Below are 536120 nucleotides of genomic sequence, written 5' to 3'. Positions count from 1 at the left end.
TACCTGATGGGCAGCATGTTAGTCTTTGGCCTTTTCGACCGAGAAGTCAAGTGCAAGGAGCAAGAATTTGCCATGTTCAACCCTCCCAACGGATCAACTTGTATCGAGTATCTCAGCGATTACATGCAGACCATCGGCGCCCGCATGAACCTTGTTAACCCTGAGGCTACCTCTGAATGCCGTGTGTGTGAATACACCCGCGGATCTGATTACCTGGTCACGGTCAACTTGAATGACTATTACTATGGTTGGAGAGACACTGCCATCGTGGCTCTTTTCGTGATCAGCTCGTATGGGCTGGTATTTGGTCTTATGAAATTGAGGACCAAGGCATCCAAGAAGGCCGAGTGAGGTGATTCGAAGTTTTGGTGTCTGTGATTGTCACCGATTTCAAAGATTTTTTTGTTTGGAGTTTGTTTTCCCCTGTGTTATGGGGTCCCTAGATATACATAAAACACCATAGATGTTGTTAATAGAGTCCTAATCTAATTTTCGAAGAATATAAGGGCTTGATTCTTCTGCTTCCTATTTCGAAAATGACGTCCTATAACGTGGGAGCAGACGCAGCCACAATACATATATGATCACGCCATCCATTAGAGTGGCACAACAATCTTGGTGCCACTCACACCACCCTTGAGCTTGTCCAATGCTGCGTTCACTCCGCCCAGACCACCACTCTCAATCTGGATAGCAGGGCTGGGGACTACCTCCCCGGACTGCAAACCGGTCTTCAGCCAGCCATGAAAGACCTCATAAAAGTGCTTCTTCCTGGCAATCTCATCCATGGATGGCATGTTAAAGGTGATATCCGTATTGTCGAGCGTAGGGTGACCTTCGGGGAGAAGAGGCGAGTGCGCAACCTTTGCCTTTACATCGCCTTTGGTCTCCTTGAGAACGTCCAATGTCGGCTGCAGAGCTCCATCAACCACGCAGTGTGCGCTGTGCAGCTTGACGCCATCCTTCTTCACGGCACTGACGATCTGATTGACGACATCGCTTTCCTTGTAATCGAAGACAGCGTGGGCTCCGAGCTTCCTGACGAGATCGTGGTGCTTGGGGCTGGCGGTGGCGTAGACAGTGAAGCCGAGAGACTTGGCCGATTGGACGGCAAACGAGCCTACACTGCTCGATGCGCCCCAGATTAGGACCGCCTGTTTGTCCGCGGGCGTGTACTGGATGTTGAGCGAAATGCCGATTGTGGTCCAGGCAGTTAAGGCAGTCAACACGGCCAAGGGGAAGACCGCGCCTTCCTCGAAGGAGAAATTGTCAGGGAGTGGAATTACAACTTCGGACTGAGCCAATGTGTATTTTTGGAAGGAGCCGTGGTCTGGGGAGCCGCTCTGGTAGAAAGATGTGGCAAGGGCAATGACTCGACTTCCTGGGCCGGGGACGGTGGTGACATTTGCGCCGAGCTTGGTGACGATACCAGCAGCATCGCACCCGATGATGGCGGGGTAGATAGGCACAGGAGGCATGCCATAGTCGCGCTGGAAATGGTCGCAGGGGTTCAAGGCAACGGCTTTGACTTCGATGAGGACCTCGTTTGGACCGGGTTCGGGGGTGGGACGCTTGCCAAGGGACAAGGGACCACCCTGCTGGGGGAGAATGGCGGCGTCGTGTTGAATGGCCATGATGGATGCTCGATGATTTGATGTCATGATTGCTGTTGTGGATGTTTCTCTGGTGAAAAGAAAATGCGGTTTAACCTCAGTAGGTTCTGAGAGATCGAAGGTGAGAATGAAACCTTGGAAGATAGAAGGTGAATCAATGGTGTTTATTTGGTGATGATAAAAACGAAAAGGAAGTGTGCAGCCGTGGTGAATTTATATTTTGATTTTCAGCCTGTGTACTTTAAATCCGATACATCCCCAAAGGCCGATTCTAAGGTTCTGGGAAAATTGAATGAGACTGGGATATGACCCAAGTGATGACCACGGTCGAATCAGATTAGCGATGCACAAGTAGCTCATGATTGTCGTTACTCCGTTGTTGGAGTTATCTGTCATTAAATCCGAATGCTATCGGTAGGATTCCAGACCGAGATTATGATGCCGTAGAATTCATAGTTAGTGACTTGCGATGAATACGAAATGTGGTTAGCGTCCTTTTTTAGTGCGAACCCGCAAAACCCCCTGTGAATCAGACACCGCGATCTCGCGATTTCGAAATATAGATCGTTACAGATATATTTTCATCATAAAGGAGCTAAACGACCACTGCCCAGGTAAGTGGCTAGAAAATTCGAAAGTTCTCATATTGGGGGATATGTTCCATCTCATCATCTCAAACACCAAAAAAGAAGTATCGGAATGTGTTTATGCCATTCGGCGAAAACACGGCCAAAATCAAGGTGAAGCCGGCATTGCAGAGGTAGAGCCTAAACACTCAACGTACGTGTCTCAACATAAAAGGTGCTATCTACCGAGGACCATCCATATCGCCCAGGGTTTGTTTTTGAATCTAGAGCAAAAATAAACTACCAAGCCGCAATACTAAATAAATCGTACGATCGCAACATACTGTAGGGTCTTACCCAAATGCCGAAGAGCATAATCCATGCTACGGGACCTCGGAAGCAATACCGGCTAAACACTGTTGGTTCAACATGCACGGAGGAAGTGCGAAACCTTTAAACCTTCCAACTTTCATTGTTTTGGGAGATGAGTGAGAGCAACAAAATGGATTAAAGTTTTGACCAGAGGGATCGGCATGGTTGAGTTGAAATACAATGACCACTCTGTAATCTCGCTGCATTTTACCTACGATTTATGTGTGTTCGACAGGTTTTTTCGTGCCTTCATTTTCCTTTTAGCTATATAATCGAATTATTTCGGCTGATACAACAAAGCCAAACTTCTTTAGACAAACTCACCTCGGGGTTAGGTGCCCAGATCCAGTGCCCAGCACTCATCATCACATCAAAGGAGAAGCGGAGGAAACAAGGTTAATCATAGACTCCACACGGACTTTGTCCGAGAGCACATAGCCCCAAGGCACGGACGGCACTGGGCCGCGAGTGTCATGAAGCCCGAAACTGCTTGGCAGCCGACTGGGACTGGATAAATGTGTATCTCCACGGCTTAATCTTGAACCAATATCATGATGAATATTTGCCTCCACCGTGTGGGGGTCCGTAAGTATCTCACCTATCATGACAAGTCAAATATCAAATAACCGCATATAACGTATCATGACACAATATATCCTCGTAAAACCTCCGCATTGGGTGGTTTCCCCGCAAATTGATTGGCGTAGACCCACGCGTGTTTCCCCCACGTTTCCCCAGAATTTCACGGGGTAAATGCGGTCTGCCAATATCTGCCAAGATCCCTGGTCGCTGATACTATCCCGAGTCCTACAGGTATTGTTTTGCACTAGTCGACTTACAGACTTTAAACATGACTTGGTCCATGCTGATCCCCGCAACATAAATGCTGCCCGCGCCCGTAAATATTGTGCTTTTATTTCAGTCTGTGTCTAAAGACATTTGCACTCAATCATGACAACTGAACATGCAATTACCGATGGGGAGTTGGGGGAGAAGATCGACTTGACCCATGAGGAGGTCGTTCATTTGGCCCAGTTGACTGATGAAGAGAAAATCCTGGAGAAAAAGCTGCGCAGACGCATCGACGCGCTGATTATGCCGCTGGCGATTTTGGTTTATCTGATGAATTATATTGATCGGTGAGTTCCAAGGTTGAAAGACTATACCACCCACCCATCGTCTATCGAAAGCTAACACGGCGCTAGCAACAATTATGCCGCCGCGAAGCTCCAAGGCCTCGAGGCGGATCTCGGCCTCGACGACACAAAGTACCAGACCGGTCTCTCTATTCTGTTTGTTGGATATATTTTGATGCAAGTGCCATCAAACATGCTTCTGAACTATATGGGCCGACCATCCCTGTATATCGGGTTCTTCGTGTGTGCCTGGGGCATGGTATCTGCATTGACAAGCCAAGTCTCAAGCTACGGAGGCATTGTTGCGTGCCGATTTATCCTCGGTCTGGTCGAAGCGCCCTTCTTCTGCGCTATCCTCTTCTACTTGTCCAAGTGGTACACCAAGAAGGAGCTGGCCTTCCGCATGAGTATCTTCTACTCCGGTTCTCTCCTGAGCGGTGCTTTCGGAAACCTCATCGCAGCCGGAATTCTCAACGGCCTTAAAGGAAAGCGCGGCCTCACTGCCTGGCAGTGGCTGTATATCATTGAAGGATCGATCACAGTCGCGATTGGATTGGCGATTTGCTTCATTCTGCCCGACTTCCCGGAAACATGGAAGCTGTTGAGCCCGGAGATGCGCCACGTCGCACAGAGACGACTTGCAATTGAGGCTGGCGAAGCCGATCTCGACGAAGAAGGTGGAATGAGTCAAATCAAGGGTCTGAAGCTCGCTATGACCGATATCAAAACCTACGCATTTGCCATCGCATACATGTGCATCACTGGAGCGGCTGGATTCCAGAACTTCTTCCCAACTTTGGTGAAGAGTTTGGGTTACAGCGAGACTATCTCGCTTGTGCTCGTGGCCCCGCCGTACCTCTTTATGGTCGCGTATTCTCTTTGCCATTCGCTGCTGTCCGACAGGTTCGGGAAGAGATTCTGGTTCTTCGTCTACCCAATCCCAATCACCATTATCGGATTCATTATCTTCATGACGACGCACTCATTTGGACCGAAATACTTTTCGTTCTTTTTGATGGTTTTTGTCTTTGCCCAGAACGGAACTCTATACTCCTGGCTGGCTAGTTCAATTCCTCGCCCGCCTGCTAAGCGCGCTGTTGGTAAGTGATACTATGCAGTCACCCCTCTGTATGTTACATGAGACTAACGTAGACAGCGTTCGCATTTTTCAATTCTCTCGGCAATAGCGCTTCGATCTGGACGCCTTTTACGTATCTTGACAGTGAGGCACACCGCAATTTCCCCACTGCTATGGGCGTATGCATTGCGCTCCAGGCTATCGGCGGACTGATGGCCGTCTTTTTGTACTTCAATCTACGTTCACTCAACAAACGCCAGGAGCGCCTTGAGAACGAGGAAGTGCAGCTAAGCGAGAAGGATCTCCGTCGGCTGCAGGCCACCGCTGACGTTGAAGGTATTGATATTGCCGCCGCTCGACGGCTGCAGAAGGGATTCCGCTATGTGCTGTAATGACATCATTTGGAACGGAAATATATCAATATTGAATCTGTCCACGTTGACCTCCGTGATCCGACCGTAGTGTAAGAGCGGCCATGGCGGTCTACATCAATTTAATACATCTAACGCGGCTGCACGCGGAAAAGGTTTTTGCCAAGTGCAGGTGGTACGACCATTTAGTCCTCTGGTAAAACGCGGTGCTGTAGGATACGCAAATTGCCCAATCATGATATCCCGCATCAAGCCATCCATCACCTGACCCGGTCTCGTCCCGGCATGAAGTCATCTACATATGTATGTTTCATTTAACTGGCAAACATAGCCGGTGATCACTTCCACACTCCAAATTATTTCTCACAAACCAAGCCATTATATATTCAACTTTATCTCAAGTACAGTAGTGTACAATCAAGCAGACAGCTCGATACTGGTCTCCACTGATCGACAAAACCCACCATCATGCAATCGGCGCTCCCACGACCCATTCTACGGATAACCACCAACCCAGCGCTTCTGCGGTCGTTTTCTGTTGCTCCGACCGCCATGGCTGCTGGTGATCTGGGGTCTACGAAGCCCAGAGGCTTCATGGCCGAGTATGCACTGTAACATAATGACGTCATTGATATCTGACCATCGGCAGGAAGGACTCCTTCACCAAACGCGAGGCTGCGCACGAAGCGATGTATATTAAAAAACTGGAAATGGAGAAGTATGTTCTTTCAAGTCTATTTGGTGATCGGATTTGACGCGGTGATAGGATCGAGCGACTCAGGCAGAAGCTGCAGGAGCAGCGCAAGCATATGGACGAACTTGACAAGCATCTGTAAGACTTTAGAACCTCTCCTGCCGAAACGCCTACTCGAATTCTGACAGGATATAGTGATGAGTATACAAAGAATCAAGGTGGCGAGCTCAATTAGTCCTGAGGTACGAAGAACTCAAAGTCTTGGTTGCCAACCATACAATTATGTCGCGGTGAAGAGAAACACACAACAAGTCTTGCACCATTTCTGTAAGAGCGCGTCTTTTATATTCGTTACGGTATAGGAAAATTATCAAATGCAATGAAACCACATCGTTTGAGTTTACGACATTTCTTCAATGTCCCTTCATGATTCATTAGATCTTCGCGTGCCACCTCCACCTGTAGCTCAAACAGGCCCATCTTGCCATTACGAACATCCCGAGCGCAACAATCAAGACACTCCCAAGATACGCGACCATGGCTCTCTTTCCGACTTTATCGAGCATCTCACCACCAATGGGGATACAGATCAGTGTGCTGGGATCTCGTCAGCGAGGAACTGCTATGATGTAAAATCAATAGGTGACTTACGCAAAGCTGACAATCGAATAGGTTAGCCCGAAGCGTCCGCCTACCTCACTGGCTTTGGAAATTTGCCCAATACAGGCCGGTGCTAGGCTCAAGAAGGAACCAGATGCCAACCCGAAGATAGCAGAGAATGCATAAAGCCCTGCCAGAGTGCTGCCAAATGGCAACCATACGACAAACACCGCGAATGCGCCCACGGCGATGAGTGCTGTTTGGGTGTTGATCCTGCCGTAGCGATCAGCTACACCTCCAGCTACTAATCGCCCTATCGTGGAGGCTCTGTGACAGAAAGGGTCAGTGGTTTCTTAAGAAGTATGCTGGGGCCAGTCTTATCACATACACATTCAGAACGGCGAGCAAAACAACACTATCATTGGTTGAAAAGCCTTGCATCACCACATATGTCGGGTAAAGACCCAGTCCAGCAAAGACCTCCAGTTCAAGTCCTAGCTTATAATCAGCAATGACGCCTTTCTTGTGTCTCATTTCCAGCAGTCTCACCGAATATACCAAGAGTTAACCAGGTGAACCTCGCATCCTGCAAAGATCGCAAGTTGACAGTCGACTTGCTTCTGCCCTTAGGAAGGCGGGCCCTGACCAAACTAATTCCGACCATGCACATAACTAGCACCACAAAGGCCAGCAACCGAATCGTCCACTTATACCCCAGTCGAGTAAAGCCGGATCTGAGCATGAATGGAAATACCACACCACCGAGCCCCGCCCCCGCCATTGAAATACCGATAGCAAGTCCTGCTTTTCGGTCAAACCACTGAGGCACACTGGCCAAGGCTACTGTGCTCAAAAAGGCCGTGCCAGTCCCAGATAGTACGCCCAGAGTCAACACAAAGTGCCAATAAAGATGACTTTCAGCCAGAAGAAGAAGACCCGTGATATAACACGCAGTACCGGCCATGAGGATGTACGTAGGCCCGTAACGGTCAAACATCGGCCCAACCTGGACTGATAGACTCAGACCGAAGAACGTGAACAAGCCTGGAATCCAGCCCACGGCACTCGGCGAATAGTTGGACAACTGGTGGGAAGCGAAGTAGTTTTGCAAAATTCCAGTAGTATTCATTACCCCGAACGTGCTCATCAAAAGGAAAAACGAACCAACGACAACACTCCACGAGCGGAGTCCTCCGTCGGGGAAAGCATCATCGGTACCATGGCCCGTGAGATGGGTTGTGAGCGTGGACAGGTCGGCCGGGGGCTCGACAATTGAAAATGCTGACCGCGGGGCCTCCTCATCGAAGTTGGGATTGTGGCCTGAGGAAAGGTTGGAAACACTTGCTGAGGCCGATTGCCATGGTTCTTCTTGCACAGACACGCTGCCCGACCTTTGCATATCAACGGGTTGGGACCTTGAGGATGGAGCCAGGAGATTGTGGAAGCTGTGATGTTAAGTTACACGGAATCACAAAAAGAGTTTTCAATGTCTGGTGAGTCATTACGATAAGGGCTTGCACTAGTCGCACACCATGATTCATGGCGGGGTTGTGGAGTATACATCGGCAGCGCCTTCCGACTGTGAGATGGGGAATACGGGGTGGGCAGTGGTCAATCAGAGTACGCCGCGTTGAATATACATGAGTACAGTTCTAGGCGAGTTAAGACCACCTCGCGTTTGATGAGTTCGATTGTCGAATTGTATGAAGAACGTGGCATTCTTTGCGGCCTAGATCGTCATCGGATGCCGTCCCGAGGTACATCGAGATGAGACCAGGGCATCCCGAAAGGCAAATGCGGGAATGAATCAATAATTGTGATGTTCAACTCAGATCGTGCCTGTATGTGAGCATCAATTCAATGCTGGGATGTGTAGTTGGGATGAAGATCATTAAATGGCATGACACCCGTCACCACCCGATAAAACGCGAGAGATCCCGATTTTCTGAAAAAGCCGAGTGGCATGATAGAAGATGGGCCAGCTGACGTCGAAATGACTATAGATATATTTCTTCAATGGCTTAAACCTATATATTGTATATCTTCGATCTCATGTTGTAAATCGCAGAAGATTCAAATCCAAAAGATTCATAACATCCATACCCACAATGTCCGCAACACAATGCACCAGACTCCTCACAAGACACATCCCTCAAGTGAGGAGAAAACGACAACTACAAAACCCACATGTCACCCTCGTCGGCAGTCCATCTCCAAGTCACAACCCAACCATTGACTCCGACCGACTCCCCTACCGACTTTACGAGCTCTCGCTCAAGAAGATCCGCAAAGAGGCACACGCCGCCGAGCCCGATCTCCGCCATGTCATTGCGGGAATCTCAATGCAAAAAAGTGTTTCTAGCGCAGTCCACGATGACCTCCTACACCAAGTCGATATGATCGAAAATGCCAGACCAGGAAGGATTCCTCTCCTGCCGGGCGCAGATGAGCCATGGGAACATGAAGAGGTCGTATCAAACCAGCCTGCTAATCCCAATGCTTGGGATATGCGGATTCTCGACCAGGCCCTCTGTGAGATGGAACGGGCTAGCAGAAAGGGAGAAGTGGCGAAAACGGTGTGTTTCCAGTTGATTAGTGAGATGTAAAATTACTAATAATTGATGATACCAATGAATATATGACATGTTTGAATGAGCCTCATCGTTTCGTGTGAAATAGAGTGTATCGTGAAGTATAGCGCCCCCATGTGCTTACTATCTCTAAGTGATACAACCACTCACGGTGACTTTGAACGCCCTTATAGAAGCGGCGGTAGTTAAACTAGGAAGATCCTACCTAGGTATCCGGTAGAGAAAATAATATGGAGACGCAACTGTCGCGTTCTTCTCAAAGCCATCGACATTTTCATCGACGCACGCGACCACCACCCCGAAGTTCTTCAATGGGGCTTTTGGCTGACACCAAAAGGACATCGCTTTATATCCAGACCGAGCGTGAGTAGGATTCGCTCCAGTCTAAGGAAGAAGCTGTGCGGGACCTATAGGGTGCAGTGGACATGAAGAATAACAAGGCGAAGCAAGTGGTCTTGGAGGGCAGCTTGGCCACCTTTTCGGATATCGATTGGTACGCAACTGCGGCTACAACTGCGGAACAAACAAAAAAGGAAACTATTTCTATATTAGCCGGCTTCGAAGAATTTGCTCGACATATAAGTGAGGATTTGCAGGTTGACCAGGACACCCGGAATCATCTCCACATCGTGCAGAGTATTCGCAGCCAGTCTGACTCAATGATTAGCCTTGCCGCCTGCGAGGCCCGGCAACTACCGGCTTTTGGGATGTGTGAATGTAACTAGATTGGTCGACGCCGGCATTCTCGAGGCTTTCTACTTATATGCCGTAGGAATCAGACCTGGACCCATTTTAACCATATGTTGTGGCCATCATCTTGAAAGCACATACCTAGGTGGCAAATGGTGTCCAATTATAGCTTAGCTTGATGCTGTAACTACAATTTAATCTGACTTCTATTATTGGTAGATGGGTATTGATAAGCATACTTGGAATATGTTGCCATGTTGTCAAATTCGAAGCTCGAAAGACTTGGATTGTTATTAATTGTGTTGGAAATAATGTTGTTGGACACCTGTACATCTCAGTGATTTGTGTTAGAGATTCACAACCTTCCTAAAGCGATCAGATACTATATAGAGACCGTGAGATTAGAAGGGAAAATCAGGGTAGACTCCGTTGAAACAGCAAGTCGTAATCTATCGCATTTGCTACGCGACATTTACTATATGCTTGGGAGATGGCGGCTCGCTTGTGGCATCCGTTATAAAACTGGATAGTTTTGCGATCTCGTGTCATTTTCCATATAATCAGTCTTCCTCTCCATACCTTTCGCAATTCAAGCCCGAGACTGATTTCACCACCTAAGCTCTTTTCAGACCCCTTCTGCGGACGAGAACTCAGCACTTGGACCCAATTGGTTTGACATGGCTTCTCTCAATAGCACTGGCCATGGTCCGCTTCAGGTCCCAGGATTTAGCTCAATCCCCCTAAAATTTGAATTGGCCCCCGAGGCCCGCTTTGCCCATAGGTTGGTTGAATATCGCCACTCGCCTCGATTGACCAAGTGAGAGATGGCTATGCTCGACTCATGTTACATATCACGGAGTAGCCTGTATGGAATCGCGCGATACTGGACTCGGATGAGACCAAGCTAGCGCAGTGGTACCAGGACGCCAAGGAAGGAACTGAAGGATTTCTTATCAGTACCGCCACATGGAATTGGTGCCTCGCGGAACTACGCCACAAAGCGGAGATTTGGCAGACAACGGGCCATCTCTTAAGTTTTAATAGCTCCTCCGCTGTGTGTCAGGCCAATTTGTCAATGACAGTGTTGCCGGAGGAATTCCAAAAGGAGGTTACCCGACTAGGGTCACAGCAAAGCCATGATTCCTCCCTTGTCGATCCGTCTCTATTTCCGCTAGTGAACGACCGTTCCAATGTATTAGACCAGGGTAGAGCTATTTCTTTGGATAATTTATAGGGATTAGTTGATCCGTTTACCAAAGACCTACCGATCCATCCGCTCGCCCAAACCGGAAGACGGCCGGGGTTAGGTGTGTTCCCCGAGCCTGCATATAGAGGGCAGGAGAGCTACTGGTCGAATCGGTTCCAATGGCTTCTCTGCGAAGTGCAGCTCAGTCCTCAAACGCTAAGCAACACGCCGATGTTCAAATTACATCATATGTGAATAATCTCTACCCGGACCACCATACGGGGCTATACAGACACCTTGAGCGCCTCATGGCAGGTGCGGTCTCTTCTTAGAACGAGATTCTTTTCTTTAGCAATACCCTCAGACGCCTTCCGCCACGCATCTTAGCATATGTTTGCCAGATCCACAACAACAAGGTGATCACGAGATATTTGACCTAGTGTCTGGATAGCTCACCTAGTCTATGCCGTGTGATACATATGAAGAGTGGCAGGAGCGATGTGACGCCGCTCGCGATTACATCACAGGGCCTAAGGTACCAAGATGGAAGCAGGCGTTTTCTAGCAAGCATGAAATTCTATTAGAAGACATCACCCTAGAGCAGTGGGACTGCCTAATAGATGTGCGTCGTGCCATTAATTCTAAACGAAGGCGGAGAACCTAGTTCAACTATCCTGAACCCGGCCCCTCATTTTCGTATGAGCAATAGGAATAAGGTCAATTTATAGGACGCGCAATAAACCCGCAGCGTGTTAGGAAGTGCCCGGATCCACTACACCATGATCGTATTCCGGTGAGACTGGAGCAGAAATTTCAGTATGACGGTTTCTAGGTCGTGGTAGAGATTACTCGCATCAAATTCACACTAGAGGATCCCGTGTATTCTGGAGATACTCATTTCCACACCGAGGGGCTCCATAACGATCATATTGTTGGCACCAGTTTATATGTATTGGAATCTAAGAATGTAGCCCAGGCCCGGCCTAACACTTATCGGTCGAAGTAAGACTCATTTCGCCTAAGGGATGTCAGTCAGCCTGGCAATATGACTCTTGTTAAGCTTCGTCTAGTCGATCCGCGCTATCGAGTATGCTCTACACGCAATATACCTCCACAGCAGCATGACTGGTGGGCCGCTGCAGCGCAGTAGGCATCGGATCTCAATAAGCGCTTTCCCCGAGATTTAGTACTTTCCGTCATGGAACAGGCAGACTGGTGGCCTGCGTCTGAAGTCGAGGCACGGCGCTTGCGGGAAGATTTCTATGGTGATCACGAGCGCGCGCGAAAGGCCATTAATGATTGTGTGGGGCACCATGTTGTGATTTTTCTTCCTTATGATGAATGGAAAGCTAGAGATGTGACAGACACGACTTGTTGCGCTGGTTGCGAGTCTTCTTAATATCTCTTATCGAACGTTTCATTTGCTTTGGACCCTGAGACAATTCTAGAGCGGCTATCTCCAGATAGGCTGATATGTTCATATGCACTGACTTCCCTTCTCAGGCTAGCATGACAGGGTAGATTCGCTCGGGGTCAAAGAGGTCGGACTCGGACTCGGAGTCCATTAATTACTAAAGACCGAGAGGCCATATTGATGAGATAAATGTGCTTAAATTGTTGGAAAAACGCGAAAGAGATAGTGCAAAGGTTGGTCGTGAAAGGTGAGAATTCTTAGTGTATGACCTGAGGGGTCTTGACAATTTTTTTTCATCTTTTCATCTTTCATCTTCACTACGTGCTAATAGTAGTGCTTAAAGGTACATAATCTTGTTTACGGATTTACATCCTTAGGTGTGGTGCATTTGCATAGAGATTAACAGAAAAGCGGTCAGCTGTTGCCTGATTTCTCAAGCAGGCAGTGCGGTTGCAACCAAAGGGGTGTGATAGGATCACTACCCTATATGTATGGATGGAGGCGTTAATGCTAGACAAAAAAGGCAATTTACACCCTTGCTGCTTTACACCTTCTTCGAGCTTCATCATAATCCTTCAACCTTGAACAAATGTTTGAATAACTAATCATAACGTGTTTTGCCGAGGCCCCAACGTCCAATGGCAAGAGCTCCATGCAGACCCGTTTACAATGGCGGGGTCACTTCCACCCATCAACACTCATCCACCTATCACAGCCCCTTGCCTGGACTAATGCCAAAACTAGCTGCGCCAACAGCCCATCAGAATCAAGTCGGCCCACCCTGAAGCTGGCAGATCTCGGAGGCCCCCTCGGAAATCTGACTCGCCTAAATCCTGTCGTGCCGTTGGCCCAGCATGACACTCCCCTTCTCCCCCATAGCATCCCATGCCGCGCCATGGTCGGTGATACGCGACAATTCCTCGATACGCGAGCCAGGAAGGCTCCGAACCGCCAGTCACGATCCTGCAAGGTCTGCCGGCTCCGCAAAGTCAAGGTCCGTATCGTGCTCAGATCGCCTAGTGCCGGCCCTTTCACCCATCCCATGCGTCTTGTCCCACTCACTGGTAATGTATCATCCATAATTCTGACGTCCCTGTTAGTGTGACCGAGTCAAGCCCTGCCATGCCTGCTGTGCACATGGCTATCCTTCAAAGTGCGTCTATGAGAACTTCCCCGATGAAGAAGCTCGCCCTATCAGTCAAGCGGAGGAGATCCGGAATTTGCGGGCGGAAATCCGAGACCTGCGATCGAGGATAGATGACAAACATGATGGTACGCATGTCACCAGGACCCGCTCACTAGAACGTGTCTCAAGGGTGTGGATATGGAACCGTGGCTGATATCTGTGCAGGAGATGGGGCCCAAGATCTCCAACGGCTGGATCGGCTCGAGAGCTTATTTGAGTCTATTCGATCCGCCCCCATACAGACTGTCGATGATATTGTTCGCGATGTTCGGGCCGCACATGCCGGTTTAAAAAAAAACCTGGTTCCTGTTGGACCGTGGGAAGGAAGGGAATGTATGTTACACTTCATTTGCTCAAGAATCACCGCTCTAACATGTCCAGCCTATGAATCCTATGAGTACCCTTCGCCCGCGTCGTCTACTCTGCCTATTCGAAGGCGTTTACTGCTCAATTCTCCAGCAGAGGATTTCAATAGTTTGCCGGTCGAGGATGATGATGACGACGACAGCGCTTTGGAGCGGATGTCGGTGGATAGCGGCAGTGGTTCCGACTCATCTGGAACAATCTCGGTGATGAACTCGCAACGACCAACTATTGATGTGTTTGTCGAGAGATTTGTGGATGCATTCAGCCCTGAAGTGGACATGAAGTCTGGACGTGCAGGTGCATTGCGAGCTGCCGCAGAGATTCGAATGTTTTCACCACTCATTACCGATGCGTTCGAGGCTGTCTCGGTGGCCTTCTTTGGCCGTTCCGTTCAGAACAAACAGATTGAGGCATCTGGGTTTCGACTTTACCCACGGGTGCTACGTGGGTTACAAGATGCGTTGGTAGACCCTGAAAAGTGTAAATCAGAGTCAACCTTGGTCACTGTGATTCTGTTGCTCGCATTTGAGGTGGGCTTTTCTATATGTCCCTTTCAGTATCAAAAGATTCTAACTTCAGCAGAGTGTTGAACGCACTACTCAAAGCGGCGTCTCAGCTCACGTTCGAGGAGCAGTACGCTTGATCGAGCACCGTGGGCCAGAAAACCACATGTACGGAGTTGAGCATCTTCTGTTCGCAGAGCTCCGTCCATACTGGGTAAGCTCCCAATATTCCAATAATTGAGAATCCCATCTCTGACAGCTTAGATTGCTGGTGCTTTGGCTGCTCGACAACCCTCATTCCTGGCTCGTGAAGAGTGGAAAACCATCCCATGGTCGGCAGGAACGACCAAAAAGGATATTCTTCACCATTTGCTTGACCTTGCAGCCGAGATTCCTGGTTATCTCGCACTCTCCGATGCTTACAAAGAAGCACAAGTAACGTCCGTGATGGGTGCACAGGAGATGGTTGTCAAACAGTCTACAATTTGGAACGGTATAGCTGAGCTCACAGCCAAATTCCACCAATGGTACCAAGAATGGGTAGTGACATATCCTGACGGAGCACCGCAAGAAGTCGAACAATTAGCCGATCAAGGATTCCCCGTCTTCCAACGCCGTGATCTCCGCACTGGGGCTACTTTTACCCCAACGCGATACTCCTATCCAAACCTCCTCTTGGCACAGACCATGTGTCTCTACTACGCCTTTCGGCTCGTTTTGTCCTCGGTTGACTCCCGGCCCCACGATCGTGTCTCACCTATGGAGCAGTACGACTTGGGATGCGGAATCTGCCGCACACTCGAATTTTATATCCTCACTGCCCCAGGCAACATGATTAATCGTCTTGCGTTCCCTACACGGGTGGCATGGGAGGCATTTCCCGATGGTGGCCCAGAGCGTCGGTTCATGGTCGAAGTGCTGCAGCTAGTTGAAAAACGCCATTCACTAGGACTATGGGGCAGCGCCATGCCCGAATTATCTACACGACAATCTTCACCATTAAACACGGGTAGTCCGTAATGTGGATGCCAATAAGAATCTCTTTTTTGTACGGATTTAGCGAGATATGCAGAGAACAGGAAATTCTGGCAAAAGATCGGAGGAAAAGAGGACCCTCAGCTCTCCACCTTCATCAATATTTCAAATAATGAATAGGCGAAATGATGTATCCAAAACAAATCTGTCAGACGAACGCTGATTGGCTGAAATAGAAAGATCAGCGATGGATCTATAACCGAATCGAGTTGGTGCCGGGAGGGGTTCATAAAATTGACCAATCACAGGTAGAGTGGATAGATCAATAATCGATAGTTCGGGGGCTGATGGAGAAAAAAAAAGAAAAGGAGATTTGTGAATAAATATAAGATCGGTGGTACCTTCAACGGAACGAGGTCTTTTGACAGCTGCCAAACCTTCGCTATGCCTTCCTTTACCCGTCTAGCCCTGTCTGCTCTCGCGGCCACCGCAGCCATCGCATCAGGAATCAATGATTTCTCCTGCGAAAGCTCTTCCAACCCAGTCATCTTTCTCCACGGCCTGGGCGCAACCTTCTATGAGGACCTGAACTTTATGCAGTACTGGCTGCAAAGCAAAGGCTACTGCACATACGCCAAGACCTACGGCGCATACGATGGCTTCCCATTACTTGGCGGCCTGAAGGCCATCAACGAGAGCGCCCCCGAGATCGCAGCCTACATCAAGGAAGTGACCGAGAAGACCGGCAAGGCAAAGGTCGACCTCGTCGGCCACTCCGAAGGCGCCTTCCAAGCTCTCTACGTCCCCAAGTTCGAGGGCGTCGCCGACAAGATCGATAAGATCGCTGCCATCGCCCCGCCTACCCATGCCACTTCCTTCGCGCATCTCTACGACCTCGCCTACGTGTTCGGTAACTCTTCGCGCCTGGCTGTCGGCGATATCCTCGATCTCGTTGGCTGCCCTGCTTGCAATGATGTCGGTCCCGATGGCCCCGCCATTAAGCGCCTGAATGATGGAACCCCCATCGCCCAGCCCGGCAACAAGATCACTATCATTGCTTCCAAGTATGATGAGCTCGTCACTCCCCCCACCACGTCTTTCGTCCACGAGGACGGCGTCAGCAATATCTGGATCCAAGATACTTGCCCACTTGACCCTGTCGGCCACATTGGCGAGGCTTATGATTTAAACGTCTGGCATTTGGTCAAGAACGTCCTGGACGAGACTCCCAATCGCAAGTTCGTGTGCTTGCTCGGATCGCCCGGCAAATAAGTGATTATTTTGTATAAAACTCTGTATTACTGTATATAATAATTAATCTTCGGTGATAGATAATATCTCATCTTATGCCTCCAAAGCTATTTTGTCCCCATTTCCTAAACAATTCGTGCATGTTTCTCGCTATCAATGTATAGCTTGATGTAGTGTGACCTTGGGAGCTCTGTAAATTGTGTCACAAGGTTTAGCTTATGGGAATCAGTGCTTTTTTATCTCTTTCGGAAATTTTTGCTCAACGCCCCGGCTTCCTTGATCCATGCTCTTTCATGAGGCTCAGATGATATATTCCTTTTTCTTTGTACTTCACTTTCTACATACGTATATAGGCAACCAGTCGATACTTGGGAGACCTTGTTCGCCTTTATGTCATATGCATCTACAAATGTATCTAAGGATCTCTTGAAGCCTCTACAAGTATTCCGTTCGGATTTGACCCCTTAAACAAGAGGTATGTACTAGCTATGCCTTCTTTTGACCACAAAAGACTGATGACATAAAGTGGAAGAAACAGTGTACAGAGAGCATCCTTGTAAACGGAGTTTCGGACAAACAAAGCGCTGCAATCTCTACCAGGATCTTATATGTTCTTCACTTCGCAAACGCTAAGGGACAGGTATCAGACAAAGAGCATCCGCGATCAAACGAGTCTTGGTGCAAAGCAGAGCGATCTCTACCGGATCTTTACCACACTGATAAGCTGTGGCGCTGAGTGAAAAGTTTCAAATAAAGAGCTCAGATTCTTAAAGCGATGTATTTTACGGGCGGTTCTTGTATATTTGTGCTTGCATTTATATGTCATCTTTACTCATAAATTCTTTGTTTGAAACGGGAGGCAACATGGTCGAGGTTCTCAGAAGTGAGAACCTCGGAACTATGCATGTTTACTTTTTCCCCCGATTTTCTTTGAGGGACTTTGAATTCTCCCAACAATAGTTTTCTATCCATTGCTATTCCTATTATTACCATTCATTCCATTGCTGTTGCGATTGCTACGTTGTATTGATATTGCTACCCGCGGCCCACAGGTCTTTCTGCACGGAACTTCCTTTTTCCGATCTATCTTATCGTTACGGGGATAAAAAAAACATGGAGCCCAAACTAGAATCCGTCAAGTCTGAACACGCCTCCATACCAGTGCATGAGCAATGGGAGCATTGGAATAACGTGCTTCCAAAATCCGATATGTCCAATCCCATTCCTGTAGCAAATGATCTGGAGGAGGAGATCCGCCAGGCTCAAGCCCAGCTAGCCCAGCTGAAGAAGCAGCGAGAGCTCATTGATATCCAGCAGAAAGTTGCCGAAGAGAGAAATAAATTGGAGCAGGCTCGATCTCGACTCTTAGCTACAACCAATGAGACCAAGATAATCTCAACTTTTACTCCCACCACTCCAGCTTCTACACCTTCCAGAGACTCGAACCCGAATAACAACGCCCATACTGAAGGGCCTCAAAAGAAGCCTTGCCTCGCTCGAATTGAGCCGCCCACTGCTCCCTCCCACCACCATGATCGCCGTTCCGCCGACCCTCAGACACCAAGGCCTACTCAACCGAAGCATCTTCAAGCGAAGCCGGCTTCCGCTCAAGGGAAGCCAGCTCAGGCGAAACCACCCCAGCCTAAACCCACGCCCAAGGTCACAAAGAACAATATCTCCAGTCTTAGTCTTGAGGAGCTGCGAGCACTGGCCGCCGCTAGTCGGTCTCCTGCTGCCCCCAAGGCCGAGATGGTCGAGAGTACTCAATCGCCCGTCCGAGCCTTCAACCCCCCAACTCAGCCAGCCTCCCATGCCTCTGCTCCACCAGTGCCCAACGTTGCAGTATACAATGGACGGTCTCTGGGGGAGTTCAAGAATTACACTATCGGTCTCGACCGACACTTCGATAAATATTCCGATTGGTATAGGGACGAAGAGAACAAAGTCACCCGTGCCCTTAAGCACATCACCCTGACTCTCGAGGATGACTGGAAGCGACACATACTCAATCAGTCCCCCGACCAAAACACATACGCCAAGCTCCGCACCTTTTTGATTCACCAGATCAACAAGGGATGTAATCCAGGGACTGCCAAACAACGCTACCTCGACAGCTTCCAGCGGGACGGCCAATCGGTGGCGGATTTCTCCAACTGGATGCAGCAGTGGGAACCCCATTTTAAGAACGACTTCTCCGAACGTGATCGTATGCGCCACATCTTCGAACATCTGAAGACCCGCGTTCGCAATGAGGCTGACAAGACCTACCTCGACTTCACCAATTATGATGACTTTGTCGACTACTTGGTGCGGGTAGAGGAGTCCGTCGAGCGCGGCGGTAGAGACAGCAACCCTCGGAAGCGATCTCGGCACGACTAAGCTATTCAATCCCCAAAGCTTTTTATCATGTATCCAACGAATGCTATTACATCTTTATTTTGCACACGGACTAGACCGAGGCTGGTTGGACCTTTTTTTGGCTATCCAATGAATCCGTTCAATTTTCTCTACTTCTCTATTTGTCTAGCCAGGCGTTATGAAACATTTAGTCCCTTTGCAGTGATTTGTCTTACGTTGCTTATTTATCCCCAGAACATTTTCTTTTCGCAGCCATACACAAAAGTCTTCTCAAACCTAAAGCATACTCTGAACACCAAGCGCTAGCTTTCTGGCCAGAGCCTCCTCAACCTGCTTCCTACTGGCCTGAGTATGACGCTCCCTTTCATCCATCATGTACCCCATGCTCTGCTCATCTCCCCAGAGAGTAATATACTCACCCTCTTCGAAGTAGAAAGCGTCACACTCATTGAAACCGTTCAAGATAACCGCGTCGGGCTCACCGCGACAGCATGCGCAACCGAGACTCTCGTTGTCAACAGATCGTACGACAGTGCCTTCTTTGACTCCCTTGGCGAGAATTTCATAGCTGGCAGTGTAGATCTTGTAGAAGAGGTCATCCATCGACTGGTGCATTAGGCGCACTTCGAAGAGTGCATGTTCTTTGTAGCATTTTGCTGCGGCGTCCAGGGAGCTCTTCCCAGGTCATTCAGCTTGGCTAGGCCTTCGTAGTTGGTGTGTTGCACCGAAGGCCTGGGTTCTGGGTTTGACGCGACTGTAAGCCCTGGGGTGAGGTCGGCCATCGCCTGAATTGTCTCTGCGAGAGGGAGAGTGCGCAATGACTCGATGTGATCTTGAAGTTTAGCCATTTTGAACAAGAGCTGCTGGGGTTACTTCGTAGAATATGGAGAGGTGGGATGTTACGATATTTTACAGAACTGGGTCAATGGTTGGACTAGAGAGGGTTTTATAGGTGATTGTGAGTCAGGCGGCTACATTTGTAGGCTGCGTCTAGGTAGAAGGCGTAGGTAGAGGAGAAGCCACGAATTCAGAGGTGGCTCAAACACTGGATTAGCCAACTACAGTTTGAGTGAAATGCTGTTGGTATTCTGCCCGGCCTTGTTATCAAACGCTTGCAAACGCTGGCAAATGTTGATGTATGTTGGTAAACGAAGACTAAGGTGTGTTAGAACAGGTGACCTGTGCACAAGCCCTCAAAGGGCTTGGAGATATGCGGGTGCACCAACCCATCAGCGGGCGTGTATTTCTCAGCGAACTTATCTTTGCTTTTTCAGCGAATCATCTGAACGAATCAAATAATGCTTCATCGAAGTAGAAGCAAGGGAGAAGGGAAGACTGAGTGCACGACAGGGCGCAGGCACAATCTTCCCCACTTAATCGATCGCCCCAAAATCCATGGATCACTTCCGCTTATCTGATGTTGTTTTCCCCTCCAGGGCTTCTTTTTTGTTTTTGTTTTGAGGTTGTCTTTTCATGGAGAAAAATCCAATAAAGGCGCGGCCCCAACCTGCTCGTTGGGCATTGGCCCTGGTGGCAGTTTTGGCCTTCTTGATTTGGCCCATCCCTCTACCCCAGTTTGGTGACTTATCGGATAATGCGGAAGCCCCAGTGACATGGGATGAAATTATTCCATCGAAATCACTGGAGTACCACAACTGCGGGGATGAGTTCCAATGTGCCAGGTTAGAAGTGCCGATGGACTATAACCGGACCGATGGAAAGGGTCGCACGTTCGCTTTAGCCGTTGTTCGACTGCCGGCCAAAGTACCTGTGACCGATCCTCGATATGGAGGCGCGGTGTTGATCAATCCCGGTGAGTCGGTTGGAATATTCTTCTGGTAAACCAAACTGACCGGCGGCCCCAGGCGGCCCTGGTGGCCCGGGAACAATGCAAGCATTTGTGTCGGGTCGCAATCTCCAGCTTATCGTTGATGCGGAGGCCGACCCGGCTGAGTCCAGCGAGAACACGATCGATAAATATTTCGACATTGTCGGATTTGATCCTCGCGGCGTGGGATCCACTACACCGCCAGTGATGTGTTTCCCAGACCCGGTGTCTCAGCGGAACTGGGAATTGCAAGTTTCCGCCGAGGGCATGTTGGGAAGCGCATCGGATTCATTGCTGAGGAACTGGCAGCGGACTGAGGCGCTGAATTCTGGTTGCTCCGTATACGACATGTCCCGCCTGGGAGCGGACGAGCAAATGATGTCCTATCTCAACACACCGCTTGTCGCACGGGATATGTTGACTATCATCGAGCGCCACGGGGAGTGGCGCGAAAAGGAAGGCCAAAAGGCTCAAGCAAATCATAAGTGTCATGGCCGGGATGAAACAAGCGCGGTTTTGGAACGTACTCGATGGCGCCGTGGAGAAGAGCCGCTTCTTTACTGGGGTCGCTCATATGGCACCCTACTTGGTACCACATTTGCCTCCCTTTACCCGGACCGGGTGACGCGAGCTATTCTCGACGGGGTCGTCGACATGGTCACGTACTACCAAGGTACAGGACCGAATCCGATTGCTGATGCGGATGCCATTTTTGATAGATTTGGTCATTATTGCAACGAGGCAGGCCCGGTTGGATGTCCATTCTATATAGACGGCGGTCCGGAAGCTATCAAAGCAGCGTACTGGCAACTTGAACAGCAAATTCTCAACCTCTCCCTCCCCGTGATGGCATCTGCGGCACGCGGACCCGAGGTTGTTACTTGGACGGACATCAAAGCGATCCAACGCGTTGCCATCTACCAGCCGCTTCTGGCATTCCCCATCTTGGCGGACAGGATGAGCGAATTGGCTGAGGGAAACGCTGTCCCCATGGCTGATTTCAAGCATGGCAATCACTTTGGTGCCTGTCCATCTAACAAATGCAGTCGTGCTGGGCCTTGGTCGCCAGAGTGTGCGACTACACAGGATAACATGCTCTACGCCATGTCTGGCATTTTGTGTTCCGATGCAGAGTTCATGACCACACTCAATGTATCACAGTTTGAGGCGAACTGGGCTAGCCTCAAAGCCGACAGTGCATCTTTGGGGGATTACTGGGCGCAGTTGCATTTGAGCTGTGTTGGGTGGAAGGCTAAGCCCAAATATCCATTCACAGGTAGGTCTCGCTCTATATGTGATGTATTCTTGGTTAACCGGGTTCAGGGCCTTGGGGTACTACGACTGCCCATCCTATACTGTTCGTATCAAATACCTTGGATCCAGCGACTCCTCTAAAGAGGTATGCATTCCGCCACTACTTGATTGTAAAAGCTAGCTCACAGTATCAGTGCCAAGCACATGTCCCAGATCTTCCCCGGGTCTGGACTACTTCAGCAAGAATCGGAAGGAGTGAGCTACTCTTGATTACAATTGATTAACGCCTTGTCATGCCGCTAATTTGCCTGTTTCAGCACACCACTCTTGCTGCCCCATCTATTTGTGTAGCAAAGTCTATCCGCCAATACTTCCAAACTGGTGACTTGCCTGTTGCAGGAACACTCTGCCAGGCTGATCTGAAGCCATTGGTTGGATCTCCCAATCAAGCCATGATTGTCAGTCAAACCCTCAGTCCGGCTGACCGTAAGCTCTTTGGGGCATTGTTGGCAGAGGTGCAGCAAGGACCTATTTTCCGTTTGTAACCTCTGGACTCGACTCTTCTAATGGCCATCGGTAGGTTTCGCCATTCTGATTACTCGACTATACCGACCTCATGTATTTATGACTGAAGACGCTGTAATTACTGATAACTCTTACCTCGCATTGCGCAGTTTGTTCCGAGCGACTCAATTTCGGTGTGATCTTTTTATCTTAGAATGCCATTTAATACTAGATAGAATAACAATCAGATTAGTGGTATCGTCAAATTTCATCACCATCTTGCATCCCAAAATAGCGGTCACAATGTCAACATCTCATAGGGCGCGGATATGATGCGGAGAACCTCGGTCCACGACGACCAATCTTTCTAAATTGATAATCAGCAACCCCGCTTCCACCTCTTTAACCGGTTCCATAACATCAATATTCATAGCGTCTGTTATCGCTCGACAATTCTCAACATCAATCTCATACACATCATGGCTCCCCCAACTGCCACTGAGACCCTTGCTGATACCGTCAGCATGCAAGCACCGCAGTCAACACACCCAGATACCGACAAGATAACAGAAAAGTTGAAACTTCCTGGCCTGCCCGTATTTGGTGATAAATATGAGGAGCGAAAGTATCTCAAAGGTCGTCTAGCAGCAGCATTCAGAATCTTTGGTGACAAGGGATATGACGAAGGTGCGGATGCAGTATCCCCATCTTTTTCAGCGAGTAGCTAAACGAAATAATCAATAGGTGTCGCCGGGCATATCACTGTCCGGGATCCAGTTGACCCGACAACTTTCTGGGTTAATCCGTTTGGCACAGCATTCAAGCTGATGAAGGCCTCGGACTTGATCCAGGTAGACCACGCCGGCAAAGTCATTGACGGAGGACCGAATCGGTTGCTAAACACCGCAGCCTTCATGATCCACTCCGCCATTCATGCAGCTCGACCTGAGGTCAACTGCGCTGCACACAGCCATAGTATCTACGGGCGGGCCTTTTGTTCGCTTGGCCGACCGCTCGACATCATATCGCAGGATTCCTGTGCCTTCCACAATGTGAGCTCTCCCCTAGTGACTTGCAAGGCCCACTCCCGGAGCTTGGCTGACGGGACCAGGACTTGGCACTTTACGACTCATTCAAGGGTATCGTGCTGGCCGAGGAAGAAGGTCGGAACATTGCCAAAGCCCTGGGCAATAAGAAGGCGGCTCTTCTTCAGAACCACGGGCTCTTGACTGTTGGTGGTACAATTGAAGAGACGGTATTCTGGTTTGTGAGCTTGGAAAAATGCTGCTATGCTCAGTTAATGGCAGACGCCGCTGCTACCGGACGTGGAGGTCAGACGGTGAAAATTGACGAAGAGGATGCCGCTTTCACCTACAAAGCAGTGGGAAGCGCGAAGGCGGGGTGGTTTAGCGCAAAGCCCCTGTTTGATGTTATCCATGCGGAGACCAAGGGTGAGTATCTGAATTAAGCCATCGAGCTAAAAGAAAGTCGGTCTTTCGGACATAATCACCCGTCGGTCCAATAATCCGCATGGCGAAACGAAATCCGAAACAGCCTTCTGGATCTTTCTCCACCATTAGGGTCTTATTTTATCTATTTCAGATTGTTTTAGTATTACGGTCAAACCGGGAGTGCCGGGCTGGGTCACTGGTACCATTCTAGTAGACTTCAGGTAAATAAATTGTCCACTTGCGGAGTAAAAATGCATTCTAGCGCCGTTAATAGAAATTAATGCGTCAATGAGAAATTGCGCCGCATTGGGGTCGGTCAGTTCCACTATTCATCCTGCTTCTAGACTTGTTTTAAGGTGAAACATGCAGGGCTTCGGGAGACGCTCCGTATCAAGTCAATCCCACCACCCAGGAACTGAACCCAAGGAGAAAGGTACCTAGGTATATATAAACAGGTTAATCATTTCGATATGCATCACGCCAATCAATTCTGTTTTGACTTTTGACATTCATCGGGTGCAGGAACGCCTAAGGATCATTTTTCGCCATCTTATCTTACAAAGATTAATTAACAACAAAAATGCATTTCAATCTCCCCTTCGTTGCTACCATCGGCCTTGCCAGCGCAGGTCTCCTCGAGACTGCCACCAAGAGAGATGATACCTGGGGTGGCAGCGTCTCCCTCGGACCCTCCAAGTCAACTATCATCAACGCCGTCACTACATTGATCCCCGGTGCTGCGCCCGCAACCCAGAACGGCGAGCTCTTCCTTTGGCCTGGAGTAAGTCTTCAAATTCTTCCTCACCTCTTCCAGAGTCTAATATTCCCAGATGTCCAACGGAACCGGTGATTTGGTCCAAACCACCCTTGAAAGCTGGCCTAGCAACGCCTGGTGCGGAGCGACAACCGGTCAGTGGTGTGTACGCGCCAGTGTCTTTGGAAGCTTTGGTCAGCTCGACGGCACAGGTTCCGCCGTCAGCGGAACTGACCAGGTGCGCATCGAGTACAACCTGGAGTCTGATGGACAGACCTGGAAGCAGTACGTATTGCGAGTTGAAGATAGTTGAAGTTGGACTATACATTGTAGCTAACATACATAGGACTGTCACCAATGGCCAGACCGGTGCCCTTCTTTCCACATACTCCCATGCCTCGGGACCTTACATGCGGGGGTAAGTTGACCACCAAAAGAAAACGTCGTATAGACATTTACTAACCTGTAATAGCTACGGAACCGGTACTGAGTGTGACGATAACTGCTCCGGAACTATCGCTGCGCAAAAGTACTTAAACACTGTTATCACTCTTGCTTCGGCTGATACTACCTTCGGTTCGACTATTGCCAAGGCTGGTGGTGCTACTTATAGCGGACTGAGCTCCAGCCAGGGCGGCAAGGTGTGGACTATCACTGAGATTGACGTACCTGCCATGGACTAAGCTTGAGGACCTGGGTTGGAATCATGGATAAAATGTCTTGTAGGAATGAGCAATGTGGCTGAGAGGTCTACTATAATTTATAGGGTGAACTCCCAGAGAGCATCCACTGTTTATTTTTAATTCCTTGATCATGTTAGAAACCCCTATAGATTACTAGAACCAGGGGCAGTAAAACACAGAGTTGATCGCACTTTCTTAATCGCTAGGCCTGTATAGCATCTGACATGTCACTGAGAGTTGGATCCCAGGTCACGTGTTATATATAGATCTATAGGAGTGTCTCCCTGTTAGGCAGACACTCAGCTAGGCAATAGGGAGATGAGCTGCCGCAACTACAAATAGCTGGATCTCTCCATAAATATTAACTATCACACTTGTATCTCAATCCAGGGTTTCAACTTTGGCGAGGTTCAGTGTAAATGATATCATCATCATCATCCTGTACTGTCATGCGAATGCAAACTTCCAACTACACTTCCCTTCTTTCCCAAGGTAATCAATGATCTCAAAAACTTTGTAAAACATCTCAAATGGTTATGTGTACATTGCTATGGCCTGGTGTAACCAGAACAGGGAGTATCTCGCTCAGCAATAGACAGCATTGGAATGAGAGGCGATTTAGAACCAGTCAACAAAATAAACTTGCAAATTAATGCCCAAGATATTTATGCGAAACATCAGATGGATTTGAAATCAACTTGATCTTCTCTTTGCATAAATAGTTTCATAGATTCCTTCTGAAATAATAACAATCAATCTTCCGTTGAAACACAGCAAAACTCTTTCAGTTGTTATATGCTTTTGATGGCTTATATCACTTTGAAAGTAGGTCCACACATCTTACCCTGCGTAAAATCAATGATGGCACAGACCAAGTCATAACAAATCTCCTCTGAGATCACGCTGTCTGCTTTATATGTCTTGTGGGTTTGGATAAAATGTCTCATCCACTTCGCCGTCGTCCATAGCTCCCCAGATGCCCTTTTCTCCACGAATGTCAAATAGCCATTAAGGACATCTCGAGTTTTTGAATCAACGTCAATTTCATCTAGAAAGGAATGGATTAGGGGAACTAATCCAGGGCCTCCCTGAGAATCATTAGCAGAACCACACACTATTTCTGCTACTGACATCTCTCTGTAACCCCTAGTTAACTTAGAGTCACTTTCTGACAGATAAGATGATGAGGAGTCTCCCGAGGCCTGCGGAAGAACGCATTCTCTGAACCAGAATAAACTCTGGTTGACAGCGTCCCTCATCACAGCTCGACATATATTCTCGCCCACAAGTTCCATGGGAATATACAAGCTCAGTTTGAAATGTGAGATCGCACGACGCATCAGCGCCATGAAAACAACAAAAGCGGCATTTTCAAAGTCAGTCACTTGAACCTCCATTGGACGAAATTCCACGCGCCACCCTATACCTGGATCAGTTCCATCTAATGGAGGCTTCAAGCGGATATCAGGCCAGAGACTGCCGATAAGAGCACGGAAATGGTATGTATCGGAGGGCGATTTAGGTTCCAGATGCTTCGAGTCTAAGATCAAGTGGTCGAATTTCAGCATATGCGAGAAGAATTCAGAGAGGTTCGTATCCATTCCGGCTTCTTCGAATAGGGCCCGAGTCTCTGCATTCCCAGTGCTATAGGATTGGTGTCCTTTAGGGATATGATCATTATGGCTAGCATATAGGGGACTGAAGGACCACCGCATCTGTGAAGTAACCGTGTTCTTTTCCATTCCGCTCTATAATCAACACAATCAGGATTGGTACAGATAATGGGGGGTTTTTTGATACAAACTTTACTCAGGATTTCTTCCATTGTTCGATCGTCAACTAGCGCATTTGTAACATGCCAGCGACTATCCGTGTCTACCAGGTAACCCTTATAGCAGGGACTTCCTGCTGTAAGGGCTAACATGATTGCACTCAACGGACAGAGCTGATCATGCAGCGAGCGTGCTTCGTCTAGGTTTTTAGCTTGGAAAGTAGTTTGTAACCCACAAGCTCCGCCACTCCACGCAAAATGGTCGAGTAAAACACAGTTTACGGATGGTGTAGGCAGTGGGAGTGATGTGTTTTCTTTAAATTGCCCCCAATCAACCGAGTCATCCTTCCACGGCCAGGCTGTATTGGCATCTCGAAAGATTGGGACATTGGCTTCAGCAATAATACACCTTCGAGCCCGCAGATTGTCGGAAAGCACTTTAGATCTTTCAAAATGGCTGAACAGATCTTCAGATATAACATGGGAGTATAGCCTTTTGCTAGTCATAAGGCCAGTACTCGTGAATTTCCCAGATGCTCCAAGCCGGGGAAACATAGGGATGGTGAGAGGCAGTTCATCCGTTCCCATGCAGGATTGGATTGCAACTCGCCTACAGAGCATTAGCAGCTTCCCTTAAACTTTACTATTTCAATAGCCCTACCGCTCTCTCATATTGTTTTCAACCTGCGACATAGCCTGAATGCTGTCTCCAAATGGGGGCTTAGCCACTCCTTCCACCATGAATATCATGGACTCGGGGTGTAGTTGGAATGCCATCTGGCGACTATACGATCTGTGTCAGCATGTATAGACACCCCCTACATAAAGTGCCGAACATACCCTTGGGAATATACTTCCCATTTCTCTAAGACATCTTGCTGTTTTAAAGCCAAAGTGGCTGTCTTGTTCTGTCGATCCAATGACACAATGAGGTATTCGATCTACAATGTATCATGGCAGATTCAGCTATCTTTGTCAATGAGAGCCCTGTAAATGAGAGCCACTTCTTCTGCATACCTCATCACCCCAAAGTGGCGGATAATTATCGAGATGTTTATACTGGTTCCAAAGCGAGATACATTGCTGTATGTTCAGCAACAAGAAATTAAAGGAACTAGACTCCTCACCTCTGAAGCAAGGCGACTTAGATCTCCTTGGTTTGCCAAGATCTCTTTCCATGAAAGACTATCGAAGTAAGCGCTGAGCAATCATATTCCTGCGAGAGACTTACAACTGTGCGTGACGATCTGCGATGGTACAACCCATTTTGAAAATAGCCAATACTAACAGAAAATATTATATGAACTTTGATCGTACAGTTGTAAGAAATCTCGCGGCTTCTGGTGCGAGATTGATAAAGTCGAGTTTGCTCACTGCGGGGTGCCCTCGGGGTGCCCTAAAGACACGTCATCTCCCTTAATGAACACCGAGAGATAAAGGAAAAATTATCTGCGGTATGAAGAATGGTCACTTAGACCAATCTCAAAAGAAGTGATTGGCCACACCATGACCAGAGTTGGACAGTGGGGAAGTTTTGGTACGACGGCAAATCTTTCCCAAATGAGCCGAGTGCATATGGAATTCGTGGCAATGAGTTGGAACAGCCTGGTAGGTGCAGTACCCATGCCGTTCGGTACCCGCAACGTCTATACTCATATCGTATGTCAATTAAGCAAGTAAATTAAGATTGAGGCTTATATAAGTAGTTGTTTTGAATCATTTCTCGCTGGAACTATTGAAAATCTCTAGCCTAGGCCTACATATGGCAGTCCTCACTGGGACCGCTATGGACCAATCGGTCAGTATCTGCATTTCAAGGCTAATGTAGTGGTTGCATATATGTATGCAAGTACATTTTAGGAAATGGACAACATGACACGAACAAAAATACTAGCAAACGAATATGAAGCGGATAGAAAGACAAAAAGAAAGGCAATGGCCACCTGGCATCTGTTTACTACCAACCCGTGGCTAACGGTGATGTATGCAACTATCAAAGTCATTTAAACCTACGTGGTGCTGAAATCCGATTCGCAGAAAATATACTACCGCCTCAGTACATATCTTCTCATCCTAAAATGTCAGACTTCACTACAATTCCGACGCTGGATCTCTCCTTGCTAAGCGACCCGGGCTCCAGAGAGGCCCTGCGTCTGCAGATGTTGCATATTGTTCGCAATGTGGGAATGTGCTACGTGACAAATCTTCCTTTTGGTCCAGAAATCCTGGACAAGGCCAAGATTGAATGCGAAGGATTCTTCAACCTTCCCGAAGAAGAAAAGAAGAAACTTGATATTGCAAATGTCCCAGGGTTTCTAGGCTACACGGCAGTAAGAATCCCAGCAGTCTCCATCCGGAAATATCTGGTGGTTGACAACACAGATGGGCACGGAGCACACAGGCACCAACATCGATACTCGGGAGCATCTCACCGTAGCACATCCCATTCCAGGTGAAATTGTCGGACCAGCATACCGGAATCTCTGGGGACCTAGCCAATGGCCGGCACCCTCAATTCTCCCGGATTTTATACCTTCTTTCAAAAACTACATAGAGGAAGTCGCACGCGTGGACAAGATGCTACGCGAGCTAATGGCTGAAGCTATCGGTATTGATGGTAAAGCTCTCAGTTCCCTGTTTGACGAGACCCAGCAGTACCGCATGCGCATGATCAAATACCCCGCTCTACCGGTAGCAGCAGAGGTGGGGAATCTCCACGCACTCGGCGCACATCAAGATCACGCATTCACTGTCCTAATCTACCAAGTAACTGAGCATGTAGCATTGCAGGTGCGAAATGGCAATGGTGCATGGATCAACTGTCCACCTAAGCCTGGCTCCTTAGTTTTCGTCGTTGGGAAGAGTGCCCAGGCAGCGACATACGGGGCTTGTTCGGCCGCCATGCACCGCGTCACGGCTCTGCCTCCTGGAAGTACGGATCGGTTCAGTATCGCTGTGGGCACAAATTTGCGGTATGATACGTCGGTTTTGTCACCGTCGAGTATGCAGGCCCTGGAGACTATTCAGCGAAATGTTAGTGCTCGATATCCTGGCATTGGGGGGGCACCGGATGAGTACCTGAGTCCGTTGGGGGCCCTCGATACACTGGGCATGAAGGTGCTGCACAATTATTGTGTCAGCCACCCGGAAATTATGAGGAGATGGGTAAGATCAATGTCTATGTTCGTCGATCTTGGCTAATCTACGTGCAGCACCCTTCAATGGCTCCCCCTATTACCAATGGTGATCATTAGAGCGGGTAGTGATCCTTCTGATCCACTTCTTAACTTAAGTGGCAAATTATAGACCACATTGTCAATAGTTGAGAAATCTGGAACTGCAGGTCATAGTCACTTCGTTCGCCAAAGCATTGTAAGCTCTATAGGTACTTAGTGGAGACCCTTGGTCCCTAGTATACTGTTGGTTGTGCTTTTCCCTGAAAGATATGTTGATTAAATGCCGAGAATACTTCTGGTTACGGAGTAATGGAATCTCATTTCTCCTCTAGGCCGATAGTGACGCTGTTTTGGACTATCTCCTGAGACCTGACCCAGATCTATTAGCTTCCATTGGAATGCCTTTTCCTTTTCTGCTTGCTTTTACCTCTCCTTAGCTTGATTGGTGGGTCTAACTAATCACCGTTGCACTCATTGCATCACCTTTCAATCCGAGTTAAATGAGCTAACACAGTTCCCTCCCCTGCGTTTACCCTGAGACATTGCCTGATCCGCATGTCTCCGCAACATCTCTGGATCTAGCCCATAGTTTGGATAGAGCGCAATACCCAGACTTCCACTGACGTTATCCAACAACACCCCATCATCCCAACAGTACGGCTGAGCGAACACCCGGTCCAAAATCCTATCAAGATGGGCCCCTTCAGCCTCATCACATCCTGTACACGGAAAGACAGAAGTACGGTCAGTGAAATCAGTGAAAAACTCAGCATCATCCTATACAATAACAAATTCATCTCCACCCAACCGAGCCACCACATCCTCCTGCCGGAAATTTGCCCTTAATCTCCTCGCTGTCTCAATTAACAGTCTATCTCCAATTGAATGGGCGTAAGTATCGTTTACAAGCTTGAAACCATTCATATCAAGCATGCCGAGGGCAAAAGGCCTCTGGAGAAGACGATCAGTCGGTAGCATCTTCTTCTCCAGGTGTTTGAGTAGGAAAGCTCGATTAGGAAGACCAGTTAACCAGTCATGGGAGGCTTGCCATTCAAGTTGTCCCACGAGTTCAACATGTTCAGTGATATCAAATGACACAGAGATGTATTTCACGATGTGGAGAGGCTTCTTGCACGCCCCTTCGGTCTATCGTGGATTCTTATGGCAGCGAGACGCTTCTGGCGCCAATATAGGAATTATTGTGCAAGAAATCCAGTACAGCGAACCCTCTTTTTTCTTGTTGCATATCTGGCCCCTCCAGACTAATCGCTTGGCGATGGAGATCCAGATGCCGTCGTAGAAAGTAGAGGGGTGGTGTTGGGATTTGACAAGACGGTGATTCTGGCCGATAAGCTAGCTCATACCTGGAATAACCTGATGCTTTGCAATATCCATCATTGACATTCAAAATAGTACCTGCGGTATCGGTTTCGGAAAAAATGGTGGAGGTATCGATGGCCACTTTGTAGAGGTCCTCCATGGTGTAAATGACGTGGATATTGATCAGTATGATGGAATGTGTACAAACGGGGTCAGTTTGGGGGAATGATTTCAGGGGTTTGCTATCTGCGCGGCCCTTCAGTTTAGTTAAATACGGATACATGAGGGGATTGTGGATCACTCAACGTAATCCCGAATCAGAAAAGCAAAAACAAAGATTGACAATGGAATGTTTCGTGCAGTACAGTAAGGAATTGTAGATCTACGATCCACTCACTACCTTTAGGAAATACGCGATGCTGTGTACTTGCTCGACTTCTTTGAGGAACTATCTAGTTGATATGCAGGTGGATTGTTGATATCCAAAACCAAGATCAAGTTCAAAGGGAGATGATCATGATGTACAATGGTCATCAATCAGTAACCGACATTATCTTGTGTATCGCACTGCCTGCGAAATTCCTAAATAGGAACTCAATAGATTACCTCGGGCTCTCACCGACTCAAAGTCACATGAATCAGGGCAGAGAAGCTGGATCGGCGTTTTGCCCTTGCGTCTGGAAATAAAAAAGGGAAAAAAGGAAAACAAAAACCTGTTTCCTTTCAACTCAACCAGTGTACCGCATGGTAAGTTATATCTCCAATTTTCAAGTCCCTCGTAGCGTCATTAGCTACTTGAGACTGCAATCTCAGATACCGAGTCTGATCAGCAAAATCTTCATCTAAATCGTTACCATTTCAAAAAGTAATAAAATTTGAAGACAATTGCACCAGTCAAACACTGTGTTGTATATCACATGTGTTTGATAATGTGCTTCTTCTAAGATCGCTTTGCATCTTCTGAAAAGTCAGAAAAAATACAGAACCCATGAACTCCAACTCCATGAGAAATACATGTAACTGTCCCAAAATATTAGCTCAGCTACACGGCAAGAACCAAGGCAGTGGTCTGCTATTGCTGAATGCTGGACAACCTGTTCTGCATGAAGGCAAATAACTCATTTCACACGCAAGCTGGCCACCTCAAAAACACATAGTAAATAGGATAACTTAAACCTCGATATCTTAACAACCACGTCCTCATTTGTATTCTAATGGTTGCCAATAGCATTCGGTAAAAATTTTAAGCAGGTGATATCAATTTTAATTTGATCGAATGACTATTACTACGATAACGAAACTTACAATGTTGAACCCGGCTATGGATATATATCTCAAATTTACTATCAGTAAATTTCTTGAAGCTTCTACATATGGCTAGATAATATATGAGCTATAGTTTATTCGCTTTCCTATGTGTTTTGGAGGCGGCCTGCTCGCGTGTGAAATATGTCAAGCAAACCCTTTGGGGTTAGCTACGTCACATAAGTAAGTAGCTGATGCACTGAATTTATACAACTTTCATCAGCTTCTGTGCAAGGTGGGCGATCCTTGACAAAACAAAACCCGATCTGGAGTTATCCTGATTGTAATGGAAATTTAATTGGCTTGATGGTGTTTCAATTTCAAATCACATTTTCATAAGTGTCATTGCTTCTAACAAGAGCAGTGCTATTGTTCATAGTCAGAGATACCACTTCTTCACTCACTCTCTTCCTCTATTATCGTTGTCCTCCCTCGCACATACTTGATACAGTTTGCTGGATATCACAATTCTAGCTTCGCTTCCAGTCTCATCAAGTACGTCAGTTTTGAGCTTCCACGACCATGTCAATTCAGTCAAACAAAGACGTTTTGTCCCTAAAATCGCCCTCCCCAGCATCTGTACCTGGGCCTGCAGCTTTTAAAGCTAAGGGACATACGGCGGAGCAACCGTTGACTTCTTTGTCTTCACCACCTAATGGAGGGGTTGTCGCCTGGCTCCAGGTAGCAGGAGCTTTTTTTTTGTTTTTTAATTCTTGGTAAGCTCGATGATAATGACTCTATTATCATATTTCCGATAGGCATTGTCTAACACGTTATTTTATAGGGGCGTGGTCAACACTTTTGGCGTATATCAAACCTACTATGAAGAAACTCTCCTCCCTGGTTATTCGGCCTCTGCCATCTCTTGGATTGGTACTATGCAGGGTTTTCTTCTTTTTCTCGTGGGAGTTATTGTTGGCCCTATTTTCGACAAAGGCTATCTTAAAAGCCTTATTGCCATAGGTTCGTTCCTTGTCGTATTTGGTTTGATGATGACCTCCTTGTCAACGAAATACTATCAGGTCTTTTTGGCCCACGGAGTAGCAGTGGGGACTGGATGTGCCTTTCTGTTTCTCCCGAGCGTAGCTGTCGTGGCTACCTATTTCACCTCGCGGCGCGCGATAGCGACAGGCATCACTGCTTCTGGTGGTAGTATCGGTAATTGTGCTCGTTAAAACAAACAATAAAAATATACTAACGGTCCGTAGGCGCTGTGATCTATCCTATCATGTTTCATAAGCTGATCGACCCCGTTGGATTTGGCTGGACAACTCGTATCGTTGCCTTCGTTGTCCTAGCCGGGCTATCCTTCTCGTTGGCCGTGATACAGATGCGCCTTGCCCCTTCTAAGGTGACTCGATCACAGATTAACTTAGAGGCTGCATTTCTCGAAGCTCCATATCTGGTTTTGAATTGTGGGCTGTTGTTTACCTTCGTGGGCTTATACTTCCCATTCTTCTACCTCCCAACTTACTTTACCTCCTTCCTCCAGTCCGATGCCGATATTGGGGTTTATAGTATCGCTATTCTGAATGCTGCTTCCGTTTTCGGACGGATTACGACTGGCCTTCTCGCAGACCGTATCGGATGCCTCAATACCATTGTTCCAATCAGTATCATCGCTTCGATCCTAGCATTTGCATGGATCGCCATTCGGAATGAAGCTGGCACCATCGTCTATGCCTGTATCTATGGTTTCAGTTCCGGGGCAATGGTCTCGCTCCCGCCTACTATTGTCGCGCGGCTGACCCCCAATGTCGGTATCATAGGCACACGATTGGGAATGACTTTTATCTTTACGGGTATAGGACTGCTGGTTGGTAACCCTATTGCGGGAGCTTTGTTAGACTTGGAGCACGCAGTGTTCTGGAAGGCACAGCTCCTCAGTGCTATTATGTTGGTAGCGGGGTCCTTATCTTTCATGTGGGTGAGATTACTTATGGGGAGAAAGGAAAGAGGATGGAAGATTTGATCTAGGTCAGAGAGGAACAGTTTCTCGGAATCGAGGTGCATCTTAGTCGTCGGATCTTTGGAGCAGTATACCTAAGCATCACTGATAGGAGCCAGCAATTAGCGCTGTATGTGAGGGACCGATGTACACTCACTGCAGTGAAAGGACAGATGTTGATTGAACCAATAGCAGCAGGCGGTTGATAGATCCGCAACTAAAAGCAAATGAATTTGTGAAGATAGCAAAATAGCGCAAAGGCTTGTCCTATGCAGGAATAATAATTGGATTAGATGATTAGATAGGAGTAGATATTGGATGCAAATTATTGTACATGTTCAGAGGCGTGCTTAATGTTACCCTGAGACAAGAAAATCGGCAAGAGGTGAGCACTAAAGCGGAAAGAGAAAGGTCTCGAGTGCCAGGCATATTCCGGTACATATGTCTGCGTACGTGTACGCCAGAGCCCACTACAACGTATTCATGACGTCAGCAGATTCACAACCCAATCACATCAAGGTCATGCTCATGGAAACCAGCTTGAAAAAGCAACAATCGAACCAGCCGTGCACCAGATGGAGCTGCATCATTGGCTCCAGCAACAGGCTTTCTTCGACTTCCACCGGACGCATGGAATTCATGTGACGCAGTATTCGCCGTTCGGCAACTCGAATAAAATCTATGGTTCCCGCGAGCAACATGGTCTGCTGGTAAATGATGATACCTTGGTCGAGATCGGAAAGAAGTACGGAAAATCTTCTAACCAAGTGGCTTTGGGTATGTCTGCCATTTTGTCCTTTGAGATGGAACTAACCAATTTTCGTAGCCTGGGGTATCTCACAAGGTCGTTCAGTTTTTCCAAATCAAAGTCGCCGGAACGAATCACACAAAACTTTGATATTGCCTTAGAGCTGGAGCCTTCGGATATTGAAAAGATCAATTCGATCGATAAGAAGATCCGGTTCAATGACTCGAGCAAAGATTTTGTTTACGAACTCTTCACAGACCTTGATGGGAAGCAAAAGTGAGAGATCTCTTGATTCAGGTATTGCGGTATCATTGGTGTAGTTCACATAGAGTCCAATTCTCGTAAGGCCTTTGGTCGGATTTTTCTTCAAATTCGCGAACAGATTTTACTTTCTCATTTTTCCTATGAAATGTGAATATTATCTTTATATTCTGGCAATGTATGTGTCCGCCTTTGACCACTCACCTTCATCGCCGGGCCGTATACCACATTAACGCCCTCGTCAACGTTCATCAACAAACCCGCAACGCACCCAAACACTCAATCTCTATTCGCTCTACGTTCCGATGGCAGATGCATTCTAATACGGCGGATGGGCTAGCAGGCTATTCCCTGCAGAATTAGATATCTAGGTGATTCTCACGCCAGTTTACCAGATATTGTAAAATGAAATTTGCAATCTGCAGACATAGCCAAGCATACCTTTACCTGAGATTTGTCCAGACTTATATGCAGTGAGTTTGTAAAGATAAATGTCTTGCCCAATTCCGGTATAACTAACTGGCCTTCCTCACATACTTGTTTTATTCGGCCATTCAGAATGAAAGAAGCGGGACATAGGGAGCTGCCAGTAGGGAAGCTACGGCTTATTATTTGTTTCATTGTACCCTTCAAATGAGGAATTACTAGTCGCTCGGAGCAGACCCGGTCCGTAAGTACATTAAAATTTCAGATCAATTGTGTGGTAAGGGGTCCGAGCTATAGATGAGTTTCCTCTGATTATGTATAGAGAGCCAACACAAAGGTCAATGTGATTAGGTAGCCACGAGTGATGTCGTTATTGTAGTAGAATAAGGTTATGGGAAGCAAACGAATGCTAGGCTATGTAGTTATCTCCACAGGAGTGAGCCAACGCCGAGCTTAGTTGGGGCTATCAGGTGTGATACAATCAATCAAAGGGTGGTACCTAGCGATCTACTAAGCTCTCCCAAATTCAGGGTCTCCAAGGTTTCTGCGTATTTCGTTTCGTAGCTGGGACCACCACCTCAATCTGTGCAGTGGACCCAAAATGGTTGTGTTGTGCTTTTCTTCTTTGTTCCTTCTAATCAAGCCACTCTCGACGGCTGGCGATAAGATGTTTGTAGGAGAATCAAGGGAAAATGTTATTCCGCGCGAAAAGAAAATATCGATGACGTCATTTCGCGCTGGCCGCCCAATTCAAGCCGGGTATATCTGCTGCCGCGAGAGAGATAGTTGTTCGTCTTCAAATATGAACCAAAACAAGCAACGAAACGCTTACACTTGAAACCACACCTCTTAAGGTAGATTATCCTGTCCCTGATCAATTTACTCTACCGATTATCTCTCAGCTGGCACACAAGACGTACTCACCGACTCCATACTACTTCTCTTTTGAAAGCCAGAGGTTCACCATCAACGGCACACATAAGATAAATATGGCTGCGGTTCCCAATTTGAATCTCTCTGCACAAGAGCTTGCTGATATGTTACTGACAGGGGTTGCATTTCTCAATCAAAATGACGAGTCAATCATGGTGAACCGACGTTTCCGGGAGCTCATGACCTGCTGCAGTGCTAGATCATTCGACTGCTGGTCAAAATCCATCCACCCAGAAGATTACGACCGCGTAGCCACTTCTTATCTTGAGACCTTACGCTCTAAGCATGCTTTGTGCATCGAGTCCGCACTCGCAGCCAAATCTCTCTCTGGCGTGTTCTGATGTTGGCTCCCTTAGATGACATTGATCTGCACCGGCTTAGCTTGAGCGGTGGCGGTTTTTCTGCACTATTGCAGACATTACCCAAGAGAAGACGGCTGAGCCGCTGCAAGCCGAAACCACCCGAGAAGCGCAAGGGGTCATGAAGTCTGGAACCCGTTTTTTGCTAGTTCTCATTGCACAGAGGGTATATTTGATGCCGTGAAGGACAGAAAAGTAGCAGGGTACCTGTGGCGGCCATTATTTTATCACACCCAGATTCATCCGTATACACAAGGTGGTACGATTTGAAATTCGATATAAAGTGAGCGTATTCATCACGGAGGTCGTAATCACGCTCCCTGGCCTTGACCCCGGGCAGTCTTTTTCGACCAGCGTTTTGATGCAAGGGCGAGGCTGATGCTGGACTTCGTAAATTTGATATCAAATTCATCCCACAGAAAAAGAACCATCTGAACCAGATACAGTTGAGGCTTTTCGAGTAGGTTGTCACAAAGGGCTTCCAGCATAACTGGACTGATACTTCGTGGCCTGCCTACCACCTTTATTGGGGGTGCTTTTAACAAAATCAAATGTCCGAATATTAGAAGAGATTCATAGGATGGAACGCTTGTTGCAACTAGCTGCCTTCGCCATCTGCGACATAGATAGTTCCCCACTGCGGGGCATGTCGTGTATAAGCTCATGCTTCGAAGGGGCTTGGCTGGGCGCCATCTTGGTGTGACCACCGGTGATTGATTGTTAAGATCTGCCCATACCAAAGGACGAAGGCTTATAAAGTGAAGTATCGAGGTGTCACTTGTATCAACCTACAAGTTAATACATCCCACCACATATCTAGAACACTCTACGTAAGAACCAATACAACTTCCACTGTCAGGGATACAAATCTTTTTGTCCCACTGTGGTTCCAGCTAAACTAGGTGCCTGTGGGTCGGTGCTCTCGGTATGTGAAAGGCGGCGCTGGGTCGTAATGAGCATGTCATACGACGACAAGCGCGTCCACTTGGGGCCTGGCAATTTTCTTTTTGCGGTGGCAACGATGGGGGCAGGAACAGCAGCAATTGTCGTAATTGCAAAGGTGAGCATGTTGCAATCAAGGTCAGCAATGCTAATGCTAAAGAGCACTTCGCAAGGATGCAATAATGTATGTTTCTACTCCACCCAGGTAACTATTCGGCTATACCACTGACCTACTTTCAGTCCTCAAAGATACTTACACGAAATTCCAGTGCTCCAATTGTACTGACTGTACCGACTGTTCATTCTGCAGTAATTGCACCAATTGTGACAAATGCAGCCACAGTTCGAACATGACAAATCGTACCAATTGCCACAATTGCGAAAATTGCTCCTACTTGAAGGTGGGCACGTGTCATGGAGTACGGAACAACAGTGACTGACTACCTTTGAATGATTAGGACCGAGACGGTACTGCGCATGAATCAGGGTAGACAGGAGAAAGCAATGAATGATGTTTAATGTGTGCAGATCATCATCGTACATGATTACTAACCTCTCGTTCCTAATCGGCGACCACACTACTCCTATTCCTGTCCACCCTCAGCGCCGGATTGTGCTTGTCTGAACGGATGATGTACATTGACCGCACGCTAGCCGGACCGTGGCGCTGGGCACGTAATGGCTCACGACTGATGTCATCATTATACGCTACAATGACTACTCTTCACCGCTCCAACAATAAAAACTATAACGTCGCCATGTCCCCTTCACCATCTGGAAGACGGCGAAAATGTGTTGCGCTAAAACCAACGAATCTCTTGAGGTCAATGCCGACGTTGAAGACTACACAAACCGGCCGCCATATTTGCTGCAACCCTTGCAGAGATTTGGCGAAACCAAGTGGCGCGCTCACTGCCAGTGTGGCCAGGTTAAATATGCCCTGAGACGTGCAAGAACATTGAACGCCAAATTCTGTCACTGTCGCCAGTGCCAGGTCTTGCACGGCGCGCCCTTCCAGTGGGCGGCTATATTTCCCAAAGAAGACATCCGGTTCGAGAACGGACCTGAAGGTTTGTCGTTCTATGCGGCCGGAGAGAAAAACCACAAGTACCAAACACCCACAAAGGTCTCATGCTCGATTTGCCGTACTCCTATCATGGATGAAGGACGCAATATGTGTCTGTTGTTCCCGCAGCTAATTGACTTGTCCGGCTCGCCGGACGAGCAGCGGCACCGGATGCAACATTTTTGCCAACGTAAATTTAATATTTTGACACGAGCAAATATTGGTAGTAACTAACCGTAACCGCTTGGTGCCACATTTTCTATGAAAGTCGATTAAGAGACATCCATGACGGAATTGCAAAGTGGTCGGGAATGGATGAGCAGAGCCAACAATTAGATGACGATGGCCAGCCGCTCAAGCCATAATGGGATGATGACTACATATGAGGTTGGGGTTTCTGTTCCGTCCGCCTGAGCGAAAATTACTGAAGTGTCTTGTCAAACCCAAACAGTAACTCGAGAGGCGCGTAGCGTACAATAAGTATATATTCAAATTTATGCGGTTGTCAAAAATGATGAGAACCTGTGAAGTAAAAAGAACAAATCTGGCGAGTATTCGTCCCTGCGCCGTATATTAATTACTGAATTGGTCCTGCGTCAAGTGAAGATCACTCAAAATCTCGAAATATAAGACAAGAACTTGATGCTCTGAATAAGAAGTATTGGCTACTAGAGCGCGACTGGTGGGCATACCGAAGCGGGTTCTCCGAAGGGCCTTGGACAAGGGGATTTAACTTATGGCGGCCGCATCCTCGATGGTATATGCATCGTGTTCTCGTGGACGACTGTGCTGGGAGAGGGGGCTGCTCTAGTCGGAAATGTGGGTGTTGTCTCCGCCGTCAAATAAGCCCAGCACGTAAGCATGGAGTTGGGCATTGTACAAGTGAATGCGGATGCTGTATGTATTGAGTCTCGGGGTTTTGCTCTCACTGCGAAGCAGAAGAAGCAGCTCTCTATACTGTTTAAGCTATATTGAGATATCAATCAATCCTTGGCGTATGGATGGACGGATATATGTTTGCTTTACATTGACCCTTCGCTGGGATATTCATTGCATTAAAAAGCGCAGCAGGCGAACGACAAACTTGAACCAAATATCCAAGAGACCAAAAAGTTTAGAATATTCCCCCACAGCTTTCTTCTTAGTCCTTGAAACATCTCGTCGTGAACGTATATAAATTAGTCTCTAAATTCTAGGCCCTGCTTACGGGCGCTAAATATGCCTCTAGATATTCCTCTTTTATGCCGCTTGTTTCTTTTGTGAAAATCGTATATCAGGGCATAAGCCGAAGAATGGCGTGGCTTAAGATGTTCGTCTTCAAGTAAAGTATGTATAAAGATAAGTGAGCACTCCGAGAGCTAACCCAAGAATCAAGGTTTGGGGTTTTCACATGTTTAAAGAATGCTTACGCATGTTCTTGTTTCGGTCGCTGCGTAGTACATGTACCAAAGCATACCTGTTCCCCTCTAAGTCAGTCCTGTCCAGGCTGCTGTAATAGATAAAACCGAGCCTCTTGTATCATCACCCATTTTCTGCAAGCGCAACGATGTGATTTCGACAAGGAGACGAGGAAGCTTTTCTACACTGAGCTCCCTATGGGCGGGTGAGCCCATTTCTTGATAGACCCCATAGTTTTTTGATAATTACTGGTTATCATTATTGTAAAAGGACATTCGACTTCACCCACATGGGGTTTGATGGTACTGAATTGCCCGGACAGCAAATTTTGACGAGACAGTAATTTAGGGGGGTTGCAAACTCAAATACAAATACAAACGCGCCTTAATGGAAGACCACAATAACACTATTGGATGTTTAAGCCTGTCGAAAGGAATGATTGCTCAATATGGGGTATCGTCAAATCTTTCAATCAGATTGCGCTGGTTAAGCTTGGTTACTGAAATGACAACAGCAGTGTCATCAGCTCTCACCGAACGGTAACAGACAATTTTTCGTCAAAGAAATCAAATATACTTCACATTGCGAGTAATGTGATTGACAAAGCTGGATTTCATTTGTCCAGAGGAACTTCGGCAAACTCCGCGCACTTTCAGGATTCGTCAGCTTACAACACCGACAAGCATATTTGGGTGCCATATGCGCATTGGGTTCTGAGACAGTGACAGATATGAGAGATCTTGAGATTCGCAGGTATTATCGGGGGCAGGTTGAGGACTTTGCGCGTGCTTGTGCGGAGCTGTCGGGCCTTGAAGATGAGATTCGTACGCGCATTGCCATGTTGAGACCGCATGTGCGTCGCCAATTTCTGCGACTCTATAGTGAGCAGGTGGACGAGGCTATTGGGTTCCCGTGAGAACAGACATATTCGGCTGCGGAGTTGGGTTGGGGTTTGATTTCCTTTGATTTCATGGGTCACAGTGTATCTTTAAATGTGAAATGCATGAACCAGACTTTCGGTAGCCCAAGTCGTTCTTTCAATAGGTATTCATGAGTTTTGCGGAGGTCTCATCTCGGGCATGGATCTCCGCTTGGTTGTCCCCTACCCTGGATGAGGGGTGTATGAGGACCTTTTCTACACGTATAGTATTCATTGCTGTTTATAGCTGTCTGTTAGCCCAGTCATTTACCGTGCACCCCTACAACCTGCTAGTATTCAGGGGGATAGAAACCCGGAGTTTTCATACTATCTGCTTATGGCTAGTGCATTAACTGTTCGTCACCTTCGGCTAAGACTACCATCTTTCCCGTGTTCTGACCTTCAAAGAGCGCTTCCAAAGCTCGAGGAAGAGACTCTAATCCGATCATTTCCGTCTCTAGGGGCTGGATAGCGCCCGAGTTTACCCATTCTTGAAGCTCTTGAACCGCCTTCGGCCACTGATCGATGAAGAGCAGGGGTTGATACCCCTCAAAACGGAGGCCATTCATGTGGATATGAGTGATATTCACTGTCCATGCTTTCTCATCATCAGCGTAGGTAGAGATCTGACCAACCTCAACGACACGGGCTGGGCGGCGCATCTGCTGCATGATGGTTTGTGAGAGCTGACCTCCCACCGCGTCGAAGTAAAGATCGGGACCGTTCGGGGCAATAGAGCGTAGTTGGTCTGCGAAATCCTCGGCCCGGTAGTCAAGAGCGTAGTCCAAGCCCAGCTGACCTGTCAAAACTTCTCGTTTTGCCTGGGTGCTCGTCAACCCTATCACCTTTGCGCCCCGGATCTTGGCAATCTGGCTAGCAATTGAGCCTGTGCTGCCAGCTGCACTGGAGATCACGACTGTCTCGCCTCTCTGGACCTGGGCGACTTCAATCATTCCAAAGTAGGCTGTGAGGCCAGTGATGCCGTAGACATTCAGCGCGTACGATGGTTTCTCGATTTGGGGATCAATGGGTGTTGGGCCCATGTCGTCTTTGCTGGGACGAGTGACCACATAATCTGCCCAGTCAAACCAACCCTGGACTAAACTTCCGATCGTCAAATCGGGGGTTCTGGTCTCGATGACACGGGCGACAGCAGAGCCGAACATAGGTCTGCCCACAACATAGGGTGGGAGCATCGTGTCGGTGGCCCCGGAGAGGAGAGTTCGTTGACAGGGATCCACCGAAAAGGCTAGCGGACGTAAGAGAGCCTCGCCTTCAACAATCTTCGGGATTGGTAGTATCCGGGTTTCAAAGTGATCCGGCGAGACGGTTTGGCCACTGGGAACACTCTTCTTGAGAATGATTGTTCGATATGATCTAGACATAGTGAACTTGAGCTTTTGCCAAAGTGTTGCGTGATATCGGTATGTGGATGTGAGTCTGGGGTTTTCGTTTCCTTGTAAGAACAGATGAACTAGCAGAAATAGCAGCAGGACAGGCCGCAATTTGACTCGGATGCGGCCAGTCCGCATATGCCACACCAGGAATTTATGTATGAGCTATTTGTTGGCCTACAAGACATTCTCGTTTGCAGTGTCGATCTTGGTCCTGCGTCCTTCTTCGGACTGTATCATGTATGGTCGATAGCAATGGGTTTTTTTTTTTTTTTTTTTTTTTTTGGTCTCCTTACTTCATACTAGCATTCTGCTATGTGAATAGACCTTAATTCCCACAGTAAGACTACGTAAACAGTGTACTTTTAGAGCAGTCATTTCATTTCGATATCTTGATTCTGTATATTTAATTGATAGTGGTACGATTGGCCTAGCCCCCCGGTGTTGAGCTACTATTGCGTGCCGACTGGTACTAACACCATATCACCACGCTTCTTGTGGACTACTATCACATCAGAGAATACAATAGTGTAAAGTTGGGTGATTTTGCAGCAACCTCTGAGGCTGCTTTGGACCAAATTGTGAAGGCTAAGTGGGATTTGTTTGCTCAGATATTTTCATCATTGGTTTTTTCACTATTGGCCCTTTTTATGATGATTTTATTTGGAGCTGTTCTCCACTTTGCTTAATAGCGACCCTTGACAACGAGTACTAGTACGAAGTAATATTTATAAATAAGTGAAACGTTCAGTTCAGGTAGGATAGGAATCAGGATTAATCTTCTATCACTTATTGTTGAAAGCGGCAAGTCTTATTAAAAAGGTCTAAAAACGGAGAGTTCTATTCATGAAGAAGGTAAGGAAGATGGAAGAAGTGCTGTTTGTTATACTGCTTCTTTTTAATTAGCTAGTCAATAAACTATTAATCAAAACAACTGGTAAACTGGTAAACTGGTAAACTGGTAAAAGTTTAATAAAGAAGGAACTGGCAAAGGGTCAACAATGAAGCTTCATGCATGACAAGGCTTTATTAATGCATGTTTGGATGCATGTTTGGTAACCGGGCCTTACAATTTTTCGGTAAAAATTACCAGACCCTCCTTCGGAGGGTCCGCCACCCACTTTGTAGTTGCACCCATTTTGTAGATTTTTCCAGGATTCAACCTCACACATTCAACCATCAATTTCTCCATCACCATGCCTAGAGATAACGCTAAAATTGAGATTCAGGTTGCTAAAGCAATGAATTCTTTATCCCAGCAAATTAAGCCTAATATCGCGAAAACTGCGCGTGAATTTAACGTACCTGAGGGCCGGCTTCGGTATCGATAGAACGGTGGAAAATCCCTATTTCAACGCCGACCTAATGGTTGGAAGCTTAGTTCTGCACAATAATCTGCTCTATACCAATTCATTGATTACTTCGATAAAGCGGGCGCTGCAATAAATCAGTCACAAATCACTGTCGCCGCGAATTCAATCCTCGAAGAAGCGCATACCGATCCCGTAATTCCACCCCCTAAGGTCGGCGACCATTGGACTCATCGGTTCTTAAAACGCAATCCTTAATATTATCGACGTCGCCGACGAGCCCTCGATATCGAACGAAGCCGAGCAATGGATAAAGGGGTAGTAGAAAAGTGGTTTGAAGAATACACTCGGATCGTCGAGGAGAATGGCATTTTACCCGGCGATATCTATAAATTTGATGAGACTGGCTTTCAGATTGGTGTTGGTAAAGATCAATAGATCATTACTCGAGAACCAAGGCGCAAAATCTTTAATGGTTCTGTCACAAATCGTGAATCCGTTACAGTAATGGAAGCAGTCTCGGCGGACGGTTTTGTATGTCCACCACTTATCATTTTGAGTAGTAAACAGATGATGCTACGATGGTTTGAGGCTATTCAAACTGATGAACACCTCGCTATATCCGATTCTAGATATATAACCGATGTCTTAGCATATCAATAGATTCAAAGATTCCATAAGTGGACAGTCCGTCGAACTTAGGGTGTTAAGCGACTAGTTTTATACGACCGGTTTGGATCACATTTTACCCGGCATTTCAGTGATTTTTGTGATAAGAATAATATTATTCTTTTCTTTTTATTGCCGCATTCAAGCCACTTCTTACAGCCTCTCGATGTCGGTGTTTTCAGTGCTTATAAACATTGGCATAGTGAGGCTATTGAGTCCGCAACAATGACCGGATGTCAGAAATTCATTAAGGAAGAATTCCTTTATGCGATCACCTCAATACGGGAAAAAACATCTCGGCTACGCACTATCAAACTCGGCTTTCGGTTAATAGGTCTTCGGCCTATCAATTTTAAGTTAATCACTGAGGATTTGGTTGATTATGACCCTTATTAACGACCATCGACACCATCAACTAGTAGCTCAGGCTATACAGACTTTAGCACCCCCAAAACCACTGAGAAAGTGCAAAAATTAAGCTTAGCGCTTAAAGAGAGTGAAGCCTATTCTTCCCGCTACAAAAGTGCACTTACAAAGATCGCAAAAAGTGCTGAAATGCATACATTACAGTTCGAACTAGATTCGACTTCAGCTATCGCGGCTACTCGCCGCGCCAGATATAATGCTACCCGGGCAAGGGCACATGCTACTGGCATTGTTAATGCTAGTGAATTAAGAAACATGAAGTATAAAGCATCTAATTGGACTGAGGCTGAGGATATTTCCAAACGGAAGCGGAAATGGACTAAGGTCAACACACAGATCAGAAGGCATGGACGCATGCAAAAGAAATGAGGGCGGGTTATGGCTATTGAATTCATGTAATTTAATAGATATTTAATTCATTTCCTATTTGAATTGCATTTTCGTTCATATATATGGCTGAAATGGGGGTTAGAATTGAATCCTGGAAAAATCTACAAAATAGGTGCAACTACAAAGTGGGTGGCGGACCCTCCGAAGGAGGGTCTGGTAATTTTTACCGAGAAATTGTAAGGCCCGGTTAGTCAATGCATACTACATCACTACACTCATTGCTTTTTCCGCTAGTATCTCACCTTTCTTTGACCTATCACCACCGGCATCTGATTCGTGTGTTCCTCATTTGTGATACGTCAGATAAATCATACCAGCTGAGGTAGAGGATCAAGACGAAATTCGGGCGTAGGGGTCAATTGGCGGTGTGCTAGGATCACACTGGTATTATGATGGTAGTAAGGAGTACGGGGTATTTAGCAAAGAATTATGATCTACGAGAAGCGTGGTAATATTTTGATAATGGAAGCCAGCACACTAGGAGTTTGATACTAGTATCTATTTGACGGTGGTGCGTGGCATATAAAGTAAGGGAGGGGACGTACATATTCATTTTAACCGTATTTCTAAATCGGCAAAGTGACCAAGATCGCCGAACAGAGGCATCTATCTACCTTAACAACTTCTTGACCTTTACCTACCTCATCTTATACCACTCTCTGCTCTGTCTCATCTTTTAGTGGGAACCATGTCTCGTTTCAAGGCAATCGTATTAGACCTGGGGAACGTTGTGTTCGAGTGGTCAACCCCATCCCCCGAAGTCGGCGCGACCATGCGGACTTTGATGAAGTCGAGCACCTGGTTCCAGTTTGAGTGTGGCCTCATCTCGACCGAGCAATGCTACAGGGACCTCGGGGAGCAATTTGATCTTGAGTCATCAGAGATTCAATCCATTTTCCACCAAGCTTTCGGTACACTGCAGGTTAATACTGCCTTGGTTGATCTGATCCGTGATCTCAAGAAGAAGAACAATCTGGCCGTCTACGCAATGTCAAATATTTCTCGAGGACATATTGACGAACTTTCCTCGTCATGGTCGCAATATTTGAACATATTTGAACAGATATTTTCCTCGGGTTATGCTGGAATGAGAAAGCCTGATCTTCCATTTTATCAGCATGTCTTTGACGAAATCAAGCTCTCGCCGGATCAGTTGCTCTTTGTCGACGACAAGCTCACTAATTTGGAACCGGCGCAAGGTTTAGGCGTCCATGGTATTCGCTTCACTACGACCGCGGAAGTGTGCCAGTTGCTCGTTGAGCTTGTGGACCATAGGGAGCCCTTGGTATGACTACATACACCCTACAAATCACACAACTAGTTCGGCAAGCCTCGCCGGAGGGAGCTCTTTGGGAATTGCTTGGCGTTTTATCAAACCTATTCACATAAGAGTCAACTGTTTTTATAAGCTACATATGAACCTGTGACGATCAAATGTCTATGTCTTCTATAAACGCTCTTTAGCCTATATTTGCTTAAATGATGCTGAGAACTTTGATTTAATAGGTTCTTGACTGGTCGGGGCTGTGCCTTTGATAGCAGATGTATTGTCCTCTGCTCTCTTTCTTCTTTATTCCCTCCCGTGCGCACTTCAGCTAGATCAATATCAGATAGACTTCACCTCCGTTTCCCACTGCGGCATCGTACTTCCGTCACCTTCACGCTTTCTTCTTTTCAGTAGATGGTACAGACTCGAGCTTTACAAACAAAGGACCTTTTTCCCAGACGATGTAGCTCTTACATTGATCCCATTGCTCACTTTCCTGCTCAAGACTGACATCAAAGTGCCAGAGAAGTTTCGCGAGAATTGTGCGCATTTCCGCATAAGCGAGACTACAAATGTGTTAAAGGGCGTTGGGAAAGAGAAGAGGGGAGGGGAACTGCTTACTTTCGGCCAATGCATGCCCGTGGTCCGTAGGAAAACGGCTGAAGTGCCTCTCGGCGATCAGAATGGAACGGATTGCTCGGATCTTTGTAGTCGATCCAGCGTTCCGGAAGGAAGGAATCGGGCTGTGTGAAGTTCGAATGCGCACGGAAGGCAGAATAGTGTGCCACAGACACCGAAACCTGCGAGATGTCAGCCATAATCAATACGATGAACACAATTATGGTCATACCCCTTCCGCCACATGTTTTCCATCGATCTGCGCGCCTCCCTGTGGGACGACCCGCGGTCCAATGGCCGGCGCGGGTGGGAATAAACGTAGGCTCTCCTCAATGACGGCATTCAGAATCGGTAGCTTGCTCGAAGCCAGGAATGTAATGCTTTCATCGGTGGGGAACGCGCCTCGTACTTCCTCGGTGAGTTTTTTTTGCCATTCAGGGTGTTTCTGCAAGTAAAAAACGGCGGCGGCCAGCACTGTGGCCGTAGTCTCGCTGCCGGCTTGGATGATGATAGCAGCGTTTAGATCCATCTCCTGTCGGAGCATACCCTTCTCGTCGTCGTTGTGTTTGAGAATGTAGGAGGTGAAGTCTGGTCTCGTAGTATTGGTTTGCAGCCTCTTCGTGACCTTATCCTTACTCATCTGATAATGTGCCAATCGTTTCTGGATAAGCCTCTTCGGCATTGCCTTCCGGATCAGAAGCACAAACAGCGGATAGATAGAAAAGGCGCGGAGGAAAGCCCCAGTTTTGATGCTCTTGAAAATCGTGGCGACCCAGGGATGATACTCTGATTCCTCGAGACAGCCAAACGGCTCTCCGAATGCCAAATCGCCGATGATATCGAACGTCAGAAAGTTCAGCCACTCCTCCAGGTTCAATGGCTGTTTGGCGTTGGCCGATGTCTGGAGCTGTCGGATGAACAGGTCGATATAAGACATAACCAATGACTCCTGTTCTCGCAGCGACTTTTCGGAGAACGCGTGGGTCAAAAGTTTTTTTTGGCGAGTGTGGTCGGCCTCATTTGCATTGATCATATGGGTTTGACCACTTGGAGCAGGAGTGAAGAATTCAGGATCTTTACAGAAGGGCAAGGCTCCTTGTTTGCGATGACCGTAGATATCCGTCCAAGCTTCAAAAGTTCGATAAGTAAGGGCATTGGGGCGGATGCGAACCACGCTGCCGTACTCATCGTGGAGTTCCCGAATCCAAGCATGAGAGTTCCCAGAGAGAGTCTGGTAGAGATACGGCAGATTTGAAATTGCTGCTAATTTGGGACCTGGATACTGCCGGAGGGGGTGAATCCAGAGTCGTGACAGCACCCGCCATGCTATGGCGGCAAGAAACTATCGAAACGGATTAGCTAGGCAATCGGAGGGATTTCAGAGGAACCTACAAGCCAGAGTATGATGAGCATATTGTCACGGATAGACGGGCTGGCTGTCCAGAATGAACTTCTTTGAGAAGATGGGGGGATGTTGGAGACCCATCATTCTTCTAATGCTCGTATTCGAGGGACCAATTTCAACGTGACGGGCTTAGCTGTACGGTGTAGCACAGAATCTTGGAAAAAAGAGATCGGCGAGAGAAGGCAGCCTGTAACCACTCATCTCATGCATCAATGTGGATCTCCCTGTGGCTACGGACCACATCGCCACTCGGGCTATTTGTGATTACGACGTATGTAGTCTAGTTTGAGCCATACATATGTAATTTATATGCAATGCACATGCATCCAGATCAAAGATTGCTGCGAGATATGTACGAGATGTTTTCCTACGAGGTTGTCAAAATGCAAGGGATGGAGATTTGGTCTAATTATGGTGATCCAGAATATGCCAGCATCATTCAACACCACGCGAAGTGTGCAGCAAGGAAATAATGGAACAAAAAAAGGAAACATCCTCAAAGGACTGACATGCCACCATCCACCGGCATTGTTGTCCCGGTCATGTACGCTGAGGCGTCCGACGCAAGCCAGAGCACCGCTTGCGCGATTTCATCGGGTTTGGCAAAGCGACCAAAGAGGCTCGTTCGACTGGCTTCGGAACTCTCAGTCAAACCCAGCGAGTCGAGCGTGGCCATGGTCAAGTTTGTTGCCACGCCGCCGGGGGCCAGCGCGTTGACCCGGATTCGATGCTTCCCGTTTTCGAGAGCAGCCGTCTGGGTCAGTCCCAAGATGCCGTGTTTGGCGGCGACGTATGCAGCCATCTTCTCCTGTGCTCGAAACACAGTGGCGGAGGCCATATTAATGATGCTGCCGCCCTCGCCCTGGTCAATCATCTGCTGGAGTTCCCACTTCAGACAGAGGGCGACACCGGTAAGGTTGGTGGAAATGACACGATTCCAGTAGTCTTCATCCATGGATGAAATCAATGTCGAGTCCGGATGCATTCCCGCATTGTTTACCGCGATGTCCAACCGCCCGAATTCCTCAACGGTCGCACGCACCATGCTCTGGATGCTATGCGATTGGGAAACGTCGGTGCGAACGAAAAGGGTACGGGCACCAGTCTGCTTCTGGATGTCTTTTGCGGTCTCTTGGCCCCCTTGAGTGTCGATATCGGCAATCACCACCTGGGCGCCGGCGCTTGCCAGGCAGAGGGCCGTGGCCTGGCCGATACCCGAGCCGCCTCCAGTGACCAAAGCGACCTTCCCCGAGAGTGCGGGTATTGTTTTTTGGCGGTTCATCATTGCGAATTGGCTGTTGTAGGTGGAGCAGAACCAGTGGGGTGAAGATGGGAAGACAGTGACATCGTGATATTCCGCAGGTTAAATTTGTTCCGTTTTGTGATAGGCCCAAAGATCTCACTGCATATGTGTGTAAGTGTGAGCGTATCGTATTGTTCTCAGAACCTTGGAAGATGTGGGGCTGAGAATTTATGATTTATCCAGGGCGAAGCCCCGTGCATGAATATTGTTTGTATGCAGCCAACATGCATGGTGACAAAATATTGGATATATACATGAGCTGACCCGCCGATCTTCATGCCTTCTTATCACGAATATCTCGATCAACCAGGTCTTTGATCTCCTGGCACGCTTGTGTCGTATCTTTGAAATGAATGCCCGCCATGCCAAGCTCCCGAGCGGTTACCACATTCTCCAACTTGTCATCCACAAAGATCATCTCTGCAGGAGGAACCCCGGTCGATTGGAAGACGTGTTTATAGAAGCATGCATCTGGCTTTCGCATGCCGAGGTACCCCGAGGCGAAAACCCCATCGAATACATCCCACATGTAGTCCGTGGCTCGTAAAGTGTCAAAATCTGGCCGCGGAATATTCGTCATCATGTAGATCAGGAGGCCCTGCGACTTGAGCTCGCGTACAATAGCCGACATGGTCTCATTCGGCGTGAGTGAGCCTGTGGTTTGCAGGAATGTTGCTGCAATCTTCGAAGGGTCCAGATTGAAATCACGCCCTAGTTGATGATAACAGTCGTGAGGAGTGACATTTCCGCGCTCGAATTCGTCCCAGAGATCACACTTGGTGATTTGGCCTAGACTTTGCACTGAGATCTCGGTAGCGGCCTGGGGATTCCAGTTGAACAGCACATCGCCCATGTCAAAGGCAATGGCGGTGTAGGGAGACATGATGAATGAAGTGATATGGAGACTGCAAGTGATTGAGGCTGGTGGAAAGTCTCACTGAAGATATTTATGTTGGCAGATACGGTCCACGGATGTTGCGGATGTGATGTGACAGCTCTACCTTCTACAGCATTCTAGACTAACACGTAACTAGTACGTTCGCTCTCCCACTGGCGAAAAGAAGAAACGTGTACCCCTTGCATCTCAATAAATTTAGTGCACATTCGCCTCGGTACTCCGTATACTCCGTAATAGTATCTGGTTTCTCTCCCCATCGTCGAGAGAGCAAGTTACAGGCCAAAATGGCTTTTCACGATGGAGTCGAGGCATCCCATGTTTATATCATAGGAGTGTGTGTAAGTGTTTTCTATGCAACGCCCCCGTACTCTCACTGAACATCAATGGACAGATTCTGATCCTCATCGGGACCAAAATCTTGTATAACATATATCTGCATCCTCTTGCCCGCTTCCCAGGCCCGAAGGCGTATGCTATTTCCTCCATTCCCATCGCCTGGGTCCAACTCAGTGGAAAGGCACATCATTCTATCCAGGCAGCCCATAGACGATATGGGCCCGTGGTTCGCATCAGTCCTAATGAGCTCTCCTTCATCTCATCCACCGCATGGAGCGACATCTACGCCCGCAACAAAGGCAACCCACCCTTGCCCCGGGATCGGACATTCTTCAACAAAATGCTGGTCGATCCTCAAACCTTGACCATGGCCAGCGATGTCGACCACACCCGTCTACGGCGGTCGATGAATCCAGCCTTCTCGGCACGGGCATTTCGGGAACAGGAACCGATCATCCAGAAGAACGTCGATTTACTGATGCAGCAGCTGGAGTCGCGTGCCGCGAAGGGCCTGAGTACGGATATGAGAACATGGTATAACTACACAACATTCGATCTAATTGGGGACCTCGCCTTCGGAGAATCTTTTGGTTGTCTGGCGACATCTGCGTACCATGAATGGGTGGAATTTGTGTTGAGTCACTTTTACACATCAACCCTCCTTCAAGTCGCGCACCGATTCCGTCCCTTCAACCGAATCCTAGTCGCATTACTACCCGCGTCTATGATGGAAAGAAGAGTGAAGCATGATGAGATGACACTGAAGAAGGTGCGACGTCGTCTGGACTCCAAAGCAGAACGACAGGACTTTATCTCCCAGATGCTGGATTCGGTAGATAGTGGTTCAATGTCGATCCAGGAGCTCGAAAAACAAGCCAGTATCCTGATTCTGGCGGGCAGCGAGACCACATCCGTCGCCCTTACTTTCGCAACATACTATTTGTTGCACAACAATTCATGCCTTGTCAAACTAACCGATGAAATCCGCCAATCGTTCCAGAAGGAAAGCGAGATCGACCTTCTCTCGGTGAATCGATTGCAATTCCTCCAAGCCGTGATCCAAGAGGCTATGCGGCTGCGCCCCCCAATCGCCAATGGATTCCCTCGGGAAACGCCTGCTGGGGGCGCTACGGTGGATGGGCAGTTTGTACCCGGTCAGGTAAGAAATGTATGCATATTGAACAGCCCATGAACTGACATATGCCTGTTTCATTAGACGACGGTAAACGTTCACCATTGGAGCGCCTACCACTCCCCGCAAAATTTTGCGCTTCCTGACGAATTCATCCCCGAGCGCTGGCTGGGCGATGACCGCTGCGAGAACGATGTCAAGACTGTATTCAATCCATTCTCCGTTGGACCTCGGAACTGCATTGGCCAGAGGTGAGCCTTTCCTCGTCTACCTTGTCCTTCATTCGCACTGACAATTACCCAAGGTTCGCCTACGACAGTATGAAGCTAATTTTGGCGCGGATGATCTGGCGATTTGATATGACACTCACAGACGAGAGTCAGCAATGGCTGCACAAGCAACCGGCATATGTTTCATGGCACCAACCTCCGTTGATGGTGAATCTGCGGGTGCATGAGGTGTGAAAGATGCATGGGTATCTGACCTTGGGTACTTCGGTCCAGGACCTACTACGGCAGGACCTAGTGACCCTCCTGCCACATCATGTTTTGCCGCTTTTGCCCTTTGCTGTTCTGCCACTTCCATTGATTCTTGATAATTGAGACATAATGTCTCCTTATTCTTGACCTGAATACTTACTTACTGTAGTGGGGAAACCGCGCGACTACTCGTCTGCGCCACAGGGCCTGAAATGGTAGTTTTTAGTCTGCAGTTTCATAGGATAGCAACTCAGAGACCTTCATATCACCAGAAAGCATTGTTCATTTCTCCATTGTACGCGTACAGAGGGCCTACTTCCTACTGATGACCCCCGTCGGGCACTGAGCACCCCTACCGTCTCATCTGCGATGTCAGACCGCCAGCGCGCTCTTCCTACTTCATTGCCTAGTTCTGACTTCTTCTCACCCTCTCTGCTCCCGATAACATTTTCAAAATGCCTTCTTCGTACAAATACTATTATATTACAATACCATAATCAAAATACTAAGTATTCAAGCCTAAACATTTGAGATCACATATTATTAATCATTACTACTCCTAGCATCTAACCACTGAGATACAGACGTCCAGGCATCCGAGCAGGTAGATAATCCCAAAATTGACTCTTTAACAATTACTACACAGTCTACTTATATACTAAAATACAATTGATATTGATCATATATATAGATAAAAGGATTTAAAAATAGTAATTTGTAAAATCATAACCTTGAAAATAGACAGTAGGCAAAGCAGTAGAATTGGAAATACGTAAAACATTGATGTGGCAGGAGGATCACTAGGTCCTGCCGTATACTCATGCAACACCACTGTACAACACAGTAATTTCCGTTATAAGCACTACAGCTACTTTGACTCAAGGCAGTGGGGGAATTAGTAGCAACGATAGCAGTACATGGCCCAGCACTACTTGTGCGGTGGGGTTCTAGCCGTGCATAAAAAGGCAATCAATAATTACTTCGAGTGCATCAGGGTGCAAAGCTAGCGTTAGACCCTTCTGGAGATCTTCAAATGTGATATCACTGCATATTAGGGTTGTGAGTATTATGATGACATGACGTGTTCAGTACCTGTCGAACGCTCCCACATAGGCGGTCAGATGTCTCTTATCGACAGAAGCATGCTATGGAAAGACCTTGTAGCAACCTGCACCGTCAAACACCCGATGGGACTTTTTTTTTTTCAAAGGCAAGGGCGCATAGATTTCAGCCAGCCCGAGTTTCTGTAGAACAGCCCGTTTGTGGGTGATAAATCTGCAATGCAAAGGAGTGGGAGTTCGAGGACAAGGAAATAGAGGCTAATGCAAGATGCGAACCTACTGTGGCGTCAGTAAGGGGTTGGACGATCCCGACCATCCTAATGAGATCTGTACCAGCATGCCCTAGCGTCACCGGAACCATGCAAGATGGAGTGACGGAAAACTTACCATACCGCCACAATTGACACGAAGAGATATCAAAACACGGATTTGAAGATCTAAGTAGTCAGTTTGAACGGGTCAGGCAGTGTATCTGAACATCTTGACTTCATCATGGCTCAACCGTCCCGTCCGGCTAAAGGCATTCTTATCGAACTGAGTAACATTGTGTTTACCTCGTCTTCCAAGGGCATCAGTTTATCACCGAACACTTTCAAATGGATCCAATACTGTGCAGCAACGACCGATTACATGTGTGGGCGCACTACCCTCGACCAATATTATGACCGACTGTGCGAGGACTTCAAGCTGTCTCGGGCAGAGATTGAAGAGACATTTGCCACCATCAAGAAAACTATAGCCGTTCAAAAGTCCCTGGTCAACTCGCTTGCTCAGCTCAAGGCACGTTTCGGCAAGCAGCTCAAGGTCTATGCTATAGCCAATCTCTCTCTCGATGATTATGCTGCCGTCAAAGCGCTGCCAATCGACTGGTCGATCTTCGATCAGGTCTTTATCTCCGGCGAAATGGGCATGCGAAAGCCAGAGGCGCGGTTCTTTAATTACCTCCTGGATCGCATCGACCTGCGGCCGGAGCAGCTGATCATGGTGGATGATGATAGTGACAATGTTATGATGGCGCTGTCCCTCGGCATGCATGGGGAGGTTTTCACCGGGACCTCCATAATCCAGAGCCTGATCAACTTCGTTGATTGTGATGCCGTCGGTCGAGGACGACGGTTTCTCCGCGATGGGGCCGGAACCTTTGATTCGGAAACGCACGACGGTGTCCGTATCAAGGAGAATTTTGCCCAGCTGCTTATTTACGAGTCTACTGGAGATAAGTGAGTTACACCCAGTGAGTCCTAAGAGATTTACTAACCGTTTATCCCAGGAGCCTGATCGAAATCGAGGATTACCCGAAGACGTGGTGTTTTTTCATCGGTGAGCCAGTTTTGACGGTGAAAAACTTTCCCCATGATTTTGATACCACGTCGCTGGGCAATACAATCCTCGATCGGCCAGCCGACGGTGTGAACATCGTGATGGACCAGATGCTGCAATATCTAAGCCCCGATAGTCTTGTGCAAACGTATTTCACTGACTTCAAAAATCGGGTGGACCCTGTCGTCTGCTGCAACGTGTTGAGTCTATTCTATAAACACGGCCGTGGTGAGGAGCTCGCACATACCCTGGCCTGGGTGAGAACCGTCCTCGAAAATCGGGCATATATGAATGGAACGAGATTCTATCCCATGCCCGAAGCGTTTTTGTTCTTTTTCCATCGCTTCCTTAAGCACATCCGTGGCTCGAGTCTATATGATGACCTCTGCCCTCTTTTCCGGTCTCGGTTGCAGGAGCGAGTTGGAGTTCCAGTGGATCCCACCAGCTTGTCAATGCGGCTCCTCGCCTGCCATGCAATGGGGATTCCGGATCCCTTGGGTCTCCAAGAACTGCTTGCTATGCAAATGGAGGATGGGGGTTGGCCACTGGGAACCGTCTACATGTATGGGTCGAATAAATTGAAGATTGGCAATCGAGGCCTTACCACTGCATGGGCTGTACAGGCTGTTGAGGCTTGTCAGACGTGGCCCATCCAGGAAGAGTTACAGTCTGCCATTGTTCCAACCGGCCAGTTTGTGAACGCCCTCAGGTGGTTAGGTAAATCTGCCTGGCTAGAATTTTTATTTGCTGTCCGCAAGCAAAGCCTAGCAGATATCTTAGCCTTGCGGTCACCGGTCTCTTAGTCGGTGGGCTTGGGCATTGAATAGATTTGTTCTTCTTGTCTCTTTCGGTTTGATAATACACAATTCTTACTTTTGACTTCTAATAACTGCTTCTTAGCTAGTAAAATTGGCTGCGATGGCTTTGGAAACCTTAGAATCGGAGTGTTGATTCATCGCTACCCTAGAAACGGAGCCCATCAGCCCCATACGGAATACATAGTAGCCCCATGCATACGACCTGCGAGATGATCCTGATTGACGTCCTGTGGGCCGGAATTAAGACTACCAATCCGCTAAGCACATTGCTCAGCTGGAGCAGCCGTGAATACCGCGCATTGCCTGGCATACAATGAGGTGCGAGCGCTTGACACAAAGCCTCACCGCATGAGTCTATCAAATGTCACCACCCCACCGATGCTGACCGACCTACTCCGACTGCATGATAACAAAAATGCCCAACCTAGTGCTTTCAATTTACGGAGTAATCTGGGCCCAGGTACTGAGTACGGAGTGAATGTCGGTGTGATCTCTGGGCCTATGATTCATCACATGTTGATGGAGGCTTGCTTGTACGTGTAGTGATGCCCGAAACCAATAGTGCGAACAATTCTGGCAGTGTCCTACCTTACCATGGGCCATGCGGACGGTCCGTTCTCTATCTCGCTGGTGGTCGCCAATTGATCCCGTCTGGGTCGCTTGTCTAGCAGACTCCCATTCGTTGGCTGGTGATGGTCAGTACAAATTGCCACACTTCTCCTAGTATCACAGATGACCTGAACACCCATTCAGCCCTTAAGGTCGCCAATTTGTGGATCCTATGTCTATCTATTGACTAAAGATCGCCACAATGCCCAAGGTCTGGGAATCATGGGGCTGAGAATTGTGGATAATACCACAGGAACTAATGGTAATACCATGAGAAAGGGGAAGGGAATTAGGGTCTCATTCCGAAAATTCATGACAATTCTCAACAAGCCCGCCGACGCAGATCAATACACCTGGGCATCTATAGGTGGTGGAGACAGAACGCTTCGACGAAATGATTGGACGAAGCTTCGGCCAGTGATCTCCGAGAAGCCGAGCCGTCCCTCTTCAGGCCTACCCGCAGCTCCGCCACCCGATAAGCTACTCTTCAGTCCCTTCACATATTGCTTCTATTGCATATATTTGGTGCTTTTGGCCGTATTCGATGATTAAACTGCCAGTTTCTGTGATCCTTCTGTTCCTAATCTCCGTCGCGCAGATCGAATCAGCGGTAATTGCCAGGTGGCTGGATTACCGGCCACATCAATAGATAGATCATAGCACACACCCGCATTGCATAATAATGATTTTTCATGCACAAGCAGTCTGCAAGCAACGTGCTAGTTTATGCACAGGTATGCATAGCAGCACAAGATCTAGCCCTTTAGTTGTGTATCTACTATCCTTCACCCATGCTTAAGGGAAAGCTTAATCGCTACTCCGTAGAGCTGCCAGATATGGCAATGAATGAACTGTGTGGATCCATTTTGAGAATAATAATAGGCATGATAAGTGTCTCCTCCGATGACAAGCATCGATAAGTTAGTGGTTGTCAAATAGATAGCATTGTCGATGTGACAGGTAGTACATGCATTGGGAATATTGGGCCCGTAATCGACGCTAGTCGCTGCTCAGAAGGCTGTTCTGTTTGCGCTCCCGCCCAGTCTTTATTTTTTTTGGTCCTTTCTGCAGGAGGAAACCTTGGAAGAGTTTTCGTCGTGAGCTGTGCCGTCGAGGTTGATGATTCATAATTATTTGGTTCCGCCACAGCCATAGAGTATATTTCCGCGTGGTATAGTGCAAGTTCAATGAATGTATTCAGAGATTAGCCCTTCTATCGCCATTCAAATCTATCGCCATTCAAGATGCCTTTAAAAACGCTCGACCCACTTCTTGGAAGCCCCGCACTCGAAGATTCGTTGGGCACGAGCATCGCCGCCACTCACCATGGGCCACACCCTTTCAAGGTAATCGAACACGATATACTGTATGAGACGGAGAGGGAAGCAGTGCGCGCGCAGGCCGTGCTTTGTCTCGCCTGGTCTCTTGTTCTTAATGACTATCAAAGTCACAGCAAGATTAGCTTTGGTGTTCTGAAGCACTCTTGTCATCATCGGAGCCTTAAGGAGACTATCCTGCCGTTCCATGTCGATCTCGACCTGCAATCGCCAATAGAGAATGCTCTAGCAGCCGTGGAAGACATGGGGACTACACTTGGAACGAAAAGTGGCAGTCCATTGGCAAGTCAGTTCCAAAGCGTTCTGGTGATCAATGAGGAAGAGACGACAGCTTGCCGAGAAAATGAACTTACGGGGTTCGGCGAGGAGGTTGCAAACAACGACGTGCATATGACGATAATCTGCCGTCTACAAAATGCCGGCATCAGGATCAAGGGACTTTTGCGCTCGACATTGAAGTTTCCCCAATCGGAAAGGATGATGATTCACCAGCTGGCCTATACCGTCAAGAGAATCCTCTCCAGTAGCTCTGACGCTCTTCTTTGTGATGTCAGTGGAGTTTGCCCCGAGGGCCTCGAGCAAATACTTGGGTGGAATGACCCCTATTCTTCGTCTGCTCCTCCTCCCACCAAGGACGAACTTGTGCACGAACATTTCGCGGCGATATGTCGGCAGCAGCCGGAGGCAACAGCGATTGACGCATGGAATGGGAAGCTCACTTACGGTGAGCTAGACCGAATTTCCACAATCGTCGCGTCGAGGCTCGCCCACAGTGTCCGGCCGGGAAGCTTTGCCTGCGTTCTCATGGAAAAGTCCATGTGGGTATCTGTGGCCATGCTGGCAGTCATCAAAGCTGGCTGCGCGTTTATCCTGCTCGATCACGCTCAGCCAGATCAGCGACTGCAAACAATTTGTACCCGTTCAGCGGCGGCTGCCATTCTGTGCTCTGAACAGCTCGAACAGCGAGCAGCACAGTTTGGAGTATCTTGTGTGCTTTGCCTCCCACTGGTGGAACGGGAATCGTCAGCGGCTGAAAAGCTATCGACTGACGACACAGCTGCGTTGCCTCCACCGGATGCGCTCCCACCAGCTTCAACCTCCTTGTTTGCCATTTTCACATCCGGCTCGACCGGTGAGCCGAAAGGGGTTGTGTGCAATCACACATCATGGTCCAGTGGAGTTGCGAGGATGTCTAGCGGCACATATATCACGAGGGAGACGCGGGTCTTCCAGACGGCGTCACCTTCGTTTATCATTACTCCGATCAATTATTTGACTGCGCTACACAGTGGCGCCTGTGTATGCGTGCCATCCGAGGAGCAGCTCCGCAACGATTTAGCAGGGGCAATCCGTGAGGCGGGCGCAACTTCGGCGATCATGACCCCCTCCATGGCCAGAGTCATGGACCCCCGAGATGTCTCGTCGCTGCAGACATTGTTGTTGGTTGGAGAAAAGATGACCAAGTTCGACATTGAAAGATGGCAAGGACTCCGGCTGCTCAGCCTGTACGGACTCTCGGAGGTTGTGGTGGCGGGCGCTATTTCGCACAAATTCAGTGTGGAGAGCGATCCGGCTGAGATAGGAAAACCGATTGCCACGAGATCATGGGTCGTCTGTCCTGATGACCATAATAAGCTGAAGCCGGTTGGGGCGTCGGGCGAGCTCCTCATCGAAGGTCCATCAACCTGCAACAAATATCTCAACGACCCGGAGAAAACCAACAAAACGTACATCACCGATCCCACCTGGTGTCGATTTATCTCTCCTGGGGCGCCTGAGCGCCGCTTTGCCAAGACCGGGGATATTGTCCGCTACGTTGGGCCGGACGGAGCGCTCCAGTACATTGGCCGAAAGAATACTGAAGTCAAGCTACGAGGCCAACGCATGGACCTCTCCGAGGTCGAGTATCATGTGCAGCAGCAGTTCCACGACGGCACGGAGGTAGCAGCGGAGGTGGTACTTCCGAAAAATGGGGTCTTGTCCGAGCATGCAATGCTTGTGGCCTTTATTTCCGTCCAGCAGAAGCAAGGCGCCCGGCGCGTAGTTGACTTTGTTTTGGCGCGGACAACGCCAGAATTCAAACGAAAAGCGCAGCAAGCAATCACACAGTTGAAGCAAAGTCTCCCCAGTTTCATGGTACCCACGGCCTTTGTCAGTCTCGAGCATCTGCCCTTGACGGCCTCGGGCAAGTTGAACCGACTTATCCTCCGTGAATCTGCATCCAACATGTCCCGCGAAGAGATATTGTCTTGCTCTCAAGATGTCAGTGCTACGAAGACCCAAGCAGCGACAGCCGAGGAGGCGATCCTCCAGAACGCGTGCGCACAGGTGCTGGCGCAACCAGCGGAGACCGTCGATGTCGAGAGCAGCTTCTCCACTTTGGGAATGGATTCTTTGGGTGCCCGGCATGTCGTGTCCATTTGCCGACAGCAGGGCTTATTGCTGAATGTTGCCGATGTGTTCAATGCTGCATCGATACAAGAGCTGGCGGGTACGTGCTCCAGCCGCGACATAGGGCAGTACAGCAACCCACTTACAGATGATCAATTCGGCTTGCTTCAATCGGACTTCCTGAGCAGTCCTCAAGTGCCTCTTGTTGGAGGAGCAAATATAGAGGCGGTTTTTCCAACGTTATTAGCTCAATCCAGGGCTGCAAAGGCAATTGACTATTTTTTGGTTCATCTGTCCGGCGACTTTGAGCAGGACCGGTTTAACCAGGCTTGCGAAACGCTAGTTCAGTCTCATGTGCCCTTGCGCACTCTCTTTGTACCATTCAATGACCAATTGCTGAACGTGGTATTCCGCCAGCTGGCGCCAGATATCAACCACCATGTGGTTTCAACCGGCACAGATCTCGCACACTGGGCCCGGGAATTCTGCTTGCAGGACCTGCACAAGCCACACCCTCCGCATGAGCCAGTAGTCAAATTCCTGGTAGGTGCACATGCGGATCTGCCTCAGAGCCGCGTCCTCATCATTCGGCTTAATCACGCATCGTTTGATGGTAGCTGTGTCTGGCGAATAATATCCGATCTGGGCCTTGCATATGAGGGCTCGAGGATAGAAGTCGCCTCCGACTTTCCCCAGTTTGCTCGCCAAACATTCCAGCAAAGAAAGCTGCAGCAGTCCAGCTCGAAAGTTTACTGGACGAAGCTCCTCACCGATGCTACAATCACGCCATTGCCCGTCTCGCAGGTGGCCGATAATCGTGACAAAAGAGCCACTCCGACATTCGTCACTCGACATCTACCAGTGCAATCCCCTCCACCACAGGGCATATCCATGGCGACCGTCGCCAAAGCAGCGTGGTCTTACGTGCTGCGCAAGCACATGGGCACTGACGACGTTCTGTTCGCCCAGGTCATCAACTGTCGTGACGTTGTAATTCTTCCAGGTGCAGAGGACGTCCTAGGGTCCTGCCACAACTTCTCGCCCGTCCGTGTCCGATACCCAGTGGCACCACAGTCACCAGACTCCATTCGAATCCTCCAGGATTTGCAGGAGCAGCACGCTCAGTCGCTCACTCACTGCTCGCTGGACTGGGAGGACGTTGCCAGCAATTGCACCTCCTGGCCGGTGAATACGATGCCCACGTTTTACTTGGCCTATCAGGATCTCCGCCAGTTCTCGGATCAAGAGTATGGCGGGTTGAGCATTCGATTTGGCGAGCACGTCTGCGACCACTCTCCGCCGGGTGAGGCGTGGCTTGCCGTGACACCGGTGGATAATGCTCTGCGCGTGGACTTTGGGACGATGAGCTCGGCAATGGAGCAGGAAACAGCGGAGATCTGGATTTCGGATTTCTGTGAATGTATTACGGCATTGTTGGAGGGGGTGCCTTTGAAGTAATGATGTTGCGTGGTTGAGAGTTTGAATCTCGTATAACTACGGAGTAACCATTGTTTAGTTATCAAATATCTCGTTGACAAAGACAATTCCGTTGATATGAAAAATTTAGTTTGCCAATTTGTGTCATTTTGTTTGGGAGAAAAAGGTGATTATACATGATAAGTGCTTCCTACAATATATCAGTATTACAGGTTGGGGTTGGTGTTGAGACCAGCCATTATTGAAAAATTTGCGCCTGCTACGGGAGTGACTTATTTTTACTAGAGATTTACATAGAAATTGTAGGTACTACGGGTGGACGGTGAATTCTGGAGAAGTTGAAAGTTGATAGGAAGGAAAAAAAGCGGTCAGTGGAAAATGTAAAATCAGGCCAAATTCACATTCACACAGGGGGTCACCCCTATGCAAAAGCCTTCCCTAATTCATTAAGCATCTCGTCCAGATCAAATGCCGTTGCCTCGTTGTAACTTTCGTCCAGAACCGGCTTCCGCTGCGCGCTCCGCGGCTTGAATGTTGCTGAAAAGGGCGCCGGCTTAAGGAGGGCAGACCCCTGCATCATCTCCCAGGGATCAAAAGAGTCATTCTCGTTCTCCCCCCGCCAAACGTCAAATTCAAAAGCCCACAGAAGACGAGGGATGATCAGGTCAAGCGCCATGCGCGCAAACTGATTCCCCGGGCACGCTCGTCGACCGTATCCAAAGGGGCTTGTATGCGGCTTGTTGGCGTTAGTTTCAAGCCATCGTTCCGGCCGGAAAAGGAGCGGATCCGTCCATGTTTCCTCCTCCATCTGCGCTGCCCAGTGACTGAAGATAACAGTGGCCCCCTTCGGAATGTGGTAGCCTCTATACAGATCGTCCTGCATTGTCTGATGGGGTAGCCCCTCGGGCCCGATTGGCCGCCAGCGGAGAATCTCGTCTATCACGGCTGACACGTACGGTAAATTTTTGATGTCATCTAGCGACGGGAGTCTCTCGGCGCCGACGACCTCGTCGATTTCTGCCTGTGCTCTCACCACGACGTGTGGGTGTGAGCCGCAGGTGGCGACGAAGAATTCGAGGACTGTTGCGACAGAGTCGACGCCAGCTTCGAAGAGCACACCGAGTACATGTTGGAGCTCGTGCGGACCAAGTTGCCGCAGGTTCTCGGGGGTATGGACTTCCTTGGTCCAGTTCCACGAGTTGCTCGCCAGCGCGGCTTGCGTATTATTTTCCAACCATGCCCTCATACGCGTGTAGAACTTCTCGCCGACTCTCTTCCACGGAGCAACACAGCTGGGTAGGTGGTTCAGCACAGGGAAGACGTCAACGGCCCATTGTCCACCGACCAAGGCTTCCGTGAACGAGTCTGCAATACTCAGTATCTCCTCGAACTCCGCTTCACAATCCTCCAGCCGGAGTCCGTAAGCTAGTCCAAAGATAATACTAAACAGATACCGATTGAACGTCTTGGCATGATCCTTGTTTTGCTCGAGCTCCCGGAGAACCCGGATAGTCGCGTGCCGCATAATCTCTTCATACAGTCGGACCTTGCGGGAGCCGATCAGCGATAGCTGGATCTTATTGTGTGTTTTCCACTGAGGACCATATGAAAGCAGAGACGTCTGCATGCTTTTGCTCATACACTCGCTCGCCATCACCATGCGCGGTCGGGAGCTGTATGTTTGGCCCCGCGAACCGAATAACTCTTTTGCGACCGAATGGTTGCCGATGATGATGAGTGTCTTTCCTGGTCCGAGTCGGATGCCTACAAGCGGGCCGTATTGTTTGTGCCATTTGGCGAACGTGATGCGCAAGTCCACTTTGGGGAATTGGTGCAGGTTCCCGATCAGAGGCAACCCTTTGGGGCCTGGGGGTAGTTTACCCCGCCCTGCTGTGGCCCATGGGAGAAGAAACGTCAGGCACAGAGCAGCAAGAGCTACGATGAAGACATACTGTCGAGTGTCCTCGCTGTCGCCGAGCTGAAACGGTGTAGCCCAAGTCATCGTGTGCGAGGACTGGTCTGGGCATTCGAGAAGGGAGGCTCTAGGAAGAGATTGATGAATCGCTCAGCTTGGTGCTACAGCAATCGATCTTCTAAGCTGAATTCAGAAAGTATTATTAATTGGAAAACAATGACACGAGAAAAAAAGCAGTGGCCATATTCTACGGACGGGACGGGACGGTGGCCTGTCTGCACTTATCACAATATGCACAGGCTTTTCTCTAGCACATGCGGTGTGCAGTATCACTTCATGCAAGGGATACAGATCTAGAGCAAGGGATGCACGTTGTCAAATGAGGTGCCCAAAATGAGATCACTCGTTTCGAGCCTTATGCAGCCTAAAAAGTGACATCACGTCAATAATTGGATTTCATTTATCCACATACGTGGGTCGTCCAGCCCGCAAGAATACGGAATACTCCGTACCTGGCGGTGTATTAAGGTCTTCGGGCTCGGCAGCCCGAGTTCGCTCCAAGACGAGGCTTCTCATACCGCTCGACTACTTCGTACGGAGTACTATCTTCAGATTAGCTTCAAGGCCAAATGGGTGTGAAGAGATAACCCATTCCAAGCTTAGATGCATCACCGCTAATCACTACCTAGTGTACTAAATGCGATTTTCGAGAACTCAATATCTCAATAACCACCTTTGTGCTTTATTTCATTGCTGGTCGACAGCTGTGTTGAAAGTCAGTCACGTGACCTCTCCTCGTTCAGTCCTCCACTCAGTGAGCGAATCAGATCGCCCATATGATGATCAGTGAGTGGATCAGAGTGTTCAGCGGCGTGCTCAATTTGACTCTGAGATAATAAAGAAAAGCAAGAGGTGAGCACTAAAATGGAATAGTAAAGGTCTCGAGTGCCAGACATTATCTGGTACATATGTACAAAAGCTCTCATTATTACCCCCGATAATCAAGCAGCACATCCAATCGCACAGGCCCAGGGGAAGCTGCACCCCCAATGCCATTTAGATGTTTCTTCGACTCAGTGTATGCATCCACGACCTTTTTCGCACCTGGGGTGATAACCGAGCACCCCTTACCATTTGCCTGACATATAGACATGCCCTGCACATGCTGCTTGGCAATCTGAGCCTGAATAGCAGAAACATCCCAGCCGGACCATCCATTATTTTCGCCATCGCCAAACGAAAACTCACCCCAAGTGCACGAATATCCGCCCCAGTGGTCCGTAGGAAGATGGTCACCGGGCGCAGCACCCCACGCACCCTCGGAGTCCTCGTCAAAAGCGACATAGCGGGTTTCGCCAGGCGGAAGAGTAAACGTCAACGCGGATTTCCCGTACCACCCATTCAACTTTCCATCGGGGCCGGCCTTGTTCCATACGATCACCGTCCAGGGCTCATCGTTGGACCCGCTGAACTTGGCCACGTATTTGTAGCTATGTGCTTCGGCTTCGCTGACCATGATGATATTGCTTCCCCATGGTTTGCCGATATTGCCCACGTAGTGGATCTCCGTGCCTTTTGGTACAGTTCGGCCGCCGAAACCGTTGAATGAGAACTCTCCTGCTGGTGGAATTCTGGTCCATTCCACTGGGGACGGGGGGTTGGGGTTGGGGCCTGGAAGGATTTCGTCGACTACCGGGATACCGGGCAGCACTTCGCTAGGAAGATCCAGCACGGCGTTGACTGGGCCACCCTTTGGCTTGTGTGGTGGATGGGGAGGAGGAGGAGGTCTTTTCGCTGGGATGGCTTTCTCTTCTTCCAAGGAGTTCTCGGGGAGTGTGTCCGCCAGTGCTGCCTTTTCTTCGTCTGAAGCAGTCCCAGGAGGCGCGTTTGGAGTTGGAATCAGACTCTCTTCCGGATAAACAGTGACCTTTACAGTATGTGTCGCAGTCTTGTGGATTGTTTTGGTCTTGAAAGTGGTTGATGTGGGCTCCGGCTGCATTGGCTTGGGGGCAAGCATCTGAGTGGGCTCAGGCTGCGGTGGGAACTGGTCCCATTGGGCCTGGAATGCTTCAAAATACCCATGTTCAGCAGGGGTCCAGTTGTGTGCCGGGGGATAAAAATCATGTGGCATAGGTGTAGGTCTTGTCGCGACGATTGTGAGCGTTGTGAAAATGGTATTGGTTGGCGCACAATTTCCAAAAACAGTGGAGGTGGTTGTGAGTGTGGTAGATTCAACAACAATCTCCTCTATGATATTGTCCACGTTATCGACCCTCGATTCCGGCTTTTCAGCACGTTGCATCAAATGATGATGACGGTGACGATGGGCATGGTGATGGTGCAGGCCAGCACAGACATTGTCAATAAGACCTGCAATCAGGAACGACGTAGAGACGCTCCAGCGCATCGCAAAAGAAGACGGCCCAGAAAAAGAAATTGTTCGGCGATGGCTTCGTTGATAGAAAATGTTTGACGCGATTATAAAAGGCGTCAATATGATAAAGTCCAAAAATTAATGATAGTAATAAAATGGTATGCGCTCAGTTGATAAGTGCATCCATGGTGATGGCGTGTCGTCGATGTTGTCGAATTGCTTCCTCACACGCGATGGGCAGACGCGACTTGTCTTTATACGACCCCTCTGGGCACCAAGGTCCGGACTCATTGTTTGGAATGCGGTCACACTTGGCTTGCAAAGGGCTCGCGAGGAACAGTAGTAGCCCTGAATTCCGGGGCTCCTTGGCCAAGGCTAAACCTCCGAAGTGGTACTTCTGCCTTTGCATTCATTGTATGCACACGATTGAGTGGCTGATAAAGTTTCATCAAGAGTACTTGTAAATTTGTCCTGTCAAATAAAATGCACAAAGATGTTTGTGTCGGGAAGAATTCATCAACGATTTTGTAAGTTCAAAATCGACCCTGTGTAGCCCCTCGCATCGCATTCCAGTCCTGGGATACTTTCGTCCCTTGTCAGTCTTCAGAGTAAAATAACTCAGTATGTCTTTCAAAATTCGAAAAAGAATAAAAAGTAAAATGCACTTGGAATAGACCTTAAAAGTTTCACCAAAATGAAGGAGAAAATCTTGTAAAATGTTTCAATAAAAGTACTATAAAGGGGTGACATATAAACAGAATATTATGGTAAAGCCCTATATCCAACCAATTCCAAAGTTGCAGTTCAGCGCCGAGTAAGAAAGGGTCCAGTTTTTCTCTCCATCTTTTCCTCACATGTTCTCTCTTTCTTGATCAAACGCGCGATGTGCATTGTTCCACCTGGATTCACATGCTGCAGGAACCTGAGACTTGGGTCTGGGGAGGTCCAACATCAACCAATCCATCACTGACAGTAGTCAAACTTTGGTCAATGCCATTGAACACACAAGTGACACCTGCAGTGGTCGATTGAATGTGAGAGATACTCAAGGGATTAGCTATCCGAGTTAGTAATTTGTGTAGAAATAGCAAAGATGTATATATTGACATACTTATTGAAATCCACTCGCCATTCACTGGGAAGCTCTGCTCAAACTGAGCATCAGCAGCACCAATGAAGATGACACTAACCATGCCTCCGGCGGAGTTATCAGGTGGAGTAGTGGACTCGGTTTCCTGGCTCCAGCAAGATCCAGTCAACTGGGTCTGCGGAGGGCCAACATCAACCGTCTCCGCTCCGCTGACGGTTGTAACACTATGGTCAATACCATTGAAGGTACATTGGATACCACCTGTGCTAGACGAGATGTGTGAGATACTCAGTGGGTTGTCTAAAGAAGTTAGAGCTGTTCCATACAATTAAGACGGTTGCTACCTAGGAATGGGAGCATACTAATCGAGACAACAGAGCCATCACTTGGAAAGCTTTGAGTGAATTGGGCATCTGCTGCGCCAATGAACACAATTTCAACATTGTCATGTCTTGGTTGCACTGGAATTGCGCTGGCAGTAGTGACAGCAATAAAGAGCCCGATAATTGTGGAAGCTTTCATCTTGAAATGATTATGAGGGGAATATGCAGGATGTTGGGGTTGTAGTATAAGTCTGTGTTGATTGAATTGTTATCAAGATATATCCGTGGGACAGAGAAGCAGTTTATATGTCTTTTCGTCCTACTTTGCTCTTCCAAGACAAGTTTGCATGATCTCAGCATGTACAACGCTAAGTTTGGATCGCAAGGCTATGCCGACACAGACATTGGCGTGATGATGTCTTCCATTTTGAGGAGAAGACGTGAATTTGGGCACTAGAATGGTCACATTGACAAGATTGTGTCTCAACAAACCCAAGGTCCTTAGAGGTTTATTATTTGGATCGTATGTCAGCTGTCAGTAACTCCATGGCTAAATATTGTGTGGCGCTGTCTTATCCAATAGAAGGTGGGTATTCGTATTCCATTTCAAGATGTTTGTTCCGAGTTTGCCTCATTGGTAACTTTGTCAAGGTTCGAGGTTCCATGGTGCCAATTGGTCCAAAACTAAATATAGTCCCGTCGGGCAGATCCGATCCTTCCACAGTGAAATATGACGGTTTATGGATGACGTATTGGAACTAGTCGATTATCTACATGGTTTTGTTGGCATAAGAGACATTGCCAAGGATTGGGATTGGAATACGAGCATATTGAATCCGAATTTGGTGGGAAAGCTAAGCCCGAATCCATGGTTTGCATAGAGAGCTCAATTCATCCAATCAAATGTATTGGAATTCAGTCAGGAGCTACATGTATGTACTTGGCACGTTTGTTTTTGTGTAATCTGAGTTCATTGCCCAAGTGTTGTGGGTGTAGAAGTAGAAATGAACCATAGACTGAAAACCGCAAAATGCTAGGACAATGTCTATGGCTTAATGTCAATTATAATGTCTTAAATTAGATCAAAGACTTTATATTACATAAGAACATGGGGTTGTTGGGAATGAATAGACTTCAAATCAATTAACCTCAATCAGCCTCAGAGGAGAATGCCCAGAGGTATTCATTGAACGCCTTCTTGTGTCAACTCCAATTTTATTCTGTTTTAGGGACCCATTGTGTGAGACAATGGCATGCTGCCCAGAGGTGAATTTGCATTGAGCATCGGGAGAATAGTGGAAAACAAGATCCTAGGAGTATTCATAGATGCATAGTACGGTTTCGCTTTTTGATATTTATCTGCCTCTGTTCCATCTGAAGAGGGTTGGATTCGGAGAAATTGTATGCATTCACAGACAATTCCTGGAAGTCAGAAAGAGCTCCTGAAGCGCGTGGAAACCTGTTAGTCTATTAAAACGACTCCAACCTCCAAGCCGCACCTATCTTCAATCGCTTATCCCTAATCGCTGATCCAACACCGCAACAATTTATCTTTGGTTTCTTCTGATCACGAACTTTTCTGGTTTCAAGCTCTTTCGCGATGGATTCTGGTAAAAGAAGGCCGCAAAAATCACGGAGAAGTGACACACGACAGAGAAATGACACGCAACAGAGGGATGATGCACGTCGGAGAAACGACACACGCCACATCAACTATGATTACTGGGAGCCACTCGGTATCGACTCGAAGAACGAAGAAGATCAAGCCGCTGTCGTTAAGCTCATACACCAAGCATATGCTCCTGTTCTGAACTTTTATCTCGACGATGGAGGTATGGAAGACGCCAAACATTTGTTCAAATCTCCATTCCGTTCCAAAGAGTTTCAAGAAGGTTGCATCTCCAGAATCCACCAGCTCCCACGGTACGTGAGAGCTCATGTACCTAACAAGGACCTTCTTGTAGATCTGCTATACGATATTCTTCGGCATATTCGGCAGACCGATGACACATGGATTCATCGCATGGATGGGCCCCCCGCCATATCTACGCCCGTTCTTGCCCCCAAAAACCCCAGAATACGACGAGTTCAAGACGATGAATCTACAAACATCCAAGAAACTGAAACCCCTGTCATGATTCCGATAACCCCAGAACGAGCACCAGAACCAGACGTACTGACTCACGTGAACGTCCAATCAAGACCAGGACCAGGACCAGGACCGGAGCAAGTGCCAGAATTAGAGTATCGGTCTTATCCTCGCATCCCGTTGGAGCCGCAAGCTCAACCAGAATATCTCTTACAGACATCCCCGCGCTCTCCTCGTCCTCTCCGTCCTATCAGAGGAACTCTAGAGTGGGTTGCCGAGTACCGGAAGAAGCTTATACCGCTGCGCTTCTACAACAGGGGCACTGAGTATGATCTCTTGGATCAGGATTGGGTGGTGGACTCTGATCCCAATGACGCTGATTACGGTTTCCGGGATCCCATCCTGGGCCCGGTCTTTGGCCACCCAGAGGAGCCTAAATATGCTGAGCATCCTTGGGAGAAACACCCCTAGAGCATTGCTCAGATTGTGACATCCACTTTACCGAGTGCGAGATTCAATGTAGGAAAAGATCTGAGCGACATTGAATGGAATGGTAATAACCAGTACTTTCAGTGAGTTGATACTCAGATGGAAGTTTGGAGTGTTCTATCAAGGGATCAAGAAAGCAAGGCTCACTCAATTTGTCGGAAGCCTGAGAAAGCAGGCCCACTTGTTTGTCGTGTTTGTTCATTATTCAGCAAGTAAATTACACCTATATATAAATTGCCAGAATTAGGGGTAATGGAAACCAGAGTTATTGACATCACCTGATTGGCCAGCACCAAGTTGTATTTCATAGTTATGAGCCCGAATAGCCATTTCTGAACCAGAAAAACACATCGATTACAGCAATCAGATCATCTGATAACCATAAATCGACCACTTGCTGGTTCAGAACCCCTTTTGAACCACCGATTGTGCATCTTCTGCAACGCCAACACACCCTTACCCCATCCTCGCTAGCAATCGATACAGCAAGTGATCACTACACTTCAGCAAGCATGGATGCGTCAACACTCTCCGCCATGAAGGGCGATAAACTTCGTGAACCAGCTCAATGGAGCACTTGGTATGCAAAAACCAGGCGCTTCGCCCAACTGCGCGCGGTTTGGGAGCTATGCAATCCAGAAGTCAATGAGGATGCACTCCCTAAGCGCAGTACGGAGCCGGTAGAACCAGAATACCCAGAAGACGGAGATGATAAGGAGACCCGCAAGTGGCGAGACCGCTTCGATGTCTATAAGCTTGCTCTCTCGAAGTATGAGAAGCAGACCAAGGGATTGAATGATGTATACGAATATATCTTTGCCACCCTTGACAGCAAGTATCATCGCTCCGTCATCACCAAAGAAACCCCGTATGATGTGCTTGTAGCGCTGAAAACACGGTTCGCAAGAAGCAACTCTTATAAGGAAGAGCTGCGCGACAAGTGGGAGCAACTTGCATCGCAGAAACCCGGGAAGGATGTCGACCAATGGATCGACAAGTGGGACACACTGCGGCAAGAAGTCATTAGCGTCGGCATCAGGGTTGATGATGAAGATGCAGTACGTTACTTCATCAAGGCTGTGAAGGAAGTCCTGCCAATGTGGTGGCAAGCGGAATACACTGCTGTCATCCTTAATGAAGAGAAGCGTGATATCAATCAGCTTATCGAGTCCTTTCGCAGTATCTACCTCGAAACAGGTGCTAAACCATCACTGTCAGCACCAAAGGCCTCCTTCTCAACCTGGCAAGGGCATGAGGAAGCTTCACAGCAAGTGGCAACAATCTCTGCTGCAAAGTCTAAGAAGCCAAAGCAGACTGCAGAGACTCCGTTTCACGAACGGTCCTGCCCATGTGGAAACACACACCCACGTCATAGAGTAGCAACTTGCTACTACATACGCCCTGATCTGATACCTTCGGACTTCACTATCAGGGAAGCCACGAAGAAAAGAATTGAGAAGCTTCTTACCGCAGAGCCAGAATGGCGCAAGTGGATTAACGAGGAAGTAAGGAAGGACAAAGAACGTTCAACGCCTAAGGAAACGGCGGATTTCACAACGGTACAGCCTGACGTTAGCGCTCATCCACCAATAGTAACACTTGCAACCATACAAGTGCCCTCAGCAGAGAGCAACCGGGTGCAGCAAGCCCATGCTGGCAAACCAGCAGAAAGAACTCCCATCTACCATGTCAAGCCAGTCGATAAGAGAATTGAGCAAATGCCTGATCTCAAAAACCGATGGATCCTTGACTGTGGATCAAGTGTGCATGTGTGCAACAACAAGGGCTGGTTCGAAACTATAACCCCATACCAAACAGAGTTAGCAACTGGCAACTCAATCACCAAGGGTGAGGGGATTGGAACAGCAAGACTTGCTGCAAGAGATCCACAAACCGGCAAGCAACGAATCATACGTCTTACTAACGCCTTGTATGTCCCAGGGTGCCATACCAACCTAGTTTCATATGCAAAAATGAGGCGACTTGGTGTGAAATGGTGTCAAGATACAGATACCATCGTCGACCCAAACAACCTGCAAATCGCGAAATTGCAGCTAGTGGACCTAGATCTGTGGGTATTCGACTTGCCAAGCCACAACAGTGTCAATGCAATAACCAGAAAGTCAGAGAGACCACAGAAAGCGAAAGGATCTATGGAACTATGGCATCGCCGTCTAGCGCACATCAGCACAGATGCGATTAAGCAAGCTAAGCAAATGGTAGATGGCATCGAGATCACAGAGGATAACAAGGATGAAGAAGTCAACTCACCTTGCCGAGTCTGCAACCTAGCAAGAGCACCTCGACAAATCTCTCGCCGACCAATTGGACGCACGTTTGGAAGATTTGGAAGAATTCATTTCGACCTAATACAGATCCAGCCAGCAGAAAACAGACATAGATGGATGTCACACTTCTATATCGAGGGAGTGCGATTTCACTGGATCATGACACATGAACTAAAGCCAGAGTGTCAGCTTGCTATCGACAAGTTCATAGCACTTGCTAAGAATTGGTGGAACTTGCCAATTAAGGTGTTCATGTATGACAACGAGACTTCGGCAGGAAGCACCGCCGAACGATCCATCTCCAAAGAGGGCATCATTATCCAACCTCTTCCCACGGCACAATCCAGCGTTTCTCATCGTTCACGAAGGTGGGTGTACGGTTCAGCAACCATACTGCAGCACTTGCTGCCTCTGGCCAGAGGCCTTTGGGCAACTGGCCCTCGACGATGAGCATACGCATACGTGTGATGATTGTTCCACCTGCACGCTCGCTGTATCCATTCATCTCTGGATGTCCCGGGGGAGAGTGATGGATAATGATGCCCTCTTTGGAGATGGATCGTTCGGCGGTGCTTCCTGCCGAAGTCTCGTTGTCATACATGAACACCTTAATTGGCAAGTTCCACCAATTCTTAGCAAGTGCTATGAACTTGTCGATAGCAAGCTGACACTCTGGCTTTAGTTCATGTGTCATGATCCAGTGAAATCGCACTCCCTCGATATAGAGTTATTGACATCACCTGATTGGCCAGCACCAAGTTGTATTTCATACAATTTGAGGTTTTGGCCTGATATTTCAGGGACCTAGGCACCAAGGCAATAATAAATATGCAATCCACAATCAAATTCATCACCCCTTTTTCCAATATCTTTCCTCATTTGCTCTATCATAATACAATCGCACTGAATGCCAATTTCCATGAGTTTGGGTAATCAACTTTTCGTATCATACTCCAAATCCCCGCTCTACAATTCACCTCCAATAACGCTCCACCGGTCTTATCGGGAATTCGCACACTAAACTTCTTAAGGCGAAAGTTGCGCGCGGTGGATCGAGTACAGCCAATCAAATAGTCCTTAGCAGAGCGCGAAAGAATTACCTAATAGAGAATAGACAGGACTGGGTGAGCATAAATGCACCGCCGTGTCCCTGCGGAGTGTGCCCCTCGTTCAGACTCATTCAAAATGGCGAGCCACCCTTTCGACCCAATCGCACCCGCGGAGATCCAATTGGCAGTCTCCATTCTTCAGTCTGCCTTCCCTGGAGTGAAGCTGCGCTACAAGCGTATCGACCTCCAGGAACCCGCCAAGCATGAGGTGATCCCATATCTTGAGGCTGAACGCCTAGGAAAAGTCCGCCCGCACAAACCGGCGCGCTTGTTGATGGCGCTCTTCCACCGTTTAGACAACGGGTCCTTCTTCAAGGCTCTAATCAACGCCGACACCAAGACCGTCGTGTCTGCCAAAGAGCTTCCCAAAGATGTCCAGGGACCAGTGGACGTCGACGAGATGATTGAGATTGAGGAGCTCTGTCTCAGTCACCCAGCAGTGAAGGCTGAAATTGAAAAACTGAAGCTTCCAGCTGGCCACACCGTCTGCTTGGATCCGTGGATCTACGGTACCGACGATGTCAAAGAAACCCGGCGGCTCTTCCAGTGCTACATGTATATTGTGGCCACGGACCATCCCCAGAACAACCAGTATTCGATCCCGTGCAAGTTCTCCCCTGTCTTTGACGGTATCACCCGCAAGCTTGTTCGCATGGACTACTTGCCTGGTGGTGGAGATGCCCAGACCACCGAGACGCAACCTTGGAAGCCAGTGCTTGCTGTGCAATATGCACATGACTTGCTGGATGAACCCTTGCGCACAGACCTGAAGCCCTACATTGTCCAGCAACCGGAAGGGGCATCTTTCAATGTCATTGGAAATGCAGTCTCGTGGCAGAAGTGGCGCTTCAGAGTGGGTTTCAACAACCGGGAGGGCCTAGTTTTGCACAATGTGACCTACGATGGTCGCAACACTTTCTACCGTCTATCCTTTTCTGAGATGACAGTGCCTTATGGCGGTATGTCCCCCCGTCCCCCCGTCCTCCCGTCCCCCCGTCCCCCCGTCCCTGTACATCGACATATCTAATATTTTAGACCCTCGTGCCCCGTACCATCGCAAGCAAGCCTTCGATGTCGGTGACGTCGGCTTCGGTATCACGGCTAACCAGCTGACTCTCGGCTGCGACTGTCTCGGGCACATCAAGTATTTCGATGGCTACCGCACAGACGCACAGGGAGCACCGATTCAACTTAAGAATGTTATCTGCATGCACGAGCAGGATAATGGCCTACAGCACAAGCACACCAACTACCGCAGTGGTGCGGCAACAGTCGTCCGCAACCGTCAGCTCGTAGTCCAGATGATTTGCACCGTCGCCAACTACGAATACATCTTCGCCTTCATTCTCGACCAAGCAGCCAACATTGAGCTTGAGGTGCGGGCAACCGGCATCTTATCGACAGTCCCCTTCGAGAACGAAAACGGCCAGACCGTGCCATGGGGAACCAACGTCGGACCAGGCGTTATGGCCCCATACCACCAGCACTTGTTCTCTATCCGTATCGACCCAGCCTTAGACGGCTATAAAAACACCGTCTACTACGAAGACAGTGTACCCATGCCCGAGGATGACAAGAACCCCTGGCTAGTCGGATACACGACAGAGCAAAATGTCATGAAATCGAGTGGCAGCGCCTTCACAAGCGTTGACCGCCACCGCGTGTTCAAAATCCGCAACGACTCCATCATCAACCCCATTACCCACCACCCAATCGCATACAAATTGCAAACCTCGCCGAGCCAGATGCTCCTAGCGCACCCGAACTCATTCGGCGCAAAGCGCGCTCGTTTCGCAACCCGTCCTATCTGGGTTACCAAGTACCAGGACGATGAGCTCTTCGCCGCCGGTGAATTCACAAACCAGAGCAAGCAGTCTGATGGTGTAGAGGTTTGGGCTGGGCGTAATGATGTAGTCGAAAACGAAGATGTTGTTCTCTGGCACAGTGAGTCACTCTATCTCCCCGAGTGAAGACGTAGCTAACCTTTCCCAGCATTCGGTCTGACGCACAACCCACGCATTGAGGATTTCCCAGTCATGCCCATGGAGAAAGTCAGCGTGATGCTCAAGCCTGATGGCTTCTTCACTAAGAACCCTGCCTTGGATGTGCCGGCGTCTAGCCAGTCGTTCAACAAGTCGACCTTGCACCCCGAGCCTGCTTGCTGTGCTGCTCCCCAGGAGCGAGGACAGGTGAAGTTATAGATATGATTTATGAGTTGGGGTACAGATGGAGATGCCTATGATGAGCAATTAGAACATAACGAATTCATTACAATCAAATGCACATATCTCATTGCCCATTTCATTGATTGTTTGCCTGAGGCGCTCTAAATACGAACTTTATCCACACTGGAGAATTCATTGGTCATGTATGAAATGAGAACACTAGCCATTGGAAGAAGGCAATAGGATTTATCTCCCTCGTTGGCAAATTCGATCAAGAAGTTGATGGAGCCTAACCCCACCGCCAGAGCCGGGGCGATCATCGGAGTTACTGGGGCTGAGCTCGAAACGGTAAATTGGTGAGCGGGCTGAGGTCTTGCGCCCCATCGTAGCTGCTGTGCTGGTTGGTCATCCAGGCGATGACAATAATGATGAACAAATCGGTTTCTTCTGCAAATGTTACATTTGGTTCCAGAAGAAATAGCATCTGCCAAAGAGCTGATACTTAATCCTTGATTTATGCATGGTCTATTTAGGTAAAACTATGTACAATGAGACGGGAGCCACCGCATCCCAGGTTAGCAAGACCTGGCTGCAGAATAGTGGTGTTATAGGGCAGTAGGGATTTAAAGCGCGCCACTTTATTCCAATCGAATGCACACTTTGGAAAAGTGCTTCTGTTGCTCCAAGTATCTATATGCCTCCTTGGCATCTTTAAACTCGAAAACCTTATCATCAACAATAGGCTTAATGCCCTTGTCCGTGATGAATTTGTTCATCTCATTGAACTGGTCACGAGTTCCAAGCAGAAGACCTCTGGCTGTGCACACGTTCATCAAGCAATCCATCATAGAAGGCACGGCGGCCTGATCCTCCGGCTTGCCAAGCATTCCTGTCACAGCAATGAGGCCGTCCGTGCGCACAGCCTTGAAGGACTGTGGGAGAGTAGACAGACCGCCTACGTCGACGACGATATCAATGCCCTTGCCACCACGCGTGAGACTCTTCGCAGTCTCGCCCCACCTAGGGTTCGTGCAGTAATTGATAACATGGTGTGCACCGAGGGATTTCAGTCGCTCGGCTTTGATATCTGAGCTGGTTGTGGCGATGACAGTCGAGCCAGCAGCTAGCGCAAACTGCGACAATATTAGCAAAATAACGAGTAAATTGTCCATACACATACCTGCAAAGCAGCTATCGCAACACCACCAGTGCCTTGCACAAGAACAATAGAGCCCTTCCGAGGCGCATGTCCAGCAAGCCCAAACAAGGCATTCCATGCAGTGAGCCCGGAGCAAGTCAAAGTACTTGCTTCTAGGTAACTCAGGCCCGACGGCATGGAAACCAAAGCTGATTCATGGAAAGTGCCAATAGAGCGTAGCGTTCCATCCAGGTGTTGTCCTAGCCCGGAGTTGATATCAGAGAAGCTTGGTGCCTGAAACGCAGGCAGCTGGGAGACGAGATGGGTGCAGACTCAGTCGCCAGGCTTGAATGAGCTGACCTGGCAGCCGACTTCTGTGACAATACCTGCGCCGTCAGAACCAGGGGTAACACCGGGCGTAAAGCATAGAAGTTGGGGTTCGCCCTGGTCTCGTTAGTACAGGTGCGAAATAGGACTTTTTGGTACTTTTGATCGTACCTTGGCAATTACTATGTCTCGGTAATTCAGCGATGCGGCATATAGCTTGACTAGGACATCGTTGTCGCCCAGAGTGGAAACGGGGTGGTCCTCAACTAGTTCTAGACTGTCGATGCCTTGTTGATCCTGTAAAACCCAAGAAGACGTTTTAATTGTCATGATATAAGCAATGAATACAATGGCTCTAATTAAAAGGAAGAGAAAGAAGAGAGCAATAAAATCCGTGATCTCGAATTGAAATTCAAAGCGCGAAGTCGTCCGATTTTCTCAGAATTAAACTGAATCATGGAACGTCACTGACTTGGTCCACACTGAGTCAGTTGCATGAATCAGTTCCTTTTCCCCATCTTTCGAAACAAAATCCCATTGAAGTCATAACACCAGTAGTGATGCAAATTGAGAGCAAATATTCAGGTCGTCGCATTCCCATTTAGGATTCCTTCGCAAGACCCTTCACCCATTTCTCGGCAGAAACAATCTGAGCTTTGTGTGCGAAGACCTTCTGCATCAAAATACGGTGCACCTCCTCATCCCGATCCATGCAGCAATCCTCGAGAATCGTAATGCGGTAATCCAGATCCATCGCCTGGCGAACAGTCGACAGCACAGCACCACTAGTGATCAACCCAGCGACAACGATAGCCTCGGCACTAGCGCAGCGTAGAAGCATATTGAGTTCGGTAGAAAAGAATGCCGACACACGGCGCTTCGTAAGAACTACCTCTCTGGCAGCTGGTGCAATGGCTGGGTGGACTTGGACCGAATCATCGCCATCGAGGTATGCACCGCGAGCAGCGACAGCAGTCAAGGATGAGTTGTTGGGGTGCTTCTCTGGGTAGCCGGGCCGGAATGAGGTCACGACATGCATTACTTTGATGTTATGTTTGCGAGCGGCTGTGACAGTTGATGCCAAGCGTTGTAGGTAGGGCTCTGTGTTTTCGAGGCGGTCGATCACCCCGTTTTGAACGTCGAGAATGAGGAGAACGGTTTCCATCCTAATGGTTGGATGATGTGAGTGTTAGAATATGATGGATTGAAATTGGCTTTGAGCTTTTGGAAGATGAATTTGGAAGTGAAGCAAGTTGATGTGTTTTGTAGATGCACAACAGAGGCGGTTCCGGCATTGGGTTCCCGGTACCGGGATGGGTATATCAAACCGATGTCTTTACTACAAAGGTGCTCTACACTTCTCATTTTGATATTAGTAGCTCTAACGAGGTGTATAGAACATCCTAGTCCTTTTGTCAACTTACTATCCTATTTAGAATGCACATCTCCCAATCCAGCCTAAAGGTTGTATGCGTGTTGGTGTTATATTCCCGTCAATCTAAATCCCAATTTTCCCAAGTTTCATGGATTACCAAAAGACGCAGCTGATGTTCGATCATGAAGAGAATACTGGAATAATAAAGCTTATGACTGTACTCCTGCACATGTTCTTCTCACCTGGTCAAATTCCCTGGCCTGTGATTGGTTGACAGATGCATTACGTCGATGCCAAAAGCATAAAACTACGCCCACGAACTTCCACTTCATCTCCTGATTCTATGTCCTAAGTCACAGTGGCTACTTCCTGGCCTCGCTCAAATGCGTCAGGCACTCTAATCTAATTATGGCAAAATCAGTCTCGATCACCCACGGCGGCGATAGTCAGTGTCAACCCAAGTATACCCTGGGGGATACTAACCAAATACAGATCTGTTAAGCTCGGTGGCAGCGTTGAACGGCCGCGTCTTTGACACCGATCCGGTCATTGCATACATGCTCCTAGACCTGTCCCGGGAAGAAAGACTGGCTTACCTACCAACATACTGGTCTACGCTAATCAAGTCCGCCTTGCTAAACGACGCAATCATCACCGAGGCAGATGGCTGGAAAGCTGCGTCTGTTCTTGTTCCTCCGGGTCGATACCTTGATAATGCCTGGACTCTTCTGTGTGCGGGATTTCTAGGCGTGCTGTGGAGAATTGGATATCCAGGTTGCAAGGTATGGAATGTTTTCACATAGACTTGCTTGCCACTTGTAACGATTATCTAGCGTCTCTGGGCTGAGTTCTCCGGCATGACCGACAACGCGAAGAGAATAGGGTTGCGTGGACATAAGCGATACTACTATGTCTTCAGTATTGGGACGGAACGTGAGCACCGCGGAAAAGGTACACCACTGTTGTTTGGTCTCTACTATATACCTCACAGGCATTTCGCTGATCCTTGGTAGGACTTGCGAAAGCCATCATGCAAGATCACCAGCGCACTGCCCAAGCAGCTAATCTCCCAATCTGGCTCGAGGCAACAACACCAGGATCGCGCGCTCTGTACCTCTCAATGGGCTTTGAGGAAGTTGAGGAAATCGTGCTCGGGAAAGGCAAGGTTGCCGCTGATGCTACTCTTCAGCCTGGTGGGCCAGGGATTCCCCTATGGGCGATGGTTTGGTGGCCAAAGTCCACTGCTGATTCTTCGTCCTAAGATTACTAGTCTCAATCGCATTCTTTCCGTCATCCATAGGCTCATACTCAGTACAATAAACTCATTATTACCAATTAATAAACAGGTGGATGGTTCTTAGTCCTCAAAAAAAACTTGAATCTCGTGGAATCAATTGTTGCCAAATGTTCCGCTGAAATATATACAGAGATCTAGTTTTACATCGAAGCTACCAAGAATTCAACACATAACACAGCAGTAAGCTCAGAGACGGGCTTAGCTGCAAGGATTCTGCAAACTGTTCAAATCCTTGGGAATAACACCGGCCTTGACAGCATCTGCAAGAAGTCAGCCCAACCCATACCCCAAAATCAGAAAGCACTTACCCTGGTAAGACCACCGATAATCGTTCAACTGAGCCTTCCAAGTCCAAAAAACCCATCCCTGCTGCTGCTCATAAGAATGAACCTGTGCCGCAAACCACTTGCCATAAAAATCAGTGTTAGAACTGGGATCCCAATCCGACGACCCCTCCACATCATCAGGCACAGCAAGACTCCACTCGCCAACGATATTCGGCGAATTGCTATCCCGCTTATCGTTGCACGAAGTGCTGATATAGCTTTCGTGCGACGCATCAACACTAGTATCCCATTTCAGGTACCGGTGATCGTCATAAGCCATATATGTCAAGTCATCGAGGTGCTCATTGGGATCGCCAGAGCCCCACGACTGATCCATCGTCTGGATATGCAGGTAGTCATTTGCGTTGATGTTGAGCTTTTTCTCCGCGGCACGGATACGCTACATAACCAATCAGCACTGTCGTCGGCACTTCCACTCTTCCACTTAAGAAATGCTCACCTCAACAGCTTGCGGGTAGTACTTCTCGCGCATGGACGAAGCCTTATCATTATCCTGAACCGGCTCATTAACAACCTCCAGCATCCCCACGTTTCTCATCTCATCAGTCTGATAGACCAGTTCTGTCATCCACTCCAACCACTTCAACGCACGCTCATAGTTCTCCTCAGTGTAGAACCCCGGCTCCTGCGCATTCTGCCCGGTAAAGGCATTCAACGGCGTCTGCGCGCCCGGCGCCCCATGTAAGTCCATGATAATATACATGCCTGCATCGCTTGCCCACCCGCAAACCTTTTTGACATACTCCAGCCCACCCCGCGGGAAATGCTCGCTGGCATCGACGAGGTCCTCACGCAACCAGTATCCCACCGGGATGCGGATCGTGTTCAGTCCGTAGCTGACCATCTCGGCGATGTCGTCCTGCGTGGTCCACGAGCCCCAGTGTTTGGCGAAGGCGGTGTTCGCGGCGTCTTGACCTAGCGATGAGACGCAGTCGAATTCGGAGGCTTGGCCTGCGCAGCCCATGTCGCTCCAGGCGGTTTCAGCGATCCAAGGCTCGAAAATGAATTGGGAGCCGAGGTTTACGCCACGGATTTTGCCATTCGAGGTCTCGAAGTGGTTCGTGCCGGTTGTTGAGTTGATGGATTTGTTGTCTTCTGGAAGCCAGGCGTGAGCCAGGGCGGCTAGCGTGGTGAGGGCTGCGAATTTGGAGATTGCGCCCATGGTGGAGGTTTGTAGGGTGCTTGTTGGATGAGTGGGAGCTTGGTGATTGGGAAGGATTGCAGGATTCCGCGGCATCTAAATATCTTTTACGGCTGCCATAATCTCTTCCAAGTACCTCAGGGACGTAGTCAAGGTATGATCCGCATTTTGCAGGTTGATAAATGACTTCTTGTCCAAAAGCAGACATTAAGTTGAGGAATTGCCCGTTTGGGAAACTGGGAGACTTTATTTCAAGTGTTTATAGGGCACTGGTCACTATTTTTGTTGTGCATAAATTATGAAATGAAGGAGGTTGTAGTGAAACTCATTAATCTGAATGTTAGCGTCCACCAGGTCTTGTTGCTATTGGATGCTGGTAATTATTCAAATACACCCCGTGGATGAAGCAGGATTTCACGTTGCAAATGCTCGCACTGAGTTTCCTTGTAGGAAGTCCTCTTCATTGATCGGCCTCAGACTTAATTCATTTGGCAATTGCACTTTGGTTTGATGCGATGCCAAGATGGGGGCCAGAGATCGACAGGGGCTAAATATAGATTGTTCGATTTCAGGAGATGCTTTGCAATATTGTACTCTGTAATAATTGCAAGCGTATGCTCAAGCAAATTGCAATACAAACCAAACGTTTGCGCTTCCACGACATCTTCTATAGGAACTACTCACCAACCTTTCCCTATTATCTTAGCTTAACTATAGCTACCCATCTTTCTATAAGTGGAATGAAGCATAATCAGACAATGTCAATTATCATTAAAGCACATTAAATATCATAATTGCGTCCGTAGCAATATAAGAAAATCATTAAATATAGATCCCTCACAGCGCCTTGAGCAATTCCTGGATCAAAGGCAAGAAGCCTGTTACATCGTCGATCAGGAGTGTTGTCTCATTGACGAACTTAGGAGTAAGGAGATCATGGGCGTTGTCCAAGAGCGAGCCAAGTTCCGAAATGGTTGATGGCACAAGAAGCTTCTTGACTTCGGGCATGATATCGGGCAGGTATCCAAGGACTTCCTTGAGCGTGCTGACCAGCGAGGGGGTCAGGAGGCCGTCGGCGGTGTCGATGATGCCAGAGGTCTCGTGAACGAAGCTGGGAGTGAGCAGGTTGGTGGCGTTTGTCACGATGTAGCCCAAGTCGGTGATGATGGTGGTGTTCAGCAGGGACTTCTGGAGGGTGGGGAGCAGAGGAATGACGTCTCCGAGGAGGTCCTTGAGGCCGTGGACGATGTTGGGGCTCAAGAGGTCGTCGGCGCTGTCGATCAAGCCGGTGGTCTCGTTGACGAACTTGGGGGTCAGGAGGTTGTTGGCGTTTGTCAGCAGAGATCCGATGGCCCCTACGGTGTTCTTGGTCAGGAGGTTGTTGGCGTTTGTCAGCAAAGATCCGATGGCCTCTACGGTGTTCTTGGTCAAGAGCGACTTGATCTCGGGAAGCAGAGGAGTGACGGCGCTGAGAATAGACTTCAAGCCAGAAGTGAGGTCGGGAGTCAAAAGGTTGTCGGCTTCGCTGACCAAGCTCATGGTCTCGTTGACGAACTTTGGTGTCAGCAAGTTCTCAGCGTTGCCGAGAAGGTTCTCGATGGAAGAGATCATTCCCTTGGTCAATAGCGACTTGAGCTCGGGGAGCAGAGGAATGACGGCGCTGAGAATAGACTTCAAGCTGGAGGTGAGCTCGGGAGTCAGGAGGCTGTCGGCCTCGCTGACGAGGCTGGTAGTCTCTTTGACGAAGTCGTCGGTAAGCAGCTTGTTGGCGTTGCTCAGAACATTCTCGATTTCGTTGATAAGAGCCGGCTTGAGAAGGCCCTTGAGCTCGGGCAACAGAGGAGAGACCTGGCTGATAAGATCTTTGAGGTCGGTGATGGTCGCCGGGTCCAAGAGACTGCTGGCTTCCTCGATCAGGAGGGAAGTTTGGTTCACGAAGCTGCCGGTGAGCAGATCGTTGGCATTGCCCAGCAGGGTCTCGATTTCCTTGACATTGCCCTCGGTGAGAAGGCCGCTGGCCTGGGTGATAAGAGGGCCAGCCTTGGTGATAAGCGGACCGGCCTGGCTGATAAGCGGACCGGCCTGGTTGATGAGCTTGCCGGTAGTATCGATGAAGCTTGGGGTAAGCAGCTTGTTCGCGTTCGACAGGAGTGACTCGATCTGGTTGACGTTGCCCTCGGTGAGGAGACCCGCGGCCTGGGTGATAAGGGGACCAGCCTTGCTGATAAGTGGACCGGCCTGGTTGATGAGCTTGCCGGTGGTATCGATGAAGCTTGGGGTAAGCAGCTTGTTCGCGTTCGACAGGAGTGACTCGATCTGGTTGACATTGCCCTCGGTGAGAAGACCCGCGGCCTGGGTGATAAGGGGACCAGCCTTGCTGATAAGTGGACCGGCCTGGTTGATGAGCTTGCCGGTAGTATCGATGAAGCTTGGGGTGAGCAGTTTGTTCGCGTTCGACAAGAGCGACTCGATCCCCTTGACATTGCCCTCGGTGAGAAGACCGCTGGCCTGGTCGATGAGAGGGCCAGCCTTGGTGATAAGCGGACCAGCCTGGCTGATGAGCTTGCCGGTAGTGTCGATGAAGCTTGGAGTAAGCAGCTTGTTGGCGTTGGACAAAAGCGACTCGATCCCCTTGACGTTGTCTGCGGTAAGAAGACCGCTGGCCTGGTCGATGAGAGGGCTGGCCTTTCCGATGAGGTTGTTGGTCTCTTTGACAAAGTTGGCAGTGAGCAAGGTGTTGGCGTTGTTGATCAGGGTCATAATCTCCTGGGTATTCTTCGTGGTCAAGAGGTTATTGGCATTGTCAATGAGGCCACCGACCTTCTGGGCGAAGTCCGAAGTCAGAAGGCTGTTGGCATTGGCAACCAAGCTTCGAATGTCATTGTCGACCGGTGGGGCCAAACTGGTGGAGAGGAAGGTGAAAGTGTCGGTGACGGACTTCAAAAAGCCCGGCGAAAGAAGACCTTCGAGGCCAGCAATTAGATCACCCAGACCACCACCACTGCTACCACCACCAAGCAGACCGGAGAGTGTGCTTTCCAAGCCTTGCAGAATGTTATCCGATGAGCTAGATGAGCTATCAGTGGACTTGGTAGATGAGGTGCTAGAGGAAGAGGCAGCAGAGGTTGTCTCAGCGGCAGAATTAGCCGCCTTGGTAGCGGTGCCAGCAGCGCTGGATGCAGATGCACCGCCGCCTAGAGCAGTCTCAACGCCGCCAACAAGAGATTCAACCGGGTTGGCCTGCGCCGTCGTTGTAGGGGCGGCATTGTTCTGAGCGGAGGCAGTGTCCTCCTCCTTAGCAGCAGAGGCAGTATCCGCTTCCTTGGGAGCAGCAGCAGCAGTGTTGGCTCCATTCACATTAGCGGCGTTTGCAGCAGCTGTAGTGGGGTCCGCAGCAGGGGTATTGACAACATTGGCATTAGCTTGGTTTACGTTGGCCTGCTGCTGGGTCGCCGAGGTAGTAGGCGCGGCTTCCTCCACATTGTTCGCAACAGGCGCGACAGAGGCTGATGCGGCCGATGGAGCCGCAGGGCTGGCTCCTGTCACGTTGACTGAAAACAGGAGCGCGGTAGCAAGGGTTGGCAAAAGACGCATATTGTCGGATGGGCCGATCTGGCGGTTCCTCTTCTAGTGTGGTATATATCTTGTCCGACCAGTCGAATTGGCGTCGATTCCCCAAACCTGTCGTTCAAAGGTTTGTTGCGGAACAGGAAGAGCCTTCAGGGAGATCCGGAAAAGAACCTTCATCCCAGAGCGCGAGCCAGGTCTTTATTTACAGAGGGACGGCGCCGATCAGCGCGCACCAGACACGGTCCTTCTCCATCCCGCTAACCGCAATTGTCGGTGCAATTGCACTAAGATCAAATTTTTGGTGTAGCCCCATCCTCACCGAGGAGATAGGGATCGACACCGAGGCAGGGTACTAGTAGAGTACCATGTGATGGGCAGTTCTCATCCCAACTCCACACGAAGAGGAGTCTAGCAGCTCGTCATCGGCCGTGCCTGGGGACTAGGTAGGGATCGGCGCCATTAGCTGCAGGGAAAAAGCAAAGGCTTTTCGCTCCCGAGGTACGGCCAGGCACATGTGTTTGCTATATTTTGGTGAGCCTGGGCACTGATCCATCCCACGCAGGTCATGGCTTGAACCTGCGTATACTGGCGTATAGGAACCAAATTATGCGGGATTTCGGCCAAGAAGAGCGGGAGCGGGGGTGCTCCTATTTCCCCACATGAACATAATTTGGTAACAAGAGGGTCAGTATGGGGTCAAAGAGCAGGTCTAGAGCCAATGATGACATGACTGAAGGAGTCAAAACCAATGTGGATGGTTAAAAACAAGAAGAAAAAAAAAAGAAAGAAAACGCAAAATGAGGGGTAGGGTTCGGCGTTGACCCTAAAGCGGTAGGGAACTGCATCAGATCCCTACCTCATTCTTCTTGTTTTCTCCTGCTTACCCAATTCACCTCGTTCTCAACTTCTTCTAATTGGAGATTGGCTTCAAATTTGCTTCAAATTTCCGAATTGTGCATATGTATGTGCTACCCTGGTGGTTTAGGAATTAGATGGTATTGATACTAGAAATTGAAGCATTGCTTCACATCGGTATCAAGGGTCTTGCTCGAAAATTGAGCACCTTTCGGAATCCTATTCTGGGAACCAATTGAGCAATTAATCTATACTCCGTATCGTATATCGTATTAATAATAGTAACAAAGACATGAACACTAATCAAGGCAAAATCGGCAGCTATTGCCCATAGCCCACTAAAGTTGAGATCGTCCAAATGGCTTAACCTGGAGTGGAAAGCTTAAGCGTTCATCTTCTTTTCTCCTTTTTTTCTATTTTGTTGGTCTCATATTTAGTTACTCTATTTTGTGATATTTGAGACTATCTCAACTACATACAGCATAACTATACAACATCGAACAATATCCATTGTCCTACATCGTAGATATTTGCATGCCCTATGCTCTATACTCTTATCGCCCCGGAACCCAAATATCATCCGACACGAACGACTCGAAGTCCAGCCACAAAATCATAAGCCTCGTGATTGGCCATGTTTCCCCGGAGTAAATTCTTCTTTGGTCTTGATCAATCCGGGTCCAGCCCAAACTCCCAGCAAATAACCCCGAGCCCAATGAAAGCCAATTCAATGCTGATCCAATCCATAATTTTACGACTAGTCATGTCCCCGGAAGGCAAGACATAATCATCCATGAGAAGACATGCGATCACGGAGCCGCATACTAAATGGATTCACAGCTTCCTGCGTCGTGTTCTGTTGATCCGCGCCTTCACTAATCCTTCCCATTCACTATAACCAATGGTCCACGAAATATAAGCACAGTAAATTGATTGACCGTGGACAATGTCCGGTTTAACCGAGTGGACCAGGACCCCAGATCCTCTATCTATTTTACTCTGTAGGGAAATGTTCTAGTCTGACTCGTGAGTCCCCGGTCGGACTGCGGGATAGACCAAATATCCCCCAACGGCACCCCAGAATCCCGCTCGACGATCAGAAAGCACCCTCGGTCCACTCTCCACGGTCGGGGTGGATAGAGTAGTATTGTTGTCCCAGTGGATGTAGATGACCTCATCACTGGGACTATCACACTGCTTGACCATCATATTGACTTCGAGCCGAGGGGCTAGTGGCCCCCATTCGCTGACCCCGTTCAATGAGGCGCCACTCTCGTACAATTGCAAGCTTTGCGCATTTTGCGGGGCCCCGAGGAGCTTGATGATGACATTGCTCGCTTATGCCAGGTCCAACATACCATAATGAGGGACCCGGGCTGGTTGTTAGTTTGGCAGTTAAATTAAAGGTCTCAGATTGATGGCAGATCTGGGGTTCAACCCACAATCACAAGATTGTGCTCGGTATCTCGACGGTGGTGTGTACAGCCTCACTTTTGTACGCTATGACCCTTGTTCATATTAAGATGATGGATCATCCATTTGGGAGGTGAATTGCGGATTCTAATTAAGAGCCGTTGATCAGATAAATTAAACGTTAGCACTGTATTCTATGTCGCGATTGTTCCTTGTCCTTCGGGTCAATTGGTCCTCAGCTTTTGTGCCTGGATGTTGCGCTTTGGTTGGTTATCATCGATCTTGTGGACATGAGACTACATGCAGTAGCTACTAATGCAGGTTGAATGGTAACAACATTGTACAATATTGTACTAAAGCAAGTGATTAGTGACAGGGTAGGCACTCCAGGGGTGAAAGATGGCTTTTAGGAAAAAACAAAATCAAATGCGTAAACAATTCATAATCCATTCGAGTTTTGTATCTTAGAAATGCTAAATCGTATAGGGCGTCTCAATGGTCTGGAAATAGGCGATGTTTACGGCATTCTACCACGACAGAATCAAGGGATGATTACGGTTGAAAGGGCACAGGAGGGAGTACGAAGGTGCATAGCGGCCACAGGGGCCGCATCAAATTATTTCTGAGGTTGCTTTTTACCTCTTGTTTATCTCTTATTCGCATCTCATTTACCTTTATTGTATTTGCCCCTCATTTACTATAAATCTCCGTTACAATGATTCAAGTATTTTTCCCCAGCCTCAAGTCAGACATCTTCAGGCAGCAATCCTAGACAAAATCCAATCCCCGGCCGCTATGCACCTTCGCAGAGGGAGACTCCAAAGAATCTGAAGAGAAATCTGACTGTTCTACCCTGCAAACCGCAGAGATAACATGCGATAATCGCAATCTGCACCATATGAATCTTGAAAGGTACCACGGTTACCTTCAAATTGGATCATGCGATTTAAACTGAGGCCCTTTTCGAATTCGTACAATCGGTCATACAAGTCCTTGCCAGTGAAGATAAATTCTTGGAGGGCTGATGGTCATCATCTGTATTAGTACACCTCTGGGCGCTTTTTGTGAATAGTGCACGCGGCCTAGTCTTAACGGGTCCAATGCCTGTCCTGACCTGATCTGTCAACCTAGAATTAACGAAGAGCTTCGGCACGCCGAACGCCGGATCAAATTTGCATTGATGGTGTGGCTTCAATCGCCAAACTCGCGGAAGGAGGCTTCAACCGCATATTGCAAACAACCTTCGATGATGGCTACACCGTGCTTGCATAGCTACCATGTAGTACTTCAAAACACAACGCCGTGGGAACCGAATATATTTTGCCCGAAAAAGTCGAAGGGGCGCTCTTAGGCGACCAGTGGTTTTCTACGGATAATAAGGTCCGGGTCAAAGTAATCAAGCAGATTGTTCAGTAGCTCACAAAAAGCTATTCCAATCTCTGAGCATTCTGATCAATGATGGCCAGATCAAATCTTCAGATCAAATCTTTATCGGCCAACTGCACAGCATAAATGGTGGTACCAGGAGCGGGATTTATTAGACGTTGACCGCGGCCCGTGTATGCTTCGCCTCGTATCGTTTCCCACTTTCGAGTATTGATCAGAAGTCAGGGGAAACCTTTACTACGTGCTTCGAAGCACCTGCCCGGCGAGAGATGGAATTCTGTGACCGCTACGGCCAGCCGCGCCTTCAAGTCGAGAGAATCTACGAGCGGTTTCAGAAGCGATCTCCTGCTCAGCACCACGCTCTCCTTTCTGAGTATCTGAAGTTAGCGCCCAACCCTCCGCCATCCGAACTTTTCACCTGATAACATATTAGTGAATGCGTCCAGCGATGTGGTGGGCATCATTGATTGGCAGCACGCTGCAGTCCTGCCCCTCTGCCTCTGTGCCGGGATACCGGACCATTTTCACAACTGGGGCGATCCATTGTCCGAAAGCTTGGCGCAAGCAGAGGTGAATTCACCGGAAAACTTGGACCGTTTAAGTCAGGAAGACCAAGAAATGACCGAGCAGACCATGCGAAGGCGTCTTGTTCATTTTGGCTATGTCACATTGACCAAGACGAGGCTGCAGGATCATTTGGACGCTCTGCGAAACGAAAACTCCATGCTTCGAGCTAAGCTATTCAGTTATGTCGGCGCCCCTTGGGAAGGCGACTCTGTTACGCTGAAGTACGCTCATATACAGGTATCTAAAAATTAGCCAATGAATCTCGATGAAACGCAAGCACATACAGAATCTGGCTTGTTTCCGATCCATTGCTCTGAGGAAGAGATTCGGCAATGCGTAGATAGTTACACGCAGGAGCAGGAGAAGATGGAAGGACCGTCCGAAATGAAGGATCTTATTGGCACAAACTCCCTTGGCTGAGCTGAAAATAAGGATGAGCTTGAAAGTCAAGGGCAGTCATCCAGGCCATTAAAGCGGGCTTGATGGAAGAGTCAAGCCCTGACATTGAGAAAACTGCGGTCCTGGAACATTTTCCTTTTGGCGACCATGCAGAACACGTATAACCATGAAAAACATGAAAAACATGTAGAAGACTTGCCTCTCGGTTTCTGGTCTGCTTATGGGTCTTGCTATGAGAGCATGCGACCTAATCTACTAGCCCTGGACGTGAGTTACATGTAGATGATATCCCAAAATAGAATTGGACATATGTATTTTGTCCACTGATCAAGACAAGTTGTGTTGTTGTCAGATACTACCCAAATAGATAACCTTGACTGATTCACACCAATCATCGTCCGATGAGTTCACAAGCTAATAAACAACCTTGGAAGGGCGCCGTTAGATAAAGTGGATCAAGAATAAACAGTAGATCAGGCAATGTTTGATTATATATATTCTATAATGCCCAGGAGAGATGTAATGGTCGAGACCATCAACCCATTTTATATTTTATATTTGTATTTATTTCATTTGACGGTATATCCAAGGTTCTTTGGAACCTCAGTTCTAGATAGAATCATCACAGATTTAATCCTTAACACAGAAGACTAAAGGTATGTGCATATGTCAGGAAGCAAAAACTCGTATACAAACTTTGGGAAGTGAAGAATAGGAGGCGCCGTGAGGCTGCCGGCCAAATCTCGGCCGGCCGAACCGCAACCCATGACTCCACTAGAAATGTTTCAATAATCGACCCCAATAGATCCAAACAGACCCAGACAGACCCAAATACACAGAGAACAGGAGTTACAGGCCGAGCGGCTCACTCGGGTAGTTAAGCCCTGTGACGTTTACCTGAATCACAGTACTTGACACGATCAAGTCCCTGTGTTGTAATATCCCGGAAATTTTCTACCCTGCTACTTCTTTTCTTTCTACTTTCTACTCTCTCTCTGAATCTGCAAATCTCATTTCCCAATGTTATTGTTTGGAGTCATGTATCAATAGCATTTCCTAGGGGAATGTGGATAGTGCAAAGTTGACCGCACAGGAAAAGCCCAGGTATCGTATATTTCCAAATAACCCCAAGCTCCGAAGCGCCTGTGCGTAAAACTACAGAGAAAAAGATAAGAGACAATTACGATACTGGCTTATCCCCACCCATCATGGGGAATAACATCACGTCCGACACGCGGTCCAGAATCATGCGCATACTCTGTCCCTCCGTGGATTGCGGGCCAGGGCCAGTGATTGCCGGTGACGGCATGCTGGAACTGGGACCAAGGAAAGAGGGAGAAGGCAGGACAAGAGGGGAGTAAGCCTCGGCCGAACTTTGCGCGGAGAGAGCGTCCCTGCGAGCGCTGAAGGCATCACGGATATCGCGCAGAGCGCGGAGAGAGGAAGAAAGGTGTTTGGCGGAATCGGTGCGATTGTTCTGCTCGGAGTCGCCGTCGGCATAGACGTGGTCTGCTAGGACGGTCTCGAGTCTGTCGATCAGCTGCCATGTTTGAGGACTGTCGTCGTTTCCGACAAGTAGGAATGCGGACGCGATGCTTCGTTGCAGACTGATCCAGGAGCGCGAACAGTGTGAGTTGATCTCGTGCAGCTCAACAAAGGCATCGACTGTGTTGATCAGACTACGCACGCAATCTTCGCGGATCATCGCACGACGCTGGTCATCTAGATGGGCGTGTGGGTCTAGGGAAACGCGACACAGGACGGAGAGGAGATAGGAAGAGTGGAGTCGCAGCTCCGTTCGCTCGATATGCTCAGCGAGGGTATGGCAGTGCTCTCGATACCGAAGATGAGGAGTTGTTTCGGTGAGTATGCGCTGAATCTGTTGTTTGTATTCTCGAATTTCATGGACCCGTAATTGAGAAGATCCAGGATACATGCGTGACCTCAGGACTTCCAATGCCAAAGACACAATGCGACAGAGGGTTTCAAAGTATGAACGATGCCCGGGCATCGATTTGGGATCGAATGGAATTTCGGGTTGGCTGACCATGGTGATGGACGGTCGGTCATAGGCAAGCGAGAAATGGCTGTTCTGGAAGGCCATTGTCCACCTGGAAAATGTGAGTTGTTGCATCAATGCAGCAAGAGAGCAGATACATACCAGACACGCCGTCGCACCTCTTGTTCTTCAAGTGAGAACCCTGTCGACTCAACATGAAGTCCGAGGACGAGACACATTCGTTCCGTCATGCCTGGAATCGGTCAGCTGGACTCTCTCATTGGAAACACTCTATACATACCGAGCAAAGTGTATGATGCGCCTGCATTCATGTTGTATGAAAGTACATTGCTAATGATGAGAAGGATTTGGATTACTTCTACAGTGGGTTGCGATACATAGTTCAACATCCGCAGACATTGATACGCACAGGAAACTGCAAGAGGTCAGTACAGCCCTTGCTATCCTCCTAGATTTTGACTTACCGTATACCCACGAAGTTAACTCACGGTCGCTTTCCGGGAAATCAGAGAGCTGGCAACCTGATGCAAGGACCGCAAAGAGCAAACTGAGAAAAGCTAGATCCATCCCGAATGGCTTCACTAACCCATTGGCATCGGGTTTATACACGCCCCCTGCTCGTCGTCGATTATCAAGCAGTCGTCTTGTCTGCCGTTCTAATCGTGGAATATCCGAAAGTACTGGGTATAGAACCGAACCGATATTTTTATAAAACCCGAGAAACCTGATGAATGACGTTAGTCACGCATCACACACCATAGAAGGGATCCGACTTACTCCAAACATTTCTGATCTTCCGGGAGTACCGCGCACACGCCGGCAATGTTGAATGTGTACGGATCAGAGGACCATAAATCAACAAAAGGATACGCAGCAGACTCGTTGCCCAATGCAAGTTCCGCCAGAAGATCCTCTTGAGGCAGCGCCTGCGCTGTGTCTTCCGACCTCTTCGATTTATCCAAAATATCAACCAGAGCCGACCGTGCGCCGAGGTGGACCGCGCCCGTCTTCAACACATTCGATCCGTAAACACCTTCCGACCGTATAGAAGCTTTTCGCTCATTGTGTTCAGACTCCAAGGGCTTGCGCGTGGAATGCGACTGGAAGAGGGAGTGCAAACTACCAAGTATTTGTTCCATTGCGACCATCTTGGTGTTGATTTCGTCCCACTCCGCTTGTGAGATATCGATTATGTCCGATAAGTCCGGATCGGCGCTCGTGCTCGAGGGATGATCGGTGGGATATGATCCATCACGGGTGGGTGCGGAGTGGGCATATGACGGGATCGTGGGAGAGATAAATGTTGATTGTAAAGGTGTGGAGGAGGCAGTAATGGCGGTTGTAGGGATGGGGATCTTTGCGGATGTTGGACGACCGTAGGAGCAGGTGAAGTTGCGTTTGGTACAATTGCCGCACGGGACGTTGCGATCGCAGCGGACTTTGCTCGCTCGACATGGCAGACAGGTCTTGCATTCGCGCGGTCGGCGACGGATTGGATAGGTTGGCATAGTGGGAATTTTTCACTTTTTTCACTACCGCCCCGCGATCGACAAAAGACAGATAGAAAAGGCTGCCTGCGGCCACCGGACAATAAGAGGGAGCGGCATATGCGTAGATCGTAGACGAGGTCCAAATTGGATAGCTCTCACTGGTCGAAATGTGTCTAAGAACGAATCGGTACAAAAGACTCCAACGGTGCCTATCTGCAGAGGTCCGTGAGCTGCCCTGGTTTTGTCTAGAAGAACAACATTAAAATCAAATGTGATAAGTCTCAAAAGTGAAAAAGTGAGAGGGAGAAAAATATACAAGTCCAGAGTTGAAGCAAAAGTAAAGCTCTTATTGTTTCAAGATCGAGCTTCTGCCCAGCCCTGACGTGGATGATTTCATAACCACATACTAGCAACACTCGATCCTCGGTTCGGGTGACAGCTACACTTTTTTGTATACAATTTACATATGTCTATGTTGTACTTTATTTTGACTGGTATGTTATAGGATTTACAGACTTATATACTATTTGAATATTAATGGATTTTTTTTTTAACATTCTTTACTAAAAAAACAGCGATTGTGGGTTGAATATCACCCTTGCCGTAACTAGTCATGATCATCTCTATCAAAGGTATCACTGGTAAGATTGACTAAAAGAAAAGGTTGGAAAGATTCGAGGCTTTGTAATTAAGCAGTGCGGACAAACCGTTAAGCCTTGGGCGTCTTCTCAGAGACCTGCGGCACCACCCAGTAATCATGCCAGCGAGCCTTAGATCCAACGTCAGGGACAATCACCTCCAAGTTGAGAGGCTTGCTTTCAGTAGATGCTGCCAATGCCTTCTTTACCACTTCAATAGCAACACTGGTTCCAATACAGGCACGCATAGTATCCTTTGCATCGCGCTTCCAGTCACCTTCAATGGCTAACGGTGACGTCGAAGTGGAATCGGAAGGATCATCAATGAACGCCCCATTGGCAAGGTTCGCCTCCCAAGCTTTTCGTGCCTCCGTAATTGCTTTGGAGGCACGCTCCAAAATGGTGGTATCGGAATCACCCTCAAGTGCAGCCTCGCGTTGATATTCCTCATATGGCACCAACTCTGGCAAAGTGATGGGAATAAAAGGCTTCATGCGAATTTCATACCTCAGTCGGTCGGAAGAGTATGCTTGAGGGGAGGAGGAGGCTATGGGGAGCACATTGTGTCGTGCAAGTACCACGTACAATGCATGCAAGGCGATAGCAAAGGCGTCAACTGCGATTATGTGCGTGGTAAGTCTCTCCAGAGTGTGGAATGATCGATGGAATGCGGCTGCTTTTTGAGAGGAATTTCCAGCACGGGTGTCAGTAGATATCAGGTCCCGTTTTCGCGCAGCAACAGTAAACGTGCGAATGCGATCAATGTGGCCAAGATGTGTGGAGCAAATATGAGAAAGATACCAGTACATTCCTGGTAATTCTTCGGGGGAGTAAATCGACAACTCAAAGCCCATTTGAAGGATGAGTCGGAACTGAACGAGCTTTTGGTGATAAGCCCAACTGCTGAGTGGGAAAGACCAAGTGGGTTCGCCGCCTTGGAATTGTAGCGGTGGCTCTGCACTCAATGTGCGAAGCTCGAGATCGAGCTCTTCAGCCTGTTCTTGGTCAGAACTACAACCTCCTCGTGCTAGGTGATGAACAAGCTAGGCGCAGAAAACACAAAACTGACCTCCATTTGCAAATTATCCCAATCGACAATAGTATGACAGAGTGTTCGGCGAATTCGACAGCGGTTGAGGCAAGCGCATCGCACTGTATCAACAAATGGCTAGATGATTTAGCACATACAAATGTCAAGATAATGGTGATCAACCAACCTGGGAAAATCGCTTTAGGAAGCCTTCCATCTTTTGGGCAATTTGAAAGCGAGGATCGGACGGCATTTCCACCTCATCGGTGTTGGCCTCAAGTAGTATATTGGCAGGTAGTACGAGCTCCGCGAGCTCGTCGTATAAAAATTGCTTCACAGGTACAGCACCGAGGATAGTCATGTTGCTCACAATCAACGCCTGGAGAAGGCAGCGAATATATATAGATGGTTGGGGTTTTCTAGAGAGCAACGTCCATACAGCAGTCTGTGATACAGATTAATATTCGACTCAAAATCATCTCCGCAAGCACATACCTTGAAGTTGCTTGGACCACGGTAGTCAAGCATTTGCTGCATGTCTATTGCGTCTTGGCACAGCCGTTTCAGATGTGCCAGCGCATCATCAGAAGTAATCTGGACCATCGGGCGAGGCGGTACTGTGCTGGCCAGCTTCCGCTGAATTTTCAAACTAAAAGCCTCCGGTACTGGCTTGCCTAAAGACACTGACTCTGTGAGAGGTCCAAGTTGAGATACACATGACTCAAAATTTTGGGTGGATCGGTTTTCAAGAATTTCAAGGTCCTGATCAAGTGCAGATAAGAATTCATGGCGAAACACCAGTCTGCAACGAATGGCGTCTTTGAGTTTTTCGTCAATATCGGCAGTCTCCGCAAGCCAAGCAGTCGCCTGGTCCAACAGATGGTGAAAGTGGCTTATATCAAACGCAGAAAGCAAGTTGCGGTTGTATAATTGACTGACAAAATCCTCTTCCTGAAAGGCAGATTACATTAGCGCTAGTCCAATTTTTGAGCGAGCGACTGACCTCGTAATAGTATTCTGTAGACACTCGAACATGAACGATGTCACAAGCTTTGACAAGTGCAAGGCAGTACGCCCGCAGGACAAGGCTGACTAGTGGCGACTCGCTTGGTATACGGTCGAACCGAGCGTCCTCAATAGTTCTCGGCACCGGCCACAATAGTCTATCAAGGTAAATTGACGTGAAAAGCGTCTGCGAGAGAGGATGTCCCTTGTGCCATGCAACCTGCGATCATATCAGAAAATCTGTTTCCTCTATATCGTTGATGAACATCTCTCACCTCGTGACACAGCAACTGGTCCATCAAGCCCACAACCTCCTCTGGTGTCAACGGTCGCCGTACATCGTAGTCGTCTTCAAGCGCCTGCGCAAGATTCTCCCCGGGAGCTATGTAGCCACTGTCCATTTTTGAATCCATAATCTATGTTGTTCGGATTGTCGTCAGCCGCGATTATCGTCGCACGTTTGCGAATCAAAAGACTGACGCACCTCCAATGCGCCCACCGCCTCGAATAGCGTGAACGTCTCATCTTTTACGAGCCGACCTGTGCTTAATTCTGCGGCGTAGATGTAAGTATGTTGTTCCAAGTCCTCAGGGTAGTCGGCTTACTCGACGCGGCTTCTGTAAATTCGGCCGTGATGTCGCGCGGGATTGCGGGCTGGGCAATCCGCGGACGAGGAAGGCGAACCTCATTGTTCGGCAGCATAACCAAAAAAGCCGAGGTCCTGCAGTCTAATGCTGTTATTATCGCACAGAGTTAAATAAAATGTCAAGCTCTGCAGGACTGGTTTGGGAGAAGTCAGCGAATCGAGGGGGAGGCGGGGGACAAGAGCGGAGGAAAAAGCGATTCGGTCAGTCTACTCGGGCCCTAGAGGTGACGTGCAACCTCTGACCGGTCCTCGGGCAGTATGTGGATTCTTACAACAAATTCCTAATTAATGTACGGATGCGTCGGGTGAAAACAAAGACGAGTGCGATTCTAAAGCTCTGCCCAACCAGACAGGCCGGTATTGCTACACATGTACATTTCAATTCCTCCCCGGACCTAAAAGTTGCTCAAGTCCGTCACACTCGGGTCCTGCATCTCCCTAAGCTCGATTCTCTCAATAGAATGGGCGAATGTAGCTTATTTCTCAGCGGCCTGGGCGAGGGCCTCGTTGTTGGCCTGGGCGAGCGAGCGGACCTCACCCTGCTTGCCGTTCTGTTCGTCGAAACAGCCAATCGTCAGTCCAAATCCTCCCGCTTGTGGTAACTGAAGAGTTCACTAACCTGCCACTTGGCGAAACGGAGATCCATCTGGCCACGGCGCTCGGAAGCGAGACGGGGACCTTCCTTGAGAGAGCGGCGCACGGTGCGGGCGGCGATGGCCAAGTAACGGTTGTAGCTGCAGGCGGAGTTAGCATTGTTGTATAAGGCGAAACGTGAAATCGTACGTCAAACCGGCGGCTTTCCAGGCGGCAGTCATTTTGAAGAGCGGGTGGGAGATATGATTTGATTGAAGGGGTGAAAACGGGTTCGGGTTTGGACATTCGACCCGGAGATTCGGGAGTTCGATGTTCGCCTGCACGTGACCATGGAATATGGTTAATCCGGTTCAACAATCACAACTCTCATATTCAAGGACATCCTTAACGAACCTGCGCACTACTTGCTACTTCGAAAATCTAGTTTCTGATCGAGTGGTGCGGCTTGAGGTCCTGTGAAGAAACTTTTCTTTAATTTTCAATCTTGTCCATCTTCCGGGGTTTCTTGCAGTTCTCGGTCTCCACGTGCAACTTAGTTATTCTCGCACGTACATTTCGTCTAGAAAATCTAGCGATACTTTTGAATGCCATTTTCGTTGTTATCTTGCTTTGTCCTGTCTCAAAATATTTTTTCTAGTCTCTTTGGAGGTCTAAACATTGTTTTGAGTCTATTTCCGACGTCATCGTAATCATGAACATATAGCGGCGACCTATGCTTCGATACATTGGGCCGAAGTGTCTTAGATACATTCCGTCAAGCAAGTCTGGCAGCCCTAGGTATTCGGTAATGCTCTGTATAATCTTTCGATACAGATTTCTCACACTTTTCCAACCTTTTTTTTTTGTTTCATTTTCAGGTCTTGCTTCCATTTCTCTCATCCAAGGGACCTCGCCATACACACAACAACACGAATTGAAAACTAGAAGAGGATTGTTCTTTTATCTGGCCAACTATAGAACTAGCATTTGATGACAAGGCTGATCAACGTGACCCCAGGGCCCTGTAACTTGTCAATGCGAAGTTGCTGTGCGGTGACTGCTTCCTGGTCTGTGTATGGCAAATACTTGGGAATGCCCAGGTTTCCCCTAGACACAATTGGACTTTAAGCTAGATCTTGTCGTATGTAGGCTAAATAGCAAGGAGCTCTGAATGAAACACAAGGAATATCTCACTGAGCAACAGCTTGAACTGTGTCACAGAATTCTACGCTCCAAGCTATGGAAAGATGGCCAAATTGTGTTCTGCGCCTCTTGACTTCCATAAGTTGCCGCATCAAGAGCGGCTGTCTACCATCGTGCCAGAGTCCAAATTAAGGAAAGTAGAAGAGATCAGCGATACAAGCTCAAGCCCCCTTCACCAAGAACGTGCTTTTGCTCGTGCAAGGCTTCAATGTTCCACCTCCGAGTTTTGCATAGCCTGTCAAAATTGCCATAGGGCCCAGGCGCGGAGGATAATAACTGGCTTGATATGAAGCAAACCAAGAGCGGAGTCATACGTGCTCACGCTCATGTACTTACATTCACCTAGGTTCACGGATATACGTTTCCGGAGCGGCGTCGGAACCAATGTTATTCCGGCCGAACTATAAATTTTCTTTAGAGTACAAAAACACGTTTTGGAGCCTAAAATGCGCTTAAATGACGCCAAAGTAACGCGCAAATAACGAGTAAGTGACGGGAATTCTTATATGTCACTATTTATCTATTTCTGGAGGTGGTATATCTGATGAATACGTCTGCTGCAGCGGCGACGGAACCTTGGGAATGTGCATACGGGGCATGTTATTCCGGCCGAACTATAAACCTTGTATGGACTACATCAACACATTTTTAAGCACATTGTGGTCTAAGCGTAGCTTGTATGAATATCATTGCATTATTAAGTGCAATGGGTATCCGTTGCGCATGCTCTGCTTATTCCACGTACTATCTTGACAAAATGGGTAGGTGGAAGCGCCTTATCAAATACATAGGGATGACTGACTCGACGCCAGAGCCTGCAATCGCAGAAAACAGATGATTCCGTCTCAAGTTATCTTTAGCATCTTGACCCGAGCAAACACGTTAGTCATAGGCTCTGCATAGCCAACTAGAGACTCGGAGACCTGCAGTACACGTGGATTGAGCCTGCAATTGCAGCAAACGAGTGATTCCGTGTCAAGGCCGGTCTGGCATTTTGGATTGAGCAAATAAATAAGTTATGGCATCTGTACAAGTGATTGGAGACTCGGAGACTTGACAAACACGTAGCCTGGCTTACTCGAAGAAGATGTGGGCTTCCCAACGCATGACTTCGGTTATATTCTTCATATTCGCTTCTCCTACGTATGTCGCGAGCAGTTCGAAAGCTGGATGTATAGTCGAAGGTGCATAGGCAAGCCACACGGTAGAGGACTCATGGGAGAAGGTTTGTTTGTCTTATCGAAATCGGACTGAACCTCTTTAAGTGAGTCCGGCTTATCGATATCAAACCCTGGCGGCGAATTTCCAACGTAACCTCTCTCACATTTCATTTACATCATCCCTATACTGGTTCTTTCGCCGTTGCATCTGCTTATCCTCTCGATCATTGATCTAGACCCAAGAATATTGAAACACAAGTCAGTCACATACCAATAGGTGAGTAGAGCTGGGTTTCTTTCTTGTTGTTTCAGATGTCCCCTGCGAGCGATTGCTATCACCCTTTGCCAAATACCCCGCAAGTTCCCTTCATCCGATTATGAGCCTTCATCGAGTGCTATAGAGCCACTGAGCACTTGAATGACATGCTGTATGTTGTGGCTTCGCGGGGGTGAAGGGAATCTCTGGGAATCTGATGGTATACGCGTCTGGAAATTGCACGGCATACTTCTGGCTTCTGGCTCTGGCTTCTGGGATCATTGGTCCATGTCCATGCTGGTCATTTGCTGTGGTTCCAAATGGCTTGCAGTCATGGCATGATGGATCACTGTGGATTTCACAGACAAGGAACTTTTGCCCCTAAAGCATCGGGGCCCTGGCTGCTTTAGCAGACACAGATGTCGACTGTTCCACATGATTCGGTCTCAGCCTTTGGCAATTGCATCACCCTATCCTCTCAAGGCAACGGGTTCACTCCATGCAGCTGTGCTCTCATACCTATCAGTCTGATCAGCATTGCGGTTCTTCATTCTTGCTGGAGTATACATGTTGGCCTGGCTGTCATCCATACCCGACCAGTGAAATGCAAGATCAAACTAGATCAGGCTATACCATTCTGGCTACTCGATCGGCACATTCATTGTGACAATCAAGCAGCGTCGTCTGACGCTTCCTTCGCTCACATTGCATGGGCTTGATCAAACATTCATTGCAAAAATCATCAGCCCCACTCATATCACGACATATCATCTGCCCCCTGGCTGCAAACATCGGTCGCAAGAGCCAGTGGATGCATGCTGGCACGGATTCTTTGGCCAATCCACCCCTACATCCACACCCACATCTGACTAAACCATGGATGACCTACATATTCATGTGTATACGGTTCCCAGTTGTCGGATACAACTTGGCAAACATGGGAGCAAGGCTAATGAGGAATGAGACTCAAAAGGCTATAAACCAACTCGCGATCCAGCATGACTCCTCACAAGAAGAAGAAGGCCCCGGGCGGCCAGAAACGCAAGCACGACGAGCGAGACGACACAATCGAGCAGCTCCGCAAACAGCTTGAGATCGCAAAACGGGGCAGTGATGCTCAGAATGACAATGCCAGCAATACCAATGGGGATCAGCCAAAGGCTTCTAGCCGGAAGGCCCGACAACTTGTGCGCTGGGATGGTATGCAGTTTTGAGACGACCCCTTCATCCATGTCTTGTCCTTTCTTTGCTGCGAATCATCGTTGTTGGTGTCGGACTGGGGAATGTACATTGATGGACAGACTGTCCCACTGACTTGCATTTATATAACTCATGCCTTGTTGAACTGTGCTAACGTTTGTTTGTAATAGCCGATATTGATATCCAGCTTCTGCTGGCTATCCAGTACGCCTGTAACAAGACCGGCACCAAGGTTCCATGGAAGGAGACTGCTGAGGTGCTGGGACCCAAGTTCACTGAAGGCGCAATCGTTCAGCATTTGGCGAAGCTTCGGACCAGACGTGAGGATCTGAACAAGCCATGTCCACCTCCTTTGAAGCGCGCAGCCGGAAATAACACTGCTAACGCTGCCAAGGCCGAGATGACTTCAAAGAAGACTCTACTGCCTTATGCTATGGAGGAAAACCCCCTGAAGCGCAAGCGTCCCGTCGCAAATCGCCGCCAGAACTCTTCCGATGAAGATGAATACCTCCCCGCTGGCGAGCGCAAGTCGCAGGAGCAGTGCAAGCCTACAAACCGCCAGAATGATGATTCTAGTGATGATATCTATACCGTCAAGCGCAAGGCGCAGTTGCGAGCCAAGAAAGGTGGTTACCCCGTTGGCCTCTTTCATGCTGGCAACATGAAAAGCGATGAGAACGATCCTAACCAGAAACTGATTCACGGCAATGCATCCTGGTTGAACGATGTGGCTGCTCGCACTGAATCAGATAGAGATGAAATTTCCACCACAGAATCATCCAGCGTTAGCCAGAGCACTTCTCAGAGCACTGTTCAAAGTGCCAAGAAGTCGAAGATGGTTACTCTGAAGCTCGAATCAGAACATCTGGCAAGTGTGGGTCTCAAAGAGGCTGGTCCTGCCCTGCGTTACGTTAACACTTTCCCTGAGCCGACTACACTCCCCCAGCCACCTCGGGTCATTGAAAACCAGCCGCCACGGCTGCACCCATCCCGTACTGCCCGGATGCGCACTTATATGCCCCACGACCTTGACGACATGGATTTCCGAGCTATGAAACGCAACACTGACGACCGTGATTACCCAGTTCAATTCCCTTCTAACAATCCTAACCCATTCGTTGTTGGCAGTCTTCTTAACCCGGGACATGGACACCCTCATCTCGCCCAGCTTGCTCAGTCCTCTCAGGCCATGCAGAATGATGTGGCTTCTGACTATGATTTAATGCTGGCGTATCCCCAGGTTGAGATTCCTTATGAGTTGGCTCGTGACTACTGCGATGATCCGTTCACCAACGAGCCTGTAGGCAATGCGTTCATGCACGACAACGTCTTCATAGGATACGACGAGGACTACTTTGATGGCGAGCTTTTCCCAATTGTTGAAAATGAGGGAAAGCCTGATTCGAAACATGAGGAGACCAGGGAGTCCTACTGATCATGCCAATTCGGTCGACTTCCGGCAAGATCATTCATTTTTCAATTTGCGTCTACAAGAAACCGTACCCCTGCGTTCGGTTTCATTTTTACTGATTTTTTGAAGTGGTTCCTGCTCCTAATCAGGCGAATTTCGCCTACTTTTTGCAAGACTGGGGGTGTTTTGCTTGCATTTTGCTTTTGCTCTTGCTCTTGCTTTTCTTTTTTTTTTGCGCTTTTTGAGGTTGACTGGAGGAAAGGAGGTGAGGTCATTCTCTTCATGGAATGGAGTCAAGTCCAGAAGGGTGCGCCTTTCTTTCATTGCGCGGGCATTGATCGTTGAATTTCTACGGGAATTCTATTTCTTACTCTAAGCTTTGCTAATAAAGTCTTTTGTTTTCCAAACAAGGTTATTTGTGAGTAGAAACAAGTCCACTTACTAATTGCATGTGTAGTTATATCTATATGACTGGCTGGTCATAGGAAATTGATATGCAAGTGACCCAAGCAGTTGATTTGGTCATCGGTTTTCACAAAATGGACAGATTCAACAGCTAACTTTTAAAATAGGCATAGCTTGAGCTATAAATATAGAGTTGTTCACGTCCACGAACACGGCATCAAATATGATCATGTTAGGCGACTGGGAGGTGTCGTCAAGAATGATTTTAGTACGCAAAGACGTCCAATTGACTCTGGTTCATGATTTATCATAATCTAATTGAGCTTATGGATGCTGTGCACAGAATCATCATACCAAGATACTCAGGTAGTTCCATTGTGAGGAATGTTTGTATTACATCCATGCCCAGGTGGCTTGGAACATATTGATCATGCCGCTTCAATACATCTATGGAGATGTACGTATGTACATAGATAGAAAGAAAAAAAGAATATATCCACAAGTGCATAAGTTTATAGATCGTGAAATAAAAGAGAGAGAGCAAGTAGTACAACAAAAATATATTCATCGCTAATCATTGCCCTACAAACCTTCAAACAGTTGCCGAAAGCCGGAGTGATGCTTCCGAAGTATCCATGTACAAACCAAAATATAATGATTGTAGTCGCATAAAGAATTAAGAAATTTCACTGCAGAGAATGTATTGAGAACATGCAGATTGAAAGGACAATTAGATTTCAATACTCTGATACCATAATTTGAGCTCTATTTCATATCATAGTCATTGTACTGTTGTATAGCTAGAACCTGAAGAACTGTCCCCCGTTCCCCCGATACCCTCGGGATGGTTCACGTGACACGGTATTCTAGCTCATTCTCCGATCTGGGGATGCAAATTTGCTTTGGCTTCATCTCTCTCCAGCTTTCTCCATCCTTTTTTCTCCCAACCCGTCTCCCTTTGTGTTGGGTTGTTTTCTTTATCTCCCTCTTCCTCTAATCCTTTTTTTTAATTTGTTTCCATAGCCATGCAGCGCGCTCTCTCTTCCCGGACTTCTGTCCTCTCCGCCGCTTCCAAGCGTGCCCCTTTCGCTCGCTCGACCCTGAACCTTCAGCAGCAGCGTTTTGCTCACAAGGTACGTTGGCTGATCAATTGATCGTGGACACATATTTTCGATAATTGGTTTGCGCGTTCCGTGCATTCCGATGCCGTTCTCAGTTCACTTAGCTAATAGCCACTAGGAGCTCAAGTTCGGTGTTGAGGCTCGTGCCAGCCTTCTCAAGGGTGTTGACACTCTCGCTAAGGCCGTTACCTCCACACTCGGTCCCAAGGGTCGCAACGTCCTCATCGACTCTCCCTACGGCTCCCCCAAGATCACCAAGGGTAAGGATTACAATTTGCAGGACATATGGCGGACAAAAAAAAGTGGACAAAGTAACTAACTATCATTAGATGGTGTAACTGTCGCCAAGGCCATTGTGCTCCAGGACAAGTTCGAGAATCTGGGTGCTCGCCTTCTCCAGGATGTTGCGTCCAAGACCAACGAGATTGCTGGTGACGGTACCACCACCGCGACCGTCCTTGCCCGTGCCATCTTCTCCGAGACCGTGAAGAACGTCGCCGCTGGCTGCAACCCCATGGACCTCCGCCGCGGCATCCAGGCTGCCGTTGAGGCCGTTGAGGAATACCTCAAGCAGAACACCCGTCCCATCACTACTGGTGAGGAGATTGCCCAGGTGGCTACCATCTCCGCCAACGGTGACACTCACGTCGGCAAGCTCATCTCTACCGCCATGGAGAAGGTTGGCAAGGAGGGTGTCATTACCGTGAAGGAGGGCAAGACCCTTGAGGACGAGCTTGAGGTTACTGAGGGTATGCGCTTCGACCGTGGCTACACCTCCCCCTACTTCATTACCGACCCCAAGTCCCAGAAGGTTGAGTTCGAGAAGCCCCTCATCCTGCTCTCCGAGAAGAAGATCTCCGCTGTCCAGGACATCCTCCCCGCCCTTGAGGCCTCCACCACCCTCCGCCGTCCCCTTGTCATCATCGCCGAGGACATCGAGGGCGAGGCTCTTGCCGTCTGCATCCTGAACAAGCTCCGTGGTCAGCTCCAGGTCGCTGCCGTCAAGGCTCCCGGCTTCGGTGACAACCGCAAGAGCATCCTTGGTGATCTCGCTATCCTCACCAACGGTACCGTGTTCACTGATGAGCTCGACATCAAGCTTGAGAAGCTCACCCCCGACATGCTCGGCTCCACCGGTGCCATCACCATCACCAAGGAGGACACCATCATCCTCAACGGTGAAGGCAGCAAGGACAACATCTCCCAGCGCTGCGAGCAGATCCGCGGTTTCATCGCTGACCCCACTACCTCCGAGTACGAGAAGGAGAAGCTCCAGGAGCGTCTTGCTAAGCTCTCCGGTGGTGTCGCCGTCATCAAGGTCGGTGGTTCTTCCGAGGTCGAGGTCGGTGAGAAGAAGGACCGTGTTGTTGACGCCCTGAACGCCACCCGCGCTGCCGTTGAGGAGGGTATCCTCCCCGGTGGTGGTACCGCTCTCCTCAAGGCCTCTGCCAACGGCCTTGACGGTCTCAAGCCCGCGAACTTCGACCAGCAGCTCGGTGTCAGCATCATCAAGAGTGCTATCACTCGCCCTGCCCGCACCATCGTTGAGAACGCCGGTCTCGAGGGCTCCGTCATCGTCGGCAAGCTGACTGATGAGTACGCCAAGGACTTCAACCGCGGCTTCGACAGCTCCACTAGCCAGTACGTTGACATGATCGCTTCCGGTATTGTCGATCCCCTGAAGGTTGTCCGCACCGCCCTGGTTGACGCCAGCGGTGTTGCCTCCCTCCTCGGTACCACCGAGGTTGCTATCGTCGATGCTCCCGAGGAGAAGGGCCCCGCCGCTCCTGGTGGTGGCATGGGTGGTATGGGTGGTATGGGTGGCATGGGTGGTGGCATGTTCTAAAGCCCCTCCGTCCCCGAAAAAATACCTCCCACGCACCTCTTTGCATCGTAGCCTGTTTTGATACTCGGATATTAGTGTAATGTCTTTTCTTTGTGTCTCTATTTTGGTGTTTTTTGTTTCCCATACCTGTATTCTTTTTGAACTGTTCTGATCTCTCCCCTCCTGGAACTTGACTGAAAAAAGATTCCTCTGTACTATATCATGGATTTCATCAATGAAGTTCTCTTTGATGCAATCTAACGTGTATTATTCCAATTCTCTCTTCACTGGTATTTATTCAGATCGGGAAAAGTATTATCCGTCTAAATTTGACAGTTGATCGGCTAGGGATCGACAATACTTCAAGATCCCCAAGATCCCCACGATTTAGAACTACTAAAATCTAATTTGTACTAGTACTTTTAAATATTGCTTCGATTGTATCACTCGGTTTATAGATCTCAAATTTGTCAAATATTCAGTACGATGTTTTCATATCATATTGCCTCGTATTTTCCCTAACCCATTAAACATTTTCATTGGCCTCTCGGGTCGGCTATCATTCCCAAGGGGTAAGCCACTTCAAGGTCTAGACTTAGATTGAAGCTATAACTCGGGAGGCAAATCACAACAATAGAAGAATGCAATGATCATAGGCCATTTGGTATGTCGTCTAATACAATAATAAATACAATAACAATAGGCTCACACTAAGAAAGTCAAGCGGGTGGGTACGGGGAACCTGTCTGTTTGAAACGTCTCTTCGACTTTCAACTTCTCGACGATTCAACTTCTTGTCTTAATTCTCTCGTGTCACCAGATTAACTCCGGCATTCCGGTTCTACGTTTGTCCCTTATTTTCCTTCCTTTTTTTTCTTTTTTTTTCTTTTTCACTGTACTTGCGGGGAAATACACGGCTTACCTCAACCATCACGGTACCTGGGTATGATCATATCATCCACCTGGCAGATTTGTTTACATTTACTAACTCTATTCCAGGATTTTGAATCAAAACCGTGGTCGCTGCCCATTATGGCAACCATGGTCGATGTTGTTCGACCGGCGCTGGTCAGCGATGCAGATCTTATGCAAGCACGAGCCGCCCTCCAACACCAACAGAGTCCCGAGATCTCCGTTCCCCGCGAATTCATATCCCAAATCGTTGAAGAACTCATTTACCGCCGCGATGCCCATTCCGCTATTGCTGAAATCGAACACGAATGCTCACATCTCCGTAAAGAGCTTCGAAAACATACCCACATAAATGAAGCATTTCAAAAGGAACTGCGGGAGATCGGCGAGATCATCACACAGGTCGCTCATGGTGACCTTTCACAACGGGCCCGCATGCATCCCCTGGAGATGTCGCCCGATATCGCGACCTTTAAACAGACGATCAATACCATGATGGATCAGTTACAAGTCTTCAGTCAAGAAGTATCCAAGGTTGCCAGAGAAGTCGGCACGGAGGGTGTGCTGGGTGGCCAGGCAAAGATTGAAGGAATTCAGGGAATCTGGCATGAGTTGACGGTTAACGTGAATGCCATGGCCAATAACCTCACAACACAGGTCCGAGATATCACGACGGTGACGACGGCAGTTGCCAAGGGCGACTTGCAGCGCAAGGTGCAGGCCGATTGCAAGGGTGAGATTTTGCTGTTGAAAAACATCATCAACTCTATGGTTGATCAGCTACGGGAATTCGCGTTCGAAGTTAGTCGTGTCGCTCGCGAAGTCGGGTCAGATGGTGTGCTGGGAGGTCAGGCTGTGGTTCACGGCGCGGAGGGCACCTGGAAGAACCTCACAGACAATGTGAATCGCATGGCGTCGAATCTTACGCAGCAGGTCCGCGAAATCGCCGACGTGACCACCGCTGTCGCACGTGGCGATCTTACGAAGAAAGTGACCGCAGATGTTAAGGGCGAGATCTTGGATCTGAAGCTTACGATCAATGCGATGGTCGACCGACTGAATCAGTTTGCCTTCGAGGTCAGCCGGGTCGCGCGGGAAGTAGGAACCGATGGCACACTGGGCGGACAAGCACAAGTCGAAAATGTTGAAGGTCGCTGGCGAGATCTGACAGATAATGTCAACACCATGGCCCAGAACCTTACATTACAAGTTCGGCAAATCTCAAACGTGACCCAGGCCATTGCGCGCGGTGATCTCAGTACCAAAATTGAGGTCCACGCCCAGGGTGAAATCTTGACACTCAAAGAAACAATTAATAGCATGGTAGATGGGCTGGGGGGATTCGCACAAGAACTCAAAGGTGTAGCGAGAGATGTTGGTGTCCGGGGTAAACTCGGCGGACAGGCGAATGTTGCGGGGTCCCATGGAATCTGGAGATCGATTAGTGAAGATGTCAACACGATGGCGGACAACCTGACCTCCCAAGTCCGTGCTTTTGGTGAAATTACCGAGGCAGCGATGAGTGGCGATTTCACCAAGTTGATTACCGTCTCTGCCTCTGGAGAAATGGACGATTTGAAACAAAAGATCAATAAGATGATATCAAGTCTGCGCGACAGCATCCAGCGCAACACCGCTGCCCGTGAAGCGGCAGAGTTGGCAAACCGCAGCAAGTCTGAATTTTTAGCTAATATGAGGTGCGTAAATTTCTTCGTAGGGCCGTTCCGGATTTGTGTTTGTCGGATTGTGCTGATAAGAAAATAGCCATGAGATCAGAACCCCAATGAATGGAATTATTGGACTCTCGAGTCTTGCGCTGGACACTGACGAACTCCAGGCTCCCGTGAGAGAGACTCTGAATATGGTCCACAACCTTGCAATCAGCCTTTTGACAATTATCGACGACATCCTCGACATTTCTAAAATTGAGGCCAATCATATGATGATAGAGAAGACGCCCTTCAGCCTTGGTTCAACTGTATTTAGCGTGTTGAAGGCCCTTTCGGTGGAAACCAACGAGAAGGCATTGGGTCTGGTCTATACAGTCGAAGGGGAAGTCCCCGACTACTTGGTTGGAGATGCATATCGGCTACGACAGGTGATGCTGAACCTGGTTGGAAATGCAGTCAAGTTCACCGATCATGGCGATATCAAAGTCGAGATCAAACACTTCATAGACAACAAGTGTGCTTCAGATGAGACAGCGTTCCAATTCTCCGTTTCGGATCCTGGCATCGGCATTGAAGAAAGCAAACTCGGGTTGATCTTCGACAAGTTTCAACAAGCAGACGGATCCATGACTCGTCGCTTTGGCGGAACAGGTCTAGGCCTTGCAATTTCGAAACGGCTCGTCTCACTAATGGGCGGCGATATCTGGGTCACCTCGCATGTAGGCCAGGGAAGCACATTTTCATTCACATGCAGAGTGAAGCTCGCCCAGCCCCCACCGAGCTTTGCGGATCAAATTCTCCCCCATCGTGAGAGACGCGTTTTGTTCTTTGATCACGGGCTCACACGAACCTTCCCGGTCGCTGCGGTGCTAAAAGAGCTCGGCCTAGACCCCGTTATCGTCACAGAGGAGCAGCTTGAATGCGGGCAGTTCCAAAGTGACTGGGGATGCACTTTCGACGCCATCCTCATCGAAAACCTGGAAATAGCAGCAAAGGTCCGAGCTTGCGCAAGCCTCCAGCCCATCCCACTAGTCATCGCCGCACACACTGTCTCTATAGCGCTCCGAGCTGCCGGAGAACTCGGCATCACGTCCTACATTACAGTGCCCTGCCGCCCCATCGACCTATGGCACGGAATTCTCCCCGCGCTGGGCAACCGCGCAACCAGCACGCCATCCGGATACACACGCTCGCTAGCAATCCTCCTAGCAGAAGACAACGACGTGAATCAAAAAGTCGCCGTACGCATCCTCGAAAAGTTCAACCATAACGTCACTGTTGTAGAAAATGGCTTCCAGGCTGTGAAAGAGTTTAAACAGCATCGCTATGATGTGATCCTCATGGACGTCCAGATGCCTGTTATGGGTGGGTTTGAGGCAACGGCCAATATCAGACAATATGAGAAGATAAACGGGATTCCGCACACGCCAATCGTGGCTCTAACGGCGCATGCTATGATTGGGGATCGTGACAAGTGCATACAAGCCGGCATGGATGACTATATGTCCAAGCCTTTGGATTCGGCCCGCATGATGCAGACGATCATGAAATGCTCCGCTATGAACATTACTTCTCTGCCTGCTATTGAAGGCTGAACGTCAAGTACTGCACCATACAAGATACGTGAATCCACATTGGCTTTGCGGTCGATTTTTCTCCTCTCGATTATTCTTTTTACCATCCTACCCCTACAGCTGCAGCTGTACATCAGTCCTGGCCGCCGACTTCTACTTCCATTCATTTCGTTTCTATACTATATTGGTCCGAAACAGCATTTTCTTGTTCGGGAATTATTTCCTCCCTTTTGTTTAATCCCGCAAACTTCAGACATCTGAAGTCTTGCTCATGGCTCGAAAATTTGCGATCAACTCTCTTATTACCTGGATTTTTACGCATCTTCAAATACCCCACCAGTCGAACAATCTGTTATGTTTTTTAAGAAATACAATTTCTTTTTCTGTTCCGGTGTTGACCTTGCCTTTCCGCAGTACTACATAAAGGTAAATCATGCCTCATGGCGTTCATGGTTCATAAGTATATATTATCTGTTGTCGCTAGGGTTTTATATATGTCTTCTAGTACACAAATCTTGGAATCCATATCAAAACTCCTCCTCAATAACATTAGAGTACAAATTAGTATGTATATACTACCTAGATGCGAAGACAACGCGAATCCCTTTAAAATGCATCAGCGCAATCAAAATGTACAGTCCATTAAACTTCCCCATCAAGTTCCACCTCATGCTTCACCCCATATTTTCCCTTCTTAGATTCCTTTTCCTTCTCTCGCTTCCCGACAAAAAGGCTATTTTCCTGCCACCGCTGCCAGATATCCTCATCAAGCTGCAGATTCCTGCGCCCATAGCCAAGGTACTCATCAAGACGTTTGCGCATCTCTGAGTCCTCAGGCACGACAATAGCTGGCATTTTACCCGCTATTGAATCCCAGTGTAGGAATGTTCGAATTGGATCTAGAACAAACTCTTTCCAAAAGCCCGCTGTGATCTTGTGCGTCTTCGAGACTATTTCGCGGAGGCTTTCACTGAATGCTAGTAATAGTGAGAGGAAGATTATTGCGAAAGAGGAGGGAGCTGTGGAAGTTAGTTTTAATATCCTGGATCAAGCTGTGTGTTAATGGATTCAAACATACCAGCAATTTCAAACATCTGACCTAGCGTTGGATTCGTCGGCTCGCCACTCCATTCCCGGGCGTTGATTCCAAACAGGGAAGTGAAGAACGACAGCGGCAGGAAGCTGGGGGATTATTAGATTTTTCTTTCTATATCGTGCACAAAGACAAGGGGTATGTGGACGTACACAACACTGAATATGGTGAACACCATCACCGCTCGAGACTGGGTCTGGGTGACCTCGGCCTGCCACCTAGCCATTTTGGCTTCATCGACGTTTGCCTGCTTCTGCTTTAGATCTAGCAGGGTTTCAACCTGATGGGTTAGTATGATGCAGTTATACTTCAAGAAAACGGGGAAGTAAACATACTGCCTTCTGTGTCATGTGGCTGTTCTCCTTCATTTCACTGATTTGAGTTCGATATACCTCAATCCGATCTTGCGCTATATCAAGAAATGACTTTCCATATCCTCTATTGTCGAAATATTTGACCATACTTTGGATCACGGTGTCTTGTTTATCGAGCAGTTTAAGAATGGTGCTTAGTTCGTCCTCGATGTCGCGAAGCTCAAGTAGAACCGATAGATCTTCACGATTCCGGCGGGCAGCCTGGCGCTCTCGGTGGTCACGCTGGGCTGCTGTCATTATTTTCCCATCTTTCGTGCGGTCGTGGTCCGCCGGGCGATTGGTGAAGCCTCTGTTGCGGAAACGTTTGAAGGATTTTGTGACGGATTCGGTCTGCCTTTATTAACAATGTTTCACGGGACGATGGAAACAAACGTCTTACCAAAATGCTGATTGACTCTTCGAATATCCGCAAGACCTGTAGGTCATGATGTAAGGTCTTGTCCAAAAGAACAGTTGTAGCATGCAACATAATCAGCGCAGCCAAATCACCGGCGGTCTCGAAGCGACGTGCCAAATCCCCATTCAACTCATTGTAGATACTGCTATGCAGATTAGACTGCTCAAACAACTTCCCTTCGGAGGTAGTAGCCTCTTGATTGGGGAAGAAAGTAACAACAGTCTTCTGATCAACAATCCAAAGCCAGAGCTGATCAACCATCAGCACATTCCCATCCATAAACTCGCCATGGTCCGAATTATCCGGATCATCCTGCGTAGACTGCAGATAGTCTTTCAGCTGCGCGTCAATAAGTGCAGGTCTGCGAGTGCGCTTCCATAGCATCTGGTCATCATCGCGGGCAACAGTCGAGCGCAGATTCGGATATCCGTATTGATCCAATGTGCGGCGGAAGTGCACTGGTGGCTCGCAGCCAAGATAGGTCCAGATAAGCTGGGCTTCTAGGCTTGCTTTGGAGATGCGGCCTGGTACGGGTCTGGACCGGCCTTGGTGCAGTCGGTCTTCAACTACTTTCCGCCGTTGGATGAGGTTGCGGTATGTGTCCCAGTGGAGCTATGTGTGTGTCAGTTCGTGGAAGGAAGAGGGCATGTGGTTAGTTTTACTAACGTAGGGAGCCTGCGATATATATGTTAGCGGTGCTTGTAGCGTGAAAGAATAATATAAGATACACACGTATAAAGCGAGCTGGGGGTCGTCCGAAAGGCTGGGTGTACCTTGCGAAGTGTCCATCTGCCTCGAATGAATACATGCAGGCTTAACAAATCGTGCATGAGGTTCGAGGTGACGAGCCCTGTTTAATCGGAGATACCAATTTTCGTCATTTATAAATTTTCTAACACTAGAACATAATCAGCACCGCAGAACATATCGTTGGGTCAAAGAGTGTTCTACAAATTTGGTTCTTGAGTATCCTGGCATGCTCGGCGAATTACCTGCGATACCCAACCGGTGTGAGTATAAGGCACATGGATCCACATGAGTTTCTCGGTATCAGGCTCAGGTCTATCAAAACGGGGAACTGCTCTAGGCACATCCGATGTCTCAGTATCCTGGCTGATACGGTCCCGAGTCGACTTGGGAATGGACAGAAATGCCGACTGTACTGGCTGCGAGGTAGAGCTCCTGCTGATAATGAGCTTCACTTTCTAACCAAGTGCACGAGGAAGATTGCTTACGAGGGTGGTCGCGAGCTACTTCCCTGAGAGCTGCTTTCGGAGGCACTCCGTCGGTGAGACCGCTTGAGAGGAATTAAACCTAGGGCTTTCGAAATTGAATACTTTTTTTCTCCTCCTGCGGTGGCGGTGGGCTTTCACTTGGCGGGCTATTGAAGTATCCATCCATATCTGCTTCAGTGATGTGAATCCGTGGAGACGGACCGGATGCATCTTCGAAGCTGGGACGGTATGGCAAAGGAGGTCGCAAAGGCCGTGGCTTCTCTGGAACAGGCACTTCATGATGGTCGTCAGGATCTGGATGAGAGGCGATGTAAGAAGAACGTGGGCTATCAAAACTGCTAATCGATGAATCGTCCAAGCCACTAGGCTGGGTTCGTCCCAGTCTCTCTCGAAGGCACGTCGGCGCTCCCCGAGCGAGGTAATCTTCTAAAGTCACTTTAGTTGACCACAGCTTCAAAGGACTTTCGTCGCTAACACCTAGTGCGGTGTCCTCGAAAAAGCCATTGATTTGCACCATGACTTTCTGCTCCACGCCCAAGGGCGTATCTTCGCGTTTTGATAATTCAACAGCAATACCAACGGCATCATGTAGTTCGTTCAAAAATTTCTCGCGTGTTGAGTCCTGACCGTGAAAGGTTGCAGTTCCCGCGTGGTCCGTTGCCATAGGCAGTTCTCGTTCGTGTTCAATGTCGAGTAATCCCGAGCGAATCGAAGTAATTGGGACATGAAACTCCAAGAGGTTGTTTGTTTCGGCGTCAATCACATGCATAGTTGAGTCAACGGTCTCTAGGAAAGACCATATTCTCATGTCTGCGGAAAGAGTCTTGAACTGATTAGATAGATGCCATAGTCGCTCCTGGCGAGGACGGAATTGCTTTCTGAGCGCGGCAGGAGTCTCACGCTCCAGGTGCAACAGATGGCGAATGCTAGCAGCATACTCATCTGCCGAGAGATAAGTTGAACCTTGGTGAGGAGTGGCAAAGAAAGCGATCCCATGGCAGCTGGATAGAATGGACTGGTTCGGCTCGGCCCGCGATGCTAGGGCCAGGGCTGCTTTGACAACGAGACCTCCAGTACTATGACAGAAGAAGAATATAGGACGTCGGGGTGGCTGTGATAATTTAGCAAATGTATACAGATGGTAGGCAAAGAAAAAAGAGATGAATTTACATGATGCTTCCTCTCACTCAGTAGTTGGTTCAATAATCGTTGACCTAACGTATCGATTTTATCATCCCCGAGCTCTCCGTAGCTATACAGGAGTACTCGTGCTTTGGGTATATGTTGCAGTAGATGCGTATCTAGCCAGGATGATCGAGCACCGTGTTCTGTCCATATCTTTCTATGATGCGCACCAACAGGTGGAACAGCGACAATACTGCGGAATGTGTCAGAACAACATATGAATATTTTGGATGAACGTACTCGACATTAGTATCTATTGCAACAGCAACGGGCTCAAATCTAGGCAGCTTTTGTTCCACGGGCGGTCGTGAAGTCATGTTGAGTCAAGTTGCATTTATTTAATTCAAGCGGGGGAATACTTTGGGGGCCATGGGACATTTAAATCACACGGATTTCAGCCTCTTCATGTTGCCTGGATGATCATCTGCGCCCCGATATCATTCACCCACTTGCCCATATTTGCCCGTTGATCACTTACAGGGGCTGTGTCATGAGTCAAAACAGAGATATATTACATTGTCAAATAATGTCGGGGAGATTTTCGTTATGTACATAGAAAATAAGAAATGCTCCCAAAATTGGTTCCAAAGCTAATGCACACACTCTATGACTCAAAGTCATGATCATAAGAGAAAAAGAAGAGAACGCCCAATTAGAGGTGAGAGGGAACGATCGCAAGATCGCATGCAGTATAATACAAGAATTAAGCGTCATGTCGCCGTCCGTTCACCTCCCGCGCCATACGCTTGCCAAGTTCATAGGTTGAAATCATGATGGCGCAGGCTGGGGCAACTTTAAGACATCGTGCTGTCCAACCACGGAATAGACCTGCGGTACCTTCTTCACGGAAAATGTGCATGAGGAATTTTGGCAGAGAGAGCTGCTCTGGCGCCAAGACGCCCGGGGGTAGCGCCGTGCGGGGAGGGGGGCCTGTGGGCACATGGTCGTCCATATGTCGGAATACTTGCTGACGCGTTTTGCCAACATCAAACGGTGTAGTAACAAGCGCCGCCAAAGATCCAGAGACGGCTCCAGATGTAAAGCTATCGAGGAAAGCCTGGGTTGTTGTTTCTTCCTCTGGTCCTGCGAGATGCTGGGCCTGCTTGCGGGTCGCGATCAAAACCTTCTTCACTTCCTCGTATCCCCACCAATAAAGACCCGAGAAGGGGACATCGCGCCACATGGTAAGAGTGAACCCCCGCCAGAGTGAACTGTAACCTTTCGCCTGAGTCATGTGATAAAGATCTTGAATAGTGTTCTTGAAATGATTCGCACCCGTCCCCGGCGTCGCTTGAAGTCTAGTGCGGAACATCTCGAGCGGACTGGTTGCGGCAGCGGCTGCGACTCGGGCAACGGAGCCTGCGATCAAGGGCGCATAGCCCGCGGGAACGCGTTGTTTGATGATACTCCGGTCGTCTGTGCGCAGCCAGTCGTATCCAGCAAAATAAATGACATTTGCTGGGATTCCCATCATCAGAGTTGGGCTCAGCCCTCGCCACAGTGTCAGTGTTCCTTCATTGCGCGCGATCTTCCGTAGCCCGTCTAAAGTCGATGTGAATGTTCGTCGCTGTGATTCCTCGACCGCACAATCGATCGCTGGGTGTGGATGTGTTCCAACTGCAGCAGCCTGAGGCCCTAGCATGCAGATCTGCGCATCATTTCCAACCCAGAAGACTTCGCGACAGCAGGAAGTTATGCCGAGGCTAGGAGGGAGGTTTTTCAAGGTTTGTGTGGTATGGGATGTGAATGGTGAGGTATTTTGGATTTGGGATTGCGACTGTAAACGGACCCGTACAACATCCAAGGGTGTTACTAAAGACGTTAATGTTGAATCAAGCAACCGGGGTGCTTTGACTCACCTAGTAATCCAGTCAAAATATTGCCGGCGGTCGCAGATATCATCCGCTGATACGGAGTGATATCGTCAACCGGGGCTGGGGCAGGGGTATTGGGTGCTGGATCAGTGGTTGTCCCTGAGGTAGCCATTGTTGAATCGTCAAACTGTGACGTCCATGACGTCCCTAAGGGAGAGTTGACTTCTGTACTGAATTCGTCGCCAGATTGACTGGGAGATGCGAAACTCAACCCGGTCGGCATTCAGTTAATTTGTAGAGTAACAAGATAAAAAGACAACGAAACAGTCGCCTTCAAATAGTTACAAGCGGAAGAAGGAAAGGAAGTTTTTCGGGGATTGGCGGGTGGCGGAAGGGCGGAGATAAGCCTTCGAGCGAACTCCAGGGTTGTTCAGCAACTTGATTTCTACAACTTCCAGTCAGATTTTCAACAAAACTTCAATGGCGCTGGTGATTTTAGGATAGTGGTGCCATCTTCATTTGATCTCTCTTTTCACTTCCTAAGTGGGCTTATCAATCTGATCTCCGAGGTCGGACCCCCCCCCCCCCCCCCCGCCATGGAAGACAACGCCGAGCTCGAGTCCTTTCGCCGACAGTGGCGCGAGGAGGTGAGTCGTCGATCAAGACCCAAGGTTACCCCTCTAGCTCCGACACCGACTGCCCCGCCTTCGTCTCGTCTTCCGCCAACACGCCATGAGGCCTCTCACCGCAATGAGGTTGAGGAGGAGGGTCCCCCTCTGGCTTCCTTCGACCCAGATGAGCTGGCCCAACAAGTCGGGGAGCTGACTGTGGAACAAGCACCAGATGATTTTTCACGTCGAGAGGTAGCAGAACCAACATCTGCTTTGGAACATTTCGAACGAGGAGTTGAGAAGGAGGCTGAGGGCAACTTAGGAGACAGTCTCTCACATTACCGCAAAGCATACCGAGTGAGTTCCATCACCATCCGGCGCCATTGTCATTCCAAGCTTATTGAAATCTAGCTGGATTCTGCCGTCGACAAATCTTACCGGACCAAGCACTATGCCCACGTATGGAACAGACCGAATCAACCCGCGCCCACACCTGCAGCGACAACCCAGCAACAGGCTGTAGAGGAGGCGAAGATCGTACCAACACCTGAGCTTATTGCATCCTTTGCACACCTTCCAATTCCGCAGGCGGACCCACTAATTGAGAATACACCTCCGCCACCATGTCCAATTGCTACCTTACCATCGGAGGTGATAGCTGAAATACTGCGGCATGTGGCCCTGGACGATCCTTCGGCATTTGGCCGAATGGCGTTGGTATGTAAGCGGATGGCCTACCACTTTGCACATGAGCAGCAAATTTGGAGGCGAATATGTCAAGCCCCAGAGTTTGGCTTCCAGGGGATGCATTATGATTTTGCATGCGACTTGAATGGGCTTCCAATCTACACCCTTGGTTCACGATACACCCCATTTCCCAAGGACGAACCGGCGGAAATCCCCAAGCCTCTGTCGTCCTGGAGCCAAGTGTTCCAAACCCTTCCTCGAATTCGGTATACGGGCATCTACATTAGCACAGTAAATTACACCCGGCCTGGTGCTACCGCTGCCTACTCCAATGTCTCGTGGAACAGCCCCATCCATATCGTGACTTACTACCGCTACTTGCGGTTCTATCCAGATGGATCAGTCGTTTCACTGCTCACTTCAACCGAGCCAGTCGACGTGGTCCCTTACATCAGCAAGGAGAACGTGCTCGCCGCGCACACTCCGGCGCACAAAAAGCACCAACTCCACCCCTCTGATCAGGGCCATTTATTATCTGGAGCTGCTGATCCCGTGCCAGCCGTTGCCATGAACACATTGAAATATGGCCTTCGAGGCCGGTGGCACTTAGCTTCTCCTGCCGACGCGTCTGAACCCTCGACTGAGGCCTGGAAACCGGAGTCGGGATCTGATCAAAAATCACTTCTGTCCGACGAGCGAGATATCGTTATCGAGACAGAAGGCGTAGACCCGAAGTATATTTACACCATGCATCTGTCTTTGCGTTCTTCGACGGTTCCTAAAGCTGCTCAGGCTGGACCAGCTCCTCCTAACCCATCAAAGAATACGAAGCTGATATGGAAGGGATTTTGGAGCTACAATAGATTGACTGATGACTGGGGCGAGTTCGGCCTCCGAAATGATAGAGCATTTGTGTTCCGCCGTGTGCGCGGTTGGGGACTAGAGTGAAATGATTGATGACTTGTTATGTGAATAGATACAATACAAATAAAGAGATTTGTGATATATGATATAGTCTATCTGGTATGCAGAGGTGTGAAAAGAGGTGTTAAAAGAAGGCAGGAGTTGGAGATTATGCCTTACCTAGGTAGAGTTTTATCTGTATGGATGCATCTTAGACTGTCATCAATCCTAAAAGAACAAATGCATTTGACCATAGCTGCTATACATTCGCACACTATCAAGATCAACACATCAGTCGATGGATGGATGCGACGCAGACTCTGAAAAGATCATATATCCAAATTTCTCAAAATTTTAGCAGAGCCTGAGTGAATTGAACTATTACACAATAATCCGCTTGTTTAAAGTTTGATCTGCCATCATTTCATTGTAGGAGCTTGTTACTATCATGTTTCTACGTCGACATGCGTTCATCTCTCATGCTTTGCAAACGCCTTTATGCTTTTTCCAATCAGCCTTCTGGCAGTCCCTCGAGCAGTACTTAGCTTCATGACAGCGCGAGCAGGTCATTAAATCCAAACCATCCGGCTGGGCGTGCTTGCCACAGATCAGGCAACTGTCTTTCTTTTGGACAGGCGCATGTTTGGCAGGGCCGAAGGAAGATTGATCGAGGGGATCATCAACAAGTGCCGAGGGGAACGAGGGAGATACCGCAACTCGAACAGCATATTTGGCAAGATCCTTCCATCCTGGGAAGTTGGGCATAAAATCGGCAGGCAATTTGCCCTCGCCGCACGAGCACAGGATCTTTTCGCCGAATTTGGTAGACAGTGGAAGTTTACCGGCGGAAATGTACTCACAGCCGGGGTTGTGAGACCAAGGTCGGCAGCGTTCCGTCCAGGCAGGAAGGGCTTCCTTCCAAATTTGCAGCTCGGCTTTGGGGGTTCTAATGGCCTTGGGGGCATGACTGCTTTTTGACATCGCTTGCAACGAGGGCAAAATGCGGGGCATGAGGTCAAGAGTTAATGGAAGTACTGCAGCATCCAACACAGCTGTGCGGTTGGAAAGGTCGAGTCGCATTCTTGACACGAAAAATATCATCTGCACTCCCTGTTCTTCAGCACAGTCGATGGCAAACACGGATGCCTTCTGCTTTTGTATTCCACTGAATCCTATGAACATGTGAAAGAGGGAGTCTTTGAATTCCACTCTGGCTCGTAGGCTCGGCGATGCCGGTAGTGAAGGGTTGAACTTCAGGGCACGTTCTTGTGCCGACCACATTGTTGGCAGATGATACTGGAGCCACTTCAGACGCACAGATGAGGAGTTGGTAACATCCATAGCTGGAAGAGAGGAAATGTTGAGGCGAGGCATGTTCCAAGGAGCAGGGACTCCAGAATCCAAAAATACCGGGTACATGAACGACTGGAAGGTTGACCAGTGGTTCAGTTTGGCAACGTCCGCCACGAGCTCAAGGTAGGACGATTTGCGTGCAATTTTAATTTTGACGGAGGACTCCAAGACTGGAACAGGGAAGTTGATTTGATAGGTTGGTCCACGTTCGAGAGATAGAGTGTAGTTGAACGGCGATTGCATAGAGCGCGAGACATTGCTTCCTTCTCTCAACTCGACCTTTGACTCCTCAGACAGAATCTGGACGTGGCTAGTGAAGGATGAAATATGGCCAGAATTCTTGTCCACGGTAGCAGTGACCTTTGTCGCTGAGTTCTCTTCAAAGTCATGTTCGTTCTTGGTAGTTCCTGGAGCAAAACCACAGATAGAGATGACTTTGCTTTGATGTGGCATATTTTTCGTGACGTAAACATTTCCAGCATTTTTCTGCTCTGTGGTGAAGATGCTCAGGTTAGGCCCCAATCTTTTAGCAAAGGCAGCCACTGTGTGAGGAGAATGTGGAATAGCTAGCGATACGGTAGCAGTTTGTGGCTCTTGGAGTAGAATCCAGCTTGGAACGTAGAATGAAACGAACATCGATGACTTCCCAGACCATCCCAGTTGATCTTCTTCAATTTTCAGCTCAAATGAGTCGCTGTGCTGAACACCTACAGTAGTCAATTTTCCAAACCCAATCTGGGTGGCAGCGAACATATTTTGCCATTGATTGTCTGCTTGAGAGGAGGATTGTAGAACGCCTTGGAGCGGCGGGGTAAGACCTATCTCAATCGACTCTTTGATAACCAGGTCAAGTTCATATCTTGGGACCTCAAGTGTAACACTGACAACGGCTGGAATGTTCTGCCATTGCTTTAGAGTCCCGGCGCATTGGTGATCAACAGAACTGCTCGGTGGGGTTTTCAAAAAACCAGCAGAATAAAGACCCATCATGTGCATCCAAAGATTCAGCTCTTGCATGTAAGTATTGGCTAATGCAAGACTGTTATCTTCATCCATATGTTGCAAGAACGCTTCCATTGTTTCATTCCAGTTGGTTTCAGTCCGCGACTTCACCAGACAAAGCAGAGCGACAAAGCTCGCCCGGTGATAAGTTGGTAGTGTTGGCCTTTTAGTGCCCTGGGCTGCCAACCTGGCGAGTAGCTGTGTGACATCCTCGTCGGCGAACATCTTTGTAAAGATTTTATACAGAGCATGACCCAGGTGTGCAGAATCAAAGTGAATGAGCACCAATGAATTGGATACTGTGCTGGTAGGATTCAACGGCCTTTTCCATGCGATTCTTGCGAATAGTTGTCCAGCTCTGTTTGATTCTGTCATACTTTGACATATTGCTTCGTCTCCCGAGGAGACAGGCGCCGTGTTCGTTGCAACCTCGACAGGGGTCAGGCCGAGGAGCGAGGAAACGGTAGTCAAGTCTCCGCACAGCATGTTGTCCAAGATCTCCTTGTGGCTTTCTTGAGTCCGAACGAGTTTCTCTGAGTACAAGGTAGCTGAAAAGTGACTGCGCAGGAGTGGTGAAGTAGCAACCAGAAGATTCAGCGCTCCAAGATGATCCAGCAGGTTAGATGTGTCGATGACATCAAACATACACGGTGCAGAGCCACCCAGATAGTCCTCATGGTTCAATTCCAGCGGTTCAAAGTGATAACGATCACGATACCAATTGGCGTGCCTTGACGAACCGGTGGCCTTAACATGTTGAAGCGTGTATGCGAACGCCACCGCATCTCCTACAAAGAATCGTAGCTTCACCAAACTAGCAACTGAATACGCCCTAAACGACGTCATCCAGGAACTGAATTCCTTTTGTGCAGTTTGCACGATCTCATGTGCCGTCGGTCTCTTGGAAGAATCGCTCGATAGCGGCGACGTCGATTCAATTGGAACGTAGGAAACACCGAGATGGAATCCCAACAGCGGGTCGGTGCCGTAATGTAAAAACATGTTCCCATCCTGGGGCGCGAACATGGGGTTGTATTCCACGGCACGCGACCGAGCCGCTGCATCAGTGTCGGTTGTACCGAAATGCCAATAGTCTCTGTACAAACCACCAATGTCGGGAATGGCTTCCAAGCAGGCTGGGGCAGCAGCACGGATGCCTGTTATCACGCTTGTATCCTTGCCTCCGTCAAGTCCGGTGACTGACTTCATGTATTCTCGAGACTTTTTCATGCCAGAATCAACCTTCATCTTGTAGCTGCGAAGAGCAGCACCTTCCCTCTTCGTCCCGTAGAAGCGCCACATTTCGCGTACCCGTTCAAGGGAGACGCTGTCGCAAATTTTAACACATTTTCCATATTGACTGGCGTGCCACAAATCAAGCGAAGCTGATGAAGACAACAGTTTGTCTGTCTGGCTCCGTAATAGATCAAGCGAACTTTGGTCGATCCGAAAGTGATAAAACAAATTCCAGATTGTGTTTTCTTTGACGCCATCAACATCATCTAAAATCAGAGAGAGCAAGATAATATTGCGAGCTGTTTTCGATCTAGATCAGTATCAACACTGAAAAGGAAGCCCGTCTCCGTACCAATCACAGCAGTGTCCACATCGCAGCAGGTGACATCCAATGGAAGTCTGTCGCGAGATTCCTGCTCATTTTGAATGGTGAATAGAATATGACGAACATCTCCACAACCGAGAAGAAGTATGTCGGCTTTTTTGTTCGATGGCAAATCTTGAGTCAGAGAGACAGCAGGGGTGTTTCCGACAGGATAAAAGAACTGGACCAAGTTGGCAATCTGCGGTGCCAACATTTTGACAGCTTTGAAAAGTCAGACAGGATATTATCCCCGTGTCTCAGGTTATGATAGAACTATGCCCAGTTTCGATCATGAGTGGCTTAGAAGAAGAAGAAAACAGGCGAAGATGGTGATGCGTGAAGAATCAAAGGTGGTCCCCCGCCAGTGGGGCGGTGTTTATGCTCCGAACAGATCTTTTTGATCTCTAGACTCCAAGCATTTTTCGAAAACAATTGAATATGAAGTTTAATAAGGCTTCATTCTATTATCCCTCTATCCAAGTATAAGCTAGTTCATGGTTATTTTTAGCTATGCGGGGGATAGGTACCCAGGCCTTCGTGCACCGTGGGGGCCCTAACCTTTAAGTTAATAGCTTGTATCTTTGTAAGCATCTCTCTTTATTCATGAAAGGAAGGGCAATATATCTAGATCGAACTCTGGCCATATTTGGTATATATTGTAGCTGCACTGTAGATTAATTTGGTGTGTTTCTAGCAGTGAGTGTTTTTTTGGCTGTAAGACACGTCAGATTTATATAGATGCAACTTAACACCCAAAGGAAAACGACATAGATGTGTCTCAAGCTCCTGATCAAAGCCCATATACGAAGGTGCACAGCGGCCAAGGGAAAATGCTGCCTGAACATATGGCTAATATTGACTGCTAGGTGTTTCCTTCGCTCCGTACGGCGTACTGTAACGATCAACAAAATCAGGATCCGTTGTATCTCTTTTTATATCTCCTTTTACGCCTCTTTGTTAGCCTGACGCCCGGCCGCTATGCACCTTCGCATCCATGGAGATATTGTTGCTTTATTGATCCTAGTTCCGATGATCGTGCATCTAGGCCCCGGCGGGCTTTCTCACGAAAGGCCAGGCCAATTCGTTACAACTTATGGGGACATCACGATTTGACATATTGGTAAACTTACAATGGTTGCCTGAAAACAATAAACAAGCAAACCTTCTTTATACGTAAGAGGATGGATATCCCCGGAGATCTCCCTCAGAGAATGTTGTGCCTTCAACCACTAGTTCACTATATAAGATGATGGGGTCGGCCAAGGAGCATAATATCATGAGCTATACTGAGGTTTGCCTTCATTTATATGACAAGCGTTCGTTGCTTGATGTGCAAAGTCACTAGTATTATCGTATTCACTCGCATATAGCCACACATGTTCGAATATTAGTGCTATACTGTGACCAGGGATTATCCTGCCACACAGAGGTGAGGATCTTTTTCATCATAAGTCTCTTTGGAATGGAGATTTGCCATTGATGGTCTGGTTTGATTTTGAATAGCATGTGCCGACCCGATGTAGTTTTATTTGATGCATTTAAGGATTAACACGAATATTGTGCTGCATCACGCAAGTAATCACATTCACCAGTTGATCGCGCCTGGGTGCGTTCTGTCGTCCTTCGTACTTGCGGTCTAATGAGCTGCCAGCAAGCACTTGAAGGCCCATTTTGAGCTGTGATTAGCTTGTCAATGCTACATGATGGGGTGGTGGGTTAGCTGTAAATAACTTTTTGAAATAAACGTACCCGAGATCGCCCAGGTGCCCGTGCGGTACTTTTGCGACGATGAACCTGGATCGTGGGATAGTGCCAGTAGATTCAAATATCAGTGGACCCCTGTCAAGGCTACGCTCCAACCTACTGCTGATAAATCGTATTGATATCAGAAATTTCAAATTGATTTGTGGGCTTTTGCGCTCTGACCAGGGGAAAAGGGGGAAAGGGGCATGCGAAGTAGCGAACCATAAGCCTATTTGCGAACAATGTAACCATCTAATCCAATTCTAATGGATACATCAAAATAAAGATCCCGGTAATGGGGTTCATAACCCAAAGGTCAATAGGCTGTCGATCCCCGAACGTCAAGCGAACCTTGAACCTATTCGAACTACATTTCTGCTGCACGATTGCATCACCGGCCAGATACCGATCCCGATCTCGTGGGATTTAGCCGCAATTCATCCATCGATCGATCTGAATCTCTTTTTGTTCTTTGTGACCTACCATATTGTCTTTGTCTTTTGTCGCACTTTGATCATTGTATTCGCTGTCGGCTCTCGTACTGACAGAAGGCCGCGGGGAGTCGATCATTCGATGCATCACCCTTAATGAGAATCTATAGGAAAAGGTTTCCGTCTATTAAAACGCAGTATGTTTCCTGTCTTGCGGTCCAGGTATTCTTCCTGTTCGTCACTTAGAGACAATGGCGCAAATAGATCTCCACGCCGGCCTCACCAGCCCCGATGCGGAATCCTTGCGCTCATTCACAGAAACACTTCCAGACGAATACCACGACTGGATGAGTGATTCTGGTAGAAGTTCAAGGTAAGGCATCTCAATGACGCGAATTCAATGCGCGCATGGTCTGACCAAAGCAGAGGTGAACAATTACTGGACGATTTCCCTCAACCTCCGCGGGCACAGAATTTAGACTCGATCTACGAGGAAGAAGTATATCCGACACCAAAACCTTCCATCAAAAATCTGCGCCGCCATGCCACCGCCAATGAACTTCCTCTCCTTCAACAACTTAACCCCAATGAAGGCGCCCCAGAGTTCAACCCCCTCATTGAAGAAAATGGATCATACGATCTCATTGCGCCCTATGATGGTGGTGATTTACCACAGTACAAACTGGAACGTCTCGCCGACATTATGTTCTCGTCGGAGCATATGCTTACAATTTTGAACAACCCGCGGTATCTGGGACGATTCCGTGATTTCCTCCTCGAAGAACGCCCACGGTCGATCTCTACCCTGACATACTACCTCAACGCAAGCAAAGCGCTCAAGGCAATCCAATATGCCAATGCGCTTGTGCGGCTCTCTGTCGACGTGCCTCCTCCTGCAGTTTCGACTAATGAAGAAACAGTCGGGGTGACAGAGAATCGGGTCTTGGAACAAAGGGTGATAGATGGATTGTTGGCTCTCACTGCCGAAGAGCTCCCTGCGTTTATCACCTCAAGGTGTATCACCATCACAAGTAAAATTGTGGAAGAGCGGGTTCGAGGAACATTGCCTATGAAATTCCGCGGGACTTCAAATGCCCTAGCAGAGGTTTTCTGTTTGACAGATCCTTCGCGGCCAGACAATCCTATCATTTTTGCGTCCGAAGGTATGTCCTTTATTTATCCTGATGTTTGAAATCGACTGACAAGACAAGAATTCCATCGAACAACGCAGTACGGTATGGACTATGTGCTTGGTCGAAACTGTCGATTCCTCCAAGGTCCAAAGACAAACGCCAATAGTGTTCGTCGCATTCGCGAAGCAATTCATGCAGGTCGTCATCACTCAGAGATGTTCCTTAATTAGTCAGTTCAATCACATTGTTTGAATGTCTTCTCTCAACCCGCTGACTAACATGAATAGTCGTCGCGACGGCTCTCCATTCATGAATCTCCTTCAATGCGCACCTTTATGCGATAGCCAGGGCCGTGTAAAATATTTCATCGGTGCACAGATCGATGTTTCGGGACTCGCCATGGAGGGCGCTTCAATGGAATCATTGATGGAGCTACAGACCAAATATCATCAGCCAGAGGATGGGAGTATAGCTGAACAGCCGATACCAGAAGAGAAGGACGAATTCCAGGAATTGAGCGAGCTATTTAGTCCTCGGGAGCTTTCGAGAGTTCAAGAACATGGAGGACACTTGTTCCAACCTGTCAAAAACCTGGTATCACCACAAGAACCTCGAACTTGGCGGGAACGTGGGGCATCTATAGAGAGCGAGACAGAGGCTATTCGCGTACGCGATATGAAATCGCCCTTTTTCCGAATGTCATTGGCCGGTGTCTACGAGAATGTAAGATGCCACACATTCATCTGGACTTGCCAATACTAATTAATGCAGTACCTCCTCGTCCGACCTTATCCTTCTCTTCGAATTTTGTTCACATCCCCTGCACTGCAGATCCCAGGAATGCTACAATCACCATTCCTATCACGTATCGGAAGTTCGTCGGCAGTGAAAGAAGACCTAGTACAAGCTATGAAGGTCGGCCGCAGTGTGACGGCTCGAATCAAGTGGGTCACTCGCTCGAATCCGGATGGGCGCAGTCGTTGGGTCCATTGCACGCCTCTAATGGCTAGTAATGGCCAGGTAGGCGTATGGATGGTTGTAGTTGTGGATGACGCAGACGAGAAAGCAGTTACTAGTTGGCGCGCCTAGCTTAATAACCCCTATTCATCCGCATGTATATAGTAAGCTTTGTGTATAGATCCAAAATATTATCTTTTTCAGCTCTTATACACTTGGATCAGCACTGCAGAAGCCTAACTGAACCCGTTCCTGCGGATCTCAGCCGCACCCATAGCAAAAGTACGGTCTAGCCAACTTTTCTTAAAAAACAGACCTATCACTGCGGAGTAGTATTTCCGATGAAAAGCTGTGCATAACCTATTGCATGCTCGTGCTCTTCGAGATGTAGGCTGTATCACATGTAAGAGGTCGCACGAATGGGCGGAATATTTGCGCCGCTACCTGCAGGTCGTCTCCCACCAGTAGAACTCGAGTGTGATGGGCTGGAGCGAAGTCCTACCTTTTGCCTCTCATTGTGTTGTATCGTCGCTCAATCCGAATTATCGAACGAGGCGAGTTGCAGATCATAAGCACATGCTAGTTGCTCGAGCAACCGAGCAATCCGGGGTGTAACTGAGACAGGTCAATTCAACGAGCAAATCGCACTACGACGCTCATAGCTTACCTCCCCACACCCATAAATCATCGTAGAACTGCTTCAATACCTATAGCACACCCTTAGAGAGGGAGTCTTGTGCGTCGAAAAAATATTCCGTGTCTACAACAAGGTCGCGTGCCTTCAGAAGCTCCAACTGTGGAGTTGGCATCCTCGTATCGTTCTTGGTGGACTTGGATTTTCTGGATGCAGTTGCTTAGGAAGATTGCTAGAGCTCAAATAAGGTCTGTTCAGCACGCAGATGGCTTGAGGGAAATGGCTTTCTGTATGTGAGCATTGATATAAGGCTGACCCACCACAGTCGATGCAAACCAGGGCATGTTCGACGCTCGTTTTGCGTACCAGAGATGCGTCAGAATTGAGTGTTGTCATAATGCCATCGAAGATCACACGAGCATTCTTTGCGAAAGTTGCGTGATACTTCGAATTTTGACTGACGGGCGCCTCGACAACGCTTAGATGAGATCTGTGTAGTTCAGCAAGGTTGCCTAATATAGGCCATCATATGGCCATGTATGCATCATTGTCAGCTTGCTTGTGCACACGTTTGCCATCTCAAAAGGCCCATATATATGGGCATCTAGGCCATTCACATAGATCTGTATCTTTGTTCATGTTTATCTGTCTGAGTCCTTGATATTGTAGATATCAATCATCACAATATCGAAACAATTTTACAACGCAAGTTGGCAATATGGATGATATAACCCTACAAGTAATATTCATGCTGCAATTGGCTCGCGGCCACTATGGCATCCTGGCAGGGATGCGTCCCGTCTCTAGAACCCGCCTGCTGTCCCCGTATCTCGCAGTCTTTGTTGATGCTAGTAGGCATGTAATCCGTAATCTTGAATTTAGCGTATCCTTCCAATCTGTGGATGCCTCCTGGTAAACATGTCTCTTCCCCAGATCTCTCTCACTTTCTTTCGCGTTGGCATCTCATTCCTCTTACTTACAGGATCGGTACTTTTCCCGTGCCACTGGCCGCCCTCTTGTTTTCTGGAGCATTATGCAGGACAGATCAAACAGCTCTGCGTGCGAAGATGTTCAATCACTGTTATTGGCTAGCAATTACCTAGCAGGTTGCTGCAGAACCTTCCAACTGCCTGCACAACTACTCCGACGTTTCACCTGTATGTCGCACGATCTCGGGGAGATTTATCTACTGGTTTTTGCGGCCATCTCAAAACCGGTCTTGGGCTGAACGAATGACACCGCCTCAGCCTTCCAGCCCAACTTTGAAAGTCATGCAGAACCCTCTCAGGTTTGCAGAATTGCATTCGTTACTAGATATCTCAATATGACAAGCTCAACGAAAAATAGACCCCTGAAGGCCTCTGATTTTAGTGGTATTCTTGGGCATGGAACCCTACGTGAATCTGGCATCCCCCGCCTGGTGACACTCAGACACTCAGTGGGCCGTTTTGACAGACGAGCCTCTACTTTCTGACCCTCATAAAACCATTAAGCTTCAGTTGACTCTAAAAAAATTCTTAGGAAAATCACACAAAACCCTGAGCGACTATACAGCTTGAACGTCTACGGCTTCTGGAGTGACTGGACTGGAAGTTGAACATTTAACTTTATTCCATGGTGGAGGGAATCTAGACTGAAGTTTGATAGATGTTTTGGTAAGGATATATGTAGAAGAGATACGACCGCAATCAACGGGCATCCACCAAGCCCAAACTACTTCATAAATTGCCATAAAGCTCTTATTGACCATGGATTAGGTCCGTGTTTATGTCTAGTACCAATTTCTGAATAGCCTATAGAAGCATAATCTCTTCGTTCTTCTCTAAAGTAGTCGGCATTATCTTGTATAAAAGGTAATTGATAGAAGTTGTAAGAAATAGTCATCACAAAGGTACATATCAAGCATCCTTGGATGTGTGGTACCCATTAGTGATGGAAGATGGTTGCATATGGAATATTGCGATAAGGTGCGCATGTCACATTTCCTCACAATTGCTTATAACTGCAAATATAACAGTTCCCCGGGGTCTTTTTTCTCATCCCTAGAGACTCAGCAAACGCCATCACCGTTGCCAATCCATGCACTGACACCCAATCCAGTACACCATTGAAGCCTGTTCCAACCTGGAAATGGTGATAGAAGCCCACCGTAGTAGTCTCCCACGCACAGGAGTTGCAGCGTTACTAGCGGAACTCGAAACATGAGGGGAGATACAGCTGCCTGATGGCTCAGTTATGGCTGTTGGTGTTGGCGACTCAGTTTAGCAGGTGAGTTTCGTTCAGAGCGTGCTCTGCTCACATCAATGAAGGAGATGGGCGTTGGCCTGGCATATCTGGAAGTTGAAATTCAAGTCGACTGTTCAATGCGCGACGGAATCTACAGAAAAATGTTCCACTCCCATAGAAGATACAGTTCGTGTACCACTTTCTTCGCACCGCAACTAAAATGAGATCCAAAACTATCGGCGACCACTATAACCTTGGCAATGATTTCTAACTCACCTTCATGGACAAACGATTCCGATTCTATACCTACACAAACCTATAGTTACAAGTGTATATATATATGAACAACTTTCAATGACATACATAGCGTATCGCTCTGCAAATCGTATATAAGAAGGCGTATCCTCACTTTTTTCTTTTTTACTTGCATTTTAGCCATTGTGATTGGATGTCTGAATTTTTTTTCCCGATACCCAAAGCTCGGTGTGCCGATCCTCATCTCTCACCGCAAGATTTCTCGCGATATATCCAATCAGCGGCTAGAAGATTTCCCCATCGAGAGTTCGTGCAGTTTGAATGCATGATGATAGCGGAGCTTAAGGTTTTCTCGATTCTCTAGTAAGATCTCACGCTATACACTGTTGAAGCAATGATCGATATGCGGGGATGTCATGAATTTGTACCCGTGAACCAAATTCAACGTACGATTGACAAAGTTAAAGTACAAATAAACTGTCCTTCTTGCCTTGATCGTGTTTTGTTTGCTCCACAAGTAAACAAGTGTTCAATCCAAGGAAATGAAAGCTAAAGTCGGGGACACAATCCTGGTGAAGTGTGCATATGGTAACTGATGCCTCTATTTATCTTCTCGAAAGACCTATTAACTTGGTTCTCACCACGCTGCAGGGACCACCTCTATTATAGGAGAAATTGTAGAAGTGCGTGGGGACGAGGGTTATCCACCTTATTTTGTAAGTGGCATCGCCAAAAGCAACTGACTGTACATCGCTCAGTCTTGAATCAGGTCAAATTTGAAGATGGGCATCAGACATTGATCTATCCGACACCGGATACCGAGGTGATTCCCGCTGAGACCAAGAGAAAAATACCTAGGAAGAAAGAGTGAAAGTTTTCTATTTTCTATTCAGGTTATCAAATTTCTTTTTAGGGTATGAAAGTGCATAGTCTGTCTGCATTTTACGTAGGGCACGTATCCATTCATGGATGGATTTGAGGCAGTGGTGCTTATCTCTTATCCCTTATCGATAACGTCCGAAAATTTTACGGACATTTTTGAGATTTGTCCCTTGACAACATTCTTTTCCCCACAAAATGCCGGAGAAGGTTCGAACCGTGTTCGCCGACTCAGGCGATGAGAAGGTAGTGACCAAGCCGGTCCTTGTAACACAAGAAGAGCCCGCACACAAGAAGAAGAGGAGTAAGAAGCGAAAGCTCGATGAGCCCGAAGCTCCCAAGGTCGCCGATCGCGATGAGCCAAGTAAAGTCGCTGCGCCTGTGAGGCAGGTAAAAGAGACAGCACCTGCGCCTCAAAAACAGGAAACCACTGCGCTTCGCCTCAATGGTGCCCCACCATCGAAATCAATCCCGAAGTCGAAGTCGAGACCCTTCGCAGATACCAAAACCAACTTCACACCTCTACGAGAAAAGGCCAAGGCCCTTCTCGAGACGCGGCGCAAACTCCCGGTCTTTGAAAATGCCGACTTGATTCGAAACTCCCTACGTGAACAGGACGTGATGCTTTTGGTTGGTGAAACCGGTAGCGGAAAGAGTACCCAGATCCCACAGTTCTTGGTGGACGAATTTTGGTGCCGACCTGTGCCTACGGAAGTCACGCGAGATGGAAAGAAGGAGAAAAAAACGGTCGGCGGGTGCATCGCTATCACACAGCCTCGACGAGTCGCTGCTATCTCGCTAGCTCGCCGTGTTGCCGAGGAGATGGGTACACCACTTGGAAATCACTCACCAGCCAGCAAGGTTGGCTACTCAGTGCGTTTTGATACGTCGGTGTCACCTAGCACGCGGGTCAAATTTTTGACCGAGGGAATGCTGCTTCAGGAGATGCTGCACGATCCTTATCTAACTAAGTACAGCGCTATCGTTGTTGATGAGGTCCACGAACGAGGTATCAATGTGGATCTGACACTTGGATTCCTGCGTAATCTTGTCTCTGGGACTCTCGAGGGCCGTGGTGGTGTGCCGCTCAAAGTGGTCGTCATGAGTGCCACAGCCGACATGGAGAGCTTGACGGGATTTTTCCAAGAAGGATACAAACTCCCCGAAACCGAAAAAGAAAACAAGACCATCGAAAATGGAGCCGAGGCCGATGGAATGAATAGCTCCATCTCTAAGGAGATTTCTGTTTGCCGCATCAAAGGTCGACAGTTCCCAGTCAAAACAATTTACTCGCCTGCACCGGTTCACGACTTTGTGGATGCAGCGCTTAAGACCATTTTCCAGATCCATCAAAAGGGAGCCAATGCCTGGTGATATTCTTGTCTTCTTGACGGGTCAAGAAACTGTGGAGGCCTTGGAACATCTTGTGAACGAGTATGCGATGGGAATGGACCCATCGCTCCCTAAGATTCTGGTTCTACCGCTATTCGCAGCGCTGCCACAGGCTGCTCAACAGCGTGTCTTTGCGCCTGCTCCACCACGAACTCGCAAAATTGTGCTGTCTACTAACATTGCCGAGACATCCGTTACTGTGTCTGGCGTTCGCCATGTAATTGATTGTGGCAAAGCAAAGGTCAAGCAGTTCCGCACTCGCCTTGGCTTGGATTCGCTCCTGGTTAAGCCTATCTCCAAGTCAGCCGCAATCCAGCGGAAGGGTCGTGCTGGCCGTGAGGCCCCTGGACAATGTTTCCGGCTGTACACAGAGAAGGATTACCTGGCTTTAGATGAGACGAACACTCCCGAAATTCTGCGATGTGATCTCAGCCAAGCACTGCTTAACATGAAGGCCCGTGGTGTGGATGATATTGTCCGATTCCCATTTTTGACGCGACCACCGCGTGAAGCACTCGAGAAGGCGCTTCTGCAGCTTTTGAATATTAATGCCCTGGAAGAATCTGGTACTATCAGCGCTATTGGTCTACACATTGCCAAGCTACCTTTGACACCAACTCTGGGACGAGTGCTTTTGGCAGCCGCCGAAAATGGACCAGAATGTTTGATTGATGTCATTGATATTATCTCATGTCTCAGCGTGGAGAATATTTTCATCAATACCAGCTCAGAGGAGAAGAAAGAAGCAGCAGAAGCAGCACGTCGGGATCTCTATCGTCGCGAGGGCGACCACCTGACGATGCTGACAACTGTACGAGTCTACGCCGCTGAACACTCCGACCGTAAGGCATGGGCGGAGCGCCACCTAGTCTCTCACCGAGCAATGCAATCGGTCATGGTAAGCGCCAACTCTCTATTTCTTTGATTATCATATCCATCTAACGAAAATGATCATAGGACGTTCGTAAACAACTTCGCACCCAATGCCGACAAGCCAAGCTTCTCACGAACGAAGCGCTAAATTCAAATTCTTTACACGACCCTTCGCCGATCCTCATCCTCCAAAGCTTCCTGGCTGGCTTCGCCACCAATACTGCCCGCCTTGTGCCAGACGGCAGCTATCGCACGGTCGTGGGAAACCAAACCGTCGCTATCCACCCATCAAGTGTACTCTTTGGCAAAAAGGTCGAGGCAATCATGTACAACGAGTTTGTCTTCACCAACCGCAGTTACGCGCGCGGCGTAAGCGCTGTACAGATGGATTGGGTTGGAGAGGCCCTGGCTGGGACGGATTAATCATTGGCTAGAAAGTTATATCATAGACAATATACCCCTGATCCTTAGCGCCGCAATGACTCGCACTACCTGACTCAACCAATGAGCCTAGATGGCTAATTTAATTTCAACCCCTGAATTTGATCATTGGGTCATCCATAGTAACAATCTATTATTGGATTCCGAAGGCCTCCATGGGAAGTTGGAAACTGCGACGGTGCTATGATGTCGAATAGTTGGATGTCGAGGCGATTGTCTCATCCTCTGCTACTTCCGAGGTCTGTACATGATCGGAAGATAAGCAAAACAGAAGCCTCGTTTTCTAAAATTAACTTTCAGCATTTTGAGATTAGAAATAATCAATGTTTAGGTCCCCAATCATGCCGTCTATAGCGCCCAATGACGGTCGTCATCTCTGCCCCTAGACCAGTTTAAAGAAGTCTCTCAGGGATTCATTCTAATTATACCGAATTCAGGCTCATAGATATATTCTTGGCCCCCTTGCAAATGATTATCTCGTTGCGTTCCATGATTACGCATGGTGAGACTGTTTGTTTTGTCGCTGTTGACAATACTGCCGCGCGGTTGGCCTCCAGGGCTTGTCCCTGCCCAGGTGAGGGTTTACCTGAGTACATATATTGGAGCTTCAATGCCTGCATTCTGGAAAAGACCCCATCAGAGCCCTGGAGTCAAACAAAGAAGCATTTTGGCTTCAACTGATAGCACTTCCATATACACAATCTTTCTATACCAATCCAACTTTCCTCGTAGATCTTAAGCCATGGCTCATTCTCTTGCCTCGCTAGCCGATCGCTGCCCCCTAGTGCAGAGCTATGACAACATAGTTGAACATGTTTTCGAGCCCCCAGCAGACATTTACGTTTCTGATGGCCACCTCGAAACTCCACTACACAGAGCGGCCTGGAAAGGCAGACTAGGCACTGTGAAAACGCACCTCTCCGAGGGTGCAGATATAAATATCATTGCAGGTCCCTTTGAAACCACTGTGTTGCAAAATGTGATCTGTCAGCCGAACACAAGCCTTGAATTGTTCAGCATTTGTTCTTTGCTGGAGAGAACCCCAATGTGAAGGGAGGTCGACACAGTACTACATTGCACGCTGCGGTCTTCCATGGAAGGAGAGATATTGTCGAGGTACTTATTTAGGCCGGTGCTGAGATTCACACCAGAGGCTGGAATCGGGAGACTGCCCTGAGGGTAGCATTGGGCAAGGCATATGTTTCCATCATCGAACTACTTTTGTCAGAGGGGGCTACGTTGGATGGGTGGAATAATTCGCAAATGACTGCAACAGGATGAAGCGGATATGAGATTCCTACGCTAGTTATTTAGTGATCATACGAACTATCACATTGGCGACTCGAGGGATATTGGTTAGTGCAAGCGACAACGCGATATGCGGTGTGCTTGGCGCCAACGCAAATGAGGTCCAGAGCTGTGAGAAGTTGTCATAGGAAGATTTTGGAATTCTTGCATAGATAATAGTCAATATAAAGTCGGTTTTTATTCAATTTATAATTTATCTGTGTCGTATCAAGCGTGGAGTGTACAGAGTTGAGGTGTGCAAATGTGATGGATAAATTCACACGTCACAATGTTGATCCCGGTGACTCTTGTCAGCTGATGTCGAACCAATTTGTATTTCTGGTTTTCCCTTTTTCTCCAATCGAAAGGATTCTGTAGTGATTTGCTTCTGACTTTGAATAATAATAGACGATCTTAAAACAAAATAGGAAAAGAGAGAAAAGTGGCCTCATTCCGATACCGGTTGCATCATTGGTGATCTGATCTGTCGGGCTGCATCTTCCCGCTTATCAGCTAATCTCAACGCATCATCACTTCAACTGCCCTTGCTTTGTTTCTTGTTTCTCCTCTCTTTTTATTTTTTATTATTCTATACTCTTTGATGCCTATATCTCATAATTTATTCTACTACTCATCTATCCCACTGACGGTTGTGATCTCTTGTGGGTTCAACCGTTAAACCCCACTTATCGGTTTTGCTATAAGATCAGGAACAAGATGGCCTTTCAGGTGCCAACACAAGTTTCCCAACGCAGGACTTCCTACTCTACTCCTCGACCACCAACCCTCGATATCCCCCCTTCTCTCCAGGAGCAACGCAACGACGACACCGCACAATGGGTCCTATTCTCCCCGACCGCTCGTACACACACGACCTCAACCGATCGCACTCAGACTGCAGGTGCCACTCGCTTGAGTGACTTTGGTTCCTTTGCTGCAACACCGTCTGCAAACGGTGTCGATGGTGAGGATACCAATACCCTCGATGACCAACTGGACGAAGACGGGACTGAGCTGGATAGCCTGGATGATGGACTGCACGCTTTTCGAGCTCCCTCTCTGGGCCCAACGTCCTTCACACGGGTGGACCAGGGTCCACCTGCTATGCTGCCAGCTCATGATGGACTAGGAAGTTTCCAGGCCTCTAGTCAGGCAGTCCAAAATCAGCTGTGGCAGCATGAGCAATACAACCCACAACGCCTGTCATATGCCCATCTACAGCATCGCCGCTACTCGAGCGTGCAACGGCACATGGATACTGTGGAAGAAAGCGAGGCAAATGTTGAACGGGAACGATGGCGGCGAATCGAGGAGTGGCGGATGGACCAGAGCAGGGCTTTGTTCCAGGAAATCGAAAGGGAAACCCGTCAGCGACGGACCAGTCGTAGCAGCCGTCTGAGCGTTGATCGCTCCGTGGGTCATACCACACAGCAAAGTGTTTTAGAAGCACCTCCAGGAGAGGTATCTCTGCCGGATGCCATATCGGAGGACGAAGAATCTTTCTGGCGTCGCATCACGCGCAAGGTGATCCGTGACCTTATTGGCATTGATGACGCCTTGCTATCTGTGATTTTTGGGGAGTCGTTGCCGCTGGACGTGCAAACTCCCGACCAGGAAGAATCCTTGGACATGGAAACGGTACTGGCCCGTGAACCGGAGCCAGAGTGCAACGATACGCCGCCGTGGCAGATCAAAGTCCTTCAGCATATCGCTCATGAGTTAGGTGTCCTTGTTCATCAACTCTGCGAACACCCGGGGGCATTTACGACTTATTATCAAATGACCAAAGATATATCGGCGGAATATGCTGGCATGTCCCTCAACCGTCTGGCGGAAAGCAGCACTTCACAAAGACCTGCTGAGTCTATCGCACCGACTGCTGTTGATACCGCTGCTGAGTCCATGCCTTCCCCACATTTCATACCCACTCTCCATGACTCCTCCAACCGTGAGCACGAAGCCCAATGGGGCATTGAAGATGACGACCCAACGGGATCTGATCCTATTCCCGAATCAACCAAACTTCACCAAGAATCGGAATACTGGGAGCGCGGACTTGACGTTATGATGGTTTTCCGTTATCTCCGCAACCGCTTCAGCCGTCGTGGATACATGCACAATGACGCGCACATCAACACACCCACCCCGCCTCGCCGAACACAAGATGCATCGCGTCGCGCTGCCATTATCCGGCAACACCATCCACTTGTGGCTCGTGCTCATACCAGATCTCAAACGCAAACACGTCGCCAGTCGCAATATTCTGGTGTTTCAAATCCTGTGGGCGTCTCTTCGCCGCTCCTCCGACCTCATCTCCGCCGACCCAGCTCAAGCTGCGCCAGTCAAAGCGCCAAGCTTTCGGCTATATCCAGTCGCAGGACCATGACAGGATCCAGTCGGAACTACTGGGATATTGGTGGTAGCGAAAGCAATAGCGCTATTGGTGTTGGGGCTGGGCTCGGCACATGGGGCGAAGTTTGAACATTGCATATCATACGGTGCATCCATCGGTTTCGATAAATGGAGCCGTGATTTCGGGTGAACATTTTAAGGTCATCATGTCTAGGCGCATTTTTCTTGTCATGATCATTTAACGAACGAGCAATGTCAGATTTTCCTAGTTTGTTTATACCTGTTTTGTGTGGTATTGTGGGGATGTTATATTTCGATCTCATTTCCTACTCATATCATGAATCTTGAATATATCCATACAGTCTTGTCCTTCAACACATATTTGTGGTAAAGGTATGTTACATTCCGTTTCGAAGAACTCGATGTTAGACTCGTTATATAGAGAAAACAAATACTACATCACTTTGCGGCGGCAACTCCCCATGGCAAAATATCCTCAACATTAGATTGCCCTTTACTCTGCGGCACGGCAACATCAAAATCCCATCGATCCGGTACCTCCAGCCCAGCCTCAATATGATGCTTGACAAACAGCAAGGAAACACCATCCCGATACAGCCAGGCATCTTCGGTCCTGCGCTGCCACTGCTCCATGGCTGCTCTCATCTCTTCCAGCACTGCCTGGTGTTTGGGATCTTTGGCAAGATTGCAAATCTCATTGGGGTCCGCTTGGATATCATAAAGTTCTTCCGCAGGACGGAAGAAGTAATTCTTAAAAGGCCTAGACCCTATCATCTTAGGGCTAGTTTCAGCATTTCGAATCTCTTCCCATGTAAGCGAGCCATAGATATCGGCCGCAAAGGGGAAGTCGAGTCTCCAGGCAATGTTGCGGTGGTACTTATAGCGACGATTGCGCACCATACGCGTGGGCCAGTAATTGGTGATCTCATGGAACGTGTGTGATCCAAAGACCTGGCCCCAGTCTTCGAGGGGACATTTCTTAGTGAGCACGGGAAGGAAAGAGCGGCCGATTCGGGCTGGATTCTCAGGGTTAGGATGGTTGGAATAATCGAGAAGGGTGGGCAGGATATCAATGTAGGACACCATGTTAGGGTTGACGATGCCCGCAGCTGAGCCAGGGCATTTCACAATCATCGGCAGACTAACGCCAGCGTCGTACAGCGTTGTTTTGGAGTTGATGAAAGGAGGCCCGTTGTCACTGAGGAAAATAATGAGCGTATCATCCGCCATCCCGGACTTCTTCAGCCCCTCCATCACCATACCAACACCCTGATCCAAACGTGAAATCGCCTGATAGTATTCCGCGAACTCATACCGCACACCAGGAAGATCGTTAACAAAAGGCGGAATCTCCACATCATCAAGCGAGTACTCGATCTTCTGCACGCGCGGATCGTATATACCCTCATTCCCAAACCCGGACCGCGTTAAATCCCGATGCGGATCGATGAAACCAATAGTCAAGAAGAACGGCTTCCCATCATCCCGGGCCTTATCAAAGAAAGCAGACGCCTGGTCTGCAACAGCCGCAACATCACGACTATCACTCTCGGCTCGCATATCCCACGGATACACGCCCGCCGGGCCAACGTGGACCTTCCCAATCAGGCCAGTGGCATAGCCCTGCTTTGAGAACAGAGACGGCGCAGTCTCGACGTGGTCAAACGTCGTGAAGTGATTGCGGCCATTGTGCAGCCCGTACTGGCCGTTCTGGTGCGTGTGCAGGCCTGTATAGATGACTGAGCGACTAGCGCTGCATGAGGCCGTTGATGTGAAGGCTTGGTCGAACTTTGTTCCTTCGGAGGCTAGTTGGTCCAGGTTTGGGGTTTGGATCTTGGTGTTGCCGTAGCAGCCAAGTTGCTTGCCTAGATCATCGGCGACCATGAGGAGGATATTGCGCTTGGCCATGGTTGCGGTTTGGGGAATTTCTTGTTTGAAATTGCCAGCCCGTGAGATTGGTATGCAGGTTAATTAAAATTTGAGTTCTCGTTGGGAAGTCTAGTGTCATTCTTATTTAGTTCGGGCCTGTGATGGCCGGATCTCGGCTCGTTCTTGGCTCAAGATGGGAAGATGCGTGGGTGTCGGATATCGGCTGGAACTCGCTGAGATCGAAGTACCTATTTTCTTGTGGCTCCACCATGGTTTCTTTCGACATAGAGCGAGGTGATGTTGTGATAGAAAATGAGTTGCGAGAAGATTATCCTTCAGTAAAACAATTGTAAGCAAAATACCGATTGTCGAGATGCTTGTGTTATGTACCACCAAAAGCTCTTGACTATAACCTTAATTCCTTTGTAAATGCTTCGCACTTTCAATACATTTGCTTTCTGCGGGGAAGTGGGTTTGAGGATCAAGCTTATTTGAACTATATAAATAGGGCGTTCTACATTTTGAAAGACAACCCTTGCCAGTGTGTTACCATATACATATTTATCACCCAATTTGAACAATTAAGACTTTTTACAACATCGCAAAAGATACCTCTGACACATTTTGCTCGTATACTCCATTATAGACTCAGCAGCCACGATTTCACCATATCATCTCCATTTGACGTTTGACCCATTGTTGACAGGAAGCTGTGGGTGCCGGCTAGATCCCCGGATATCGGCCCCGGAATTTATCTTATTGGGCGGCGAAAGAATCTGTCAATATCTGATCATCACGAGTGGAGTTACATAAAAGTCCGGGGCCCCAGGCATAGGACCTCTTGCTATACTGTGTGGTTCTTTCTCTTTATTGAACTGTATTTGAAGCTCGCAACGATGGGGAACTTACCCAAGCTCAACAATGTCTACATTGTCAGTGGGTTAGCGACCATCGGTGGCCTTGTCCAAGGCTTCGATGTCTCAAGCATGTCTGCCATCATTGGAACTGATCAATATAAGGAATACTTCCACAAACCGAACTCGGTTGCGCAGGGTGGTATCACTGCCAGCATGGCAGGTGGCTCTTTGCTTGGATCTCTGATCTCATCATGGACAAGCGATCGATACGGTCGCCGTGACTCTCTTTTTATTGCCTGCATATTCTGGCTGTTTGGCTCGATATTGATGTGTGCTGTGCAGGATGTTGCTATGTTAATTGTCTCGCGCATTATCAATGGATTTGCTGTTGGAATTCTCACCAGCCAAGGGTAAGATGTCTTGTGCAGATTTTGCTACCACTTCTAATATGCTGCTTTAGTCCGATTTTGATCGCTGAGATCAGTCTCCCCCATCAGCGTGGTAGACTGCTTAGCTTGCAACAATGGATGATCACTTGGGGAGTATGTTACCTCTGTTCATCTGTCGCCCAGGCATTGTGCGTGGCTAACCTTTTCTTCAGATATTGATTATGTACTTTATATCCTACGGATCATCATTTATGAGCACCAATGCAGCCTTTCGTCTTCCCTGGGGTCTACAAATGATCCCTGCTCTTGTTCTCCTCGCTTTCCTTCCTTTGATGCCAAGGTCTCCCCGCTGGTTGGCCACACAAGACCGATGGGAAGAAGCGGTGGAAGTTCTTGCACGACTACACGCCAAGGGCGATACCCTTGCCCCTATTGTCATAGCACAGACTGCCGAGATACGTGACAAGATTGAGTAAGATACGTACCGCTTTTGCTTCAGTCGCTTACATTTACTAACTGATCTAAGACTCGAGCGCCAATACCAAAGCACATCTTGGATGGAGGTGTTTAACTCTCGCAATATCATCCGTGTTCACTGTGGTATCTTCACGCATATTTGGTCCCAGCTCAGTGGAACAAATGCAATGATGTACTACATTGTCTATATCTTCCAGGTAAAGCTTGCACCCTACCAAAAACTGGTATGATGCTTACGAATATACAGATCGCTGGCCTGACGGGAAATAACGCCCTTCTGTCTGCGACAATTCAATACATCATCAATGTGGTCATGACCCTCCCTGCTTTGATATTTATTGATCGCCTCCCGCGCCGCCGCCTTTTCATTGCAGGTGCTCTTGGTATGGCCGTTCTCCAATTCACTCAAGGAGGCCTCATGGCATCATATGGCAAGTCTGTTCCCGGGGGCTTGAAAGGCTCCCCTACAGTTACCTGGCAAGTTACCAATGGCAAAGCCTCCAAAGCAATCATCGCCTGTTCTTATATGTTCATTGCTGTATATGCACCAACTTGGGGGTGAGTACTCCGGCCTTTCTGTTTACTCGATCATGGCAAACTCACATTGTTTCCCTCGAAGACCTCTAGGCTGGGCCTATCCTCCCGAGATTATTCCTCTTTATATTCGCAGCAAATCAGTCTCTTTGGCGACCTTTTTCAACTGGGCTTGTAACTTTGCTCTCACGTTCTTCACACCACCTGGGTTTCAACATGTTCAATGGAAGGTTAGTCTTTTTTGAATATTCCTTTTTTCCAAAAAAAAAAGAAAGAAAAAAAGACCACTATTGACTTCTGACCAGGTATATTGCATTTTCGGAACATTCTGTACAGTCGCCGCAATCCACGTCTTCCTGCTTTTCCCAGAGACATGTGGAAAGACTTTGGAGGAGATTGATGAAGTATTCAATGACCAAAATATCTGGGCGTTCAAAGCTAAACATGAGCCGAGCCGGTTAATCATCGATGTTGAACTAGCAAAGGAGGACTTAAGAGCCAGCAAAGTTGGTGTGATACAATTTGAGCAACCGAAATAGCAGATCAGCAGATATCATAGACTTTCTCAAGGAATGGTATGCGTAATAATTCTAATGCCAATTTCTTTGAAAGTTTGCAGGACAGTGATGTACCACTAGAGTACGGATTCCAGGTTAGCATAGACATTGCCTTGGGGCGGGTCTTGGTGGTACATACCAATTTCCACTCTCTCACACCTTTGCCTATATTATTTCGTTAAATTAGCTTCTTCTCCCAGTCCGTTCTCTATCACAACATCACCTTGCTCTATGGTGAAAGTAACCACTGCAGCTTGAGGTTAATTGAGTTTTGACGTTATTCCCCACCATAGCCGAGATCCAGCCGAGATCCGGTCTTCGTCGCTTCTATTTTTCATTTCCCGTCCGGTCCTTCTCGCCTTTGATCATCATCTCTGCGGGAGTCGGCATATCATGTTATCTTGGAGTGGAGATGGTGAATCTCCGGCGGCACTTCGGCAAGAAAACGCGTTGTCAAGCACGCGCAGATCTCGATCAGGTTAGCTCGACCTGTCATTCCCCGCCAAGAAATATGCAAGGAGTTTAACAGTCCTAGGCTGTTTTCTATGTCGTGCGCGCAAAGTGAAATGTGATGAGCGATGGCCAACATGTTTAAACTGCGAACGTCTCAAACTGGATTGCCCTGGTCATCCAAGTCAAGCTGGCTTTTTAGCAAGAACTCAAAGAAACGCTAGGCGGGACTCGACACTGACACAGGCTGGCACCACTCGCCATAGAGTATCTAAATCATGTTATGCTTGCCGCATTGCGAAGTCTCGGTGCTCGGGTGGAGAGACTTGTGCTCGGTGCTCCCGAAGAAACATTGAGTGCACTTATAACACAGGTCGTATATCGCAGACACAAAACAAACTGGCTTCTGCACTACACCAGAACGTTCGTGAATCTTCAAGCCCTAGTTCTGTTCAAAACCAGCCCCAGGCAAGAAGCTTCACTTCACAACTGCCTGCTGAGAGTATGCCGAGTCTTACATCATGGTACGGTTTTTCACGTATTGTTGCCGGTTGTCAGCACCACTAACAAGGGTAGGCTTCATTCTCCACAGCTACCAGATAAACAACGAATAATGATCTTGGTTGAAGAATATTTTGCTCATGTTCATCCATTGCGTTGTTTTGGATTTGTGCATAAACCGTCGTTTATGCAGCGATTGGATGAAGATATGGAATCGTGCTGCAACAACGAATCCCTTCTTCACATTGTCTGTGCACTGGGGGCAAAGTGAGTATTCAACTACGATAGATTGTTGAAGACTCCCTAACAATTTTCAGGTTTTTGGCACTTGACTATGCTTCTCAACTCTCTCCAGATTTGATTCTCACAGCCGGTAATGAGTGGGCGAAAGTTGCCAGAGCTCGAATGTTCACGGACTTGGACGATCTGAGTATTGAGAAACTGATGGTAAGATTACGCCAGGAAAATAAACGTATAAAGGGCGACATGGACTGACTTATTCAAAAGACTGCCATCCTTCTTTACGACCATGACCTTCGGATCGGAAGTTATGCTAGCGCATTTATTCTTAGCGGTATTACTGCGAGGATCTCACAAGCATTGCAGCTCAATCTTGAAAGTTCCGCTGACGTTCTCTGTTCTCATTCGAAGTCCAAATGCCCGATAACCAATGAATCCAAGAGACGTTTGATGTGGAGCTGCTATGTTATGGATAGCTGGGTGGGTAGCGGTGTAAACCAGCTCACTCTTCTAGAAGATAGAGACCTGAAGATCCAGCTTCCCTGTGACAGTCACAACTTCTCTCTAGGAACACCTTGCATTACCGAAATTTTGGAAGAGGGTAAAACTCTAGGATTCATTCCCCAAGAGCAAATCCAATACCAGCCTGCTCAAAACATGGGGATAGAAGCTTATTTCATACGCCTCGTGAGTATTCGCAAAAGAGTTCTTCGGTAAGATACATATCCCTAATTTGAAGATACGCCATTGCTCAAAGCAGAAAGCACAACAGATACGTGAAACATCTTGATACTTCTATACCACCATGGGAGGAAGATTCCGAATTTCAGCAATTGAAATTTGAGTTTACATCATGGAAGAGATACCTCCCGCAGAATTTGAGATGGTATTCAAGCGCGATTTGGGCACGTAAGGAGTCCTCTCAACTAGGTGCATTAACCTTGCTTTGGTGCACTTATCATCAAACCCTAGTTGATCTATATCGCATTGGTATGCCAACTCTGTTTGGCATTCGGCGTTATGTCGAGTTTCCATCAGAACAGCAAGAATTCTTAGATGATTGTCGCAGAGTTTGCTTTGATAGTGCTCGAAAGGTCTCCAAAATCATAGCCGAGGCTTCAAGACATGGAATCAAGGCCCTGGCTGACACTTGGCTATGCATAATTGCACATGATAGTACCAAAGTTATGCTATACTATTTGAACCATATTACCGACTCTGCGATTGCTCTGAGTACATCCGAGGCAGACGAGACAAAGCTTCTGGCGAAGAAGAATTTGGATGCACTGATGCAAATGAGACCTATCGTTGCGACCGCCGAACATTGTGTCAGAAATCAATCCTTTCTTTGTTTCCAAAGCTAGCACTAATCTTTACTGTCCAGTATCTTTCTGTTATTAAGATGATGATTGCGGCCGGTCTCAACCCACAGCTTGCCCATGCACCAGCACATGAGCAAGAATCAGCAGGAACCGACGAAACGTAAGATAGCCAAATGTCCATACAAGCTAAATCTGCTGACAACCCGCTTAGACACTCTAATCCGCAGTCACCAGTTCAAGAATCTCCAGAGGATGTTTTGAACCCGCTTGCAATCTATCGCATGGCGCGAACTGCCTTGCACGACAAGAGTACACGAGGTTCAAGCTCTAAATCTCCTTCAAGCATTGATACCGCTTCACCGGGCACGTTTCAATACAATGTGACTCGTCGACAATCATATCGAAATTCGCACTTGCCAGGATTGCAACTAATCCCTGGACAAGAACATTTACAGCAGTCACAGTTACCCCGACCCAGTGACAGATCTGCCGTCATACATTCTTTTGACAATGCACCACTCCCTTCAACAAGACCGGAAGTTCCGTTGTTGAACACCAACAATTTCCCACAGTTTCCAGCTTTCGCTACCACGGGCTCTTGGGATCCTGCTGAAATGGCAGTGATGAACATGTTAGATGATGGAATCGCCCCCTGGACCGCAGAATATCTTACTGATGGCCAGTCGGGCGTCGATCCGTTTTTGTTCCCATTCTAGACTCTGTATATGATTTAATGCTTGCCTATCTATTTGATACCTTCGTGATTGCCAATGCCTGAGCGGGTCACACAACCGATTTGCCTGAATGAAATCCAAATCCGAAAATCCGGATTTTGATGTCTGTCTGTCTCTAATGCTCTTCTCTATTTCCAGTAAGACGCCACACCTCAAGTTTCACACCCAGAGCAATCGTGTGGTTCCAATATATTTAGCGCGTGAGTAGACAAACAGTAAGCCGAGCCTCCGGAAAGTGCCACGGCATGGTGTGGATCTCCGCTTAGCAATTGGAAATCTGAGCTCCCAAGGCGCAATGTTTATAATATAGGGTTGAGCTTTATGCACACTTTGAATCGTTGGACACCCGTGGACTTGTGCAAACCGCCCTATCGCAATGGATGATTCATCTTTACCTATATATGATTTTATTGTCGTGGGTGGTGGAACCGCTGGGTATGTCGTCGCGGGAAGGCTGGCAGAGAATCCCAAAGTGAAGATCCTGGTCATTGAAGCGGGAGAAGGGTTAGAACTAAATTTATCGCTCATGTTCCGCTTGTACTAAAACAGAAATAGAAACCCTGAAGATATCACAGAGATTACAACGCCTGCTCGAGCATTCGAACTCCGAAACAGTAAGCATGACTGGGCTTATCGAACGACTTTCGTGGACAAGCCCGATTACGAACGTGTCGAGAAATCAAACACTCGTGGTAAGATCCTTGGCGGAAGCAGCAGCTTGGATCACTTCACCTGGCTCCGCGGGAGTAAGAGCACATTTGATGCGTGGAAGGAGTGCGGTGGAGATGAATGGACTTGGGGTAAGTGCCAACAATATTTTGAGAAGGCAAGTTGACAAGTTTACTGAGCAATCTGACTGAAGTATGTTGACAGGCCTATCTGTAGCCCGCGTCCTACCATGATGATCATAAGCTACACGATCTGCTCTTTACCAAGATTGGCTGTGATGGCCCATTGCATGTTGCCCATGCGAATTTGCTCCCAGAAACTGAGCCTTTTCGACATGCACTAACCAATGCGTGGACAGGCGAGGGCCATCGTTTGAGAGAAGACATCTATAATGGGAAGGTGGAAGGTTTGACCCATTGCATTAGCACACTATACGATGGCATCCGAACCAATAGCACAGTGTACCTGAATGGCAAGGATAATGTCGAGTACATGTATTCCAGCGTTGCGACAAAGATCAATTTTGAAGGCGAGGAGGACGATACAGCGGTTGTATCAAGTGTGATTGTTGTCGATAAAAGTCAGTCGCCACAAATCGTGTTGGTGAGAAAGGAGGTCATCATCGCCGGTGGTGTCTTTGAGACCCCAAAGCTGTTACTTCTCTCTGGCATCGGCCCCAGGCGTGAACTGGCGCGCCATGATTTGCAACCCGTGATACATTCTGAGCATGTGGGGAAACATCTCCTCGACCATCCGATTCTGCCGCATGTGTTCAGGCTGAAAGAAGGCTTGGGCCTGGATCATATTCTCCTTCGAAAGGGGCGTCACCACGACCACGCTGTCGAGCAGTATGAAAGGGGCAAGAAGGGTCCATTGGCGAGCGGGCTTCTTGAAATGGTGGCCTTTCCGCGCATTGATGAACGACTCAATAATTATGAAAAATATCTCATAGCTAAAGAGGAAAATGGTGGCAAGGATCCATTCGGGGCTGGAAGTCAACCCCATTTTGAAATCGACCTCATTGTGAGTGGATCGTCAATTCATTTGATAAGGTGTACTTGCTGACAATAGAAGCCTATGTTCTGCGATGCATTCCAGTGGCATTTTTCTATTCCCACAGAGGGAGACTGGCTAACTGTCATCGTCAATCTCCTTCACCCGCAATCAAAAGGTGGGTATGTCCGACTGAACTCGACAGACCCACGGGAACAGCCCGATATTAATCTCAAATACTTTGACAATGATCTCGATGTTCTCGCTTTGAGAGAAGGAGTACGTTTTATCGATGAAATTCTCATGGAAGGGGACGCAATGAAAGATATCATTGGCGAAGATTATCCGTTTCCCATGCCCCGTGAGTCGGACGAAGAAATGGATCGGTTCATATTGGATCGAGCGCAGACTGGATACAGTAAGTTAAGCTGTTTTCAAATTGCGAATTTTGGGCTAATTGTTTTAGATCCTTGTGGTACTGCTAGACTGTCTCCTGACATTTCCCAAGGAGTAGTCGACCCCGAGCTGAGAGTTCATGGGGCCAAGAATCTCCGTATTATTGATGCTTCGATCATTCCGGTGATTCCTGATTGTCGAATCCAAAATGCAGTTTACATGATTGCAGAAAAGGTATGTGATGAGTACAGAGTGCGTGGAAATTAATGCTAATTCTGCTAGGGGACCGACATGATCAAGAAAGCTTATCCAGACTGGTATGAACGATAAAATGTAATATTTTTGTTCGTTCGTGAAGATTTTAGTCAATGTCACCCTCTTGGATTTATTGTATTCAAAATTTGTTTATGAGAGACACATATTTAGAGAACACTGATTAGGAAAATCAAGCCTGAGTCAGATTTCAATAGAGAATACTATTTTCTAATAATTCCTGACAAAGGGGTCGGGAATCCCTACATATTACCGATGAACCGCGCTATCTACTGCCATATAGTAGATACGACCCTCCAAGCCACATTTTGTGAGACCTCTTTCTCCGCCTGCTCCAGTCTGGTCCACATCTCAGCATCAGTTTCAACCTCGGCCAAATATGTGAGTAGATCTAAGAAAACACCAGTGCCAATTGCACCGCCAATTACGATCATCTGAGCATGGCGAGACTTGATGTTTTGTTGACTTCCGGCTTCTTTCACAAAGCGCGGCGTCGAGGCGCATATCTCAGCTTTGGAGAAGTTCGCCTCAAGGGTGTCATCAGGAGCAGTCTTTTTGACGTCCATCTTGTATAATCTTTTGGATTCAATTGTCAAGACTCAAGGTTGGATGAAATTAGTTGAGAGGCTCAATCAATGGGCCTTAGGAAGGGGGATTTGTAAATTAAAGAAATGAACAAGATTGTTCTGACTGCAAGCCTCTCGAGTCTCGACATCACACAAAGAATGAAAGGCCATCACTATAAGGGGTATATTTGCAACTTATGGCTTATTTTCTTCGACTGGCTTATCATGATCCTGAATTCAAAAGCATGTCATTGTGGTCGAATCCCAAACGCCACTACTGTTGGATAGCCTGCTGTCTCTTAAATTTACCATAAATCTCATCATTCTCCTACTTTCTAAGGTTGTATATTGGGATAACTCAGACTGCCAAGAAGTCGAATATCTGGTCGAATATCAAAAGGAAAGTTTCCGCGTTCCGCGGCTCAGATAACGTGGGGTATAAACAGGAAAAGCGACTATGCCTATTGGGGACTGGTGTAAATAGTGGGCCCTGAGGTAATACGATGAGATGATAAGCTGACAGTCACACAGATGGTGGGTGATAAGTGGCCTGCATCTGCGCAATTTGACCAGGAAAGTTAGGGCGAAAGATGCCAAGATTTCTCTCTACGGAGTATGCTCGGAAGAATGTCCAGCGTGTCACGACTCCACTTGGAGTGGTGTTCTTAGTCTTTTGAGTCTAGAAAGATCAATACTCTCGAAGATTTATCTAAAGAGACCAAGACCAGGCTGATTCCTCTCAAGAAATCCCCCAAGGCCAATTTTTGACCATGGGCTCCGTTGACACTAAAGAACAAAAATACGACATTCTCATTGTCGGAGCTGGTCTCTCTGGTGTCTGTGCACTTTATAACTTCCGGAAACGCTTTCCATCTTGGCGTGTAGGAGTTCTAGAAAGAGCCGATAATGTTGGCGGCACTTGGTACTGCAACCGCTACCCAGGAGCAAGAGTTGACACCGAATCCCTGTCATATGCATACTCATGGGATAAAGATCTTTTGAACGAATGGAGCTGGACAGAATCCTTCTCGACTCAAGCAGACGTCCTCCGCTATATTGAGCACGTCTGCGCCAAGCACAACTTGAACAAGGACATACAATTCAACACCCGAGTCAAGACAGGCCGCTGGCAGGACAAGAGCAATACTTGGCTGTTTTGTGATGAAAATGGCACCTTCCACCGAACCCGTTTCTTTGTCAGTTGCATGGGTTTTCTGTCGACCCCAACCCTTCCTGCTATACAAGATATCGAAAAGTTCGAAGGCGAGGCTTTCCACACCTCCCAGTGGCCGAAGGACTTTGACATGAGTCGTGGCTTGGCCAATAAGCGAGTCGGTGTGATTGGAACGGGAGCAACCGGTATCCAGACCATCACTGCGATTTCAAAGGAACCTGTCAAATCATTGAGTGTTTTCCAACGTACTGCCAACTGGTCCGCGCCTCTCCGAAACGAGCCTATCAGTCCACAGCAAATGAATAAGCACCGCAGAGATTACAATGATCTTTTCAGATTATGCGCCGAGACACCCTCATGCTTCATCCACCAGCCCGACCCACGAAAGTCCCTCGAAGTGTCGGCTGAAGAGCGTTTGTCACTATGGGAGGAAATCTACGCAAAGCCCGGTTTCGCCAAATGGCTTGGTACATTCAGCGACACTTACAACAACCGCGAAGCCAACAAGCTCTATTCCGACTTCATGGCCAGCAAAATCAGAGCCAGAGTACACGATCCTGAGGTCGCCAATAGCCTGATCCCTCAAAACCATGGTTTCGGTACCAGACGAGTTCCACTTGAGAGTGGCTACTTTGAAGTGTATAATCAGCCTAATGTCCACCTTGTTGATCTCCAAAAGACCCCAATTCAAAGGGTCACAAAGGGCGGCATTATCACATCGGATGACAAAGAGCATGAGCTAGACGTCCTGATTTACGCTACGGGTTTCGATGCCATCACCGGTGCATTCAACTCCATCGACTGGCAAGGAAAAGACGGACGACCCCTTCTCGGCTCCAGCGATACCAAGCAAAGCGAGCAAGCAATTTGGGCTGATCACCGGCCACGCACATACTTGGGCATGACAGCTTGCTCTATGCCTAACATGTTCATGGTTCTGGGTCCACACCAACCCTTCGGAAATGCCCCACGGACAATTGAGCATGCTGTGGATGTTATTTCAGATCTTCTGCAATATTGCAAGGACAATAACTACACTTACGTGGAGCCCACCTCAGAGGCCGTTGAAGCATGGACCGATCACGTTATTGAGTGCAGCAAGGGATCATTGGCCAACGAAATCGACAGCTGGATGACCGGTGTGAATAAGAATGTCAAAGGAAAGACAGTTCGCAGTGTCGCGAGGTATGCTGGTAGTGCCATTGAGTATCGTCGGAGATGCGCTGAGTCTAAGGCTGCTGGTTGGAAGGGCCTAGCGTTTGCTCAGCTTTCAACTGCTGCTAGGCTTTGATTGGTTGCGTAATTAGTTGTTCATATTCTTGAATGTTCTCAAATTAGATTCCAATTCATATACACTTGACTCTGACCTTGATGAGTGTGCAGCGTGATCGCAAGGACTGGTGTTTCCCCGTGAACAACTACCAGTGTAGACGCATCTCAAAATACATACCCACAGCACATGGGCTTTCTGATCTGAGGAGAATGGCGCTTCAGATGTACAAATTGATTATGAGGGTCTCTTGACTGCAAGTGGTGATGACTGGCGTTTAGCTTAGAGTGTTGCTCATACAAAACTCCGGTGTAACGAATGATAATTATGCCAGACAATCGATAAATGGCAGGCCAATTTTCTCCTTAATTTCCCCAAAGGCCTGCAATAACTTCTCCTCCTCCAACTTCTTAGCAACAAGCTGCAAAGATACAGGTGCATCCTTCTGCTTTACTGGATCATAATGCTCGTACGCCCATTTATCCATTTCGTTCTTCGGGGTGTAAGTGGGGTCTTTGGCGTCTCTTTCGGGATCAATTTTCGTGACTGGAAATACAAGAGCCGAGTAATCGAGTAAATTGAACAAAGACGTGTATCCCCAGTATCTCGAAGTATCATGGAGGGGTGCCGGCGTCGGGAATGCAGGACACAATATGACGTCCATCTCTGGTGCGACTGTGTTCCATTCTGCCAAGATGTTAGCCAAGTCCGTTTCCTAAAAATCGGCTTGATGTACTGACCCTGCAAATAGGCGTAGCGGAAGAACTCCCGTTTGCCTGTCCAGTCCCACACACCCTGGTGGGTAAGCTCTTCGATACCGGGGGTATCTCGCAGAGTCCAAGCCTGGAGCGGCAGGAAGGGCTCGCCCGAAGATTCTAGGTGTCTAGCAAAGGCCTTGCCGCCATCTGGAGCATAAAGCTTCGTCTGGAAGGACTCATCAGCTACTGCAGTTCACGCATCATCAAATAGATGGAAACCACTCACAAGTATCTCCAATGCCTCCTTTTGCTGATACGCTTTCCACTCAATGACTTGGATGTTATCGACAGCTTCAAGGCGCTCAACCATCTCCTTCAAGGCTCTTGTCACCGCTGGGGCGGGTGTAACAACGTCGTCAGTCCACATTACACCCACGGTCAACTTCTTTCCACCTTTGTGAATGTGCTCTTCCTGGTCCCGCCATGGAATTGGAAGCATCATGGAGTCATTGACCCAAGGTTTCGATTCAATTACGGTCTTCATGAAGAGTTCTATGCCTCCAAAAGTTGGCGAGATAGGCCCAAGTGTTCCAAGCACTGTCTCACAACCGAGGACATAGGCGGAGCATCCAATGAGCGGTAGTCGTCCGGTCGATGGCTTCAGCCCGTAGAGACCACAGTTTGCGGCGGGGGAGCGAATGCTACCTCCTATATGTAAAGTTAGAGATTTATGATAGAACAATATAGTCGAACACAGTACCAATATCTGATCCAATTCCCAATGGACTGCCGTAAAGAGCTTGTAGGGCCGACTCCCCTCCAGAAGAGCCACCAGGCGTGAGGGCAGTGTTATGTGGGTTCGTGGTCGTGCCTGTGATATTACTGCAAGTCTCAAGCGCCATCTATTCCCAAAAGCAATGAGTCATGGGTCCACGAGTCTCAAAATGCAGGTCCACCCACCAGTCCCTGTGGCTCGGTTGTCCTCGCATACACAACTGCACCGGCATCCAGAAGTATCTTGACGATATTGGCATCACCCGGGCTGGTATGGCTCAGCCAACCGACGAATCCAGCAGCCAGATCTCGTCCTGTAAGACCTACATGTGCCTTAATGCTGATTGGTAGACCATGGAGGGGACCTGACGGTTTTCCATGCTCGGCAAAATACTTGTCAAGCTCCTGAGCGCGCGCTCTGGCACGTTCAGGGAGAAGCTCGTAGATACAGTTGGTCTATACGAGTCATAAATTTCTGAACATTGAAACAAAAGAGTTTTCTGGGGAAATGACCCCGTCACCCACCAACTTTTGAGCAATTGCCGCCCGCCGAAGAAAAGCCTCTGTGACTGCGGTCGCACTGAGTTTGCCCGCTGCAAGAGCAGTTACCAGAGCTTCGGCCGAGGTCTCTGTGATGATTTGTTCTGGCTGCGTGAGATGCTCCCGGGGAACATCGATAATTCTGCCAGTATATGTCTCAGACAGAGCAGCAATGTCGGGATCAACCTGCTTGATGGAAAGATCGCGCACCACTTGGACCTGGCGGGCGGATTCTTGCCAAGTGGGTTGTTGAGCCACAGTCATTGCCTCGTTTCTTGTTAAGTAATTGATGATTTGTACAATCTACTCTCTTTTCTTCCCGTATATTGACTGGGGGGCCGCCGCTTTTCAAGTTTATTGTATATGACGCTTTGACCCCTCGGGGCGAAAATAGGAAGCGGACTCCAGTTCGTGGCACCATTGTTGCATCTCTTTCAAATGTAAATTGATCATCATTTTACTAGTATAATGGTTGTATGCGTTCCATAGTGGGGCACCTAAATCCGAGTATAACATACTATACTGTATATGCAAAACAAGTGGGTTCTAATTGAGGCATTTAGCGCTCATGGATTTGGCCCCCACGATTGTAATTTGATTCCATCCCTACTATAGTTGTACAATCATTTGGATCATATTGCAATGTTGCACGATGGGGTTACGGTGCAGTAGTGTGAACCTTCAGACTGGGATCGTGTTGGACGCCTCGTCACGGCAGCCAACCAAACAAGGGTCGGCCCCACTAACTAACCGCGGTGGATCAATGATCTTCAACCATAGCACTTTTAATTTGTACAGCCTGGAATTTCGCATGCAGGTAAGATGCATGCTTCGAACCCATGAAAGCAAAGGCATGCAACCTATTTACGTTCATTCGGCCCCATATGTGCCTCAGCGCCGGCTGATCCTCGACTTGAAGTGAATTTACGCCGAGGAATTATTGTACATTTACTCCTTTTAATACGAGCAGAATGTCGACCTCTTGAGTTGGTTGCCTCTGAACTCTCTCCAATTATGACTGATCTCCATGAAGACTTTGGCCCAACGTTATGGGTGGTCAACACAGTCTTCATTGTGCTGGCCACCATGGCCGTCATGGCTCGTTTTGGGGCTCGACAGTTGAAAAAGTTACCCCTAGGTGCAGATGATTGGATCATTTGTGTTGCATTGTTCTGGGACTGGTTATTATATGGAATTTTTATAGGATGTGAGTGCTTCCATGGGCTTATCACCTCTACAGATACTAAACTTACCTTCACTCCAGGCCGAATCAATGGCCTTGGCAAACACCGAGACACTCTCCCACCAGAGAACATCGCCATATTCTCCGAGCTTCTATACTTCTTTCAAATTTTCTATGTGTTGGGGCCTCCGACTGTAAAGCTATCCCTGTTATTTTTATACAGACGCATCTTTGAGCACACCCGCTTCTTGCGCATGGTGTATGGCATGATGGCATTGATGATTGTGTGGGCGATTATCATGACTTTCCTCGCCATTTTCAACTGCAAACCAATTAGCGCATTCTGGACGATGGAAGGTACCTGTCTTGACTTCAAGCAGTTTGCTATCGGATATGCGATTGTCAACATCATCACCGACTTCACCATCTGGTTGATGCCTATTCCCAGTGTGTGGAAGATACAGCTTCCGAAGCCACAGAAGATAGCTCTCTGTCTCATCTTCGTTTTGGGCCTCTTGTACGAGAAACCATTTTCTTCCCCAAAGAGCATTCATGAACCAAGTTTACTGACCATCACATTCTGGTAGTGATTGCGCGGCCGCTATGGCGCGCCTTCTTCTCTCCATGCTCGTCTTGGGTGACTACGACTCCACATGGCTATATGCAAAGGGATACATGTGGTCTATCATTGAAGTATCAACCGGCATTGTCTGTACTTGCTTGCCGACCATGCGAGTGATCCTGAAAACAGCTTTCGGCGGCAAATTTGCAAAGTTCTTACACATGTCCAGTGGGAAGGCCAGTCATCCGCGGTCGAACAATACTCCGTGGTCTAAAACAAATGAGTATTATAATGATATCGGGGAGGACAGAGCGACGAACGTCTCTTCCGGTCGCACGGATAAGCTGTCAGGCTCGGATGATCCAGAGTGGGATGCCAGCTCACAGCAAATTCTAGTGACTCAGGAAGTGAACGTTGAGCTTCAGCCAGTAGTCAAAAGGATATAGCATTTGCATAGAGAATCTAATAGTTTAGCCACAAAAAAAGTGGCAGAAATTAGGTTGATCATGCCTCATATTCTCCCAAAAGCCGCCCGATCGCTAGTGAAAATCCGAATCTCTCTGCTTTAACATTTCCACCACCACCACCTCAACCATTCGACCAAATTGCTATATCAACATTTTCCATTGTACCATCTATCCATCCTAAAAAATGTCATCTGCCAAGGTCCAAAAAATCATCAACGACAATGGCGTCGGTACGTTCATACAGGCTTCAATCCCAGCACAAAAAAATAATAAATTACCATAGTCGTCTTCTCCAAGTCAAAATGCCCTTACTGCAACGAGACTAAGAGCACACTGCGGAGTCTGGATACAGAGTTCCAAATTCTGGAATTAGATCAGATGAGTATGTTTGCAATTCGTCCTTCGCCGCACTCAGATAGCTGATCTGTGACCATGACAGAGGATGGCAGTGATATTCAAGACGCGTTGCAGGAAATTACGAAGCAGCGCACCGTTCCGAATATCTTTATTAACGGAAAGCACATTGGCGGAAATTCCGACTTGCAGAAACTGTCTACTAGCCAGTTGAAGGGATTGCTGAAGGAGGCTGGTGCGATGTAATGTGGCATTATGATTGAATGGGATTTCGACTGAAGCTTCAATGAACTCACGAAAATTGGGTACTGCTTAGTCTAGAATGGCCTATTGGAAGTTGAATCGATATTTTGCCGCTTTCTACTTGCGCTGACACTTCTCTGCTGCTTTTGAGAGTGTCTAGTAGATATGTATCATCGTGCCATCGTCGAATTGGTCTCGGATTGGACTCTTCCAGAAGATGGCCTTTGAGTTGAAAGTTGATTGACAAAAGAAAGCCTTTTTCCAGAATCTTCTCGTTAGATACATGACAAAAATTCCCAGTACCCCTTCATTTGGACCCTAATTTAGCCAGCAAACTGGCAGGTGGTGCAAAGAATGTTGTCCCGGTAAGGGGCTTCGAAAAATCAAGTATTCGATCATGCAGGCCAGGAGGCTCCCCAATAAACATCCGCTCCAACATTTTTTCAATGACCCAGAGACGACGAGTATACCCAATGAAGTAAGTCCCAAACTGGCCGGATCCGGGCGACCCAAATGGCATATTGTCACGGAGGATATCATGCTCATTGCCATCCTCATCTTCAATCGTGGTGAGTGTTTTGTGAGAGCGTTGCCCAGATTCCGCATCGTCCAACTCTACATTATCTATCTTCGTGCGTCCGATGATTTTTTCCTGTTGTTCTGTCGAAAGGTCCTTCCATCCAGGTAGATCATGCGTGTACTTTTGTACAACGATGTAACTGCCACCAGACGCAGATGTATCTTCCTCTGCAATGAGCACGGAATCCGGAACCGCGGGACCAACAGGATTTGCCGTTCCGTCCACGAATCCGAGAAGATCGCGGACATCGAAGTAACGAAACCCAACTGTTTCATCCACCACGGAGACTGCGTCACCGAGCTGATCCATCAATTGACGCTCAAACTCGAAGCAGATATCTCGGCGCTCGGATCTAATATGGAAAAGCAGATCGCCGGGTGTAGATACTGCGGTATGTTTGGCGCCTTGAATTTCACGAAACGGGTGCAGCTCAGAGGGCCGCGGGAGACTTGTCAAACGATCCCAGATCCCACTTCCTATGCCGACAGTACAGGCAAATTGAGAACTTAGATCACGGATAGAGACATTTTTGGCCAGGCTGTCTAGGCCTGATAGTGTAGAACGGACTGTCTCAATGGCATCCGGCTTGTCGGTTACGGCTACGACAAGGAAAGTGGCTGATGCAGTGAGCGGAGCGTCAACACGCTGTGGCTCTATTGGAACCCGCTGGCTGCTCATATTTGCTTTGAAGTGGTTGAAATATCCACAATGAGCAGGATTTCGCTGTTGTCGAGACAAGTGGCAAGTGAGCTTTGGTGGGGTAAGATATCGATGTCTCAGCTGAGCTAGTCCTTTCGAAAAATGATGGCTTGTGCAGAACCCACGGGCAGACACAGTAGAAAGGTGAAGAGAGTTTGACACAGAAGAACACAGTATAGTATATCCAGATTTGATCATACTTTGGGAAGTAGTTGTGGGAAGTTAAGTCTTCCAAGATTCCCCAGGTTTACAGAACAGGCTGACGTAAGAACTTAAGGCTGCTTATTTTGCCGATTAATTGATTCGTCAACTTTTTTTTCCAATCTCTCAAAGCTCAAGGAGAAATTATCATGTCTTGTATTCGATGATACATCAAGCCCTAAAGTATAAGGATGATGAGGTCACATACCCGACGGACCCGTCAGACGGAAACCAGCCACATCCAGGCCTTTCAAGACTTGATAAACTTCATCTTGGTAATGAATTCCATAACTAAATTCAATTTATGTTAAAGTAACAAACTTCTACATTATAACTAGTTATGGCTTATCGGCATAGCTAATTTATCGCTGTGTGTACCCACCATCCACAAACAGAGCCGTACCAGTAACAAAAGAAGCTCTCCCTCCACTCAAATAGATCACACCATCGGCAATCTCCTCCGGCTGCCCCATTCGCTCCATCGGAACTGCATTGGCAACCTTTTCCTTCATAGCCGCGAGAATCTGAGGGGACTTGGTAGTCAAGGGTGTCTCCGTGTACCCCGGACAAATGGCATTGATGCGCAGTCCATCCTTAGCATAATCCTCCGATGCAGTCCGCGTCAACCCAATGACAGCATGCTTTGTCGCGGTGTACGCAGTTGAAAGTGCGATTCCGGCAACTCCCTGGATGGACGAGAAATTGACGATCGAGCCACGCTGCAACGGTCTGCCGTCGTATGAGGATAAAATAGGCTCCTGCTTCAACATGAGCTTGGCAGCAGCACGCATAACAAAGAATGTCCCGGTGAGATTGATGTTTATAATCCGGTTCCAGTCTGCTGTCTCGCAGAATGCCGCGCCGCCTGCGTGCTTCATTGCGATACCCGCTGCATTGACCAGGTAGTCAAGTCGACCGAAGGTTGAGGCAACTTCCTGTACGATTTGATTCACGCGGTTCTCGTCTGTGATGTCTGTTGGATAGATCTCGACTCGACAGATTTGTCCTCGTCTCCTTGATTGCTCTTCGATCTCGGCTTTAACGACTGCCAGAGCTTGCGACTTGAGGTCAATCAGAGCGATTCCGGAGGCACCATCTCGAGCGAATGTTTTCGCACAAGCACGGCCAATGCCTGATGCAGCGCCTGTAACTAGAGCGATCCCAGGTACGTCCATTGTGAATGATATGTGTGAGGTGGGAGGTGTATGTTTTGTCTTGATGAAAGCGACGAGGGAGGTGGTTGAAAAGAGAGTTTACCTGTCAAACACTATGAGAATGACAGTCCTCGTATGGAAATGACCGTTTAAATAATCATCTAAGACAACGCTGTCGTACAGAACATAATCCTCAGTACTACTGCTAGGATGTGGGGTTGTCGCGGAAACTTGCCTAACTCACCTCTTGTGATAACCCACGCAGCCCGTGACAACCCCCCCTCGTGCTTGCTTCCTATACATGCTGAAACTTACTGATTCTTATCGTTGCCAGCTCATCTAAATGCGGGGGTTTCGCAGCTGATCGTCACACCTCAAGATAATGGTCCCTCGCTTGCTCGGTCCGCCAAAGCGCGTACAAAGTACAAAGCACGATCGAGGTTGAAGCTGGTAGCCACATAATTAATGGGATGTGGAGGTTTGATAATTTTGACCGTTACTAAGTATGTGAAATAAAAACCATGATTATGATTATACAATGCCTCAATAATGGGCAAATCTAGTGAACAAATGAGCACCAACCCGGATGTTCTTAACGGTTTCTCTTCTCGTAAAACAACATGATATCATACTGTACATTAAAAGTGTTGTTGCAATGGCATAGTGCTCTTCATTAGATCTAACCAAGTCACGCTCTTTCCAGCACAACACTTCTCCTGCCAGATTTTCTGGATGTCTGCTAGTGTCTGCGTAAAGCAAGACAAGCCGCTCCGGCAAGCCGAATTCTCAAACCAATCTGCAAATGACGACTGCACAGAGGGGGTCTCGGCTTCACATGCCGCAATGAATGCAGGCCATATAAAACCTGCGGAGCCATGGACTACTGTGGAGTCTGCGTGCTGGCAGCGTAGTAGGCATTCCAATACAGCCACGACCTTTTGCTGTAACATGGAAGCATCCACGTCGTGGATTCGACGGTAAAAGTATATTGCCAGTGCATTTTGCATGGCATCAAGCATATTTCTTATAATTTCCTGGTCGAGTTGAGAATGAGTAAGCTCCAGGCTTGGTCGTTGTAGATTGTTGATGTACTCCTCGAGAGTCTTCGCCCGTCTAAGAAAATCTTTCAAGTTGAGGCAATTTGTTGCATCCTCTCCTTCGGCGACGTCCTTCTCTTTTCCAAGCCGGATAACTTGGGATAAAAGAAAGACCCACGATTCAGGAATACCGAAGATCTCGGGGTAGAGCGTGTTTGACCAGAAACCAGGTCTTTCGAGATGCAGGTCATTTTCTCCTTCCTCTTGGCCGCGCACTCTCATCATTTCCTGGTGTAAATTTTTCCACCCAGAAAGCCGAAAGGACAGGCTGTCAAGGCTATACATTCCTAATCCGCTGGATTCGACAGCTGTTCGCACACGATGGCGCTGTCCCGAGTTTGCACCACAGATAAACACGCTCTCGTGAATAATCCGTTCGAAGACATAACAATGATGTAGCAATCGGACCTTCCGCGATTTCTTGCGTTTGAGGCCTCTTAGTCGAATAAACTTTTCAGCTTCCAAAAAGTAATATTCGGATTGAATCCGGTTGCCCGAGAATATGGTCACCTGCACCATAGTAAGCAGGGCCATCAAGATCGACTTGTATTTGGCTACTTTGGGGACGTCGTATGCGGTCATGAGCATCAATCTCGCGTGTTGCTGGGCTTGTTGGTTGTATATAATGGCTTTCTCATTCCATGTTTGGGATCTTGAGACCCCTCCGAGACTGAAAGCACTTATTGCTAATGTTCCGTAGAATGCACAGAGACTGGCATCACTCATATCATCACCTAGCGCCATTGTAGCGAGACATGTTTTAGTGTGGGGGATAAAAAGGACGTGCCAAGGAGTTTTAGAATGACGAAGTGGTGTCATCAGGCTAATGACAGCCGAGGCATAGTGCTTGAGTAGAAAGACGGCGTCTTGAGGCACAGACTTTGCAGTACCCATAGAGGAGGCGAGTGAGGTGGGGAATACGGAATGGTTGTAATAGTTCTCTGGCATCAATGTTGGTAAGTACTCCTGGGGAGACGGCTCGTTCCTGATGCCATTAGAATTCATGGCGTCTAGAAAACCGGTGGAAGGTGGAACAGGAACATCCTCTGGTTGATCAAACATCAATTGCATTAGGCCCTGGGACCAAGGCGATAGAGGCACCTCTGGTTGGATTGCATATAAATCATTGGTCGGTATCACATGTTCCGGAGAGCTAGAGTCTATATTTTGGAGATCGCTCATGGGTGGTCCGCGAGATAGATCGTTTTGAACTTGGTTCAGTTTGAAAGCTCCGAAGGGGCCCCGCCGAATCTCGATATCATCTGACGAAGTCGCTCTTTCGCATTCATCATCAATGCGTGATAATATTCGAAGAGTTGTCTTTGGGGGTGCACTGGATACAAGCCATTTACTCATGCGCTCTCTCTCTTTCACTGAGAGCAGCGGCCGACGAAAGCGAACCCCGTGGTTTCCCGGTGAAGTCTCAAAGTCAAAGAAGATATCTTTCTTATATCCACTACAGGGAAGTCCAAAGTATTGGCACATTGAACATTCTGGCTGTCCTTCATCGCATTTGACATGCCGACTTCGACACTATTGACATAATCAGAGATGGAAGTTATCACCATCAGAACATCGTACTTACTGTGGCACATCCTGTAAACGATCTAGTGTGAGTACTGATCTCGTGTATACTTTCTTCAATTGAAGTCGCCATATTGTGAGTATGAAAAATGAAAGCATATGATGCCTGTACACTTCATTTGCGGGGAAAGAACATCGGTGGATCGCCGATAGCGGAAACCTTCCTATTTCGACGGCGCAGTCACTTTCCTATCACATCGCTTATCGTTTTGTTGGATGTATGTTAATTAGTTGAACATAATTCAAACCACTATGTGTTTCCTATGTTTGAGCCCAGATTCTCTCAATTACTTATCGGATAGTCTATTCGGAAGACGTCTTACCCATCTCAGACTCTATTGCTAACTGGTCTGGTCATTATCAAAACCACCCTAAGTGTGAAGATATGGCTTCTTTTGAGGGTAAAGTGGTAAGTGTTCCCTAATATCTGAGGGCATACCTTGAACTAATGGTCATGTTTTCCCTAGCTTGCCATCACTGGCGCGGCCTCGGGAATGGGGCTAGCGACAGCAAAGCTCCTAGCTACGCGCGGCGCAATCATCTCTCTTGCCGATATAAATGAAAAGGCTCTGGATATAGCCATCCAATCCCTCTCCAATAGCGAGAAGCACATATCTTCGGTTGTCGATGTTCGCAACAGCAAATCCGTGAACGAATGGATCCAGTCAACCGTCGAGAAGCTAGGTAAACTGGACGGTGCTGTCAACATGGCTGGAGTCATCACACCTGCTGCTTCAGTCGCAGATGAGACCGATGATAATTGGGATTTCACTTTTGCTGTGAACACCCGGGGTGTGTTCTTCTGTCTGAGAGCCCAATTAAATGCAATGAAGCCGGGAGGCAGTATTGTGAGTTCCGCCCAGATCTCGACTCTGATATGGCAATGCTCAATGTTTATGAAACAGGTTTCTGCTGCAAGCGTCTTTGGTCAAATGGGTGCTCCCGGTGTTTCGGCCTATTGTGCCAGTAAAGCAGCAGTCATCGGCTTGACAAGGACTGCAGCCAAGGAGAACCAGAATATCCGTGTCAACTGTGTCTCTCCAGGTGAGCATATGGCCTATGCAATCCAACAATGACTAATTAGCAATTGTTCAGGCTCCGTCAACACACCACTCTCCGCGAGTGAAGACCCAGAAAATGTGAAACGCAGTCTGCAGAAGACGGCACAAAAGCGACAGGCACAGCCAGAGGAGATTGCAACTGTGATCGCGTTTCTCTTGAGTGAGGAGGCGAGCTTCGTGACTGGCGCTGTTTATAACGTCGACGGTGGGTGGATGTGTTAATGGGTAACTGTTGAATCCATGGATGCTTCATATCATCCATAGGAGTCAGAGCCAGAAATTGGATTTTTGGCGCAAAGAATGAATGAATTGGGCTGTCTGGTGGTAAATAGCCACGATGAATTCAATAACGATTCGCAACTTAGACCAGTAGTTTCTAAGTTTCGCAAATCAAATTCATGTCAGCGAGCATTTGGAACGAAGCCATGTATAGTTGCTCAATTATACTTCAAACGGAGAAAAAAGCATGAGAATAATAGCTGGCCAATTCAGAACTGGGCTATGCCCATTCTCGAATCGCTAGACATGGCATCTAATAATGGACCAGCTGATTTTGCATGTTGCCCGTAAAAAGCCTCTTTGGACATAGAATCATGAATTATGCGATGTCCCGGCCAGCATTCTCCACGGCGAGCACGCCAACAAGAATATAGCCGGGACCTTTTGTAAGATGCTAGAAAACAGAGTAAACAGGTCTATGTCTTCAGTGCCTGGAGCAAACAGTCCCAAGTCGGGCAGACAAAAAAAGCGAAAACCATAACACGCCAGGACCAGCCAGGAATAAAAGCGGGTGAATCAAGAAATGCTCCAACTCGGGCGAAAACACATCATAGCCCTCCAACGCAAAATTTCCGTCTTCTTTCACATTTGTCGCAAGCCCTCTGCAAGACGCCGCTTGCCGAATTCCCAGGCATTCATTAGACCCTGTTCCGTGAGGTCGATGTTCTTCATGTTGGGTGCGTCTGCGGCTGGTGCGCGGCTGACACGCGAGGCGATCATGACAGGATCGGTCTCGAGGATGATTCCGTCGTCAATGGTCTCGTCAATGGCCAGAGAGACAAGGTCGTAGTTCTCGACGATTGTGCGCTTGTCGGTTGCGCCCCTGGTGAACGATTGCGTTAGACATAGTCGGGTACTTAACTTTGCATGGATATATCAACATACTTGAATAGAATTCCCAGAGCATCCCGTAGTGAGAGCACGACGTTGTACAGCAGAACCTCGTTCTCGTCCGCGCTTCCAACAACGTACAGCATGACGTCGCTCTCCATCTTGAATACAACGATACGGTTGTCGTAAAGAATCACATCGCTGGCGGACTTGTTGGTCTTTTCGAGGAGGCCCTTCTCGAATGCGCGCTGCTCCTTAACTGTGGGGTAGGGGTTGGCACCGGGGTAGTCAGTTGAGTTGGGTGCGGCGCCGGCGGGGGGTGAGGTGCCGAATAGTACTTGGCGAAGATTCGGGAGCCATCTTCAGCGGACATGACTAGGACCGCATTGACGGAGAACAGAGAGAGAGGACCAGGCATTGTGATTATTCTTGTTTTGGAGAGCAATTGGAGAATGCTGTGATTGTTGATGCCCTCGACGCCAATCTGGCCGGAGGCGGAGACGCACTAATGTTGTTCCGCTGTCTATCACAAGAGCTAGATCGACGAGTAGCTGCACGCACAAGAACTCGAATTCCTATTTGGAGTTCCTGTTTATTTCGTTGAGGGTCCATTTCATGCTGGTATGTATCTACATGAAGGTAACACTTTCTGGTTTGTCAATCAAAACGTGACCATCTCACGCAGATAGAGTAGAATTCACAGATCGCTAAGTAACCACAGGTCCTAGTTGCGATACTACGATACTAAACCATGGAACATTGGGAACGTGAAAATGACCTGAGTGGAAATATATCATCGAGAATGAGAAATGGGGGAATAGTATATATCAAGATTAAAACATGTCCGAGACTCCTTTACGAACTCAGATTGGATGAGGGGACATGATCAAATTGCGTCAAAGAGAACATGAAACATCGCGGTCCTTACATTGCAAGGCACACATCCCAAGGCGTGAGTCGTTTTATGTGCATGAGATGGGGTATGGGTATGTTGGAAAATTTGGTAAAGACCGAGTAAAAATCACATCAAATCATACTGCCTGGGAACCAGGCCTACTGCGGCGCCGGTTCATCGGGGTTGGTGCGGTTCAGCCACGGAATCCAGCTCGCGCGGTTAGCCTTCTTGCGTGCCGCTTCTTCTTCTTCCTTGATTCTGGCAGTTTCGCTAACGAGACGCAGGGGACGCAACTTGTCCTGCTGCATCACTGCACCGGTGTAATTATTCATGCCGCCACTAGAGCGAGGAGGGCTGGAGGTAGCACCGGTAGATGCTGTATCTGCGTGAGGGTCACTCGTGACGCTGGGAGAGCTGCTGCGGCCGGCCCGATCATGCTGACTAGACATCGATGGTGCACGGCTCATGCTAGAGATGTAGCTTGCAGCACTGGAGAACATGCTCTGGCGCGAACCAGGGCCCAAGGTAGATGGGCTGATAGGTCCGCCCGAGTTACGCCCACTGTACATCTGACCAACAACACTTGCAGCGCCCTGATCGACTTGTTCCGAGCGGCTACGGCGGTGACTGGCTCTAACGGACTGGGTGCGGAATGGAATACTGGGTGCAGTGTTGGGATTCTCATTGGGGTTGACCTGCGAGGGTGCAGGTGGAGGCATCATGCTGGTTGGCCGCGAGCGAGGTTGAGTTTGAGGTCGAGCAGTTGGACCGCCGACCACACTTTTGGCTCGTTGCAAGAAGGACGAGTTGGCAGCGTCATCCTTCTCTGGAGGTGTCGGGGGTAGGTCCTTGTCATGGCCTCCTGCTGGCTTGTCGGAAGCATCATCTTCATTCTTGTCCAGAATATGTTCGAATCCGTCGTGCATAAGGAGCCTGCTGATAATGCGTTCAATGTAGAGTGTCAAGGCTTTGTTCTGATCTTTGAGGGCCTTGACCTCTCCCTCTGGCTTGTGCTCGACATCAGTTTCGGGAGACTCCTTCACGGATTCGAGTTCGTCTGCCAAAGATCCCAGTCCACTCGCTGAGTCTTTGCCGGGGTGGGCATCCCGCATGAATTCACCCTTGGTAAAGTCGCCGGTAAGTGTCTTCTCACTGAGAAGAAGTTGGTAGCTTTCATTGTCCTCCACCAACCGGGCGTTGGCCATGCGGGCCTCAAGCAACTCCTTCTCCAGTTCCCGCTGTGCTCCGCCTCCATTCTCCATCTCAACGAGTTTAATCTGTGATTCAGCTAACTCGAGGCGTAGTGATTCGATGAGTTTGTCTTTCTGCAGAAGAAGGGTGGAGTTGTTCCGGGAGGGGCTTCGCTCGATGTGCGAGGAGGGCGCAAATTGGCCATCGATGTCCGGGGAAGATCGGTTGCGAAAACTCGCTATACTGGTGTCAGTCCATAGATCAAACAAATGGCAAAAGCGTGATAGACTTACAGGATCGGGAGACTTGGTGGCGATCCCCTTCTGCATTCATGCGCAAGTCCTTCTGTGCCATCGAGTCTTTCAGGCGCTGAATAGTGGCCTGCATTTCTTCCTCTCGGCTGGTGTGCTGTTCTTTCTCCTGTAGCATCGCATTGCGCTCGGACTCATGGTTTTGTTCCAGGTCCCGAATCTGACGACCCTGATCCCGAATACTATTGTTGAGGGTCTCGATTTGACTGTCTCGCTCGTGAGCCTGGTCCTCCAATTTACTTTGTTCGCTAATCGCTTCATCGAGTCGCATTTGCAGGACACCGAGTTGTTTCTGGTATTGTTCGGAGGCGGTTTCCGCCTTCTGAAGCTGCTCTCGCAGTTCCTCAATCAAGGTGGCATTCTGGGCCCGCGCCTCCTCTTCGGAGGGGTCGTTGGAGACCCGTGGAACGTTTGACATGCTGAGGTTGGAGCGGCCAGGTTTTCTTGCAGCCGCGCGCGCAGAGACGGGAGTAGAGCCTCTAAATGAGGGAGAACGGTTGAGACTATTGGTTGCGGTGCTGGGCGAGCGTGCATGCCCTCGTGTGGTGGGCCCGTCGTTTGAGTGCGGATCTGCGGGTGATGATTTGTTGGAACTGCCGGGCATTCCAGGCTTGCGAGGCGTTGCTGACATGGTGTAGGATCCCAAGTCCGTGGACTCTGGTGAGTGTAACAGATAAAACCTATGTATATAATCCTTCAAAGATATACTTCAATTGGGAGGAGAAAGGGGAGAAATCAGGGTGCAAGCCGCAATTAGAAGCGGTCAAAACCTAGTGGACACCTAGTGGAGAGCCGCCGCTTGTATCAAAGATTTAAGGCCAGGAATGTGGTGAAAGCTGTCACAGATTGATTGCGGGCCACATGGTTGACAGAAGCTGAAGACTCATCGAAAATAATCGCCGGGATGAGGATTGGAATGGGAAAGGAATGAGAAATGATGATTGCAGCCCAAAATATCGCAGTGTTATGAAAGCGGATCCCTTACTCTGTATTCTAAAAATACACTGTAATGGACTTGGGGGTGAAACAATACGAGAGGAAGACTTCGAGACGAAACAGTGAATAGAAATGAAACAGGAGACAAATGTTTAATTTAAGTTCTTTCTGGTTGTTAAATTAGGAACTCATATGTTGAGAATAAAGTCCTATGAAAGGATGAAAACATCACCCCAATGAGGATATCTCATTGGCAGATCGTCTTAGTGCCTTAGGCCACTAGAGGTTTGCTTAATTAACCCGTTTCTCGGACTAACATATCTCCTTTCTCCACATCTAGCACTCCGTATTGAGATCTCCAAACGGGCATGGTACATCCACTGCAGGAATTCCCGGGGGGGACTTTAGCATATAATTGAATTTCTGTCAGACACAGAATTTCTCGGAACTGATTACACCATTATTATCTCAAAGCACTTCAAAGATTTGAGTCATGTGCGCCACCAAAGACGGAATATTAACCAATCAGTGAACAAGCTCCTCACTCCTCGATAATCATGTCAGCCCCGGGCTCTTTAGGATCGACTCATCTACTTGTCGTCGAGCAACATCATTGATTTCTACAATCGATGTGTACAAGTGATCTGTGCAAACCAATCATGTTACAAGCCTCGCTACTTCTGAAGTCATGACATATGGTTACAGATCCAAAGAAAACCCCATTCGGTAAACTGGTCCGATCCGCCACCATGGCCACTCTCATGAGGAGATGTCCAACATATGAAAGGTGACAGCGATCATGAGCCCATCAATTCTCAATGAGGTCATCATGGCGGCTTGCTGCGAGGAACCCATACTATCCTTAACTAAACAACGGGCGGATATTCAGCTATCATCTTGGGTATAGATAGATTCTGTAGACCCCGGTCGCACTCTTGACTCAAAGCCTCAAAGGCACGGAGTTTTATGACTCACTCTCACTCTTGATTATGAACTTGATTTACTTCCAAGTTTATAGTAATCAATGCTTATAAACTCGCCGTATCGTAGAGTTGTTGCTCCGATTGGAAGTTGATATCCCAAAGCGGTAACGCGGGACGGGTTCTGATTGGCCCGCTCGGTAGGGTTAGGGCTATGTAAACCGGTTAGCGTTAGCACAATTCTGGTGCTTGGAAATCAGATAATCCCGTGACCCAAGGAGTCTTTTCTCTCTCTTTCTCCGAACCCTCGACACCATCGACAACCTACACCCAGTTCGCAGGAAGTGCCATCACCACCCTTCCAGCACTCAAAATGGCCCGTCGTCCCGCGAGATGTTACCGCTACTGCAAGAACAAGGTGCGTTTCGATTTCGCAACTTCATGAACATTTGTGTGGGCAAATGACGGACTATCTCGGTTGTGGGGAGTGCACGATGCTTCACCCACCAAACTCGCCACACCGGAATATGTCTATCGCCAATGGAAATAATAGATGTCATGGGCTTTTCGAAGAAACTTTTTTCACAAAAAGATGAACGGTTTCGCTAACTACGATCTTCAATCAGCCTTACCCCAAGTCTCGTTTCAACCGCGGTGTTCCCGACGCTAAGATTCGCATCTTCGATCTTGGTCGTAAGAAGGCTAACGTGGATGACTTCCCCATGTGTGTCCACCTCGTCTCCAACGAGTACGAGCAGCTGTCCTCCGAGGCTCTCGAAGCCGCCCGTATTTGCGCCAACAAGTACGTTTTCCCACCCGATTACAACTTCCACCACACTCCTGGACGCAAACTCATAATTATTCTCACAGGTACCTCGTCAAGATCGCCGGTAAGGAAGGTTTCCACCTGCGTGTCCGTGTCCACCCCTTCCACGTCGTCCGTATCAACAAGATGTTGTCGTGCGCTGGTGCCGATCGTCTGCAGACCGGTATGCGTGGTGCCTTCGGTAAGCCCCAGGGTCTCGTCGCCCGTGTGAACATTGGCCAGATCATTCTGTCCGTCCGCACCCGTGACGCCCACCGCGCTACCGCTCTTGAGGCCCTCCGCCGTTCCATGTACAAGTTCCCCGGTCGCCAAAAGATCATTGTCTCCAAGAACTGGGGTTTCACTCCCGTCCGCCGCGAGGAGTACGTCCAGCTCCGCCAGGAGGGCAAGCTCCGCTCCGACGGTGCCTACGTCCAGTTCCTCCGTGGCCACGGTCTCGTTGAGGAGAACATGAAGCGCTTCCCCGATGCCTACGAGAACCTTGCTTAGATGGTGATGGGTTATTCAGAATATGAAATTCAGAACGACAAAAATACTTGAATGTTCTCTTATTGTCTTTACCTTGTCCCACCTATCTTGATATCAAACTCGTGCAATCGCAATGATGGAGTTCTTCCATGGGTAATTTTTCTTTTGCCTTGTTTTGCACTGTTCTTCGTAATCCGTAACTTTCTTAAAGTTCTAGTACATGCCATTTTCTATATCTAACTATGTGCCTACCTAAATACACCTCTACACCTTGCGATATATGTGAACGAGCTAAGCATAACGTGGAGTTTCCCCAAAACCCAAATTGTTGACAAGCATATACCATCTACCGCGTAGGTGTTAGCCAGACCGTCATAATTCCCACAAGTCTAGACCGATTTCCATAGGGCTTTGATGATCGGGGCTAAAATATGGGGCACGTCACGCCTGCGCAGCATAGGGTTGGATTTGGCCCATCACCAATTCGATCTGCATGATTTGTTTATTGATTTTAATTAGTTAGATCTTATCTTCGAGCGTTGAGTTTGTGGTCGCCTTGTTCAAAGAAACCAATTTTACTGGCAGTAATCTCTACGTAAAAATTCTTAGAACTTGATGGTTATATATTTCATACAGTAACATTGAACGATATAGCCTCAACATTAGATAGATTCATCCGCTGAAAATACACATGAGAAGACAAAATTATTCCGAATGATTATCCCCGCTCCTTATAAGAAAACATTTTATGAATATCAAAGTATATATAAATCGTTTACTCCGATGATATCCCATCGCAACGCTCTTTGTGCAATTCTCCAGCGACTATGTAGAAGAACCATTAGCACACACTCCAAAAACAGGTAGACTTCCACTTGAAGCCAGATAAAAATGAAATGGAAAAGAAGGAAACTAATGTACCTGTTAGGTCTTCTGGGGTACAAGCAGCCTTCAAGCAAGCACCGAGTGTATCCTTGAACGCCGGGCTTGGGCAGGTGCATTTAGCATCAACAGACGATATACATCCTGCTACTGATGCTGCTTCAGAGAGGCATCGAAGCTAATTAGATAAAAAAAGAAACAGTTAGTCTTTTAGTCTTTTGGGGCTATCTCATATAGGGTGGAGACTCACGAGGCAAGGACTGGCATCATCTCCAGAATCTCCAGACTCAGCAACGGCCCAAGACAGGAAGGCAGTGAGCGGAAGGAAGATGGTGAGCTTCATTTTAAGGATTGAAGTATATTTCAAGTGGATGTGGTAGAGCGCATTCAATGATGGATGTCTTGGAGCGTAAGGACGAAAGTGTTGAGAAAGCAGGAACCTGGCCCGATTTATCAACAGTTGATCTATTCCCAAGCCACTATGACATAGTGTACATTCCTGGCCTTGGCGGTATTCAAGGTAAACAATGGTGGTGTCGGGGTGATCAGCGGAATGAGATCTCAATCTCGTTGGAATGTCCCATCCAGGTTGTGCCAGGACGTGATAAGTACTGCATCCATATCAAGAATTAAGAGATATAGCGGGACGAGACCTTTATTATTGTACAAAACGTATCTATCTCTAACAAAGTGAATATTACATACTTTTGCCCACTGTAGGCTATCCTTCTGGGACAAACTATCGACACCAGTATATACTAGAGTTTGACATACCGCGACAGATTCACGCAGAAGTACCGATGAACCGCTGCGATACTCTCACTTCTGGAGAAATACGTTGCAATGCTGATGTAAGCTCATCGGCACCCCGGAGGAGCGCATCGTCGGAGAGCGGCTCCAGTGCATCCAGGATAAAGAGCACACGCGTGGTATCATCGCTCAGCGCAGTGCGAGGACCCTGTCGCCAGTTCCATCGACGGCAAGTAACGCCAGTATCATCACACCATATAGGTTCTCCCGGGGCTGCAAGTTCTGTTGTGGGTTCCCCACTCGAAAAGGTCTGGAATCGTTCTTGGCCAGTGGCACGGATCAGAAAAGGCGATCCATTGTACTTGTCAAGGTCTTCGCCACCAAGAGGAATTTGATGCTTGATCGAGATCGCATTGTAGATATCGGTCAATCGATTCACACGAGGCAACCCGTTCTTTGCACGGCGCATCAATGCCTCTAAACTGTTTTGGGTTTTTTGCGGCTTTGCACCAAAGGCTTTGTAGGCTTCCCGCCATGCTGCAATATGTGGGATCTCGGTGGTGGGATACTTTGATAGTAGATTCTTGACCGAGGCTTCGGCTTCTTGCAAAAGGGCCTCGCTGGCATCATCGCTGGAACCTGGAGAGATGCCCTCAACAAGCAGTAGTATAACGCGATAATCCGGACGCAGCTCAAAAATTTCTGAAGCTACGTGTGCATTTTGCAGCAAATTTGAGTCGACTCGTGACTCGACCATGACCGGCAATAGAGTAAAGGTGCTGGATATATAGGAGTTTAAGTGGGAGTTTTGAGAGATTGATCAAACGGGGGGAGTAGACTTGCAGAGGAAATGAAGAGGAGAGTTGCAACGATTTATACTTGAAGATTCTTCACAAATTTGGCGACTCAGACCCGAAAAGCTCGTTCGTAGTTTACATTTTGTATACATGTACCCACCGGCATTGTAGTCAATAACTAGTTATATGATTGGTTCATGTAATCTAGGGTGGAGCTTTCTTCCGACAACTTCCATTTCAGGTTAGATCGCTGATCTATACCGAGTTTTGAGTAACTATCATCATTTTTCTCATATCTCCTTGTTAGCCACCTGTTGCCACTCTTGCTCAAATTTCACCGCACCAAAATATTCGACTTTAACATGGGGCCAACCAGTGATATACCAACATGAGTGGTCCTAAGAGTGGGAGATACTGAATGCTACTTGATATGACAGTCCTTTATTAATGAGTTTGTAAAATCTATCTTTGAAAAGTCGAGAGGGAGACTTCTGTTTCTAAGTCAAGTGAACAGGACACGGGAAGGAAATGGTAGATCACAGTCTCAGTCTGAAAATCTGACTGTAAACAAAGAAGCCGCCGGGTTGTCCAGGTATGGGCATCAGTTGGAAAGTCACGGAGAATGGAAGAGGCTTATCGTAGTTTCTATCAATCTTTTGATTTGAGACCTGGAGTTAGATGGGTTCGATCTTAGTAGTGAACATGGGATCCTTAGTGTCATATTTCAAGAACAAGCACCAGGACACCCTCTCCCGCGGACGGTGTGGCATCTAGACTGATGACCTGACTCTTCACATCTACTAGCCCGGGTTTCTATCCATGGATAGATTTTATGAGTCAGCCATGGGCTATTTCTAGAACATAGAGCTTGCCTTCTCGTGAGGGACTCACAGTCAGGGTATTTATGATGTCATCCGTGCCTTGGTGTCGCTGACTTTCCCAAACCCAACATTGACTCTGGGCGCTATTCTGAGGTAAGCTTTCAAATTTGAATCTGAAATATTGCGATCTTTTGGATTTCGTAACCCTGCCCCTCTATATGGTATTTACTAAAAGGATACGCACATAGATGGTGCGTAGGTTCGATCTTGCGCTATAATCATCAAAGGTTGTAAAGTAGTGCTGCACAAACGATGCTATTCAAAGTGAACTACAAGCAATTAGAAAATTCCTCGATATGAATTCCACCATGAGTGTGTGGAAGCATAAATGGTAGGGCTGCTTACTGGCTATTCCGTGGAAATCCATTGTTGCGATATACTGAGCATAGGCCTCGTTAGCATATGAGTCACTTTTCCTCAGTATCGAACGATGGAAAACATACAGAGAAGACCTCAAAATTCGAAGAAGACAAGTAGTGGGGGAATTTCGAAGGTTGAGAGTCAGAGTTAAACGAGTGGGTGAACACACCTCTTTATAGGTTGTAGCCGGGAATAAGTCACACACGAAGCACGGTGTATTGTAATGGCATGGATTGCAGGAAGATGCAGTGAAATAGATACTAAGAGAGCAAATCCTTTGACCGTCAGTGTTGAAATACACAAAACAGGTCCAGATTACATAGATCAGATTGAGTGACGATTAGTGTCCACTTTCGATCGAACACATCGGCCAATATTTCTTTGTTCTGAAATTCCCCAGAAAGGCTGCATGAAGAATTATTATCCATATGACACTGGCCAGGTATCTATATGGCATTTGTCTGGAAGAAGTCTATACCGTAAAAATCTCTACTCACCGGGTCTTTGACTTATCATAAAGTTCAGACATTGTTCGTAGTATTGAGACTGATGATATAATGTAGCTACATGACCAGTATACTCTTTATATATTCTGATTTCACATTAAAGCCATAGTATATAGGGGAAACTTCGCCGCTATATGCTAAAATTTGAAAGGCAAGTAAGGAACAGACTTTGAAAGCGGTCGAAGAAGACGTGCAGATAGTGTATGTAGTAATAGTGAAAAGGATTGCTAGAACCTCTAAACAAGATTTGTTCCTCTAACTCTCTGCCTATTCCCGCTAAAAGCTGATCTCCTTCTGTGGCCAACACAATATTACCAGAATAGGATTGACGTTCGGTTGATAGCGAGGATAGCCGGTATTGAATCATAAAATCATAAATTCACTTCTTCATAATTCCACTTCTCGTATACACATCTAGGGCAAGTATATCTACAAGATCATCAAATTAGAAAAGGCACGATTTCTTTCAATTTCTTTGCTAAGCACAAACTAGTCGGTTCAACAAACTGCCTATTGATAAACAAGGCGTCATTGAAAGACTGTAGATCACTTTGGTCTCCCTAGGTTTCCATTCCAAGCTGACATATCACTTTCTGTCTGTCAATTTGTGACATAGAGATTCTGTGTATAAGCCAAATATGTTTGGGAAACCATTGATACGCCAGACGGGCGTCTAGTCAATGTTTTGCACACAAAGTTGGAAGAATCTCAGCTGATAGCCAGGCTCATTGCATTCTATTTTTAAAAGACGCGAAGAAAGGTTGTAAAACAAAGCTTTTAACAGAGTCCTAAAAACCCTAGACCTAACAACGTACTACTAGGCCATGCATGGCTGAAGTATAGAATTAATACATCAGTGGCCGCTATTCCAAATTGAGACTCCGATGCTCCTGCCCCGCATACGTCACATTCGAAAATTCCTCTTTCTCCTCAACACCACCACCATGAAGCAGAGATTCTCGTCTTTGGACGTTAAGGTATAGGAAGATTCCACAGAAGGAGGAAATAAAGCTAACAGCACTAGGTCATCTCGCAGGAGCTGGCGTCGGAGTGCGTCAACCTCCGTGTGTCCAATATTTACGATCTTTCTTCGGTATGCTTGCCGCCCTTCCCGAATCCTACATATGTAGGTGATAATATCCGCTGAACTAATTTGTTCCCTGTCAGCGAATTTTCCTTTTCAAACTAGCAAAACCGGACCATCGCCGGCAACTCATTGTTGACTCCGGCTTTCGCACTCATGTCACTCAATACTCACGAACTGCCGCAACCACACCTTCGCCCTTTGTGACACGTCTCCGAAAGTACTTGAAGTCCCGTCGGATTACAGGAATCTCCCAAATTGGAACGGATCGCATCATCGACATCTCTTTCAGCGATGGCGCATATCACATTTTTCTCGAGTTTTTCGCCGGCGGTAATATCATCTTGACAGACCGCGATTACAACATTATTGCTTTGTTCCGGCAGGTTGCCCCTGGCGAGGGACAAGAGGAGATTAAGGTCGGATTGCAATACATCGTATCAAACAAACAAAACTATGATGGAATTCCGGATATTACAGCAGAACGAGTGAAGCAGACACTAGAGAAAGCACAGGCACTCTTTGCGCACGAGGGCCCTGCATCCAAGAAATCTAAGAAAAAGAGTGCGGATGTTTTGCGGAAGGCCTTGTCGCAGGGCTTTCCTGAATATCCTCCTTTGCTACTCGATCATGTCTTTGCGGTCAAGAATTTTGATACCACCATCGCACTGAATCAAGTTTTGGAAAGCCAGGACCTATTGCGACAGGTGCAAGATGTGTTGGAAGAGTCGCAGCGTATCTCCAACGGATTTGATACTGGGGACAGCCATCCAGGCTACATTGTCGCGAAGGAAGATACCCGCCCCGTTCCCGAGGAAGAAGGTTCATCCAAAGGCCCAGGTCTACTGTACGAAGACTTCCATCCCTTCAAGCCTCGACAGTTTGAAGGTAAACCGGGAGTGAAAATTCTTGAGTTTGAGCGCTTCAATGCCACAGTCGATGAGTACTTCTCCTCGCTAGAATCGCAGCGTCTCGAATCGCGTTTGACCGAACGAGAGCAAGCAGCCAAGAAGAAGCTCGAATCCGTTCGAGAAGAACACAAAAAGCGGATTGATGCCCTCAAGGATGCGCAAGAGCTTCACATTCGCAAAGGTGAAGCAATCCAAGACAACGTGTATCGAGTCCAAGAGGCAATGGATGCTGTCAATGGGTTGGTCGCTCAGGGAATGGACTGGGGCGAGATTGCACGCCTGATCGAGATGGAGCAAAGTCGGGGAAACCAAGTAGCGCAGATTATCAAGTTACCTCTGAAGCTGTATGAGAACACAATTACTCTCCTCCTTGGAGAGGCAGGCGATGACGAAGATGACGACGAGGAGTTTTCCAGCAGTGATGAATCAGACTCGGACTCAGACAACAATGAACAAGAGCAGACAGGGCGTGCGGAGCGAGAGTCTAAGCTACTGACCATCGACATCGACCTTGGGCTGAGTCCATGGGCAAACGCGTCGCAATACTACGACCAGAAGAAACAAGCCTCAGAGAAGGAGCAGAGAACCACCCAGTCATCTGCAAAGGCACTGAAGAGCCACGAGAAAAAGGTTACGACCGACCTTAAGAAAGGCCTGAAGAAGGAGAAGCAAGTCCTGCGACAATCCAGGACGCCATTCTGGTTCGAGAAATTCATTTTTTTCATCTCTTCAGAAGGTTACTTGGTTATCGGGTACGTGTCGCAACCACCGTTACGTTGTGGCGTCTGCTAATTTTTTCATAGTGCACGGGATTCCATGCAGAGCGAACTGCTCTACCGTCGTTACCTGACCAAGGGAGATGTTTTCGTCCATGCTGACCTAGAAGGTGCAACACCAATCGTGGTGAAGAATCGGGCCGGGAATACAGATGCGCCAATCTCTCCAAGTACACTCTCCCAGGCCGGCAACCTTTGCGTCGCGACATCTTCTGCTTGGGATTCAAAGGCTGTTATGTCCGCTTGGTGGGCGCATGCTCACCAGGTATCGAAGATTGCAGATAACGGTAGTGGCATTTTGCCGACAGGTGTCTTCCAAATTAAAGGAGAGAAAAACTTCTTGGCTCCCTCACAACTGGTCCTTGGATTTGCCATCATGTTCCAAATCAGCCTGGAAAGCGTCCGAAACCACAAGCAGCGATTCGACACATCCGATATTCCAGAATCTGCTATCACTCCTGGCGATCAGCCTGAACTTCCTAAATTGACTGACTCATCTTCTGTGGAAATTCCTGCAAAGCAGACAGAGCCTGTTGAACAGGCCAATTGCGATGCCATTTCAGATGAGAAAGAAGAAGCAGATAAGGAGGGAGAGGCATCCGAAGACGAGGAAGACGAAGATAACAACGCTGCAGCAGGAAACCCCCTTCAACGGGGTGATTCCGAGCTACCGGCTACCCAGCAATCGCACGAATCTGAGCCTGAGTCTGAGTCGGAGGATGAAGAGGAGCAAGAAGTCGCAGAGACACAGCTTGAAGGCGAACCAAAGTCACCGTCAACTCCAGGTCAGCCTGCTGTCTCTGAGCAACCAGAGGAGCCAAAACTCTCTGCTCGTGAGAGACGTACTTTGCGACAGGGCAAACCGCTTGATCGTCCCGAAGAACCAGCCGCGCCACGCATTGCCCCCACTCGGGGTAAACGGGCGAAGGACAAGCGTGCCGCTGCTAAGTACGCTCATCAAGATGACGACGAACGTGAACTCGCCCTTCGGCTGATTGGTGCCAACAAAGGCAAAGTCGCCAAGGCAGAAAAAGCGGCCGAAGCCAAGGAACAGCGCGAGCGAGACGCCGAGGCACAACGGCAACGCCGGCGAGCCCAGCATGAGCGCGCAGCCGAAGCTGAGCGCAAACGCCAAGCCCAATTCACGGAGAATGGTGCAGACGATTACAATGAGGAGACCGCTGCCGCGGAAGCTGCGGATCTTACTTGGATCCCAGCTTTGGTCGGTACGCCGACTGTAGATGATGAAGTTATTGCTGCCATTCCAGTATGTGCCCCATGGGCTGCACTTGGACGCTACAAATACAAGGTCAAGTTGCAGCCAGGTGCTGTGAAAAAAGGAAAGGCTGTCAAGGAGATTGTTGGCCGGTGGGTGTCTGAAACCACCACTGGCAAGGTCAAGAAAGAGCATGCCGAAGAAGTTGGAATCCCTCGTGCCGATGCGGAGCGTCTCCGGGAACGTGAAGGCGAGCTCATCAAGGGATGGAAGGATACAGAGATTATCAACACAATGGTTGTTGGTAAGGTGCGCATCATGACTGCAGGAGCTGGAAGCGGAGGAGGAGGTGGTGGTGATAAGGGCAAGGGCAAAGGTGGAAAGGGCGGTGGCGGTAGTGGAAAAGGAGGGTCTAAAGGTAAGAAGAAATGATCGATTGATATAAAAGTACAGTGTATATAGAATAGATGCTTGAATTCATTATTGTACATGTATCTATCGGTGAAGCGCTGATGAGACCAGCTGATCAGCCACAGACCCCGCTTCAAATACTTTATATCCACTGCATCTTGATATTTCATGATACTTGTTGAAGCATTTTGTTCCTCGTATATAGTCATTTGATCATCTCTTACTTTAGCATTTGCATAAGATCGCTGTCGCACTGGGCAGCCATGCGATGAGTAATCAATCCGACGTCATGCGGGCCCAATAGAATTTCTTCGCGAACTTCGCAAGTCGCAGCGACCTGTTATTATTAGCGACTGACGGCATCGTGCAGCATGTTAGTCACTAGATCCTATCATCTTTAGCCCTACAGAAGAACCATATTCATTATTTTTCCACAATTAGAACTCGGCCCCCTTGGGCATCATTTCGCCCCTCATCAAGCGCGCCTGAATGGTGCGTCATTGAGATTATCTCGAACACCAAGTTGCTTTTCACTCGCATTTTCGCCGGCCGCTGTCAGAGAAGTTGTGGCAGACTATTGACTACCATGGCTACATCCACGCGAGTTGTTTCCGTCCAGCGGCTCAGCAAAGGGCCCGGCAATTTGTCTCTGGCCGAATGGTGGAAACAGGAGCGCAATCAACAAACGCCCGAATCCAAGGCCATCGAAGAAGCTGCTGAACTTCTTCGTTCAAGTGACCTTCCTGTTGCCTTTCCTACTGAGACTGTATACGGGTTGGGAGCCGATGCCACACGCAGTGCTTCCGTCCAGGGCATCTACCGCGCCAAACAGCGGCCTTCGGACAACCCGCTGATCATTCATGTGGACTCACTCGACATGCTTGATCGCCTACTTAATCCGACTTACCAAAATAACTCCAACTCAACCAAGACACCGCCCATCGGCATCCCCTCAATCTATAACTCCCTGATTGAACGATTTTGGCCCGGCGCACTCACCATCATTCTACCTAATCCCTCCGGCTCTTTACTGGCTCCCGAGGTCACCTCCAACCTGACGACATTCGGCGTGCGCATGCCCTCTTCACCACTGGCACGTCTCCTAATTCACGCGACAGACCGTCCTCTCGCCGCACCATCCGCCAACGCATCCACCAAGCCATCCCCCACAACCGCGCAGCATGTATACCACGATCTCCAAAATCGCATTGAGTTGATTCTGGACGGTGGCCCATCCGGCGTTGGTGTCGAGAGCACCGTGGTCGACGGCCTCTGCGACCCTCCAGCCATTCTGCGCCCCGGCGGTATCGGCATTGACGAGATTCGCAAATGCGAAGGATGGGAAAACGTGGCAGTCGCCTACAAGGACGGCACGCTCGACGTGAAGGAGGTTCCCCGTGCACCAGGCATGAAGTACCGCCACTACTCCCCAAAAGCCCGAGTTGTCCTATTCGAGCCCACATCCAACCCAGTCGGAGTGGTGAAGCACGTCAATAAGGACCTGCATGATTCAGCCATTGGCGCACACAATATTGGTATTATCCGCACGCGCAACTGGAAACTGGGCCTGGAGCTTGCCCCGGAAGCTGAGGTTGCCGCTACCGTGAAACCGGTATCTAGTCCCATGGAGGCTATTGTCAGTTTCCCGATTCCCGTACAGGAGAATGGTAACCCGAGTAGCCGTACTAAGATGGCATACGATATGTATCTTGGTCCGGATGCCGTCTCCATTGCGCATGGTCTTTTCGCTGCCTTGCGCGCGCTGGACGATCTTGATGTTGATGTGATCTACGTTGAGGGTGTGTCCGATAGCGAGGGCGACCTTGCTGCGGCCGTGATGAACCGACTACGGAAGGCTGCTGGTGCTGAATTGCGAGCTTAGATGACTTATGAACATAGTTTACATAGAATTTTTAGTCAATATTAGATGTTCACAAACTATACCTAGTGTATATGCACAAAGTTGAGGAGAACGATTCTTATTGGACGATATATTAGACTTACCTGTTTAATCGAACCGTGGCTGTGCACTCCCGTTTTGGCTTTTCGACTTCTTTTTTCGGTGACCTCCGAGGCAAAAGCTTATCAAGTGGGTGGATTCCATTGTTCCAATTGATTCCGTGAATAACTGGGGCTTTTTGATATGGATGATTTTTTGTGACACCGGCGGGCGAGAATTGAAACTCATCCGGACGCTTCTTAAACTGATCCCCGCCTCGATCTACAAAAAGAAAACTCCTTCCCAAACAAAACCCACCTTCCATATCACAACAATGTGTCAATCCCCTATGCTCGAGTTCCTCCAGGGTCTCCCCAAGTGCGAACACCACGTTCATCTTGAAGGCACTCTAGAGCCTGAACTGATTTTCGATCTTGCCGTACGCCATGGCATCACCTTACCCAGCGACCCAGTCTACACCTCAGTAGAGACCCTGAAGAAGCGCTACGAGCACTTCAGCAACCTAGACGACTTCCTGCACTTCTACTTCGAGGGCATGGCCGTTCTGCGCGAAGAGCAAGACTTCGCCGATCTGGCGTGGGCTTATTTCCAAAAAGCGCACGCAGACGGCGTCCACCATGCAGAAGTCTTCTTCGACCCGCAAGTGCACGAAAGCCGCGGCGTGCCATACAACACCATTGTCGACGGCTTCTCCAAGGGCTGCAAGCGCGCAGAGACAGAGCTCGGCCTGTCAACGCGCCTGATTTTGTGCTTCGTGCGCCATCTCCCTGTTGCGTCTGCGCAGGATCTGTACGATGAGATGCTCGTTCATAAGTCTTTTGAGAATGGTACCATTCACGGACTCGGTTGGTCTTCTTCTGAGGTCGGCCCGCCGAAGGATATGTTCCGTGAGATCTATGCTTCGGCTAAGGAGAAGAATATTCCCCTCACAGCGCATGCAGGCGAGGAAGGTGATCCTACTTATATTAGCACGGCGCTTGAGCTTGGTGCCACGCGAATCGATCATGGTATTCGCTTGATTGAAGATGAGGAACTCATGAAGCGTGTTGCTCGTGAGGGAATCTTGCTTACTGTCTGCCCGCTGTCGAATGTGCGGTTGCGTTGCGTCAAGTCTGTGAAGGAGGTGCCTATTCGGAAGTTTTTGGAGGCTGGGGTCAAGTTCTCGATTAACAGTGATGATCCTGCTTATTTCGGTGGTTATATTCTTGATAACTACTATGCTGTGCAGGAGGCATTCAATTTGAATGTCTTGGAGTGGAAGATTATTGCTGAGAACAGTGTCCAAGAGAGCTGGATTGACGATTCTCGGAAAGCAGAAATTTTGGAAAGTATCGAGGCTCATGTGAAGAAGTACATGCACACCATTGCTGCATGATTTAAGTTGTTGATGTATATAGTATGATGGTCTGGTTTTGAGCTGCGGAGGGTTTGCATCTGATACCCTGTGTTTCAACACTTTTGTATATACCATTTTCAACTGAGGTATATATGTTGAGAGCGTGAGAAAAATATATTCACCTTCTAGATTTTAATTACACGAAGTATCTTGGAAGGCATTCTGAAGTCCATTTTATATCATTGGTGCCTTATAATGCTGGCATTAATCTATACCCATGTCCACCAACCCCTCACTTGGCCATTTCACGTCTGCCAGCTGTCTGCGAAACAGCATTTCATGTCCCGAGCCACCGTTCGAAGTATCTGGAGCCTCCCAAGGTCTACTGTTCGGCCCCAACTACAGTCCAAAGCATATCACACGCTACGTCCTGTACCATCAACAAGCCCAAGATATTTTCCACAAAGGACCGGACTATTATACCGCTCTCAATCAAATCAAAAGCTCATTTTTTTCCATCTGAGTAACAAGATGTCCACATCAACGGCCTCAGACCGCTACAAGCTAGTCTTCTTCGTCCCTACTGAAAACGCAGAAACCTGCAAAGAAGCCATCTTTGCAACAGGCGCAGGGTCATTTCCCGGTGGGAAATATACCAAATGTTGTTTTCAGACTGTTGGAACAGGCCAATTCTTGCCAAACGAAGGTGCAGACCCAGCGGTCGGAGCTGTGGGTGCTTTGGAACGGTGCGAAGAGGCCAGGGTTGAGGTTATGTGTCTTGGTCGGGATGTTATGCTGAAGGCAGTGAATGCTTTGATCGAGGCACATCCGTACGAGGAGGTTGCGTATGAGGTTTATAAGATGGAGAATGTTTAGTTTTTTCGCTGTGAATATAGTCATGTTGTTACGCGTAAAATATAAATGAAGTGACAGCTCGGGGATTCGACTCTATATTCACAGCATAAAACGATCAAATCCTTGGGCAAGGCCTTTCTAAGGGACGGTTTTAGAAGCTTGATGAATTAGACTCTTCAATATGGCAAGAATTGGGTGAGCAGTATCCAATTCTGTACGTTGGGGCTGATATAATGTGTGCACACATACGGAAACTACGATTGCACTGTTTACTGACACCGGCCTCCGGATTCTTTTGTTGCAACAAACAACTGCTTCAACAACCAACAATACTACAACAATTCTTCCGCGCCCATCTTTTTACTAACAAAAAACAGAGAATGCCGCCCATACCAAAGGTCCTCGAGTGGCACCACACGGTCGTAAATATCGCCGCTGGAGGATACACACTTGAGCTGGCAGGCCAGGCAAGATTGGATGGTGGCGGGTGCGGAGGATTGGGCGATGGAAGCATTGGGGGACATGGGTATTGATGATCAGAGGATAGATGGCAGCTTTTTCTTTTGGTTTTTCTTCACTCATATCATCCTTACCTCTCTCTACCATTACTTAGCCTCAGATAGACCATCGACGATGGGCTCACCCTTCTCCGTAGGGTCAGTGACTAGTAACCTTCGGGTGAAGCCAAGATGGGCTCAAATATATATTTTTCAGATCTCTTTTATGGCTCAGTCCTTACATCAATCATCAAAAAAACTGCTTATCGTCCATCTAACGGCTGATAGATATGTAATTTTGAAGAAGAACATTTTAAATCTCTGCCAATAGTTAAGCGGCTGTGAGTATGATCGTAAAAGTTGTATAATGGTGGTGTTGAAGTTGAAGGGCTATGGAACAGAGGATTGGTAAAGCGGGAGTAATATACGCACGCTGATTGGCCAGAGGATCCGCCCGCAAAACGCCTTTGTCCTCGAACCGTCTTCTCCAACCTCTAACCACAACTTCCACTCCAATTGACCCTTACTCATCGCTCGCGATGGCCTCTTCACTCTTCTCGATCCCGCGGGTCGGCCGCCAGCTGATTCACCAACTTCCCAAGCCCCAATACAGAGCCTTCTCCGCCGGTGTGCAACGGTTCAGCGACTCCCTTTCGGTGGTGCGTTATTCGTATCGACCCCTCCAGTCTTTTGGGCACGAAATGTGTTTCTAAACTGCAGGACTTGGAAGAAGGAATATACTGACAATGATTGCCTCGGATAGCACCGCAACACCCCCCACAACAACCCGAGTCTCCCGTTCAAGTTTTCCGAGCAGAACCTCACCCTCGCCGATGAGATCCTCAAGCGCTACCCTCCCCAGTACAAGAAGGCCGCCGTCATGCCTCTTCTCGACCTTGGCCAGCGCCAGCACGGCTTCACCAGCATTAGCGTCATGAACGAAGTCGCTCGCATGCTCGAGATGCCCCCAATGCGTGTCTATGAGGTTGCGACCTTCTACACCATGTACAACCGCGAGCCCGTTGGCAAGTACTTCGTCCAGATTTGCACAACAGTAAGCCACCCGATCCCGCGCTATTTCCAGAAAATTCTAATCTCCAATTCTTTAGACTCCATGCCAGCTCGGAGGCTGCGGTAGTACCGCGATCGTCGAGGCCATCACCGAGCACCTCGGAATTACCCCAGGCCACACCACCGAAGACGGCCTCTTCACATACATCGAAGTCGAGTGCCTGGGCGCTTGCGTCAACGCCCCCATGGTCCAGATCAACGATGACTACTACGAAGACCTGACCCCCGAGTCCATCAAGACCATCCTGACAGCCCTTAAGGACTCCGCCACCACCACTGGCACCATCATTCCCGCCCCAGGGCCGGTGAGCGGGCGCGACACCTGCGAGAACAGCGCCGGCTTGACCAACTTGACCGAGGTTGTGTGGAATCCTGAGACGATGATGCGCAAAGACGGTGCATTGGACGCTGCGCCCCAACAATGAAGAAGCAGAAAAATATAAAAAGCTCTTTCATTGCCGTGGGTCAATTGCGGATGGCAGGATATTATAATGGTTGTGTTTTTTTCGACTGGACGAGCAAAAGCCGCCTTGGGGCACCGCGGTCAGCACAAAGATAGAGGTTCCCGCACCCCCTGGCGCCCTGAATGATAACCACTCTTGAGGCGTCCGTTTTTCTTTATTTGCCTGTTCATTATGTACAGTATGTTCCTGATTCGTGTCTGTGATTGGAGCCCAGATGTAGATCTGGCCCAATTGTTGATGGAATATCGGCAGGACCAATCGCATTTTTTTCCCTTAGATTCGTCGTGCTCGGTCAGACCATTAGGGTATGTCGTAGGTGCAGGTAAACTCCCGTTTGCAAATTGCATGAAAGCCATGCATGAATTCATTAGCATACAGATGGAATCAAAACTCGAGGTACACCGAGTTTAATCGACTCGGAATCTTCTACATTTTGGTTATCCAACATTTCTCGAATTTGTTTGAACAGAGACATTGCATTACTATGGACATGAATATGTACTCGACATGATATGTACCCTCGTAGAAGATAGAGGGCGTGAGCCATTTCGCCTAACGGCCTCAAGTAGATGCCGGCCCTTAGGCGGGCAAACGCTCAGCAGAAGTTCATGATCTGGTGCCTATTTCGGGACACCATTGTGGTTGTTTGTTGCTCAGGAGTGCTTTGGGGGTTGAACCACACGTATCACGTATATGGTCTCGTCACCACGTATGCTCATCATCTTTGTGGTAGTAGATGCAGCGCATGGGCGGTTTCATCCAGCGACATCATCGGGTAAATATTCTCCTTCGAGCAGGGTATCGTCTTCTAGAAGAACCTGGTCTTCGGGCAACAAAGTCGGGACACCGCTGCGATCGACAAGTTTGCTCGTGTGACGCTTTTGGAAGATGTTGATTTCGCATGTATTTTTCACAAGCAGATGGTAGACATGAACATCTCGTTGCTGGCCGTAGCGTCGAGCACGGCCAATAGCCTGGGTCATGCCGGCTTCCCAGTCGTGCTGAGTCGAGACGAAGAGTGGCGACAAGAAGATGACATGGTTTGCGCATTGGAGGTTCCTGTAAATTAAATGGTTAATGAAATCGGTATTAAAAGGATGAGACATTCATGGACAACTTACAATCCGGCAGCCATTGAGCTTCCGAGATTCAAGATCAAAGCCTTGGGACGTGGTGGTACTTGTGTCTGGCCCTTCTTCGGTTTGGGACCTTCGATGAATTCAGTGATCACCTTCAAGCTGCTCGAAGTGACCATGCGGTGGTCGATATTCGCGGCTTTAAGGGCGTCTGAGGCAACGGGCATCAGGTGGCCTATCTGCACGAAGATCAGGGCGAGTTCGTCCTGTGGAATGTTGCGTATTATTTGAACAAGTCTGTTGAGCTTGGAGCTGTTGGTTGCTTGGTCTTCGTTGACTAGAGAAGTACCGGGGACGATCTTGGATTGCACAACCTGGCCGTCGCAGTCGCTGATGACACAGGACCTGTCTTTTTTGGCCATTGTCACACATTTTCCGCATAGGATATGGCCACAGGATTTGAGGGTGTTGAGATCATCCTTGTTGGGAACATCTTCTTTGCAGTTTTGACAAGGTGTAGTTGTGTTGGTTTGAATGGTCAAAAGAGCTTCGTAGAAGCGATGTTCACGATCGATCTCGCCGACTTGCTTTAGAAGAGAGATGATTTCGGTAGTCAGGGTTTTGTTAACAGCTGCCACAATCTGTGTGCCCCTGTTGGAGGGCCCTTGCGCGGACCTCTTCACACGTTTTGATGGCGGCTGCTGGGTTTCTTCGAAGGGTTCTTCGGTTTCTGTGATATTTGTTGGAAGCTTCGCTTTGGCTGCGGTGGCATTATCTGCTTTTAGGGCCTTTTGTACTCTTTCGTCAACCCGGTCACCGAGCTTTTTGTACTCTCGCGAGTTTGATTCAATCCATTCCTCGTGTGATGTAAAACAATCCGTCAAAAGAGAGGTTAATGCATTCACGAAACCGGTGTCGCCGAATTTACCCTTCAAGACGCCGACCATGCATTCTTCCCAGCCTTCTGGAGTGGTGGTTTGACGATACCAAAGAATAATTGCCTGTCGGCACACCAAGCGTATCTTTTCCCAAATCTCGGTGGATTTTGTTTTGTTGTTGGACGATCCTTTGCGACATTTTTCGATATTCCAGGGTGCCTTCCCGATTTGAGACGTTGTGCAGGACGTAATGAGGGCCTCTTCAGGGTATTGACTCTTGGACAAGATGTTATCCAAGGGACCGTCGATGCGCTTCTTGCTTTCCTTGAATGCTTGGAACAACGTGTTGTACGCCGCCTTTTCGGTGGGTATTTGGCCGATGATGTCAAGGTTCGTTATCAACTCAATGCGTTTGATCTTTGCCATGTTTTGACGTGCAAACCTATCCAGGAATTTTTGAGCGTGCAGTCGGCGGTTCTTGTACCATGCATTGCTGTGAGGGACCTGATACATCTGGAATGCCTCAACAGCTGTGTGATTCTTTCGAATAGTTCGCAGTCTCTTGTTCTTTGTGGCACGATCGCCATCATCGTCCACGCCAAGGTGAAGACCAAGATAACGCGCAATACTCTTGATGTCGGCAAAGTCATCGAGAGCCGGTGTTCCGGAAAGGATCCATTTGGAGCGTGCGTGCAGTGATAATAGGGAGACCTGTCGGTCTTCGCCTGCATATGTGTATTCATCGATTACCAAACGCTTGAAGCTGAAAGCGTGGACAAAAGCGGCTTTGACAGTGCGCCAGTCTTGTTCTTTGACATTTGTGATATTGAAGTCCTTGCGGTCATTTGGTTCAGATTTTGTTTTAGGTCCTTGTTTGTTATCAACGGACGCTTCAGCTGGTTCAGTTGATTTGCTATTGCGTCGTTTTTCTCCCGGACCGTTTTGTGGCTTTTCGCTGCGTCTTCGCTTCCACATATTTGGCCGGCCGTCAGAGAGATCAGATTCCTCATATCCTGAGTCGGACTCGGAAGACAAATCTTCCTTTGGTACTACCACATTGTGGTCACGAGCGGCATTCGCATCGGCAAACGCTTGGCCACGGAGACGTTTCGAAGGTACGTATGTGAAGTCGGCCTGTGTCTCTTGAACTCGGTGACGTCTGGCCTCCAATTTATGGAGCATCGCCTCAGGCCCCTCATTACTCAAAGTTTCAACACACTCCCGGAGGGAAGCGCTGGCGTCGTGGAACCAGCTATCGAAATTTCGGCCTGTTCCTCCGCCCGATCTTGCAGGAGCTTTGGGTGTGCCGGTAAATCTTTGAAGTCGGTTATAGTAAGTATCATTTGCCAGGACGCTCCATGACATAAGAACGATGTCGGCATCTTGGACTTGCTGAATAGAAATTTTCTTGATTGACTCTACTGCCAGGACTTGATACTTGGCTCCAACAAATTTGTCGATCTCTGAAACCCACTGTTTGAACACGTTGCTGGGCACAATGATCAGGGTTGCGTTGGTGGGAATCAATCCATCGTTTTCAGGCGGGATCTTGCAGTCTTCTTCGTATTGTGAGTCGATGAGGCCGAGTACAATGGCCGTCTTGCCATATCCAACCTCATCAGCCAGCACGCCGCCGCGAACAATGTGGGGTATTGTTGCTTTGACTTCAGCACGCCAGGGCATCAAAGGGAGAACAGATTCTTCAACTTCTTCTTCCGTGAAAGGTTCAATTGTTTCCGCTTCTTGTGAAATCATCCAACTCAAGGACCGAAGCTGCTCATCACGCAGATGACATTTGAAGTTGGGAGGCTGTGGTGACGGAATATCGTTACTGTTGCTCATCAAACTAAATCTGCTGCTAGCTTCTTTGGCCATGTCGTATGCATGAGGCAGAAGTCGCCACTGAGAAGTGATTTTCTCGCGGCTCGCGATGCCAGCCAACTTCCCGTGTGCTAGGTGGGTCAGTGCTTGAATATTGAGAGTGAAGCGCAGCTCTGCATCTCCGAATCCGTTGATTCGCCTGAAAATTAAAAATGGCGATGGTTGGGATTTGACGGCACGCTCATAAATGGCAGCTTCTTGTGGGTTCTCGTATGGAGTGATTCGGTCATTTTTGTCACGGCCCCAAGTTATACTGGGGGAAGGTGGATTGCAGACGTTGCAATTGGCATCAACGTCATGTTCGTAACTTGGATCTCCTGGGCAGATGATGTCGTTCCAATCTTCGAAGTCCGACCATGCCGCTATTTTCGAAAACAACCAAGCAAGACCTTTCAACTCTCTAGTAGAGGCCTCAGGATCCCAAGCTTGCCAGTGCGCCTCGACGTTAGGAAGCTTCAAAATCGCTGCTGGTGCTGATAGTGAGGCAAGGGTAATGCAAGCATTATGACAGTTCTGGTTTGCAATCGAGACTTGGATTCCTTGCTGCAAAGTGTCGCATTTCATCTGCTCAGGAGCACAGGCAATCAATTGTGCTTCCGGGGCCTTCACCCATCGACGGCAGAATGCTTTGACATCTTTCGAAATTGGTGTCACGTCCAACGATCTCCAATTTGGGGTTAACTCGGCGATCGTTATTCTCACTTCGTAACCTGGCAGGCGACTGTGGTCAATGGCGAACACGCAAGTATCATCATCAGGCTTCCCAGTCTTCGTTGGGTCAAGGAACAAAAAAATGGCAGGCTTATTTGCGGTGACTGGTCTTCGGTACAATGCACCGAGCGCTGTGCCACAGTCAGGAAGGTATTGATATAATCCGCGGACATCAAGATCAAGAACTGTGAGGTCCTCATCTGATCCTTCAACAAGAAGGGTAGTCCAGACTTTTCCTTCGGCGAATTTGGCGACTTTCAGACCACACTGAGCTTCAAATGATCGAACCTGATTATTTTGACCAGAAATTTGAAGTGAAAACGGTGTGCTCACGGGTGAACACACTTCCCATTTCCCATCGATCAACGATCCTTCATTTGGTGTCATTCTCGCAATCGGCTTTGCTAGCACTTCTCTGATAGTGCTCTTCGTAGGTGCAGACTCGGGTGGTTTTGCGTACAAAAGCCATTGGATGGAGTCCGGACCGATGTCAAGACACAAGCTTGAGTGTGTGCCGTTGTAAACAACTCGCCATTTTTTTCCACGCTTGATCTCTAAGAATCGAAAAGCATCTTGCAAAGTGATTTTTATGCGGTCGATGAAACCGTCCCAAAAATCGGGAAGGAAATCGGTAGGGTAAAGGGATTTGAACGTCTCGAATTCCGATTCAGATAAACCAGACAGTATGAGTATCATGGGAACAAGTCCCTTTATGTTCGCTATAAACTCTGACGGCTCTTGTCGGGAGAGGGGAAGAGGTGAATATGAATGCGTGGGATTTCCACGACAGAAATTGCAAGCGGTATGCCCGCAGAGGGTGCATTGGTGAATGTTATCTTGAACACCAGTCTGTCTCTCACAGGAACAACACAGAACACTGCTCGCTGCTTTGGCTTTGAAGACGTCGTGGTTGACGAGGTGGCATTCGGTTACTTGGAGGGTGCTTCTCGCGAGGCTGTAATCCTCGTTTGGATTGAGAAGGGGCTTGGCCTCGTCGTCGTCGGGTTGGGTTGAGCCCTCATCGTCGGTTCCAAGAATTGGATGCACGGCTATAAGACTAGCCAGCATAATCGCACAGACAACGGTGCTCGTCATTGCGTTTCCTGCCATATCCATCAATTCGGCCTGGGTTTCTCTCGTTAACAGCATGCGATCAAGGGGAAGACCTTGCAGTGCAAGTGCCTCCGTGCCAGATACGGGGCCCCCACGAGTGGTCACAAACGGTATACCCTTTGGCGTCAGGCAACCAGCGATCCCACTCCCAGCAAGACTGTCATTCCCCCGATCGACACCTTGAGACAGGTCGATCCAACGCCTGTGAGTGAAAAGTGAACGGTTAGTGATGAGATTCGGAGCTAAATCGATGGGAAACTAAGAGTTGACTTACTCTTTGAAGTTCATGTCATATGACTGAGCAAGTCTCTTCAAGAAGTTCATGTCCACCGTCTCCCATACTCTCTCCGGCTGTGTCTTCCAGAAACGATGCCAATAGAAGTCCGGTGCCTTCAGAACGTTGATTCCGGGCAGGGATCGAGTGATTGGCCTTTCGTTGCCTAGCTCAAGATCGTCACGGTGCCGTTGGTGGCGAACTTGGTATTGTTCCCAGCTGGTGTCGCTTCGGGAATCTAGGCGGGCTCTCATCTCGATGAGCTCGAGTCGGCGGTCGTCGTCATTCAGCAAAAACATTCCGACAGGCGCACTTGCTTGTCGTTTGAATTGGCAAGCAAGTTCACGAACGCGTTGAGCGACGTTGTTAATGTCGCTCTGATCCATGGAGTCTCTAATCAAGCCCGCTGCTTCCAAGCGGCGCTTGTCAATGACCACCAAGTACCCACGCTCGCGTGTCTGCGGGATGTAGTACTGCTTCGTGTCGACAGTGACTAAAACCGACAGGTATCCGAGCTCCTCCCATTTTCCCTTCATCTGTTCCCAGGGAGCATTCCGAACGTTCTCCTGGATCACCATTCGGGGTCGATATCTCTCCGCGTATCGCAAAAGGCCGTCGAACGTGGCCCCAGACTCGCCACATTGCTGCAGGGTCTTCTTGCGGTTGTTCAACGAAGAGAAGTCAACGCATGCGGTTCCTGCAACTACAATGTCTAGATCACCGGGAATCAATTTCGATGACCCATAGGCGGTCCGCCTGCAAGCAGTCAGTCAACATGTCAGAAGTCAAGGTGAGATGAGTGATTACATACGCTTTCTCGCCTCCAAGTTCGGTGATGTCCCGAAACAAGAGATGGGGGCGGAAGTTCCGCTCAATGTATGATTGTTTGAGCGGAACAATCTCACAGCTAAAAGCATGCGAGATCCGAAGTTGCTGGTTCATACCTAGACCTGTGAGGGTATTAGCAATTGGTTCTCCATCGCTTTTCAGGTCAAATTCAGACGAAGCGAAATAAAAAGTGAGAGATATCCCAATATCAAATGAGGAAACATATGCGAAACAACGAGAGATATGTGAAATCAACCCCAACCCCGATGCTGGCTTCCGGTTTAGGGCAAAGGTAAGTGGGTGCAACCATCCCGAAGGGAACATTTGACTGATGAACCAAGTAGAAAACAATTGACAAACTCACCCGTCTGGATCAATTCCAGGGCTAGAAGCGGGGCTTCCGTTCCTGAGCACATCGTCGCCACCCGAAGTGGTCGACTGCCGAGCCGAGAGAGGACAGACGCAAATCCCAGTTTAAGGGCGTTCGACGCCATGTCAGCGAATATATCTGCCAGCTTATGCAGAGGCGGGAGGTCACTGGCTAGATACCGGCCCCGAGGGACCGGATATCCCCGCCGCAGCTCCGGAATCTCGTTCATCGCCCCGGCCGCAGGCTCCTGAGCTTCCTTCTTCACCAAACCATCCGTCGACTGCTGCTGGTGTCTAGATCCCTTTGACGCCATGACCTGCGCTGGAGAAGGGGTAGAGGAGTAAGAGGTGGTCGGAGGTGATAATGATACAGACCAATTCACACCAAACAGAAAAAATAGCCTTGAGATCGAGGCGAAACTGCTAACAAATGCAACCACACGCAAATATGTTGGTGACTACTCCAAGGCACGTCAGAAAACATGCAATGGTGGAGGAGTAGAGAAGCGTGCAATGAGGTGAAGAAGAAGAACAAGAAGAAGAAGAGAAGACAACAAAGCTCCTAAGGTTATTATAAGGCATTGGAAGTTACAGCGTCCGTGATGGTGCTCGCCCGATTAGGAACTATTGACGCCCTATTGACCCGGCGACACGACAATACGACCGTAAAGTTACGGGCCTACGCAACCAGACAGTTCTCTTCTTAGACTTAGGGCTTTGAAAAACGAACATCTATCGATCGGATGAACAGAGGTTACATAGATGTAAGTATTGGTCCTAAGTTATACTGATCCAATTCCACAGATATATCAGACTGGAAATGTGCTTTTCCGTCGACAAACGGGTGAACTATGATTGCTTTCTTTGAATTACCCTAGAGGATCTATAGAAGTAGTGTATGCTGTCAGTGGATTCAAAAAGGATAAACGTTAGCTATCATTTTGCGGCTATTTGAAAGTAGGCTCTTTAAGCCAGTATGCAAATCAATGGGAAAAATAGAAATCAGGACCCCTACGCCACCTTTCGCCTCGTAGTATTGAATGAAAAGGGGAAAAAAATCAGAATATTGAACATGTCAAGCTTGCTCTTTGTGAACAGACCCACACTGCTGCAAGCCATAGAAAACTCCTTAGGATCCAAGGGGATTAATATCCCTAACGCATGCCACTTTGCATCAGTTGCTGGCGTAACATCATGATCTGGCCTCGTTCCATAGGAGGAAGTGCATCAATGGCAGCTTGTGGCATGCTCATGACTTGTTGAAGGAGCTCTTCCTGGCCATGCATCGATGGAGCGGGTTGAGCAGGCGGAGGTGCAAAGGGTGTGTTGGTGACAGGCGGCGTAGAGATCTGCCCAGGGGCACCATATGGTTGAAATTGTTGGGGTGGTGGTTGAGACACTTGAGGAGGCTGGGCAGCTTGTTCAACAATTGAGCCAAGCAACTGATATTCAACCAAGTTCATGAGAAGCAAGGCCTGGAAGATTGCATATGCAAGTTGGGGAGCTTGACGCAGCAGCTCAGTGGCACGGGCTGGATCAGCGACCGCGAGAGATTTCATTTGTGTCAAGACATCAAGGAGTTGATTCGGTGGGAGGGATGCGAGGGTGTGGGAGATGGCGTTAGGACAGTCGACGTGAGGCGGCAATTCCACACCCGGTGGAAGAGGCGGCAGCGGCGCTGAGCCTGGGATCTGTTGCTGTTGTGGGGGCTCTGGATTCATCATTGGTTGCGACTGTTGCGAATAGTCGGGGGGTACAGAATCCTTCTCGTTGTTGTGAGGCCAATCGACACGGATCTTACGACCCATGACTTCATGGTCGTTGAGGTTGCGCACAGCGGAGGCAGCCGCATCCGCGTCCGCGAAATCTGCGAATCCGTAGCCTTTGGGTTTGCCAGTCTCGGGGTTCATCATCAATCGGAACTTGGTGACAGTGCCGGCCGTACTAAGGATGTCTTTGACTTGCTCCTCAGTGAGATCTGAGATAAATTAGCGTTGCGCAAGGCATTCAGGCAGGCACATGTACATACTGTAGGGAATGTTCCCTAGGAACACACTCTTCCCGGTCCGATCAGGGGCCATAATTGTGATAGAGATAGAAATGCTAATGAGAGAAAGATCAGTAGTCAACGCAAGCAAAGAAGCGAAGCTGATTCTGCCCGACTTTGTCTCACCGCCAATAACCTCACCTCATCCACTCAAGCATCAGACCTAGTCTGTCTACATCCATCTCCAATCTTCTCCACGCACTTCCTCACACAATGTCTCAAAGTCAAAAAGAGGCCTGGGAGCGCCTGCAGGTCATGCTCTCGAAGCGCAAGGCTGGCTTCGGCGGTGGCTTCCCATCCGGGGGTGGCCGAGGCGGCTTTGGACTTGTCGGAGGTCTCATTCTGGCCGGTGTTGGCACCTGGGTCGTGTCAAACTCACTTTTCAACGGTATGCTACGTTTCAATACTTGGAGAAAGCATGTGACTGACGATTTTATAGTTGACGGTGGTCACCGTGCCATTAAGTACTCGCGCTTAGGTGGTGTCAAGAAGGAAATCTACGCCGAAGGTATGAAAACTTCCCAACTGAGCCAAATAGCTCTCTCTGACAGTCTGGACAACTAGGAACTCATTTCCAAATTCCGTGGTTCGAAACCCCCATCATCTACGATGTCCGCGCCAAACCTCGCAACATCCCTTCTCTTACCGGTACCAAGGACTTGCAGATGGTCAACATCACCTGCCGTGTCCTGTCTAGACCCCGTGTAGATGCTCTGCCTCAAATCTACCGCACACTTGGTCAAGACTTCGACGAGCGAGTCCTGCCCTCGATTGTCAACGAGGTGCTGAAGAGCGTTGTTGCTCAGTTCAATGCCAGTCAGCTTATTACACAGCGTGAGATGGTTGCCCGTCTGGTGCGAGACAACCTTGCCCGCCGCGCTGCCCGGTTCAACATTGCTCTGGATGATGTGTCCTTGACGGTATGTGCATTTTGCTCACTTTAGACCCAAGCACCTGCTAACCTATCCCTCTACAGCACTTAACCTTCTCCCCTGAGTTCACCGCCGCTGTTGAGGCTAAGCAGGTCGCTCAGCAAGACGCTCAGCGTGCTGCGTTCATGGTTGACAAGGCCCGCCAAGAGAAGCAGGCTTTCATTGTCCGCGCACAGGGTGAGGCCCGCTCGGCCGAGCTCATTGGTGACGCTATCAAGAAGAGCAGGAGTTATATTGAGCTCCGGAAGATCGAAAATGCTCGTCAAATTGCCCAGATTCTCCATGAGAACGGTGGCCAGAACAAGCTTTACCTCGATACCCAGGGCTTGGGCCTGAATGTCAATGCTCACGGCGAGGAGGGCAAATAAATTCAGTATACTTCAAACTTAATGGCGCTGCGTGAAGGAATGTGAATTATTGTACAAATAGCTGGATTAACAAGTATCTGAACTCTTCTCTATTTATTTTATTTCAAATTTCCACTTTGTCTCTTTAATGATTATTTCGTACATGGACGTTATAAGGCTGCGAGTATATATTCTCTCCCGCGGGGACGAAGGCGGCGAACGCGATTTTTTTACATTTGGAGGGGCACCACTTTGTTCTGACAACATCGCAACGGCTTTGATCAAGCATCATAAAGAAATTCAAATCGTAAGTGTTAATGAAAAAGTACATACTTACGTGGTTTTGTGCATTAATTAGTTGCACATAGCTAAACCCAATCAGACAATGCCTGAAATCACCGACGATACCCCAGTACACCTTGCTGAGGTCGATGTCGACCTTGATGTGCAAGAGATTCTCCTTGCCTCATCACAGCACGACATCACCAAGCTGCGCCGTCTACTTCGTACCCAATCTTCTTTGCCAGACGCAGCAAACGTAAAAGATACCGAATCCGGCTTCTCGCCTCTACACGCCGCAATCGCCGCCTGCGAACCCGACACAGAGACCAAGGAGACACAGAATGGCACAAACGGCGCAGTACCATCAGACTCAAACCCAAAGGAATTGGACACCGAAACTCTACAATCAGCAGTAGAGACAGTCAAGTTCCTTCTGCAGGAGGGCGCCATTTGGAATGACCTTGACGTGAACAACGAAACGCCCGGATGTCTCGCTCGCCGCATTGGCGCCCTTGAGCTGTACGATTTGATGGTGGACGCGGGTGTGCGCGCAGAGCTATTGCTGAACCGTTTGGACGCCTACGAAGAGCTATCCGATAGTGACTCCGAGGAAGAGGATAAGGAGGGCGAAACCGCAACCGCAACCGCAACTGAAACTGACCCCGAAACCGCACCCGAACTCGTCGATGCATCCGCTGAAATCGCAGCAGCACCCTCGGCCACACCCGCCAACCCGGAAGTAAGCAACCCGCAGTACCTGGAGTCGCATCTAAATATCCAGAACGACCGAATTCTCGATGCAGACCAGAACGGCGTGATGATGGCATGGGAAAGCGATATCATGCGCAAGTCTGCGAAAGCACTTCTTCCCACGCCGGGTCTGAGGGTGCTGAACATCGGGCACGGAATGGGTATTGTGGACGGTTTTTTCCAGGAGCAGCAGCCGGCGGCTCACCACATTATCGAAGCTCACGATGACGTCGTTGCAGAAATGAAGCGACGTGGATGGGACAGCAAGCCTGGCGTTGTAATTCACCAGGGACGTTGGCAGGATGTTCTCCCTGGTCTTGTGGCTGAGGGAGTCATGTTCGATGCTATCTACCACGACACATTTGCTGAATCCTATGGCGATTTCCGCGAGTTCTTCTCTGAACAGGTTATTGGCTTGTTGGAGCAGGAGGGTCGTTGGGGGTTCTTCAATGGTATGGGTGCTGATCGCCAAATCTCCTATGATGTCTACCAGAAAGTTGCGGAGATGGATCTCTTTGAGGCTGGATTTGACGTGCAGTGGGAGGAAATCGCTGTGCCCAAGCTGGAGGGCGAATGGGAGGGCGTGCGTCGGGCCTATTGGGTTGTGGATGATTACAGATTGCCGTTATGCAAATTCATGGATTAAGATGGTTGGAACCATCGGAATTAGATTCTCAAAAAAGACAGTGGATGTCTATGACTGAATGCAACGCCTGAAAATGCTATAGAAAGGCTAAAAGGAACTATGTACAAATCATATCACAATTGAATTAAATCCACCTCTGAGAAATCTGGAGGACTGCGACTGAATATTGTCCGACACTTGCCGTCTAGTGCCTGGTATTCATTGCTAATCCAGATATGTTTGCTGAATCGTTGGGTTCGGTAAACCTCGTCATCACTTACACCCAAATCATCGCGTGGGATCCAAACCACGGGCTGCTTGGCGCGAAGAGCCTCATGCTGGAAAGCACGTTGCACTAATTGGTCACGCTCATCTGGCGTGAGATCCTCGAGTTCATCGTTGATACCAGCAAAGAGGGCTTGACCAACTGTGTTGGGGGCTGGCCCTTGGGCCTCGGTGTCTTGGGCTATCTTCTCGCGCATGGATCGAATCGTTGGCGTTGAGCTTGGCGAACTAATACCAAAATACTTGGATTTCCGCTTCGATGAGTTGGTGGCCCATGATGGCCGCTTGTGTTCAAGTTTGGGTGTGGACAGGTGATCCGAATTGTGTCGGGTCTGGTTGAATCCATTGGTCTCTAGAGCCTTGAGCTCGATATCCCGTGGCTCTTGGTCTTGCTGGCGCTCCCGGCGTTCAGCTTCAGCCAAGCTATGCTCAACATCATCTTCGTCGTCGTCTTCAAGAGCGAGCCCGAGGCGAGCGTGCTGAGCACGTCGGAATTCACCATCCCGCCGAATAGCATCTTCTTCCAGAGTGATGGGCAGATATCGAATTAGTGGATTGAATGCTTCGTTCAAAAGGATTTGGAAGCCGACGGTCAGGACAAGGACCACAATCATACAAATGGCTTGTCCCTTGCAGGCGACATTATCATCCTGATCCCGAACCAAAAAGAACAAACCGATCAGGCAGACCTCCATGATGTATAGTCCAGTAAATAACTGGTTGATAGCTCGAGGGAATAGAAGACCACCAGTGTCAAAGCGGAATTTGGTGACGTAGAGCGTGTTATAGCGATAGACAAACCAGAAAAGGCTGAAAGTGATGATGTTGAAAACCAAGATAAGAGGTGCAACCACACAATAGATCAAACCTTTTGAGATGTCAGCGAACACAATCAATGAAATTCTTTTCAAAAGTAGAGCTTACCAATAGAGGCCAGAGTGGTATAAACCGGGAAGAAGGTGCCCCATTGCATCTGATTGAGGTTCGTTGTTCGAGCCCACTTCTTCCTCGCAGTAGAATCCAAGATTGGAGCCAAAATGAACCAGCTCACGAGACCAAAGATTTGTACCAGAGCACCTGCACTCACTGACATGGCTTGCAGAATCATGTAAGAGAAGAAGTAGTTGCTGGACTTAGGAATATTTGAAGCCAACAATTCCGGCCAGCTAGTCACATCGGTGAAGCTTTCAATGATTGTAGAGAAACTAGAGGCGATGGTCACAACCAAGAACAGCTGCACAAACAAGAAGGCAAAGTAATAATTTTGCACAGTGAGTTCGATGGACATGCCAGTGAAAATGCCTTGCGCGCGACTCAGGAAGCGAAGGATGAGGGGAAGAAGTGCCATCAGGATAGCCAAACACAGCGCGGGGAGAATACCCTGAACAGCTGAGATGAACCAGTCTGGTAACTTGCCAAGCCAAGCCAGCCACGTGAATGCGCCCTCAAGGTATGAAAGTTGTGAAAGGAGCCCAGTAAATGCAACGGGGAAAGCCCATCCAACAACCATTGCACAGACTAGTGTAATAATGCCGAAGGTACGCAGATATCGCTCCCACCATTTGATAGACATGTTGTCCCAAATAACATCGTCTGGTGAAATCTCCACAACTCGGGGTGCCATTTGTTTCGGGAGGTGGTGGCTGACAGCCTGACAGGCCATATGGGCAGCGACTTGATGATTGAACTGAATGAAAGCCGAGTTCATCAAAGGGAACCGCTCAGGGTGTTGCTGGTCGATCTCGATCTCTAAATTTAAACGAGCCAATTCTTTCCGGCAATGGTCAATAGTGTCGACCTTTTTGCCTAGAAGCCAGATCGAGGGCATCCAGCTCCAACCAAAGATGGGTAGACGCATGGTGTCTCGGTCCTTCTGCCGGATATACTCTTTCCACAGTGGTTCTCCGTAGTCTTCTTTATCGAAGTTTTCGTTGTAGGCGATGGGATATTCCTCCTCCTTTGCCTTTTCTCCCTTCTTGTGACTGTCTCTGCTTTTCTTGTCCTTCTCGGGTTTGGCGGAGCCTTGATGGGGTCCATCGGTCGCAGGAGTGTCGGGTGCGGTCAGTGGATATTCATCAGGCTCCGAGGCCTCCTGCGATTTCGGATGAGATGACATTCTCCTCCAGAATGGTGGCTGTTTCGGCGGTAGAACTTCATTGCGGCACATCGTGTCGCTTGAACCTGGCTCATCTGTTCGCGGCAACCCGGTAGATTGACGAGGCTCTGCAATATGGCTTTGACCAGAAGCAGTATGATTGTGGTTTGGCGTGTTTCCACGAGCTGGGAGAATGTCATCTGTAGTTGCAACAAATCCCCTGGTTTGAGTCAAAGTCCCGTCAAGGCCATGCTCGGCCCTTTTGATACCCCCAAGTACTGATTTTCCTAGCTTACCCACGCCTAGTCCAACGGCCCCGGCAGCTGCAAAGGCGGGGTCAAACACTCGACGGGCTCCGTTCTCCGACTTCTTCGCTTGGGGATCTTCAGTTGGGCCGTCAAGCGCTTCCCGGACAGTGTGAGCTTCGTGGGGGTTACCGGAGCTGACACCGGGGCCCATAGCCATGTTGGACGCTCTTTTTTTGGCCTCGTAGCTTTCTTGTTTCTCTGCGGCTGCTTTGCTTTTGCCTGCCTTTTTTGCCTCGGCCTTGGCTTTCTTGAGCTGTGCTTTTTTGCATTGTGAAATCAGACTGGTCTCTGCACTTTCGAGTTTGAGAGCCAGCTTATTGCGCTCTTTCACTTTCTCATTGAGATCATCGAAGTTTCGGTTGATCCAAATATTTCGCACACCTCCAGGGAAAACATCGAAAAGCCTGTCCAGGGCATCCACGTTGAGCCAGTCCTGTGGGATAGATGTCACTAGCACGGTGGTGGCAGATGCTCGGAGTCGATGCTGAGGAGAGGTCAAATAAGCCTGGCGCATACGGATATAACCTCGAAGCTCGTCGAAAAACACAACACAAATATAGACAATTGCAATGACAGCCATTACCAAATGAGCCCAGTATCGATTCGTGTGCTGGGGTTTCACATTACCCCATGCCAACTGATCTAAACCAGTGACATTCCATTGGTCGCCCGTTGTACCAGTCTTGTATGTGGTGCCTTTTCCGCCCACATGATTGAGTGGGAGCAGGACTGGCAGAATCACGATGCCCATAGGGAGAAAGATTTTTAAGAGCATGCGTAGATAACGCAGAAAAAAATATGCATCTAGTCCGCATTTTTGAATCAACTCGGAGCTGGAAGTACGGAAAACAGGACCAATCCAACTGAACAATCCTGGCGGGGATGGGTTCGTGCGTTCTCTGTCTGGTACTAGATAAGTTCGTGGTTGACTGAACTCCATCGTCAGTGAGTCCAAAGCTAGATTCAGTTCCACCATTTATGCCAAGAGACTTACTATATGCGGGTTAATTTGCCTTTGAGTAAGAGGAAGAGAAGAAATTCGATGACGAAGACAATAATGGCCGTCGCCAGCGAGGCCAGGAAAACTGAGATTGAGACACCTTGAGCGGTTTTCCCATGGCCACCACTGTGCTCCAGTGCGTCCTCCAAGCCTGAAGGCATGACGATCAGCTCGGATTTTACCGAACGAAAAATATCAAGGTAGAAAGTCGGCAATTAGTATGTAAAAAGGGGTGAAGTCGCTGTCACTTCAGGCATCACGGTCTCTTTGGAGTGTATATAAAAGGCGATCATTCATAGTCTGGATTTGCACACAAGAAAGAACTCGGTGATAAGGGAAAAAAATAACAAAGAGAATCCACCTGAAGGAGTCCACGGCGCCAACTTGATGAGGTGTGTGGGGAATAAGTAAACTTGAGAGTCACCTTGGATTCGCTATTAACGAATGACAGCAGTGGCGTGAATATCAAGTCGGTTGATCAAGAAATAGGGAACTTAACGAACAGGGATGATTGGAGGAATCGTGGGTACGCCGATCGAGAAAGGGATGACATCAGGCGCTTGGTGAAACAGCCAAGTCACGATTTTGATGAAAGAGAATGAAGCATTGCTTTGGGCAGAAGTTTTCATTCTATTTTTAATTTGAAAAGATAAGTGAATGAATACTCCTATCCCTACGCGTGGTATTCTTTCTTTATGACATCTACAAGTTTTTTGTACTTGCTACGGTAGTATTTTGAAGCTTTGGGGAAACTGTCCTGATTGGTACTTGCCCTGTGTACCTCAACAGTGTGGGGCAGCCCTGCCCTTTTTCATGTGGCAGTGCAAGTTTATATAATTGGGAAGCCACACTGTCACGTGTTGATGTGGCTTAAACGAAAACACGTCGACCCAAAATGGAAACCACTTAACGCGCTCGTCGCGTCGGCAGAAAACGCGTTCCCGCCCACAGCTTTTTGCTCTCCCTTTCTTCATTTGTATAATCCATCGAATTAATTCTTATCACCCACCCGACCACAGTCAGGTATCCACCACATTAATTCATAACAATGTCCTCACCAGCTCAAAGACGGAGGGGTCGTTCCACCAAAAATTCAACTGCGTCGCCCACTTCGTCGTCACGACAGGAACCACCTAGTAGCCCGACTTTTCAGGCCACCCCTCGTGCTTCGAGGCGTTTAATGGGAGAGGGAGCTGTGCCTTCTTCATCCCCGATCTTCTTCCAGTCATCTCCAACCAAGGGTAACAACAATGCTGAAACACCTGATGAGCGTATGGCCGATGCCAGCTCAACAATGGATGATGGAGAGAGAACCCCGCGAGGAAATCCTGGTGTGAGAGGTATTGATATCAAATTGATAAAGATCACTATTTTCATACATAACTAAACAGCTACTAGATTCTTCTCCCATTAATTACATCCCAAGTTCCAGCCCAACCCGAGGCTTCGGTCGCTCCGATCTTCGCTCAGACATTCGCTCAGACATTCGTTCCGATGCAGTCAGCACCAGCAGTGGACTGTTTGTCTCGCCCCGTGGACAGGGCCGACGTGCGAATAATCGTCGCAGCGATTTGCACTCTGGCGGCTTCGGGTCCACTCCCAATCGTCGCAATCGTCTGTTCGTTGATGGTAGTGGAATGCCTGCCGGTGAAGATAACACTATTCCTCGGTCCGATGCCACGTTCTCGAATATCAACCCCGATACCTCCGAAGCGGAGGCATTGGCTGGTAACTCTACTCGTGTGATCTGGGGTACCAATATCTCTATTGCAGACTCAATGTCATCGTTCAAGAACTTCTTGTATAACTTCGCTCCAAAATACCGTCTCTGGGCTGATGGTGCCTCAGAGCATGAAACTCGACTATTGGGTGAAGCTGCTGAAAGGCGTGAGTGTATCGCCGTGCTGAATGATATGCGGAGGCTCGGTGTGTCGACTTACAACCTCGATGCTGCAAATCTCAAGGCCTATCCATCGACTCGCAAGTTGTGGCACCAACTTACCGCATACCCGCAAGAGATTATCCCTCTCATGGATCAGAGCTTGAGGGATGTCATGGTTGATCTGGCCCTCAAGGAGATGGACGTTCTGCGATCAGAGAGTCAACGTAACGCTCAGTCTCGCGATCGCCGTGGTCAGTCTATTCTCACCTCAGATGCGGCAGTTCCTCCCAATGTCGATATTCCGGATTTGGTTGGTGAAGTGGAGGCTATGATCTTCAAAGTGCTTCCCTTTGGCTTGGATCAGACTGTGAACATGCGTGATCTCGACCCTGCTGATATGGACAAGCTGGTCAGCATCAAGGGTCTGGTCATTCGTGCTACTCCAATCATTCCTGACATGAAAGAAGCATTCTTCCGGTGCAGCGTCTGCAGCTATGGCGTTATTGTCGACATTGACCGTGGCAGGATTAGCGAGCCGACCGTCTGCCCCCGCGATGGTTGCAAGGAGAACAACTCTATGCAACTCATCCACAACCGTTGTAACTTCGCGGATAAACAAGTCATTAAGCTTCAGGAAACTCCGGACAGCATTCCTGATGGCCAGACTCCCCACTCCGTGTCTCTGTGTGCATATGATGAACTGGTCGACGTCTGCAAAGCAGGTGACCGTGTGGAGGTGACCGGTATTTTCCGATGCAATCCTATGCGAGTCAACGCACGCCAGCGCTCTCAGAAGGCTCTTTTCAAGACTTACATCGACGTTCTTCACGTGCAAAAGGTTGACCGTAAGAAAATGGGCATCGACATGTCCACTGTCGAGCAAGAGATGTCCGAGCGAGCGGCAGAGGCAGACCAGGCACGCAAAGTATCAGCAGAAGAAGAAGAGAAGATTAAGCGGACAGCTTCCCGTCCCGACATCTATGATCTTCTATCTCGTTCCTTGGCGCCCAGTATCTACGAGATGGACGACGTGAAGAAGGGTATCCTGCTGCAATTGTTCGGAGGCACCAACAAGACCTTCCAAAAAGGAGGTAATCCTCGCTACCGTGGCGATATTAACGTTCTTCTGTGCGGTGATCCGTCGACCGCCAAGTCCCAAATACTGCGGTACGTTCACAAGATCGCCCCGCGTGGTGTCTACACCAGTGGCAAGGGTTCTTCAGCTGTTGGTTTGACTGCCTACGTGACTCGTGACCCAGAAACTCGCCAAATGGTTCTCGAGTCTGGTGCGTTGGTTCTGTCTGATGGTGGTGTCTGTTGTATCGATGAGTTTGACAAGATGAACGATTCCACTCGGTCCGTCCTTCACGAAGTCATGGAACAACAAACCGTCTCCATTGCCAAGGCGGGTATCATCACTACCCTGAATGCCCGTACATCTATCCTGGCCTCTGCCAATCCCATCGGCAGTAGATACAACCCTAAACTCGCAGTTCCCCAGAACATTGATCTTCCACCCACTTTGCTCTCTCGTTTCGACCTGGTCTACCTGGTTCTTGACCGTGTCGACGAGACGGAAGATCGCCGCATGGCCAAGCACTTGGTCGGCATGTACCTCGAGGACAACCCCGAAAATGCCAGCTCACATGAGATTTTGGTGAGTAAACATTCCAGTCTTTTTTTCGGTTTGAACGGAAACTAATCGCTCTACTAGCCCATCGAATTCCTCACATCTTACATTACATACGCGAAGACCAACTGCCACCCCGTTATCACCCCAGCTGCCGGTGCTGCCCTCACCGATGCCTATGTGGCCATGCGTCTACTCGGTGACGACATCCGCGCCCAGGACCGCCGCATCACCGCCACCACCCGACAGCTCGAATCGATGATCAGACTGTCCGAAGCCCACGCACGCATGCGTCTGTCCCCCGAGGTAACCGTCGGCGATGTCGAGGAATCCGTCCGATTGATCCGCTCCGCCATCAAGCAAGCCGCCACCGACTCCCGCACCGGTCTGATCGACATGGGTCTGTTAACCGAAGGCACCAGTGCTACCGACCGCCGCCTGCGCGATGACCTGAAGAAGGCAGTGCTCTCTCGCCTGGATGATCGCGGTGGTGCGTCTGGTGGTGCAGTCCGCTGGGCTGATCTCTTCCGCGACGTGAGCGAGCAGAGTGACAGCAGGTTGGACCACACTCAGTTCAACGATGTGGTGCGGTCGCTGGAATCAGAGGGCTCAGTGAATGTCTTTGGTGAGGGTGCTCGCCGCAGTATCCGTCGGGCGGCCATGAGCCTGTAGTTACTTGCGATGATACCATGAAATGATGAGGTTTGCATGTCATCCCTGACCTCTGAGGGAGTCTGGCGTTGTGATTAGTTCTGTTCAGCAGAGTGAATATGAATAATGTTATGGATTTGAACAAAAACAAGGTAGATTCTCGTAGCGCCTTAACCAGACTTGTAATTCTATTGACATGTTCTATCTAGTTAACAATATATTGTACCAAGCAAACCAAGGGATCGACATCGAGCTCTGATATGAACCACGAATCATATGCATCTGCAAGTGCATACATATGTATACTAATGCGCGCAAGTGCCGTGTGGGGCCCGATCGACTGCAGGACCTTAGTGTCTCAACTCTAACATCAACCCTCTAACATCAACCCCTCAATATTACCGCTCTTATATCCACGCACACCTCCCTATTCGAGCCCCTTCCTCTCCCATTTCACCACAACTTTAGATTATTCGACAAGCTCTCCATCAAGAGCGACGGGGTGTGGTAACAGGAGGGGGTGTACGAGGGGGTATAGAAGGATTCACCTGAAGATAAAATTGAATGATAAGTATAGTAAGAAAGTGTTGAAGCTTTCATCATACCTTGAAAATTCGTTAGAAGAAGTTAGTTCATGGTAATGTCTGGCTGGTCAGAAGAGCGTTTGTATGGATCTTGTATTCATTAAAACCTAGGAGCGCATATATCTTATACAGATTTGATATTCCTGGTACAACACACCTATGGCACTTATCTTCAACTAGGCCAACAATAGTAATCAGCACCAGACGTCAGCAACATCGCCAGCAATGACGCCAGCGACAGCAATGTAGCCCCAGTAAGAGTCCATGAAGCTGGAATGTGAGCCAGTCAGCAATATAGCCAGCAATAGCGCCTAGTAACAATGGTCTTAGCAATTTTATAGGGCTGAAACGCGAGGCAGCCCGTTGGTGAGTTTTCTAGCTACTGAGATAAATGACTAGCAGGGATCTGCGTAACTAGACCCACGCGTAGTGATTTAATTGCTTTGTATAATCTAAGGCGAAAGCCCGAAAGCCACATTAGCAAGAGGTCAAGTCCCAGTCCTCTACCAGCACTAATCGTGTCGCCGCCTGGCGGCGTCCGTATGCCCTAATTCAAACACATATCTACACAAATTTCATTGAAGTCAATCTACATTCCCCCTTTATCAATATCATTAAGATCATCTATCTATTCTTGGACCACTCCTTTATATCTCTGCTTATTTAACTACCCCGAATCCGATATCTATATGTATCTATCGTTGTTTTATTTTTAAGATTACCGCTACCTCTTACTCACGCTGATAAGGAGTTAAAAATGGTAGATCTAGGAAAGACTAAGAGCTAATAGTAATTTCTAGAGCAAGTAACGATAGATGCAAATCGGCTGGCATGATAGAATGGGCGGTGCAATTACTGGCTTCGATTCTTCGAAAATCGTGCTATGGGCAATATGATTTCAATGCAATGAGAACTGGTGTAACTATGCGATTGAAGTAGGGATACTAAGGGGCGGCGACACGATTATAACATCACCGTTCTTATATCCACGTACCCCTCCCTATCCAAGCCTCTTCCTCTCCCGTACTCCTATCACTTTAGATTCTTCAAGAAGCTCTCAAGCTCTTAGGCTTTTTATTAGAAGGGAGTTTAGGCGTGGGTTTAGGAAAGGGTGCAGCCGAGCGGTCACCGCGACGACGATCATTCTCATTCTCTTTTTTGGGGGGGCATCTAAATATTAAATTGTATAAGTAAAGTATTACATTGTTTGACAATTATCATCCCTTAAAAGCAAACGTCACAGTATTCTGTAAGGATGAGGGTTCTTGATCTAGTGATACCATTGTGGTTAACATACACTCTGTGCGTAGAGTACTAACCCGTTTATACTAAGATACCTTTGAAATTGACCGGTCTTCGCTAGGAGTAGTCACCTAAATCAGGATTTGTGATTCGAGGTTGAAGGATGTTTGTATGAATCTTATATTTATCAGAATATAGGTATTTAGATATCTTATATAGATTTGAGAATTCTAAGACAACGAACCTAGACCCTGATGACTAGACAAAATTGGGGGTCAAAAACAGTAGCCAGCAACAATAGCCAGTTAAATAGCCAGCAAGATGGCCAGAAACACGAAACATTGGCCTTGTAAGAGGCTATATCGCTGAGATGTGAGTCAGCCAACAACAGTGGCATTATCAAGAAGCTATATACTATATAAAGCATATAAGGTGGCCCGTCGGTGACATCTCTAGCTAGTACTAAGATAAAATGACTAGCAGGGGTATGTAAAAGTGAGTGCTTGTACTATATATGATTCAAGGCGAAAGCCCCCTTGGCAAGAGGTCAAGTTCCTGTGAAAGTGAGAATTCAAAAATTGAGATATACTCCTACATAATTACATTATTAATTTTGACATTAAATAATTTTAGAATATTGCGCTCCGTATATAGTACTGAATGGGACTTTTATATACATATGTACTAATCAGGGCTAGGAACTACCGAAAGAAACTCGATCGAAAAGTTGCCCACGTGCGTTGGTGACTGGTCATACTGTTAACGTCAACTTGCGTTGCTGACTTATCTTTGTATTTAAAATACACAGTTACCATACCAGAGGTATAATTCGAGATTGAGAACATTTTGGATATCTTTCTGTACATGAGTTCAAGGTTGAAGGTATTTTGAATTTTTGAAACATTCAACAGTAAACTTCAACATTTAATGATATAGTATATGTTTCCATGATCTAAAAACTTCATCAAAAGCATTCAAATTCCCATGATTTACATCGTTTCAGTTGTAGTACTATCGACAATAATTCAACGTGGGGCCCCGTCACCCACTAGTCATCAGCCTAGCCGAGTTCGTGGCCCATGCTTCTGGCTTCTTGTCTTCGGAGAGCTACAACCTTCCGGCTCTTTTGGCTTCCTTTTTTTCCTGGGATCTTTTTTCTTCCTTTCCTTTTGCTCCATCATGAGCTTGGAATAAAATCCTTTACTAACCATATTCTCCCGCCCATCATGAGGTATGTGATTGCTCCTGCCCATTCCCTTCCAGCCACTCGCATTCCAATCCCCGCAATAGCCCAGTTGATTCTGTATTAACTCATGTGTCACAGATTCGGTGAATATCTCCGTTCTTCCATGATCAAGGAGTACTATCCCTTCTACATTGCCTACGACGACCTCAAGAAAGCTCTCAAGACTGACTTTGTCGACGAGCCGACCTCCGATAACACCAAGCCCGCCCGCAAAGAATGGTCCGAGGACGATGAGACACACTTTGTCTCCTTGCTCGAGAGCGAACTGGAAAAAGTCTTTATCTTCCAGAAGCGCAAGAGCGAGGAGATTGTTGACCGCATCCAAACGAGTGAGCTCGAGGTAACCGACGTCGTCTCCCGTTTGGACGGCTCCGCCGATTCTCGTCGCCAGAGTGTACGACCCTCTCGTCCGATCCCTACCGATGCAGATTTCTTGATGCTGGAGCAAGTTCTCAGCGATATTATTGCCGACGTTCACGATTTGGCTAAGTTCACGCAATTGAACTACACGGGCTTCCAGAAGATTATAAAAAAGCATGACGTAGGTTTTCTTGGTCTCGTCCTAGATCGCCATGTGCTAACAACCTCACAGAAAGAAACACAATGGTATCTCAAGCCAGTCTTCGCTGCTCGCCTCAATGCCAAGCCCTTCTTCAAGGACAACTACGACGCTTTTGTTATCAAACTATCAAAGCTGTATGACCTCGTCCGAACCAAGGGTAACCCGGTAAAAGGTGATGCATCAGCCGGTGGTACCCAGCAAAACTTTGTGCGTCAAACTACCAAGTACTGGGTCCACCGGGATAATATTACCGAACTGAAACTGGTCGTGCTCAAGCACCTGCCAGTTTTGGTCTTCAATGCCAGCAAGGAGTTCGAGGAGAAAGATACAGCGATTTCCTCAATCTACTATGACAACACAGACACTTGGGAGCTGTATCAGGGCCGCTTGAAAAAGACCGAAGGTGCCGAGGCGATTCGTCTGCGTTGGTATGGTGGCATGGAAAGCGATCAAATTTTCGTGGAGCGCAAAACTCATCGCGAAGACTGGACAGGAGAAAAATCGGTCAAAGCACGTTTCTCGCTCAAAGAGAAGCATGTCAATGCCTATCTGGAAGGAAAAATGACGGTGGAGCAAATCTTTGACAAGGCGCGCAAGGAGGGTAAAAAGAGCCAGTCAGAGATTGATGATTTGGAGCAACTGGCCCGTGAAATCCAGTACCGTGTCATCACTCGCCGATTGGTGCCCGTCACCCGTACTTTCTACCACCGCACTGCGTTCCAGCTGCCAGGCGATGCTCGAGTTCGAATTTCCCTCGACACCGAGCTGACCATGATTCGCGAGGACAACATGGATGGCCGTCAGCGCGCAGGGAAAAACTGGCGTCGCATGGATATCGGCGTCGATTTCCCATTCTCCCAGTTGCCTCCCGAGGACATTGATCGATTCCCTTATGCCGTGTTGGAAGTCAAGCTGCAGACCCAGGCAGGCCAAGAGCCTCCACAGTGGATTCGGGATTTGACGGCCAGTCACTTGGTTGAGGCAGTCCCAAAGTTCAGCAAGTTCATCCACGGAACTGCCACCATGTTTCCAACCCGCATCAACCTGCTTCCGTTCTGGTTCCCGCAGATGGACGTTGATATTCGAAAACCCGCCACTCGTCAATACGGTATCCACAGACCGCTAGCAAGTACGTCGATATCTGCCAACGATGAAGACTCCGATGACGACGAAACACCGGGCACGGATGAAACCACTATAAACAGTCACGCCACCGAGCACCAAAATGGATTGTTCGAGATCAATGGCAACGAACTAGATATCGAAGAGCGCATTGCCGCCCAGCCTCTCCCCGGCGACGAAGACTACCCCTTGTACGACTCTGACGACGAATCGGTTTATTCGGACGAACTAGAAGAAGCCCGCCGTATTGGTGGAGCATACTACGCCCAGCAATTGGTCAAGCATTATCTCTGTCGAACCGGCCACGCTGTTGCACAGGGTCTAATGGCAATCATCCCCCGCCCCCGTCCAACATCTCTGCCACCCCCAGAACAGCGTGGCATTGCAGTCATGGGAGCTCAGCGTCGCACCATGCAGCGCTTCCAGGCCCCTCCTGGTAAACGTAAGCAACCCCCACCAATCGTCCCGTTACACACAAACAAACAACTAACTCTTTCCCTCCCAGGCATTTTTGTCCCCGTCCGCGTCGAACCAAAAGTCTACTTCGCCGCCGAACGAACCTTCCTTTCCTGGCTCGAATTTTCCATCATCCTAGGCGGCATCGCCGCGACCCTTCTCAACTTCGGCGCAGACTACGCAACCCTCATCTCCGCCTGGGCCTTCACCATCCTCGCCGCCGGCGCCCTCGTCTACAGTCTCTTCCTGTACATCTGGCGCGTGGACAAGATCCGCAAACGCCGCGACGTCAAGCGCGTCTACTACGAGCGCTGGGGGCCGACGGTGGTCAGCGTCGGCCTGGTTGTTATCATTTTGGTTAATTTTGCGCTGCGCGTACGCGCCGGCGGATTCATGGCTGAGCCGGGCTCTGGATCTCCGGGTCGGGAGTCTCCGCATCGCGAGCTGTAGACTTGTCGTTCTTGGTTTGGAAGAGTTACTGCCTTTTTGGTCTTTTCTGTATCTGAGCGGCTTCTTTCGGTTTGTATTTAGGCGTCTGGGCGGCGTTGGATATTGTAAACCACGTATAAACTGCATGCATGCCATTGCAAATATGAAAATGGTACTTGGTACTATGATGTTTGGTTTTGTCTGTGTTTCTCTTGTAGGGCTCGTACCATGATATCGGATAGTTGAGAAGCAGTCGACAACAGAATGCTAGTTACCAGGGTACATATGTATTCATGTCTTCTTGTAGGGGTATCTTGTAGTAGTAGTTTCCAGTATCATATAGCTGCGCGAGCTACGTATTCCAAGCGCATATCACAAAAGGCCACTCGTAGCGTTCATTCCTCCAACTCGAACTGCATCTCTCGGTCTAGCTTGACTGTCAGTATATCTGAATCCAAGTCGCTGCAGGTACTCACCCCATATCTTATTCGCATGCGCAATTATCGTCTCGGCCTTGTCCTTCAGCTTCGCAGCGTATCTCTCTGCCTCGGTGGGATAGAGCTGGCTTTTCTGCGCTTTGCGTGGGTTTGCCTAGACACAAACAGTCAGTTCAATCAAGATTCAACAACCATATCAAATCGAAAAGAATAGAAAAGAAAAGAAACACACCATCATAAGCACAGGGACCAAATCTTTGGGCTCGGCCTCGGCCAAAGCCCTAAGATTCTTGAACCCATTTTCCCTCAAAAGTCGCGCAGTCCAGCTCTTAACGAAGGTAACCTGTGCCATCTCTAGTAGGTCCGCGCGGGCACCGGCCTCGAGTCGATCGCGCATATGATCCAGCACAGCAGCGAGCATACCCCAATTCATACGCTGGCAGAATTTGACGATACCGGCCGCGAAACCGTGGCACTGTTGGGCCAGAGCTTGGAGTGTGCCGCGGGGGATTTTGTAGCGGGTGGATATTGTCGAGAGGGGGACTTCGTTGCTTAGATCACGTAGCTGGAAGGCTGTGTAGGCGCGGCGGTAGATGCGGGCTTGTTTCATTTGGGTGGGGTCTGATTCTTTTAAAGAGGCGCCTGTTTGGACCCTGCGTGGTTCATGGGTTAGATAAGATTGCATAGGAGGTGCGCGTTGGAGATACGTACATTGTGTTAACGAAACCTGGTTGGACGCCGACGAATTGTAGTGCGCGGAGACCGCTCTCGTCCAATCGGTCGAGTTGGTCGCGGAATGTCTGCCAGTCGATTGATGTGTTCATGGCTGCTTGGAGGGGAGTGAACATGTAGAAGATGTGCATGTCGCCGTCCATGACGAAGGCTTGCATTGCGCGTTTTAGTTCTTCGTGGACGAATAGGCCGTCTTCGGGTGAGAAGGCTGAGGCCACGACGGCCTGTCCCAGTGGGGTGGCTTCGTACGATTCATCGTCTTTGAAGATAAGAAGTTCTTCGTTGACTAGTTCTTGAAGTGCGGATTTCATTATAGTGTAGGCAAGTTTCTTGTCCAGAGCGCGATAGAGCAAGGTGCACCGGACATAGTCTTGAATTGCTTCGCATCCAGACACCAGTCCCGTTGCTATTGCTTCTAACAACGCTCTTCAAAATATGAGCCGAACGTTCAAGCAAATAAAGGGAAATAACATACCTCTTGAGGCCTCTTTTCTCGGGTCCCAGACAACTTTCAATGGCCGGCATGTCTGCGTCTAGCAAATCACACACGGCTTGCATGTCGGCCTTGGCGCATATTAAATAGGTCTCGCCGGCTTCATCCTTGCCTTTGCGTCCTGCACGGCCGCACATTTGGCGACTGTTCTTATCAGCTTGTAAATTTCACATGAGGAACAAGAATGCTTACAGCATTGCCGGTCCTACCAGATCACGGCCCATTCTCGCGCCAATTATAATTACTCTCCGTGCCGGAAGATTAACACCAGCAGCAAGACTGCATGTGGCCACGAGGACTTTCAACACACCCTGGTCATACGCCTGTGCAATGAGTTCCCGCTCTTCTGCCATCATTCCAGCATCTGTGGCGGTTATTAGTGGGGCGGATGAACTCGTTTTGGGAAACAGAATACTGACTGTGAAACCCTGCTCCTTTGACGATTGTTGTCTCCAGAGCCGGGTCCAGCCCGCAGGAGAGACTTCGTAATTCCGCCAGAAGATCGAGGCGTTCATTTAACTCTTCGGGCTCCGCTGGCGGCATGGCTTCGCCAATAGTTGTAGCGTGGATCTGACATGCATGACGGCTGCCACAAAATACCAATGATCCAAATCCAGCAGCCGCAGTCTCGACTGCTAACGCTACCATGGCATTGGTGGAAGAGTTGCCGAGTTGCTTGAAGGTAGATGGCTCGATGATTCGGTGTGGGGGAATGGTGTCGTGTAATGAGGCGGCTGCAGTCAGCTTGGACGCTGTTTGGAACAATTGTCTTGAGGTTGCGGCTGGGTATATCCCATTCTCGTAGACCAAGTATTCGTCAATGGGGATAGGTCTGTAAGTGGAAATGAAAAATTTGGCATTCATCCACTGTGCCAACATCTCGGTGTTCTTTTGCTCGGTTAGGGTAGCCATCTCAAAGATAAGAACATGGACGTACAGAAAGCGTGGCGCTCATTCCAATGATTTGGATATCCTGCTGCAATAGCAGCAGCTTCGTCACCATGAGTTCCAAAAGATATCCCCGGTGCTCATCATCGAGCATGTGTAACTCGTCGAGAACCACGACTCCCAATTCTCCGATACTACACTCCTCGATCGCGGTATTTATTAACGAATTGGCCTAAAAGGATAAGATCAAAATCATGCACAGAATCTCGATTTCCAACAGTGCATACCTTCTCTATTGTACAAACAGCGATGTCGGTATCGGCCCAGGTGGCTGTCGTTCGACTTCCACCAAAGAACCCCGTCACACGAATATTTTTCTGCAGCCGCTTCCATCGCCTGCGAGGGAAGTTGGCGTCGCTTTCTTCTTCGTCGGGGATATTTTTCTCGACATCTTGCACAATGTGCCGCATCCACTTAAGCTTTTCTTGGACCAGTGCAACATAAGGTAGAACCAGAAGCGCCTTGCGCCCAGGATTCTCAATAATTCGTTTCAAAAGCAATACATCAGCAACAAGAGATTTGCCACCGCCCGTCGGAGCCGTATAAACCAAATGCCTTTCTCCAGAGAGTAATCCCTTGGCCAAAAGACAAGACGCCTGCCACGGGTAGATACTCCTAACCCCCAGAGCGGCAAAATTCGCGATCAAAGCCGGCGGCAGGCCATACTTTGGATTAGCAAGAAACAGCAAGGGGTTCTGACTCGAAGGCGGGGCCGACGCACCCCTTTGCCGATCTCCATCCTGGGCCTCACCAGCACCAGCAGCAAGACGAATCTGGCTGGCGGTAAAGCGCTGTACGGGGGCGGTTAGCAGATCACGAGCCGTCTCCAACGGAGCGGATTCCAGCAGGTCTTCTGCATTGGCATTTCGGCCACGGAAAGCAACCTGCTTTGCGACCAACCCGGGCGCCAAATAGAGCTGCTCTGAAGGTCGCTTCTGTCCTGCGACGGGCGCTACGTGATGAGCCTGTTTCCGGGCAATATCGATGGTGGTCTGAAACCCACGAGACTGATGACCCGATGTCGACATTCCTGAAACGATGTCAGGTCATAACACCAATAGGACCAATTGGATTAGATCGAAATTTCCGCTGTCATTTCCACAAACTTGAAAACCATGTTCATATTTTTCTTCATATGATTGTTATTCTGCGCGGATTGGTCCTAACGGCCTGAGGCAAGAGAGCATTATGTCAGCCTGCAGATCGCGTATATCCGCTAGTCTCGATCGGGAAATAACTCTCCAAGTGAGACGCGCTGCTGATCGCTGGTATTTGCGAGGGTGCTATGTATTTTTTCCTTCATTTTATCGTTTTGTTGCTCTTAGCTCATGCATGATTTCCCATGCTTTTGTCCCTGGTTGTATTTTCCGATGTGGTCCATGGGCCCCTTACTCGAAGATTACCACTCTATGAGATCGTAGGTGGATATGTGGAGGCAGCCGTTAAGTCTTATTGTGGCGCACAGTCCTAACACCTTTTATAACTGTTCATAGAAACCTGTAGATTTCTATAGATTTTTATGGATGCCCAAGCCTGAAACTGATTGTGATTGGAAGTTACAGGTTGTTTTCAAGCCGGTATATCGGAGCCGATATGGGTCGGCTGATGTCTGGTCTCTGGGGCGGCGTTCTGGATCTACCTTGAGCTAGCACCAAGCCCTACCATCAGTCTACATTTTGGAATGAATCCAAATCTACAGGGCTGCTGTAAACATTTCGAAAATGAATGATAATTTGGTATCGGGGAGAGACAGAGAGGAAAAAAAGAGAGAAACCGGGATCCAAATTTGGGTGCACATCCCGAGACCAGGTACAGAGTCTGAGACCCGATCGGGGTGGAGGCGTCATAACGACTGTATCATGAGTCGCGCGTACCACATTATGCAATTAGGATGAGGATTCGTAGACTTTTCATGAATTGATAGGATCTTGAGATTTCCCATACGTGTATCGGTGACACGGAAATCGGTTGATCATGCAAAGTTGGAATGTGATATATATCCCCTTGTAGAGTGTGGAACGGGTTCAACCTCCGGACATAAATACCACAGAGACAAAAGAACAAAAAGTGTCTATCGACCTCTGATTTATTTATATTTTATAACAAGCTTGATCATGGTGATTGGCATTCGAAGTGACATCTATTGTACATATTTGAATCCGTTGTCAGAGGTCTGATCGCCGTATATCCCAAACGTTAGTTGGCCTGATCCCACAACCCTAAGATCAAACAGATCAGCCAGACCAAATGCATTATTTTTGAGGAGATAAAATTTCGAAAAAAGTTAGAAAAGTTGAAATGTTAAACTAGATCTAATAATTTTGTTAGAATAAATTGTACATTGCCACGATTTTCCCGGGTTAGACCGGCACGTTATACCAAAGGGAGCTCAGGCCTGGACATCAATGGCTTCGATCATCATTGGACCAAGTGGGAGAAGTTTAAATTACCTATGAATATGAGAAATTTTGAAGGTAGCGTATTTTCTTCTCATATTATTCAGCTATTTGCCTCTTACCTACAACGTAGGTATGTTTCTCTTCTCTTATATAGCTATCTTTCTATACCTCGCCACAATATCACTCCTATCCTACTTCATCAACCCGGTGAACGTGTCTAGTCATGCTTAGATGGGTCCAAATTTATAGACCCCCTTTGGCCCTATGGAACCCGAGGTTCGCGGTGAATACGTAGTGTATTGTTTGTGTCGCACAGGATTCAAGACGAACGGGGAAAGAATCACGAAATAAAAGTCAACTCTAAAGGTACCGTCGTATATAAATGATGTATGCGTTGTATCTAGTAAATTTCTTACTTTCCAATAGATACATACAATTATGTATATATCAAGGTACATATATATGACAACGGCATGTTTTCTATAGGGTTTCTTTTTGGGATTTCTACAAGGAACCCACCGTTCTGCAAGAGCCCAAACCAGACCTTACACAACATACCATATGCCATATTTTTCTCTATGAAGTTGGAGATTACATGAGATTATACTACTCCAACATGCCAGCATTCCTGGAGGAATGAGTAATTCCCTATATCTCTCTCTCCCTCTCAAAATCACCCATTAGAATTGAACTTGAGCAAGGGGAATAAGAGAGAAAGTTGCTTTTTGGTTTCCCGTCATATTAACATATCGGGACTAGGGGCTGGTCGGGATCCTCGACGCTCTCTCTCTTTTTTCCTTTTTCCACATATCGCCTCTTTTCTCTCACTCACTTCCTCTCTCTTCTCTATTCCTCCACCCCCCTTCCCCATTCCCCGTTGGGCTATATCGTCTCTTTTCCCGCTAAATACCTTTTGACCCGCTCTCCCGATATCTACTCTTTTTCCTTTCTTCAACTCTCTCTTCCTTAATTACCTTGTTACTGTTTTAACGCTTAATTCTCTTGCCAATTCCCCCATACTGTATTTTGTTTTTCTTATTGTTTCCTCTTGTTTCCTGATCCCTATCTCTTTCTATCCCCTAGCTCGCTCCACTTTGGGCTTTCTTCTGTAAGTTCTTATTTTCTTCCCCTACACTCTTTTCAGAATTCAATCTTGATATCGGTGCCCAGAACCAACCCTTCTTCACCCCTGCAGAGAAATAAGATCTGACGCGGTCCACTCTTTGTCCTTCCCACTTTTCTTGATTTTTCCCCTTTGCTCAACTTCTTCTTTTTCGTATAATTTCATGTTCTCGCGTTCCACCATATTTTTCAAGATTTCCACTATTTCCCCTTCCCACCTCCTTCCTATTCTCATTTCCCACATTCCTCTCATTGATATTCTTCCCCCCATCTCGGAACAGCTTCGGATCCCCGTGGACTAATTAACCGCTCACAGCAAGCAACCTGATATTTCTCAACTCTGGCATCATCCATTTCAATCTGTGGATGACTAAGTTTCAGTTTCGATGACCACCCCCAACTCTCCGGAGGCAGTGGCCGATTCGGCTAATGGCTCCGCCACGTATGGCACGCGATCAAGAGGTCGCAATGCGCCTAGGCCAAATTATGCCGAGGATCGTGATCTGGAAATGGACGTCGATGCCTCCGCCTCCAAATCAGCGAAGCGTAACAGTGGCGTAGCCCTTAACAACATTGTCAACGGTTCTAATCCTGATGAGAAGACTTCGTCGGCGCCACGCAAGAGCCTGAACGGCAACGCTAACGGCGCTAATGGATCGGCAAAAGATGCCATTCCGGGAACTTCTTCATTTTCCGCCAGGCCGGAGGATGTGAACGGGTCTAATTTGAGAAAACGCAAACAACCCGCCAGCACACCAAATTCCACACCCACTTCGGGTAGTGCTGCTAAGAAAATATTCACATCTGCCCCGGGTGATTCCGAAGGGGGCTATTTTACCAATATGATGAGCTTCGAAACTCATGGTCCCTATTTGAAGGATGGGAAATTAATAGCTGACGATGGCACCACATTTGGTCTTAACGGTTGGTTGCCCACCACAATTTATTCAATATGAAACTAATCATTCCCAGACCACGTCTATCTAATCTGTGAACCTCCGGGTGAACCATATTACTTGGCACGAATCATGGAGTTTCTTCCTTCAAAAACAAAACCAGACGGATTTATCGAGGCCTTAAGGGTTAACTGGTATTACCGTCCACGAGACATCCAACGTCATTCTCCCGACACTCGATTTGTTTTTGCTTCGATGCATTCTGACACTTGTCCACTCCCTTCATTACGGGGCAAGTGCGATGTCCGGCATGTATCAGAGATCGAGGACCTTAACTCCTACAAGAAGACGAGGAACTGTTTCTGGTACGACAAAATGTTTGACCGATATATCCATCGCCTCTACGACGTCATTCCCACTAAAGATATTATTAACGTTCCCTCAAATGTCAAGAAGGTTCTTGATGAACGCTGGAGGTTCATTCTTGTTGAGATCGGTAAAGGGAAAGAATTGACCGGTGCTGTCAAAACTTGCAAACGATGCCGTCTTTACGCTGCGAACTCCGAATCTGTCGATTGCGCGGTTTGCCATTCTACTTATCACATGGGCTGTGTGCGACCTGCTCTGACCAAGAAACCCGCTCGAGGCTTTGCTTGGGCTTGTGCCGCTTGCAGCCGTGCCCAGGAACGAAAACTTGAAGCACGTAACACGCCACTGACCGGCGGAGCTCGGGCAGACGGGGAAGATATCATCATGGAAGAAGAAGAGGAGGAGGACCCTCATAACCATGCAATTGGTGCAGCAAACGGTACTTCTGTGAGCACTCCGGCAGCCGAGGAAGATTTCATGCCCCAACCTGCAACTGCGGAGCAGATGGCACAAGCCAAAATGTGGCCATACCGATACCTGGGTATTCATTGCCGCGTAGAGGACGCCCTGGATTACGATGATCGAATTTACCCTCGAGCAAGCTCACGTCTAGGAACGCGCCACCAAGCGATGGTGGCTGCGTGGCCCGGTCGCCCCATTGAATATGTGAAGCCACTCGATAAGAAGAAAGCAAAGGTTAAAAAGGATGGCAAGTCTAAGGATGCGCAGGCTGCACTGGAAGCCGCTAAGAACGAGAGAGCCAACCGACCGAAATGGGTTCTAGACGAGCCGACAGGTTACGTTCATCGTGGTCTGGATGAGCCAGTTTCAATCAACGAAAAAACCGGAAAGCAAGCGCGCACTGCCGAACCCATGTTCAAGATGCCTACCCCCAACCAGATTTCTTCACGAGGCGAAGACAATGCTCCCGGCTCACATTTGAGTGATGCTGATCGGGAAAAGTTCATCGACGATTACATGCGCCAAGCCAAGGAACTGGCCCCCGGTATTGGGGTTGAGAAGCACTCTACCAACTTCCTCGATAAAGCCCTTTCAATCCTATACTCCGAGAGCTTTGACGTACCAGCGGCCTTGGCTAAGCTGAAGAAGACCAACAAATACAAGGATCTCAAGGAACCTCATATTAAACCAGAAGAACTCAAGCTCTTTGAACAGGGTGTCGCCAAGTATGGATCGGAATGGCGCAACATTATGAAGCACGTCAAGACTGTTCCGATCTATCAGATCGTCCGATTTTACTATATGTGGAAGAAGACCCCGAGCGGTCGAAAAATTTGGGGCAGCTACGAGGGCAGGCGTGGGAAAAAGGAGGTTCGCCGCCACAGTATTACTTCATCGAAACTGCTCGACGATGTTGCCGATGATCATGATGATTCTGCTTTTGACTCCGAGAAAGCGGTTCTCGCGAAGCGTGGATTCCATTGCAAATTCTGCTCCACTCGCAGTTCACGACAATGGCGACGAGCACCTCTAGTTCCCCCAGGCACTGTCATCCCTGCAGAGCCTTCAAACAAGAAGGACAAAGGTCCTATGCTCACGGTCTCACTTTGTCTCCGTTGTGCTTTGCTGTGGCGGAAATACGGCATTCAATATGAGGATGTGGACGAGGTTGCGAAGAGGATTGCAAACAGCGGTAACAAGTCATGGCGTCGCCGCATTGACGAGGAAATGTTGGCGCAGTTGATTGTCGCTACTGAAACCCCGTTCACGATCACCAATGCAACCGCCGCCACAGCTACCTTGATGGGCATTCCGCTTGATACAAACCCTCGACTCATGCAGGATGGCAGAGATAGCAAGGACAACAAAGATAGCAAAGACGGCAAAGACAGCAAAGACAGCAAAGACGGCAAAGACAGCAAGGACGGAAAGGACGGCAAGGTCGATCTGGTGAAGAAGAAGACTAAGGAAACCCCCGCAACCTCAACTGCGACATCTGTCGAGCCTATGCCGAAGAAAAAGACAGGGATTGAGAAAGTTGTGGAAGTTGCACCGATTATTCCCGACCCCCCAAAGGCCAAGACCCTCCCTTGTGCGATTTGCAACCAAATCGAGCCTTCGGGCGAGGATCATCTTTCATGCCGGGATTGCCGTCTTACAGTTCATCGAAATTGCTACGGTGTCCGAGACTCGCGAGCTAGCAGCAAGTGGCTGTGTGATATGTGCTCCAACGACCGCACCCCGTCAATCTCTACAAACTACACCTGTGTTCTTTGTCCAGTCTCATGGACTGAACATGACCTCATGGAGACCCCCAAGAACCACTCCCGGAAGAAGACTGAGCGCGACAAGGAGAAAGAGCGCATGGAAAAAGAAATGGTTGCTGAGGCTATCAAGCTATATCGTCAGCGGCAGGAGGCTGTTGGTAAGCCCGTCGGCCCCCGAGAACCCCTGAAGCGAACCGCAGGCAACAACTGGGCTCACGTGCTTTGCACTTTGTGGACTCCAGAATTGAAGTATGGTGACGCGGAGGAGCTCGAGCCCGCAGAAGGGTTCGGATCCATCCCCAAAGAGAGGTGGCGCGAGACGTGTAAGGTTTGCAAGTCAAGCAAGGGTGCATGTCTACCTTGTAGCTTTGCTGGCTGCAACGCTCACTTCCATGTTGGCTGTGCTTTCCAAGCAAACTACCGATTCGGTTTCGATCTCACACCTGTCAAGAGCTCTCGCCGCGACAGTATGCGACCTATCCGCCTAGGTGACGATGTTGGAGCCGCCGTCCCTGCTGTTTACTGTCCAAATCATAGCGTGCCGAATGGACTACACGAGATTGGCGAACAGACCAGCCAGAACCACCTCAATGCTCTTCAGTTGTTCGCTCAGACCTATAAGCAAGCTGACCTGGCTCTCACTGGAACAGTCCGCAAGGCAGCGTACATGCAACAATCTGTTGGAGCCCCGCAGCATACTGTTAATAATACACACCGTCGGGCTTCGACGAGCACTGTACCGGCTGCTCCCAAGGATACTCCCAAGGCCGAGGACCCGGCTGACGATCCTATGGACATTGATACAGACGCTAATGTTGCGCCACGTCCAGCTGCTGTTGGTGCCGAGACCAACCGCAAATGTGTTCGTTGCGCTACTGGATTTAGTCCTAAGTGGTGGTCTCTTGGACGTCGACCTGATGTTCGGCCACCCATGGCCAATGGATCAGGACACCTCCACCATCCCCAAGGTTTCGCTCCACTTGATCTTGGCGAACAGGTATATGAATGCCACAAGTGCCGTTTGAAGAACCCAGCGCCTCCTCCTCCCCCTCCTGCTCCCGTGGCTGTGCCTGAGCCTCAAGCCGACCCCCGGCCCTCGCCTTACGCTGCTCAGCGTCCCATGATACCCACTGCACGAATGCCCAGTCACGGCCACGGTTTTTTGCCGCACCTACACCAGCACCCCCCTCCCCCGAGCGGTGTCCTTGGGCGACCAATGCCTCCAACTCACCCACACAATGGACCCCCCGGCTCAGCATACCCCGGACCTTACGAGCAACGTCCACCCCCCGACAACGGCATTCGCAATGGCATGTCGCCATCTCCTTACCCCTCAGGACCACCTCCCCACCACATGAACAACTACCCACACCCTCACCCCGCAGGGCCACCCCCACAGTATACCAGCGCAGGGCCGGTACCACCGCCACCACCCTATGCCACGCACCAGAGCCCATATGGCCCTGTGCCAGCGCGGTCGCCGCATCTTTCACAGCCACCGTCGCGCGCATATGCAGCCTCTGCATCCCCTCCAATTGTGCAGGCAACAACGGTTAACCGCTCACCCCAGACCTCATTGAGCGCGCTTAATGGTGGCCCGCCTCCTCGAATGTACTCTGTTGACCGTGGTCTTGGGGCACCCTCTCACTCACCGCCGGTGACCCAAGCGCGTCTCGACCCGCGCGGGCCCACTCCACCTACCCGGCCAGAAGATACACCACCTTCACTCATGGGCGGACAGCCAAGCACTGGTCGGCATTCGGGTGTCAACGGTACTGCTGGGACGGGAGCAAGCGCAAGCCCGTCGCTAAAGAACCTTCTCTCATAATGAAAACGAGGAGCTCTGACCCAGTGCTCATAATCGAGTTGTATGATAGTGATCTACGTCTTTTCAATTTGCTTTTACTGCTTCTGCATTTGCATGCCACGATATTTCCTGAACAAGTGTGCCTGGCTTTGGGATACCTTTCCCCCATGCTTTATCTTCTTTGTGTTTCTGGTCCAAGAGAACCTTTGGTGCCTTCGCTCGTCGTACACCATCTCTTGTCGCTTCGTTTGCACTTCTACTTCTACTTATTATGTTTCTTATGTCTTGTTTCTCGGCGTCTTTGATCACCTTGGGGTGTGTCCGTGGAGTCTGTTATAGGAGTGGTTAGGGATTGTGGAAAACATGGTTTGCATGGAGCTATTATGATTGATATTACCATTACTCATTGTTTCCGGTTAGAGGAAAGATTAGCATTGCTATCTGCGTTTAGTTTCTTTCTTCCATCGTGATCCCCCAAGAATATTCCGAGGTATTCGGTAGACTGGGATTATAAACCTCTTCACTTTCCGGGTAAATCGGCCCGGGCCATGAAAATGGCTGACAAATTACCGATGAGGTCAGTTCTGTAGTGCAACAAGTCGATCCACACTCGGCGATACCTATAAAACACACCTTCTGTAAATTTGTGCTGGAAACAAATCTCTGACACAGCACATATCATTCACAATGAGCGACACCATGCGAGCTATCGGTAAGTTAAAGCGAGGGTGAAGACCTCGGGAGCATGCCCAGATGCTGAAGGAGATCCCCCACCTGATATCATTGTTGCCAAGATACGCGATATCGATATATATCAATCACATCGCTATGCTTTTCTACGCCATTCACAGTTCCAATCTCGCATCAGATCGCAATGTACTCAAACCCGCGAAAAAAACAAACTAACAACGCGTAGGCATCAAAGGCGGCAAGGGCCCCGCATCAAGCCTCTTCATCGACCAGATCGCCAAGCCCACCCCCCAAGAAGGCCAAGCAATCATCAAGATCCGGGCCTTTGGACTGAACCGCATGGATTTGCTGCAGCGCGAGGGTCTGTACCCGCTTCCGCCGCAGGCACCCGAGACCATGGGCGTTGAATTCTCCGGTGTGATTGAGAGCTTCGGCCCGGACGGCCATGAAGACTTCAAAGTCGGAGACGAAGTCTTCGGACTTGCCTATGGCGGTGCTTATGCGGAATACATTGCGGTGTCCGCGAAAATGCTAGTTCACAAGCCCAAGGAGATTTCATGGGAAACGGCTGCTGGTATTCCCGAGGTAAGCACAACTCCTCTTATTCTATTGTAATAGCAATGGCAATGGCAGAAAAGCAAAGCCAATATCAGCGTCGGTGTACGTTACGCACACAGAACCTCGCTGACAAAATTCAGACCTGGATCACGGCCTCGCAGGCCCTCTTCTTGATTGGCGAGTTCCAATCTGGCCAATCTATCCTCTGGCACGCCGGTGCCTCCTCCGTCTCAATCTCGGGAATCCAGCTTGCCAAGGCCGCCGGTGCGAGCGCTATCTACGCTACTGCGGGCTCGCAAGAGAAAATTGATTTCCTGGAGAAGGAGCTCGGCGTGACAAAAGCCTTCAACTACAAAACTCAAGACTGGGCCGCGGAAATCCAAAAGGCCACCGGCGGCGCGGGCGTCAACCTAACCGTCGACTTCATCGGCGCTACGTACTTCCAAGGTAATCTGGACGTGGCGGCTCGGGATAGCCGCATTGTGCTTCTCGGTTTGATGGGCGGTGGTAAGCTGCCTGACGGAGTCAACATTGCGCCTTTGTTGTTCAAGCGGGTCCGGATCGAGGGAAGTACTCTCCGATCGAGGGATGTGGAATATCAGCGTAAGTTGAGGGATACACTCGTTGACCATGCTCTGCCGAAGTTTGTGGATGGGACCTTTAAGGTTTTTGTTGAGAAAGTTTTGCCGTTTGAGAAGATTGAGGAGGCTCACAAGTTGCTTGAGGGTAATACCACTAAGGGCAAGATTATCTGTGTTTTTGAGTAGGTGGGTTGTATGGTTGAACTGATGACAATGAGAATAGTAAAATGATATGCAGCAATGTGCAGCAATGTGGATTTTGATACATACTAAGACAGAGGGTACTACATGCACATATGTACGTAGCCTACATACATACATGTGTTTATATGTACGTCGCTATGTACGTCGAAGCTTCCAAAGTACCATGCTGTGCCAGCCTTTGTGATTGGTCATGGACTTACTCCAATCATAAGCGATCAGCAACTGAACCGTGGTCGGACACTCTGCAGTCAGCCACCGGACGGATGTGAAATTACATCGTATGTAGTCTGCATACATAACAGCCTAGCTCGGTCTCAGTATATACAATATTGTCGATATTTGTATATGTACTTGAATCTAATATACTTGGAAATACTTATACATCTGAAAGAAGTAGTTAATTTGGCAGTGGCGTTGGCCCCGCTCTCTGAAGAATACCTTCTAATACCTGCATGCATTCGGCTAATCAGCTGTTAAATGAAATCACTTCGGATTAACCTGTCTCCGTCATCTTGGCCCCCGAGGTATCCTTAATGTCCACTTGTTTCGGTCGGGGGTTTTTTTGTGGCTAAGTCATATGTATGTTGTATATGTACAGTAGGTGGGTAGTGGATACATTTATATATAGCCTTAGTATATGAATCCATTCAACTATGGATATCTCCTCAGAATACATATATCTTCAGTATGTATCTATACGGTATTTAGGGCCAGAGATACTCAAGATAGTGGTACCGAGTTACTCGTTACGTAAGCGACATTCTAGAAAGAAGAAAAAAAAGAGAGGCGTCACTGGGTCCACTGCTTGCGATCGGAGGCTCTGTTCGAAATTGAAAGAGAAAATATATGAAATAAGGAACAAAGAAAAAGGAAATGCATAGGTAGAATGAGGTTATTTTATATTGAAATCGATGAAAGATTAAAAAAATATATTTACTATATTTTTATAGTATCTCAAATCCAAAATATCACATAGAGAAAAAGAGGGAAAAAAGTACAAGGGTACATAAGATTACGCAGAGGATCATCCCGTCCCGCCCCAAGGCCTTCTGGAAGGAGGAAAGAAGCCCCTTCCCCGTGTTCGCCCCTCCAGGCTCTTTGGTGTTTTGCTTCGACTTCGCTTTCATCTCCTTTTTTGTTTAATAAAACACCTTTTCTTTGTTCTTTTAATCCTATACTCACCGCTAGACAGTCATGTCGGACTGACGTCCTTCCATCTCCTACATTTTCTTTCACAACTGCACAATTGAACCCCCTTCAGCCCTCGATATTTCTCACGTGTCGCTTCAGTCCCATCCCAGTACTCTACCCCGGGGTGGAAAGTGGGCTGCGCGCTTCGATTCATTCGTCTAGTGCGACACATAGTCTAGACTCTGGGGGTGTCTCGGAACCTCCAGTCCACAACGCGACTCGGGACTGCGTCGCTGCAGGAAACAACTCCATTGTTCGATTCGGCGCAACTGTCGACTGTCATTCCTTCTTCCTCCTTGGATTGATCTTTGGGATCCCATATCGCCCGTGTCCGCCGCTCGTTTTTTTCCCTCTCCCTTTTTCTCACTTTTCTCCTTCGACCGACCGACTGACGCTCGTCACCACCAACTTTCCCTCCTCCGAACATCCCTCCCCCAACTTCGTCATCTGAGCCATATGCGAGTCAGGATAGGTCCGACCGGCTCGTCTCCTTTTTCTTTCTCCGATTGAGTTCTTGTCGGTCTTGTGATTCCGGCAGAACAGCCTAATCGGGGTTGTTTTTTACCTTCCTGACAACATGGTGGACCGCGTGGAATGCTCGGGCGTCTACATCGACGACAGAGTGCGGTCGGAAAGATGGGTGCGCAGAAATTCTATAGATGAATCGACGATATCATCAGCAGGTTCTTTCGTGACACCCGAAGAGCCGGAAGCCCTGCAGGCCGATGTGGAGTTACTGCTGGAAGTGTGCAGACAAGGTAGGACTTTCTTTTTTTGCAAAATGCGATGCGTTTGATCACTTGCTAACCATCCGCTTAATAGTTTATCTCTGCCACACTGGATCTTCATTTGCCAATAAGTTAGCCGAGCTCAGCGACCGTGCGGGCAGCGACTGCAACCCAATATTCGCCTTCTTCGATATAGATTTCAGCGGCGAAGAATCAAATCTGGCACGTCGGAAAGCTAGCCGTTCCTCCTGGGCAGATAATGCTCCTCCATCACCAGGTTCCATTCATCGCACGTTCACATTTTCAACCCAGTCTGACGAAGCACGTGGCCTTTCGCTCCTATCGGGCATCTCAAATGATATACAAGCCCAAGAAGGCCCCAATCTGGTCATTCCAATCGCCGTCTTGCGCCTCCCCTCTTTGGATGCATCGATCGACTATGCTGGTACCGGCCCTACTAGTTCACCGCAATCCCAAGGACCTCTCACCGTGGAGCACAAGCAAATTGCGCGTTGTCTTGATGCCGGTTCCGTGGATGTTCTGACTACTCCACTAGATCGGGCACGCGTTCAAGGGCTCGTGGTCCATGCCTATCGCACCCGAAAAACTGCACAAAGAGAGATGTCCCGTTTCCTCGCACGTAGGAAACAACGGAAGCTTTCGTGGGTTGGAGTTCATGACGAGCAGCCTTATTCTTATCTGAGAGAAGCCATGGTCTCGAAACTCATGAAAGGCATCTGCAACCCGGAAGAGATTATTCATGAGTTCCAGGAGGTTGAAATCAGTGTTGATCCCGCACGCGAGCCTTTCATAAAAGAGCAGGTGGGCAGTTGGAATTTTTCGGCCCATGCGTTTACCGAGGATGAACTAGTGCTTTGCGCTTGTGAGATGATTCAACATGCTTTCACCATGCCGGGGTTGGACCATTGGCGGTTGACCCCAGATGAGTTGCAAACTTTCCTTCTTGCTTGTCGCGCTGCCTATAACTCCTTTGTTCTCTATCACAACTTTCGCCATGCTATTGATGTGCTGCAGTCTGTCTTTTGTTTTTTGGTACACATTGGTGCTTTGCCTCGTTATGGACCGGTTGGCCAAGATCAAGTTCCCAAATCCCCGATCGCATCTCTTCTCTCACCTTTTGACGCCCTCACTCTCCTCATATCAGCTATTGGCCATGACGTTGGTCACCCGGGTGTCAACAATTTCTTCTTGGTCAAGCTCAATGCTCCTCTCGCACAACTCTACAACGACAACTCAGTACTAGAAGCGTTTCACTGCGCCGCTTTTTCCCAGATTCTGCGTCGACATTGGCCGTCGGCCTTTAAGGATAAGCAGCTGCGCAAACTCCTCATCAGCTCGATTCTGGCGACAGACATGGGTGTTCACCAAAAGTTCATGCAGCGGATGGGTTCATTCCAAGAAAAGTTCCACGAAAACGGCAAATCGGTGGAAGGCTGGAAGCTGCAAGATGTCGACATGTACAAGACTTTGGTCTGTGGGTTATTGATCAAATGTGCCGACATCAGCAACGTCGCTCGGCCGTGGAAAGTTGCAGAGAAGTGGACTCAAATATTGCAGGAGGAATTCGCCAACCAGGGCGAGATGGAAAGAGAAGTTGGGATGGAAACCGCACTGTTTGGTGGTCCACCGGAGCTAGGGAACATTTACAAATTGGCCACTGGTCAAATTGGATTTATGTCAATCTTCGCCCTCCCGCTATTTGAAGGCATATCCGATCTTCTACCACAGTTGCAGTTCACTGCAGATCATATTCGTCGCAACCAGGCAAAGTGGCACGAACTGTCCAACGAAGAGCTGGAGAAGCAGGGTCTGCCAGTTGAGAAACGGGCCGAAATTACAGTCTCGCCGCGATCCCACAGCCCCGCAGCCCAATCTACCAATACCGAAAAACTGATCATTGACTCCGGAGATGGTGTGGCGGACCCAATCGGATCGTCTGAATCATCGTCAGGAGTAATCTCGGATGGGGCATATAAAGAGAATACCATCGAACCGGTTGTGTCGCCAGACACGGCAGGCCCTCAGATCGAAATTACGGGGAGTCCACTTGACCCGGCAGCTGAGATGGCTTCTCGCAAGTCATCCAGTGCCATGCCGCAGGATCTTTCGTACTTCTCAATTCCAGGCGCCCCGGAGTCGGCCCATGGGTCCATTGGAAACCAGCTGCACAGTCCTCTTCCCGAATCAACTAACCCCACGGATGATCCGGCTGTCCTAGCGGCTGTTTTGTATGCCAATTCTGCCATAGGCGCGAGTACTCCCCTAGGCACAGCGGGGCGTGACCATACACCTGAAGCTGTCGAGAGACCGAGCAGCTCCCGCCAAATCTTTCCGCACGGCTCCCAGCGTCACCATGCGCACCACAGCTCTTCTGCCCGCACTGGCTCGAACCGCAATAGTTGCACTCGGACGCAGAGTACTTACAGCAACAATATGCCATCCATATCTCCTGTGACCAATGCCACCAGCTTTTTGGCTGTAGATAGTGGTGACGAAAAGCGCGTTTCTGGCGAAAGTGCGGCCCAAAGTGATCTTGGGGGACCTGATGACAGCAGCACTCGCCCCAGCACAGCGGATGCGTATCCTTCGAACGTATCAGAGCCTGGGAATGGTTACAATCCAGGTCGCAGTTATGGCCACCGCCATGGCACATCTCGCTCCGAAGATGGCGCTAGCAAAGACTTCTCCAGAATGGCACCTAACGGAACCGGCAGCTCAGCTCATTCGACCACTACTGGTGAGAGCATCAAAAATGAAACGCCGCAAGTAGATGACTCTCATGGTGAACGCCGTAAGCTCCCCAAGCGGCGGAGCCGACTTCGACTTGCTTTCTGGAAGCGTCGCAATCATTCACACGAGGTCCATGGCGAGACATGATTTCTCTTCTTCCTAGCCGGTGCTTTTGCACTTTCCATCACCGGCGTGTGTATAATGCTGCCATGGTCTTATGAATTTCATATGAGACCCGAGGCCATATTGGTGTTCCATGAATTCACGACTCGACCAGATGAAGAGACTCAGTCTTTGGTCTTTCAATACATTGGCTCTCCTGGTCACGACCCCACGAAGTTGATAATGACTCCTACTGTTGAACGCCTGGCTGTATCCCAGACACGAAAACAAATGCAAAGCTTGTCTGGACATATACAGCAAGAAGACAAACCGAGCTACATGTTTATCCCATCCTCTCTCCTCTGTTCAAGGCTAGAGTCACGCTTTAGATTGTGTCCATTCCAACGGATACTGGCATTGGTGGTACATCTGTTCTCTGCATTTCTGCATCGGGCTCACCGACTTTTTTTTCTGTGACGACCATGAACATGTTCGCGTTCTTTTCTTCTTTTCCTTACTCTTATTTCTCATTCTTCATATTTCATTCTTCTCATCCTGCTCTGCCCTAGTGGATGTTTGGGCGGCTCTTTCGTCTTAGAGTTTGGTGGCGGCGTTGTGTCTCTATAAGAGCGGGCTTTCTTTGAATCGGGCCTCGACTCCATGGCCTTGGATATCCTTTCCCTCTCCTGTTGATGTTTGATTATTCTTTTTGTCTTGATTTGTTTCTGTATGGGCTTTATTGAGTAGACCTTTCCGCTATACGCGATAATGAATGTGATGTGAATAGTGAGACGTTCTAAGATTGACAAAGGTCGGCTTGTATAGCTCTTCTTCGGTCCCTATCCCGTCGACTAATTTGTCTTAACCCTGATACTTAGTAGTATGTTGTCTATCAAGGGTCATAATTCTATGTAGCCGTGCCTCAGCGCGTTCTCAAGCTTTCTCCGCGGAAGTTATATCAAGATTAGGGTTCGGAATACACCGTCCCTTGGTCCATACGCCCGGGGCCTCTTGAAACATAGAATCAATACTAATTCATTGCTCCCCCAGAGGGAGTTTAAGTTCGAACTCAGCACCCTTGATATCAAGATTCGATCAGCTTTCGAGCTTAGTACTTAGCTGATCTCGTGCGTCACAGCGTCAGCCATTCCTCCGGTTCGATCCCTCCGGTTCGGGGGTGTTTCCATTCAACCAGACAGAAGATTCTTGAAAGCTCTGGTCCATCGACTAAATATGTAGGAGCTTTCTCCTAGAATCTTGAGTCTTGTTACGCCGCTACCTATATCTCACATTCTGTAAATGTTCGTTTCCTGACATCCCTGACGTTCAAGTCTGTTCCTTCGCGAAAAAGACGATGATTACGTCGATTTTGCAGAATGCCTTGTGGAGAGGGGTTGCTCCTATAAGAAAAAGCTCCTGTTTTAGGAAGGCTTATGATCTTAGTACATGATGACGTTGGTTGGAGCGCCACGAGCAATAAGGAGCTTCAGGACAGCCACCACATCGGACTCGCTAGCTACTGCATGGTGTAAACCCTGCCCTTTTGTGACATCACTGCCACGACTTGGAAGAGAAGATTGAACTTTGGCAAAGAAGCGTGTTCGACCGCATGGGAGAGCGGCGTGTAATCGATGTCACATTAGCGGTTGGCGTGGGCCCCATCGTTAAGAAGCCAGGTTGTCATATCGAGATTGGTAAGAGCATTACTGTCAAAGATTAGAGGTAAATCTAGACATGGGCGGGTCGACCCACGTAAGAATTGGGGGATGCATTCGGCCCTTAGGCTGGTTGATATCCTGTAGGCCCTACCATTAATCCAACCCGTAATAGTAAATACTAAAGTTTAATTAAAGACATCGAAGATAACAGTATATAGCTAGTTAATAGACTATGTTTATTAATATTTACCGTAGATAGAAAGAAGGAGAAATACCTTCGGGCTAGGTATTATTTTTTAGAGGACTATAATGCCGTTTGCATAATGTTCGAAAGCAGATAACTAACACGTTAAGCAAGATCTGGAAGCTAACTGTTCCTCTAGATAAATAGCAGCAGTAAAGATATCGGTTCGATTATAGTTAAAGTACCGTACTGACAACTATATAACTAGCAGAAGCCTAGAGCAAGAATCTTATAGTTAACAACATTAGACCTACAGCTAGCTAGACATTATTTAGCTAGATAGATGACGCTAGGCGTAAGAAAATTGGATGAAGTACTTCTAAGGGCGATTCAATATTTTTAGGACCACAGAGCTATATTCTAGGTTTAAATATACTTCAGACGTAGATCAATGATGATCAATGATATCATAATATCTAACAAGACCTAGAGATAAGATAATCACCATCGTTAGAGATTGACTGAAAGATCGGCATGTTGTATACTCCACAACAAGATTTCAACGACAAGGTATGCCTTCATGCCCCGAGCACACCGTATTGCAATACAGGAAGAGGGTGTAGCATAATTCGAGAATAGATAATTGACTGATATTATGGATCACCTGACAATTTCTCATTCTTTCACCCTCAAGTTGATTGGGACCAAACAATGTGACCGATCATGCACATCCGATCTTTGGGAATTCCGATCAGACCAGTGATATCGCTCCATCGCTTGTCTGTTTTCATGAAGATTCAACTTCAAAGGTAGCCTGCATTACATTTGATGCATGTTGGCTCGTCCGGAACGGGTCTAGATTTATGGCAGGTCATGCTCAAGGGACTATAGTTGATATGTCCCGATGTAAAGCTAGATATCAATCAAGCAGCTCTATCCTTTTTGACCATATAAAAGTATAAGATACCCAGTTCCTTCCAAAGTTTCGCATCCAGCGCACAAACCACCAGTTTGACCCATCACCGCGGAGTTTGGGCATTGATTTGTATACGGCAGTGGCATCATACTACATCAGTACAGTACATATTTGGTTTCTCGCTTTTATTTTCAGTGCCCTCCTGTTTTCCAACGAGGACCATCTTATTTCATTTTGGTTCGCGGACACTCAAAGGACCATTTCAAGGACGTAAGTATTGACAATACCCTTAGCAGAGGCCTCGGTGGATGAAGGAACGGGGAGGGGCGGTAGTTCCTCTCCTGCACTAGCGCCATCTTTTCCTCTGGTCTTGATGTATGACTGTTTCTGAATCTTTCCAGCATTGTGGCTTGTCGTGATATATTGTGGGTTGTGCGGTCAAATACCTACCTTAGTACATTACCTTACATACAAATCAGCATAAATATACTAGAAGAGGTAATTCTTTTCACTGCCGCTCTTGATCACCGCTTCATAATCGCTTGGAAAATTGTTCCGTATCTTGATCCCTGACGGAGTATGCACCTGTAGTAGAACATTGCGCTATGCCCTGTGAAGAATACGACCCCCTAATCACTCAGCGGGCCAACAATCAGCGCACCGGTCGTGACACCATTCGTTTAGCTAAGCCCCTGACAAGAGCTAATAGAGTGTACTACCTTATGCAAGGTCGCGCATCATGTATATGCCTATTTTGCATAGCTCCGTTCCAATGGGCGGTTGGTCAACAATTTTGGTTTATTGCCATCATGGCGGCATCACCAAATAGAAATTCGTACCCGGTCAGTATGTTACACAATGGCGTAGACAATGCACATGGATCCAAGGATCGTGGAGGATCTCCTAGAGGTGGTTACACGATCACGTCCACGTTGCTATTTTGCATCGCCATGTGTTTATATCTCTGACTAATAAGCGATAAATCAAATTCGTTTTCTTAAAAGCAAGGCGCGTGGGCATAGTTGCACCCCAAACATGTCAATTTCCAGAGTGCATCTGCAACCTCCTCCTTTGAACCTCTGCCGGTCTACTAATTACCAGAAGACAGCGGAAAGCTCTTTCCCCTTGGTTTGCTTAGCAGATAATGTAGTAGAAGACCATTACTCTCTACGCGATATAACTAACGTTAGACTAGAACGCATCGATCTAGTAAGTTTCGTATAAGAATAAGATGCACTTGGCTAGGACCCGTTATTATCTTTTGTTTATAGGTGTAATATCTTGTCCGTGTTCTGCAACGAGTCTCCGAGGGCTTCGTTCTCTCCATCCTCGACATAATTGGGATTTAGACATCCTGGCAAAGGTCGTACCAACCCATGGGCTCGCTGATCGAACCCAAAAAACAGTATGAACGCCACCGAATTTGCCTCGGTCTAGCTGAAGGGTAGGTTTTAACATAACATATTCATAAACATTGATAATTTATCAACTTTATCTTGAATAACTTAGTGATTTCAAGACGTTCAATTGTATATATATTAATTTGGTAGTAATTAGCTATTTATCTAGATTTAGTAAGGTATAATATTAGGGTTGTGGTAGAAAAGTGGTGTAGTAGGAAGAAGCTTAGATCGTTATAGAAATATATACTTACTATAGAACAAAAGTAGTGTTTCCTATGTGAACGTAAGAACAAAACAGCGGGAGATATTATCATTCGGACATCGAATAAGGTACATAACTCTTAATTTACTATCCCTTTGCCTCTACTGTATTCCCTTTTTGTTTCACTACATTAATGATCTCAAATCAATATTCGATCCCTTTTGTGTTAAATATGATTGGACTGACTTAATGCTTAATGCAGATGAATGGCGCTAGATTGACGACCTAGGCACCTTTATGGATCACGAAGCCATTCTTTGATTTTACCCTTGAGCTATCAAAGACAAAGGACGCTACCACTGATCATGTCTTCAAGATTTATAACAAGCCTTTTGAACACCTTAAGTGTCAAAGGACTAGCGTAAAAGTAAAAGGTGCCCTAGAGAAAGACAATGCGCAAGGTCCTTAATGCTACACGGGAGAAGCTTGCTGGCCATCACAAGCAGACTAATGCAATCTGAGGAAATCTCTATGCGTTTGGAAAATACTCTGGCTATTACATAAGTTCCAATTCATGTTTACAAATGATTAGGACGATCAATGGCGCGAGCATATCGAAAGAGCTTTCGAAAAGCTTTGTCTCTCATCACCCTGTGCTGTGAAATACTCAGTGAGCAGAACCATGAGCACCCTCATAACGCAGCGGCACCCCGATGGGGGAAATGGCGACCGCGGCCTAAAATCCGGTAGATACTGATACAAATGTAGGCTCACGAAGTCGCGGTGATTCCGGAATTAGGTGCTTCTATACTTCTAGCATTACCGCACAACCATCAAGCCTGACTCTGTAACACGCCTGGAATTAGACAGAGTATTGCTGTGGATATTTCGAGTACCTAGGTTAGAGCTCCAGATTATGTATCAACATCACGTAGATTCAAAACTCAGTGACTATTTGCACAATTGCCTATAGGCAATCCTCGCAAGGCACGTCTTTATTCTCTTCCTTCGCAGTCGCAGTCGCAGCCGCAGCCGCAGCCGCAGTTGTCTTCTCCTTCTGCTCAACTTGTTGCGCCTTCAGGGCTCGGTCTGTATGACCCAGATCCCTCTCGGGGGCAATGACATTACGTACAAGGGATTTGAGAGCTTTGACTTCTGTAGATAGAAGAGCGTGGTTAGCTGTCAGACTGCGAAGTCTACAATCTTATCCAGTATCATTATCCACATCCATGCACGGATAAGGATGTGGATGTAGATATCCAGAAATGATTCAGTGACGAAAAAAGAGAACAATGAAGACATACCAGGGAATCCGCCGTCTCTCTTTCGATCCCACAGAATATTCTCCTGTGCCGAGTCCTGGCCGGCCGTATCATGCCATATCGTCACCGTGAATACACCCCCGGTCATAGGCACCAAGGCCACTTCACCCAGGTCGGTGCCGAATGTTGAGAGGAGTTCTTGGGCGAACTATAACTGTGTTAGTTTATTGTATATTCTGCGTTTCTATGGTATATGCATATGGTGATCTTTGCATAGGATCCCAAAGATTGATGTACAAAGTACAGTTGGGGTCCAGACAATATGATAGGTCACACAAGACATTGACTTACGTATGCGGCGCGTAGCATCCATCGACACTGGGTGCAAAATTTGATTGTGATGCGGGGGAGGTGGACGTGTTCCAGTGTAGTTTTCTTTTCATTGCCGGTGGGCTGAGCTGTTGAGTCGCCCATGTTGTGTGGAGTGAAGGTTATGGCTGGTAGATTCTGGCCCAGGTGGTAAATTTCAGGTATCGTTGATGGAGTGGCCTGATATTGAATCGATGTTCAAGTTCAAGACTCATGAAGTGGGACGATTATCTGGATGATGTCAGCGGGGATTGGCCTCCTGAGCTGAATTTTTATTATTGATGATAGCTGTGGTGAGCACAGTCGATACATAAGTTGACTGTGCTTATGGCTTAAAATAATACAATGCAGTGTGCAGATCAAAATAGTATATTACGACCTGCCAACTGCGAAGTTAAGGTTCAAAGCCCAAACACTGGTGAGAATCGATCCCAACTGTCGGGTCGAGGCAACCAAACACATTTTATGAACTTTGATAGTCATGAATCCCTCGGGAAAAAATAGCGCAAAATCGATTAGATCGGTATGATATTGGTCATGGATGCGAATCTATGATACACGAAAGGCAACCGAATCTCACGCCTAGAAGTGAGAGACTTTTGAAGAGAAACCGTAACAAGTTACATAAGAGAAAAAAGAAAATAAGAAAGGCCAATTCCAAAACACAGCGAGAAGGGGGAATGTTGCGATCCAGAGAAGATAACAAAGGTTAAGGGCGGAACAGGTGCATCGTCAAGTACACTGCAAGGATGCAAGGATAAGGGACCAGATCGAAAAAAAAGGCGACAAAACAAAGCGAAATCCATGTGTGATCTCTGGCGTTGAAGGTTTCGTGCAGGACCAGCAGACGATTCTTTCAGGCCGACATTTCGCTTTGTCCGCGCACAGTGTCTTGTTCAGGGGGTCCAAGGGGTGATCGTGAAGGAGTCCGGAATTAAGTAGAAGAAGAAAAAAAAAAGAGGGAGAGCGAGATATCATGGCGATTATATCCGTCGTGAGTTCCATTACATGACAGTGCAGCACCCTCCCTGCTGTTGAGGAGCGTAAGGGTCCTCGCGCTTATCGACCTATTTGATCCAATGTTAGATGCGCGCGCAAGCCATTGAGAAAACCCGGTCGCATACCTGTCCCCATACAGATGGCACCATGAAGTCGCGAGTATTGTTGCAGTAGCTGATGAGACTATTAAGAGGGTCAGTATTGAGTTCAAAAAAGGACAAAGAAATGGTTGACGGACGAGAGAGCTGCCTCGGAGACCTTCACCCGTGGGCGATCCAGATCCTCCTTCAGACGGGCATTGAGCTCGGTCAGCCGACGGTATTTCAAGTCGGCGACACTCTGCTTCTTGTTCTTGACATCACCACCAGATCGGAGTTCGTAGGCAGGCATCGTGGATGGGTTGAGCTTTGAAGAGTCGCGAACGGGGGAGAAAGGGGGGAGGGGGTTTTGGATCGGCAAGTCAAGGGTGTAAGAATTAGGTTAGGGTCCGGGTTTTCAGGGGAAACCGTGCCGAAATATGAGAATTGAGAAGAGAAGAAGTGAAAAAAAGAAGGTGAATGAGTAGGTCGAAATTAGTGAAAGAATGATACAAAGGAATGAAAGGCCGTAGGGATTTTCCTTTAGAGAAGAGGCACAGGTCCGTGGGTTTCCCTTTTTCTTTTTTTACACGTAATGTGTTTATGGGGGAATCGGGGATTTGGGGAGGTACCCAGTACTTCGGATGGATCGGGGTATACTATTGTGGTACTATTGACGGGTAATTTTGTTTTGTGGTACCATATACATTAACTTCGGACTGATGGATTCGTATAAGTGTCGGATTCGGAATAAGATCGTTGTAATTGAAATGGTTGTTTTTGAATTATAAATAGTTGATGATTATCTCATTCGATGTCAGATGGACAACTGTTATATAGGATTTCTATGAGAACACTACAAGGTATGTACAGTTATACATAATATGACAGGTATATTGTCCAAAATTTCACCTAGATCTACATACATATTTAGTTACCATAGTAAATTAATTTCATGTATTGTAATTTTGCCTGTACTATGCAGATAGTATTGTATATTGCTGCCTCAGGCCACAACACGTGATCGCCATCGCTTAGCCCGAAGTGGGAACACTGGCGGCGGGTTCCAATTTTCGCTGCTTCACGCACATTGTGAATCTTCCCCTCGTTATCGGGTCTTCGCGTGGAAGCACCTCTAATCGCAACCTTCAACGCTGCCCGTGTGTGTCACCGGGTTCTTGGACTTATTTTTACCCATTTTTCTCGATCCCAGTTCTCATCTTTGATTCATACCCCCAAAGGGGCATCCACCCATTATGCCGCCTCCTCCGCATATCAAGCCTGAGAATGTTCTCAAGGTGAGCTCGCCATCGCTGTCGCCCATACGATACAATACATCAGTTGCTAATAGTTATATCACGGATAGAGGGCCCAGGAACTTATCGCCGTTGGTCAGGCCCCCGCCGCCTTGACCGTCCTTCACGAACATGTCACCTCCAAGCGTACCCGCAGCAGCCCCATCGCCTCGCTCGAGCCGGTGATGCTCTTGTTCGTTGAACTGTCCGTCGACCTTCGCAAGGGCAAGGCTGCCAAGGATGGTCTCTACCAGTACAAGAACATCGCCCAGAACACCAATGTCGGCACTATCGAGGTTCGTGTCGATCACTCTACGGAAGAAAAAAAAAGTTGTTCTGGTACTAACCTAGGGAATTTTTTCATCTTTGCAGATCGTCCTCAAGAAGTTCATCGAGCTCGCCGAACAGAAGGTCACCGAGGCTCAGGCCAAGGCCGACGAGATCCAGTCGTCCCTCGAGTCCGCCGCCCCCTCCGCTAACGTTGAGGATCTGGAAGCTATTGAGACCCCCGAGACCATTCTCCTCGCCACTGTCTCCGGTGAGCAGTCCCGCGACCGTACTGACCGCGCCGTTGTTACTCCTTGGTTGAAATTCCTCTGGGAGACCTACCGCACCGTTCTCGAGATCCTGAAGAACAACGCCCGTCTCGAGATCATGTACCAGTCGACTGCTCTGCAGGCCTTCAAGTTCTGCCAGAAGTACACCCGCAAGACCGAGTTCCGCCGTCTCTGTGAGCTGCTCCGCAACCACGTTCAGAACGCCGCCAAGTACTCCTCGCAGATGCACGCTATCAATCTGAGCGATGCCGACACCCTCCAGCGTCACCTAGACACGCGTTTCCAGCAGCTGAATGTTGCCGTTGAGTTGGAACTCTGGCAGGAGGCTTTCCGCAGCATTGAGGATATCCACACTTTGCTGAACCTGAGCAAGCGCCCCGCGAAGAACATCATGATGGCCAACTACTACGAGAAACTTGCCCGCATTTTCCTCGTCAGCGAGAACTACCTCTTCCACGCCGCCGCTTACAACCGTTACTACAACCTCCTCCGTCTTTCCTCTGCTGCCCTGGCCAGCGGCCAGAGCTCCAAGAAGGAGAACCCTTCGGTCACCGAGGCCGAAATGACCAAGGCTGCCTCTTTCGTCTTCCTCTCCGCTCTGTCCATTCCTGTTATCAGCACATCCCGCTCCCGCGGCGCTCTGGTTGATGTGGATGAGGCTCGCAAGAACAAGAACACCCGCCTCACCAACCTTCTCGGCATGGCCACCTCCCCCACCCGTACCGTTCTGTTCCGCGACGCCCTTAACAAGGGCCTGCTCCGCCGCGTGCGCCCCGAGATTCGCGAATTGTACAACATCCTGGAGGTCGACTTCCACCCTCTGTCGATTTGCAAGAAGATCACCCCCATTCTAACCAAGATCGGTGCTGATCCCGAGATGGAGAAGTACATCGTGCCTTTGCAGCAGGTCATTCTCACCCGTCTGTTCCAGCAGCTGTCCCAGGTTTACGAGTCCGTTGAGCTCAAGTTCGTCTACGAACTTGCCCAGTTCCCCGACCCCTTCCAGATCACCCCCGCCATGATCGAAAAGTTCATCATGAACGGTTGCAAGAAGGGCGACCTCGCCATTCGCGTTGACCACATCTCGGGCGTCTTGACTTTCGACTCTGACATCTTCTCTTCTTCCAAGGCCATGCACGCTGGTAGCGGTGCTGGCTCCGCCGAGAGCGACGTGGGCTCCGTGCAGCGTCTGCAGCACACTCCCGCCGAGATCGCCCGCTTCCAGGTTGCTCGTCTCGCCAAGACCCTCCACATTTCCTGCATGTACGTCGACCCCTCGTACAACGAGGCCCGCCTCCAGGCCAAGCAGACCGCCCAGGCCCGCGCCATTGCTGGTGCCGCCCAGGAGCACGAGGAGACTTTGGCTCGCCGTGTTCTTATCGACAAGAAGAAGGAAGCAGCCACCGATGCTTTGCAGCGCAAGCAGCGTGAGGAGGAGACCCGCAAGCGTCAACGTGCCCACCAACTCCAGGAGGCCGAGAAGCAGCGTCTGGCTGATGAGCAGCGTGACCGTGAGCTCAAGCGCATCAAGGACGAACAGGATCGCATTCGCCAGGAGGAGCTCAAGAAGCAGATTGAGGAGCTCAAGACTGGAGTCAAGGGTATTGACATCAGCGAGCTTGACCTCGATGAGTTGGATGCCAACCGCCTGCGTGCTATGAAGTTAGCCCAGCTCGAGAAGGAGAAGAACGAGCTGAACGACCGCATTCGTACAACCGCCAAGCGTATCGATCACTTGGAGCGTGCCTTCCGCCGCGAGGAGCTGAAGCACATCTCCGACGACTACGAGGCCCAGAAGAAGGTGGATCGGGAACTTTACGACAAGCAGAACGCCCTCGCTCTGCAGGAGTCCAAGGAGAAGCACGCCGAGGCTGTTGCCCTCAAGCACCGCCTGGGCCGTCTGGTTCCTCACTTCAGCAACTTCCGCAAGGAGGTTTCCGAGAAGCGCCACGAGGAATTCGAGAAGCGTCGCAAGGCCGCCGAGCGCGAGTACGAGGCCAAGAAGAAGCAGCGTGTCAAGGAGGTGCAGGAGCGCCGCCGTCTCGAGAAGCAGCAGCGCGAGGAAGAGGAGCGCAATCGCCTGGAGGAGGAGGAACGTGCCGCTCGCGAGGAGCAGGAGCGCATTGCCCGCGAGGAGGAGCGCCGTCGTGTTATGGCCGAAGAGAAGGCCAAGCGCGACGAGGAGCGATCGTTCGTAATCCCTGAGCCCAAAATCACTTCATATTATGGTACTAACCTTGCAATTAGGAAAATGGACGAGATTGCTATCAAGCAGCGACAGAGAGAGGAGGAAGCCGAAGCCCGGCTGGCAGCTCGCAAGGGAGGATTCGGAGACAGCTCCGAGAGACCCCGCATCAACATCGCCCCTCGGACTGGTGCTCCTCCCTCCACCTGGAGAGAGCGTCAAGCCGCCAAGGAGGCTGGTGGTGCCCCCGCCGAGTCTGCTCCCACTCGCGAGGAGCCCGCGCCTGCCCGCAAGATCGGTGGTGGCTACGTGCCTCCTCACTTGCGTGCCGGAGCCTCCGCCAGCTCTGGGTCCGCACCCCCTCCCCCTGCTCCCCGCGAGGCCCCCACTGAACGCTGGGCCCCTCGCGAGCCCCGCGAATCCGCTCCCCGTGAGGCCCCCACCGAGCGCTGGGCTCCCCGTCAACCTCGCGAATCTTCCTCTCAGTCCCCTGCGCCTTCTTCCAAGCCCGAGGAATCCAAGCCCGCCGCTGGCGGCAAGTGGGTTCCCAAGTGGAAGCAGCAGCAGTAAACGACCGGGTCACGAGTTGATAGCTATGACTTTCCCATTCAAAAAGTATATCGAAGCTCTTTTCTCTTTGGCGCTGTTCTCATGACCCTTCTGCATCTTTGTATCATCGACCCCATGGGGTTTTATGGTCTGTCTTTTTTGCGTTTCGATGTCTCTAATTTATTCTCTTTTCCCGGAAGGATAGATGGCGATTTTTGCCGTCTTTGATGCCAATATCATGCTCGTTTCCCTGTGTCTTAGATCTACGGTATCTATGGTAGTGCTGCTGTCGCGGCTAGGTTATCATATAGATAGTCAGGTTTTCTCAATCTGATCATTCTACATTCACTTTATTCCAGCCGTAGAGCTCGGTATCAAGGTATTGTCTCCGTAGATATCTAGCAGTATGTATCTGATTTTAGGCCGTAATTACAATCTTCCCGATCGGGATGCCGCCGCTTTATAAGGATGCTCAGGGTCCTGCTCTATATCATGTTGAGTGTTGAGTTTATATAGCGACTCGCCATATTCCAAATGAGGACATTGATAATTTAAACCATGGCACAGCTATCACTCCTAAAATTATACTCTTATTTTTTAATACCGTAGATGCGATCCCAATTAAGCCGAGAAGTCTCCTCCTGGACGCCAAAACTAGCCATCCGTAGCCCTTGGTCTGAATCTCGAACAAGCTCCCCGAACTGGACGTTGAGTTCCTTTAATTAATCGGGGAAGTTCTCCTCGCCGCTTAAGCATCCACCCCTTGCAAACTTGTCCAGTGTCTCACTTCTGGATGTTGTTTTGAAAAGATGAAGGAATCCACCATCGGTAGCCGATACGCCATTTGCACGAAGGGCGTTAAATCCAAGAACCATACACATAGAGTACCTGCAAGGATCAGGCAGTATGGTATGATGAGATTGCCTTGATTTTCACATGAGAACGGAAAGGAGGTATGCTTTGAGGCTCCTCATTAATAAGAAGGCGATTCATCTGCGATTAGCACCTGGGCATTCGTAATATTGCGGCGCTTCACCGGATATCGTTCTAATATAAGGAATAGACCCATACATGGACCCTGAGAAGATTTAAAACAAAAAGGGAAACCGCAGCAGCACCGCTTCGGATCAACACCCCCATCACGGTGCTACAACTGCGTCCTGGAAATCATTATCCGAAGGGATTCTGCCTAGTATGCACCGCACGGGGACAGACTTGCCAGACGAGAAGCATGACCTTGGTTACCTTCCTGATCGGATCCCCTTTGCGGGACTCAGCCTCACAGAACGACGCCCGGGTGAAATGGGCGATCGACAGCGGCAATGCACCCAAAATAGGTGGGAGGACGGGAGATAATCTTGAGCATACCCCCAGAGACTATTTTCGAAGATGATTGATTCGAAATGTGGCATGAAGATGTAAGTGGCGAGGAGACCGATCAGGCTGGTGATCGAGAGTCACAAGGGTATGATGCGCAGAACCAAGATCGGGTGCAAACCTGGCTTAGTTCAGTTGAATAATGAAGTAATAACCTCTAGATGGTCCCTTAATACAAGGGCCCAAGAGTGAAAGTGATTGCGGCTTTTCATAATTAGTCAGGGCAATTGGTTCAGTCTCCCATGCATTAATTGTCTTTTTGTTGATACCAGGGACAATGGCATTTCAGCAAGAGCTTACCTACATGCTATACATAGAAATAGCAGGTTGATTCATTTACAACACGTAGTTGTAGACTTCAAATGGTATCACAATTTCGAGCCTATATGCAAGTAATCTAAGAAGCTCTTTCAATATGAACAAGGGCCCAGATAATGAGAGATGGCCCAGCAAAAATGAATATGGATATCTGACAAAATGAACAAAGAAAAGATAAGAACACAAAAGGAAAGCAGTCTAGTATCCCTACCAAAAGAAATATTAATCATGAACATCAACATCAATTTATGCTGCAGCAACCTCTGCATTAGCTCCAAATAGCTTCTCCCGCCACTCGCCACAGACAGCCTCAAATCCACTAACGACATCACCGCAGACCTTGCCAGCCTCGCGATCTTTCAACCGGCGGTCCCATTCACCCTTTTCAATCCATCGTGAACCTTCCTCACGACTCTCTTCTTCCCGTCGAATATCAGCGACAAGTTCTCGCGCAGACCGTAGTCTTCGCGAAGCAGTTGATGTCAACTGCCGTGACTCGTAGAGAGTGTCGCTTAGTCCGCGAAGTAACTGGGTGATTTCGGCAGTTTGAGAGATGAGGGATTGGAGAGACACGAGAGGATTTTGAGCGGATGACTGGGGGGTGACTGGCCTGGAGCCGTGCCGGGGATGATCAGGGAATGGATATGGGAGATTGGGCAACAGGCCTTCATCGATGAGAGGCATGAGAGAGTCGATGGCTTCTTCGGAGAGGAGGGGGAATGGAGAGAACAAGAGGGGGTGAATGAGAGATTGGAGAGTGCGGGTTTGGTGTGTCAAATGCGACGTAATTGAAGAATGGGCGGTAATAAGTCTACATTAACATCAGTGACTTGGATCCTTGTTCATATACTGATCGACTTACCTCATGGCACTGTTTTCAATCCCACTCTGCCCACCGAGATCCTTCAGCGATTCCACCGTCCGCTTAATGACATGGTCATTCTCGCTTCCATTATTCTCTATACCCCGTCGCACCAGACTTTCAATCTCAGCCATCTGATTCTCAAGTGCGGGAGAGATATCAGCGGCCTCATCGAGATCCGAATCAGGTCCATAATCCGAGCCATCATACTGTGACTCCTGCCGGCGGTGCTGTCGCAGATGGTTTGCTCGGTTCTTATTCCTGGACGGATGGAGAGAGTCTCTTTCTGGTGAGACCGATGGTGACCGGGTGCGCATGCCACGCTCCGATTGAAGGAATGTGTCTTCTCCATCGCTAACACCCATATGTTGTGACCCCGCGCGACTCATTTCCTGGCCTGACGCATACCCATACCCATCGTCTTCTTCTTCCCACGCATCGGCTAGTTCGTCCGCCAGGTTGCCCAGTCCTCCCCCACCTGCATCGGCGGTGCCGGTGAATTCGCCAGATTCTTGGTACCCGCTCATGGCGGTGGAATTATGACGGGAGGTAATGGGGGACGGTGGAGCTGATAGACGGGGTGTCTGCGGTGATCGAGGACTTGCTAGTGAGAACCCATTTCCTACTGTCCCGGGGGAGATTGGTGTGTCGTCGATAGATGATCGATAGCGGTGTGAGAGTTTCAGGGGAGACGGAGGGGCGGGCATTGCGTTTGGAGAAATTGCACAGGATTCTGGGGTGAAATAGATTCTGCCGAAGAGCTAGGATGGCTGGAGAGTATTGCAGTCTAGCTAGCGATAAGAATCAGGCCGTCTGAGTCCAGCTACAGGCGAAGAATAAGTTGTTGATTGTTGTTTAAGACACAATTGGATGTGCCGGTATCTCCGAACCGAGTCAATGTCGCAAAGTTGGGCGGAAAGGAACAGAGATAGAACCAGATTGGATTGAGACAAAGAAGAAATAAAACAAAAGACTTCTAAAAGGAGTGACTGCCAGGGTATATACAGGAATACAGGAGGGGTCATCTAGAAGACCCTCAAGATCAACAATATTCACCGCCGACAAGTTCGGCAAAAAAAGGAACAGCTTCAAACCCCCACATTATGTCTTTCAAAGGTTTGTGATAGGATCTGGTTTGATCAATTGATTCACTATGAGCTCCATTGAGCGCATGTCCCCTCTGGACCTGTTAAACCTGAACCAGACAAATCTCGACCCCCTGACAGAGAACTATGACCTTGGCTTCTATCTCAATTATCTGAACAAATGGCCGTCACTTTTCAGCACTGTGACAGACCGTGATGCGGGCATCGTGGGCTATAGTATGTACTAGCTCTCGATTTGCAACAGACTTCCATGAAAACAAAGCTAACCTCCTCTTTCAAGTCATGGGAAAGCTAGAAGAGCAACACCCCTCAATGCGACACTCAGAGCACTACACACCATGGCACGGACACATCACAGTGCTAACCGTGGCACCAGCCTGGCGTCGGCTTGGATTTGCACGCAGGCTGACCGAGCAGCTGGAGCGCGGATCCGATAGCAAAGATGCCTGGTTTGTGGATCTATACGTTCGGGCCGGGAATAAGGTTGCATACGACATGTACAAGGGCATGGGGTGAGTGCTACGCGAGGTTTCATTGAGTTTGATCTGCTCTCTGACTAATTCAATCAAAACAGGTACTCTGTATTCAGGCGAGTGGTCAATTATTATAGTGATGATCCATCGGGGATGTCGGAAACTGGAGAAGATGCGTTCGATATGCGCAAGCCGTGCAGTCGGGATAAGAAGCTTGAGCACGTGCGAGAAGATGGCGAGAACTTCCCTGTTGGCCCAGAGGATGTTATGTAAATTTACGATCACTGACATGGACATGCACGCTGCTTTATTTTTTCTTTTGGGGGGTTCATTACATGGGAATATTGCGATCGGGTTTATTTACTACTACCAAGCCCCAGGGCTATCGATACGATAAAATTATAAACCAACAGGCTCGCATTATTCCAAAATGCCTCTGGCCTCATTTGGCATCTATTTGAGACTTTGCGTTTCAGATCTGCTAAATATCTTTCATCTGTAATCTTCAATTGAATGGCAAAGAGAGGAATTTACATTTTCCTTGTCACAGTAATTCATAGATAGTCCAGTATGAATGGACAATCAATGGTGATAGTTAGTTGATGCTACGCAAGTATATGGGAAACATAACGCTGATCATTAGGCAAGATGGCTAAGAACAAGATCGACTACGTGTGTATGTAGCTTTAGATAGAACCATTTAGGAAGTCTCAAGGCAGAACCTTTGATCGAATGTCATCTAATTGCTTGCACGTTATGGATTGCGCCGTATCTCCTGTCAACCTCAAGAAGAAACAAGTGTGAAGAGTTGATACAATATGAAAACCCATGATATTATCAAAGATGCAACGAATGGGGAGATTATGGCAGTAGAGTGGGTATATGGATGGCATTGTCTCTTCAATGACATTGAGGTAGCAGATTGGAGGGCCACACTGTCCTTCAGGGATGAATGAAACTCTCGCCCGCGTAAAAGGGATATATGCATCGAGTATGTCGTTGGAAAATGTCATGGCAAATGAATTTTAAGCCTTGACGTGAAACTTGGGACCTGTGCGCAAGAACCGCACGCATGTCATGAGAACAGCAGACGTGATGATACAACAACCGGTAAAAAGCTGCACTCCAATATACTGGTTTGTTCTGGTCAAGATTGCACCGCCGATGGGAGTGCCAATTAGCAGGCCAATAGAAGTGATAGCGAAGACCATACCCATGCGTGTACCCAAATTGCGCACATCGGGAGTCATGCTTGCCATCACAACTGGGGGCAGAGACACAAACCCACCAGAAAAGAATCCGTAGAAGACAGCCAAGATGATGATTCCGGGGACGGTGTGAACCCGGATCCACACAAAGGCCAAAATGGCAGTGATGGTCACCGCGGGAGCAAGCATGTTTAGAGGGCCTACGTGGTCGGCAAGGAAGTTGGGAGCGATACGACCGAATGTTGAAGCAGCGTTTAACATGGACAGTAGGTAGAAACCCAGGTTTGAATCCACAATACCGGTCTCGATGGCATATGACTGCACGTAGAAAAGGAAGTTGTAGAAGCCCAAGAAGCCTATAAACATGGCAATGGCGAAAACAGTGAAGGCTGGTTCCTTCAAGGCAGACAATTGGTAAAGCTTGCGCTTCTCCTGGGGCTGGAATCGCTGGCGCATAATGCTGACTGATATACAAATGGTGCCGAAGCAGACAAAGCCAAGAGCACGAGTAGCCCAAGCAAAGCCAACCTTTTTCTGCAATTGATCAAACATGATTGGGTAGACCACACCACCAATACTGCTACCGCTAGCAGCCAAGCCGTTTGCCAGACCTCTCTTAGCGCGGAAGTATTGCGGTAGAATGGCCACAGATGGCACGAAGAGGCAGCCTGCTGCCAGTCCGATGCACACACCTTGGGAAAGGATCAGTTGCCAATAGTTGGTGGCAAGACTGGTCATCATCAAGCCAAATGGAAGCAAAAATGCGGCGAACGTGATGAGGCCTCGGAAGTGGCCTGCGTCGAACAATGGACCGGTGATAACTCCAACCATCATTAAAAGGAAAGACTGTAACGATCCAATCCAGGCAATGGTGGATGACGAAGTACCGACAAGTAATTCTTGCTCATAGTAGGTTTGATATGCACCCCAAGTGTTGATAATACCCCTGTTTGACTCATATGTTTAGCAAAATATTATTGAAACCGATAGAGAGAAAACTATACCATGAATTAAAAAAGAGGAAGAATGATCCCAATACTTGCAGCCATGTCTTCAATCCTGTATCGAATTCTGGCTCCGGCTCCTTGTCAGGCACAGGATCTACCGTATGGAATGAATTGATGTTTCCGTCATCTTGAGCAGGTTCACGGCCAGCAAAGACCTTTTCTACATCCAAATCGGTCGGCCCCATATCAGTTTCGCGCAGTATGTGGACAGACAGTGGTCAATGCGCAGTATAGAAGTTTTTGGCGGGGAGTAGTAAAAATGGAACAAGGACGAGATGGGGGAGTTCACCGATAGCTATAAATGTAATGATACAAGTCTATCCCAAACCTATCAAGACCAAGGGAACAATTTTTAGGCCGGAAATGCTTATAAACCATGGTAACACGCGGGGCTCAGCATGGTCAAGCTGCTCGCAGGGCGGAAGAGGCCGAACGACCGAAAGGAAAAAGACCATTCAGCATTGTGGAATAGGATCCACTACTTGTCCATGGGGTAAGTGGGTTTCAACTGCTGCAACTTGAAATCAATGAGATCTCGATATTGTCCAATGATTATTCATCTGCGTGCCGGTTATCCAGGCGAACAGACCAAGCTCACATTAGTGGATGTCTTGCAAAGTTGTTCCCGTCATGTCCCCGATCCACATATGGATTGTGACTCCAAGTAGTGTCTGCAAGTATAAATGAATTTGTATCGACACTGTGAGTCATGGAGCTCATTGGGTTGTTGACGTTCGAAAATTCATGAAGTTCGGGGTTTGATTGATTGGGGCAGATGATTGGCATTCCGACAAATGTGCACGTGGCTTGCATATTTCACCTGCATCTACGGAGTACGTATTATCGTGTCTAGAAATTCTAGAAACGGCTTCCATTCAAAAGTGTTCCGCTAGTGGATTGGAAATAGTTCCAACAATGCCGAAAAAAAGACCTGAAAAAAGACCTGTAGGATGACTGAAAGTGTAAAGATGATATTGTAGAGTATAACTGGACTTGATGTAATATTGCTTCTTCTGGGATGAATATTTACCAAACACTGGTATAAATTGAAGCGTCATATTATTTCTGGATATCTTTTTTTGTTTCTAGGCTGATGTACAAGGCATTGGTGTCCATGTTTCATTCAGGACATCCTAGTTGCTCTTTTTGACGATTTCTTCGAATCCCAAACTCCGAACGCTATGCTGAAACCCCAAATAAAGCAAAAAGACGGAAAGCGGGCCCATATGAGAATATTTGAGGCTTTCATAGTCCCTACAGCAGCTCCTCGCAAGTCCAGTCCTCATACCTGAAGTCGATTGTTAGATATAGCCCATCTCTCAGAGTTCGGCGGGAAAATGCTTACCATCCATCAGGCAGGTAGCGGCGAATAATCAGGGGAATCTTCTTCTGGTTCAACTCCTTCATGGCGATCTGCAGGGGATCGGTCTCGCCCTCGAGGTCGACAAGAACGGGTGCGTTCATACTACATCGAGTGTCAGCCAATCGTAGCATATCCAGATGGCAAGAGTTTGCAATCATCTGCACAGGCGACGTACCTGATCTGAAGAGCACGGGTACCCAGGACACGCGCCCGTTCGTACTTGGTCAAGTATGGAGTGGTAGTGCGCTGGTCGTTAGGAACCTTCTTCTCGCGAGACTGTTCCATGACCTTTCCGGAGTATCCAGCGTTGGGATCGCCTGAGACAACGACGTTATCCCCGTTGGTGGTGTGGTGATAGTCATCGCCCTCGTGATCCTGGCCTTCAAGGCCCTCCTGTTCCTCAGGCTCCACATCATCGAAAACATCCTCGCCGGGCTCGTAGTCGAAGCTGCGCACATAATCACATTAGAAATCATGTTTGTCTTAAGTATGCGCACAATTTTGAAGGTGATTGGGCGCAAAACAAAAGCAAAGGTCCTTTGCGCCCAGTCTCTGCTCAAGCTTGTTTCGGAGGAAGGTAGCTCTTACTTCTCTTCAACATCGTCGTTGCCGTAGTCAGACATGATGGCTGGGAAACGTGTAAAGGAGCGGGAGACAAGTAAAGCCGAAATGAGCGGTGATAAACCCGGAGGGGTGACAGGGGCGACTCAGAAATGGAGGTGGGATTTTGATGCTAAAAATCCTTGGAGCGGAAAAACTTCCTCTCGCGTTCGTCACCCACCGCCTTTTCGGCAGAATAAAATTATTTGTCTACGTTCACGTCAGTTCATCTTCCTCTTCTATGATTTGTTTGTGCATTCTCAATCGTCCTTCTAAGGACTTCTCATGATGGCCTTGAAGCGCAAGGCCTCTTTCGAAGGGGTCTCAACCCCAAAGCGACTCCAGAAGGATAATACCCAGGACAACATCGGTCAGTTTAATCTCCAGATAACAGCCGATAAAGCGACAAGACTGCTGACGATCATTCCAGACCTGGACATGATAAACGAGGACCTTCCCTCTGACGCCGATGATGCCGAGTACTCAGCTCCAGGTACTCCTAGTGTGATGAGCCACGACATGAACAATACCCCTGCGACCCCCATGTCGACTACCTCTTCACGGTACCCATCAGAACTCAAGACCATTCGCTGCCCATTTGAAGGCTGCGACAAAGCATTCAATCGCCCAGCCCGACTCAAGGACCACATCCGATCGCATAATAACGAAAGACTCTTCCGGTGTGACTTTGAGGGTTGCGATAAATCATTTTTACGCCCAACCCATCTTTCACACCACGTCAAGAGTGCCCATAGCGATGTCCGAGACTATGCTTGCGATCGTCCTGGCTGCACAAAGAGCTTTGTGAATGGATCACGGCTTCGTCGACACTTGGCTGCCCATGATGGAAGGGACCAGCACCGCTGCACCGAGTATCCACCTTGCAACGAGACATTCCGCAAGCACTCGACTCTTCAGAAACATGTTCTATCTGTGCATAAGAAGCAGAAACCATTCCCGTGTTTGAAATTAGACCCAGCCACTGGCGAGAAATGCAAGATGGCTTTTGACACTGCTGGTAATCTACGAACCCACGAGAGCCGAGTCCATATCGAGAAGCGATTCACTTGCATGGAGTGCTCCGAAAATCAACAGGAGCAATCTTCCGACATGAATCAAACCGACAAGGATGCCAGCCAGGACTGCTCATTCCCTACCTATACTTCTCTCCAAGAACACATCCGCACTGTTCACCCTCCTAAATGCCCTCAATGTCCAATGGTCTGCTCCACGTCAAGGGAGCTGCGGCGCCACATTGAGGTAGCCCATGGCGATGTCAGTCTTGAAGACCGAAAGGTGTTCCCTTGCCACTACGGCGGCTGCGACCGCAGTTTCACCCGGCAAGGCAACCTGACTGTTCACATCCGCACCGTACATGAGGGCGAAAAGCGATTTGTCTGCGGCGAAACAGACCTTTCAAAGTCCAAAAAAGTCACAAACTGGGACGGCATTGGTTGCGGTCACCGCTATGGCAGCAAGCTCGCACTCGAAGACCACATCCGTACTCAGCACATGGGTCTCAAAAACGCAAAGGCGACGCGCCGTGAACGACTGGGGCTAAAGGAAAAGTCACAGCCACAGCAAACGTCCGTTTCCACCCTGGCTGCTTTGACCGGCCAGGGCTACGCAGAAGAATCAGGACGACAGATCAAATGCCTCTACACCACGTGCCCCAATCGCTTCCATCGCGATTACGATCTATGGCTTCACATGACTACCAAGCATGGCTGCTCCGAAGACAGCGTCGAGAACATGTTCCTGCAGCGTGCCTTGCTTGCCGATGAAACCGGCACTGGAGGCAACCCACTCGGCATGTATGGTCTTGGATTTGACCATGACAGCCAGTACAACCACCAATCTTACATGGGAGGTGATAATTCGTCGGATGTCGCGTTTGGATCTCAATCCAATGATTCGTCGTCCTACCTTCCCGCCCAGCAGGGCTTGAATTCTGATTATTTGATGCAAGATGACATTTCCGCGCATACAAGCGGCAATGGCAACATTGATTCCATGATACCCAACTATGACGAAATGGCATTGATTGATCCTGTTATCGCTTATAACTTGCAGATGGAACAGTAAAGAAGAGGCATTTTCACGAATTTTATGATCATCCAGCGTCGGTGTTTTTCTTTTCTTTTCTTCCTTTGATATGCAGACCACATGATGTATTTTCTTCGAAGGCACCCGGAGCCCTTCCTTTACAAATTATTTACACAGCTTCGATAAATTCCTTGTGAATGTATTGCATTTACCAATTGGATCAATGATATCAAATTTCGATAAAATATGTTCGTAGATGTAGTTGCGTTTGAGTACATCACTTTGCTCATCCCATAGTACTTACTCATTTCAGTACACACTATTGAAACCTACGAATTGCCCCAACCGATCATCCTCGTATTCACCCACCCATAGCCCGTCTTTCATCATACCGATAAGACCCACGGAATTCACCTTTCCTCGTCCAGGAGAGGAACAAATCTAAAGGCAAGCGCCGGACCGTCATAATTGCACTCCCAGACCAGAGTTTGGAGGGGATAATCCCAGGCGATTGCATGGTCATCTCTGCACCACAAAGAGTGATCCGCCATCAACATATGCTCAGTCCCGCAGTTTCATCTGAGTGCTTCTCGGATCGCTTCTGCATTAATTTGATACTTCCTGACGTCGCTGATCAGGGACGGGAACAGCTGCGCCTGAGTTGTCGGATCTTTTGAAAATGATTGCAGGCCAGTCAGGTGCTTGCATAACTCTATCTGAACTGCGTTTGCCACATCCACGCCATAGATAGCAAAGAGGCGGGCGATGTCGCAGAACAGATGAACTGCTGGAAATCCTCGAGCTAATGCGAGCCATTGTGCTATCTGCAATAGCACAGCTATAGTCTGGTAGTCTTGAGGGGAAATATTGGTAATGTGTTGCAGCTCGAGTTCTGACGTCGTCGAAAGAATAATAGAAGGAGGCTAGGGGTTCAGTGGTGGTAGAAAGCCAAGTCTTCGCGCCGCTCTTGGGTTTCTGTCAATGATAAATTGCTTTGCATCTAGGTCAAATTGCTCTTTGAGTTTTCGACTGAATCAGTGATCCAGTGGATTGGCTTTGAGGTATCACGCAGTGGTTCGACCAAGTCTCTCAGCATTCGCAGCTCCCGAGAGAATAAGGATGCGTCTTGCTGTCTGCACCACTCGCCATTGAATGATGGTGGCTGCTGAGGCGCCCGCACAGCAGCACACTTTATATCGCCCGCCTCGCGATTGATATTTCGTACCTTATTTGCAAACATCGCTCTGTGGAGGTGTTTGTCGAAGAAGTCCGGAATGGTATGTAGGAGTTGTTGAGGCCTAATAAGCCCTAAAGCCCTAAGCAATACCTATTTGGGCTTTTCCTTTCGATCTGACAGAGCTAGTCGGATACGGAGTCTGTTCGGCTTGGGGGCTCCCGTATACCGCCAGGCAGTGTATGACTGCCAACGGCGTAAAAGCGGTAGCTATTCTCAGTTGCGCACATGGTACCACGGGATTGGAAACTTTCATTCTGGTAGAATAAAACAGAGCCAGCTAAATTTTTAGGGCTTGAAGGCATGCACTGCCTGTCACGATGCTTGAAGCACTTGAGCTATGCAGCAGACCCATTCCTATAATATCAAGCCCCAGTAACAGATATAGTATCAGACCCAAACTCCGTATCACGAATTGATACGTACATAGGCGATTTAAACGAAGTGCTGCGATCAGAAAATGCGGCTATTATAGAGCATAGTAGGGCTCATGATGCCTGACCCTAATAGGGTGGAGGTGGAGTCTACTGCGTACTTCGTACAATCATACAATATTGTAGATCCAAATAGCAATAGAGCTATACTAAGAATATCAAACTACATACATATGTATGCATTGATGTAGATTTGAGTAAACGTAATAATAAAGTTGAATGGAAAGATAGGAAAGAACGATAACCTTATCCCAGAAAGGCATAGATCCTGAATTAACCATGGGATGAGTTCTGTCAAAATGTAGAACGGAGCAATACTACTATATTTACATCTAAGGACATACATAGACAATATTTACCTCCATGTCCATAGTCAAAAGATGATTAATAAAGATCCCTGGAGAGGATCTGCGAAAGCCACGAGGTCCGATCTGCATTTCTGATTGTAAGGTATGACGCCATGGGTCTGATCTAGATGGAGCTACGCTGATCCCAAGCCTGCATGTCTGACCTACAAGTAGATCCATTTGAGATCTATCCAGAACTGCAAGTGTCGATAATTGGGAACCCTCAAGGTACTCTTATCAGCCGCTACTTACATATGTGTTAACTATCATGTACCGGTACCTAGCTGTGGTTTGCCCCAATATGCACAAGGAAGGCCTGAGCTTCGACATGAACCTAGGGAGTCCCACCTAACTAAAGTTGAGCACGAATGTGGAACTGCCGAGCCCAGGGTTATTAGTGGGGTAAAAACGAGGATAAATGAAGGAGATAATCAAAAGGGAAAGCTTCAAAGCCCGCAATGGCCAATTGGTACGGAGCAGATTTAGTACAATATAGGGGAAGGCAATATTATCGGTGAAGGTGTGTACGCGTCCCCAATTGACATCCGGGGGAACCAGTTGTCCATTTTGACCCGCAAGGCAAACGTGCGAGAATCGCAGTGGCAACCACATGAGGCGAAAACCGCCAAGTTCCCGGTCTGAGTCCACGTTGGTTCAAGCGCCCATTTTTTTTAGCCTAGAGTGGCGGGAGTTAGCACTTTGGTCACTTTTTTTAAAACAATAAATAATAGGGGATAAGAATCAGGGGAAAATAAAATTTTACAAAGTTGAAGTTCATTAAATTCAGGGGAATCATATAACATTTTATAAAGAAAAACTCATAACGAAGAAAACCCTAAGAATAGTTTGCATAGTCTACGGAGTACAATACTTAGTCTATGTTTCTCTCTCCACTGACGATCCAACACCTGGACAGGTCCCGGGATGACGCCAGCCTACTTCCAAGAAAAAAAGTTACTTCTAGCCTTTGTCTCAATTTTTTTAAGACAAATCTTTCCAAAAATGAAAACAAGATGTAAAAATAAATTAGTACTGGCTTGGCTTATAGTCACACAGCCAATTTGTTTAATATTTGTTTAATTTTGTTTAGGAATGATGAATGTTCTGTTGTACTCCATACCAAATAGTTGTACGGAGTATTAGTTTTCCTTATTGCCTCTCCTCTCTCTCGACCTGCCAAAGACCCACTGTCCAAAGCCCGCTTCCATTCTTGTCTCCAATTTCTACACTACTCTCTCTCTCTTTCTCTTTCTCCCTCTATCTCTCTCGCTCTTCTATTCTCTTCTACTTTCATATACCTACTCTCTCCCTATCTCTCAAATCTCTCTTTTGTGGAAAAACAATCCTAATCCTGGTGATTAGAACAGGTGCATCCTGTAAACGTCATCATTGGCGGAGCTTTCATTCCTAAACTCCGGCCTAACCGCTCGCTGTCTTCATTTTTATGCTGGGATCAACCTTGTGTGTTCCTTCATGGATTAGGTCTTTTCTCTCCGATTTTCGACCCGGCGCAGTCGCTATTTGACAGTCACTCGTTCAGCCCAATCGACCGGTTTCCTTTTAAATCCCTACGTCCCCTTACTTTCTGGGCGTTCCACAGTCTAGATCCATTGGTATTCTAAGACAAAAGTCAACTGAGATTCTTGTCCGGTGACACATCACGTTCCCACGTCATGGGTCGTTCGCGTGGTAAGTTGATCGTCTTCGGCTATGCCGGATAATTAACTAGATCCCGTTATTGACTTGCCCTTGCGTTTCCAACAGTCCGCTCGTTTATTTCGAGCTTTGGCGGGAGGAATGATTCTGGAAAAGAAAGCCGGAAGTCCTCGAGCAACGTTACTCCAGTGAACATAACCCCGGCAGACACACCACCTCGGTGGCAAACGCCTCCCCCGATACCAATACACCCTCCCCACCAACCGAATTATCCCCTGTTAGCGCTGGACCAAGAGGAGACGGAAGTGCCTCACGACCGGCATCCATGATCTTCTCGCGCAATCCGCCTCTTATGCAACAGTCGGGCGATACCCCGCCGGAGTTATCACCTATCTTCTCATTTCTCAACATCCACACAAACAAGGTCTACCAGGAGGGATATTTTTTGAAATTGAATGATCTGGACTCTCGTACGTGGACTATGCACCGATGGCTTGTGGGGAAATACTGACATATGCAGATGGGCGAGCTTGCGGTGATCGGCAATGGGTGGAATGCTACGCGCAACTAGTCGGAACCGTTCTTTCGTTATGGGACAGCGCTGCGCTGGACGCAGCAGGCGGAGAAGAGGTCCCGGCGACTTTTATCAATCTAGCTGATGCATCCCTTAAGATGGTAAGGATCTGATCTTTCTCCGGGCTTTAGAACATGAACTTACCAGCTACTTGTAACAGATCGAAACCCTCCCGATCCGAAATGGAACTGTGCAACCGTTGAAGAACGTACTCAGTCTATCATCCGCGGGCAAGAATCGATACCTTTTGCATTTCAACTCTTTCCACTCCCTGATCCAATGGACAGCGGCTATTCGCCTCTCGATGTTCGAGCACACGTCTTTGTACGAAGCTTACACCGGTTCTTTGATTGCGGCGAAAGGAAAACATCTCAACGGAATCAACTCAATCCTCGCACCCACCAAATTCAGATATGAGGACTGGGCGCGTGTGCGATTCGGAGCAGGAACTCCGTGGAGGCGATGTTGGTTTGTGATCAGCCCGCCTGACGAGAAAGAGATGCAGAAAGCGCGGAAGACGTTGAAGAAATCGGCATATGATCGCTTGTCAATTCCTGTCACCGGAAACATCAGGTTCTACGAGACAAAGAAGACGAAAAAGGCGATACCTATTGCAACTGTCACGCAAGTGTTCTCGGCACACGCGATCTATCCGCAGTCCAAGGCTTTGATCGATACATCGACCCTGGTGAAAATGGAAGGCCGAATCACCACCCATTTACCCGAATCATCTTCCGAAGGAATTGTTTTTATCATGCCTGAGCCGCATGCTGCAGTCTCTGGATTCGAGATGATGCTGCGCTTCCTCTTCCCCATATTTGACACCTTCAATCTCTATGGCCGTCCTACTCGCTTGGTCGCAGACACCAATCACATCAAAAGTATCATGTTTGCTTTCCCCAAGGAGCGGCGCTACGGCTACCTCGATGTTTTGGATATTGCTGGCCTCCTACAAACCCCTGGCAGCCTAGAATGGACCGAAGCTCAGTGGAGGAAACAACTCAAAGAGGCAACGCAGCGTCGAATCTCATCTGGCAGGAGTAGAACCAACAGTGTCACCAGCGCGCGGCCCCGTTATCGTTCCATCTCTGGACGGAACAGTGACGTCCCTATTGATCCTACACGCCGCCCGTTTGCTGCTATCGAGACAAAGCCCCAGCTCAACAACTCTACTGAGGCAATTATCCACGAAGTCCCGAAGGATGGCTTCCCCGTCGTGTACCACAACCGTGGATTTTCTGACACCACAGGCTTCAATTCTGGACCTAGATTGAGCAACGGAGCTCTGGCTGAGAGCTCACCCGATTCCTCTTCACAAGATCTGGCGCACCGCGGGACCCCGGCCGTAGCTCCTATTGCAGAGAGCACCGGCTCCGAAAGCGACCCCAATCTTGAAACTTTGCGTGGCCCGGCAGTCGAAGAGCAGCTTCCGCCACGAACCCCACCTGCCCCTGTTGGAACCCCGCCTGAATTTTCGCATGGACCCAGAGAAATGCCTGCCAATCGCCCGGAGGCGTCTTCGGAGCAGAGATTGGCCAACAACCGGATGTCTCACGCCACACTTTCTCAGCTCGCCTCGGTTGGGACTATGGGACTCAGTGCGGCGGCCGCTAGTGCTGCATGGAAAAGCCAGCAACAGCAAAACAAGAACAATCAACCACCCCAGGAAAGGAGTGCTGACAATGTTTATCTCCCTGGCCCTGTAGCATCTACCAAGTCACTTGGACACTCATCGAGTGACGAGGGTATCGCTCTTGCGCTCCCGGTTCGGCCTCCTGCGGCCCCGGAGCATCGCCCAAACACGCCCAGTACTAACGGCAGTCCATCCTCCCAGCCGGTTTCCTACCACAACTCCCCGCAGCGCTCTTCTCCCCAGCAGATGGGGCATGATCCCCAAAAGTCTGTGCGACGCAAGCCACTTCCGCAACGAGACCTCTTCGGGTCGCAGAGTCAACAGGATGAACCAAGCTACGACGACCTTCGCCATACTCTGGACGAAGATGTACTGAATTCAATTGCTCCCCACGTCACATCCCTCCCATCGCCAATATCACCAACCAGAAACGACGATGAGAGCATTTATGACAATGCGTCTACAGTCTCGCCTGACTACGCTAGCACACACGATTCTGTTTATAGCAAGAAGTCTGCTTCGTCCACGAAGCCCAGAATGGGTGTTATGAAGACCGTGGGGGTTCCGGCTGCTAAGGAACTTGTCATTGGAGATGCCCATTATACCATGGACAAGCCCCCGACATCGAATCCAGACATTCCTAGTGTAGATTTCGGCCCAACCATGACTTACATGCCTACCACTGGACGTCCAAACACATCGGACACCCTGCGAAACCACCAACGGAAAGACTCGGCGGGAACCAAGCTTTCTATTCCTACTCATCAAATGGACCAGGCTAATAATGCTCGGCCCTCCAGCCGAGAGGAATACCGACGCAGTGTGTTGTGGCAACCTGGAATGGCTTCTGGCCGCCCTGTCACTCCGGGCGGTGGTCTCACCCCGGAGCAGTATGTACAGCAACGCGCTGCACCCAGTCCTCCAATGCATGCCCACAGCCGTACTCTTTCCAACCCCATGCTAGCACAACGCCCGGCGTCCGGGGATTGGACTCAGTATGCCCGTCCGAACTCGCCCATGAATCCTCAGCGGGATCCTAATTACCGACCTTCATCTCGCGGTGCTCAAAGTATGCTCAACTACAACGATCACTCGTCCCATCTATCTGCCCGTGAACAAGAGCACGTTGCCCGCATGACTGGATCGTCGTTCTTCAATATGTCAAACGAGAACCGGAAACCGCAGACACAAGTGAACCCCATGGGTCTTGTATCGGCGATTGATGCCCGCGAGCGTGAGAAGCGCGAAATGAGGGAGGGTATGTCAAACCAGATGGTCCAACAGGCCATTGCCCAGCGCCAGCAGAATCTGAACTACCAACCACCCGTGATGCACCAGCAACAGTGGGCGCCCCAGCAGTTCTCACCTCAGCCAATGCTGCCTCAGCAGACTGGCTCTGTGTACCTTCCTCAACATGGTCGTCAGGAGTCCATGTACAACATGCCGGCGGCCAACCACACCTGGGATGCTCTCAACCAGCCGGCTCGTCCAGATGTGCCGCGCCGTTCATCGTGGTACGGCCAGCTATCCCAAGCACCGCAAACACCACCCGCCTACCAGCAAACTCAGGCTCATGCTCCCGATCCGCGGTATTACAATTATGCTCAGTGAACTGATCTTGACATGAACGTGATCGTCCCTTTCATACCTCTTTCCTTTGAATTTCCTCACCATTCTCCCAACTACTCATTCTTTGCACATCATTGTTAGTATCATTTTCATTTATGTCCAAACAGTCCTTCATGCACTCTCATCAATTCCAAATCTGATTCCCTCTGTCTCCCTTCGCCCTTGACCGCCACTCATTATTTTCTTATTGTTTTTCTATTACTTTATTGCATCACGCATCCAACCGGAGTTTCTGATTGGCGTGGTGAGGTTTTATTCGATTTTGCGTGCTCATTTACCTTACCATTATATCGGGGTTTTCTTCTACTTTTCTCTTTCCGTCTATTACCGTGAGGTCCTTGCATGTAGATCAATCAGTCTTTCATGCATATATGCGCCTGTGTGTACGGAATATAGATTGTCCACGGATATCAATTCAGGTGACTTTTTTTTGACGTTTCGATTCTTTCGGTTTTATTGTCTTAAATTGGGAATTTGAGAATTTGAAATTGTAGATAAAGCCTTCTCGCTCCAATGGAGATTTCAATAGCTATCGAATATAACTGTTGATAAGAAGAAATGGCATAACAATATCGAAGCCACCCGATTCTCATCTCCACCTGGGCATCTCATAGGTAGTTGAAGTATGCCTTAACTCCTTCCTGAAAGAGTCAAATGATACAAGATCCGAGGAGCCGAACTGTGGATTGTAGATCGACTGTCGATCTATGATCCACATTATTCAGCCATCGGGCCGCAGTACATACACACATGCATGTACATTTGCATGTATTATGGATGTAATTACATGTATATGTACTGTATTCCACTGATATTATCAAGTATACATAAGATGATCAAAATAGTTGCAATGCTTATTATTACAAGGTTGTCATTCAATACACTACGGGATCGAGTAGTGAGAGTGTCAGTCCCATGAAGAGCATTGCCAGTGCCTATGGCCATATGGAAATAAGTTACCGCGGATCTAGAACTACTCATATATTCATATCTCGGTAGAAGCGTAAGGATGGCTTTTTAGGGGTGTATGATCAATCCAATGCCTTTTTCAAAAGGATTGTCTGTGTTAGGACATTCAACGCGATCAAATGTCAGCGCTATTCGTGTAACGGTGTATGCGACCTGTGTCAAGGCTAATTGTCCTGTCATGCGCTGTTAGCAACGACCAAAATTAAAGAGCGTAAAAGGAAGACAAACCATCAGGACAATGTCGCGGGAACAGGGTAGGGGAACTATAGGAACTAGTTAAAAGAATCGTGATCACAGCCAGAGATCTTTCTACCAGAACAGAATTAAACCATCTTCCATTCAGTACATATCATGAACAATCTAGCTAGTAGGATGTTAAGGAATTATCTCCTTCGTTGCCGTCAGCTTAGCAGCAACTTCTGCAGCCAATTCCCCAATCAAAGATCCATCCAAAATCTTCAAAACAGGCATACCAACTACCAATTCCTTCACAACCCATGTCTGCAAGTCGACGGCAATCAACGAGTCTACACCCAATTGAATCAGCGACATCACTCCTTTAATTTCCTCTTCATCGGACATTTTGAGTTTGTTACGTAGTGGCAATGAAGGCTGCTTCGATAAACTCCGTTGCCTCTTTTTCACTCGTTGATGACTCCAATTGTACTTTGATGGAAATGCGGCTCCAGTGTTTTCACATAGTGTCATTCTCCATTCAATACGACTTATGGTCGCAATTCTATGGACATCTGGCCTCAAACTATGACAATTATCTTGTTGCAGTCTAGCAAAGGTACACTGAATAGATTGAAAGCTTCTGTTCTACTGAATGGAACGTCAACGCCATGTTTTGTCTATTTGTGTATGGTTCTTGCTTTCTATCATTGTATAACTGTTTCCATAAAGCTTTATACTTCTCTATATTCTTGTGACTTCATACGCACATCAGTCCTAATACAGCCCGGAACATAGCCATTGATACCCTCCTCCGATTATGGCGGAAGATGCATCTGTGAAGATATCGGCTTGCGAAGACGAGCAGAAGCGAAACAAAAGCCATTGGATAACAAGCCTCAAAATATTGGTCTAGAACCATACAATGAGCCTTTTTATTGTGCTGCTCTATCGATAAACAAGTGTTTCTTCATAGCCCAAAGAATGAAAGGCTTTTCCAGGTCCCACGTAAAAGCAGGGCAGCAACATTCACCCTTGATTTGAAACCCTTTCTTCAACCAATATTCTCCATTAATCTCCCTGACAACCTTGATCATGATTCGGAAATAAGATGTTTCGGCAAGCTGCGCAAGATTTGGCGTAAACCTTTTCTGAAGTTCCTGCTCACACGCCTTCACAAGTCTCTCTGCGATCCCCTTTTTCCTATATTTATCGCCCGGCTTCACAGCAACCATGAAGATTTCAAAATCCCCATCACAACTGGCAGGATCTGAGATAGTATCAATGGTATTAGATCCGATATTTTGCATAGAACAAGCCTCGTCAATGCTCTTTGTAGCAAAGTAGCCGTCTGGTTTCCAAACGAGACCATCAGCATCAGACACCCAATCCTTGACACTTGCAGTGCCGACAATTTCATTCAAATCAAATGCAACAGCTGTGAAGCCATTGGTACCGATTTCGTCGGCAACTTGGTTGTCGTGTTGAACTCGATCGCCGACTTTGCCTATGGGGTCTATATCATGGCCACGGTAACTGGCGTTGATGACTGTCCGAAGGTCCGGTAGAAAAGGCTGGGAGAGCAGATCACGTCGCGTGAATACTTTGATGTGATAGGAGGAGGATGAAAGCGTGTCATTTTGTACGCTTGCATTGGATTTGTTTGGGGCTGGCGATGAATCAAAATCGCCTTGTGAAGTCATTGCGCAAGCATATTTGATATCTTGAGATATATAAGAATTGAATGAATAGTTTTGTTCCCAAAAGCGGAATGAAATGACAGCCACGTATCAAACGAATAAATTCAGCAGAGACCTGGAATTATATACTAGGAAGACCGCGCAGGTGGATAGTTGTTATTACTCAGGGACATGTCAAACGAAGGGCGTGTTCCCAGTTCTCGGGAGCAATTTGATGTTACATATCATATAGATGTTGAGAACCCAAGGATGATAATTGAGCATGAAGTTATTGAATTAAATTACATGCATTGGAAAGATTTTCAAAATCCTCATGCACCAACCTAAGGAATTTCTCCTCGGAGACAACGGTACCAAAGCCGTCCCCGATATCACGCAACATAATCAAGACCGCTATGGCGCGCCGTCCTCATGACCGCAGACGAAATTGAGCAGCGTTCCTGGTCGAAAACTGGATTCAGTTTGCTGCCTGGGCTTGTAGATCCATTTTTGCTAGGCTTGCAGCTAGATCATTGCCGAGAATCAATTAATCAGATTACTTTTAGTACACTGGGGTGCTATTTCAATTCTTTCGGTTCTATCGTCTTAAAATGGAAGTTTGGGATTGTAGATCAATTCTTCTCTCTCCAATCATGATCACAATAGGTCTCGAATTGCCATCGGTAAGAAGACCATGACAACATGCATTGCACCCCGGCCTGATCTCCATCTTCTCATAGGTACGTTGAATTTAGGTGGAGAACGATAAACGGAAGAATGGGGATGACGTAGTGGGGCCGAGCCTCTCCGGATTGAAGATCAACTTGGGGAACAGGTTTTGCCCCATGTTCTAGTGAAAGCCTGGGGCTATTTGGTGCAATGCTGTATCTTTTCTGTCATTGTTTCCAACGTGATTGGTCAGATGTATATTGACCGATGTAAAAGCTTCCAAGGGCTCGGATATTTAATCGCCATGGATTGGTATCCTGTTTTATAGGGCATCCCTCGCATGTTTATAATTGGGTTGCCTCTTGGGAATAAGAGAAGACTATTTTTCCTTCCATTCTCATATCATTTATCTGCTTCTATACCGCTGTATACTTCTCTATATGTTCCTGTGACTTCTTACGCATACTGGCCCTAATACCCGAGAATATGGCCATTGATCCTCTCCTCTCTGAGAAATCAGAGGCCTTGGGATCCAAAGATCAAGCCCCCCTCCCAGACAACATACATAAACCAGAACGGGGTCTTGATTCCCAAGCCGAAAATGCCTCCGACTCCGACGTAGCAAGCCACGAAGACAAACCCAAGCTTTATACTAGCGGCAAGCCCGAACTTACAGAGGATGCATGCTACGACAAACTCGGCTTTTGTTTTCCAGCATGGAAGAAATGGACAATCTTAAGTGTGATCTTCTTGGTTCAAATGTCCATGAACTTCAACACAGGCGTCTATTCCAATGCTGTGCCTGGCCTCACCAAAGAATTCAACATCAGCGAACAAGCCGCACGAGTCGGACAATGTGTATTCCTAGTCGCATACGCATTTGGATGTGAGCTCTGGGCACCTTGGAGCGAAGAGTTCGGTCGCTGGCCCATCATGCAGCTCTCCCTATTCCTAGTGAACATTTGGCAAATTCCATGCGCTCTCGCCCCAAACTTCGGCACAATCGTCGTATGTCGTGTCTTGGGTGGACTCAGCTCGGCCGGCGGCTCGGTCACACTCGGCATGACAGCCGATATGTGGGAATCCGACGACCAAGGCTACGCCGTAGCCTTCGTGGTCCTCTCCTCCGTTGGTGGATCAACCGTTGGGCCCTTCTTCGGCGGTATGATCGGTCAGTGGCTTGATTGGCACTGGGTATTTTGGATCCAATTGATCGTCGGCGCAGCCACACAAGCAATACACTTCTTCGTGGTCCCGGAGACCCGGGCAACGATCCTCGTAGACCGCGAAGCCAAGCGTCGCCGTAAAGAGGGAGCTGATATCTGGGGGCCGAACGAGCTGAAGACACCCCGTCTAGACTTTCACGACGTTCTCCGAATTTGGAGCCGTCCGTTCGAAATGCTCCTCCGCGAACCAATCGTCCTGTTCCTCTCCCTGCTCTCCGGTTTCTCCGACGCCCTGATCTTCGTCTTCACCGAATCCTTCTCGCTAGTCTTCGAACAATGGTCCTTCAGCATCCTCGCCATAGGCCTAACTTTCGGCTCAATCCTCATCGGCTACATCCTCGCCTACCTAATTTTCCTACCAGACATCCACCGACAGATCCAAACGCGCCGCAAATCCGGTGTAGCAAGCCGACTTGCAGAGCGTCGTCTCCTTCTCCTCCTCTTCATCGCTCCCCTCGAACCAATCGGCCTTCTAGGCTTCGCCTGGACATCAACGGGTCCTCCAATCCCGTGGGTCGCGCCTTGTATCTTCGCCTGCCTGATCGCAATGGCAAATTATGCCATTTACATGGCGACAATCGATTACATGGTCGCGGCTTACGGGCCGTACTCTGCGTCTGCAACGGGTGGTAATGGGTTTGCGCGAGATTTCCTCGCTGGTATTGCGACGATGTACTCCACGCCTATGTACCAGAACATGGGATCGAAGTATCACCTGCAGTGGGCGAGTACGCTGCTTGGCTGCGTGGGGTTCTTGGTTTTGATCCCCATTTATGTGTTCTATTGGAAGGGTCCGGATATCAGGGCCAAAAGTAAATTTGCTCAGCAACTGGCTGCTGATCGGGAGAGGAATACTGAGAGTCGGAGAGCGAGTCAGGCGAGGGCTTCTGTTGGCGCTTAGCCCTGTGTCTGTTGGTTTGGAGTTGTGGCTTTTATGATATCCATTTTGTCTAGAATTGTGTACATATATAAGATATAAAGAACCTTTATGTCCTCTGTCTTACAGTACTAAGGTTTGATCAACGAGGCAGTCATATATATATCCATATCGACATAGCTTTTCCGGCATGTTCACCTACAAATGGAGCTATCATATATGATAAATTTAGGACGACCTCGGGAGTGGGTTATAGCCAAAGAGCGGTACATTATGTGAGCCTACAGCTTGGAGGAATTCTGAAATCACGTTGACCTATATGAAATCCCTAAAAGGCTCAATGAATGATATTGGTAGATGAATAGATACATCCCGAACCAGAACAGCAACCGCAAAAATATTGTATAAGGTATCCCAAAAAAACGCCACAAGTGCCAGCTTCCTTCGTTTCCAGTATGCCCCAACTCACCTCAATCGAGAGAAAGTATCTATCTTTCAGGATAGATTAAACATGCAGATAGATGTTTTGTAGCTCAAACGCTCATATCATCAACCAAATGCGAGATAGTCCAAAATCATACATAGCATTTAGTTGGAGTGCAACTTCTTGACGCGCATAGCGCCTTCGTAGAGACCGCGATCCAAGGCAGCAGCAACGGTCAAGGTACCACCGATAATTGCACAAACACCAGTGAGGAAGTTTGTGAAAGACTTGGGGCGAGCTTCGCGGTTGACAACCTTCATAGGAGAGATATCGTAGTTGAAGAAGACACCTGGAATACCGCCCCCAGCGTGTACACGCTCCTTGTGGCCTTCGGCGGCATCGTTGCCACCGGAAAGAGGGCGCTTATGCGAGGTAACTGAGTATTGGTGCGCCTCGATACTTCCCTGGGAGCCGTAGGCGAGGCCATGGGAACCAAGAGGGGCCTTGTCATAAGCGCTGTGGATAGAGGACGAAAAGAGAGGATCCCAACCTAACGGCAGGTATGAAGTCGAGACAACCTTCACGAAGTACATGAAGTTGTACGCGGGCTCCTCGGTCTCCTGCTTAGTATCGTCGAGAGGGTTGGTGTGGTGGTGGTCGGTCCACTGCCAGCGGTCCGCGAGCTCAGCAGGGAGCTGTGGGCCGAAGCGAAGCTCGTGAATGAGATGAGACATTGTGTGTTGGTCTGCTGGGGCTGCGTTCGGAGATATATAGGCGTCCAGATCGTGGACATGCATGTTGCCGGTTGTGAAACTACGTCCTGGCGCAATGTGGAAGTTACCCACCACCTTATTCACGCGGAGTACACCCTCGATCCGGCATCCCTCGCGACGCTGTTCGGCGAGCTTCTCTGCGTAGCCTTCACGCTTACACTGCTCGATGTTGCTGCCGTCGCCGAAGGCCCATTGCTTCTCGGCGTAGGCTTCGCGCACTTCATCGCAGGTAGTACAGCATCCGGGCTTGATCACGGTTGGCGGGGGCTGGGCGCCACCACATTCACCACAGTAGTCCGGAGCTAGGTGCTTAGCAGCGTCTGCTGGAGAGTGCCTGGAAAAAAAGAATGAGATTGAGTTTCATGACTGCGGGAGAAACAGCACTTACAAGTCCAACGCTTGGACATCAATGACCTTGCCTCCTTCCGCACGGGGGCTCAGGCGGACCTTGTTCACACCATGTGCGACGCCAACTTGTTGCTCGCCAGAGACATCCATGACATCCAAGGTCAAAAGCTCACAAGGCAAACGAGGGAATGTCATGTTCAAATGTATCTCCATTCTCTCTCCTGTACAGCAGAGATCATCAGCGACCTTGTCTTACACAGGCCAGATATTCCTCGTGGGGCTAAACTCTATTCATACCTCGCGATTTGTCGACGACGAGTTCGGGAAGCACCACAACTCGTCGGTATTCTGCCCATTCGCCCCATACCAGCCACATAACAATCAGCAGCGAGGCGATTGTGATGACACCTCCGGAGTTCGTGCGAATGCGGGCATCTTCAACGGTCTTGGCGAAGGCGTCTAGCCTTGTGAATCGCGATTTTGCGGGCATCTCGCCGGTCAATTGATGACCATAAGGTAGATCGCAAGGACCAGATGATGGGGGTTGGTGGAAAGTGGCAGTATCCTAAACGCCTGTACCATAAAGAAAACGCGAATCAGTTAACGCCGTGATCATTAGACGCGCGATCTTCAATCAGACCCCATTGGAATAAACAGACCAAAGAATCATCAATTGAACAAAGGAAATGGGGATAAGCAAGCATACCAACCTAAAAGTGATGCAGTCCGAATGAGTCAATTGAATCCTGCAATCAAGACAATCAACACATAGAGATAGGAACAGGCTGGCCAAATCAGAAGCATCCTGGCATACTTGACGATGTATGGGGATTACGCCGTAAGGACAGACGACAGCCTGTGATTGGTTGGTGTCAAATCAGGCAGATTAGTCATTACCAGATCGGGACTAGTGTCAGACAAAGCGCCTCATCACGTGCACGTCGTCGACCAAAGTGAAACTAAAGAAAAAGTGATTCACGGCACTATTGTTCTGGGACCTGTTTCTGGGTCTATTCATTTCTCTCGCAGATTCACTCCATTGTCTGCAAGCTTCCTTTCTATCCAGTCTTTTTTAGTTGGCTTTTCTTAACTCTTCCTCCCAACTGACGCTTCGCTCTGCGATTTCCCTGCATGCGAAGCTCTTTCTGTCTGATTTGAGGCGCATAGCGCACTGCTCGCTTCACAACCGCCGGTTTAGCTTTCAGTCACTTTTGACACTTCTTCGACGCTCCCTACCACCCCACTGTCTCCTCCTATCTTGTCCCCGAGCACTATGAAAACCATGAAGTCTCGCCGTGGCGGCAACGATCGTGGGGGTATCCGCAAGCGGGGCCCTACTCGCACCGACCGAGATGGAGATATGGATATGGATGCCAGTGGCTCTCGGTCTAAGAGAACTCGTCCTGATGGTGGCCGTTCCGCTTTGGGTGGCCGCGTCTCAGGTGCAGGCGCAGGTGGCCGAGCTGCAGGTAGTGGCAGCCGGACCCAGGCTCGCGACAAGAACGTGGATTTGATCCAACGGGCGATTGCCAGTACCGAGTCTCAAGCCAACATTAGACAAAGCAAAAGAAATGCCGGCAAGCCCAAGGAACAGCTGGAGAAGTTCAGTGTTCGTGGATGGAAAGAGAGCAAGGCCTCAACCAACAAGGACGAAGGTCGTGAGGCCCTCGTCGCATTCCTTGAACGACGCATGAACTCCTTCACCAAATCCGGACCCCGCATCAGAATTACTCAGGTAAGTCCTACAGTTACAATAGCGGTCACCAACATCAAACCTCGACACCCCTCCGCTTCCGTGTCTTCTCGTTTTCGAGGATGCTCCTCCTACAGAATTACGATCGACACTTTTTGAGCTTTTTGGGTTCTCCTCCGGGTGGCCGTGGTTTTCAAGGTTGCTTAGCACCTTGCTAACTTTCAAATTAGCACGACCATAAGAAAGGCAGCGACACTCTGGTGGTTTCTGTTCGACCCGATCTGGCAGAGAAAATGCTTCGAATCAACGGCAATACCTTCGCCGGTGTCAATATCACTGTCGCACCCTATAATGCCGATGACGCACTAGTAAATGAATTGGCGCCAGCAGATGCTACCCCGGGCTCCACGGCCGATACCAAAAGCAAGATGCAAGCTATCCTCAACAAACGCTACTACGCCCCCACCAAGCTCCTTGACATGTCAGATCTGGCAAATGACGCCGATTTGCAAGCGATGGGAATCTTCAACACCACTTCCACCGAGTCGAAGTTTTTCCCAGCTCTTATGAAAGTCTGGGAGATGCGCTACGCCAGCTCAGCGGAACGACGCGAGGCAGTGGAAAGCGCCAGTCTGGCGAACAACCGCCTCAACAACATCAGCGTTGTGACAAGTCTCGCTCAAACCGTTCCCGATATCAAGAACCTCGACCTTTCAAATAACAACTTCAAGGACGCACAGGCAATGATTGGATGGCGGTGGAAGTTTCGCAACCTTACCTTCCTGGACTTGACGGGCAACGATTTCAGTTCTCACCCTAACTTCAAGGATACCATGCTCAAGTGGTACCCTAAGCTGCAAATCTTGAACAACGTCCAGGTGCGGACACCAGAAGAGGTTGCGCTTCAGAAGAAAACCCCCATTCCAGTCCAATCACCTTTCTTCCATGACGATGCCCAAATTGGCGAGAACTTCGTCCGTGCGTTCTTCCCCGGTTACGACAATGATCGCAGCGGTCTTGCCAGCAGTGTTTACGACAACGAATCTACCTTTTCACTAAATGTCAACACTTCGGCTCCCAGATCGCACGCCACCGAGACGGCCAGCTGGGGCGAATACATTAAGAAGAGCCGAAACCTCGACAAGATCAGCCACCTCCCCGCGCGCATGTCACGATCTTTCAAGGGCGTCGAGCAGATTCGCGAAGCTTTCACCTCGCTCCCACCCACTCGCCACCCCGACTTGGTCACCAAGGCTGACCAATGGCTTTTCGAATGCTATCCGATCCCTGGTCTTCCTGATCCTACTGGACAGAGCGCCTTTGGTGTTGGTGGTCTCTCGCTCACAGTGCATGGCCAACTCGAGGAGAGCGTCGGTGGCAAGATTGAAATTCGCAGCTTCGATCGAACATTCATCCTTGGACCCGGGAATACCCCCGGTGGCATTAGAGTCATCAGCGACGTATTCTGCCTTCGGGCTTACGGTGGACACGAGGCGTGGACTCCCGACGCGCTGCAAGTCCCTCAGGTTGCAGCCCCAGTACCTGGCCCAATTCCCACTGCTACCCCCGCAGCCGCCCCAGGAGGCAATGCTGTCGATGGATACGGTCTGCCTCAACCTGGAAAGTCCGACGCCCAACTCCAGCAGGAGCAGATGGTAGTTCAGATGAGTGCCAAGTCGGGCATGACTATTCAGTACTCAGAGATGGCCCTTTCGGGCAATGGTTGGAATGCCGAAGCCGCATGGAAAAACTTCGAGCAACTCAAGGTAAGGGGACACTAGAATGAATTGTGAATCTACCAACGAATGATGCTAACGATTTGCTATGATAGGCCTCTGGTGCTTTACCACCATCCGCTTTCGTGGCTTCTGCATGAGCCCTCTACTCTCTATCTTTCAGCAGTTTTCATTGAAAACATTTGCTCCACTCTCATTTCTGTCGTTAGCTTGTTACATCTTTATGTTTCTCAGAACTGAATGTGTGGAAGTATGACGCATCCGATGTGATTCGATACTTTTTTTATTTGCATGGCTTGGGCGAATGGCACTCTGGTTTGATAGCTTTCGACTTGTACTCTGAACATGTACCTACGGGTCGGAAATTCTTATGAAAATACCAAAAATTCAAATATACAGTTTATCATAATCATATTATATTCATACAATTACTAGCAAGGAAATTCCTATGGTCTATATTAGAATATTTACAAAAGTTGTTACTTTGAACAGCTAGAGTTGCGTAAGATGCCAAGCTGGCGCGCTAGAGCCATGCGGGCCGCGATCAACTTCCTCGTTGCACCTCCCCATCTCCCATTCCGCATTGGCCTTACAATAACCAAGTGTTTTAAGACTAATGGCAGGATGATTTCGGCGAGCTGATGGAATGACCGCGACCACTGCCATGACCACCGGCCTTATGTCGCCAAATGAGGAACCAAGCCTAGATGCCTTGGATGCGGGTGCGAAACAATTGACCTCGTGCTCACCGGTGTGAATGCTAACATGAAAGGCGTTACAGTGGACTACGATCCGATTGAACACTTGAATGCCGTTTTCTCCCATCCATCCACTCTTTCCTCCGTTTCTCAGATCTCCGACGCCCTACACGAATGCGAAGATGAGCTCGATGATGACATCGGCATGTTGGTGGAGGAGCAGGTCACCTCCAATGCTGACAGCGTCGAACGCATTCAAACAGCAAAAGCGGATCTGTCCGAGCTGTTCAAAAAGATCGACGATGTGCGCGAGCGCGCATTGAAGACTGAGCAGGCGATCACCGATATGACCGCCGATATCAAGCAGCTAGACAACGCGAAGAAGAACCTAACACTGTCGATGACTGCACTCAAACGACTGCAAATGTTGACGACAGCTTACGATCAGCTTCAGGGTCTAAGTCGGACACGGCAATATGGAGATTGTGCACAGCTGCTGCAAGCTGTCGTCCAGCTTATGGCCCATTTCAAATCGTACCGATCAATCGATCAAATTGCAATGCTCAGTCGGAATGTGGCAGATATACAACGAGATCTTCAGGAGCAGGTGTGTGAGGACTTCGAAATAGCTTTCGCCAAAGGAGAAGTAGGCTCGAAGCGCGCAATGCTTGCGGAGTCATGTCTGGTCGCAGATGCTTTGGGTGAGCATGCACGGTCTCGACTGGTGACCTGGTATTGCAACACCCAGCTCCGCGAGTACCGACAGGTCTTCCGAAATAACGAGGAGGCCGGCTCTTTGGATAACATCTCCCGCCGGTATTCCTGGTTCCGGCGCATATTGAAGATTTATGACGAAGAGAACGCGGCCATCTTCCCAGCCTCGTGGAGGGTGAATGAGATTCTGGCCAACGTCTTCTGTGAGGGCACGCGGGAAGATTTTAAGGGCATCTTATCCCGGTCTGTACGCAGTGGACAGACAATTGATGTCAACCTGCTGCTCTCATGCTTGCAAGAGACGCTTGACTTTGAACATTCTCTTGAGCGTCGCTTTGCGCCTACTTCGCGTGCATCTACCGATACATTTGCCTCGACCGAGCCTCCTGTATTCAGCCAGTCGATTTCAGAGGCCTTCGAGCCATACCTTAGTGTATGGGTTGAGGCACAAGACAAACAACTCGCGGCATTGCTACCCAAGTACCGCCAACAGCCCCTCAAAGTGCCAGATGAAGAGTTCAATTCACATATCGTGATCTCATCGTCCACAGAGCTTTTTACCTTCTATCGGCACTCTCTACAACAATGTGCCAAGCTTTCAACTGGAGGCAGCCTGGTAGATTTGGCTAAGGTATTTGCCAAGTATTTAGACCAGTATGCCCAACAAGTTCTACTTAACTACATCAGCGAACGGCCAACGAGTCACACGCCGTCCAGATTGCCAACAATTGAAGAGTTGGTCTCTGTCCTGAACACCGCCGATTACTGCTACACGACCTGCACTCAATTGGAAGAGAAAATCAAAGGCAGGCTAGATGAGAACTTGAAGCAATCCGTTGATTTGCAAAGCCAGGCAGACTCTTTCATGGGCATTGCATCTGCTGCTGTGCGAGGCCTTGTGCGGCAAGTCGAGGTCGACCTTGAGCCTTCATGGCGTGAAATGCGAAATACGCCTTGGGCCAAGATCGAGGCGGTTAGTGATCAGAGCTCGTACGTGGGTGAGATGCTTTCCCGGACAAAGGAGAAGGCATCTGAAATCTTGCAGTTGCTGCATAAGCATCAATATGCACGTGCTTTCTCTGATCATCTGGTGGAGCTTATATCGAGTCAATTCATCGGCAATGTCTTCCAGTGCAAACCAGTCTCAGAGACTGGGGCCGAACAGGTACGATTTTGCATCTTCTCATGGATCTTCTTGTCTTACTCACCTTCTCTTAGATGCTTCTCGACTCCTACACCCTCAAGAGTGGCCTTTCATCTCTTCTCCCTGCTCCGGCGCCCGCTGGCTTTGTCAAGCGTGTGAACAGCAGCTTCTTCAAGATCGAAACCCTCCTCAAGACCCTCCAAGTTCGGCCATCACCACCTGAGGCTCTTGTCCAAGCATACCTCATCCACATTGCTGACCGCAACAACAACAACTTCCGTAAAATCCTCGATCTCAAAGGCATCCGCAGCCGCCAGGAGCAAAATCATCTCGTCGAGCTGTTCCAGGTTCACCGCGCATCAGATCGCTACGCCTCCAACCTTCAGCAGAGCAACCCTATTCTCGCTGCTCTCCAAGGGCCAATGGCCACCAGCACGGGCTCTGTTTCCCAGGGTCTAGGTCTTGGGAGTGCCGCCGCAGCCATGCCATCTCGTTTCGACGCCTCCATGCTCGGCTCAGCCATCATGTCCGCAGCCAAAGACGGAGTCGACCGCTTCGGGAACCCGAGTCTCAGCAATTTAGGTGCCGGTGTGGCTGGAGCCACTGGAGCCTCTGCGTCCGTATCTGGCATGACCAGCCCGTCCGGCACCTCATCCCCTGCCCCCATCGGTTCCACCCTACAACCTAATCACGCCTACACATTTTCAGAAAGCACTACAGGAAATCTCAATGAGAATCTGAAGAACATTGGTAAATTTTTCCGCCGCGATCTCGGTGGCTTTGGAGGTCGTTTCGGGCGGAGCACGGAGGATGGAGCCTAATCTTCAGTCCGCATGGTTTTCGTCGGTGTCCACTTTCCATTTTGAATATATCTTGGCACAAGCATTGACTCAGACATCTACCACTCGTGAACTCTGTGCTCGAGCTAGGTTGACTGAGCTATCATGCATATTCTGTAGCTGTTCTCGCGAAGAAGTGTCTTAACCAAGACCAACCGTTTTGTATCATGTTTCGCAGCTGTATACCACTTTGGCTGAAATATCATTCATCTTTTCCTCAATCTATCCACGATTTATGTGTACAAACTTCGAACCAAATGCATCACAATGAGTCAATTTCTTGGCAAAGATTTCTTTGGGTTCACGCCCTTCGGACGACATGTCGAGTTGCGGCTGAACAGAAGGTTTTATTTTTTGATATAAGAGACTTTCTCCCTTGAACGCTAACAATTAGTGTCTTTTTCATATCATTACTACCAAAAATGACCACCGAAATATCAATGGATTCAAAATTGTCTCCAACGCCATCCGCTGGATACACCCTCCGCACCCACCGCCCGGGCGACATAGGCTGGATCATCCACCGTCACGCAACCTACTACGACAAGGCACATGATTGGGGTCTGAAGATGGAAGGCCTCGCCGCCAAAGTCGGGGCCGACTTCCTCGAAAACTACGACGAGTCCACAGACCGATGTTGGATCGCAGAGCGCAACGACGAATTTCTCGGCAGTATCATCCTGGTCAAAGACAGAGACCAGGTCAACGCAGCCAAGTTGCGCTTGTTCCTTGTTGAGCCCAGTGCGCGGGGGCTAGGGCTCGGGCAGGCCTTGGTACAACAGTGTAAGCGGTTCGCGCGGGAGTGTGGATATGCGAAGATTCACCTCTGGACACAGGGTGTGCTGCTTCCTGCGCGTCGGCTGTACACAAAGGAGGGATTCCAGTTGGTTAGTTCGGAGGAGAATGAGGTCTTTGGGGTGAAGCTCATGGGGGAGTGTTGGGAGTTGGTCTTCTGAATACTGTGAAGCGGATGGGCTGTACATAATGTTTGTAGTTATTTCTTGCGAAAAAGAAGCATCTGGTCATGGAGTTTCCTCTATTTGATGTGCACCTTTCATTTGGTGAGCGTATATATCCATATGCTAATATTTACACTGAATATGTACAATCTGAATGGAAAATGTCCTTGGGATAAACTTGCTAACATTAAATGACACCTTTCGAGTGAACAAGCCCTGATAGACCTCTTTCGATGCTCATCCTTGTCCGAGGACATGAATCAAAAGTTAAAGTTTCCGGATTCACAAAGGTCATATGGTCTCTGTTCTTTGCCCACGCTGAGCTTCTCATACTCTCCAATCATTTCCTTTAATCCCGGGGAGGGAATGGACCGGGGATTTTTTTCCAAACTCTGGCTATAGTTCGTATCGCCTTCAGCTCCTCTGGTTTGATTATACCCGTGGCTCTGACTGAGGATATCCCTGAGCTCTTTTGGAACCTCATCTAGATTTTGCAGTCTATTGCCGTAGTCTCGAGACAGTACAGACAACTTGAAGAAATGGTAAAGACTCTTCCCGACTTGGGAGCGATTCGCAATGACTGAGAACGCGCTTGTCAAGCTCAAGAAGTCCGAGTCCAGAATGTCGAAGCTAGACTGCTCAAGCAGAGTATATAGAGCAACATTCACTGCGTACATGGCGAACTGGTGCACATGTTTCATCCCGTACTCTGTCCGCATCATCTGAATGATTTCGGATATCTGTCGCGCAGATGAGATAGCCACTTCACTGGCAGTAAGCCCACTTTCGGGGTCTAAGCTCATAGGTGCTCGTTTATCTGAAATAGAGAATGACGGGTAACTACCGAAATTGTCGCAGCATAGATTAATCATAAGTGCATGGAATCGCATTCTGTTGCAAAAGTTTGTTTGTTTAGCCACGATCAAGAATACCCATAGAGCTCACACAAACCTCAGTAGTAGAATATGCGGTGCTGGTCGCTTTTTGGGTATGAATATCTCGGGAAGATTTGTTTCCCATTGGCGAAGTCGATTGTATACATCCTGCTTGACCTTGTTAGGGTCAATGTCTTTCTGCTTTGCTACTTGCCCGCTCCGCGATATATCTCGCGCAATATAAGACAGATTGCACGATTCGTCAAAGTACTGGCCCATGTAAGACGGCTGGGTGCGGTCTGAGATCGGATATGGCATCCATGTCCCAATAGGGTTATCTTCGTCCCGTGAAAGCCGTTCTACACTCACCTCATGAACGCGGCTCGGTTTAAGGAAGTTTGTATGGACAATACTGTTTCGTTACAAGGTCAGCTTTAGTGTTGAGATAGAGGAATATTCTCGGGAAGTTACGTACGTGTCAATCTGGAAAAGACCCCAAGCCGTGCGTTTGATTGATGCGACCATCTCTTCAGAAAATTGAGATCTGTTCAATTCTCGATGGTCAGACTTGACAATCTTGAGATCTTCTGCCATCTCTATCGCACGGTGAAGCATGGTGTAGCCAAAATTATCATTGCCCATCACGGAGTATCTAGTTTTGGAAAGCAAAGATATTAGACATCAAGTCAAACTACTGAGCTTGTATTAGAACAGTACTCACCTCTCATACAATAGCAGAGTCGCTTGCAAAGTTGCTAGACGGATGCCAGCTCCCCTTTCAAACGAATGTATTCTCATGTAGCTTTCTGCTTCTGCTAAGAAAGCAGAACCCTTAGAATTTGTATCTCCTGCTATGGTGTAGACTTTGGCATATTGTGAATAATCCTGTCGTATTCAAATGATCAATACCCTATCAGAAAAAAGCAAGTCTTACACTTACGCATGCATTTGCAAGCAGTGCGTTAACAAGAAACGGACTACAAAAGTCCGAGTTCAGGTTTCCCTTCTGCATATCCTCAATGAATGACTTGCCGTCAAAGAAAGCATAGAAAGGATAGACCCATGTCATGTATAAAGATACCAGATGTGAGACTAGATCATCATCATCGGTGACATTTGTCCACGGTTTTGCAGGGACCCTGTAAGGGGCGCTTTGGCATAAATAGTTAATATCCATCATCTGTGACCGGAATTGCGGTGCATTTTTCCCTGGTGGGAATAGTAGGGCCATCGTGTGTTTGTTTCGCTTTTTTAGACCCTTCCTCTTTCACTTGTGCGTCTGGCAAAACCCAGTCTAAATAAACGCGAATCTGGTGAAGGGGAAGATGATCTCGAATCATTTGGAGTAATTCTTGCTGAGGACCTTCATCCGTTCGAATCACCTCAAAGACATCATGCAAGAGCTTGCGATAGTAACCTGACTGGTTGGCATCATCTGTGTCAGGTCTTTGCTCACTTGAAACCTCAGAAAAGCTGTGGTTACTCTGATTTACCTGGTTAGTACAGCCTGCTCCTTTCACGGGTTTAAGATTGATTTATAAGTATTAAGCTTACCTTTCTCTTGCTCGATTTACCAATCGAGTTAGCAGTTGGTTCATCATCCTGATTCGACATCGCATAAGTATGAGAAGGATATAATAAAAATTGAAACACTCATTTGCAAATGTACTGGTATACTTGGGTATTGGTGCATATGATTTCGACGATATACAGGCTTTGATGCAGCTATAAGGTGACGAGTTATGACATCAAAAAACCTCGCACAGACAATTTCTATAGAAACATCAAATTCCATCAGACAGCATCAAAATACATTGAAATTCAAAAAAGTACCTGGTTTTTATCTTCTAGAAGCACATATTGTTGGATATTGCCCCAAGCTCCGAACTATTCGAAGAACTATCGCGGCTTAAAACTACACGTGCATCTAAATCTATCATACCCAAGGACTTTTATCCTCCCGATCAACTCGTTCCAAGGTTGTCATTGTCTATTAAATAGGTTGTTTCCTACATCATGTTCTCCCTTTGGTGGTTATAGTTTCGGTGCTTCACGCGGATGTCATTTAACTCGACTTCAAAGCGAAAAGCTGCAAGAGAATCGTGATGTAAATAAGGTTATCTTAAAGACCCAATTCTCTCTGTGGGGTTTCTAGAAATTTTTGCCATGCAAAGATTGACCAACACGAACTTGTTGAGCTTGGGAGGTCAATGAACTTGCTTTGTACATGATCGCTCGAGCAATCGACTCCCAAGTAACCAACCAATCAGAGGGCTCATGGTCATCTCAAGGTGACCAATAGAACAGGGAGTTCCTCGAGCAGCTTAGCTTCCGCCCACTTGAGCTACTAGCCGCATATAGATCACACGGGCTAAGCGAGACTACACATACAAGCCGCTATTTTGATAATACACAAGACCATGAATATGTTATGGAAGGAGTTTTCATTGAGCGACTGGCTGTTACCGCAGTTGCACAAATCAAGATAGCGAACAGGATTCCCGTCAACCTCCACCTACACCACTGTCTACGTACAACATATCGGCACTACAATTGCAGGTCATATGAAGAACATCTGTAAACTGATCACAAGTTAGCAATTGTTTCAAATTGAACAGTCAAAGTCAAGTCAAAAGCAGGTGTGTGAAGTGTATGGCGTCATCAAAAAATTAGAGTGTAGTTGTTGCATTTTTTTAATCTTCAAAGCGACCCGGGAGGGGACGTAAATGCTCGGGGTTAAAAATTTATAATCATCCGCCAGGGTGATAGAGGTGTGCAAGGGGAAAAGAAGAAAAAAACGAAAACTCACCAATTCGGTTGAAAACGAACAATGGGCGCAGCTACGTCCATTATACGTGTTCTAGGTTTCCGATGGAAATCCATTGCCAAGTCATGATGTTTCATTCCCAGTCGCTATTTCGAGCGCCGGTTCAAGTAAATCTAATACATGGCGTTCGCATCCGTGAGAAGACGCGCTTAGTCGAAGAGACCGAAGCCCATATCCTCATCGGACTCCTCCTCATCCTCAGCGGGAGCAGCGGCGGCAGGGGCGTCACCACCGGAGGTGGCGGCGGCGGCAGCAGCAGGAGCAGCAGAGGCGTAAGCATCGGGGTTAGCGATGCGATCCTTGAGCTCATCAATCTCGGGCCAGCTGTAGTCGGTACCGATGGCGACAGCGAGGACCTTCTTGTAGCCGTTGATGAGGTTGTGGATAACGGCGGGAAGGGTGGGGTAGCTGACGGCCAGGGAGACGGCAGTGATGGTAGCGATGGCCTGGGAGAAGGTGGCAAGAAGCTGCTCCTCGGAGATGTCAAGGACATCGGCACCGAAGACCTGTCCGTTCTGGTAGACCTGGGCAATGGTCATACCGTAGGTGAAGGGAGAGATGTTCAGCAGGTTGAGCAAGGAAGCCTCGGAGGCACCGACCTTGCCACCGTTCTCAACAAGCTTGAGATCGGAAACAATTTCAATGGTACCACGGGCAATCTTGGTGGGGACACCGAGGGCCTGGAAGAAAGCGGTCTTACCGGGCTCCATACCAGTGTTACCTATGAGGTGTTAGTTATACTGAATCGGCGGGACGACGGTGACATGAGTGTGAACATACCAGCGGGAATCCAGACATCGACGGTAGCGAAGGCACCGGCCTTAGCAGGGGCAGCAACGCGGTTGGCGAGAATCTTCTCCTTGATCTCCTTGAGGTCACCGTTGGTGAAGATGAAACCAATGTTACCCTTGACGAAAGGCTGGAGCTTCTCGTACTCGGGGTTCTCGGCGACGAAACCCTTAAGGGCACGACGGACCATGGTGTTCTTACCCATCAGAACGGTGGCCTCGCCACGGAGGGCGATACGGATCTCGTGCATCTGCTGGGAGGAGACATTGTCAATTCCAACAATGAAGATGGAACTGTGAGTGTCAAGCAGGTGCTTGAGCTTCTCGAAGTAAGCGGTCTTGGTTGCGGACTTGCCCCCCATTTCTTCTTGATTTCCGTGAAGAGAGGTTGTTTAAGGGAAAGTCAAATGTTGTGGTTGTGAATGAAGAGGAAACGAAAGGTAGCGGAAATTCGGGAAGATTACTTTTTTTTGGTGCGCTCGCTAGTGGATCACGTGAGATGAAAAAGTAGACCCACCCGACTTGCCATAACGACGGGGGATGGGTGAATCCGATTTCAAGGACCTTTGAAGCTTTCAATTGTTTAATTGTTTCTTCTGTATATGTCGCATACCACTCAGGTATAATCCTGTGGTTTTTTAATACCAATTGACGTGGGAAGCGACCCATTATGGCTTCTCTCCAGCATCCGTTCCAGTGTCTGCGCTATGTCAACAGGCAACCGGTAGGCCAATCGGATATCCTTTTGGCCACTGCCGGTCAGAATCTATTCTCTTACGATGCTTCTAGTGGACAACGTTTGGATGTGTGGCCTCAATCCGTAAATGCGGCGAACACTGAAGATGAAAGTTCTGGCGCAGCTCCCGCATCTGAAGACCAAGCCCCACCAGAGAAGCGCAGGAAGCTTTCTTCGCCCGCCGAGGATCAGAACAACGCGGAAATTGAGTCCAAGTCTGGACCCGAAGTCAAGTCCAACGATCTGAAGAAGGGCGATTCCAATGCTTGGACAAACATTCCTCTTTTAACTGTGTCCCACGGCAAATATGTAGTCATCATGACTGCTGAGGACAAATGTGTCCGAGTTCTGAGTCTAGCTGAAGATGGGAAATTCCAGCAATTAAGTGCTCGGTAAGTTGTCATAACTCTATGTATAGGTTCCTCAAGCTCATCATGCACAGCACAATGCCCAAGAAGCTCGGTGCGCTCACTTTAACTCCCGACGAGAACACTCTCTTGTGCGGTGACAAGTTCGGAGATGTCTACGCTTTCCCAGTCATTCCCAGCGGGAACTACGTGAAGCCTCAGGTACAAGCAAAGCCATATGAGCCATCTGCCACGAATTTGACTGTGCACACGAAACGCAACCTGGAATCGTTGGAGCAACAGAAGCGACAGGCTGCATTGGCGAAAGCCAACCCTGAAGAACGAGTTGTGCTGAACTTCGAGCACCAACTCATCATCGGACATGTTTCGCTGTTGACGGATTTGATCTCCGCTACCCGGCCTGCAGACTCCACCGCTGGCCAGCGAAGCTATATCTTGACCGCGGATCGTGACGAGCATATTCGTGTATCCCGCGGTGTTCCCCAAGCGCATGTCATTGAGCAGTTCTGCTTTGGTCACACTTCATTTGTCAGCAGTCTTTGCGTTCCTTCCTGGGAATCCAAGGTTCTCATCTCGGGCGGCGGTGACAACTATTTGCTTGTGTGGAACTGGCTCGAGAACCAGATTCTACAGAAAGTCCCACTTCCTGAATCGGAGGCAGATGTCACAGTAAGCCGCATTTGGGATATCTCGTTTAGCTCAGCTGCAGGCGATGCTGCTTCTGTGAAGACTATTTTCGTTGCATTGGAAGGGTACGTTCATATAACCAGCCACCATAATTATTGATTTTCTAACATCGCGAACAGGTCTACAAAGCTTCTTTGCTACAGCCTCGAAAACGGCAACGCATTGATTCTCCAGGATACCCTGGAGCTCTGTGGCAATGTCCTTGGTTTGACTGCCATCGATCCAAGGGGCTCCATCGTTGTCTCCGTGGATACCGTGCGGCAACCCAACTCTACTAGTGATTGGAAGAAGACTTCCCAACCCCCTCTCGAAACTTTCCGAGTCAGCGCAGGAAAATGGGCTCCTGTTGAGGACTCCATGGTTCTCGCTATCAACTCCGAGGGCACCTCAAGTCTGCCTGAGACATTGGAGCAGAAGCAAAAGAACGAGTTGAATGATGCATTGTACAGTCTGGGCAAATTGCGCAAGAGAGATGGAATCTATGATTAAAAGTGAGCATGTTGTGATTAATGTACAGCAGATGATAGTATCAATTATACGAGATGATGATTTCCAAGTCTTCGTACGTTCCGAGCTCCTCTAAACACTTAATCCGAATATGTCGAATTCGCACGCCTAAGGCAAGCTGATTAAAGCAATATAAACACCTGGGCAACCTTCGAAGGAATCAACAATCAACCAAGCGTACGGGATAAGTGTCAGGTATAGCGCTCAGTCGTAGGTGACCGTGCCAGGTCCCACCATGGTAGAAAGCACAGCAACCCACTGAAGCGCCATTATTATGCAACGAGGTAGCACATTCTTCAACCGCATCAACGATTGTCTTCTTCTCGGCCGTGCTACCGCAATTTGAACCGGTAGTTGTCGTCTGGTAGGCGTAACCATAGACCAATCCATCACCTGCATCGGTGCCATAGGTGATGGCGCATGAACTCACATCCGCCTTTGACTTGATGATTCCAGCAATGAAGTCATAGATATCTTTGGCTGCTTTGACTGTAGCGATGTTCTGGGCACCGTTCTTGATGGTGGTCACGACCTGCGTGATGGTAATACCGGTACGTTTGTCGAGTGTGTTGTTAGCGTGTTGCCACGCATAGTCGGCATTGATAACGCCCAGGGTCACAGTCATGTTGGAAGAACCTTCATTCCACTCATGGTAGATCGGGTAGGTGATCACAGTTGTTGTTTTATCGTCTCCAGCAAGGCATGGATCAACAAGCCCGCATGCGAGAACGCCACACAGGACAGCGCTGACTTTGACCATGTTCCTTCAGTATATCTGTAGTAGATTGCGCAAAGGTCTAGAATAAGAATGCAGGCCAGATAGATCAAGTCCATGCAAACAGATTGAGATCCCGGGAGGACACCTAGACAATCGGTCAGTACACACACTGTCGGGATAGGCAAGATGGAAGATGTTACCTGAAGAGAACAAACTATTGGTAGGCGACTACCTATGAGATTGCTCAAAATTTCTTGGTATGGATACTTTTTTGTTTACAGCCAGGAAGTTGACTCTTTTTATACTTCAATTTCGGGATCAATCCCATAGCCCATACCTAGAATTCCCCCGATAGAGAATACAGCCAGCTTTGCATGAGTCCAATACTTCCTTGATAGATCGATTCATGCAGTCATATTGATGATATATCATAGAGGCAAAGGTAACCGATCAAAGCCTGCCCTATTGCGGTAAATGGTCTCCCATGATTGTCCGATGACCCTGATTGTTTCTATGCTCCAGCCCTCCGGATTATTCGATCAAGTGGAATTTAACGATTATTCATCTAGATAAAAATGTATGCCTATAAGCCTACCTTCTTTTGGATTATCATACCGTACTTGGCATATCCTTAAAATCCCCATTTGATGTTGAGAAGTTTGATATATATATACAGCCAAGCCTGATCACGACAACTATCAAGCATAGGAAAACCGAAAAAGCTTCATTCAATTTAGTAAGACACGAGTTTCCACTATCAGTGATAACGTTTAGCCCCAGGGAGCTTGACCGGGCTTTGCCCTGTGGTGTGGACTTGGTATGCAGTATTTGGGACATTGGTTCAGCCGTAGTAAGTCTTTCCAAATCAAGTCTAATATGCCGCTGCAGGGCACTAGTGCTGATTTTCGTCGATAGGAACAAATATTACTTTTTCTTTTGGTTCAAAGGGAATTGCTTCCTGAAGACAATTGGACCCTCCTGCCGGTGGTTTTTATTTAACTTGCTGTATCGTGTAGTGTTAGTGACACAAAGATCCCCAGAGGCTCTGGCCCCAAAGAGATGGTCCCCAGGACATCGTGATACGTAGGTCCATCACCCTGCAAAAAACTTGTTGCATACTTTAGGAACATGCTCAATATTACTCGAATAACTGCAAAGGATGCACTAGAGCGGAGATAGAAAGAAAACAAGACTCCTTTACCTTTTCGTAGCCATGAAACTTGATAAATTTACATTCTTCAATTCTGTGTAGTATATCATCGAGAAAAGAAAAGAAAAAAATCACCAAAAGAAAAGAAACGCCAGACGGTGGATTTTCATGTTGCTGTAGTATAACACCCGCCGTCTACTAAAGTTTCCGCTCCAATCGTGGGCCGCGGTAGCCGGAGAACCTTGGAATCCCACTTCCCCTCCTCCATCCCACTTGCATATTTTACCAACACAATGCAGGAGCAATTTGAGCCTTTGAAGAACGATCTGCTGCTAAGGGCCGCACGGGGTATGCCTGCTTGAGATTTTCAAATTGATCGGTGCTGACAATCGCAGGTGAGAAGGTGGAGCGTCCTCCCATTTGGGTTATGCGACAGGGTAAGATTCCTTCACGTGCCTTATTGATGGCATTGATCTTACTGGAATTATTTACTAACCTAACCTGCTCAATAGCTGGCCGATACCTTCCCGAGTACCACGAGGCCAAGGGTGGCCGTGACTTTTTCGAATGCTGCCGCACACCTGAAATCGCATCGACCTTGACCCTCCAGCCCATCGAACGCTATGAGGGCCTGATCGATGCCGCTATCATCTTCTCCGATATTTTGGTTATTCCTCAGGCTATGGGAATGGTTGTTGAGATGTTAGACAAGAAGGGACCTCATTTCCCGGAGCCGCTTGACTCACCCACCGACGGGCAGTACGAGAAGGTGATGGCGAAGGATGTCGATGTGAAGACAGAGCTGGACTACGTCTACAAGGCAATTTCCCTCACACGCTTTAAGCTGAAGGGCCGGGTGCCTCTCATCGGCTTCTGCGGTGCGCCGTGGACGCTGCTGTGTTACATGGTCGAAGGCGGTGGCAGCAAGCTCTTCGTGCAGTCCAAGAAATGGGTCTACAAGTACCCCGCCGAGGCTCAGGCTCTTCTGCAGAAGATCGCAGAAATTTGTGTGGAATACCTCGCGCTTCAGGTCGCCGCCGGAGCGCAGTTGGTGCAAGTGTTCGACTCGTGGGCTGGTGAGCTGTCTCCCGTCTCGTTCAAGTCCTTCTCGCTTCCTTACCTCCGCCACATCTCCGCAAATTTGCCCAAGCGCTTGAAGGAGATGGGCCTAGAGCCTGTTCCCATGACTGTCTTTGCCAAGGGTGCCTGGTATGCCCTGGATGACCTTTGTGATTCGGGTTACAACGTTGTCGGCCTGGACTGGCTGCATGATGCCGCTGAAGCTATGCGCATTGCCAACGGCCGCGTGACCATTCAGGGCAATGCGGATCCTGGCATGCTCTACGGTGGTCCCCCGGCCATCACTGCTACCCTTGAACCAATGGTTGAGGGTTTCAAGAAGGGCAAACAGGGATGGATCTGCAACTTGGGTCACGGTAAGTCAAACTTTAATATTCATGGAGTTGCGTATCCAAGCTGACTGTTTCAGGTGTCACTCCATTCGTTGACCCTGAGAACCTTAAGTTCTTCTTCGAAGAGATCCATCGACTGACCGTATAAACATGGGTCTTTGTAAAGATCAAGTTTGAATGGCTTCTTCGATATAAAAAACTATGTGAGATCTAAAAGCACATCCACCTTTCGGGTTATGAGTTTGTTCATTCTCTGGGTATAGGGCTATGATGTACGTAGGCCTTATGAAATTAGACAGCGATATCCTCGTTCCTGTACAGACACTACAGTTAGTAATGATGATCATGAAAATGCCAAGTCCTAATACAAGACTCCTTTGCTTTGTAAATAAAGCACTTATAACATACCATAGCTCAGGCTTCTCCTTCATGAAGTTACCCATCAGATCCTTGCACTCTTGGTTGTCCAAAACAATAACCTCCTTGCCACGGTTCTTCAGCAACTCCTCGCCACCCATGAAGCTCTGGTTTTCACCAATGACCACACGCTTGACCTTGTAGAGAATGCAAGCACCGGTGCACATATCACAGGGTGAGAGGGTGGTGTACATAGTAGCACCCTCGTAAGCAGAGGCTGGCAGACGCCCGGAGTTTTCGAGGGCGGACATCTCAGCCTTAAAAGTGTTAGCAGATTGTACCTCATGATTACACCAGAGTATTATGGCGATTGATATCGATAGATTATATATCAAATCCATATCAGATGGATTAGATCAAGAGTAGAGTCACTGACATGCAAAACGGCGCTTCCCTTCTGCACGCGCATGTTATGACCTCGGCCTAGAATCTTGCCATCCTTGGAGACCAGGGCGGCGCCGATTGGTACACCTCCCTCTGATAGACCCTGCTTGGCCTCTTCGACAGCAGCAATGAATCCCGGATCTTGTTCCATTTTGTGTATTGGGGTGAGTGTCTAAAGGAAACGGAGAGTTTACGATAAGAACGGCAATCTACTCCAAAATCGGAGAATGCCGCACCCCTCTATAACGATGGAACGAGTGGACCCGTGAAGAGCTTTTTTCCGTTTATCGATAAGAGATCTCTTTGTGGCGGTAGTTAAGTGGCGAAGGTTCGAATTTTTGTTTTATGTTACTGGTACGTATTGAATATCTTGAAGTATATAAATTTTATTCATTCGTTGAGAGAATTAGAAAGGACGTTGTGAAGCATGCATATAGAAACAATATTGATCAACTGCATCTCCATTTGTTGAAGTAATTGTACTTATACTATACCTAGGTATAGTTAGATTGAGTTATGTATGGACACCTGGGCAAAAAAAACGCTGAGTCAGCTGCAATCGATTCCAACCTGGAAGGTTCCAAGGTTGAATGGAAGCGCGGAGAAAAACTACGAAGAATGTCGAACGCCGCAGAATCCCGTAGAATCAGCGCTCGGGCCGTAATATACAAGATGTCACCAATAATAGTTGATTGAGAAGTAGTATGGTATTGCAGTTCTGGAAGAATCTTAGTTTTTTATCTCAAAAAATTAGTAGATTAGTTGAAGAGAGACAAAGAAAATCAGTAAAAAGATTATAAATGTTAAGTGGTGGCCCTGGTAATTTATTTGGTCATTTTACGAGCCCCATACAGGTGCCTGGTGTAAAAAAGTTACTCAGCCTTTTTTTGGCTTCGATTATTATTATCCAGACCCTCCTTCTCTTTTCCTCCCCTCCATCCAGCAAGGACATCAACCACCCTCAATTGTTGTCCATCTGGCATTTGTACATTCGTCAAGGTTTTGCTCAAAGACCTTTGTCACCCTTGTTTTCCGCTTCTTCTTGAATCCCAGACCTTACATTAACCTTCATTCGACGGCGCTTCCTATTCCCCCGCACATTCCACAATGGTCAAGGAAACCAAGTTCTACGACACCCTAGGGGTATGTTAAATCCAGAGACTGGCTTTTGAATAGGCTCCACAAGTGATGTCGATCTGACAAGATGGTTTGATTTTAGGTCTCCCCTACGGCTACCGAAGCGCAGCTCAAGACTGCCTACAAGAAGGGTGCTCTTCGGTACCACCCTGGTACGTGATCTCTAATCGATGATCGATATAAAGAAAAATAAACTGACATAGCTTTCTCACATATAGATAAGAACGCCGACAACCCGGAGGCTGCTGAGAAGTTCAAGGAACTCTCGCACGCATATGAGTGTCTATCTGACCCCGAGAAGCGTCAGCTGTATGATCAGCTCGGCGAGGAAGGCTTGGAGCACGGCGGCGGCGGCGGTGGCATGAATGCGGAAGATCTGTTCTCTCAATTCTTCGGCGGCGGCGGCGGCGGCCCCTTCGGTGGAATGTTCGGAGGTGGCATGCGTGACACCGGCCCAAAGAAGGCCCGAACAATCCACCACGTGCACAAGGTTGCCCTTGAGGATATCTACAAGGGTAAGGTATCCAAGTTGGCCCTCCAAAAGTCCGTCATCTGCGGTGGCTGTGATGGCCGCGGTGGTAAGGAGGGAGCGGTCAAGGAGTGCGCGGGCTGCAACGGTAGCGGTATGAAGACCATGATGCGCCAAATGGGCCCCATGATCCAGCGCTTCCAGACCGTTTGCCCTGATTGTAACGGAGAGGGAGAGAGCGTCCGTGACAAGGACCGCTGCAAGAAGTGCAACGGCAAGAAGACCGTCGTTGAGCGCAAGGTGCTTCACGTCCACGTTGACAAGGGTGTGCGCGATGGCCACAAGATTGAGTTCCGCGGCGAAGGTGACCAGATGCCCGGTGTCATGCCCGGCGATGTCGTTTTCGAGATTGAGCAGAAGCCCCACCCCCGCTTCCAGCGCAAGAACGATGATCTCTTCTACCAAGCTGAGATTGACCTGCTTACCGCTCTTGCTGGCGGTGCCATTCACATTGAGCACCTCGATGAGCGGTGGTTGACCGTGAACATCGCCCCTGGCGAGGTTATCGTTCCTGGTATGTTTCCTGTCCCCTACCAGCACAATCTTTGAATGAAACGCTAACAAGTTCCATCAGATGCCATCAAGGTTATCCACGGCCAGGGTATGCCCTCGTTCCGCCACCATGACCACGGTAACCTTTACATCAAGTTCGATGTCAAGTTCCCGGAGAAGGACCAGCTCCAGAACCTCGACCTCCTCGAGAAGGTTCTCCCTCCCCGTGTTCAACAACACACTCCCCCCACCGACGCCATGGTCGAGGACTTCGAGCTCGAGGACCCCCACAACGAGACCGACCAGGCCCGCGCTCACGGCGCAGCTGCCGCCGGCATGGATGAGGACGATGACGATGTGCCCGCCGGCGCTGAGCGCGTGCAGTGTGCTTCTCAGTAAAAGGATTTATCAGAAACCGTGGAAGAGGGGTTGAAGCCAGGCCAGTGATGAAAACTTCGCTTATGATACCATGTGAAGGGGGGTCGCCTTAGCCCCGATTGACACGGGGAACTTTTTTCGTTTTTTTCTTTGCAATGGCGTTTCCTCTTAAGACCTTCAAGATATCATTTTTCTTTTCTCTTTTGTCTCAATCCCAAACCTTTCCTGTAATCCTCTTTTTATCCCCTTCTCGCCTCAACCATCTTGCATCTTTCTCGGTCCTTGCTTGTCTTGCTTTTATTCGCTTGTGCTTTCGCTTTGGGAATCGGGGTTTGTGTGGCGGACTGGAGTTGCGCTGATGGGAAAGCGTCATGAACCGAAGACGGATGGGATGAGACCATGATTGCGAGCCCCGTGACTGGGCCTGGAAAACCTGCGTGCTCGTCAAGGGGCTCTTTGGCGTCTGCAAAGGATTCTGGCATGATCATATCACGGATTTCTTTTTCCTTGTTTTTTCTAGCCCGCACTTTGATGACCTTCCAATAGACATTATGTATTTCGTTTCAATGCATTGCTGACTGGTATGAACTGTTGACGATCTAAGATGCGTAGATGGTGGTAGTTGGTAGTTGGGAGAATACCTAGGTAGAAGGTGGAGTTATAAAAAGTCTCCGGCCTCCAAGTCCTCAAGGTCCCCTGCCTTCCAAGGCTAGTGGGACTCGTTTGGGAGCCTTTGTTCCAGTGCATTCTAGGATGGAAATGAGATCTGGAAGAGCACCTCATAAAGGGACGGGTTGGGCCACTGTTAGCATGTGTCTCGTCCATTCCAGTGCTATGAGGTGTCTCACTATGGAGTAGCAGCCTAGTCGTATCCCTGATTCAGACACAAGATCACCTCTGGGTACCTTTGCTGTCGCATTCTACAGCGCGAGAAGGCTTTATATATTGGACGAAGACCGGTTTTCATCATACACATCCACACATTTGATGACCATACCTACAGTCTGTTTTATGTAAACGGGGCATGGACAACCTTGGAATGAACGACGTGAATTGGAGTACAGACGGCCAAAGCTAATCCTTTGAGGGAGCCTCTTATATACTGATTATGTTTCTCTTTCATGCCCATGGGATGCTTGAATGGCTGATAAACATGCAAGGATATCCTCGCCTTGACTGCATTCATGAACTGATACCCAGAGTTGTCGTGATTCGCGTTAAAGACGAGGAAATGAGACCATGGCCAGAACTGGATAGTAAGAACCGCTGGCTAATCCGGTCAAGAACGTACGTGGCCTTTACTATAACATGAAAAGACGTACATCTAGCGATTATGTCTAAGGACCCTCGGATGCCAGACGATAGCTCGGCCAGTAGGGCACCATCTACGCACGAGTAATGGATCGCATGCCGGCGTAGTAGTCGAATTCCTACATTTCTTGATCACATTACAAGGCAGCGTACCCAATAAAGCCATATCTGAAGACTCGATCTGGTTTACGTGATTTTCAGGAGCTATGGCGACCTAAAGCTCGTCAAGGGTTTCGGTTGATTATGTAGTCATTGGCAGTCCAAATGTTCGCCTCCACGCTTTAGCAACTAATGCTCGGTCTTTGGATTTCATTAGGGCAACCAAAGGCGACAGATGGTAATTTCTGTATGGAGTGATTTGACCATCGGCCATTCTCGCACAAAGGAACTGGCGGCAAGGTAGTCTGGACGAGTCGGAAACTGGCGAATTCCGGTTAGCATGCCAGATGGGCGAAGCAGCTAGGTTATTTGAAAATTTCGCTGGATGAAGCCAAGGTATTCGTGATCATAGAACAGTTAAATTCAACGATCGGGTAAATTAGTTCGGAGTGCCAAGATGGGCATTTTCCACCAGGACTGGATGACAACAGATAGGGGATGATTGTGTCATCCAAGAAAGCAATAGCTCGACACTAGATCGAACTCTGCCGTATGAGAAAAAGGCAAATGTCTTAAGCCAATGAAGACTTGTTTTTATTCTGTAGCCACGTGAATCACCATGCAGGCAGGGAAGGAAATCCCCAGCACACCGAGAGATCGATCACCGCTAATCTCGGTACATTCGCAGCTGACCCCAAGCTTTTGAAAATCGCTGAAAATCGCTTATGTCGAACTACCAAGAGTTTCAAGCTGACTGGCTCCAAATAAGAACCATGACGGTAAAGCCACATCCTCGGGACTCCCCGCAAGAGCGACGGAGCGCTCAACCAACCCTGCATATGCAAGCCTGCATCCAAGGAACACAAGCGAGTACCAAGAATGCATCGTGAAATCAGCCACTCAGACAGAAAAAGAAAATAACCAAGCAATTATATGGCGTGCTCAGGCTGTGAGATCTCCCCGCCAGACGCACCATCTCGTGTCGATATTTCGAAGAGCAAAAAGGGGACTCGGGGATCAAGAAACGGGGATCTCGTAGCGAGAACAATGCCGCTATCGTATATTAGCGGCAGGGGTGTAGCGAGAACGACATGGGAAAGATAAAGAGAGGAAAAGCTAAAGAGGCATCCTAACCAACGGGATCGTCCAGAGGTAAGAATCACAAGCTCCTCGTATAGAACAAGCCGTCAGCCACGGCCAGGGAAGGCGAGGCTGAAACAGTGCCATCTCCGTGGAAAAAGAATGGAAATACTCGTATGAGCACGTAGATCTTGGCTATATCACTAATCAGCTATTTCAGCTGCACGGTGCGTGACGCCACATATTGCCTTTTTTTTTGGCCCCTTCCTGCCGGGGTTATTGCTACTTTCTACAATGTAGGCCGTGAATGGGCAAAGAGAGTCTTGGAATGTGAGTGACAAGAAAGACCTGGATTGTTGCATGTTTTTGGTCGGTATTGCCGAGGATTGCACCAGGCCATGGTGAGCCCAAGAAAGTAAACAAGGGACTCTAATTAGTCCAGAGTGGCCGAATTAGCCTCACACCATATTTAAAGTTGAAAGGGCCTCAGACACCGAGGATCCCAAGAGCTTTAGCTTCGGACGTTACTAAAATGCTAAGGTATAGTGGATTAAATGTTTAACAATAATATCGCAAGCTAACCGTTGACCAACGAGAGAGCTCGATGACGTGATTTAGATCTAAATGACAACTTCACCAGGTGGATAGAATGCAGGAGAAAGCGAACATGCATATTTTTAGCGGGATATCAGATTGAGATGTTTACATTGTAGATTACCTAGGTACCTCTGCGATGACCATTGTCTCGCAAACTGTCGAGGATACCCAAGGGCTTTTCCACTGACCTCATATACAGATATCAGTGGCAAAACGGGGTCTGTGAATTGGCGAACGAATGGGATTTGATCGACGAGTAAATCTCGTTCGAACGGGAGTCAATTGTTCCTCTATGCACCTAACAGATAGAGTAGGGAGCGCCGAGTCCACACGGACCCCTGCCAAGTGAGTCCTTTGTAGTACAGTATGCTAAAGTCGAATTTAATGTGCATGGACGCAATAGGACTGAGGAGACCGCGGAGACCACGCGGCAAATTAGGTGGAGCCGTAGCATGTAGATAAACTCGGAGCGGAAGATGCATACAAGGTACGCAAGAGGCAGCTTATTGCCTTAAAAATACGTATTTTTATAAGTATTAAAAATATTAATCATAATTCATAGGTAAGATGAAATTATAGAATGTAAAAGCTAAGGCAGTGGGGCACAACAATAGAGTTAACAAGAAACCTCTCAGAAGATTCTTGAAACGCCTCAAGCAAAAACGTGGAACTTCGATTCCTTAAGACATTCTTTCACCATCACACGTTGAGATTGCGTGTCCTAAAAGGTCCGTGATTGGTCTTGTGGCCCCACGGGCTGATCTTCTCGGGGCAAAGTTCGTGGAGGCGCATTGTCATTCGTCACTCGCTGCTTGGCATTGTTCGGCTATGTTCTGTTCTCCACGCTCACCATTAAAGATATACTACTGAGAAAAATTCATACAGAGGTCATGAGCTTGGAGTCATGAGAACTACAGAACAGCACATAATGTGCAAGGTATGTGCGACATTGGAAACGACAATTCAAATATAGCCAAGTATTTTCACCAAGTATTTCCACGGGCTCCATATAAGAGCGGATACTCCACGCTCCACGCTCCGTCGTCATCCCTACCAGACCCAGTCGGACTTAGACTTAGAGCCTGCTTGATCGGCTTGCGATCATCGGTGGGCCGGCTGCCGTGTAGAATTCAAATTCCTTTTAAGCAGCTTTCTCGCTTTGATGTGCCAGTTTTGATTCTGGTTCATCTCCTCAGGGAACACATCCAGATATCACCAGTCTAGATCTCGTGTTTTGCTTTTCTTTTTTTCACTTTTTCATTTCAATTTGCCCCTACTAAGCCGAGCTAAGCGGGACAAAATTCAAATGTTAAATTGAATCTGGGGAGTTTAGATATTGCGCCATTTAGTTCCGAATCACGCAGTCCCCCTTTGGTCTTTTTTTATTCTTTTTTTTTATTCTTTGCATATAGGATCGTCTGGTTTGACATCCTCTTTATATTCTTTATATTCCTGATCGTCACTACATTTTTGGATATATTCACATTGTGGTTCGTGGCCTGAAAGCTTCGTCCAATCCCGGCATTTGATATTGTCAACTCCGGTCTGCACAAGCAACCATGAGCGGTGAGACCACCTCCAAGGTGGGCGCTGCCCTGGCAAAAGGTCTCGGTATCAAGGTCGCCTACAGAGATCCTCTGGGCCCGACCCGCGACCCCGTCACCAGAGGCGAATCGACATTCTCTATGGGCACTGTCGACACATATGAATACAACGAGCCCGAACCAACAAGTCTCGACTGGATCCGTGAGGTTCTCCCATCCGGACGTCAAGTGGGCAGATACTTCCTCAACCTGTTCCCGTTCCTCACATGGATTGGCAACTACAACTTGCAATGGCTGTACGGTGATCTGATCGCCGGTATTACCGTGGGTGCAGTCGTTGTACCCCAAGGTATGGCCTACGCCAAATTGGCTGGTCTGGAAGTGCAATATGGATTGTACTCGTCGTTTATGGGAGTTTTGGTTTATTGGTTTTTCGCCACGTCCAAGGATATTACCATTGGGCCTGTGGCTGTTATGTCGACTTTGACTGGAACTATCGTGCTTGAAGTGCAGAAGCAGTACCCGGATTACCCTGCTCATTTGATTGCATCCTCCCTTGCTATTATCTGCGGTGGAATTGTCTTTGTGTTTGGCATGTTGCGTCTTGGATTCATTGTCGACTTCATCCCTCTTCCCGCCATTTCAGCCTTCATGACTGGCTCCGCTCTGAACATTTGCTCAGGACAGGTGTCGACCATGTTGGGCGAGACTGCCTCGTTCAGTACTCGCGGTGCCACCTATAAGATTATCATTAACACCCTCAAGTATCTTCCCACTTCGACTCTGGATGCTGCTATGGGTGTCACTGCCTGCGCTATGCTGTACATTATTCGATCTGCATGCACATTCGCAGCGCGCAAGCAGCCTCACCGGGCCAAGGTGTGGTTCTTCATCTCCACCCTTCGCACCGTGTTTGTAATTCTGTTCTACACCATGATCAGTGCCGCCACGAACCTGCACCGAAAGGACAAGCCGGCCTTTTCTCTCCTCGGCCACGTTCCCCGAGGATTCCAGCAGGCTGCCGTGCCCACTATGGACAGCTACATCATCAAGGCCTATGTTGGCCAACTTCCCGCCGCGGTTATCGTGCTTTTGATTGAGCACATCGCCATTTCGAAGTCCTTTGGCCGCGTCAACAACTACACCATTGACCCCTCCCAGGAATTCGTGGCTATTGGTGTCAGCAACCTTCTCGGTCCTTTCCTCGGTGGCTACCCCGCCACTGGCTCTTTCTCTCGAACTGCCATCAAGTCCAAGGCCGGAGTGCGAACTCCCCTCGCCGGTGTCATTACAGCGCTCGTGGTGTTGTTGGCTATCTACGCTTTGCCTGCTGTCTTCTACTACATCCCCAAGGCGTCTCTGGCTGGTGTTATCATCCACGCTGTCGGTGATTTGATCACTCCCCCGAACACTGTGTATCAGTTCTGGCGTGTTTCTCCGCTTGATGCGATCATCTTCTTCATTGGTGTTATCGTCACCGTCTTCACCTCCATCGAGGATGGTATCTACTGTACCATCTGTGTCTCCGTTGCGGTTCTTCTCTTCCGTGTGGCCAAGGCCCGCGGTCAGTTCTTGGGACGTGTTACCATCCACTCCGTGGTTGGAGATCACCTTTTGGACAGCGATGGAAAGTATGGATCTCTTGCGAACAAGAAGTCTCCCTCTGAGGATGAGGAGGATCACCAACGCACCATTTTCCTTCCCATCAACCACACCGATGGCTCTAACCCCGATATCGATGTGGAGCAGCCCCTCCCCGGTATCTTCATTTACCGGTTTGCCGAAGGCTTCAACTATCCCAACGCCAACCACTACACCGACTTCTTGGTATCAACCATCTTCAAGAACACTCGCCGAACGAACCCCCACGCCTACCGCAACCGCGGCGACCGCCCCTGGAACGACTCCGGTCCCCGCCGCGGCAAGGAAGGCTCCGACGACGACAGTCACCTGCCCCTTCTCCAGGCCGTTATTCTAGACTTTTCATCCGTGAACAACGTCGACGTGACCTCAATTCAGAACCTGATCGATGTGCGCAACCAGCTGGATCTGTACGCCTCCCCGCGCTCCGTGCAATGGCACTTCGCACACATCAACAACCGCTGGACGAAGCGCGGCCTGGCCGCCGCCGGCTTCGGGTACCCGACCCCAATCTCCAGCGAAGGCTTCCACCGGTGGAAGCCCATCTTCAGCGTGGCTGAGATCGAAGGTAGCGCTTCTGCTGCTGCCCACGCCGAGATTATCAACAACCAGCGCGAGCAGTCCTACCACAAGAGCGAGGATGTGGAGAACGGACTCAAGAGCGAGTCCAGTGCTGTTGAGCGCGAGACTCATGGCATTGAGAGCTCGGGCTCCGAACACTCCGATATTATTCACGAAGACAAGTTCCAGCAGGATATCACCGCCAGCAAGGCTTATGACAGCCGTCGCAAGGTTGCGCTCGTGCAGGGCATGAACAGACCATTCTTCCACATTGATTTGACGAGTGCGCTCCAGAGTGCCGTTGCGAACTCTTCGGACGAGATTCCACACATTGGTTGATTTGCCATTCTAGTTTTCTTTTTCTTTTCCTTTTTCTCTTTCAATCATCTTCGATTTGCATAATATGTGTTGCATGCACCCCCCTGCATTGATCATGGATCCCTGGTTTGGATAATGATTCGATATGCCCCGATTATGACCTGTTAATATCATTTTCGCCCCCTTGTTTCATATTGCACATTATCACATTTGCCGCTGTCACTCAGCATTGTCTATATTGGATGCGTTTTTTCTTGGACATGGACATCCTGTTGTTGATATTCTTTCGGCGCTATCCCCATTGGTTTGCGTGGGTTGGTTTATTTGGACTGGGTCTTGTTTTGGACCTTTAGGATTTTGGAAGAAAAGGATGGAATGGATTCGGGTTTTGCTTGAGTTCCACTCCTAGGGAGATACCCTTTTGATTACATATGTATCTTTGATAGACCAATTGCTTGGTGAATATATTCCCTCTCAGCGTTTCAACATGGACATTGCCAGTGTAGTCCCAGAATCACATTGCGCCTAGAAAGTCTGTCGATACCCTCAGACAGCACTTTATTATGTAGTTTTCTTCGATACACTTAATGACTTTCTACCAGTCGGTTTAAGTCTTTCTTGATATTCTTGGTAGTTTCATCTTCGTCCCTTTTCTTCTGGATTGGGTATAGTCAAAATAATTGGGCATTCAAGTTGCCAATAAGTCAAGCTTGAGATCTGGACCGCATATGTTTGTGCATTGCATTTTATTTGATTGTCACACGAGTGTTATAGTGCCCTTCATGCTAATAAGTACCCCCTTCTTTTACATGGTGATAGTGCCTATATGGCAATGACTCCATCTAAAACCCCCAATATTCCCTCTCCTTCTGAGCAAAAGCACATTAATTTCGCTTTAGCTAAGGATCGGATTAGCATCGAGCTTTGCTTCGGGCATATAGTGAAATTATGCAAAGAGACCTCGGGATGGAACTAAAGGCAGAACAAAGTATTGAATCGAGGGCATTAGGGACTGAACAGTTCATAGCGGTGCAAGTAAACAATATAACGGTTTGTATAACCTTGGAGGAGGGGATAACCAGGTCTCAACGCACTTTGGCGTGTAGCCACCTACTTACGGTAGAGGAGTATCTATTGGCATTTGGCTCAAACCCGAGCAGATTACGCCTGGGGTTGGGGTTGAGACTGGAATCAATCGTAATCGTTTGAAATGGATAGAAGGGATAGACCTCCTATATGGATATTAGCAAATTATTATATATATCTTTGCAGGCATGAAACGCAGCAACTTTGGTAGCGGATTGTGTAGCTCTCCAGGTTTTTGGCATCGCTACTACCTCCCCATACCATTCAAGTCAGCTTCTAATATACTTAGAAACACTTTGATAGTGAATTTAGCGATTGGTCTGCCGGTTGCCCTCATTGGCGATTTGACTACGCAAAGCTTTATTACCGTAGAGGGTCCGAAATTGAGCTTTATAAGTACATGCTATTTCTAGCAATAACATGCCGTCTTTATCGCTTGAGATAAACCTAGGGGCCGGGTTAAGAGTGGCAAGCCCATCGCCATAGGGAGGCCCAAGCCATGAGAATGGCCATCCTCAGGGCTTAGGGTATAGTCATAGGCAGCGGTCGCGGGGGTGGTTCAAATCCGTGTTGCATGTACGTAGTAAGACCCAGATCTAAGGCCAAAGCAACTGCTTCACCCATTGACAATCGCCCTTACTCCAAACATATCGCAATCGCTGATGAAGCCGACTGGCATCGCCCTGCCAAAACTCAACAGAACTAGCATCAACAGCATAAACCCTCCACTTCTCAACCCCAGTCATAGAATTCTTCCCTAAAGCCTCCTCAGTAGCAATTAACTTCCTCTCCAAATCCTTCCAGTCACCAAGGACCTCACTCTGCTCCGACGCAACAGCACCAACCTTCGAAGCAACAGGTCTAGCCTGATAATCCAACGCACTCTCCTCGTCAGGCAACGCAATAGCTATCCCCCTAACCCTCACTTGTCTAGCAAGCAAGGGCCAATAGAAAGTTAAAGCCGCAGCTCCATTCCCAGCCAACTGTTTGCCTTTGGGACTGTCAGCCTTGACGGCGAAATGCCAGCCGCGATTATCAACGTTCTTGAGGATGAGGACACGCGCATCTGGGCATCCTTCTTCGTCGACTGTTGAGAGCGTCATGGCGTGTGGTTCACGCACGTTTGCTGTCACAGCTTCGTGGAACCAATTCTTGAAGGCATCTTGGGGGGTTGGGGGGAATTTGTCGAAATTTAGGGGTGGGAAGGGTCCTTCTAGAACTTTTGTGTTGCGGAGTTCTGTTCTGAAAGATGTACCGTCAATCGACATGATGCTTGCGTTTTGCTTGCGTTTTGTAGTTCTGTGTTGTGGATGAGTTTCTGGATGTTGGGTAAGTTGAACCATGGATGGAGGATTTTACCTCTGAGTATCATGTAGATATCTCTAGGCTCTTTGATGGTTCAATATCCTGGCTATATGTTCAAGACTTTGATATCTTTATATGTGGGCAGACCGACTTCGGCCCAGCGTATTCGTGAGTCACTATGCATGACGCACCCGGACTTCTTGCCGTCGGTGTCCGATTTCGCTATACCTCCGATTGCTGCTCTGTCTCTGGCCATCTTACCATGACCAATGGCCGACCCGCCCATTGGTCTATCTCACCGAATACAAGATTCTCATTCAATGCAATATACCTATTTTAAGTATCCTATGTATGTGGTTAATATATAAAGATACATAAAGGTACTTCTCAAACATCCTCAAACATCTAAGACTAATAGCTTTATGGTATGTATTTTTGGTCTTCGATAGTATTCTCATCTATATAACTAAGTGCTCAATAAATGCTATCAGGTGAATTTCCAGAGGGTATCCGCTACGTATTTGTCGCTTTTTAATCATGTTCAAATCCCTATAATTACCAGAATTAGAATTAGGGATAATAAGATACAGTGGTTTTCGCACATTTCTATTGACCAGGTCAGAATAGCATCCGACATTTGTGCCTAATGCCATTGCCTGTAATAGCCTACACTGGAAGCATAATCTCTTCATTATTGTATAAAGCAGTCGATATAGTTAGGAGAAAGGGGTAAGGTATTGAAAAGCTATAAGCTAGTAAAAAAATGGCTCTAATAAGAGATCAATCAAGGCTTTCTATATAGACAGGTATCTAATAAGGCTTAGAATCATTTGTATCAAAATTACACATTGATTCCTACATGTATATGTATTGTCGTTCTTTTGCTCAGAGGGCTTGGCAAAAACCTGGCCACAGCTAGACGCCGCAACGCCAAAGTGAATAATGATGTTGAACCGCTCTACTCCGTACGGATGAATAATCGATCATCCAAAAAACACGCCCTGTTACCAACACGCCTCCACATTTGCCGAGTCTACCCGCTAAGGTCAGATCCACATACCGGCCAAAGACGCAAGCTGCAGCTAGATTGACTTCCAAAAAGAGGCATGGATATGCCTTGAGGATGAGTAAAACAATGGTATATATATCGACAAGCTTGAAAGCGATTTAAAGAAATACTTGAGGTGAAACAAGAAGCTTAAAATCCAGGATGTGTCACAAATATTTCCTAATGCGTACTAGCGCATGAGCCTTCCGCGAACATCTATATCATTTTTCTATTACAATTTCACCGGCCATGGATTCCTCTCATTGGTCACATATGCGACATATGTGAATATATTCTGGTTACTCACCTCACTTCCTCCATCTCCCTACCATTCCCCAGCCATGGCCCAATCAACGGCAACGGGAATCTCCCTCCAAGACCTAAACAGAACCGGTCTCGAAGAAAGACCCAGAGCAGCCAACCATGACCTCTCCGCGACCCCTTCAGAAACAGATATCATGCAACAATCCCTACTAGCCGACTCTCAGGTCCCCGACGGTGGCGAAGCCTGGGTTGTGATATCCGGCTGCGCAGTGGTCACATGGTGGTTCATTGGAACCAGCTACTGCTGGGGAATCCTCCAAGCAGCACTAGTAAAAGAGGGCGTTTCATCATCGTCAACGCTGGCATTTGTCGGGTCCCTTGCTACAGCATGTATTTCTTTCCTGGGAATCCTGAATGCGCGTATAATTCGAAAATTGGGAACGAGAGTATCTGCCATGGCGGGTGTTTTCTTTCTTGGGTTGGGGGAGGTGTTGAGCGGGTTTTCGGCGATGAGTATCGGGGGATTGTTTGCTACGGCTGGAGTTGTGATGGGGATTGGAATTAGGTAAGTGAACAACTGAATCTTGGAACTATGTTCCTGTTCATTTGTATGGAATCTAACCTTTTACAGTCTCTGTTTCATGGTTGTGTCCGTTACGCCGGCGCAGTACTTCCGCAAGAAGCGCGGGATTGCCAATGGCATTGTCTATGCGGCGGGTGGACTGGGTGGTGCTGTGATCAGTTTTGTGATGAATGCACTGCTTGACCGCGTCGGCGTGCAATGGACGTTCCGCATCATCGGATTTGCGACCTGGGGCACCGGTTTGCCGGCTGCATATCTGATCAAGCAGCGGGTTCCTATTCCACCTTCAGCGATTGTGGACTGGTATGTATATTCTATCGCTAATGCATCTGAGATTTATCTGACATATTTACTAGGCGTTTATTCCGTGACATCCGCTTCGTGCTTCTCTTCGCAATGGGCGCTATTGCGACATTCCCCCTCTTAGTCCCACCGTTCTTCTTGCCACTTTTCACTGCCTCGCTGGGGATGTCGTCCGGTACAGGAGCGGGTATCGTGGCGGCGTTCAATTTCTCTTCAGCTCTGGGCAGATTGCTATGTGGGCTTTGCAGTGATTTCGTCGGGCCGCTAAACACGCTGTTTATTTCCCTTCTGCTGAGCGCACTGAGTATGCTTATTATTTGGCCTATTTCGACTTCTTTGGGTCCTTTGATTGTATTTGTCATTGTGAACGGCATGGCTAATGGTGGGTTCTTTTCTACTATGCCTACTGTCGTTGGTAATACGTTTGGATCGGCAAGAGTGTCTGTTGTTATGGGGATGGTTGTCACTGGCTGGGCTGGAGGGTATTTGCTGGTAAGTTCGAATCGTTTCAATTCCTTTTGGGCAGTTGTATGTCTCTAAGTCGGGCTTAGGTTGCTGACTGTTTGTTAGGGCGCACCGATCGCCGGATTTATCCTCGATGCCGCTGGTGGCGAGAAAAGTGGAATCACTGGTTATCGTCCAGCTATCTTATATGCCGGTTCGATGACTGTCGTTGCCGCTTTGATTGGACTGTCTATCCGGTTGAAGACCGACAAGCATTTGCTTAAGAGGCTCTAAAGTTGAGTTTGGTACGTAGCACTTTAATGTGCAGAGAAAAATGGAGCTTTGAACTGGATATTCTTCTTTCAGTAGATACAATGAACATAAATTAAAGTAAAGAAAGAAAATTGAGTGTTCAAACCTGCTACACACCATGGGAGCTATAAATTTGTAGTATGCCGATGTACCGCCAAAAGGCCGAGGTTAACCATTCTAAGTACTGCGAAGTACGCCGCATCCGCCAGAACGTTCGATTCGAATGTTTTGTCTTTTTTGTTTTTCAAATTAACAATATCACTACTTGAAGCATATCACAATGGCTACAAGAGCACTCAACTACCTAAGGCCAGTGCTGCGCAACAATTGCACAATTGGCTCGCGTCACATTTCACCAATCAAAACATGGGCCCGATATAGTTCCCATTCGCCCATGGGATCGACTACTACCAACACACGCAAGAAAGTCACCATTCAAACTATTCAAAGCCTATACAAAAAGAACGAACCGATCACAGTCCTCACAGCGTCGGACTTCCCCAGCGGTCATGTCGCCGACTCCGCAGGCATGGAAATCGTGCTTGTAGGCGATAGCCTAGCAATGGTTGCCATGGGCATGGAAGACACAAACGAAGTAACAATGGAAGAGATGCTCCTGCACTGCCGGAGTGTGAACCGAGCCGTCAAAAGCGCCTTTACAGTGAGTACACACATGCATACCATCAACCGCAAACACGCAAACATCTCTAACCCACATCCCAGATCGCAGATCTACCCATGGGCTCATACGAGATATCCCCAGAGCAAGCGCTGACCTCTGCCGTGCGGATGGTCAAAGAAGGCGGCATGAAGTGTGTGAAGCTCGAAGGCGGCGCCGAAATGGCACCGACCATCGCGAAGATCTCCCAAGCCGGAATCCCCGTCATGGCGCATATCGGGCTCACGCCACAGCGGCAGCACTCTCTCGGTGGGTTCCGCGTGCAGGGCAAATCGGCCGCGGGCGCGGTGAAGCTGCTCCGTGATGCGCTGGCTGTGCAGAAGGCTGGTGCTTGTATGGTTCTTATAGAGGCGGTGCCGCCTGAGATTGCGACGATTGTGACGCGGCGGCTGAGCGTCCCGACTATTGGCATTGGGTCTGGCAATGGATGTTCCGGGCAGGTTCTGGTTCAGGTTGATATGTTAGGGAATTTCCCGGCTGGGCGGTTCTTGCCTAAGTTTGTTAAGACTTATGCGGATGTTTGGGGCGAGGCGAGGAGGGGTATTGAGGCTTATAAGAAGGAGGTTAAGAGTAGGGCTTTTCCTTCGGAGGAATTCACGTATGCTGTTTCAAAGGAGGCGCTTGAGGAGTTTGAGAAGGTTGTTGATGAGATTGAATGTGAGAGTCAGTGATTTATTAATTCCATGATAGTATGCATACTGGTTCGAATCTACACGGGCGTTGGACACAAAGCGACCTCAGGCGTTGATCGACTGTATGCAACATTCATTCATACGCATAATGTACAATCCAACTAAAATAAACCAGGCGACTCCCCGGCCTTATACCCATCCATCCCAAGATAATCCACCTCTCACCTCAAAACACCACCAACACCCGCCCATCCAAGGACAAACCCACTCAGCGCCTCGCTCATAACACCACCACCAAACCAAACATCCCTCCAAGCACCCTTACGGAGGATCTTCCTCGAACCCGCCTTTCCACCAAGCTGCATGCGCACAGTCTGACTCTTCTCATCCATCTCCACAACACCCTCAATTTCACCAGGGTTACTACCCGGGAAGAAAGAGCCGGCACCTGCACCCCCAGAGCGGTGGATCAGGACTGCATGGAAGAGGCCGGACACTAGGATTGTGCCTAGGAAGTAGAAGGCGAAGCCGTAGGTTGATTGCAATGCTAGGATTCCTGCGGACAGACCCAGGAGGAAGGAGGTCAAGCTGTGGAGGGAGGAGAGGACCTATTGAAGGCGTGATTAGTGATATGGAATGAGAGAGGATAGCGATTTGTGTTTGGCTTGGATTTTGAAGGGAATTGGGTTGGTTAGGGGTGGGCTGGTGGAACGGAGGAGATCATACGCGGTTGTTGTGCTGAACGGACTCGGGCACAAGAGGGTTGATGAGCAGGGAGAGTTCCTGCTTTGTTGGTGCCATTGTGGCTCTTGGCCGACTTCCGGTTGACTGGGGATACGTTGAGTCGGACTTGGATTCGAGTAGTCAAGCTGAATTTCGGCGTCGTAAGGATCACAGCTCAAGTGGTCTTTTGGTGAACCTTGATGGAGGCAATAATACAACTGCTTTAAACCAGCTACACACGTTGTACCAAGGATTCAGAAGAATCGTAGCCGGCTCTGTCGATCGGTGGTGGTCAGAGGTGGAGGTGGCAGCGCGGGTTTCTGCACCGATGTCCCGACAAACCCATCCATCGCACATCGTACTATAAACACGTAGTTAACTAAATACATACATGCAGTACAACATTCTTTGTAGTCATATAAAATATACAAATTTTCACTCGGAGAAGACTGAATAAAATAAATCATGTTCATATCTACTATTATCCCGAATCCAATGTTCAATAATTCCAATTCCATCTCATGAATCCATTCACATCACAGCGTTTGATACATTTCAAGTCCCATGTCTTCCTTCCATTATGCCGCAGAAATTGCAGAAAGAAAATGCCAGTTCCATGAAGCCGCTGGCTTGAAAAATCAAGATACTAAATGTTTCAAACAAGATTTTCAAATTTGCCATCACCGCGGGCCTCCTTGACCTGCTCGAAGACCTAGCGAAGGAAAACGTCAGCGAGATTCGACCAAAGAAAAATGATTCTTAAAGCTTACCTTAAGCATCTTATTACGCGCACCAAGGGCATTGACACCACGATCCTCGAGCGCCTTGTCGTCCAGTTCAACCAACTCTGTCCACTGCAAATCCTTCAGGTTATCGGTGTACTTGTGCAGCCTGAGGGATCGCAGCCAGCTGGGGATATCCTTCAGAAGGGCGGGGTCGGTGGGATCCTCTGGCGGCTTCGAGCTGCCACGGCGACCACGGGGAGAGCGGCCTCGCGCAACCTCCGAGTGATCAGACAAGTAGCCCTCACTACCCGCAAAGTGGTTGTTGTTGATGCCGAACGGATTGAGACTATTACCCATGAGAGGGTTGTTCGGGTCATAAGCCGCCAGGAATCCGTTGTTCTGGGGTGAAGTGAATCCCATCGGGGTCAGGCCACCACCCTGCATGACAATACCGGGTGATGTTGGGCGGGACCGTCTACCGGCCATGGCCGCCTGCTGCTGAGCCTGCAAAGCGACTAGCTGCTGATTATTGAGGATCTGACCACCCACCAAGTGCTGTCCGCCGAGACCTGGGCTAGCCAGACCTTGGTTGATACTTGGGTTACCATGAGGGTTTCTGCCCTGGCCGTCATTGGAGCGAGAACGGCGATACTTGCGTGCATCGTCCAAAGCAATGCGGTTGTTCACCGTCGACAAAGCTGCCAGCTTCATTGCCGTGGCATTGGCAACCATGTCCGCATGGTTGTTGGGGTTTTGGAGGGACTGCTGACCGAAACTCGCAGTCATCGGGGTGTTGGTCATCGAAGCCCAGCTATGGTTTCCAACGTTGTAGGGCGAGAGCAGAGGAGGCTCAATGTCAGAGGAAGGAATGTTGGCGGTTTGCGGAAGAGGCGAGCGCATGCCCGAGGGCTGGCTGAACTGGCCCATGGGCTGGTGTCCGGAAGATGACTTGGGGCGAGCGATCGGAGGCTGAGTATCGGAAAGACCGCGCTGAGCCCACGGGGAAGCAGGTGGTTGGCCCAGACTGTCCGAGTTGTTATCAGGCGCCGAGATGGTGGGGGCAACAAAAGAGGCACGGTCGAAGACTGCACTGTTACGGTTCGAGGGAGGTGCATTGCCAGTTTGCTGAGTGAACTCGGCCTTCTTCTTCGCGATTGCGGCAGCGGCATCTGGGAACATCGCATTGATAGTAGAGGGGTCGAGACCGGAGTTCCGCTTCGCGCCAGGGGAAGGTGGGGGCCGTCCAAGGGAGTTGCGAGAGGAGTCCATGTTGAGCTTTGACATAGCATCGCTCAAGCGGCTGGACATAGCATCTATACGAAGAAAGAAGGTCAGTGACATTCAAGACAAAGTGAAGAACATGACATACCCTTTTCGCCAAAGTTGGCGGGCGAGAGCAAACCGGACATTGGATGACCCTGAGACATTTGCTGCAGGACTTGGATAAAGAACCGAATTTGCACCTGGGTGGTTTGCTGGAGCAAAGCGTATAGTGCAGCGGTTCTCTCGGCTTCACTAAGCACACGGAACCATTGCTCGATGGCGCTGAGTTCATCCTTGAAATCCTGGTCAAGGGTGGCAGCCGCCATTTCCTCCAAAGTGGTCTCATACTGATCGATATCCGCAAGCCACTGCTGGGCAGCACGATCCAAAGCATCTTCCGTCGCATTCTGACCCTGGGACTGTTGATTGAAGAAGACTTCAGATGAGGGACGGATGCTTCGGGAGGACAACGGCGATGGAAACCCGGACATGTCTGCCGAAGCCCGCAGCTGGTGCGATCCGAGGTTTCGAGACGAAGAGGGTGGACGAAGATTCGAATTGGAAGCCTCGGGGGTGCTGTTGCGGTTTCCAATAATATGACTGGCCATGGTTTACAGGCAACGTGGTGGGAGTAGTAAATACAGGAAACGATTACTGCAAAACACCTGCAGCACCTGCTGAGTTTGCGTAACGAATAGAATCAAATATCCCTGAATCAGGATCCCGGCCAAGATCCCTTGAGAAGAAAAAAAAGACCTAAACCTCGAACTTTCAGGCGACAACGATCGGGGGCACAGACCAGTCCAGTGGGCTGCACCTCGAAATCTGTTGGAAAAATTAAGGCCTGGAACGAAAGGAAGGTGAGACTTGAAGCAATAGTGTGTCAAACACAGACAAGCCACAAAGTCTCAAAAGGAAAGGAAAGAAAAGGGGGGGGGAAGGTGATAAAGAGAGAGAGAGAGGGAGGGAGGTAGAGAAGAAGAGTTGGTTTGGGGATGAAGAACTTTTGGTGCCAAAAAGCTGTGAGCGATCACGGGTTCCCGCGAGAAACTTCTAACATTCTTCAACTTCACTTTGATTGTTCTTTTTTTATTTTCATTGCTTATTCTTTCCTCTTCATATTTTTTCTCTTCTTCAGTTACACAATCTCAACAATCTTCAACAGCTTGGTGGGGATGTTACTATGAATATCTGCCAAGCCCAAGGCCTAAAACGTTCCTAGATTCGATCAGTGCGCTTTCTAGCTATACTGCTTCGATAATGCGCCCCAGTCCAAATTTGATGATCTACATTTCTTTTTTATGATCAACTGTCTCAAGCTACAGCTTCAACTGGTCTGATTCAAACCATACATTTGAACTTTGACTCGCGACTTGCGGGTTAAAATCTTTGGGTCATGGACTCAAACTATCCAGACGATGTTCTTCAAGGAGAAAACTACGAGGAGAAAGAGTCGGCTTATCCGGATCTCGATGAGAATGTTCACTACCCTTGGCAAAATGACCAATCTTTCGACATTGGCAACATGCTCGCTTCGGTGATTGACCCACGTTTGTTTGGAGATCAACCACAGCACCAATCCCAAAGCATTAATAAATATCACCCCGGCGTCGAAGCTCAAGCAGAGGCAGTGGAGGAATACCCACCATCCGATGGGTATGGAGATCAAGAAGAACTTACCATGTCATACCCTCCAGTGCCAGGCATGGGGGCCTCATCAGATGAAGAATTTGTAATGTCTGAGGAAGATGAAAGCGCGAGGTATGTGTACTATGCAAAAATTTCTAAACAAAGCTAATGGGGGTGTTCAGTGATGATGATGACGATGACGAGCCAGCGGAAGAGGATGACGATAATAGTTCAGGCGCTAGCAGGCGTCGGCGTCGGGGAGGCGGCCGCTTCTCTGGAAGATATGGCGCCCGTGGTGGGAAGGGTATCAAAAGAGGACCCCGTAAGCCTCTGGAACCTAGTGCTGAATTCAAAATTCTTCATTCTGAGGCTACTTCTGCCTTCATCGATGGAGACTTTGACCGGGCTATCGATCTTGTAATGCAGGCAATTCAGATCAACCCTGAGATGTTTGCAGCACATTCTTTGCTTTCGGAGATTTTCCTTGCAAAGAACGAAAAGGACAAAGCCTTGGCAGCTCTGTTTAACGGAGCTCATACCAGGCCAAAGGATCGTGGTGTTTGGCTTCAAGTTGCAAAACTCATCTTGGACCGTGCCCAGGATAACCGAGAATCTGCGTTGCATGATGTATCTTACTGTTACAGCCGCATTCTGGAAGTCAATCCTGGAGACTTTAGGATTCGATTCCAGAGAGCTGCAATCTACCGTCAGCTAGGCCACCAGCGCAAAGCCGCCACAGAATACGAAAGAATCCTCAAGGATTGCCCGCACAGTGCCAAAGCCTTGCGCCATCTTGCAGAGACATACATTGATCTTGGTGAAGTCCAAAAAGCAGTAGATTATTATTCAGACAGCATCGATCACTACCTCTCTCTCAACCCTGAGGATTCCGGATTCGAATGGTCCGACATCAACATCTATGCAGAGCTTTTTGGCTACCTCAATCAGCCAGAGGAGGGGCTTCACAATATGAAATTGCTTGCACGTTGGCAGCTTGGGCGTGGAGATGATACAATGTGGGAAGATTTCGAGGATGACGACAGAGAGTGGGATGACAGTGACTCGCCTCGGCGCATCAAGACGGACGGCTTTAAGCCTGGCCAATGGCCTCTTGAAACTTATGGACTTGGTCTTCCACTTGAGATTCGGATAAAGCTTGGCATTTTCCGTCTTAAGATGGACGACAAATATCATAGCGAAGCAATTGTAAGTTCAATTTCAACCAAAAAAAGTTAATATTGTACTGACAGGTCGAAACCAGCATCACTTTGAATGGCTAAACCCAGAAGACGATTCCGATGATGCACGAGTTTTCGACTACGGCGATCTTTTCAGAGAAGTAGCGGATGCTCTGAAACACGCCGGTTTGTTCGAGCAAGCACTCCGATATTATTCGCCCATTCAACAGACGACCGAACATGCCGATATCAGTTTCTTCATGGCGATGGCTGATTGTTGCATGAAACTGGGCAAAGTCGAAGATGCTGAAAGTTGCTACCTTCTCGTCGCCGAGCACGATCCGGCACACATGGAGTCGCGAGTACTGCTAGCCAAGCTATATGAGAGCCTTCAAATGAAAGAACAGGCAATGAAGTATGTCAGCGAGGCAGTGTTGATCGGCCGCCAGGAAAACCGAGCCCGGCGAAAGAGAAAGGACACCAGGCTTGAGCAGCTCGCTATAGAGTTCAAAATGGCTGAAACTGAAAATCTTCGACCCCTTGCACCCAAGCCACAAACTGCAGCGAAGCTCATGAGCGCGGTCCAATCGGGACGGGCGCAGCCCGGCGAGGGTACCAGGACCGAAGATATCCAATTCCTGTACTTGAAGTTGCTGGATCTGCAGCCCCAGATGAAAGAAGGCGCCATTGAAGCTACTGAAGACTGGCTTGACATTGCTGATGCTCTTCTGCGAGACTTCCGGAGCAACAAGGCATTTTATCCCATGGCCCGCAGCATTCTCTTCATGGGATATTCGACTGGCGCAAAGGCCAAAGGCACAAAATCTAGAAGTGGGTTGATGATGGATGAGATGCAAGAGATGGCAGGCCGCCTTCAGGGCACGGAAACCATAGGTAAGTCACAGCAGTCAAGTGCGAGAGCCAAGCTAATATCATATAAAGGAGAAATTCCGGAGGAAGTTATGCATGGTGCTATTCCCACCGATTACCATGGTATTCCTTTCGATGAATGGCTTGACATATTCCTCATGTATGCTTTGGTTGTAGCAGAACAAGGCGAGCCGGAAGAGGCTTATGAGACACTCGATTCTGCGGCGGTTGCCAGCATTTGGTTACACTCCAAGCCGAAATTACGAATGATCCATGTATGCTGGTTCTGTGAGTATATTTCATTCGCCGACGAATAGCTCTCCGCTGACGCATTCATAGCATGCGCTCTTCGCGCAAAGGACGAAGAGACTCTAGCCAACGAGGCCCGCTGGTTCATTAAAGAATATCAATTTGTCACTGACACCTATCGACTTTTTTCGATGCTCAGTCTCCTCACCGGTGACCCCCACCGATCTCTCTTCCATTCCTCCCCAAATATGAAATTCATGCTCCGCCAAATCAAAGCGATGGACTTCACGATACCCCAGGAGACCCCTCGCCATGTACGAACATCTGTCTGGAAAGAGCGCGCCACTTTATCCACACGGGACGAACAAGGTGAACAAATTCGTGCCGAAGAATTGGACATTGCGCTTCTTGTGCTTTATGGCCACATTTTGTATTCTGGAAACAGCTTTTACCCCGCCCTGAATTATTTCTTTCGAGCATACGCACTGGACGACCAGAACCCGGCCGTTCTCCTTTCCATCGCGCTCTCTTATATCCACCACTCTCTCAAACGTCAATGCGAAAATCGTCATTATCTCATCATGCAGGGACTTGCATTTATGAATGAATACCGCCGTGTCCGGGAGAAACCAGGAAGTCTCCTATGCGAAAAACAAGAGATGGAGTTCAATTTCGCCCGCGTCTATCACTCCCTCGGTCTGGCCCACTTGGCCGTCGAAGGGTATGAGCGGGTTTTGAAACTGGGCGAGCAGATCCAGCAAGAAACTAACCAGACATCTATCGAAGAATCGGCCCCTGCAACAGATGGCACTGATGTGGTTATGGGCGAGGGTGACCAAGAGACCCCATCGCCCACTGTCCACCCTTTGATTGAGGACTTCTCTCGCGAGGCTGCCTACGCGCTGCAGTGCATTCATGTAATCAGCGGCGATGTGAAAACTGCAAAGGCCGTCACTGAAAAATGGCTTATTATTTGATACCAATCGACGCTCTTACGACTCGGGATATTTTCTTTTTTCACTAGCCCATGTATTATGTGTATGATATTGTTAGATCCAAACCTCTGTGAATTCTACAAATTTTCAAAACATGAAAAGGTCTTCACATTGCTGCCCGCATCATCGAAAGGAATGCTGTGGGGCCGGATGCCGAGTGCGGAAATGCAGCACAATTGGGGCTGCGAATCGGGGGAATCAGCACCTTGACCCTAATCTTGCAATTTCTTATTGACTCCAATGACAACTTCTCTGCAGATCAAATCGGGTAATTTCTTCTGGTACTTTAACCCTTGTCCTGCGAAATTCCCCGCTCCCAATCCCAATCCCCATGTCTCAGCTGCCTATAACCTGGGAGAACGAAACAACAGCCCGATAGGTTTTTGGAGTCAACCAAATGACTGTATTCAATAGTCATGGAGCGGTAAGCCATTCTGGCTCGCAGGGCGAGAATCTTAATATCCCGCTGACAAAGTCCACTCACTTCGGCACAGTCCAACGGGCCTACACCCGAGGTATCTGATGGAGACGAGAAAGGCCGCGGAGTCAATGTTCAAAACAGCGCAGAAGAAACGAGAAATAGTTCCATTTATGGGAAGCACATTCTCAATATAATCTCCTGGGTACCACCGCGATGTCGATGGGACGTGGAGAACCCGAGCAAATTTGGCTTGTCTTTGAATATTCTGTTTGCATTCTCTGGAACATTCACTGTATGTCATATTACAATTGATGATTATAGAAAGAAATTGTTGCTTATTCTGCATAGGTTGCCAATCTATACTACTCGCATCCTATTCTTGATGTTCTCGCACAGTACTTCGGCGTCTCGCATGAACGAGTTTCATTGATTCCGACTTGCAGTCAGGCTGGATATGCGACTGGTCTGATTCTCCTTTGTCCTCTTGGGGACTTGGTACGGAGAAGACATTTTGTGTTGCTTCTGACACTTGTCACGGCGGCTTTGTGGATTGGTGTATGCCTCACGAAGTCGTTTGAGGTATTCCTTGTGCTGAGCTATCTGAGTTCTATGACGACAGTTACTCCGGTATGTAATTCCAGGGAACGTCTCTTAGAAACCGAACACACCTCTCATCTCCTCTCTCTAGCAAATCATGCTCCCCCTCGTTGGGGATCTTGTCCCGCCGGCTCGTCGGGCAACAGCCTTGTCTATCGTGTCTTCGGGGCTTATTCTGGGTCTTATCTTCGCTCGTCTACTTTCAGGCATCATTGCAGAATATTCGTATTGGCGAAACATATACTGGCTATCGCTTGCTCTTCAATTTCTCATATTTGCCCTGCTCTGGGTGTTCATGCCGGATTACCCATCGACAAACACCAACATCTCTTACTTCAAAATCTTGTACTCCATCATCGGCTACTACTGTACATCTCCAGTGCTGGTTCAAGCAACATTAATGGGTTTCTTCCTCTCCGCAACATTCACCAGCTTTTGGACAACCCTCACTTTCCTCCTATCCGGAGACCCTTACAACTATCCAACTCTGACAATCGGACTATTCTCTCTGGCAGGTCTCACGCCAATGTTTCTTGGTCCCCTGTTTTCACGATACATAATCGACAAATATGTGCCCCAGCTGTCTATTCTTGTCAGTCTGAGCATCCTGATCATTGGTGTGAGCGTTGGGACCTACATAGGAAGCTTCAGTGTCGCTGGTCCAATTATCCAAGCGGCATTGCAAGACTTCGGTCTACAGATGACTCAAATTGCCAATCGCACTGCCATTTATAGTGTTGCGCCCAAGGCCCGAAACCGAATTAACACTGGATATATGATCGGCGTTTTCTGTGGTCAACTGATGGGTACTTCTGTTGGAAATCGCATTTATAGTGAAGGGGGCTGGACTCTGACGGGGAGTGTCAGTCTTGCATTCATTGGTGCAGCATTGATTATTTGTCTTCTTCGCGGTCCAGCTGAGAAGAACTGGATTGGATGGCATGGTGGTATCAAAATCCGACGAGTGGAATAATTTCCTGTTATTCAAGTCCCTGACAGCTTCATTGATTACAGCCAACAATATCAAGTCACTCTTATATTGGTCAAATGTGTACAGTAATGACAGTATCAGCCCTGATCCTTCTAAATTGGCTATCCCTCGATGAACATTGCCAAGATATATCATATAGCAGGCTTGTACGGAAGGGGTCGCAGTAACCAGTTGGGTGTTTGGGTAAGCTCTTCAAGTTGATAGAGAGCGATCCACAAGGACTTTTACAGGCCCTTGACCGTCTTCAGCGTGTATTCCAAGCTGCCGCCTGACTTCATCTGATTCAAAATAACCACTTTTTCGGCATGGCTAAGTTCTGGCATTGAAGAGAGGCGTCGTCCGCGAGAGGAGATTGCTTATGGACACGAGGTGTGAACAGGGAGAAGAACTCAAACTTGATTGCATAAAGCTTGTCGTCTACTTGGATTGAATAACTCGGTGCCAATCTTATGAAAATCAAAGAAATAAGAGCTCAAAGTTGGAAGAAAATATGAGAGCTTGTTGAAATCTCTTAACAGAGTAGCGTTACCTTCCATAGGCCCCCATTTTCCATCAGATCTAGCTTGCTGTTTGAGATTGCTTTTTTGGCTTCTGTTTTGCTTCTTTTCAATCACAATGCATGGTCTATCACGTCGAAGCTTGCTGTAGTGCAGAATACTTGTAGTCTAGATAGTGAAGCTTGGCTCCCCTCCCCCTTTCCGGAGTACTAATTTCGATTTTATTACTACCTGGGATAACACTTGGTTTGTTTTCTAGGCTTTTTTATACCAAATAGTCAATGCGTTTCTTTTGCAAACGATAGTAGTAGAGTAGCATCTACTCATAGAGACTCACTAGTCATAGCAATGTTTTGTACACGCAAAAGCTCATAAGTATATCTCCAATTGATAGTATACTAGATACTAAGACAATGTACAGTTCTACTTACGTCATATGAGTGTCTGTTAATAAGAGACGCTTTCACATAAGAAAAGCCAGCCATATCATGTACAATGACGTTGGCCAGTTGCATTGTTAATCCGGGGCGTACAGACTAATCTAACAACAACGCTGTTTTCAACTACAAAAGTCTCTTACCAAGATAAACCTCGAGCATACCGTAGTATGATTTTGCATAGTGAGTCCAAGATATATTACAACGTGAATGGTGGCCAACTGTTACCTAGGTACTACGCTAAGATTTCATCTTGGTGCCATGATGTCTGGTTACTGCTTTATGTTCTATGTCCTAATCTATATAATCTAATTTTGCATTTAGTTCAAAGTGTATTCCAAGGTTTATGTAACCACGCAGCAAGATCTGGGGGTGTTGTCATGATACAGGGGTGGAAACGTAGTTCAATACATCTGATCTACATGACATATTAAATGACAAATAAATAAATATTATTAGGCCAAATTGCCCCCAAACGCCAATACTTGCCTAATTATGGAACTTCACTTGTTGGTCATGTTAAATATTTGACATCACCAGCAATTTCACACCTCTCGCTCTGAGATAATAAGCTGATCAGAGAGACTGATGTCATTTTGGGGCAACCCCACTCAGCCAAGCTGAATAGTGACATATGATGTTCTGTTGCTTCTGTTGATAGACTAGCCCAATGCAGTCAAGACTCAAAATACTCCAAAATCATATATTACACTCGGGGTTATCTATGTATATTACATAGCAAGTCTCTTGACAGAAAGACAAGGCAAAGCCATAATCATCGTAGACAAAGCGCGAACACAAAAACTGAAGCAAAAGCCGAAAATGACCAAATGCACAATAAATAAGATACAACGCGCCTTGCTATGCTGATGCAGGGGGGTAAGCCCAACAGAGTAAGCCGGTAAACAAAGAAAATCGGGTGTACCGTCTGAGCATTCCCGCAGATACCGGCAAGAGCCGCCTGTCATACTGGAAATTCGAGAGAACAGAAAGTTTAATGACAAAAGACGCTGCAGGTGCACCGAAGGAGAAATATCCCGGTCCGGAATATGAACTTTGACAGAAGCGCTCGAGCCACCTGTGTAATTTTCTCAGATGACCACGGCGTCTTCGTCCCTGTAATAATCCGCATCGTCAAAAAACACAGCAGACTGGCGCCGCATTTCTTCCATCACACTTCCCCGTCGGGAACTGGGGGTCTGAGGGCGTGATGAGGCTGTTGATTGCGATATGCTATCTGACAGGTCAAGGAAACGCGACTCGCCTTTGTAATTCGAGTCGTCGCGTTCGGGAAGATTGTCATCAAGACGTTCGACCATGAGATCTGACTGCTCATTTTCTGGATTGTGGAGGCGACGAGACAGGACCGGAGAGAGCGAACGCCCACCCGTCTTGGACTCTTGAAGACCTTTCATGATTTCTCTCTCGATCTTCAGTCGGTTCTGAATGAATTGGACTTTGGGGAATGCACTTTGCTGGCCAACATGAATCATGCGGGCGAGCCGCTCGGGACTTGGATCGGAGAGAATATGTATGAAATCGGAAGGAATACTTTTTGGCCAGATAGTCACAGTGCCACTGAACTTTTGTAACCAAATTTCACTCCAATCTTGACCCATGGGCCGTGGAAGGAGCTCCAAGTGCCGAAGAACTCGAAGCCATTTGTTCAGATCGAGTTTTATGTACTGTTCAATTGCAGTGCCAAGGAAACCGCCGCGCCAGCCACGGCCCTTGCGGTGTGTGACTGGTCGCCCTACGGTGCCCCGAGAGCTGAAAAAGAAAAGGTTGATGTGGGGGTTGACCTATGGTGTTGTTAGTGGCAATCTACTGAAACGAACAAAGGTAATCTTACCTGGGACACTATTGTGAAGTTGACGTTGAAATGTAAGTTCAGCGCTTTGATTGGAATATCAGTCCGTAAGCTGCCATCTTTCCACTTGTGTCCAAATGAGTAAGGCGCAAGAGTGCCATCACGCTTTTTGGTCATCAATACGACTGGGTTCAAAATGCCTGGAACAGCCGCTGAAGCAAGCACAGCACTCCATATGACGCAATCAGGACATGTCAGATAATTGGCCAGAATAGTCGGCGAGTGAGGATCTGAGGGCACGCAGGTGACGTTCAAAATGCGCCCGGTCCGTTCGTAAGCTTCTCGAAACGTAGTTGAGCCCCTACAGAACCAGCCGCACTGGCGAGCCCAGTCCACAGTATCGAACCGAGCGCCCGTTCGCCACCAGCGAAGAGCCCAAGTAGCGAGACCTTCATGGCACGCGCGAATCCGATGGGCAAGGGCGGGAACGAGCAGTTGCTTCAGCTCCTCATCTGTTCGAGTTGCCACCAATCCCGCGACTAGTGCTCCCCCTGATGTCCCGGTAATGATTTCTGGTAGGACATCATTATCGAGTAGTGCCTTTACAACCCCGAAGTGATAGTAAGCAAATGTGGCACCACCCGATAAACAGAGAGCGGTGCGTCCAAAGTTTGTATCGAGGTGCTTGAAGAATTGGTACTTGGCGTCCTTGTCGATCTGCTTATTGTCCAAAACAATCTGTACGCAAGCGTGCACCTCGTCGATGTATCCCTGGACTAGCTCCTTGGTTCCCGAATAAGTCTCACTGTATAATCGAGGGTTTTCCACTCCGGCGAAGTTGTTTTTGACGCAAGCCTCCAACAGCGCCCGAAGCTCTTCGACCGCCGGCACTTCACTGGAACCAATTTGTCCATTTTCCAGTTCCCATTCTGCATCCTTCCTCAATTTTTTCAACTGCGCCACCACCTTGTTGATTGTAAGGTGGTCATAATAGGCGTATTCATCTGTTTGTTTCCACTTTTCGGTGCCGAGATGGATATCCAACGCTTGTGCCGCTTTCAACCAATCTGGGTAGTTCTTCTGGGAAGAAAGCTCTCGGCGTAGCCGTTCCCTCTTACCTCGCCATGTCACCCACTGCTCATACAGGAAAATGTAGACACGGATCAGCAAGTAGCCAAAGCTCAGTACTGTAATCCATGTGAAAACAGTGAACAGGAGTGGCCATTTTAAGACGGTGTATAGCACCCCTTCCCTCGTCTCATCCTTACTTCGCTTGGGATTCTTGCGACGGCCACGGCTTTTGCGAACTCTCTGATTGATTGGGCGCCAGTCGTTGATAGCCACTAGCGGAGAGGCTTCTGGTGCATTCAACGCCCTCTCGAATCGGTCGAGTTCATCGGGTTTAATGAAGTCGCGGTCGTAGTCTGGTAGGCCGGACGGATCGTAAGAGTCATATGTAGGGTTCTTCTCATCGGACATGTTCAATACATGTTTGAGTATAAAAGATGTGAGAGTTCACAGCTAAAGGTACATAGGTACCTGGAAGCCGGTTGGGGAAGCTGATGACGTTGGTAGTCACGTGTAGACTATCCCCAGAATGTGGCTAGTGAATTTCCGAAATTGAAATAGCTCCTTTTATTGCCCCACCAGATAAGAAAATCAAATCAAATGCCTCGGCACAACATCAATCGACCATATTTGTTGTCTAAGAGTTTCTAAATTCTTGCCCCTTATACAAACAATTTTTATGCTAATACCTAGGTACGACCTTTTTAGTATGAGTGCTCTATATGTTGGCCCACCAGATGATATAGATATATCTGGGTATCTCTACAGCAATTGTAAAGAACCCTTTTGTATTCAAATTGAAACCTCAAAGACACAGCACAAGGTTAATGCGCAGTTGGCATATAATTATCGCAATTCTTATAATTTCATACTTGAATTTTGCCTCTGGATTTTCCTAATCAAGACATATGGGGGAACTTTCAGTTTCACTGTCCAAAACAATACTTCCTCTCAATCAGAACTAACATCGAAACCTGGACCCTTTACTCCAACATAGCGTCGCATAGAGATCGCAAGAGTGCAGATACTCGGTGGACATCATGCTACCACAATATTTTGCGGCATTTGAGTACGACAGTGCCGCTGGCTGTGTGACGGTATTGGGGAAATTGGAATGTACCCCTCCACGCACGCCCCGCGCAATTGACATTCCTCAATATGAAGTATTATCCATTGGCCAAGGGCGGATCATCGCGCCCTTGTCTCAAAGCATACCCGAGAATTACTTTCATCCCGGGCTCAATGAAGCACACTCTATCTCACCGCTATATGGTCGGTAGCGCGAATCTCGAAGAAGATATGAGTGTCCTTTCCTGATTGGTAGGCGTCTCGGTAGAGTTTGTTTGTTACAGTCGAATTGGAGGTGCAGGAAAGAATCCCATGGGTTGGTGGCGGGGTTAATAATATTTCTCTAGCCGCATGCACCAAGGACCAGGAAATGCCCTGTGCTCGCGATATCGGACATATAACAGCAGATCGGATATTAAGCCACCTTTTTATATTATACACAGAGAAGCGTCATTAGGTCACCTGATTTGATACTACGGCTCCTAATTCACATATTTAGGATGATTTGCAGGCGCTAGAATCCTTAGCGTCGCACAGAGGATGCAGGAAGAGTCCCTAATTAGGCTCGTTTGAGAGAGTATATTCCGGACGCTTTTTCCATTTGTTCATGTTCGTCCTCGACGCTGATCATGTTGATCATCTTGCTAAATCCTTAAATGCAGATGCCAAAAAGCAAACATGGCGCAAGCCATCGCTTTTCATTGCCACTTGCGATCCCACACTCGGTTATACCAGCAGAATCTACAACAACTTGGGTACGCGATGCTTGCCTTGAAGCGAAACACCAGACAAAACTGGTAAAAAAGATTTATTATCTATTTTGCGCGGTAGCCGATTGATTTACTGAGTTGCGTTAGCCTTTGTGACAACCCTGAACGTGCCGCGGGCGCCGAACTTAAGTGCGGGATGAATGTCAAGGTTCCCATGTTCTCTCCAATGCCCCGCTCGCTGGAGTCAAGAAGCCTTGGCGCTTGGGTTATCTTCAAATACCCCGAATCAGGAGTCCCCATTTGGCTCCATGCAGATCATGGATCTTCTATCGCAATGTATTGTGGCGTTACTAGAGAAAAAATAATCTCCCCGCTTACGAAGTTAACAACAGTATGTACTCCCCGACATGAACAAAAAAAAAAGAAAGAAAGAAGTTCAGCGAGCCACATTTGAGTCTTTGCAAGGACTTGCATCAGCAAATGACCATGCAGTGTCTCACCCAATGAGCGGGCTCTCCTACCATATCAGACTGCGCGCTTAGAAAGACCGCCCGAGGGTGGGAAAAAAAACGTCTTCGGATCTCCGAGGCCGGGAAACGGCCGAGGACATTTACTTGGAGCTAATTTTACTTGGTCATCATTGTTGTGCATAAATCGTGGTAAATAGAGGGATAGGGGGATACGATGTAGATCAAGATGATGGCACATCATGTGCCCCCCTCCCCCTTGGCTATGTCAAAAGGTGTAATTTCCATGTGTTGAACATTCTTGGGGATTTGGAGGGGCATTCAGCCTTGGTCGGCTAGAAACGTTGTTGGTTTGTTGAGCTTACCCAAAAAAAAACACAAAATGCGCTGCAATGGCACATACATATGCGCATCAATACTCATAGACACAGCTCAATAACGGCAGGGATACTGCTAACCTCCTCGCATGAAAAATGCAGCGTTGTATGCAGTGAGGCTGGGGTCTCAAGTTGAACCGAGCGTTTTGCGGCGTTTAAATTTTTTTGGAATGTTAGCTTTCAATAACATGGCCTCTAACAAACAGTTTGACCCCGCGGCCCAGGATCTGTCGCAGGGATAGGATAATATCATGGCAAATTACTATAAAATCTAAGTTTGATGCATTCAGCCAGATACTTTTATGAAACATTTCAGACCAATATGAATCCATGGTCAATACAATACATACATACATCTATGCATCTAGGGAGAGATAAAATACTCGACAATAAGATTTTAGAGATTAGAGATGAAGGGATGATGCCGAACCACGGTTCAGTAACCGTACTTTGCCGTTTTCAATCGAGGCGGTGTGAAGTTGACACAGAAGTGAAGAGTCAACCCATGGAACCATAAAATCTGAGTTATATTAACTATACAATATAAATCGTATGAAGAGAGGTTGTCCCATTGATGTCATCGGATATCCATTTCCTATCCTAATTTTCCATTTCTCGGAACGCCAGACGTCAGTGCGAGCTGACTGACTGGGACGATCTTCAGATAGCGTAATTTCGAAATTAAATTCATCGCTGATTCGCCAGTTCATAGGGGTTCATCACGATATGGCGCCAACCAAAATCCCCTACAATATTATATTTACTCTCATTCTCGCTGACTTTCCGAATGACTGCCTCCACTATTGCCATTTTAAGGAGAGGAAGGCATCCTACTAGTATGCAGATATCCTCCCATGCATGTGCGCCCCACCAATCGTGTGCCTCGTGCGATCACTCGCTTCCTCCTAAACCCTCATTTGGTCGCCTGCACCCCCTTCAGCGCTTACAGATGACCAACAGCATCTTCAGCAAGGGCACGGATTATGAGTCGTACTCTGGGGCTTAAGAGTAAATGAAAAATATCAAATAAAAAAAACAAAGCAAAAAGCGGGCCAACGGGAGCACGGGGCAACTAGACCAGCTCTCGGCATTCCCACCCGGTCTGCATCGTGGGCTGAAGTTGCCTGCGTGTGGCTGCGTCGGAGATTGATCAACAAGTCGCCACCAAGATGGGATTCATGACAACTTTCATTTATGTCCTTATGAGGAGGGAGGGGGAGTGTGTGGGTTTCATGATGCATGAATTGGAAGATGCTAAATTTTTTTTTGCTACCGACGATCAAAGAGAGCCCCTCGGTACAGGACCCACCGATAGGATATGGTGTGAGTTTCCTTGCTCAAGATCGGCTCAGAATGTTGACGCTCTGTGCAATTTTCTTCGAAAATTTCTATCATGTACGCATTGTTCAATTCATGCAGGATCAAATCCATGTACTAACCACTGTTAAATCCCGAATGAGTATCAATTTTTGAAGTCATCGTGAACTTTCAATTTTTAGATAGACGCGGGAGAAGTGTCGAACTAAAATCCCAGGCACCTCCCCCATAGGCTCGCCACTCTTAGGTGCAGCGTTAGCAGCGAAATATTATTTATATTAGTGATGGCTATACGGTAATATATACTAAGGGTAGCATGTTGCGTATAGATTACTTTGACAGGTCAAATTTTTGCGAGTTCGAGAATATAAATCTACCACATTGTATAACTAAATAGGTAAAACGGGATTTCGGACAATTGCGTACAAAGTATAATGAAAGATATGTAAAGGAGAAATTAAATCCAATAAGAAGCATATCAGACGACTGGGAAATATCTCAGCTGATTTTCAGAAATTATATTTATATAAACATTTGAACGTAATTACACTGTATATTGCGTACATCTTCTGTATCTTTTGTATTGTGTTATCTGGATAAGCCGTATTATTATTATTTAGTCGTTACCCCGTGCCACCCTCTTACTCTTCCCTCACCTTTTGTCATTCCTTTTTGGATTCTGTTTTGAGGTAACAAGAGGTTGGAGGTTGAGTTGTTTGACTCATTTCTTTTTCTTCAGGTATGATCTCTCCTTAACTGACCTTCCCCTGGACCCTCTCAAATCCCCCCGATGAGACTCATCAATTTCAACGCTTCCAGTGCTAACCCTCGCATTTAGAGTCTCGATTGCTCGATCTTTTTTTCTTCCTCTCCTATCATCACTGAAACTCGGTCGGGTTGCACAAGCAAGATGTCGAGTACATCTGGCAATATCTGTTGAGCATCCATCTTCAGAATTCTCCCGGTCTACCACTGGAAAACCCCCTCCCCGCTGGCACTATGGAGAAATTAAACACTGGGGATGGACAACTTTTCATCAAGGTTTGTACTTTCAAGTACAGCAGTCATATGAATTACTGCTACTTCTATCGGGTTCACTTTGGTTTTGTTGATAGCTAACGTTGATGTTTGCCTCAGAATGTCGCCAGCTATGTTCGCACTCATGAAAAGGCGCTTGCCAATGCGCTACAACTCCGTCGCCAACCCACCAAAAATGCGATCCCACAGTCACCCAGCGGTCCATTGACTCCTGGTAGTTCCTTTGCTTCCACTTCGTCTACTCTGGCCGCGGCCTTCTCGTCCGCAGCATTGAAATTCATGTCACAGAACGTTAAAACCGCCAAACTGACATTGACCCCCCACCACCTTTTCTACCTCCTCTCCCAATTCGAAGAACTCAGCATTGCTGTGGGCCCTATGAACATCCGACTGGAGAACATCCACACCGAGGTTTCACAGTCCTATGTTTCCTTCCTTACTAAACCCCAACAGTCCCGGGGCGATGGGGCCTCTATCCATTCTGTTTCCAGTGTTCGTAGTGTTATGTCTGGTATGACCGATCTCTGGTCATCTTTTCGCCTTGGTTCTAGGGATACTCCTTCCAAATCGGATAGGGCCAAAGCCGCCTTGGAAATGGACCTGAAGTACTTGTACTCTGCTTTCACCAAGATCCCGTGTTTACGCCTTGCCCCTGACCACCGAGCTCCTTTGATCAGTGGATATGAAGAGTTCCCCTTCGATACGGCTGTGCCATTGCATTCCTTCAAGAATTTGAGCGCTTTAGAGATTATTGATTTAGACTACCGTTCTTTCTATGGCTGGGACCGATTGTCCGAGCAGCTGCGCACCTTGACCCTCAAGAGAGCCCACTTGGATGACCCTGCTGATCTTTTGACGAGGATTGTGTTGGACGATATCGACAAGCGACGTCGACGATCTGCCAAGTCTCAACAATCGCCAACGCTAGGATGGACCGGCGGTTCCAACACTCAGCCGGTTCACACGCCCGACCAGACCAACTCACTTTCGGCGCCCGGATCTCCTATGGCGGACACAGCTTTCGGAACCAGTACTAGTCCTAAGTCGCGCCCCATGATACGAGGAGGATCAGAAGATGCCATGGCCCGTACTCGAGCAGGAAGTATTTCGCCAACTCGTCCGGCCACGAAGCATGGCCACCGTCGGGGTCAGTCTCGACAGATAAGGCGCACTGGCTCTGCGAGCTCCGAGTCGAGTGAGCTCTCTCGAAATGGAAGCTCTTCAAACCTTCTGGCAGACGTGCTGTCACCTTTGAAGTGGCGGTTCCTACGACACCTGGGTCTTCCAGAAAACTCCCTGACATCCGTCTCCGCTGCCAGCCTTGCCCCTGTGGCCAACAGTTTGAACTCGCTTGATTTGTCCTCGAACCTTTTGACAGAGATTCCAGACGGTCTGGCATCACTAGTGGCATTGCGGGCACTTAATTTGTCGCATTGCATGATTGATTCTCTCCACTCCCTCACCCGCAACCCACTACCTGCGATCACCGTGCTTACTCTTCGCGGAAATCGCCTGCGTTCACTCGCTGGAATTGAGCGGTTGCTCTCTTTAGAAAGATTGGATCTCCGTGACAACAACCTGACAGATCCGACAGAGATTGCACGACTAACAAGCCTCCCTGAAATAAGAGAGATTTGGGTGTCTGGTAATCCATTCGTCAAAACTCACTCGGGATATCGAGTTGTGATCATGAACCTCTTCCGCCGAACGCCTGGATATTCCGAAGACATCATCATTGATGGTAGAGGTCCGGGCTTCACCGAGAGAAAGCAGCTTGTCGACCGAGTTGCAGAACCTCAAGCCGCACCGGTTGTGCGTTGCAGTCCGGCAGATGAATCAATGGTTGTACAAAAGTCTACCATCTCCAAAGTTCCTCACGACCTTGCGGCTTTAAAACCTCAAGAAGACGAAGGAGATTTGCATTTGAATGGCTTGCAGCGGAAAGAAAGCGACGGAGGTACCAATCGTCGCAAAAAGCTTCAACGGCGCAGAATAGTTGACATCTCGGTCGACAACCCCTTCACCACAGACGGATTGGGAAATTCAGGAAGCAAACCTCTTCCGGCTCTTCCCGTCCAGCAAATCCAAGCCCCAGCCGATAATCCGATTGTCATTCCTGTTGATCAACCGTGGAGGTTGGACAGCGGAGCGCAATCCGGATCTTCAAGCATCCAGAGTCCAGCAAAGCATATGCATTCACCGAGTCCTACTCTTGTACCGTCTTCACAAGGCAAGGACAGGACCATGGACGAGGAGTTCTGCCGCCAGCAGCTAGAAGTCCTTCGTCAGGATATGGGCCATAACTGGCTCACTGTCCTCGGCGAAAATGATTGGGATAACTCCCATAAAGACTTCGCTCACAGCTCAGGGGCAGGTTTAGACCATTCCGCACACATTTCCACCCCACCTATCACCCGCTCAAACACCCAGGTCATCTTGAGCGGACATGCGCTTAGCGGATAAAAAAATCGCCATTCTTCATTCGCCGTTCTCGGCCCATAATATCCTACGGGGACTCCTTCCATCTCAATTTTCGCCCCATAATTCCCCGGAGTCTCCCTGTCATGGATGTGACGAACCCCTTCCTCGGCGGGTTCGTCTTTTGTTTCTCTCTTCAGTACGGGAATTCCCGTTATGAGCTCGACTCATTTGAACAACATATTCAGCATGTCACAAGCAGCTGGCCATTTGATGCATTGTTTTTCGGCGTTGGATGACTTACGAGCCATGGTGGGTTGGATGTATGAACTATTTACGACCGTCTTTGATCTTTGATTTCCCTGCACTGTTCAACGTCCATCCCATTTCTCTTTTCAAAACGATGTGGCGATGTTATGTTTTGTGATTGGAAGGCCAAGTGAAAGACATTCTTCTTGTTTTCTTTTTCGGTCATAGCGTTGTATTGTATGCTTTCCAATTTTCGGGCATGTTGGCGTTGGGAGGATTGTCTGATTTGTTTAATTCCCCTCTTGTTTCTCTCTGTGGTTTTCTCCGGTTTCGTTTCTTTTTAACGATTCCTTTCTCTGCCATGATCTCTATATGTGAGCAGATATGGACTTTTGGGTCCATTAGAGAATTATACCCATTATTTTGGAGAGTGTTTAGTCCAACGTACATATGTAGGCTCTGTAGATTTGCAGATTTGGAGATTTGTAGATTGGACGATATGCAATAAGGATTATCAGCATACAAAGACATTATCACAATTTAACAACGATATCCATATCGATCTAGACTGATTCTATCAAGTATACAGCTATGTAGTTTAGCTTTGTTTTCGTGCTTGGACCCCATTTGGCGTCGAGTCGTTGTAGTCTCGACCCTCGAACGCCCAAACCCCTCCATGCAGGCAGATTTTTTGCATGTAGACTAGTCTAAGCGTTAATCAATTTCACGTACCAAACAGAGGAAGAAGAAATAGAATAGACAGAAGAGAAATAAAGAAAAGAACCATCAATAATATAATATAAAATAATATAGTAGATGAATTCTATATATAACCCTTGATAGGGAAGACCAAACACGCGCAAACACAAACTTCCCGCTTTCTTCTCAGAAAAGATTCTCCTCTTCTTTTCTTCTCCTCCACATCTTCTTTTTTTTTCTTGATGATTGTTTTGAGCTGATCTGACAATTCTCTGTCCGAATTCTTTTTTTTAATTGATTGAGATCTTCTTTCTCACTTTCCTCCCGATCAACCCGGCTCCTTTCCATCAAATCGAATCTTCTCTTTCGCTTCTATCGCTCAGCCTCAATCTCCTTCTCCCTACTGAGGCGTCTCAAGGAGCAAAATCCCGCTTCTCCCTGCTTTCTCTACACCACAACTCGGATAGGTTCTACCGTCTACAACCCTCATTTGGCGCCTTTGCCAAATTATATCTTTTTCGCGGCCGTTGGGGCCCTTCTTAAGGTCAACTTGATCTTGTAATTCTCTGTTTGGTAGGCCATTCCTCCATCTTTTTTTTGTTGTTCATGTACCCGTTGCTGCATCGCCCAACACAATCCCACCGCCAAAGGGGGAAGAAAAATCAACGGAAGAAAATCTCGAGCGCGTTCTTTCGGGTTCACCTCATTTGGGAATTTGGAATGCAGACTGGACTTCATTTCAATCGGGCACATTTGATTAACCTGTTTTTCTGATAGTAACAGGACAAAACCGCCGCGTCATCAAATCTCTGCTATCCTCAACCGATCGCTCCGGAAGTCTCTCTTCCACTCGCGTTCCTTCGCCTCTTCTTTTCATACCTATTTCTTTCTTTCTTTCGTGGTTTCGTTAGAGGTTTTTCGTCATGGCCGATCAAGAAGTGGATTTGGACTCAATCATCGACCGGCTCTTGGAGGTGAGGGGTAGCCGCCCTGGCAAGCAGGTTCAGTTGCTCGAGTCTGAGATTCGTTTCCTCTGCACCAAGGCCCGTGAGATTTTCATCTCTCAGCCTATTCTCCTCGAGCTGGAAGCTCCCATCAAGGTAAGCCGAGTTTCTGTGTCCGAACGATCCGTTGAGGTGAACCCGGCCATCTAACGCGCCTTTTCCCCCTTAGATCTGCGGTGATATCCACGGCCAATACTACGACCTTCTGCGTCTCTTTGAATACGGCGGTTTCCCCCGGAGGCTAACTATCTTTTCCTCGGTGACTACGTCGACCGTGGCAAGCAGTCTCTCGAGACCATTTGCCTTCTCCTTGCCTACAAGATCAAGTACCCCGAGAACTTCTTTATTCTGCGTGGAAACCACGAGTGTGCCTCAATCAACCGTATCTACGGCTTCTACGATGAGTGCAAGCGCCGATACAACATCAAGCTCTGGAAGACTTTCACCGACTGCTTCAACTGCCTTCCCATTGCTGCCATCATTGACGAGAAGATCTTCACCATGCACGGTGGACTGAGTCCCGATCTCAACTCTATGGAGCAGATTCGCCGTGTCATGCGCCCCACAGATGTAAGTTGTGCTCCCGTTTGGTCCTTATTACCCACCCTGGTGGATTTGGTTCGGTTCGCAGCGAAGAGAATATGGCAGTGGCATTGTGGCGCTAGATTCACGGCTGAGAGCCATCGCTGACTTAAACAGATTCCTGACTGTGGCCTCCTCTGCGATCTTTTGTGGTCCGACCCCGATAAGGACATCACCGGCTGGAGCGAGAACGACCGAGGTGTCTCATTCACATTCGGCCCCGACGTTGTTTCACGCTTCCTTCAAAAACACGATATGGATCTGATCTGCCGTGCACACCAAGTCGTTGAGGACGGATACGAATTCTTCTCCAAGCGCCAGTTGGTTACACTATTCAGTGCACCCAACTACTGTGGTGAATTCGATAATGCCGGTGCTATGATGAGCGTGGACGAGAGTCTGCTCTGCTCCTTCCAGGTGAGTTTTACAATTTCTTTTCCTTTTTGTTTCCCACAAAACTTTCCAAGAATCAGACTCTGACCTGTCTTTCTTTCTCAACAGATCCTGAAACCAGCCGAGAAAAAGCAAAAGTACGTTTACGGTGGCATGAGCGCCGGCGGTCCCGTCACTCCGCGAAAGCAAAAGAAGAAATAAAGAATCAATACGAGCTTCCCCATTGCAGCAGGTTCGGGCGGAGATAAGCCTTCACAAATCTCATTTACAGCGCCCTCATGACATCCTCCCTACAACCCCCGCCGCGAGTCCCCCCGGATCCACGAAATCGATGAAACGACCGAGGAACCCCTCATCCGCACCCAGGGCAGCCCGATATCCATAAACTTCGCAACCCCCGATAATATCACAGTTTCATTCTCCATCTCCCGCCACAACCGGGCCCCCAGTGCGACATGCGATTAAAAAAATACCAGTTTCTCGTCATTTCCTGGCCCGATCCGCGCGACCTCTGTACTTCCGGAGCGGAGTTCAAATGCTTATTTTTTTCTTTCGACTTTCTTTGTTTCCGTTACTAACCATCTGGATCTGGATTGTTTCCTTTCGGCATCCTGGAACGGGGAGGGGGGAACGGGGTATTTTTTCTTCTTTTTTTTTTCTTACTTCTTATTGTCGTGCTCTTGACCTCATTTGTTCCTGTTTTCTTACCGAATTCTATCCGTCTATCTCATCATCTCGCTCCCATTCCGCTCATGGGTCTAGGGTAACGGTAGTTGTTCTTTCTGCCATATCCTTGGGCCTCGTATATCGCCGAGTCGGTCTTTACAGGAAGGAGCAGGAACTAAGAACTTGTTTGTGTCGGGGCAAATGTGGTTTTGGGGGTCCGAGATTGTCATTCAAGTCGCAGTCGAACTACGTAGGCTGAGAGATCTAAAAATCGCCCTCCTGATAAGATACAGCGTCATCCTTGACGGTTATTGAGTCCATCTTCGTTGTCATGTTATACATCCATGGATAGGATTGGCATTAGAGATAAGGCTCAACTAGACGTGTGGGTGCTTTCGTGTGCGGGTGTTTACATATAGGCTACAGGATGGTAGGAGCACTAAGGAATGGAGTGAATCACGTCTTTAAACAATAGTATCCAGAAAAAACCGGCCAGCTAGCGGAGCAAACAAAAGCGCAAAAGGGGCGAGATTTAACAGGCGTGACAAGAGTACATCGTTGCCGGGCGACACATTCAAGACGTACTCCGGGTAACGGGGTCAATAAGAGGGTTATTTATGTGATAGTTAGAAAATTGCCGAATCAATCAATGTACGCAAAGGAACGGTGATTTTGGCCAGAAAGTGGAGGGTTGTTCGAAATTTGGAAGCCAAGGCCTATTGCATTCAACTTGTTGAAATGGGCCAACATTACGAAAGCAACTGCCAAGCGCGTGTTGGTAAGGGTGGTGTCGGGGACATGCGTTCCTAGTTCCAGGGTTTGGGCTGGACTTAGACATATTGGGACAACCATCTGATACCCTCGCCGTATCCTATAAGCAGAAAACAAAAATTAGCCAAGACCATCCAGTCTGAAGTCTGCTAGAGTGCATTCTTCAATCACCACAGCCCACTTGTATGGGCTGGGCTGGGCTAGAGCGCAATGTCGGAGGGAAAACTCACCCTGTCGCATCACAACACTGCACATGAAGACCTCGATGGGCCGGATGCCCTCGAGAGGGACCTTGCCCTTGCCAGTAGTCTGGTACAGACCAAGCTGGTGGCGCAGCTCATCCTCGCTGACGGCATTGGGGTGGTCGATCTTGTTTCCGAGGACCAGGAAAGGAACTTTCGCTAGGTCCTCCATGGCCAGAAGGGCGTCCAGCTCGACCTTGGACTCGGCGAAACGCTCGACATCGGTCGCATCGCACAGGAAAACAATTCCTGATACTTCGGGGAAGTAATCCTTCCAGAGGCGGCGGGCTGCGGGAAAAAGTCAATTCTCGGTCCATTGGAATGTTTCTCGCGCATCATGGTAGATGGGGTCGTGGGATTCACTCACCCTGCTGGTGACCACCCAGATCGAAGGTGGTGAAGCGGTTGTTGCCGATGGCGAGCTCCTCGGAGGTGGGGTGTGCGGTGGGCTGGAGAACGGCGACACGGTCGTTCTATTGAATGCGCTTGTAAGTAACTGGCTTGTTCCCACATGTCCCACCGTTCAACTGGATCCATGCTCCATGCAGCTCCGGGACCGGTGTCTGACGATTCCATGAACCAATTAGGCGTATGTGTTCTCCTCCATTTCACCAACTCACCTTCAGCATGTGCAGAAGCGTTGTCTTTCCGGCATTGTCCAGACCTAAGACCAAGTTAGCCTAAGAGGGTCCTGTCTCGCTTGATAAGCCGAACTTACCGAGGAAGAGCAATTTAGCGCTTTTCGTCACCAGGCCGAGCGACGAAAGGATATCGTAGACTAGAAAGAGCAATGTCAGTAAGGTTTAGCAGGTACCTTTGTAGGTAGAGGCGGATCATAAGCCCGCAGCCGAGGGAGCAGCGGCGCATAAGTCCGCAATGGGTGAAAGAGCGACAAGCATCCAGATGACACAGCAAAATGGTCCCAGTCTGTGTAGGGTCTTTTCTTGTTGTGTCGACCATTCTCGGGTGCTCGGTGTGGTTTCGGGGAGGAACTTACACCAGTTGACAATCCACATGGTGAAGGGACGTCAGAAAAGAATCGAGGGGAAAAGTCGAGAATAAGCGGAGATCACAGATTTGAATCGGTGAATAGGTGACCGAGGAGACGGGGATGATTCAGGGTGGAGAGAGATAGAAGCAAAGAAGACAGGTTTGATGTTGTTTTCGGGGTTTCGGGTTGTGGCCTTAGGCACAAAGACGGAATCACGGCGCAGTACGATTTAGTCGGGTTGAGACTTCACTCGAAATGGACTTGATTTGGGCTGATTTGGTTGACCTTGGGTTTAAAACCTTGGGACTTAATAGTATGCTGCTTATAGGCCTTTGCTGTAATTGCACTCGAAAGCACACCGTGACTGGTAACTTTGGAACTACAGTACATATGTACTTCTTACTTTATCACCCTTACTTTTTGCTGTGGCAACACATCTTGCCACTGGTACTTGGCCTTGTCGTGAGGTACTTGTTTATGTTTTACTTTTTACTGTAGTCAAAGGTATAACAAATATATCTAGGATATTTCATATTCACTCTCATCAAACTGATGATCTCTTTATTCACAATGCAGAAAAGCCAGATAGGGGGTATATGCACCGCAACCATGCAACACAACAAAGGAAGCAACCTCCAGCAAGTCCATAGGACCGCAGACGAGAAAAGAGAGAAAAGAAAGGATATAGATAAACTTCCGACAGAATTTGCAAAGAATGAACCACCTCCGTGTAGGCATTAGAAAAAGGGTGAAAGGATAAAAGAAAAAACCACTCGTGTGGATAACACAAAGTAGGTAAATATGTGACAGAAAGCGAAAGGCACTCGGATCGCTAACCGAGCAGGGTAAAGCAAATAGACCCCCAAGCCAGAAAGATATAGGCTGACAAAGAAAACAAAAAGTAATAGGATATATACAGTCCAAAAAACGGGAGGGGTGGAACAACTTTCAAGCAAGCTCCTTTGGGGGAGACTAAACGGATAGGACGAGCTGGGCGTCTTGACCGACGCCATAAGCTCTGCACCTCTCAGCAACTTCGAGGCCAAGCTCCTTCATCCGGTGAGCTCCATGGCCAGGGACAGGCCGTTTGCCCATCTGCTCTTTGGCAGCTTTGCGGCAGTGTTGGCGCCAGAACTTTTCTTTGCGTTTCTGGCGCTTTTTCTCGAGCCCTTCGACGATGTCGACTGGGCCACGAGTGTGTAGTTCACGAGTACGTGAGTGTTCGCGCTCTGGCGATTCGGATAATGCGGGGATGCCTTTCCAGCGGTGATCTTTATCAAGACCAGTGAAGAAGGGGTTGGGTGTGCGGGGGAGGGACTTTGTGCGGACCATCGTGCGACGCTGGACCAGGTGGCTGATGTTCAGACCCTCGGGGGACTCAATGACAGGCATCTCTTCAGTGAATTCCCACTTGGCCGGGGTGGGTGACTTGGCTCTCAGTGGTGGGGGAGGAGATCTAAGACGCTTGGGGGAGATTCGGCCTGCACGACGGGGAGGTGGGGACATCAGGCGCTTGGGGGAGTGTCGGGGAGAGTTCTTGCGGGCGACAGCATCCGTACGTCCACGGCTAGATTCGGATGGAACGTCGGAAAGCTCCTCCTCAGATGGCTCGAGGTCTTCGTTGTCCTCCGGGTCGCTGGTGGGGAAGCTGGGGTCGATGTCTTGCGGGATAAGCACTTGCTTTGCGAGACGCTTTTGCTCCAGGCAGGATTTGTAGGCAGCTTCGAGAGGACGGTCCTCATCGAGTGTTCCACAAACAAAGTCGGTGCTGTCCGGAAGGTTTGGGGTACGAGGACGAATCCTGATGCTTTTGGAGATCTTTATAGAGCGACGGTAACCCATTTGCACTGGAGCAGGGAGCCAACTCGAGTGGTCATCGGTCATAGAGTCAAATGATGTATTCGAAGCGCGGCGTTCCATAGTGGGGCGTGGTTCGATAGGTTGACTGGTAAGTTCGGGAATAGCCAACGCCGGGGCCCAAAACTCATAATCTGAGCCTTCACCATCACTATCATCGGACTCTGCAAATCCAGCCTCGTTGTCTGATTCATTGCCGTCATCGGAAGAAAAGTCGTGCACAGTCGAGTCGTCGTCCGCCAGGTCTTCCACATCATCATCTTCCTCATCCAGCGCCTCTTGTTCCGCCTGTTCGCCGAGTCGTCGAATTGCCATTTCCTTCTTCATGCAGTCGTTTAAAGTGATCTTTTCCGTGTAAGCAGGCTCGTTGGTCACCCATTCGTCGTCTTCGTCCATGGAACTGGCAAATTCGTGGAACCGAGTTGCTTCGGATTCCTCGAACTTTCCCAAGCCACTAGTCGATATAGCTTTGATGTCAGTGGACGCAGAGGCAACGTTCTCTCTAGGAACCTTCTTGGTGTCCTTCGAGTCAGGAGATGACTTGCGAATAGCAGGCGCAGGGGAGCCACGGCATCTCGGCCGGAACGAGACCTTGCGAGCCGGAGATCGCTCTCTTTGCGTAACGGTTTCACGTCCCGGGCATACAAAGGTCAGAGTGGTTTTGCGCTTGAGAGGCTGAACCGGGGCTTCTTCCGGTTCTTGGTGGGGTTCTTGGGCCTTTGGTGGAAGTGTTTGTGACGCAGAAGGTGAGACGGGAGTGGTTGGCTCTTTCTGGTTATCAGTCTTACGACCACAAGCAAAGCTGATGCATCGCTTGCGACCCAGGTTGGCCTCAACAGTGTTCTCGCTGGCGTCTATGACCTTCACTTTTGGGGGGGAATCCCTCTTTCCCATCATTGCTGCCTTACCCATCATTTGAGGAGGCAGGGGTGGGCTAGGTGTGTTGGATAAAGATGGACTTGTGAGGCCGCCATCGCTGGTGAGTTCTGCTGTTGAAATGCCAGACATGTTGCTGTGAGGGTAGGATCGGTACATGTAAGAGTTGTGGAAAGAAGCGTGTGGGTCTGTAGGAGACATCTCTGGGCTGCTCTTCAATGCGCGAGTGAGCAGAGATTCTTTGCGGTCCACAGTTGGCCGCGTGAGGCGGATCTGATCGGAGTTCATTTGGGTGGCGTGCATGCGGTGGTCGGGGGGCTCATCGACGTCCTCGGTCAGGTCAGCCTCCTCTTGGGCCGCCTTTGTAGAAACGTTGGGTGAAAGAAGCATCTTCAAAAGGTTGTGGAAAGAAAACGGTCTTTCTCCGTATCGAGGCTGGGCCATAGTTCAAAGGAGGAAAAGAAAGGTATAAAGTAAGATTCCGAAGAGGGAGAGGCGAAGTGGCGTAAGCTCGAGTCAAAGGGTAGGGTACGATGTTGCTTGAAGGACAAATTGAAGTCTTTCAATCAACGGATGCTCTCTTGATATCAATCGTTAAATCGATCGACCTGGAGGGCAGAACAAGATGTCCCGTACGAGGACGCTTGTCATGATATAAAACGCATGGCTAGAGAAGGGGTTCGTTGAGGCGAAGTAAGAGGAGACGCTCGCCAAGATCGATAATTGTCTTAAGAATGGACACTCAATGTTGAAGGCGTAGACTAGATCTCTTGTCGAATACCTCCGAGTTTGTCGAAGGCCCGTGCTTTGAAGATTTGTAGAAAGCAAGAATGTCAAAGTCTTGCAGACCTGAAGAGCTGAAGTACTGAAGAACTAGATGTTTGGAGTGGAGAGTCGAAAATAAGTAAAAGGGAAAAAAGGAAGGGGAAGTTTGGGGAATATCAAAATAATAAAGAGAGCATAGAGAAATTGCTCTTGTCTTTTGGAGGGGGAGGAGTGGGAGTGACGATACGGCACTTCGGCACTGTCGTTTTCGGACTAGTGTCGTTATTTAAAAAAAAATGAAATTTTTTTTTCACGTTTTTTTTGAAAAGATTTTCGTTTTTAATTTTCAATTTCTTTTTTCGAAACTTCATACTTTCCCTGTTTTAATTTTTGCACATTTACCCGCCTATTACCTGACTTTACCTGACTTGATGGTACTTGGTGTTAAGTACCCAGCCCATTTTCCTACCTCTCCTTTCCCTTTTTCATTACCATAAATTACTAAGTACATATCTAATACCCCCTTTAATTCTGACTAAGGAGTTTCGCCAAATGTCCACCCCCACAGAGGTCTATGGTTCCTGCGCTACTCCTACGTTGTACCATACTATGTTGTGTTTCGCTTTTTTTCTTTATTTCTATCTATTCCTATAGTTATGATACCAATGGGCTATTCTAGTACAATATTTCTTTATCTTAATTGAATGAAAGTACTATAATTATATATCAAAATTGACCTAGAGAAGAATTATCAATGTTAGGTTTTGATGACTATTGTGTGTTGAGTTGGTGGACTAGATATGAGGGATTTTGTGTTGGCACTAAACCTGATCAGGGCCCTTTTTCGACCCTCACATTGAACCCCCATTCATAAACCTGACCTATACTCACAGTGTGAATCCACTCCACAATGCACTTATACATACGTTGCCAACACAGCGGTGAATCTGCTATTAGGCGATAAAATCTCTACTCAAACCAAATATACAATTATATTCACCGTGGAGTACTTATTAGGCATTTAGGTATGGAATTTTGCCCGTAAGATTTCTCTACAATGTAATATGTACCTCAGAAAGATCGATCGCCACGAGGCGTATAGGTATGGTAATATCATGGTTACGATGGCAGTTAATAGTTTAGTCCGGTGGTATGGAAATTACCACTCGCCGATTGGGGTGCCTGAGTGGTGCCGAGCCGTTAGCCTTGGCCGAAATTGCCCTAAAACTACTCCGTAGGGGCTGTCTGTCTTACTTCACGGGAACTCGTAATGGATTACTCCGGAGAATGATAACCAGAATTATAAACGCCCTGTACGCGCTGTGCTAATTGTACACTACTTTTTTGGAGTAATGTATTATGGCTTCTTGGCGGTTTTTGCCGAACGCTCGAGTCATACCTGAATGCTTGGTATTGCTTTCCCCAATTTCCCTTACTGATGCGGAAGACTCTTCCTCTGACGTAAAGTTACATGGACTATCTATCAACCATTCACTCTACTCCGTACTGCGCACAGTCTTCGCCTCATCGAATCACTACAAAAACCATGACTCAACTTTATCGGAGTTTCTCGGGTGGAGTCGATCATTGTACAAGTGTACACTAGACTAAGTACTCTGCATGTTACTATACAGTACACATTCTATACTATACAAAGTTGTATCCACTCACATCCAAACCTCAAAAAGGACTCTTGGCTCTGTCCCTTCCCGGCAGATCAGTCTTGGTATACATAGCCAAGTACACAGTACGTACCCTGTAGATAGAATCGAATATCTCTACTAGCTCCCATTCCAGTGCCAAGAGCAGAGGCAGCCCAATTTTTTAGCAGGGACGCCAAGCTCTCCCTCGCCAGCACGGCCTCATTGATTTCCAGATTTAGACATCGACTGCTTCGTCATTGAGAGGCGAAGCAACTTCCGATTATCACGTTGGGCATACAATCGATCTGCAATTGCAATGAGTTGTCGCACCAGGCAGCGTAGTTTACCACGATCTCCACTGATAGAACTAATCACCTCAAATCCATGTACACAGACCCGATGACAGAGATAGCTACCAATGAACGCCCGCATCGGAGCTTACGAAGAAAAACGCTCACATTGAATAACAAAGAGAAGCGGTCAGCCGCAACCGCGATCAGCCCTAGGGAGCCGGCTGACTTGAGGAGACTTTCCACGCGCAAAGGTCGTGAAACGGACAATAGATATAATAAAAAAGGTGAGGAAGAAAAAAAAAACCTTGGAATCCACCACCCCCAACGATCAACCGATCTCGCAGCGCAAAGTTGTCCGGAGATACATGAAATGCAGCCACTCAGCAGCCCCTCTGAAACACATGTAGGGCCCTGAGCCACCGTTTGAATTTCAACAAGCTTCACGAATCCAAGAAGATCCCCCCACATTCGTCTGTGCGAGCAAGCATGACCCCTGTAACACAGCACTCAAGCTTAGTGGATTGCATATATTTTGCCTTTCTTTTGCCTTGAAGCCGGTTAACCCGACGTGGGTAGCATCAGTTGAGTTTGGAATTGAAGCATGGAAGAAGCTTGTCAGCAACGCAACGGCATTGCAGCCGGGGGTGTCCTTGGACTTTCGAAGCCATTGAGCTCATCAATTTTTTTACCCGGGTTTTGCGCCCACTCGAGCATTTGAAAAATATGAACTTTTTTAAGAAAACTTACCGGCCATTCGTACTGAAATGCGACCGTCACAGAGAATCATTCAGACGGGACGGCGGTCTGGCATACGAAGCGATTCGCTACGTTGTATGCGCCTTTTTTACTCCCCAATAGGGGAATGCGCAGCCGGGCGCATAGTGCGCATCGAACTGCATAGAACTTCCGTACATATTTAGTACAAATACCCCGGTACAAGTCAATCTATGTACCAAACTACGTACAAGGTGCGCATGCAGTCAAAAGTTCCCGCGCTGACGGTAGCGATATCGCAGGCGGGCTGGAATATAGAGCGGCAGAGCTTGGCCACCCCTCATTTCCTAAGCACGTTGAATCGTTGAAAAGGAAAAGAATCGGAGAGCGCCAATCATGGGCGCCACTGCTGGCCGTTCGTTTGAAATTATGGAATGGGCCAAGAAGACCCCTCCTGATCTCCCCAACGGACAACTTCTCCCGTGAACCAGCAGAACAGGATACAATCAGGGTTTGTGTACGACGGGTCACGATACGAAGGGTTAGTATAGACTGCGGGATACGTTGTACAATATGTACTTTAAGACCATAACTGAGGAAAGATATCATTAGCGCATTTGTGGCACGGTGGGAGGGGAAATCTCCGCTTCACGATCGTGGCAGTCATTCAATTGCCAATTGACAAATAATTTAACCTGTTGTCTCAAATTTACCCCAATTAGAAATGGAGTCTATGCAACTATCTACAATATAGTTTTAGCGCAATAAGGTGTGAACTGTGCAGGTGGGTACCGGACTCCGGACAGGGAATGGCACGAGCGGGATGTCCAAAAAATGCCTAGCAAAGATTCCTATCATTGAAGCATTGGTACAATTTACGAGAGCGAACAAGACTAAAAACTGTTTCAAGAAGAACATCACTAGGATCGTTGACCGGGAACACAACCGGGGAAGTGGAGTCGAGAAGCAATGAAAAAGATTGGACAACTGCAAGCTGCAATGCAATGCGCGCTCGATAAGCAGGTGTTTTTGTTACTAGGTTGAATGGGTAATGGTCATGAACTGTATTCCGTAATCTCCGTCTATAATTTACTTTTGCTATGGATTTCAAAACAAATGTATGAGGCATTTTCACCCGCTCCTCCATTTGACTACTGCACTGGGCCAGATGTAGTTAAACTAAAACACTTAGCGACAGCGGCTATTCCGCACGGTCTTCCATGGCTCGAGATCTTAGAATATTTTGAATATGCTCTTGATTATGTTGCTTTGTTGCTTTGTTTTATCTTTATCATTTGTTTCAAACATATAGAGCTATTCCGTGGCTCTGATCTGAACACGGGAGACTTTCAAAATTGTGATCGTCAGTGAAAAGATACTTCCCCGCGAGGACAAGGGAACAGAAAATGAACCTGAGACGTTTCATGCAACAAAGACAATACACAAGAACCAATTGTTCCCAATGTTAGGGCCTGGCCTGTGCATAACACTCTGAGGTTACGAATACCAAGTACTAACACCCCAAGGCTTTACTTGGAATCAAAGAATTGACTTCTAAGTCGGTACCGGCTCAATGGCGGAAGAATGCCAAGTCCATCCCGTGCCTCCGCGCAGAAGGACAGCGTCAATACGAAATCTATTGCGCAGGTTTTGCCCAACAAGAACGTGACAATTCAAAGAAACGTCCCAACCTGGTAGCCGCCAAGAGAAAAGTCGGGCACTCTTTGGAATACCGATCAGTCCCGGAATGACAGGCGGATCAATGATCTCCCCGGCAGCGCACTTGGTGCAAGGGGAGGGCCAGTCTCATCACCGGGCTAGACTTCACCGGAGGAATGCTTGGCGGAAGCGCGTTGGGATGCAAACCGCCAAGCCCTGGGCATTGAATCTTCAGAATGCGCCTGGTACCACGTCGAGGTATGGAACTGTTCTAGGGAGACAGTGTGCTTATTTCCGGGATTGACAATACGGAGAAAGGGAGATCTGATCTCCACAAAGGGGTTCAGTACAATGGATAACTATTGTTTATTTTCGATACCCCCTTTCTTGATCGGGTCTTGGCATGGACATTGGGAGTTTGCGATAACCATACGCTGTATGATAGGGGGAGTCTCCTTTTGGCGCCAAGGTTTGTGCTACAACATACACATGCAACATGATCAAGTCTCAAAAACGAATCTCTGGCGCCTGGGCATTGCGGTTATTGAGTATGGGGAGGTCTTGCCAAGGGCGATCATGGCGATCATGCTGACCAGCAGTGTGCATAAATTGAGTCTTGGCAGGTATCGAGATTGTCTGACTATTTGGGTGCTATTGTTTTTGCCAAGGCGTTGCACTAGGACGATATGTGATAAGTTAGGGGGCGTGGCAGTGCTGGTTATTTGGCTCGGGATCGACGGGCCACAGGCTTGGCTCATTGACTCGGACCGGTCCGATTGAACTGGGATCTATACGTTGTAAGTTGGAAAAAACAGTGTTGGGTATACGGATTATTACTCAGATGCCTGGTATCCCATAGGCATAACCTGTTTGTTTGTGCATTGTGCACCGATCAAGTCTCGGATCGGCGTGTGGCGCATATTCACCGATTGGAGTCAACGCTCAGTACTCCGTAAAAACATGAGCTGTGTGTAAATATAGCAACCTCTCATAGAACAGTGATATTCGCCTTGGCACACGCCACTTCCCAGCATCGCGACTCTTGCCATCCTTCTCGGTGTTTATCCTTGCAAATCCACGTCAGAAGCGGACTTTCTCCATTACCGGACCCCTGAGCACCGAGTTACTTCCCGGATGTCAACGCATTTCCCAAAGTTAACCAATGGTCAAAAGACCCTGGGATCAGATACATTGTCCAACACTAAACCTTGCAAAGTTCCAAATCTTCTGGAAGCGCTTTGAAAGTGAATTAAGTGACCAACGCGTCCCCCTCATCGTGCAACAACATGGTTGGTCATTGCTCCAGGTCATCGGGTTTCCTTTACAAGATCGACTTACCAATGATTGTCCAATTCAGCGACATGAAATAACATCGAATCTCGTGCTTATTGTGTTCCCGGAGAATTATTCCTAAGAGTCTAGAGGAGCACCAAAAAACATCGTCGTCAGCTGGAACTCTACGCTTGACCATCTGATAATATCACTTCGGTCGCAAATATCGCCATGAACCCCTGAAATACTACACTAATGACACTGTTATCAAAATTTGCTATAATATACGGAGTATACATTTTAATAAAAAGATACCACATTCAATAGGGCGCCGAATCATACTGAAACACGTCTCGCGGCAAAAAAAGAACCGTTACTCCAACCTCAAAATTAACATGGAATTATATTCGAAGATCGCCGTGAACAAGAGGAATTGGACTTTATAACGACATACTTTCATCCCTTTTACCATTCGGGTCAATCACTTCACAACTATCTATACCTTGAAGGCCGTTGATCACGTCTAGTAAAGCAAGCGCCTTCTACGCTAATGTCATTGCGTGCGACGAAGCCATTCTTCCAACGATACATTCAGGCCCGGCAACTCATACGTTTTACCCGATTAGACGCTCGTTTGCACTTTTAAATATCGGCCTCTTCGAATTCCCCGGACTCCGGGACGACGAAGACAAGTCCATTATCCCAGACTATCCCTTGTACCGCGTGCCTTTTTCCGTAGTAAGGACACCAAGACATCATTAGTGTGGTCTATAACGACAGAGTGTGTGTCAAACGGAACTACAAGTTGCAGCGTTACTTTATATAATGCGTTTCCTGAATGTTGGTGCTTGAACTTGAATATAAAGCAAATTGCGTTTTATCAACTGAGACTGAGGGGTTGTCGAATATACCAAAGCAGTTCGACAGGGAGTTTTAATTCAGCGATGTGCGATCGCATACTGCTGATAACTATTTGGATCGCTGGATGCGCCTAACATCACCTGACGATTCCACTTGGCAATTGCCCCATGATGCATTACGCTTTACCTTTGCTTTATACTTTCGTTATCGAAAATGACTTTCAATTTCGGGCTCTTGTCCGTATATAAATCCATAGCACCGTAATCACGCTGGTTGTTTATTAGTGCTTATCTCAGGGGCCTGGATGCCTGACAAGGCATCATAATTCCCCATCAGGAGGAGGAACGGGGGTAATTGTCTCATGACAAAGTTCTGAGACAATGGAAAGCGCCTGATCTGGCGATGGCGCCACGATTTCCTGTTTTGTATATACCTTTACCCTCCCAGAATCGAGACAAATAGGGTAGGCTTCTCATGGATGCAAGTACCAAATCCCAACAGTACGTAATCGCGCAAGAGCCCACCGCAACCTGTCATTCGCTCAACCACCAACCAATCCCAGCTCAACATGACGTCCTAAGCTCGGGCCTTCTACACAATAAGGGTCCAACATTCAAAGGGTCAAAACGAGGTTAGAATTAAGCGGTCTGTGGATACATGAATACAACATTGTATGGGACAAGTATATCAACTCCGGGCTAATGCGCCACGTTCTATGTCCTTATAGGCGACGCAGGGGCGGTGGATTACAGCTTCCTATTCTGTGTATCCAGTGTCTATCGTGCGTTTTGCGTTTTACGATTCAGATGCTCATTTGACGCTTATCACTCGGTGACATCACGCATGGAGACAGATGCGGCACGTTTCTCGAACGAGTGGCTGGTTGCCATGGTACTTTTTGGGGCTTTGGTCATGAACTCTGTTTGTAGTGGGCGCTAGCGGTGCGGTGCTTTCCGAGATGTTTCTGCGTCAGATTGGGTCCATGGTCTACATTCAACAAGTTTAATACGTCAGCGCTTGCCTTGTAGGGCCTCTGGTATATTGAAGATGAAGTCCACAGCCGTATGATGGGGATCGCAGCTTTTTATTGGAAAAAAATGTGGGTTTCATCTATGGGGGTCGATCACTGTGAGGGTTTCGTGTTCGTGCTGCTTTATGATGTGGTGTCTGCACTTGCAGGGATTATACTATATGAGATATCTCCTATATGAAGTCATAGAATATTATAATGATGCTTTTGATGTTCTAAATGAGCTCAGTGGTAATATACACAGTCTTTTGATTTGACGCGCCGGAATATATAGGAACATTTGCGGCGGCTGATAATGCTACTTCCTAAATTGGCAACCCGGGGCTTGAAGTCGAGATACAAGTGCTTGTACCGACTATAAGACAGTCACTTGTATTACATGGTACTACTTGCGCTGATAAGTAAGTTTGAATATATGCCAAATTGGTCTAAACCATCTTTGTTGATATGGCATGTTCATATATAGTTTTCTCAGAATTGTTGTACTCCACCGTAGTTCACAATGACCCAGTATAGTGGCAGTCATGCACTTTGGGGTCAAGATTCACACAATTCTTCTAGACCAGATGAATGTGCTATCAACAAGAAATCGCCACTTTCTCGCTATAAGCTGTTGGAACTTTCCATGCTCACATATCTCTAGTATCTGTTATCTATTATCCCAGACACAGACGCTCAAAGCCTCTCACGATCAAACTCTCCAATAAGGCCTCTTAGCAACTGGACTATCTCTTTCTTTCTACGCAAAAAGGCGCGCAGTGACTACAATTCATCTCCTCAACTATCCACCGGTCAGCCCAGTCATTGTTGTCATCGCATACTGTGTCTCCTTGGAAATAACTTGATCTTCAGTCGTGACAATAAAGACCAGTCGTCCCTGATATCCAGAATCTATCCATGCAGGATGTGGCTGAGGTGAGTAGAAAGCTAGCGAAGAATGCAGCTTGATGTTCTTTTCAAGACTGGACACATAGGGTCCGTCAATATCAGCAGCAATAGTAGCAATTAGGTCACTTGGAAGATTCAAGTCTTTAAATGGCTGGGTGTCTTTTATAAGCAGAGGAATCAACCGCAATGGAAAATTCTAATCTTGAGATCGCAGTCATTCCTTGTCGAGCAGATCCCAAGAGGTGAATTCCTTCCCTGTAAGCCTGCACGACTAGAACCCTCTGACGCAATAAAGGCACCGATGAAGGCAAGACCGATTTTCCCTCAATCAAATCTGCCTCAGCTATGTAGTCTGCAATGAATGAATGCACTGGGCCAAGAGAGGAATAATCGGCATAGTGGACGAGGAAGCCAGCCGTTGCCAAAGCTTTAAGAAACGGCTCGTATGGAGCCCTGGTCAGCCAAGCTCTGGGGGAGAAAACAACAGCGGCCATTTTGGAGGTTCGATGGAGCAAGGTATTTTGTGAGTCGAACACTATTTTATTGAATTGATGAAAGCAGAGCTGGGTGTAGGTTTGAATTAATCCCTGATGAAGCTGAGAGGTAGGCCTCTCTAAGAGACTACTGTTGGCCCCCAAATTCCTTTATGATATTACCCACCCATCGACTTGGATTTATTTGGTCCAGACTGGGATTTCAACAAGCTGCAAATTTCTGGATTTTACCTCTTCGTGAAGTGAAGAATGGGTGGACCCGTATCAGCCATAAGCCGCCACCTCTTTTAGCCTTGGTCTTCGATAGATGCCTATCACCCCTCCCCACAAGGGCTGACATTCCCTTTTTTTTGTGTTTTTCCGTTCGTCTTTCCCCAACAACTTTTGTCTTTGGAATCTCGCAAGAATGACATATGATCCAAATTCTCCGCTTTCTTTCGCTCTCTCTTATGTCTCAAACTCTCGGTTCCATCGTTGCTTCACCATCGAAGCTACCGCGACTCATGGACACCTCAAAGTTAGCTACGGAGAGTATGGCAGGGAGCGCACTGAGCTGGAAAATCCTCCAACGCTCCTTTTAATGCCGGGCATGTTCTCATCCCGGTACCTTGGACTTTGTCTACATACTGTTGCTGAGAAATTGGGCGTGCGTGTTATCGTCGTCGATCGGTAATGGCCCATTCATAAACCTACTACCCGAGCATCGAGAAGTTAACTCGATCAAAAGTCCCGGAATGGGTAACTCGACCGACGTTCCACTTGATCAGCGAGTGCCTGTATGGGTTGAGACCGTCCCACGTCTCCTGGCGCATCTAGATATCCAGCATGTGGCTTTGGCGTCACACAGTGCTGGAACCATTTATTTATTGAACACATTGTATTCTTGTCGGGAGATTTTGGATCCCAAGAAGCCAATGGTCACATTCCAAGGTATGTTTCTTGTTCTGCGCCACCATTTATCCCCAGCCATCATGATTTTCTCTGGATTTCCGGTCCAGCAAAACCCAAATAAAGATTTCTGATCTGATTATTCAAAAGCGCCCTGGGTTGACCCAGCACACTCCGGTAACACAACCATGAAAGTTGCCAAATATATTCCTGCGCCAGTTTTCCAGCTCTGGCATCACATCCCACGCCTTTTCTTGTCCCAGGACGGGTCTGCCACCGCAACGAGCGGGGAAGCGATAGCTAAATTCTCTGCCATGTTTTCTTCTGGCGCCGCTGAGGAAAGGGACAAGAATCGCCGTTATATCGAAGATAATTACGGGCTCAGCATGGACCAGCAAAATGAGATTTCTGCCGCGATGATGCAATTCATGTTCAAAGAGAATGCAGCTGGATCTGACAGTGAGGCAATGCAGTGTTTACGAAAGAGTCCTAGCACATGGGGTAATTGCGAAGACTACAATCTCTTTGTGAGGGACTTGGTCGAAAGAGAAAGAGAAAGAGATCGAGCGGGAGTACCGTTAAAGGTTAATGCGTATTTTGCTGAGGAAGATAGTATGATTGGGAAGCAAGGACAAGCATATTTCGAAAAGTGCTGGCAGCAAGAGGGACTTGGCGGGTTGGGAGATGTTCTGACATTCGAGTCGACAACAATTCCGGGTTCGGATCACGATAGCTTGGTACAGTCTGCGGAGGTATGGGAAAGGATTCTGGGAGAGATGAAAGAAACAGCAGACAGTGAATGATTCATCACCTTCTACAGCTTTGGTAGAAGATTTTCAAGCAACGTTTGAAATGTATTTATTGGATCTTTTGATGGTCAGAAGGGGGGAGAGGTCCAGGTGTATATAAATGGTAATATAGGGCCTGGGTGAATAGGGCCTGGGTGAATAGGGTTAGTACTGCCCTGAATATATATTTATTCCTTTCAGCGGCCCACAATGTCTCTATTGCGAAATATGACCTTTTGATGGACTCATCACAGAATTACATCACGTGGAATCGGGCTCAATTGCAAGGATCACAGAAATCACACAGGTCGTGAAAATTCCGCAGAGCACAAAACGTGGGGACCATTCCTTTTCGCCCCAGGAGCTTAAATTTATCTCAATGGGCCTGCATTGTTCGTACGGAGTACTCTTGATGTCCTCAAGGATGAAGGTTTTATACCAATGCCTTCTGTCCTGTTCACTTACGGCATTCTTGAACTAATAGTGCTACAACTGAATATGCGCACGCTTCTCACTTCTACTCAACGAGCCTGCCATGTCTGGTCAAGTCTAATTCTATCATCTTGCACAATTCAAAGGCATTATCTTTCAATCCTGTGCCAAATGATCTATCGAAGGAGAAGACCCTGAGACCTTTACTTGTAGATCTGTTCCTGTCGCCTACTTATAGCCTAGCGAGATTCCGGTCTTTAACCATTGAGATCGCGAGGGGTCAAATATTTTAACGATTATCCTGAAGTTTCTGTAAGTTTTGGACTACACGAAAAACATATCTTGTCAAGACACTGACTGGTTTAGGCTGGCCTATTTTTGCAAAGTGGTTTCCGCATGGAGACTTTGCTTGAGACTTTCTTTTCCCTTGACTTGAAAATCGACAAACAGGACAATTCAACTAGCTTGGGGAAAGGGGGGGGGGGGGGGGGACCACACATCCTGAACCGCCAATGTTCAGTCTGGGTTTCGAATTGCTGGGATTTTCCAGAATGCAGATGTTCTGGCCTACAGGGAAACGCAATCGCCGAGTGAGTCTGGCACATTTAGTCCTGATCAAAATATGGCTTACAATATCAGAGACGTTTTCGCCTCTAATGTATTTAATATCTGTTCACATCATAGCCAACATTGGAGCAATTATGTCGTTAGTGTGTACCATGTCCATGACAATGCATACATGACCTCCCAATCGAGTTCGTGGAACCTTGAACATAGTTGAAGTTTGTCGTAAACAATATATCAGACAAATTAGGCAAAAATTCATTCCAAGGTTGATGGTTGAATTTATATCAGGAATCTATGTCATACAGCAATAGTTATCAACAAATCAACAATGATATCACAGGAAACATGCGCACTATAAAACTAGTCCTTGTCGAAGTTACCGTGCTAAAGAATAGCGATTGTGCGGGAGTGTCTTACCCGTTAAATACACTAATCTAACAAGGAACCTTAACGAGCGATCTATTTTGAGGGGTGTTAGGCAATTGTGTCAGCTTTATAGTTGGAGGTCTTACTACAGCTAAGTTTTAGCGCCGAGGTCCCTATATCTGATAGCTATGATAGAAAGAGGTTGATTAGCGATGTTGGATTGATAATATACATATTACAATATCAAATATCAAGTATATTAGGGAAATAAATACAAAAGGTAATTGCTATCAATGGGAACATCTGATATTCTCACCATTTCCCCTTTATATCTACTTAAACACAATCGTATTAGGAATTAGATAGTTAGGCCTTGATATAAAGTAGAATGGTGGGAAGACATCTTATTTGAAATACACATGGTTGTGGAGATATGAAGCTGTAAATTCTCGTATTTATGATGTGTCTTAGGGAATAGCACACTTCTCCGAGGTCACACTTCCAGAAAACGCTAGTGAGAACTAAGGGGTAGCCAGAAGTTGACGCAAGGCTCTCATGGCCATTGGCGCTTAGTGAGAAGAGGAGCACTCGGGCAGAAGGTCCGTGGGACCTGCTTGACTCAGGACCAACAACACCAACACTTCAAGTTTTCATCCATCGATGCAGCAAAGCCATCGCACTCTATAACCGCCGGGCATTAATTCCCGTGATGGTTGGCCACTGATTCCCACGCATCATGCATAGTCACCCGCCATAGCCTCGGCGAAAACACAAGAGAACCTATTATACCACATTCCCTCTTTATCGACTGCGAGGGCCAACCTCAAGATGAATAACCCTCATTAACCATACCAGCAGTCGGCTATTCTTGTTGCTATTGAGCATGCTCTGTTAGATGCGGGGGCAGAATGCGTCACAAAAGCGCTTCGGGCCTTAAAACGACGGCCGGTCGCCAGCTTGGGCACCGCTGATCCCTGCATCGACTCTTGATCGGTCACCTTCCAAATCTTAGTACTTGTCTCCTAGATTTGCTTGCTTTTATTGACGTGTTCTGCTGTCTGGCTTCTAAATCAATCTCTTCGACTCCCTTGCGCAACCTATTCAGAAATTTGCCTATATCATGGAGGTGTCAAACAGTGATATTGATGCAGAGTACAAGTACACCCCTATCAAGCTAAGAGCAGAGCGGCCTACAGGTCACCTCGCATATGACGGCTCTCCTCAACTCGACGGCATCGTCAGTGAGATAGCGGAGAATGATGATGCCCAGCACAGACTCTTTCCGGGTCCGTTGCCAGACAGCTCGGCAGAGTGGGAAGCCGCCGTGGAGACGGTAGTCAAAAGTGTTGTGGCCCTCCATTATTGTCAGGCATATTCTTTTGACAGTGAGAGTGCCCATAATTCGGAGGCTACCGGCTTTGTGGTCGATGCAACGCGCGGATATATCTTGACCAACCGCCATGTGGTCTCGGCCGGTCCATTCTATGGATACTGTATCTTCAGTAACCATGAAGAGGTAAGCAAACACACGGTTGAGAATATACATGGATTATAAACAAGAGCCGAGAGAGTAACGTTTCTCTGATTTCTTTTTTTCGAACTTCGTAGTGTGACGTCCGGCCCGTATATCGAGACCCAGTTCATGATTTTGGTATCCTTCAATTTGACCCGAAGGTCATTCGCTATATGAAAGTCACGGAGCTCCAACTACGTCCGAACGAAGCTCAAGTAGGCACGGAAATCCGACTGATTGGGAACGATGCCGGGGAGAAGTTAAGTATTCAATCGGGGGTGATCAGTCTGTTGGACCGGAATGCGCCGCATTCCTTCGATTTCAATACAAATTACATCCAGGCGGCGACTTCGTCGAGTGGTGGTAGCTCTGGGAGTCCGGTGGTCAATATTCAAGGCCACGCGATCGCTCTGCAAGCGGCTGGCCGAACTGACGCGGCCACCAACTTTTTCTTGCCTCTGGATCGACCACTCCGGACGCTAGAATGCATTCGCCAAGGAAAACCGATCACCAGAGGGACTCTACAAACGGTGTGGCGTCTAAGGCCCTTCGATGAATGTCGCCGCCTTGGGTTGACGCCCGAATGGGAGGCCAAAGTCCGGAAAGCCGCCCCCACCGAAAACAACGTGCTAGTCGCTCATATTATTATTCCCGAAGGCCCAGGAGATGGGAAAATACAAGAGGGGGATGTCTTATTGAAGGTGAACAATGAGCTTCTGACGCAATTCATCCGCCTGAGTGAAATTCTCGACACGAACGTTGGTAGTGGTAAGCCCGTCCGGCTATTAATGCAGCGAGGAGGGCAAGACCTCGAGGTGGAATGCGAAGTTGGTGACCTCCATGATATTACTCCGGCTCGATTCGTTCAGGTTGCTGGTGCCACTTTCCAGGACCTTTCGTACCAACTCGCCTGCCAGCATGAGGTTCCGATTCGTGGGGTATACCTTAATGAGCCTAGTGGCTCGTTCCAACTTTCAAGGTGTTGGAGCGTGATTATTGATGCGATTGATCATCGGCCAACTCCGAATCTAGATGAGTTTATTGAGGTGATGAAAACACTACCGGATAGGGCTCGCATAGTGATCTCGTATCGCGAATTTCATGATCTACACACGAAGAAAACCAGCGTGATTGACGTTGACCGCCACTGGCACCCAAAGATGCGCTTGGCAGTCCGTAATGATGAGACTGGTCTCTGGGACTTTTCAGACCTCGCTGGAGCGATCTCTGCTCGAGTTCCCATTCCTTATCAGGCCGAATTAAGCTCTTTAGATGACGTGTCGTCCAGCGTCGCTGAAATTATGCGCAGCATTATCAGTGTGAAATGCACTCCACCTTTGCAGCTTGACAACTGCCCGATGAAGACAAAGGCCGGCTTTGGCCTAGTGATTAATGCCGAAAACGGGTTAGCCGTCGTTTCAAGGACTATTGTGCCCCATGGACTCTGTGATATCAATATCACAGTCGCCGACTCAATTAATATCAACGCCCAAGTTGTATTCCTACATCCGTCGCAGAACTATACTATCATCCGGTACGATCCCAGCCTTATACAAGCCCCTCTACAAAGTGCTCGTTTTAGCAGTGAGCATCTCAAGCTGGGACAGGAAACACTTTTCGTCGCTCTCGACGAAGCTTCCGATATCCTCGTGTCCAAGACTACCGTTACTGAGATCAAGCCTACATCAATACCTGCCTTCATACATTCTCCCAAGTACCGAGCCATTAATCTAGATGCAATCAATGTGGACACGCAGTTAGGTAGCAGATCTGAAGGCGGTGTCTTAGTGAGCGAAGATGGTATGGTACAAGCTCTATGGATGGACTTTAACGGAGATGACTTCATCCGTTGTTTCGGATTAGCGATACCGTCTCTCCTTCGGATCACTTCCAATATCGAAGACGGTACGGCTCTGAATTTACGCATTCTAAATATAGAATGTGACGCCGTGCAAATAGACCAAGCACGACTCATGGGTGTTCCAGAAGAGTGGATTCAGAAGGCTAGGCAGACCAGTTCTTTGCGTCATCAGCTGTTTATGATCCGAAGGGTTGGATGTCCGCTAGGAGACCATATCTCTAACGTGTCGACCGACGGCTTCCAGGAGGCTGATATAATTCTCACTCTGGATGATCAGCCTATAACTCGTGTTTCAGAACTAAATATGATGGGCGAGAAGAAGTTCCTCGATGCATTGATTGTACGCAAGCGTCAACTGATGCATGTTCGAGTTACAACCGTTCCGATAGAAGATCTGGAGACCAATCGCGTGGTTTTCTTCTGTGGTGCCGTATTACAGAAGCCTCATAACGCTGTGCGGCAGCAGATCTCTAAGCTTCACAGCGAGGTCTATGTGAGCCAGAATGTGAGTTCAACCCCGACCTCCTCGGGAGTTCACTAGTTATTGAAACCTATGGACTATTATTAATGATTTCCTACGATATATATAGTGCGAAGGTTCCCCGTCCAGTCTATATGGGCTTCGGGGTGCGCTCTTCATCACTACTGTCAATGGCGTCTCAACCCCCACCCTTGATGAATTCGTGAAGGAGGTTAGCAATATACCCGACAACACCTACTTCCGGCTGCGAACTGTGGACTTGATCGACAGGCCAGCGGTGGTTACCATGAAGAAGAATGATCACTACGTAAGCCGCCGTTGTATTTACTATCATCCTAGAGCACGGAAGCGCTAATAATAATGCCCTTTCCAGTTTCCCATGCAGGAGTACGTGAGAGACTCTTCGGTTTTGAACAGCTGGCGAATCGTCTCTTATGACAATATCAAGGATAAGGTCGACATCTCGTCAGATGCAGTGACCGAGGACATCCATGCAGGCGGATGGAATATGGTTAATATGGAGTAAATGAGCCACAACTTAATGATAGGCGCCGGAGGCATCTATAATAATATAAGCCGATGGAATCTTATGACGGCCCCTGTAAACTATGACTGGTAAACTTGTTATCACTACCAAACTACTCTCTCACAACGAACAAAAGAACTCTAGTTATGTCTATCCTCAGTCGGATACAAGTCCTCAAATTCACGATAACTGGACCCCCGACCAATCCTTCTGCTCTTGGTTTTTCACTTAAGCTGAATGAACGTGTGATACTTTTAGAGTCAAATGGGTACGATGGGATGCCCAATATAGTCTCATAATATATATGATCACCGGAATCACGTAGGTGATGTATTATTACGGAGAGGGCTTAGGGATTGAGGCATCCAAGTCTAACCTGATTTCTTATGCAGAGTTTCTGCCTGACGTGTGAGGTGTCCAGAGTGTGTGACAGTTTCTGTCGGATGCTATTCTGACCTGGCCAATAGAAATGCGCGAAATCTGTGTTTCTTGTTATCCCTGGTTCTGGCAATCAATAACTAGGGATTTGAACATGACTAATGAGTTACATATAAATAGTGGATATCCTCTGGAAATTCACCTGACACTTTCTGCCACTCATTCTTGCTACTCAAATTGACCCACTCTACATCACATCTTTTCCTTTGACTTGACTTTTAATATCCAAGTACGTTTTATCCATCTACCACAAATTACGCCAAAGCCATCATGCCTATCGATACGTCCAACCAAGACAAAGGCGTTACTGGCGCTGCCAAATTCGTTACATCCACACTTGGCAACACGGTCGGCGGAGTCACTCGCACACTCGGTGGAATAACTGGAGCCGCTGGAAGAGGTGTTGGCGGCACTATCACAAGCGCAACGGGAAGTGCGGGCGAGCCAGTTGGCAACGTATTAGAAAGTGTAGGCTCCGGGCTCGAGGATGGAGCAAAGCAGGTGGCGAAGGGAGTTGAAGATGCGGGGAAATGGAAATAAAGTGGTGGTCGCCGTGAGGTTATGAGTTGAATGCCAAGGACGAAGATTGTTGCTCTGCTGGACACTACTCACTGGACGTGACACATTCCTGTTGTAAAAGTAAAGTTAAATGTATATACCTGGGTAGAGCTATGCACTGCCAGGTTCAGGTACTCAGATCTACAGACATTTGAGGCACAAATATTACGAATGTTGCCAAATAGCCTTCCCTAACTAATTATACGACAAATAACAAACGACAAGCATGTAGATAACAAAGATCTAAACCAAGTCGTTCTTTTTTGGCAAGGATTACAATGATTGGATGGCCTTTCTATTTCGAGTCACCAGAAGTTATAAAGACCTAGTCTTTGATCATTGTGCTTTGAACGTCTTTCTTGATATAATATGGCTGTCTTAAGAAAGAAGCACAAAAGGCTTTGTTCGCGGTCGAATAGAAGGCACCTACTCTGATCTACCATCATATATTTTATAAAAGGACTCGAAGTCCTCGACAAGAAGATATTCTCATCATCACAGCAGCTTAACATCGAGCAAAACGGCGGACAGTTTAGCAATCATAAAGAATCCTAATCAATACATCGGAAAAGCTCGATTAAATCACATAATCATCATTCCCTCTAGAATGACTAGTACCAATCGCATGCGAACTGTGTTCATTGAGAACGGTCTCCCAATCATTGAAGACCATAGTGATGTTACGTTCCTCGAGTGGATGAATGTGGAAGTACGCGAAGAAAGCCATCTGTCTGACCTGCAGCTCATCGATGCCATCATTGACCTTATTCAAGCAGGTGAAACGACAGTGACCATGACTCCTAAGCAATGGTTGCACCAGGGAATTGTGTCTTTTCCGCTTCTACAGATCAACGAGAACCGCAAGACTCAAATTTTGGTGACCAGCAATCTTGCGATGACTTATAGAGAGGACATCATGTATGGGCGTGTTTCTTTCGACCGTGGCTTTCTTTTCAATGGGGTAAGACCCTACTGATGCACTAACATTCTTAATGGCGCACTCACCAAAAAGACCACTCATGATAACCTGATCGGTTTTCATGCCAGAGTTTCCACTATATTCCCTTACTGCCCGGAGCCACCACCGGCCCGGGACCTATCCGAGATATATCTTAACATGATCTACCCATTACAAATAGGGCTTTTAGGTAATTTACGACCGGTATAAAACGGGAAGAAACTTTTAATTCTAATCGTTTACCTAATATATCATTAATAAGGTCCATCGAGCTAGTTATACCTCAATCAAAATTGAACAGTACTTGGCGTAAAATTGTGGACCCTGGATTTGACCCCTGGATAGTGTCGGCAAGTTCCGAGTATATACCGCGGAGGGATTGGCTTTGGGCACTGGCGGCGCTGTTCCCTTAGATAGACTGATCAACCACATAGAAGCAAAGTGACTACCAAAAAGGGGAATGTGTGTTTATGTCTGCCATATCGGCCATGCTCATATAAAATAAACATCCAGGCCACTATCTTAGATAGATTTATCCATCATCATTCTTCCTATTTCATGAGCTATTGCAGTATCCACTATTCATCAGGATGCAAGCTAAATTTTTACACCTTAAAGATTACGGATACCCCATTTTGTGATACAGTTTCTTTGGAACATACCACGCAAGTAGAAGGGGATCCTCAAAATGGCATGAGATACCCAAAAATCTGATACAGCTACAAGGAAACACCAGGGTACACATTTGTAATGTCTAGGTGATCCTAATGTCTACTTCGATACGTTGACTGGAAACTTGGAAAATTCTTTCGCGATAGATGTGGTCAAAGCTTCGGAACTTCCTACATAGGGTTTCTTCTGGAACCAGCCACATTGCTCCCCCTGTGCAAACCAACACCCAAGCATACCTCTTAACATATTTGTTTTATAATGTCCCGATCTGAAAATCCGTGGACATGGATGCCTGAGTCATGTTACATCTACAAGCACAACCTCAATGGTATTGATGGCGACAACAGTATATATAGCCTCGTATTTCTAAAGGCTCATACGAGCATACATTCTTTTCCAACTTCAGATCTCCAGTCCTTACTTTTCATTTCCGTTTTATGCCGTGAAACCCACTATTCCACTCGTTCTCGACCTGCATCAAACTCAAGTCGTAATTATGCCTTCCCGAGCTGCTATGTTAGCTCTCTCTGCCCTGCTTCTGCGGGCTATTCCCGTCGCCGTTGCCCATCCTACACTAGGTGGAAATCTGCCTTCAGCGGGGGAGTTTGAATACTCAAACGTCTATACCGAGCTCGAGAATACCGACACTAGTGCGCCTTGGGGACATGGTCAGCCTGGAGATGTTGGCTCTCATAAGCACAAGGGTGGTGATTACTTATGCGGTAGTGGTGGTAAAGGTAATGGCGGAGATGGTAGCTGGATTGGTACTGTCACGACGAAGACTATCACTGACTGGTGAGTTGATATTTGTCCGTCATGATATATTCAGTACGTTTATATCTCATGCCGGCCTCTAGCACCGCGACTCCTACGGCAACTATCACAATTACCATTGACGGCAATGGTTCCGGGACTGCCACTTTGACTGTCACCACTACCGATACTGTCACTATCACCACCGCTGATACACGCCCCACCAAGACCGTCACCGACACGCTCACCGAAACAGTTAGTGACTGCGCGACGACAACAACAGATGTCACCACCATTACCGCGAATGGTCCAACAGTTACTAAAACCATTACCACCACGTCCGCTGGTCCAGCCGTCACTTCCACCGTGACTACTGGAGCATCGACTGTCACTGATCCAGGTTCCACAGTCACAGAGACTAGGACTAGGACCGAGACAGTCACTGACCATGAAACCGACACCATCACCAACAATCAAGTCATTACCGAAACCACTACTGCGACCCAGACTGAGACCCTAGGGGTAACCACCACCATCACCAATAGTCAAGTCATTACCGAAACCACTACTGCGACCAAGACTGAGACTCTAGGGGTAACCACCACCGTCACTGCTGATAACTGCTCGAACACTGGCGGTGCCGGCTTGGACTACGGAACCTGCTCGGACCCGACCATTCTATATGAATATGGTCTGGATGGACGTACCGACTACTCCTACACCACTGAGAACCAGGCTGACTTCCCATTCGGCTCCGCGCCGGACATCCGCACTCCGGAGGATCTCATCTGCAACCGTCTTAGGAGCCCGTGTAATGCACCACAGGCCACTATTGACCAGTGCTATGCAGCCGAACAGGCCACTTCTGGTCTGACCGGACAGGAGGCCGCTGATACCTGGAACTCGTTGATGACCTAGGCTTGATTCATTTGACATTATTTTGCCTTGTCTGACGATGCCGTCTGCAATATTGGTCGGGCTATTGTCACTTTCTACTGTTCTGCTCGGAGTTTGTCACTCTAGGTGCAGATTGCTCTTTCTTAGAGTTTAATGTCGGGTGAATTTCCAGGGGGTATCCACTACTTATTTTTAATTCAGTAGTCATTTTTAGATCCTAATAAATTGCCATACTCAGGAATAATAAAACCCAGACGTTTGCACATTTCTATTGGTCAGGCCAGAATAGCATCCGACATTTACAGTAGCTCCAATCATCCCTGATTCTGGCAATTTACAGGGATTAAATATGACTAAGGAATTACAAATGAATAGTGGATACTTTGTAGGAATTTACCCGACACTTAAATTTCACTTTGTTCACTCAACATCGCCTGCAGCTCGCTGTACACAATGCTTACTCTAGGCTGATTGAATCTCCAATAACAAAGAGCTAGTTGGAGGAGAATTGAGAAGAGAGGCGTGATTAATCTCGTTATATTCGAGTCATACATATCTGAGAAGAGGTCTTAAGATTTGTAATAACGTCCACATAGGAACATTCAGGGTCTCATGAAATTGATAAGAAAGCGGATCTATGTGGGTCCTTCGGCAATGAGGTTCGTGCCTACTACCGTTCAGTTATATTAGGGGTCTGACTGTATATTAAGGGTTACGGGGGATCATTTGGAAATGCCATCTCTAAGTTCGCGGAGTCTCCGGCCCGTGTCATATCATAGAATCTTGACACTGGTCTACATTGTTCTGTTTAACAAGCTCAAGCTCCTAATGTTCGTTGCCCCTACCACGGTTCACTATTCTAAGTTTACGGACAATCCTTTGCCCGAGAGCCAGTAAAACAAATAAATCTTTGGCTGATGTCCATGTCATTCTAATCAGATGTGGTTTTTGTAGTGGTCGCAAAAACGTCGGTGATATTTGTTTCAACATCTGTAAGCGCTTCTTGGCACTCCATACCCACTCAAAATAGGTTATGCTATCATTTGGATGCGCCAATTTAGGATAACCACATGTACTTCGATCACACCCGCATAATGGCGACTGAGGAACCATTGAATCGATTTGTCTAATTTGGAGAACCCATGCTGGTGTGTTACCATCTTCAAGGCGGGTTTTCTCAAGATTAGTGGCTTAAGGGTCTGGCCAAGCCCGTTCTACCGAGAGCTGTCTCATACTCAAACAAACACACAGGTCAATGATGTATCAAGTATATGGAACTAAGAGGTGACAGGTGCAATGTTCCCAGCTAGATTGGACCAATGGGCATGAGTATATATCTCCCATCCAAGTATAAATACCTAAGAAGCTCTGTTGGAGCTTTCAATCAGCGCAACATTCCCTGTTTTTTTTTTTTTCTTCATTCAAGTCCAGTCTCTCTTTCACAATCTTTTCATTCATTCTGCTTGTCAACATGAAGCAATTCCTTTCCGTGTTTGCCGTGGGCGCTGCGCTGGCGCAGACCGCCTCGGCTCACTACATCTTCAGCAAGCTGGTGATCAATGGTGAAGCATCGAGTGACTGGCAGTATATCCGTCAGACTACTCGAAGCAAGAACTACATGCCCACCAAGTTTACGAATACTTTCGACAATCTGACGCCCAATGACCCCGATTTCCGCTGTAATTTGGGCTCTTTCTCGAATGCTGCCAAAACTGAGGTCGCTGAGGTCGCAGCTGGCGACACAATTGCCATGAAGCTGTTTTACGATACTTCTATCGCGCATCCTGGACCCGGCCAAGTCTGTAAGTTTGAGTCCTCGGAATTTTGATCCAATTTTAGTGCGCTAGCTAATCCTGTTTCTACAGTCATGTCTAAGGCACCCTCCGGCAACGTTCAGGAGTATGAAGGTGACGGCGAATGGTTCAAGATTTGGGAAAAGACCCTTTGCAACGAACAAGGGGACCTTACCAAGGACGCCTGGTGTACCTATGGTATGTCAGAACTCGAGTTCCAGATTCCTGCCAACACTCCGGCTGGCGAGTACCTCGTTCGTGCTGAGCACATTGGTCTCCATGGTGCGCAAGCCAATGAGGCAGAATTCTTTTACAGGTAAGTTTACTACGATCCTATTGACTGGTATCTGTATCTAAAGATGGCATATAGCTGTGCTCAAGTCAAGGTCACTGGCTCCGGCAACGGCTCCCCGAGCTTGACTTATAAGATCCCTGGACTTTACGATGATTCTATGAAGCTCTTCAATGGCCTGAACCTTTGGGTCAACACGGCCGATGAAATTGAGGTTGACATTTCGAACACACCTATCGGTGATGATGTTTGGAACGGCAGTGGATCTTCCACATCCACTTCGAGCTCCGCCGCTCCCTCTACAGCTAACAGCTCGATCAAATCCAGCTGCAGCCTCTAGATCAACGGAGCTACTGAGCCTCGTGATTAGGACTCACCATTGGGACCATTTCAAACAAGTTTGTCTCTCACTTTGTGAGCGGTCACTGCAAATCCAATACAAGCTAGAATGGATCTCGGCCCTTCAACTAGGTGGAATTATAGGGAAAGTGCTAAGCCGCATTCGGTGCGTTGGGCCTGAGAGCCGCTGTCTGAGACTATTGCCGTTGTTGCTTTAATATCTTGGTATTTATACTGGTCCTGGACAGTGTAGAATTCAATTTGATTCGTTTTTCGATACTCTCACCTGTATTTAAACATGAGAATGTGATGCGCCTGCTTGCTGATATTTGCTGCTCACACTCTCGGTGTCAAGAAGCATTGAATATAGGCGAAGTCCTGGCCAAGGTTAGTTCAAAGAGGAAAAAGTTAACCCAACAAGAGCCTAGAACATCCAAATGAAAGCTATCAGACTGTCTGGCATAAAGCTGAGTTTTGTCTTTGATTTTCTGGAGGCCACGGCGAAGCATGACAGAACGACAGATCAATAGGTATGAGCGGATGGAAGCATACATTGATATAGCAAAGGATCGACAAGACTATCCAGGATTGCAGAATGACACAAGCAATTAGGTTCGACTTGGTACCAAATAATGAAGGACGTGGATATGCAGGTGTATTTTTCTATTAAACATTCGCCGAGACTTTAGATGGAATATTACTTACTCTTGCTCAGCCTCCTACTGTCATTTGTACGTCGATCAAAGATATGGCACGATGAAAACGCGATGGCCGGTTGGGCTGCTTGACTTCGTGTCTATGTCTAGCTGGATTTTCTTTCACAGCCAACTACCAATCAAAAGCGTGTCTATCTATGTTGTACAAACGCAGTGGCGAAGAGCTTGATAACGAAGATAAAACTGCCGAGGTTTATATGTAGGTATTTTGGTATTAATTAACTTTTGCACATCGACATTGGAACCATTTCCCATCACATCAGGAACTCAAGTCTCGAACAATGAGGAGAAACGAAATGCAAAAGCATTGAAAGGTATCTATTCACCAATGAGGTAACATATCCGTGACTTCAAAAGTTGTGAAGGCGCCAATTGGTAGTCGGCGCAAACCAACAAATACGTCGACAATCATATATCCCCGAGCACTAACATACATAAAGATTATTGGAAGAATAATACCAACTTCCCAACGTAAGATAGGTTTTGCCTCCCTTTGCTCTTTTTCAAAAGCGTCTAGCTCATTCCGGTAGTGGTTACCCAAGTGAATTTCACGGCATGCCAATAGCAAAAGAAGAAAACAAGACTGTACTGCTTTATGACTCAATAAATTGGGCCCCAAGACTGACTTAGCTGTCCCATACCTAGGCTACCGTCCAATCATATCATTCCACTTCCATCCGTTTCTTCTCGAAGTCCCCATGGATTTACGGCTTGTGATTGGCTCATCTTTAATATACAGGGTTTGGAAAGGAGAGTGCAGTGTAAGCCGATATGTACTGGCTGCCCAAAGTGTCTTTCGTAGTCGAGTTATGTCAGGAAGCAGAGTTTTGCCGTTATTAACCCAGAGCTAAGGTGGCCTCTCCTGGTATAAGAGAAGAAGCTGTATTTTGTTTCCCGATGTGGAGCTTTTCACCGCATTCGAAAGTAACTTCGGCATGAATATAGTAGGCAACGCTGCACAATTCAGGGCAGAATCGATCTTCTTTAAAGCAGATACTCGGAGGAAGTTGACAATGGTCATGTTTGAACCTGTCCTGTTAGAGGTAGAAGACGTAAGCGCGAATCAAGAGCCTCCGAATATGTTTATCCTAGGAAACGTCCACTTATGTAAACAGTCATCATTCCAAAATTATATGTATGACTCGTGAAAGAAAATATAAGAAGATAATTTAGGATATACAGTGATCGTCCAATTCAATTCCGATTGAGAACAGACATTCTTTGAAGAGGTAGTAAACTATTCACTACATTTCCTAGCTAGTGGCACAACACCCAGCGAAGTCAACAAAACTATCGAGCACTACCACCGACTTTAGGCATTCATGAAAAACTTCCAGGTAGCATCGGGAGCAAGAGAACTCTGAACACCCAAAGGCGCACCAACATGTCCCCCATCATATGCAATAAACGAAACCGGCTTGGAGCACCCGCGGAAGTCCGTTCGGACTGAACTGCCACTTCCCGGCCACGGCTTGCTGATAGTTGCTGGCTGACACTTGTTGTTTCCAACAAACTTATTTGCCAGATTCACACCTCCGTCGAAGGGCAGCACCGAATCGCTGATTCCATGGATCCCCAAATAAGCAATAGGGTCATTACCTCCCTCACATCCACTAATCACACCACCACTCAACACGCTCACAGCCTTGAACTCCTTCGCCCGCGAACAGGCAAGTGCGTAGCTCATCCCACCGCCCCAACTGAAGCCCGTCGCGAAGCGAGAGCTCGGGTCCACACAAAGTCCACTCTCAACTTCTTTGATGATAGCATCGATGAGGGCCACATCTTCGCCGTTGTTGTTGGCCCAGCCGGCGTTCTTACCGTTAGGAGCCACCAGGATCGCGCTCCCCTGCGCTCGGCTTTCGAGGCCGTACCAAGGTTGGATGCTATCGCCGTTGACGACGGAGTACATGTTGCCACCTCTCCAGTGAAGGGCAAAGACAAGGTGATGTGGTTTGTTTGAGTCATAGTTATCAGGGACTTTGAGGATGTACTCTCGGCCATTGATCTTGTGGACACCATTGGCAAGAGCGGGGGTTTTGCCGCAGCCTGAAGATGAAGCGGCGTTGACTGAGCCAAGGAGGCCCAAGGTCAAGATAGTAGAGAGCAGCATCTTGTATTGACGGAAGAACGATATGATAGATGAAGGAATTGTGGTGGACTGGAGGTAGAGTAGATCGGGCTTCATGGGCATTTATATAGTGCTTGGTGAGGTTCAAGCTTGGACAGCTAACATGGTCACCGAAATTTTGCCCCAAATAGCAACGGACCCCTGGATGATCATTCTTCGAATGGTTAGAAGTCCGTTTCCACACTCCTCATCCACGGCGGGTGTCTTTCCAGATACAGCAACAAGCCTGGTCGAGCCGTAGCCGGGTAAATGCCGTGCAGTGACTGAGGATCATGGTTAAAAGTGATATTGACTGGACAAACCCATTGCTGAGACACGGGCGGGATATGTTGACGTTGTTTCTTTCGGTCGGAGAAATGCCAAGAGGAGATGCAATATACTTTTCAGGGTCCAGATCAGCGCCCTGCACAAAGTGGAGCAAAAAATTGGAGCACATGTAACCAAAGCTCCAGTCAAAGGTTTTGAATAGACAGCCATGTCCTAACTTCTGAATGTCTGTATGCCTATTGGTGGGCATGTGCACCTAATCAGGCTATATTTCAGCATACGCTGTAACAGACGTTATGGTTAAAACCTTAGTCAACGGAGCCAAGACCTTGGGTTTTCAGCCTATTTGTCATGTCGCTTCTTAGTACATGAAACCCTGCAAGAGATTGAGTTGCCAAGCGTATACCGGCAAGTGGTAGGCATTCTTCCTGCCGAAGTGTATTTAGATCTGATCCAAAAACATTTTGGGCGTCAAATGTCTGTCTCTTCTTGCAAGCTATGACCTCCTGTCATGTTTCATGTTATCGGTTCAGAATATGCAGTTCCGTGGCCAAACGTCGTGTGACTAACTTTTGGCAAGTAGGCTTAAAAACAAGACAAGAGATAGTAAAACCGTGCGTGAGCCGAATAAAACGTGAAGCGACAGGGCCTTCAAAAACAGCGTCAAACCCCACGCCTAGTTTTAGCCTTGTTGTCAGACAAAGTAGTCTCAACACATGCACTCTTCTCTAGGCTAGCCCTAGACTAGCAACGGTTGAAAGGGTTCCTGTCATGCGCATTCAGCAAGTTGAGCATAGACATTACTTTACCCGTGACGCTGAGTTTTGTTTTTTTGGTTACGGGGGAGCAGTTTCAAAACTTCGTAGGCCGTGTATCTTCATGTCGAAAATGTTCAGGCTCTCAAGACCGGGAGAGCAAAGGCATGATCAGTGAGCTTGCGATGCCAGTTATGTGTCTGAGACGGAGTTTGCTTGATCTCGTCTCTCCCTCCATACTTTCTCGGGAAGATGGATTCAAAAATAAATATCACGCTCTTTGGTTTCTGTATTCACAAAACCACGGTTTAGTGAGCCAAAGACTACACATAATCGTATTTTTTTCGTCGTCACCCAGACCTACAACGTAGTGTAGCTGGAGTATTGACAGACCCACATCACTCACGTGCTGTTGGTTGTTGCCCTAGACAACCAACCCTGGAAGGTCAACACATCTTTGACCTATCGATCGTTCGAAACAACGCGATCTCCCATGTACATTATATTGATGTTTGTTGTATATTTAACCTAGATTCTTGATAGAGATTTACCCCTCTCTCCCCCGCGTTGAAGTCGATCCCTTGATTAACTTCACCGCTTCTCTGCACATTCCTGAACACAGACCAAAAACGTTTGGGAATACAATACCCATTATTGATCTCATTGCTTTCCAAGGTTATCTCTCCTTCTCCTTTGAAATACTCGGCATTATGGCTGGCTTTCTCGATGAAGCATTGGCTCTCACCTCATCAAGATCGACCCCAAGACGACGTGAAATAGTATGCATTTTCCCCGATAACTGCCCTGATTTCACTAGTTTCATGGATTGTTCCCTCCCTATGAAGACGTCTGTCCGAAGTACCATTCAAACCCCTCGAGCAGATACGAGGATCAAAAGCCCCAAAGCACAAGCTGCTCGACCTCGGACAACAAAGTCGTTAGCATCTACTCGAAAAGCTCCTCTTCGGCAAAACTCCAACCCTCCCCAGCCTGGAGCCATTATGTTCGATATCCCTGGTAGAGGAAGTGGCAAGGAGAATATCCCACCTGGAATGTCTGGCAATTTCAGCGTGAAGAGCAAACCGATTGGTCTTTCACCCGTATGTCGAACGACTCATCAAACCGAACGAAAGAATGCTTCCGCAAAAAGCTCCCAGATGAGACCCAGAAATACACGCGAAAAGCCAGCAATCCGAACCGCGATTGGTGAAGTCCGAGGGAATAATTCCATTGTCCCGAAACCACGACTGCAGACTTCAGTCGCCCCCCAAAGCCAAGCCTCAAGTTGGACAGATGTGCGAGCTTTCCTGCAATCAAATCGAGATTTCCAAAGCAGTTATATCGCAACTACTGTGATAGAACTTGTCCGCCAGTACTGGATGTTCAAAGGGAATATTGAGTGCAAGAGGCGACCGGGACGAAGCGCATTGATTTGTGAGTCAAATGGCATGTTTCAGCTCGTCTGCAGGGTGGGTCGTTTAGAGTAATTGCTGACTTTAAGTTGCTAGCTTTTTTTAAAGGCCCTTGCGCTCCTTCCACCAGTCTGACCATTGAGTCTGCCGCTCCAGCCCCAACTGCCCTTTCTTCATGGGTCCTCCACACGCCTAGACATGAGCAGTTTGCTGTGGTCATCCAGCGAGCGTGGCGCTCCTACATGGAACATCTAAAAGAGAGCCAGTCCGCCATGGCCGCCAATGTCAGAATCAAATGGGCGACGGGGGTGATCGCTCGTTGGTGGTGTAGGGTCAGATCCAGTCAAAAGCGACAGAAGACGCCCAGACGCAAGCCTGCTGCTCGGCGATCCGCTGGTCATCAAAGCCGCGGCCGCGTGGGCATACGCCGGCTCTGAAGACCCATTTTTCTTCTTTCATTTCTCTACTTCATTTCTCTTGTTTCTATTTAGTGATACCCTTACAAGTTTTCATTCTTCACCATTCAGATCCCTACATCGTTTTATCAACACCTGTGTGGGCAATCATTGCGGCAAATGAAGCTTTGAGATGAAAGTATTGGCTTCGTATGTTCATTGATGCCCAGTGTAGAAGACTTATTTCATTGTGCAATTATAGATGAACCAATGTATTTGATGACACAACAAAGCCAATAGCCTGGGGTAAGTGAGGTGTGATTATAATGCGGACCGAACTACCTGAACGAAGGTCCCGGCGTACACGGCCAGATATGATCCATCGAACCAAAAAGTCGGTATCTCGGCGTCTCGGGCTCCGACAAGTGGCTTACACCCCCTGTGCTTGACTGATCCACCGATCCCTGTTGAAGAAACGATGCGGCTAAACGACAGAATCTACTTCGCGATCCTGGCATCGCGCTAACCGCATTGGGTAATATCGTCGGAATCCGAGATGGGCAGCTCCTTTTCAAGACAAAGCAGGCAGGCAGAACGCGAAGATTCGTCTGTCGGGCTCCTGTCGCGTCCGATGAGGCACTTAACTCCGTCTGGTCCATGATTTATTATCTCTTCTTCTTGCTGTGCCTTGGACCTTTTCGATATTGTGTTCCCGTCTTCAATTCAAACCGAGTATAGAATTTTGATAATTTTCATCGATTGATCTTGGTCAACAGCATGTTTGGAAAGGAGAATGATATGGAGAAGGACATGTCCACTGTGACAATTCCTACCTCTTACTCAAGTGACGAAGCCAAGAATAATGCCTTGGACAGCAGCAGCAGCGGTCATGAAAGTGACTCTGTTGAGAAAGTGGAGGATGACTATCCCAAGGGATTGCGGCTGTTTTTCATTGTGATCGCGTTGGTTATCAGCATGTTTCTACTTTCGCTTGATATGGTACGTTTTCCTGTACTTCCAACCAGAAACCTAATGCTAAGCTTCGGGTCATATTAGACCATCATCGCCACAGCCATCCCACGTATCACCGACCAGTTTCATAGCACTGGAGACATCGCTTGGTATGGTTCCGCCTTTTTCATGACCCTGGGAGGATTCCAGTCAATGTGGGGAAAGATCTACAAGTTCTTCTCGCTGAAGATTTCATTCCTTGCCGCCATCATCATATTTGAAGTTGGCTCTCTGATCTGCGGAGTTGCGCCTAGCTCGAACGCTCTGATTGTCGGACGTGCTATTGCAGGCGTGGGAGCTGCTGGCTGCTCATCCGGAGCATACACCATTCTCGGATACGCAGCAGAGCCCGCCAAACGGCCGATGTTCACCGGCATCATTGGAGCATCCTATGGCATCGCATCTGTCATTGGTCCTTTGATCGGCGGCGCTTTCAGTGGTAGTGTCTCTTGGAGATGGTGCTTCTACATTAACCTGCCTATTGGCGGTGTATCAGCCTTCATAATCCTCTTCTTTTTCCAGAACCCAGCTGCCGCCAAGCCAATCGACATTCCCTTCCGCGAGAAGCTGCTACAGATGGACCCTCTTGGTGTAGCTATGGTTATGGGCGGTATCATCTGTTACATTTTGGCCCTGCAGTATGGTGGACAGACACACTCTTGGAGCTCATCTCTCGTCATCGGACTTTTAGTCGGATTCGTCGTCATCTTCGCTGCCTTCGGAGTATGGGAGTTCATGCAGGGGGATCGCGCTATGGTACCTGGTCGGTTGATCAAGCAACGCACGAACCTCGTTTCTTGTGTATATTGGTTCTTCTTCGGTGGTGGTTACTACATCCTGATCTACTACCTCCCCATCTACTTCCAGAGTATTGATGATGTCAGTCCAGTGCAGTCTGGTGTGCGAAACTTACCTTTGATCCTCGCTGTGATGGTGGCAACCATTGCTTCCGGCGGTGCTATCACTGCCACCGGTCTGGCAACTCCTATCCAAGTCGTGGGCAGTCTATTTGCTGTTGTTGCTACAGGCCTGCTCTATACTCTGGATATTGGCAGTCCAAGTGGCAAGTGGATCGGTTTCCAGATCTTGGCTGGTATTGGCTACGGTCTCGCTTTCCAAATTCCCATGATTGTGGGACAAGCCACAGCGAGTGCCGGGGATCTGCCAGAAGTTACTGCCATCATTCTTTGTGAGTTTCTATCACCACACTCTCTCATCACTTACGCAAAGCTAACCGTGGGATCTAGTCTTCCAAACCGTCGGTGCCGCCATGGCTGTCTCCGCCGCGCAATCTGCCTTCTTCAACCAGATGCTCATCAAAATCACCACATCTGCTCCATCGGTCGACCGGACCTTGCTTATGATGGTGGGTGCCACAGATCTCCGAGCAAACTTCACAGCGGAGCAAATGCCTGGCGTGTTGATTGCCTACATGAGCGGCCTGAAGACAGTATTTGCCTTGGCAATCGCTGTAACTGGAGTTGCATTATTGATCACAGCACTTGCTTCAAAGTGGCAGAGACTGGACACCGAAGCTATCAAGAACGGAGGAGCTGCGGCATAAAGACTCTTAGAAAGGATTTATATCGACGTCCTCTGATGGGTTGATGTAGATAGTCTCGGCGTGCAGGCTATCTTGATTCTTGCTGATGAGTATACGAGTCTGTTTGTGTCCAACTTTTTGGAAATCATGAGTGAAGATGTTAATTGCTATAATACCAAGCTTCAATCTGAAGCGCAAAAATGAAGAACGCCACATATGCTGTGGAAACAACCTTTAAACTTATTTCAACTAATAAATTAGGGTCCGCATAACGTATTTAACTACCGAGCCGCCATAACCCCCGAGTCGCCACCCCAGCCTAACCCATTGAATTTAAATGCATTTATCTCAACCAAAACGCCATCAATTTTATTCAACTAAGAAATGGTCTATCTGGGCATGTCTCTCTCCTATGCCCTGGCAACCTGCATATTCCACACCCCCTGGGGGCCGCGTCCGCGGTCGAATAGCCGGTTCCCCCGCTATGTGAGGGCCAGGGGGAGGTGGTTCAATTACTCCCTCTGCCTGCATATTTAATGTTGAGGTATCTAAAACTGAGAGGCCCTCGGCCGAGGGTATATACCTTCGAGAACTAGTCCGCTTCTGCTTCTTTTTCTCGTTTTCGGCTCGTAACCCGCGTACTTCTTTCTCCAGAAAAGCACTCGATTGCATCTGAATTTGGCAGGCCTTTAGAACATGGTTTATCGCATTATTAAGTGGGCTCGGAGGACTCCGGGATCTCGTATGAAGCAATGCTTTGATTGATGTAGCCTGCTTTAGTAATTGTGTACAGTTCGAAGGCGTTTTTGGTTCCCACTCGCTCTCTTGACTTGAGAGGGGGGTCGGGGTTCGAAGGCGAATACTGAGCTTTGTAATTACTCGATCAGGTGAAAAAGGTACTAGACCAGCTGCTCCGAAGCTATTGATAATAGTATCGGATTTGAATGTCTCGGAGCGGGCGGAAGGGTAGGCTTCGAGGAAATCAAGTTTGTCGATATGGTTACTCCCATTCCGCATTTTGGTTTCAACAAGCCGACCGTACGAACGTTTTAGCACCGCAAAACAACCAATATCGAGCGGCTGTAAAAGGTGGGATGAGTGCGGAGGCATGCAGATTGGGATAATGTCGTTTTCTTCGCAGATCTTATCGAAGTTCGGGGTTAAATGACTTCCGTGGCCATCGAGTATTAAAAGTCGATATCGACCCTTTACCCTTAAAGAAGTCGATGGAATGAAAAGCTTTTTAAGCCATCGAAGTCCAATTTCATCAGACGTCCATCCATTCGGACTAATCTCAAATCGCCAGTCATCGGGAAGGTTATCGAACCATCCCTCAATATAGATTCTACCTTTAAAAATCACAGTCGGAGGAAGTACCCATCCCGAAGCATTTATACACTCAATCGTAGTTACCCACTCGCGATTTCCAGGCTGTAGAAGCGATCGCCGACCATAGTATTCACTCCTTGTAATAACCCTCGCGGTTGACGTTAATCCCATCGCGAAACCAGTCTCGTCGAAGTTATAAACGTCGTCGGGGTTGATCCCATATTGGATAATAGTTTGTTGGACGAGAGTAAACCACTCCCCGATGATTTTTGGATCTTCGCATTTTGCACGCTCATAATTATAGCGCCTCGAGAATCTACTCGATAATTCGGGATGCCTTTTCACATACTTTGTAACCCAATTCTCACCGACCGAAGGAGCCGGGGTTATTCCGCGTGATTCGAGTAAAAGATTCGCCATTTCTCGAACTGCAGAAGGCCGAGGGGCTGATCCGCGAGCATCCATAGAGAGTATCCAATTTTGAAGGGAATCTTCTTCAATCTCTGTGAGTTTATGTGAATTTGCGCGTACAATTCTTCGCTCGGTGCGGCCGGAGATACGATCGCGTAAAGTGGAACGTGGTACATTGAAAGTGCGAGCAGCGAGAGAAACAGTAGCGATATCTTGTTTCTTAAGAGCTTGTATTGCTAATAAGATCCTACCCTCCTGCTCTACTGAATTTCGAGAGGTTTGGGGGCGAATTGGTGGCATAGTGGATGGTTGAATTAATTAAGTGCTAATTCATGGACATGTTTTAGATTATGTGGCGACTCGGGGGTTATGGCGGCTCGGTGGTTAAATACGTTAGAGTTCAATGTCCTGTCGAGTATAATGAACACGCGCTGACCTCAAAATCCAACCTATTAAAGCCATAAATTTGATCATTAACCACAAAATATCTATTTTCGATTGAGGAGTATATTCTATCATCACTAAATAGCTCCATATACTGGTATGATAAAAAATTGGGTGAGCGATAAGCCCAATTCGTGGGCTACGGAGATTGCCGTTATAGTATTGGGCAGCCCAACCAACAAAAATGACAACGTCCAAAATTCCAAGCATGATGCACAAAGCATTTTTGTTTACAATAATGCATCATCCAATAACCAATAGCCTAAATCTTATTCTTGGAATACTCAAGGTCCCGGAATCCGTCAAACACCTGGGCATGTAGTTGATTAACTCTCCGAGTCTTCCTAATCGGGAAGTATAACTCCCCGATTAACTCCAAACAGCCATATATTTCTCGAAAAACATCGCCAGTTCTTCTTCTATCATTCCACCATTAAGTACGCAAGTCTCTTCACAGGGCGTGATTACCGCCCAAAAAGCCAACCATGTCTTTCTCACCAATCCCCTCCTACCTCCTCGGTGGAGTCTTCCTGGCCTTCGGCCTTCTTCCATTCTTCAGCGCCGAAAAGGACTACGAAGCCTTCGGCCTCCCTCTCGAACAAGAAAACGAGACAAAGGGCGCATCGAAATCTGACCACAACTCGTCTCTTCTGCAAACCCAAAAGCAGATCAACGGCTCTGTTTCTCCTCTGGCCTATGCCCGCGGTATTCGCGATGCAACCTATGGCTTGACTTATCTTCTTCTCCAGGCTCAGGGCCAGGAGATTGCGCTCACTACTTTCACCGCAATTGTTAGTATCACCGCTGTTGCTGATGCGCTGATTGTGGCGCGTTTTGGGGGTGAGAGTCGACGGGGAAAGATTTGGGGGCATCTTGTGACTGGTATCATGTTGGGAGGCTGGGCCTGGTGGAGAGTTTGAATTGGAACTGGAAACAGAGCCGAACTGGGTTAAAGATGTGGATTGCATGAACGATTGGAATTTGATTTGATGAATGACATATTCTGAGATAATGGATATTGAGCAACCGAATATTTCTTAGCGGGAACTATGAACTATGGATGCGACGTATCTGATGCTCAATGTGTTGTTTGCAGCGACTGTGAGAATCAACTTCTCGGATGTGATGTGATGACAGTGATTCTGGGCAAGGGTATATAAGTTAGAATATTATATACCCCAGTAAGCGCCCAGATTCTTAAAGAGCAAGCCATAAATGTCTGCTCGTGTATGTATGCTTCGTTAGCGTTAGGTAAATGAAGGCCCAGATCTTACGGCTTTTCCTAAGCAGTGACGAGATCCGCCTTGGCTGCATGAACCTCCTTCAGCAAGTGGGTCACCAGCTGGTCATGTGCGACCCCTGGGAGCCCAGTCGACTGGGACTCGGGCTCGGCTTCGAATCCCGACATCGCTTTGGGGTGCGGGTTCCTGGTCTCCCGAATTCGGGCCGAAAGAGTCTCGACCAGGCGTTGCATGTGCCGCAATTCACCTAAAGTGACTTGCGTCTGAATGGTCAGCCCCAGCGCCTGGTCGTCAACCGAATGATCTCCGATCGTAACAGGTTGGTGAACCACTTTCTCTAACGAGGTGTCCTCGTCGAGTGCGCTATTCGCGCCATGGCGGCCCAAGAAGCAGGTGCGGATCATCGCACGATACCACGCGATTAGCTTGGAACAGATGATTGCCAGCATTAGCTGATTTTGGGGGCGGAGAGCACAAGCACACTGTAGCATGCGACAGACTGACATGCCCGCGTCCTTGTTGCATTTGAGGACTGATCCAGACATGCGTGGTTGCTCAGGTCCACTGGTGTCATGACTGCCACAGCAGCTGGGGCCGGGCCGGCGCGATAGACAACTGTTTTGACGGATGTGAAGTGACCGGAGGGATTGTGTTGCAGTTATCATGCAAGGAGGGCGTTGTTGTGCAATACAGGAGGCTGCTGCGGTTGGAGGCGGTGGTGTTGGAAATGGGGTGAGTATCGACTCTGGAACGGCGAAGGGTGGGGTGGAGAGCGGCTGAGCGGGGATTCGATCGGAAAAATAGTCGGGAAGCGTGGAGCAATCAAGCATGGGCTCATCGTGGTCGTTGAATGCGTGAGATTCTGGACCAGCTGCAGGAACGGAGCAGAGATCTGGCCTAGCGCTAATAGGGAGCGAGGATGTAGATATAAAGGGATCCAGGTACAGATCGGCATCAAGATCAACATTTAGGTCGAGATCTAAGTCGTTGAGACATGATCCTGCGAACAATGATGTGTTGGACTCTGCAGACTGATCAAACAGATCGTCATGGGCTGTACATTGAGGGAAAAGGGATCGCCAGTCGTCGGTCCCATGTGGCAAAGGAAAAGACATGGGATCTTTAAGGAAATCCGGATCGGTTGGATCCAAGGCTTCCATTGTACGGTCGGTGTTACCAGATCCCCTTTGAGAAAACCCCGCGGCTTGGCTGAGCCGCCAAGAAGAGCCAGGGGGACGGGGTTCTTTGGGGGGTAGTAGGTGATGGGTACAAGTGCAAGAAACAAGACAGGGTTTCTCCATCGCGAAACAAAGAAAACCAGGCTAACTCTATAAAAGTCTTGGCATAGACTACAAAGAAAATTCCACACTCGAAGGGAATACACAGGCCACTTATATCGTAAGGATTATTGCTTGAAAAGCAATTGGAATGAGCGTCATTCAGGAGAAAAACAGCATAAAAAATAAACTAAAACCATGTCGAGTTTCAGCCGAAGCTGGACCGTGGGGCCGTTTCCCGGTTATGAGCGCAAGATCCCCAGATTTACGCTAATAATGCATAATAAAGGGTTGTACTCCGTACATCAAACAGATTTCCTCTTCGGACAATTACGATCGACTACTTTTTCTTTCTGGCCTTGCTGGCGTATTTCGAATCGTGCTATTAATTGGACCAATAATACAAAGTTGACTGAATGTTCCACTGCAACATCGGCCCCGCTACGCTCGATATAGACTAGAGCCTCAATTTGTCGCTAAAACTATCCACATTCACCAAATCTACTCTGTAGATAGGTACATCCACCGAGATGCAGAGTGCTAGTGTGAAATTTGTTGACGATTAGCTAAATTATCACGAAAGACATTCTACATGCCAACATCGGTTAGAAAATCAAGCCTAGGCGGTGGAGTTGATATTGGTTTGTGCTTACTGAAAATCTTAGTTGCTTCATGAAAGCCCCCAATGGTTATCTGCTCCGAATTAAGTCAGCCACCGGGATACTGTGCTACTATTGCGCTTGGCCATCGTTGGGCAAGATACACCTGCATATTTGTGAAGCAAATGTAAGCCTTGACCACCTTGGCACAGTTCCTGCCTACATACAGATTGGGAAATGGGTAATGTGCCGAGTGCAGGGATTCCCAAGATTCATATTTCCATTTCCCAATTGATCGACCTACAACAAAATTTCAGTGTAGTATACGTCGTACCTGCTCAGCCTTCCAGATTATATAGAGGTTGCAAACTGGACAATAACCTCACATTCCACGCAATCTAGGACGCAATTTCTCGAAACCCCACTTTACTTAACATGCTCAAATGCAACGACGGACAATTCGCCAATTGCCTACATATGGATCATGTGGATTAGGCGTCTCGTTTAGTTTTACAATCGCGGGAGATTGTCGCTTTCCGTGACCCACTGTGTCCAGGCAAGTTGTCAATAGGACGCGTTTGATTTTGAAATTAATACATATGTGTACCTGTCAAATTTTTGTTTGAGAAGATGAGATCGAGGCTCTATTTATCATTACTTAGCTCGACTTGTATTTGCGTTCTATAAGTGAAATGAAAATGAAATGGAATTGAGACCGTGGATGCTGACCTGAGAGTGGAACCTCTAACCAACTATAGTTTAGCGCTTATTTTTAGCTCAGGCTTAGCGTCAACCTTGGAACGGGAACCTGGGAAAGTTTCAACGAGGTTCGCCCACTTCATTTGTTTATATCTGTCCTATTGTCATATCGGAATAAGTCTAGACAAATATCCACACTACCTCACTCGCATCCTCGTACTTTTAGTCCTCTGAAAGAGGGGCAGAAGTGGGCTGGAAAATGACCACGAGGCTAGCCAATAATGCTAGATAAATGGCTGAAAGGAAAAATTCTCTTTCTTTAAACCACTTGATAACCATTGACGCCATGGATCGCAACCGTATCCAGTCCTCGCGCTCCTCTAAAACTACTTCTCCACCTCTCACGTCACAAACGCAAAAGCTCAAAGATTCCTGCGACAAGTGTTCTTCATCTAAAGTGCGCTGCACGAAAGAAAAGCCATCTTGCGCTCGGTGCGATAAGCTTGGATATACATGCTTTTACAGCCCAGCAAGACGGGTTGGCCGACCTTATCGGTCAAAAGAACCATCCTCCGAGGAGAAAGATAACGAGGAGTCGGACCGAGCTTCTACAAAAAATACACCGACGACTCGCTTTGTAGATGAGAGTGTAAGAATATACTCCCGCTTCAATGCAGCCACCTCAGTCGATGCCAGCCTCAACAGCACAAGCTCGGCTTCTGTTATCCAAAACAATTTCAACCCATCAGAGTCAAATCCGGCAAAGCATCGTGACATTGACCCTGACTGCGTGCTAGTTGCTTTGGACTTATTTGCGGATCTGGAGGTTCCAGCAGAACAATTGAGACGAGCATCGCCCGTTGACTCGGCTCTGCTCAACGCAACCGCTCAAACAATCACATCAGCCTTTCGCCAGCTCTCCACTATTTTGATTTGTCCTTGTTCTGAGCGGGCGGAGGTTGGCATGCTAGTTTCTGCGATGTGTATGTCCATCATTGATATGCATGTTATGACGATTGCCAAATTTGCTCGAGATCAGCCGCCCCCTGCGGTTCTTGACCAAACAGCGCCTTGGGAAAGTCCTGGTGTTGGGCCTCATAGGTCACCTGAGCATGAAGCTACGGCTATGCGAGTGTTGGGCGAGCTTTCTAAAGTGGCCAAGTTGATTCTTCAATTCACGGAGCGATACAATGATGGGAATGGAAGCTTGAATAGAAGCAACGGTAGAAAGAATGGGTCAGAATTGCCGGCAGGGTTTTTGCCATCAATGGCTACATTTTTGCGAGAGAGATTGCAGCAGATCACCAATGATACAACTTATTGGCTTGGGTAGACTCGCTTCTTGGTCTCGCTTTTTGATGGGAGTTTGGTTACGATATTGTCATTAGCAAAAAAACAGTGTTTCAAAGGAGTTTTATATACGCAAACGAATTATAATGCACGATACTATGTTCTCTTTATACAATTAGCAATACTCTTTCAGCCAATTCTTGAACTCCTTCACAGTAGGACACTCCAAAAACAAAGAGCTCTTGACTTCCAGTCCCAATTCACTGCGGAATTTCTCCGACAAGACAAGAGACATGAGTGAGTCGACACCAAGCTCCGCAAAAGAGGATTCATCGGTTAGATGAGAGATTGGATACCCCGCCTCTTGAGCAATCAATTTGACGCAGTCGGTAATAATAGAAGGTTCATCATTCGTCGCAGTGGAGGCGCTAGATGGTGCTGGTGGCGGCACTGTTATCATTGTTGCTTCTGGGACAGGAGCGGGAGAAATCTTAGATTTAGACTTTTCAACCGCCAGACGCATGGCTGACCGAGGGACGGATGGAGATGCAGGCTGGAGTGCACATGCTTTTTCGGGTGAAGCATTCCTACCAGTAGCAGCAGCATGAGCATTGAATAAAGTGCCCATAACAGCCCTCGGCATGCGCCTAAACTTGATCTCACCCAGCATTCCCACGATCTGCTCCCCACGAAGCACGTACAAATCTCCGAGGAAAGTGTTCGGATCGCTTTCATCAGGGACCATGCGAACATAACTTTGGTACTTAACGCCAGCCTCGAACTTCTCAATGCAACGCAAGTCGGTCCATCCGGGCGTCAGGTACACGAATTCCTTCGTATTTGTCGCGTCGCTTCCATTCATAACAAATCCAGCCAATTGGAAGAGACTGTCGATCCAGTGGGGTGGAGTGTGCCATTCCCCGTGTTTATCCGCTGATAGGACGATCTCCGCACAGGCCTCATACTGATTTAGCACAACGGACTGCATCCCTTGGTAGCGCGGGCTGTAGTCCACGATATTGCGGAACAGGTTGTAAATCATACTTGTTGAAAGTCGATTGGCTGTTCCTGTTGAGGCCATTTTCTGCAGAGAGTTGATGCGAGAGTTTAGGAGGTGGCTTTGACGGTGCCATTCCTTTTTCCACCTGGTGGAGCTCTCGTAAATGATTGTTGCAGTAGCAAACGATTCTTTCGATCGTTGGCCATCGGTGGACAGGTTGTACCACGCAATCTCTGCGGTGGAGGTGGCTCGATCAAGGGTCGCTTCGATGTGGAGAAGCTGGGGTCCGACAGCTTCTTGTTTGATCTTTTGGGCGTGTTGGACGCTCATATTCGTGACATTCATTAGAGGGTCTTCTTTCGAAGAAGAATCTTTTTTGTACAGGTATGAGCCTAGTGTCAAGGCCATGTCTGTCCAAATTGACTGTTCCGAACGGGTCAGTATGGTTAATATTCGTTGAAAAGGCAGAATAAAACTCACAGCAGTAACTACTCCAACACCATTAATAGTGTGACCAAGAACGGCATCCAAAATATCAGACCTTTTCACATCAGTGACAGCGACGACCTCAACATTTGAATCAGAAATCTTCTGCGAAACAATTTGTTGCACAGACGCACTGTTGAGAGGCTGCCCAGTTGGTCTTGCTTTCTGTCCTCCGTTAGGAATAGCCTTGTCGAGAGCCCATGTCCCTTCGTACTGAATCCAGTGGTTTTTGTCATTCCACTGATATGCGCTCAGCCTCAAGACGTTGTATGCGTGTTCGTTTGGCTTGAAATATTCATTCCAACACACAGGGAGTCCTTCACAGTGCATCTTCGCCATGGTCCTGGTCAAGGTGACATTATTGTCTTCACTTCGACGCAAGGACTCGACAACATTTGCGCCCGAGTCATGGGCTCGGACAAAAGAGGCTGACAATGGGTGTGGGCCAATCTCCAGCCAAACCGACTTTTCGGTAATTCCAAGCTCGCGGGCGGCATCAAGGGCGCCAATATAATTGACCTTTTCGCGAGATGCTCGGGAAAGGTACCTTGCGTCCACTGTGTTGCTGTCGAAAACGCATTTCGCAAGCAGCGGCGAGATGATGGGCAGCTGAGGTGGGTGGAACGTGATGTGCTTGGCGATGTTCTCAAATTCCTCAAGAATAGGATCAATCTGAGCAGAGTGGAACGCATATGGGAGATCCAGTTGCATGCATTTGATGTCGCTGGCCTCCAAGACTGATTGAATGGCCTCGATCTCCTCTCGCATGCCACTAATGACAGTCGAGTTGTGATCGTTCAGGCATGAAACCTCATAAGCGTAAACATGATCGCCCGCGAGTTTTTGAATCATATCAATGCCTGAACGAACAGACAGCATGACATGGCTTCCAGGCTTACAGGTAGCTACCAAGAGCTCTGCGCGTCGGCCAACAAGATAAATTGCATCTGCGGCTGATATAACTCCTGCAGCGACCAATGCAGCATATTCGCCTAGACTGTGGCCAATGACGATGGAAGGTCGAATACCCAGCAGCTCCCAGAATTTGACCAGTGCGATTTCAAGCACCAAAATCGTGAGCTGGGTAACTATTGAAGAAACATCATGACTTTCCTGCTTGTCTTCAATTGCTGGAACAACACGCGGGAAACCCAGATGCTGGCATAACCGATCTAGCTGAATGACATGGTCACGGAAGAATGGGAAATCCCTAAACAGCTGGGCACCCATCCCTTGATAAAAAGCACCTTGTCCCGTAAAAGCAAAAGCAACGGTGGGGGCCGTGACTGGAATGGGCCGTAAGCTGTCGACTCCTTCCGTAGACGACTCTAGGAAGCTTCGGAGTTGGGCTTTGCTCGTGATAGATGTTGCAATGCGGGTTCCATGGTGCATCCGACGAGCACATGTTGTGTAGGATAAATCTCCGAGACTTACTTCAGGGTGAACATCCATGAACTTGAGAAGAGCCTTGATATTCTTCCGAAGCGACACCTTACTTTTGGCAGAAAGGGCAATTGCATATGCAGTTTGGGATTTCGCAGCAATCACGGGCTTGCGGGGTGCATCTTCGAGCAATATTGTGGTATTTCCACCATGAGCACCGAAGCTGTTGACAATAGCATAACGCTTCTTGTTCTCTGGTCTTGGCCATGCGGTTCTGTCCATTACCAAGCCTGCATTCCGATCTTGCATATTCTGCATGACCACGGGGTTTATCTCTGTTCTGATACCAACATGGCGAGGAATCTCCTGTTTCTCAAACGCGAGTAAAACCTTGATCAAAGAGGTAATACCGGCGGCTGCTTCTCCGTGTCCAATGTTGGACTTGACAGCGCCAAGTTTGAGTTTTTCACGTCGTGCCGGGGTTAGAGGAGCAAAGATGTCGGCGACAGACTCAGATTCAACAGCATCGCCTGCCTGAGTTCCTGTTCCATGCAGTTCCACATAGCTGACATCCAAGGGACTGACCCCAGCAGCCTGCATAACTTGTCGATAGTTGTCTCTCTGGGCACCAGCGTGAGGGTGGGTGATGGACACAGCTTCGCACGAATGATTAGTTGCACCGGCCACAATTGTCGCGATTATAGGATCATTGTCGGCCACTGCATCCTCCAGACGCTTGATGACAACCGATCCAACGCCATCGGATCGGCAGTAGCCATCTGCTTCCTTATCCCAGACTTTGCACTGGCCAGTTTTGGACAGAAAGTGGCCTTTTGACAGCATGCAATAGATATCCGAGTTTGTTATGATATTCAGCCCGCCAGCTACTACCATGTCTGATTCACCCGCCCAGATAGATGAGCATGCTGCATTCACAGCTGCCAAGCCGCTTGAACAAGCAGTGTCAAGGTTGAAGCTGGGACCGCCGAAGTTAAAAAAATAGTTGATTCTTCCATTTCCAAAAGCACGCTCTCCACCGGGGATTCCATATGTGCCAATCTTTTGGCCTGCATTTGATTCTCGATAATCGTCACTGGCTTGTCCGTAGAAAGTGCCCACACGCTTTCTACATGTTGACGGTGTTCGATCTGGAACATACCCCGCCATCTCCAGAGCCTCGTAGGCAGTCACAAGTGCGAGACGTTGCATGGGATCAGTTTGATCCGCCTGTTATATGGCATGTTAATCAAAATTTGCAAGTCATCGACAAGGTTACATACCTCACGTGGTGACATATTGAAAAATCCGCTATCAAATAAACCAGGTTGCTCAATGAAGTTTCCAAAGGGAGTTTGAGTTGTGTTGTCGGATTTTCCAGTGGGATCGTAGTGAGTCTCCAGGTCGAATCGATCTTCTGGTACCGTCGTGCAGGTATTGCGGCCGTCCATAAGAAGCTTCCAGAAAAGCTCTGTATCGTTTGCTCCACCGGGAAGACGACAAGCCATTCCTACAATTGCCAACTTTGGTGATGAGGCCGACGATGATGCGACAAAAATATCTTCTTTATGCGACCAACTCATCAAATCGTGCTTTTTGACCACAACCCCCGGTAGGTTGGTCTCCAAATTTGCGAGAATTTGGTCGGACACAATCGATCGATGAAAGAGGGAGACTTCACACTCTAGGGTCTGTGAATTTGACAAGCCTAAGGTTATACCCGAGCTGAGTCTGTCGGGAAACAAAGGCTCAGTCAAGGCTTCTGTGCAGATAAGCTCATACAGGCGAGCGGCATCGCTGGCGGGAAAAGCATGTCCCGAATTTGGCGATAAAAGTGGGATATAGACAGGACGAGAGTAGTCTTGTGCAACTCTACAGCCTGTCAGGATAGCGGTCACATCTTCGCGGTTGTATATATGAGAAACATGACAGAGACCACCATAAATGGGAAGAGAGGAGTGCTTTGCACTTCGCAGACTTGGCGAACGACGGAATAAATCCTCAAGACGGGATGGAGGGCCGGTCACCCCAACAGAATTTGAGTCCGCGTGGCTGATACATACACGACCAAGATCGGAATTGTGCTTCAAAGGTCAGCGTATTCAATGAAATCTGGCAAGGATTTACAAGCTTACTGTTTCGGTGTTATAGGTGTCTAACGCGTCTTGCACCTTTTCTGCTGTAAGGCCCGCCACCACATATGCCCAGCTTTTTCGAGACCCATCGGGAATCTGAGGCTCAAGCATTTGAGACATTTGCCCAACATGTAAGCCAAATCGAAATGCCACGCGAACACTTTCCGCACCCGTGTAAGCCAGCTCAAACAAGGACGATGCTGTGGCTGCGGCTGCGGCTGCGAACAATCCTATGCTCATACCAGCGAGAGTTATCTCGCCGGAGGTGGCTAGCTCGTAATGAATATTCTGAGCTTCATAGTGTCTAACAATGCATAGTTAGCTTTGATTGGACTCGGCCTATCAAGGAGGAATTATAAATCAAACGAACCCAATGAACATTGCTAGCTCGAGCACACAAAGCAAGGCTCCTTCCCAAGCACCTCCAATGGGTGTCTTGCGAAGCTCATCCAAGTTCGTTGCCAATGTCATGACAGACTTGAATGGTGGCAAGGTATGTTGCAACTGGCGGGGAAGCTTTAGCACCTCCTCCCTAAGAACAACTGTACATTCGGCGAGAAATCCGGCGAGAAGAGGTAGCCTTCTTTCTCGGCTATGTCTTTGAAGGGACCCAAAGAGGTCTGTAAGGCTTTCAACTGGAAATTCATGACTGAACAAGATCAGGCGAGGCGACGAAATCATCTCGCCTGAGGATTGAGATGGTGTGTCCATATTGCTATGGATGAAAATGGACTGATCCCTAAGCAAAACAGATAATCCAATATGGTGCGTCCGAATCACTATCAATCTCCACTTATTATATAGATATTTTTTTCCCGCGCACGTACTATCTCGGGCAATCCACCACAATGCCTATGATTCAACAGCCGAGAGGCTGAACAGAATCATCAGCACCGGGATCCGACTCTAGAGGGCTTCATACTTTCAACAGCTAGAAATATAGTTCGGATAATTGTACGGCAGTGGCTATCTAGATTTTCGGAGTAATACTACTAGCCTTCGGGCTTAACTCGGGCACTTAAATGAATGATCTAACACTAATTTGAATATATTCATAGTTATCCTCAACCAGAACTAATATCTCCATAGGAAAAAAACAACTTAATTTCGAAGTAGAAACCACTTCTTCTCCTGTGCCAATACAATGAAGCTGACCTTTCCTTCCTCGGCTAGTTTCGACAAGACCTGCGCTATGAACGGGCCCGCCATTGCATCCATTGCGGGTCCATAGAGGTGCGCTGTGATCTCTCGGGTCGTTAAGAATGACTTTTTTGTCGTATTGGCCCCCAAGAAAACCGATGTAACCATTTTCTCCCGCGTTTCCCAATGTCTCGTATACACAGTAACCTTTGAAGGTAAGTCTTCAATCACAGCCCCATGCCCTGGATATCCGACTTCGATCGCTGCGCTATGAACATTCTCTCTCATTACATCGAGACTTTTCATGTAGCGCCCTAGATTTTCCACAACCACACTGTTTCCATGCCCGAGTATATTGTCGCCGGTGAACATGGCGCCAGTCTCCTCCAGGACAAAACACATATGGTCCATGCTATGCCCAGGAGTAAATAAAGCTCTTAGCGTAGCGCCTTCTGTTGTAAATAATTGCCCATCGTGAATCGAAGTCTGGCCTCTGTCAGGGTGGGCCTTGCTGACAGAATTCGTTAAATGTGGATATTGAGCGAGTAGCGCCGGGAGACCACCGGTATGATCAGGATGCCAGTGGGTCAAAAGTACGTGGGAGATTCTCAATTGATGTTGTTGAAGAAAATCGACCAGTGTGGTGAGCCAGATTGGGAAGCCCTGCAATCCAAATTTTTGATTAGTCTTCCATTCGAATTAGTCCTGGTATCGCTGACCTGTCCCGTATCTATCAAAATTCTTGCTTCACCACTTCCAACAAGATATGTGTTGGTTCCTTGCATTTGCATGTCACCTGGGTTCCCACCCATTATCCGGACAACCTCTTCGCTGAGTTTTGTAACTGCTGGGAGACAAGGCAATCTAGAATTTCGAGCCGCTAGATAGTCGTGCCATCCAGGCTGGGCCCATACTTTGGGGGTCGACATATTTTGTGATTCTGGTTTCCCTTGAACTCAACGCATTAGACTTCAGTCATAAATAAAGAGTACGATCGGGCAAGGGGTCAGATTTCGGTGGGTTGTTATTGATCTTAGCTAATCTTTACCTGCTTACTCCCGAGGCCTCCTAGTCCATTTCAGTATCCGTGTACCAGAATCGTTTCGACTCAAATTCCATTAATACATAATCAGGGACCCTTTGAGATACGAATCAATCTTTCGATCTGGCTATTGACGTTTTTTTTTCAAGAAGTAATCAGTAGCTATATCGTACTAAAATGGTACAAAGTCGAAAATATGCAATGCAAAAGTAGTACTGTGTGTACGAAAATTACATAAGTAAATTACAGCTTAATTTTCTATGAACCTGCATATAAATTACATGACTCATTTACATCAACGGTAACTATGGCGTCGCATCTTAGTTAGGTTTTCTACTGGGGCCAAATCAATGCTGAGGTCTAAGACGAAAGAATATATCGTGTTGGATCACAGATATGACTGTCTTGGAGCTTCCCATAGAGCTTATCACAAACTCGGTTGTTTGTGCTTTATCTCAAGCTTGAAGGGGGAGAAGCTCTTAGAAATTGGAAGCGAGTTCAACTATACAAATACTCCTTACTTTATTTGGACTATTTGCGTGAAAACATAATATTGAATAGTATTTGGAGTGGCATCTCTTGACAATAGCTTCAAGTCCAGAATTACCCTTCTGGGGGAAGACCAGTCTTCTGTCGGTCGAAAGTCGTTCATTCAGCATGTCATCCCCCTGGCTCCTTACCTTTTGAAAAGAGAGATCTTTCTGTCAATTCGAGCCAGGCATACACTCTTATACCCACCTTGCCGGTGCAGGTTCCTGGCAGTGTTAATAGATTTCCTGAATTCAAGCGGAGCGGCCCGAGCCGATGCTCTCCGAAATATCAAAAGTTGGTAGCTTCAGAGCACTGCGTGCCTCTGAGGCTATTCCGGAACAGCTTGCATTGATTGACCACTGGTATAGTTGAATAGGCACATATTCATGATGGCGGTACATTTTTGTCTGCAAGCTACCTAACCAATAACAGAAATTGGGTTGGCTCCGTGCATACAATGTCCCGATCGGGTTTAGTGGGGTTATACCCAACTAGGGCTGTCGGATTCCGAAGTATATCCCGGTCCGAGCGTTCTTCACGCATCGGATGAATAACACTGTTCTCAGAGTAATTCGCTAGGATTCCGAGTCTGACACCGTGAAGGTGAGAATGCTCCATGAACCGGAGGTAATTGATTGATTCCTGACAAAGCTCTCCGATGGTATGATTATAAAATGGTGATAAAGAGTCACCTTGTCTGCTACTTTCGAACCTCATCTCATAGCAACTATCTCATTCATCACAAAGACTCAAAACATCTTACTTTTACCTCAAAAACTATTTAACAATGTCTGTTCCCGAGAGCTGCAAGGTTTTGATTGTGGGTGGTGGCCCTGCAGGGTCCTACTCCGCTTCGGTTCTGGCCCGTGAGGGTATCAGTGTGGTTGTGTTGGAAGCCGACAAATTTCCCAGGTCAGTTCTGACTTCAAAGCTTGCACAACGCAAGAAAATCGAGCTCAGCAAACATGCTAACTATGAACGAAGATATCATATCGGAGAGAGCATGCTTCCCTCTATGCGCCACTTCCTCAAGTTCATTGATTGCTACGAGAAGTTCGATTCTCATGGCTTCCGCATCAAGGTTAGTACACAAATTATCTCATCTTGTATTTGTTGATAGGTTAGCTGATCTTAGATCTAGAATGGTGGTGCTTTCCGCCTGAACTGGTCCCGCCCTGAGACATGTAAGTTCATAACAGCTTACTTCCTGATTTTATAAACTATGAGCCTAAACGTTTGATTAGACACCGATTTCATTGCTGCGGGTGGACCCGAAGGCTACTCCTGGAACGTCATCCGATCTGAGGCAGATGAGATTCTCTTCCGCCATGCTGGCGAGAGCGGAGCAAAGATCTTTGACGAGACCAAGGTCACCAGCATCGAATTCGAGCCTTCCTCCGAGGAGTCTACTGACTCTGATGTTCCTAACCCCGGAAAGCCTGTTTCGGCAACCTGGTCTCGCAAGGATGGCAGCACTGGCTCTGTCAAGTTTGACTACATCATTGACGCCAGTGGCCGGGCCGGTATTGTCAGCACAAAGTATCTCAAGAACCGGCGGTACAACCAAGGTCTCAAGAATGTTGCCAGCTGGGCCTACTGGAACGGTGGTGGCACTTACGGAGTTGGCACCCACAAGGTCGGCTCGCCGTACTTTGAGGCCTTGAAGGATGCCAGTGGCTGGGTTTGGTTTATTCCTCTCCACAACGGTACCCACTCTGTTGGTATTGTGCAGAACCAGGCCAAGGCCACCGAGAAGAAGAAGGCAATGGACTCACCTTCCAGCAAGGACTTCTATCTTGAATCTTTGAACTTGGTCCCGGGTATCAAGGATCTGCTAGCAAACGGCGAGCTGGTCTCCGAGGTCAAGTCTGCTTCCGACTGGTCTTACAGCGCTTCTACATATGCTTTCCCTCAGGTCCGTATCGCTGGAGATGCCGGATGCTTCATTGATCCCTTCTTCTCTTCTGGTGTGCACCTTGCCCTGTCCAGTGGTTTGTCTGCTGCGACAACTATTGCCGCTGCCATCCGTGGGGACGTCACTGAGAAGGAGGCCGCAACATGGCACTCCAAGAAAGTGTCCGAGGGCTACACTCGTTTCCTTCTGGTCGTCCTGAGCTCCCTCAAACAGATCCGCTCCCAGGATGAACCTGTATTGAACGACTGGGATGAGGAGAGCTTCGAGCGAGCCTTCGATCACTTCCGACCCAGTATGTTATCTTTTTCTCCCATTCCCGAAGGATGATTCAACTAACCACCGAAACAGTCATCCAGGGTACGGTCGACACAGACACCAAAGGCAAGTTGAGTACCGCAGAAATCTCCAAGACCATCGACTTCTGCTTCCGAGCCTTTGCCCACGTCCCCATCGAACAGAAGGATGCTCTGCTCGAGAAGCTCAAAAACCTCGGTCTGAGCGATCCCACAGCCACAGACCTCAAGACCCGTGAGGCTATCGAGGAGCTGGAGAAGACCCTCTCTCCCGAGGAGTTGAACATTATGAACACAATTCGTGGACGCCGGATGATTCGTGCCGAGGACTCCTTGAACATTGAGAACTTCACTCTGGACACTATCAACGGCATGGCTCCCTACCTTCAGCGTGGAAGTCTGACACTGCGCAAGGCCGAGGGATACAAGCCTGATGTCTCAAAGACGGATCTTCTTTCATTCCTCAATGGTGAAGCTGCTCATCATGAAGATTCCAAGGACGAGAAAGTACCTGCTGTTGCAGTTGAGGAGGTTACTGCTATTGTTGTTTAATTTGGTTGTTGCACAATGATTATGACTGGAGCTTTCAAAGATATATATGTGTTAATTGGTATTGGCTGCTGCTTGCAATATGATTGTGTTATAACTTTTGAACCTGCTTTTCACTCTTTTACATCTAAAAGCCTAAGACCCAACACCTGGGTTAGTTAAACTGGGTTTCAGATATCATAAGGTATCTTTTGCAGACCAAGGATAACGTTTAGTCTGGGTTCATCTATTGTTTTCTATACACATAGCTTACTCCTCGAGATTTCAAGATGTAATAACATCCGACTGCCTTAGTGCCCGAATGGATCTCAATCTTATATATTGTGGCCTTATAATTGACTATCAATCAGATTCTTTTAAAAAAACCGTGATGATTAGCAGTTTTATACCAGAATACTTACAGATGTAATATATATATATATATCTTACCTTATACTTAGAATAATAATTGACATCAGAATAATTCAAAACTATGTCACTATATAAATTTATAAAGGAATAAGGGTCTGAAATCGGCAATTTTTGCTGACGATTATATGAGTGAGTTAAAAATATTGTTGGGGTGGTTGCACAACGTCTGTGTAATGAAAGAAAAATACATCTGAGGTCTTCATGCGGGCGGAAACTATTCTTTTTTATTTTAATGCTGTCGAGCAAAAAATAAAGTGTGATAAACGTCAGTATTCACAACAGATTCCTTGAGTAGATGATCAAGCTCATTTGCCGTATGCGTGTTTCGAACCATCGGCCCTTTGATGTGGATTAAAACGTGACTCACTGAAAAGGAGACCAATAGTACATAATACATCGTACACAATGCCCCACAATTTAACTTCATCAATATGCTTCTGTAAGGAAAAAGGAAAAAGGCTTTACTCTCTTATTAAGACTATCATCCTTTTGCAGGGGCCATGCTAATCTTCTCTGTATACTTTAAGTTGACCGTATGCCCCGAAGGGCAAATTAATATGCTTATAAGTTCTTATAACTAACCTCTCTTGTAAGTTTGGTACGTGTGGTTGTCCGCGCTTAATGTGGCGAGTGGCTAAACAGGAGCACCTGTGTAGGTAATTTTTAATAAGATTCACCATACCATGCCTACTAGAACTTGAGATAGAAAAAAAAAGAAGAACGTAAATCCCGGGCATAATCACGGACAATAGTGAGACGGGGAATTTTCGGGTCAGCTCGGGGTCCGGTGCTAGTCCGGATATCGAACTTAGCCCTAAAGATGCCAGTCGGAGAGTTGAAGAAACTCGAAGTAACAATCGATTATGTACTTCGATTGGGTGTGTATAAAAAAGGCACGAAGATAAAATGCTAGCTACATTCCTGCTCAGGTTTTAAGTAAACAACATCATTCAAAGAAAAGCAGATCATGGACAATCTTCTGGCACCTCTGGGAGCTTCTTCCCATCTCGATGAGGCCAACAGAGTGCGTCTTCAAGATGGACTACGCGAGGCAGCTGAGGCTTTGGAGACACCTTATGATATGATGATTCGCTTTTTGAATGCTGTGAGTTCGTGCCATACCTCGAGAGTACCATATCAGCTAACCCCACATAGGGCAGACAATTGTCAATGATCAAGATTGGATATGACTTGGATATCTTCACTACTTTGGCCGACGGAGAGCCAAAATCTGTCGAGCAGCTTGCGGCACACAAAGGCGCCGATCCGCTTCTGATGTCTCGTGTCCTGCGATTCCTTTCAGCAAACCGTTTGATTGCCGAGACAAGCAAGGATGTTTTTGCTGGTAATCAATCTACAAAGTCACTGTCTGACCCTCGAATCCAGGGTGGATTGCTTCACGCGTAAGTACGACATTTCTTGGATACAAGTTGTTTCATTGACATGGATCGTACGACAGCTTCCACATCAGTGTTCCGGCCTACCAGGCACTTCCAGAATATCTGGAGGAAAACAAATACCAGAACATCACTGGCGGACAGTGTGCCTGGCACAAGTCTGCCAACACTGATTTGGAGTTCTTCCCTTGGGCGAAGCAGAACCCCAAGATTCTTCGATACTTCCAGCAGCTCATGAGTGTGCCTCGAGAGGGCAGCTGGTTGGACGTCATTCCGTTTGTCGACCCATCTGTACCTGCAGTCGGAGATGCAGATGCCGACCGCACTGTGTTTGTTGACATTGGTGGCAATATTGGGCACCAATCTGCAAGGCTGCTGGCCAAACACCCGAATTTGGGAGGAAAAATCATCCTACAAGATCTTGAGGAAACCGTTCAACGTGCGCCCAAGATCGAGGGAGTTGAATTCATGGTGCATGACTTTTTCAAGGAACAGCCGGTGAAAGGTAAGATCGATCTTGAATTTCCTCGGAAGTCATATGATTAACCATTGCTTTCAGGTGCCAAGTACTATTATCTCCGCGCAATTCTCCATGATTGGGAGGATGATAAGGCGGCCGATATTCTGAGAAATATCATCCCCGCCATGGCAGAAGATTCACAGATTCTGATCGACGACCTGGCCCTTCCAAACACAGGAGTCCACTGGTGGAGTACGTGTATTGACATGCAAATGTACATTATGCACGGAGCAATGGAGCGAACTGTGGATCAGTGGCATTCTCTTTTGGACAAGGCAGGCTTGAAGGTTGTTGAGATCCGAACCTATAGTCCTGTGATGAGAAACTCGGTTATTGTGGCTGTTCCGAAATAGTAGTGCGTTTTGGTAGAAATTGAGAATCCTGGGTTAGCTGAAATGCAAAGAGGCAAAATGATCGCCAAATCATTCTAGAAGCAATGTGCGCCGATCCCCCCTACTAGATATTATATGAGGCGTTATGCATGATGACTAATTATTATGCACATAACATTAGAATCCCTCCCAACCTTGGAAAGGTCGCTTGCCGAGGCTTACACCCTGCATAGGCATTATGATGTCAACTTTAATACAGTCGGTGACTAGTATATTTTGAAACTGTTCATTAAACTCCAGGAACTATAATCTTCATCTCCAATCTCTGAGATGAACCACCCTTGCGCCTATAAAATACATATGTAATCAAAAGGACGCCAGGAACAAGTAAGTGGGTCAAGTTTCTAAATTAGACTCTCGTGACTGCGAGACCTCCTTTCCCCGGACATGCCTCTCCCAACGTGGCCACAGCACCTTTTGACATTTCCACATTATTGACTCCGTACATCAGTTGCTCTACATTTTGATGCGAAGTTTCGCGACATGGCCCTGCTATAAGCGCCGATCTTCTCACTCTTCAACGTCACCATTCTGATCGCCCACCTTCTCCGCTCGTCACGGAATGATCCCGCAACATGGAGTCAGTGGTATATGAGAACTCGCCTTTGGCTGATTATTTAGAAGGTTCGTTATGTTTGAGATACTTGAAGAATGCAAACCCGCTGACTTCCATACCAGGGGAGGGTGGAAACGAAGAGAGCTGGCCCGTAGACGAGACACCCAGCGACGACGATCATACCACTTTGGACTTTGCCCCCCGAGGAGCATCCAAATTCCAAGACCGTGTTCGAAACAAGCTCCCGAAACCTCTGGAAACAGGCACACCACAGAGACAGCTTCTTAAGAAATTCTATGACGCGTGCTCCGTATGCCCTCTTGTTCCTCAACAGTGCATAAATAACCCATGCTAATATTAATTTCTCTAGTCTGCCTTGAATGCTCGACTAGCGCGAAGCGACAATGAGCGCTTTTTGGAACAATTTGGCTACGTTATTGTCGCGTCGCAGCTACTGAACGAACACAGTGCCCCCTCCTACACCTCCGCCTCCGATGTTCTATCCGCGAAACAACCAGCAGCTCTTCCGTCTCTATCTACAACTTTTGGAATTCAAGGCGCTTTTGTCACCGCCTGTACCTCTTTCTCTATCGCTTGGTTATTGCATTGGAGCAGGTCAAAGACTGGATCAGGACTCAGTCTGCGCAAACTTGGACTACTCTTGGTACTCATCCCGGCCGTGGGTGTATTATTCTACGCTTTCGCAAAACGGCAATGGCTGAAGTACCTACGGCATCAGGCTGTTGAGGCAGCTGGCACATTTATTGGAAATGCCCAGGGCTTTGATTCTGCTGCGTCGGCTTCTGTGGTTTTCATTCAGGAAGTGGAACTTGTTTCGCGAGGCTACCGGATGTAAGAATGCCCAACATCTCTTAAAATAGTAACTGGACTAACATGTTGTTACAGAAGTACTCCTCTGCCACCTATCAGTCGGCTTGAGGATGTAGTACAGACACGACGTTGCTTGAGATTGCGTCGCGCAGTTTCGGAGTGTTTCTACTCAATGCTCGAGCGATATATTCAATCTCAAAACATCCTGCGCCCGCTTACCGACGAGGGCAACCTAGCCAAATATTACGACATTTACGACATTGGATTGGAAGAACTTGAGGCCATTGAATTCTCGTTGTCGCAACGAACAAACGACGATCAATATTCGTTGCGTTCTCTTCGCGGTCTATTTGGAAAACTGTACAGCATCCGAAAAAGCGTCTTGTGCTGCTTGTTGGCTCTTAGCGCTGACGGCGGAGGCTCCGATATCACGAGATGGAGCTCTGCTGTCGAGGAAATGCGCGAGCTTGCTGGTGTAACTGGCACCAGCATGTTGAAAATGACCGCAATCTTAAATGAGGAGGATCGTAAGTAATTTCCTGCCGGTCTCCAAAGACAACCCATTAATCTCCGCAGGCGATAATACGATCCCTCCATCTCCATTACCTTCGGCCTCACCAAGTAAGGATCACCTGCGAGCGCAATTCCGGCGCCTCAGCTCCCTCTCACAAGGGGTCCGTGCCTTGCATGCGAAAATGCACATCGTCAGCGAGGAGTCGCATGCAAATCTCGAGCGCGCAGACGCTGATGACTTTGAAAGTACACTCCTTGCACAGTACGACTCGGTCGGTAGCGATCTCCGCGCTCTCCTCCAAGAGTGGGAAGCCGGGAAAACCGCATTGGTGAACCAACACGATCGACTAAGTGTTGGAGAACACTCAAGACCGTCAAGTACACTATTATTGCCTATGTCTCCCACTCCTAGTCTGGGAGGTTCCACGGCCGTTGAAGGCAGTCCAACCGATGCACTCAGAGCCTTGAATGGCGAGTACCGACCGGACCTGACCCAGACCTATGATGATGAGGAGATCTTCGAAGCTATTGTCCTCCCAGCCTCAAGAAACAAGAGGATGTCTTTGACAAGAGATGAGCGTCTGGCACGCGTCCGAGAAGACCGTGCCAGGCAGGCTACCGCCCGCGAAAAGGCAGATGCTAGCACCAACATGCTCAGGGAACTGGAGATGGTTATCAAGCAACGGCCAGGGAACAACTCTTCAAAAAGAGTCACCAGTATCTAAGACATGGCCTAGATCCTTTTCTCGTGCTTGATCCCTTCGGCAGGATCGTATGTACTTTCTTCTGCGCCTTCGGGCACAGGCTTGACTTCCCAGCGCTAGCAGCAGGATGTCATAATTGATACCCAGAACATGTATAAACGGGGTTCGGCGACAATGGCGTTTGAATTGGGGTTGTATTATTTTATTTTCTTTTATTTTCTTCTATATTATTATTGTTCATCATCTGCCTGAACCTGGGTACAGTGGTAAGGCGATGGTGGTTGTCTATTCACTTTGAGTTTGTGAGGCACGGCTGCCAAGTTGCTTTTGTATATGACAGCTGTTTGTGTAAATGCAATATATTTCCAACAATAATTTTCTTTTCTTCTAGAAGAGTGTAATTATTTTCTCGAAATCCGACTTCTCAATGTGAATAGAAGGGATATACAGGGCCTTGTGGCCTTGCCGCCTTAGGTATCCAACTTAAACCCAAAAGGGACATATCGCCAAACCAAACGCGACCGCGTCTTCCCCACCCTTCAACGCGATCCATATATTAGACCGCTGCCTCTTTCTTTTTATCCTTCACTTATTTCTCGTCTTCCATCTTCACGTTAAAATTTGATACCCCCCAACCTCATCCTTCTATTTTCACGAATTAATTTAAAACACATACACAAGAGTGAGTTGGTCAACACGAAATCGAAAAGATTGTTGTGTGCGAAGAACCGATCAATTAACCCTCTTTTTAGTGTTGGAAGCACGATTGGAACAGGCCAGCCTTCTGAAGCGCGTATGTGATCTATCCCAATCAATTAACCTCACATGATATTGACCAGTCTTGTCTAGGTCGTCGATGCCATCAAGGATCTCGTTCAGGACTGCAACTTTGACTGCAATGACTCCGGTATTGCCCTCCAGGCTATGGACAACTCCCACGTTGCCCTGGTCTCCATGCTGCTCCGTGCCGAGGGTTTCTCTCCTTACCGCTGCGACCGTAACATCGCCCTCGGCATCAACCTGCTCTCCCTGACCAAGGTCCTCCGCGCCGCCCAGAATGAAGACATCCTGACCCTCAAGGCTGAGGACTCGCCCGATGCCGTGAACCTGATGTTCGAGAGTGCTGAGACAGATCGCCTGAGCGAGTATGATATCAAGCTCATGGACATTGACCAGGAGCACCTGGCCATTCCTGAGACCGAGTATGCTGCCACCGTGGAGATGCCCTCCGCTGAGTTCCAGCGTATCTGTAGAGATCTCAACGCTCTCTCTGAGTCAGGTAAGTAATGTTCCATCTCTTGTTGGGCACACACCATACTGGTAAATATCATGTTGCACCTTGCTAATATATTTTTTCAGTCGTCATCGAGGCCAACAAGGAGGGTGTCAAGTTCTCCTGCTCCGGTGACATCGGTAACGGATCCGTCACCATCCGCCAGCACACCAACGTTGACAAGCCTGACCAAAATGTTACTGTCAACATTTCCGAACCCGTCGCCCTGACCTTCTCCCTCAAGTACCTTGTCAACTTCTGCAAGGCTTCCAACCTGTCCTCATCTGTCGTGCTGCACCTTTCCCAGGAAGTCCCATTGCTCGTTGAGTACGGCCTTGGAAGTGGCCACCTGCGGTTCTACCTTGCCCCTAAGGTAAGTTATTGTGCTTTGAGTTCCAATGTTGATTTTCGAACATGTGTTAACGTGGGTTTTCAACACAGCTCGGCGACGACGAGTAAACGAAATATCCAGAATTTTGAAATGGCATGGGCAATGCTAAAAATGAAGCTCTATGATAATGGAGAGAACCTGACGGAGGAAATGTTCTTTCACTGCATCCCTATTAGAATAGGGGATTACAAGATGTTCACGATAATTTACACATTCAGCGGTCGAGTTTTCGACATCGCAAACTTTTCAAGTCACATTCAAAAGCTTGGCCTAGTATTTTACGTAGCATATATAGCTACGAGCACATACTACTTGTCCAGATGTTGCACGAGCCATTCAGGCAGAGATGTATTCCACAAAATATCTAGCACCAAATTTTTCCATGACCACCAAATACAACGCCAACTCCAGCGACCGGGTCTCCACCTGCCTGCAGGCACCAAGACCCTAACGACCACCGAAACGGTCCACAACCCCACTAATTAGCAAGGTCGACAAAAAAAACTCTTTTCAGGCACCCCAAAGCAGGGGAAAAGCAAGAACTGACCTGGAGGGAAAAAAAAGAAGCGCCATCCCCACCGGAATGATCGGAATCGAATGATACCATCTACCCCTCCGAAGAGAAGCAGAGCAAGGTATGCTGCGTATTGCACTAAAGTGTCATCACACACAATCTCCGCACTGACTCTCCCAAGGGAATCCAAGACTGCAGCAAGCCACAGTCCTGGCCCCGATGTTTCTGATGCCAAGTGCAGGTGTGGTAGAAGTGATCTAGGATCACACCAGGCCCTCACGGGCAGGACCGGCGCCGACGCGCAAACGAACGACGACGCGGGTTGTGGTTTGAAGATTCCTCCGAATTTCTCATTTGCAAAAGTCTCGCGGTCTGGGCGGAACCCAGATCGCGAGGACGGACAAGTGCCCGTCGTGTGTAGCAAAGAAACGCAGCATTGGTGGGGATGGCGCTTGAGGAAGAAATGGTTTTGTTCGGTGCGATTTTCTCTTATATTGCTGTCACGTGGATGAGTCACCGCTTTGGGGACCGGGCGCGCTTGACCTGATTCGGAAGTATAGGGCACTTTGTTGGCCGGGTTGAAGGGTTTTGTTAAGTACCTTTTTCTCCTTATTATTTAGATCCAATGCTCTATTCAATGTTAAAGAGCTCATGCTCCCAGAAAAATCTGCCCAGTGTCTTGACGCGAGCCCCGGACAAACGTACTTGTCGGAGCCGACGAATTGCAAATGTTCAAACCGTTTCCATCAACAGCCTCGATGATTGTCCATGCAAAGAATTCCTCGCGCTCGATTCTCGTCTCAAATCCATGTTTTTCAAAGTACCCGATCAGCTCGTATCCACTCCACTGTTGCTGAGAAACATAAACTCTCCATCCCTGGACTTCAGTAGCTCCATTCCAAGAAATGAACCATACAGTAGGTCCTAGGGTATACTCTGTCATGGCATAGACCTCCGGACTAGTTTTAGGCGCAGTCGTGAAGTTGGCCTTCCAGGCACGGTACCAATACCCAGTTGGGTCTGCCAGTCGTGCTTCAAACACGACACGCGGGCCATCTGGGGTATGTTCATGCTCGCTCAAAAATGGCGTGCCTCCCCAATAGACAAAAACGTTGCCATTTTTCAAGATCTGTACACTTCCCTCCTTGGTGGTGAGGATTCTCCGGGGCGTTATATAACGGTGGATCAGAGAGGCATGCATGGCGTTCAAATCCAGACGCAGTAAGAGGCCAGAGGATGCCAGTGCACTTTGATGCCACTGATCAAACCCGTTGTCAAATAGCGAGATTGTCATGCTGTTCTCGTGTCCGTTTTCTTCTCGCACCTGGGAGTGGTGCTGGGAGCTGAAGTTTAACCCAGGCTCAAACGTGAAATCAGATTTGTAGCCTCCAAGTCTCCATAATACAGAGCCATTTTGGCCGGATATCATGTATATCGTGCTTGTATGACGAGAAGAAATCAGATAATCTCCTTTCTGGGTTTTTTCCACCGTGTTGATGTGACTTATTGGCTAGGCATTAGCAAAGATACCACAATTGAGAAGTCGACCGACATACAAATAATCCCAATCGGTCTCAGGAGTAAGTCCATCGCCCCAAATCCGATCAAGTTCCATCTGTGAAGCTTCAATCTCGATGTGATCCGCTGGATCCCACATGAAGTTCACAGTCTGGGTCTCGATATCGATTTCTTGGAATCCAGCTGTCCGCAGATACCCATTGGATGGTCCCCCTACTGACGACAAGTCCCAGGGTCGGGTGTTCAACCATGTTGTAATAATTGCAGTAGCATTGTTGACGACGCTCAGTTCGTGCATGTCAGCCTCCATGCCGACGTTGATTTCAGTGTAATCTCTTTCACCTTCGCGTGTATACAGACTTCGGTCGAAGAGAACAACCGGGCCCGATGCTGTGATTCCATGTCCATGCCGCATTTGGAGCATACACAGCTTGTCCAGGCCTGCTATATTACACGGATGAAGATTGTGCACGAATTCGCTGTTTGATGCGCCATACCAGACTAGTTCCTGTAAAATGATTAGTTTAGCTGTCGGCGATAAGCTAGACAGTTTGAGTGGGAACCAACTTACTCCCAAGTGATTGTATATATAAGGGCCATCATTGCAGGTTGTCATATCATAAGGAGTGATGAATATGTAACCCGGAGTTACATGGCCATGCTCATAGTTCGTGATGTTCAAAACGGGAGCGCAAATATCTGGTCGCTATTGAGATGGATTAGCTGCAATTGCACTGACCAAGTTTGAAAGTAAGCTTACAGATTGATAGCATTGAAACGGACTTGCTATAGTTCCTAGGACATGCCACGGAGAGCATATCATCCAGAAAAGGAGACATAGCCCGGTATCAATGGAAATAACCATCACGTACCCGTTGTACAAATCCGTTCTAGCTATCTTGTACCAATTTCGCAGTCTGATCTTAGGTGGCAAGTCAGAAGCAAGAGGTGACTCAGGAAGGACAGCTCGATAACCTATGTATGGGCATGTTCTGTGTTACACACATACCGCTCTTTTCATCCGCACGTTCATCTGTAGTTCGGGACACCAAGGAAGGCCAACCCTGTCGTGCACCTTTTCAATAAGACAAATCGGCTGATAATCATTCGTTGATACAACTCATGATTTATGACAAAACAACCTTGGAATGCATTTGTATGTATCGGCGTGGAAGCCTGTTACTTGCAATTGGTTTCACATGGATGCATGTGACAGTCGCTGTGGCTCTCCGAAAAGAAATACTTCATTCAATCTCCTCAAATGCTCGAACTATGTACGTCTTCCCTTGAACTTTGACCTTCTCTCCGGGTATTCTCCATGGTCCCTGCCCTTCTCCTTCGAATTCGGTCCGCATTGAAGGTAGGTCGCCCGCCGATGTGCCGACTACATATTTTTCTTTCCACTCTGATTCCCACTCTTCCCTTCGCGCACTAACGTCAGCTCCCGACTTTTTCACAACGAGGTTTCCTGAGTCATCTTTCTGTCGCATGTGAGTCTGGGTCTGCTGCAGCGCCAGATATGTCCCCCAGATGCGACCGATAAAGGTTTTAGTAACGATGACGGTGCCCTCCCCCTTTCCGAGCTCTTCATCATCCGACTCAAGGACCCAGGAAAGACCCTTTTTAGCACCTTCGGGTCCCTCTCTAAAAGGCAGCTCCCGCCATACTTCCTCGTACTCGGTCTCAGGTGCTCCGGGGACATCAGGACGAGGCATAACCCCCGTTTCGAGATCATCCCCATTTGGCAGCGAGACAAAAGTTCCACAATCAACACTCTCAAATGCATTGTGGGAGTCGAGCTCATGAGAAAAGGAAACTTGCACTTTGTAACCGTTAGCATTCAATTGACGATCATTTGCATATTTTTATTCGACATACATGGCTCCTGGCTTTCAACAATCCTCTGTCCTGCGATTGCCCAGTCAATTTTCCCAATTCCGTTCTCCATTCGGAGATCTAGGTACCAGTCCTTCACGGACATGACGATTGTATCTGTTGTCTCCTGGGCGGGCTCTGGAAGCCATCGTATGGAGATGCGGGTGGAGAAGCGACATGTAGATTGCGCTGGCTTGTCATTGGCCATGTTGTTTGTTATTTGTTGAACACGGGTTCAACTTGTTGTGTTTGGATCAGTTCGACGATGTAAACGAATTATATATGTAATGGACTTGGAATTACTAAATCGAAGTATACCAAAGATACCAAAGATACCAAAGACGGATTAGGAATGTTGAAGAGAAAAGGAGCAAAGCGCCGTTCTTATCTTCCCCTCACACCCCGCATCGGCTAGAGATCAATTTCCGCCTTTGACCTTCGAAGAGGTAAGTGATTTCCATTCTGCAACTCTAAAATATATACGGAGTTAATTCGATGAAAGATCGACTGGATTCATTGCGTGTAAGTGTGTACTACTCTTCGATTTTTCATCGTAAACCTCCAACAAGGCATCGAAAGAACAAAAGACCAGAATCACTCAATGGCTGTAAATATCAGCTTACAGCTCTGCCCTTTCGGCCTCGAAGAAATAATCTGGTCATCCAATTTCATAGAAGCAGTCATATCAGACGCAACAGTCGTCCAATATTGCGAGTAAACTTCGCGAAGAAGCGTCTTCATCTCAACGAGCGCAAGGCTAAGCAATGAAGATCAGCATTTATACACAAATAAAAGAAAGCTACAACTCACTTTTTTCCTGTACACCCTCTGCCACCCGTAGCAAAAGAAAAAAACAGTCTATTTCGTTCTGCAGACCCCTCCTCAACAAGCCACCTATCAGGATCAAACGAATCAGGCTCAGGGAATACGCATTCATTGATCCTGTGCACCGAATAAGGCTGACAGCTCACGATTGTATGCTCAGGAACAAAGTACCCGTCAATTTCCCGTCCACCAGTAGGCACATACCGAGGCAGTGACATCGGGATAGGCGGTGCACATCGGAGTGCCTCTTTAATAACAGCATCAAGGTATACATAGCTGTCTAGTGGTGCATCAGCCGGTGCAGATTTCAATTCCTCTTGTAGGCGACGTTGGAAGCCGAGATTCTGTGGCCGCGATAGCTCCCACATCAGGAAGCATAGACCGTCGCCTGTCGTGTCGATTCCAGCTGCCATGTGGTCTTTGCATTCTGCAGCGGCTTGCATTAGCTCAAGACGCGATTCTTTGCGTTTGAGCTTTTCCATTAGAGAGTGGCTTTCTAGCTTGGTTTGGGCGGCCATGTCGAGGACGTATTGGTTTGCTTTGGGAGAGGTCCGGGCGTGTAGAAATTTGGGGAAATAAGGGGCCAATGAAGGGAAATAGTATTCCAACAGGTTTTCTGGATTTTTGGTTAGCGTGGAGACTTTTATAGAATGGTGGTGAGAGCTCACTCTGAAGACTTTGGTGATATGTCAATTCTTGCATAATATCGAAGTCTTTTGCGATGTTAAGTGATTTGAGCCCGCCAGGACTGAACATGAAATGGGTAACGCAATCCAATGCATAACAGTGAAGCAGGGACTGGGGGTTTAGAATATTGTAAGCATGTTTTATGTCAACGGATTAGTCAATTTTGACGTACGTATACATCCACACTCTGCCGTCCCGCTTCAGCACACTTAGACACAAATGTTGACGCCCGTTCGTTGATGGCAGCTATTGGCTTTTCCTTCATTATGTTTGTCATGGCGTATCTCTCTGCAAAGATGCGCTTTCTCTTGCTATGCTGCTAACGATTAGCACATAAGTGATCACTTTCTTTTGAAGACAGCTACCTCGTCTTTTGGCAGAGTAGAAAACATTGTTCTGTTTATTGCATTAGTTTTTTGTGTTTCCTGTTTTCTTAGGATGTTGCTGACTTTGTTTTGAACTGTCTGAACAGATCATAATACTCAGTCTTATCATAGCCACTGCCTCCGGAGGCATAGATTTCTTTAATCGCATCTAGGCTGGTGAATGACAGTTCGTTGGGACTCAGACGGACCACAGGGCCGTATATCTTGTGCAGGCGGTGGATTGATTCTCGTCGATTTGCGGTGAACTCTTGATACTTGATCCACAGACTAGTAAATCTAGTATACCACGGTCCCGATATCGTAGACAAGGGCGAGAGGAGTCCACGGAGGATGGTATATCCACAAAATAAAATAGCCCCAATCCACAGTGACAACATGTTGCTGTTTGTATCAGATGCAGTATGTGAATGACAAAAGGGAATTTCTATGATTATTTATACCCAAGATCTAATTATATGATCTCCGATTTCATTAGATAATAGTCATGATCTTGGATTTGTGATAGTCTATATTCTTGAACGGCTAGGGTTAGCCGATATCTTCGCTACTTATCAGAGTGCGGGGAAGACTTGGAGAGGAAAGGGCTTGTGGCTGCGATAACATTCCGACTTTAAACTGAAAAGGGAAATCTGAGGAGATGACATTGACTATCAAGTAATAGGATTTTTCGAAAAGTTCCAAATATCATTTTGCACTCTGGTCAAGCATATTATGGTGCTTTGTGTCTCTTTTAGGTACACAATGGGTGCAGGCCCTTGAAGGGCATTATGGGTATTATTAGAAATGAAGTGTAAATGCGAGAGGCAGAACAAAAGGATCAATAGTTTTGTTGATCGAATATCAACATGTAAAGGGTCAATTCGAGGTTCTTGGATGCGGATCTGCTTAACAACTCTCCAAAGACAACGAACGGGTGTAGAGCTGACGGCCGGATCCGAGTTTTCACACCTGTGGGAAGTACAGCGTGATTACTCGGTGACCACTTAATTGTACTTAGTAAGTAAACAGATGATTCATGAGGTTTGTTCCTCACAATAGCAACAACTGATAGAGCTACATCATGTGGCTCTATATCGAATGGCTGGATGTCATAATTCTAGAGGTATTTATCAACGTCCACAGACGCAGGTGTGTCACGAATGAATCATGCCCATCCATCTACAGCAATATATTACCGTTAGACAATTGTAGTGATCTTCCGATCCTAGGATATACTTTCTTCCATACAAAGGGTAAGTTCTTGTAATTGAGACCAAGCAGATGTGATGACACCATGATTCGGACTGGACTCGAACTAAATAGATTTAACATCTTCAGCGAAAGCAACGAGCCGTTGAATGTAACTGAGCTCGCTGTCAAAACAGGCGCGGTACCAACTTTGACCGGTGAGTTTCACAAATTCCAGTCAGAATATATTCATCAATTTTTACTTTAATTAAGGCTCACATTCTTCGATATTGAAATAAGCTTGGAGCAATTAAAGAGACGTCCAAATACTTTCTCAGGGCCAATAACATCACTGTTTCTTTGAGCGACCCTGGGGTCCAAACTGCCATATGCCATGATTCAGTACTCCTTACTTGAAAACAAGTATCCTGATACATTTGAGTCGCATGAGAGCACCGGTAATTTTGAGATTGAGATTATCTATGTTTCAGCTGTGGTACCATCGCTGATCTCTACATAGTTCTGGCAACGTTGGTCCAATCGCTTCTGTCCTGCCTGAATTTTTGGCGAAGCACAAGTACCAGGACATCACCAGACCACTCAACACTGCTTTCCAGCTAGCATACAACACAGAACTTTCCGCATTTATCTAGATACAGACGCAGCCAGAACGATTTGATCGCTTTTATCGCTACATGCAAGGCTGAGCAGAAGGGTCTGCCTTCGTGGCTGGAAGTCTATTCGATCGAGGAGAAATCCAAAAGCCTAGCCCCAGAGCAGATATTCATTGCCGACATTGGCGGTGGTATTGGTCATCAAGCTATCGGTGTGGAGCAATGGCTACCTCAAATCAACAATAGAATTTTCTTGCAAGATCAAGAAGTCGTCGTTCCGCACGCTATCAAGCACGATGGTGTCGAAGCCATGGCTTATGGATTCTTTCAACCCCAGCCTATCAAAGGTATGGTAAGTAGTCTAGAGTCTTTTACTACTCAGAACTAAATTATGTTCTGAAGCTCGAATTCACTGCATGAGCAGCATCATCCACGACTGGCCGAATAGAAAAGCGACGGGATTTCTGAAGAATACCATCTCGGCACTTGGACCTGACCCTATGATTCTATTTATTTTTATTGATGACAAGAGTTTCCCTAATTCTGGGGTTCATTGGTATGAAACTGGAATTGATATCACCATGATGGCGGGATTGGCGTCGCAGGAGAGTACAGTGGAACAATGGAACGATTTGATGGAGAAGGCCGGCCTCAAGATCCATAACACGTATGCTTATACAGGTACCTATAACTCCATTATGGAGTGTGTTCCAGTATCGCAAGAAGAGGGGCCTAGGGGAAGGTAATTGAAGAAATGGATTTTGTGATATGACTTTTGTCAAGGGAAGATAATGCTCTTGCTTTTTGACCAACTAAGTAACCCGCTATCTGACTAAATGAGAACCAGAAAATGACAACAAGATAAATGTCTCACTGTACCTTAAAAATAAACGTTTTGCTTCAGTGGTTTTGATGTCAATCTCGTGAGAATTTCGGAAGTCTTCTTGTCTGACTAGCTTTGATCTGCACCCACAGGACTCTATTTAGGCATGCTACTGGTATTCAGGTCAGTAGTTTTGTTTTGTACATGCTGTCGTTTATGATTAGGAAGATTTAATAATAATATGATCATGTTTCACAATGTGACTATCACTGTGGATTCGTATTGAAGTTTCGGCTAAGGCCGGAGATGGCCGTTGATATTCTGACAAATGTCCAGGCTTGTTCATGCAGGGTTAGAAAGGGTTTGAAAAAAATATTCTGCAATGTATCTGATATCAACATTTCCGATGTTGACTCAACTATACATATGTAGGATAATGGACCTAGACCTGGGCGCAAGGGATCGACTGCGGTGAAGAACATACGTCTCACATGCGAAAGACCATTCATAAGTACCTAAACCTACTCTGTAGAGATATGACTATTACAGCACTACAGAAGGTGCATATTTAGTGAGAACGAAGTCGATATAGAGACAAATGTGATGCTGTAAACAAGAGCCAGAACCACGGATGACATCTAAAGGGGCCATGGGTCAGACAGCCCAAGCCACGTCGATCAGCCACAATGAGTTGCATAGCCACAGATAGAGTACGGAATACGGAGTGACATTCTTGCATTGTGTTTACTGTTTCACAGCCTCACCTCCACATTTCAATTAAAATCAGTTGTGGCTAAGTGACAGGCGCGCCGGTGTCACAGGTTAAGTTTCCCAGTCCGAGGTCACGGAAGCTGAGAAGAGATGAACACCCAACGAACTAACATCCGGCGTTCAAGGGGATTTCCAGGGTTGGGAAATAAAGATTAGGGGACAGGCAGCCATATTATTTGCTCAAATCAACAAGGGTACGCAATAGACAGGAAAAAGAGAGAGAATCTGGACTCGCCAGAGTTTGGCGTACCTGTCGCATGTTTATGGGTCTTCTCCACTACCACAGCCGGTTCAGGAGAAGAGGCGTTGGGTTTATGCAGATTTAGTGTACCTAGCGGTGGCTTCGTTTGGGTCGCTGGAGGAACTGTTTGTCCAATGCGTCTAGAATCCTAGGAATAAGCTGGGCTGAGTCTGGGCTTTATTTTTTTCTAACTTATTACTACAATTTTTGTATAAGCATGTACAAAATAGCGTGGTAATGTGCGACCCGCCCCATATGGGTATGTGGACATGATGAACCCCAGATGTGGCCCCTACTTCCCTTGACTCTCTTTCTCTCTTTCTTTCCTCCGACTCTTCTTTTTTCTTTGTATTCGCTCCTCGTCACTCATTCGCTTTTTCAAGAATAAACCCTTTTTTCATATTTTCCAGTCTGAGGTCCCTGCATATCTCCCTTACTGGCCCGGTCGCTGTCATCCGAATATATTACCCCCCGCCTGACAATTCGGAACTCCACGGGAAAAAAAACTTTAAGGATAAAATTTGGAGGCTCATCTATCGTTCATCTGTCTTGGGTCGAACAGTCTGCTGGCTGTCGGATGTTTTTGTTGCGGCTTTTCTGCGTCTAATCGTGACCCCTGGCGAATCTCCAGCCTGAACCAACCAATTTGCCAAGACCGCCCCCCCCCAAACAACACGCGCTTCCGGGTGTTTCAATCTGCCTGTGCCAGGCCTTTTTCCCACCTGACTTATAGAGTGAAAGCCACCGTCAGGTGGTCACACCGTCATTGTGTCTTCCCAACACTACGCCGACCCGAGCTCCATCACGGAGCCTCTCGGCAAGATTCCTTCACACGGATCGCGAGCATCTCTCTTAGGGGGGTCTTTTGATCCTGCCTTTCGACGACAAACGGGAGGATTTCGCGCCAGAGAAGGATATACGAACGCACCCCCTGTGACCCATACCCCCAGGATGTATCTCCCAAACACAACTTGGACATGGTCCTTCGCGATCGTCACACTCATCCAGACCCTCGTAACACTGGGTCTTGAGTCGTATGGAATCCCCCCTATGCCATCGTCAGGATTTATGACTAACTTCGTGTCTCTCTAGTTATATTTTCGCGAATTTCCAAATTCAAGAACGCCCGAACACTAGTCCCGCCTCTAAAACAATTCCCACTTTCCTCGCCCTCTATGGCTTCGGTTTCCTCTACGAACTGGTGCTGGTATATGATGCGCTACGCATGAAGAACACGATTCAGGTCATCGGACTGTGCATTTGTAATATTGGACTTCTGATCTACGGTGCTATTCAGATGAAGCAGATTCGGGAGGCAGTCTCAACCTTGTACTACATGAACAAGATTGAACTGTATGTTTGGGACCAATCTGAGCCCTTCTTGATCATCATCCCATGCATTGTGGGATTGGGGACACTTTTGATGACATTTGTCGCATGGAAGCTCTATGATGAATTCGCGTGGACAATCTATAAGCACATCAGCGCTGATCTGCAGATGAAGCGCCGCTACCTCACTTACCAGGTTCGCTTCTTATTCAAATCTTCCCTCGGCAATATAACTAATCGGTCGCAAATCAGATTTACATCGCCTTGTTGAAATTCGATTTCTTTTTCTTCCTGGGTTTCACAGTTCAATTCCTGGTACTGGTCTCAACTGAGGGCACCGCTGAGTTTGCGCTCACGGTGGCTGCCATTCCGGTGACCATCATCATTCTGCTTTGTGGTGCCTGGTTTGTGCGCCGCGAAACCACTACAGGAATGATTGTAATCATTGTGAGTCACTTACCATTCATGTGTTGTCCCAATTTCTAACAGCTCTATCAGCTCCTTTTCTTCGCTGCCATGGCGTATTTCTGCTTCAAGCTTTTCCGCATGTACGACCCACTTACTAGGCCACTTTACCTTCCTGCCCTCAACCCGATGACCTTCTTCGCCGTCATTACCCTTATCCTGATCACTATCACCATCATTAATGCGTGTTTGTGTGTCCACAACTTCCACCGCGGCTTGAAACCCCACATCAACAAGAAGAGGAATCAGGAGGAAGAAAAGACAACCGAGCTTTCTTCCAACCTCACCCAAGTACCGTCACGGATGATGATCGACTGATCTGGTGCAAATGGTCTTGTTTCTATACGTATTTTTCCGGGGCGTTGGATTTTGGAGCGTCATTACTTTCTCATTTATCTATGAGCTTTGTGTCTGTGTGGACACCTTGAACTTTAGCCTTATCTTTTTATTTTCTGCTTTCTTGTTTCTGGGCTCCCTGGGCTCAGTATGATACCTCATCTGCGTCAATATGCTCTCCCATCTTCCCCATCTGGCTGCGAGCTATCAAAAATTCCTGTGATTCTACTTTCCTTCTCTCCCATACTTGTTCATACCCCCGCATACCCCCTTTCACGAGTGCACCGACGGCGTTATCTGGATGATTTGATTCCCCGGAGGTGTTCTCCATGTCTTACGACAGTTTGAATGCTTTTGCCAATGAGAGTGAACTAGCTACATTCATTGAGTCAATGGACTAGCCATCTCGATGGTGCTCTATCTCGGGCTCAGACCCTACTTTTAGAACAAAGCTATTCATATCAAAGATGACATCGTAAAGCCGATGGTGCTGGGTCAAATTCTACTATGGCGTTTGATGTCACTAGAGACTACAGAATACCATATAATGTGGTGGTACAATTCAAAATTCAGGCAGATACAGGCTGGCCTGTACTTAACTCTAGATTTCATCTATGAATTTGCCATCTCCTAAATGACTAGTCAAATGTTAGTAGACATAACAATGTTGTTTAGAGTGCTATTATAGCCATGTACACCGATCCACATGATTGGTGGATTTCTTGTACTAACAATACCAGTAATTACCATATTTTTTGCCTCAAACTGCCAAGCATGACAAGTCAAGTACCGTATCAACCAAGAAACCGCGATCGTGGCCTCAACTCCGCAAACCTCCCTTTTCGTCCAGACCCTCTCTCAAGCTCCTTTCCTTTCTTTCTCCTTGAACTTCAATTCCATCTGCCTTCTAATCAATTCCCTTTCTCTTTCCAATTTTCCACACCACTTAATCACAATGGTAAGTCCGCCCAACGCCAGACCCCAAATTCATCAATAGGCCATCCGACGATCAAGCCAGCTTGCCCCCATCCACCATCAGCATCCCACATCTCATCTAACATCTCATCTAAACTCTTCAACCAAATCTTAACATATGATTAACACAATGAATTAGGCTGCCCCCCGCCCCGCCTCTCCCTTGACCTCGGGCGCCGAGTCTGGCGCAGAAAAGTCCGGCGCCGGCGCCGCTGCCACCGGCTCCTCCGTCAGCCGTCCCTCTTCTCCCTCAACCCCCGGCGGTCCTCGCGCTGCCATGCGTCGACGCGCTGCCGCCGACCACAAGGAGACTATCCGCAACGCTCGTCCTAGCTCCACCCGCTCTGCCGGCGCTGGTGGCTCCTCCGGCACCATGCTCAAGCTCTACACTGACGAGAGCCCCGGTCTCCGTGTCGACCCCGTTGTTGTCCTCGTCCTGAGTCTGGGCTTCATTTTCTCCGTTGTTGGCCTGCACGGTAAGCTGAAAAATAGTGTAAATGTGTCGTATAAGTTACTGATTACTTTGCTTCTAGTCATCGCCAAGATCACCCGCAAGTTCTCTGCTTAAGAACTTGATCAACTCCAATCGCGCGGTCGATATCCCGTGAGAATGTTGGATAGCTGACATCCATCCGCTCCGAGCATTGATCGCACCCAACCTCGACTTCCTAACTCACTCCTTCTCCTCCTATACCCCGTGACCTTTCGGCCATTCCGTTGATGGCGCCGGAATCAAATCAACCATGCCGAAATAAATGGTGTGATTCCGTTTTCTTTTTGATGTGGTGTTTTCATTTGCGTTGCAAAAGAGTTACTCAACGACCTATCCGCTGTATGGGTCAGTCTCGGTAGAATACTCCGTCCGTGCTCCGTTCTGGTCTGTCGCGTGCATTCATATCGTCGTTTTCCTGGCGATTTCATGCGCTGGAAAGAGTTGAGGCCGCGGCGGCTAGGACTAGTGCATTGCGGGGTCTTCTATTTGGACATCTGTCTGTACAATATAAAGACTTGAATCTGTTCATGGTATTCCATTTTCGCTCCCCATAATTACTTGTAAAGTCAAACTGTCCACCGTCTGACAGTTGAGGCTTTTACCGTCATTGGAACTACGAACTAGTCCAACATATCTCAAGGGGAATGGGCAATAATATCGCACTCGATGGCTTTGATCAGCCTACCCTCAACATGGCAACTAAGTGTATCTGATACCTCGCCCACGAATAGCCCTATCATGATGCGTCGTTCTCGTTCAAACGCATTATCTCACCTTTGATATCTAGTACACTCAACCCCCTTTCGCCATCGTAGCCGCTTTCAGCCCTAGCACAGCCACTCTTGTGTTGGCAGGGCCTTCCATCAGGGCCTTCCATCGAGCAAAATAGCTCTTTGTTGTCTAGGTCCTCTTGTTGGACGGATGCAAGCAGTTCGACATGCCAGTGGAATACTGTACACGAATTGACTTGTTTCCGTCTGATGAATCGCCTACTTCGCTAGCGAATGGGCATACTTTCGTTTTGGAGACATCCTCTCCGTGTGCTGGTCAAGACAGATGGCTATGAGGACTGTTCTCAGTCCCTGGTGTAGTTCATGACCATGTATGGGCTTATGTGGATGTGTCAGGATACTGTTCAGTTCAGTCGAGGGTGTCGAGGGTTGGGGGAAGGGGATGAGACGAACTTGCTTTTTGGGCTGACTTTTAAATCTATGGATGCAGTGGGAATGGCCGAGAAAGCTAGGACCAGTAGTGTATTATGCTTATTTATAATGATCAATCATTTTGGTTGTTCATGCTTTGTTTCTGCCATCAGCGTACTTGTATGTGTTCATGAGCTGCATGGGCTTGGCCAATCGCGAGTGGCATCGTACGACTCGTCTTTCATCCGCTCATTATACTTATACAACGTATGTTCAATCCCATACGGATGTTGCATGAGATATATACATTAATTAGTCTGTATTCAATAAGATCCTAATGATATCTGTTTCGCGGACTCAGGGATGATGCCTTAGGGTTCTTTTTGAAGATCTCCACTTTCTTCGAAAGTATTAGCTTCTAGCTCACTATCTAAGACTACTCATGAAGCTAGCTATATATAAAGCCTTCGCTATCATGACCTGATTGATGTTTGTTTTGTCAATTATATAAAAATGAGTATCGTCGCAACAGTATCAGACGCCATAGTTCAAACAAAAACATGGTGTTAGCGGTATCAATTCAACACATTATCTTACCCAAATGCTTTGCAATTCAATTATTAAACAAATACTTTATGGAGCAATAAGTACATTCTAACAAAATAACCATATAAGAATGGGTGGAGAGATAGTGGATCCTGACAAGATATAATGCGATCGAGTAAAACAGACAACCCTGGAAGCCACTATCGTGACTTAGCCGGTATACCCCGATATCCCCAGATCCATATCCATGATCTAATTGGTTCAAATCAAAAGAAAACATCAAAATCCAGTGCCGACCTGAACGGGTTAACCGACTCGGAAACTCTTATCTCCGCAATTCAGCCAATCACATTCAATCAAGCCAACAGCCCTAAAAGAGCAAGATAACAGCTTCAGCATCAGCCAATGGTCAACAGCAGATGGTAAACCCACACCAGAATGATTATTCGACAACAAGTGTGGAACGGAATGTTGATCTCCTATTCCCATGTGGCGTACCTATGCTTACCTATGTAGGGATGTGCCGACATAGATGACATTACGAGACGATGCCACTCTTATCTGGCAATCAAATTGCGGGTCAAAGTCCCTATCTAAGCTCAGATCATCAACCCTGTACTGCGAATTCGGAGCTGGGGTACTTCTGAGGTTGTGCGTCTATATGAGGTCTCTATCTCCCCGGTCTGGATCTATACATTCCACTCGACATACAGAACAGGCTGCTTATATCAATTACAGTAGCTGATTGGATCCATTCGAGACAACGTTGTCAACAATCCTCGCTTTCATTTCTGTCTCTGGCTATAAATCTCAAGACCTGGTGACTTACACTTCAATTCGTCCGACAGCCATGGCGGAGACGACCACCTTTACCGCACCATTGTCGCAAGGCTTTGGATATGGAATTATCGTTGGTCTGGGCTTTGCCTTTGCTTTGCTGATGATCTTTATTACCTGGGCTCTGAAACGGTGGGTCCCTATACTTCACTTCAATCAATGAAAGTTTCGTGCTGACGAAAACCCCAATGAAGCTACCAGAACGAAGTTCAAACATCCGAAATGTTCTCGACCGCGGGGCGATCCGTGAAATCGGGACTCGTTGCAGCTGCCGTGGTTAGTAGTTGGACTTGGGCCGCAACACTTCTCCAGTCCACTGCTGTGGCATACAAATACGGCGTGTCTGGTCCTTTCTTCTATGCCTCAGGTTTGTTTTGCTGTATGAACTTGCTGCGAAGAGCATATAGCTAACATGGCTTGTTTGGTAGGTGCCTGTGTTCAAATTATCCTTTTTGCAACTATAGCGATCGAGTTGAAGCGCCGCGCACCGAACGCACACACTTTCTTGGAGGTTATCCGTGCCCGCTATGGAACTACAGTCCACATCGTGTTCATTGTCTTTTGCCTGATGACCAACATTCTCGTCACTGCCATGTTGCTCACCGGTGGATCAGCCGTGATGACCTCCCTGACAGGCGTACCTACTGCAGCAGCCTGCTTCCTGCTCCCGATTGGTGTTGTGCTCTACACTCTATTCGGTGGTATCAAGGCCACCTTCATTACAGATTACATGCACACTGTCGTGATTCTGGTTGTCATCTTCCTCTTCGCCTTTTCTGCATACGCTACCAACGCCGAGCTAGGATCTCCAGCCAAGGTATATGAGGCACTAGTTGCAGCTTCCCAGCGCCACCCCGTCGAGGGCAATGCGGAAGGCAGCTATCTCACAATGCGCTCCAAAGAGGGCGGTATTTTCTGGATCATCAATTTGATTGGAAACTTTGGTACCGTGTTCCTCGACAATGGCTACTACAACAAGGCCATCGCCGCAAGTCCGGTCCATGCATTCCCCGGATACGTGATCGGTGGACTCTGCTGGTTCGCAATTCCCTGGCTATGCGCCACTACTATGGGTCTCTCCGCACTGGCACTGGAGGGCACACAGCGAATGAGCTCCGGCGATGTCACAGCCGGTCTTGTCCTCCCTTTCGCTGCCGTTAAGCTCCTCGGCCACAGCGGTGCCGTCGCAACGACCCTCATGATCTTCATGGCCGTGACATCGGCCTTCTCAGCACAGCTGATCGCCGTTTCCTCAATCTTCACCTACGACATCTACGGAGCCTACATCAACCCACATGCAAAAGGCAAGAGACTCGTCTGGATCTCGCACATGTCCTGCATCGTCTACTCAATCATAATGGCCGGCTTCGCAACAGGTCTCTACTATGCTGGAATCGGTATGGGATACCTCTACCTCCTGATGGGCGTAATCATTTCTTCGGCCGTCTTCCCAGGCGCTATGACCCTCCTCTGGAAAGGCCAGAACCACATCGCAGCAGCCGTCTCCCCACCCCTTGGCCTAGCAGTCTCCCTCATCGCCTGGCTAGTAACAACAAAAAAGCAATACGGAGTCCTTACAGTCGACACGACCGGCGCCAATTACCCCATGCTAGCCGGTAATGTCGCTGCCCTCCTCAGCCCAGTCGTCTTCGTTCCGCTTTTCACCTACGTCTTCGGCCCCCAGAACTACGACTACGAGTCCATGCGCGCAATCCGCAAAGTCGACGACTCGGAAGTTGCAGCCGCCGCACACGTGGATATCGAGCTCGTTCCCGGCGAAGCAACCCATGCCCAAGACGAAGACGAGGAAGAAACTCGCCAACTCAACCGATCTGCGTTCTACGCACGCACCCTGACGGTGTTCATGGCGTTCTCTTTCTTGATTCTCTGGCCGATCCCAATGTATGGCACCTCGTACGTGTTTAGCCAGAAGTTTTTCACCGGCTGGGTGGTTGTGGGTATCTTGTGGTTGTTTATTACTACTTTCGGCGTTGTGGTCTTCCCGCTATATGAGGGCCGCACGAGCATTACTCGTGTTGCGCGGATGATGTCGCTTGATCTTGTTGGGCAGAGGCCGAAAGTTTATCGTGGGACGAAGGAGGCGGGGGATATTGCTACGCCTTCTGGGGTTGCGACGCCAACAGATGTTGAGAAGGAGAAGAAGGCTATGGAGAGGGAGGTTTAGTGTTTTGATGATGGAATCTCTCTGTGTTTTGACGACTATTTATACCCCTTATGCTATTGAATTTTAATTTTAGATTGACTATGATGTTACCATATGCTACCCTATATAATATGTACGGAGATAGATGGGATATTAGCATTGGAGGGCTGATCATTCGGGGTAGTAGTGCCCAAAGCATCTTCACACAAAGTTAAGAAGAAGAAGAACCAAAAACAGTTGGCTGGTGGCATCTGGGTTGACCCCAAATAGCAAACTGAAGCTATCTCATGAACAAATATGTCTCTGCTGAGCTTCAATAGAAGTAATAGTGGCTAAAACGGTCAGAATGGGCTATATAAACTTAGGCCAAGGCAAGCTCTCACAAATCCTCCAGATCGCTGAGTGGGTGAGGGACACAAGGTCATCCGATTGCTTGATAGAGATATGACCACAGGTGATACCGCATATGGAAGTCAAGTCAAGTGATGGGGGAAGCTGGTCAAGGATTCGATCTGTAGAACCAGTAGACTTGGGGCACGGATTCTTTTTTCTTTCCTAGCTTCCTTCTTCGTCTATAGTAAGACTATTCCCAGATAGTTTTAGCTAGTTTTTTATGACTCTCTCCATATAGGCATTCTCAAGGAGTTGAAGTGCATTATTTTGTGCAAACTCCACCGAAGAACGGTTAAGGCTTTTTCTCAGTTACCTTCACTATGGAGGTCATATAGTGTGGTTACTGTTGTTAGAGCGTTGAGGCTCGTTTTTTGAGTTCTGTGTAGTTAATGCTTGATACCTTACTTCTATGTAGGATGAGTTTTACCTCAAAGTATCATCATTCTGTCTCCCTTTGGTTTTACGATATAACTATTCTAACAGAAAACAAACGTCCTTTTTGATATCATCTGATAACCGAAGCTACGATAGCTACATTCCAACTGCGTTTTCTCAAGGTTGTCGACAGCCAGACCTTATGAATATCATTTGGGCTCAGAACCAATCTATTCTCGTTAAAGGCATGATATGTATGGACCAATTCGACTTAGCCGATCAATAGTAATGGGGAATAGCGAGCAGAATCATTTATTTGAACGAGTCCTGTTGAAAACTTTGAATTCAATCAAGTAACTTGACATGACAAAGAAAGAAATTATTGCCCAACGCCAAAGGGTAATTGTAACACTGAACTAGAACATGCATCTCTTCCGCCGACCCTGGTCTGCTTCAAATCCCCGAAATGACTGCTGTGTCCCTATGCCAATGGAAGTCAAAACGTATCTAAATATCATTTGTACCCTAGGCCACCCTGTGCTTGAGGGGGAGGCTGCTGAATAGGCTGTTGCTGCCATTGAGCACCAGGGGGTGGCTGGATGCCATATTGTCCACCTGCCGGAGGCCTGGTCTCAGGCGTGATATCTGGACGGTCACTGCAATCGAAATTAGCAGGTTTCCCGGCTTTGATAGAATTTGACAATGATCATTCAAACAGAACCTACCGTAGGTCTTGGGTGTACCGGCATGTGTAGCATTGGACCTCCTGTTGTTACATCAATATATAATTCAGGGGTATGGGTAGAAATTTGTCCAAAGATATTTACCTTGTACTTGTGAACAGCAAGGGGAATCAAGGGCTGCACCGAGAAATGGTTAGATGTTGAGCTGTTTCTTGAATATATTGAACCATGAACATACAATGAAACAAACAGTGAAGAACGGCCTATACATGTTAGTCAAGCCCATATTGTTTCAGCATATAGAAGAGAACATACCACCGGGTGATACAGTGGCCATTCCAATGTTGGCCTAGAGTAGACGATCAATAAATCACTCTCATATGGTGCGACATGAACCAGTGACGTCAGAACTCACAGTTGTAGCAGTAGGCGCGAACATTCTCATAGCCCTCGAGTTGAGATGAGAACTCTGTAACAACAGTCAGTATATTCTCCTATATAATTGAACTCACCCGCAACGTCAACAGCATTGATACCCGCGACCCGATATCATTCCAGGGACGGGGTCCACTCTGGTGCCAGGATCGCGGGTCAAAACAAGCTCACTCACCATGAGTTCCAAAAGTGATACAGAAAGCCATGATTGCTATGACAAGAAGAAACAGCAGATGAGAAGAGCCAGAGAAAATAAATCGACACTATCTGAAGAATTAAAGGGCGATCGGAGGTGAAGGCAGCGGCATTGGGGTGTGGCGGCGCTGTGGCTTGGCAACTTGGCATGCACGTGATGTCAGAAATAGCGGTATCTGATTGGCTCAGCCTCTGTCTATATATGTCCATGAAGCACATGTGATTATTTACTGTATCTAACTATCACAACACCATTGAGATTGAAGAGTTCATCTATGGTTATATAGGGCCCAATCCAACCCTATCGCTGTTTTGTGGATTATGCGAGTGCGCTTTATCTCACAGATGGGTATTCATTCCAACATAGCAGGCCTATGGGTCAAGTATTATTTGAAGACAAAAAAAGGTCGCTTGAAAAACACATTTCTTGGTGTTCCATCACTATCGAGCAATGCTTGTATTTACTGCGTCTTGAAGAGGAGGATTGCGCAGTGGCCGAGATAGAAGTAAATGAAGTGCTTGGTCTCTGTGAGGAGATTAGTCGCTGATCACTAAATAGAATGTGCCGCCTCCAACTAACCGTGGGTCACAAAACTTCCAAAGTTGCGGCCAACCACGCAGTGCCAGGTAGCACCCTTGCGAGAGTCGAACTGGGGTATAGGGTTAGCGACGTGATCGGGGCGGGGTAGGATGAGCGGACCTCTTTCTTGATGTACTGCGCGATGTCCTAGTAGTGGTCAGTAGAGGATTTGGATTTGGAAAATTGGGAGGTATGGGCTAACTTTTTCGACGTTGAACTTGTCCATGGCCTCAATGGCTGGTAAACAGTTTAGTTGGAGCTGTTAACGATATCTTTTTTGGGGTTACGTACCAAGAGAAATCGCCTCTTGCTGCATATCCTCGGTCTTCAAAACAGGTCAATATTAGATGCGTATCTTTGGGTTGTATCGATAAGTCTCACCATGTCAACAGACTTAACTTGTGCTACAAGAAACATTTAGCAAGTTGTAACTTGACCCCAGGAGGCTACACTTACCCTCCATCCTCTCCTTGTTATCACTGGTAGGAAGGTTGGCCATAGTTGAGAATTAATTAAAATTTTGAGAAAGAAGTATTAGTGTTGTTAATGATACAACAAAAGGGTCGGAAGAGCGTGAGTGCGGTTGGGGGAAGTTAACCTCCCGCGATATCTCGAGGCTGCTGGGGTAACTTTATTGCCCACACCCCCAGCTGACCGCCCAACTCACCGCCGTCGGCACTATGAAAGAGGAAAAAAAAGTTTTCGCCAGAAATTCTTCAAGCTTTTACCTCTTCACAACAACATTTCAATATGGAGAGCACTAGAGTTTTTGTTGGTGGTCTTCCACCAACATGCTCCAATGATCAGCTTAAGAAGCATTTTTCAACCCACTTCCCAGTCACAGATGCTCATGTCCTGCCCAAACGTAGGATGGGGTTTGTCGGCTTCAAGAGTCATGAAGCTGCCCAACAAGCTGTGAAACACTTCAACAGGACATATATGAAGATGTCAAAGATCTCTGTAGACATCGCTCGTCCGGTATGTCAATTCTCAATTCTCTTCATTCAGCCACTTCCCTTTCGCCCGTGCACGCTGACCAAAGAAGGTGGTCTTGAGACTGACCCGTATTATTGCAGATCGATTCAAATGCCGCTGAGGATGCGCACCCCACACGGAGACGTGATGCCACGAATAATGATACATCGTTGGATAGCAACCTCAAGCGGAAAAGGGACGAAAAGTCACAAGATCCCAAGCTGCAGGAGTACCTTTCTGTAATGGGAGGTTCATCAAAGACACGGACATGGGCCAATGATGATGAGATCATCAAGCCGTCTGCAGATCCTGCACCTACTATTAACCAACCTGCCCAGGAAGAGGACGAAGAAATCCAGGAGTTACCTTCACACCCAAAGAAGGCAAGGACAGAAAAGCCTGCCGTGGTAGCAAAGCACGAAGAGCCCGAGCCCATGGTGATTGATCACAGTGGAGAGGAAAAGAGTCAAGAAACACCAGAACATCTACAATCCCCAGAGCCTGTAGCGGAAGCCGCCCCTGTATCTGATGCGGATTGGCTTCGTTCAAAGACGAGTCGTTTGTTGGGCCTTCTCGATGACGATGAGCAGGCTGAATTTGAGCAACACAAAGCCGATGCACCACCTGCTGCGCCGGCTAAAGTTGTCAAGGTTGTTTCCTCGCCCGGCGATAAGTCGCCAGAGCGTGATGAGGAATTCCGCACCTTAGCCTTTGAAAAGAGTGTTGCGCCCAACACGACTGACGATGACAGCAACACCGAACCAGCACCAGAAGACCCGAATGTTGATCTCATTCGAAACTCCGCTCGTCTGTTCCTCAGAAACCTTGCATACGACACCACCGAAGCGGATCTTCAGCCAATTTTCGAGCGCTTCGGAAAACTTGAAGAGGTTAGTGCTTTTATTTTGTTTCGTTCTACACACTTTCATCCCATTTGCTCGCTGGCTTCTCAGCCGCCTGCTTGCCCCCGAGTGCTCGTATGATGATTTTCCCGATAGGGACATCCGATGCAAATTGCAGATGATGTGAACTGGACAAGAGATTTTAGTAGATGCTTCTTGACTTTCTGAAGAGCCCACTCAACCTACCCACCTTGACACCTTTATACTTTTTTTCAATTACGTTGAATACTAATTGGAAATAGATTCATGTTGCTTTTGATACTCGCTCTACAACCAGCAAAGGCTTCGCCTACGTGCAATATTCCGATGCTGATGCGGCCATTGATGCTTACCAACAACTCGATGGAAAGCATTTCCAAGGTCGTCTTCTTCACATTTTGCCAGCTTCTGCCAAAAAGACCTATAAGATCGATGAGTATGAGCTGTCAAAGCTTCCGTTGAAGAAGCAAAGAGAGATAAAGCGGAAACAAAATTCCTCTTCTTCCACATTTAGCTGGAACTCCTTGTACATGAACGTGAGTTTATTAGTCTTGTGGCATGTTCGAGAACACGGAACTAATTCAACTTAAGGCCGATGCTGTCATGTCCTCAGTCGCTGGAAGGCTCGGAGTCTCCAAATCCGATTTACTTGATCCCACCTCCTCGGACGCAGCTGTAAAGCAAGCTCATGCTGAAACGCATGTCATACAAGAAACGAAGGCTTACTTTGCTTCTAACGGAGTGAATATCGATGCTTTCAAGCAGCGTGAACGTGGGAATACGGCTATCTTGATCAAGAACTTTTCCTACGGTGTCAGAGCAGAGGAGCTCAAGAATCTGTTCGAGCCATATGGCAAGATTACGCGAATGCTCATGCCACCTAGTGGTACCATTGCGATCGTGGAGTTTGCGCTTCCAGGCGAAGCCCAAAAGGCTTTCAAGGGTATGGCATACCGCAAGTTGGGTGATTCCATCTTGTTCCTGGAGAAAGCACCTAAGAACTTGTTCGAAGGTGCCGCACCTCCACGTCCCCTCATACAAGAGGCTCGAGGCAAGGATTCAGGATTCTCGACGGCCGACACCTTTGCTGCCGATGAGGCTGATGACGGTGTGGCAACCACGACGCTGTTTGTCAAGAACCTGGACTTCTCAACATCAAACCAGAAGTTCCTCGAAGTCTTCCGACCTCTGGACGGCTTCCTCACCGGTCGCATCAAGACCAAACCCGATCCCAAGCGGCCAGGACAGACCCTCAGCATGGGCTTCGGTTTTGTGGAATTCAAAACCAAAGCTCAGGCCCAGGCTGCTCTTTCAGCTATGAATGGTTACAAGCTTGATCAGCATGAGCTTGTCATCCGCGCATCTCACAAGGGCAAGGATGCTGCCGAGGAACGCAGAAACCAAGACAATTCAAAGAAGGCTGCGGCGCGGAGAACCAAGATCATCATCAAGAACTTGCCGTTCCAGGCCACAAAGAAGGACATTCGATCCCTATTCGGGGCTTATGGTCAACTTCGCTCTGTCCGTGTTCCTCAGAAGTTTGATCGGACGGCTCGTGGTTTCGGTTTTGCGGACTTCGTAAGCGCTCGCGAAGCGGAAAATGCCATGGATGCTTTGAAAAACACCCATTTGTTGGGCAGAAGATTGGTATTGGAATTCGTGAACGAGGAGGCTGTCGATCCCGAGGAGGAACTCGCTCGCTTAGAGAAGAAGGTAGGAGAGCAGGTGGACAGGGTCAAGCTCCAACAGCTTACATCTGGCGCCGGGCGCAAAAAATTCACTGTAGGAGGGCAGGAGGAAGAGTAGAGAGGCCTTCGTCCCTTCTCCCTTGTCTAAGGACACGGCCATGGATTGGCTCGTTTACACCCCTTGCAGGAGAAGGTGGAATAATGTACCGTGTACGATTACTTGCATACAACCAAACGCTACAGCAAAGCAAAAAAAGATACCCCGAAGGCTTTCGGCACACGTTCCTGCGGGTGTCAATTGACCTGCAGTCCCGTCCTCGTGCATCTCGTGTCTCTTCTTCGAATCAGGCGTAACCAGTAACCCTACCTTCCCAATACTTCCCTTTCCCACAACTTTCCAACTAAACTTCACCTTGGATTGCAGGGTCATTTGCAGCTACTTTACCTTAATCTTCCAATGGTACGCAGGATTGCCCTCAACAGAGCGATCATCCAAGCCTACATTCTTGTGGTGATGTCTGGCGGTGGTCGAGCATTCCAGATCCCGCGCGAAAAGCAGATGTCGTTGGACCATCAACATTCCTACGACGCCATGATTGCCACTGATTATTGTTGATTTTTGTTGATACTGGCCCGAGCGAAAGATTTTCAAGGTTACTTCGAGCTGCACAAAATCTCCGACTCGCTCACCACTGGATCGTGCTCCTCAACATCCCTTGCATCGGGAGAACTTTTTGGTCTCTCGACTCCTGATTTGCTGCGGCAAGGACGACTGAACGTTGTCCTTTGGTCCTTTGCTCCCCACTCAGTGTCTGGACGCGTGCAGGCCAGGACCGTGACCTGCCCAGGAGTATGGGGAAGGCGTTCGAGGGACGTATTGCAGGCAAATCAAACCTGGCGGAGCAATGTTGCTACTGGGACTACAGCACCCCTCTCCAAAGGGGAGTTATAGTTCTCTATAAACACCATCTTGCTCGCTCTCACATTCTCTTTCCCAGGTTCTTACATTCTCTTGACATCTTTGCGTTCTTGGGTTGCTGTTTGTGACTGAGCTGCGTTCTTTGCCAGACAGTAAGCATTTGGCGGTGCCTCTCCACCCCCTCCTCTTTGGAATCTGTCATTCTTTCCGAGAAGCCCGTCCTTGGTACCCTCCATGGCTACTGACTGGCAACTTGTCCCTCAGAACCAGCCATCACTGGATTCTGTGGGAGCTCATTCTGACCGAGCTCTGCAGAATACCTCTGGGAATGTTCAGTCTTATTCAGACCATTTAGCTCATGGTGATGTCGCTTCGCGTGAGGAACAACTCCAGCAGCTTGGCTTCAAGTATGCCTCTGCCCCTCACTCTCAGCCCATGTCGGGAGCCAGCTTGCATCAGCAACATCATCTAGCTGCCCGCCTTCATGCTCGCAAGATGCGGCGTCTTCACTCCGTTGGGCCTAATTCTCAGTCCCGCCGGGCAAGAAGTAGCTATCTCAAGTCCCAAAAGTACTTGGAGTACCGGGCTCGGCCTCGTCGGGATACCGGGAAGGATGGTGAGCCAGTGTGGTCCGATGAGTTGGAAGATGCTTTCCAGCAAGGTAAATATATCGCACCAATACCTTGGGCAATGCGGTCTAACATTTTGATATAGCTCTTGAAGCAAATCCTCCAATGGGCCGCAGAAAGTGGTCTGAACGGGGAAAGTCATATGGCCGGAACGAGCTTATTGCTGAATACATCTTTAAGTTGACTGGCAAGCGGAGAACTCGCAAGCAAGTCTCCAGTCATCTCCAGGTTCTGGACTCTTTTCTCAAGGGAGATCCTGATTGTGAGTTGAGATAAGTCGTACATATCAATGTCTTCCATTATTAACCCTTCATTACAGGGGAGCGACTTGTCCGAGAGGCATCACCGGAACGATCATCCAGCGTGCATGGCTCAGCGCCAGGGCCTAAATGGAGAACATCGATGGAGCACCCTTCGGCTTCCAACCACTACAGCAGCCACGCGCACAATGTCTACCATGAAAACATGCGCTCCATGCAGCCTTATAGCGGCGATCTCCCTCCGCCACACTATACCCTCGGCTCCAACATGCAGGAAGCCGCTACCAGCACCATCCATGGCTTCAGCTTCGACATGTGGGTCAGCGCGCCTCAACAAGCCAACCGCAGTGACAAGGCATTGCACGCATACACACGCCTTCAAGGCGATCAGCATCACCCTGTTGCCCCGCCTATCCCCCTCGAGCATGTGAACAACTGGCGGTACTCCTTCCCTGAACTCGCTTCCATGGTGGATGATATCAACAACCCTCTCGATTGCGATGTCATCTTATTAGAAGTCAATCTTGACCTAATGACAGACTTCCCTCCTGCGGGATCCCGTTTGGGCATCCAACTTGACCTTGACTATGGTCACCCCACTGCTGGTGATGTTTTGGGAGTCAGTCAGATGGACAACTGGACCTGCAGCACGCAAATCTACAGCGATAATCAGAAGCTGGTTGAAAGCAATCATGAACTCCCCAAGCCTCAATCCACAAAGGTCAAGCCTCTCTTTGAATCATCTTGGTGGGCCAAAATGTTCACCAAGCTGACCCAAGAGAAACGCATGGCTGAGGATTCAGGACATCCTCAAGCCGCTCAAGACGCCGATGATCATACCCGACGGTTCTTCCGCTCCCTTTCTGCAGTACAGGAGCTTCGGGCCACGTCGTCGCACTCTCGGCGTCTGTCAAACCAATACCAAGGCTACGGTGATGACAGCAAGCGCATGGCCGTTCTGGCCTGGAAGTTCCGTCAAACTCGACCCGGCGAGGTTGGCACAACCACTTGGAGGCGACTACTCCTGGCGCCAGATCGCACTACGACCAACAGCCCTCGGCCAGCTACTGGTGTTGGCCTTCCTCCACTTTCTCTGGACTCCATCCTCCTCAATAAGCCATCTCACCAAAGCGTCTACCAGGCCCCTCAATCGCAGGACCTCCTTCATCACCAGGCCGAACCCCAGTCGCAATGGCCCATGTACCCCTCATCCCACGACAACGTGGCTAATTTATTTAATTCTGGCAATCATCTCGACTTCATGACTTCCATCACCAAGGCCGAAGAAGGCCTCAACGACAAAACCGCCGTCACCTCAGTCCTAGACTCCTTCTCTACCAGCCTCGCACCCGAGACCGCCCCATCAACGAGCCTGCATGGCTCCACCGGCGCACCAGTCATGCTCAATGTGCACGATCTCCCCCTGGCACACCCAGGCATGGGCTACAGTATGGGCCACGATACCTCGCACTATGTTCCTCCGCAGCAGCACGCGGTGAACATGCATGACAGCAACAGCGTGCTGAATGGCTTCTTCGGCTCGAATGCCCAGTCTCTTGAAGATCTCGGCCACGGCCAGGCCTCATGGGGTGCACACGCTACATCTATCCCCGGCGACGTTGGCAGCAGCTACCATCACCTCCCTTACCAGGAGCACCATGGACCTGTGCCGCGCGAGTCACAGCAGCCCCATCACTTCGATGGCCTCTCCGAGGATCTGATGGATAAGATTGTTGGACGTATGTCCAATGGTCCTAGTATGCACGGGGCGGGCCCCGATGCCAATGCAGGCTATGGAGACAATACCTCTGTGGATGCGGTTTAATGACTCTTATAAAAACCAAAAACGTAGTAGTAATGATAATCATTCTGGGAGTGGTCTTTTGTATTCTATATTTGTGACTTTTCTTTTTCTCTTTTCTCTTCATTTTACACTTTTTGGGGGGGATATCAGGGAGCTTGGTGTCTGGGGATGGCGTTTGAATACCAATACTACTATTCTATTCTAATTCTTTATTGTGGTAAACTCATCTTCAACTCACTGTTTATTCCCCAATTGGCAAGTATTATCCGACTCTGCCTTTCTCGGACTGTCGGACTCCGGCTAAACTGGCCCAATGGGCCACTTTAGCCGCCATGCAATTTCGCCGGTGGGGACAATTCTGGGGATTTGTATGGCATAGTCACTCCGTTAGGATTGGCCTGGAATTAGCTGGAAGACCCAATTGAGCTACATTCGGTCATATTAGCCTGCAGCTGGACAATTTTGCAAGCGCTAGGTTTTATTTAAAATAATGCTGTCCCCGCGGGGTTAATTCTCCAGACTCACTATACCCCCCCTCCTTGTTCTTCATGTGAGTCCGTACAATTTCTCTCCCATTCCGCTTGCTAATACGAGATTAGATTTCATTCAAAATGGTTGCCCCTACCGTTAAGCTGAACAGTGGTTTCGAGATGCCCCTCGTGGGTTTCGGTCTCTGGAAGGTCAACAATGACACTTGTGCCGACCAGATCTACAACGCCATTAAGGCTGGCTACCGCCTGTTTGATGGTGCTTGCGGTAAGTCCTCAAATTCAAGCTCTGATTTGTCATTCGCTAATAAGACAATTATAGATTACGGCAACGAAGTCGAAGCCGGCCAGGGTGTGGCTCGTGCCATCAAGGATGGCCTCGTCAAGCGCGAGGAGCTCTTCATCGTGTCTAAGCTCTGGAATAGCTTCCACGAGGCCGACAAGGTCGAGCCCATCGCTCGCAAGCAGCTCGCCGACTGGGGTGTCGACTACTTCGATCTGTACATTGTGCACTTCCCCATTGCCCTGAAGTACCTCGATCCCTCCGTGCGGTACCCACCAAGCTGGACCACCGCCGAGGGCAAGATCGAGTTCGCTAACGCACCCATCCACGAGACCTGGGGCGCCATGGAAACCCTCGTCGACAAGAAGCTGGCCCGCAGCATCGGTGTCAGCAACTTCAGCGCACAGCTGCTAATGGATCTGCTCCGTTACGCCCGTGTCCGCCCCGCTACCCTGCAGATCGAGCACCACCCTTACCTCACACAAACCCGCCTGGTCAACTATGCTCAGGAACAGGGTATTGCTGTTACCGCTTACTCCTCCTTCGGTCCTCTGAGCTTCATCGAGCTTGACCTTAAGCATGCCAAGGATACCCCGCTGCTCTTCGACCATGCTACTATCAACTCTATCGCCAAGAAGCACAACCGTACCCCGGCCCAGGTGCTGCTCCGTTGGTCTACACAGCGTAACATTGCTGTTATCCCTAAGAGCAATGATCCTACTCGTCTCGCGCAGAACTTGCAGGTCACTGACTTCGACCTCGAGACCAGTGAGCTTGAGGCTATCAGTGCATTGGACAAGGGTCTTCGCTTCAATGACCCCGTGGCTGTAAGTTTCATTCCACCTATCAACTGAATTGTTTAGTACTGACAGTAATTATTAGTACGGTCTCGGCATTCCCATTTTCTAAGCCCATGTATACAAAGCGGGTCTGGGCATTTGGGAGACGGAATAAACTCCGTGTGCCGGAGAAGGAAATCTTCCGTATTATGACTTTGACGCCTGGAACAAATAAAAAAAAAATATTCCAATACTTTTCCACAATGATTGAAGATGAATTTGTAGTAGATCAATTGGGTGTCGTAGATTGTATAGATCGCAATATGTCAAAGCGCCAAGAAATGCCGATCTCAGTGACGATCGAACATTTTCTCCAACCTCCAACTTGAACGCAACAAACTCCCCATGACCTCCCCTGCTATCCTCGCGCGCATGGCCGCGCAAGTACACATCACCGCCATGCCCAGACCAAAGAATATAGCCGAAAGCAAACTGGTGCTGGGCGCACTTCAGAAATTCGGAGAAGTAATAACATACCGCAACCTCAAGGTAGGGATTCTCTCTCCGCGCATTGCAAACGAAGCATTTAGTTAACAGCCATCCTTAGTACGACACAAGCAATACCTCCCCAATCCATAACCGGCCCATCCTGGCCATCTTCGAGACCGCCGACGCAGCAAACCGCGCAATAGCATCTTCGCCCATAACCATTGCCCTCCCTACAAACCCAATCTCAACCGCCAATTCCTCCAAATCCGACTCCTCAAAAGCCCCCGAGCCGCGCTCAATCACATTTGAAGTTCAATCCTCGCGCCATAATCACGCTTCCGCCCTCAAGCGCAGCCCCTTCTACTCTACCTACAATCTCTCCAAAAAGAACAATGCCATTTACGACGATCTGATGAGTGATGAAACGGGAATTCCGCTGAAGGAACTGGCCGATACACTCGCGAGTAAAAAATATCATATTGGGCCCGGCGTTAAGGATAATATTCAAGCGGACAATCGGCGCATGGGGGCGGCGAGTTTGATGAATATGTGGAAGGAGGGGATGGGCATGGAGATTGAGGGGCAAGAGAACCCATTTGATAATGGGAATGGAGGCGTGAATATTCAGGAGCCTGGAGACAGGACAGAGAAGAAGCAGAAGGGAGTGGTTTGAATTGAGCGCCGTTGAATTGGGCGCCGTTTTGACCCTTGTCTTTTGTGCCTGAATGGCAAGGAGGAATACCATGGCGTTTTACTCTGTTCCGTTGAAGGCGGAGCAAGGCTCCTGTCGATGAGCATTTGCATTAGCTTTGGCTGGACCAAAGAAGCATGAAGTTCTCGCATCCCACTCTGATGCCCTGTCTGCAGGATTAGCAGCTTGGTTGGCCTGTTCGTTTGTTGGCGTGCTTTCCATGGGCAGGAACTTGAGCAGTCATTAACTCTGGAGGTCAATTCCTCTAGAGGTTCTTGTCGGCCAATATTGATGATGTACGGAGTATATCTGGGTTATTACCAGTGTACTCTGTCTGCTACATGAAACAAATTGGGTCCTGCTCAACTAGCACAAATCCAGGGATCTTCGATGGATATACGAGTCTATCATAACGATCAATGACATGTACATATAGGATCACTTTGCCCAAATCGGGATAATGCTTGTCAGTTTCTTCATTTCAAGGTTTTCCATCTTTCTTTCTAGAGAAGAATTCCATTTCTACGTCAGTTCCAGGTGACCTGTTATACTCTCAATACTATCAAAGGCTTCTCCAACGGATCTACAACATGGGAGTTTGTGGTTACCATAGTTTTCTACTTTGTCCACCGAGAGAAACCTCTGGATCAGCAGAGATTTTAGATCCATCTCAGCGGCAACGAGCCTGGTTTGACGAATGTCTGTTTAAGCCCATCAAGTATCACAAGAGCTCGACCCAGAAGCTGCACGGCCGCAGAAACAATACGAGAGAACACATCTTGACCAGCATCAAAAAGCTGTCGAGTCAAAAGAGAATGAAAGAAGAAGGAAGGAAGTGAGAATATATACAAAGGATAAAGGTGAGGTGGAAGAGCTGTCATTAGTCAAGTCTATGTAGGTCCACAGGTAGATGGTATTGCTCTGAGCCCTATAGAAGACCTATACAGATTCATACATATGTACATAGTAGATCTTTTGGTGGATACCTAGGTGTTAATGCAGGAGGAGAGTCAATACACCCACGAGATAGCCAAACGAATATCTTTCCTTTCTTCTCTTCGTTCTTTTCGTCTTTCTCCCATGCTCTTCAGCTCACAGGAAACAACAATACAAACATCCAACAAACCATCACTAGCCTTTCCCAATGGCGAAAGAAGCTAAAAGCTCTACCAAAGGCCCCGTCAAGGAAGTTATCAAACCGATGACTGCCAGGTACCTTAACTTCATTGTTGAGGTTGTCAACCATCCCGAAGCCCAGGTAAGAGACTCCGGCCATGTATCTCTCGAATGCTATGTGCACAGTCGACACTTGCAGATCAACTTCTCCGCTATTGCGAAAGACATGGGCGATACCACCGGCCATATTCGGGACCGATTCAAGAGAGCGATGGCGCGTGCAGCCGCACTCGCAGAAGGCAAAATTGAGAAGGCCGAGGATACCGATGCGTCAGAGACTGAAAACGTCTAGATGTCTCGAGTGAACACCATGTCTAAGCAGTTGGCTTTACCGCGCATTCTATCAATCACTCCAACTGCGATATCAACGGAGGAAGTCTGAAGAGGGGGAATGGTTCCTGCGAACGTAAAGGGCATTGATTCATACAATTTTCAGCATGGAAGTCGTGAGAAAGGTAGAGAGTTGCACATGGGCAAGGTTGCGGGTAAAGTCATCTAAGCATCAACCACACAAACTTGTGTATCTTCTATTAATGGAAAAGACCTGAGTCCGTTACAGGCATGATAACTATGTACCGGTAAAATGCAAATAAGAAGTACCTTGAGCATAACTAATATCAAGCCTATCTAGTGAAGGGTCATATACGATCATCATTGGTACCTAGGTAGGTGTTCAATTCATTTCTCATGTAAAGAATCAAGTCCGCACGCGGGGACTGTAGCACGGAAGACATCAAGACCATGAACTAGTCAAGGCAACATATTAAAGCCATCTCGGCATAAACCTAAACCCGAACAAAAGCTAAGAACCATTAGCATGAGCCCCCAGACCACAAGCTGCATTATAGTGAAATAACTTACTAGCATCAATCTGCTTAATATTCGGCAGTGCTAAGCGCACCTTGTTGCGATAAACAGCGGGCCCGTTCATCTGCAACGGGTTACCCTCGAAGTAAACAGTTTCAAGCTTCTCTTTATCCTTCAACTCGCGCTCGACTTCCTCGAAGCTGGCGAGTTGGTTATTGGATCCCCACAGTTCCTCGAGATTCTTTAGTGAGGAGAGATGTTCCAAATGGGAGACCTGGTTGTTGGAGAAGTCGAGCACGCGCAGGGTCTCGTTGGACTCGAGTCCTGATAGATCTGTTATGGCGTTATGAGAGAGATAGAGCTCTTCGAGGTTTGGGAGGCCGGAAAGACCGGTGATTTTGGTTAGGCGGTTGGATTGGATGGAGATGATGCGTAGATTTGAGAGACTGTCCAGGTTCTGGGAGTGGGTCAGCTTTCTATCCATCTTGTTTCTGAGGTTGAGATGGGCGTTATCGCGGACCTTCATTTCAACGATCTTGTTTTTCCCAAGCCAGAGTTCCTCAAGTGCGCTGAGTGTTTCCAAATTCTCAATTTCCTATATCCATCCTTGTCAGATCTCTAGAATTCGTTGTAGAAAGATACATTATCACCAACCCGAATTTTATTCGCGCCTAGCTCCAAGTTCTTGATCAAGGTCAATTCCTCCAAGCCCTCGATGCGAGTAATCTTGTTCTGCACGAAGAAAAGCTCGGTCAATTTCTTGAGGTGTGAGACATTCTTGATATGCTTGATCTTGTTGAAGCTTAGATCTAAGCTTGTCAGGTTCTGGAAGTCCTCCAGACCCTTGATGTGCGATATGAGGTTATCGTAAAGATCGAGCTCGGTCAGGCTTTCAGCGATATTGGGAGGGAAGTTGATGCGTGATATTTGATTCTGACGCATGCATAGCCTCTAAAACAAGGCCAACGTTAGCTATCTGTTACTTCATCTTCGCAATAAAAGCATTGTGTTGGAAAAACAAAAAAAGTGGCACCACATGTCTTCCGCTGAAAAAGTCCCGGAGACGCAAAGAAAAAAATTTACCTGAAGCTTAGTGAAGCGTTCCAATTTGAGAGCAGAAATCGACGATATCCGGCAATGCACGAGGTCGATATCCTATGTTGGGAGGATTAGCAATCACGTAACTACGATCAGCAGAGGTTCAAAGCTACCTCCGCGTTGACATCTTCGTCTGCCAACAGATCTGGGCATTTATTAGTCCATCTATCCACTGCTCTGCCTCGACCAATATCTTGCGGGTTTCGTACCTTCGTCGGCCTCAATCTCATCCACCGGAGGCGCATCTGGGTCCGAGTAATCGGAATCCTCCAGCGCTTCCGGGTTTGTAATAACAGCCTTTGCTTCCTTGGGCTCTCTGAGCTCCTTGGGCTCCTTAGCTCCATTTAGATCTTTTGGGTCGATCCTCATTTTTCCGTCCCAGCCCTCCGCGTTCTTCATGATTTCAGCCAGGGTGATGATGTGGGATGTTTGGAGGTTGCGGGCGGTGGAAATTGCGATTGCGGGGAGTGTTCTCGTTTGGTTTTTTTATATTTTTGATCGCGGTAGACAATCGCCAATTTCGATGATGTAAATTGAAAAAGAGGACCGACAGCGAATTGAGAATAGTGTGATAAGAAGGTTGCAGGGCCAGTAACTTGAAACCTTGGTTTTGCGAAGTTGAACTACATCATTGTCTTAATGCGGGTGGACTCAATGCGGAATAGCCCGAGGTACTGCAATAATGACAAGACAATATTGTACACTATTAACAACAAATAAAGAGAAAACAGATGATAAGCAAGTTAATTCATTTCTACTCTAATACAACTTGCTCAACTACTTGAGTTTTCTGGATACGGCTTCTCAGGGGCTATGTACAGCATCGAGAGTGTCTGATCACCATGTACATTGCATGAAAGAATCACCAGTAACTTCAGCGGTGTAAAGGGGGTTATTAAACACTGCTCACTAAGAGGGAAATGTATACCACTTCATGACAAGAGACTCAGCAAGGAAGAGAGCGCAAAGAGCATGCTCGCATATTGGTGAGATCACGCCAGTAGGGCAATGTAGCAAGGCAGAAATGAGAATGAAAAGGGAAAAACATAGGGGGGATACAGCGCGGACATAACCAAGAGACGCCTGCAGAATGCATGAAAAGCGGACTTGTTGTAGGGAGGGAAAATACAAAATAAGGAAGAAAGATCAGGACATGAGGGTGTGTTGATAAACAGGTAACAAGAGTGACAAGGGGAATGGGGCTCGCTCGGAGCGTAGTGAGACAAATCAAATCACAATGCAAAAGGTCGAAAATTGGCCAGGTATTGTAGCTATCCAAGATCGACAACAGGTGCAGGAGACAGGCCGCCGTCCAGTGGGATACCAGTTCCAACTGGACCGTTCGGTCGCCGAGAAAGGGAGGTAAACAGGGTGACTACCCATCAATGGCAGCAATGCTGGAGGAACGCAAAAGGAGAGGCTTTTCTCGCGTAGAAAAGAAAACAATTCGCTCAAAATGGATATCTCAGGCGTAAGAAGGATCCGGTCGAGGCATTTACAGGCTGACATCCAGGACCATGCTGACATCTTGGACCTGTGTACCTGCAAGATCCTCGAGAACAGGGATCAGATCGAGCAACTCGTTATCGTGAGCGTCAGAGAACCAGCTACTGATGGGAATCGCGTGCTCAGGGTGGAAGATATAAGAAGTGGGGGAGTTGTCGATGATAATCGTTTCTTTCAAATCTCGACCGACTTGTGAAAGATCCTGAGTGGTCGTTAGCTGGATTCAGGTTCTATATAACGGTTTTAAGAAACTTGCCTTGACATAATTCCCCTGGTGGTTGTAACAACTCTCTCGGAATAGACGGTGGTGAACAACGTTGTGGATATCCAATTGATCCAGAAGAGGATCACCATACTATAATTCAAGTCAGTCTGTGTTCTTTGCCCAATTAGGCAACAGTCCAGTACACTGACCTTTGAAACTGAAGCAGTGAAAACCACTACTTCATAAAGTTCACCGACACGTTTCATGAAAGCGTCCACACCAGGACGCTTGATCACATAGATATTGTGATACTGTCCTTCGATCTCTACCGGAATGGTAAAGTCGGCACGTTCCAAAACCTATACAATAGGGTGAGCATAGTGTTACAATGACACGCCATTGTCGTGTACGTTGAGACTTGGATTTGCATACCTTGAAGCTACTGTGGACGAGTGTTTCATCCAAATCCAGAACTAAACATTTTCGACCACTCAGGTGGGCTGGAACCGCTGGTAGCAATGGGTTGGGGATATTTTCGGGATATCCTCGAACAGAAGGCACGATAGGAGCAGTAGGCGGCGGCGGAGGGGGCAATGCCACAGATTGAGGGGGCGGCGAAGCTTCTTCTTGGTGATTGGCGACATCTTCGTTGCCGTCGGTATTGAAAGATTTGGTGGGCGCAGTAGATGTTGGCTCGGTTGATGTCGGTGCCGCGACTTCATTCGCCGTGTCAGGTTGAACATGCCCGTCGTGAATAGGCTCGTTCGCCTTCAGGTCATGCACTGATCCATTCGCTTTTTCTGCTTCGGAGGGGGCCGAAATCTCCTCTTTTTGGTCCTTTTGACCAGAAGCTTCTGGCTGAACAACACCTGTGGAAGGTCCCTCATGCGTACCCCCTGCAATCGCCTGGACATCGCGATGTTCTTCGCCCGCTTGATCAGCACTCACAGTTGAGTTTGCCTTCTCATCCAAATATGGCTCTCTCGACTCCGCAGTGCTGGATTCACCGGTGTGAGCCTCGGCCTTGTCTGGGGTGGGCAGTCGGTTCGAAGCATCGGGTCGCACGGTGGTTTTCTTCGCAGGAAGAGCGGCGTCATCATTATCAATGTCCGATGAGGAGCAACAGCTCAAGAAAGCCAGAAGTTTGGAGGGTCCCGTCTTCTGAGGCTTTGAAGGACTGGACTCGGGCGTGGACTCCGTTTCTTTGCTCTCCGCATTCGCTCCATTCTGAGTCTGGCGCGACCGTCCACTACTAGCCCTGCTGTGGCCCCGCTTCCGCAGAACACTACTCACATTCGAACCCCTTCGATCCTGCGCCTCGTTGGCCTCGGAGGCCGATTGTTTGTTGTTGTTCAAGGATCGGCGCGATCGGATGCTTTTCAACAGGCCACGTTTCTTTGGAGCTTGCGCCGCCTCGGCAGCATCCGGTGCGGTCTTCGCTGGTTCAGCGGAAGACGGCACCGGGTCCGAAGGTGCGACGGCGGATGCATCCTGGATCTCGGTCGCATCGGTTCCCCGACCCTGTTCGGGCGACTCATCTATGAACGAAACCACATCAGCGACTTCATTTACCCAGCTGGGTATGTACGGTGTCAGGCACAGGGACTTACTGGTTGAGCCCGGAAGACCGGAGGTACTCATTGCTTTGTCTGTGGACTCCGGAGCAAGATCTCGCCCCGTGCTCTCTCCACTCATGGAGGGCTGCAATATCAGATATGACAAGTGATCATATAAAAAAAGAGAAGCAAGGCAGATCTCAGGTCTGAATGGCCGAGTCAATGTCTGAACTGGTAGAGAGCGCGGCTAAAGGATGTTAACTACCTCCTGGATAAGCAAGCGCCTAAGCTCTCTTTCGTATGTACCTACCGCCTTTGACCCCCGGAGTTGATCCAACAGCGCTATTAAACGCACGTTTCGCAGGACCAAGCAAAAAATAAATCAAACAACTCGAGTTGATTATAATACTCCTTATAGAAGGAATCTCAAAGAGGAGATGGAGAGGAGTCGGGGATAGTCACGTGGGGGAAATGGGGCGAGAGTCGAAGTTGGGATTTAATTCCCATTTTCGACCGTTCGACGCTAAACAAGGCACAGGACTTCTTCGTGTGTTTTTCTTTTTGCTTTTTTTTTCACACTATGACAAGCCCTCAGCGGCTACAGGATATTACATGCTGGACTATCACGTTTTCCTTATTTTATTTTACTGCATATCTGTACCCTTCCTTTTCTTTTCCCCTGTAGTCGGCTGATCTCTCTCTTATGTTTGGTCAATCTACTCCGTATTGTATGTGGACTTAGGGTGAAAATAGGATTAATTGAATCTAAAAGGGGTCTCTCTTCTACAATTTTGTACAATATTATCCTCCCGTGAGGTCTGGACCAAAACAAGACTAGAAAGTAATTTCGTTAGAAGATCCCGATCAAGGCCTGTGGGGGGATCTGATGTGGGTATTATGTGCTCTTTCACTATTATTATTATGATGGCCCCCTTTTTTTTGTTATGTCCTTTGATATGAGGGAGCTATGGCCTCTTGGTCGAATCCCCTCAATCAAGTGTCTGGGTTGGAATGTCTCATTGGACACGGAACCCATTATGTAGTATATGATGAATACTACCCCAGATGTCTACGGAGAACATATTAGTAGATCATACATATGTAGTCTTATAAACCCGTTGTGTTGTAGATCCAGCCATTATATATCATTAAGAGGGGGCCGAGAAGACCCCAAATAAGATTGAAACATAAAAGGGGAAAACAATGATAAAATAATACATATAGCGAAGTTTTCAAGAGGATATGTACATAGGTAGACTCTCAATATAGTATGGGTGAACATCTGAGTTTCGACTACCATATTATACTTATTACCTAGTTCTATTACTAACAACATTTGAACATTTGAAGTTATGGTATGGAGTACTATTTGCAGATACAAAAGTACCGAATACCATGCAAAATATGGTTACCATCTTATACAGTATGGTACCCTGTACAAAATTTCTACAAAGGCTGGAGAAAGTACAGTCAGCCTTTCCCCACGTGAGGTTCTCCGCATATCCCGAGGTTCACATGCCAATGATGCAACATAATCTCAACTTCACTTCCACGAATTCTTCCTATCATGTATCTACAGTCTGAAACACAATTGGCAATAATATGATCCTCCGAGTCTAGGGACCTTCAGTCGGTTCCAGGCCATTTGAAAGATGGCCGTCCAGTCAACACTTCGAGAGGATCCTCTCTTGGCTCTGTATCGCCATTATTCTGATCTCGTACGCTCGAAACTACGCCACACTTCCAAAACGGCACGATTGGTTGCAACAGTAGCACTTCTTTTCTCCATCATCACTTCCGGGTATGGAGGCTACAGATGGTTCCGAGGGAGGGCCAAGGAGCGAGCCCAGGGTCGCCGTCTTTTGCGCCGGAACTCTGGTATCCGGGGTAAAGACGGATCTCGGACCATTTATGTGCCATACAAGGACTCTTTGACCTCTAAAGTCTTGATTCATCCCACAAAACCCACGACCTTCGACGCCCATCGACGATTGTTCCTCAATCCCCCGGCCTCGGCTCGCAGCAAAGATGACGGCTCGACAAACCAGATTCCTCCGCCCACTACTAAACCAGGTCTGAACCTGGCATTTCTACATCAGTTTCTGAGCTTGGGCAGTATCATGGTCCCGCGATGGGGAAGCAAGGAGACTGGGTTACTGATGAGCCATGGCCTTTTTCTCTTGTTGCGAACATACCTTTCACTGTTGATTGCGCGCCTTGATGGTGAGATTGTGAGGGATCTTGTCGCCGGCAAAGGGAAAGCGTTCCTCTGGGGCATCCTCAAGTGGTGTGGAATTGGAACCCTTGCTTCATACACAAACGCGATGATCAAATTCCTTCAATCAAAGGTGTCCATCGCTTTCCGAACTCGACTGACAAGGTACATCCACGACTTGTACCTAACCGACAATAACAACTATTATAAATTGATGAACTTAGACGGTGGAATCGGCCAAGGGCCCGACCAGTTCATCACGCAGGACCTTACACTTTTCTGTACAGCGGCCGCTTCGCTGTACTCCTCAATGGGAAAGCCGTTGGTTGATCTTTTCGTATTTAACTATCAACTTTACCGCTCGCTCGGCCCTCTCGCTCTGAGCGGCATTCTAGCCGGGTACTTCAGCACGGCGGTGGTGCTCCGGAAGCTGTCACCGCCGTTTGGAAAACTCAAGGCCGTCGAAGGAAAGAAAGAGGGAGATTTCCGCGGCCTACACTCTCGACTTCTAGCCAATGCCGAGGAAATCTCCTTCTACGGTGGAGCTGATATCGAGCGAGTTTTCCTAGTCCGGAGCTTTAAGGACCTGCAGCGATGGATGGAAGGGATCTACAGTCTCAAGATCCGCTACAACATGCTGGAAGACATGATCTTGAAGTACTCTTGGTCCGCATTTGGCTACTTGGTCACTTCGTTGCCCATTTTCCTCCCAGCGTGGGGTGGTTCTGGGGGTAAATTGGAACTGGCCGATGCCCCCGAAGGGATGGGTCGCGAGCGTGGCCGCATGAAGGAGTTCATCACGAACAAGCGCCTCATGCTTTCTTTGGCCGATGCCGGAGGCCGCATGATGTACAGTATCAAGGACATTTCAGAACTCGCAGGCTACACCTCTCGCGTCTACGGCCTCATTGCCACCCTACATCGTGTCCACGCGGATGCCTACTACACTCCAAGAGGCGCCCATCCAGAACTATACTCTCTTGCTGATTCCCAGGGCACCACTCATAATGGCTTCGACGGGGTCCGCTTGGAGCAGGTCCCCATCGTTGCGCCGTCTCTCTACCCAATGGGAGGCGACGAGCTCATCGAGTCGCTTTCATTCATCGTCCACTCGGGCGACCACCTTCTCATCTCTGGTCCAAACGGCGTAGGAAAGTCTGCGATTCCGCGCATCGTTGCCGGGCTCTGGCCCGTCTATCGCGGGCTTGTCAGCCGACCCCGAGGCTTTGGCCTCGACGGCATCATGTTCCTCCCGCAGCGGCCGTATCTTAGCGTCGGCACTCTGCGTGACCAAGTAATCTACCCACACACGGAGGTGGACATGCGCGAAGCCGGTGAGTCAGATGCAGCACTGCAGAAAATCCTCGACGATGCGCATCTTGGATACTTGCCACAGCGTGAGGGCGGCTGGGACGCTCGTAAGGAGTGGAAAGATGTTCTTAGCGGTGGAGAGAAGCAGCGTATGGGCATGGCCCGACTGTTCTACCATGAACCGCGGTATGCATTCATGGATGAGGGTACGTCGGCTGTTTCCTCAGACGTTGAGGGTTTGCTGTATGATAATGCCAAAGAGCGCGGGATCACTCTCATTACGATATCGACGCGGGCGTCTTTGAAGAAGTATCATACTTTCAATTTAACTCTTGGTCTTGGTGCCGAGGGTGAGGCCTGGGAGTTTGAGAGGATCGGTACTGAGAAGGAGAAGTTGGGCGTCGAGAAGGAATTGCAGGAATTGCGCAAGCGGTTGGATAAGGTTGATGAGTGGAAGCAGCGTCGTGAGGAGATTGATACTGAACTCCAGAAGGTTTGGGCTAATGGCGCTGAGATTGCACCGCCACCTTATCAGGAAGAGACACATTCTGGCTCCGAGGAACTTGTTGAAGAACCTGCAGGAACTGCGAATTGAATGTATACAGCAGCATAGACTACCTCCTGGTGTCTCGTACCTTTGATACTATTAGCGATAATTCGAGAATACGTCTTTATTATAAACACTTTCGATTTCCATGGTTTGACAAGTGTTAAATACCGCACTATTTGCGTTGTTCTAACGGTTTGATCGAAATATCACCACCCAAGAAAGCATCTCTGAACAGCCTCGAATAGAACAGCAAAGTGTCACGCGTCACCGCCCTACAATACTGCCACTTTCTTATCGATAAGCCCTCATTGCCAGAGAAAACCACCGGCTCCATAGTTCATCCTGTCAACAAACTTTCTCTTTTATTGCCTTCTGCACTCATACAACTCCGCGGACACCTGCGCTCCATTCTTTCACACCTTTGCGCAAAATATTGTTTCCGTCTCCCAACCCCTTTACCCTCTGATCTTCCTGGGCTTCCCAGGTGGGGAAGACAAAAGAGACAAACAAAGATGTATTCAAGCGATGATGACTCCAATGTCAACATTATCCCCATGGATAGCTATCCCAGTGACGGAGATTCAAACACATGGCCCGGAGAACCATATGCTGAACGTGATGACACCAATTGGCGACGATTGTTAGCTTGCAATTGGCTCCAACATATGGGTTCTCTCGAAGATGGTAAGCTGAGATGAGATATGCATGCTTCCCTCTTCATTTGCTATGGACTTTCAACCCATTGCTCACTATGTTTTTGAATGTCAAATGTCACATTAGTTTGCTGTTTTAAAGTTATACTCTTTTTCGTTATCCATATCTTGTTCATGCTGATTCTGGCTCTTTGATCTTCGAACTCACACTCTACGTTGAAGGTGCCGATAACACACTTGACAAACTGCCTGAGGGCTACTGTCTATTTGATAAACCCAACAGAAAAAATCCCCACATCGTGAGTTTTCAAGCTCATCTTGCCATCTTGATTTCCGACTAACCTATATGAAGCGCAACCCTGCCCTCTTTGGCCATCCGAGCGGCAGGTATTTCCCGTCGCAAAACACATTCTTGGAACATTTTATCTGCATGGTTCAAGGAAAGCTAGATGATTGCAAGTGCAGACTTTGCTCAGCGATGCCTGGAGCGAAACCTGGAGCGAAACCTGGTCCAAAATCAGGCAGGCCTGCCAGGGCAACTACATCTACAATTCAACTCAGTGACTATGCCTGTCTATCTATAATTGATCGCTTACTGACATTCGATGAGCTTCCAATGACCCTGGTGATGCAGAAGATCCTGACTACTGGCGAATGTTGGTCATGAAGTTGAAAGAGCGTGGCACAGTTGATGAAGATCTTCAGCACCGCAACAATATTGACTGGGTCCTCACTAACGAATCTCTTTCTCAATACTTCTTGAAACTGGTGGAAGATCCTGCTTACGTCCCTCGCCGTGGCGAGCTTGTTCTCTGGATTTGGTCGGGCCTCGAAGACGGATCTCTTATGCGCAACCCCGATACCGGTCTAATCGAAATTTACGGCAAGGACAACGAATGGCACGGCGTGCCTGATTGGCGTGCTGGCGTGATTACCGAGACGCCTACCAACGACCAAATCAATATGGCCGACATCATCGAAGAACCGAAAAGTCCACGCGGGCTAAGTTACTCTAGATTCCGCGTGGAGACTTTGCCGGATCCCCTTGGCAGCGACAAATCTTACTCCAGGCAATACTCCTACGTTCCCCTGCGCAACATTAAGCCTCTGAACACCTGGCAACTCTTCCTCGATCGTCAAGAACGGGACAACATCCACCCGTCTATCGAAAATGCCTTGACTGTCATGTCCTCCTGGAGCCTGGTCCACAAATTTCACGCAAAGGGCAGATGGCCTGATGTCCAAATTGACTGCAAGGGTATCTTTGTCGGCGCCGAGCTTCTCGCCGTGCGTGACACGATCCGTCTCCGGCCGCACGACTACCAGCACAGCCAGGAAAAAGCTGGAGAACCCAAAGTGACTGATGTGATGGTCATCGAAAAGATCAGCTTCAACATGACTGGCTGCACTGAAGACCCAAAAGACGAGCAACTCGCATCCCACTACACGGCTTTGATCTCCGGCAAGATCTTCACTAATAATGCTGACCGCGAAGTTTACGGCGGCCCTTTTAAAGAAACCGATCGAATCCCAATCAGCAAGGAGGAAGCCAGTGCGACCTTCCGACAGGCTGGCATGAGCGATTACGGCCCGTGGTATCGTATGGCAAAGGGTCAAACCTGCAACATCGGTCCACAGCAGGTAATCGGTCGCTGTTATGAGCCTCTCGCGGCCCAGCTTATGATCGGCACACATGTCCTCGGTTACGATCTATACAGCGTCATGGAAGGCCGCAATTACTCTCAGCAAGTGGATGCACGCATCTCACCCGGCAAAACTTGGTTCTGGGGCGACTACCGCGTTGAAACGTTGGGGTTGACCCAGATCAACGGGGTCGAGTGCGGCCCCACAGCCTCGCAGCGGGAAACCGATGCCAAGTGGCAGGCGATCCTGAAAGTCTCGCGCGGAGAAACAAACCATGGTGTCCGACGCAAGGCTGGTATACCCTCCTCTGCTGGTCGGCCCTTTGGTGCCAAGAACAAGTCGGGAGCTAAGTCTCGGCTTAAGACTGTGTTTGCGGGAGTTGCGCCTATGAGTAAGATGGTTAGCTCTGCTATTGGGAGTGCGCCTGATGATGATGATTCCGAAAGTGAAAAGGATAACAGTGACTTGACGGATGAGAATGTTGCTGGTGAAATTACTGGGCTTGTGATCGAGCGAGCGATCAAAAGTGACAGCGAAGATCTTGAGTTCAGATAGTTTCCCTTTTTTTTTGGTTGAGATGTACCTTTGGCTTTTTTTACTCTTTTAGCGGCATATCGACGATACCCATGGGCGTTATGGCGGATGTTTGTTTTCATCCTCTGTATGCAATATTATGTGAGGTTAACAATGCAGAATTAAATAATCAAAGAAGCACGGAAATATCTATCTCTTGCCTTGTAGAATTCTGCTGTGGACAAAGTAGGGCTATGAAAAGGCACCAGGGATCCGAGTTCCCAAACAGAGAGGATCTCGATCCCAAACATGGCCGAAGAGTATTCAAGACATAAATTCACAGCTAACTCATGTAAACTAGAGCATAGGAAATCTTTCAAAATTGAATATATTCATAACTATCTTCATTTCACATAGGTCATTGTATGGCTCGATACAAAAACTCAACATAGATCATAGCCACACTCACGGCCAATAATCCAGACTCAAGCCTCACCCTCATCAGCCTCCCTTCTAGCAGAGCGCTTCTTCTCAGACCAAGGGAAGTGCACAACAGGAGGCAAGAAGAAGCTATTGCTGCTATCAGCAATCCCTGCAAAGGCATTATACCAAGCTAAGAAAGCTCCAAGAAGAGCAAAGAGTCCGCCGGCCTTGAGCAACTTTTCATTGGGCATTCCGTCCGCTTGAAGAATGTATCCGAGAGCGAGTAGGAGGAGGGCTATATCGACGAAGAAGAAGAGGGAGAAGAACGCCACGGTCGATTTGAGGGTGAGCAACGTGACCAGCGTGGTGAAGATGAACCAGCCCTGTATAGAGAGATATAGTCAGCTTTCTGTCTTCTTCCACTTATGTAGGCTCAAAGCAGCCCTGGATAAAATCATCACATACGAATAGATACAGCGCGAAAGAATTGTAAAACATAGTCGGTTCCCCGTTGTCCGCTTTCTCCAAAGCACCCATAATATTGAATCCGCCAGGAATGAAAGTGATAGCGAGCGAAATCCAGAATCCGCCATAGGACGAAAGCACAGTGGCACCGAAGGTATTACCCACAGCCATTTCCCTGGAATCATTAGCACAACGCATATTCAAAAGATGTCTCGCAACATACCACATGCCAGCGCAAAGCTGCACCAAGCCACCATAAGCCAACGCAGGCCCAACAATCATGTTGGGCTCGGTCACGCCGCGGACATTCATGTTGATACATCCCAGAACGAAGGTCGTCAGCGCAAAGGCGCAGAGACCTAACGGGGCAGGATTGGCGATTTTGCGGTCCTTGGGCAGGCGATATAGACCTGGCTGGAGATCACCGCCGAAGGCAGGGTAGCGGCTTGAGGCGGTGTTGACGTGGGCGAGGGGACCGAAGTGACCAGCGACATATCCATCAGAGGTGGAGTTTGAAGAGGTAGTGTTGTTTGTGTCTTTGACACTGATTCCTTCGTTTTCGTAAGACATTGTCGAAGTTTGTGGCAGTTATAGAAGAGGTATAATGTAGGAAATATAGGAGAGAGGTAAGAGTATCGAGGCGATGACTATGGCCAGGAAGAGCAGCAAGTCCGAACAACGCTGGACAGAAACAGAATCAATTGTAGAATGTATCTCCTTTATATACTTCGTACAATTGAAGACGCTGCGGCCGCTTCCATGTGCGGAATGTAGTTCCTCGTGTCCGCGGGGCAGACTGGGCTGGCGAAGGACCCATGAATGATGCGGGGGACCCAAAAACGAGACATGACTGGAATCGACTTGGCTGTCCAATATTTCAAGGAGTGGAATGTCTGTGTAACTCAAAAATTGATAAACTCCATAGGTGGTGGGACGATGGGGAACTCCTTCCGTCCGTATACGCACATTAGACGATCATAGTGCAAGAATTGATGCTTCGGGCGATGATCGTCGTACAGATCTCATCTTGAGTCTAAAAACTCGGGGTAAATGCGGAGATCCCCAGGTTGAGGTGACTGGATCTACCTATGATAGGGCTAATGTGCAATTTTGTGGGTTCGAATCAAAATTTCGGCAGAGAGACGCATACCGAATGATGTTTCATTGGATGAAACTTAAACACTAGTAACTTGCCGAATGTTAATGCCGAATTCATATTGAGTTTGGAAGTGCGTCACTTTGTTTCTTCTCACCCCTGGAATATTGGATTATCTTAATGTGGTGGATTGCATATTGGTGATTGTACAGTGGCAATCTTTCGCCTCTTGGATTCTGGCTTTGGACAAGCATTCAACTTTACTCCGACCTCGGAAGAAGTGAGCTGATATTTCAAAGTAAAAAGTAAACCTCAATAATTCTTCTGCACAACGCCCCTCGCAAACTCCGCAAAACTCAATCCAGGCTGAACCTCCTCCGACAGATTCGGCTGCGTAAACACGGCAAGGGTATTCCTCGCAATCTTCTCTCCAGGACTAGCCTTGGCCCCCTTCACAAAATGTGGCACGGCCATGAACTTGCCACGCGTGATAAGCTGCAATGCCTCGCCGGTCTGGAAAGCAAGACAATCTTTGGGAATATTGACTTTGACAATCTCATCTGTGCGCGATCGAATATACAGACCGGCCGAAGGGTCGGGGGAACGGGGAAGCTCGGGGAGAACGCTAGTTGAATCGATAGGAGGGGAAGCAGCTTCGTCAAGGAACATGGCCGATGTCAAGCCCGTCAAACAGCCATGGTCGACGTGCGTAGCGCACCAGTCGTCGTCGCTGGCCTCCGTCTGCTCCTCAGAGCCTGGGAAATAATGCAATAGTCTTGCCTTGGTTGTCAAGCTGGTTGTGACAACATGGTGCAGATATCCAGGTTTGTAGTCAGTGATGTTGGCCTCGGCGTATCGATCACAGGCCTTGGCGACCAAGGCGGCGGTATCAATGATCAAACCACAGAGCGACTCCACGCTACCCCTGAATTCGGGCAATTTTTCCTCGGAAGGCCAGATGTTGGGCGCGGTATACTGGGGCAAATCTGGGAACCCATCGGCTGGAGCGCTGTCTAATGATGGGTCCTGATAGAAGGCGCAATTCACATAGTAGGAGCCCTTGAGCGTGTCGAAGTGGCCTGATTTCAAAGTTTCTTTGCCACAAGACCAGCCGACTAGGTATTTTGATTCTGGGCTAGTGAGGGATTCTGCGGAGGATATTAGTCTGGAGTTTTTTGACTTTGCTATTTGCGGTTGAAGACAGAGCTCATTTGGACATTCACATACCCAACTCCGCATCTGGTAGTGCCGCTAGATACGATGCATTTGAAAGAACCTTTGAGCGTAATTCAGTGAATGTTGGGGGCAGGTCTTTCACGACAATAATGCCCAGAGAGGCCGGGCCGAACGCTTCGGTTAGTGTATCAAAAGACACCGTTCCTGCTATAGCTTAGGATATAGTTCCAGTTTCTTTTCCCTTCTGATCACTCACCATCAACAAGTTCCTTCAGACTCACAGTAACGGCCTGAGCCACGGTGGGTGTATTGGTCTCCATGATTGTAGGAATCAAAATTTCCCCGCTTCGACTTTATCAACGGCATCGCTTAGCGGCGGCGCTATCTATAACTAGTCTACTACGAACACATCTATACACGATAACTTAACTGGATGTAACTCGATGCAGGGGTATACATATTGCACGTCCAATAGTAGTCCAGAATTACGTGTTTTCTCATATATTACACAATTTACACCTAGAATCTTGATCTCCGGCATTGTGAAGGATGGCACCTAGGTAGGATCAGGAGGCACAGAGGATAGATTAGACTGTATATGATAGGACTCCAAGCCTGAATTGGCAAAATTAACCCCAAAAGGAAATTCACAGGCCCTTCCTTTACAATATTGTACAAGATCAGACAGGATCACTCGCTAGAACCAGGCCGTCTGGTCACGGCCCTCAGATTACCGAACGGCAAAACATCCCCAATGCGCTTAGCACCCGTGAACAACATACAGAGACGATCAATACCACAGCCCCATCCACCAGTAGAAGGCAAGCCCCACTCCAATGCTTCGAGGTAGCTCTCATCGATGTCACCAGGCTCACCGGCATCCTTGCCAAAGCGCAGCTGGTCCTCGAATTTGCGGCGCTGTTCAAAAGGCGAGTTCTCCTCTTCGTATGTGTTTATCACTTCCTTGCCTTCTATGAAGAGCTCGCCGCGTGCGGCGACACGCTGCTTGGTGGTGGGGTGGATGAAGGATTTCGAGAGCGGGGAGAGGCACTCGGGCGGGTTGATGATGAAGGTCGGGTCTATGCATTGAGGTTCGACGTAGATGCCGCACAGCTCGTCTAGGAGGCGGGGGAGGGTTGGGTTCTTGGGGAGAGGGAGGGAGAGGTCGGTGAAGATGGATTGCACCTGCTCGAGGGCTTCGGGGGATTCGAGGTCTGGCAATTTGCGACCTGTGCCCTCTTCAATGCCCGTTATGAAATCGATACGGCGGAATGGCGCTGCAAAGTTTGCGGTCGTGGGGTTGAGGGTTCCCGCGTTTAAGCCGCGGATGTGGGCTGCCATGCCGGAGAGGAGATCTTCGGTCATGCTCATTAGGTCCTCCAGGTTGGCATATGCTAAATAAAATTCACACGTGGTGAACTCCGGGTTATGGGTTTTGTCCAGGCCTGGTTGACAGTCAGTTTTGTGAAGTCCAAGTCTCGGTCTATGTGCGCGTACCTTCATTGCGGAAGGATGGTCCAATCTCAAAGACCTTGTCGAATCCACCGACGACTAGCCGTTTGAGCCATAGCTCTGGGGCAATTCTCAGCGATAACTGACGGTCCGAGAACTCAGTAGCGGTGGTATGGAACGGACGAGCGATTGCACCGCCTGCCACAGACCCAATGATGGGCGTGCTGACCTCCATAAAGGACCTATCCACGAAGAACTGCCGCAGATACTGCGTGAGCGCCGAGCGGGCTCGGATAATATCTGCGGTGGCAGGGTTGGACAGGAATTGAACATGGCGAGGGTAGGGAGAGGTCTCGTGCGTGGTGTCGTGAATAGGGACATCATGCAGACATGGCGACAGCAGCTGTGGTAGCTCACTCACGTCAATAGTGAGCTCGCCTCGTCCGGTGCGGTGCGGTCTACCAGTTACAGCTGTACATCATTTAGCGGGCGATGGTCAAAGTCTAGCCGGGAGACATACAGAAAGCGTCGCCGCGACGCAGAACACGATAGAATTTCTTGAACTCCTCGGGGGAGACACTTTCCAAACGACGCTTGTTGCACATCACCTGGAGTTTATGGCCGTCTTGCACAATATCGAAGAAGATCAATTTGTTTCCCGCGAGTCTATAGGTACGAATCCTTCCTACTAATCTAAGTACATGGGCATTTGGAAGGCCAGATATCAAAACCTACCAGAGACGACGACTGTGTCTTCTACTGAATCATTGTCGGCGAGCTCGCTGTAACGAGAGCGGAACTCGGCGCAGCTCACCGTGCGTTTGTCCACTGCTAGGCGAGGGTATGGGTTTGGGCAGACATCTTTGATCTGCCCCACCCGCTCTTGCAGGGCCTTCTTTGGCGACGCGGCGGAGCTACTCTTTCGAATTGGCTGCGTGGTTAGTCGCGTGAATGGTGTTTGAACACGTGTAGCAGGTTGTAGTCCTGAACTGAAGATTTCGGATTAGCAATGTTCGAAAAACAATTGATCCAGAAACGAAGCAATAAGCAATAAGCTTTTCAGGTTATATCCAGTAAGTTCATTGTCCCGAAGGACAGTCACTGTAGCGGTTCTAATGCGGGGATATCTCATCATGTAAAGGATGAAGAAGAGGTTGAGAAAGGAATCCAAAAAAGCAATTCTTACCTGTAAAGGCCTAAGCCGTTGAACAAAGCCCGTCTAGGACGAATTGAATACATATCAAATTCACATTTGAATTTACATCGTTGAGAAGAGAAGAAGAGAAGTGAAGAAGAAGAAGAAGAAACGAAGAAAAGAAAAAGCGACGGCTCCGAGTTTTTCCAGGTGGCCCAAGCTTCTCCGACCTCCCGTCTTTGAACTTGACGGAGATTCGAGTCCAACGGATATACTATCTATTCATCACCACCTTTTCACTTCCATCCACACATCCATTATGTCTTTCCTCTTTGGCGGTGCCCCCAAGATGTCCTCGGCAGAGAAGATTGCTGCTGCCGAGACAGAAGTTGAGATGATCTCAGACATGTTCAACCGGTAAGTGTCGAAGCTCTGCGGAGTACCAGATTGCTGCGAATCAAGAGATGCGGAAAGACTTCATCTTTCAAATCAAAGATTTTCAAAATTTTATTGTTCTGGATCGATGTTCTAACTTGCCCCGTCGCAATAGCTTGACCGAGTCCTGCACCAAGAAGTGCGTGCCCGCCGACTACCGCGAAGGCGAACTCAACAAGGGCGAGTCCGTCTGCCTCGACCGCTGTGTGTCCAAGTTCTTTGATGTCAACATCAAGGTCAGCGAGAAGATGCAGGGTGAAGCCGCCAACAAGCAGGGTGGCGGTATGGGCATGAGCATGTAAAAGTGTTGAATGATTATTGGAGCTTCAGCGACGCTGGGAGCTCGATTTGGATCTTATGTTCCAGTGTACGGCTATATGACTGGTTCGGCCTACTGGGATTTAGATCTTTTGATGGTTCAGGATTATACCATTTATACCATCGCGGATGGGGGCGAGAATCGCCAATCTATCTGAATATGTACAATATGGTGGATAAGGAAAAACAGGAGAATGAAAAAGGAACTTTCATACAAACATTATGTCGAGAAGCCCATCGACCGGGCTATCCATGCTGTCCATGAAGTGTCGTGCTGTTCCTCGCCTTTGACCAGCGCTTTGATTCTCGTCTCGACATTTACAATGTGACGGTCGAAGTCGCTCAGGCCGGCTTCCATGTCCTCAACTTTAGATTCGAGGACGTGTAGTTCGTAATCCAATTTTGCGCCCAGCAACTCAACACGTTTGACTCCATCAGCGAGGTGGTGGTTTTCATCCAAAAGAATATCGCTAGATCGTTCCCGCAGGCGCTGATAGTCTGCGAATCGGTCCAGATAAACTGAGTTGATCTCTTCGTGCCGGTCGTAGAGGACTTGGTTGAGGCCGTCCACGGAATCCACTTGCCGCTCAACCCAAGGTGCAGTGTGCTCGCTCAACTCGAGGATCCGCGAACTGAAAATTCGCCCTTCGGATGCAAGAATGTCTTCCAGAGCGATGGCTTCTTCAAGATTGTTAGTGTCGTTGATGATGGGTTTCCCGCCTGCAGGCTCCCAGTTTAGTACAACTTCTTCAACTGTGCTAAATGACAAATGTCGCGCGCAGTAGTTGTCTCGTCTTTCGATCTCACGTTCAATGTTTTGGAAATCTTCGCAGCTTTGCGGTCGCCGCAGGGCCATGGTAGCTAATCCACTGATTGAGCCACCACGATCGCGGTCTGTTGATGCTGCCGTCGACCGAGACATGACACGTTCCATGTCAGACTCTTCGTCGATCATGTCAGGATGTTGCGCAAGGAATTGATCAGGCTGTGTTGGTTCAAGCTCATCTTCAGATGGTGCTGTCTCAATATGAATTACAGGTGCTTTGACCTCGCCAGAGTCGGCAATGGGGGAAAGTTGCGTAGATTTCTCTTCCTTTCCCTCTTCCTCCTCCTCGATAGGCTCGTCGATATCGTTTGAAGTTTTGGTTTCTGATCGGAAGCCAGAGTCAGTCCGCGTTTTCGCGAGCGGTGCCTCATTATCACTGTCGATAGACGGACGGTAAGCAGCGTCATGTGTCAATTCCGAGCTTTCTCGTGAATGATGATGGTGATGAGAGCGAAGGCCTTGGAGTCCAACCGCATCCTTGAAACGCCCCAATCCTGCACGAGCATCTGAAACTCGACCACTAACGCCCTTTCTGCGATGATCTTTTTCTTCGGCGACTGATGAATCGGGCATCTTCCATGAACGATCAAGGGCCAGGCTGGATCGTTCAGGGTGCAAATCCTCTGTTGAATGTGGTTTCTTGCGACTCGTCCAGACATATCCACCTTGTTCGTCGGTGGTGAACATCATATCGGATCCAGTACCGCGTGTGAACTCATCTTCATAGCCACTCTTGCGATGTTTGCCAAGCCAAAGCCACTTTGCCCTCTCGCCATTGCAGCACTGTACGAAAGTATCGAGATCAAGCGTTTCAATATCGGCAATGCCACCTTTGTCACGCCCGCGAACCATCCCCATGACCATCTCACCACCCTGTCCACTAAGTTCCGCCATGGTGGACTTTACTGCATCGGTCCAACCTTCTGAATTCGCAGCTTTGGCCGTAGCGCGATGTAAACGATCCAAAGTATGTCGGTCAAGTCTCCGCGAGCGCCTTATTTTTTGAGATTTTTGGAATCCCCCGATTCCTCTTTTCAAATTGTGGAAGTCAAATGCATCTTTCCCCACTGGGGCACCGTACGCGTGCAGTCGGTTTCGAGCTCCAAGCAACGTGCCCAGCAATGCAGCCACAGTTGTGGGTCCTAAACCACTGTCGCTTGGTTCAATATTGTACAGGTCTGTCCCGATATCTGTCCACCAGTCACTGATTGCGGCCTCGGTGACATCACATAGCAAGCCATCGACATATTCCGGAGCTAGCTTGTCAAAGACCATCAAAGCGATCTGGCACTGTTTGACAAGTTCCATGACTGCGTCGTATAGTAAAACCCTCTCGCTGGTTCGATAGAGTTGGTGAAACTTCGCTTTGGTAGCAGGAGTTGGCGGCTGAAGCTTTAGACCCGCACGACCAGCGCACCCGAGCCTCTTCAAGTTTTCATTCACGATGAAGTCCTGTCTATGTTTCTTGATATCTCCTCCGGGAACGGGAATCACACTCAAGGCGGATGGGAATGAGCCCAGGTCTGTAACCATGACGACCCCCAGTGGTGTTTCCTTCTTTTTAGCGTGGTATTGCTTCATAGCATCGAAATACATTCGCAGTCGTGGTGACCATGTACTCTCATTCGTTGGGACACTTAAAACCCCCACAATCACTGTATGTGATAGATCACCGGTGTATGTTGAGATGACAAATGTCGGATGTACACGAGAACAAGCCCATTGTTCAACAATGTAGATCTCATAGCCCTGCAGTGTGGCGCGTCGGTCGAGCACGTCGGTCGAAGGGTCTTCTTCGAGGTATCGGAGGGCAACTGGGTCGGTGAATACAAGTCGTTGATGGCCTTGCTGTGGAGAACAGTCGCTTCCTTGCGTGTGGGAGGCGGGGCTTCTCTTGACGCCCTCCGGCGTGGGAACGAAGTCGGTGCGGTCAACCGGCACGCTCTGGGCGCTTGTCTGCATGATGGCTGGTTTTGTGAATGGTTTTGTTTTTCAAAGCAACAAAAATAGTGTAGCAGCTATACATTCACTCCTGAACCAGGACACTGGTTCTAAGCTTCAGATGCGAGGGAAGTGCCGAGCTGCCTTCGATCCTCCTGCACTCTTGGTCAGGTGGGGACAATTGTGACATATCCCAGTGACAGATCCTGAGGCATATTATGAGCCCGGAACAAATAGAAGAAGGCAAGTTTGCAAGCTAGTGCATCCAATGCAACACATTGTAAAACGTTAGCCCCCGGTGTTGTGCAGAAGCGGCGACGTCACCGAGGACGGGCGGTGAGATTATCTTCAGGCACCAACAATATGTTATCATTAACTCATAGCAACTCGTGAACAACGTCTCCTTTTCTTTGCTCAATGTCTAAATATAATATCAAAACTCGGATCAGTCTACAGTTATTTTGGGTCGATAAGCTGAATGCTGATGCCTTACGGCGACTAATGGTATTGAGCAGAGAACCAATTCAAAGGCAACCACAAGCCTCGCTCAGCGAGATGGCAGACCAGATTCATATTCTCAAACTAATGTTGTCTCTCAAAGACACTTTATCATGATATGATGCTACCAATCCAAAAATATTATCCAAAACTCAGGTATATTCGTCTTCAATCAGCTCAGCCCTTGAGCTGTTTACCAACCGCCGTGCTATATAAACTGTTAGCGAAATGGACATTCAACTCCTTTGAGGTGTACATACTCCGCCCTGAGGTCCACCAGGTCCGCCGTGTCCTCCTGGTCCGCCCTGGTGACCACCGCCTTGGTGACCACCGGGACCGCCAAAGCCTCCAGGACCACCCTGGTGTCCGCCAGGGCCGCCCTGAGGGCCACCGAATCCTTGCTGGCCGCCAGGACCGCCGAATCCGGGACCGCCTTGGCCACCATGTTGGGGGGGACCGCCTTGGGGACCGCCGAAGCCGGGGCCGCCAGGACCGCCAGGGCCGCCCTGGTTACCCTGGGGAGGGCCCTGGTGGCCGTGGTTCTCATGCTGCTTATCGTGATGATGGTGGAAGAGACCCATGGTTGATGGATAAGAGATGTGAAGAGGTGGTAAGATGTGAGTTTGTGAGGTCAAAGTATGAAATGGAGTGAGGTTAAGTATATTCTGGAGAGAAGAAGTGGTCTCAGGGCACCCTTTATAAAGGCTGGAGTGGCGTCACTATTTGGGATACGCAACTACCTAGTGAATGGTACTGGGGTGCTATGGACTGAGTCTAGTCTTAGATTGGGATAATGTCATCACTTACGACTTCCCGAAGCAAAGGGTGGAGTAGTGGAGGCCTATCATTGGAACCAAGTGTTTCCGCCACTTGTTTTTTCGATCGATGGTGGAGGACGTAACCAGACCTGAGATCGAACTCGCAATTATGAGTCGATTGATGCCGCCATAATGTCTTTATGATACGCGTGGACACTTCTACCTGGGTACTGGTGAAGCTGGATTTTGCAAATCATCAATTGGGTTGCAAAGCCAACATCAATAGCCAAGCTTTGCAGCTCAATATTGGCACTTCTGAGTTTATCGCGGGGCATACGAATTCGACGCAATAATAGCTGATCGGCTTTCCGCCGCCGGGCTTGGCGTTAGGGCTGTGAGTCGGATGCATACGTACGCCTCCCCACAGCTTCAGCCCTGTGCATTGTAGGACACCATCTTATTGCTGGAACTCTGTCGCCTAATTCTCGGCGTATTGAGAGAGCCAAGGAATACCCTCGGGACTAATTGCTGTTATATCTAAGTTGGGCGTTATTCATCGGTCTCCGAATCCTAAAAGGGAAGAAGAACTGGGGTTTTAACAGGCTATGTCCACTAGTCTGTCCTGATTAAGCGGAACTTGCACAAGAATAACATGATATACATATCTTTCTGCATGTCGAAGTTACTTACTCCTCTTAATGTGATGTCACCGCAGACAAGGGTCCAATAACAAGGTTCTAATAACATGGTCTCTTGGAAGAAAGACGGTCTTCGAACATGGCCTCCAAGATGCCATCTGCACCCAAAGACTGTGTTAAAGAATCAACCTCAAATGCGAGACCTGGAAGAAAATTTCGTGTAACTCAGTGGTTCTGTCAAAACTTAACTGGAACAAGTCTTGGTAGTTGGCAGAGATGTATAGATATTGCCGTGTTTCCTCGAATCCGAGGGCTCATCGTCTCCGGCTCGAGGGCATCAAAGATAAATTGGTATGCAGTTGCAATGTCCTTTCGAGATAATATTTGTCCCACGGGAAGCTAGGGATCAAATTCAACGTGACGGTCACTATTGATCTCCTGTTTTCACTTCTCACAAACAGATCATTTGATAAACAATAGAGGACATGAACAGCTAATTTGTCGAGGACATTAGGCTTTGTAGCATCTTCGATGCAAGTAGATGCTCCCCCGAATGATACTCCCTATCATTTATGGCGTCCCATCACCGTATATAGTACTATCTTGTCATCAGTCGGGGTTGCTGATAAACGGTCATTAAGGTCTCAAGTTAGAGAGCTTCGTTTTCTGGTGAGGTGACGGTATCGTCTCGGTTCAAAATTTGTTGTAGCAGAGGTCTTATCTGCAGGGTCTAAAATAACCATTGAACATTGATGGCTAGAGGCAGAATCGATTTGCTAGTTCTTAACGGGATTATCTTAAAATTAAAAATCAACGAGCTTTTTGTCATAAAGAGTGAATCTGTGTGGCTGCCAATCCAAACAAACATATTTCCATGTCTCTTGTCACTTCCCACATCCGTGCTTTGGACTAATCCTAGGTTGCAGCCAGTATCATTTCTTCCAGACAAAAAAGCGCATCTTGAGTAAGTGGCAGATAGTCCATTCATACCTAGGTATGAAGCATGATCCACCGACTTAATGTTCCAAATGCCGGTTTTGTTGCGACAGAAATTAACAGTAATTTGGACCAGAAAGCTCTGAGAGAGCCCTGGAGTGCGGCAATGATACTACTGCCATATTTCAACCAGGAACTCCTCTGATATTGATGGCTCCTGCCCAGGCGTAAGATGGATATAGAAGGAATCCCCACCCTCGCTGGCTACTTAAGTACAGTCTCGCCAAAATGCTGGGTTTGTGGTCCTGAGCTCTGTTTCATACAGTCCGACCCGTTCAAGCGAAATAATAAGCAACAGAAAGCAGTAGGTTGCGGGTGGCTGAACAGCCACCTCCAGGGCTGCGCAGCGCCAATCATCTCATCCCGCACCAAACTAAATTTATCCATGAAAAAATTTAACGACATATGTAATTATAGTAATTTTGAAAGGGGTGAAATTTCGAACATTAGCATATATAATAAAAGTCCAAAAGCACGAAATGAAAAGTTGAAGTCCTGGTATTCGTTCACAAGTGGAAATATATATATATACATTTTGGAGAATTCACCAACCGAAACAATGCTCTAAGTCCCGCAAAGCGCATCTATATAAGGTCAAATCAAGTTAAGGCAAGCTCATACTTGTAGCCATTTCGAGTTGTTGATAACCCTTAGGGTTGTGAAGGTTCCTTTGAGAGGAGGGTAATTGGTCAACGATTAAAGAGAGAATATAGCCGGTGAAGACAAAGGCGATGACTAGCAGAGGATTAGCAAGAAATTCCCGTTTCTATATGAAGATCAGAGATACATACCCCATTCAAGAGTTGCCGCCATATTGTTGTGGTTGTAGTGGGTGTGTTCCGTGATCCGGAAGACGATAATGAGAGTGAGTTCGATGACAATGAACGATATTTTGATGACAAGACTTGTCATAAGCATTGGCTCGCGAAGAGCATGTGCTATGCCAAGATAGATATAATCCAGACACATCAGGGCTGCACTGACGAGGTACCCCACACTGAAACTGTCAGTAATGCATATCGAAGCTTGGCGAAGGGTACTAACATGAATATTGTTACACAGACATCGTGCATGAAATGATGGGCGATATTATCGAGTACAGACAGCATGATCAGGCCTATGCTTCCAATGATTGTGAACAGGAATGATCCGTGCGTGCAAATCTTGCTGATATATCCCTTGTTTTGGACAAATTGATAGAAAGAGAGGTTGAGGAGGATGACTGTTGTGATGCATCCGATCATGAACAAAGGCTTGAGTTCTTGAGCTCCGATATCTGAAATGAATCTGTTCGAGCCTGTTAGTTGGGGCTTGGCAAAAGTTGTTCAACGTGGATATTGAAGTGCTCACGGTATATTTTGGCCGGGTTTCATGAGGCCATATCGCGGTTCACCGATCATTGTCCAGTGGCCCAACATAGCCAGCAGCATAGCTAAATCTCATGTTAAATGATGATATCCTGCGACCGTAGATTATCAAGAATCTCACCTAGCCAGGTTGAGGCCGCTACGGTCGGAAAGACCCAGGAAGGGTGCGACAGCATCGTGTATAGTTAGGGAGTGAGAGGTGGAATGGGCATACTCTGTTATGATGAAGGAGCAAAAGAGGGTGGGCTGGTGAAGTTGGATACCAGCCTCATCTCTTTGAACAGTTGTCAAGGAGAAATGATCCTTTCGTTGAGATTTAGGTGTGAAAGGTGCCTGTCGATCCTTACTCTTCCCCTATGACGATGGTTATGGTATGTGGGTCTATTGAGGAATTACAGCCCCTCGAGCGTTTCGTGTAAAAGACACGCGTTTCGTACATGAAAGATACCTACATATCGATAGATTGGCATTTATTGATTGAAACTTACAAAGGCTCTTTTGTTTATTTTATTACTGAACCTTGATGCATTGTTGATACTACTACTCCGTACGGAGTGCTCGCTTTGATATTTCTATTATTAGAAGAAAAATCTGACTGCTGATCGACATCTATCCACAAGTGATTCGAGAACCGGTTCTGTGACCATAATACGCGTGCATTTGATAACGCACCCTCAGCGGGGGCGGGACTGGGGAGATGATTGACCATATGGAAGAGACAGAATACCATTGACCATACCCCGTGGAGGTGAATACGATCTCCACATGAACAATATGTTCTCATCGATTCCCTGCCTGCAGTAGGGTTATGACCAATGGTACTCTGGCTCTCCCATACATCCAACCATATCATACCAATATTGCATTGAAAATCGGGGCGCATTCTTCGTTGTGATGTACCTAGTTACCGTCTTGGAAGAGTTTGTGTCGCGTGACCATCTCGCCAGTACCGAATTCGAGATAGAGCTGGATAGAAGGACACTGTATAGTTAGTTGTTGTATAGCTCACATTACTGCGACCGCAATTTGTGATCTGATAGTGAACAGTGCGGTAATAGATGGTGAGACTCAGATAGTGTTCAATATTGATTCAATATTGTTGACGAGCATGAGCACGTGCGAGGAATGTCAAGGGGCCCTGGAGGCCGAGTTGTGGACGTGTCCACGGGGAAAAAGGATGTTGTTTTTCACCGTTCTGGTGTGTTAAACTTCGATAGACGGTGCTCTGCTCAAATTGATCTTGTTGGTCGGGCAAATGCTGTTGGATCATAGAATAATGACCTGTAGTTCTCACAGTTAGATAGGGGTGCAGGCGTCGGAGGTGTATATTGAAATGTTTCAGTCAGTGCAGTCAGTGAAGGATAAAGATATGTGTATTGAGGTGTAATTTCATGACATGAAAATTTTGTCCCCCGAAATTGGAGCTCCATCAAAATAAGGGTATGAGGCTTATTGATAGGATGGCTGCGGACTATCAACGGGCTATAATCCACTAGCGCCGGCTCTATGTAGGGGTTGCGGCGAGATTTGGAGACCACCCATCACATTTGTTGTTAGTGAAATGCAGGTGATCCCACTGGTCACTTTAGCCAGGCCACATTTTTTGGCGCAGTTTTTTTGCTTCAAGGGAAGTGTTTTTTCAGAGCAAAGTCAGTCAATGTCAATCAAAGCCAGTCGAATCACAGCCTGAAACATTCTCCAAATCCTGTCGCGTGTAGGGTAAAGTAACAGTGGGGCAAGTGTTGAGAGCTAGGGATACGAATACGTTCAAACGATGGAATATTTGAGACAGGAGCCGGGAGAGAGAGAGATCAGAAATAAGATGTAGTGCTAAGGCTCTCGTTTGTTGATCGCATCAAAACAGCTTATTTCAATTCAGGCTAGGGGAAGAAGGATCGGCAGCAAGCAAGGGATTATTGATATCGCGCAGGACACGATGTGATATGGAGCAATACCTGCGTACACGATCGGCCAGCAACAATGCTGCACTCCACACGGGGGACAGATTGTTCCGTGGTTGTTGGCCATTGTAAACAGCGTTATGGTCGGTTTCATCTGTTTACTCTATACGTTATTCAGAATATTTGGTCAATTTTACGACGCGTGAGTGGCTATGTCCCTTCTCCAAGAGCCACCATCAAGGGTAACAAATAGTGAAAAGACGCAATACGGCACATGAGGATGAGGTGATCTTCCATCATGATACAGTAGACAATCTCGATGACCGAAAGCCAAGGACGATTGAGGCATTGTTTTTCAAAAAATTCCCTGCCGTTCCGAAGACCAACAGGAGTAGTCAATTTGGTAGTTTTCAACTAGCAAAAACACGATCTCGGATGTCTCCTCACTGATGCGTGTAAAACCCGTGCACTAGGATGAAGAAGAAAAGAAAAAGAGGAGGAAAGGCTGGGAGCCGGCCGACTTATTTATACCGGATGGGGGTTTAGGGCGACGTAAGCGAAAAGGTCGGGGACGAGCGCCCGGGCGGTGACTCACGATGACTCATCCATGTCTCTTCTGGCCTGAGGCCAAAATATTGAATCAAATGCGAGGGCTTTTGGTACCCCCTCGATTGAAATGTTCGCATTTTTCATTACAAATTTTTACTTTACCTTTGTATAGTTATTATTGCAGCTCCTTTAACACTTTTCCTGTACATATTCACCACACATCTTAACATGGATGTCATCATAGTCCTGGAGGAGGGGACGTCACGTCACGTGGTGAAAATGGTCACGGTGATCGTCGGGAACAGCTTGTTTCCCAGATGACTCGCTCATTATTCTCAGACATAATTTCCAATATTTCCTTACTTCGCAAAAACGGTTTCATTCCAAGTTTCACCTTTCATCCCAAGTTGTGAGATAAAGAGCTCTTATCTCAAAAGTTCTCCACATGGCACCAAGTCCGTGAGGTGCGGTAAATTGATCATCTCCGCACCTAGGATTCCCGTTCCCCGAAGCAAATCCGTCATGGAAGCTGTACAGCGAGAACATGACCGAATCGTCAAAAAGACCAAAGGATCGCAGGGAATTAAGAATGTCCAGTCTACTATCGATCTATTACAATCTGCCCGCGATGCTATCGCTGCTGGTCGGTACTCTATAGACATCCCCGCTCTGTGCTTCGCTGACGACATTGGTTACCCGATAGATCCAACCTCTGCATCTGTCACCTTAGCGAAGCTCCAAACCCCAGTCAAATCGTCCTTTGACTCAATCAACGACAGCTTGAAGGACACTCACAGTGGTCTGAACAAATACACCAAGTCTTTAGATAAGGTACATGCGACATCCATTCGTTCCAAGGCCCCAATGAAATCCGACCTAACATATGAAATAGCTTTTCAAAGATCGACCGCTTCCTACTACCGAACACGATGCTCTCTCCTCGCAAGAAACCCTAATCAACCGGGCCATCGCCATGCATCTCCTTCGCGAAGGACAGTTCAGCGTGGCATCCGCCTTCCTTGATGAGATATCCGAACAAAAAAGCGCCGAGCCAAAGAAAACGATCCCAGTTCATCAAGCGACAAAGGAGCCCAGCAAACCACCAAACAGCCTACTCGATCCGAACGAAGTCCCGTCAGCAGAGGTCCGAAATCAATTTGCCTCTATGTACTACATCCTACAACAGCTACAAGAAAACAGAAATCTACTACCTGCCATCGAATGGTCAAGGGAGAACCGCGAGGCGCTGGAAGCCCGAGGCAGCAATCTCGAATTTGAATTATGTCGATTACAGTATGTATGGCTATACCATGGCGGTGCGAGCAACCAAGGAACGGCAAGCGGCTGGTTGGGCGCTCTGGAATATGCACGACGAGAGTTCCACGTCTTTGTGCCCCGGTATCTGCGCGAGGTTCAGCAGCTTGTAGGTGCGATGGCATACTCCCCCAACCTCGGCGGTTCACCCTACGCATCTCTTTTCAACAATACATCTGCCTGGGACGACGTGGCAACATTCTTTACTCGCGAGTTTTGTTCGTTGCTGGGTCTATCAGCGGACTCGCCTTTGTACATTGCTGCGACGGCGGGCGCAATTGCACTTCCAACGCTGTTGAAGCTACAGACTATCATGAAGGCGAAGCGGACAGAGTGGACGTCTGAGAACGAGCTTCCGGTAAGAAAACATCATTATGAGTAGCGAAAGAAATGCTAACGAAGAACTTTACCAGGTCGAAATTTCCCTTCCACCTCAATATCTCTTCCATTCAATCTTTGTCTGCCCAGTATCTAAGGAGCAGGCGACTGATGAAAACCCACCCATGATGATGCCCTGTGGCCATGTCATTGCGGAAGAATCCTTGAAGCGACTGGGCAAGGGTAACAGATTCAAATGCCCGTACTGTCCCAGTGAGAGTCATCCTAAGGACGCCCGGAAAGTGTTTCTGTAACCTTGCTAGGTCGGATACTACGTCTGCTCCCATATATCTTTGTTTTATTTCATGGCAAGGACGGGGGAACTCAGGAGTTCTTTGTCTTTGGGCGTTTAGCGTCGGCGTTCGGGGGTCCTACGGTCCATTCAATTTGTACTTAAGTCGTACTTTTGAATCCATGACAATTGCATAAATCCTAGTCATTGCTTAGGTAGTTACGGAGTACTCCGTAGTTAGCTATATCAATCAACCATTCTACGATATTGCCCAGGTGTATAGCTTGTCTCATGTAAACAAAAATACAATGGAAAATATCGAATTGCCCCTGTTCCCTCGGGACTCCACGGCAATCCACTTCCCAAAGAAGCACTTGCAATTTCCTTTGCGTCAATCGCAGCCTCTGATTGGTTTCCGCGAGGCCCGCCCCGTGACTCCGCGCCGATTTGGCGACACAAAAACCACTTTACGCGTCCGAAACTTGTTGTGACGCGTCTTTGACAGAGCTGATCGCTGCTGTGGTACCTAATTGGAGCTATCCGGTGGCGGATCATCTGTATAAAATCTGTTTGCTCCATGTCTCATACCCTGCATGACAGCTGAAATTGTATGTGACTTGTAATTGAGCTTGATAAATAGTCTCAACCCCTGAGTCCAAAGTTGTTCTTCTACTGACTACATCTCCTAGTTGTTCAGTTCCTTATAGCAAGATGTCTAAACGAACGCCAGAAACTCCCATGCCGCTCAAGTATCGCGCTTCGAAGGCTTCAGCTTTCACTCCCCAGTCTCGCAGAATTCCGCGCGACAGAAAAGATCGAGAGCGCGAACAAGGATCCTCAAGCTCGGGCTCCGGTTCCGGCTCTATTGGTAAGACACGAACGGAGCAGCGTCGCAAATTCGACAAACCTCCAGACGTAACGTAAGTCTAATGCAATGAAGCAATCCAATCCCCAAATCTAAAGCACTCCAACCCAGCTGTCGGCATACATTAAATCCACCACAAAAGAAACCAGCTGACAACCCCACAGCTCCCCCAGCAGCTCCCCAATCGTAATGCTCCGCGTAGGCCCAGAAAAGCGCCTTTTCGCGGCCCACGAAGCAATTCTCACAACATCCCCTTTCTTCGCCTCAGTCTGCGCCTCCCAAACACCCAGCCCAACAGCTCCAAGACCCCGCCCACCCCTTCAATCCCCAGGCAAGCGCTTCGACCTCCCAGACGAACAACCCGAGGTCCTCTCCTGCGTCCTCGAGTACCTCTACAAAGGCGACTACTACCCCCGCCTCCGCCACAACACCCGCAAACAAACATGGGAGCTCGAAGACGCCAGAGGCGAAACAGAAGGCGAACTAAGCCAAGCCACAGCGACGGTGTTCCACCACGCCGTTGGGGGTGTGATTCTGCGCGATACGGCTATCTAGTAAGTCCTTGTTTTGTTCATCTCCTGTCGTTTTGACTTGGTGCTGACGCTCTCCAAGCTGCGCCGCGCAGAAATATAACCTGCCTCATCTGCAGCGCCTGGCGCTGCGCAAACAGGGCCTGCATACCGGTATTCAGTGTAATACTATACTGGCTAGTGCGCGGTATGCGTATGCCAACACGCCTGATACGGAGTCGAAGCTGCGGGCGCATTATCTTGCGCTGATTGTGAGGTCGAGGTCGACTTTTATGCGGAGTGGGACTATGCAGGCTGAGATGGAGAGAGGCGGCAAGCTCTTTTTTGATCTTTTTGTTGCGATGTGTAATCATATGGTGAGTTCACGAGTTTGTTTGTTTTTAAATGGAGGGATTTGCTGATTTTCATAGGATGACTATGTTCCTGGTGAGTCGGTCAGTAGTTCGGTTTCTACTACTCGCTGTTAGTTTACTGCAAGTGAGATGGGTTTAGTAAGTTGTGTTTTATGTGCTGAATTGGGTTTCCCTGGTTCATTTATCTTGCTGCTGGTTGAGTTTTTATTATACCCGTGTACTACTATGTTTCTGTGTCAATATGTCACAATATCTATATAATTGAAAGTATGTATGGTTAAAGTTGATCTTATGCCTTTTGGAAGTAATGATTCGTCAATTCGTAATGATAGGAGCTATCCCCTAGCTTCTTATGTTCTATATGTTCCATGCATTGAGCAGGTACGAGCGGGGTAGAAAAATTTAACTTGGTCTTGTCTTCGAAGTGTGCAATCTTCCGGGGCCATGTTGCTAGTTGGGAGTACATGTCATATCAGGGTCGGCCTCTTCCAAGGTTGAGCCTTGTTGATGTGCCTGGTCAGCCATTCCAGCTTGTGGATGCATTTTAACCATGGTATGAGTTTTATACTGCCCTGACGATTATTGGAGTGCTTGGGTCGGGATGAATGTTGTCCACATTTGTCGAGCAAGAGCAATTGCACATAGATGACGTTGCGCTGTATCTGAGATCTTCCATTAAACACCTGTACCCGGGAATACATTGCCACCTTTGCTCAGAACGATGATGCCTCGATCGCGTGCGATGTATCCTTTCATGAGTCCCTGGAAAAGCCATATGTCAGTGTTAACCTTCGTTCCCGCTTTTGTCCAATCTTACCTTATAGATGAGGTTAGCCAATAAGCATTCCACCTCATCGATATCAACTCGGGATCGGCCGCTTGTAGGGGTGCCGACGCGGAGCGCAGCCGCGAATTCATTAACATGAACACGTGTTCGCCGACTAGGTGCCTGGCCGTCCTTCGGCTCTTCGAAGCCACCAGCAAGGAAAACCTTCCGGAACAAATTTCGCAAGGCGATATCACGGCCGCGTTCTAACGGCAGGTAAATGCGTCTCTTGACGAACTCCTCCTCGCCAGCGGACATGGCCTGATCAAATCCAGCTAAGTCTCCTTTGCGGATGCAGCTCGAAAGAGGCCGGAAAAGCCCTTCAAGACGTGGGAACTGTGCAAGAAGCCTCTTGCTAGGGAGCATATGGGTGGTGACCAGGCGGCATGGAATAAGGTAAGTGAGAATCAGCCTGTATTTGAATTAGCCGGTGTCCATCTGTAGTTGTAGAACTACTGACTCTCGGTTCTTGGTCGCGTTGCGGTGGCACATTTTCCAGGCCCATGTTAGATGTTCTTCTGCCTGTGTTGCAACGTATCAGTCCTGATAGTCCATCATTTGATCTGGTCTCGTATGTTACCTCTGCATAGTTCTCATCCAAAAAGTGGATGACACCAACATAGTATTTGAAAGTGACGATGTGAGATTTGGGGAAGGCCTCGGGAGGGGGCAGATCAGCCGCTGAGGCTTTGATGGCACGAAGAAGGTTTTTGGTAAGACCGACAGAATTGATCTAAATGACGTTAATATCATTTCAGGTGACATGAGGTTGAAAACTTTTACCTTGAAGTAAATCTTGAATAGAAGGTTGGTCATGTTGTAGATCCCCCACTTGCGGGACTCTTCGAGGGCGGCTCTGTCGCTAAGGCAAAGGGTGAACATCCGGTTGACAATCCGAGCAGATTCCTCCAAGTTGGCATTCTTCTCAACATCGACCGAGATATCATCTTGGAACCCAAATCTAGCCGAGCCTAGTGAAGCCGCTTCAACATCGGCATTTATCGCAAAGGTTCGCAAGTATTTTCCAACTGTGTACAAGCATGGAAGCGTCCAAGCAGGAAGACCGCAAGATCCCGAGTAACCTCTGATAAGTGCATTGGAAACCTTCTTCCATGCATTGAAAACCGCGACGACACTGGCACTCGGATCACCATTCTCGCACTTGAGGATTTCGCCTACAGCCTCCCAATAAACAACAAATATGTCCACCCAGGCACTCTGTTCAGCCTTGGGTAATTTAGGGCTCTTGCCATGAAATAGCGCATAAGGAAGATCGAGTGAGACGGATGCGGCGTTGGAGAGTTGGTAGAATGAGCGCAGTCGGTTTGGATCTTCAGGCGGCGCGATTGGAGTGAGCACGGCAGCTAGATCCGAGCCAGATCCCTTGGTGTAAGCGGTTTTAAATGCGGTCGCAAGTGAACTCATTTTGGGAGGATCCCGAGCTAGAGGCGATGGGACTGAGGGTAGGAAATATAAGAGCAATCAAGGTGGAGTAAGATCGCGATATCACTCTCCGGACCAACAAAGGCAAGAAAGCTATGGGCTACTTTTGGAGAACACATGTGGGGTAGGCACGGGAATTGTGGCTGGTGATTGTGGCTGTAATTTTGTGGCGCAATTTGACCACCATACGTTGAGATGTAAAATGGTACTGTAGCCCTGCATGGCCTCCTTCACCTTTACATAGCGATAGAGCATTGATCAATTTATATTGATGTAAATTAGAACTATTAAACAAGATCAATAGAAACAATTATGAAACTAAGCGTGAACATATTATATATTAAACGATACTGTTGCTAGATGAAAATAGGTTCTAGAGAATGTCTTAGCGACGGAGTAAATTTGCTACAACAATAAGTAGATTTGCTACAACAATAGTTAAGATGAAGGAAAAAATCCCGAGGCTTAAAGATCCAACTGCGCCACAGACTTGCCGCCTCATAGGTGTCACCAGCCACATTTCCACTCGCTTAGGGCAAGTAACCCTCTCACGTGAGAAAGTCTTACGTGAGCAGCAAAGGAAATCCACAGGCTCACATTTCATTTTCGCTTTGACGGACGGCAAAACTAACGACTCAACCACCACAGCGACAATCACAGTGAGTACCTTCAACTTATTTTCTCGGAGATTATACTAACATACAATTCTTCCAGATGGGTGAGTGACTTCTATTTCTTTCCCGATATCCCAGAATTATTTTCGAGACAACGGTGCGCGCATACGGTTGGAGAAATTCAGAGACGCAAAAGACAAGAGACAAGATATCGACCTTGCAGTTACAGCAACAGGAGGATGCAAAAGGAAATCAACTTCGATCAAAATCATTCACATGGAGGAACGCACAATGCTGTCGGTCAAAGCCACGCATGGCCGAATCTCGAATTTTTCAATCTCCACAAACCACCCCTAGTGTCCATGGATTCTCGCCAACCGATATCGCGCACCGTTCAACGTCTCGGATTGAAACCCTGGAGCAATCGAATATCATCTAGGAACCATGACTGACGGATTCCCAGGGCGTCTTACTGAGTACCAGGTCATCGGGCGTCACCTGCCCAACGAGGCTAACCCCACGCCCAAGCTGTACCGCATGCGCATCTTTGCGCCCAACACTGTTGTGGCCAAGTCGCGCTTCTGGTACTTCATGTCCCAGCTCCGCAAGCTGAAGAAGGCCAACGGCGAGATCGTCACCCTCAACGTGGTATGTCAAGATTTGACACCGAGGGCCAATCGAATAGTATTGATTTGTTTTCGTCTAGATTCACGAGAAGCGTGCCCTCAAGGTCAAGAACTTCGGTATCTGGATCCGCTACGACTCCCGCTCCGGCACCCACAACATGTACAAGGAGTTCCGTGAGATGTCCCGCAGCGACGCTGTTGAGGCCCTCTACCAGGACATGGCTGCCCGTCACCGTTCCCGTTTCGGCTCCATCCACGTATGTCATCCCGCTCAGTTTCGATTTCACCTGCGCAAATCTAATTGTTGTTTTCCATGCAGATCCTGAAGGTTGTTGAGATCGAGAACAACGACTCCATCCGCCGCCCCTACATCAAGCAGCTCCTCCAGAAGGATCTCAAGTTCCCTCTGCCCCACCGCGCCGGTGGCAAGGTCGGCAAGAAGATCTTCGCTCACTCCCGCCCCTCTACCTTTGCTTAAATGTGATGTTCTGGGTTTTGGATATGGAGTGTGTGGATGAATGACTGTTTATGGCCATAGCATGCGTGAAAGATGGTCGCGTGGAAACCACTGCCCTTCCCGGGCGAGATGGTTGGATGTCTCTAGTCCCGTATGGTGGCATCTCTAGGTTATTTTGAAAAAATCATCGGGTTTCTTGAATCATGCAGTTTTCTCAGTAGACAGGCTTGCACATGGCTTTTGCAGAGTAATACTTACATTGTGCTGCGTGGGCGTACCCTTCGTGTTATACGAACACAAGAACTGGCAATTTCCACGACTTGTCCCCCAGGTCCTTCCTCTACGCATCTAGATTCCATGATTCATTCACTGGTCTCTTATATCATGTCGTCTACATCAATTTTGTATGCATTATGGTCAATGAAAATTATCTCTGGTATTATCTCGGTTGTTTCAATATTCAAATCCCAAATAATACAACTGCCATTAGTACTCAAATCACGAGGTTTCTGCGTCGAGATTAAATATTGATGCCTTGGAACTCAGGCATATGTCAGTTTTTCCTTTTTAATTCGATCATCGTAACTCAACACTTGTTGCTCGTGTCAACAATATTGTATAAATTGTCTCAAATGTAATATCTGATTGCCGTAAATCCGAATGCATGGGCCAACGCTGAGAAATGTCCCTGAACCATTGGTAATATTGCGTCATGCGAAATCGGGTCGGGAGCTGTCCGCTTTCGCATATTCCGATTTCTTCTCTTCCACTTCCTACCCCTTCTCTTCCCCCATTGCAATCATGTTCGCTCGTCAATCATTCCGTTGCGCACAGCCTCTGAAGCAGGTAAGTTCAATTTATTTTTAAACCTCAGATTGCAACTAAATCGCCATTCCAATTAGAGTTTCCGCAAGTACTCTGCGGAGGCCGCTCCCAAGAAGTCCAACTTGACCCCCATCTATGTTGGCGTTGGTCTCGCCGGTCTCACCGCTGGTTTATACCGCTACACTAACAGCGCTGTTGCTGAGCCCAAGGACCGTCCCAAGGTCTTCAACGGCGAGGACTGGGTTGACCTTAAGCTGGCCAACATCGAGGTTCTGAGCGCTAACACTAAGCGTCTTCGCTTCGAGTACGATGACAAGGAGGCTGTCTCTGGTATTCCCGTTGCCTGTGGGTATTTTCCCTGGTATCTAGATTGTCAATAGACCACTAATGTGATATAAAGCTGCTCTGTTGACCCGCTTCAAGCCCGAGGGTGCTGAGAAGAATATCCTACGTCCCTACACCCCCACCAGTGATGAGGGTAAAAAAGCCCTTGATTTAAGACTGAGGACTAAATGCTGACATTTTCCAGAAATCCCCGGTTACCTTGAGCTTGTCGTCAAGGCCTACCCCAACGGTCCCATGTCTCAGCACTTGCACTCAATGGCCGTCGACCAGCGCCTGTCCTTTAAGGGTCCTCTTGTCAAGTACCCCTGGGATGCCAACAAGCACGATCACATCGCATTGATCGCCGGTGGCACCGGTATCACCCCCATGTACCAGCTCGCCCGTGAGATCTTCAAGAACCCTGAAGACAAGACTAAGGTCACTCTGGTCTTCGGTAACGTCACCGAGGAGGATATCCTTCTGAAGAAGGAGCTCCAGGATCTCGAGAACACTTACCCCCAGCGCTTCCGTGCTTTCTACGTCCTCGACAAGCCCCCTGCGGAGTGGACCGGTGGCAAGGGATTCATTACTAAGGAGCTCTTGAAGACTGTCCTCCCCGAGCCTAAGGAGGGCAACATCAAGCTCTTCGTCTGTGGCCCCCCTCCCATGTACAAGGCTATCTCTGGTCCCAAGGTCAGCCCCAAGGACCAGGGTGAGCTCACTGGTATCCTGGCCGATCTGGGCTACTCCAAGGAGCAAGTCTTCAAGTTCTAGATATGTACATTAAAGAGCTTTTTACCAATGTGGTTATATACCCATGTGAATTGATGCATCTTGTTTATGCATGTTGCTGCCTTTCGGTTAGTATTTGCGAGTCATCATCTCAAAGAATCCAATATGTCTACCTAGATACCCCCAGATACCGATGTATACGCACTGGTTTGCAGTAAAAAGCAAGAGAGTTTACGAGAAAGGTTCGGCTTTGTGGATATGAAGATCATGCTGATGGTTATTTGTATACATGTGATGCCCAGGTGGTCAAATAGTTATAAGTGGCAACCTTGGAATATATATATTTGGACCGGCCGGTTAAGAATGCCAGGGTCAACCATCCAACCCAATTAAAAGGTATTAAACAACCTATTAATAATTAGTATGAAAGTTTGGAACGAGTTCAAGAGAAATGCCCTAACTTTAGAACAAATGTTATAAAGCAAACGATGGAACCTCGGGAACGTGCTATATAAAACGCACGTGTACTATTCCGATGTCTATGTAGCGTGAGTACAAAATAAGACAATGAAAAACGATGAAAGTAACCAAATAACTACGGAGAGAAAGAAGAACGAGACATTGAATGATTTGGAATATCAAAAAGTAAGAGTCGGCGTTCGTACTACAAGCTTGATACATTGTGCACAACCAAGCCCCTCTACCCCTCAGGGCTCTGGGCGACCCTAAAGTTGGGGTTTCGGCGGGGGGCAGCGCCCGCACCAGACCGCACCAGCCCACCAAGATAGAATAGAAATAGGGCTGTGAATATATCCATAACAGGGTAAATGTGTATTTCAATGGAAATTGTAGAATACCCACAACCAAAATGGTACATATCACCATATGTTAGTCAAGGGCTTTAATATATATGGTCACCTTCTACCTCCCGGAGAGGGGAGGCTCCTAAGAGCCCGTCATCCACGAAGCAACCGATTACGTATTGCATATTTATTATCATAAAATTTAGTATCAAAGAATCGATAGATGTAGACTTAGAAATATTTTAACTAAAATGAAGGTAGACAAAAAAATGATAGAGTCTCAAAGATGTACAGCTTAGAAGTTACCGGGAGTCATGAGACAGGCACTGAGCAGAGGCCCGAAATAGAGAGTCTAAGCCTAAAGCAGCGACAATAATGCTCAGGTGTTCGGGGGTACACCCTTTGGCTATTTAGTGGGCCCCCCTCCGGCCCCCCCGTCTCGCCTTTCCAAAGCAAAATTTTCCTTTCTTCAGCACCCCTTTCGGCAACACAATGGCTCCCCAAGAAGAAAACCCGACCATTGAGGTCAACAAGGAAGATCTCCGCCGCGCTGGCGACTTGGTATGTTTAATTTTACTATCTTGACCTTTTGATTTTCAATTTTGTTTGTTCCGGTTCTTTTTTTTCCTGTTATCCTCTTGTGCGCCATCGTTTTCTCTGCGCGATACGCGTCGCATTCACCAAAACATACATCTACCAACCTTTTGAAGCTTGTTTTGGGCTTTTATTTACTTTCCCATAATATGGACAAGCTTCACATATCATGAAAATCCCCCACTCAGCTCTAGGACACAATTGTGGCACAGCGCGTACTTTTGGCCAAGTTACGCGTTAGCTGCACCCTCTTGTTGTCCCTGCTCCATCCTCTCCACCCTCTCCTTCATACGCGCAATGACTATACATACCGATATGACCTATTTAACCACCACCGCGCTAAATATATATTCTAGATCGTCATGCGCCTGATGGAGGTCCAGTCCTACATCGCCGACCTGGGCAAGGCCTACGTCCAGCACGTTAAGACCATCACTGAGACCGGCGATGCTGTCCTTGAGCTTCCCGTTGGCCCTTCCGGCTTCATGGGCAACAACTTCACCCTGCGCGCTGCCAGCCCCGCCGCTAGGTCTGATGCCGGTGGCCCCAAGAAGCGCAAGCGTGCTCCTGCCGACCCCAACGCCCCCAAGCGTGCCCTGACACCCTACTTCCTATACATGCAGCACAACCGCAGCAAGATCGCTGAGGATCTCGGTGGCGATGCACGCCCCAAGGAGGTCGCTGATGAGGGTACCCGCCGCTGGCAGTCGATGGACCCCGCCCAGAAGGAGGTATGTATTACTATCAACTTGACATGTCATCGCAATGCTAACATAACACCTCCAGGTCTGGAAGGAGCTGTACGCCAGCAACTACAATGAATACAAGGAGGCCATGGCTGTCTACAAGGCCACTGGCCAGGCCCCCAAGGTCGACAACGCCAAGGGCGAGGATGATCACGAGGACCCCGCTGCCAGCCAACTTCAGCAAGGTTTCGCAGGTGTTGAGGCCGCTGAAGAGACTGATTCTTCTAGCTCTTCTGACGAAGAAGAAGAGGAAGAGTCTCCTTCCCCTCCTGTGAAGGAAAAGACCCCTCCCCGTAGCAGCGCTAAGAAGGCCCGTCGCAGTGATACCAAGGCTAAGGAAGTTGAGACTCCAGCCAAGTCGCCTGTTAAGCGGGGTCGTAAGGCTGCCATCGTTCCTGAGCCTGTTTCCGTGGCCAAGACTCCTGCTGAGAAGCGCAGCCGAGCCACCAAGAAGCGTAAGAGTGAGGCTTAAGTGTCGGCGATTTTCTGATTTGCTTGTCAGATGGGTTGCTGGATGTGTAACCCTATTCGGGTAGGCGTTTGGGGGAAAATAACTTGTACTTAGCTATTGTTAGTAAAATGATGATTGAGTTGAGCAAAATGAAGTGATCAGTGTGTATAATTGTAGTTGTAGTTAGAGTAAAGTAAAGTGAAGTAATAGAATAGTATAATAGTTTAAGATATAGTTGAATGTAGAGGGCTAAACGGTCATCCATCTAATCTATGAGGATATAAGGTGCGGGTCCAACCTTTTTTTTTCCCACAGCGAAAGTCTCGTGCTTATAGTCATATAGTTGCATAAGTAGACTGAGCCAGACTAATTAGCCTAACTAGACAAATTAGACTAAACAGACCGACCAAATGAACTAAATCAACTAAATCAACTAAATCAACTAAATCAAATAAGCGAAGCAATTAGCAACAGCTTGACTAAACACCGCCGACTCCCGATCCCCGACCCAATCGGCCTATCACTGATGACGGCCTTATCAAAGCGGAAAACGGCACTTGAAATATAGCGCATCCCCACATTCCTTTTTTTAAGGCACTTCTTGCATCTTGACACCTTTTGTTTCTTCTTTGTCTTGCGTTCATAGATCATCGGATCTCCCATAGAGTACAGTATCTAATATCTACTGTATTTACCCTGTACGCCAAGAACTGCTAGGTCCGGGCTCCACCTGTGCCATGCAGCTTGTTCCGAAGGAGGTAAGTCGCGGGGATGTACACGGCAGTTATACAACAAAACTAATACAATCCTGGTAGCTTGACAAGCTCACTATCGCCCACCTTGGGTTCTTGGCACAACGTCGTCTTGCACGTGGAGTGCGGCTCAACCATGCAGAAGCTGTGGTATGTATGGAGTGAGACGTAGGATATTGCAATATACGCTAACCATCAAACAGGCCCTGATATCATCAGTGCTTCACGAGGTATGTCCCAGTCCCCAACTGACTATCCCCCGACCAAATTGAATGCAAATTGAAGGACCCAAACTAACCCCTCCTAGCTCATCCGCGATGGCCACTACTCCGTGGCCGATCTCATGTCCATTGGTAAAACAATGCTCGGCCGTCGCCATGTCCTCCCCTCTGTCCTAGCAACTCTCGTCGAGCTACAAGTCGAAGGCACCTTCATCTCCGGAACTTACCTCGTCACCGTGCACCACCCCATCAGTAGCGACGAAGGTGATCTCGAGCGTGCCCTGTATGGAAGTTTCCTACCCGTTCCCGCACGGGAGGCTTTCCCAGACCCAGACCCTAGTGACTTTATGCCTGAGAAAATGCCCGGCGCGGTTATTTCCGCCAAGCACGCTCGTGTTGAATTGAGCTCTGGGCGCAGGCGCATCAAGCTCAAGGTCATGAGCAAAGGTGATCGGCCGATTCAGGTATGCAATGCCAATGCGCATGTGCAAATTAGTACATAAAACCGGACATCACAGCTAATTGTACCGAATCCAGGTCGGATCGCATTATCATTTCATCGAGACAAACCCGCAGCTGCACTTCGACCGCGTCCGGTCCTACGGTTTCCGACTGGATATCCCAGCTGGTACATCGATTCGATTCGAGCCTGGAGACACAAAGACCGTGACGCTTGTCGAGATCGGCGGACACCGCGTAATCCGCGGTGGAAATTGGCTGGCGAATGGGCCCGTCGACTTCAGTCGTGCCGATGAGATAGTGACTAAGTTGCAAACTGCGGGCTTTGCGCATGTGCCAGAGCCGCAGGCGGATAGTGCGCTTATTGCTGGATTTTCGATGGAGCGCGAGGCGTATTCGCGTATGTTTGGCCCTACGACGGGTGATCGTGTACGACTGGGGTTGACGAATTTGTGGGTGGAGGTTGAGAAGGATATGACGAATTACGGTGATGAGTGTGCTTTTGGTGGTGGCAAGACGCTGCGTGAGGGCATGGGGCAGGCTTCTGGGAGGGGTCATGCTGAGTGTGTTGATACGGTTATCACGAATGCTCTAATTATCGATTGGACTGGTATTTACAAGGCTGATATTGGTATCAAGGATGGCTTGATTGCTGGTATTGGTAAAGCTGGAAACCCGGATGTCATGGATGGCGTGCATCCGGATCTGGTGGTGGGTGCGTCTACAGATGTCATTGCTGGTGAGAACAAGATTGTCACCGCTGGTGGTATTGACACCCACATCCACTTGATCTGCCCCCAGCAGGTGGATGAGGCCCTGGCCTCGGGAATCACTACTTTCCTCGGCGGTGGCACTGGCCCAAGTACTGGTTCCAATGCAACAACATGTACACCGGGACCGAACCACTTGCGTCAGATGATGCAGGCATGCGACAGTCTACCGATCAACATCGGAATCACAGGCAAGGGCAACGACTGCGGAAGGAAGAGCATCGAAGAGCAGATCCTCGCCGGAGCAGCCGGTCTCAAGCTCCATGAAGACTGGGGCTCTACCCCCGCAGCGATCGACAACTGCCTCGAAGTCTGCGACGAGTACGATGTTCAGTGCATGATCCATACAGACACACTCAACGAATCAGGCTTTGTCGAACAAACCATCGACGCTTTCAAAGGCCGTACCATCCACACATACCACACCGAAGGAGCAGGCGGCGGTCACGCCCCTGACATTATCTCCGTCGTCGAACACCCCAACGTCCTCCCCAGCAGCACAAACCCAACCCGTCCCTTCACCCTCAACACCCTCGACGAACACCTCGACATGCTAATGGTCTGTCACCACCTGTCCAAGAACATCCCCGAGGATGTTGCCTTCGCCGAATCGCGCATCCGCGCAGAAACCATCGCCGCAGAGGACGTCCTCCATGACCTGGGCGCCATCAGTATGATGTCCTCAGATTCCCAAGCCATGGGCCGATGCGGCGAAGTCATCCTTCGCACCTGGCACACAGCACACAAGAACAAAGACCAGCGCGGGCCGCTCGGCACAGATGCCAACACGAATGCCGACAACTTCCGCGTCAAGCGGTATATCAGCAAGTACACAATTAACCCAGCTCTGGCGCAGGGCATGGCGCACGTGATTGGATCTGTTGAGGTAGGCAAGGTCGCCGATCTGGTGATGTGGAACGCGGCGACGTTCGGCACGAAGCCCGTTCGCGTGCTGAAGAGTGGCATGATTGCCGTTGCGGAGATGGGAGATCCCAACGCGTCGATTCCAACCGTTGAGCCGATGATTGTGCGGCCGATGTTTGCCGCGCGTCTCCCGCAGACGTCTATCATGTTTGTTTCGCAGGCTTCTATTGATGCCGGGATCGTGCAGAGCTATGGATTGAAGAAGAGGATTGAGCCGGTGAAGAATTGTCGCTCGGTTGGGAAGAAGGATATGAAGTTCAATGACACTATGCCGAAGATGAAGGTTGATCCGGAGAGTTATACCGTTGAGGCGGATGGAATGCTCTGTGATGCTGAGCCGGCTTCTGAGTTACCGTTGACACAGGCTTACTATATCTTCTAGATGTTTGGTCTGTGGAGTGTGGTTGTTTTTCTCCTTTCTTTGAGCATGTCCCCTAGCATTTTCCTTCTTGACGTTTTACGATCCCACCTATATACCTCATCGCTCTTCGGAGTTAGTTGATAGCGAGCTTGAGTTTTGGTTTGGTTTCGTTTCTGCATATAGGTTTCTATATTCCATACGAAAGCGACCATTTTTCTTTCCCTTATTTCTTTCCACCTTGATCTCTACATAATCCAAGATTTACAACGATATTACGTACTAGGGAATGATTTTCAACAAGGCAAGCATTGTGTTATATTCTATCTCTTCAAAAACGCAAGGAAACCAACATCTGCCTAATACTTTGAACAACAATGTCATCCGTTCGCCGCCCATCAGTGTTAACGAGAATATCAGCCCAATGGAGCAAACTAGCCACAACATCCTTACACATCAAAGGCACCTCGTGGCTATAGAATGCATACGGCTTCGCCCTTACATACGGATCAGACCGTATAGCATCCATAGCCACAGCCGCAACCTTGATACGACGAACCTGGTCAACGAGCCCGTACAAGCTATCAGCAACCTCCCCAGCGGCATGAGGGTGATCCCTAAGAGTATTAGCGTTCGCCTCCAAGTTGGAGATGAATGCAGCGCGCTCTTCCTTGAAGCGAGTGACGGAGTTGGAATGAGTGGCGTAACCAAGGCGAGACATTGGGACGGAGTGATACGAAACGGAGTAATACGAAAATATAACCCGGGGGAAACGGGGCCTATCAGAAGGGAAGGTTAGCAATGAGGTCGTCAAGTTGCTTTGCAACAGCGATGGGAATATCGGTGCAGTTGTTGTCGCGCAATCTGTTCGCGAGATGGGCGCACTGGCCCTTCAGCGCGGCGCAGTGCATCGGCACTGTCACGCTGTAGAAATCTTTTTGGTGGACCAGGACGTAGGGATGGTGGCGGCTGTCGACGGCCATTTTCTTCGAGATGGTCTCGACGATGTCGAGATATTGGGGAATTTGGCCGCGGAGGCAGGGGATGACGTAGTTGCGAGAGTTGATGTCGAGACGGAGGAAGACGGCTTGCTGGTCTATGAGGGTGACGAGGTTGCCGCGGGCTTCGCGAAATTTGGAGATTAGGTTTGAGCTCAGATGGGCCATTGTGAATGTGGTCTAGAAAATGTTAATGGAATCGATGGGGACGTACCTAGGGCTGGCTGAGCTGAGCTGGGTTTGGGTTTGAGGTTGGGAGTCTAATTGAAACCCAAGTTAGTCAGAATTGTTTCCAGGTCGATGGCGAGTTCATGCTCGATATTCACGAGTGGTTTGGTTTGGTGGGTGAGGAGGAGTTTGTAAATTTTGATGGACTCCGTGCCTAGGCTGTTGCAGCGCCGGGGGATGGTGTGGGAGAAGAAGTTGGCTTCCTTGGAGGTCACGTAGTTCATGTCCTTTGCGTCGACGGCGAGGGTTTCGGAGGCCCACTTGACCTTGTTGGCTTGCATGGCCAGGCTTTGGATGTTCAGGGTAATTTCGGCCAGGTAGTTGCCCTCGGGCTTGGCTCTAAGAGTGCTGATGTAGGACTTGATTTGGGAGACGAGAAGGTCACGTTCGCGTCGATAGTTCAGAATGGCACGCGTTCCTTGGAACATCTTCTTTTCGGCGGCAGTCATTTTGATGGGTTGGGGAGTTTGACAACTCTTTGAGGGCAGGAGAAGAAGGGAATGGAAGTGGGATCACTTACTTGATTTGGAGTGTAGTAATCGAAGCTGGAAAGACTGATTCGAGTAGATCGGCTGGATGTTGCAGACGTGTGAAGTACTGTGAGATTGCGTTGATGAAAAACTCGAAAAGATCAAGGGATTGTGGACTATTTATGTCTTGTTCGATTTGTAAATCCCACTGAAGACAAAGAGTTAGTGAAGAAAGGAAAGCAGGATGTTACTGTTGTAATCATTGTTCTCTTTATCTGCAATAATTAAAAGACTGAAGGAAGGAAGAAAGAAGTATACAATGACATCGTGCGCGACTACTTCTTTGTCTAAATTTCGGTGCTCGATATCTTTAAATACAATTGTTTAGTCTCTTTGTTCTCTTTGTACTGAAATAGAAAACTGCAGAGAGATCCGTGGTTGGCATGTTTGGCGGCCGACTTAGGGCTTCGAGTGCATTGCGAAGGTCCATAGCGACCAAGGGTCGGATTGTATTATTTCTAAGATTGCTGCCTGAAGACCCCTGATTAAATTCTGCAGAAAATCAAAACACTTGAATTACTATAACAGAGACGATGCCCAAGGAGGTATAAAAAGAGATATACACAGAGGCAAAGAAGAGGTGAAGAAGAGATATAAGGGATTATAATTGGCCCCTATGCACCTTCGTAAGTGTCTAACTAGTAATCTCGGCCAACTACTCAAGTAGGCCGCCCTACCAAAACGCGTCCATTAATTAGCACCCCGGTACTTCGGCTGGCGAGAAATGGGTATATAACTTTATGAAACGGTACCCTCTTCTTTCCTCCCGATTCTCGAAACGGTATAATTACGAGCGTGTGAAATGGGAAGACTCGAACTTTATCGGAGAGTGGTTTAATATAGTCAAAGAGACTGTCCTTCAATTTGGGATCGACCCCGATGACTTTTATAACCTTGATGAGACCGGGTTCGCGTACCGGCGAGGATTTATCACAGTGTATACTTGAAGCCTGGCAAGTCTTCAATAAACTTGCTCCCTCTCGACGCCCGCCGATTGCAAACAGCAAAGTAGACAGTAAGAGTTCCAACTACCACAATGGAGAGGAGATTTGCGCTTGGATTCAATTGTCAGCTCTGGACTTGGAACTAAAATAAATAAAGAGGAGGGAGTACTTACGCTATACACGCATACACACCGGGAAGATACCTTGGAGCATCCTTGGTGCGGAACACCACCGAGCCCGCCACACCACCAATTCCACCCAAAGTAATGATACTAGCACTGCAAAAAGCACGCTTCCAGTGTCCACGGATATTGTTTGCCTGGTACGTAAGCGTAGCAGGGATATTCGCATTAGATGCTGCGGCCACGAGGTAAATCCCGAAATACTGCACGCCAGGGACAGTGACCCAGCCGAGGATTGACAGCCCGATGATAGCTTGTATGTTGTTCCAGACAATAAATGGTGCACGCATACGATATTTGTCACCAAGCCATCCTTGGATAAACATGAACAATCCAGCAAAGAAATAGGGCGGCGTCGTGAGGACTTGAGCGACTGCGGTGCTAAAGTGTAGCTCGGAAGTCATGATAATGGGAAGGAAAAAGCTAATCGAGTAGGAGACCATTGTGGCACAACTTTTAACACGTCTGTAAGCGTTTGAATCCGATGGGATATAGGGTTACCTCACAAGAAGAGGAGGGCGAATGCCCAGACCTTCGGCTCCAGCGCTGGCCTGAAAAACTGCTTCAAATCAAAAGGGACTTCTTGCGAGGTATCCTGTCGATCTCGGGAAATTCGCGCAACGATAAAAGCAGTTTCTTCCATGTTGAGAAATTTCCACGACAGGTCATTCTCGTCTGGAAAGTTGATCAGCAGTGCAAATCCTATGCATGCTACCACGCAGGTAAGCAGCCCCTCCATGATGAAGATCCATCTCCACGGTGCGAAGCCTGCTAGACCACCCATGTGGATGAACCCGAATGCAAGAAGTCCCGAAAAAGCGCCTCCGGTTACACTGATGAGATAAAATGCCGAATATCTCTTGTGCATATCATCTATGGGAGGTGAGATACGGGTTCATCAGACGGGGAAGGGCACTAACAGCGCGAGTACCACATTGAAAGCAAATATACAGCTCCTGGAAAGAGACCTCCTTCAAAGAAACCCAGCAGCACTCTCAGTGCAAGCAAGGCCTTCCAGCTGTGCACGAAGCCACAACACTAGATGAATTAGTAGGCGACGAGAGTAGCGAACGATATTTGCCTACGATCATAACAATGCCCCATGCCAGAGTGATACCGGACAGAAAGATCCGGGGCCCGATTTTGCGACCCAGCAGAATCAATGGAAACTGGAATAGGACATAGGGAACGAAGAATACGAGAAGGACAATGGACTAAGGAGAACGTCAGACTTGTGTGAATCTCGTAAATCTCGACTTCTTACATAGCGAGAGCCAATCTCCATTTGCAATTCCTCCTTCATACTAGTATCGTCAGCATGTAAAAAGCTTCAACGGGAGTAATACAATACCCAGAGATCATAGCATTCCCTAGATTCGTCCTGTCGACAAGACTCACGCACATCAGCAGCCCCAAGGCCGTGATGAGTCGCCGGTCGACCTTGTGGATGATCTGGCGTTGCTGCTTATGAGAGTAACGGCTTTCTGCCGGCGAATACTCCGTCTCAGTCTTTGACGGAGAGTCAACATTATGATTGATTGACTCTGACAAGGGCTTATCCATGCTTGACATCGTGAAAATGATTGCGACACCAAATGCTACATTCTTGCCATGCTATGGACTCCTTTTATCTCCGTCATGCTTTGACCATTCCCCGCATTCGCCATCAATGGATCGTATCGACTCATCCTGACCGATTGAGGTTGCCTGCGTCCCTGTCGAAAATCAGCCCCTGTGATACACTTTTTTCTGGGGTAAGTTGCACGCTAAGCAATGGCGTGAGCCGCGGTGGATCCCGGCGTTGGATGACAGTAACCGCATTAGGCAGTCGAATCGTCGCATTACCTAACTATACTTGTAGGTTGCTGGAGTAGACGTGATCACGACATGGAAAATTTGAACGGGCTATCTATATTTGTATGACACCGACCGAGGCTGTTCGGCAAATCTGGAAGTCGAACAAGGCATAAAAGGATGATCTTGAGCCGTACATTTCGGGGCGATTCAGCTCATTCACAATGCCTGCTCCTCAATCCTTCCCTTCTTTCTCTGACACTACCGATTTCGATAATGCTTCTCGCGGTTTCGTTGGTGCCGTGAAGCCATGCGTTATCAAGAACTCAGCGAGTCGCGTTGTCTGGAATAACGACGATTATGACTTCATGCAAAACAGCGAATGCCCTGCCACAGCAGACCCCAAGCTCTGGCGCCAAGGACAGCTATGTTCAAAGCAAGGACTCTTCAAAGTAACTGAAGGCATCTACCAAGTGCGAGGCTTTGATCTCTCCAACGTGACCTTTGTCGAGGGATCAGAAGGCATCGTCGTCATCGACCCCCTCACGTCAGTGGAGTGCGCCGCCGCCGCGCTGGAGCTCTATCGCGCTCACCGCGGTGGCCGACAAGTCAAAGCCTTGATTTACTCTCATTCACATGCCGATCATTTCGGTGGTGCACGGGGTATACTCCCCGCCGATTCAGACCCAGCGATCCCAATTATCGCGCCAGACGGGTTTATGGAGGAGGCCACCAGCGAGAACATCTATCTTGGAGACGCAATGCGCCGGAGGGCTGCATTTATGTATGGAATTGCACTCCCTAGGGCACCTGACGGACAGATCGGCTGTGGCCTTGGGATGGCAGTCTCCACTGGGACCACATCGCTCATCCCACCGAATGTCACCATCTATGAGACGGGTGAGACCCGGGTTATAGATGGAGTGCGGATTGAGTTCCAGATGGTCCCGGGAACGGAAGCGCCTGCAGAAATGAATTTCTTCTTCCCGGATCATAACGCTCTGCTCATCGCAGAGTGCGCCACACATTGCCTGCACAATATTATCACCCTGCGTGGTGCTCTAGTGCGCGATGCCAAGGCTTGGGCTGGGTACCTGGATGAGACGCTTGTTTTGTACGGAGATAGGTCAGATGTTCTATTTGCCAGTCACCATTGGCCGACGTGGGGGAAGAAACAGCTAAAGACGTTCATTGAGGAACAACGTGATCTGTATGCCTATCTTCATGATCAGACCATTCGTATGATGAACCTTGGCATGACAGGCACGGAAATCGCGGAGAAGATTACTCTTCCTCCTTCTCTTGAATCTGCATGGCATGGTCGCGGATATTATGGCTCAATCAGCCATAATGTCAAGGGCATTTACCAGCGCTATATGGGCTGGTTCGATGGCGACCCGGTTCATCTATGGGAGTATCCTACCGCCGAGCTCGGTCAGCGATATGTTGACTGCATGGGGGGTATTGACAGCACCATTCAAAAAGCTGCAAAATATGTAGATGCCAAGGACCTGCGCTTCGCTGCCACATTGCTGGGCCACGCAGTCGCTGCACAGCCAATGCATGGAGCAGCAAGATTCGCACTAGCATCGGTGTTCGAGAAGCTGGGATATGGATGTGAGAACGCGACATGGCGCAATTTCTATCTTACTGGGGCAATGGGTCTGCGGTCATCGAGCACACCGGGTCCTAAAGCGCAGCCGCCGAATGAAGTCAGTCTGACTCTCTCAACGGAACAGTTGTTGACGCTTTTATCCGTTCGGCTGGATGGTCTGCGAGCAGCAGAGGAGTCTTTCGTCATGGATCTGCGTCTTACTGATGAAAAAACATGGTTCCGTCTGATTCTGAAAAATGGTGTCCTGACAGTCCGCAAGACTACAGAGAATAACGGATTTGCTGATGATGCTGCTGGCCTTATGATGACTCTCAGAAAAGCCGAGTTCGTGGCCATTCTCAATGGACAAGCTAGTGCCTCTGGGGAGCCAGTCGGTGATGTGGAGATCATGGCTAAGCTGGTGGCGTTGACGAGGCCACCGAAGAAAGCTGCTAGTTCTTTGTAAATAATTTTATATCTCTTTATTTTAAGACGAGTCTCGGACTGCTACAAGCCAGACTTTTTAGATAAAATTTTAGATAAAAAGTACTCAATTGAAATACTCAAGATGAGGAAGAGAGGAAGCAAGAAGTTCACCTGGAAGGGTAAGTATAGCAATCACTAAAGGCAAACAATGTAAATAGACCGACCTCTAGAGCTTAACGAAGCAAACCAAGAAGTAAAAAGAACGATCTCTGGCATGTGATAGCATGCAGATCGTGACAAGACACATCTAATTGGTTTCTCCGCCCGTTAATCGAGCCTCAAATTGTTGTGCACTTCGCAATGTTCGCGCCATAAACTGGGCTTTTCCAATTCCCATACAGTGTCCAATGACTTCCAGGCGCTCAATCGCCCATTCTCGTAATGCCGATCCCAGGGCACTTACATCTGCCGCCACGTACAGAGGCCACATCGTGATGAAGCCACCAAGAAAGTCAGCGGAGGAGGTCAAGTCCACTCCTGCCGCTCGTGCGGGGCCGACTTGTCTTAGAGCATAGGGTACACTTTGTGCAATCTCCATGGCTAAATTGCTGAGAACCTCTGTTGTTGGATGTGAAGACGAATACTTGTTTTTTTGGATGCGGACTTGGATCAATCGGTTGAGCAGGATCCGGCCTGTTCTATAAAAATTCCAAATATTGCACGCCCATGCGTCCGGATAGATATGATATGTATCGTCGAAGAAGAGACCTTCCGAGTCGCCTTGGTTACGGTGTCGAGCTAGTGGTCGTTGGGCTGTGCGATAGGCCCAGCGAGGTGGGAGATTCTGCCGCCACTGGAATAGAAGTTGGTCGACACATGAAGCCTCTTTAATAGTTTGAATATCATCCTGTGTCTCCGCGTAAAGTATTACTTCGCTTACGCGGGCAATTAGGTCTACCAGTTCGTCAGCTTTGGCGTCGCTGACCGATCGCAGGGACATGGCCTGCGAGGACCATTGAACCAATGAGGGTGGTACGGGAGTATGCCAGTGGAGGCAGCTAGCGATCTAATTCTATCTCATTAGTACGGCTTGCCGCAGGGATCATGTTGAACTTACGATTTGTACGCGCAAATGGGTAAATAAGCGCATTCCAACGGTGCTTTGGATCTGCTCGGCTCCCCGCATCTCAACCAAAGTCATGGCTCCCCGAGTATGACGAAGCCACGAGTCGAGGGAGTGTCTGACTCTGCATGTCAAAACCTGCAGCCATGAGCATCGAACCAAACAAGGGGGCGGAAAGGAAGCATACTTCAAACATACTAAGAAGCAACACCGCCGCAAGGGTAGCATCACTTGTTGGATCGCCTAATGCCGTACCAGTGAGGCTTAGAGCCTCTGTATACTCTTTACTGGCAATCGCCATCAATCCGGCGGATTTTCGAATATTAGATAAACTCGCCAGGCCCACAGCCGTAAGGGCCATAGAAACAGCAGGACTAACGGCCGCCAGATCGGCCATCTGCGAGACACTGGGGTGGATAGGGATATCATAGAGGTCATTCAAAACATAGTAACGAAAGAAAAAGCGAACAGATTCATCGCGGATTGATTCCGATAGGGGCGACGGAACCGCGAGGGGCGATAGATGGTTCAACGTCGCTGCTCTGGAATGGGATACCGGCCCCAATTGATTCTCTGCATCGACTCGGGCCCGAACAGCCAGGCTCTCATTACGAAACTGCAGCTGCTGTGGATCGCGATATCCAGGACAGGAGAACCGGGCCCGTCTACACTGGGAGCACGTGGGTCGTGCGGTGTCGCACTACGAGGCCCGTATCAGCGGAATTTTAGACAATAGAAGAGTGCCTCGCTTACTCGGATTCGGCGCGTGCGGCAATTTCCGCATCCTTTACTGGACCGGGGTTTGTAGGGCATGATGCAGGTGATGGAGCGAAGGGCAGTAGTTAGTTCATGCTGAGGGGGCTAGAGAGAGAGCAGGAAGGGTTGTGGGGCATGATGGACGGGCCCGAGCACGTCACCGAAGGGCAATATACTGTGGGGTTCCAATTTGCTTAGGGCGTTGAGTACCTCTTTGATAGATATCTCCCTTTGAAGCTGTTGATTTAACGAGTTGGCTATACACCTTGGACCTGGTAACCTTGATAGCAGCTATTGAGCGCGTTGCCTTAATGTCTGGGGGTACTTTGGGAGAAGAAAAACCTATATAGATATAGATAGCGGGGGCCTCTTATAAAACTAGGTTCTCTAATGGAACGGGGCTCAATAAATATTGCATGAAGGGAGTCATCAATCATGGAACGCAAGAAGACCACGGTATTCCTCAAACTATTACTCGAAAATTGGTCCTTTATGTGTTGAACTCACAAAGGCGCCCCCCGCAAGACTTGAAGGGCAACAATCACCGGTACTTTCACAGTTATTGACATATTGCCTGCCATACCTTCTACGTGTCTGCAACGTCATCACAGCATAAGCATACTTTCAGCACCAGCAAACCCTTCAGGTTGACCGAAATTCTCATCGGTGCATGTACGTGATCTCAAACTTCCGGGCAAATGAATTGTGATCATTTAACGTAAAAACAAGATTGTTTTGGGCGATGCGTAGGTATTAAGAAATGCGCGTAATTCGGGGCGAAAGGCATCGATCGTATGGCCAACAATATTTAATGAGCACCTTACTTCTTTGACTGTGCTTAAATTGAAGATGAACGAGTGTTTATTCATTTCGGCCATTCTATCAGTAGTGAAAGAATTGAGGTGTTTATTGAGTATGATTGGCTAGGGAGCATACTCCACCCTAAATCAAGCGAATTTTCTGATACTCAGGCACCACCCCTGAAGAGCCAACAGCGGATCTCGCCGTATGCACTGACTTGTGGGCCTGGCCCTTAGGTTCGGCGATGCCCGGCGGACGAAGTATTCGGGTCTTACATATTTTCTTAAGTAATTGATTCAGCTAGAGACTCGGGTCATATTCCAAGCTGCGTAGCATGTTGTATCACCGGCAAAATACTGAAGAAGATATCGAGATCGAAATAACAGAGGGGTATCATACGTTCACAAGGCATAAAGAAAATGAAACAGATCACTATGAGAAGTGACGGATCCAACCACCCCATAGCTCAACTTTTAAAAAAAAAGCAAGAACTATTATAGCTCAATCTCCTCCTCGGCATGATTATCCCCTGCCGAAATAAGCGACACCTCCGTCCACGCAGAGAATGTATCCTGGCGAGCAGCCAGATACGCATCCACACGCGCGCGCCGCGAACGAGCCAGGCTGTCTTGATCTGGATTGTCACCGCTCGAGACTGTGGGAGCTTGAGAGTCGAATGCCGACTCGGAAATGGAAAGAGCGAGTATTTCTGTCTGCTGACTTTCTGTTCGTTGGACATTGATTGGGCGGGGAGATGGGCCATCACCGGTTAGATCAATCATTGTAGGAGTGTTTAGTTCGGGCTTGACTGAATTTGCTGAATTTTGTTGCTTTGGTATGGGTGTGTTATGATTGTCTGCGTCTTTCGTTTCATGGACCGCGCCGAATTTGTCATCTATTTCCGTCGGCCATGTAGATGGGAGAGGATCGACTTGGAAGAGTCCCGGCTCGGCGTGATCATATAGGTAGCGATGCGCATGGCGAATTTCATTGCGCTTGATTCTAGCTGCCTCTTCGACTTGACTTGGCTGGCGTGTCAGGCTTTGGCTCTGATCCTCCTGAGTAGTATCAGCCACACTGGGATTAATATCATCTATTTCCCTATTGGCTTCTTGGGAGGACTGCGTGGAAACGTCCATATCGTAACACGCTCTTTTTGGTGCACGAGGGCCGTCCTCGTCTTCATCGTCTTTCACTGTCTGTCGCATGTATGTGTCATGAGAAAACCTGTTTTCTGAACAGAGGTGGCCAAACAAGCGTCTGATCGATACATCCTCGTTCCATGTTGATGGGTCAACAGTGCAGGGATAGATATCTTTTGGCCGAAAGGCAGCAACGAGCTCACATAGCTCGGAATATGAGGAGTGTCGTGAATATGGAAAGCGCTGGATCAAATTAGAATATATCATTCGTAGCAAGGGATGGCGATACTTACAATTGTGTTAGGTGGATCGGGCTTGTAGGATTCGCCAGATGCTTGGGAGGGACCGTGGCTTAGAGCAGCCACCAGATTATTCAACGTTATCTCGCCCTCTTCTTTTACGCCATATGTATCGAGCGAGAGTGCTTTCTTCCTTGACTGGAAGGCCTGCAGAAGCGCAGTTCGTACTTGAGACAACGCTGCCTTGTCATGAACATGCTGGAGGCACAGCTTCTCCAACTCGGCAAGAGCAGACTCATTTGGCAACTCGAGTTCGTGTGTTTGATACAGGTCTCCGATACCACCGCCAGCCCCGACTTCGGAGATTTCGGCGCCTCCGGCTGTGCGATTAACGATGGGCACAATGTAGACTGTCTTCGCATCCCGAGCTGCCGAGCACGAAACTCCAGGCTCGCAACTATGAACTCGGCTGGACTCATCGTTGGTCAAACAGCCAGCCACGGCTCTGTTACCCAGCTCGAAGCCGCAGAGCGCAGGTGCTTCGTTCACTCCTCTGTTGCCTGGTGTCTGCGTTAGGGACCGATAAAGTCCCATCTGATAGCGATCTACATGAATCTAAACCATCATTAGCAAGCTATACTTGGAGAAAATTCGATAACAAGTACCTTGGTATCTAGCGCGGATGAAAGCGCTATCCATACATCTTCGTAGCCAAATGTCCACGCACGAAAGTAGAAGACCGTATCATCAGGATAAGCTTGAACCTTCTGCAATAGCTCAGCCAGTCCCTCGGCCTTGGAAGGAAACTCCCGAAATGGATTGGTCTTGCTCGCGAATGTGGAGTCGAGGTACAACTTGTCCAGTCGTTTCTGGCCCAACGTATACGGTATCAAGACCGGATGACGGATCAAGCTGCTGACCCACCATTTCTCGGCTGAGGAAAATCAGCTATAACTCAATATAAATCATGACAAACTAACCTCGAATGTCACCTGTGTAGATGATTGCTCTCCCATTCCCCTCAACGAGAAACATCACAGCCCCAGTGCAATGGTTGGCATCGAATAATGTTACCCTGATACGACGTCGGGGTGTGAGTTCAATCTCTGTGGGAGTATTCAGTGGAATGGGCCGCTGGAAAGCGTTAAATTTTGATTTCAGCATCCACGAGAGTTTAGAGCATACCAGAAGCTTCGCGAGATGCTTATAGTGTAGTCGCCGTGACTCCAATATACCTTTATTAAAGTTCATCCGATGGGGATACTTTTCAATGCAGAGTAACAGCTGGATAGGGGTCAGCCAATGGATTCCTTATACGGCGTATGAATTTCTTGCCTCTCTCGTTGCCGGAGAACAGTAGATGAACGGAGCTCGGAAGGACTCCAGGCCCTGCAAATGATCACTGTGCACATGACTGAGAAAGCAAGCCAGTGGTGCAGGATGCTCAGGACTCTTCCGAAAGTAATCAACTGCTTTGGCTTAGTATCAAGTGTAATATCTCAAACTTAATAATGAGGCTCACTGCGAATGTCCGGGAATTCTGTTTATGATTAGTGTGGGAGGTGACACAAGAGTGGCAAGTCTCACCTTCCACGATACCATCAAATGTTGACATAGTAAGTTCTAGATCTTAGGTCAGACGTCCAAGTGCATCCATAGTGCGTCAATAATACATTGGTAGTGCATTGTACATGTCAAGATGCGTTGTGGCCTACACGTGACGTGTAGAGTAGAAATAGAAGACGAAGACCGATGTCATCATTAATATGCTACATATATCAAGGTCATATTATATATTAAAAAATATTATGGATATAATTCAAGTTGACATTCATGTCGATATGTGTCAATGGAAATGCTCAATAGACGAATAGCAAAATCCTTCTACTTGTCGTCATAACAGCTGGCTGTGCATGCATAGAGGCCATGTTTTGCCAACGCACAACTGATTACATGTGGAGTAGTATATAGAGTCCATAGAATAGATTTCAATTGATCTTTCTATTTATTTTTTCTATCTACACTCTATTACAATAATTTTCTTTGTTTCGTTTCTTTTTTTTCTCTCTCAGGTTTCTGCTTATCTGATTGCCTGTGAGACCTTCAATTCCTCAAGGGTCAAAGAGTCAACTCACCTGATCGGGAATTCTTTTTTTTCCCACTACTATTCTTTTCTTTCAACTAAATCTTCGATTCTCAATAAATTCAACTTGTTGAACTTGTTGAACTGATTGAACTTGTGAAAACACGACTTTTCATACTTCGAAAGTCCGTAACTATACGTTACTCCTTAGCGCTTTAGAGTTCCCGAGAACTGCGCCTTCACATCTGGGAATTTGAGGGCAAGGGGGTGTCCTCGATTTCTTGATTTTCTTGATTTCTTTGACATTCCAAGGAGCCTGGGAAAATCGGCTTTCTTTTATTGTCTACTCAACTTCTCGCTCTCGTTCTCTGTCAACCATCATGCGTAAACCATCAGTGGCCCAAATCGTGTATAACGCCACGTTCCCACGGCCGCGCACAAACGAACCGGGCTCGTTTGCCGCTCACATCACCCGAAACCTCGTCCCAGAAGTACGTGTCGAGACATCCCTTTTCTACGGTTCGCTAGACTGCATCGAAGCCCAATACCCCGGGTTAGACTACTCATACGGACCGCATCGGATGCGACTGAGTCGTTTCCCATGGCATCGAAGACTGTTCCGCACATTCAACGAGCTCGGCCTGACAGAAGCTGAGATTTCTGATCTCTGTCGCTGGGAAGGAACCAAATCCGCACGTCAACGGTACGAGGCAGAAGAAAGGGTTAGCGTGCAGGACACAACAGCTCATTCAATCCGATCGGCATCTCCCCCACCCCAACCCTCCATTGAGATTCATTTCGACGACTTCTGCGGGACAGAAGAGGATCAGTTGATTGAGACTCGGAGCAATGATACCATCCGTGCGAGCGATTCCCTTACATCCAGTTACCGAACTGCCGATACGGAGCACGATACCGATGAGGAGTTTAGCGATGCGGAAATGGAGAGCTGTGGCGTGGCCCTGAACAACCGGATTCATGCTGCGATGGCTGCACGCGACCGAGGCACCGATGTGCCGCTGGACGAGGACTGGGAACAATGGCTGAAGGAAGCCGGAGAGCGCGGCAGCTACGGCGAGATGTTCCATGCTATTCGCACCAACCAGCCCTTGAGTTTCCCCCCTGATGCTCCGCGAGCTCCACGGCGTCGCAATTTAGCCTCGACTGCTGCTTCTTTGCCTGATGCGTATATGTTCTCCATGCCAGACGGCATCCTCGCGAGCTCCCCTCTATCATCTACTGCCAACACCTCCAGCGCAGCTCGGTGATTGCATGGTTCTCTGTCAGACCTTTAAACGGATGCTAGCTACGACTCCGTGCTTGCATATTTACGGCGCATTCTTTCCTCTCTAGCGTTGCCTGAAGTGGACTGGCTCTTCTTCCTGGGACTTTCATTGCTTTTTCATTTACCGATATCCATTGCTACTTACGTCTCACTCAGATTCTCGTGCTTTCGCATAGACCTCGTTTCCCTCTTAATACCCTTATCCTCTGTTGCTTTCTGTTACATCTTTTTATTTGCCTTGCTGTGGCATTATGGGAATTGAAGAATTCGCACTACACTGCAAAAGTTATCTAGGTTTTGCTCGAAACATATATTATCAATTGAACTTGATTTGAACTTGATTTGAACTTGACTTAATGCTTGACTTACAATACTGTAAAGCTGGAGATGCAAACAGTAACAAACATGTGATAAGCTCTCCGCTCCTAACTCCGCTCCGCAATCTCCAAGGACCTCAAACATTGACAAAGTATCTTTTACTTTGATTGATATACTATGTCGCATGGCTGATGACTCAAATGCAAGCTCTATCCTACATGTGTTTATGATAACTGCATTCCTGTCAAGTCTCGCGACAGCCCTAAAATGATCAAGGCAATCTTCTACAGCAAGTTCGATACAGTAGAGGGTGAGTCTACAACCCCACGACTCGTCACTCGCCATTAACAATTATCATATAGGACCCAAGGTCGTCCACCAAGTCCCCGACGGAGCTATCGTTCCCTCGCCTACCGCGCCCTCACAGCCTCTCTTCCTGACCTTCTCCGATGTCTCTTTCTTCGTGATCCCCCGCCAGGAGCTCTGTGGAAACCTGCTGCAAGTCTGCACGAATGGATACCGTATTCTAGGCTATCCTATCTGCATGAAGTCGCCGCGCTATGACCGCAATGAGTTTATTTTCAACTTCTGCGTTGTTCTCGCAGAGGAGGACGATTTCAGCACATACAAGAGCGTGGTGCAGAAGCTAGCAGACCTGATGCATGGCTTGGAAGAGCAGAACGGCTTCTTGTCTCGCGACTTCTCGAAGAGTGGGGGGGGAAAATCTACAGCCTCTGCGAAATGTTGATGGAGGACTTGAATAATTATTGCGAATGCATGATACCTATTGGTATGTCCAGTTTTTGTTCTACGTAATTACACCACTAACCATAGCCTAGATGACTTGAATACTCTCAACATCAAACTCTTCCCTATATACCCCTCTCCCCCGCCTGTCAAGGCCTGGCAGGTGCCGCTTTTCATGTTGCGATACCAGGCCTTTACGGATGAGAATTGGGACTTGACCATGCAGAGAGTATGTAAAGCATCAAATCACCTTCTTTTTTTGAAGACAGGATATCTGACTATCCCAGATCGTACCACACATAAATGGCGTCAACAGCGTCCGCATCATCTCCGTTCTAGCCGACACAGACTTCTCCCTCACCTGTCGCGCACTCCGCCATCTCCTCTACTATGGCTGTCTCTTCCTCCTAGACATCTTCTCTTTCTCGGCCATATACGCCCCAACATCCCAATTCAGCTCAACCATAGCCTCAGACGAAACAATGCAACTAGAATGCGCGCGATATGTCAACCTCCGCTTCGCACCCCACGCGCCAATAGGCCCCTCATCACCCCTCCCTACATCCTTCCAAAGCACCAGCGCAAATGGCAGCACAACAGGCAGCACATCCCTCACAGACCCACCCAGTCTCACGCGCGAAGAAGCCCGTTTCGACGCCGAAGAAATCTGGCCCCTCCTCGGCCCAGAAGACTCCGAGTTCCCATCAACACCTAGCGACACATCAAACACAACACCCATCCACAAACCACCGATTGTCGACGGCGCCACCCTGGTAGAACTCTACGCAAGCTTCAAACAGGGCCAGAGCGTCAAGCAATGGTACGCGCAGCACAGCCGCTTGCTTGCAAACATCGACATCCGCCGCTTTATCACCTTCGGCGTTATCAAAGGCTTCCTGTACAGAGTCCATAAATACGCTTGTGCAACAGGCCAGCCTGCACCGCCGCCGCGCTCGTCGTCCTTTACGCCGACTGGGCTGTCGTCGCGCGCGACGACAACGGGGACGAATACCCCATATGCTGTTTCGAGTGTTGGGGAGGAGGGGGTGCTCTCCTCGTCTAGGCGGGAGGGGAGCAGGGAGAGGGCTGGGTCGCTGACGGGTGGGTGGAGGGGGCCGTTTGGAAATGGAAATGGGAATGGGCATGGGAGTGGGGGGACGCCGTCGGCTTTTTGGGAGGACGAGGAAGAGGAAATTGTCGGGGATGAGGTTTTGGGGAGATATCTTGATGGAACGCATTGTTTTGATCAGATTTGTACGGAGCTGGAGATGAGTGAGAGGGAGTTGACAGCTAGGCTGAAGAGGTATCCTGGAGAGGTATTGATTCTTCATAGGTGAGCTGGGGCATTGGGTTTTTTGCTCTCTTTGGCTTTTTGGATTGGAATATGATTGATACCCTACTGTGACTTGATACGGCGTTTGAGAATATATAAGGAGCATAGAACGAATACTTCTGAAGATTTTGGACTCGGTTATTTGATTGCAACTAAAGAATTAGTGTACACGGACACCATATCTAACCAGCTAGATGCATGATGTTGTGAAAAGATCAGGTTACCCTGCTGCAAAGACGAGGCCAATGTTTATCTTCAGACCCACGGCCTAGCTATGCCGGGGTTACCACACGTGTAGTAGTGAAACGAGAAAAAGAGGTATCCGCTAACGCCGCGCCAGTCCATCATGCCATTCGTATCGTATCGTGCGAGAAAATTATCAAAACAAGGGTGTTGAGAGGCGACCAAAGCAACCAAGAACCAAGAACCAGAGGGTGAGTGGGTTTCGAACGAGACAGCGATGGTATTTACTCCTCATCCCAGTTCTCAAGCTCGGCTTTCTCGTACTCGGCCATAACGGCAGGATCAAATATTGATTCTCCCTCGGTAGGAATAGTTGTCTTGATATCATCGAAGATTGGCAGGAATGCCTCGTTCCAGCGACGACGACGGTCCATGACAATCTTGGCAGCATCTCCAACGGCAGGACGAGAAATTCCCGCAGAGCCAGCGACATGGCTGCCACCGCCTGCACCGCCGGGTCGGTGTTTGGCTTGAGCGCCCTTCTTGCTCTTGCCCATTGTGCGGGTGCGCTTGAGATAGGCCTGCTGGACTTGGGAGTCGAGATCGTCTTGAATGGTGGTGAATTCGAGCATAGCCATGTGTTCCTGGGCGATCTTCAAAATACGGGCTTTCCGCGCATTGTTGGTGACGATTTGTTTCTTGAGCTCGCTTTGCAGGAGGCGCAGGCGCTCGGCAACCTCGTCATCGTAGTGTGCGTCGTAGTCTGGGTTATCGTCCGCACCGAGAAAGCCGATGTATCGAAGCTCGGCTTTGGCGCGTTCATCGAGTTGGGCATGGTCAAGCTTGGCAACTGAAGTCTTGAAGTCGTTCGGGTCAGCGTCACGGAATGTGGTGGCTGCAGGCAGCGGAGGTTTGTGTTCGCTTTTAATCTCTTTGGTGTCTCCGTTTGGTTGATCAATATCCATTGCATCTCCACCCAAGCCTCCAACACTGGAGGAGTCGCCGTTTGTGGTTGGGTTGTCATCTTCGGGGAATGTGCGGTGCTCGTAGCGGAGGAGAGAGACGAGTCGACTGAGGAGAGGGCCGACTGATACTTCATTGGTTTCCGCTTTATCTTCGGTCAGCTGCTCGATACTACCGCGGCCTTGATTTAATGGTAGTTGGTCCTTGTCATCTTGGCTTTGATCGTAGGATACCCCATCCTCTTCCGCCCATAGCTGGCGGTAGCTTTTCTTCCCACGACGTGGCATGATGAATGGAGTAACACGATCACCCTAGGAAAGTTAGTTGGTGGGTCATGAGAAGTAGTAGCAATTGACTTACCCTCTCTCTCAGCCAAGCAATGTCCTCCTCGGTAAGTGGCCGGACGTATGGCTCAATGTAAGTCAAGAAAGTATTGGCGCTGACTTGGTTGGAGGGTTTGGCATTGCTGAAGTCTTTGTCGGGGGCCACACCAGCTGCCATATGGGCAAGGTCTGTCTTGGGAAACACGGCAACACTGTAAATCTCTTTTTTCTCATCGTCGGTCATGTCGGGGAGAACATCTCGAATGTTGTAAATGGTCGGATCGTCGAATTTCAGAGGATTCTCACCAAAGACCTGGATTTGAGGGATAGCAGGTTGGGGTTCAGGTTGGTGGGAATCGGTGCTGGTCTCGGAACCAGGTGTGCCGGGAGCAGCAGGACCGTCGCCAGCAGTGGTCGCACCGTTGGGGGACATCATCGAGGGAGGCGAAAGCGAAGAGCTCTCATCTGATGGCGCATGCTTGGAAATTTTAGAAGCTGGAGACGCAGCTGAGAATGGTCAGTAAAAGTTGAACAGTGGGGAAGTCAAAGAAGGCCAGGGATGTGGAGATCGCTAATAAAAACAAAGGGTGGGAGGGAAAGATGGGAAGAAAGCACTCAAATTGGGTCTCTTACCTCCTTCAACTTTAGTCTCAGCTCCATCCTGGCGTGCGAGTTCATGGGCCCCATGATTCAATGGTCGCTCTTCTTTTGCACTGGCACGCTCTTTCCGCTTCTTCAGCTTCCCGCCCTTGTGGATATCGTCATCTTCCTCGGTTTCGCGCTTCAGTTTTGAGCGATCTCGGACTTCGCGTTCAAGTTCCTGATCTTCCACCACATCTTTACGCTTTTGAGACATCTCTCGCATTCCGGCATTGCAAACTTCGGCTCGGGCATCAGCCATGTCACTGAGGCTCTTTAAGTGTTCCACCAATGTCTCAAGTGTCTTCGAATCTGGGATATTTTGCGCAGCCACCAAGTCCAAAACATCGGAATATTGGCCATTGGCTAGGTCAATAAGCTTGGTGACATCATTTTCCAGATAGCTTTGAATGGGGAGCGCCGGAATCGTGGGAGCGCTAGCACTGGAAGGAGTGGTGTTGCGGCTACGCGACTGGCGCGCATCGCGGCCTTTGCCCTTGCTCTTATAAGCAGAAGGCATATTTTATGATGTGCGAAAAGTTGGGATATATGAGACGGAACGATACACGCGCCAAAGGGGGTATTAGAGGTATGGTCGATAGAGGGGATCCTAGATATAGGTCGTAATGGACCAACCCATGCTGTTGGCGAGGATGAAGATGGATGATATGGGGTATGTTTAACCCCCAAAGCACTTTAGCGTAAGAAATAGATAAGAGGACAAGATATCCTTTCAAGAGTATCACATTCTACTGATGTCGAGAGATGAGGCGGTCGCATTGGAGCACGTGATTCTATCATCACGTGTGATACGAGGTTCGATTCTAAATATTCACGGAGTTATCTCAGTTCTCTGTATATCTGTTTGATTTACTCGAGTCCAGATCAAATTTCTTTATGAGATATAGCTTTGCCTTGAGTTGATATTCTAGGACTCGTGGCTTGGCCCTTTCTCCGAAGACACCAGAACAATGGAGGCTGAATACATGCCCGCAATTCCTACAGGGCTAACATTCTGCGGAGAACCCCGACCTGAGTAGCGGCGATTCCGTTCAGTTCGATCATTTTTTTCAATCATTTCAATCTCTTCGATTACTTCGACGCAACAATTATGCACATAGGGTCTTTATGAAATGCAGTCGGCAGTTGAAATTGAAGAATCATATATGTTTTTACGTAGTAGTAAGTAATCTCAAAATTGCCTCGTGAATCAACTGTTTGTCTTTTTGGTGTCCTTAAGTAGAGACTACTATTATAATAGCTTTGTAAAACGAGAAGAAAGAAATAGTAAGTAATTAGATAAATAGTTGAACATCTATAATTATGTAGTGAGGGAATATAAAGTGAGCCTAAGTTGCCTCCCGGACAGGGCGGCGACGATCATCTCCACACCCGTCGTCCGCAAACGGTAATGTTCAAGATGTATAGAACCACGCACTCGGCGAAAATAGCTTGTTCTCGGAGTCTTCGATAATTCTGAAACTCGGAGGCTCCTAGGGCCCCTTGCCTCTTGCCTCGTGGTTTCTAAGCCTCGTTCACATTCCTGACCGGTCCCGATTAACTCTCGCATTCTTCCGCCTGCTGTAGAGCTTGAAATAGTAATGGTTGAATAAACTCGTTTTTGGTTTATTCAAAACCATCTAAACCTCTTCAAACATCTTGATCTTTTCATTCTCATTTCCCAGATCGACTGACATGCGCATGCCTCTCTCACTGGTCTTGATTTAAGATTTCAGATTCTCATCAGCTTCACGCCTTTCTTCATCTATATTCCACCATGTCAACTGTCGGTATTACTCGAAATGCGCCACATGAGTCTGTGAGCAAAGTAGCTACACTTTGGGCAGGCCCTGGAGAAGCTTCAAATTCCACCTCGTCAGTCGATGTAAGTGTTTTTATCTGTTAAATCCCAGATTGCCCTCTGTAGCGATCTCTAACGTACATTATCAGGAGAATGTTGCCTATCGGTTTGTCCTTGACAACAAAGTTCAGACGATATCCAGCAACAGCATCCCAGAGAGTGGACTCGTCTCGGGACTATTGTTTGTACCGACACTAGAGCCTCAGGATCCATGCTATAATACCACCGCCTCCTCTATACCATCGAATGTCACTCGCTATGAAGATGTCTCGGACTTCGGATACTCTCTTATCGGCCTTGCCCCATGGGTGTCCGCCGAGTGCTCTCTATCATTCTTGTCTGCCGGACAAAAAGTTGGCACCCATGCAATGATTTTTTTCCAACCATCCAGCAATGATACTGGCCTACCACCTGACTCGGACGACTCACGCTGGGCAATCAATGATGGAGAAAAATGGAGAATGGAAAATGATTACCCGGTTTACGCCATCCCGGGTCCAGCTGGAGCCTCGTTGATCGGTGATCTTTCGACTTTCCCAAGAGGATCATCACATACAAAGAGAAATAACTCAACTACTGCCGATAAAACACAACATGAAACCAATCGTTTGTTCGTCCGCGTCGAAACTGGTTAGTTGGAATTTGCGTCACTTTCAATATATATACTAACATGTTCAGGTCATAAGTCAGAAAACATGCCGAGCCTTTGGAGCTTCGTACTTGCAATCGCAGGAACAGTTCTTGTTCTCAGCCTAGTGTTGGTCATTGTCTATCGACTCATTTTACGCAAGAGACGAGATCAGCTCCAGAGAGAGATTGCCGAAGGCCAAGTCGACATTGAGGCTTTAGCATTGAACCGAATGAAGGCCCCCAAAGAAGTGGTCGACAAAATGCCTCTCTACACCTACTTGGAGATAAATCCATCACCAGAACCCTCTATCAACCACGATAACGCACCAGAGGCCGAAGCTGAACATGATTCGGGTGACAATACTAGTCCGCCATCCCCCAAAGAACACAAACAATCTCTGGACGATGCAGGACTCAAAAAGCCCGAGGCAGCCGTAATTCAGCCCGAGAAGCACAACCAAGATGATACCAAAAGAAGTAAATATCGTTTGAGTCATACTCAGACAACCTGTGCAATCTGTCTTGATGATTTTGTGGCTGGGTCATCAACGGTTCGCGAACTGCCGTGCGGACATATTTTTGACTCAGAGTGTATTGATCCATTCTTGACCGATAACAGTTGTCTTTGCCCTCTGTGCAAGAAGAGTGTTTTGCCAGCATGCTCATACTATATTCCTATGACACAAGAAATGGTCCAACAACAACATCTCTCAAGGCAGTCGGAGTGATTGATTGTGAATTGTTTTATTTCACTAGTTCTGGATTCGATTTCTTTACTTCTGAGTTTCGCTATTGTGCAATTTTTCCTCACGAGGCATTGGGAACTTTCTAAATATTTTGTACTAGCACGAGCGAGCTTTGTTGGTTTGCATCTAACGAGCGTGATATGGTGGATTGCATGGCGTTTTGTATAGTATTGTTTCATTGTAATTTACAAGTCTGAAATACCTGTTCAATATTCATGTGGAATTCAAATAAAGTCTCCTATGAAAAGATATCGTCTCATAGCCGCTTCTCTTATACTCTTTAGTAGATGGAAAATTCATAGTTAATATTTTTTTATTAAGCAGCAATACCCTAACTTTAGCCTTAGGCATGAGATGACACCTGATATCCAGGGCATCGATATTTGCCTGATTGGTGATCCAAGTGGGTCCAATTCTCGCTAAATCTAGCGTCCCACACAGAACCTCTACCTACAAACGTTTTCTTCCTCGAACTTTCGCGACAACGACAACCGACGACCTCGTAAGCCGACAAGGTACGCTCTCCTGATTTTCTCTTCAAACACAATCGATTCCTCTCGCCAGTGCATTCCTCTAACCTACAACCGTCCAGATGGGTGCCCTCAAGTACGTGGAAGAAATCCAAAAGAAGAAGCAGTCCGATGTGATTCGCTTCCTGCTGCGCGTCCGATGCTGGGAGGTGAGATAAACCCCTTCGCCCCTCGAATGCCTAACATCTCCGCCGAGCACATCGTGTGCGTTGCCTTAGGATATGCCGTTTTTGTGGTATTGCTAGGTGGCTCGACCAAAAGTCATTCGGCGGAAATGATTGTGGCACGCAAGAAAACCTTTTTGGGATTCATGTGTCTTGCTATACACTCGTTGAACTTTGCTGAGAGTGCATAATATAGCTCCGCCAGCTCAACGCCATCCACCGTGCCTCGCGCCCTTCGCGCCCCGACAAGGCCCGTCGTCTCGGTTACAAGGCCAAGCAGGGTTACGTTATCTACCGTGCCCGTGTCCGCCGCGGTGGCCGCAAGCGCCCTGTTTCCAAGGGTGCCACCTACGGTACGAATTTTTCTCGTCTCGAGCAGAAACCGTCGAAGTCTGCAATTTTGAAGATTTTTTTTGGCTAATGTGCGATTGCGTGAACAGGCAAGCCCACCAACCACGGTGTTAACCAGCTCAAGTACCAGCGTGCTCTTAAGTCCACTGCTGAGGAGCGTGTCGGCCGCCGCGCCGCTAACTTGCGCGTCCTGAACTCCTACTGGATCAACCAGGACTCCACCTACAAGTACTTCGAGGTCATCCTCGTCGACCCCCAGCACAAGGCCATCCGCCGTGATGCCCGCATCAACTGGATCTGTAACTCCGTCCACAAGGTGAGACTTTCTAAAATTACGCTCATTTGTACGTCAAGAACTTTTACTGATACGACTTTGCTTATAGCACCGCGAGTCTCGTGGTCTCACCGCCACTGGCAAGAAGTCCCGTGGTATGAACAAGGGTCACCGTTACAACAACACCAAGGCCGGTCGCCGCCACACCTGGAAGCGCCAGAACACCCAGAGCTACTGGCGCTACCGTTAAGTGCGATATTGCACTTTTCAAGCGGTTTGGGTTGGAAAATGTTGGCTTCGGCATGTGGTCTTTTATTCAAACACTTCTCTCCCAGACAGTGTATTCCACGCTGGGCTCAACTTTAATGCAGACCTGCCGGTTCTGTTGTTAGCCAAAAAGCCATTTTGTTCTATCATTCGATTCCCCATTAACGAAGTATGACTGGTTCAGCTCGATGCCGTTTGTATTGTAGAATGTGTACGTAGTATGCCAGTAAAAGACATGAAAAAACTAGTTAAGTATTGCGATTTTGGTCGATCCTATCTAGTACTATCTCCCTCAAGGAGAGAGAGAGACTTACACGCCCTTGTTCAAAGCAGTGTATTTCTCACGCCAATTATTTATCGTACATCGTACTTCAACATACTTGAAGACGGCCTCGAATTGCACAGCAGTTGTTGCAAGATGTGATCCAATTTGTGGTCAGATGATAAGATTCGCGCAGCTCAGCCAACGCAGGTGTTCAGCTATGGACAGCTAGGAGATACGATTCAGTTATTACAGGGGAGCAAGATCCGTCACATCTTCTTACGTCCGGGTGATAACATCAATGTTGTGCCTGAGACAGCAGGACCTTCAAAACTGGATTCTCGCGCATGCTACGTGTTCACAGGAGGTCTGGGGCAAATAGGTACTTGGTTGTATTCCTGGTCGTCACGTTTCATCCTTCTCGTGACTCAGATGCTCTCAAGCTTTGCTTAGGCGACTCAGTGAATGGGCAAGTGCTCGGGCTTAAATAATAATCAGGTCGTGCTAATTGAGCGCCTAGGTCACGATCAGTGAGTGGGATCGGGGTGAGCAAATCAGAGTGCTTAGGTCGCTTAGGGAGCGACCTAATCCATCCGGCTTATGTAATGACTATGTGATGCGCAGTGAGCAGGTCTAATGATTATATAATACATAAGGGCGTGCTGGGAATTGCTAAGGGCACAACAGCTTTTTACTACGGACACAACAAATTGCTTACATAACAAGAGATATTATGTAATCTCGCATTTTCCATGAATTACTATAGCAACTGCATACACTCAATTATTATTATTATTATCCGTTATTTCCCACTTAGTTTTGAATATCAAGTTATTGATCAATCAATTCATATATTTGACTATCTACACACTCACTTTACCACTCAATTTCAACCATGGCAACCCCATTTGATCAAGCGTACGATTCCCGCGAGGAAATGCTTACAACTCTTTGCAGCTACGCAGTTTCTCAAGGTTACGCTATCACAACGATTAGTTCGAATATCGGAAGGAATATCACTCTTGGATGCGACCGTGGAGGGCAGTATCACGATCGCATTAATGCACTAGAGGGGGCAAAGCGCAGGAAAACTAGCACGAGGCGAATTGGATGCACCTTTCGTTTATATGGTAAGATCTCTAATGGTAAGTGGCATCTAAAAATCAGTAATCCGCACCATACCCACGAACTTGAAGATAATATGATTGCCCACCCAGCAGCGCGTACGATTAGTCAAGAGCAGCGGAATACTATTTGGAACCTTCTTGAGCAAGGCACCCCTCCACGGCAGATTATCGGATTGATCAAAAATAGCGATCCTAGTGTTTTAATAACACCAAAAGATGTGTATAATCTACATATTCAATTCCGAAGAGAAAAGCTTTAAGATAAATCACCGCTTTAATATCTTTAAGACGAATTGATAACTTATAAGTGGAAATTTAGATTTCAACAGGATAAGGAGGGTCATATAACGTTTTTTATATTTGCCCACCCTGAATCAATTCAATACGCTAATCGATATAATAGGGTATTCGTTTTAGACTGCACATATAAGACGAATCGTTATGGAATGCCCTTACTACATATTATCGGGGTTTCGCCATCAAATACGACGTTTAGTATTGCCTTCTACTTTATGCAAAATGAACAGGAAGAATCATATCAATGGGCACTAAGCACCTTTTTCTCATGGCTTAGATCGCCAATATTCCAATTCCAACCTCCGGTTATCTGTACTGATCGAGATCTTGCTCTATTAGGTGTTCTTCGTGATGATTTTGCAGATTATCCGCACTTACTTTGCCTATGGCATATTAACAAGAATATTGCCGCTAAGTTAAAAGAATACTTTACTACTAATGAAGCATGGGATGAATTTAACAGCTATTGGCAGAGTCTTGTTAATTCACAAACGGAGAATGAATATAAAACAAGGCTTATAGATTTCAGCAAGAAATATCAATCAATCCCGTATGCACTCCGATATATTAAGGAAACTTGGCTAATCTATAAGGAAAAGATTATTCGTTGTTAGACGAATCAATATCTTCACTTAGGCAATTCATCAACCTCACGAGTAGAAGGTTCACATGCATTTTTAAAGAAGTATATTCAAGCTTCAACAGGTGATATTCTAACAGTTTGGGGTCGAATTAGGCATGCGATACGTACGCAACTTGATGCATTAGTATATGAGGTTAAACATGATCAGTTACAAACCTTACTTTTCGCCCAATCTTTTTTATATTCAAATATCAACAAGCGAGCCTCACATCATTCAATAAGACTAATTCAAGATCAAGTTAACATTGCTAAGAGGGCTACACCCCTTGCCCCACTATCAAACTGTGCTAATGGATATACTAGATCGATGGGTCTTCCCTGTGCACATCAAATCGTACGGTTCTTAGAGAAGAAGCAACCAATTCCATTAACTGCTATTCACCCGTTTTGGAAGCAAAATCTGACACCGGAGGATTAATCTGAATATCTACCACTATTGGAACCTCGACTACCTTTACCAAAGGTAAAGAAAGCTGATAAAATAGGTGGAAATATAGGAAATTCAGACGAATTAAGTGGAGAATTGAGTGGGAGTAGGACGCATATTACAGCTACAACTGGGAAGAAAAAAGCACCTTCTAAGTGCTCAAATTGCGGGGAAATTGGGCATACGATCCGTTCATGTAAAGTATAATATATTGAATCATATAATTTGAAGCATCTAAATCATATAAAAATTGATCAGATTAATCAACTCATTTTGATGGGTTGTGTCGGGATTACATAATATCTCTTGTTATGTAAGCAATTTGTTGTGTCCGTAGTAAAAAGCTGTTGTGCCCTTAGCAATTCCCGTGATGCGCAGTGAGCAGGTCTAATGATTATATAATACATAAGGGCGTGCTCAGTTTTACTCATTGAGTAAAAAGCGGCAAGGGGTGAGCACTAAAGCGGAAAGGGAAATGCCATGTCGCGGGGCCCAAAATCCGGTGTATATGTTCGTATGTGTACGTATTGTTCCACGAATGTCTCACTAAAATAGACCCTTTAGCCGTTGTCTCAGGCTCCTGATCCAAAAATAGTGATTTGGACGCCTGAGGCAGGAACTGCCCTTCCCCTCTGGCCGCTTTCCCAATCCGTCCAGGGAGTATAGCTACTGCAACCCATCTTGATTGGACTTTGGGAGGTAAAATTGTCCTTTGTTTAGTGAGACTAGACTTGCCTACTGAATATCTATCCCTGCACCAGACCAGCCTGTCGTTTTCCGAACCAAGAGCTGCACTACTCGATCGCCTAGCGCCAACTACCCGACTCGCATGTGTACAGTACGAGTGACAAGCTCTACGAGCTGGGCGCTATACTGGAGAGGTTGAATCTGGATTCAATATCACCTTCGAACGGATCGATGCGCCTATATGCCGTCTCGATTTGAACGCTACCCGCCTGTCCCTCCGACTTCTGGCACCGCCGCCATTCCCTTACAATCCTCACACATCCCTGGACCGGGAAGTAGCTCAAGCCGCCCAGTCCGGCCTCCCAATGCTCCGAATATGGACCCGGTAAATGGCAGCGCGCCGAAGGACACATATCACCAAGGACACTCTCGTTCGATCAGCAATCCGTTCGCCGGATTTGGTCGAAAGCGGGATAAGACAGCCCCCAAGTATGAGACTTGGGATTCGGATGATGAAGACGATGACGATGTGACCTTCCTCAGGGTGCCCCAGTCGACAAGTCCCCGGAAAGGTGGAAGTCGTGGAGGATCGGCGAATGATCTCACCGAGGGTAAATGCCAAACCTGCGATGCTACAGTCCGGTGGCCCCGGCACTTGAAGGTGTTTAGGTGCACCGATTGCCTGATGATTACAGACCTCGAACCGGAAATTGGTGAATCAAGGGACTTGGGTGGCCACGGCCGGGAGAAACCCGAAGGATCTCAGGGCGAGCCATCCAAGTTAAGAAGCAAAGGTAATCCGCGGCAATCGTAGGTCTTGCCTGATCCCAATTTACAGAAGCTGACTTTCAATTGCAGTACTTCCTTTGTCGGCCAATCAAACTCGCGGCATGATTGACGGATGTCTCAACATGTATTTCGATACCCTCTTGGACAATGGCTCTCGGTCGTGGTTGTCGCAGGACGACAACAAACTGGAGAAACCGCTGCCTGATCTGCCGCCTTTGCAAGGCTTTGACTTTGGCTCAAATCATCTATCAGTCCCACATGCTGGAAATGCTAGAAACCGTAGTTTTTCTCAGTCCAGTGAACAGGAACCTGTTGACGCATCCAAAGAGAATGCGGCTTGTTTGGCAACACAGGCTGTTCAATGGGAGGAAAATGACATGCAAGCCAGAGCTTGCGGCAGTTCAGACATTCAATCACCACTGAAACCAGACCCTCGTCAACAGTGTAGCTCACAAGGTGATAAAGTGGAGCTTCAAAGCCGCGAGACTCGGTCATACATATTCGACCGACTGGAAAATACCATCATCAATGCTTTTAAGGGCTATGATTGCCTTAACCAATCTTTCACTACACATCCGCCCCCTCGATCAGCTCGATCAGCCAGTAGTGGTAACCCGCCGAGAATGAGGATGGAGCCAATTGTGATGCCTGAGCCTGCAACCGATGCACCTGTTTTTGAACCAGACGCTAAAACCTTGCTCCTGGGGGATTTGAGCGAGAACTCGGCTTGGTGGATGAACGAATGGGCCGAGAACGAAGGCCAAAATCCCTCTTATTCTAAAGAAAAAGTCGACTCTCCGAAATCTCGGATGGTATCATCTCGAAGTCCTCGGATCAACTGGGCTGAGGTAGCTCAGTGGTATCATTTTGTTTTGTCTGCAGGATCCTCTTGGTCTGAGCAATGGGCAGCTAAAAAGCCCAACCCAACACGCTCAGAAGCAGATTTAATGCGGGCCAAGAGATGGGCAGCTATTGATCCGTCCTTGATTGGAAGAAAAGTCAACGAGTCTCGCTCACATTTGCAGCGCACACTTTTGAAGGCCACCGAGAACCTTCTTAAACGCCCGCGCCGTGTCTTGAAGCGACCGGAAGATACCAGATTCTTGTTCATCTTGCTGGCGAATCCCATCTTGTCTTCGCCTGCATCTTACCCCCAGTACACAATGGCCTCGACGTCACATCGAGAAGAAAGGCGCCCATCACATCCAAAAGACTACTCGAAGCCGTTAATCAGAGACGGGAAAACATCGCACAAAGAGCCACCTAAGCAATCATCTCGCCAAGAAAATTCCAGTCACCACTATGGTCTTATCAAGCGAATTTTGGGACTCATGTCTAACTTGCCCAATGACTGCCATCACTATTTCGTGTCTTGGGCTTCACGTTTCTCTGTCAAACATTTCGAGCGGCTGGTAGATCTTATCGGTGGGTTCCTTACCTATCGGCTTAGTCGCCAGCATGGACGAAAACGCCCCGAAAAGCCACAGAGCGGAGATGATCTAGTTCCAAGTTTTGCCAGCGCTTCGGGAAACACTCCCGCGGAACTTCATGCTGCTCTCAACCGAAGAGGGCCGAACAAAAAGCCTGCCAAGGAAACTGACACTCCCATCATATACACAGAGGATTGGCAGATTAGAGCGGCAACTAGAGTCATGTCGCTTTTTTTCACAGCGAACATCTCTACGGCAACGAAGAAGTCTGATGGATCTCCCCGCAGCCTTGAAGCGCCCAAGAGCCCAGGGCCCCGGCAAGGCCACATGATTCCTATTAGTACCTTTTATAGCACCTTGTTGGATTATTCGGACCTTGTGGCTGACTTCGAGACCTGGGAGTCCAAAAGCTCGAAATTTTCCTTCTGTCAATATCCATTCCTCCTCAGCATTTGGGCCAAAATCCATATTATGGAACATGACGCACGTCGCCAAATGGAAGCCAAGGCCCGCGATGCTTTCTTCGATAGCGTTCTCGGCCATCGGGCGGTTAGTCAGTACCTGGTGTTGAAGGTACGACGTGAATGTCTGGTCGAAGACAGCCTCAAAGGGGTAAGCGAAGTTGTCGGCACCGGCCAAGAAGAAATCAAGAAGGGTCTTCGCATTGAGTTTTTGGGAGAAGAAGGCATTGATGCAGGTGGTCTGCGCAAGGAGTGGTTCCTTTTGCTTGTCCGAGAGGTTTTTGACCCGCATCACGGTAAGCAATTTCAAATCATGGGATTGGCCAAGTCACTTTCTAACATATAACAGGACTCTTCATCTACGATGATGATTCGCAATATTGCTACTTCAATCCATATTGCTTCGAGTCTTCCGAACAGTTCTTTTTGGTCGGAGTTCTTTTGGGCCTCGCTATCTACAACTCAACTATCCTTGATATTGATCTCCCACCGTTTGCATTCAAGAAGTTGCTGGCCTTGGCACCGCACAGCAGTGGGCCGCAAACTTCTATCTCTTCACGTTCAAGTTTTAAGTGCACACTGGAAGATCTTGCTGAATATCGACCGGCCCTCGCCAAAGGACTCCGGGGTTTATTGGAATTCGAAGGAGATGTAGCTGAAACTTTCTGCTACGACTTTGTCGCCCAAGTTGACCGCTACGGTGAAGTCGTCAATGTCCCACTCTGCGCAAATGGCGAAAACCGACCAGTGACTAACGCCAACCGACGCGCATTTGTGGACTTGTATGTCAGCTATCTGTTAGACACAGCTGTCGCCCGCCAATTTGAACCCTTTAAACGCGGTTTCTTCACCGTCTGCGGTGGCAATGCACTATCGCTTTTCCGGCCAGAGGAGATCGAATTGCTAGTCCGCGGCTCAGACGAGCCGCTTGACGTGAACTCTCTCCGGGCCGTGGCTACCTATGACAACTGGCTACACCCGCGACCAGACTCAGTGCCCGTGGTGCGATGGTTCTGGGAATTCTTCGAGAACTCATTGCCTCAAGCGCAGCGGAAAATTCTATCTTTCATCACAGGCAGTGATCGTATCCCTGCAATGGGGGCTACGAGCCTCGTCATTCGGCTCGCTTGTCTTGGTGATGAGACTAACCGTTACCCGATTGCGCGTACGTGTTTTAACACGCTGGGCCTATATCGGTACCCCTCTCGAGAGAAATTACAGCTGCTGCTCTGGGATGCTGTTGTTAACAGTGAAGGATTTGGCTTGAAGTGATGAGCTTGTCGTATGGAAGGAGGCTAATTTGGTGATCGTGGTGAACATCTTTAGAGACGCTGGACGTTGATTTCCAAGCATTTGATCCATGGAGTCGGATTGCTATTCTTCTTTTTCGGTTTATGGCGCTCCGTGATGATTTTCTCGCTTTGGGATGCACATCAAGGTGTTTTTCTTGTTGATCGAGTCTTGATGACTTTGTTCTGTTCTTTTACATTTTCGTTCTTGGTCGTCTTGATCATTGGAGCTTGGTAATATTCTGACGATCCAATGCCTGTCCACACTCCATTACTTGCATGTAGTTTTCTCATACATGAATAGGTCTTTCTATTAGAAGACTTATACTTGTCTAGAATCGCCCAAAGAGCAATATGACGAGGACTTTCGACTTGATGTTCCATATAATCCATTCTTTGGCTCTACCGCTCCATTCAAATCCTGGATTATGCCTCTTATCACGTTGTTGTATGTTACTATTGCATTGATTAATCCACTAAATCAGTGTTCGGCGTTTCATATCCAAGCTAATTGGTGGGTGCTCGGCAAAAGCTTAGCGTGGACAAGCTTCGGGGCCCCGGCGGACTCCGTGAAAGTTGTTGACATGACGAGTTTTTAGCATTGGATGTTGATAGATGCCAATTAAATTAGTTATCACATGATGCATAAAATCGTCTTTCATGCTGAACCGGGTATTTACCCAGATATTAGGGTTCTGAGGAATTCAGGAACCAGGAACCGCCAATGCTGGCTCTTGGTGCCCTTGGAGCATTAAAAGAAAAAGCTAATCTTTGTGCTATACCGATTTCCCCGATAAAAGAATGCCCTGCTTGAATGTAACCCTTGTATATTGATTTGCCCCTGGAATGCGGAGCTCCGTCGGCTTATCGTGACAAGCTAAACACTATGGTAATCGGGTGGGGATTGAGAACCCATCTGCCGAGCACAGTAGTCACCAATATTAGCTGCATGGTGATTGCATAGGTTCTAGACTATCAACGCCATCGCAAGCACAGATAAATAGGCTTATCCCCGCCTATACGCTTGACTTCGCAAAGTAGCCCCTGAGAACAACTCACGATGCATGTCACCACTTATACAGGGGTACTCTGTACCCTGGCCGCACCAGCAATGGGCATGGTCTGGGAGAGTCTATCTGGAGGAACCCCAAACAGCTGGTCGCTTGCCAGTAAGCCCGCAGCGAACTCAACAATGGCGCTGTCTATTGCTCTGAGTCGTCAGAATCTAGACCAGTTGGAGTCTAAATTGATTAAATTATCTACGCCCGGTCAAGAAGAATACGGCCAATGGCTGGAAAAGGATGAAATCGACTCGCAATTTCCTATTGTCGATGATGCATCTGTCGTGAGCTGGCTACATAAGGCAGGTATCTCAAACATCGCCCGCGACGGTGCCTTGCTCAACTTCACCGGCAGCGTCGACAATATCAACCAGTTGCTCGACGCAAGCTTTGCATACTACCAGAATGGTGAAACTGTGAAGCTGCGCACAACCCAGTATTCTATCCCCGACGAACTGGCTGAGTACATTGACATCATCTCACCTACTGTCTACTTCGGCAAGACCCGTAGCGCTGTTCCAGTGATATCACAGCCACACCAGCTGCAGGCTCGCAAATCTTCCCCCACGGAGGTTGCACCCGCATGCCAGACATCTATCACCCCTTCGTGCTTGAAGGAGATGTACAATGTTGGCGACTACGTCCCGAAGCCAGCGGCGGGTAGTCGCATTGGGTTTGGTAGCTTCTTGAACGAGTCTGCCCAGCAGTCCGACCTGGAGGCTTATCAGACTCTTTTCGATATCCCAACACAGAGATTCACCGTTGAACTTATCAATGGCGGAGTGGACGACCAGAATGCACCTTCGAGTGATATTGGCGAGGCCAACTTGGATGTGCAGTTGATCTCCGCTGTTTCTCACCCTCTGCCCATTCATGAGTTCATCACCGGCGGTGTTGCGTATGCAAATCTTCATGCAACGTTTTTTTTATTGACCTGTACTGATCTTTTGCAGTCCATTCATTCCCGATGCCGATGAGCCCACCCAGGCCGATGATTCTAATGAGCCATACTTGATTTACTACGAATACCTGCTTTCAAAAGCCAATGATGATTTGCCCCAAGTCATCTCTAACTCATATGGCGATGATGAACAGGTAAGAATACACCATAAATCAAATATGATGGCTATTACTAACAGAGTGACAGACTGTCCCAGAGAAATACGCCAAACGAGTCTGCAATCTGATCGGGCTGAACACCCTGCGTGGATTGACTATAATTCACTCTTCTGGCGACGAAGGTAGACATTCCCTACAACATAATGAAAAAAAAAGCACTACATAATCTGACAACCCCAGGTGTCGGCTCCGCTTGTCAAGCCAGTGACGGCGTCACCCCTCAATTCAACCCGATCTTCCCAGCAACTTGCCCCTACGTGACAGCTGTAGGCGGTACCTCCGACGTCACCCCCGAGGTTGCCTGGAACGCATCATCTGGTGGTTTCTCCAACTACTTCCCTCAGGCCTGGTACCAACAGTCAGCTGTGAAGAAATACTTTACTCATGTCACCTCTGAGACCAAGGAGTACTACTCTAATTATGCCAACTTTGAAGGGCGCGGATTCCCAGACGTTTCGGCCCACAGCTTGTATCCCGAGTATGTTCATTATATCTCCCTCTTCCCGGGACTACGTCTAACAAGCTACAGCTACGAAGTAATTGCTCTCGGTAAAAAGACCGCCTCTGGTGGCACATCCGCTGCAGCACCCGCGTTTGCTGGTATCATTGGCTTGCTAAACGATGCCCGTCTGCGTGCTGGTAAGCCGGTCCTGGGCTTCTTGAACCCGTTTTTGTACTCGCAGGGATACAAAGCCCTCAACGATATCACCGGCGGCCACTCCTATGGATGTGGTGGCATTGATCCCCAGAGTAATAGGGCTGTCAATGGTAGTTTGATTATCCCTGGTGCTTATTGGAATGCCACTAAGGGGTGGGATCCGGTGACTGGACTTGGAACACCCAACTTCCAGAAGTTGAAGGATTTGGTATTGGCACTGTAGGCCAATTTACATTATATATACTAACGTGTATCGAAAAGTCATGATAATGTATAGCATTGTTTATTTCAACTATCATATTATTTGCAAATTGGATGATGTGTACCATCACTCTTTCATCTCCCCACCGTCTGGTCAGAATTCTGCTCCTCAGCTGTGTACGCCAAAACGTTGAAATGATAATAGCAAGAAGACGTTTAGCTCACGAATATAAAAGAGATAGGAGAACTTCCATGTCATCCATGGTTGAACAACTGTATACTCCCGGTCGAACTAATCATAGAGATCCCATTGGCTGCCATTTCAGCGCCGTTGGCGCGCTGATTCTGATTGGTTCGGGAGTATAGAACCCGCCTCTCCCACATCAGGCGATTTGAGCTTCCTATTTCGTCTCTTGACTTTCATCTCCTTCTCAATTCCCGCCATTGGCGCCAGATGTGAGTATCAATTGATCTTTTAGTTACACTGGCTCAGGACCTTGGTCAAAAAATCATGTCAGAAGGCCCAAGTGAGTGGCAAATTCCGCGTCGGATTGCTAAGCGAAAAGGAACCACTCGCGAACGGACGGGATGCTTGACATGTCGACAACGGTAAGAGATAGTTTCGCAGAAGAACTGCCTATGGGTATTAGAACTCGCACTTATTAAAGTCTCGTCTAGGAAAAAGCGCTGTGATCTGGGCTACCCAGTATGCACGCAGTGCGTCAGGTTAAACTACAAGTGCAAATGGGAAGAGCCTAGACCTGTGAACCACGGGAACTCACGATCTATAAACAACATCCAGTCGGGCCAATTGGTCAACATTCCTTTTCGGTTATCGAAAGTACCGGATCCGATAGTGTTTTGGGTGGATGATCACTCGGATAATACCTCTCGCTCAAGTCGCCGCCATTTCCTTCGGTATTATGCACAGACCTTTACCCATCTGCTCACGACAAATATTGAAAATAATTCATTCCTTTCAAGTGTGTCATTCATTGTTTCAGTTTCATGTCTTATCACTGATGCTTATAGTCTTTCTTCCAATGGCAATGCATGACTCCGCACTGCTAAATGCTTTAATTGCGTGGTCATCATCCCACCTTTCACTACGAGATAAGGCTTTTCAAAAAGTTGCCATGAAAAACAGACTAGTGGCTCTTCGGGATCTGCGGCTCTCGCTAGAATCTAGCTCGGCCAATGTGGAGATTAATCTTTCAATCACGTTAGTACTTTGCTCGCTGGAGAGTATCATGGCCGACGACCCAACGGCATGGTATCTTCATCTGATGGGTGCTGCGGGGATTATCTCGTCTCGTACATGTGTTGAATCTGGGATCGACGAAATGAGCTCTTTAAAACTTCTTCAGTCTTTTGAAGATGCCCACACAGGGCGCTGGCTTTTGCGTAATTTTGCCTACCATGACATATTGATGGCGATAGCTTTGGACAGGGAGCCGCTGCTTCCTTCACACCACTTTGTTCAGCTCGAAGAAGGTCCGGTAGTTGACTCTTATTTTGGCCTGGCATCCGAAATTATGAGTATTCTTTACCAGATTACTTGTCTGAACCAGCAAGTCAAATCTCTGTATAAAGGTGGTTCGACATTCACTGATAGTGATGCACCACCACCAAATTCATACAGCCAAACTCAAGACCGCGGTGCTGTCTTTCCAATTATGGCCGACATTAAACCCACTTTTGCATCCCTCGAAATTCTATTGAAAACATGGAACTGCCCGCCATCCAATGACGAATCACTGGTTCTCCTCGCAGAATCATACCGCAGTTCAGCTCTCTTATATCTATATCGGGTTGTGCGTCGTGGGCTCCCAAAATTGGAAGAAAGCCTATCGTCCAAGATTGCCAATGAAGTGGCGGCAATGGTGACCAACATTGACAAGATGCCTACACGGAGTTTACCGGAATGTACATTGCTTTTCCCACTCTTTCTTGTGGGTGGCGAGGCTACGAAGGAGACTCATATCAAAAGCATTCGCTACAAAATGCTTGATATGATCGAGTCTCGCGGGTTCCGGAATGTAGAAGTGGCGCTTTCAGTCTTAGAAAAGCTTTGGCGATTGAATCTAGAGAGGAAGACACCACATGGCACAAACATAAAGGTGGATTGGCTGGATATTGTCCAGCAGGATGGAGTATTACTCTCTTTATCATAGAATAAAACCAGAGAGAACGAACGACAACAATAAAACATCGTAACATTTCAAATCTCGAACCTACCGAATAAACTGATCCACAAACCCAGCCCCAAGTCCAACCTCCTCATAATGCTTCCTGGCAGCCTCCAATTTACTAAAAACGTCCTCAATTCCCAGCGCCGTCCCTTCAGGATCAACATAAATATAAGCTCCGGTGACATGAAACAAAGTAACCATTTCCTGCACACCCTCAGGAACCTCAAGTGTATGAATATCACCAGGTGGCTCGAAAGCATATCCGCCCTCCTCAGCCCACCACGGATGCTCAAGGTAGTGCCAGCCACCGCGCAGAACAGTCGCGTGCACAGGACCGGTGTGTCTGTGGCGGGAGAGAATGCCGTTTTTGCGCACGCGCAGGATGTTCACGAAGTAGCCCTGCGAGACGTTGAAGCATAGTGGTCGAAACCAGACGTCTGGTGCTTGCGGAACCCAGAGTCGCTCGTCGCATTGTAGGTTGAGCGCGTCTGTTACTACTATGTCTTCTGAGACGCTGGGGAGTTTGGGGCCCCGGTAGGCTGTGGCCATGTTATCGCCTTTTTCTTTGGGCGTGGTTGGCATCTTTGGGGTGTTAGAGGTTTAAGTTGGTATGGAGGTCTTGCTTGAACAACGTACTTTGGATTGAAGAAGGATAGTATGCTTCGTGGTTTTAGAGGATTTGCAGAGGATTTGCAGAGGTGATAATGTGAGGTTGCGCCTTTAAAGCTGGGTTTGTCTACACTCGAGTCCCGCGGCGTCAATGGCGGGGAACATCGCGGAATTTGAACCGCGCATTAGATGTGCCTATCTCGATAGAAGACGGCAGTGTGTTTAATTGATCCCACATGTTCCACATGGGCCTCTTTGAACCAGAGGATCCGCGTCAACAGCGGCGAACTAAACCCCACTCCATCGGCGTCAACGGCGGGATACTCCGCATTGGGATTTTGAAAAATTCGAGCCAGCAGCCGAATCTTTAAAACCCAAAGGTAAGTCTGACTAGAATTGAATCTGGGCATAGTCACCATCTGCACTTACCGATCAAATAAAAAAACCATCATGACCGACTCTTTCGTCGCCAACTCCCACATTCTACATCGCAACTTCGCGACCCGACCCTCAAAAGTCACAAAGGGAAATGGAATAAGCTTCACCCTAGAAGATGGCACTCAAATAATAGACGCCAGCTGTGGACCGTCCGTCTCCTGTCTAGGCCACAGCCAATCGGAGATCTTTGACGCAATAACCAACCACCTACAAAATGACATCGCATACGTGTATTCAGGAAGTCCCTACACGAACCAAGCAACAGAAGATCTTGCAACGCTCCTTCTATCCTCGAAGCCAGGTGGGCTCTCAAAGGCCATCTTTGTCAACTCCGGCAGCGAAGCTACAGATGCTGCCCTGAAGCTTGCTGTGCAATATTGGCATGAACGGGGCCAGCCGCAGCGGACACATTTCATTGCTCGAAAGCAGAGTTATCACGGGAATACAATTGGTGCGCTTTGTGTTTCTGGGCATGAGTCGCGACGGGCATTTTATAAGGACTTCATGTCGAGGAATGTCTCTTTTGTTGATCCTTGTTATGCGTATCGGATGAAAGTGGATGGTGAGGGTGATGAGGCATTTGTGAAAAGGCTAGCAAGTCAATTTGAAGAGGAGATCTTGAGGGTTGGCCCTGATAATGTTGCTGGGTTTGTGGCGGAGACCGTTTCTGGGACTACGCTTGGCTGTGTGCCTGCTGTTCCGGGATATTGGAAAGCTATTCGGGAGATTTGTGATCGATATGAAATTTTGCTAATTCTGGATGAGGTATGTTTCCTACCTTGTGTGCTGCTGATATCTTTTGGGCTATGATGTTGACTGCGTGTATAGATTATCTGTGGTATGGGTAAGACTGGCACCATGCACGCTTGGGAGCAGGAATGTATCCGGGGCCCTGACATCCAGACCATTGGAAAGGCCCTTGGCGCAGGCTTTGTGCCTTTATCTGGTGTCCTGCTCCACGAAAAGATATTCAAGGCTTTGTCTGCCGGATCTGGTGGACTAGCTCACGGACATACTTTCCAGGTTAGTGATAGATTGAGTCACTAGCCCAAAAGTCTGACTGACCTTGTTAAATAGGCCCACCCTCTTGCCTGCGCTGCGGCTATTGCAGCACAAAATATCATCCAACGTGACAATCTAGTACAGAAAGTTATGGACGGTGGTCAAAAGTTAGAGGCCGCCCTCCGGAGAGAGATTGAACCCCTTCCCATGGTTGGTGATATTCGTGGCCGCGGTCTCTTTTGGGCTGTGGAATTCGTCCTCCACAAAAACACAAAGAAGCCATTCCCTCTCGAAGCAAACTTTTCGAACAAGGTTGTTGCCAGTGCTCTCAGGCGTGGAGTGAATATACTGGGCAACTTAGGTCACACTGGCACATATCAGGTTGATCATGTTCTTGTCTGCCCGCCCTATATAGTGACAGAGGGAGATATCGATCAGATTGTGGCTCTTGTGAAGGATGCTATTGTTGAGATAAGTGAGCCTTTTATTTCGCGATTTTGAGCCTATTGAAAAGCATGATAAGCCTGTATCTCGCAAATTTGGTCGCGCGCTATCGTGGTTAGGATATCTTCGAAAAGATAATTGAAAAAAAAGCAAACATGCATACCACACCGGCCAGCATAATGGGATAAGCTCTTCCCACACTTTGTCTCAGGCGTGGAAAGCCCATGTAGTGATAGCACGATCTCAAAATAGACGATGCAGTGCGCTAACGTCAAAATGAGAGCAGCGGGTGATAATACGGATCTTTACTGCAGCCTGCTTGGAGTTAATGCACCTCGGTCAGTCCATTTTAGAAAGAGCAAAAATAGCAAGATGGGATAGCCAAGACCCCTCAACAGACAGCATATCCCAAGAATTCGTTGAGAATACATATTGCGACCTGCAAAACCATCACACAAACAACATATCGAAGTCCAGATCTCAACCCAACGGATCGGGCAATTTTCCCAAGGGCGCCTTTATCCCAGTCTGGGGTAACATGTAGAAATGCCGTACCACAGAAAAATTCCAACAACGCGGCTGCATATCTGGTGTGACACACATGCATTTCTGTATACCCCTCAAGACACAATAGAAGAGTGATTCGTCAATTGACCGGAATCATACAGCCCGTCTGCAGCGTGAAGTTCAATTGCCCCTCTCAACGGAGCAGCGGTCAAGTGTTATCCAGCAAATGTGTCTGGATGGTTCGATTTGAGCGCCCCATTTCATGGCTCTGACATGCCCCGGGTTCGAAATTAAGCTATCGGCTGTACCCCCTTGTAATCTGTTTATGCTTCTGGTCTGGGGATTGCTTCTTTTAGCTCGGCTGCCGCGGGGAAGGGAGCGGTGAGAGTATTGGGTTGTGAGATTAGGGACTTTTTGCTTCGTTTCACTTTTTCCGAGGGCGAGGTCAGCTGGTAAGCAGGGACTTCCGTCTTTTCAGGGTGTGTATCTGGTGTTTGGGATATTTGACTTGGCAATGGCATTCCGGTGAGCTGACTTCTGGCACCGGCGGATTGGCAGATGAAGCTATTGGTAAAGATAATGAATATCGAAATCCTTGAGGGAATAGCCTGGAAGGAATGGTGCCCAAAAATGAAGTTGAGGTCCAATCCAATCGGAAGTGCATACTAGATCATGGACTCTGAATTGAAGCCCAGAAGCCAGCCCCTGTGTCTGAACCCGTACCCCGCGGGGTTCTCCCGATTCGACTGGCTGCACTTGGCGCAAACGTAAACACAAAAACACAATTTTTTATCTGGAATTGTGTGTTCTGTTGATTGACAACAGTCAATTTGATCAAAACAATAGAGATAAAGATCTAATAGTGGAGTCAGATGCAGAAGAATGACGATCGTGATCCACAATTGAAGAGTGACACCAGAGTTGCATACATTGTTTCAAGGAGAAATCTTTCGAGGCATCGTAGACGCTCTGATAGTTGCCCCTCTTTCTGGAACTATATATATAGCCCCCCTTGCCTTCCCCCTCTTTTCATGCAGATCAAATTTGGTATCTGAGTCTGCCTCTTCTTTTCCAAACATCTTCAACCATGACTATCTCTATCCCCAAGACCATGCGTGCTCTGCAATACTCTGAGCCCAAGAAGCATAAGATTGTCGAGGTCCCTGTGCCTGAGCTTCGTGAGAATGATGTTCTGGTATGAAACTGTCGATCAACTTGCTCCATTTGTGTGGAAGCCAGTCACTGACCGAACTTTCAAATGAACAGATCAAAGTCAAGGCCTGCGGTGTTTGCGGCACTGACCTACACATCCATGAAGGCGAGTTTATTGCGAAGGTATGTCTAAGCTTGTTGGACAAGAGATGCTCATCCAGTAGAACTCGGTAGGCTGACGGGTCTGTAGTTCCCCTTGATCCCCGGCCACGAGACCGTCGGTGTGGTCGCTGCCATTGGTCCCAAAGTCAAAGACTTCGAGATCGGCGAGCGGGTTGTCGCCGACAACTCTGAGCTGTGCGGCACTTGCTTCTACTGTCGCCGTGGAGATGAGCTGTTCTGTGAGCACTTCGAAGCCCACGGCGTGACAATGAATGGCGGTTTTGCCGAATACTGTGCCTACCCCGGTAAGTTGAACCAATAAAAGCCCCTAGCTTCTCAAAGCTGACTTTGGTTTCCCTTTCAGCTGGTAGAGTCTTCAAGATTAAGAACCTGTCCGATGTGGACGCGACTCTCCTCGAGCCTGCCTCTTGTGCCGCCCACGGCTTGGACAAGATTGCTCCCAAGATGGGCTCATCTGTACTTATCTTTGGTGCTGGTCCCACAGGTCTAGTTTTGGCTCAGATGCTCCGTCAGAATGGTGGCTGCAATGTGGTCGTCGTCGCCCCTCAGGGGTTGAAGATGGATCTGGCCCAGAAGCTCGGTGCCGGAGATAAGTACATTGAGTTGTCTCGCGAGGCTCCTCAAGCTCAGTTTGACGCTCTCAAGGCCGAGAACCCGTATGGATTTGACATCGTCGTTGAGGCCACTGGTAGCCAGAAGATCCTCGAGGACTCGATTAACTACGTTCGTCGCGGTGGTAAGCTTGTCGTGTACGGCGTGTACTCGAGTGACATTCGGGTTTCATGGTCGCCGGCCAAGATCTGTAAGTGTTCTTTGTCTCTTGAAGTGATTTTTGCTGATCCCTCCCCCCAGTCGGTGATGAGATCACTATTCTTGGCAGTTTCTCCGAGACCTACAAGTTCCCCGCCGCTGTTGACTACCTCGACTCTGGAAAGGTCAAGGTCGATGGTATCGTAAATAAGGTGTACAAAATCGAGCAGTGGGAGGAGTGCCTTGAGGCAATGCGCAACAAGTCCGCTATCAAGGCTGCCATCGTCTTTGATTAGATGGAAGCCGCAAACTGGTCATGTGAAATGGTAATATTTTCGTACTTTTCCATAGTAGAAAAGATTAATAGAATTGACATATTCTTGGACTCAAGGGACATCCGGCTAGATTTTGTACTCGAAGGTGAGGACCTTGAGATTTGTTGCACTGCGTTGGCCACCAAGGTAGCAAATGATAAGTAGGTGACAAAACGATTCTACCCAAGTTTATATTAGCTGCATAAATTACCTGGTATATCATGAGTAACTGATCTACCTACATCAACCCATTCCGTCCCTTGGCAACTTTACACTGCTCTGCACTGGAATTGTTAAGTGTGAATGGGCATTGCCTCCATTACAGTACTGTAACACGCTAGGATGGGGTCGAATGGCACCTTTCCTATATCTGAGGGTCGTTCGTCTATTTTATCCAATGATATAGCAGCTGAATACTCCTGCACGTCTTGTTTCTGATTGACCTTGGCAAAAAATTGGACTTTATCCTATCCTTTTGCGGTCAGTCTTGCATGAAGTAAACCATAAAGCATTAGATCAGAATTCTAGCTATCAAGATTCTCTAGCAAAGGTTGATGCTTTCTTTTCATTGTGTTGTGTTTTCATATGATAAATAGTGATAAAATCTCTCCATCCAAGGCCTTCCTCTCCCGTTTTCCCATGGCTTTGGATTATTCAATAAGTACTTTGCGGAGTCACATCGAGTCAGGGGTATCAGCCACAAATCCATTTGAGGCAACGTCTGCTGTACCGAATATCCGTTATTTTCACTTAATAGGTCACATCGTGGTATTCCCCACTTGAACAGTCCTGAGCACTTTCGCAACCTTTAATGAGCGTCACTCCAACCATTGTAACCTTGCCGTTTCCTAGGCAGGTCAGTCACAAATATTCGATCCAGGTACACATCTAAAAATAAATTGAATAAGTACATATGAATGTAAATTAAGTGTTTGACCTTTAGTTGTACCTTTAAAGGCAAATTTGACGGTATAGTGTGTAGAATAGGGTTCTTGATCTAGTTATATCTCTGTAACACTCTGTGCATAGAGTACCAACCCGGTTATAGTTATATACCTGGGGGAACTGGCCGGTCTTTATGTAGAGCGATATGTAATTCAGAGTAATGTCTGGCTGATCAGAGAAATGGTTGTAATAATCTTATATTCATCGGAACCTAGGAGTTGATATTGCTTGTATAAATTTGATATTCCCAGGACGACACACTTAGGGCATTTATAATCAACCAAGCCAACAACATGGCTAGCAACATGGCTAGCAAAGGCAGCAATATAAACAGTGGCCGGTAAAAGCAGCTATCAGCATTAGCATTATCAAGTAGCTGTGAGGCTGAGATATAACACGGCTAATGATAGTGGCCGGCAATAGTGGCCATCAACAGTGACTTTAGCAAGAGGCTATCAAGCTTGAGTCAAATATGAGGCGGCCCGTCTGACAATTCTAGCCACTGAAATAAATGAAATAGCAGGGCTCTGGGTGCTTCGTACGTAGGTAGTGATAGGCGGTGATAGGTGGTGATAGAGCTTGTTTTATTGGGGGGCAATCGGCCGAGGAACCGCCAGACCCACCCTCAAACCTCCCTTCAACAACTAACCACAAAAATGGTGAAACCCCTAACATTCAAAGGCGACAAGCCAAAGAAGCGCAAAGTCCGCAGCGCCGACAGTGAAACCCCCTCCAAGACCCGCAAAACCGAACCAGAGGCCGAAACCAACCCAGAAGACCAGAGTTGGGTTTCAGCCGACACAGTAGGCGACATCGCCGGCCCAGTCGTCTTAGTCCTCCCCTCCGACGACCCAACATGTATCGCCAGCGATGCAAACGGCACAGTATTCGCGAGCAAGCTTGAGAATCTCGTCGAGCGAGATCCCGCAACCGCAGAACCGCACGACGTGCGCCAGGTCTGGGTGGCGTCGCGCGTCGCAGGGACAGAGTCTTTTAGCTTCAAAGGACACCATGGGAAGTGAGTGGCTGGCTCGCCTAAAATTGCTTAATTTCTTGCTAATCACCTTGAAACTACAGATACCTCTCTTCCGATACTCACGGCCTCCTCAGCGCCTCCGCTGCAGCGGTCAGCCACTACGAATCCTTCCTTGCCATCCCGTCCGAAGTCTCGGGTACATTCTCGCTGCAAACGCACGGCGGCGATGGAGAGTCTTTCCTCGCCATCAAAGAGAATAGTAAAGCCACTGCTGGGGTGGAGATCCGCGGTGACGCAAACGCGATCTCCTTCGAGACGACTATGCGCGTGCGCATGCAGGCAAGGTTCAAGCCCCGCTTGCGCGCTAGTAAGGAGAGCAAGGCATATGAGAAGATTAGTAAGAAAGAGCTTGAGGGGATTGTTGGGAGGATATTGGATGATGAGGAGGTTAGGAGGTTGAGGAAAGGACGGAAGGAGGGAAATTTCCATGAGATTTTGCTCGATGTCAAGATTAAGGGGAAGCATGATAAGTTTGCTTGAGGTAAGGTGTTTTTTCTTGGGTATGTGGGTCTTTGTTGATTTAGGTAGTGTTCTTGGCTATATCTTTGTCGGATTGGGCTGCTTCAATTCCGGGATATGAAGACCATGGGCTGCTTCCTGGATATGGGCGAGATATATGCAGACGGACACGATCGTGAGCATCTACCGATATTTCTACCCGCGGAGGACCCGGAAGTAGAGCTCGGTCGGGGCGCTGTCGCGCAATCTCGCCTACAAAGAAAGGCTGCTCTCTGAATGCTCTAAAATCAGAGCCGCCTTTCGGCCCGGACTTTCCATGGACTTTTTCAGAGCCACCCGGAGGATTCATTGGAACTGGCTGGCCCTGGCTGGAAACCGACCCCTATGCCGGGCAAGGCTGCCATTGTCTACATCGGCAAGTGAGTGCCAGCATGGTCTGAATCGAGGAACAGGGGAAATATCCTTGATATATCTGTATATTTTGTTCATGTATCAACCTGGCCCATTCCTCCACCGAAAACAGAGGCAGTCTTGTAATGTGAATACTACAAAAAGCAGCAAGCGATGAAAATCGCAACAAGATCCTAGAAAACTCATAATTTCTCATCTGATAGTCTTCAATCCCCGACAATATGTATAACTAATCCCAATTAGTAAGTTAGCTCAAACAAAGCACAAGAGACTAACAACTTGAAAAATTGAATTCAATTGACGGACGGATTGTAGATAGAGATAGTTCTGATTATGGAAGGCATAATTCATCACGCGCAACAAATCGGTTCTATGATAGACGGTAACGACCGGGCGGGGTGTCTAGTAGAACAGCCCTGGGTATGAATTCTAACAACAGTAGTACAGAAAGGGTCTCGTTGAGCGAGGGGACCGGTGTGAAAAAAAAGTAGATAGATAAGGGGGACTTCCTTCGCGTTCAAGTTTCGTCAAGAAACATTCTTTCAAAAACGGAACAGAGATAAAGCACGATATCTGAAAAGAAAATGAGGCTGGGCAAAGTCTAGGTTCATAAGTCTCTTTCACCGCAAATAATTACTGACAAACGGAGACGCAAAGGGTAACGAATTGTACATAGATGGGCGGAAGGGGAGGGGGGTATCATCGTCAGTCGGCGATTACCGGCGATTACCAGTCGGTAGGGAGAGAAAAGGATGTTTAGGAATTGAGCGACAAACCCGGGAACCGGGTGAGCCATTCGCTCTGCGCTTGATGCATGCGAGAAGCACCGTTGGATCCAATGCTGCCGGGGTAATCGAAGGTATCTGCGCTGCCAAAGCTAGACGCGGCTTGTGCGCCAAAGATGTCAGGGTGGGATCCTTCTGGTTGACGGGGTGGCTGGGCGAAGGCTTGATAGGTGTCACCGTAGACTGTGCGGTGCATGCCCACGGGGTTCGACATATCGCGGCCGCCATCGACAGCATCACGGGGCCCACCATAGGGTCTGGTATCATGTTGTTGACGGCGGTCCGTATCCTGGCCATAGAGAGGGTTGGGGATTGCGCCAGAACCAGGCAGGCCGGGGGTCGGGGGTGTGACGAATGAGGCCGGGTTGATAGCAGACATCCAGATGCGAGTCTTGTAGATCTTGAACAAGTCGGTCACCAGCGAATTGAAGTTGATGTACGAATCCGCAAAATAATAGAACGTGAGCTTCTTCCAGTCCACTTGAAACTCAGCATCAAGGATCTCCATATTAAGTCGGTGTTCAACCACCTTCTGCTGGCAGACGCGCTTTGCTTTCGCTTCGTTTCCTTCTTTGTCGTGCAATGCCATGATCTCATGCGGCTGTGCCAGGCGCTTAATGAGCTTGGGTTTGATCTCACTGGTGGGTTCCTGCACACCGTGCGGGCCGTGAGGACCCATGCCACCCGTGGCGCTTCTATTGTTCAAGCCCGCGTTGGGGTTAGTGATGCCGGACCCTTCAAGTTGGCCATGTCGCGAGTACATCATAAGCGTCTTGTAATGATCTTCAGCATAGTGCTGCTTCAGTTCACGCGCCTGTTGAAGCGAGATGTTGGAATGAATGACAGTGCCCAGATCAGTGCCACGATCAGCTTCCACGATAACCATTTCACCCTCCTTCGCTTGAAGGCCGGTATCCTCTTGGACGTAAAATACGTCTACGCGGCTGCATTTGAAGGCGACAATGTGCAAAAGCTGGGTTTGATGGGCATGTGACAGGGTGGATGGCGGACGGCCATAGCCTCCTGACATAGCATACTGGCTGAGGGAAGATGGAATGCCCGAGGAGCCATCTCCACGCAAGGTCTGTTCACGAGAGTAGTAAGACTCTAAGGAAGAGGTTAGCAATGGGTTTAAAGGTATATTCACCAACGGATCTACTCACGGTTGGAGTAATCATTGAGGTTGCCATAACCGTCATCACGGTCTCCCATACCAGCGCGTGGGGTAGCAGTTGTGTGGGAGTCCACTGAGCCAATCGACCCATGTCGCATGGGAATATCGGCAAAAGAATGGCGGCGGCTTTGGGGAATGTCAGGCATGCCCCCAAAACCGAGAGAAGTCTGCCAATGAGCCTTGCGCACATTCTCCAGCGCACGATTCTCGAGTGGGGTAGCGAATGACGAGAATGGCTCTGGGTTCGCTGAATGCTCCGAGAAGCGGCGTCGCGAACTTCCGCGCATATTGCTGTATCCAGAAATACCACGTAGCTCCCCCAAATCTTCAACAGGCAAGTCTTCCTCCGGAACACCGCCTCGAATACGATGCAGTGGGTGGACACCTCCGCCGATCGAGGCAGCCGACCCAGCTCGCTCACGGTATCTGGTATCCATCTGGCCTGCTGCGGCGGCTTGTCGTAGGAGTGCATTCTCACGTGCCAATTGCTCAATCTGGCGTGCTTGACTCGCAGAATAGTTGAGATCACTTTCGGAGCTGTTGAGACTGTCGTCGCCGTCATCGTCCTCGCGCACTCGCCCAAGCATGGCGGGATCGTGTCCTAACTCGCCTAGCAAACTAGGACGAGATGCTCGAGGCTGAACTGCGGATATCTGGCCTGGACCGCGGGTGCGACCACCTGGGTATTGGGCGCCGGCGCCCTGAACAGCGCCCTGAACAGCGCCGGAGTTGCTAGCAACAAGGCCAAGGAGTTCGGGATCCATCTGACCCACGGAATATGACTGGGAACGATAGGTTTTGGGAGTTGGATGTAAGGGAATAGAGAATGGGATGGATGATTCACCGGAGACAGTACGGGTGATCGGGCTCAGCATTTCGTCTTGCATGCCACTTGCGGGAGGTGGGTTGGTCATTGTTGGAGAAGGCACTAGTTCTGACAGGCGGGAAGGCGGTTCCTTGCGCGATTCGGTGTTCCAGATACCTGCACCAGTGCCCCAAGGAAATGTGCTGCCTCCTGTTTGGTTCCAATTAAAAGATCCGGTCAGGCCCGGACTTGTGGTTGTTGCCCAAGGTGCCTGATCACTAGATGGACTTGTAGGGTTGGACGGAGCGGATGACAAGTGACCTCCAGGCAGGGAATGTTTGCGCTGGGCTGATAGGGGTACTTCATTCAACCACGAAGTGCGGCGGACTGGTGGTTTGGTAGAGGGTGGAATGATGTTCTGGGCTTGCGCACCGTGGTCTCCATCATCGTCTGAGGAAGCCAACGCTTCTGAGTCGGGAGTAGAGCGGCGCATGCCGGGGTTTGACTTTTCAAGGATGGCAGAAGCCGTACCCGCCGAGGCGGATGGGGTCGGGGACTGTGCCATCGAGGTCGGTTTGGTAGATGGCGAAGCCATACTTTCTTATCGTAGAGGCGCACTGTTACAATGTCAGCTTTAGGCTCTCCATATTACTATGTATGACAAAAGCGGTCATTTTGGTCATTTCTTGTGGACTGTGTCACCACAAGCGCCACTTGACACTCAGTGAAGCAACACAACCCGAGCGGGGTTGTGTGGACGGGGAGTCGCCCTAGGCGAGAAGCAAAGGGGGGCTCACTGACCTGTACTATCTTTGCAAAGCAAATGTGAGGCTGTATTGTATAGATGTCTGTTCTTCGGGAACGAGGGGCATATGCCGCAAAGCTCCTGTTTTTGTTCCACACGCTTGATGAGAATAAAACAGCAGTCTAATCTCAGTCTCTCGAGGGCACGCTGGGCGACTGCGTATATGAGCTATGTTCAAGGATGGCTATAATGTGGTCAGAATCGTCCATATCATTTGCGGAGTCAAGTAGAGAGGGGAAGCGCATGGGTAAAGATATATGAATGTGGGAGCCGCATGAGGGCCAAGTGGGGATGTGAAAATATGCACATTCTTGACCCCTATCACAAGAGGGGTCCCGAAGTGCATATAACATGTATCCGTATCATTCAAGCAACAGATCTGCAGGCAAGTTTGCGCATGCGGCACCATCGATACCGACAAGTACGATGCAAGTGCAAGATAAGTATGGCAAAATGACAGACAGCGCAAAACGCTGTCTCCCAAAGTGCAGCGGAACCGGGAAAAAAACGATAGTAGAGATAAAAGAGGGAAAAAAAGAGGAGTTGCCCAAGATGCAGAGCAGAGCAAAGCGCGCTGAGTCGTGATCATCACGTACCTAAAGTTGCCGTAGGAAAAGGTCTGAACGTCTCGATGTTTGATCTAGACAGTTTCTCGGCTGTAAGCTGGGTGGGAACAGCCTGAAAAAGCGAAATGTATCGATAGAGATAGAAAGAGAAAGAGCCGAAAATCAAAAGCAGTCGCGTGATCGCAATTGTGCCTAGATGTCGATCAGCCCATCAGCCCAGTTGCCCAGTTGTTTTTAAGAGCGGAGAATTGAGCGTAGGATAGGCGACTCACCACTCTAGTTGTTCTTTCTCTTTGAAATTCTATTCAAACAAGATGCGCACGATGATCGTGGGTCTCGTCAAGAGTGCACTGACTTTGCGAGTGCGCGCGGATTTGGAGGATGGTATGTGTGCGGTACGTGGTATGTGGGAGGCGAAAATCGCTGGAGACTACGCTGTCTAGCGGAGTCGCCTTGATCGAAAGGGAAGGGAAGGATAGGGTGGAAATGAGCTCTAATAATCGAATGCGCTCGGAGAGTTTCACGGAGAGTAGCGTGATCAGAGATGACGTTAAGCCGAGGCGATGGGCTGATCCCCTTAAGGATGGCGCATCTTGCGAACAAAAGTGAAAGTGAGAGGGTGTGAAGTGGGAAGAGAAAGAAGAGAGGGGAATTAAGAGGGGGAAACAAGCTGGGGTAACGTTCTCCTACGGATCTGGCAACGTTGCCCCGATGTTCAGGGGGACACGGACCACTGTGGATTTTTTTAGTAAATCATACAATACAACAATTATTGTATTGCAACTTGTGACTGAATGAAATGTAGATTAAAGTATTAAAACACATTGTTATGTTCAAATAGCTTACCATATATAAGCAATCAAAGAATACGAATAGAAATGTCTAGACCTCTAAGGGTAGTCAATGACCTTGGAATACTATTCGAAAAAGCTCTCTACTCCCCAATAAGAATAGCGCCACTGCGGGTCTATGGAGGCGATCATCTGGGGTTCTACGAAATCGAATATCTAACTGCTAATTTCTATTATTTAATATATAGCGCATATATGTTTATATGTGGATATATTATTAGAGTAAAATAGAATAGAATCATAGAATCACTGCAAAAAAAGGAAAGAGAGAAAGAGAAAAGCGCACGGCTCGCTTGCGGGGGACACAGGCCAGACTGTTCTGAACATAAGTTACCCCGGATTGATATGCATCGAGTATCAAATGACCCCTCTTCCCATGGGCCCAATATGTTCCGTGTGGGGGTGAGATTCCAATAGCCATCCTCTAGATTTATTGCTCTTTCATCTTTTTTTTTGCGGGGAGAGCTAATTATCTACTGTATGACTCTAACCGTTCGCTGTCAACCTTGGAACTCTCCACGCGAGTGATTTGATGCATCTGGACCGTTCAACAGGGTGCCACAGAGTTATGTAGTACAGATTTACTCTGCTTTAGTGCATTGGGTGCATTGGAGGAATTGGACATGAGAGGAAGTAAACTAAAAAGACCCTGTAGGGGATGGAGGAATGGCTCTGCAGCATTTATGTGGTCTCGACGAATCACTTAGAACAACCTCCGACCGGGTTCATTCCTTGTTCAACGCGGCACAGATAGTAACCATCTCAAAATGAGAAACTATAGTCCAATGATTTTGTTTCCTTGATATTGACGTCAGAGGTGGCTAACCAGACTAGCTCTCAAGCTTTCCCGAGGTTGACAAAGTTGAAGCTCAACGAACCCCGCCTATCAAATCTGGCCTGAATTTCATGGCACTACATCCCACGTTCCATAACTATGTATGTAACTAACTACATGTACTTACATTACTTGCACCCTATAGAAGGGTCTATAGCACAATTCAAAACAATCCATCTTTGAGAGATTCAATACGATTTCCCTTTTTGAAGCATAGTTAATGTACAAAGTATACGCAGACCCAACCACTTTACCACTTCATGGTGCAGTATCCAAGGGCGCGCTAGCAGTAGCAGCAGCACCCTTCTGCTGGCGCAGCTTCTCCTCGAACTTGGAGAATTCATGCATAGAAATAATCTCCTCCTCATCCATAACCTGCTCAACACCTTGAACCTCCTCAATCTGCAAGAAAATTAGCGGTTGCTTAAACAAGGAAGAGGGAAACACATACATAATGCATCAGCATAGACTCAATACCGTTCTTTAGCGTAACAGTGCTAGAGTCGCAAGTGCGGCAAGCACCACGCAACTTAAGCATAACGATACCATTCTCAAATCCCTTCAACTCGATATCGCCACCATCCTCCTGGATAGCAGGACGGATTCTCGTCTCGAGAAGCTCCTTGATCATACTGACAACCTCATCGTCGTCTTCATTGTAGGAGAGCGAATCCTCGCCGCTCTCCTGGTCGGCCTCGGTGGCGCCCTCAATCGTCGTCACGATCGTCTCGCCGGATGTCACAGCTTGCGTGATAATGCTGAACACCTCCGGCTTGATGTGCGCCCACTGCGCGTCGCTACCTTTCGTCACGGTGATGAAGTCTGTGCCGTAGAATACTGACGTGACACCCTCGACGTCGTGTAGTTTGGCTGCGAGTGGAGATGGGTGTGGCGGGGCGAGAGTTGAGCGCGGAGTGAGGTATTCCAGGAATGTGCTGGGGAAGCCTTCTGGAAGAACGCGGTGGTTGGGAATGAACTTGAGGGCCTGTAGATATCGCATAGTTGGTTAGATTGGTTTTTTTCCTACACAAGGTGAGAGTTGAGCGCTGAAACTTACATCGGGGTTGGGAGTGTTTTCGGTCTGGATGAAGATAGTGCGCTTGCTTGTTGGCGAGAGACCGTTCACACCTCCCTGTGAGGCAGGTTGCTGGAATGGTCGCACTGTTGGCCGGCGACGGGTTTCTGAGGCTGTGAGAGTCGGGAGTCGTGCTGAGCTAGAGACCTGTCGGTAGGATGCGAAGGTCGGTCTGATTGTTCGGGCGGAGCATTCGACTGGAGTAGCCAGGCGGCTGCTTAGCAGAGCGCGACGGAACATTGTTGTGGATGTATTGCTCATGGACATCATGTGAGATGAATGTAATTGCACAACCTGTTGATGCCAGATGAACTGTAGAAAAATGCTCGCATTTCTCCGACTACCGTTGTGACGCAATTTGGGGTGCACGTGATCAAGAACCTTTGGGTAGATGACAAATGGAGAGCTCATTTCGTCCAATCAGAGAAAAGATCTTTGGCCATTACAACTATGAATGTGCCGAAGGTCGGACATTGAGAGACCAGTAGTTTCAAGTCAATTGTCATCATTCAAAACAGTTGAAGGAAATAGCATTGTCGTAGAAGTGAAATCATCATCGTTGTGGGCCCCAAACATAGACCGGATAGACGAAAGGATTGAAGCAAAAATCCGGACGAAAGAAGACATCAGAACTTCTTGGTTTTCTATGCAAACTCCCGTATTGTCGTTCAGGTAGCAATCTTGAGTTCATCGTATATTTTACTGCGTGAGAATGACGGAGGCCCAAATTGTCGGTAAGACTAGCAATGCACTGGCTCTACTTAGTGAGATGTCCGCCATATGTAGAGTAAAAGAGACATCATGTTTAGGAATCAAGTGAGATAGTCAATGCGTGATAGAAGAAGACAAATAGCTCCACTATAATATGTATAGTTTGGCATTGGACAAGTGACGAAGGTCAACGATATCTAGGAGCAGGATTCGCAGGGTAGAGAGAGGTATGGAGGTTTCCCTAAAGAAAGCATTAAACCAAATAGATCAGTGATCATCTCAAGATCATCTCAAAAGGTGTGTAGCAAGTCAGGTCCAGCGTGTCCTCGGCCTTCGAAAATCCACGCGTCAGACACATAGCAATCAGCACAATCTACAACAAACTGCGTTTCCTCGCTGGCACCTACATCAAATCGGGGAATATGAAGGTCCATCCGAAGCGGCTGGGCTATCCCTTGACCGATTCCAATTCTAGTACGGAGTACTCTTGGAGCTGAGCTTCAGGTCGAATTTGACAGCACTATAATAAAAGACATGATCCCTTGCGTATCCCACGCAAACGTGGCCACTCTTGACACATCGCATGCATTTGGATCGTTTCGTCACACTAGACAGGGGTTAGGGTTGGACGGGGAGAAATCGGATCAGGTCACAATCGGGTCGTGAGTTGGGATTTCGATTTGGGCTTGACTTTGTCGCTTTCGGCATGTAATACAGCGTTTCAATATATACACCTAAGTAGGTACAACGTAGTGCTCCGCCCGTTGTGAAAGCCGGATGACAGGTAAGGTCTCTTGCCGCTCCTTCAGACCCGAGGGATGTGGGCTGTCGGTGTGACGAAGTACCAATGTAAGCAAGTGGAATGCTTCGGATTTTATTGGTCACACAATCTATGCAATACCAAAGTAGCAAACAGGATTCTTCATCAGTAACGTTCTGGGGTGATATGAGTATGTAGAAGCGATAGCTGGTTTATCGATAAGGCAGAAACTAATGCCTGAGGCTCCGGGCAAAAAGATAGCGCCCGAGCTTCTTTTGCAAATCGGATCGCTGAAACTTGTCCCTGCATTAGCAGACGCGAGCCAGTCGAAAAATGAGGGACCAAGTCTGATCACTCTGCAGCTCATGGGTGCTTCTGAAAACTGTCACAATGGCTGGTTCTTGTGAGGTTTGCTCTTCAGAGCCCTCAAAATATCGCTGTCCCACATGTCAATTGATGAGGTACGTTATTGTGATTCCATCGCTATACGTGGACCAGTTGCTAAGAGTTGTTCAAACTTAGTTGCTCGCTCGCGTGCACGCAAGCGCATAAAATCTACTGTACTGCGAAACCACCATCGAATGAGAAATCGAGCAACTCGCCCAATGTCAACCCGCCTGATGTCAACCCACCCGATGTCAGCCCACCCGATTTCAACCCACCACAGGACGATGCAAACATTGAAAAGGTCGGACCCGGCTCAAAAGCCCCCACATTCAACTCTGCAGAAGTTGCGACCTCACCGGAGATGAAAGAGCTTCTCGATAGCCACCCGCAACTTCGCAGTCAGCTACAAGAGTTATACCAGTTGACACTGGAAGAAGAATGGGAGGAATCATACACGGCACCAGCACGAGGACGGGGACGTGGTCGTGGCCGAGGTCGGGGCGGCATGAACACTCGCAACCGGGGCCCTTGGAATTCCGAGAAAGGCTTCAATCGAGGCTTGGGCAGACTCCGAAAAATGAGGCAGGATTGTGAGGATGGGAAGGAGACTGGCCAGAATGCTGAGGCTTTCATGCGGTTTATGGCACTTGTCAATCGCGGCCAAGGAGACCAAACAGTCTAACACCCCGGAACTGAGTCATCTGTTCTAGGCAAAAACAACCGCACACGAGACGGACCGTCGGTAAAGACATCCCCCATGCACAAAGTGACAGCACATCCGTGTTAGTGAGACATGCAGATCACAGACACGAGCGTCTCTTATCAACGGTTCCAGTGGAGTGGTTGTCAGCCCATTGACTGTCGAAATTAGGGTGGTAATGTTTAAATTGGTTGTCAGATCTGACGGCCTCAGCCTTGTACACTTCCCGAATATATACCATTATTCTATCCACATATAGGTACATATGTAGTTTTGACACTTTGAATTTATTTTCTCGTAACCGAATTAGGAGAATTATTATCCATAAACATTCCAAATTCTATGAGATTTTTCGAGCATCACAGAGTGCAACAAACATGTGAGCCAAGAAACTGTCATCTTGTCAAAGCCTAGCGGCCTTTTAGCGTATTGTACAAGCCTAAAGCGGAGCCGATGGCCCAGAACACATTTTAGGAGCATATCGGTAGAAAAGTACCAAAAACGGGACGTGTACAGCCTCATATTTCTGACCAGTCACAACACACATTGAGGTTCGAAATTATCGCTTGGGCAGCGAGATTTGGATAGTTTCAAGAAATTTTCGTCTCATATTGCACATCAAGAATATGAGACCGAGTATGATATAAGCGAGACTCCCTAGGTACTCCGTAGTTATTTTTCAGCTGATAAGTACTAGTTATTTAACTAGGTATATGTTAATGGACTAAGAATGGACGAATCAGTGATAGCCAAAGCATTCAGATCTCGGAGGTATTAAGTGGGCTTCCAATGACGAACGACAATTCCAGCTTCCGCCAAAAAAGGATCTCAACCCCATTTATTCCCCAATCTTTGTGATCTGTCTCTTTACAGTCCTTTTATCATTAGTATTATTGTTGGAACCTTTTTCTTATTTTTCTCTTCCTTTTTTTTTTGTTTGGGGCCTCTCGGTCAATTACGGCATCTGGAAATCGCAAACTTACCCTGCATCACTGACGCATACCCGCAAATCACCTGGGCAAGTTTGGCACTGGAGCTCCCCAAGTCACCTTAATCACCCGGATGGCTGCCTCACTCTGCAACCGAATCTGATCTGAAGCAATGATGGTTGCGCTGCCGTGCTTCTTCTCTCAACTTACACAGTAATCGGAGCGCGCTGTCACACGATTGCTCCATTTTAATCCTGTGGCGGCTCCATGGATAACATTTTGATCGCTCAAGCAATGTCCTCCCAACTACCTCGCCGAGAGAGAGCCCACAGCGAGAGAGCCCAAGCAATTCCTACAATACGACCAGCTATGGGAAATCGAACAACCTCCGCCCCGGCTGGAGGCCCACACAAACTCGAGGCTGCGCGGAAGCCAGGACTAGGAACTCAGCCTGAGCACACATTGCTGGAGGAAGACGAGCTATCGCCTAATAGCGAAGTAACGAGGCGCACGCAATCTCGTCCACACGGGGTATGTTCCATTGATGCAGGACAATTCAGCGCAACAACGTACAAATTGAGGCGAGATATGCGGAAATATCAGGATATGCTGCTACGATGAAAAAGAAATGAATTGCTAACGACTCGTTTACTCTGCAGGAATCCTCCAAGACCGGTTTCCCCGAAGTGACTATCGGCGTCGTGGGCGAAGAGAACTCTGGCAAGACCAGCTTTGTCAAATGTGCCTTGGATATGAAGGACCCGCCTTCGTCCATTTGCAGCAGGAAGAAAATGTCCTTGGACGGATCAGTCTACATTGTGCACCTGCTCGAAATTGACTTGACCCAGATCCAGTTCGATGAAAATAAAAAGATCATCTGGCCGAGCACGGAGCACTTTTCATCTGTGCCAGCCATTGACGGAGTCCTGGTTTTGCATGATGCTACCACACCGGACAGGCTTTCGTTCACAACGAATCTCATCGGTAGGTTTGATCTGCTATGGAACGGATGTAGCTGCCAGAACCATGTGTTGTTGCAGTGCTGATGATCTTTTCAACAGACTCCCTGGCTGCTTCGGATCTGCCATTCTTGCAGGTTGCCTGCAAATGCGATGTCAACCCTGAACCTTTGGAAGACAACAAAGTCGATGCGATCCACGACCGATACGAGATCTACCGAACGTCATTTTCTTCACCAAGATCACAGCGGATGTGTATAGCTTTGGTTCTGCGTGCAGTGATTTCCACCCGTGAAGGTGAGTTTTGATGTGTTTGCCTTTTTTTTGGTGTGAGATTTCTCGGACAAAAGCATTGTGGTGAACTTGTGTGCCTTGGCCCCTTGTGAGGGCGGGCCAGGTGGGTCGCGGTAGTAGCGTTCGCTACCTCTTGTCAAGCCCACCGATCGACAGTGCTCCCCAGGGGATAAGAGAAAGGGACTCGACAATCTGGTTTTTCCCTTGAACTAACTCTCTTGGTTCTCTTCCCAGATCTCGCTTTGGAACTGGATTTCGATCCTCCTAACCTCCCTGTCGCCCCACCGAGAACAACCACCAAATCTTTTCAACACCCACCCCACGATTGGCATCATAACCGTGCCAACTCCGAAAACCCCTCAACCGTATTCGCCGGAGCCGCTGGCGGCCCACAAACCACGGTCTCAGATCAATGCCTCGATAAGGACGAGAATCGCCTCTCAGTCGACCATACAAGCCCAAACTTGGCCCAACAGCAAACCTCTAGTTTTCACCGTTATGCTCGAAGTAACTCGCAACCGGTGCGACCGCAAACTCCACCGTCCGGAACTCGTTTAAATACGCGCAGACCGTCAACACAAGAACAATATTCCCCGATCCACGACAACCGCCAACAACGACTACACAGCGCCTGGCGACACAGCGGAGGTTCGGACGCATTCAACAGCTTCCTCAACATGGAGGACGAGGTAGAAGATGGACAAAGCCGGCCGCCCAGCCCTGGCACAGTTCTGCGACCGAAGCCGAGCAGCGAGAGCAATTCGAGTGCAGAGACAGGGTTTTCTTTCGATGAGCTTGTCGACCGCCTAGTTGCCCTGCCGATGTCAAAACAAGATCAAAAATTCGGCTCTATCTTTCTATGCCTATACCGCAAATTCGCCGCCCCCGGAACACTTTTGAATGCCCTGATATCCCGATTTGAGCGGAATGAGACAGGCAATGCCGATCAGCTTGCCCGCATGGCCGACCAGCTACGATTGCTCGATGTCATGGCCCAATGGGCCTCAGAATACCCTGGAGATTTCGCGCATCCTAATCTTCACAAAAGAATCGTTGAATTTGTTGCTACGCTCGAAAAGAGCCACTTCTATATGTTCGCCGCGAAGGAAATCGGGTCCCAGTTGGATTCCAATGCAAAGGACGACGATGTTGGTTGGGCCTATGGTGGAGACAGTGATATGGACGATTCCCAACTCGTTGAGACGTTCTTCGATAATTCGGGTCGGAGCTCTCCAGCACTGGCTTTCACTGGCGCTGGCACCGCACCTACGCACGAGGACGAAGAAGAACAGGACCCGATCTATAGTATGAGTGCACTGGATCTCAGCGATGGGCCACATGATTCGACATCACGACTCTCAGGCACACTTTCTGTTTCTTCTAATGCCGCCGATAAACCTAAAAGCACCACCAACCAATCATTTACATTATTGAGTCTTGGTGCTGCCCAGAAAGAGGCGTTGCGTCTAACATTGACACCCAAGACTTTTATTGGCAAAGTCCAGTGGCGGTTCTTTATGGAGACTCCAGACGAAGAGTTTGCAAGAGAGTTGACGCGGATCGACTGGGTTATGTACAACTCATTCCGGCCACGCGATCTTGTCCGTCATGTCAGTTTGTCGGGCATTGACAAGGATAAGATCAAAAGCTTGACAAACGTCAATCGGATGATCAAGCAGTTCAATCACCTGGCGTTCTTCGTCGCCAGTATGATTCTTTTACGCGATAAACCCAAGCACCGAGCGAAGGCGCTGGAAAAGTTCATGAATATCGCAGCGGTATGCTTACTAGACTTTGGTCAATATGCATAGAATAGCAGCTAACTTAAATCACCAGAAACTCCGCCGTCAAAACAACTATAACTCCCTAGGCGCCGTGATCGCGGCCATCAACGGCACCCCTGTCCACCGCCTGACTCAAACCCGAGAACTGATCCCCATCCCAGTTCAGAAGGAGTTTATGCGTCTGGTAATCCTTATGAGCACGCAACGAAGCCACTTCGCCTACCGTCTTGCCTGGGAAAACTCATTCTCAGAGAGAATCCCATTCCTCCCCCTCCACCGCCGCGACCTCGTCTCTGCTGAAGAAGGCAACAAGACATTTGTCGGTGAAACCAAATCCCGCATCAATTGGAAGAAATTCGAGGTCATGGGTGAGGTGGTCCTTGGCATTCAGCGAAGCCAAAAGAGCCCCCATCCCCAAGCTCAGAAGTTCGACGATATTGAGAGACTGATTCTAGAATCGAAGCTCTCTGGAGACGAAGAGGTGAGATTCTCTAGCTCAGAATAGTGACCTACTTACTGACTTTTCCTAGGACTTGTATGCTCGCAGCTTGCATGTCGAACCGTCCACCGGAGCAGAGGGTCGGAGGAAGTTTGGCTGGTTGCGCTCTTGAGCTAGTCGCTTCTTGGATCAAACTTCGTTCGCCCTGTCCAAAACTTCTCTTAAAAGTGCCAGTCTCAAACATTGAGCTGGGTACACCTCGTCCGCTACCCTACCCTCTCTTCCACACCACCTCCCAGCCCTTTCTCATGCCGCCACGCCCCTATATGATTGATAAATACTGTTGTTATCTCTTGCCTGCTTTTCGTTATGGACTCGGCTCTCCGCGAGTGACCGATATGACGCTTGGAGCGGTGATACGTCTAAAAAATAGCTCCGCTACTACATTTGTACATATGCGTGCTGAGGTGCGGGTTGATGGCCATCGACCATCTTGCAGGTAGCATTAGCTACCGCCGGTATATATTGACAATTCAAATTTGACTCAATACTCCTAATTATAAAAGTAACGTCCATTCAAATTAAAGTAAACAGCGTTCAATAGTTTAGACCAAGCACAGCTGGGCATAAAATATCGGATCACGTGCAGAGATTAACCAACCCCGAGTCCGAGTCTGAAGCCTCAAAAGCACAAGACCACAACCACCCAAGCTTCCAATCCAGTGCAAACAGATAATCCCAATACCCAAAATGTCTACCGCCACCTTCCACGCACGCACAACCTACCGCGCCCTCCTCCGCGAGCTCCCACGCAAACAATTCAAAACCCCCTCCCCACTCCACCAACGCCTCCGCGATGTCTTCCGCTCAACGCCATCCGCCGAGAACGGCGCCCTGCCCTTTTCACACGCTACAACGGCCGAAGAACGCGCCCTCCGCGTCCAAGAAGCAGATCAACTCGCTCAATATGCCCGCGCCCAGCGCGTATACTGTGACTTGCTTGAGCGGTATAACCCCGGCATGAGCATGGACGAGGAAGAGAAGATTAGACTTACCGCCAACCGGGTTGGGTTTGAATTGCCTGAGCTGCATAATCCCGAGAAGAACTAGATGAGAATGATGGACAATAGTATCGCTTTTTGATGCTGTTCGGCTGGGATGGGGCTTCTTGATCCGCTTGGCTTGGCTGGATTAGTTGATACTTGGAGATGGAGTCAAAACCTTTTTGCTCTGATTGTGGTGGTATTGTGTCGGAATCGTCGACTTTTACGGCTATCGTGGCATTGAGGCTTTGCTGATGCATGTATTCCATGGAATGGGCGTTTTTTTATGTTTTGCGTTTGGGATTTGTATACTACGGTCTGGATACATGTATAAAACAGGATAGAAGGCAATGCCGATTAGCATGTACCATCGTTCTTTTTATAATTGCTCTATAGTAGGAATCGGCTATATTGGCTGATTTGTCGGTCGTGTCTTGGGGTACTTCATCAGCGGCATAATGCCTTGGTCGGTGATGACAACCTGATCTGGCTCTGTGTTTTTTGGCATTGAAATATCGGTGTTCTGCCGCACAGTGATGGGTCACCGAGAGTATTGGACACTTATCCCGGTCACGTTGACACTGGGGTTTGTGCGGCGATGACGGCCCGGCGAGAGGGGCATCATGACGATGCCGTAGACTTCTCCAGGCCGCGGCACCAGAGAGTTTGTTTCTGGATAGGCGGGTTTCCTCTCATGATTCTTCAGGTAGCACTGAGATGAGCACGCTCCATCTGGCGCATCAAAGTCGAACTGCCTTCCTCGTCCTCCATTCCGACCTCGATTGAAGTCTTGGGCCTGTTCCGGTTGAGACCATCCAGTAGCAGACATGCCTTGCAGACACGCTGGCTGGAGATGTAGTTACAACGCTCACAGTGTTTGATGGTTTGAGCCTTGATTGGTCTCGAAGCCAGGCCACGAGTTTGGCCTCGGTTTTTGGCTGGTGGAGCAGCCGGAAGCTTGATCTCAGTTTCGTGTGATTCAGCCGCATCGTTGTCCGCAAGCTGCTTTTCCATTGAGGCCATCTCTCCGCCGCTGGTGCGGCCATTTTGGCTACCACAGCCACCGCTCGACTCCTCTTCTGCCGCGCCAGACTGCTTGGATTTGGTGGTACCACGGACCTCCACTGGTACAAGCGCAGCCATATCTTCACCACTCTTGACGATATCGAGAATCGAACTTGGTCGGATCTTCTCAAGATCTTTGATCAGAGTACGAGCGCTGCCACGGAATGCCTCAGGCGAGTAGATACACTCGGTACTGAAGTAATCGAGCTGTCTGTGATGGGCGTAGAGAACAATCTCTTTCTCGTAGGCGTACTTGAGAGGCTTGCTGCGCTTGATATCCGAAGCGCCGGAGTCCGTGACGATACTAGTACCGCGCGACAGACGGGGCAGATCACCGCGAAGCAGGTTCATCATAACTGTCTCCGCAACATCATCTGCGTTGTGGCCCGTCACCACGTGGTTGATTTTCAAGCGGGCGGCGCCTCGGTCGAGAGCCTGCCGCCGGAACACGCCGCAGTATGTGCAGTTTCCCTTCTTGCCAACTTGTTCCACCACCTGATCCATGGTCCAACCGTATAGCTCGCCGTATCCCACGATCTCGAGGGGCATGTCATATTGTACTGCGTTGCGCTTCACAGTCTCTAGACTGTCGTCGCGATAGCCACGGATGCCCTCGTCGATGGACAACAAGCACAGGTCCAATCCATAATCGTATCGTTCATTGAGAGTCTTCAGTACTGCTGCCAGTACTGTACTGTCTTTTCCGCCACTCGCTCCGATAGCGATTCGCTCCCCGCGGAAGAAGAGGTTTGTGCCGATGATAGTCTCGTGGACTTCGGTTTCGAAGATCTGGATGAAGCAGGCACGGCAGAGCTTATGTCTGTTCTTGGGTCGGATGATGACGGCCCGCGCCTCTTTGCAGTTGAAACACAATGTCGGCGCCATGATGAATATAGGAGTTGGTCTTGGTTGAGTGGCGGGCATCAAGAATTTCTTTTCCCCCGCGGTAGATCAGGTGGTCCGTGCGCTCCTAACTATAGAAATGGCCTGGTCTTTTGGCACATCTACCTAGCTACGTACATATGTAGACGAAGTAATTAATTTGCTTGATCATCTATAGCATAATCTTATCGATAAAGATATCTAACAGTTTCTGGGCATTAATTCAGAGTATAAAACTGGTGCAATATATATAAAAGGGCATACAGAGACTGAAGGAGCGATTCAACGCTCAAAGCTTCGAGAATTATAATATATATCTTCAGTATCTATATATACCTCCAACTTCTTTTCTGAAACTTCAATGAAACGTATTCATTCTCCTTTTCGCATAAAAACCGAGGAAATTGTACTCAAACAGAAAAAATATCAAAAAAATAAGATAAAGTTGTCCCCAAAGGACATTGCTCACCATCATTGCTTCATTAAATTCATGAAACTGCCTTCTCATTCAGATGTGCCATAGGTTTGCCCTTGCGACAAAACAACCTAGCAGAACATGCTGGCCAGTTTTTTTTTTTGGCTACTTCAACCGCTTGATGATGAATGTGATGCCGCCTCAAATGCAAGGAGTATGGCTTTGACCGATCAGCAAATAAATGGAGATTCCCCTTCTCCGAAGTCCCTAGCTTCTCCGCCAACTGCACAGTTTTCTGTTCTGAAAAAGCAAACGAAGTACCAATAATCTTAAACTTGCGAGCCATTTGGTGGAGATTAGGAGAATGCCAGTCATCGGAGGTCCAGGTGGGCTTCACATTCCAGGGTAAAAGTCTTTCTTTCTTGAATGCATGCCACCACTCCTCGGTTGTTAACCGACCCTTCTCTCCACTAACTGCATGGACACATCCACTCGTCCCCAGCGCCACATGGACCAGCGTCCGATCAACTACCACATCCACTGGGACCTCGTCGATAGTGGATTCTTGGTCTGGGTTCTGGCAACGAGTCGCTAGAGCAATCTTCCGGCCTGGGTGTAACATATATGCTGCTGCACAGGCCGTTGACGGTGCCCCGTAAGAGGTCGTAAACCCGTGGTATGGAAATTTGTCGGCTGGACCAAGGACCGAGGGTCTGATGATGAGAACTTGGTCTAGCTTGTTGCGCTCAGATGCTTTTTGCAGAACAAGCCTCTCTGCCAGGTGCTTGGCATATGCGTATGGCCAGGGAAAGTCGTGAGCATCATATTCATCGGATGAGCCGGTCTTTGTGACGGCGCTCCATGCGTCGAGGGCACTTTGGTAGTAATCGTCGTTTTCGTTGCCGAGTGGATATACTCTCTCATCCACTTGTACATCTGTTGATTTGTCGGCCTTCCATAAATGAGCGTTGGCGTATGCGGTGGAGAAAAACACAAAGCGCTCGAGGTTGGGGAACTTGAGGGCATAGTTCGTCAAACACAGGGTCGGTGCCATGACACTATATGCAAGTTCACGAAGAGAATTATTCAGCTGGATGGACGAGGCAGCATGGAAGACTATGTGTACTGTTTGCTTAAGCATCTGAAGTGTCTCCTCTGATAAGTTCATTGTCGCAGTATCACCCAATTCGCCATCAAGGATGGTAATCCGCGAGTTTTGTGTGAGTGTTTTTGCAGTCGCCGCTGGAAGCATACCAGTCCATTTTACGTTTGCCTTCCTAGATATTCAGGTCAGAAATCAATAACTGGATAGCAATCATATTGAATTCTTACTCGTGTCCACCTCGACATAGCACATATACTCGTTCTGGTGACGATTGATTCAAAAGTCGCCAAAGGAGAACAGTGCCAATAAATCCTGTCCCTCCTGTGATGAAGACTGTTTTGCCATTATAGTAGTCCCACATCTTGGTGAATAGGTAAAATTTGGAGGATACAGGGAGCTTTGTGAGTTAAAAATCAATCTGCAGGATGAAGTATATTTATTGTGATAACCTGGTAGAACAAAGGGACCTTTGGTGGGTCCTTCGACATGCTATATACGCCGTAGCATGATAGGATATCTGCCATAGAAAGTTCTCTCGAAAAAATCGAACGTGGAAGTGCATTCCAAATCTGGACGCATGCAGATCTGCAGCTAGGAAGAGGGGGATGCAGTTTGTGCAACCATCACACTGTGAGAGAAGCCAGAGAGCTGGCCAATCTAAACAGTTGGACATGGTATATGTAAAGGTTTGAGAAGAAATAAATGTCCGTGGTGTAGCTTCAAACTTCAATAGGTCGGAACCTTGGAATATCACCCCCGATCAGTGCATGAGTTGCACAGAGCTGCTAACACGTATTGCGAAACCCTAAACCCCCATTCTGGGTCTACAGTCGACCATCTAGTGCTTCAAGAGATGGCCTGAACCTTGTGATATGAGAAAAGAAAAACGACTTGATAAATGAAGACAATAAGAAGAAAGTGTTGGAATGTTTGACAATAGATGCACACCGCTTCATGCAGCTTCTAGCCAGCCCACACATCTTGACGGAAGTCACCTCGAATTGCTCCGTACATCCATTCATATTTCCAGCGTGCATTCAATAGAGACGAGCCTTGATTCCTATTTGTTACGTTCTCTAGCGTCCAATTCATCCCGAACGGATCGCGATCACCATCTTTGGTTCCCAGATACAATTATTGCAAGGGCCGAGTCCCAGTTGATCCTTTACTATTGCTGCAGAAGTGCTGATCGGGGCGCACAAGTTGACAAGTACGACCGAAACATACGGAGATCAACCACGAGATCTTGTTTCTTACTTGAACAAAGGAAGTGATCGGCCCAGCGATACGACTCTAGCATAGAACACCAAGGAAGTTCAAGCTTTTCATTATCTCAACACTGGTAAGAATCTAGCACTGACTATTTCTGGCCAATTATTATACAGAGTCACAATGCGATAAGGTGATGAATTGAACATGTTTCTCCACAGGTCTTGCAGCGGCCCCTCCCGGTCCCCTTCAATTCGCTTTGGCCGTGCGTCTCATCCCTGCGTCGCGATACGGATGTAGGCCGAGCATCCAATCATTTTGGTGTATACAGTGTAGGGAGAAAATAACTGAAGTGTAGAGGGTCTGGTCCTTGTCTTTATTCTGGGCCATTCCCTCTACCCAGATCCCAGCCAATAATTACCTAACGTCCAATGCTTGTGGAAACAATCGATTAAGTATTACCATTCTCTACATTTCTACTAAAGCACCTGATGTTGGAGTCATTTTACGCAGAGTATTGGAGATAGCGAAACTGTTAGTAAAATCACACATGCAGCACTTATTCCATTCGACAAGGGCTTGGCTAACATTTGCTAGTAACATCCTATTTTGTTTGGATTGTTGCTACACGCCACTAATTTTTTGGCCACAGTCTCAGATTCATTCAATTGTTACAGGGCATAGAAGCCGACCAAGATCATATTTAACTACGAAACAGACTGGAATTCGAGCCTTGCAGATTGTGTCAATTTGTCAATTAGGGAATGACAGGGGCTATCATTGCCGCGTGCCATCCATACCATTGGCCTCGAGTCCCCGCATATAATTTCCCCAATTTTTTTCAAAAGTGAGACTACCTCCAGGCCTGGAGCTAAAGGGGAATTGGGAGCGACAGAGACGTCCGTGCAGGGACAAGGTAGTTGTTACGCATTCCAGAGGAGGTCTCTGCCATGGCATAGGATTCCGACGTATGTATGCCAAGCTGTTAATGGGAACAGAAGGATGATCACAAGTCGCGCATTCCAGAGCGCAATTATGTGGGGATTTTAGTCCGAGTTGTCATAAACATACAGACATAAACCTTATTATCTATGCCATCTTACTGCTGTTTTGCAATTGGAAACATGAACCTTTATGTTGATCGCATGCAAAGAAAACTTCTTGAATTTGTTCCATTCTTCCATATATTCCGTCATACTCGCCCGTTCTTTTATACCCTGTTCTATCATCGACATGAAACCTGGTCCCCTTGACATGGGCTATGCCCGACCCCTGGAGTTTACTCTATCAGTGGTTGTGAGGACCAGTCCTAGTTCTCTTGACTTCCAGTTTGCTGCTGATACCCTGGTTTCGCAATGGCCCGTACTAAATTTACGGATGAACCCATTGGTGAGAACCACTGCCTCGAAGGGAAGAGGAACAATATATAGACTAACAGACAATAGAAAACCAAATTCATAGACCCGAAAGACCCAGGAGATTTAACAGATGTCTGGGAAGGAAGGGAACTTCCACAAGACCTCAACGAAATACTCCGCATTTCTCCCAAAGCGGATTTCGCTCAATTGATTGACTCTGAGGCACTTGATAATGCATTGGATTTCGGTTACGGGATCCTGCACGCATGGAATCAACGAGTTTTCTCTATTCGAACCGTATTCTTGAACGACGCCTGTTTAATCGGGTTCAAATTTCTGCAGCCACTTTGCGATGCAAATGGTAATCCACAGCCCGACCAACATTTGAACCAGCAGATCTGACGAGGTCATTCCAGGCGCCCATCAAATAATCCAGGCTTATTGCACTATTCTCAGGGGAGAAAGGATTACCCATACGCTCCATGCTCGGCCATCGCTGTCATTAAAATCTGGAGTACTCGAAAAATGTGCGGAAATGATCGAGTCGCACCATATTGCAGACTTGCATCGACACTCCATGCATCGAACCTGGGCATCGGGAATCAGAGCCTTCGGGAAGCAGATTGGGAGAAATATCTGCTATCCCTCTGCTAGGCGGGTTAGCAAGTCTTTGCTGGTGCCCCGAGGACAAGTTTTGAGATGGCTGAAGGAGGCTGAAACCCAGCAGGCCAAAGTAACCGAACACGATCTCTTGGTAGCGTTTATCTACAAGGTTAGTGCATCGACTTCGATTTTTTTATATTGTGCATCAAACTAATTCAAATTTTACCTTTATACAGGCTTCTTTGCACCCGCCTACCAAACACAGGTTCGGATTGGCGATTGATATCTCACAGCAGCTTCAATCTGAGGCGAACCTCTATAATCCTTGGTATATGATGCCCCTTCCTGATCCGATGCCTTCCAGCGAATATAGCTCTCCCTCTTTGATCCGAATGGCAGTGCATATCAGACACACAATTCACGAAGCCCAGCAACCTGAATGTATCGGCGAGGTTGTTGAACAACACAGGAACACTAGGAAGAGCCCTATGATTCCGAAGACATATGGCAGCCGAGCTGCTCAACCGCGGATCGCAACCTGGAAAAACTTGCCTCTTTTTGATATCAATATTCAAGGACAGAATCCTCTCTTTGTTCAAGGTAGTGTTGATTACTGCGGAATTTTGCGCGAAGCCAAGACACACCTCGATGACTTGCTGGTGACTTGGAAAGCACAGGACCAAGAAGGAGATGACGGCGGTTATTGGATCCACGGTCGATTACCGGAAGCTGTGTGGAGGCGCATGGCTGATACTTTGAATTGCTGAATTGATTTTCTTCTGCACGCCTGGAGCGTGTGTTCATATTTGATAAAGTGGTATAATTTGGCCATTTTATGATCCAAATTTTAATTATAGTCTCATAATTGGTCAGCATTGAGGCTGGTTGGTCCTTAAAAGAACGTTACTACCTAGTGTTAGTCCAAGCCTAGCATCAGCCCCATCAGCATCTGTGGGCCAAACTATAAAAAGACGACAGGGATCTAAAAGAGATCATAACATAGATACTTTTTATCATTGGCGGGATCCACAAAGTAGATCCAGGTTCATTTATAGCCGAGTTTTATTTGGGTACTCCATTGGCCTCAACGTGGAGTTCTAGCGGCTGTCCCCGGCTTACCAAGCTCTCACTGTCCCAGTTTTTGACTCTAGATGCGTTCCGTCTACAGAGTCTGGATCTTTCTTTAAGCGGAGACAGACGAAATTTCTAAGAGTGGGTTTGGCAAGGCGTGAAGTAAAACCAGGGGCTGTGTAGATCAAGCGGGGGCCATCGCATGGGGATTTGAAAGGACTAGAACAGTATTTCACTAGAAAACCGTTAACCTGACATGTGATAAGCTTTGTTTTCCTTATAGAAAGCTAAGAGATGAGAATCTGATTTTCTCGTTTGAGGGCTGTGTCCGCACTTTGACATTCTCACTGGGTTTGAAATAATGAACTGTCTCAGGAATAGCTCAGAGTTTCAATTGGTTTAATCTATATTGTATCTGCCTTGATATGTTTGCCAAGACGAGAATCTCAACCGTCGAAAATAAAGTCGAGATTTAAGCTCAAAATAACGAATCCGAGTAAGAACCCGAACCCGAACCGAACCCGACCCAAACCCGACCCACTGAAGCCTTCCTGAGAAATAAGCAATAGATTGTTTCTTAAGTGTTACTAGACTAGAGCTATTAGGCTACCGAAATAGTTTGTGTAGATCAATTTCTTGGTATCTGATCTGCATCCTATTGTTTCTTGGTTGACCACTCTGTTTGGAGACTGTAATTTCACACCCTGAATGATGGTTCGGCTATAAAGTCCTCGGACAATTCGACTTTGGTCCTGGATTTCATTCAAACTCATCATCCACAGTTCTATTCAAACCGATTCCTGGAGATATCTACATCTTGAAAAGATGTCATCAAATTCTTATTATCCTTATACCCCGAGTTTGATCCCTGCGGTGGTTGGAGTTGCTCTATATTTTACGCTGTTTGCTGGTCATGCAGTCCGAATGTGTCGTTCTAAAGCATGGGATGGTATCTATATGGTAACAGGAGCATTGGGTAAGAAATAAGCGGACCTGTTCTAATTGGCTTTATGCAACACTGTGAACTGACAACGATTCGTCGCAATAGTCGAAGCAATGGGCATGGGAGCCCGAATCTACTCCTCAGAAGATGTCGGTAGCTTTGGGGCATATGGTGCTCAAAATGTTTTACTTCTGATTGGACCAACTCTATCCATGTTGACCGTCAATATCACTCAAGTAAAAATGATGCAGTGTTTGAAATCCGAGAACATGGGATTACTCCCAGCTCGTTTTCGACTGCCGACATACCTCACTTTAAACGTTGTTTTGCTTGTCATTCAATTGATCGGAACGGTTATTTACGCAATGACTCAGAATATTGCTCTCGTCGAGTCTGCGTCAAAGCTCCTCACTGCGACCTACGTGTGTCAAATGGTGTTCTGGATATTCACTTTGGTGGAGAATGTTTTCTGGAGTATCCGATTTGGGCGGCATTCTGCCAGTAATCAATCGATGATGCCTCACTGGAAACTCTATAACCAGCTGTTTGGTCTGGCAGTTTCCATCGTTGCCCTCGGCCGAAATTTGGTGCGCTTGACACAACTTGGCATGGGACCTACCGGCTTTTTGTCGGTCAATGAATGGCCTAGCTACGCTTTCGACTTTTATCAATTAGCCGTGATTCTCTTGGGATGGGGTGTATTTTATTTGCCAGGAGTTTGCAAGGAGATTCAGTTCAAACAAGTTCATGAGGAGTCGCAAAGTCATGAATGTTGAAAAGAAGATAGCAATCTGACAAAGAGCTTGGACGTCAAGAGATAGCCTAGAGCTACACATTTCCGGAAAATATAGTTAAGGGGTTCTAGGGTCTTTCAACTTCCCCCGCATAAAGTGGCGCTTAAACATAATAGTCAAGTCCACCCGAGCTTATCGGCTGTGGTTTTCGGATATCTGTCATGGGGTTTCTTTTAACATCGTAGATAAACTCGGAATTCCCTCCAACTTTTTGTCTTTGAAAGAATGTTCTTATTAGTTGAATCTGGTGGGATGGCCTGCTGTTACATTCGACCTAAAAATGCTGATGCCTGGTAATCATTGAACAGCCTGGAGCCTCTGAACTACAAATCATACGAAGTGGACAGATGATATCAAACTATGACCCGAACTCTTTCAAACCGAGCCTGCGATCAATGCCACAATTTGAAAGAAAAATGCCGACGGCCTGATGCAACAACGCCATGTGAGAGATGTGAACGGCTGAATCAGAATTGTCAAACGGCTCGGAATCGCGCAAAAGCCGGCCGAAAACCTCGAGGTTCAAAGAGATTGTCCTACAAACTTCCCACTTCCAGTCTCAGCTCGGATTTCAACAGCCTGGTGACAATTAACACTGCGAGCTCCCCGCACACTCCGTATCCACATTTCTACCGCCCGCTCAACGATGGATTAGGAAGTAACCCGGTACTTTTCCCAGACCTAGATCAATGGGAGAGGCATTTCCTGAATCTCATGAAAGACATTGTTGCGCCATCTCCTCTTGACAAATACCTTATCGGGCCGAGTTTCCACGAGTCGCACCACCGTTCATTCGTGCAGAATATGCTCAGACCAGCTCCCGTACTCAAGAATGCCGCAGTCGCCTGCGCTGCAGTGCTTTTTGGCGATCAGTATGCTCAATATACGAAGACTAGTATTGAAGTCGGCCACCGAAGAGCTGCATTGGCTGTCTCAGAGTTACGATCGTTGAAAATATCCGAAGAACAAGACTTGATTACAGCCTTGGTACTTGGCGTGGCAATGGTCACATTTGCTATGCATGTTGCAGATGGACAGCCCTTTATTATATCACATTACACGCTCGTCCTTGTGAAGCCGGTTTACTCATCTCTCTTGGCTATGGATCCAAGCATAATGGATTTCTTGATGTGCCTTGTCAGCACTGAGACATTCGAATGTCTTCTCAGATCAGAAATACCAACACTTCGGATACACGAACATGATCGTCGAAATGTTGTTGACCGCTACCTTGGACTGACTTCGTCACTTTTCGCCCATTTGTATGATATATGCGAGGTCAGCAATATGCTCCGGGAGACGGGTGGATTAGAGAGCATGAAGATCGATCAACGAGTGAAAGATATCCAAGAATCTTTGAATCAATGGCAACCATCACCGCCACCGGATTTCCTGGAGCGTTTTACCCAGGCTGAAGTTTTTGGAATGCTCGCCCAGGCCAAGGTCCTTCGTCTCGCTGCTTTGCTAATTGTACATCGATTATATCATCCTTTTGGGCAGTGTGACAGAGAGGGACTTATACTCTCTAGAGCCATTACTATGGAATTTGATACAGTGTTTCAATTTGTCGGGCACTCGATGCCATGCACGGCACTCGCTTATTTGGTAGCGTGTTTTGAAATTACCGGAGTGGAAGCGCGAGCGGCGGCTATTGACAAGAGTCAGCATTTTGTGACCTTTTCCAGACAGTCGCAGGTTCGATTTCGGAAGTCCTTACTCTCAGTGTGGAACGCAAAGGATCTCGGAAATCAAATATATTGGTTTGACCTAGGCCATTATATACAAAGGACTAGTTCTGGATCAACACAAGGGTAATCAATGTTCAAGTATAACCAGGCAAGCTGTGTTAGGTATTGTAGCAATGAATTAGAGCCATAATAAGATAGAAAGAAAAAGCAGCCTCGAAACTCTTTTTTTTAACGGGCCATCTCCATGCCCACGCCCTAGGACGCAGCACATATCAATGTAGCAAGAGATAAACCAGCTTTGAGGAAAATCTCCAACACAATATCCTCCACACCCATGCACCATTCTTTCATCAATTCCGAAAACAAGACCCATTTGATAGCTAGTGGAGATTGAAATGTTGGGCAAAATATCCTGTGTAATCTCAAAACCAAGGAAAGTCACCGCAATGCTATCTCCGCTGTAAAGTATATTATGCATACCAGGATCATCAAGTCGGACTGCGACTTATCAAACGGTGTGGAATCCATTGAGAAACTGAGTTTTCACATGTTGGCGCTCGGATTGGGTGAGGGTGTACCATATATCGGAGAGGGATGCTCCTCGATACTCAAAAATAATGGCATATCTGAATGTAAAACTGCTTGGACATATGACTTCGCCCTCAGAAATCCACTTGGAACAGCGAGAAGTTTCGGAAGGTTGTTGTGTTCATATGCGCTCATAGACGGCGGCTTTTCTTGTATATGATAATTGTAGCACATCTCAGTCGATAGAGTCAGAAAGTAGAAAAGATGTGTTGCCCGTCCACTTGACAAATGCCAGATTTGACCAAGCTCCATACCACACGGGATCTAATCGTCGATAGACCTACTCCTATCATCGTATTTGCAAACACGCATATACTTTCTTATGGCAATGATCCCATATACGGGTGTTTTTTCGAGCACAAGTCTTGTGTGTATCAGCTAAGTATCGGTTGACTCGATCGACACCCTCGTCCCAAACAGATTTGCGTGTTTCAAAATCGGCCCTTTGCATTGCACAATTGGGAACATAAATGCCTTGGCCGCATTTCCGTGGTAATGAAATGTGTGTAGGTCGGAAAAGCCCATTTCACCGGACTGCATGGTATGTTCGTTCTGGGGTCTGGTCACGAAGCCCTGAGTGATAGGGAATTGCAAATTCAAGATTGAGTTCCAGACTCCGTAAATAGTTGATTTGGATCGTTTCGTCTGATGCGGCTAATGTCTTGCGAAATAGTATGGTTCGAGAGGGGCCAAATATAGTAAACTCATAAGTGAATGGGAAGCCGTATTGAAGGTAAAATATTCGCATTTGATTCGCGAGTCGGCCTAAATGCTCATCTAGTAAAGAATCAGTTTATCTTCACTATAATAAAAAAGAGATAACTTAGAGGAAGGTGAGATAACTGAGGGGGAAGTGGGAGACAAGTAAGGGTATACTAATTAGAGGTTTGAGATAAAAAAAAGGTGTTGATAAATGCAGTCTTGTATACTTACCCATGAGTTCACGAACCTTGAAGAGTGAAATAAGAGTAGAATGAACGATGGGATTTGGGGTTGTGATGATAAAATTCAACTGGAAGGATGTTCAAGGTGATGCGAATGGAGCGTCAACCTGGGAAGCTACCCTGGTGCTGCCTTAAAAAACATCGTGCCTGCGATCATTCGGTGAGGCCTCAGGCCATACATTTATCCATGCTACGACTACACAAAAGCGATCAATGCTGCACCTACAAACACCTCGCTTTGAGCGAAGAGTACAGTGAGTTTCTTTCCTAGAGCTGACTTGATTTCTCATTGGGTTATTAAATTTCTTCTATGACGATAGTTTTTCTGACCTCTCTACTGATTTAGCGCCATCATCACATTCCAAGTCTTCTGCGTCTCTTCATCGTGGATTTCAGGTTTCTCAATGAAAAAAAAGGTCTTCGCGGAAATCTGGAGCGCCCGGGAGTGCATCTCATCGTTACCCACTCGCATTCCCTTGCCATCCACAATATCAGTTCCAGATAGAAGCTGCGATACAACGCCAGTCACAATACGCATCTTAATATACGTCTCTTTGGGAAATATGGAGATGTAAATCCCGCTTGTAGTAAAGAGCGGTGTTTCAACGACGCCAGGACAAATAGCGTTAACACGGATGCCTTCAGCCCAAAGCCGCTTTCCAATAGAGCGAACGTGTCCGATAAGTGCATCTGGAAGTGGTTTAGCCTACCATGAGAGCATGTTTGAAGGATGCTATTTGTTTCACGTACGTTTAGTACTGACATATACCGGAGACAGCTCGCATGGGTAAATACCGCCGATACTTGATGTGAAGATCAAGTTCCTATCACCCTTGCTCGATTCTGGGGACCGACGGAAGTAATGCATTGCCAAATAGCTAGTATAAAGAGCGCCATCTAGATTGACTTCAACAACTCCGAGATCTGGTTTGGGCGGAATCCCAGTATCAGGCTGCGTCGCATAGTAGTCACCAAATTCGGCTATTCCGGCATTTGCGAAGACAAAATCAAGACGCCGATTGCCATTAAAGATCTGGTCGAATGTGGAGGACAATTGCTCGTAGTTGCGCACGTCGACTTGGTAGAATGTGGTGTTGGAGAGTGAAGCCGCTGCTTTTTCGCCTCGTTCTTGATTACTGCCAAGAATATTTACTTCCCAGCTGCCGGTTTTGCTGAGATCTTCGGCGACTGCAAAACCAATGCCACTTGCTGATTAAGATCCCTGTCAGTGGATGGTAGAAAACTTATATTTTTTGGGGACACACACTGCCACCAGTGATCAGGGCCACCTTATTCATTTTGATATATCCTAGAGAGCCCGGGATGTATATGAAAAGACGACCTAATTTTATCGAGGGGAAATTTCCTTGACCGAGGGGCAACTTTCTGGACCGTTTATGTGGTTTGACGCTACTTGTCAAGTGCATGTATCTAAAGCAACAGTTATCTTCATTGGAAGGCTTACATGCGTTTGATTCCATAGAGAGAAGGTCCATGCCCACCCTACTAGCCATGGGATTCAGTAATTGGACCGAAAATTTGCTGAGCACTCCAGCGCAGGCCCACTAGCGGAGCCAAATGGAGCAGGATATCGCCTATCAGCACTCTGCCAAGAGATCAAACGATATTACATGATTCAAGTTTGATTGACAAGTATATTAAAATATAATCTGGTAAACAACTCCCTCGAGTAAGCGTATATTATTGCAACAAAGATGTACAAAGCCATTCGTTCATGACTCACCACAATCAGATACAATAGCGCCATGGCAAATCTGTTATAGAGTCTCAATTTAATAAACGGGCAATGGAAAGGCACCGAGATAATATTCCAAAGTGTAGCTCTTGATCAAAGACACAATGCATGATCTTGCCGTCATTGCTGCCACTCAATATAGTGGAATTTGTTATTGTGGGACCTCCTTGTTTTCAACTCAATCTTTCAGGGAACAGAGACTGGTTTGAAGAATTGGGCATTGGCTGAAGATTGCTGGTGTCATAACGCGAGGCTCTAGGCACAAGGAGCAAACGGTGCCATTCATTGAGGGCATCGGTACTATTTTGAGATGTCACGTTTGAGAACTGTGTGGACCGAACAGATTGATGGAAGGGGACGGAGGATGCAGGAGAAGGGAATGCTGTTGTCAGACTCGCTATGATAGGAAATGATCTTTCAGCCGGCTGCTTCAAAGGGGCTGGGATCGGGACAGGTCATCTACAAGACATCTTCTTAGCCTTGCCAGCCATCAAGCATTGAGACCCGCAAATTGTCGTACGTGACGTTATCCAACGAAGAGAGGTTGTCCAGCCCAAGAAGCTCCAGACCTCGTGTCACTAACTCACACCAAGCTCAAAGATATCGATTTCTAAGTTCCCTGATTTGAAGTCGTATCATAATTCGCCATCTGATATCACTGGTCCAAGTTGATACCAAAAGTATGCACGGCGACTATTGCTGTCGTGAAGGCCATTGTAAATAGTGCTTGCCAAGACAGCACCCTCAGCAGTGACCATCCCATTTTGCGAAGGTGTAGCGGAAGATGGCATCTGCCTTTTCGTTATACTGTTATTAGAGATAGTGGCGCACTCATAGCTCCTTTCGATATTCGAGTTGAAGTTGAAATGAAGCCTATAAAGGTCGGTACAGTTGTCAACACCTTCCTTTTCCACATCTGTGGAAATGGAGAGTAAGAAATTTTAGTTTCAATAGTTGAGGTTGGCTTACCTAGAGAATCGCATGCAGCAATGGTAAGATTGACAATCTTCTCAAGCTCGCAGCAGGACGGAATATATTTCCAAGTCTGTTGGACCACTTGCAGGAACCAGTGCTTGACCTGCTATTGACCGAAGCGAATCGTAGGGGCACTGATAACGGCTCCATCTCACTTGTCGGGAAAGCGTTGGACTTGACTGAAATCTTCCTGGTCACCCTACGAGCAGCCTTGTTATTATGCATACAGGAGTGTCCGATTCCTACGTCGCCCTGGATGCTAGTTTCTACTACTATGATCAAGCTTCCGGTGCCATGGAGCGTCAGAGTATTGAAATGGACGATTCTATCGGTCGTTCTTCATTCCAGAAATGGAGTAACTTTAGCTAACTATCAACTCCACAGATTACAAAAAAGTATGTCTGACTAGTTATTGGGGGAAACAACACACATTGTCTCTCCACACCCGACAACATGGATGTACATTGCCAGGCCCGATCGACCTGCCGCCATAAATACCAGCACTAACAGCACCCCTAGCTACAGGAATGCGCGCCACGACATTGTACTGGCTATGATGGCTTGGGTTGAAATGGCACGGCCCCTAACGATATCACTGCGTCCAAATAGAAGAACGTTAAGATCGCCGTCGAGGCTTTGCTCTAACGTCCTATTTGCCACTATCTATATCAGGCAAAGTATAACGGTAAGGGTGACCAGAACGACGTGGCAAGCTGGAAATGCCAGATGCCCTACTAGGGGCCAGAATCGCAGCTTCCAACGCAGATCGTCCTCTCCCACATGGCTTAGCCAACGAGAAGATCTTTGGTGGGAGATAAAGTTCCAATTGAATGACTGGTGTGGTATGCCAATGGGGGATGCGAAAAGAAAAGTATTTACAATACATTGTGATGCGATGTGCATGCATGAATTTGCTTTAAACTTTGCTCTTGTTAACTATATCGTTTTGGACGATACTAAGTAAGATCGCCTTTCTGCACCATAGATAGGAAAGAGTAAAGAATCGTAGATCACTTATGGAGGTACATGAGATGTGTGTCTTGTTGACAACAAACATTTCGTCAAGCGTGGGAATCTCAAACGTTGCCATCAGATGTGTATCATTTCCAATTGACAGATCAGCTTGAGGAATAAACGGCTATGCCACCCGAGCCCCAATTGAGCTTCTGACGTGCCCGCTTTTAATTCTCGGGGCTTGATATTGACCAATATGACGTTGGTTCAACCCGGGGAGCTCGGGAAAAGGTCAAAGCACCCGCATTGGCCCCAATTATTGGGCGATCATGGCATTTTCGGGCTAGACAGCTGTCATCTCTCGGCAGGCAATTGAGCATATCATCTGTGCGACATATCAAATTTTTTTTGTAGAGCAACTCAGAAAAGCTGCACCCCGCGAGATATTCGCGTGGATTATGTGGTTTATTGAACCCTTGCTTTGAAGGGATGCCTTTTTGAGTTTGACCACCTCAACTTCGTGTTGCAATTTTTCTACTAACAGCCATTTGCCGTTAGATATGCTCCCCATGCTCCCATGTAGACCAGAGCAAATGAAATATAATGTATGCCTTGTTGTCATTTTCAACACATCGAACATTCGATGACCAGGTTTTCGGGAAAAATGCAGTGCAACAAAGTGGATCTCTTCGTGTCGAGAGGAATATGATATATCCTCTTTGCAACATGATATGTCGGAAAAGGGTTCCACCGCATCCACATGATTGGAGAATCATTCTAGACTAAAGCATAGATTGTAGTTAGTTGTTTTATGATCTGGCGGGGCCGTTGATTTGCAAGATATTGCATTTCAAAGGCAAGATAGCTCCTTATACTGTTTCGGCATCTTGGTCCGCGATGAACTCTACTTTGC

At 48.1% G+C, this 536120-nt stretch overlaps 212 protein-coding genes across 212 annotated transcripts in view; 120 read left to right on the top strand and 92 right to left on the bottom strand.

The window, feature by feature from the left end:
* N7529_008615 (uncharacterized protein) overlaps positions 1-351 on the top strand; it is a gene marked incomplete at both ends in the record, with an annotated part of 4391 nt that extends 4040 nt beyond the window's left edge. The window contains one exon of the mRNA XM_057244142.1: positions 1-351. This exon is cut by the window's left edge and continues 90 nt beyond it. Within this exon, the coding sequence (XP_057095680.1) occupies positions 1-351 (351 nt within the window).
* Positions 352-596: 245 nt separating this feature from the next.
* N7529_008614 (zinc-binding alcohol dehydrogenase family protein) lies at positions 597-1634 on the bottom strand (the record flags this gene model as incomplete). The annotated part of the gene is made up of 1 exon (XM_057244141.1): positions 597-1634. The coding sequence occupies one exon, from the start codon at positions 1632-1634 to the stop codon at positions 597-599; it is 1038 nt and encodes a 345-aa protein (XP_057095679.1).
* Positions 1635-3502: 1868 nt separating this feature from the next.
* On the top strand, positions 3503-5157 carry N7529_008613 (putative MFS transporter; the record flags this gene model as incomplete). Its single annotated transcript, XM_057244140.1, has 3 exons — positions 3503-3690; positions 3757-4787; positions 4844-5157. 3 exons carry the CDS (start codon positions 3503-3505, stop codon positions 5155-5157), a joined length of 1533 nt encoding a protein of 510 aa, XP_057095678.1.
* Positions 5158-5604: 447 nt separating this feature from the next.
* Positions 5605-6065, top strand: N7529_008612 (ATPase inhibitor IATP mitochondria; the record flags this gene model as incomplete). Its single annotated transcript, XM_057244139.1, has 4 exons — positions 5605-5738; positions 5786-5854; positions 5903-5968; positions 6026-6065. The coding sequence occupies 4 exons, from the start codon at positions 5605-5607 to the stop codon at positions 6063-6065; spliced, it is 309 nt and encodes a 102-aa protein (XP_057095677.1).
* A 199-nt stretch (positions 6066-6264) lies between these two features.
* N7529_008611 (MCT family MFS transporter) lies at positions 6265-7829 on the bottom strand (the record flags this gene model as incomplete). Its single annotated transcript, XM_057244138.1, has 4 exons — positions 6265-6427; positions 6482-6757; positions 6819-6924; positions 6980-7829. The coding sequence occupies 4 exons, from the start codon at positions 7827-7829 to the stop codon at positions 6265-6267; spliced, it is 1395 nt and encodes a 464-aa protein (XP_057095676.1).
* Positions 7830-8538: 709 nt separating this feature from the next.
* Positions 8539-9036, top strand: N7529_008610 (uncharacterized protein; the record flags this gene model as incomplete). Its single annotated transcript, XM_057244137.1, has 1 exon — positions 8539-9036. The coding sequence occupies one exon, from the start codon at positions 8539-8541 to the stop codon at positions 9034-9036; it is 498 nt and encodes a 165-aa protein (XP_057095675.1).
* A 410-nt stretch (positions 9037-9446) lies between these two features.
* Positions 9447-9746, top strand: N7529_008609 (uncharacterized protein; the record flags this gene model as incomplete). The annotated part of the gene is made up of 1 exon (XM_057244136.1): positions 9447-9746. One exon carries the CDS (start codon positions 9447-9449, stop codon positions 9744-9746), a length of 300 nt encoding a protein of 99 aa, XP_057095674.1.
* Positions 9747-13206: 3460 nt separating this feature from the next.
* On the top strand, positions 13207-15386 carry N7529_008608 (uncharacterized protein; the record flags this gene model as incomplete). The annotated part of the gene is made up of 6 exons (XM_057244135.1): positions 13207-13410; positions 13466-13583; positions 13663-13830; positions 13879-14393; positions 14446-14580; positions 14631-15386. 6 exons carry the CDS (start codon positions 13207-13209, stop codon positions 15384-15386), a joined length of 1896 nt encoding a protein of 631 aa, XP_057095673.1.
* Positions 15387-15785: 399 nt separating this feature from the next.
* Positions 15786-16613, top strand: N7529_008607 (esterase/lipase family protein; the record flags this gene model as incomplete). The annotated part of the gene is made up of 1 exon (XM_057244134.1): positions 15786-16613. The coding sequence occupies one exon, from the start codon at positions 15786-15788 to the stop codon at positions 16611-16613; it is 828 nt and encodes a 275-aa protein (XP_057095672.1).
* A 1092-nt stretch (positions 16614-17705) lies between these two features.
* On the top strand, positions 17706-18971 carry N7529_008606 (uncharacterized protein; the record flags this gene model as incomplete). Its single annotated transcript, XM_057244133.1, has 1 exon — positions 17706-18971. One exon carries the CDS (start codon positions 17706-17708, stop codon positions 18969-18971), a length of 1266 nt encoding a protein of 421 aa, XP_057095671.1.
* A 255-nt stretch (positions 18972-19226) lies between these two features.
* On the bottom strand, positions 19227-19798 carry N7529_008605 (uncharacterized protein; the record flags this gene model as incomplete). The annotated part of the gene is made up of 2 exons (XM_057244132.1): positions 19227-19625; positions 19676-19798. The coding sequence occupies 2 exons, from the start codon at positions 19796-19798 to the stop codon at positions 19227-19229; spliced, it is 522 nt and encodes a 173-aa protein (XP_057095670.1).
* An 847-nt stretch (positions 19799-20645) lies between these two features.
* N7529_008604 (alpha/beta hydrolase) lies at positions 20646-22577 on the top strand (the record flags this gene model as incomplete). Its single annotated transcript, XM_057244131.1, has 5 exons — positions 20646-20763; positions 20816-22054; positions 22102-22177; positions 22227-22287; positions 22350-22577. 5 exons carry the CDS (start codon positions 20646-20648, stop codon positions 22575-22577), a joined length of 1722 nt encoding a protein of 573 aa, XP_057095669.1.
* Positions 22578-23015: 438 nt separating this feature from the next.
* Positions 23016-24004, top strand: N7529_008603 (class II aldolase/adducin family protein; the record flags this gene model as incomplete). The annotated part of the gene is made up of 3 exons (XM_057244130.1): positions 23016-23223; positions 23281-23588; positions 23648-24004. 3 exons carry the CDS (start codon positions 23016-23018, stop codon positions 24002-24004), a joined length of 873 nt encoding a protein of 290 aa, XP_057095668.1.
* A 563-nt stretch (positions 24005-24567) lies between these two features.
* N7529_008602 (uncharacterized protein) lies at positions 24568-25424 on the top strand (the record flags this gene model as incomplete). Its single annotated transcript, XM_057244129.1, has 4 exons — positions 24568-24768; positions 24818-25026; positions 25088-25159; positions 25214-25424. The coding sequence occupies 4 exons, from the start codon at positions 24568-24570 to the stop codon at positions 25422-25424; spliced, it is 693 nt and encodes a 230-aa protein (XP_057095667.1).
* A 1072-nt stretch (positions 25425-26496) lies between these two features.
* Positions 26497-28461, bottom strand: N7529_008601 (glutamate-cysteine ligase-like protein; the record flags this gene model as incomplete). The annotated part of the gene is made up of 8 exons (XM_057244128.1): positions 26497-26512; positions 26556-27172; positions 27229-27805; positions 27857-27979; positions 28036-28136; positions 28213-28278; positions 28323-28380; positions 28427-28461. The coding sequence occupies 8 exons, from the start codon at positions 28459-28461 to the stop codon at positions 26497-26499; spliced, it is 1593 nt and encodes a 530-aa protein (XP_057095666.1).
* Positions 28462-29273: 812 nt separating this feature from the next.
* On the top strand, positions 29274-30449 carry N7529_008600 (uncharacterized protein; the record flags this gene model as incomplete). Its single annotated transcript, XM_057244127.1, has 3 exons — positions 29274-29525; positions 29578-30360; positions 30408-30449. 3 exons carry the CDS (start codon positions 29274-29276, stop codon positions 30447-30449), a joined length of 1077 nt encoding a protein of 358 aa, XP_057095665.1.
* Positions 30450-31633: 1184 nt separating this feature from the next.
* N7529_008599 (nucleotide cyclase) lies at positions 31634-31851 on the bottom strand (the record flags this gene model as incomplete). The annotated part of the gene is given in 2 exon segments (XM_057244126.1): positions 31634-31724; positions 31736-31851. The coding sequence occupies 2 exon segments, from the start codon at positions 31849-31851 to the stop codon at positions 31634-31636; spliced, it is 207 nt and encodes a 68-aa protein (XP_057095664.1).
* Positions 31852-33518: 1667 nt separating this feature from the next.
* On the top strand, positions 33519-34968 carry N7529_008598 (uncharacterized protein; the record flags this gene model as incomplete). The annotated part of the gene is made up of 4 exons (XM_057244125.1): positions 33519-33712; positions 33781-33973; positions 34019-34154; positions 34205-34968. 4 exons carry the CDS (start codon positions 33519-33521, stop codon positions 34966-34968), a joined length of 1287 nt encoding a protein of 428 aa, XP_057095663.1.
* A 551-nt stretch (positions 34969-35519) lies between these two features.
* N7529_008597 (uncharacterized protein) lies at positions 35520-35972 on the top strand (the record flags this gene model as incomplete). Its single annotated transcript, XM_057244124.1, has 1 exon — positions 35520-35972. One exon carries the CDS (start codon positions 35520-35522, stop codon positions 35970-35972), a length of 453 nt encoding a protein of 150 aa, XP_057095662.1.
* A 1396-nt stretch (positions 35973-37368) lies between these two features.
* N7529_008596 (uncharacterized protein) lies at positions 37369-37653 on the top strand (the record flags this gene model as incomplete). The annotated part of the gene is made up of 1 exon (XM_057244123.1): positions 37369-37653. The coding sequence occupies one exon, from the start codon at positions 37369-37371 to the stop codon at positions 37651-37653; it is 285 nt and encodes a 94-aa protein (XP_057095661.1).
* A 1750-nt stretch (positions 37654-39403) lies between these two features.
* On the top strand, positions 39404-40044 carry N7529_008595 (GFA family protein; the record flags this gene model as incomplete). The annotated part of the gene is made up of 2 exons (XM_057244122.1): positions 39404-39869; positions 39959-40044. 2 exons carry the CDS (start codon positions 39404-39406, stop codon positions 40042-40044), a joined length of 552 nt encoding a protein of 183 aa, XP_057095660.1.
* A 1763-nt stretch (positions 40045-41807) lies between these two features.
* Positions 41808-41993, top strand: N7529_008594 (uncharacterized protein; the record flags this gene model as incomplete). The annotated part of the gene is made up of 1 exon (XM_057244121.1): positions 41808-41993. The coding sequence occupies one exon, from the start codon at positions 41808-41810 to the stop codon at positions 41991-41993; it is 186 nt and encodes a 61-aa protein (XP_057095659.1).
* A 344-nt stretch (positions 41994-42337) lies between these two features.
* Positions 42338-43381, bottom strand: N7529_008593 (MDR family NADP-dependent oxidoreductase; the record flags this gene model as incomplete). The annotated part of the gene is made up of 1 exon (XM_057244120.1): positions 42338-43381. The coding sequence occupies one exon, from the start codon at positions 43379-43381 to the stop codon at positions 42338-42340; it is 1044 nt and encodes a 347-aa protein (XP_057095658.1).
* A 3492-nt stretch (positions 43382-46873) lies between these two features.
* On the top strand, positions 46874-47476 carry N7529_008592 (HAD-like protein; the record flags this gene model as incomplete). The annotated part of the gene is made up of 1 exon (XM_057244119.1): positions 46874-47476. One exon carries the CDS (start codon positions 46874-46876, stop codon positions 47474-47476), a length of 603 nt encoding a protein of 200 aa, XP_057095657.1.
* Positions 47477-47843: 367 nt separating this feature from the next.
* Positions 47844-49483, bottom strand: N7529_008591 (cytochrome P450; the record flags this gene model as incomplete). The annotated part of the gene is made up of 4 exons (XM_057244118.1): positions 47844-48018; positions 48074-48252; positions 48303-49412; positions 49463-49483. The coding sequence occupies 4 exons, from the start codon at positions 49481-49483 to the stop codon at positions 47844-47846; spliced, it is 1485 nt and encodes a 494-aa protein (XP_057095656.1).
* Positions 49484-49971: 488 nt separating this feature from the next.
* Positions 49972-50760, bottom strand: N7529_008590 (SDR family NAD(P)-dependent oxidoreductase; the record flags this gene model as incomplete). Its single annotated transcript, XM_057244117.1, has 1 exon — positions 49972-50760. The coding sequence occupies one exon, from the start codon at positions 50758-50760 to the stop codon at positions 49972-49974; it is 789 nt and encodes a 262-aa protein (XP_057095655.1).
* Positions 50761-51052: 292 nt separating this feature from the next.
* N7529_008589 (HAD family hydrolase) lies at positions 51053-51661 on the bottom strand (the record flags this gene model as incomplete). The annotated part of the gene is made up of 1 exon (XM_057244116.1): positions 51053-51661. The coding sequence occupies one exon, from the start codon at positions 51659-51661 to the stop codon at positions 51053-51055; it is 609 nt and encodes a 202-aa protein (XP_057095654.1).
* A 299-nt stretch (positions 51662-51960) lies between these two features.
* Positions 51961-53608, top strand: N7529_008588 (cytochrome P450; the record flags this gene model as incomplete). Its single annotated transcript, XM_057244115.1, has 4 exons — positions 51961-52014; positions 52068-53171; positions 53229-53395; positions 53449-53608. The coding sequence occupies 4 exons, from the start codon at positions 51961-51963 to the stop codon at positions 53606-53608; spliced, it is 1485 nt and encodes a 494-aa protein (XP_057095653.1).
* A 1518-nt stretch (positions 53609-55126) lies between these two features.
* N7529_008587 (uncharacterized protein) lies at positions 55127-56720 on the top strand (the record flags this gene model as incomplete). The annotated part of the gene is made up of 2 exons (XM_057244114.1): positions 55127-55904; positions 55955-56720. Coding segments are annotated over exons 1-2 (1494 nt in total), but the record flags the coding sequence as incomplete, so codon positions are not given.
* A 1955-nt stretch (positions 56721-58675) lies between these two features.
* Positions 58676-62617, top strand: N7529_008586 (uncharacterized protein; the record flags this gene model as incomplete). The annotated part of the gene is made up of 1 exon (XM_057244113.1): positions 58676-62617. The coding sequence occupies one exon, from the start codon at positions 58676-58678 to the stop codon at positions 62615-62617; it is 3942 nt and encodes a 1313-aa protein (XP_057095651.1).
* A 400-nt stretch (positions 62618-63017) lies between these two features.
* N7529_008585 (cytochrome P450) lies at positions 63018-64598 on the bottom strand (the record flags this gene model as incomplete). Its single annotated transcript, XM_057244112.1, has 1 exon — positions 63018-64598. One exon carries the CDS (start codon positions 64596-64598, stop codon positions 63018-63020), a length of 1581 nt encoding a protein of 526 aa, XP_057095650.1.
* A 901-nt stretch (positions 64599-65499) lies between these two features.
* Positions 65500-66918, bottom strand: N7529_008584 (uncharacterized protein; the record flags this gene model as incomplete). The annotated part of the gene is made up of 1 exon (XM_057244111.1): positions 65500-66918. One exon carries the CDS (start codon positions 66916-66918, stop codon positions 65500-65502), a length of 1419 nt encoding a protein of 472 aa, XP_057095649.1.
* An 872-nt stretch (positions 66919-67790) lies between these two features.
* Positions 67791-68497, bottom strand: N7529_008583 (uncharacterized protein; the record flags this gene model as incomplete). The annotated part of the gene is made up of 3 exons (XM_057244110.1): positions 67791-67942; positions 67997-68275; positions 68338-68497. 3 exons carry the CDS (start codon positions 68495-68497, stop codon positions 67791-67793), a joined length of 591 nt encoding a protein of 196 aa, XP_057095648.1.
* Positions 68498-69898: 1401 nt separating this feature from the next.
* N7529_008582 (uncharacterized protein) lies at positions 69899-70858 on the top strand (the record flags this gene model as incomplete). The annotated part of the gene is made up of 1 exon (XM_057244109.1): positions 69899-70858. One exon carries the CDS (start codon positions 69899-69901, stop codon positions 70856-70858), a length of 960 nt encoding a protein of 319 aa, XP_057095647.1.
* A 3491-nt stretch (positions 70859-74349) lies between these two features.
* N7529_008581 (Copper amine oxidase N2-terminal) lies at positions 74350-76474 on the top strand (the record flags this gene model as incomplete). The annotated part of the gene is made up of 3 exons (XM_057244108.1): positions 74350-75232; positions 75309-76217; positions 76266-76474. 3 exons carry the CDS (start codon positions 74350-74352, stop codon positions 76472-76474), a joined length of 2001 nt encoding a protein of 666 aa, XP_057095646.1.
* A 602-nt stretch (positions 76475-77076) lies between these two features.
* N7529_008580 (zinc-dependent alcohol dehydrogenase family protein) lies at positions 77077-78233 on the bottom strand (the record flags this gene model as incomplete). The annotated part of the gene is made up of 4 exons (XM_057244107.1): positions 77077-77571; positions 77619-77885; positions 77937-78020; positions 78075-78233. The coding sequence occupies 4 exons, from the start codon at positions 78231-78233 to the stop codon at positions 77077-77079; spliced, it is 1005 nt and encodes a 334-aa protein (XP_057095645.1).
* Positions 78234-78504: 271 nt separating this feature from the next.
* N7529_008579 (cysteine hydrolase family protein) lies at positions 78505-79068 on the bottom strand (the record flags this gene model as incomplete). Its single annotated transcript, XM_057244106.1, has 1 exon — positions 78505-79068. One exon carries the CDS (start codon positions 79066-79068, stop codon positions 78505-78507), a length of 564 nt encoding a protein of 187 aa, XP_057095644.1.
* A 618-nt stretch (positions 79069-79686) lies between these two features.
* Positions 79687-80539, top strand: N7529_008578 (GNAT family N-acetyltransferase; the record flags this gene model as incomplete). Its single annotated transcript, XM_057244105.1, has 4 exons — positions 79687-79723; positions 79771-80060; positions 80112-80229; positions 80292-80539. 4 exons carry the CDS (start codon positions 79687-79689, stop codon positions 80537-80539), a joined length of 693 nt encoding a protein of 230 aa, XP_057095643.1.
* A 234-nt stretch (positions 80540-80773) lies between these two features.
* Positions 80774-82084, bottom strand: N7529_008577 (glycoside hydrolase family 5 protein; the record flags this gene model as incomplete). The annotated part of the gene is made up of 3 exons (XM_057244104.1): positions 80774-80835; positions 80884-81301; positions 81362-82084. 3 exons carry the CDS (start codon positions 82082-82084, stop codon positions 80774-80776), a joined length of 1203 nt encoding a protein of 400 aa, XP_057095642.1.
* Positions 82085-82900: 816 nt separating this feature from the next.
* On the bottom strand, positions 82901-85657 carry N7529_008576 (uncharacterized protein; the record flags this gene model as incomplete). Its single annotated transcript, XM_057244103.1, has 1 exon — positions 82901-85657. One exon carries the CDS (start codon positions 85655-85657, stop codon positions 82901-82903), a length of 2757 nt encoding a protein of 918 aa, XP_057095641.1.
* Positions 85658-87502: 1845 nt separating this feature from the next.
* On the bottom strand, positions 87503-87697 carry N7529_008575 (uncharacterized protein; the record flags this gene model as incomplete). The annotated part of the gene is made up of 1 exon (XM_057244102.1): positions 87503-87697. The coding sequence occupies one exon, from the start codon at positions 87695-87697 to the stop codon at positions 87503-87505; it is 195 nt and encodes a 64-aa protein (XP_057095640.1).
* A 1859-nt stretch (positions 87698-89556) lies between these two features.
* N7529_008574 (uncharacterized protein) lies at positions 89557-90274 on the top strand (the record flags this gene model as incomplete). The annotated part of the gene is given in 3 exon segments (XM_057244101.1): positions 89557-89669; positions 89734-90091; positions 90107-90274. 3 exon segments carry the CDS (start codon positions 89557-89559, stop codon positions 90272-90274), a joined length of 639 nt encoding a protein of 212 aa, XP_057095639.1.
* A 1159-nt stretch (positions 90275-91433) lies between these two features.
* N7529_008573 (uncharacterized protein) lies at positions 91434-93781 on the bottom strand (the record flags this gene model as incomplete). Its single annotated transcript, XM_057244100.1, has 5 exons — positions 91434-92364; positions 92415-92505; positions 92554-92688; positions 92738-92997; positions 93051-93781. 5 exons carry the CDS (start codon positions 93779-93781, stop codon positions 91434-91436), a joined length of 2148 nt encoding a protein of 715 aa, XP_057095638.1.
* Positions 93782-94472: 691 nt separating this feature from the next.
* Positions 94473-97138, bottom strand: N7529_008572 (N-alpha-acetyltransferase 35, NatC auxiliary subunit; the record flags this gene model as incomplete). The annotated part of the gene is made up of 8 exons (XM_057244099.1): positions 94473-95396; positions 95471-95569; positions 95619-95876; positions 95927-96382; positions 96435-96656; positions 96712-96852; positions 96921-96988; positions 97042-97138. 8 exons carry the CDS (start codon positions 97136-97138, stop codon positions 94473-94475), a joined length of 2265 nt encoding a protein of 754 aa, XP_057095637.1.
* Positions 97139-97558: 420 nt separating this feature from the next.
* N7529_008571 (ATP synthase subunit epsilon family protein) lies at positions 97559-97897 on the bottom strand (the record flags this gene model as incomplete). Its single annotated transcript, XM_057244098.1, has 3 exons — positions 97559-97633; positions 97702-97816; positions 97866-97897. 3 exons carry the CDS (start codon positions 97895-97897, stop codon positions 97559-97561), a joined length of 222 nt encoding a protein of 73 aa, XP_057095636.1.
* Positions 97898-101272: 3375 nt separating this feature from the next.
* On the top strand, positions 101273-102909 carry N7529_008570 (uncharacterized protein; the record flags this gene model as incomplete). The annotated part of the gene is made up of 2 exons (XM_057244097.1): positions 101273-101474; positions 101645-102909. The coding sequence occupies 2 exons, from the start codon at positions 101273-101275 to the stop codon at positions 102907-102909; spliced, it is 1467 nt and encodes a 488-aa protein (XP_057095635.1).
* A 1406-nt stretch (positions 102910-104315) lies between these two features.
* Positions 104316-106257, top strand: hsp60 (chaperone ATPase HSP60; the record flags this gene model as incomplete). Its single annotated transcript, XM_057244096.1, has 3 exons — positions 104316-104423; positions 104530-104671; positions 104741-106257. The coding sequence occupies 3 exons, from the start codon at positions 104316-104318 to the stop codon at positions 106255-106257; spliced, it is 1767 nt and encodes a 588-aa protein (XP_057095634.1).
* A 1011-nt stretch (positions 106258-107268) lies between these two features.
* On the top strand, positions 107269-110413 carry N7529_008568 (CheY-like superfamily; the record flags this gene model as incomplete). The annotated part of the gene is made up of 2 exons (XM_057244095.1): positions 107269-108845; positions 108913-110413. The coding sequence occupies 2 exons, from the start codon at positions 107269-107271 to the stop codon at positions 110411-110413; spliced, it is 3078 nt and encodes a 1025-aa protein (XP_057095633.1).
* Positions 110414-111034: 621 nt separating this feature from the next.
* Positions 111035-113045, bottom strand: N7529_008567 (uncharacterized protein; the record flags this gene model as incomplete). The annotated part of the gene is made up of 7 exons (XM_057244094.1): positions 111035-111411; positions 111471-111574; positions 111638-111765; positions 111821-112189; positions 112239-112868; positions 112923-112931; positions 112989-113045. The coding sequence occupies 7 exons, from the start codon at positions 113043-113045 to the stop codon at positions 111035-111037; spliced, it is 1674 nt and encodes a 557-aa protein (XP_057095632.1).
* A 525-nt stretch (positions 113046-113570) lies between these two features.
* Positions 113571-114993, bottom strand: N7529_008566 (uncharacterized protein; the record flags this gene model as incomplete). The annotated part of the gene is made up of 3 exons (XM_057244093.1): positions 113571-114602; positions 114662-114869; positions 114917-114993. The coding sequence occupies 3 exons, from the start codon at positions 114991-114993 to the stop codon at positions 113571-113573; spliced, it is 1317 nt and encodes a 438-aa protein (XP_057095631.1).
* A 386-nt stretch (positions 114994-115379) lies between these two features.
* Positions 115380-116773, bottom strand: N7529_008565 (putative mitochondrial carrier protein; the record flags this gene model as incomplete). The annotated part of the gene is made up of 2 exons (XM_057244092.1): positions 115380-116488; positions 116536-116773. 2 exons carry the CDS (start codon positions 116771-116773, stop codon positions 115380-115382), a joined length of 1347 nt encoding a protein of 448 aa, XP_057095630.1.
* Positions 116774-117086: 313 nt separating this feature from the next.
* Positions 117087-118736, top strand: N7529_008564 (putative F-box protein (Pof7); the record flags this gene model as incomplete). Its single annotated transcript, XM_057244091.1, has 2 exons — positions 117087-117458; positions 117513-118736. The coding sequence occupies 2 exons, from the start codon at positions 117087-117089 to the stop codon at positions 118734-118736; spliced, it is 1596 nt and encodes a 531-aa protein (XP_057095629.1).
* A 432-nt stretch (positions 118737-119168) lies between these two features.
* Positions 119169-122860, bottom strand: N7529_008563 (uncharacterized protein; the record flags this gene model as incomplete). The annotated part of the gene is made up of 2 exons (XM_057244090.1): positions 119169-122581; positions 122635-122860. The coding sequence occupies 2 exons, from the start codon at positions 122858-122860 to the stop codon at positions 119169-119171; spliced, it is 3639 nt and encodes a 1212-aa protein (XP_057095628.1).
* A 2211-nt stretch (positions 122861-125071) lies between these two features.
* On the top strand, positions 125072-127042 carry N7529_008562 (PAS-associated C-terminal; the record flags this gene model as incomplete). Its single annotated transcript, XM_057244089.1, has 5 exons — positions 125072-125193; positions 125247-125983; positions 126032-126182; positions 126241-126676; positions 126725-127042. 5 exons carry the CDS (start codon positions 125072-125074, stop codon positions 127040-127042), a joined length of 1764 nt encoding a protein of 587 aa, XP_057095627.1.
* A 4060-nt stretch (positions 127043-131102) lies between these two features.
* On the top strand, positions 131103-133592 carry N7529_008561 (putative ATP-dependent RNA helicase (Hrh1); the record flags this gene model as incomplete). Its single annotated transcript, XM_057244088.1, has 3 exons — positions 131103-132149; positions 132181-133194; positions 133254-133592. The coding sequence occupies 3 exons, from the start codon at positions 131103-131105 to the stop codon at positions 133590-133592; spliced, it is 2400 nt and encodes a 799-aa protein (XP_057095626.1).
* A 2022-nt stretch (positions 133593-135614) lies between these two features.
* Positions 135615-137378, top strand: N7529_008560 (uncharacterized protein; the record flags this gene model as incomplete). The annotated part of the gene is made up of 1 exon (XM_057244087.1): positions 135615-137378. One exon carries the CDS (start codon positions 135615-135617, stop codon positions 137376-137378), a length of 1764 nt encoding a protein of 587 aa, XP_057095625.1.
* Positions 137379-137708: 330 nt separating this feature from the next.
* N7529_008559 (sulfatase family protein) lies at positions 137709-139178 on the bottom strand (the record flags this gene model as incomplete). Its single annotated transcript, XM_057244086.1, has 1 exon — positions 137709-139178. The coding sequence occupies one exon, from the start codon at positions 139176-139178 to the stop codon at positions 137709-137711; it is 1470 nt and encodes a 489-aa protein (XP_057095624.1).
* Positions 139179-140035: 857 nt separating this feature from the next.
* On the top strand, positions 140036-141935 carry N7529_008558 (sugar porter family MFS transporter; the record flags this gene model as incomplete). Its single annotated transcript, XM_057244085.1, has 7 exons — positions 140036-140406; positions 140457-140538; positions 140598-140857; positions 140912-141059; positions 141110-141420; positions 141482-141626; positions 141702-141935. The coding sequence occupies 7 exons, from the start codon at positions 140036-140038 to the stop codon at positions 141933-141935; spliced, it is 1551 nt and encodes a 516-aa protein (XP_057095623.1).
* An 843-nt stretch (positions 141936-142778) lies between these two features.
* On the top strand, positions 142779-144508 carry N7529_008557 (fungal specific transcription factor domain-containing protein; the record flags this gene model as incomplete). The annotated part of the gene is made up of 5 exons (XM_057244084.1): positions 142779-142905; positions 143003-143171; positions 143222-143351; positions 143412-143831; positions 143909-144508. Coding segments are annotated over 5 exons (1446 nt in total), but the record flags the coding sequence as incomplete, so codon positions are not given.
* A 38-nt stretch (positions 144509-144546) lies between these two features.
* Positions 144547-145182, top strand: N7529_008556 (uncharacterized protein; the record flags this gene model as incomplete). Its single annotated transcript, XM_057244083.1, has 2 exons — positions 144547-144626; positions 144678-145182. 2 exons carry the CDS (start codon positions 144547-144549, stop codon positions 145180-145182), a joined length of 585 nt encoding a protein of 194 aa, XP_057095621.1.
* Positions 145183-145576: 394 nt separating this feature from the next.
* On the top strand, positions 145577-147588 carry N7529_008555 (GMC family oxidoreductase; the record flags this gene model as incomplete). The annotated part of the gene is made up of 6 exons (XM_057244082.1): positions 145577-145704; positions 145756-146000; positions 146228-146892; positions 146944-147280; positions 147329-147492; positions 147541-147588. 6 exons carry the CDS (start codon positions 145577-145579, stop codon positions 147586-147588), a joined length of 1587 nt encoding a protein of 528 aa, XP_057095620.1.
* A 212-nt stretch (positions 147589-147800) lies between these two features.
* N7529_008554 (uncharacterized protein) lies at positions 147801-148097 on the bottom strand (the record flags this gene model as incomplete). The annotated part of the gene is made up of 1 exon (XM_057244081.1): positions 147801-148097. The coding sequence occupies one exon, from the start codon at positions 148095-148097 to the stop codon at positions 147801-147803; it is 297 nt and encodes a 98-aa protein (XP_057095619.1).
* Positions 148098-148867: 770 nt separating this feature from the next.
* Positions 148868-150562, top strand: N7529_008553 (flavin-containing monooxygenase; the record flags this gene model as incomplete). The annotated part of the gene is made up of 1 exon (XM_057244080.1): positions 148868-150562. One exon carries the CDS (start codon positions 148868-148870, stop codon positions 150560-150562), a length of 1695 nt encoding a protein of 564 aa, XP_057095618.1.
* Positions 150563-150866: 304 nt separating this feature from the next.
* On the bottom strand, positions 150867-152817 carry N7529_008552 (Amidase; the record flags this gene model as incomplete). Its single annotated transcript, XM_057244079.1, has 6 exons — positions 150867-151228; positions 151282-151465; positions 151526-151947; positions 152000-152141; positions 152200-152469; positions 152539-152817. The coding sequence occupies 6 exons, from the start codon at positions 152815-152817 to the stop codon at positions 150867-150869; spliced, it is 1659 nt and encodes a 552-aa protein (XP_057095617.1).
* Positions 152818-153567: 750 nt separating this feature from the next.
* N7529_008551 (uncharacterized protein) lies at positions 153568-154744 on the top strand (the record flags this gene model as incomplete). The annotated part of the gene is made up of 2 exons (XM_057244078.1): positions 153568-154253; positions 154324-154744. The coding sequence occupies 2 exons, from the start codon at positions 153568-153570 to the stop codon at positions 154742-154744; spliced, it is 1107 nt and encodes a 368-aa protein (XP_057095616.1).
* A 205-nt stretch (positions 154745-154949) lies between these two features.
* On the top strand, positions 154950-155365 carry N7529_008550 (glutaredoxin; the record flags this gene model as incomplete). The annotated part of the gene is made up of 3 exons (XM_057244077.1): positions 154950-154995; positions 155049-155147; positions 155205-155365. The coding sequence occupies 3 exons, from the start codon at positions 154950-154952 to the stop codon at positions 155363-155365; spliced, it is 306 nt and encodes a 101-aa protein (XP_057095615.1).
* A 304-nt stretch (positions 155366-155669) lies between these two features.
* Positions 155670-156620, bottom strand: N7529_008549 (Dyp-type peroxidase; the record flags this gene model as incomplete). Its single annotated transcript, XM_057244076.1, has 1 exon — positions 155670-156620. One exon carries the CDS (start codon positions 156618-156620, stop codon positions 155670-155672), a length of 951 nt encoding a protein of 316 aa, XP_057095614.1.
* Positions 156621-157204: 584 nt separating this feature from the next.
* N7529_008548 (SDR family NAD(P)-dependent oxidoreductase) lies at positions 157205-158017 on the bottom strand (the record flags this gene model as incomplete). Its single annotated transcript, XM_057244075.1, has 1 exon — positions 157205-158017. The coding sequence occupies one exon, from the start codon at positions 158015-158017 to the stop codon at positions 157205-157207; it is 813 nt and encodes a 270-aa protein (XP_057095613.1).
* Positions 158018-158634: 617 nt separating this feature from the next.
* N7529_008547 (Zn(II)2Cys6 transcription factor) lies at positions 158635-160750 on the bottom strand (the record flags this gene model as incomplete). Its single annotated transcript, XM_057244074.1, has 2 exons — positions 158635-160626; positions 160679-160750. 2 exons carry the CDS (start codon positions 160748-160750, stop codon positions 158635-158637), a joined length of 2064 nt encoding a protein of 687 aa, XP_057095612.1.
* A 312-nt stretch (positions 160751-161062) lies between these two features.
* N7529_008546 (SDR family NAD(P)-dependent oxidoreductase) lies at positions 161063-161960 on the top strand (the record flags this gene model as incomplete). Its single annotated transcript, XM_057244073.1, has 4 exons — positions 161063-161086; positions 161145-161525; positions 161583-161721; positions 161773-161960. The coding sequence occupies 4 exons, from the start codon at positions 161063-161065 to the stop codon at positions 161958-161960; spliced, it is 732 nt and encodes a 243-aa protein (XP_057095611.1).
* Positions 161961-162599: 639 nt separating this feature from the next.
* On the bottom strand, positions 162600-163266 carry N7529_008545 (coatomer subunit zeta; the record flags this gene model as incomplete). Its single annotated transcript, XM_057244072.1, has 3 exons — positions 162600-162840; positions 162903-163102; positions 163129-163266. 3 exons carry the CDS (start codon positions 163264-163266, stop codon positions 162600-162602), a joined length of 579 nt encoding a protein of 192 aa, XP_057095610.1.
* Positions 163267-163901: 635 nt separating this feature from the next.
* N7529_008544 (uncharacterized protein) lies at positions 163902-165876 on the bottom strand (the record flags this gene model as incomplete). Its single annotated transcript, XM_057244071.1, has 2 exons — positions 163902-165172; positions 165228-165876. 2 exons carry the CDS (start codon positions 165874-165876, stop codon positions 163902-163904), a joined length of 1920 nt encoding a protein of 639 aa, XP_057095609.1.
* A 1598-nt stretch (positions 165877-167474) lies between these two features.
* N7529_008543 (60S ribosomal protein uL16) lies at positions 167475-168416 on the top strand (the record flags this gene model as incomplete). Its single annotated transcript, XM_057244070.1, has 3 exons — positions 167475-167519; positions 167728-167903; positions 167972-168416. 3 exons carry the CDS (start codon positions 167475-167477, stop codon positions 168414-168416), a joined length of 666 nt encoding a protein of 221 aa, XP_057095608.1.
* Positions 168417-169670: 1254 nt separating this feature from the next.
* On the top strand, positions 169671-169910 carry N7529_008542 (uncharacterized protein; the record flags this gene model as incomplete). The annotated part of the gene is made up of 1 exon (XM_057244069.1): positions 169671-169910. One exon carries the CDS (start codon positions 169671-169673, stop codon positions 169908-169910), a length of 240 nt encoding a protein of 79 aa, XP_057095607.1.
* A 151-nt stretch (positions 169911-170061) lies between these two features.
* On the bottom strand, positions 170062-170784 carry N7529_008541 (B3/B4 domain-containing protein; the record flags this gene model as incomplete). The annotated part of the gene is made up of 1 exon (XM_057244068.1): positions 170062-170784. The coding sequence occupies one exon, from the start codon at positions 170782-170784 to the stop codon at positions 170062-170064; it is 723 nt and encodes a 240-aa protein (XP_057095606.1).
* Positions 170785-171360: 576 nt separating this feature from the next.
* N7529_008540 (Nuclear transport factor 2 Eukaryote) lies at positions 171361-171793 on the bottom strand (the record flags this gene model as incomplete). Its single annotated transcript, XM_057244067.1, has 3 exons — positions 171361-171492; positions 171563-171637; positions 171716-171793. Coding segments are annotated over 3 exons (285 nt in total), but the record flags the coding sequence as incomplete, so codon positions are not given.
* A 1722-nt stretch (positions 171794-173515) lies between these two features.
* N7529_008539 (putative DUF814 domain protein) lies at positions 173516-176990 on the top strand (the record flags this gene model as incomplete). The annotated part of the gene is made up of 4 exons (XM_057244066.1): positions 173516-173548; positions 173596-173664; positions 173739-175318; positions 175370-176990. The coding sequence occupies 4 exons, from the start codon at positions 173516-173518 to the stop codon at positions 176988-176990; spliced, it is 3303 nt and encodes a 1100-aa protein (XP_057095604.1).
* A 565-nt stretch (positions 176991-177555) lies between these two features.
* On the top strand, positions 177556-178851 carry N7529_008538 (L-threonylcarbamoyladenylate synthase; the record flags this gene model as incomplete). Its single annotated transcript, XM_057244065.1, has 1 exon — positions 177556-178851. The coding sequence occupies one exon, from the start codon at positions 177556-177558 to the stop codon at positions 178849-178851; it is 1296 nt and encodes a 431-aa protein (XP_057095603.1).
* A 391-nt stretch (positions 178852-179242) lies between these two features.
* Positions 179243-180304, top strand: aah1 (adenosine deaminase; the record flags this gene model as incomplete). The annotated part of the gene is made up of 1 exon (XM_057244064.1): positions 179243-180304. One exon carries the CDS (start codon positions 179243-179245, stop codon positions 180302-180304), a length of 1062 nt encoding a protein of 353 aa, XP_057095602.1.
* Positions 180305-180796: 492 nt separating this feature from the next.
* On the top strand, positions 180797-181141 carry N7529_008536 (uncharacterized protein; the record flags this gene model as incomplete). The annotated part of the gene is made up of 1 exon (XM_057244063.1): positions 180797-181141. The coding sequence occupies one exon, from the start codon at positions 180797-180799 to the stop codon at positions 181139-181141; it is 345 nt and encodes a 114-aa protein (XP_057095601.1).
* Positions 181142-181452: 311 nt separating this feature from the next.
* Positions 181453-181644, bottom strand: N7529_008535 (uncharacterized protein; the record flags this gene model as incomplete). Its single annotated transcript, XM_057244062.1, has 1 exon — positions 181453-181644. The coding sequence occupies one exon, from the start codon at positions 181642-181644 to the stop codon at positions 181453-181455; it is 192 nt and encodes a 63-aa protein (XP_057095600.1).
* A 512-nt stretch (positions 181645-182156) lies between these two features.
* On the top strand, positions 182157-183113 carry N7529_008534 (complex I 24 kDa subunit family protein; the record flags this gene model as incomplete). The annotated part of the gene is made up of 3 exons (XM_057244061.1): positions 182157-182276; positions 182381-182671; positions 182727-183113. 3 exons carry the CDS (start codon positions 182157-182159, stop codon positions 183111-183113), a joined length of 798 nt encoding a protein of 265 aa, XP_057095599.1.
* Positions 183114-183907: 794 nt separating this feature from the next.
* On the bottom strand, positions 183908-190596 carry N7529_008533 (putative SNF2 family helicase; the record flags this gene model as incomplete). The annotated part of the gene is made up of 5 exons (XM_057244060.1): positions 183908-184211; positions 184274-189013; positions 189086-189841; positions 189897-190035; positions 190278-190596. The coding sequence occupies 5 exons, from the start codon at positions 190594-190596 to the stop codon at positions 183908-183910; spliced, it is 6258 nt and encodes a 2085-aa protein (XP_057095598.1).
* An 840-nt stretch (positions 190597-191436) lies between these two features.
* Positions 191437-192363, bottom strand: N7529_008532 (putative polyadenylation factor subunit CstF64; the record flags this gene model as incomplete). The annotated part of the gene is made up of 2 exons (XM_057244059.1): positions 191437-192260; positions 192312-192363. The coding sequence occupies 2 exons, from the start codon at positions 192361-192363 to the stop codon at positions 191437-191439; spliced, it is 876 nt and encodes a 291-aa protein (XP_057095597.1).
* Positions 192364-192542: 179 nt separating this feature from the next.
* Positions 192543-193629, top strand: N7529_008531 (prohibitin subunit PHB2; the record flags this gene model as incomplete). Its single annotated transcript, XM_057244058.1, has 4 exons — positions 192543-192717; positions 192769-192837; positions 192894-193249; positions 193306-193629. The coding sequence occupies 4 exons, from the start codon at positions 192543-192545 to the stop codon at positions 193627-193629; spliced, it is 924 nt and encodes a 307-aa protein (XP_057095596.1).
* A 364-nt stretch (positions 193630-193993) lies between these two features.
* On the top strand, positions 193994-195286 carry rmt2 (protein-arginine N5-methyltransferase; the record flags this gene model as incomplete). Its single annotated transcript, XM_057244057.1, has 1 exon — positions 193994-195286. The coding sequence occupies one exon, from the start codon at positions 193994-193996 to the stop codon at positions 195284-195286; it is 1293 nt and encodes a 430-aa protein (XP_057095595.1).
* A 113-nt stretch (positions 195287-195399) lies between these two features.
* N7529_008529 (putative DUF221 domain protein) lies at positions 195400-199114 on the bottom strand (the record flags this gene model as incomplete). The annotated part of the gene is made up of 3 exons (XM_057244056.1): positions 195400-196418; positions 196475-198882; positions 198948-199114. 3 exons carry the CDS (start codon positions 199112-199114, stop codon positions 195400-195402), a joined length of 3594 nt encoding a protein of 1197 aa, XP_057095594.1.
* An 887-nt stretch (positions 199115-200001) lies between these two features.
* Positions 200002-203137, top strand: N7529_008528 (MCM DNA helicase complex subunit MCM4; the record flags this gene model as incomplete). The annotated part of the gene is made up of 3 exons (XM_057244055.1): positions 200002-200293; positions 200352-202492; positions 202550-203137. The coding sequence occupies 3 exons, from the start codon at positions 200002-200004 to the stop codon at positions 203135-203137; spliced, it is 3021 nt and encodes a 1006-aa protein (XP_057095593.1).
* Positions 203138-206168: 3031 nt separating this feature from the next.
* Positions 206169-208778, top strand: vtc4 (putative vacuolar transporter chaperone (Vtc4); the record flags this gene model as incomplete). The annotated part of the gene is made up of 3 exons (XM_057244054.1): positions 206169-206173; positions 206267-206729; positions 206781-208778. The coding sequence occupies 3 exons, from the start codon at positions 206169-206171 to the stop codon at positions 208776-208778; spliced, it is 2466 nt and encodes an 821-aa protein (XP_057095592.1).
* Positions 208779-209152: 374 nt separating this feature from the next.
* Positions 209153-212395, bottom strand: N7529_008526 (DEAD/DEAH box helicase; the record flags this gene model as incomplete). Its single annotated transcript, XM_057244053.1, has 9 exons — positions 209153-209184; positions 209234-209348; positions 209427-209847; positions 209906-210352; positions 210402-210563; positions 210612-210783; positions 210839-211307; positions 211357-211539; positions 211595-212395. 9 exons carry the CDS (start codon positions 212393-212395, stop codon positions 209153-209155), a joined length of 2802 nt encoding a protein of 933 aa, XP_057095591.1.
* Positions 212396-215274: 2879 nt separating this feature from the next.
* On the top strand, positions 215275-220209 carry N7529_008525 (DNA-binding E3 ubiquitin-protein ligase SNT2; the record flags this gene model as incomplete). The annotated part of the gene is made up of 2 exons (XM_057244052.1): positions 215275-215812; positions 215861-220209. The coding sequence occupies 2 exons, from the start codon at positions 215275-215277 to the stop codon at positions 220207-220209; spliced, it is 4887 nt and encodes a 1628-aa protein (XP_057095590.1).
* A 666-nt stretch (positions 220210-220875) lies between these two features.
* On the top strand, positions 220876-222203 carry N7529_008524 (NAD(P)H-quinone oxidoreductase; the record flags this gene model as incomplete). The annotated part of the gene is made up of 3 exons (XM_057244051.1): positions 220876-220900; positions 221105-221463; positions 221577-222203. The coding sequence occupies 3 exons, from the start codon at positions 220876-220878 to the stop codon at positions 222201-222203; spliced, it is 1011 nt and encodes a 336-aa protein (XP_057095589.1).
* A 1786-nt stretch (positions 222204-223989) lies between these two features.
* Positions 223990-227038, top strand: pdeB (3',5'-cyclic-nucleotide phosphodiesterase PDE2; the record flags this gene model as incomplete). The annotated part of the gene is made up of 2 exons (XM_057244050.1): positions 223990-224170; positions 224235-227038. The coding sequence occupies 2 exons, from the start codon at positions 223990-223992 to the stop codon at positions 227036-227038; spliced, it is 2985 nt and encodes a 994-aa protein (XP_057095588.1).
* Positions 227039-232323: 5285 nt separating this feature from the next.
* N7529_008522 (Rdx family protein) lies at positions 232324-233092 on the bottom strand (the record flags this gene model as incomplete). Its single annotated transcript, XM_057244049.1, has 3 exons — positions 232324-232511; positions 232661-232826; positions 232970-233092. The coding sequence occupies 3 exons, from the start codon at positions 233090-233092 to the stop codon at positions 232324-232326; spliced, it is 477 nt and encodes a 158-aa protein (XP_057095587.1).
* Positions 233093-233991: 899 nt separating this feature from the next.
* On the bottom strand, positions 233992-234376 carry N7529_008521 (guanine nucleotide-binding protein subunit gamma; the record flags this gene model as incomplete). Its single annotated transcript, XM_057244048.1, has 3 exons — positions 233992-234054; positions 234112-234169; positions 234225-234376. 3 exons carry the CDS (start codon positions 234374-234376, stop codon positions 233992-233994), a joined length of 273 nt encoding a protein of 90 aa, XP_057095586.1.
* A 943-nt stretch (positions 234377-235319) lies between these two features.
* On the top strand, positions 235320-238670 carry tif32 (putative eukaryotic translation initiation factor 3 subunit EifCa; the record flags this gene model as incomplete). The annotated part of the gene is made up of 3 exons (XM_057244047.1): positions 235320-235361; positions 235430-235654; positions 235731-238670. 3 exons carry the CDS (start codon positions 235320-235322, stop codon positions 238668-238670), a joined length of 3207 nt encoding a protein of 1068 aa, XP_057095585.1.
* Positions 238671-240590: 1920 nt separating this feature from the next.
* N7529_008519 (uncharacterized protein) lies at positions 240591-241913 on the bottom strand (the record flags this gene model as incomplete). Its single annotated transcript, XM_057244046.1, has 2 exons — positions 240591-241155; positions 241207-241913. The coding sequence occupies 2 exons, from the start codon at positions 241911-241913 to the stop codon at positions 240591-240593; spliced, it is 1272 nt and encodes a 423-aa protein (XP_057095584.1).
* A 446-nt stretch (positions 241914-242359) lies between these two features.
* On the top strand, positions 242360-243058 carry N7529_008518 (peptide alpha-N-acetyltransferase complex B subunit NAT3; the record flags this gene model as incomplete). The annotated part of the gene is made up of 3 exons (XM_057244045.1): positions 242360-242528; positions 242593-242824; positions 242887-243058. The coding sequence occupies 3 exons, from the start codon at positions 242360-242362 to the stop codon at positions 243056-243058; spliced, it is 573 nt and encodes a 190-aa protein (XP_057095583.1).
* Positions 243059-243810: 752 nt separating this feature from the next.
* On the bottom strand, positions 243811-245185 carry N7529_008517 (MCT family MFS transporter; the record flags this gene model as incomplete). The annotated part of the gene is made up of 2 exons (XM_057244044.1): positions 243811-244939; positions 244998-245185. 2 exons carry the CDS (start codon positions 245183-245185, stop codon positions 243811-243813), a joined length of 1317 nt encoding a protein of 438 aa, XP_057095582.1.
* Positions 245186-246254: 1069 nt separating this feature from the next.
* On the bottom strand, positions 246255-246986 carry N7529_008516 (DNA-directed RNA polymerase core subunit RPO26; the record flags this gene model as incomplete). Its single annotated transcript, XM_057244043.1, has 4 exons — positions 246255-246288; positions 246346-246465; positions 246539-246811; positions 246952-246986. 4 exons carry the CDS (start codon positions 246984-246986, stop codon positions 246255-246257), a joined length of 462 nt encoding a protein of 153 aa, XP_057095581.1.
* Positions 246987-247248: 262 nt separating this feature from the next.
* On the top strand, positions 247249-249048 carry N7529_008515 (C2H2-type zinc finger protein; the record flags this gene model as incomplete). Its single annotated transcript, XM_057244042.1, has 1 exon — positions 247249-249048. One exon carries the CDS (start codon positions 247249-247251, stop codon positions 249046-249048), a length of 1800 nt encoding a protein of 599 aa, XP_057095580.1.
* Positions 249049-252697: 3649 nt separating this feature from the next.
* On the top strand, positions 252698-256498 carry N7529_008514 (uncharacterized protein; the record flags this gene model as incomplete). The annotated part of the gene is made up of 4 exons (XM_057244041.1): positions 252698-252713; positions 252848-253150; positions 253201-253355; positions 253415-256498. 4 exons carry the CDS (start codon positions 252698-252700, stop codon positions 256496-256498), a joined length of 3558 nt encoding a protein of 1185 aa, XP_057095579.1.
* Positions 256499-257860: 1362 nt separating this feature from the next.
* N7529_008513 (acyl carrier protein) lies at positions 257861-258067 on the bottom strand (the record flags this gene model as incomplete). Its single annotated transcript, XM_057244040.1, has 1 exon — positions 257861-258067. The coding sequence occupies one exon, from the start codon at positions 258065-258067 to the stop codon at positions 257861-257863; it is 207 nt and encodes a 68-aa protein (XP_057095578.1).
* Positions 258068-258594: 527 nt separating this feature from the next.
* N7529_008512 (uncharacterized protein) lies at positions 258595-259362 on the bottom strand (the record flags this gene model as incomplete). Its single annotated transcript, XM_057244039.1, has 1 exon — positions 258595-259362. The coding sequence occupies one exon, from the start codon at positions 259360-259362 to the stop codon at positions 258595-258597; it is 768 nt and encodes a 255-aa protein (XP_057095577.1).
* A 1131-nt stretch (positions 259363-260493) lies between these two features.
* N7529_008511 (Major facilitator superfamily domain general substrate transporter) lies at positions 260494-262134 on the top strand (the record flags this gene model as incomplete). The annotated part of the gene is made up of 1 exon (XM_057244038.1): positions 260494-262134. The coding sequence occupies one exon, from the start codon at positions 260494-260496 to the stop codon at positions 262132-262134; it is 1641 nt and encodes a 546-aa protein (XP_057095576.1).
* A 564-nt stretch (positions 262135-262698) lies between these two features.
* On the bottom strand, positions 262699-264145 carry N7529_008510 (retrograde cargo receptor ERV46; the record flags this gene model as incomplete). Its single annotated transcript, XM_057244037.1, has 3 exons — positions 262699-263641; positions 263696-263876; positions 263953-264145. 3 exons carry the CDS (start codon positions 264143-264145, stop codon positions 262699-262701), a joined length of 1317 nt encoding a protein of 438 aa, XP_057095575.1.
* A 783-nt stretch (positions 264146-264928) lies between these two features.
* On the top strand, positions 264929-267224 carry N7529_008509 (uncharacterized protein; the record flags this gene model as incomplete). The annotated part of the gene is made up of 3 exons (XM_057244036.1): positions 264929-265390; positions 265579-267114; positions 267180-267224. The coding sequence occupies 3 exons, from the start codon at positions 264929-264931 to the stop codon at positions 267222-267224; spliced, it is 2043 nt and encodes a 680-aa protein (XP_057095574.1).
* Positions 267225-267763: 539 nt separating this feature from the next.
* On the top strand, positions 267764-270461 carry N7529_008508 (putative GARP complex subunit Vps53; the record flags this gene model as incomplete). Its single annotated transcript, XM_057244035.1, has 3 exons — positions 267764-267806; positions 267866-269661; positions 269715-270461. The coding sequence occupies 3 exons, from the start codon at positions 267764-267766 to the stop codon at positions 270459-270461; spliced, it is 2586 nt and encodes an 861-aa protein (XP_057095573.1).
* A 440-nt stretch (positions 270462-270901) lies between these two features.
* Positions 270902-271435, top strand: N7529_008507 (GNAT family N-acetyltransferase; the record flags this gene model as incomplete). Its single annotated transcript, XM_057244034.1, has 1 exon — positions 270902-271435. One exon carries the CDS (start codon positions 270902-270904, stop codon positions 271433-271435), a length of 534 nt encoding a protein of 177 aa, XP_057095572.1.
* Positions 271436-271698: 263 nt separating this feature from the next.
* N7529_008506 (uncharacterized protein) lies at positions 271699-272241 on the bottom strand (the record flags this gene model as incomplete). The annotated part of the gene is made up of 1 exon (XM_057244033.1): positions 271699-272241. The coding sequence occupies one exon, from the start codon at positions 272239-272241 to the stop codon at positions 271699-271701; it is 543 nt and encodes a 180-aa protein (XP_057095571.1).
* A 138-nt stretch (positions 272242-272379) lies between these two features.
* N7529_008505 (fungal specific transcription factor domain-containing protein) lies at positions 272380-272928 on the bottom strand (the record flags this gene model as incomplete). The annotated part of the gene is made up of 2 exons (XM_057244032.1): positions 272380-272725; positions 272789-272928. 2 exons carry the CDS (start codon positions 272926-272928, stop codon positions 272380-272382), a joined length of 486 nt encoding a protein of 161 aa, XP_057095570.1.
* A 2361-nt stretch (positions 272929-275289) lies between these two features.
* On the bottom strand, positions 275290-276290 carry N7529_008504 (60S ribosomal protein uL10; the record flags this gene model as incomplete). Its single annotated transcript, XM_057244031.1, has 2 exons — positions 275290-275861; positions 275921-276290. 2 exons carry the CDS (start codon positions 276288-276290, stop codon positions 275290-275292), a joined length of 942 nt encoding a protein of 313 aa, XP_057095569.1.
* Positions 276291-276598: 308 nt separating this feature from the next.
* trm82 (putative tRNA methyltransferase) lies at positions 276599-278208 on the top strand (the record flags this gene model as incomplete). The annotated part of the gene is made up of 3 exons (XM_057244030.1): positions 276599-277056; positions 277107-277784; positions 277839-278208. 3 exons carry the CDS (start codon positions 276599-276601, stop codon positions 278206-278208), a joined length of 1506 nt encoding a protein of 501 aa, XP_057095568.1.
* A 222-nt stretch (positions 278209-278430) lies between these two features.
* Positions 278431-278986, bottom strand: N7529_008502 (uncharacterized protein; the record flags this gene model as incomplete). The annotated part of the gene is made up of 2 exons (XM_057244029.1): positions 278431-278484; positions 278528-278986. 2 exons carry the CDS (start codon positions 278984-278986, stop codon positions 278431-278433), a joined length of 513 nt encoding a protein of 170 aa, XP_057095567.1.
* A 1401-nt stretch (positions 278987-280387) lies between these two features.
* Positions 280388-281654, top strand: N7529_008501 (uroporphyrinogen decarboxylase HEM12; the record flags this gene model as incomplete). Its single annotated transcript, XM_057244028.1, has 4 exons — positions 280388-280442; positions 280490-280531; positions 280607-281530; positions 281584-281654. The coding sequence occupies 4 exons, from the start codon at positions 280388-280390 to the stop codon at positions 281652-281654; spliced, it is 1092 nt and encodes a 363-aa protein (XP_057095566.1).
* A 143-nt stretch (positions 281655-281797) lies between these two features.
* N7529_008500 (cytosine deaminase) lies at positions 281798-282458 on the bottom strand (the record flags this gene model as incomplete). The annotated part of the gene is made up of 3 exons (XM_057244027.1): positions 281798-281819; positions 281915-282180; positions 282300-282458. 3 exons carry the CDS (start codon positions 282456-282458, stop codon positions 281798-281800), a joined length of 447 nt encoding a protein of 148 aa, XP_057095565.1.
* A 956-nt stretch (positions 282459-283414) lies between these two features.
* Positions 283415-284864, top strand: N7529_008499 (type I HSP40 co-chaperone YDJ1; the record flags this gene model as incomplete). The annotated part of the gene is made up of 4 exons (XM_057244026.1): positions 283415-283450; positions 283527-283596; positions 283663-284487; positions 284548-284864. 4 exons carry the CDS (start codon positions 283415-283417, stop codon positions 284862-284864), a joined length of 1248 nt encoding a protein of 415 aa, XP_057095564.1.
* A 218-nt stretch (positions 284865-285082) lies between these two features.
* N7529_008498 (uncharacterized protein) lies at positions 285083-285325 on the bottom strand (the record flags this gene model as incomplete). The annotated part of the gene is made up of 1 exon (XM_057244025.1): positions 285083-285325. One exon carries the CDS (start codon positions 285323-285325, stop codon positions 285083-285085), a length of 243 nt encoding a protein of 80 aa, XP_057095563.1.
* Positions 285326-289489: 4164 nt separating this feature from the next.
* Positions 289490-292015, top strand: N7529_008497 (SLC26/SulP family anion transporter; the record flags this gene model as incomplete). The annotated part of the gene is made up of 1 exon (XM_057244024.1): positions 289490-292015. The coding sequence occupies one exon, from the start codon at positions 289490-289492 to the stop codon at positions 292013-292015; it is 2526 nt and encodes an 841-aa protein (XP_057095562.1).
* A 1661-nt stretch (positions 292016-293676) lies between these two features.
* N7529_008496 (pyridoxine/pyridoxamine 5'-phosphate oxidase) lies at positions 293677-294348 on the bottom strand (the record flags this gene model as incomplete). The annotated part of the gene is made up of 1 exon (XM_057244023.1): positions 293677-294348. The coding sequence occupies one exon, from the start codon at positions 294346-294348 to the stop codon at positions 293677-293679; it is 672 nt and encodes a 223-aa protein (XP_057095561.1).
* A 1426-nt stretch (positions 294349-295774) lies between these two features.
* N7529_008495 (Major facilitator superfamily domain general substrate transporter) lies at positions 295775-297321 on the top strand (the record flags this gene model as incomplete). Its single annotated transcript, XM_057244022.1, has 4 exons — positions 295775-296262; positions 296329-296583; positions 296637-297075; positions 297154-297321. The coding sequence occupies 4 exons, from the start codon at positions 295775-295777 to the stop codon at positions 297319-297321; spliced, it is 1350 nt and encodes a 449-aa protein (XP_057095560.1).
* Positions 297322-297619: 298 nt separating this feature from the next.
* Positions 297620-298689, top strand: N7529_008494 (3-methyl-2-oxobutanoate hydroxymethyltransferase; the record flags this gene model as incomplete). The annotated part of the gene is made up of 2 exons (XM_057244021.1): positions 297620-298000; positions 298063-298689. The coding sequence occupies 2 exons, from the start codon at positions 297620-297622 to the stop codon at positions 298687-298689; spliced, it is 1008 nt and encodes a 335-aa protein (XP_057095559.1).
* A 182-nt stretch (positions 298690-298871) lies between these two features.
* Positions 298872-299451, bottom strand: N7529_008493 (EMC6 family protein; the record flags this gene model as incomplete). Its single annotated transcript, XM_057244020.1, has 2 exons — positions 298872-299258; positions 299377-299451. 2 exons carry the CDS (start codon positions 299449-299451, stop codon positions 298872-298874), a joined length of 462 nt encoding a protein of 153 aa, XP_057095558.1.
* A 577-nt stretch (positions 299452-300028) lies between these two features.
* N7529_008492 (RNA-binding protein VTS1) lies at positions 300029-301969 on the bottom strand (the record flags this gene model as incomplete). Its single annotated transcript, XM_057244019.1, has 3 exons — positions 300029-300085; positions 300144-301411; positions 301468-301969. The coding sequence occupies 3 exons, from the start codon at positions 301967-301969 to the stop codon at positions 300029-300031; spliced, it is 1827 nt and encodes a 608-aa protein (XP_057095557.1).
* Positions 301970-302757: 788 nt separating this feature from the next.
* Positions 302758-306264, top strand: N7529_008491 (tetratricopeptide repeat protein; the record flags this gene model as incomplete). The annotated part of the gene is made up of 5 exons (XM_057244018.1): positions 302758-303122; positions 303173-304196; positions 304252-305062; positions 305111-305326; positions 305378-306264. 5 exons carry the CDS (start codon positions 302758-302760, stop codon positions 306262-306264), a joined length of 3303 nt encoding a protein of 1100 aa, XP_057095556.1.
* Positions 306265-306698: 434 nt separating this feature from the next.
* Positions 306699-308273, top strand: N7529_008490 (MFS transporter; the record flags this gene model as incomplete). The annotated part of the gene is made up of 4 exons (XM_057244017.1): positions 306699-306706; positions 306758-306995; positions 307052-307330; positions 307392-308273. The coding sequence occupies 4 exons, from the start codon at positions 306699-306701 to the stop codon at positions 308271-308273; spliced, it is 1407 nt and encodes a 468-aa protein (XP_057095555.1).
* Positions 308274-310316: 2043 nt separating this feature from the next.
* On the bottom strand, positions 310317-312514 carry N7529_008489 (patatin-like phospholipase domain-containing protein; the record flags this gene model as incomplete). The annotated part of the gene is made up of 2 exons (XM_057244016.1): positions 310317-311027; positions 311078-312514. 2 exons carry the CDS (start codon positions 312512-312514, stop codon positions 310317-310319), a joined length of 2148 nt encoding a protein of 715 aa, XP_057095554.1.
* A 4527-nt stretch (positions 312515-317041) lies between these two features.
* N7529_008488 (leucine-rich repeat domain-containing protein) lies at positions 317042-319543 on the top strand (the record flags this gene model as incomplete). Its single annotated transcript, XM_057244015.1, has 2 exons — positions 317042-317083; positions 317180-319543. The coding sequence occupies 2 exons, from the start codon at positions 317042-317044 to the stop codon at positions 319541-319543; spliced, it is 2406 nt and encodes an 801-aa protein (XP_057095553.1).
* Positions 319544-321369: 1826 nt separating this feature from the next.
* On the top strand, positions 321370-322728 carry glcA (type 1 serine/threonine-protein phosphatase catalytic subunit GLC7; the record flags this gene model as incomplete). The annotated part of the gene is made up of 4 exons (XM_057244014.1): positions 321370-321546; positions 321691-322020; positions 322150-322449; positions 322534-322728. 4 exons carry the CDS (start codon positions 321370-321372, stop codon positions 322624-322626), a joined length of 900 nt encoding a protein of 299 aa, XP_057095552.1. The 3' UTR covers positions 322627-322728.
* A 1254-nt stretch (positions 322729-323982) lies between these two features.
* sar1 (Arf family GTPase SAR1) lies at positions 323983-325120 on the bottom strand (the record flags this gene model as incomplete). Its single annotated transcript, XM_057244013.1, has 5 exons — positions 323983-324392; positions 324472-324577; positions 324725-324768; positions 324823-324882; positions 325102-325120. 5 exons carry the CDS (start codon positions 325118-325120, stop codon positions 323983-323985), a joined length of 639 nt encoding a protein of 212 aa, XP_057095551.1.
* Positions 325121-326067: 947 nt separating this feature from the next.
* N7529_008485 (DUF2457 domain-containing protein) lies at positions 326068-328218 on the bottom strand (the record flags this gene model as incomplete). The annotated part of the gene is made up of 1 exon (XM_057244012.1): positions 326068-328218. The coding sequence occupies one exon, from the start codon at positions 328216-328218 to the stop codon at positions 326068-326070; it is 2151 nt and encodes a 716-aa protein (XP_057095550.1).
* Positions 328219-336846: 8628 nt separating this feature from the next.
* N7529_008484 (Alpha/beta hydrolase fold-1) lies at positions 336847-337447 on the bottom strand (the record flags this gene model as incomplete). The annotated part of the gene is made up of 2 exons (XM_057244011.1): positions 336847-337104; positions 337136-337447. 2 exons carry the CDS (start codon positions 337445-337447, stop codon positions 336847-336849), a joined length of 570 nt encoding a protein of 189 aa, XP_057095549.1.
* Positions 337448-337853: 406 nt separating this feature from the next.
* N7529_008483 (alpha/beta fold hydrolase) lies at positions 337854-339138 on the top strand (the record flags this gene model as incomplete). Its single annotated transcript, XM_057244010.1, has 3 exons — positions 337854-338116; positions 338175-338377; positions 338486-339138. 3 exons carry the CDS (start codon positions 337854-337856, stop codon positions 339136-339138), a joined length of 1119 nt encoding a protein of 372 aa, XP_057095548.1.
* Positions 339139-341608: 2470 nt separating this feature from the next.
* N7529_008482 (Pro-apoptotic serine protease) lies at positions 341609-344869 on the top strand (the record flags this gene model as incomplete). Its single annotated transcript, XM_057244009.1, has 4 exons — positions 341609-342004; positions 342097-344367; positions 344453-344650; positions 344717-344869. 4 exons carry the CDS (start codon positions 341609-341611, stop codon positions 344867-344869), a joined length of 3018 nt encoding a protein of 1005 aa, XP_057095547.1.
* Positions 344870-345577: 708 nt separating this feature from the next.
* On the top strand, positions 345578-345847 carry N7529_008481 (uncharacterized protein; the record flags this gene model as incomplete). Its single annotated transcript, XM_057244008.1, has 1 exon — positions 345578-345847. One exon carries the CDS (start codon positions 345578-345580, stop codon positions 345845-345847), a length of 270 nt encoding a protein of 89 aa, XP_057095546.1.
* A 625-nt stretch (positions 345848-346472) lies between these two features.
* N7529_008480 (uncharacterized protein) lies at positions 346473-347013 on the top strand (the record flags this gene model as incomplete). Its single annotated transcript, XM_057244007.1, has 2 exons — positions 346473-346826; positions 347005-347013. 2 exons carry the CDS (start codon positions 346473-346475, stop codon positions 347011-347013), a joined length of 363 nt encoding a protein of 120 aa, XP_057095545.1.
* A 978-nt stretch (positions 347014-347991) lies between these two features.
* N7529_008479 (uncharacterized protein) lies at positions 347992-349166 on the top strand (the record flags this gene model as incomplete). Its single annotated transcript, XM_057244006.1, has 2 exons — positions 347992-348290; positions 348353-349166. 2 exons carry the CDS (start codon positions 347992-347994, stop codon positions 349164-349166), a joined length of 1113 nt encoding a protein of 370 aa, XP_057095544.1.
* Positions 349167-350616: 1450 nt separating this feature from the next.
* On the top strand, positions 350617-351570 carry N7529_008478 (lytic polysaccharide monooxygenase auxiliary activity family 9 protein; the record flags this gene model as incomplete). Its single annotated transcript, XM_057244005.1, has 3 exons — positions 350617-350947; positions 351011-351254; positions 351309-351570. 3 exons carry the CDS (start codon positions 350617-350619, stop codon positions 351568-351570), a joined length of 837 nt encoding a protein of 278 aa, XP_057095543.1.
* Positions 351571-353597: 2027 nt separating this feature from the next.
* N7529_008477 (CE1 family esterase) lies at positions 353598-354473 on the bottom strand (the record flags this gene model as incomplete). The annotated part of the gene is made up of 1 exon (XM_057244004.1): positions 353598-354473. The coding sequence occupies one exon, from the start codon at positions 354471-354473 to the stop codon at positions 353598-353600; it is 876 nt and encodes a 291-aa protein (XP_057095542.1).
* Positions 354474-356148: 1675 nt separating this feature from the next.
* On the top strand, positions 356149-357287 carry sha1 (putative calmodulin-binding protein Sha1; the record flags this gene model as incomplete). Its single annotated transcript, XM_057244003.1, has 2 exons — positions 356149-356872; positions 356947-357287. The coding sequence occupies 2 exons, from the start codon at positions 356149-356151 to the stop codon at positions 357285-357287; spliced, it is 1065 nt and encodes a 354-aa protein (XP_057095541.1).
* A 735-nt stretch (positions 357288-358022) lies between these two features.
* On the top strand, positions 358023-359820 carry N7529_008475 (MDR family MFS transporter; the record flags this gene model as incomplete). The annotated part of the gene is made up of 3 exons (XM_057244002.1): positions 358023-358244; positions 358302-359445; positions 359504-359820. 3 exons carry the CDS (start codon positions 358023-358025, stop codon positions 359818-359820), a joined length of 1683 nt encoding a protein of 560 aa, XP_057095540.1.
* A 2648-nt stretch (positions 359821-362468) lies between these two features.
* On the top strand, positions 362469-362903 carry N7529_008474 (DUF4267 domain-containing protein; the record flags this gene model as incomplete). Its single annotated transcript, XM_057244001.1, has 1 exon — positions 362469-362903. The coding sequence occupies one exon, from the start codon at positions 362469-362471 to the stop codon at positions 362901-362903; it is 435 nt and encodes a 144-aa protein (XP_057095539.1).
* A 362-nt stretch (positions 362904-363265) lies between these two features.
* On the bottom strand, positions 363266-364384 carry N7529_008473 (uncharacterized protein; the record flags this gene model as incomplete). The annotated part of the gene is made up of 1 exon (XM_057244000.1): positions 363266-364384. The coding sequence occupies one exon, from the start codon at positions 364382-364384 to the stop codon at positions 363266-363268; it is 1119 nt and encodes a 372-aa protein (XP_057095538.1).
* A 1761-nt stretch (positions 364385-366145) lies between these two features.
* Positions 366146-367132, top strand: N7529_008472 (Zn(II)2Cys6 transcription factor; the record flags this gene model as incomplete). The annotated part of the gene is made up of 1 exon (XM_057243999.1): positions 366146-367132. The coding sequence occupies one exon, from the start codon at positions 366146-366148 to the stop codon at positions 367130-367132; it is 987 nt and encodes a 328-aa protein (XP_057095537.1).
* Positions 367133-367264: 132 nt separating this feature from the next.
* nscA (non-reducing polyketide synthase nscA) lies at positions 367265-372801 on the bottom strand (the record flags this gene model as incomplete). The annotated part of the gene is made up of 4 exons (XM_057243998.1): positions 367265-371185; positions 371239-372039; positions 372091-372394; positions 372461-372801. 4 exons carry the CDS (start codon positions 372799-372801, stop codon positions 367265-367267), a joined length of 5367 nt encoding a protein of 1788 aa, XP_057095536.1.
* A 390-nt stretch (positions 372802-373191) lies between these two features.
* N7529_008470 (uncharacterized protein) lies at positions 373192-374159 on the bottom strand (the record flags this gene model as incomplete). Its single annotated transcript, XM_057243997.1, has 2 exons — positions 373192-373893; positions 373950-374159. 2 exons carry the CDS (start codon positions 374157-374159, stop codon positions 373192-373194), a joined length of 912 nt encoding a protein of 303 aa, XP_057095535.1.
* A 1431-nt stretch (positions 374160-375590) lies between these two features.
* Positions 375591-377563, top strand: N7529_008469 (NAD(P)/FAD-dependent oxidoreductase; the record flags this gene model as incomplete). The annotated part of the gene is made up of 4 exons (XM_057243996.1): positions 375591-375884; positions 375945-375987; positions 376081-377010; positions 377067-377563. The coding sequence occupies 4 exons, from the start codon at positions 375591-375593 to the stop codon at positions 377561-377563; spliced, it is 1764 nt and encodes a 587-aa protein (XP_057095534.1).
* Positions 377564-378938: 1375 nt separating this feature from the next.
* N7529_008468 (uncharacterized protein) lies at positions 378939-380241 on the top strand (the record flags this gene model as incomplete). Its single annotated transcript, XM_057243995.1, has 4 exons — positions 378939-379076; positions 379127-379374; positions 379431-379873; positions 379928-380241. The coding sequence occupies 4 exons, from the start codon at positions 378939-378941 to the stop codon at positions 380239-380241; spliced, it is 1143 nt and encodes a 380-aa protein (XP_057095533.1).
* Positions 380242-380855: 614 nt separating this feature from the next.
* Positions 380856-384616, top strand: N7529_008467 (uncharacterized protein; the record flags this gene model as incomplete). The annotated part of the gene is made up of 9 exons (XM_057243994.1): positions 380856-380904; positions 380959-381146; positions 381207-381688; positions 381743-382194; positions 382244-382897; positions 383637-383677; positions 383734-384163; positions 384244-384530; positions 384599-384616. The coding sequence occupies 9 exons, from the start codon at positions 380856-380858 to the stop codon at positions 384614-384616; spliced, it is 2601 nt and encodes an 866-aa protein (XP_057095532.1).
* A 1062-nt stretch (positions 384617-385678) lies between these two features.
* On the bottom strand, positions 385679-387613 carry N7529_008466 (uncharacterized protein; the record flags this gene model as incomplete). The annotated part of the gene is made up of 5 exons (XM_057243993.1): positions 385679-385692; positions 385768-386564; positions 386619-387088; positions 387152-387286; positions 387590-387613. 5 exons carry the CDS (start codon positions 387611-387613, stop codon positions 385679-385681), a joined length of 1440 nt encoding a protein of 479 aa, XP_057095531.1.
* Positions 387614-387824: 211 nt separating this feature from the next.
* N7529_008465 (uncharacterized protein) lies at positions 387825-388663 on the bottom strand (the record flags this gene model as incomplete). The annotated part of the gene is made up of 2 exons (XM_057243992.1): positions 387825-388402; positions 388459-388663. The coding sequence occupies 2 exons, from the start codon at positions 388661-388663 to the stop codon at positions 387825-387827; spliced, it is 783 nt and encodes a 260-aa protein (XP_057095530.1).
* Positions 388664-389049: 386 nt separating this feature from the next.
* On the bottom strand, positions 389050-390359 carry N7529_008464 (uncharacterized protein; the record flags this gene model as incomplete). Its single annotated transcript, XM_057243991.1, has 5 exons — positions 389050-389212; positions 389266-389896; positions 389949-390078; positions 390140-390283; positions 390333-390359. 5 exons carry the CDS (start codon positions 390357-390359, stop codon positions 389050-389052), a joined length of 1095 nt encoding a protein of 364 aa, XP_057095529.1.
* A 1054-nt stretch (positions 390360-391413) lies between these two features.
* Positions 391414-392880, top strand: N7529_008463 (O-methyl transferase B; the record flags this gene model as incomplete). Its single annotated transcript, XM_057243990.1, has 4 exons — positions 391414-391481; positions 391718-391738; positions 392174-392481; positions 392537-392880. 4 exons carry the CDS (start codon positions 391414-391416, stop codon positions 392878-392880), a joined length of 741 nt encoding a protein of 246 aa, XP_057095528.1.
* Positions 392881-394722: 1842 nt separating this feature from the next.
* N7529_008462 (uncharacterized protein) lies at positions 394723-396081 on the top strand (the record flags this gene model as incomplete). Its single annotated transcript, XM_057243989.1, has 4 exons — positions 394723-395003; positions 395062-395494; positions 395551-395745; positions 395797-396081. Coding segments are annotated over 4 exons (1194 nt in total), but the record flags the coding sequence as incomplete, so codon positions are not given.
* Positions 396082-397054: 973 nt separating this feature from the next.
* Positions 397055-397642, top strand: N7529_008461 (SEC61-beta family protein; the record flags this gene model as incomplete). Its single annotated transcript, XM_057243988.1, has 3 exons — positions 397055-397057; positions 397214-397550; positions 397608-397642. The coding sequence occupies 3 exons, from the start codon at positions 397055-397057 to the stop codon at positions 397640-397642; spliced, it is 375 nt and encodes a 124-aa protein (XP_057095526.1).
* Positions 397643-400105: 2463 nt separating this feature from the next.
* Positions 400106-402277, top strand: N7529_008460 (sodium:solute symporter family protein; the record flags this gene model as incomplete). The annotated part of the gene is made up of 3 exons (XM_057243987.1): positions 400106-400224; positions 400287-400459; positions 400521-402277. 3 exons carry the CDS (start codon positions 400106-400108, stop codon positions 402275-402277), a joined length of 2049 nt encoding a protein of 682 aa, XP_057095525.1.
* A 1261-nt stretch (positions 402278-403538) lies between these two features.
* N7529_008459 (rhodopsin family protein) lies at positions 403539-404348 on the bottom strand (the record flags this gene model as incomplete). The annotated part of the gene is made up of 7 exons (XM_057243986.1): positions 403539-403680; positions 403750-403790; positions 403852-403884; positions 403946-403970; positions 404023-404056; positions 404123-404176; positions 404318-404348. The coding sequence occupies 7 exons, from the start codon at positions 404346-404348 to the stop codon at positions 403539-403541; spliced, it is 360 nt and encodes a 119-aa protein (XP_057095524.1).
* Positions 404349-404798: 450 nt separating this feature from the next.
* Positions 404799-405416, bottom strand: N7529_008458 (dynein light chain DYN2; the record flags this gene model as incomplete). Its single annotated transcript, XM_057243985.1, has 7 exons — positions 404799-404863; positions 404918-404987; positions 405038-405064; positions 405120-405154; positions 405209-405242; positions 405299-405321; positions 405374-405416. The coding sequence occupies 7 exons, from the start codon at positions 405414-405416 to the stop codon at positions 404799-404801; spliced, it is 297 nt and encodes a 98-aa protein (XP_057095523.1).
* Positions 405417-405667: 251 nt separating this feature from the next.
* mrd1 (RNA-binding ribosome biosynthesis protein MRD1) lies at positions 405668-408579 on the top strand (the record flags this gene model as incomplete). The annotated part of the gene is made up of 4 exons (XM_057243984.1): positions 405668-405895; positions 405994-406782; positions 407037-407309; positions 407365-408579. 4 exons carry the CDS (start codon positions 405668-405670, stop codon positions 408577-408579), a joined length of 2505 nt encoding a protein of 834 aa, XP_057095522.1.
* Positions 408580-409614: 1035 nt separating this feature from the next.
* Positions 409615-412094, top strand: abaA (transcription factor AbaA; the record flags this gene model as incomplete). Its single annotated transcript, XM_057243983.1, has 3 exons — positions 409615-410041; positions 410095-410271; positions 410329-412094. The coding sequence occupies 3 exons, from the start codon at positions 409615-409617 to the stop codon at positions 412092-412094; spliced, it is 2370 nt and encodes a 789-aa protein (XP_057095521.1).
* A 590-nt stretch (positions 412095-412684) lies between these two features.
* N7529_008455 (uncharacterized protein) lies at positions 412685-413753 on the top strand (the record flags this gene model as incomplete). The annotated part of the gene is made up of 3 exons (XM_057243982.1): positions 412685-412829; positions 412884-413671; positions 413727-413753. 3 exons carry the CDS (start codon positions 412685-412687, stop codon positions 413751-413753), a joined length of 960 nt encoding a protein of 319 aa, XP_057095520.1.
* Positions 413754-414028: 275 nt separating this feature from the next.
* N7529_008454 (uncharacterized protein) lies at positions 414029-414785 on the top strand (the record flags this gene model as incomplete). Its single annotated transcript, XM_057243981.1, has 2 exons — positions 414029-414172; positions 414231-414785. 2 exons carry the CDS (start codon positions 414029-414031, stop codon positions 414783-414785), a joined length of 699 nt encoding a protein of 232 aa, XP_057095519.1.
* Positions 414786-415947: 1162 nt separating this feature from the next.
* N7529_008453 (uncharacterized protein) lies at positions 415948-416271 on the top strand (the record flags this gene model as incomplete). The annotated part of the gene is made up of 2 exons (XM_057243980.1): positions 415948-416061; positions 416119-416271. The coding sequence occupies 2 exons, from the start codon at positions 415948-415950 to the stop codon at positions 416269-416271; spliced, it is 267 nt and encodes an 88-aa protein (XP_057095518.1).
* Positions 416272-416764: 493 nt separating this feature from the next.
* On the bottom strand, positions 416765-418283 carry N7529_008452 (putative protein phosphatase PP1 regulatory subunit Sds22; the record flags this gene model as incomplete). Its single annotated transcript, XM_057243979.1, has 6 exons — positions 416765-416781; positions 416841-417381; positions 417441-417737; positions 417870-417941; positions 417998-418029; positions 418094-418283. 6 exons carry the CDS (start codon positions 418281-418283, stop codon positions 416765-416767), a joined length of 1149 nt encoding a protein of 382 aa, XP_057095517.1.
* A 1096-nt stretch (positions 418284-419379) lies between these two features.
* psrA (putative general stress response phosphoprotein phosphatase Psr1/2) lies at positions 419380-421290 on the bottom strand (the record flags this gene model as incomplete). Its single annotated transcript, XM_057243978.1, has 4 exons — positions 419380-419592; positions 419647-419745; positions 419805-419954; positions 420028-421290. 4 exons carry the CDS (start codon positions 421288-421290, stop codon positions 419380-419382), a joined length of 1725 nt encoding a protein of 574 aa, XP_057095516.1.
* Positions 421291-422803: 1513 nt separating this feature from the next.
* Positions 422804-425272, top strand: pxa1 (putative peroxisomal ABC transporter (PXA1); the record flags this gene model as incomplete). Its single annotated transcript, XM_057243977.1, has 1 exon — positions 422804-425272. The coding sequence occupies one exon, from the start codon at positions 422804-422806 to the stop codon at positions 425270-425272; it is 2469 nt and encodes an 822-aa protein (XP_057095515.1).
* Positions 425273-425739: 467 nt separating this feature from the next.
* On the top strand, positions 425740-428079 carry N7529_008449 (uncharacterized protein; the record flags this gene model as incomplete). The annotated part of the gene is made up of 4 exons (XM_057243976.1): positions 425740-425867; positions 426023-426179; positions 426233-426440; positions 426491-428079. The coding sequence occupies 4 exons, from the start codon at positions 425740-425742 to the stop codon at positions 428077-428079; spliced, it is 2082 nt and encodes a 693-aa protein (XP_057095514.1).
* A 443-nt stretch (positions 428080-428522) lies between these two features.
* On the bottom strand, positions 428523-429495 carry N7529_008448 (acetate uptake transporter family protein; the record flags this gene model as incomplete). The annotated part of the gene is made up of 3 exons (XM_057243975.1): positions 428523-428843; positions 428926-429100; positions 429149-429495. The coding sequence occupies 3 exons, from the start codon at positions 429493-429495 to the stop codon at positions 428523-428525; spliced, it is 843 nt and encodes a 280-aa protein (XP_057095513.1).
* An 838-nt stretch (positions 429496-430333) lies between these two features.
* N7529_008447 (uncharacterized protein) lies at positions 430334-431517 on the bottom strand (the record flags this gene model as incomplete). Its single annotated transcript, XM_057243974.1, has 3 exons — positions 430334-431169; positions 431249-431401; positions 431454-431517. The coding sequence occupies 3 exons, from the start codon at positions 431515-431517 to the stop codon at positions 430334-430336; spliced, it is 1053 nt and encodes a 350-aa protein (XP_057095512.1).
* A 370-nt stretch (positions 431518-431887) lies between these two features.
* N7529_008446 (uncharacterized protein) lies at positions 431888-433637 on the bottom strand (the record flags this gene model as incomplete). The annotated part of the gene is made up of 4 exons (XM_057243973.1): positions 431888-432642; positions 432695-433120; positions 433170-433334; positions 433385-433637. Coding segments are annotated over 4 exons (1599 nt in total), but the record flags the coding sequence as incomplete, so codon positions are not given.
* A 466-nt stretch (positions 433638-434103) lies between these two features.
* On the top strand, positions 434104-434521 carry N7529_008445 (Tim10/DDP family zinc finger protein; the record flags this gene model as incomplete). Its single annotated transcript, XM_057243972.1, has 2 exons — positions 434104-434201; positions 434335-434521. The coding sequence occupies 2 exons, from the start codon at positions 434104-434106 to the stop codon at positions 434519-434521; spliced, it is 285 nt and encodes a 94-aa protein (XP_057095510.1).
* A 236-nt stretch (positions 434522-434757) lies between these two features.
* N7529_008444 (putative Sin3 complex subunit (Stb2)) lies at positions 434758-437325 on the bottom strand (the record flags this gene model as incomplete). Its single annotated transcript, XM_057243971.1, has 1 exon — positions 434758-437325. The coding sequence occupies one exon, from the start codon at positions 437323-437325 to the stop codon at positions 434758-434760; it is 2568 nt and encodes an 855-aa protein (XP_057095509.1).
* Positions 437326-437920: 595 nt separating this feature from the next.
* On the top strand, positions 437921-438636 carry N7529_008443 (uncharacterized protein; the record flags this gene model as incomplete). Its single annotated transcript, XM_057243970.1, has 2 exons — positions 437921-438419; positions 438581-438636. The coding sequence occupies 2 exons, from the start codon at positions 437921-437923 to the stop codon at positions 438634-438636; spliced, it is 555 nt and encodes a 184-aa protein (XP_057095508.1).
* Positions 438637-440798: 2162 nt separating this feature from the next.
* On the bottom strand, positions 440799-441737 carry N7529_008442 (Frag1/DRAM/Sfk1 family protein; the record flags this gene model as incomplete). The annotated part of the gene is made up of 5 exons (XM_057243969.1): positions 440799-440929; positions 440986-441191; positions 441239-441481; positions 441545-441626; positions 441683-441737. 5 exons carry the CDS (start codon positions 441735-441737, stop codon positions 440799-440801), a joined length of 717 nt encoding a protein of 238 aa, XP_057095507.1.
* Positions 441738-444239: 2502 nt separating this feature from the next.
* Positions 444240-445957, top strand: N7529_008441 (ubiquitin-protein ligase RMD5; the record flags this gene model as incomplete). Its single annotated transcript, XM_057243968.1, has 4 exons — positions 444240-444276; positions 444400-444842; positions 444904-445683; positions 445739-445957. 4 exons carry the CDS (start codon positions 444240-444242, stop codon positions 445955-445957), a joined length of 1479 nt encoding a protein of 492 aa, XP_057095506.1.
* A 689-nt stretch (positions 445958-446646) lies between these two features.
* Positions 446647-447797, top strand: N7529_008440 (uncharacterized protein; the record flags this gene model as incomplete). Its single annotated transcript, XM_057243967.1, has 4 exons — positions 446647-446855; positions 446965-447354; positions 447413-447686; positions 447741-447797. 4 exons carry the CDS (start codon positions 446647-446649, stop codon positions 447795-447797), a joined length of 930 nt encoding a protein of 309 aa, XP_057095505.1.
* A 561-nt stretch (positions 447798-448358) lies between these two features.
* On the bottom strand, positions 448359-449934 carry csn12 (the record flags this gene model as incomplete). Its single annotated transcript, XM_057243966.1, has 5 exons — positions 448359-448445; positions 448501-448921; positions 448970-449031; positions 449090-449242; positions 449293-449934. 5 exons carry the CDS (start codon positions 449932-449934, stop codon positions 448359-448361), a joined length of 1365 nt encoding a protein of 454 aa, XP_057095504.1.
* A 1076-nt stretch (positions 449935-451010) lies between these two features.
* N7529_008438 (60S ribosomal protein eL20) lies at positions 451011-451670 on the top strand (the record flags this gene model as incomplete). Its single annotated transcript, XM_057243965.1, has 3 exons — positions 451011-451214; positions 451273-451449; positions 451512-451670. The coding sequence occupies 3 exons, from the start codon at positions 451011-451013 to the stop codon at positions 451668-451670; spliced, it is 540 nt and encodes a 179-aa protein (XP_057095503.1).
* Positions 451671-452450: 780 nt separating this feature from the next.
* N7529_008437 (cytochrome b5 reductase family protein) lies at positions 452451-453572 on the top strand (the record flags this gene model as incomplete). The annotated part of the gene is made up of 4 exons (XM_057243964.1): positions 452451-452495; positions 452552-452819; positions 452875-452952; positions 453004-453572. The coding sequence occupies 4 exons, from the start codon at positions 452451-452453 to the stop codon at positions 453570-453572; spliced, it is 960 nt and encodes a 319-aa protein (XP_057095502.1).
* Positions 453573-454825: 1253 nt separating this feature from the next.
* Positions 454826-459632, top strand: N7529_008436 (uncharacterized protein; the record flags this gene model as incomplete). Its single annotated transcript, XM_057243963.1, is given in 8 exon segments — positions 454826-454894; positions 455284-455658; positions 455714-456128; positions 456140-456147; positions 456940-457026; positions 457080-457106; positions 457184-457561; positions 457635-459632. 8 exon segments carry the CDS (start codon positions 454826-454828, stop codon positions 459630-459632), a joined length of 3357 nt encoding a protein of 1118 aa, XP_057095501.1.
* A 307-nt stretch (positions 459633-459939) lies between these two features.
* Positions 459940-460329, bottom strand: N7529_008435 (uncharacterized protein; the record flags this gene model as incomplete). The annotated part of the gene is made up of 1 exon (XM_057243962.1): positions 459940-460329. One exon carries the CDS (start codon positions 460327-460329, stop codon positions 459940-459942), a length of 390 nt encoding a protein of 129 aa, XP_057095500.1.
* Positions 460330-460390: 61 nt separating this feature from the next.
* On the bottom strand, positions 460391-460774 carry N7529_008434 (uncharacterized protein; the record flags this gene model as incomplete). Its single annotated transcript, XM_057243961.1, has 1 exon — positions 460391-460774. One exon carries the CDS (start codon positions 460772-460774, stop codon positions 460391-460393), a length of 384 nt encoding a protein of 127 aa, XP_057095499.1.
* Positions 460775-460866: 92 nt separating this feature from the next.
* On the bottom strand, positions 460867-461283 carry N7529_008433 (uncharacterized protein; the record flags this gene model as incomplete). Its single annotated transcript, XM_057243960.1, has 1 exon — positions 460867-461283. The coding sequence occupies one exon, from the start codon at positions 461281-461283 to the stop codon at positions 460867-460869; it is 417 nt and encodes a 138-aa protein (XP_057095498.1).
* A 1194-nt stretch (positions 461284-462477) lies between these two features.
* N7529_008432 (major facilitator superfamily domain-containing protein) lies at positions 462478-464062 on the bottom strand (the record flags this gene model as incomplete). The annotated part of the gene is made up of 6 exons (XM_057243959.1): positions 462478-462943; positions 462997-463363; positions 463411-463528; positions 463576-463704; positions 463755-463794; positions 463842-464062. 6 exons carry the CDS (start codon positions 464060-464062, stop codon positions 462478-462480), a joined length of 1341 nt encoding a protein of 446 aa, XP_057095497.1.
* Positions 464063-464508: 446 nt separating this feature from the next.
* N7529_008431 (alkyl/aryl-sulfatase) lies at positions 464509-466344 on the top strand (the record flags this gene model as incomplete). The annotated part of the gene is made up of 1 exon (XM_057243958.1): positions 464509-466344. The coding sequence occupies one exon, from the start codon at positions 464509-464511 to the stop codon at positions 466342-466344; it is 1836 nt and encodes a 611-aa protein (XP_057095496.1).
* Positions 466345-466611: 267 nt separating this feature from the next.
* N7529_008430 (uncharacterized protein) lies at positions 466612-467824 on the bottom strand (the record flags this gene model as incomplete). Its single annotated transcript, XM_057243957.1, has 3 exons — positions 466612-467370; positions 467422-467549; positions 467626-467824. The coding sequence occupies 3 exons, from the start codon at positions 467822-467824 to the stop codon at positions 466612-466614; spliced, it is 1086 nt and encodes a 361-aa protein (XP_057095495.1).
* Positions 467825-469478: 1654 nt separating this feature from the next.
* N7529_008429 (uncharacterized protein) lies at positions 469479-471980 on the bottom strand (the record flags this gene model as incomplete). The annotated part of the gene is made up of 7 exons (XM_057243956.1): positions 469479-470369; positions 470420-470980; positions 471031-471299; positions 471346-471499; positions 471551-471649; positions 471683-471834; positions 471953-471980. 7 exons carry the CDS (start codon positions 471978-471980, stop codon positions 469479-469481), a joined length of 2154 nt encoding a protein of 717 aa, XP_057095494.1.
* An 848-nt stretch (positions 471981-472828) lies between these two features.
* Positions 472829-473716, top strand: N7529_008428 (uncharacterized protein; the record flags this gene model as incomplete). Its single annotated transcript, XM_057243955.1, has 1 exon — positions 472829-473716. One exon carries the CDS (start codon positions 472829-472831, stop codon positions 473714-473716), a length of 888 nt encoding a protein of 295 aa, XP_057095493.1.
* Positions 473717-474318: 602 nt separating this feature from the next.
* On the top strand, positions 474319-476135 carry N7529_008427 (nitrogen permease regulating protein NPR2; the record flags this gene model as incomplete). The annotated part of the gene is made up of 4 exons (XM_057243954.1): positions 474319-474361; positions 474414-474761; positions 474891-475027; positions 475086-476135. The coding sequence occupies 4 exons, from the start codon at positions 474319-474321 to the stop codon at positions 476133-476135; spliced, it is 1578 nt and encodes a 525-aa protein (XP_057095492.1).
* Positions 476136-476598: 463 nt separating this feature from the next.
* N7529_008426 (histone acetyltransferase NGG1) lies at positions 476599-478759 on the bottom strand (the record flags this gene model as incomplete). The annotated part of the gene is made up of 3 exons (XM_057243953.1): positions 476599-477588; positions 477638-478107; positions 478234-478759. The coding sequence occupies 3 exons, from the start codon at positions 478757-478759 to the stop codon at positions 476599-476601; spliced, it is 1986 nt and encodes a 661-aa protein (XP_057095491.1).
* Positions 478760-480016: 1257 nt separating this feature from the next.
* Positions 480017-481458, top strand: N7529_008425 (uncharacterized protein; the record flags this gene model as incomplete). The annotated part of the gene is made up of 3 exons (XM_057243952.1): positions 480017-480124; positions 480232-480730; positions 480857-481458. The coding sequence occupies 3 exons, from the start codon at positions 480017-480019 to the stop codon at positions 481456-481458; spliced, it is 1209 nt and encodes a 402-aa protein (XP_057095490.1).
* A 610-nt stretch (positions 481459-482068) lies between these two features.
* On the top strand, positions 482069-483045 carry N7529_008424 (60S ribosomal protein eL15; the record flags this gene model as incomplete). The annotated part of the gene is made up of 4 exons (XM_057243951.1): positions 482069-482155; positions 482367-482523; positions 482611-482837; positions 482905-483045. The coding sequence occupies 4 exons, from the start codon at positions 482069-482071 to the stop codon at positions 483043-483045; spliced, it is 612 nt and encodes a 203-aa protein (XP_057095489.1).
* A 3701-nt stretch (positions 483046-486746) lies between these two features.
* On the top strand, positions 486747-490457 carry N7529_008423 (HECT-type E3 ubiquitin-protein ligase; the record flags this gene model as incomplete). Its single annotated transcript, XM_057243950.1, has 3 exons — positions 486747-487299; positions 487364-489481; positions 489535-490457. The coding sequence occupies 3 exons, from the start codon at positions 486747-486749 to the stop codon at positions 490455-490457; spliced, it is 3594 nt and encodes a 1197-aa protein (XP_057095488.1).
* Positions 490458-491534: 1077 nt separating this feature from the next.
* N7529_008422 (S53 family peptidase) lies at positions 491535-493535 on the top strand (the record flags this gene model as incomplete). Its single annotated transcript, XM_057243949.1, has 4 exons — positions 491535-492433; positions 492489-492630; positions 492683-492776; positions 492835-493535. 4 exons carry the CDS (start codon positions 491535-491537, stop codon positions 493533-493535), a joined length of 1836 nt encoding a protein of 611 aa, XP_057095487.1.
* Positions 493536-494649: 1114 nt separating this feature from the next.
* N7529_008421 (fungal specific transcription factor domain-containing protein) lies at positions 494650-495687 on the top strand (the record flags this gene model as incomplete). The annotated part of the gene is made up of 1 exon (XM_057243948.1): positions 494650-495687. One exon carries the CDS (start codon positions 494650-494652, stop codon positions 495685-495687), a length of 1038 nt encoding a protein of 345 aa, XP_057095486.1.
* A 60-nt stretch (positions 495688-495747) lies between these two features.
* On the bottom strand, positions 495748-496287 carry N7529_008420 (2,4'-dihydroxyacetophenone dioxygenase family protein; the record flags this gene model as incomplete). Its single annotated transcript, XM_057243947.1, has 1 exon — positions 495748-496287. One exon carries the CDS (start codon positions 496285-496287, stop codon positions 495748-495750), a length of 540 nt encoding a protein of 179 aa, XP_057095485.1.
* A 477-nt stretch (positions 496288-496764) lies between these two features.
* Positions 496765-498255, top strand: N7529_008419 (uncharacterized protein; the record flags this gene model as incomplete). The annotated part of the gene is made up of 3 exons (XM_057243946.1): positions 496765-497517; positions 497581-497775; positions 497830-498255. 3 exons carry the CDS (start codon positions 496765-496767, stop codon positions 498253-498255), a joined length of 1374 nt encoding a protein of 457 aa, XP_057095484.1.
* A 1537-nt stretch (positions 498256-499792) lies between these two features.
* Positions 499793-501086, top strand: N7529_008418 (zinc-dependent alcohol dehydrogenase family protein; the record flags this gene model as incomplete). Its single annotated transcript, XM_057243945.1, has 5 exons — positions 499793-499900; positions 499972-500040; positions 500108-500324; positions 500384-500842; positions 500893-501086. The coding sequence occupies 5 exons, from the start codon at positions 499793-499795 to the stop codon at positions 501084-501086; spliced, it is 1047 nt and encodes a 348-aa protein (XP_057095483.1).
* Positions 501087-502705: 1619 nt separating this feature from the next.
* Positions 502706-503565, top strand: N7529_008417 (uncharacterized protein; the record flags this gene model as incomplete). Its single annotated transcript, XM_057243944.1, has 2 exons — positions 502706-503067; positions 503127-503565. 2 exons carry the CDS (start codon positions 502706-502708, stop codon positions 503563-503565), a joined length of 801 nt encoding a protein of 266 aa, XP_057095482.1.
* A 1146-nt stretch (positions 503566-504711) lies between these two features.
* N7529_008416 (PSP1 family protein) lies at positions 504712-507314 on the bottom strand (the record flags this gene model as incomplete). Its single annotated transcript, XM_057243943.1, has 2 exons — positions 504712-505847; positions 505904-507314. The coding sequence occupies 2 exons, from the start codon at positions 507312-507314 to the stop codon at positions 504712-504714; spliced, it is 2547 nt and encodes an 848-aa protein (XP_057095481.1).
* Positions 507315-510034: 2720 nt separating this feature from the next.
* On the bottom strand, positions 510035-511121 carry N7529_008415 (NifU family protein; the record flags this gene model as incomplete). Its single annotated transcript, XM_057243942.1, has 3 exons — positions 510035-510178; positions 510228-510761; positions 510834-511121. The coding sequence occupies 3 exons, from the start codon at positions 511119-511121 to the stop codon at positions 510035-510037; spliced, it is 966 nt and encodes a 321-aa protein (XP_057095480.1).
* Positions 511122-512712: 1591 nt separating this feature from the next.
* Positions 512713-513391, top strand: N7529_008414 (zinc finger HIT domain-containing protein; the record flags this gene model as incomplete). The annotated part of the gene is made up of 2 exons (XM_057243941.1): positions 512713-512783; positions 512845-513391. 2 exons carry the CDS (start codon positions 512713-512715, stop codon positions 513389-513391), a joined length of 618 nt encoding a protein of 205 aa, XP_057095479.1.
* A 1241-nt stretch (positions 513392-514632) lies between these two features.
* On the top strand, positions 514633-517986 carry N7529_008413 (putative Ras guanyl-nucleotide exchange factor RasGEF; the record flags this gene model as incomplete). Its single annotated transcript, XM_057243940.1, has 6 exons — positions 514633-514869; positions 514998-515322; positions 515379-515594; positions 515826-517369; positions 517428-517856; positions 517906-517986. 6 exons carry the CDS (start codon positions 514633-514635, stop codon positions 517984-517986), a joined length of 2832 nt encoding a protein of 943 aa, XP_057095478.1.
* Positions 517987-518564: 578 nt separating this feature from the next.
* N7529_008412 (LYR motif-containing protein) lies at positions 518565-518924 on the top strand (the record flags this gene model as incomplete). The annotated part of the gene is made up of 1 exon (XM_057243939.1): positions 518565-518924. The coding sequence occupies one exon, from the start codon at positions 518565-518567 to the stop codon at positions 518922-518924; it is 360 nt and encodes a 119-aa protein (XP_057095477.1).
* Positions 518925-519559: 635 nt separating this feature from the next.
* N7529_008411 (putative PP-loop ATPase superfamily protein) lies at positions 519560-520807 on the bottom strand (the record flags this gene model as incomplete). The annotated part of the gene is made up of 1 exon (XM_057243938.1): positions 519560-520807. One exon carries the CDS (start codon positions 520805-520807, stop codon positions 519560-519562), a length of 1248 nt encoding a protein of 415 aa, XP_057095476.1.
* Positions 520808-521292: 485 nt separating this feature from the next.
* On the bottom strand, positions 521293-522685 carry N7529_008410 (Male sterility NAD-binding; the record flags this gene model as incomplete). The annotated part of the gene is made up of 2 exons (XM_057243937.1): positions 521293-522496; positions 522552-522685. 2 exons carry the CDS (start codon positions 522683-522685, stop codon positions 521293-521295), a joined length of 1338 nt encoding a protein of 445 aa, XP_057095475.1.
* A 2081-nt stretch (positions 522686-524766) lies between these two features.
* Positions 524767-526261, top strand: N7529_008409 (uncharacterized protein; the record flags this gene model as incomplete). The annotated part of the gene is made up of 4 exons (XM_057243936.1): positions 524767-524922; positions 524979-525252; positions 525308-525663; positions 525731-526261. The coding sequence occupies 4 exons, from the start codon at positions 524767-524769 to the stop codon at positions 526259-526261; spliced, it is 1317 nt and encodes a 438-aa protein (XP_057095474.1).
* A 1360-nt stretch (positions 526262-527621) lies between these two features.
* N7529_008408 (uncharacterized protein) lies at positions 527622-528284 on the top strand (the record flags this gene model as incomplete). Its single annotated transcript, XM_057243935.1, has 1 exon — positions 527622-528284. One exon carries the CDS (start codon positions 527622-527624, stop codon positions 528282-528284), a length of 663 nt encoding a protein of 220 aa, XP_057095473.1.
* A 378-nt stretch (positions 528285-528662) lies between these two features.
* On the top strand, positions 528663-530117 carry N7529_008407 (Zn(II)2Cys6 transcription factor domain-containing protein; the record flags this gene model as incomplete). The annotated part of the gene is made up of 1 exon (XM_057243934.1): positions 528663-530117. The coding sequence occupies one exon, from the start codon at positions 528663-528665 to the stop codon at positions 530115-530117; it is 1455 nt and encodes a 484-aa protein (XP_057095472.1).
* Positions 530118-531856: 1739 nt separating this feature from the next.
* On the bottom strand, positions 531857-532820 carry N7529_008406 (Glucose/ribitol dehydrogenase; the record flags this gene model as incomplete). The annotated part of the gene is made up of 3 exons (XM_057243933.1): positions 531857-532212; positions 532273-532731; positions 532790-532820. 3 exons carry the CDS (start codon positions 532818-532820, stop codon positions 531857-531859), a joined length of 846 nt encoding a protein of 281 aa, XP_057095471.1.
* Positions 532821-533451: 631 nt separating this feature from the next.
* N7529_008405 (tannase and feruloyl esterase) lies at positions 533452-533769 on the bottom strand (the record flags this gene model as incomplete). The annotated part of the gene is made up of 2 exons (XM_057243932.1): positions 533452-533717; positions 533742-533769. 2 exons carry the CDS (start codon positions 533767-533769, stop codon positions 533452-533454), a joined length of 294 nt encoding a protein of 97 aa, XP_057095470.1.
* A 144-nt stretch (positions 533770-533913) lies between these two features.
* N7529_008404 (uncharacterized protein) lies at positions 533914-534478 on the bottom strand (the record flags this gene model as incomplete). Its single annotated transcript, XM_057243931.1, is given in 3 exon segments — positions 533914-534194; positions 534248-534356; positions 534368-534478. 3 exon segments carry the CDS (start codon positions 534476-534478, stop codon positions 533914-533916), a joined length of 501 nt encoding a protein of 166 aa, XP_057095469.1.
* Between the last annotated feature and the right edge of the window lie 1642 nt (positions 534479-536120).

This window comes from Penicillium soppii (genome assembly GCF_028829465.1).
Source record: "Penicillium soppii strain IBT 18220 chromosome Unknown utg000006l, whole genome shotgun sequence".
In the NCBI taxonomy this organism is placed as follows: domain Eukaryota; kingdom Fungi; phylum Ascomycota; class Eurotiomycetes; order Eurotiales; family Aspergillaceae; genus Penicillium; species Penicillium soppii.
Note: the sequence above shows the minus strand (reverse complement) of the source record. Positions and strands in the feature narration are given on the sequence as shown.